A 507,662-nucleotide genomic window follows, 5' to 3' on the forward strand; every position below is an offset into this window, starting at 1 on the left:
AGATCGCTTCTTCCCTCTGTCCTGGGCGAATAAAAACCTTCTAGCAATTCTGGCTCTGCCTTGGTCTAACCTGTATCCGCACTTTTCTGACCCACCACAATGGCATGCTCACCTCAGAAAGTCTTGTCAACAAAACCATGCGACACTCTGCACATCCAACTGGACGATCATATCTACAAAATCTGTGTATTCCACTCTCCTTGAGAAACTATCGCATACCCCACACGTCATCTTGAAAGCTCCCCACATGAACTGGAGTAAAATTTTCGCATCGTGCCACAGTCCTCTTCTGGATAACCTGTTGAAGGAGCTGGCCTGGAAAATCGTTCACAAGGCTCTGAAGACAAAGAGCACCCTATATCATTGGGGATGCATAACTTCTCGCTCCTGCCCAAGAGTTGACTGCTCACAAGTAGAGACTCTCGACCACCTGTTCTTAGAATGTGACACACCATCCTTGCTCTGGTCCTGGCTCGAACACTATATCCGTCATAACACCGGAATCACCATTATCTGCAGCAAAAATCTTGTGTACTATGGGATTCTCGCCTCACCACTCCAAGCTCACATTCAGGCCGTCATATTGTACATGGTTAATGTTATTAAACATGAAATCTGGAAATCCAGATGCTACGCCAACTTTGAAAAACAGCATGTCACATATGCAGAAGTCCTCATAAACACCAAGAGGTATATTAGTTCCAGAATCGAAGCCGACATCAATAATGAGGACACCGATACCGTCTCGGAAAAATGGCAATTCCTCATCGAAAAGACCAACTCCAAAGTGAAATCTAAACTTTAGGGTTCTGTTTTTCTGTCTTTTGTTTCATCTTTCCTGTTGTCTGTTAGCCTTTTATTTATTTATTTGTCGTGCTTTTGGTTTAACAACTGTTTCAAAAGATCAGGCAGGGAGGATCGTAACCTCGTGTGCCTAGACCCAGCGTGGCTGGCCTGCCTAGGGTGCACAGTTGTAGGTTAGAGTAGATTTTCCTTTGTTTTTGTTGTTGTTGGTATTCTTTGTCTTAGAGTAGGGTTTTTTTTTGCCACCCTAAAACAAAAATAGGCGGTTCCCTCAGGGAGAGGCCCTCCCATTGCACTTCGGCTGGGCTGACACCTGCGATCGCCCCAAATGTGGGCGACTCGGGCGCATAATTTATGTTAGTGGGGGACTGCGTTCGCGCTATCCCCTGATAATGAAACTAAAAAATCAGATCTAATTTCTTACATTGGTCATCTCTAGTGAGAAATCGCGCAGATCCGCCTCATGTGAGAACAATGTGGGTTTCCTAACTAGATTTTCAGGGAAATGTCGACCATTGATCAAGTTATTATTATTTATTAAAAATGGACAGGTTTTCGATGTACTAAGCAATGAAATAATCGAGAGTTGGCCAGATCCACAGGTCACCTGTACTTGTCGAGTACTGACGCCCTCACACGCCGCGTTTCGCATAAAAGAAAACCCATTGGTTGACAGCAACCATATGATTTGGGGGGCTACGGACGCTGATAGGATGATCGCTGGCATGGGATTAGTGCCGCTTGGTGTGCGTGCATAATCTCTCTCTCTCTCTACCCAGAATCCTTTGTGGCCAAGTTTGTCGCGAATTTTCAGTATATACAACGCATTTCGTGGAGTCAAATGTCCATGAGCGACCATTAAAATCATGTGGTTAATATTTAAGTCATGACATTACCAGTCTATTGTGTGCAACTACTAGTTAGAATACGATTTTTTTTCCAGATGCTCTTGGCACTCACCGTCGTGTCTGTTTTGTTTCATTCCATGGGGTACTCCGTTGTTGACAGTCAATGGCATACTTACCTGGCGTAGGGGTTAACCGTGATCATGGAGGCGGTTCCCTCAGGGAGAGGCCCTCCCATTGCACTTCGGCTGGGCTGACACCTGCGATCGCCCCAAATGTGGGCGACTCGGGCGCATAATTTATGTTAGTGGGGGACTGTGTTCGCGCTATCCCCTGATAATGAAACTAAAAAATCAGATCTAATTTCTTACATTGGTCATCTCTAGTGAGAAATCGCGCAGATCCGCCTCATGTGAGAACAATGTGGGTTTCCTAACTAGATTTTCAGGGAAATGTCGACCATTGATCAAGTTATTATTATTTATTAAAAATGGACAGGTTTTCGATGTACTAAGCAATGAAATAATCGAGAGTTGGCCAGATCCACAGGTCACCTGTACTTGTCGAGTACTGACGCCCTCACACGCCGCGTTTCGCATAAAAGAAAACCCATTGGTTGACAGCAACCATATGATTTGGGGGGCTACGGACGCTGATAGGATGATCGCTGGCATGGGATTAGTGCCGCTTGGTGTGCGTGCATAATCTCTCTCTCTCTCTCTACCCAGAATCCTTTGTGGCCAAGTTTGTCGCGAATTTTCAGTATATACAACGCATTTCGTGGAGTCAAATGTCCATGAGCGACCATTAAAATCATGTGGTTGATATTTAAGTCATGACATTACCAGTCTATTGTGTGCAACTACTAGTTAGAATACGATTTTTTTCCAGATGCTCTTGGCACTCACCGTCGTGTCTGTTTTGTTTCATTCCATGGGGTACTCCGTTGTTGACAGTCAATGGCATACTTACCTGGCGTAGGGGTTAACCGTGATCATGGAGGCGGTTCCCTCAGGGAGAGGCCCTCCCATTGCACTTCGGCTGGGCTGACACCTGCGATCGCCCCAAATGTGGGCGACTCGGGCGCATAATTTATGTTAGTGGGGGACTGCGTTCGCGCTATCCCCTGATAATGAAACTAAAAAATCAGATCTAATTTCTTACATTGGTCATCTCTAGTGAGAAATCGCGCAGATCCGCCTCATGTGAGAACAATGTGGGTTTCCTAACTAGATTTTCAGGGAAATGTCGACCATTGATCAAGTTATTATTATTTATTAAAAATGGACAGGTTTTCGATGTACTAAGCAATGAAATAATCGAGAGTTGGCCAGATCCACAGGTCACCTGTACTTGTCGAGTACTGACGCCCTCACACGCCGCGTTTCGCATAAAAGAAAACCCATTGGTTGACAGCAACCATATGATTTGGGGGGCTACGGACGCTGATAGGATGATCGCTGGCATGGGATTAGTGCCGCTTGGTGTGCGTGCATAATCTCTCTCTCTCTCTCTACCCAGAATCCTTTGTGGCCAAGTTTGTCGCGAATTTTCAGTATATACAACGCATTTCGTGGAGTCAAATGTCCATGAGCGACCATTAAAATCATGTGGTTGATATTTAAGTCATGACATTACCAGTCTATTGTGTGCAACTACTAGTTAGAATACGATTTTTTTCCAGATGCTCTTGGCACTCACCGTCGTGTCTGTTTTGTTTCATTCCATGGGGTACTCCGTTGTTGACAGTCAATGGCATACTTACCTGGCGTAGGGGTTAACCGTGATCTCTAGGCCTGCTTTCTGCTGTTGGTATAACCATTGTCCAGCTTCCTGCTACTGGTGACTTGACTGCTGATCAACCCTTATCCTTGCTGCTTCTCTTTGGTGAGTAATTGCTTGATTGTTTCTGGTTACTGTATTTGTTGTTGTCTCCCCGGGTGTGTGCCATCTTTGGCCCCGGGGAAAGTCCGGAAGCTGCCGTGAAGAGAAGACACTGCGAAGCGCTCCTGAAGAAACCAGCTCCTGTCTCGTTCTGCTCTGCTTGGTGAGTCTTACCCATTATTTGTCTGCTTGTCGCTAGTTTTCTACTTGGCGTCCTGTGTATCCTGTGTGGTTGGTGTCACCTATCTGGAGGACTGGCCTTTGCGCCGTTTCCCAAATCCTCCCCCGATTGTTGATCACTGCTCTGACGAGAATGAGGCGAGATTCCTCTATCTCGGTCACGTTGACTGAACCTGTCAAACCAGTTGACCTGTTCAAAAGAATTAAAGAGTTAGGTATTAATATTGACGACTTGACGTGTGTCCAGCCTCTGCCTGGTAACAAGTATGATATAACATTCACCTCATTCAGCAAAAGAAGAGAAAATGAACGGAAATTTGAAAAGATGCATGGCGTAGAAGATTGCAAAAATTTTACTGAGTACACGATCGTCACCCTTTTCCATATCCCATCTGAGACCAACGACAACGAAATTCGGTACACTCTTAGCCAATATGGCGAGGTCTTGGCCTCCCGCTTCTGTACCTACCACTTCGCTCCAAAAGTGTTCAATGGTAACCGCCAATATAAAATGAAATTGAGATCTAACATTCCATCTGCGTTACGTATCTCCGGACGTAATGTTTGGGTTTCATACATGGGACAAGTGAGAACATGCAACAGATGCCAGCAATCAGGTCACTTATCCAAAGACTGCAAAACCACCATTTGCAACAGATGCCTTGAGCATGGCCATTCGACAAATGACTGTGACAAAACCATTGTGTGCACTATCTGCCACAAACCCGGTCACATCGCTCGGAATTGCAAAATCTCCTTGGCTAACCAAGTCTCTAAAAGTCCCTCATGGGCAAATGCGCCACCAATGTCCTCTAGCTGCAAATGTGGAAACTTCGTTGCAGCCTTGGACATCAAGTGCATGTACTGCTCAGATCTGGTCCCTCCAAAAGAAGCAACTATAGAATCATGTACCAAGTGCTCCAAAAAATCCGAATCCCCATATGTAGAAGTCGCATGCCAGGACTGTTTACCCACCATTGAAGATATGGTCATAGAAAATACCACCGGAGAAAACACAACCGCCAACACAACCACCAACCCTCCGTCTGAGTCTCCTGTTCATGCTCCCACGGCCTCTTCTAGGTTACCAGTTACCAAATCAAACGAACCATCTGTTACCCAAAAACAGACACCCAAGATCCCAGCCAACACGGAGAATATGACCAATGAAATGGATCAACCAACACCAGCCCACAGTAGTGGTGAAAGCTCTCAATCATCATATGAGACTGCCATAGTCACACTGCCGCAGCCAGCTACAGCCCACCCTGGTCCAGAAAACACGAAACCTCCAACAGAAGATAGAAAAAGACACTTCTCAGATGATGGTCAAACAGATGAAAGTGCAAAAAAAATGAAACCACCGGAAGTGACCAAACTTCATGAAATTGTTACTAAAAATGCTAAGTTTACTTGCAACCAGTTCGCCAGCATTGGTTGCGAATTCATTGCTGAATCCTTTGCCAGCCTGCGTTCCCACTGTAAGAAGGAACATGGAGAGAGGGGAGTGAAATTATTTTGTCCGGTGTCAGCCTGCAAATTTTCCTCCGGCACAACATTGGCTTGGACAAAACATGTACACACAACACATACACACTTCTTATCGCAGCAGACGATAGAAAGTTTACAGCAGTGTCTCACCCTTAACCAGTAATATCATGACTACCATCGCCTCTATAAACATCCAGGGACTACGCAACCAAGCCTCCAGACTCGCCTTCTTTAACCACTGCCATAGCGCCAAATTCGACCTTATCTGCATCCAGGAAACGTATATGAGCTCTTGTGATGATGCGGAGCAATGGGAGATGGAATGGGGTGGACGCATCCTGTATAGCCTTGGGTCTAAACACTCAAGAGGCGTGGCCATCCTTTTCTCTCCAGCCTTCCAAGCGAAGTACAATGAAGTTCATACGGATTCTGAAGGCAGAGTTGTTTCTGTCTCCATCACGCATGGCACCACTTCCTTTCGTTTGTGTTCTGTCTATGCCCCCAATAATCCTCAGGCTCGCATTAGCTTCTTCGGTTCTCTTGCTCAATATTTGCCCCCAAACAAAGAGACAATCCTATGTGGTGATTTCAATTGTGTCAGTGATCCACTGCTTGACAAACTTGGTGGACTTGATAGCCCAGAAGTCCGGGCCGGCTCTGATGTCCTTAATTCCATCTGCTCTGACTATAATATCACTGATCACTGGCGCATTTCCCATCCCTCAACGAAGGAATTCACCTGGAGGAGTGCCAACAACGCTTCTGCATCTAGAATTGACAAGTTTCTGACCCCCAAAAACATGACCACTGAATCTAAAATCATTCCTTGTCCATTCTCTGACCATGAATTCATCACCTGTGTACTCAAGATGCCAACATCCATCGCAAGAGGTCGAGGTGTATGGAAGTGTAATATCTCAACCCTCCAAGACCCTGTAGTCAGGAGTAGCATAAGAAAACACATCCAACAATGGAAGACCCTTAAACCTGCCTTTGACTCTATTTTGGACTGGTGGGACACAGTCAAGGCTCGGGCCAAATCACTAATCACCACGCACTCAAAACGCATATCGCAAGACAATAGAGCAAAGCTGAACAAACTTCTTCATCATTTTAAAGAACTGACACATAAGCTTAACTCGGGAGACCGTACTCGGGCTACCCTGGGATCCTACCACATTACCAAAAAGAAAATTCATGACTTACAGCTTAGGAAACTGGAAGGGGCGAAAATCCGCTCGCGAGCACAACTTATTCAAGAGCAGGAAAGATGGTCAAGCGTCTTTTTAACTACAGAACGCAGACGTGGCAAGAGCAAGCTGGTCTCCAGTGTTATCAATGCTGAAGGCAAAGTGGTGTCAGATCCGGATGAAGTCCCATCTGTCTTTGCCCAATTTTATAGTAAATTATATACATCACAACCAAACTTAGACTGCAAGGAGCAAGATTTCTTCCTGGGCAAGCTCACCAGGTCTTTCTCTGACATGCAAAAACAAGAACTTGACAAACCAATTATACAGAAAGAGTTACATGATGCTCTGAAGAACATGAAAGATAATAAGACCCCGGGCTTGGATGGTCTTCCCAAAGAATTTTATATGCTCTTCTGGGAAGATCTAGGAGAAGATTTCACCCAAGTTATTAATATCGCCATGACACAAGGTCAACTATCCACCTCCCAGCGTCAGGGTCTAATCACCCTGGTGAATAAGCCTTCACCCCAAGAAGGTAATCATCACGAAGCAGTGCGCCCTGGGGATAAAAGACCTATATCCCTTCTTAACGTTGACTACAAAATCGTCACGAAAGCTCTCGCCACCCGTTTATATTCTGTTCTTCCATCTGTTATCGGGCCTTTCCAAACCTGTGGTGTTGCTGGGCGGTCAATTCACCAAAACGTGCGCATCCTGAGAGATTTCACCACTTTTGCTAATAGCAGAGGCTTTGGCAGTGCTATCGTTTCTTTGGATCAGAAAAAAGCCTTTGATAGGGTTGAGTGGAAATTCCTATATAAAACCCTCATGCAGCTGAATTGCGGCTCACTCTTCTGTTCTTACATCAAGACGATCTACAATGATATCATGAGTTCGGTCACCGTCAATGGGCATGTGTCCCCTGCCTTTTCTTTATCTAGGGGTGTCCGTCAGGGCTGCCCACTCTCACCTTTGCTGTACATCATTTTCATGGAGCCGCTTGCAGCAGCTGTGCAGAGTTCAACCGAAATCAAAGGTGTGAAACTACCTGGATCAAAAACTGAATGCAAACTTCTCCAATATGCAGATGACTCCACAGCTCTGGTTACTGATAATAAGTCGTTCAAGGCTCTGTTCCAACTTTTTGAGAGATTTGGTACTGCTTCGGGCTCTGAACTCAATATGACGAAATGCAAAGGTCTCTTCCTAGGAAGCTGGAGAAACCGTTCAGACAAGCCTTATAACATTGACTGGACGGGGGTCAGAATCAAAATCAATGGCTTCTGGTTTGGGAGCATCGATATGAGTGCCGTCAATTGGGACAGTTGCGTCAAGAAGTTTAAAACCACTCTTACTCAATGGGAGAAGAGACGTCTCTCAATGGTCGGAAAAGTCATCGTCATAAACAACCTCGTTACCGCACCACTTTGGTACATTGCACACATCTACAATATTCCCAACTCTGTCATTCAGACGCTCACTCCTCTGGTTTTCAACTTCATGTGGTCTGGGAAGAAAGAATTTATAAAGCGGGAAACTTTCTATCTGCCTCTACAAGAAGGGGGATTGGGCCTGGTTAACATCCAAATGAAGGCTGATGCCATTTTTATTCAAAGTTCCTGTAGTTCTATGGTGTCGGATCTCCCAGATCGCTTCTTCCCTCTGTCCTGGGCGAATAAAAACCTTCTAGCAATTCTGGCTCTGCCTTGGTCTAACCTGTATCCGCACTTTTCTGACCCACCACAATGGCATGCTCACCTCAGAAAGTCTTGTCAACAAAACCATGCGACACTCTGCACATCCAACTGGACGATCATATCTACAAAATCTGTGTATTCCACTCTCCTTGAGAAACTATCGCATACCCCACACGTCATCTTGAAAGCTCCCCACATGAACTGGAGTAAAATTTTCGCATCGTGCCACAGTCCTCTTCTGGATAACCTGTTGAAGGAGCTGGCCTGGAAAATCGTTCACAAGGCTCTGAAGACAAAGAGCACCCTATATCATTGGGGATGCATAACTTCTCGCTCCTGCCCAAGAGTTGACTGCTCACAAGTAGAGACTCTCGACCACCTGTTCTTAGAATGTGACACACCATCCTTGCTCTGGTCCTGGCTCGAACACTATATCCGTCATAACACCGGAATCACCATTATCTGCAGCAAAAATCTTGTGTACTATGGGATTCTCGCCTCACCACTCCAAGCTCACATTCAGGCCGTCATATTGTACATGGTTAATGTTATTAAACATGAAATCTGGAAATCCAGATGCTACGCCAACTTTGAAAAACAGCATGTCACATATGCAGAAGTCCTCATAAACACCAAGAGGTATATTAGTTCCAGAATCGAAGCCGACATCAATAATGAGGACACCGATACCGTCTCGGAAAAATGGCAATTCCTCATCGAAAAGACCAACTCCAAAGTGAAATCTAAACTTTAGGGTTCTGTTTTTCTGTCTTTTGTTTCATCTTTCCTGTTGTCTGTTAGCCTTTTATTTATTTATTTGTCGTGCTTTTGGTTTAACAACTGTTTCAAAAGATCAGGCAGGGAGGATCGTAACCTCGTGTGCCTAGACCCAGCGTGGCTGGCCTGCCTAGGGTGCACAGTTGTAGGTTAGAGTAGATTTTCCTTTGTTTTTGTTGTTGTTGGTATTCTTTGTCTTAGAGTAGGGTTTTTTTTTTGCCACCCTAAAACAAAAATAGGCGGTTCCCTCAGGGAGAGGCCCTCCCATTGCACTTCGGCTGGGCTGACACCTGCGATCGCCCCAAATGTGGGCGACTCGGGCGCATAATTTATGTTAGTGGGGGACTGCGTTCGCGCTATCCCCTGATAATGAAACTAAAAAATCAGATCTAATTTCTTACATTGGTCATCTCTAGTGAGAAATCGCGCAGATCCGCCTCATGTGAGAACAATGTGGGTTTCCTAACTAGATTTTCAGGGAAATGTCGACCATTGATCAAGTTATTATTATTTATTAAAAATGGACAGGTTTTCGATGTACTAAGCAATGAAATAATCGAGAGTTGGCCAGATCCACAGGTCACCTGTACTTGTCGAGTACTGACGCCCTCACACGCCGCGTTTCGCATAAAAGAAAACCCATTGGTTGACAGCAACCATATGATTTGGGGGGCTACGGACGCTGATAGGATGATCGCTGGCATGGGATTAGTGCCGCTTGGTGTGCGTGCATAATCTCTCTCTCTCTACCCAGAATCCTTTGTGGCCAAGTTTGTCGCGAATTTTCAGTATATACAACGCATTTCGTGGAGTCAAATGTCCATGAGCGACCATTAAAATCATGTGGTTAATATTTAAGTCATGACATTACCAGTCTATTGTGTGCAACTACTAGTTAGAATACGATTTTTTTCCAGATGCTCTTGGCACTCACCGTCGTGTCTGTTTTGTTTCATTCCATGGGGTACTCCGTTGTTGACAGTCAATGGCATACTTACCTGGCGTAGGGGTTAACCGTGATCATGGAGGCGGTTCCCTCAGGGAGAGGCCCTCCCATTGCACTTCGGCTGGGCTGACACCTGCGATCGCCCCAAATGTGGGCGACTCGGGCGCATAATTTATGTTAGTGGGGGACTGCGTTCGCGCTATCCCCTGATAATGAAACTAAAAAATCAGATCTAATTTCTTACATTGGTCATCTCTAGTGAGAAATCGCGCAGATCCGCCTCATGTGAGAACAATGTGGGTTTCCTAACTAGATTTTCAGGGAAATGTCGACCATTGATCAAGTTATTATTATTTATTAAAAATGGACAGGTTTTCGATGTACTAAGCAATGAAATAATCGAGAGTTGGCCAGATCCACAGGTCACCTGTACTTGTCGAGTACTGACGCCCTCACACGCCGCGTTTCGCATAAAAGAAAACCCATTGGTTGACAGCAACCATATGATTTGGGGGGCTACGGACGCTGATAGGATGATCGCTGGCATGGGATTAGTGCCGCTTGGTGTGCGTGCATAATCTCTCTCTCTCTACCCAGAATCCTTTGTGGCCAAGTTTGTCGCGAATTTTCAGTATATACAACGCATTTCGTGGAGTCAAATGTCCATGAGCGACCATTAAAATCATGTGGTTAATATTTAAGTCATGACATTACCAGTCTATTGTGTGCAACTACTAGTTAGAATACGATTTTTTTCCAGATGCTCTTGGCACTCACCGTCGTGTCTGTTTTGTTTCATTCCATGGGGTACTCCGTTGTTGACAGTCAATGGCATACTTACCTGGCGTAGGGGTTAACCGTGATCATGGAGGCGGTTCCCTCAGGGAGAGGCCCTCCCATTGCACTTCGGCTGGGCTGACACCTGCGATCGCCCCAAATGTGGGCGACTCGGGCGCATAATTTATGTTAGTGGGGGACTGCGTTCGCGCTATCCCCTGATAATGAAACTAAAAAATCAGATCTAATTTCTTACATTGGTCATCTCTAGTGAGAAATCGCGCAGATCCGCCTCATGTGAGAACAATGTGGGTTTCCTAACTAGATTTTCAGGGAAATGTCGACCATTGATCAAGTTATTATTATTTATTAAAAATGGACAGGTTTTCGATGTACTAAGCAATGAAATAATCGAGAGTTGGCCAGATCCACAGGTCACCTGTACTTGTCGAGTACTGACGCCCTCACACGCCGCGTTTCGCATAAAAGAAAACCCATTGGTTGACAGCAACCATATGATTTGGGGGGCTACGGACGCTGATAGGATGATCGCTGGCATGGGATTAGTGCCGCTTGGTGTGCGTGCATAATCTCTCTCTCTCTCTACCCAGAATCCTTTGTGGCCAAGTTTGTCGCGAATTTTCAGTATATACAACGCATTTCGTGGAGTCAAATGTCCATGAGCGACCATTAAAATCATGTGGTTAATATTTAAGTCATGACATTACCAGTCTATTGTGTGCAACTACTAGTTAGAATACGATTTTTTTCCAGATGCTCTTGGCACTCACCGTCGTGTCTGTTTTGTTTCATTCCATGGGGTACTCCGTTGTTGACAGTCAATGGCATACTTACCTGGCGTAGGGGTTAACCGTGATCATGGAGGCGGTTCCCTCAGGGAGAGGCCCTCCCATTGCACTTCGGCTGGGCTGACACCTGCGATCGCCCCAAATGTGGGCGACTCGGGCGCATAATTTATGTTAGTGGGGGACTGCGTTCGCGCTATCCCCTGATAATGAAACTAAAAAATCAGATCTAATTTCTTACATTGGTCATCTCTAGTGAGAAATCGTGCAGATCCGCCTCATGTGAGAACAATGTGGGTTTCCTAACTAGATTTTCAGGGAAATGTCGACCATTGATCAAGTTATTATTATTTATTAAAAATGGACAGGTTTTCGATGTACTAAGCAATGAAATAATCGAGAGTTGGCCAGATCCACAGGTCACCTGTACTTGTCGAGTACTGACGCCCTCACACGCCGCGTTTCGCATAAAAGAAAACCCATTGGTTGACAGCAACCATATGATTTGGGGGGCTACGGACGCTGATAGGATGATCGCTGGCATGGGATTAGTGCCGCTTGGTGTGCGTGCATAATCTCTCTCTCTACCCAGAATCCTTTGTGGCCAAGTTTGTCGCGAATTTTCAGTATATACAACGCATTTCGTGGAGTCAAATGTCCATGAGCGACCATTAAAATCGTGTGGTTAATATTTAAGTCATGACATTACCAGTCTATTGTGTGCAACTACTAGTTAGAATACGATTTTTTTTTCCAGATGCTCTTGGCACTCACCGTCGTGTCTGTTTTGTTTCATTCCATGGGGTACTCCATTGTTGACAGTCAATGGCATACTTACCTGGCGTAGGGGTTAACCGTGATCATGGAGGCGGTTCCCTCAGGGAGAGGCCCTCCCATTGCACTTCGGCTGGGCTGACACCTGCGATCGCCCCAAATGTGGGCGACTCGGGCGCATAATTTATGTTAGTGGGGGACTGCGTTCGCGCTATCCCCTGATAATGAAACTAAAAAATCAGATCTAATTTCTTACATTGGTCATCTCTAGTGAGAAATCGCGCAGATCCGCCTCATGTGAGAACAATGTGGGTTTCCTAACTAGATTTTCAGGGAAATGTCGACCATTGATCAAGTTATTATTATTTATTAAAAATGGACAGGTTTTCAATGTACTAAGCAATGAAATAATCGAGAGTTGGCCAGATCCACAGGTCACCTGTACTTGTCGAGTACTGACGCCCTCACACGCCGCGTTTCGCATAAAAGAAAACCATTGGTTGACAGCAACCATATGATTTGGGGGGCTACGGACGCTGATAGGATGATCGCTGGCATGGGATTAGTGCCGCTTGGTGTGCGTGCATAATCTCTCTCTCTCTACCCAGAATCCTTTGTGGCCAAGTTTGTCGCGAATTTTCAGTATATACAACGCATTTCGTGGAGTCAAATGTCCATGAGCGACCATTAAAATCATGTGGTTAATATTTAAGTCATGACATTACCAGTCTATTGTGTGCAACTACTAGTTAGAATACGATTTTTTTCCAGATGCTCTTGGCACTCACCGTCGTGTCTGTTTTGTTTCATTCCATGGGGTACTCCGTTGTTGACAGTCAATGGCATACTTACCTGGCGTAGGGGTTAACCGTGATCATGGAGGCGGTTCCCTCAGGGAGAGGCCCTCCCATTGCACTTCGGCTGGGCTGACACCTGCGATCGCCCCAAATGTGGGCGACTCGGGCGCATAATTTATGTTAGTGGGGGACTGCGTTCGCGCTATCCCCTGATAATGAAACTAAAAAATTAGATCTAATTTCTTACATTGGTCATCTCTACTGAGAAATCGCGCAGATCCGCCTCATGTGAGAACAATGTGGGTTTCCTAACTAGATTTTCAGGGAAATGTCGACCATTGATCAAGTTATTATTATTTATTAAAAATGGACAGGTTTTCGATGTACTAAGCAATGAAATAATCGAGAGTTGGCCAGATCCACAGGTCACCTGTACTTGTCGAGTACTGACGCCCTCACACGCCGCGTTTCGCATAAAAGAAAACCCATTGGTTGACAGCAACCATATGATTTGGGGGGCTACGGACGCTGATAGGATGATCGCTGGCATGGGATTAGTGCCGCTTGGTGTGCGTGCATAATCTCTCTCTCTCTCTACCCAGAATCCTTTGTGACCAAGTTTGTCGCGAATTTTCAGTATATACAACGCATTTCGTGGAGTCAAATGTCCATGAGCGACCATTAAAATCATGTGGTTAATATTTAAGTCATGACATTACCAGTCTATTGTGTGCAACTACTAGTTAGAATACGATTTTTTTCCAGATGCTCTTGGCACTCACCGTCGTGTCTGTTTTGTTTCATTCCATGGGGTACTCCGTTGTTGACAGTCAATGGCATACTTACCTGGCGTAGGGGTTAACCGTGATCATGGAGGCGGTTCCCTCAGGGAGAGGCCCTCCCATTGCACTTCGGCTGGGCTGACACCTGCGATCGCCCCAAATGTGGGCGACTCGGGCGCATAATTTATGTTAGTGGGGGACTGCGTTCGCGCTATCCCCTGATAATGAAACTAAAAAATCAGATCTAATTTCTTACATTGGTCATCTCTAGTGAGAAATCGCGCAGATCCGCCTCATGTGAGAACAATGTGGGTTTCCTAACTAGATTTTCAGGGAAATGTCGACCATTGATCAAGTTATTATTATTTATTAAAAATGGACAGGTTTTCGATGTACTAAGCAATGAAATAATCGAGAGTTGGCCAGATCCACAGGTCACCTGTACTTGTCGAGTACTGACGCCCACACACGCCGCGTTTCGCATAAAAGAAAACCCATTGGTTGACAGCAACCATATGATTTGGGGGGCTACGGACGCTGATAGGATGATCGCTGGCATGGGATTAGTGCCGCTTGGTGTGCGTGCATAATCTCTCTCTCTCTCTACCCAGAATCCTTTGTGGCCAAGTTTGTCGCGAATTTTCAGTATATACAACGCATTTCGTGGAGTCAAATGTCCATGAGCGACCATTAAAATCATGTGGTTAATATTTAAGTCATGACATTACCAGTCTATTGTGTGCAACTACTAGTTAGAATACGATTTTTTTTCCAGATGCTCTTGGCACTCACCGTCGTGTCTGTTTTGTTTCATTCCATGGGGTACTCCGTTGTTGACAGTCAATGGCATACTTACCTGGCGTAGGGGTTAACCGTGATCATGGAGGCGGTTCCCTCAGGGAGAGGCCCTCCCATTGCACTTCGGCTGGGCTGACACCTGCGATCGCCCCAAATGTGGGCGACTCGGGCGCATAATTTATGTTAGTGGGGGACTGCGTTCGCGCTATCCCCTGATAATGAAACTAAAAAATCAGATCTAATTTCTTACATTGGTCATCTCTAGTGAGAAATCGCGCAGATCCGCCTCATGTGAGAACAATGTGGGTTTCCTAACTAGATTTTCAGGGAAATGTCGACCATTGATCAAGTTATTATTATTTATTAAAAATGGACAGGTTTTCGATGTACTAAGCAATGAAATAATCGAGAGTTGGCCAGATCCACAGGTCACCTGTACTTGTCGAGTACTGACGCCCTCACACGCCGCGTTTCGCATAAAAAAAAACCCATTGGTTGACAGCAACCATATGATTTGGGGGGCTACGGACGCTGATAGGATGATCGCTGGCATGGGATTAGTGCCGCTTGGTGTGCGTGCATAATCTCTCTCTCTCTCTACCCAGAATCCTTTGTGGCCAAGTTTGTCGCGAATTTTCAGTATATACAACGCATTTCGTGGAGTCAAATGTCCATGAGCGACCATTAAAATCATGTGGTTAATATTTAAGTCATGACATTACCAGTCTATTGTGTGCAACTACTAGTTAGAATACGATTTTTTTCCAGATGCTCTTGGCACTCACCGTCGTGTGTGTTTTGTTTCATTCCATGGGGTACTCCGTTGTTGACAGTCAATGGCATACTTACCTGGCGTAGGGGTTAACCGTGATCATGGAGGCGGTTCCCTCAGGGAGAGGCCCTCCCATTGCACTTCGGCTGGGCTGACACCTGCGATCGCCCCAAATGTGGGCGACTCGGGCGCATAATTTATGTTAGTGGGGGACTGCGTTCGCGCTATCCCCTGATAATGAAACTAAAAAATCAGATCTAATTTCTTACATTGGTCATCTCTAGTGAGAAATCGCGCAGATCCGCCTCATGTGAGAACAATGTGGGTTTCCTAACTAGATTTTCAGGGAAATGTCGACCATTGATCAAGTTATTATTATTTATTAAAAATGGACAGGTTTTCGATGTACTAAGCAATGAAATAATCGAGAGTTGGCCAGATCCACAGGTCACCTGTACTTGTCGAGTACTGACGCCCTCACACGCCGCGTTTCGCATAAAAGAAAACCCATTGGTTGACAGCAACCATATGATTTGGGGGGCTACGGACGCTGATAGGATGATCGCTGGCATGGGATTAGTGCCGCTTGGTGTGCGTGCATAATCTCTCTCTCTCTCTACCCAGAATCCTTTGTGGCCAAGTTTGTCGCGAATTTTCAGTATATACAACGCATTTCGTGGAGTCAAATGTCCATGAGCGACCATTAAAATCATGTGGTTAATATTTAAGTCATGACATTACCAGTCTATTGTGTGCAACTACTAGTTAGAATACGATTTTTTCCAGATGCTCTTGGCACTCACCGTCGTGTCTGTTTTGTTTCATTCCATGGGGTACTCCGTTGTTGACAGTCAATGGCATACTTACCTGGCGTAGGGGTTAACCGTGATCTCTAGGCCTGCTTTCTGCTGTTGGTATAACCATTGTCCAGCTTCCTGCTACTGGTGACTTGACTGCTGATCAACCCTTATCCTTGCTGCTTCTCTTTGGTGAGTAATTGCTTGATTGTTTCTGGTTACTGTATTTGTTGTTGTCTCCCCGGGTGTGTGCCATCTTTGGCCCCCGGGGAAAGTCCGGAAGCTGCCGTGAAGAGAAGACACTGCAAAGCGCTCCTGAAGAAACCAGCTCCTGTCTCGTTCTGCTCTGCTTGGTGAGTCTTACCCATTTTTTGTCTGCTTGTCGCTAGTTTTCTACTTGGCGTCCTGTGTATCCTGTGTGGTTGGTGTCACCTATCTGGAGGACTGGCCTTTGCGCCGTTTCCCAAATCCTCCCCCGATTGTTGATCACTGCTCTGACGAGAATGAGGCGAGATTCCTCTATCTCGGTCACGTTGACTGAACCTGTCAAACCAGTTGACCTGTTCAAAAGAATTAAAGAGTTAGGTATTAATATTGACGACTTGACGTGTGTCCAGCCTCTGCCTGGTAACAAGTATGATATAACATTCACTTCATTCAGCAAAAGAAGAGAAAATGAACGGAAATTTGAAAAGATGCATGGCGTAGAAGATTGCAAAAATTTTACTGAGTACACGATCGTCACCCTTTTCCATATCCCATCTGAGACCAACGACAACGAAATTCGGTACACTCTTAGCCAATATGGCGAGGTCTTGGCCTCCCGCTTCTGTACCTACCACTTCGCTCCAAAAGTGTTCAATGGTAACCGCCAATATAAAATGAAATTGAGATCTAACATTCCATCTGCGTTACGTATCTCCGGACGTAATGTTTGGGTTTCATACATGGGACAAGTGAGAACATGCAACAGATGCCAGCAATCAGGTCACTTATCCAAAGACTGCAAAACCACCATTTGCAACAGATGCCTTGAGCATGGCCATTCGACAAATGACTGTGACAAAACCATTGTGTGCACTATCTGCCACAAACCCGGTCACATCGCTCGGAATTGCAAAATCTCCTTTGCTAACCAAGTCTCTAAAAGTCCCTCATGGGCAAATGCGCCACCAATGTCCTCTAGCTGCAAATGTGGAAACTTCGTTGCAGCCTTGGACATCAAGTGCATGTACTGCTCAGATCTGGTCCCTCCAAAAGAAGCAACTATAGAATCATGTACCAAGTGCTCCAAAAAATCCGAATCCCCATATGTAGAAGTCGCATGCCAGGACTGTTTACCCACCATTGAAGATATGGTCATAGAAAATACCACCGGAGAAAACACAACCGCCAACACAACCACCAACCCTCCGTCTGAGTCTCCTGTTCATGCTCCCACGGCCTCTTCTAGGTTACCAGTTACCAAATCAAACGAACCATCTGTTACCCAAAAACAGACACCCAAGATCCCAGCCAACACGGAGAATATGACCAATGAAATGGATCAACCAACACCAGCCCACAGTAGTGGTGAAAGCTCTCAATCATCATATGAGACTGCCATAGTCACACTGCCGCAGCCAGCTACAGCCCACCCTGGTCCAGAAAACACGAAACCTCCAACAGAAGATAGAAAAAGACACTTCTCAGATGATGGTCAAACAGATGAAAGTGCAAAAAAAATGAAACCACCGGAAGTGACCAAACTTCATGAAATTGTTACTAAAAATGCTAAGTTTACTTGCAACCAGTTCGCCAGCATTGGTTGCGAATTCATTGCTGAATCCTTTGCCAGCCTGCGTTCCCACTGTAAGAAGGAACATGGAGAGAGGGGAGTGAAATTATTTTGTCCGGTGTCAGCCTGCAAATTTTCCTCCGGCACAACATTGGCTTGGACAAAACATGTACACACAACACATACACACTTCTTATCGCAGCAGACGATAGAAAGTTTACAGCAGTGTCTCACCCTTAACCAGTAATATCATGACTACCATCGCCTCTATAAACATCCAGGGACTACGCAACCAAGCCTCCAGACTCGCCTTCTTTAACCACTGCCATAGCGCCAAATTCGACCTTATCTGCATCCAGGAAACGTATATGAGCTCTTGTGATGATGCGGAGCAATGGGAGATGGAATGGGGTGGACGCATCCTGTATAGCCTTGGGTCTAAACACTCAAGAGGCGTGGCCATCCTTTTCTCTCCAGCCTTCCAAGCGAAGTACAATGAAGTTCATACGGATTCTGAAGGCAGAGTTGTTTCTGTCTCCATCACGCATGGCACCACTTCCTTTCGTTTGTGTTCTGTCTATGCCCCCAATAATCCTCAGGCTCGCATTAGCTTCTTCGGTTCTCTTGCTCAATATTTGCCCCCAAACAAAGAGACAATCCTATGTGGTGATTTCAATTGTGTCAGTGATCCACTGCTTGACAAACTTGGTGGACTTGATAGCCCAGAAGTCCGGGCCGGCTCTGATGTCCTTAATTCCATCTGCTCTGACTATAATATCACTGATCACTGGCGCATTTCCCATCCCTCAACGAAGGAATTCACCTGGAGGAGTGCCAACAACGCTTCTGCATCTAGAATTGACAAGTTTCTGACCCCCAAAAACATGACCACTGAATCTAAAATCATTCCTTGTCCATTCTCTGACCATGAATTCATCACCTGTGTACTCAAGATGCCAACATCCATCGCAAGAGGTCGAGGTGTATGGAAGTGTAATATCTCAACCCTCCAAGACCCTGTAGTCAGGAGTAGCATAAGAAAACACATCCAACAATGGAAGACCCTTAAACCTGCCTTTGACTCTATTTTGGACTGGTGGGACACAGTCAAGGCTCGGGCCAAATCACTAATCACCACGCACTCAAAACGCATATCGCAAGACAATAGAGCAAAGCTGAACAAACTTCTTCATCATTTTAAAGAACTGACACATAAGCTTAACTCGGGAGACCGTACTCGGGCTACCCTGGGATCCTACCACATTACCAAAAAGAAAATTCATGACTTACAGCTTAGGAAACTGGAAGGGGCGAAAATCCGCTCGCGAGCACAACTTATTCAAGAGCAGGAAAGATGGTCAAGCGTCTTTTTAACTACAGAACGCAGACGTGGCAAGAGCAAGCTGGTCTCCAGTGTTATCAATGCTGAAGGCAAAGTGGTGTCAGATCCGGATGAAGTCCCATCTGTCTTTGCCCAATTTTATAGTAAATTATATACATCACAACCAAACTTAGACTGCAAGGAGCAAGATTTCTTCCTGGGCAAGCTCACCAGGTCTTTCTCTGACATGCAAAAACAACAACTTGACAAACCAATTATACAGAAAGAGTTACATGATGCTCTGAAGAACATGAAAGATAATAAGACCCCGGGCTTGGATGGTCTTCCCAAAGAATTTTATATGCTCTTCTGGGAAGATCTAGGAGAAGATTTCACCCAAGTTATTAATATCGCCATGACACAAGGTCAACTATCCACCTCCCAGCGTCAGGGTCTAATCACCCTGGTGAATAAGCCTTCACCCCAAGAAGGTAATCATCACGAAGCAGTGCGCCCTGGGGATAAAAGACCTATATCCCTTCTTAACGTTGACTACAAAATCGTCACGAAAGCTCTCGCCACCCGTTTATATTCTGTTCTTCCATCTGTTATCGGGCCTTTCCAAACCTGTGGTGTTGCTGGGCGGTCAATTCACCAAAACGTGCGCATCCTGAGAGATTTCACCACTTTTGCTAATAGCAGAGGCTTTGGCAGTGCTATCGTTTCTTTGGATCAGAAAAAAGCCTTTGATAGGGTTGAGTGGAAATTCCTATATAAAACCCTCATGCAGCTGAATTGCGGCTCACTCTTCTATTCTTACATCAAGACGATCTACAATGATATCATGAGTTCGGTCACCGTCAATGGGCATGTGTCCCCTGCCTTTTCTTTATCTAGGGGTGTCCGTCAGGGCTGCCCACTCTCACCTTTGCTGTACATCATTTTCATGGAGCCGCTTGCAGCAGCTGTGCAGAGTTCAACCGAAATCAAAGGTGTGAAACTACCTGGATCAAAAACTGAATGCAAACTTCTCCAATATGCAGATGACTCCACAGCTCTGGTTACTGATAATAAGTCGTTCAAGGCTCTGTTCCAACTTTTTGAGAGATTTGGTACTGCTTCGGGCTCTGAACTCAATATGACGAAATGCAAAGGTCTCTTCCTAGGAAGCTGGAGAAACCGTTCAGACAAGCCTTATAACATTGACTGGACGGGGGTCAGAATCAAAATCAATGGCTTCTGGTTTGGGAGCATCGATATGAGTGCCGTCAATTGGGACAGTTGCGTCAAGAAGTTTAAAACCACTCTTACTCAATGGGAGAAGAGACGTCTCTCAATGGTCGGAAAAGTCATCGTCATAAACAACCTCGTTACCGCACCACTTTGGTACATTGCACACATCTACAATATTCCCAACTCTGTCATTCAGACGCTCACTCCTCTGGTTTTCAACTTCATGTGGTCTGGGAAGAAAGAATTTATAAAGCGGGAAACTTTCTATCTGCCTCTACAAGAAGGGGGATTGGGCCTGGTTAACATCCAAATGAAGGCTGATGCCATTTTTATTCAAAGTTCCTGTAGTTCTATGGTGTCGGATCTCCCAGATCGCTTCTTCCCTCTGTCCTGGGCGAATAAAAACCTTCTAGCAATTCTGGCTCTGCCTTGGTCTAACCTGTATCCGCACTTTTCTGACCCACCACAATGGCATGCTCACCTCAGAAAGTCTTGTCAACAAAACCATGCGACACTCTGCACATCCAACTGGACGATCATATCTACAAAATCTGTGTATTCCACTCTCCTTGAGAAACTATCGCATACCCCACACGTCATCTTGAAAGCTCCCCACATGAACTGGAGTAAAATTTTCGCATCGTGCCACAGTCCTCTTCTGGATAACCTGTTGAAGGAGCTGGCCTGGAAAATCGTTCACAAGGCTCTGAAGACAAAGAGCACCCTATATCATTGGGGATGCATAACTTCTCGCTCCTGCCCAAGAGTTGACTGCTCACAAGTAGAGACTCTCGACCACCTGTTCTTAGAATGTGACACACCATCCTTGCTCTGGTCCTGGCTCGAACACTATATCCGTCATAACACCGGAATCACCATTATCTGCAGCAAAAATCTTGTGTACTATGGGATTCTCGCCTCACCACTCCAAGCTCACATTCAGGCCGTCATATTGTACATGGTTAATGTTATTAAACATGAAATCTGGAAATCCAGATGCTACGCCAACTTTGAAAAACAGCATGTCACATATGCAGAAGTCCTCATAAACACCAAGAGGTATATTAGTTCCAGAATCGAAGCCGACATCAATAATGAGGACACCGATACCGTCTCGGAAAAATGGCAATTCCTCATCGAAAAGACCAACTCCAAAGTGAAATCTAAACTTTAGGGTTCTGTTTTTCTGTCTTTTGTTTCATCTTTCCTGTTGTCTGTTAGCCTTTTATTTATTTATTTGTCGTGCTTTTGGTTTAACAACTGTTTCAAAAGATCAGGCAGGGAGGATCGTAACCTCGTGTGCCTAGACCCAGCGTGGCTGGCCTGCCTAGGGTGCACAGTTGTAGGTTAGAGTAGATTTTCCTTTGTTTTTGTTGTTGTTGGTATTCTTTGTCTTAGAGTCGGGTTTTTTTTTGCCACCCTAAAACAAAAATAGGCGGTTCCCTCAGGGAGAGGCCCTCCCATTGCACTTCGGCTGGGCTGACACCTGCGATCGCCCCAAATGTGGGCGACTCGGGCGCATAATTTATGTTAGTGGGGGACTGCGTTCGCGCTATCCCCTGATAATGAAACTAAAAAATCAGATCTAATTTCTTACATTGGTCATCTCTAGTGAGAAATCGCGCAGATCCGCCTCATGTGAGAACAATGTGGGTTTCCTAACTAGATTTTCAGGGAAATGTCGACCATTGATCAAGTTATTATTATTTATTAAAAATGGACAGGTTTTCGATGTACTAAGCAATGAAATAATCGAGAGTTGGCCAGATCCACAGGTCACCTGTACTTGTCGAGTACTGACGCCCTCACACGCCGCGTTTCGCATAAAAGAAAACCCATTGGTTGACAGCAACCATATGATTTGGGGGGCTACGGACGCTGATAGGATGATCGCTGGCATGGGATTAGTGCCGCTTGGTGTGCGTGCATAATCTCTCTCTCTCTCTACCCAGAATCCTTTGTGGCCAAGTTTGTCGCGAATTTTCAGTATATACAACGCATTTCGTGGAGTCAAATGTCCATGAGCGACCATTAAAATCATGTGGTTAATATTTAAGTCATGACATTACCAGTCTATTGTGTGCAACTACTAGTTAGAATACGATTTTTTCCAGATGCTCTTGGCACTCACCGTCGTGTCTGTTTTGTTTCATTCCATGGGGTACTCCGTTGTTGACAGTCAATGGCATACTTACCTGGCGTAGGGGTTAACCGTGATCATGGAGGCGGTTCCCTCAGGGAGAGGCCCTCCCATTGCACTTCGGCTGGGCTGACACCTGCGATCGCCCCAAATGTGGGCGACTCGGGCGCATAATTTATGTTAGTGGGGGACTGCGTTCGCGCTATCCCCTGATAATGAAACTAAAAAATCAGATCTAATTTCTTACATTGGTCATCTCTAGTGAGAAATCGCGCAGATCCGCCTCATGTGAGAACAATGTGGGTTTCCTAACTAGATTTTCAGGGAAATGTCGACCATTGATCAAGTTATTATTATTTATTAAAAATGGACAGGTTTTCGATGTACTAAGCAATGAAATAATCGAGAGTTGGCCAGATCCACAGGTCACCTGTACTTGTCGAGTACTGACGCCCACACACGCCGCGTTTCGCATAAAAGAAAACCCATTGGTTGACAGCAACCATATGATTTGGGGGGCTACGGACGCTGATAGGATGATCGCTGGCATGGGATTAGTGCCGCTTGGTGTGCGTGCATAATCTCTCTCTCTCTCTACCCAGAATCCTTTGTGGCCAAGTTTGTCGCGAATTTTCAGTATATACAACGCATTTCGTGGAGTCAAATGTCCATGAGCGACCATTAAAATCATGTGGTTAATATTTAAGTCATGACATTACCAGTCTATTGTGTGCAACTACTAGTTAGAATACGATTTTTTTTCCAGATGCTCTTGGCACTCACCGTCGTGTCTGTTTTGTTTCATTCCATGGGGTACTCCGTTGTTGACAGTCAATGGCATACTTACCTGGCGTAGGGGTTAACCGTGATCATGGAGGCGGTTCCCTCAGGGAGAGGCCCTCCCATTGCACTTCGGCTGGGCTGACACCTGCGATCGCCCCAAATGTGGGCGACTCGGGCGCATAATTTATGTTAGTGGGGGACTGCGTTCGCGCTATCCCCTGATAATGAAACTAAAAAATCAGATCTAATTTCTTACATTGGTCATCTCTAGTGAGAAATCGCGCAGATCCGCCTCATGTGAGAACAATGTGGGTTTCCTAACTAGATTTTCAGGGAAATGTCGACCATTGATCAAGTTATTATTATTTATTAAAAATGGACAGGTTTTCGATGTACTAAGCAATGAAATAATCGAGAGTTGGCCAGATCCACAGGTCACCTGTACTTGTCGAGTACTGACGCCCTCACACGCCGCGTTTCGCATAAAAGAAAACCCATTGGTTGACAGCAACCATATGATTTGGGGGGCTACGGACGCTGATAGGATGATCGCTGGCATGGGATTAGTGCCGCTTGGTGTGCGTGCATAATCTCTCTCTCTCTACCCAGAATCCTTTGTGGCCAAGTTTGTCGCGAATTTTCAGTATATACAACGCATTTCGTGGAGTCAAATGTCCATGAGCGACCATTAAAATCATGTGGTTAATATTTAAGTCATGACATTACCAGTCTATTGTGTGCAACTACTAGTTAGAATACGATTTTTTCCAGATGCTCTTGGCACTCACCGTCGTGTCTGTTTTGTTTCATTCCATGGGGTACTCCGTTGTTGACAGTCAATGGCATACTTACCTGGCGTAGGGGTTAACCGTGATCATGGAGGCGGTTCCCTCAGGGAGAGGCCCTCCCATTGCACTTCGGCTGGGCTGACACCTGCGATCGCCCCAAATGTGGGCGACTCGGGCGCATAATTTATGTTAGTGGGGGACTGCGTTCGCGCTATCCCCTGATAATGAAACTAAAAAATCAGATCTAATTTCTTACATTGGTCATCTCTAGTGAGAAATCGCGCAGATCCGCCTCATGTGAGAACAATGTGGGTTTCCTAACTAGATTTTCAGGGAAATGTCGACCATTGATCAAGTTATTATTATTTATTAAAAATGGACAGGTTTTCGATGTACTAAGCAATGAAATAATCGAGAGTTGGCCAGATCCACAGGTCACCTGTACTTGTCGAGTACTGACGCCCTCACACGCCGCGTTTCGCATAAAAGAAAACCCATTGGTTGACAGCAACCATATGATTTGGGGGGCTACGGACGCTGATAGGATGATCGCTGGCATGGGATTAGTGCCGCTTGGTGTGCGTGCATAATCTCTCTCTCTCTCTACCCAGAATCCTTTGTGGCCAAGTTTGTCGCGAATTTTCAGTATATACAACGCATTTCGTGGAGTCAAATGTCCATGAGCGACCATTAAAATCATGTGGTTAATATTTAAGTCATGACATTACCAGTCTATTGTGTGCAACTACTAGTTAGAATACGATTTTTTCCAGATGCTCTTGGCACTCACCGTCGTGTCTGTTTTGTTTCATTCCATGGGGTACTCCGTTGTTGACAGTCAATGGCATACTTACCTGGCGTAGGGGTTAACCGTGATCATGGAGGCGGTTCCCTCAGGGAGAGGCCCTCCCATTGCACTTCGGCTGGGCTGACACCTGCGATCGCCCCAAATGTGGGCGACTCGGGCGCATAATTTATGTTAGTGGGGGACTGCGTTCGCGCTATCCCCTGATAATGAAACTAAAAAATCAGATCTAATTTCTTACATTGGTCATCTCTAGTGAGAAATCGCGCAGATCCGCCTCATGTGAGAACAATGTGGGTTTCCTAACTAGATTTTCAGGGAAATGTCGACCATTGATCAAGTTATTATTATTTATTAAAAATGGACAGGTTTTCGATGTACTAAGCAATGAAATAATCGAGAGTTGGCCAGATCCACAGGTCACCTGTACTTGTCGAGTACTGACGCCCTCACACGCCGCGTTTCGCATAAAAGAAAACCCATTGGTTGACAGCAACCATATGATTTGGGGGGCTACGGACGCTGATAGGATGATCGCTGGCATGGGATTAGTGCCGCTTGGTGTGCGTGCATAATCTCTCTCTCTCTCTACCCAGAATCCTTTGTGGCCAAGTTTGTCGCGAATTTTCAGTATATACAACGCATTTCGTGGAGTCAAATGTCCATGAGCGACCATTAAAATCATGTGGTTAATATTTAAGTCATGACATTACCAGTCTATTGTGTGCAACTACTAGTTAGAATACGATTTTTTTTCCAGATGCTCTTGGCACTCACCGTCGTGTCTGTTTTGTTTCATTCCATGGGGTACTCCGTTGTTGACAGTCAATGGCATACTTACCTGGCGTAGGGGTTAACCGTGATCATGGAGGCGGTTCCCTCAGGGAGAGGCCCTCCCATTGCACTTCGGCTGGGCTGACACCTGCGATCGCCCCAAATGTGGGCGACTCGGGCGCATAATTTATGTTAGTGGGGGACTGCGTTCGCGCTATCCCCTGATAATGAAACTAAAAAATCAGATCTAATTTCTTACATTGGTCATCTCTAGTGAGAAATCGCGCAGATCCGCCTCATGTGAGAACAATGTGGGTTTCCTAACTAGATTTTCAGGGAAATGTCGACCATTGATCAAGTTATTATTATTTATTAAAAATGGACAGGTTTTCGATGTACTAAGCAATGAAATAATCGAGAGTTGGCCAGATCCACAGGTCACCTGTACTTGTCGAGTACTGACGCCCTCACACGCCGCGTTTCGCATAAAAGAAAACCCATTGGTTGACAGCAACCATATGATTTGGGGGGCTACGGACGCTGATAGGATGATCGCTGGCATGGGATTAGTGCCGCTTGGTGTGCGTGCATAATCTCTCTCTCTCTACCCAGAATCCTTTGTGGCCAAGTTTGTCGCGAATTTTCAGTATATACAACGCATTTCGTGGAGTCAAATGTCCATGAGCGACCATTAAAATCATGTGGTTAATATTTAAGTCATGACATTACCAGTCTATTGTGTGCAACTACTAGTTAGAATACGATTTTTTTTCAGATGCTCTTGGCACTCACCGTCGTGTCTGTTTTGTTTCATTCCATGGGGTACTCCGTTGTTGACAGTCAATGGCATACTTACCTGGCGTAGGGGTTAACCGTGATCATGGAGGCGGTTCCCTCAGGGAGAGGCCCTCCCATTGCACTTCGGCTGGGCTGACACCTGCGATCGCCCCAAATGTGGGCGACTCGGGCGCATAATTTATGTTAGTGGGGGACTGCGTTCGCGCTATCCCCTGATAATGAAACTAAAAAATCAGATCTAATTTCTTACATTGGTCATCTCTAGTTAGAAATCGCGCAGATCCGCCCCATGTGAGAACAATGTGGGTTTCCTAACTAGATTTTCAGGGAAATGTCGACCATTGATCAAGTTATTATTATTTATTAAAAATGGACAGGTTTTCGATGTACTAAGCAATGAAATAATCGAGAGTTGGCCAGATCCACAGGTCACCTGTACTTGTCGAGTACTGACGCCCTCACACGCCGCGTTTCGCATAAAAGAAAACCCATTGGTTGACAGCAACCATATGATTTGGGGGGCTACGGACGCTGATAGGATGATCGCTGGCATGGGATTAGTGCCGCTTGGTGTGCGTGCATAATCTCTCTCTCTCTCTACCCAGAATCCTTTGTGGCCAAGTTTGTCGCGAATTTTCAGTATATACAACGCATTTCGTGGAGTCAAATGTCCATGAGCGACCATTAAAATCATGTGGTTAATATTTAAGTCATGACATTACCAGTCTATTGTGTGCAACTACTAGTTAGAATACGATTTTTTTCCAGATGCTCTTGGCACTCACCGTCGTGTCTGTTTTGTTTCATTCCATGGGGTACTCCGTTGTTGACAGTCAATGGCATACTTACCTGGCGTAGGGGTTAACCGTGATCATGGAGGCGGTTCCCTCAGGGAGAGGCCCTCCCATTGCACTTCGGCTGGGCTGACACCTGCGATCGCCCCAAATGTGGGCGACTCGGGCGCATAATTTATGTTAGTGGGGGACTGCGTTCGCGCTATCCCCTGATAATGAAACTAAAAAATCAGATCTAATTTCTTACATTGGTCATCTCTAGTGAGAAATCGCGCAGATCCGCCTCATGTGAGAACAATGTGGGTTTCCTAACTAGATTTTCAGGGAAATGTCGACCATTGATCAAGTTATTATTATTTATTAAAAATGGACAGGTTTTCGATGTACTAAGCAATGAAATAATCGAGAGTTGGCCAGATCCACAGGTCACCTGTACTTGTCGAGTACTGACGCCCTCACACGCCGCGTTTCGCATAAAAGAAAACCCATTGGTTGACAGCAACCATATGATTTGGGGGGCTACGGACGCTGATAGGATGATCGCTGGCATGGGATTAGTGCCGCTTGGTGTGCGTGCATAATCTCTCTCTCTCTACCCAGAATCCTTTGTGGCCAAGTTTGTCGCGAATTTTCAGTATATACAACGCATTTCGTGGAGTCAAATGTCCATGAGCGACCATTAAAATCATGTGGTTAATATTTAAGTCATGACATTACCAGTCTATTGTGTGCAACTACTAGTTAGAATACGATTTTTTTTCCAGATGCTCTTGGCACTCACCGTCGTGTCTGTTTTGTTTCATTCCATGGGGTACTCCGTTGTTGACAGTCAATGGCATACTTACCTGGCGTAGGGGTTAACCGTGATCATGGAGGCGGTTCCCTCAGGGAGAGGCCCTCCCATTGCACTTCGGCTGGGCTGACACCTGCGATCGCCCCAAATGTGGGCGACTCGGGCGCATAATTTATGTTAGTGGGGGACTGCGTTCGCGCTATCCCCTGATAATGAAACTAAAAAATCAGATCTAATTTCTTACATTGGTCATCTCTAGTGAGAAATCGCGCAGATCCGCCTCATGTGAGAACAATGTGGGTTTCCTAACTAGATTTTCAGGGAAATGTCGACCATTGATCAAGTTATTATTATTTATTAAAAATGGACAGGTTTTCGATGTACTAAGCAATGAAATAATCGAGAGTTGGCCAGATCCACAGGTCACCTGTACTTGTCGAGTACTGACGCCCTCACACGCCGCGTTTCGCATAAAAGAAAACCCATTGGTTGACAGCAACCATATGATTTGGGGGGCTACGGACGCTGATAGGATGATCGCTGGCATGGGATTAGTGCCGCTTGGTGTGCGTGCATAATCTCTCTCTCTCTCTACCCAGAATCCTTTGTGGCCAAGTTTGTCGCGAATTTTCAGTATATACAACGCATTTCGTGGAGTCAAATGTCCATGAGCGACCATTAAAATCATGTGGTTAATATTTAAGTCATGACATTACCAGTCTATTGTGTGCAACTACTAGTTAGAATACGATTTTTTTTCCAGATGCTCTTGGCACTCACCGTCGTGTCTGTTTTGTTTCATTCCATGGGGTACTCCGTTGTTGACAGTCAATGGCATACTTACCTGGCGTAGGGGTTAACCGTGATCATGGAGGCGGTTCCCTCAGGGAGAGGCCCTCCCATTGCACTTCGGCTGGGCTGACACCTGCGATCGCCCCAAATGTGGGCGACTCGGGCGCATAATTTATGTTAGTGGGGGACTGCGTTCGCGCTATCCCCTGATAATGAAACTAAAAAATCAGATCTAATTTCTTACATTGGTCATCTCTAGTGAGAAATCGCGCAGATCCGCCTCATGTGAGAACAATGTGGGTTTCCTAACTAGATTTTCAGGGAAATGTCGACCATTGATCAAGTTATTATTATTTATTAAAAATGGACAGGTTTTCGATGTACTAAGCAATGAAATAATCGAGAGTTGGCCAGATCCACAGGTCACCTGTACTTGTCGAGTACTGACGCCCTCACACGCCGCGTTTCGCATAAAAGAAAACCCATTGGTTGACAGCAACCATATGATTTGGGGGGCTACGGACGCTGATAGGATGATCGCTGGCATGGGATTAGTGCCGCTTGGTGTGCGTGCATAATCTCTCTCTCTCTCTACCCAGAATCCTTTGTGGCCAAGTTTGTCGCGAATTTTCAGTATATACAACGCATTTCGTGGAGTCAAATGTCCATGAGCGACCATTAAAATCATGTGGTTAATATTTAAGTCATGACATTACCAGTCTATTGTGTGCAACTACTAGTTAGAATACGATTTTTTTTCCAGATGCTCTTGGCACTCACCGTCGTGTCTGTTTTGTTTCATTCCATGGGGTACTCCGTTGTTGACAGTCAATGGCATACTTACCTGGCGTAGGGGTTAACCGTGATCATGGAGGCGGTTCCCTCAGGGAGAGGCCCTCCCATTGCACTTCGGCTGGGCTGACACCTGCGATCGCCCCAAATGTGGGCGACTCGGGCGCATAATTTATGTTAGTGGGGGACTGCGTTCGCGCTATCCCCTGATAATGAAACTAAAAAATCAGATCTAATTTCTTACATTGGTCATCTCTAGTGAGAAATCGCACAGATCCGCCTCATGTGAGAACAATGTGGGTTTCCTAACTAGATTTTCAGGGAAATGTCGACCATTGATCAAGTTATTATTATTTATTAAAAATGGACAGGTTTTCGATGTACTTAGCAATGAAATAATCGAGAGTTGGCCAGATCCACAGGTCACCTGTACTTGTCGAGTACTGACGCCCTCACACGCCGAGTTTCGCATAAAAGAAAACCCATTGGTTGACAGCAACCATATGATTTGGGGGGCTACGGACGCTGATAGGATGATCGCTGGCATGGGATTAGTGCTGCTTGGTGTGCGTGCATAATCTCTCTCTCTCTACCCAGAATCCTTTGTGGCCAAGTTTGTCGCGAATTTTCAGTATATACAACGCATTTCGTGGAGTCAAATGTCCATGAGCGACCAATAAAATCATGTGGTTAATATTTAAGTCATGACATTACCAGTCTATTGTGTGCAACTACTAGTTAGAATACGATTTTTTTTCCAGATGCTCTTGGCACTCACCGTCGTGTCTGTTTTGTTTCATTCCATGGGGTACTCCGTTGTTGACAGTCAATGGCATACTTACCTGGCGTAGGGGTTAACCGTGATCATGGAGGCGGTTCCCTCAGGGAGAGGCCCTCCCATTGCACTTCGGCTGGGCTGACACCTGCGATCGCCCCAAATGTGGGCGACTCGGGCGCATAATTTATGTTAGTGGGGGACTGCGTTCGCGCTATCCCCTGATAATGAAACTAAAAAATCAGATCTAATTTCTTACATTGGTCATCTCTAGTGAGAAATCGCGCAGATCCGCCTCATGTGAGAACAATGTGGGTTTCCTAACTAGATTTTCAGGGAAATGTCGACCATTGATCAAGTTATTATTATTTATTAAAAATGGACAGGTTTTCGATGTACTAAGCAATGAAATAATCGAGAGTTGGCCAGATCCACAGGTCACCTGTACTTGTCGAGTACTGACGCCCTCACACGCCGCGTTTCGCATAAAAGAAAACCCATTGGTTGACAGCAACCATATGATTTGGGGGGCTACGGACGCTGATAGGATGATCGCTGGCATGGGATAAGTGCCGCTTGGTGTGCGTGCATAATCTCTCTCTCTCTCTACCCAGAATCCTTTGTGGCCAAGTTTGTCGCGAATTTTCAGTATATACAACGCATTTCGTGGAGTCAAATGTCCATGAGCGACCATTAAAATCATGTGGTTAATATTTAAGTCATGACATTACCAGTCTATTGTGTGCAACTACTAGTTAGAATACGATTTTTTTTCCAGATGCTCTTGGCACTCACCGTCGTGTCTGTTTTGTTTCATTCCATGGGGTACTCCGTTGTTGACAGTCAATGGCATACTTACCTGGCGTAGGGGTTAACCGTGATCATGGAGGCGGTTCCCTCAGGGAGAGGCCCTCCCATTGCACTTCGGCTGGGCTGACACCTGCGATCGCCCCAAATGTGGGCGACTCGGGCGCATAATTTATGTTAGTGGGGGACTGCGTTCGCGCTATCCCCTGATAATGAAACTAAAAAATCAGATCTAATTTCTTACATTGGTCATCTCTAGTGAGAAATCGCGCAGATCCGCCTCATGTGAGAACAATGTGGGTTTCCTAACTAGATTTTCAGGGAAATGTCGACCATTGATCAAGTTATTATTATTTATTAAAAATGGACAGGTTTTCGATGTACTAAGCAATGAAATAATCGAGAGTTGGCCAGATCCACAGGTCACCTGTACTTGTCGAGTACTGACGCCCTCACACGCCGCGTTTCGCATAAAAGAAAACCCATTGGTTGACAGCAACCATATGATTTGGGGGGCTACGGACGCTGATAGGATGATCGCTGGCATGGGATTAGTGCCGCTTGGTGTGCGTGCATAATCTCTCTCTCTCTCTACCCAGAATCCTTTGTGGCCAAGTTTGTCGCGAATTTTCAGTATATACAACGCATTTCGTGGAGTCAAATGGCCATGAGCGACCATTAAAATCATGTGGTTAATATTTAAGTCATGACATTACCAGTCTATTGTGTGCAACTACTAGTTAGAATACGATTTTTTTCCAGATGCTCTTGGCACTCACCGTCGTGTCTGTTTTGTTTCATTCCATGGGGTACTCCGTTGTTGACAGTCAATGGCATACTTACCTGGCGTAGGGGTTAACCGTGATCATGGAGGCGGTTCCCTCAGGGAGAGGCCCTCCCATTGCACTTCGGCTGGGCTGACACCTGCGATCGCCCCAAATGTGGGCGACTCGGGCGCATAATTTATGTTAGTGGGGGACTGCGTTCGCGCTATCCCCTGATAATGAAACTAAAAAATCAGATCTAATTCCTTACATTGGTCATCTCTAGTGAGAAATCGTGCAGATCCGCCTCATGTGAGAACAATGTGGGTTTCCTAACTAGATTTTCAGGGAAATGTCGACCATTGATCAAGTTATTATTATTTATTAAAAATGGACAGGTTTTCGATGTACTAAGCAATGAAATAATCGAGAGTTGGCCAGATCCACAGGTCACCTGTACTTGTCGAGTACTGACGCCCTCACACGCCGCGTTTCGCATAAAAGAAAACCCATTGGTTGACAGCAACCATATGATTTGGGGGGCTACGGACGCTGATAGGATGATCGCTGGCATGGGATTAGTGCCGCTTGGTGTGCGTGCATAATCTCTCTCTCTCTCTCTACCCAGAATCCTTTGTGGCCAAGTTTGTCGCGAATTTTCAGTATATACAACGCATTTCGTGGAGTCAAATGTCCATGAGCGACCATTAAAATCATGTGGTTAATATTTAAGTCATGACATTACCAGTCTATTGTGTGCAACTACTAGTTAGAATACGATTTTTTTCCAGATGCTCTTGGCACTCACCGTCGTGTCTGTTTTGTTTCATTCCATGGGGTACTCCGTTGTTGACAGTCAATGGCATACTTACCTGGCGTAGGGGTTAACCGTGATCATGGAGGCGGTTCCCTCAGGGAGAGGCCCTCCCATTGCACTTCGGCTGGGCTGACACCTGCGATCGCCCCAAATGTGTTCGACTCGGGCGCATAATTTATGTTAGTGGAGGACTGCGTTCGCGCTATCCCCTGATAATGAAACTAAAAGATCAGATCTAATTTCTTACATTGGTCATCTCTAGTGAGAAATCGCGCAGATCCGCCTCATGTGAGAACAATGTGGGTTTCCTAACTAGATTTTCAGGGAAATGTCGACCATTGATCAAGTTATTATTATTTATTAAAAATGGACAGGTTTTCGATGTACTAAGCAATGAAATAATCGAGAGTTGGCCAGATCCACAGGTCACCTGTACTTGTCGAGTACTGACGCCCTCACACGCCGCGTTTCGCATAAAAGAAAACCCATTGGTTGACAGCAACCATATGATTTGGGGGGCTACGGACGCTGATAGGATGATCGCTGGCATGGGATTAGTGCCGCTTGGTGTGCGTGCATAATCTCTCTCTCTCTCTACCCAGAATCCTTTGTGGCCAAGTTTGTCGCGAATTTTCAGTATATACAACGCATTTCGTGGAGTCAAATGTCCATGAGCGACCATTAAAATCATGTGGTTAATATTTAAGTCATGACATTACCAGTCTATTGTGTGCAACTACTAGTTAGAATACGATTTTTTTCCAGATGCTCTTGGCACTCACCGTCGTGTCTGTTTTGTTTCATTCCATGGGGTACTCCGTTGTTGACAGTCAATGGCATACTTACCTGGCGTAGGGGTTAACCGTGATCATGGAGGCGGTTCCCTCAGGGAGAGGCCCTCCCAATGCACTTCGGCTGGGCTGACACCTGCGATCGCCCCAAATGTGGGCGACTCGGGCGCATAATTTATGTTAGTGGGGGACTGCGTTCGCGCTATCCCCTGATAATGAAACTAAAAAATCAGATCTAATTTCTTACATTGGTCATCTCTAGTGAGAAATCGCGCAGATCCGCCTCATGTGAGAACAATGTGGGTTTCCTAACTAGATTTTCAGGGAAATGTCGACCATTGATCAAGTTATTATTATTTATTAAAAATGGACAGGTTTTCGATGTACTAAGTGTCCCGCCCTCATCCACTTGTCGCCAGGCAACCAAACACAAACAGGCTATCGGACCAATATTTCGGATCCGAAGTGGACGAAGGGGGAGCATAAATTTTTCCTCACAGTATAAAAGGGGGCCAGCACACACAGTCCCCAGAGAACGGTCCTCTCAATCCAAATCAAGGGCAATGGATAAGTATTGTGTCGAACCAGCTCTAACTGTACCCACAAACACGCTAGCACAAATAATGAGACCTTAATAATTCCAAACAACAAACGGTATATTATCAAACAACTGGCAGTCATGCAATACAAGATCAGTAAACTGCAATACATCAGCAGCAACATTAATCATAAATCACAGCTACTATTACACAGTTGTGGCTGAAACAGCACTCGATGCACAAAAAGGTATATCTACAGTTCAGTGAACACAAGTAATCAAATGTCTCTTTACAAATGTCACTGCACAAACTATCAGCCAGCACTATACCACGCTCTGCACCAGCACAGTCTCGATCAGCTACCAAGTGCGTGCAACTCCTTATATGGCAATAGTCTTAAAGACGTCACAATATTCACAAATCGTAATAACGCATGCCACAAAACTCAGAAAACACAGAAAAATAACAAGTCACAAGTTTAACAAAAGGTCAATAAATGTGAAAGCTTATACACATCAAACTAAATCAGTGGAAACCAGCAACCATGTTGTTGACATATTTTCCGTTCAACTTGAGCAAGTGTCCAAAATTCGCGCGCTGGCGAACACAATTTTGGCGGCAAACAAACCACAAATCCAAAATGTAATGCTTGCACTCAAGATCCGACACGGACAATATCTCAGCACAACAACATTGAAACAATAAATAACCCAGGGAAACCGAAACAGGAGCGGTGGGGGAAATAACCCAGGGAGAGAGTGATTTCGAGCTCGCTAATAAACGGTCACTACATTACATCCAACTCGTCGTCGACCTGAGTATCACTACAGTTTATTATCGTGACAAATGTAATACTCGGTTATGGCGAAGTCGGCCTATCACACACGAACCAGACGGTTTACCTCAGAGTCTTCTCTCGACTTGCTCGCTTACCAGCAAATCCCACGCCGTCTTGATCACTCGTCGATGTCCCAAGTTCACCACACAACAGCAGGCAATCGGGGTTACAGCGTCAGCCTCGTGGTTTCTGGGAGCGCAACGTCTTTCATTCATGGAAAGTTCGTTTCACAGGATCCAAGACTCCCTCAGTCTCACAGCTGACTCCAGCGACGACTCAGCTGATTCCCCTTCTCTGCCACTAGTGTTCAGTCAGGAATCAATGCAGTTATTCGCCTGGTTTAGATGAATCTTCACTCCGCTCACTGTAACCACGTTCAGATCTTCCGGCCATTTTTCTATCCTCCTTCCTTTTGCGCGTTCCTTCAACCAATCCGACAACTCGCCACTCCAGGTCAAAGGTCGGTCACTCTCAATTAGCATAAAAAACTCCAAATTTAGGAAAGACATCCCCAACCCGTGTCTCGCTCCTGTACACGGTAAATTCTAACAGTCTAAAATAAGCCACATACCATGGCATCGGGCAAACACCATGGCAACCAGTTTCCACATAAATACTAACCCAAAAAGTGATCCACACTCGGTTAATAAACCGGTAATAAAACAGCACTTCGTAAATCACTTAAATACTGCATAATAGTACACTCGGTTACCTAGTCAACGCGAATACTACGTGTGACACACCCCGGCCCCAAACGCATTCACGTCCCCGGAATGCAAGACAACAGCCAAGACCACTGTCCTGCCTTCCAAGTGACCAGTAATCAATCAACTATCACATCTGCCAATAACCTTCCAATAAGTCTTCTCATATGATTGTTCATGCACTCCTGATTCAAGGACTGTGCTCAACTCCAGTTGCTCCTGTACAGAAACTGCTTGCTAGTGTGGCACATGCTGATCAAACAAAGTCTTCCATCCCCGACTGCAGTTATAGATTCCTAAAGCAGAGATAACAAAACATGCAATACAGAGGCAGGACCCAGGATAATTTACAAGAGTAAATAGACAAAAAAGCGCCCTCTCCCTATCATGTAGTAGAGAACTACGGAAGAAGAGGACACTACACAGATAAAAGTGTATACAGCACGCACACTCACACAAAGTCAGGCAAACAATACTCCATCCTACAGATATCTCACCTCTCAATGACAGTCCACCATCTCGACTCCTGGCACAACAGATGCTCATTGTCCACATGACACTAAACTCTAACAACCTATCTGTCAGTCAACCCCAACACCCCAAAAGTCTACAATACTCGTGTTCTGTGCTACACCACAGGAAGGAACGGCTCAATCCTCTATGCACAGCAGACATAGAACAGAGTACAAGGAAAAGGGACCCTGGGTGGTAGCGACCCAACCAGGGCAGTGACGAAGCTCACTTTAAACAGTACGTTCGCAAAGGTGCTCAACTCCCACCCTCAGAAGAGGAGTACAATTCCTCACACCACAACACAGACTACAATGGGTGTGCAGGCAACCGACGAAGAAAGGTTACACAAACGTCTAATAGCAGGATTGTGAACAATCACCTCCTGCTCCAATGATCGCCTTGTTCCACCTAACAGGCACAAAAGCTGGCGCACCAGGATTGATGCCAGACCTAACTAGAGTGTGCGAACAGTCAAATCCATATTGCAAACAAGGCTTTCTGTCTCTCAAAGGGTAGCGGCGACCATCAGAGTCTGACCTGGTTGTTTTGACAACACAATCAGCCTCAGACGCGACAATCGCTCCTTCACCAGGCTCTGCTGCCGTCTCTATGACAGCTTCTGTGTCATCTGGCACCACTTCTGCACTCACCTCCAACTCGTGATCCTTTTCCACCTCTGGGGATACAGTGACATCAGGGTCTATATGCAATAGCAGTTCTGGGCCCTCCTCACTGGTTCTTACCTCATCACTCCCCACCGACATTGGTTCAGGGGTTGCATGAGCAGCAACATCACGAGGTAGACGCCTCTCAGCACATTGCTCATGCGGGTAAGTAACAATGTACCCACGGTCAGAGTCTGTATCTGTGCCTTCAGTGTCACAGTCAGCTTCCGATGATGCCTGTGTAGTTCATTGCAACGCTCTGGTCCTTGGCTTCCTCACTCTTTTGACTGGTTTGACCAGTTCTCTTCTCATTGGGCGTGCTTCTCTGGGCCTTGGCAGTGCACGAAACGGTAACAACAAGTTACGATGCAGGTTTCGTACCTTACCACCCCTCTCAGGCTTAACTACATAAACTGGTATACCACGATCATCCTGCCTGACAATGACATATGGATCCTTCTCCCATTGGTCAGCAAGCTTGTGCTTGCCACGCACCTTGACATTGCGCACTAATACACGGTCTCCAGGTGAGAGTTCAGACTGCCTGGCCTTCCTATCATAGTACGACTTGCTGATGAGGCTCTTTTTGTCCATGCGAAGCGATACAATTCGGTAAGCCTCATCAAGACTGCGCTGCCAGTTTCTCACATACTCATCCATGTCTTCTGCCTGTTCATCCTCAGTGACCAAGCCCAAGTATATGTCCACAGGCAAACGAGGATGGTGCCCATGCATGAGGAAATACGGGGTGTAACCAGTCACATCATGCTTCGTGCAATTATACGCATGAGTCACTGCACTAACATGCTGTTTCCAGTTCTGCTTGTCAGAGTTGGACAGCGTTCCCAACATACCAAGTAACGTCTGATTAAATCGCTCCGTGATCCCACAGCCCTGGGCATGGTATGCGGTGCTCCGAGATTTCACAATTCCCATGGCATCACACAGGTGCCTGATCACAGCACTCTCGAAGTTTCGGCCCTGATCAGAATGTAGGCGTTCAGGGAAACCAATGTGCCGCACAAACTGCTCCATCAATGCATCCGCAGTTACCTTAGCAGTCTGGTTACGAGTAGGAACAGCTATGGCGTACTTTGTGAAATGGTCTGTCATCACAAGTACATCCCTACATCCTCCCTTTGACGGTTCAATAGACAAGTAGTCCATGCAGACCAATTCCAGAGGCCTTGTCGTCTTGATACTCACCAATGGAACTGGGGCTCTACCATCAGCTGTCATCTTTCTGCGTGTACAGCGTTCACATGATTTAATCCACTCAACCACCATCTCAGTCATGCCAGGCCAATAGAAGCGTGATCTCATCAAGTCCAAGCTTCTATCCTGTCCAAGATGGCCGACATCATCGTGCAAGGCCTCCATGGCTGTTACTCTGAATTTCTTGGGGAGGAACAGCTGCAACACTCTCTCACCATTGTTATCCACGCGCTGATGGTACAGGACTCCACGGCATAACTGAAACTTTTTCCATTCCCTTAAGGCAACCTTCACCTCTGCTGGCAGTGTTTTACGTTCTGCCTTGTCAGGTAAACTGCCTCTCTCAAAGTAGTTCAACACTTTCCCAACAGTCGAATCCTCCTGTTGCAAGCGCCTCCAATCCTCTCGTGATACAGATGTCAATGACGTTGGTGCCACTGAACGCACATCAGGAATAAGGGCTGTGCTCGCCATCGCTCCCACCATCTCCAGTCCAGGAACCAAAGGTGCCAAGTGGTACTGGCACAGTGCCTGCACCACTGGCTTGTCCATCTTGACTCGCACCTGTTCCTCCGGAGGCAACCATTTCAACAATTGAGGCGAACCAACACTATCTGTGCTATATCCCTGGACAGGCTTACGAGAAAGAGCATCTGCATCCCCGTTTTGCTTTCCTGGCCTATACTCTATACTGAAATCATAGTCAGCTAGCTTTGATAGCTATCTATGTCCCGTTGCGTCCAATTTCGGTGTGCTGATCACATACCGTAATGGGTTGCAGTCAGTAACCACCTTGAATTTTCTGCCCAGTAGCATATCTCCGAACTTGTCAACAATTGCCCACTTCAATGCGAGGAACTCAAGCTTGAAGGCAGGATAATTCCTCTCGCTCCTAGACAAGCCTCTACTTGCATATGCCACCACTCGGTTACCATTGCCTTGGTCTTGATAAAGGGCAGCCCCAAGTCCAATAAGGCTTGCATCAGTATGCAATTCAAACTCAAGGTCATAATCCGGGTAGGCCAATACTGGTGGGTTTGTCAGCTTCTCAATCAGTAAGTCGAAAGCATGTTGGCACTTCTGTGTCCATGCAAACTCAGGAGGGTTCTGTCGTTTTCTCTTCCTGCCATGAGCATGTTGATACAATCCCACAGTAAGATCATTCAGCGGCTTCGCAATTTTCGAGAACCCTTCCACATAACGACGATAATAACTTGCCATCCCCAGGAATGTCTTCACCTCCCTCCCATTGCGAGGTATGGGCCAGTTACGCAGCGCCTCGGTCTTCACTGGGTCTGTGCGAATTCCTTCCTTTGACACGATATGACCCAAAAAGTGAACTTTCTGGCGGAAAAATTCACACTTCTTGGCTTTAACCTTCAAGTCTGCACTCTTTAGTCGCCTCAACACCTCACCCAGGTGTCTGATATGGTCGCTGAATGTCTTGGAGTACACGATCACATCATCCTGGTAAACAATACATGACTGGTTGACTAATTCGCCCAGGCACTTCTCCATGGCTCTTTGAAATGAGCTTGCACTGTTGCAAAGCCCCATTGGGAGACGGAGACACTCAAAATGGCCGACAGGCGTCACAAATGCTGTCTTCGAAACATCCTGTTCACTCATGGCCACTTGCCAATAGCCACTCTTAAGGTCAATTGTGCTAAACCATTCTGCATCCTTCAAGGCCTCCAGACTCTCCTCGATGCGAGGAATGGCATAAGCATCACGGACAGTCTTGGCATTCAGTCGTCTGTAATCAATACACAGCCTTGTGGTTCCATCGCGCTTTGTGACCATGACCACTGGTGCAGCCCATGGGCTGTCAGACTCACGTATAACACCACTATCCAACATGCCCTTGATGATCTCTCGCAACTCTGCATATTTGGCAGGAGGTACTCTGCGGTGACGCTCATGGCTTGGTGTTTCATCATTAAGTCTTATGCGATGCTGCACAAGGTCACAACGCCCAAGGTCATTATCATGCAAGGAGAAGGCATCAATGTTACGCTGAAAGAAACTATGCACCATTTTGATCTGTGATCCACTAATGGGAGATTCCAAAAGATTGAACTTCACACCCTTGACGACAACACTTGGATCTCTGTCATTGTGCTCACCTCTCTCAGTCTCTTCCCTGGCCATTGAAGCACTCTGAACACGGGTCACAGCCGTCACTTCTCCAACAGTGCTACCGGGTCTGATATACACATTTCTGTTGGTAGTGTTAAACACATGAACTGGCAGTCTTGAACTAGACGCATTACACTCCAACACCGTGACTGATGGCACAGCAGTCACTTGCATTCTCATATTGATTATCGGCTCCACCATAACCACATACTTGTCACCATCAGGGCCCTTTAGCAAGTCACCCATGATGATGGCATCCTGCTCTGGTCGGATGGCAAGAGGTCTGTCAATTGCTGCCTTGACCATGCCCAAGTGACCAGTACTACCAATAAACTTATGGCGGTCACTCAAATGCTTAATCACATGTCTACCAGTTGCAGACATGCGGTTGCTCTGCACACATTTTCTGGTCAACAAGCTCTGCTTCACATTTGCAGACATGTCCAGTAGGTTTGTGCCAATTGTGACTGGCACCACAGAACTATAGCGTGTATCAGGGACAACCAATACATGCACATCATGCTCTTCCTTCTCACCAAATAGATCAGTAGGCAATGTGATGCTGACTACCATGTACCCCAAAAACGGAACAACTTGGCCACCCGCTCCACGAACTGAGAGGTCCTCCTCAAGGGGTTCAATAGGAATCTCACTTAGGTGCTCTCTATAGTACCATTCACTGACTGTAGTTATCTGAGATCCTGTATCAAATAGACATCTTGCTTTAACTCCATTCACCATCACAGTAGCCTCGCATGCTGATCCCACCACTCTATCCAGCACAGGTGACTGCATCATGAGAACATGGTTACCATGGTTACCATCACCTTTTCTCAGAGATGACTGCTTCTTTCTCCCAGATTTACAAGTGTACCCAACATGCCGCTGCGACTGTGTATCCTGATTACTCTTTCCAGTCGTGTCTTGGCTGACCTTCTTTCTGTCTGGACACTCTCTGGCAGGGTGTCCTGGTTTGTCACACCGATAACAGATCATTCTACTAGTGTCTCGTTCACGACGCAGTGGACACCTACGAAACCTATGCCCTTCATCACCACAATTGAAACATCCACGAGGCTTACCAGTAGCCAAGGATGCTGGGGGCGCTGGTGTTGCACTCGGCTGCACGGGAGCCTTCTCAGACTTGTCCAGTCTAGACTCTAGTCTGTCCATGCGATCAGCAACAGAATCTAGCTGGAGCTTTATTGTCTGCGTTATTGCCTTCTGCAAGGTAGGCAAAAGATCTTCTGGTGTCCACTGCTTCTGCACATGTACCGGTGCAGCCAACACTTCATTACAATTACTCTCCTGATCAGACACTACAGTCACATGAGCACGTGCAGCTGGTGTCTTCTTTGTCTCTGAGTTAACCCTGAGTTTGTCCTTGCGGGCAGCCCGATCATGGACTTCCTGCTCCGCATTGCGTACGACTGACAGCTGCTGATCAAACGGCATGCTATCCCAACGCTGGTGGCGCGCTATTTCACGTACTCTATCATCGTTCAATCCGTCCCAGAAACGATTGGCTAGAAGCTCGTCCATCTCCTCTGGGCGTATACCACCACAACGTCTTACAGCTTCTAACGCTAGCTCAATACGCGTGGCAAAATCGCCAACAGTCTCGTTTTCTCGCTGCCCACTGTCAGCGAAAAATCTGTTGAGCAAAACGCGACCAGATTCCACTTCTCCGAAGCGGATTCTTAACATCTCTAATATATCATCAACTGAAGCGTCCGGCCGCATTCTTATCACGAGTTTATTTGCAGTGCCCCTCAACATAGATCTAACAGTCTGGATAACGACCGACGGCGGTTCGATTCCAGAATCACTGTATGCAAGCACTTCCTGCGACCATGTTTCAAAGTCGGCATCCGATTTAGCCCGCGAACTGTCTCCCAAAAATGTGGACAGTTTCGGTCGCGCTGACAGATATGTAGGCACGCGCAGTGTGTGTAACATACCTGAGCGGGAACGTCCTTCAGGGGAACTAAATTCCAAATCAACGTTCTGTCCACACTCACCTTGATCACTTAATCCTGCAGGTACACCACCTTGCTGTCGGTATATGCTTTCATTGTTTAGTCTCACAGTACGATTCTCCATAGGGCCTCCAGCATGTCGGTGCTCACCACAGCCACTGGGAAGGGAGTCCCGACCAAAATCCAATGGCAAGACGCCACGACCCCTACCCAACATCTGGCGTCGCCCTACTGGCGCTGACACAGGAAAAATGCGACCCCTCACTGCTACTCCCCTACCTTGACTGAGATCCAGGGCACCATGGGTAGGTGTCACAGTATTTGCCACACTGGGTGAATCACCAGCCTCACCGGTAACAGCAGCCCCTGCACGCATTTCCATATCTCACTGTGTATAAGAATGTACTTACCCTTAATTACGTTAATACTCCTGCACATGTACCACAGATACGTCTCGACAATGACTCAAATGCTGGCAAACTTCAATACTCTGACCACAATTGCCAAACAATAATAGAGAATTCAACTCACACGCAAAGCATGCAACACTGGACAAATACAACATCAGACAACAAGAGAAAGAATCTCTAAGCGGGCAAAAAAAAGGCCAAAACGTCTGAAATGTCCAAAAAAGGGCAAAAAAGTCACAAGGCCAATCTACTGGTCTCATTAAAGGGTACAGCTGGTACACCAAAAAGTGTTCTATAAACACAAAAGCCGCACGTTGTAGGGCGCCAATGTCCCGCCCTCATCCACTTGTCGCCAGGCAACCAAACACAAACAGGCTATCGGACCAATATTTCGGATCCGAAGTGGACGAAGGGGGAGCATAAATTTTTCCTCACAGTATAAAAGGGGGCCAGCACACACAGTCCCCAGAGAACGGTCCTCTCAATCCAAATCAAGGGCAATGGATAAGTATTGTGTCGAACCAGCTCTAACTGTACCCACAAACACGCTAGCACAAATAATGAGACCTTAATAATTCCAAACAACAAACGGTATATTATCAAACAACTGGCAGTCATGCAATACAAGATCAGTAAACTGCAATACATCAGCAGCAACATTAATCATAAATCACAGCTACTATTACACAGTTGTGGCTGAAACAGCACTCGATGCACAAAAAGGTATATCTACAGTTCAGTGAACACAAGTAATCAAATGTCTCTTTACAAATGTCACTGCACAAACTATCAGCCAGCACTATACCACGCTCTGCACCAGCACAGTCTCGATCAGCTACCAAGTGCGTGCAACTCCTTATATGGCAATAGTCTTAATGACGTCACAATATTCACAAATCGTAATAACGCATGCCACAAAACTCAGAAAACACAGAAAAATAACAAGTCACAAGTTTAACAAAAGGTCAATAAATGTGAAAGCTTATACACATCAAACTAAATCAGTGGAAACCAGCAACCATGTTGTTGACATATTTTCCGTTCAACTTGAGCAAGTGTCCAAAATTCGCGCGCTGGCGAACACAATTTTGGCGGCAAACAAACCACAAATCCAAAATGTAATGCTTGCACTCAAGATCCGACACGGACAATATCTCAGCACAACAACATTGAAACAATAAATAACCCAGGGAAACCGAAACAGGAGCGGTGGGGGAAATAACCCAGGGAGAGAGTGATTTCGAGCTCGCTAATAAACGGTCACTACATTACATCCAACTCGTCGTCGACCTGAGTATCACTACAGTTTATTATCGTGACAAATGTAATACTCGGTTATGGAGAAGTCGGCCTATCACACACGAACCAGACGGTTTACCTCAGAGTCTTCTCTCGACTTGCTCGCTTACCAGCAAATCCCACGCCGTCTTGATCACTCGTCGATGTCCCAAGTTCACCACACAACAGCAGGCAATCGGGGTTACAGCGTCAGCCTCGTGGTTTCTGGGAGCGCAACGTCTTTCATTCATGGAAAGTTCGTTTCACAGGATCCAAGACTCCCTCAGTCTCACAGCTGACTCCAGCGACGACTCGGCTGATTCCCCTTCTCTGCCACTAGTGTTCAGTCAGGAATCAATGCAGTTATTCGCCTGGTTTAGATGAATCTTCACTCCGCTCACTGTAACCACGTTCAGATCTTCCGGCCATTTTTCTATCCTCCTTCCTTTTGCGCGTTCCTTCAACCAATCCGACAACTCGCCACTCCAGGTCAAAGGTCGGTCACTCTCAATTAGCATAAAAACCTCCAAATTTAGGAAAGACATCCCCAACCCGTGTCTCGCTCCTGTACACGGTAAATTCTAACAGTCTAAAATAAGCCACATACCATGGCATCGGGCAAACACCATGGCAACCAGTTTCCACATAAATACTAACCCAAAAAGTGATCCACACTCGGTTAATAAACCGGTAATAAAACAGCACTTCGTAAATCACTTAAATACTGCATAATAGTACACTCGGTTACCTAGTCAACGCTAATACTACGTGTGACATAAGCAATGAAATAATCGAGAGTTGGCCAGATCCACAGGTCACCTGTACTTGTCGAGTACTGACGCCCTCACACGCCGCGTTTCGCATAAAAGAAAACCCATTGGTTGACAGCAACCATATGATTTGGGGGGCTACGGACGCTGATAGGATGATCGCTGGCATGGGATTAGTGCCGCTTGGTGTGCGTGCATAATCTCTCTCTCTCTCTACCCAGAATCCTTTGTGGCCAAGTTTGTCGCGAATTTTCAGTATATACAACGCATTTCGTGGAGTCAAATGTCCATGAGCGACCATTAAAATCATGTGGTTAATATTTAAGTCATGACATTACCAGTCTATTGTGTGCAACTACTAGTTAGAATACGATTTTTTTTCCAGATGCTCTTGGCACTCACCGTCGTGTCTGTTTTGTTTCATTCCATGGGGTACTCCGTTGTTGACAGTCAATGGCATACTTACCTGGCGTAGGGGTTAACCGTGATCATGGAGGCGGTTCCCTCAGGGAGAGGCCCTCCCATTGCACTTCGGCTGGGCTGACACCTGCGATCGCCCCAAATGTGGGCGACTCGGGCGCATAATTTATGTTAGTGGGGGACTGCGTTCGCGCTATCCCCTGATAATGAAACTAAAAAATCAGATCTAATTTCTTACATTGGTCATCTCTAGTGAGAAATCGCGCAGATCCGCCTCATGTGAGAACAATGTGGGTTTCCTAACTAGATTTTCAGGGAAATGTCGACCATTGATCAAGTTATTATTATTTATTAAAAATGGACAGGTTTTCGATGTACTAAGCAATGAAATAATCGAGAGTTGGCCAGATCCACAGGTCACCTGTACTTGTCGAGTACTGACGCCCTCACACGCCGCGTTTCGCATAAAAGAAAACCCATTGGTTGACAGCAACCATATGATTTGGGGGGCTACGGACGCTGATAGGATGATCGCTGGCATGGGATTAGTGCCGCTTGGTGTGCGTGCATAATCTCTCTCTCTCTCTACCCAGAATCCTTTGTGGCCAAGTTTGTCGCGAATTTTCAGTATATACAACGCATTTCGTGGAGTCAAATGTCCATGAGCGACCATTAAAATCATGTGGTTAATATTTAAGTCATGACATTACCAGTCTATTGTGTGCAACTACTAGTTAGAATACGATTTTTTTTCCAGATGCTCTTGGCACTCACCGTCGTGTCTGTTTTGTTTCATTCCATGGGGTACTCCGTTGTTGACAGTCAATGGCATACTTACCTGGCGTAGGGGTTAACCGTGATCATGGAGGCGGTTCCCTCAGGGAGAGGCCCTCCCATTGCACTTCGGCTGGGCTGACACCTGCGATCGCCCCAAATGTGGGCGACTCGGGCGCATAATTTATGTTAGTGGGGGACTGCGTTCGCGCTATCCCCTGATAATGAAACTAAAAAATCAGATCTAATTTCTTACATTGGTCATCTCTAGTGAGAAATCGCGCAGATCCGCCTCATGTGAGAACAATGTGGGTTTCCTAACTAGATTTTCAGGGAAATGTCGACCATTGATCAAGTTATTATTATTTATTAAAAATGGACAGGTTTTCGATGTACTAAGCAATGAAATAATCGAGAGTTGGCCAGATCCACAGGTCACCTGTACTTGTCGAGTACTGACGCCCTCACACGCCGCGTTTCGCATAAAAGAAAACCCATTGGTTGACAGCAACCATATGATTTGGGGGGCTACGGACGCTGATAGGATGATCGCTGGCATGGGATTAGTGCCGCTTGGTGTGCGTGCATAATCTCTCTCTCTCTCTACCCAGAATCCTTTGTGGCCAAGTTTGTCGCGAATTTTCAGTATATACAACGCAATTCGTGGAGTCAATTGTCCATGAGCGACCATTAAAATCATGTGGTTAATATTTAAGTCATGACATTACCAGTCTGTTGTGTGCAACTACTAGTTAGAATACGATTTTTTTCCAGATGCTCTTGGCACTCACCGTCGTGTCTGTTTTGTTTCATTCCATGGGGTACTCCGTTGTTGACAGTCAATGGCATACTTACCTGGCGTAGGGGTTAACCGTGATCATGGAGGCGGTTTCCTCAGGGAGAGGCCCTCCCTTTGCACTTCGGCTGGGCTGACACCTGCGATCGCCCCAAATGTGGGCGACTCGGGCGCATAATTTATGTTAGTGGGGGACTGCGTTCGCGCTATCCCCTGATAATGAAACTAAAAAATCAGATCTAATTTCTTACATTGGTCATCTCTAGTGAGAAATCGCGCAGATCCGCCTCATGTGAGAACAATGTGGGTTTCCTAACTAGATTTTCAGGGAAATGTCGACCATTGATCAAGTTATTATTATTTATTAAAAATGGACAGGTTTTCGATGTACTAAGCAATGAAATAATCGAGAGTTGGCCAGATCCACAGGTCACCTGTACTTGTCGAGTACTGACGCCCTCACACGCCGCGTTTCGCATAAAAGAAAACCCATTGGTTGACAGCAACCATATGATTTGGGGGGCTACGGACGCTGATAGGATGATCGCTGGCATGGGATTAGTGCCGCTTGGTGTGCGTGCATAATCTCTCTCTCTCTCTACCCAGAATCCTTTGTGGCCAAGTTTGTCGCGAATTTTCAGTATATACAACGCATTTCGTGGAGTCAAATGTCCATGAGCGACCATTAAAATCATGTGGTTAATATTTAAGTCATGACATTACCAGTCTATTGTGTGCAACTACTAGTTAGAATACGATTTTTTTTCCAGATGCTCTTGGCACTCACCGTCGTGTCTGTTTTGTTTCATTCCATGGGGTACTCCGTTGTTGACAGTCAATGGCATACTTACCTGGCGTAGGGGTTAACCGTGATCATGGAGGCGGTTTCCTCAGGGAGAGGCCCTCCCTTTGCACTTCGGCTGGGCTGACACCTGCGATCGCCCCAAATGTGGGCGACTCGGGCGCATAATTTATGTTAGTGGGGGACTGCGTTCGCGCTATCCCCTGATAATGAAACTAAAAAATCAGATCTAATTTCTTACATTGGTCATCTCTAGTGAGAAATCGCGCAGATCCGCCTCATGTGAGAACAATGTGGGTTTCCTAACTAGATTTTCAGGGAAATGTCGACCATTGATCAAGTTATTATTATTTATTAAAAATGGACAGGTTTTCGATGTACTAAGCAATGAAATAATCGAGAGTTGGCCAGATCCACAGGTCACCTGTATTTGTCGAGTACTGACGCCCTCACACGCCGCGTTTCGCATAAAAGAAAACCCATTGGTTGACAGCAACCATATGATTTGGGGGGCTACGGACGCTGATAGGATGATCGCTGGCATGGGATTAGTGCCGCTTGGTGTGCGTGCATAATCTCTCTCTCTCTCTACCCAGAATCCTTTGTGGCCAAGTTTGTCGCGAATTTTCAGTATATACAACGCATTTCGTGGAGTCAAATGTCCATGAGCGACCATTAAAATCATGTGGTTAATATTTAAGTCATGACATTACCAGTCTATTGTGTGCAACTACTAGTTAGAATACGATTTTTTTTCCAGATGCTCTTGGCACTCACCGTCGTGTCTGTTTTGTTTCATTCCATGGGGTACTCCGTTGTTGACAGTCAATGGCATACTTACCTGGCGTAGGGGTTAACCGTGATCATGGAGGCGGTTCCCTCAGGGAGAGGCCCTCCCATTGCACTTCGGCTGGGCTGACACCTGCGATCGCCCCAAATGTGGGCGACTCGGGCGCATAATTTATGTTAGTGGGGGACTGCGTTCGCGCTATCCCCTGATAATGAAACTAAAAAATCAGATCTAATTTCTTACATTGGTCATCTCTAGTGAGAAATCGCGCAGATCCGCCTCATGTGAGAACAATGTGGGTTTCCTAACTAGATTTTCAGGGAAATGTCGACCATTGATCAAGTTATTATTATTTATTAAAAATGGACAGGTTTTCGATGTACTAAGCAATGAAATAATCGAGAGTTGGCCAGATCCACAGGTCACCTGTACTTGTCGAGTACTGACGCCCTCACACGCCGCGTTTCGCATAAAAGAAAACCCATTGGTTGACAGCAACCATATGATTTGGGGGGCTACGGACGCTGATAGGATGATCGCTGGCATGGGATTAGTGCCGCTTGGTGTGCGTGCATAATCTCTCTCTCTCTCTACCCAGAATCCTTTGTGGCCAAGTTTGTCGCGAATTTTCAGTATATACAACGCATTTCGTGGAGTCAATTGTCCATGAGCGACCATTAAAATCATGTGGTTAATATTTAAGTCATGACATTACCAGTCTGTTGTGTGCAACTACTAGTTAGAATACGATTTTTTTCCAGATGCTCTTGGCACTCACCGTCGTGTCTGTTTTGTTTCATTCCATGGGGTACTCCGTTGTTGACAGTCAATGGCATACTTACCTGGCGTAGGGGTTAACCGTGATCATGGAGGCGGTTTCCTCAGGGAGAGGCCCTCCCTTTGCACTTCGGCTGGGCTGACACCTGCGATCGCCCCAAATGTGGGCGACTCGGGCGCATAATTTATGTTAGTGGGGGACTGCGTTCGCGCTATCCCCTGATAATGAAACTAAAAAATCAGATCTAATTTCTTACATTGGTCATCTCTAGTGAGAAATCGCGCAGATCCGCCTCATGTGAGAACAATGTGGGTTTCCTAACTAGATTTTCAGGGAAATGTCGACCATTGATCAAGTTATTATTATTTATTAAAAATGGACAGGTTTTCGATGTACTAAGCAATGAAATAATCGAGAGTTGGCCAGATCCACAGGTCACCTGTACTTGTCGAGTACTGACGCCCTCACACGCCGCGTTTCGCATAAAAGAAAACCCATTGGTTGACAGCAACCATATGATTTGGGGGGCTACGGACGCTGATAGGATGATCGCTGGCATGGGATTAGTGCCGCTTGGTGTGCGTGCATAATCTCTCTCTCTCTCTACCCAGAATCCTTTGTAGCCAAGTTTGTCGCGAATTTTCAGTATATACAACGCATTTCGTGGAGTCAAATGTCCATGAGCGACCATTAAAATCATGTGGTTAATATTTAAGTCATGACATTACCAGTCTATTGTGTGCAACTACTAGTTAGAATACGATTTTTTTTCCAGATGCTCTTGGCACTCACCGTCGTGTCTGTTTTGTTTCATTCCATGGGGTACTCCGTTGTTGACAGTGAATGGCATACTTACCTGGCGTAGGGGTTAACCGTGATCATGGAGGCGGTTCCCTCAGGGAGAGGCCCTCCCATTGCACTTCGGCTGGGCTGACACCTGCGATCGCCCCAAATGTGGGCGACTCGGGCGCATAATTTATGTTAGTGGGGGACTGCGTTCGCGCTATCCCCTGATAATGAAACTAAAAAATCAGATCTAATTTCTTACATTGGTCATCTCTAGTGAGAAATCGCGCAGATCCGCCTCATGTGAGAACAATGTGGGTTTCCTAACTAGATTTTCAGGGAAATGTCGACCATTGATCAAGTTATTATTATTTATTAAAAATGGACAGGTTTTCGATGTACTAAGCAACGAAATAATCGAGAGTTGGCCAGATCCACAGGTCACCTGTACTTGTCGAGTACTGACGCCCTCACACGCCGCGTTTCGCATAAAAGAAAACCCATTGGTTGACAGCAACCATATGATTTGGGGGGCTACGGACGCTGATAGGATGATCGCTGGCATGGGATTAGTGCCGCTTGGTGTGCGTGCATAATCTCTCTCTCTCTCTACCCAGAATCCTTTGTGGCCAAGTTTGTCGCGAATTTTCAGTATATACAACGCATTTCGTGGAGTCAAATGTCCATGAGCGACCATTAAACTCATGTGGTTAATATTTAAGTCATGACATTACCAGTCTGTTGTGTGCAACTACTAGTTAGAATACGATTTTTTTCCAGATGCTCTTGGCACTCACCGTCGTGTCTGTTTTGTTTCATTCCATGGGGTACTCCGTTGTTGACAGTCAATGGCATACTTACCTGGCGTAGGGGTTAACCGTGATCATGGAGGCGGTTTCCTCAGGGAGAGGCCCTCCCTTTGCACTTCGGCTGGGCTGACACCTGCGATCGCCCCAAATGTGGGCGACTCGGGCGCATAATTTATGTTAGTGGGGGACTGCGTTCGCGCTATCCCCTGATAATGAAACTAAAAAATCAGATCTAATTTCTTACATTGGTCATCTCTAGTGAGAAATCGCGCAGATCCGCCTCATGTGAGAACAATGTGGGTTTCCTAACTAGATTTTCAGGGAAATGTCGACCATTGATCAAGTTATTATTATTTATTAAAAATGGACAGGTTTTCGATGTACTAAGCAATGAAATAATCGAGAGTTGGCCAGATCCACAGGTCACCTGTACTTGTCGAGTACTGACGCCCTCACACGCCGCGTTTCGCATAAAAGAAAACCCATTGGTTGACAGCAACCATATGATTTGGGGGGCTACGGACGCTGATAGGATGATCGCTGGCATGGGATTAGTGCCGCTTGGTGTGCGTGCATAATCTCTCTCTCTCTCTACCCAGAATCCTTTGTGGCCAAGTTTGTCGCGAATTTTCAGTATATACAACGCATTTCGTGGAGTCAAATGTCCATGAGCGACCATTAAAATCATGTGGTTAATATTTAAGTCATGACATTACCAGTCTATTGTGTGCAACTACTAGTTAGAATACGATTTTCTTTCCAGATGCTCTTGGCACTCACCGTCGTGTCTGTTTTGTTTCATTCCATGGGGTACTCCGTTGTTGACAGTCAATGGCATACTTACCTGGCGTAGGGGTTAACCGTGATCATGGAGGCGGTTTCCTCAGGGAGAGGCCCTCCCTTTGCACTTCGGCTGGGCTGACACCTGCGATCGCCCCAAATGTGGGCGACTCGGGCGCATAATTTATGTTAGTGGGGGACTGCGTTCGCGCTATCCCCTGATAATGAAACTAAAAAATCAGATCTAATTTCTTACATTGGTCATCTCTAGTGAGAAATCGCGCAGATCCGCCTCATGTGAGAACAATGTGGGTTTCCTAACTAGATTTTCAGGGAAATGTCGACCATTGATCAAGTTATTATTATTTATTAAAAATGGACAGGTTTTCGATGTACTAAGCAATGAAATAATCGAGAGTTGGCCAGATCCACAGGTCAGCTGTACTTGTCGAGTACTGACGCCCTCACACGCCGCGTTTCGCATAAAAGAAAACCCATTGGTTGACAGCAACCATATGATTTGGGGGGCTACGGACGCTGATAGGATGATCGCTGGCATGGGATTAGTGCCGCTTGGTGTGCGTGCATAATCTCTCTCTCTCTCTACCCAGAATCCTTTGTGGCCAAGTTTGTCGCGAATTTTCAGTATATACAACGCATTTCGTGGAGTCAAATGTCCATGAGCGACCATTAAAATCATGTGGTTAATATTTAAGTCATGACATTACCAGTCTATTGTGTGCAACTACTAGTTAGAATACGATTTTTTTTCCAGATGCTCTTGGCACTCACCGTCGTGTCTGTTTTGTTTCATTCCATGGGGTACTCCGTTGTTGACAGTCAATGGCATACTTACCTGGCGTAGGGGTTAACCGTGATCATGGAGGCGGTTCCCTCAGGGAGAGGCCCTCCCATTGCACTTCGGCTGGGCTGACACCTGCGATCGCCCCAAATGTGGGCGACTCGGGCGCATAATTTATGTTAGTGGGGGACTGCGTTCGCGCTATCCCCTGATAATGAAACTAAAAAATCAGATCTAATTTCTTACATTGGTCATCTCTTTCGATGTACTAAGCAACGAAATAATCGAGAGTTGGCCAGATCCACAGGTCACCTGTACTTGTCGAGTACTGACGCCCTCACACGCCGCGTTTCGCATAAAAGAAAACCCATTGGTTGACAGCAACCATATGATTTGGGGGGCTACGGACGCTGATAGGATGATCGCTGGCATGGGATTAGTGCCGCTTGGTGTGCGTGCATAATCTCTCTCTCTCTCTACCCAGAATCCTTTGTGGCCAAGTTTGTCGCGAATTTTCAGTATATACAACGCATTTCGTGGAGTCAAATGTCCATGAGCGACCATTAAACTCATGTGGTTAATATTTAAGTCATGACATTACCAGTCTGTTGTGTGCAACTACTAGTTAGAATACGATTTTTTTCCAGATGCTCTTGGCACTCACCGTCGTGTCTGTTTTGTTTCATTCCATGGGGTACTCCGTTGTTGACAGTCAATGGCATACTTACCTGGCGTAGGGGTTAACCGTGATCATGGAGGCGGTTTCCTCAGGGAGAGGCCCTCCCTTTGCACTTCGGCTGGGCTGACACCTGCGATCGCCCCAAATGTGGGCGACTCGGGCGCATAATTTATGTTAGTGGGGGACTGCGTTCGCGCTATCCCCTGATAATGAAACTAAAAAATCAGATCTAATTTCTTACATTGGTCATCTCTAGTGAGAAATCGCGCAGATCCGCCTCATGTGAGAACAATGTGGGTTTCCTAACTAGATTTTCAGGGAAATGTCGACCATTGATCAAGTTATTATTATTTATTAAAAATGGACAGGTTTTCGATGTACTAAGCAATGAAATAATCGAGAGTTGGCCAGATCCACAGGTCACCTGTACTTGTCGAGTACTGACGCCCTCACACGCCGCGTTTCGCATAAAAGAAAACCCATTGGTTGACAGCAACCATATGATTTGGGGGGCTACGGACGCTGATAGGATGATCGCTGGCATGGGATTAGTGCCGCTTGGTGTGCGTGCATAATCTCTCTCTCTCTCTACCCAGAATCCTTTGTGGCCAAGTTTGTCGCGAATTTTCAGTATATACAACGCATTTCGTGGAGTCAAATGTCCATGAGCGACCATTAAAATCATGTGGTTAATATTTAAGTCATGACATTACCAGTCTATTGTGTGCAACTACTAGTTAGAATACGATTTTTTTTCCAGATGCTCTTGGCACTCACCGTCGTGTCTGTTTTGTTTCATTCCATGGGGTACTCCGTTGTTGACAGTCAATGGCATACTTACCTGGCGTAGGGGTTAACCGTGATCTCTAGGCCTGCTTTCTGCTGTTGGTATAACCATTGTCCAGCTTCCTGCTACTGGTGACTTGACTGCTGATCAACCCTTATCCTTGCTGCTTCTCTTTGGTGAGTAATTGCTTGATTGTTTCTGGTTACTGTATTTGTTGTTGTCTCCCCGGGTGTGTGCCATCTTTGGCCCCCGGGGAAAGTCCGGAAGCTGCCGTGAAGAGAAGACACTGCGAAGCGCTCCTGAAGAAACCAGCTCCTGTCTCGTTCTGCTCTGCTTGGTGAGTCTTACCCATTTTTTGTCTGCTTGTCGCTAGTTTTCTACTTGGCGTCCTGTGTATCCTGTGTGGTTGGTGTCACCTATCTGGAGGACTGGCCTTTGCGCCGTTTCCCAAATCCTCCCCCGATTGTTGATCACTGCTCTGACGAGAATGAGGCGAGATTCCTCTATCTCGGTCACGTTGACTGAACCTGTCAAACCAGTTGACCTGTTCAAAAGAATTAAAGAGTTAGGTATTAATATTGACGACTTGACGTGTGTCCAGCCTCTGCCTGGTAACAAGTATGATATAACATTCACTTCATTCAGCAAAAGAAGAGAAAATGAACGGAAATTTGAAAAGATGCATGGCGTAGAAGATTGCAAAAATTTTACTGAGTACACGATCGTCACCCTTTTCCATATCCCATCTGAGACCAACGACAACGAAATTCGGTACACTCTTAGCCAATATGGCGAGGTCTTGGCCTCCCGCTTCTGTACCTACCACTTCGCTCCAAAAGTGTTCAATGGTAACCGCCAATATAAAATGAAATTGAGATCTAACATTCCATCTGCGTTACGTATCTCCGGACGTAATGTTTGGGTTTCATACATGGGACAAGTGAGAACATGCAACAGATGCCAGCAATCAGGTCACTTATCCAAAGACTGCAAAACCACCATTTGCAACAGATGCCTTGAGCATGGCCATTCGACAAATGACTGTGACAAAACCATTGTGTGCACTATCTGCCACAAACCCGGTCACATCGCTCGGAATTGCAAAATCTCCTTTGCTAACCAAGTCTCTAAAAGTCCCTCATGGGCAAATGCGCCACCAATGTCCTCTAGCTGCAAATGTGGAAACTTCGTTGCAGCCTTGGACATCAAGTGCATGTACTGCTCAGATCTGGTCCCTCCAAAAGAAGCAACTATAGAATCATGTACCAAGTGCTCCAAAAAATCCGAATCCCCATATGTAGAAGTCGCATGCCAGGACTGTTTACCCACCATTGAAGATATGGTCATAGAAAATACCACCGGAGAAAACACAACCGCCAACACAACCACCAACCCTCCGTCTGAGTCTCCTGTTCATGCTCCCACGGCCTCTTCTAGGTTACCAGTTACCAAATCAAACGAACCATCTGTTACCCAAAAACAGACACCCAAGATCCCAGCCAACACGGAGAATATGACCAATGAAATGGATCAACCAACACCAGCCCACAGTAGTGGTGAAAGCTCTCAATCATCATATGAGACTGCCATAGTCACACTGCCGCAGCCAGCTACAGCCCACCCTGGTCCAGAAAACACGAAACCTCCAACAGAAGATAGAAAAAGACACTTCTCAGATGATGGTCAAACAGATGAAAGTGCAAAAAAAATGAAACCACCGGAAGTGACCAAACTTCATGAAATTGTTACTAAAAATGCTAAGTTTACTTGCAACCAGTTCGCCAGCATTGGTTGCGAATTCATTGCTGAATCCTTTGCCAGCCTGCGTTCCCACTGTAAGAAGGAACATGGAGAGAGGGGAGTGAAATTATTTTGTCCGGTGTCAGCCTGCAAATTTTCCTCCGGCACAACATTGGCTTGGACAAAACATGTACACACAACACATACACACTTCTTATCGCAGCAGACGATAGAAAGTTTACAGCAGTGTCTCACCCTTAACCAGTAATATCATGACTACCATCGCCTCTATAAACATCCAGGGACTACGCAACCAAGCCTCCAGACTCGCCTTCTTTAACCACTGCCATAGCGCCAAATTCGACCTTATCTGCATCCAGGAAACGTATATGAGCTCTTGTGATGATGCGGAGCAATGGGAGATGGAATGGGGTGGACGCATCCTGTATAGCCTTGGGTCTAAACACTCAAGAGGCGTGGCCATCCTTTTCTCTCCAGCCTTCCAAGCGAAGTACAATGAAGTTCATACGGATTCTGAAGGCAGAGTTGTTTCTGTCTCCATCACGCATGGCACCACTTCCTTTCGTTTGTGTTCTGTCTATGCCCCCAATAATCCTCAGGCTCGCATTAGCTTCTTCGGTTCTCTTGCTCAATATTTGCCCCCAAACAAAGAGACAATCCTATGTGGTGATTTCAATTGTGTCAGTGATCCACTGCTTGACAAACTTGGTGGACTTGATAGCCCAGAAGTCCGGGCCGGCTCTGATGTCCTTAATTCCATCTGCTCTGACTATAATATCACTGATCACTGGCGCATTTCCCATCCCTCAACGAAGGAATTCACCTGGAGGAGTGCCAACAACGCTTCTGCATCTAGAATTGACAAGTTTCTGACCCCCAAAAACATGACCACTGAATCTAAAATCATTCCTTGTCCATTCTCTGACCATGAATTCATCACCTGTGTACTCAAGATGCCAACATCCATCGCAAGAGGTCGAGGTGTATGGAAGTGTAATATCTCAACCCTCCAAGACCCTGTAGTCAGGAGTAGCATAAGAAAACACATCCAACAATGGAAGACCCTTAAACCTGCCTTTGACTCTATTTTGGACTGGTGGGACACAGTCAAGGCTCGGGCCAAATCACTAATCACCACGCACTCAAAACGCATATCGCAAGACAATAGAGCAAAGCTGAACAAACTTCTTCATCATTTTAAAGAACTGACACATAAGCTTAACTCGGGAGACCGTACTCGGGCTACCCTGGGATCCTACCACATTACCAAAAAGAAAATTCATGACTTACAGCTTAGGAAACTGGAAGGGGCGAAAATCCGCTCGCGAGCACAACTTATTCAAGAGCAGGAAAGATGGTCAAGCGTCTTTTTAACTACAGAACGCAGACGTGGCAAGAGCAAGCTGGTCTCCAGTGTTATCAATGCTGAAGGCAAAGTGGTGTCAGATCCGGATGAAGTCCCATCTGTCTTTGCCCAATTTTATAGTAAATTATATACATCACAACCAAACTTAGACTGCAAGGAGCAAGATTTCTTCCTGGGCAAGCTCACCAGGTCTTTCTCTGACATGCAAAAACAACAACTTGACAAACCAATTATACAGAAAGAGTTACATGATGCTCTGAAGAACATGAAAGATAATAAGACCCCGGGCTTGGATGGTCTTCCCAAAGAATTTTATATGCTCTTCTGGGAAGATCTAGGAGAAGATTTCACCCAAGTTATTAATATCGCCATGACACAAGGTCAACTATCCACCTCCCAGCGTCAGGGTCTAATCACCCTGGTGAATAAGCCTTCACCCCAAGAAGGTAATCATCACGAAGCAGTGCGCCCTGGGGATAAAAGACCTATATCCCTTCTTAACGTTGACTACAAAATCGTCACGAAAGCTCTCGCCACCCGTTTATATTCTGTTCTTCCATCTGTTATCGGGCCTTTCCAAACCTGTGGTGTTGCTGGGCGGTCAATTCACCAAAACGTGCGCATCCTGAGAGATTTCACCACTTTTGCTAATAGCAGAGGCTTTGGCAGTGCTATCGTTTCTTTGGATCAGAAAAAAGCCTTTGATAGGGTTGAGTGGAAATTCCTATATAAAACCCTCATGCAGCTGAATTGCGGCTCACTCTTCTGTTCTTACATCAAGACGATCTACAATGATATCATGAGTTCGGTCACCGTCAATGGGCATGTGTCCCCTGCCTTTTCTTTATCTAGGGGTGTCCGTCAGGGCTGCCCACTCTCACCTTTGCTGTACATCATTTTCATGGAGCCGCTTGCAGCAGCTGTGCAGAGTTCAACCGAAATCAAAGGTGTGAAACTACCTGGATCAAAAACTGAATGCAAACTTCTCCAATATGCAGATGACTCCACAGCTCTGGTTACTGATAATAAGTCGTTCAAGGCTCTGTTCCAACTTTTTGAGAGAGTTGGTACTGCTTCGGGCTCTGAACTCAATATGACGAAATGCAAAGGTCTCTTCCTAGGAAGCTGGAGAAACCGTTCAGACAAGCCTTATAACATTGACTGGACGGGGGTCAGAATCAAAATCAATGGCTTCTGGTTTGGGAGCATCGATATGAGTGCCGTCAATTGGGACAGTTGCGTCAAGAAGTTTAAAACCACTCTTACTCAATGGGAGAAGAGACGTCTCTCAATGGTCGGAAAAGTCATCGTCATAAACAACCTCGTTACCGCACCACTTTGGTACATTGCACACATCTACAATATTCCCAACTCTGTCATTCAGACGCTCACTCCTCTGGTTTTCAACTTCATGTGGTCTGGGAAGAAAGAATTTATAAAGCGGGAAACTTTCTATCTGCCTCTACAAGAAGGGGGATTGGGCCTGGTTAACATCCAAATGAAGGCTGATGCCATTTTTATTCAAAGTTCCTGTAGTTCTATGGTGTCGGATCTCCCAGATCGCTTCTTCCCTCTGTCCTGGGCGAATAAAAACCTTCTAGCAATTCTGGCTCTGCCTTGGTCTAACCTGTATCCGCACTTTTCTGACCCACCACAATGGCATGCTCACCTCAGAAAGTCTTGTCAACAAAACCATGCGACACTCTGCACATCCAACTGGACGATCATATCTACAAAATCTGTGTATTCCACTCTCCTTGAGAAACTATCGCATACCCCACACGTCATCTTGAAAGCTCCCCACATGAACTGGAGTAAAATTTTCGCATCGTGCCACAGTCCTCTTCTGGATAACCTGTTGAAGGAGCTGGCCTGGAAAATCGTTCACAAGGCTCTGAAGACAAAGAGCACCCTATATCATTGGGGATGCATAACTTCTCGCTCCTGCCCAAGAGTTGACTGCTCACAAGTAGAGACTCTCGACCACCTGTTCTTAGAATGTGACACACCATCCTTGCTCTGGTCCTGGCTCGAACACTATATCCGTCATAACACCGGAATCACCATTATCTGCAGCAAAAATCTTGTGTACTATGGGATTCTCGCCTCACCACTCCAAGCTCACATTCAGGCCGTCATATTGTACATGGTTAATGTTATTAAACATGAAATCTGGAAATCCAGATGCTACGCCAACTTTGAAAAACAGCATGTCACATATGCAGAAGTCCTCATAAACACCAAGAGGTATATTAGTTCCAGAATCGAAGCCGACATCAATAATGAGGACACCGATACCGTCTCGGAAAAATGGCAATTCCTCATCGAAAAGACCAACTCCAAAGTGAAATCTAAACTTTAGGGTTCTGTTTTTCTGTCTTTTGTTTCATCTTTCCTGTTGTCTGTTAGCCTTTTATTTATTTATTTGTCGTGCTTTTGGTTTAACAACTGTTTCAAAAGATCAGGCAGGGAGGATCGTAACCTCGTGTGCCTAGACCCAGCGTGGCTGGCCTGCCTAGGGTGCACAGTTGTAGGTTAGAGTAGATTTTCCTTTGTTTTTGTTGTTGTTGGTATTCTTTGTCTTAGAGTAGGGTTTTTTTTTTGCCACCCTAAAACAAAAATAGGCGGTTCCCTCAGGGAGAGGCCCTCCCATTGCACTTCGGCTGGGCTGACACCTGCGATCGCCCCAAATGTGGGCGACTCGGGCGCATAATTTATGTTAGTGGGGGACTGCGTTCGCGCTATCCCCTGATAATGAAACTAAAAAATCAGATCTAATTTCTTACATTGGTCATCTCTAGTGAGAAATCGCGCAGATCCGCCTCATGTGAGAACAATGTGGGTTTCCTAACTAGATTTTCAGGGAAATGTCGACCATTGATCAAGTTATTATTATTTATTAAAAATGGACAGGTTTTCGATGTACTAAGCAATGAAATAATCGAGAGTTGGCCAGATCCACAGGTCACCTGTACTTGTCGAGTACTGACGCCCTCACACGCCGCGTTTCGCATAAAAGAAAACCCATTGGTTGACAGCAACCATATGATTTGGGGGGCTACGGACGCTGATAGGATGATCGCTGGCATGGGATTACCCAGAATCCTTTGTGGCCAAGTTTGTCGCGAATTTTCAGTATATACAACGCATTTCGTGGAGTCAAATGTCCATGAGCGACCAGTAAAATCATGTGGTTAATATTTAAGTCATGACATTACCAGTCTATTGTGTGCAACTACTAGTTAGAATACGATTTTTTCCAGATGCTCTTGGCACTCACCGTCGTGTCTGTTTTGTTTCATTCCATGGGGTACTCCGTTGTTGACAGTGAATGGCATACTTACCTGGCGTAGGGGTTAACCGTGATCATGGAGGCGGTTCCCTCAGGGAGAGGCCCTCCCATTGCACTTCGGCTGGGCTGACACCTGCGATCGCCCCAAATGTGGGCGACTCGGGCGCATAATTTATGTTAGTGGGGGACTGCGTTCGCGCTATCCCCTGATAATGAAACTAAAAAATCAGATCTAATTTCTTACATTGGTCATCTCTAGTTAGAAATCGCGCAGATCCGCCTCATGTGAGAACAATGTGGGTTTCCTAACTAGATTTTCAGGGAAATGTCGACCATTGATCAAGTTATTATTATTTATTAAAAATGGACAGGTTTTCGATGTACTAAGCCATGAAATAATCGAGAGTTGGCCAGATCCACAGGTCACCTGTACTTGTCGAGTACTGACGCCCTCACACGCCGCGTTTCGCATAAAAGAAAACCCATTGGTTGACAGCAACCATATGATTTGGGGGGCTACGGACGCTGATAGGATGATCGCTGGCATGGGATTAGTGCCGCTTGGTGTGCGTGCATAATCTCTCTCTCTACCCAGAATCCTTTGTGGCCAAGTTTGTCGCGAATTTTCAGTATATACAACGCATTTCGTGGAGTCAAATGTCCATGAGCGACCATTAAAATCATGTGGTTAATATTTAAGTCATGACATTACCAGTCTATTGTGTGCAACTACTAGTTAGAATACGATTTTTTCCAGATGCTCTTGGCACTCACCGTCGTGTCTGTTTTGTTTCATTCCATGGGGTACTCCGTTGTTGACAGTCAATGGCATACTTACCTGGCGTAGGGGTTAACCGTGATCATGGAGGCGGTTCCCTCAGGGAGAGGCCCTCCCATTGCACTTCGGCTGGCCTGACACCTGCGATCGCCCCAAATGTGGGCGACTCGGGCGCATAATTTATGTTAGTGGTGGACTGCGTTCGCGCTATCCCCTGATAATGAAACTAAAAAATCAGATCTAATTTCTTACATTGGTCATCTCTAGTGAGAAATCGCGCAGATCCGCCTCATGTGAGAACAATGTGGGTTTCCTAACTAGATTTTCAGGGAAATGTCGACCATTGATCAAGTTATTATTATTTATTAAAAATGGACAGGTTTTCGATGTACTAAGCAATGAAATAATCGAGAGTTGGCCAGATCCACAGGTCACCTGTACTTGTCGAGTACTGACGCCCTCACACGCCGCGTTTCGCATAAAAGAAAACCCATTGGTTGACAGCAACCATATGATTTGGGGGGCTACGGACGCTGATAGGATGATCGCTGGCATGGGATTAGTGCCGCTTGGTGTGCGTGCATAATCTCTCTCTCTCTACCCAGAATCCTTTGTGGCCAAGTTTGTCGCGAATTTTCAGTATATACAACGCATTTCGTGGAGTCAAATGTCCATGAGCGACCAGTAAAATCATGTGGTTAATATTTAAGTCATGACATTACCAGTCTATTGTGTGCAACTACTAGTTAGAATACGATTTTTTCCAGATGCTCTTGGCACTCACCGTCGTGTCTGTTTTGTTTCATTCCATGGGGTACTCCGTTGTTGACAGTCAATGGCATACTTACCTGGCGTAGGGGTTAACCGTGATCATGGAGGCGGTTCCCTCAGGGAGAGGCCCTCCCATTGCACTTCGGCTGGGCTGACACCTGCGATCGCCCCAAATGTGGGCGACTCGGGCGCATAATTTATGTTAGTGGGGGACTGCGTTCGCGCTATCCCCTGATAATGAAACTAAAAAATCAGATCTAATTTCTTACATTGGTCATCTCTAGTGAGAAATCGCGCAGATCCGCCTCATGTGAGAACAATGTGGGTTTCCTAACTAGATTTTCAGGGAAATGTCGACCATTGATCAAGTTATTATTATTTATTAAAAATGGACAGGTTTTCGATGTACTAAGCAATGAAATAATCGAGAGTTGGCCAGATCCACAGGTCACCTGTACTTGTCGAGTACTGACGCCCTCACACGCCGCGTTTCGCATAAAAGAAAACCCATTGGTTGACAGCAACCATATGATTTGGGGGGCTACGGACGCTGATAGGATGATCGCTGGCATGGGATTAGTGCCGCTTGGTGTGCGTGCATAATCTCTCTCTCTACCCAGAATCCTTTGTGGCCAAGTTTGTCGCGAATTTTCAGTATATACAACGCATTTCGTGGAGTCAAATGTCCATGAGCGACCATTAAAATCATGTGGTTAATATTTAAGTCATGACATTACCAGTCTATTGTGTGCAACTACTAGTTAGAATACGATTTTTTCCAGATGCTCTTGGCACTCACCGTCGTGTCTGTTTTGTTTCATTCCATGGGGTACTCCGTTGTTGACAGTCAATGGCATACTTACCTGGCGTAGGGGTTAACCGCGATCATGGAGGCGGTTCCCTCAGGGAGAGGCCCTCCCATTGCACTTCGGCTGGCCTGACACCTGCGATCGCCCCAAATGTGGGCGACTCGGGCGCATAATTTATGTTAGTGGGGGACTGCGTTCGCGCTATCCCCTGATAATGAAACTAAAAAATCAGATCTAATTTCTTACATTGGTCATCTCTAGTGAGAAATCGCGCAGATCCGCCTCATGTGAGAACAATGTGGGTTTCCTAACTAGATTTTCAGGGAAATGTCGACCATTGATCAAGTTATTATTATTTATTAAAAATGGACAGGTTTTCGATGTACTAAGCAATGAAATAATCGAGAGTTGGCCAGATCCACAGGTCACCTGTACTTGTCGAGTACTGACGCCCTCACACGCCGCGTTTCGCATAAAAGAAAACCCATTGGTTGACAGCAACCATATGATTTGGGGGGCTACGGACGCTGATAGGATTATCGCTGGCATGGGATTAGTGCCGCTTGGTGTGCGTGCATAATCTCTCTCTCTCTCTACCCAGAATCCTTTGTGGCCAAGTTTGTCGCGAATTTTCAGTATATACAACGCATTTCGTGGAGTCAAATGTCCATGAGCGACCAGTAAAATCATGTGGTTAATATTTAAGTCATGACATTACCAGTCTATTGTGTGCAACTACTAGTTAGAATACGATTTTTTCCAGATGCTCTTGGCACTCACCGTCGTGTCTGTTTTGTTTCATTCCATGGGGTACTCCGTTGTTGACAGTCAATGGCATACTTACCTGGCGTAGGGGTTAACCGTGATCATGGAGGCGGTTCCCTCAGGGAGAGGCCCTCCCATTGCACTTCGGCTGGGCTGACACCTGCGATCGCCCCAAATGTGGGCGACTCGGGCGCATAATTTATGTTAGTGGGGGACTGCGTTCGCGCTATCCCCTGATAATGAAACTAAAAAATCAGATCTAATTTCTTACATTGGTCATCTCTAGTGAGAAATCGCGCAGATCCGCCTCATGTGAGAACAATGTGGGTTTCCTAACTAGATTTTCAGGGAAATGTCGACCATTGATCAAGTTATTATTATTTATTAAAAATGGACAGGTTTTCGATGTACTAAGCAATGAAATAATCGAGAGTTGGCCAGATCCACAGGTCACCTGTACTTGTCGAGTACTGACGCCCTCACACGCCGCGTTTCGCATAAAAGAAAACCCATTGGTTGACAGCAACCATATGATTTGGGGGGCTACGGACGCTGATAGGATGATCGCTGGCATGGGATTAGTGCCGCTTGGTGTGCGTGCATAATCTCTCTCTCTACCCAGAATCCTTTGTGGCCAAGTTTGTCGCGAATTTTCAGTATATACAACGCATTTCGTTGAGTCAAATGTCCATGAGCGACCATTAAAATCATGTGGTTAATATTTAAGTCATGACATTACCAGTCTATTGTGTGCAACTACTAGTTAGAATACGATTTTTTCCAGATGCTCTTGGCACTCACCGTCGTGTCTGTTTTGTTTCATTCCATGGGGTACTCCGTTGTTGACAGTCAATGGCATACTTACCTGGCGTAGGGGTTAACCGTGATCATGGAGGCGGTTCCCTCAGGGAGAGGCCCTCCCATTGCACTTCGGCTGGCCTGACACCTGCGATCGCCCCAAATGTGGGCGACTCGGGCGCATAATTTATGTTAGTGGGGGACTGCGTTCGCGCTATCCCCTGATAATGAAACTAAAAAATCAGATCTAATTTCTTACATTGGTCATCTCTAGTGAGAAATCGCGCAGATCCGCCTCATGTGAGAACAATGTGGGTTTCCTAACTAGATTTTCAGGGAAATGTCGACCATTGATCAAGTTATTATTATTTATTAAAAATGGACAGGTTTTCGATGTACTAAGCAATGAAATAATCGAGAGTTGGCCAGATCCACAGGTCACCTGTACTTGTCGAGTACTGACGCCCTCACACGCCGCGTTTCGCATAAAAGAAAACCCATTGGTTGACAGCAACCATATGATTTGGGGGGCTACGGACGCTGATAGGATGATCGCTGGCATGGGATTAGTGCCGCTTGGTGTGCGTGCATAATCTCTCTCTCTCTCTACCCAGAATCCTTTGTGGCCAAGTTTGTCGCGAATTTTCAGTATATACAACGCATTTCGTGGAGTCAAATGTCCATGAGCGACCATTAAAATCATGTGGTTAATATTTAAGTCATGACATTACCAGTCTATTGTGTGCAACTACTAGTTAGAATACGATTTTTTCCAGATGCTCTTGGCACTCACCGTCGTGTCTGTTTTGTTTCATTCCATGGGGTACTCCGTTGTTGACAGTCAATGGCATACTTACCTGGCGTAGGGGTTAACCGTGATCATGGAGGCGGTTCCCTCAGGGAGAGGCCCTCCCATTGCACTTCGGCTGGGCTGACACCTGCGATCGCCCCAAATGTGGGCGACTCGGGCGCATAATTTATGTTAGTGGGGGACTGCGTTCGCGCTATCCCCTGATAATGAAACTAAAAAATCAGATCTAATTTCTTACATTGGTCATCTCTAGTGAGAAATCGCGCAGATCCGCCTCATGTGAGAACAATGTGGGTTTCCTAACTAGATTTTCAGGGAAATGTCGACAATTGATCAAGTTATTATTATTTATTAAAAATGGACAGGTTTTCGATGTACTAAGCAATGAAATAATCGAGAGTTGGCCAGATCCACAGGTCACCTGTACTTGTCGAGTACTGACGCCCTCACACGCCGCGTTTCGCATAAAAGAAAACCCATTGGTTGACAGCAACCATATGATTTGGGGGGCTACGGACGCTGATAGGATGATCGCTGGCATGGGATTAGTGCCGCTTGGTGTGCGTGCATAATCTCTCTCTCTCTACCCAGAATCCTTTGTGGCCAAGTTTGTCGCGAATTTTCAGTATATACAACGCATTTCGTGGAGTCAAATGTCCATGAGCGACCATTAAAATCATGTGGTTAATATTTAAGTCATGACATTACCAGTCTATTGTGTGCAACTACTAGTTAGAATACGATTTTTTCCAGATGCTCTTGGCACTCACCGTCGTGTCTGTTTTGTTTCATTCCATGGGGTACTCCGTTGTTGACAGTCAATGGCATACTTACCTGGCGTAGGGGTTAACCGTGATCATGGAGGCGGTTCCCTCAGGGAGAGGCCCTCCCATTGCACTTCGGCTGGGCTGACACCTGCGATCGCCCCAAATGTGGGCGACTCGGGCGCATAATTTATGTTAGTGGGGGACTGCGTTCGCGCTATCCCCTGATAATGAAACTAAAAAATCAGATCTAATTTCTTACATTGGTCATCTCTAGTGAGAAATCGCGCAGATCCGCCTCATGTGAGAACAATGTGGGTTTCCTAACTAGATTTTCAGGGAAATGTCGACCATTGATCAAGTTATTATTATTTATTAAAAATGGACAGGTTTTCGATGTACTAAGCAATGAAATAATCGAGAGTTGGCCAGATCCACAGGTCACCTGTACTTGTCGAGTACTGACGCCCTCACACGCCGCGTTTCGCATAAAAGAAAACCCATTGGTTGACAGCAACCATATGATTTGGGGGGCTACGGACGCTGATAGGATGATCGCTGGCATGGGATTAGTGCCGCTTGGTGTGCGTGCATAATCTCTCTCTCTCTCTACCCAGAATCCTTTGTGGCCAAGTTTGTCGCGAATTTTCAGTATATACAACGCATTTCGTGGAGTCAAATGTCCATGAGCGACCATTAAAATCATGTGGTTAATATTTAAGTCATGACATTACCAGTCTATTGTGTGCAACTACTAGTTAGAATACGATTTTTTCCAGATGCTCTTGGCACTCACCGTCGTGTCTGTTTTGTTTCATTCCATGGGGTACTCCGTTGTTGACAGTCAATGGCATACTTACCTGGCGTAGGGGTTAACCGTGATCATGGAGGCGGTTCCCTCAGGGAGAGGCCCTCCCATTGCACTTCGGCTGGGCTGACACCTGCGATCGCCCCAAATGTGGGCGACTCGGGCGCATAATTTATGTTAGTGTGGGACTGCGTTCGCGCTATCCCCTGATAATGAAACTAAAAAATCTGATCTAATTTCTTACATTGGTCATCTCTAGTGAGAAATCGCGCAGATCCGCCTCATGTGAGAACAATGTGGGTTTCCTAACTAGATTTTCAGGGAAATGTCGACCATTGATCAAGTTATTATTATTTATTAAAAATGGACAGGTTTTCGATGTACTAAGCAATGAAATAATCGAGAGTTGGCCAGATCCACAGGTCACCTGTACTTGTCGAGTACTGACGCCCTCACACGCCGCGTTTCGCATAAAAGAAAACCCATTGGTTGACAGCAACCATATGATTTGGGGGGCTACGGACGCTGATAGGATGATCGCTGGCATGGGATTAGTGCCGCTTGGTGTGCGTGCATAATCTCTCTCTCTCTCTACCCAGAATCCTTTGTGGCCAAGTTTGTCGCGAATTTTCAGTATATACAACGCATTTCGTGGAGTCAAATGTCCATGAGCGACCATTAAAATCATGTGGTTAATATTTAAGTCATGACATTACCAGTCTATTGTGTGCAACTACTAGTTAGAATACGATTTTTTCCAGATGCTCTTGGCACTCACCGTCGTGTCTGTTTTGTTTCATTCCATGGGGTACTCCGTTGTTGACAGTCAACGGCATACTTACCTGGCGTAGGGGTTAACCGTGATCATGGAGGCGGTTCCCTCAGGGAGAGGCCCTCCCATTGCACTTCGGCTGGGCTGACACCTGCGATCGCCCCAAATGTGGGCGACTCGGGCGCATAATTTATGTTAGTGGGGGACTGCGTTCGCGCTATCCCCTGATAATGAAACTAAAAAATCAGATCTAATTTCTTACATTGGTCATCTCTAGTGAGAAATCGCGCAGATCCGCCTCATGTGAGAACAATGTGGGTTTCCTAACTAGATTTTCAGGGAAATGTCGACCATTGATCAAGTTATTATTATTTATTAAAAATGGACAGGTTTTCGATGTACTAAGCAATGAAATAATCGAGAGTTGGCCAGATCCACAGGTCACCTGTACTTGTCGAGTACTGACGCCCTCACACGCCGCGTTTCGCATAAAAGAAAACCCATTGGTTGACAGCAACCATATGATTTGGGGGGCTACGGACGCTGATAGGATGATCGCTGGCATGGGATTAGTGCCGCTTGGTGTGCGTGCATAATCTCTCTCTCTCTCTACCCAGAATCCTTTGTGGCCAAGTTTGTCGCGAATTTTCAGTATATACAACGCATTTCGTGGAGTCAAATGTCCATGAGCGACCATTAAAATCATGTGGTTAATATTTAAGTCATGACATTACCAGTCTATTGTGTGCAACTACTAGTTAGAATACGATTTTTTCCAGATGCTCTTGGCACTCACCGTCGTGTCTGTTTTGTTTCATTCCATGGGGTACTCCGTTGTTGACAGTCAACGGCATACTTACCTGGCGTAGGGGTTAACCGTGATCATGGAGGCGGTTCCCTCAGGGAGAGGCCCTCCCATTGCACTTCGGCTGGGCTGACACCTGCGATCGCCCCAAATGTGGGCGACTCGGGCGCATAATTTATGTTAGTGGGGGACTGCGTTCGCGCTATCCCCTGATAATGAAACTAAAAAATCAGATCTAATTTCTTACATTGGTCATCTCTAGTGAGAAATCGCGCAGATCCGCCTCATATGAGAACAATGTGGGTTTCCTAACTAGATTTTCAGGGAAATGTCGACCATTGATCAAGTTATTATTATTTATTAAAAATGGACAGGTTTTCGATGTACTAAGCAATGAAATAATCGAGAGTTGGCCAGATCCACAGGTCACCTGTACTTGTCGAGTACTGACGCCCTCACACGCCGCGTTTCGCATAAAAGAAAACCCATTGGTTGACAGCAACCATATGATTTGGGGGGCTACGGACGCTGATAGGATGATCGCTGGCATGGGATTAGTGCCGCTTGGTGTGCGTGCATAATCTCTCTCTCTCTACCCAGAATCCTTTGTGGCCAAGTTTGTCGCGAATTTTCAATATATACAACGCATTTCGTGGAGTCAAATGTCCATGAGCGACCATTAAAATCATGTGGTTAATATTTAAGTCATGACATTACCAGTCTATTGTGTGCAACTACTAGTTAGAATACGATTTTTTCCAGATGCTCTTGGCACTCACCGTCGTGTCTGTTTTGTTTCATTCCATGGGGTACTCCGTTCTTGACAGTCAATGGCATACTTACCTGGCGTAGGGGTTAACCGTGATCATGGAGGCGGTTCCCTCAGGGAGAGGCCCTCCCATTGCACTTCGGCTGGGCTGACACCTGCGATCGCCCCAAATGTGGGCGACTCGGGCGCATAATTTATGTTAGTGGGGGACTGCGTTCGCGCTATCCCCTGATAATGAAACTAAAAAATCAGATCTAATTTCTTACATTGGTCATCTCTAGTGAGAAATCGCGCAGATCCGCCTCATGTGAGAACAATGTGGGTTTCCTAACTAGATTTTCAGGGAAATGTCGACCATTGATCAAGTTATTATTATTTATTAAATATGGACAGGTTTTCGATGTACTAAGCAATGAAATAATCGAGAGTTGGCCTGATCCACAGGTCACCTGTACTTGTCGAGTACTGACGCCCTCACACGCCGCGTTTCGCATAAAAGAAAACCCATTGGTTGACAGCAACCATATGATTTGGGGGGCTACGGACGCTGATAGGATGATCGCTGGCATGGGATTAGTGCCGCTTGGTGTGCGTGCATAATCTCTCTCTCTCTCTACCCAGAATCCTTTGTGGCCAAGTTTGTCGCGAATTTTCAGTATATACAACGCATTTCGTGGAGTCAAATGTCCATGAGCGACCATTACAATCATGTGGTTAATATTTAAGTCATGACATTACCAGTCTATTGTGTGCAACTACTAGTTAGAATACGATTTTTTCCAGATGCTCTTGGCACTCACCGTCGTGTCTGTTTTGTTTCATTCCATGGGGTACTCCGTTGTTGACAGTCAATGGCATACTTACCTGGCGTAGGGGTTAACCGTGATCATGGAGGCGGTTCCCTCAGGGAGAGGCCCTCCCATTGCACTTCGGCTGGGCTGACACCTGCGATCGCCCCAAATGTGGGCGACTCGGGCGCATAATTTATGTTAGTGGGGGACTGCGTTCGCGCTATCCCCTGATAATGAAACTAAAAAATCAGATCTAATTTCTTACATTGGTCATCTCTAGTGAGAAATCGCGCAGATCCGCCTCATGTGAGAACAATGTGGGTTTCCTAACTAGATTTTCAGGGAAATGTCGACCATTGATCAAGTTATTATTATTTATTAAAAATGGACAGGTTTTCGATGTACTAAGCAATGAAATAATCGAGAGTTGGCCAGATCCACAGGTCACCTGTACTTGTCGAGTACTGACGCCCTCACACGCCGCGTTTCGCATAAAAGAAAACCCATTGGTTGACAGCAACCATATGATTTGGGGGGCTACGGACGCTGATAGGATGATCGCTGGCATGGGATTAGTGCCGCTTGGTGTGCGTGCATAATCTCTCTCTCTCTACCCAGAATCCTTTGTGGCCAAGTTTGTCGCGAATTTTCAGTATATACAACGCATTTCGTGGAGTCAAATGTCCATGAGCGACCATTAAAATCATGTGGTTAATATTTAAGTCATGACATTACCAGTCTATTGTGTGCAACTACTAGTTAGAATACGATTTTTTCCCAGATGCTCTTGGCACTCACCGTCGTGTCTGTTTTGTTTCATTCCATGGGGTACTCCGTTGTTGACAGTCAATGGCATACTTACCTGGCGTAGGGGTTAACCGTGATCATGGAGGCGGTTCCCTCAGGGAGAGGCCCTCCCATTGCACTTCGGCTGGGCTGACACCTGCGATCGCCCCAAATGTGGGCGACTCGGGCGCATAATTTATGTTAGTGGGGGACTGCGTTCGCGCTATCCCCTGATAATGAAACTAAAAAATCAGATCTAATTTCTTACATTGGTCATCTCTAGTGAGAAATCGCGCAGATCCGCCTCATGTGAGAACAATGTGGGTTTCCTAACTAGATTTTCAGGGAAATGTCGACCATTGATCAAGTTATTATTATTTATTAAATATGGACAGGTTTTCGATGTACTAAGCAATGAAATAATCGAGAGTTGGCCAGATCCACAGGTCACCTGTACTTGTCGAGTACTGACGCCCTCACACGCCGCGTTTCGCATAAAAGAAAACCCATTGGTTGACAGCAACCATATGATTTGGGGGGCTACGGACGCTGATAGGATGATCGCTGGCATGGGATTAGTGCCGCTTGGTGTGCGTGCATAATCTCTCTCTCTCTCTCTACCCAGAATCCTTTGTGGCCAAGTTTGTCGCGAATTTTCAGTATATACAACGCATTTCGTGGAGTCAAATGTCCATGAGCGACCATTAAAATCATGTGGTTAATATTTAAGTCATGACATTACCAGTCTATTGTGTGCAACTACTAGTTAGAATACGATTTTTTCCCAGATGCTCTTGGCACTCACCGTCGTGTCTGTTTTGTTTCATTCCATGGGGTACTCCGTTGTTGACAGTCAATGGCATACTTACCTGGCGTAGGGGTTAACCGTGATCATGGAGGCGGTTCCCTCAGGGAGAGGCCCTCCCATTGCACTTCGGCTGGGCTGACACCTGCGATCGCCCCAAATGTGGGCGACTCGGGCGCATAATTTATGTTAGTGGGGGACTGCGTTCGCGCTATCCCCTGATAATGAAACTAAAAAATCAGATCTAATTTCTTACATTGGTCATCTCTAGTGAGAAATCGCGCAGATCCGCCTCATGTGAGAACAATGTGGGTTTCCTAACTAGATTTTCAGGGAAATGTCGACCATTGATCAAGTTATTATTATTTATTAAATATGGACAGGTTTTCGATGTACTAAGCAATGAAATAATCGAGAGTTGGCCTGATCCACAGGTCACCTGTACTTGTCGAGTACTGACGCCCTCACACGCCGCGTTTCACATAAAAGAAAACCCATTGGTTGACAGCAACCATATGATTTGGGGGGCTACGGACGCTGATAGGATGATCGCTGGCATGGGATTAGTGCCGCTTGGTGTGCGTGCATAATCTCTCTCTCTCTCTACCCAGAATCCTTTGTGGCCAAGTTTGTCGCGAATTTTCAGTATATACAACGCATTTCGTGGAGTCAAATGTCCATGAGCGACCATTACAATCATGTGGTTAATATTTAAGTCATGACATTACCAGTCTATTGTGTGCAACTACTAGTTAGAATACGATTTTTTCCAGATGCTCTTGGCACTCACCGTCGTGTCTGTTTTGTTTCATTCCATGGGGTACTCCGTTGTTGACAGTCAATGGCATACTTACCTGGCGTAGGGGTTAACCGTGATCATGGAGGCGGTTCCCTCAGGGAGAGGCCCTCCCATTGCACTTCGGCTGGGCTGACACCTGCGATCGCCCCAAATGTGGGCGACTCGGGCGCATAATTTATGTTAGTGGGGGACTGCGTTCGCGCTATCCCCTGATAATGAAACTAAAAAATGAGATCTAATTTCTTACATTGGTCATCTCTAGTGAGAAATCGCGCAGATCCGCCTCATGTGAGAACAATGTGGGTTTCCTAACTAGATTTTCAGGGAAATGTCGACCATTGATCAAGTTATTATTATTTATTAAAAATGGACAGGTTTTCGATGTACTAAGCAATGAAATAATCGAGAGTTGGCCAGATCCACAGGTCACCTGTACTTGTCGAGTACTGACGCCCTCACACGCCGCGTTTCGCATAAAAGAAAACCCATTGGTTGACAGCAACCATATGATTTGGGGGGCTACGGACGCTGATAGGATGATCGCTGGCATGGGATTAGTGCCGCTTGGTGTGCGTGCATAATCTCTCTCTCTCTCTACCCAGAATCCTTTGTGGCCAAGTTTGTCGCGAATTTTCAGTATATACAACGCATTTCGTGGAGTCAAATGTCCATGAGCGACCATTAAAATCATGTGGTTAATATTTAAGTCATGACATTACCAGTCTATTGTGTGCAACTACTAGTTAGAATACGATTTTTTTTCCAGATGCTCTTGGCACTCACCGTCGTGTCTGTTTTGTTTCATTCCATGGGGTACTCCGTTGTTGACAGTCAATGGCATACTTACCTGGCGTAGGGGTTAACCGTGATCATGGAGGCGGTTCCCTCAGGGAGAGGCCCTCCCATTGCACTTCGGCTGGGCTGACACCTGCGATCGCCCCAAATGTGGGCGACTCGGGCGCATAATTTATGTTAGTGGGGGACTGCGTTCGCGCTATCCCCTGATAATGAAACTAAAAAATCAGATCTAATTTCTTACATTGGTCATCTCTAGTGAGAAATCGCGCAGATCCGCCTCATGTGAGAACAATGTGGGTTTCCTAACTAGATTTTCAGGGAAATGTCGACCATTGATCAAGTTATTATTATTTATTAAAAATGGACAGGTTTTCGATGTACTAAGCAATGAAATAATCGAGAGTTGGCCAGATCCACAGGTCACCTGTACTTGTCGAGTACTGACGCCCTCACACGCCGCGTTTCGCATAAAAGAAAACCCATTGGTTGACAGCAACCATATGATTTGGGGGGCTACGGACGCTGATAGGATGATCGCTGGCATGGGATTAGTGCCGCTTGGTGTGCGTGCATAATCTCTCTCTCTCTCTACCCAGAATCCTTTGTGGCCAAGTTTGTCGCGAATTTTCAGTATATACAACGCATTTCGTGGAGTCAAATGTCCATGAGCGACCATTAAAATCATGTGGTTAAAATTTAAGTCATGACATTACCAGTCTATTGTGTGCAACTACTAGTTAGAATACGATTTTTTTCCAGATGCTCTTGGCACTCACCGTCGTGTCTGTTTTGTTTCATTCCATGGGGTACTCCGTTGTTGACAGTCAATGGCATACTTACCTGGCGTAGGGGTTAACCGTGATGATGGAGGCGGTTCCCTCAGGGAGAGGCCCTCTCATTGCACTTCGGCTGGGCTGACACCTGCGATCGCCCCAAATGTGGGCGACTCGGGCGCATAATTTATGTTAGTGGGGGACTGCGTTCGCGCTATCCCCCGATAATGAAACTAAAAAATCAGATCTAATTTCTTACATTGGTCATCTCTAGTGAGAAATCGCGCAGATCCGCCTCATGTGAGAACAATGTGGGTTTCCTAACTAGATTTTCAGGGAAATGTCGACCATTGATCAAGTTATTATTATTTATTAAAAATGGACAGGTTTTCGATGTACTAAGCAATGAAATAATCGAGAGTTGGCCAGATCCACAGGTCACCTGTACTTGTCGAGTACTGACGCCCTCACACGCCGCGTTTCGCATAAAAGAAAACCCATTGGTTGACAGCAACCATATGATTTGGGGGGCTACGGACGCTGATAGGATGATCGCTGGCATGGGATTAGTGCCGCTTGGTGTGCGTGCATAATCTCTCTCTCTCTACCCAGAATCCTTTGTGGCCAAGTTTGTCGCGAATTTTCAGTATATACAACGCATTTCGTGGAGTCAAATGTCCATGAGCGACCATTAAAATCATGTGGTTAATATTTAAGTCATGACATTACCAGTCTATTGTGTGCAACTACTAGTTAGAATACGATTTTTTCCAGATGCTCTTGGCACTCACCGTCGTGTCTGTTTTGTTTCATTCCATGGGGTACTCCGTTGTTGACAGTCAATGGCATACTTACCTGGCGTAGGGGTTAACCGTGATCATGGAGGCGGTTCCCTCAGGGAGAGGCCCTCCCATTGCACTTCGGCTGGGCTGACACCTGCGATCGCCCCAAATGTGGGCGACTCGGGCGCATAATTTATGTTAGTGGGGGACTGCGTTCGCGCTATCCCCCGATAATGAAACTAAAAAATCAGATCTAATTTCTTACATTGGTCATCTCTAGTGAGAAATCGCGCAGATCCGCCTCATGTGAGAACAATGTGGGTTTCCTAACTAGATTTTCAGGGAAATGTCGACCATTGATCAAGTTATTATTATTTATTAAAAATGGACAGGTTTTCGATGTACTAAGCAATGAAATAATCGAGAGTTGGCCAGATCCACAGGTCACCTGTACTTGTCGAGTACTGACGCCCTCACACGCCGCGTTTCGCATAAAAGAAAACCCATTGGTTGACAGCAACCATATGATTTGGGGGGCTACGGACGCTGATAGGATGATCGCTGGCATGGGATTAGTGCCGCTTGGTGTGCGTGCATAATCTCTCTCTCTCTACCCAGAATCCTTTGTGGCCAAGTTTGTCGCGAATTTTCAGTATATACAACGCATTTCGTGGAGTCAAATGTCCATGAGCGACCATTAAAATCATGTGGTTAATATTTAAGTCATGACATTACCAGTCTATTGTGTGCAACTACTAGTTAGAATACGATTTTTTCCAGATGCTCTTGGCACTCACCGTCGTGTCTGTTTTGTTTCATTCCATGGGGTACTCCGTTGTTGACAGTCAATGGCATACTTACCTGGCGTAGGGGTTAACCGTGATCATGGAGGCGGTTCCCTCAGGGAGAGGCCCTCCCATTGCACTTCGGCTGGGCTGACACCTGCGATCGCCCCAAATGTGGGCGACTCGGGCGCATAATTTATGTTAGTGGGGGACTGCGTTCGCGCTATCCCCTGATAATGAAACTAAAAAATCAGATCTAATTTCTTACATTGGTCATCTCTAGTGAGAAATCGCGCAGATCCGCCTCATGTGAGAACAATGTGGGTTTCCTAACTAGATTTTCAGGGAAATGTCGACCATTGATCAAGTTATTATTATTTATTAAAAATGGACAGGTTTTCGATGTACTAAGCAATGAAATAATCGAGAGTTGGCCAGATCCACAGGTCACCTGTACTTGTCGAGTACTGACGCCCTCACACGCCGCGTTTCGCATAAAAGAAAACCCATTGGTTGACAGCAACCATATGATTTGGGGGGCTACGGACGCTGATAGGATGATCGCTGGCATGGGATTAGTGCCGCTTGGTGTGCGTGCATAATCTCTCTCTCTCTCTACCCAGAATCCTTTGTGGCCAAGTTTGTCGCGAATTTTCAGTATATACAACGCATTTCGTGGAGTCAAATGTCCATGAGCGACCATTAAAATCATGTGGTTAATATTTAAGTCATGACATTACCAGTCTATTGTGTGCAACTACTAGTTAGAATACGATTTTTTTCCAGATGCTCTTGGCACTCACCGTCGTGTCTGTTTTGTTTCATTCCATGGGGTACTCCGTTGTTGACAGTCAATGGCATACTTACCTGGCGTAGGGGTTAACCGTGATCATGGAGGCGGTTCCCTCAGGGAGAGGCCCTCCCATTGCACTTAAGCTGGGTTGACACCTGCGATCGCCCCAAATGTGGGCGACTCGGGCGCATAATTTATGTTAGTGGGGGACTGCGTTCGCGCTATCCCCTGATAATGAAACTAAAAAATCAGATCTAATTTCTTACATTGGTCATCTCTAGTGAGAAATCGCGCAGATCCGCCTCATGTGAGAACAGTGTGGGTTTCCTAACTAGATTTTCAGGGAAATGTCGACCATTGATCAAGTTATTATTATTTATTAAAAATGGACAGGTTTTCGATGTACTAAGCAATGAAATAATCGAGAGTTGGCCAGATCCACAGGTCACCTGTACTTGTCGAGTACTGACGCCCTCACACGCCGCGTTTCGCATAAAAGAAAACCCATTGGTTGACAGCAACCATATGATTTGGGGGGCTACGGACGCTGATAGGATGATCGCTGGCATGGGATTAGTGCCGCTTGGTGTGCGTGCATAATCTCTCTCTCTCTCTACCCAGAATCCTTTGTGGCCAAGTTTGTCGCGAATTTTCAGTATATACAACGCATTTCGTGGAGTCAAATGTCCATGAGCGACCATTAAAATCATGTGGTTAATATTTAAGTCATGACATTACCAGTCTATTGTGTGCAACTACTAGTTAGAATACGATTTTTTTTCCAGATGCTCTTGGCACTCACCGTCGTGTCTGTTTTGTTTCATTCCATGGGGTACTCCGTTGTTGACAGTCAATGGCATACTTACCTGGCGTAGGGGTTAACCGTGATCATGGAGGCGGTTCCCTCAGGGAGAGGCCCTCCCATTGCACTTCGGCTGGGCTGACACCTGCGATCGCCCCAAATGTGGGCGACTCGGGCGCATAATTTATGTTAGTGGGGGACTGCGTTCGCGCTATCCCCTGATAATGAAACTAAAAAATCAGATCTAATTTCTTACATTGGTCATCTCTAGTGAGAAATCGCGCAGATCCGCCTCATGTGAGAACAATGTGGGTTTCCTAACTAGATTTTCAGGGAAATGTCGACCATTGATCAAGTTATTATTATTTATTAAATATGGACAGGTTTTCGATGTACTAAGCAATGAAATAATCGAGAGTTAGCCTGATCCACAGGTCACCTGTACTTGTCGAGTACTGACGCCCTCACACGCCGCGTTTCGCATAAAAGAAAACCCATTGGTTGACAGCAACCATATGATTTGGGGGCTACGGACGCTGATAGGATGATCGCTGGCATGGGATTAGTGCCGCTTGGTGTGCGTGCATAATCTCTCTCTCTCTCTCTACCCAGAATCCTTTGTGGCCAAGTTTGTCGCGAATTTTCAGTATATACAACGCATTTCGTGGAGTCAAATGTCCATGAGCGACCATTAAAATCATGTGGTTAATATTTAAGTCATGACATTACCAGTCTATTGTGTGCAACTACTAGTTAGAATACGATTTTTTCCAGATGCTCTTGGCACTCACCGTCGTGTCTGTTTTGTTTCATTCCATGGGGTACTCCGTTGTTGACAGTCAATGGCATACTTACCTGGCGTAGGGGTTAACCGTGATCATGGAGGCGGTTCCCTCAGGGAGAGGCCCTCCCATTGCACTTCGGCTGGGCTGACACCTGCGATCGCCCCAAATGTGGGCGACTCGGGCGCATAATTTATGTTAGTGGGGGACTGCGTTCGCGCTATCCCCTGATAATGAAACTAAAAAATCAGATCTAATTTCTTACATTGGTCATCTCTAGTGAGAAATCGCGCAGATCCGCCTCATGTGAGAACAATGTGGGTTTCCTAACTAGATTTCCAGGGAAATGTCGACCATTGATCAAGTTATTATTATTTATTAAATATGGACAGGTTTTCGATGTACTAAGCAATGAAATAATCGAGAGTTGGCCAGATCCACAGGTCACCTGTACTTGTCGAGTACTGACGCCCTCACACGCCGCGTTTCGCATAAAAGAAAACCCATTGGTTGACAGCAACCATATGATTTGGGGGGCTACGGACGCTGATAGGATGATCGCTGGCATGGGATTAGTGCCGCTTGGTGTGCGTGCATAATCTCTCTCTCTCTCTACCCAGAATCCTTTGTGGCCAAGTTTGTCGCGAATTTTCAGTATATACAACGCATTTCGTGGAGTCAAATGTCCATGAGCGACCATTAAAATCATGTGGTTAATATTTAAGTCATGACATTACCAGTCTATTGTGTGCAACTACTAGTTAGAATACGATTCTTTCCAGATGCTCTTGGCACTCACCGTCGTGTCTGTTTTGTTTCATTCCATGGGGTACTCCGTTGTTGACAGTCAATAGCATACTTACCTGGCGTAGGGGTTAACCGTGATCATGGAGGCGGTTCCCTCAGGGAGAGGCCCTCCCATTGCACTTCGGCTGGGCTGACACCTGCGATCGCCCCAAATGTGGGCGACTCGGGCGCATAATTTATGTTAGTGGGGGACTGCGTTCGCGCTATCCCCTGATAATGAAACTAAAAAATCAGATCTAATTTCTTACATTGGTCATCTCTAGTGAGAAATCGCGCAGATCCGCCTCATGTGAGAACAATGTGGGTTTCCTAACTAGATTTTCAGGGAAATGTCGACCATTGATCAAGTTATTATTATTTATTAAATATGGACAGGTTTTCGATGTACTAAGCAATGAAATAATCGAGAGTTGGCCTGATCCACAGGTCACCTGTACTTGTCGAGTACTGACGCCCTCACACGCCGCGTTTCGCATAAAAGAAAACCCATTGGTTGACAGCAACCATATGATTTGGGGGGCTACGGACGCTGATAGGATGATCGCTGGCATGGGATTAGTGCCGCTTGGTGTGCGTGCATAATCTCTCTCTCTCTCTCTACCCAGAATCCTTTGTGGCCAAGTTTGTCGCGAATTTTCAGTATATACAACGCATTTCGTGGAGTCAAATGTCCATGAGCGACCATTAAAATCATGTGGTTAATATTTAAGTCATGACATTACCAGTCTATTGTGTGCAACTACTAGTTAGAATACGATTTTTTCCAGATGCTCTTGGCACTCACCGTCGTGTCTGTTTTGTTTCATTCCATGGGGTACTCCGTTGTTGACAGTCAATGGCATACTTACCTGGCGTAGGGGTTAACCGTGATCATGGAGGCGGTTCCCTCAGGGAGAGGCCCTCCCATTGCACTTCGGCTGGGCTGACACCTGCGATCGCCCCAAATGTGGGCGACTCGGGCGCATAATTTATGTTAGTGTGGGACTGCGTTCGCGCTATCCCCTGATAATGAAACTAAAAAATCAGATCTAATTTCTTACATTGGTCATCTCTAGTGAGAAATCGCGCAGATCCGCCTCATGTGAGAACAATGTGGGTTTCCTAACTAGATTTTCAGGGAAATGTCGACCATTGATCAAGTTATTATTATTTATTAAAAATGGACAGGTTTTCGATGTACTAAGCAATGAAATAATCGAGAGTTGGCCAGATCCACAGGTCACCTGTACTTGTCGAGTACTGACGCCCTCACACGCCGCGTTTCGCATAAAAGAAAACCCATTGGTTGACAGCAACCATATGATTTGGGGGGCTACGGACGCTGATAGGATGATCGCTGGCATGGGATTAGTGCCGCTTGGTGTGCGTGCATAATCTCTCTCTCTCTCTACCCAGAATCCTTTGTGGCCAAGTTTGTCGCGAATTTTCAGTATATACAACGCATTTCGTGGAGTCAAATGTCCATGAGCGACCATTAAAATCATGTGGTTAATATTTAAGTCATGACATTACCAGTCTATTGTGTGCAACTACTAGTTAGAATACGATTTTTTCCAGATGCTCTTGGCACTCACCGTCGTGTCTGTTTTGTTTCATTCCATGGGGTACTCCGTTGTTGACAGTCAATGGCATACTTACCTGGCGTAGGGGTTAACCGTGATCTCTAGGCCTGCTTTCTGCTGTTGGTATAACCATTGTCCAGCTTCCTGCTACTGGTGACTTGACTGCTGATCAACCCTTATCCTTGCTGCTTCTCTTTGGTGAGTAATTGCTTGATTGTTTCTGGTTACTGTATTTGTTGTTGTCTCCCCGGGTGTGTGCCATCTTTGGCCCCCGGGGAAAGTCCGGAAGCTGCCGTGAAGAGAAGACACTGCGAAGCGCTCCTGAAGAAACCAGCTCCTGTCTCGTTCTGCTCTGCTTGGTGAGTCTTACCCATTTTTTGTCTGCTTGTCGCTAGTTTTCTACTTGGCGTCCTGTGTATCCTGTGTGGTTGGTGTCACCTATCTGGAGGACTGGCCTTTGCGCCGTTTCCCAAATCCTCCCCCGATTGTTGATCACTGCTCTGACGAGAATGAGGCGAGATTCCTCTATCTCGGTCACGTTGACTGAACCTGTCAAACCAGTTGACCTGTTCAAAAGAATTAAAGAGTTAGGTATTAATATTGACGACTTGACGTGTGTCCAGCCTCTGCCTGGTAACAAGTATGATATAACATTCACTTCATTCAGCAAAAGAAGAGAAAATGAACGGAAATTTGAAAAGATGCATGGCGTAGAAGATTGCAAAAATTTTACTGAGTACACGATCGTCACCCTTTTCCATATCCCATCTGAGACCAACGACAACGAAATTCGGTACACTCTTAGCCAATATGGCGAGGTCTTGGCCTCCCGCTTCTGTACCTACCACTTCGCTCCAAAAGTGTTCAATGGTAACCGCCAATATAAAATGAAATTGAGATCTAACATTCCATCTGCGTTACGTATCTCCGGACGTAATGTTTGGGTTTCATACATGGGACAAGTGAGAACATGCAACAGATGCCAGCAATCAGGTCACTTATCCAAAGACTGCAAAACCACCATTTGCAACAGATGCCTTGAGCATGGCCATTCGACAAATGACTGTGACAAAACCATTGTGTGCACTATCTGCCACAAACCCGGTCACATCGCTCGGAATTGCAAAATCTCCTTTGCTAACCAAGTCTCTAAAAGTCCCTCATGGGCAAATGCGCCACCAATGTCCTCTAGCTGCAAATGTGGAAACTTCGTTGCAGCCTTGGACATCAAGTGCATGTACTGCTCAGATCTGGTCCCTCCAAAAGAAGCAACTATAGAATCATGTACCAAGTGCTCCAAAAAATCCGAATCCCCATATGTAGAAGTCGCATGCCAGGACTGTTTACCCACCATTGAAGATATGGTCATAGAAAATACCACCGGAGAAAACACAACCGCCAACACAACCACCAACCCTCCGTCTGAGTCTCCTGTTCATGCTCCCACGGCCTCTTCTAGGTTACCAGTTACCAAATCAAACGAACCATCTGTTACCCAAAAACAGACACCCAAGATCCCAGCCAACACGGAGAATATGACCAATGAAATGGATCAACCAACACCAGCCCACAGTAGTGGTGAAAGCTCTCAATCATCATATGAGACTGCCATAGTCACACTGCCGCAGCCAGCTACAGCCCACCCTGGTCCAGAAAACACGAAACCTCCAACAGAAGATAGAAAAAGACACTTCTCAGATGATGGTCAAACAGATGAAAGTGCAAAAAAAATGAAACCACCGGAAGTGACCAAACTTCATGAAATTGTTACTAAAAATGCTAAGTTTACTTGCAACCAGTTCGCCAGCATTGGTTGCGAATTCATTGCTGAATCCTTTGCCAGCCTGCGTTCCCACTGTAAGAAGGAACATGGAGAGAGGGGAGTGAAATTATTTTGTCCGGTGTCAGCCTGCAAATTTTCCTCCGGCACAACATTGGCTTGGACAAAACATGTACACACAACACATACACACTTCTTATCGCAGCAGACGATAGAAAGTTTACAGCAGTGTCTCACCCTTAACCAGTAATATCATGACTACCATCGCCTCTATAAACATCCAGGGACTACGCAACCAAGCCTCCAGACTCGCCTTCTTTAACCACTGCCATAGCGCCAAATTCGACCTTATCTGCATCCAGGAAACGTATATGAGCTCTTGTGATGATGCGGAGCAATGGGAGATGGAATGGGGTGGACGCATCCTGTATAGCCTTGGGTCTAAACACTCAAGAGGCGTGGCCATCCTTTTCTCTCCAGCCTTCCAAGCGAAGTACAATGAAGTTCATACGGATTCTGAAGGCAGAGTTGTTTCTGTCTCCATCACGCATGGCACCACTTCCTTTCGTTTGTGTTCTGTCTATGCCCCCAATAATCCTCAGGCTCGCATTAGCTTCTTCGGTTCTCTTGCTCAATATTTGCCCCCAAACAAAGAGACAATCCTATGTGGTGATTTCAATTGTGTCAGTGATCCACTGCTTGACAAACTTGGTGGACTTGATAGCCCAGAAGTCCGGGCCGGCTCTGATGTCCTTAATTCCATCTGCTCTGACTATAATATCACTGATCACTGGCGCATTTCCCATCCCTCAACGAAGGAATTCACCTGGAGGAGTGCCAACAACGCTTCTGCATCTAGAATTGACAAGTTTCTGACCCCCAAAAACATGACCACTGAATCTAAAATCATTCCTTGTCCATTCTCTGACCATGAATTCATCACCTGTGTACTCAAGATGCCAACATCCATCGCAAGAGGTCGAGGTGTATGGAAGTGTAATATCTCAACCCTCCAAGACCCTGTAGTCAGGAGTAGCATAAGAAAACACATCCAACAATGGAAGACCCTTAAACCTGCCTTTGACTCTATTTTGGACTGGTGGGACACAGTCAAGGCTCGGGCCAAATCACTAATCACCACGCACTCAAAACGCATATCGCAAGACAATAGAGCAAAGCTGAACAAACTTCTTCATCATTTTAAAGAACTGACACATAAGCTTAACTCGGGAGACCGTACTCGGGCTACCCTGGGATCCTACCACATTACCAAAAAGAAAATTCATGACTTACAGCTTAGGAAACTGGAAGGGGCGAAAATCCGCTCGCGAGCACAACTTATTCAAGAGCAGGAAAGATGGTCAAGCGTCTTTTTAACTACAGAACGCAGACGTGGCAAGAGCAAGCTGGTCTCCAGTGTTATCAATGCTGAAGGCAAAGTGGTGTCAGATCCGGATGAAGTCCCATCTGTCTTTGCCCAATTTTATAGTAAATTATATACATCACAACCAAACTTAGACTGCAAGGAGCAAGATTTCTTCCTGGGCAAGCTCACCAGGTCTTTCTCTGACATGCAAAAACAACAACTTGACAAACCAATTATACAGAAAGAGTTACATGATGCTCTGAAGAACATGAAAGATAATAAGACCCCGGGCTTGGATGGTCTTCCCAAAGAATTTTATATGCTCTTCTGGGAAGATCTAGGAGAAGATTTCACCCAAGTTATTAATATCGCCATGACACAAGGTCAACTATCCACCTCCCAGCGTCAGGGTCTAATCACCCTGGTGAATAAGCCTTCACCCCAAGAAGGTAATCATCACGAAGCAGTGCGCCCTGGGGATAAAAGACCTATATCCCTTCTTAACGTTGACTACAAAATCGTCACGAAAGCTCTCGCCACCCGTTTATATTCTGTTCTTCCATCTGTTATCGGGCCTTTCCAAACCTGTGGTGTTGCTGGGCGGTCAATTCACCAAAACGTGCGCATCCTGAGAGATTTCACCACTTTTGCTAATAGCAGAGGCTTTGGCAGTGCTATCGTTTCTTTGGATCAGAAAAAAGCCTTTGATAGGGTTGAGTGGAAATTCCTATATAAAACCCTCATGCAGCTGAATTGCGGCTCACTCTTCTGTTCTTACATCAAGACGATCTACAATGATATCATGAGTTCGGTCACCGTCAATGGGCATGTGTCCCCTGCCTTTTCTTTATCTAGGGGTGTCCGTCAGGGCTGCCCACTCTCACCTTTGCTGTACATCATTTTCATGGAGCCGCTTGCAGCAGCTGTGCAGAGTTCAACCGAAATCAAAGGTGTGAAACTACCTGGATCAAAAACTGAATGCAAACTTCTCCAATATGCAGATGACTCCACAGCTCTGGTTACTGATAATAAGTCGTTCAAGGCTCTGTTCCAACTTTTTGAGAGATTTGGTACTGCTTCGGGCTCTGAACTCAATATGACGAAATGCAAAGGTCTCTTCCTAGGAAGCTGGAGAAACCGTTCAGACAAGCCTTATAACATTGACTGGACGGGGGTCAGAATCAAAATCAATGGCTTCTGGTTTGGGAGCATCGATATGAGTGCCGTCAATTGGGACAGTTGCGTCAAGAAGTTTAAAACCACTCTTACTCAATGGGAGAAGAGACGTCTCTCAATGGTCGGAAAAGTCATCGTCATAAACAACCTCGTTACCGCACCACTTTGGTACATTGCACACATCTACAATATTCCCAACTCTGTCATTCAGACGCTCACTCCTCTGGTTTTCAACTTCATGTGGTCTGGGAAGAAAGAATTTATAAAGCGGGAAACTTTCTATCTGCCTCTACAAGAAGGGGGATTGGGCCTGGTTAACATCCAAATGAAGGCTGATGCCATTTTTATTCAAAGTTCCTGTAGTTCTATGGTGTCGGATCTCCCAGATCGCTTCTTCCCTCTGTCCTGGGCGAATAAAAACCTTCTAGCAATTCTGGCTCTGCCTTGGTCTAACCTGTATCCGCACTTTTCTGACCCACCACAATGGCATGCTCACCTCAGAAAGTCTTGTCAACAAAACCATGCGACACTCTGCACATCCAACTGGACGATCATATCTACAAAATCTGTGTATTCCACTCTCCTTGAGAAACTATCGCATACCCCACACGTCATCTTGAAAGCTCCCCACATGAACTGGAGTAAAATTTTCGCATCGTGCCACAGTCCTCTTCTGGATAACCTGTTGAAGGAGCTGGCCTGGAAAATCGTTCACAAGGCTCTGAAGACAAAGAGCACCCTATATCATTGGGGATGCATAACTTCTCGCTCCTGCCCAAGAGTTGACTGCTCACAAGTAGAGACTCTCGACCACCTGTTCTTAGAATGTGACACACCATCCTTGCTCTGGTCCTGGCTCGAACACTATATCCGTCATAACACCGGAATCACCATTATCTGCAGCAAAAATCTTGTGTACTATGGGATTCTCGCCTCACCACTCCAAGCTCACATTCAGGCCGTCATATTGTACATGGTTAATGTTATTAAACATGAAATCTAGAAATCCAGATGCTACGCCAACTTTGAAAAACAGCATGTCACATATGCAGAAGTCCTCATAAACACCAAGAGGTATATTAGTTCCAGAATCGAAGCCGACATCAATAATGAGGACACCGATACCGTCTCGGAAAAATGGCAATTCCTCATCGAAAAGACCAACTCCAAAGTGAAATCTAAACTTTAGGGTTCTGTTTTTCTGTCTTTTGTTTCATCTTTCCTGTTGTCTGTTAGCCTTTTATTTATTTATTTGTCGTGCTTTTGGTTTAACAACTGTTTCAAAAGATCAGGCAGGGAGGATCGTAACCTCGTGTGCCTAGACCCAGCGTGGCTGGCCTGCCTAGGGTGCACAGTTGTAGGTTAGAGTAGATTTTCCTTTGTTTTTGTTGTTGTTGGTATTCTTTGTCTTAGAGTAGGGTTTTTTTTTGCCACCCTAAAACAAAAATAGGCGGTTCCCTCAGGGAGAGGCCCTCCCATTGCACTTCGGCTGGGCTGACACCTGCGATCGCCCCAAATGTGGGCGACTCGGGCGCATAATTTATGTTAGTGGGGGACTGCGTTCGCGCTATCCCCTGATAATGAAACTAAAAAATCAGATCTAATTTCTTACATTGGTCATCTCTAGTGAGAAATCGTGCAGATCCGCCTCATGTGAGAACAATGTGGGTTTCCTAACTAGATTTTCAGGGAAATGTCGACCATTGATCAAGTTATTATTATTTATTAAAAATGGACAGGTTTTCGATGTACTAAGCAATGAAATAATCGAGAGTTGGCCAGATCCACAGGTCACCTGTACTTGTCGAGTACTGACGCCCTCACACGCCGCGTTTCGCATAAAAGAAAACCCATTGGTTGACAGCAACCATATGATTTGGGGGGCTACGGACGCTGATAGGATGATCGCTGGCATGGGATTAGTGCCGCTTGGTGTGCGTGCATAATCTCTCTCTCTACCCAGAATCCTTTGTGGCCAAGTTTGTCGCGAATTTTCAGTATATACAACGCATTTCGTGGAGTCAAATGTCCATGAGCGACCATTAAAATCGTGTGGTTAATATTTAAGTCATGACATTACCAGTCTATTGTGTGCAACTACTAGTTAGAATACGATTTTTTTTTCCAGATGCTCTTGGCACTCACCGTCGTGTCTGTTTTGTTTCATTCCATGGGGTACTCCGTTGTTGACAGTCAATGGCATACTTACCTGGCGTAGGGGTTAACCGTGATCATGGAGGCGGTTCCCTCAGGGAGAGGCCCTCCCATTGCACTTCGGCTGGGCTGACACCTGCGATCGCCCCAAATGTGGGCGACTCGGGCGCATAATTTATGTTAGTGGGGGACTGCGTTCGCGCTATCCCCTGATAATGAAACTAAAAAATCAGATCTAATTTCTTACATTGGTCATCTCTAGTGAGAAATCGCGCAGATCCGCCTCATGTGAGAACAATGTGGGTTTCCTAACTAGATTTTCAGGGAAATGTCGACCATTGATCAAGTTATTATTATTTATTAAAAATGGACAGGTTTTCAATGTACTAAGCAATGAAATAATCGAGAGTTGGCCAGATCCACAGGTCACCTGTACTTGTCGAGTACTGACGCCCTCACACGCCGCGTTTCGCATAAAAGAAAACCATTGGTTGACAGCAACCATATGATTTGGGGGGCTACGGACGCTGATAGGATGATCGCTGGCATGGGATTAGTGCCGCTTGGTGTGCGTGCATAATCTCTCTCTCTCTACCCAGAATCCTTTGTGGCCAAGTTTGTCGCGAATTTTCAGTATATACAACGCATTTCGTGGAGTCAAATGTCCATGAGCGACCATTAAAATCATGTGGTTAATATTTAAGTCATGACATTACCAGTCTATTGTGTGCAACTACTAGTTAGAATACGATTTTTTTCCAGATGCTCTTGGCACTCACCGTCGTGTCTGTTTTGTTTCATTCCATGGGGTACTCCGTTGTTGACAGTCAATGGCATACTTACCTGGCGTAGGGGTTAACCGTGATCATGGAGGCGGTTCCCTCAGGGAGAGGCCCTCCCATTGCACTTCGGCTGGGCTGACACCTGCGATCGCCCCAAATGTGGGCGACTCGGGCGCATAATTTATGTTAGTGGGGGACTGCGTTCGCGCTATCCCCTGATAATGAAACTAAAAAATCAGATCTAATTTCTTACATTGGTCATCTCTAGTGAGAAATCGCGCAGATCCGCCTCATGTGAGAACAATGTGGGTTTCCTAACTAGATTTTCAGGGAAATGTCGACCATTGATCAAGTTATTATTATTTATTAAAAATGGACAGGTTTTCGATGTACTAAGCAATGAAATAATCGAGAGTTGGCCAGATCCACAGGTCACCTGTACTTGTCGAGTACTGACGCCCTCACACGCCGCGTTTCGCATAAAAGAAAACCCATTGGTTGACAGCAACCATATGATTTGGGGGGCTACGGACGCTGATAGGATGATCGCTGGCATGGGATTAGTGCCGCTTGGTGTGCGTGCATAATCTCTCTCTCTCTACCCAGAATCCTTTGTGGCCAAGTTTGTCGCGAATTTTCAGTATATACAACGCATTTCGTGGAGTCAAATGTCCATGAGCGACCATTAAAATCATGTGGTTAATATTTAAGTCATGACATTACCAGTCTATTGTGTGCAACTACTAGTTAGAATACGATTTTTTTCCAGATGCTCTTGGCACTCACCGTCGTGTCTGTTTTGTTTCATTCCATGGGGTACTCCGTTGTTGACAGTCAATGGCATACTTACCTGGCGTAGGGGTTAACCGTGATCATGGAGGCGGTTCCCTCAGGGAGAGGCCCTCCCATTGCACTTCGGCTGGGCTGACACCTGCGATCGCCCCAAATGTGGGCGACTCGGGCGCATAATTTATGTTAGTGGGGGACTGCGTTCGCGCTATCCCCTGATAATGAAACTAAAAAATCAGATCTAATTTCTTACATTGGTCATCTCTAGTGAGAAATCGCGCAGATCCGCCTCATGTGAGAACAATGTGGGTTTCCTAACTAGATTTTCAGGGAAATGTCGACCATTGATCAAGTTATTATTATTTATTAAAAATGGACAGGTTTTCGATGTACTAAGCAATGAAATAATCGAGAGTTGGCCAGATCCACAGGTCACCTGTACTTGTCGAGTACTGACGCCCTCACACGCCGCGTTTCGCATAAAAGAAAACCCATTGGTTGACAGCAACCATATGATTTGGGGGGCTACGGACGCTGATAGGATGATCGCTGGCATGGGATTAGTGCCGCTTGGTGTGCGTGCATAATCTCTCTCTCTCTCTACCCAGAATCCTTTGTGGCCAAGTTTGTCGCGAATTTTCAGTATATACAACGCATTTCGTGGAGTCAAATGTCCATGAGCGACCATTAAAATCATGTGGTTAATATTTAAGTCATGACATTACCAGTCTATTGTGTGCAACTACTAGTTAGAATACGATTTTTTTCCAGATGCTCTTGGCACTCACCGTCGTGTCTGTTTTGTTTCATTCCATGGGGTACTCCGTTGTTGACAGTCAATGGCATACTTACCTGGCGTAGGGGTTAACCGTGATCATGGAGGCGGTTCCCTCAGGGAGAGGCCCTCCCATTGCACTTCGGCTGGGCTGACACCTGCGATCGCCCCAAATGTGGGCGACTCGGGCGCATAATTTATGTTAGTGGGGGACTGCGTTCGCGCTATCCCCTGATAATGAAACTAAAAAATCAGATCTAATTTCTTACATTGGTCATCTCTAGTGAGAAATCGCGCAGATCCGCCTCATGTGAGAACAATGTGGGTTTCCTAACTAGATTTTCAGGGAAATGTCGACCATTGATCAAGTTATTATTATTTATTAAAAATGGACAGGTTTTCGATGTACTAAGCAATGAAATAATCGAGAGTTGGCCAGATCCACAGGTCACCTGTACTTGTCGAGTACTGACGCCCACACACGCCGCGTTTCGCATAAAAGAAAACCCATTGGTTGACAGCAACCATATGATTTGGGGGGCTACGGACGCTGATAGGATGATCGCTGGCATGGGATTAGTGCCGCTTGGTGTGCGTGCATAATCTCTCTCTCTCTCTACCCAGAATCCTTTGTGGCCAAGTTTGTCGCGAATTTTCAGTATATACAACGCATTTCGTGGAGTCAAATGTCCATGAGCGACCATTAAAATCATGTGGTTAATATTTAAGTCATGACATTACCAGTCTATTGTGTGCAACTACTAGTTAGAATACGATTTTTTTCCAGATGCTCTTGGCACTCACCGTCGTGTCTGTTTTGTTTCATTCCATGGGGTACTCCGTTGTTGACAGTCAATGGCATACTTACCTGGCGTAGGGGTTAACCGTGATCATGGAGGCGGTTCCCTCAGGGAGAGGCCCTCCCATTGCACTTCGGCTGGGCTGACACCTGCGATCGCCCCAAATGTGGGCGACTCGGGCGCATAATTTATGTTAGTGGGGGACTGCGTTCGCGCTATCCCCTGATAATGAAACTAAAAAATCAGATCTAATTTCTTACATTGGTCATCTCTAGTGAGAAATCGCGCAGATCCGCCTCATGTGAGAACAATGTGGGTTTCCTAACTAGATTTTCAGGGAAATGTCGACCATTGATCAAGTTATTATTATTTATTAAAAATGGACAGGTTTTCGATGTACTAAGCAATGAAATAATCGAGAGTTGGCCAGATCCACAGGTCACCTGTACTTGTCGAGTACTGACGCCCTCACACGCCGCGTTTCGCATAAAAGAAAACCCATTGGTTGACAGCAACCATATGATTTGGGGGGCTACGGACGCTGATAGGATGATCGCTGGCATGGGATTAGTGCCGCTTGGTGTGCGTGCATAATCTCTCTCTCTCTCTACCCAGAATCCTTTGTGGCCAAGTTTGTCGCGAATTTTCAGTATATACAACGCATTTCGTGGAGTCAAATGTCCATGAGCGACCATTAAAATCATGTGGTTAATATTTAAGTCATGACATTACCAGTCTATTGTGTGCAACTACTAGTTAGAATACGATTTTTTCCAGATGCTCTTGGCACTCACCGTCGTGTCTGTTTTGTTTCATTCCATGGGGTACTCCGTTGTTGACAGTCAATGGCATACTTACCTGGCGTAGGGGTTAACCGTGATCATGGAGGCGGTTCCCTCAGGGAGAGGCCCTCCCATTGCACTTCGGCTGGGCTGACACCTGCGATCGCCCCAAATGTGGGCGACTCGGGCGCATAATTTATGTTAGTGTGGGACTGCGTTCGCGCTATCCCCTGATAATGAAACTAAAAAATCAGATCTAATTTCTTACATTGGTCATCTCTAGTGAGAAATCGCGCAGATCCGTCTCATGTGAGAACAATGTGGGTTTCCTAACTAGATTTTCAGGGAAATGTCGACCATTGATCAAGTTATTATTATTTATTAAAAATGGACAGGTTTTCGATGTACTAAGCAATGAAATAATCGAGAGTTGGCCAGATCCACAGGTCACCTGTACTTGTCGAGTACTGACGCCCTCACACGCCGCGTTTCGCATAAAAGAAAACCCATTGGTTGACAGCAACCATATGATTTGGGGGGCTACGGACGCTGATAGGATGATCGCTGGCATGGGATTAGTGCCGCTTGGTGTGCGTGCATAATCTCTCTCTCTCTCTACCCAGAATCCTTTGTGGCCAAGTTTGTCGCGAATTTTCAGTATATACAACGCATTTCGTGGAGTCAAATGTCCATGAGCGACCATTAAAATCATGTGGTTAATATTTAAGTCATGACATTACCAGTCTATTGTGTGCAACTACTAGTTAGAATACGATTTTTTCCAGATGCTCTTGGCACTCACCGTCGTGTCTGTTTTGTTTCATTCCATGGGGTACTCCGTTGTTGACAGTCAATGGCATACTTACCTGGCGTAGGGGTTAACCGTGATCTCTAGGCCTGCTTTCTGCTGTTGGTATAACCATTGTCCAGCTTCCTGCTACTGGTGACTTGACTGCTGATCAACCCTTATCCTTGCTGCTTCTCTTTGGTGAGTAATTGCTTGATTGTTTCTGGTTACTGTATTTGTTGTTGTCTCCCCGGGTGTGTGCCATCTTTGGCCCCCGGGGAAAGTCCGGAAGCTGCCGTGAAGAGAAGACACTGCGAAGCGCTCCTGAAGAAACCAGCTCCTGTCTCGTTCTGCTCTGCTTGGTGAGTCTTACCCATTTTTTGTCTGCTTGTCGCTAGTTTTCTACTTGGCGTCCTGTGTATCCTGTGTGGTTGGTGTCACCTATCTGGAGGACTGGCCTTTGCGCCGTTTCCCAAATCCTCCCCCGATTGTTGATCACTGCTCTGACGAGAATGAGGCGAGATTCCTCTATCTCGGTCACGTTGACTGAACCTGTCAAACCAGTTGACCTGTTCAAAAGAATTAAAGAGTTAGGTATTAATATTGACGACTTGACGTGTGTCCAGCCTCTGCCTGGTAACAAGTATGATATAACATTCACTTCATTCAGCAAAAGAAGAGAAAATGAACGGAAATTTGAAAAGATGCATGGCGTAGAAGATTGCAAAAATTTTACTGAGTACACGATCGTCACCCTTTTCCATATCCCATCTGAGACCAACGACAACGAAATTCGGTACACTCTTAGCCAATATGGCGAGGTCTTGGCCTCCCGCTTCTGTACCTACCACTTCGCTCCAAAAGTGTTCAATGGTAACCGCCAATATAAAATGAAATTGAGATCTAACATTCCATCTGCGTTACGTATCTCCGGACGTAATGTTTGGGTTTCATACATGGGACAAGTGAGAACATGCAACAGATGCCAGCAATCAGGTCACTTATCCAAAGACTGCAAAACCACCATTTGCAACAGATGCCTTGAGCATGGCCATTCGACAAATGACTGTGACAAAACCATTGTGTGCACTATCTGCCACAAACCCGGTCACATCGCTCGGAATTGCAAAATCTCCTTTGCTAACCAAGTCTCTAAAAGTCCCTCATGGGCAAATGCGCCACCAATGTCCTCTAGCTGCAAATGTGGAAACTTCGTTGCAGCCTTGGACATCAAGTGCATGTACTGCTCAGATCTGGTCCCTCCAAAAGAAGCAACTATAGAATCATGTACCAAGTGCTCCAAAAAATCCGAATCCCCATATGTAGAAGTCGCATGCCAGGACTGTTTACCCACCATTGAAGATATGGTCATAGAAAATACCACCGGAGAAAACACAACCGCCAACACAACCACCAACCCTCCGTCTGAGTCTCCTGTTCATGCTCCCACGGCCTCTTCTAGGTTACCAGTTACCAAATCAAACGAACCATCTGTTACCCAAAAACAGACACCCAAGATCCCAGCCAACACGGAGAATATGACCAATGAAATGGATCAACCAACACCAGCCCACAGTAGTGGTGAAAGCTCTCAATCATCATATGAGACTGCCATAGTCACACTGCCGCAGCCAGCTACAGCCCACCCTGGTCCAGAAAACACGAAACCTCCAACAGAAGATAGAAAAAGACACTTCTCAGATGATGGTCAAACAGATGAAAGTGCAAAAAAAATGAAACCACCGGAAGTGACCAAACTTCATGAAATTGTTACTAAAAATGCTAAGTTTACTTGCAACCAGTTCGCCAGCATTGGTTGCGAATTCATTGCTGAATCCTTTGCCAGCCTGCGTTCCCACTGTAAGAAGGAACATGGAGAGAGGGGAGTGAAATTATTTTGTCCGGTGTCAGCCTGCAAATTTTCCTCCGGCACAACATTGGCTTGGACAAAACATGTACACACAACACATACACACTTCTTATCGCAGCAGACGATAGAAAGTTTACAGCAGTGTCTCACCCTTAACCAGTAATATCATGACTACCATCGCCTCTATAAACATCCAGGGACTACGCAACCAAGCCTCCAGACTCGCCTTCTTTAACCACTGCCATAGCGCCAAATTCGACCTTATCTGCATCCAGGAAACGTATATGAGCTCTTGTGATGATGCGGAGCAATGGGAGATGGAATGGGGTGGACGCATCCTGTATAGCCTTGGGTCTAAACACTCAAGAGGCGTGGCCATCCTTTTCTCTCCAGCCTTCCAAGCGAAGTACAATGAAGTTCATACGGATTCTGAAGGCAGAGTTGTTTCTGTCTCCATCACGCATGGCACCACTTCCTTTCGTTTGTGTTCTGTCTATGCCCCCAATAATCCTCAGGCTCGCATTAGCTTCTTCGGTTCTCTTGCTCAATATTTGCCCCCAAACAAAGAGACAATCCTATGTGGTGATTTCAATTGTGTCAGTGATCCACTGCTTGACAAACTTGGTGGACTTGATAGCCCAGAAGTCCGGGCCGGCTCTGATGTCCTTAATTCCATCTGCTCTGACTATAATATCACTGATCACTGGCGCATTTCCCATCCCTCAACGAAGGAATTCACCTGGAGGAGTGCCAACAACGCTTCTGCATCTAGAATTGACAAGTTTCTGACCCCCAAAAACATGACCACTGAATCTAAAATCATTCCTTGTCCATTCTCTGACCATGAATTCATCACCTGTGTACTCAAGATGCCAACATCCATCGCAAGAGGTCGAGGTGTATGGAAGTGTAATATCTCAACCCTCCAAGACCCTGTAGTCAGGAGTAGCATAAGAAAACACATCCAACAATGGAAGACCCTTAAACCTGCCTTTGACTCTATTTTGGACTGGTGGGACACAGTCAAGGCTCGGGCCAAATCACTAATCACCACGCACTCAAAACGCATATCGCAAGACAATAGAGCAAAGCTGAACAAACTTCTTCATCATTTTAAAGAACTGACACATAAGCTTAACTCGGGAGACCGTACTCGGGCTACCCTGGGATCCTACCACATTACCAAAAAGAAAATTCATGACTTACAGCTTAGGAAACTGGAAGGGGCGAAAATCCGCTCGCGAGCACAACTTATTCAAGAGCAGGAAAGATGGTCAAGCGTCTTTTTAACTACAGAACGCAGACGTGGCAAGAGCAAGCTGGTCTCCAGTGTTATCAATGCTGAAGGCAAAGTGGTGTCAGATCCGGATGAAGTCCCATCTGTCTTTGCCCAATTTTATAGTAAATTATATACATCACAACCAAACTTAGACTGCAAGGAGCAAGATTTCTTCCTGGGCAAGCTCACCAGGTTTTTCTCTGACATGCAAAAACAACAACTTGACAAACCAATTATACAGAAAGAGTTACATGATGCTCTGAAGAACATGAAAGATAATAAGACCCCGGGCTTGGATGGTCTTCCCAAAGAATTTTATATGCTCTTCTGGGAAGATCTAGGAGAAGATTTCACCCAAGTTATTAATATCGCCATGACACAAGGTCAACTATCCACCTCCCAGCGTCAGGGTCTAATCACCCTGGTGAATAAGCCTTCACCCCAAGAAGGTAATCATCACGAAGCAGTGCGCCCTGAGGATAAAAGACCTATATCCCTTCTTAACGTTGACTACAAAATCGTCACGAAAGCTCTCGCCACCCGTTTATATTCTGTTCTTCCATCTGTTATCGGGCCTTTCCAAACCTGTGGTGTTGCTGGGCGGTCAATTCACCAAAACGTGCGCATCCTGAGAGATTTCACCACTTTTGCTAATAGCAGAGGCTTTGGCAGTGCTATCGTTTCTTTGGATCAGAAAAAAGCCTTTGATAGGGTTGAGTGGAAATTCCTATATAAAACCCTCATGCAGCTGAATTGCGGCTCACTCTTCTGTTCTTACATCAAGACGATCTACAATGATATCATGAGTTCGGTCACCGTCAATGGGCATGTGTCCCCTGCCTTTTCTTTATCTAGGGGTGTCCGTCAGGGCTGCCCACTCTCACCTTTGCTGTACATCATTTTCATGGAGCCGCTTGCAGCAGCTGTGCAGAGTTCAACCGAAATCAAAGGTGTGAAACTACCTGGATCAAAAACTGAATGCAAACTTCTCCAATATGCAGATGACTCCACAGCTCTGGTTACTGATAATAAGTCGTTCAAGGCTCTGTTCCAACTTTTTGAGAGATTTGGTACTGCTTCGGGCTCTGAACTCAATATGACGAAATGCAAAGGTCTCTTCCTAGGAAGCTGGAGAAACCGTTCAGACAAGCCTTATAACATTGACTGGACGGGGGTCAGAATCAAAATCAATGGCTTCTGGTTTGGGAGCATCGATATGAGTGCCGTCAATTGGGACAGTTGCGTCAAGAAGTTTAAAACCACTCTTACTCAATGGGAGAAGAGACGTCTCTCAATGGTCGGAAAAGTCATCGTCATAAACAACCTCGTTACCGCACCACTTTGGTACATTGCACACATCTACAATATTCCCAACTCTGTCATTCAGACGCTCACTCCTCTGGTTTTCAACTTCATGTGGTCTGGGAAGAAAGAATTTATAAAGCGGGAAACTTTCTATCTGCCTCTACAAGAAGGGGGATTGGGCCTGGTTAACATCCAAATGAAGGCTGATGCCATTTTTATTCAAAGTTCCTGTAGTTCTATGGTGTCGGATCTCCCAGATCGCTTCTTCCCTCTGTCCTGGGCGAATAAAAACCTTCTAGCAATTCTGGCTCTGCCTTGGTCTAACCTGTATCCGCACTTTTCTGACCCACCACAATGGCATGCTCACCTCAGAAAGTCTTGTCAACAAAACCATGCGACACTCTGCACATCCAACTGGACGATCATATCTACAAAATCTGTGTATTCCACTCTCCTTGAGAAACTATCGCATACCCCACACGTCATCTTGAAAGCTCCCCACATGAACTGGAGTAAAATTTTCGCATCGTGCCACAGTCCTCTTCTGGATAACCTGTTGAAGGAGCTGGCCTGGAAAATCGTTCACAAGGCTCTGAAGACAAAGAGCACCCTATATCATTGGGGATGCATAACTTCTCGCTCCTGCCCAAGAGTTGACTGCTCACAAGTAGAGACTCTCGACCACCTGTTCTTAGAATGTGACACACCATCCTTGCTCTGGTCCTGGCTCGAACACTATATCCGTCATAACACCGGAATCACCATTATCTGCAGCAAAAATCTTGTGTACTATGGGATTCTCGCCTCGCCACTCCAAGCTCACATTCAGGCCGTCATATTGTACATGGTTAATGTTATTAAACATGAAATCTGGAAATCCAGATGCTACGCCAACTTTGAAAAACAGCATGTCACATATGCAGAAGTCCTCATAAACACCAAGAGGTATATTAGTTCCAGAATCGAAGCCGACATCAATAATGAGGACACCGATACCGTCTCGGAAAAATGGCAATTCCTCATCGAAAAGACCAACTCCAAAGTGAAATCTAAACTTTAGGGTTCTGTTTTTCTGTCTTTTGTTTCATCTTTCCTGTTGTCTGTTAGCCTTTTATTTATTTATTTGTCGTGCTTTTGGTTTAACAACTGTTTCAAAAGATCAGGCAGGGAGGATCGTAACCTCGTGTGCCTAGACCCAGCGTGGCTGGCCTGCCTAGGGTGCACAGTTGTAGGTTAGAGTAGATTTTCCTTTGTTTTTGTTGTTGTTGGTATTCTTTGTCTTAGAGTAGGGTTTTTTTTTGCCACCCTAAAACAAAAATAGGCGGTTCCCTCAGGGAGAGGCCCTCCCATTGCACTTCGGCTGGGCTGACACCTGCGATCGCCCCAAATGTGGGCGACTCGGGCGCATAATTTATGTTAGTGGGGGACTGCGTTCGCGCTATCCCCTGATAATGAAACTAAAAAATCAGATCTAATTTCTTACATTGGTCATCTCTAGTGAGAAATCGCGCAGATCCGCCTCATGTGAGAACAATGTGGGTTTCCTAACTAGATTTTCAGGGAAATGTCGACCATTGATCAAGTTATTATTATTTATTAAAAATGGACAGGTTTTCGATGTACTAAGCAATGAAATAATCGAGAGTTGGCCAGATCCACAGGTCACCTGTACTTGTCGAGTACTGACGCCCACACACGCCGCGTTTCGCATAAAAGAAAACCCATTGGTTGACAGCAACCATATGATTTGGGGGGCTACGGACGCTGATAGGATGATCGCTGGCATGGGATTAGTGCCGCTTGGTGTGCGTGCATAATCTCTCTCTCTCTCTACCCAGAATCCTTTGTGGCCAAGTTTGTCGCGAATTTTCAGTATATACAACGCATTTCGTGGAGTCAAATGTCCATGAGCGACCATTAAAATCATGTGGTTAATATTTAAGTCATGACATTACCAGTCTATTGTGTGCAACTACTAGTTAGAATACGATTTTTTTTCCAGATGCTCTTGGCACTCACCGTCGTGTCTGTTTTGTTTCATTCCATGGGGTACTCCGTTGTTGACAGTCAATGGCATACTTACCTGGCGTAGGGGTTAACCGTGATCATGGAGGCGGTTCCCTCAGGGAGAGGCCCTCCCATTGCACTTCGGCTGGGCTGACACCTGCGATCGCCCCAAATGTGGGCGACTCGGGCGCATAATTTATGTTAGTGGGGGACTGCGTTCGCGCTATCCCCTGATAATGAAACTAAAAAATCAGATCTAATTTCTTACATTGGTCATCTCTAGTGAGAAATCGCGCAGATCCGCCTCATGTGAGAACAATGTGGGTTTCCTAACTAGATTTTCAGGGAAATGTCGACCATTGATCAAGTTATTATTATTTATTAAAAATGGACAGGTTTTCGATGTACTAAGCAATGAAATAATCGAGAGTTGGCCAGATCCACAGGTCACCTGTACTTGTCGAGTACTGACGCCCTCACACGCCGCGTTTCGCATAAAAGAAAACCCATTGGTTGACAGCAACCATATGATTTGGGGGGCTACGGACGCTGATAGGATGATCGCTGGCATGGGATTAGTGCCGCTTGGTGTGCGTGCATAATCTCTCTCTCTCTACCCAGAATCCTTTGTGGCCAAGTTTGTCGCGAATTTTCAGTATATACAACGCATTTCGTGGAGTCAAATGTCCATGAGCGACCATTAAAATCATGTGGTTAATATTTAAGTCATGACATTACCAGTCTATTGTGTGCAACTACTAGTTAGAATACGATTTTTTCCAGATGCTCTTGGCACTCACCGTCGTGTCTGTTTTGTTTCATTCCATGGGGTACTCCGTTGTTGACAGTCAATGGCATACTTACCTGGCGTAGGGGTTAACCGTGATCATGGAGGCGGTTCCCTCAGGGAGAGGCCCTCCCATTGCACTTCGGCTGGGCTGACACCTGCGATCGCCCCAAATGTGGGCGACTCGGGCGCATAATTTATGTTAGTGGGGGACTGCGTTCGCGCTATCCCCTGATAATGAAACTAAAAAATCAGATCTAATTTCTTACATTGGTCATCTCTAGTGAGAAATCGCGCAGATCCGCCTCATGTGAGAACAATGTGGGTTTCCTAACTAGATTTTCAGGGAAATGTCGACCATTGATCAAGTTATTATTATTTATTAAAAATGGACAGGTTTTCGATGTACTAAGCAATGAAATAATCGAGAGTTGGCCAGATCCACAGGTCACCTGTACTTGTCGAGTACTGACGCCCTCACACGCCGCGTTTCGCATAAAAGAAAACCCATTGGTTGACAGCAACCATATGATTTGGGGGGCTACGGACGCTGATAGGATGATCGCTGGCATGGGATTAGTGCCGCTTGGTGTGCGTGCATAATCTCTCTCTCTCTCTACCCAGAATCCTTTGTGGCCAAGTTTGTCGCGAATTTTCAGTATATACAACGCATTTCGTGGAGTCAAATGTCCATGAGCGACCATTAAAATCATGTGGTTAATATTTAAGTCATGACATTACCAGTCTATTGTGTGCAACTACTAGTTAGAATACGATTTTTTCCAGATGCTCTTGGCACTCACCGTCGTGTCTGTTTTGTTTCATTCCATGGGGTACTCCGTTGTTGACAGTCAATGGCATACTTACCTGGCGTAGGGGTTAACCGTGATCATGGAGGCGGTTCCCTCAGGGAGAGGCCCTCCCATTGCACTTCGGCTGGGCTGACACCTGCGATCGCCCCAAATGTGGGCGACTCGGGCGCATAATTTATGTTAGTGGGGGACTGCGTTCGCGCTATCCCCTGATAATGAAACTAAAAAATCAGATCTAATTTCTTACATTGGTCATCTCTAGTGAGAAATCGCGCAGATCCGCCTCATGTGAGAACAATGTGGGTTTCCTAACTAGATTTTCAGGGAAATGTCGACCATTGATCAAGTTATTATTATTTATTAAAAATGGACAGGTTTTCGATGTACTAAGCAATGAAATAATCGAGAGTTGGCCAGATCCACAGGTCACCTGTACTTGTCGAGTACTGACGCCCACACACGCCGCGTTTCGCATAAAAGAAAACCCATTGGTTGACAGCAACCATATGATTTGGGGGGCTACGGACGCTGATAGGATGATCGCTGGCATGGGATTAGTGCCGCTTGGTGTGCGTGCATAATCTCTCTCTCTCTCTACCCAGAATCCTTTGTGGCCAAGTTTGTCGCGAATTTTCAGTATATACAACGCATTTCGTGGAGTCAAATGTCCATGAGCGACCATTAAAATCATGTGGTTAATATTTAAGTCATGACATTACCAGTCTATTGTGTGCAACTACTAGTTAGAATACGATTTTTTCCAGATGCTCTTGGCACTCACCGTCGTGTCTGTTTTGTTTCATTCCATGGGGTACTCCGTTGTTGACAGTCAATGGCATACTTACCTGGCGTAGGGGTTAACCGTGATCATGGAGGCGGTTCCCTCAGGGAGAGGCCCTCCCATTGCACTTCGGCTGGGCTGACACCTGCGATCGCCCCAAATGTGGGCGACTCGGGCGCATAATTTATGTTAGTGGGGGACTGCGTTCGCGCTATCCCCTGATAATGAAACTAAAAAATCAGATCTAATTTCTTACATTGGTCATCTCTAGTGAGAAATCGCGCAGATCCGCCTCATGTGAGAACAATGTGGGTTTCCTAACTAGATTTTCAGGGAAATGTCGACCATTGATCAAGTTATTATTATTTATTAAAAATGGACAGGTTTTCGATGTACTAAGCAATGAAATAATCGAGAGTTGGCCAGATCCACAGGTCACCTGTACTTGTCGAGTACTGACGCCCACACACGCCGCGTTTCGCATAAAAGAAAACCCATTGGTTGACAGCAACCATATGATTTGGGGGGCTACGGACGCTGATAGGATGATCGCTGGCATGGGATTAGTGCCGCTTGGTGTGCGTGCATAATCTCTCTCTCTCTACCCAGAATCCTTTGTGGCCAAGTTTGTCGCGAATTTTCAGTATATACAACGCATTTCGTGGAGTCAAATGTCCATGAGCGACCATTAAAATCATGTGGTTAATATTTAAGTCATGACATTACCAGTCTATTGTGTGCAACTACTAGTTAGAATACGATTTTTTTTCCAGATGCTCTTGGCACTCACCGTCGTGTCTGTTTTGTTTCATTCCATGGGGTACTCCGTTGTTGACAGTCAATGGCATACTTACCTGGCGTAGGGGTTAACCGTGATCATGGAGGCGGTTCCCTCAGGGAGAGGCCCTCCCATTGCACTTCGGCTGGGCTGACACCTGCGATCGCCCCAAATGTGGGCGACTCGGGCGCATAATTTATGTTAGTGGGGGACTGCGTTCGCGCTATCCCCTGATAATGAAACTAAAAAATCAGATCTAATTTCTTACATTGGTCATCTCTAGTGAGAAATCGCGCAGATCCGCCTCATGTGAGAACAATGTGGGTTTCCTAACTAGATTTTCAGGGAAATGTCGACCATTGATCAAGTTATTATTATTTATTAAAAATGGACAGGTTTTCGATGTACTAAGCAATGAAATAATCGAGAGTTGGCCAGATCCACAGGTCACCTGTACTTGTCGAGTACTGACGCCCTCACACGCCGCGTTTCGCATAAAAGAAAACCCATTGGTTGACAGCAACCATATGATTTGGGGGGCTACGGACGCTGATAGGATGATCGCTGGCATGGGATTAGTGCCGCTTGGTGTGCGTGCATAATCTCTCTCTCTCTACCCAGAATCCTTTGTGGCCAAGTTTGTCGCGAATTTTCAGTATATACAACGCATTTCGTGGAGTCAAATGTCCATGAGCGACCATTAAAATCATGTGGTTAATATTTAAGTCATGACATTACCAGTCTATTGTGTGCAACTACTAGTTAGAATACGATTTTTTTTCCAGATGCTCTTGGCACTCACCGTCGTGTCTGTTTTGTTTCATTCCATGGGGTACTCCGTTGTTGACAGTCAATGGCATACTTACCTGGCGTAGGGGTTAACCGTGATCATGGAGGCGGTTCCCTCAGGGAGAGGCCCTCCCATTGCACTTCGGCTGGGCTGACACCTGCGATCGCCCCAAATGTGGGCGACTCGGGCGCATAATTTATGTTAGTGGGGGACTGCGTTCGCGCTATCACCTGATAATGAGACTAAAAAATCAGATCTAATTTCTTACATTGGTCATCTCTAGTGAGAAATCGCACAGATCCGCCTCATGTGAGAACAATGTGGGTTTCCTAACTAGATTTTCAGGGAAATGTCGACCATTGATCAAGTTATTATTATTTATTAAAAATGGACAGGTTTTCGATGTACTAAGCAATGAAATAATCGAGAGTTGGCCAGATCCACAGGTCACCTGTACTTGTCGAGTACTGACGCCCTCACACGCCGAGTTTCGCATAAAAGAAAACCCATTGGTTGACAGCAACCATATGATTTGGGGGGCTACGGACGCTGATAGGATGATCGCTGGCATGGGATTAGTGCCGCTTGGTGTGCGTGCATAATCTCTCTCTCTCTCTACCCAGAATCCTTTGTGGCCAAGTTTGTCGCGAATTTTCAGTATATACAACGCATTTCGTGGAGTCAAATGTCCATGAGCGACCATTAAAATCGTGTGGTTAATATTTAAGTCATGACATTACCAGTCTATTGTGTGCAACTACTAGTTAGAATACGATTTTTTTTCCAGATGCTCTTGGCACTCACCGTCGTGTCTGTTTTGTTTCATTCCATGGGGTACTCCGTTGTTGACAGTCAATGGCATACTTACCTGGCGTAGGGGTTAACCGTGATCATGGAGGCGGTTCCCTCAGGGAGAGGCCCTCCCATTGCACTTCGGCTGGGCTGACACCTGCGATCGCCCCAAATGTGGGCGACTCGGGCGCATAATTTATGTTAGTGGGGGACTGCGTTCGCGCTATCCCCTGATAATGAAACTAAAAAATCAGATCTAATTTCTTACATTGGTCATCTCTAGTGAGAAATCGCGCAGATCCGCCTCATGTGAGAACAATGTGGGTTTCCTAACTAGATTTTCAGGGAAATGTCGACCATTGATCAAGTTATTATTATTTATTAAAAATGGACAGGTTTTCGATGTACTAAGCAATGAAATAATCGAGAGTTGGCCAGATCCACAGGTCACCTGTACTTGTCGAGTACTGACGCCCTCACACGCCGCGTTTCGCATAAAAGAAAACCCATTGGTTGACAGCAACCATATGATTTGGGGGGCTACGGACGCTGATAGGATGATCGCTGGCATGGGATTAGTGCCGCTTGGTGTGCGTGCATAATCTCTCTCTCTCTACCCAGAATCCTTTGTGGCCAAGTTTGTCGCGAATTTTCAGTATATACAACGCATTTCGTGGAGTCAAATGTCCATGAGCGACCATTAAAATCATGTGGTTAATATTTAAGTCATGACATTACCAGTCTATTGTGTGCAACTACTAGTTAGAATACGATTTTTTTTCCAGATGCTCTTGGCACTCACCGTCGTGTCTGTTTTGTTTCATTCCATGGGGTACTCCGTTGTTGACAGTCAATGGCATACTTACCTGGCGTAGGGGTTAACCGTGATCATGGAGGCGGTTCCCTCAGGGAGAGGCCCTCCCATTGCACTTCGGCTGGGCTGACACCTGCGATCGCCCCAAATGTGGGCGACTCGGGCGCATAATTTATGTTAGTGGGGGACTGCGTTCGCGCTATCCCCTGATAATGAAACTAAAAAATCAGATCTAATTTCTTACATTGGTCATCTCTAGTGAGAAATCGCGCAGATCCGCCTCATGTGAGAACAATGTGGGTTTCCTAACTAGATTTTCAGGGAAATGTCGACCATTGATCAAGTTATTATTATTTATTAAAAATGGACAGGTTTTCGATGTACTAAGCAATGAAATAATCGAGAGTTGGCCAGATCCACAGGTCACCTGTACTTGTCGAGTACTGACGCCCTCACACGCCGCGTTTCGCATAAAAGAAAACCCATTGGTTGACAGCAACCATATGATTTGGGGGGCTACGGACGCTGATAGGATGATCGCTGGCATGGGATTAGTGCCGCTTGGTGTGCGTGCATAATCTCTCTCTCTCTACCCAGAATCCTTTGTGGCCAAGTTTGTCGCGAATTTTCAGTATATACAACGCATTTCGTGGAGTCAAATGTCCATGAGCGACCATTAAAATCATGTGGTTAATATTTAAGTCATGACATTACCAGTCTATTGTGTGCAACTACTAGTTAGAATACGATTTTTTTTCAGATGCTCTTGGCACTCACCGTCGTGTCTGTTTTGTTTCATTCCATGGGGTACTCCGTTGTTGACAGTCAATGGCATACTTACCTGGCGTAGGGGTTAACCGTGATCATGGAGGCGGTTCCCTCAGGGAGAGGCCCTCCCATTGCACTTCGGCTGGGCTGACACCTGCGATCGCCCCAAATGTGGGCGACTCGGGCGCATAATTTATGTTAGTGGGGGACTGCGTTCGCGCTATCCCCTGATAATGAAACTAAAAAATCAGATCTAATTTCTTACATTGGTCATCTCTAGTTAGAAATCGCGCAGATCCGCCTCATGTGAGAACAATGTGGGTTTCCTAACTAGATTTTCAGGGAAATGTCGACCATTGATCAAGTTATTATTATTTATTAAAAATGGACAGGTTTTCGATGTACTAAGCAATGAAATAATCGAGAGTTGGCCAGATCCACAGGTCACCTGTACTTGTCGAGTACTGACGCCCTCACACGCCGCGTTTCGCATAAAAGAAAACCCATTGGTTGACAGCAACCATATGATTTGGGGGGCTACGGACGCTGATAGGATGATCGCTGGCATGGGATTAGTGCCGCTTGGTGTGCGTGCATAATCTCTCTCTCTCTCTACCCAGAATCCTTTGTGGCCAAGTTTGTCGCGAATTTTCAGTATATACAACGCATTTCGTGGAGTCAAATGTCCATGAGCGACCATTAAAATCATGTGGTTAATATTTAAGTCATGACATTACCAGTCTATTGTGTGCAACTACTAGTTAGAATACGATTTTTTTCCAGATGCTCTTGGCACTCACCGTCGTGTCTGTTTTGTTTCATTCCATGGGGTACTCCGTTGTTGACAGTCAATGGCATACTTACCTGGCGTAGGGGTTAACCGTGATCTCTAGGCCTGCTTTCTGCTGTTGGTATAACCATTGTCCAGCTTCCTGCTACTGGTGACTTGACTGCTGATCAACCCTTATCCTTGCTGCTTCTCTTTGGTGAGTAATTGCTTGATTGTTTCTGGTTACTGTATTTGTTGTTGTCTCCCCGGGTGTGTGCCATCTTTGGCCCCCGGGGAAAGTCCGGAAGCTGCCGTGAAGAGAAGACACTGCGAAGCGCTCCTGAAGAAACCAGCTCCTGTCTCGTTCTGCTCTGCTTGGTGAGTCTTACCCATTATTTGTCTGCTTGTCGCTAGTTTTCTACTTGGCGTCCTGTGTATCCTGTGTGGTTGGTGTCACCTATCTGGAGGACTGGCCTTTGCGCCGTTTCCCAAATCCTCCCCCGATTGTTGATCACTGCTCTGACGAGAATGAGGCGAGATTCCTCTATCTCGGTCACGTTGACTGAACCTGTCAAACCAGTTGACCTGTTCAAAAGAATTAAAGAGTTAGGTATTAATATTGACGACTTGACGTGTGTCCAGCCTCTGCCTGGTAACAAGTATGATATAACATTCACCTCATTCAGCAAAAGAAGAGAAAATGAACGGAAATTTGAAAAGATGCATGGCGTAGAAGATTGCAAAAATTTTACTGAGTACACGATCGTCACCCTTTTCCATATCCCATCTGAGACCAACGACAACGAAATTCGGTACACTCTTAGCCAATATGGCGAGGTCTTGGCCTCCCGCTTCTGTACCTACCACTTCGCTCCAAAAGTGTTCAATGGTAACCGCCAATATAAAATGAAATTGAGATCTAACATTCCATCTGCGTTACGTATCTCCGGACGTAATGTTTGGGTTTCATACATGGGACAAGTGAGAACATGCAACAGATGCCAGCAATCAGGTCACTTATCCAAAGACTGCAAAACCACCATTTGCAACAGATGCCTTGAGCATGGCCATTCGACAAATGACTGTGACAAAACCATTGTGTGCACTATCTGCCACAAACCCGGTCACATCGCTCGGAATTGCAAAATCTCCTTTGCTAACCAAGTCTCTAAAAGTCCCTCATGGGCAAATGCGCCACCAATGTCCTCTAGCTGCAAATGTGGAAACTTCGTTGCAGCCTTGGACATCAAGTGCATGTACTGCTCAGATCTGGTCCCTCCAAAAGAAGCAACTATAGAATCATGTACCAAGTGCTCCAAAAAATCCGAATCCCCATATGTAGAAGTCGCATGCCAGGACTGTTTACCCACCATTGAAGATATGGTCATAGAAAATACCACCGGAGAAAACACAACCGCCAACACAACCACCAACCCTCCGTCTGAGTTTCCTGTTCATGCTCCCACGGCCTCTTCTAGGTTACCAGTTACCAAATCAAACGAACCATCTGTTACCCAAAAACAGACACCCAAGATCCCAGCCAACACGGAGAATATGACCAATGAAATGGATCAACCAACACCAGCCCACAGTAGTGGTGAAAGCTCTCAATCATCATATGAGACTGCCATAGTCACACTGCCGCAGCCAGCTACAGCCCACCCTGGTCCAGAAAACACGAAACCTCCAACAGAAGATAGAAAAAGACACTTCTCAGATGATGGTCAAACAGATGAAAGTGCAAAAAAAATGAAACCACCGGAAGTGACCAAACTTCATGAAATTGTTACTAAAAATGCTAAGTTTACTTGCAACCAGTTCGCCAGCATTGGTTGCGAATTCATTGCTGAATCCTTTGCCAGCCTGCGTTCCCACTGTAAGAAGGAACATGGAGAGAGGGGAGTGAAATTATTTTGTCCGGTGTCAGCCTGCAAATTTTCCTCCGGCACAACATTGGCTTGGACAAAACATGTACACACAACACATACACACTTCTTATCGCAGCAGACGATAGAAAGTTTACAGCAGTGTCTCACCCTTAACCAGTAATATCATGACTACCATCGCCTCTATAAACATCCAGGGACTACGCAACCAAGCCTCCAGACTCGCCTTCTTTAACCACTGCCATAGCGCCAAATTCGACCTTATCTGCATCCAGGAAACGTATATGAGCTCTTGTGATGATGCGGAGCAATGGGAGATGGAATGGGGTGGACGCATCCTGTATAGCCTTGGGTCTAAACACTCAAGAGGCGTGGCCATCCTTTTCTCTCCAGCCTTCCAAGCGAAGTACAATGAAGTTCATACGGATTCTGAAGGCAGAGTTGTTTCTGTCTCCATCACGCATGGCACCACTTCCTTTCGTTTGTGTTCTGTCTATGCCCCCAATAATCCTCAGGCTCGCATTAGCTTCTTCGGTTCTCTTGCTCAATATTTGCCCCCAAACAAAGAGACAATCCTATGTGGTGATTTCAATTGTGTCAGTGATCCACTGCTTGACAAACTTGGTGGACTTGATAGCCCAGAAGTCCGGGCCGGCTCTGATGTCCTTAATTCCATCTGCTCTGACTATAATATCACTGATCACTGGCGCATTTCCCATCCCTCAACGAAGGAATTCACCTGGAGGAGTGCCAACAACGCTTCTGCATCTAGAATTGACAAGTTTCTGACCCCCAAAAACATGACCACTGAATCTAAAATCATTCCTTGTCCATTCTCTGACCATGAATTCATCACCTGTGTACTCAAGATGCCAACATCCATCGCAAGAGGTCGAGGTGTATGGAAGTGTAATATCTCAACCCTCCAAGACCCTGTAGTCAGGAGTAGCATAAGAAAACACATCCAACAATGGAAGACCCTTAAACCTGCCTTTGACTCTATTTTGGACTGGTGGGACACAGTCAAGGCTCGGGCCAAATCACTAATCACCACGCACTCAAAACGCATATCGCAAGACAATAGAGCAAAGCTGAACAAACTTCTTCATCATTTTAAAGAACTGACACATAAGCTTAACTCGGGAGACCGTACTCGGGCTACCCTGGGATCCTACCACATTACCAAAAAGAAAATTCATGATTTACAGCTTAGGAAACTGGAAGGGGCGAAAATCCGCTCGCGAGCACAACTTATTCAAGAGCAGGAAAGATGGTCAAGCGTCTTTTTAACTACAGAACGCAGACGTGGCAAGAGCAAGCTGGTCTCCAGTGTTATCAATGCTGAAGGCAAAGTGGTGTCAGATCCGGATGAAGTCCCATCTGTCTTTGCCCAATTTTATAGTAAATTATATACATCACAACCAAACTTAGACTGCAAGGAGCAAGATTTCTTCCTGGGCAAGCTCACCAGGTCTTTCTCTGACATGCAAAAACAACAACTTGACAAACCAATTATACAGAAAGAGTTACATGATGCTCTGAAGAACATGAAAGATAATAAGACCCCGGGCTTGGATGGTCTTCCCAAAGAATTTTATATGCTCTTCTGGGAAGATCTAGGAGAAGATTTCACCCAAGTTATTAATATCGCCATGACACAAGGTCAACTATCCACCTCCCAGCGTCAGGGTCTAATCACCCTGGTGAATAAGCCTTCACCCCAAGAAGGTAATCATCACGAAGCAGTGCGCCCTGGGGATAAAAGACCTATATCCCTTCTTAACGTTGACTACAAAATCGTCACGAAAGCTCTCGCCACCCGTTTATATTCTGTTCTTCCATCTGTTATCGGGCCTTTCCAAACCTGTGGTGTTGCTGGGCGGTCAATTCACCAAAACGTGCGCATCCTGAGAGATTTCACCACTTTTGCTAATAGCAGAGGCTTTGGCAGTGCTATCGTTTCTTTGGATCAGAAAAAAGCCTTTGATAGGGTTGAGTGGAAATTCCTATATAAAACCCTCATGCAGCTGAATTGCGGCTCACTCTTCTGTTCTTACATCAAGACGATCTACAATGATATCATGAGTTCGGTCACCGTCAATGGGCATGTGTCCCCTGCCTTTTCTTTATCTAGGGGTGTCCGTCAGGGCTGCCCACTCTCACCTTTGCTGTACATCATTTTCATGGAGCCGCTTGCAGCAGCTGTGCAGAGTTCAACCGAAATCAAAGGTGTGAAACTACCTGGATCAAAAACTGAATGCAAACTTCTCCAATATGCAGATGACTCCACAGCTCTGGTTACTGATAATAAGTCGTTCAAGGCTCTGTTCCAACTTTTTGAGAGATTTGGTACTGCTTCGGGCTCTGAACTCAATATGACGAAATGCAAAGGTCTCTTCCTAGGAAGCTGGAGAAACCGTTCAGACAAGCCTTATAACATTGACTGGACGGGGGTCAGAATCAAAATCAATGGCTTCTGGTTTGGGAGCATCGATATGAGTGCCGTCAATTGGGACAGTTGCGTCAAGAAGTTTAAAACCACTCTTACTCAATGGGAGAAGAGACGTCTCTCAATGGTCGGAAAAGTCATCGTCATAAACAACCTCGTTACCGCACCACTTTGGTACATTGCACACATCTACAATATTCCCAACTCTGTCATTCAGACGCTCACTCCTCTGGTTTTCAACTTCATGTGGTCTGGGAAGAAAGAATTTATAAAGCGGGAAACTTTCTATCTGCCTCTACAAGAAGGGGGATTGGGCCTGGTTAACATCCAAATGAAGGCTGATGCCATTTTTATTCAAAGTTCCTGTAGTTCTATGGTGTCGGATCTCCCAGATCGCTTCTTCCCTCTGTCCTGGGCGAATAAAAACCTTCTAGCAATTCTGGCTCTGCCTTGGTCTAACCTGTATCCGCACTTTTCTGACCCACCACAATGGCATGCTCACCTCAGAAAGTCTTGTCAACAAAACCATGCGACACTCTGCACATCCAACTGGACGATCATATCTACAAAATCTGTGTATTCCACTCTCCTTGAGAAACTATCGCATACCCCACACGTCATCTTGAAAGCTCCCCACATGAACTGGAGTAAAATTTTCGCATCGTGCCACAGTCCTCTTCTGGATAACCTGTTGAAGGAGCTGGCCTGGAAAATCGTTCACAAGGCTCTGAAGACAAAGAGCACCCTATATCATTGGGGATGCATAACTTCTCGCTCCTGCCCAAGAGTTGACTGCTCACAAGTAGAGACTCTCGACCACCTGTTCTTAGAATGTGACACACCATCCTTGCTCTGGTCCTGGCTCGAACACTATATCCGTCATAACACCGGAATCACCATTATCTGCAGCAAAAATCTTGTGTACTATGGGATTCTCGCCTCACCACTCCAAGCTCACATTCAGGCCGTCATATTGTACATGGTTAATGTTATTAAACATGAAATCTGGAAATCCAGATGCTACGCCAACTTTGAAAAACAGCATGTCACATATGCAGAAGTCCTCATAAACACCAAGAGGTATATTAGTTCCAGAATCGAAGCCGACATCAATAATGAGGACACCGATACCGTCTCGGAAAAATGGCAATTCCTCATCGAAAAGACCAACTCCAAAGTGAAATCTAAACTTTAGGGTTCTGTTTTTCTGTCTTTTGTTTCATCTTTCCTGTTGTCTGTTAGCCTTTTATTTATTTATTTGTCGTGCTTTTGGTTTAACAACTGTTTCAAAAGATCAGGCAGGGAGGATCGTAACCTCGTGTGCCTAGACCCAGCGTGGCTGGCCTGCCTAGGGTGCACAGTTGTAGGTTAGAGTAGATTTTCCTTTGTTTTTGTTGTTGTTGGTATTCTTTGTCTTAGAGTAGGGTTTTTTTTTTGCCACCCTAAAACAAAAATAGGCGGTTCCCTCAGGGAGAGGCCCTCCCATTGCACTTCGGCTGGGCTGACACCTGCGATCGCCCCAAATGTGGGCGACTCGGGCGCATAATTTATGTTAGTGGGGGACTGCGTTCGCGCTATCCCCTGATAATGAAACTAAAAAATCAGATCTAATTTCTTACATTGGTCATCTCTAGTGAGAAATCGCGCAGATCCGCCTCATGTGAGAACAATGTGGGTTTCCTAACTAGATTTTCAGGGAAATGTCGACCATTGATCAAGTTATTATTATTTATTAAAAATGGACAGGTTTTCGATGTACTAAGCAATGAAATAATCGAGAGTTGGCCAGATCCACAGGTCACCTGTACTTGTCGAGTACTGACGCCCTCACACGCCGCGTTTCGCATAAAAGAAAACCCATTGGTTGACAGCAACCATATGATTTGGGGGGCTACGGACGCTGATAGGATGATCGCTGGCATGGGATTAGTGCCGCTTGGTGTGCGTGCATAATCTCTCTCTCTCTCTACCCAGAATCCTTTGTGGCCAAGTTTGTCGCGAATTTTCAGTATATACAACGCATTTCGTGGAGTCAAATGTCCATGAGCGACCAGTAAAATCATGTGGTTAATATTTAAGTCATGACATTACCAGTCTATTGTGTGCAACTACTAGTTAGAATACGATTTTTTCCAGATGCTCTTGGCACTCACCGTCATGTCTGTTTTGTTTCATTCCATGGGGTACTCCGTTGTTGACAGTCAATGGCATACTTACCTGGCGTAGGGGTTAACCGTGATCATGGAGGCGGTTCCCTCAGGGAGAGGCCCTCCCATTGCACTTCGGCTGGGCTGACACCTGCGATCGCCCCAAATGTGGGCGACTCGGGCGCATAATTTATGTTAGTGGGGGACTGCGTTCGCGCTATCCCCTGATAATGAAACTAAAAAATCAGATCTAATTTCTTACATTGGTCATCTCTAGTGAGAAATCGCGCAGATCCGCCTCATGTGAGAACAATGTGGGTTTCCTAACTAGATTTTCAGGGAAATGTCGACCATTGATCAAGTTATTATTATTTATTAAAAATGGACAGGTTTTCGATGTACTAAGCAATGAAATAATCGAGAGTTGGCCAGATCCACAGGTCACCTGTACTTGTCGAGTACTGACGCCCTCACACGCCGCGTTTCGCATAAAAGAAAACCCATTGGTTGACAGCAACCATATGATTTGGGGGGCTACGGACGCTGATAGGATGATCGCTGGCATGGGATTAGTGCCGCTTGGTGTGCGTGCATAATCTCTCTCTCTACCCAGAATCCTTTGTGGCCAAGTTTGTCGCGAATTTTCAGTATATACAACGCATTTCGTGGAGTCAAATGTCCATGAGCGACCATTAAAATCATGTGGTTAATATTTAAGTCATGACATTACCAGTCTATTGTGTGCAACTACTAGTTAGAATACGATTTTTTCCAGATGCTCTTGGCACTCACCGTCGTGTCTGTTTTGTTTCATTCCATGGGGTACTCCGTTGTTGACAGTCAATGGCATACTTACCTGGCGTAGGGGTTAACCGTGATCATGGAGGCGGTTCCCTCAGGGAGAGGCCCTCCCATTGCACTTCGGCTGGCCTGACACCTGCGATCGCCCCAAATGTGGGCGACTCGGGCGCATAATTTATGTTAGTGGGGGACTGCGTTCGCGCTATCCCCTGATAATGAAACTAAAAAATCAGATCTAATTTCTTACATTGGTCATCTCTAGTGAGAAATCGCGCAGATCCGCCTCATGTGAGAACAATGTGGGTTTCCTAACTAGATTTTCAGGGAAATGTCGACCATTGATCAAGTTATTATTATTTATTAAAAATGGACAGGTTTTCGATGTACTAAGCAATGAAATAATCGAGAGTTGGCCAGATCCACAGGTCACCTGTACTTGTCGAGTACTGACGCCCTCACACGCCGCGTTTCGCATAAAAGAAAACCCATTGGTTGACAGCAACCATATGATTTGGGGGGCTACGGACGCTGATAGGATGATCGCTGGCATGGGATTAGTGCCGCTTGGTGTGCGTGCATAATCTCTCTCTCTCTACCCAGAATCCTTTGTGGCCAAGTTTGTCGCGAATTTTCAGTATATACAACGCATTTCGTGGAGTCAAATGTCCATGAGCGACCAGTAAAATCATGTGGTTAATATTTAAGTCATGACATTACCAGTCTATTGTGTGCAACTACTAGTTAGAATACGATTTTTTCCAGATGCTCTTGGCACTCACCGTCGTGTCTGTTTTGTTTCATTCCATGGGGTACTCCGTTGTTGACAGTCAATGGCATACTTACCTGGCGTAGGGGTTAACCGTGATCATGGAGGCGGTTCCCTCAGGGAGAGGCCCTCCCATTGCACTTCGGCTGGGCTGACACCTGCGATCGCCCCAAATGTGGGCGACTCGGGCGCATAATTTATGTTAGTGGGGGACTGCGTTCGCGCTATCCCCTGATAATGAAACTAAAAAATCAGATCTAATTTCTTACATTGGTCATCTCTAGTGAGAAATCGCGCAGATCCGCCTCATGTGAGAACAATGTGGGTTTCCTAACTAGATTTTCAGGGAAATGTCGACCATTGATCAAGTTATTATTATTTATTAAAAATGGACAGGTTTTCGATGTACTAAGCAATGAAATAATCGAGAGTTGGCCAGATCCACAGGTCACCTGTACTTGTCGAGTACTGACGCCCTCACACGCCGCGTTTCGCATAAAAGAAAACCCATTGGTTGACAGCAACCATATGATTTGGGGGGCTACGGACGCTGATAGGATTATCGCTGGCATGGGATTAGTGCCGCTTGGTGTGCGTGCATAATCTCTCTCTCTCTCTACCCAGAATCCTTTGTGGCCAAGTTTGTCGCGAATTTTCAGTATATACAACGCATTTCGTGGAGTCAAATGTCCATGAGCGACCAGTAAAATCATGTGGTTAATATTTAAGTCATGACATTACCAGTCTATTGTGTGCAACTACTAGTTAGAATACGATTTTTTCCAGATGCTCTTGGCACTCACCGTCGTGTCTGTTTTGTTTCATTCCATGGGGTACTCCGTTGTTGACAGTCAATGGCATACTTACCTGGCGTAGGGGTTAACCGTGATCATGGAGGCGGTTCCCTCAGGGAGAGGCCCTCCCATTGCACTTCGGCTGGGCTGACACCTGCGATCGCCCCAAATGTGGGCGACTCGGGCGCATAATTTATGTTAGTGGGGGACTGCGTTCGCGCTATCCCCTGATAATGAAACTAAAAAATCAGATCTAATTTCTTACATTGGTCATCTCTAGTGAGAAATCGCGCAGATCCGCCTCATGTGAGAACAATGTGGGTTTCCTAACTAGATTTTCAGGGAAATGTCGACCATTGATCAAGTTATTATTATTTATTAAAAATGGACAGGTTTTCGATGTACTAAGCAATGAAATAATCGAGAGTTGGCCAGATCCACAGGTCACCTGTACTTGTCGAGTACTGACGCCCTCACACGCCGCGTTTCGCATAAAAGAAAACCCATTGGTTGACAGCAACCATATGATTTGGGGGGCTACGGACGCTGATAGGATGATCGCTGGCATGGGATTAGTGCCGCTTGGTGTGCGTGCATAATCTCTCTCTCTACCCAGAATCCTTTGTGGCCAAGTTTGTCGCGAATTTTCAGTATATACAACGCATTTCGTGGAGTCAAATGTCCATGAGCGACCATTAAAATCATGTGGTTAATATTTAAGTCATGACATTACCAGTCTATTGTGTGCAACTACTAGTTAGAATACGATTTTTTCCAGATGCTCTTGGCACTCACCGTCGTGTCTGTTTTGTTTCATTCCATGGGGTACTCCGTTGTTGACAGTCAATGGCATACTTACCTGGCGTAGGGGTTAACCGTGATCATGGAGGCGGTTCCCTCAGGGAGAGGCCCTCCCATTGCACTTCGGCTGGCCTGACACCTGCGATCGCCCCAAATGTGGGCGACTCGGGCGCATAATTTATGTTAGTGGGGGACTGCGTTCGCGCTATCCCCTGATAATGAAACTAAAAAATCAGATCTAATTTCTTACATTGGTCATCTCTAGTGAGAAATCGCGCAGATCCGCCTCATGTGAGAACAATGTGGGTTTCCTAACTAGATTTTCAGGGAAATGTCGACCATTGATCAAGTTATTATTATTTATTAAAAATGGACAGGTTTTCGATGTACTAAGCAATGAAATAATCGAGAGTTGGCCAGATCCACAGGTCACCTGTACTTGTCGAGTACTGACGCCCTCACACGCCGCGTTTCGCATAAAAGAAAACCCATTGGTTGACAGCAACCATATGATTTGGGGGGCTACGGACGCTGATAGGATGATCGCTGGCATGGGATTAGTGCCGCTTGGTGTGCGTGCATAATCTCTCTCTCTCTACCCAGAATCCTTTGTGGCCAAGTTTGTCGCGAATTTTCAGTATATACAACGCATTTCGTGGAGTCAAATGTCCATGAGCGACCAGTAAAATCATGTGGTTAATATTTAAGTCATGACATTACCAGTCTATTGTGTGCAACTACTAGTTAGAATACGATTTTTTCCAGATGCTCTTGGCACTCACCGTCGTGTCTGTTTTGTTTCATTCCATGGGGTACTCCGTTGTTGACAGTCAATGGCATACTTACCTGGCGTAGGGGTTAACCGTGATCATGGAGGCGGTTCCCTCAGGGAGAGGCCCTCCCATTGCACTTCGGCTGGGCTGACACCTGCGATCGCCCCAAATGTGGGCGACTCGGGCGCATAATTTATGTTAGTGGGGGACTGCGTTCGCGCTATCCCCTGATAATGAAACTAAAAAATCAGATCTAATTTCTTACATTGGTCATCTCTAGTGAGAAATCGCGCAGATCCGCCTCATGTGAGAACAATGTGGGTTTCCTAACTAGATTTTCAGGGAAATGTCGACCATTGATCAAGTTATTATTATTTATTAAAAATGGACAGGTTTTCGATGTACTAAGCAATGAAATAATCGAGAGTTGGCCAGATCCACAGGTCACCTGTACTTGTCGAGTACTGACGCCCTCACACGCCGCGTTTCGCATAAAAGAAAACCCATTGGTTGACAGCAACCATATGATTTGGGGGGCTACGGACGCTGATAGGATTATCGCTGGCATGGGATTAGTGCCGCTTGGTGTGCGTGCATAATCTCTCTCTCTCTCTACCCAGAATCCTTTGTGGCCAAGTTTGTCGCGAATTTTCAGTATATACAACGCATTTCGTGGAGTCAAATGTCCATGAGCGACCAGTAAAATCATGTGGTTAATATTTAAGTCATGACATTACCAGTCTATTGTGTGCAACTACTAGTTAGAATACGATTTTTTCCAGATGCTCTTGGCACTCACCGTCGTGTCTGTTTTGTTTCATTCCATGGGGTACTCCGTTGTTGACAGTCAATGGCATACTTACCTGGCGTAGGGGTTAACCGTGATCATGGAGGCGGTTCCCTCAGGGAGAGGCCCTCCCATTGCACTTCGGCTGGGCTGACACCTGCGATCGCCCCAAATGTGGGCGACTCGGGCGCATAATTTATGTTAGTGGGGGACTGCGTTCGCGCTATCCCCTGATAATGAAACTAAAAAATCAGATCTAATTTCTTACATTGGTCATCTCTAGTGAGAAATCGCGCAGATCCGCCTCATGTGAGAACAATGTGGGTTTCCTAACTAGATTTTCAGGGAAATGTCGACCATTGATCAAGTTATTATTATTTATTAAAAATGGACAGGTTTTCGATGTACTAAGCAATGAAATAATCGAGAGTTGGCCAGATCCACAGGTCACCTGTACTTGTCGAGTACTGACGCCCTCACACGCCGCGTTTCGCATAAAAGAAAACCCATTGGTTGACAGCAACCATATGATTTGGGGGGCTACGGACGCTGATAGGATGATCGCTGGCATGGGATTAGTGCCGCTTGGTGTGCGTGCATAATCTCTCTCTCTACCCAGAATCCTTTGTGGCCAAGTTTGTCGCGAATTTTCAGTATATACAACGCATTTCGTGGAGTCAAATGTCCATGAGCGACCATTAAAATCATGTGGTTAATATTTAAGTCATGACATTACCAGTCTATTGTGTGCAACTACTAGTTAGAATACGATTTTTTCCAGATGCTCTTGGCACTCACCGTCGTGTCTGTTTTGTTTCATTCCATGGGGTACTCCGTTGTTGACAGTCAATGGCATACTTACCTGGCGTAGGGGTTAACCGTGATCATGGAGGCGGTTCCCTCAGGGAGAGGCCCTCCCATTGCACTTCGGCTGGCCTGACACCTGCGATCGCCCCAAATGTGGGCGACTCGGGCGCATAATTTATGTTAGTGGGGGACTGCGTTCGCGCTATCCCCTGATAATGAAACTAAAAAATCAGATCTAATTTCTTACATTGGTCATCTCTAGTGAGAAATCGCGCAGATCCGCCTCATGTGAGAACAATGTGGGTTTCCTAACTAGATTTTCAGGGAAATGTCGACCATTGATCAAGTTATTATTATTTATTAAAAATGGACAGGTTTTCGATGTACTAAGCAATGAAATAATCGAGAGTTGGCCAGATCCACAGGTCACCTGTACTTGTCGAGTACTGACGCCCTCACACGCCGCGTTTCGCATAAAAGAAAACCCATTGGTTGACAGCAACCATATGATTTGGGGGGCTACGGACGCTGATAGGATGATCGCTGGCATGGGATTAGTGCCGCTTGGTGTGCGTGCATAATCTCTCTCTCTCTCTACCCAGAATCCTTTGTGGCCAAGTTTGTCGCGAATTTTCAGTATATACAACGCATTTCGTGGAGTCAAATGTCCATGAGCGACCATTAAAATCATGTGGTTAATATTTAAGTCATGACATTACCAGTCTATTGTGTGCAACTACTAGTTAGAATACGATTTTTTCCAGATGCTCTTGGCACTCACCGTCGTGTCTGTTTTGTTTCATTCCATGGGGTACTCCGTTGTTGACAGTCAATGGCATACTTACCTGGCGTAGGGGTTAATCGTGATCATGGAGGCGGTTCCCTCAGGGAGAGGCCCTCCCATTGCACTTCGGCTGGGCTGACACCTGCGATCGCCCCAAATGTGGGCGACTCGGGCGCATAATTTATGTTAGTGGGGGACTGCGTTCGCGCTATCCCCTGATAATGAAACTAAAAAATCAGATCTAATTTCTTACATTGGTCATCTCTAGTGAGAAATCGCGCAGATCCGCCTCATGTGAGAACAATGTGGGTTTCCTAACTAGATTTTCAGGGAAATGTCGACAATTGATCAAGTTATTATTATTTATTAAAAATGGACAGGTTTTCGATGTACTAAGCAATGAAATAATCGAGAGTTGGCCAGATCCACAGGTCACCTGTACTTGTCGAGTACTGACGCCCTCACACGCCGCGTTTCGCATAAAAGAAAACCCATTGGTTGACAGCAACCATATGATTTGGGGGGCTACGGACGCTGATAGGATGATCGCTGGCATGGGATTAGTGCCGCTTGGTGTGCGTGCATAATCTCTCTCTCTCTACCCAGAATCCTTTGTGGCCAAGTTTGTCGCGAATTTTCAGTATATACAACGCATTTCGTGGAGTCAAATGTCCATGAGCGACCATTAAAATCATGTGGTTAATATTTAAGTCATGACATTACCAGTCTATTGTGTGCAACTACTAGTTAGAATACGATTTTTTCCAGATGCTCTTGGCACTCACCGTCGTGTCTGTTTTGTTTCATTCCATGGGGTACTCCGTTGTTGACAGTCAATGGCATACTTACCTGGCGTAGGGGTTAACCGTGATCATGGAGGCGGTTCCCTCAGGGAGAGGCCCTCCCATTGCACTTCGGCTGGGCTGACACCTGCGATCGCCCCAAATGTGGGCGACTCGGGCGCATAATTTATGTTAGTGGGGGACTGCGTTCGCGCTATCCCCTGATAATGAAACTAAAAAATCAGATCTAATTTCTTACATTGGTCATCTCTAGTGAGAAATCGCGCAGATCCGCCTCATGTGAGAACAATGTGGGTTTCCTAACTAGATTTTCAGGGAAATGTCGACCATTGATCAAGTTATTATTATTTATTAAAAATGGACAGGTTTTCGATGTACTAAGCAATGAAATAATCGAGAGTTGGCCAGATCCACAGGTCACCTGTACTTGTCGAGTACTGACGCCCTCACACGCCGCGTTTCGCATAAAAGAAAACCCATTGGTTGACAGCAACCATATGATTTGGGGGGCTACGGACGCTGATAGGATGATCGCTGGCATGGGATTAGTGCCGCTTGGTGTGCGTGCATAATCTCTCTCTCTCTCTACCCAGAATCCTTTGTGGCCAAGTTTGTCGCGAATTTTCAGTATATACAACGCATTTCGTGGAGTCAAATGTCCATGAGCGACCATTAAAATCATGTGGTTAATATTTAAGTCATGACATTACCAGTCTATTGTGTGCAACTACTAGTTAGAATACGATTTTTTCCAGATGCTCTTGGCACTCACCGTCGTGTCTGTTTTGTTTCATTCCATGGGGTACTCCGTTGTTGACAGTCAATGGCATACTTACCTGGCGTAGGGGTTAACCGTGATCATGGAGGCGGTTCCCTCAGGGAGAGGCCCTCCCATTGCACTTCGGCTGGGCTGACACCTGCGATCGCCCCAAATGTGGGCGACTCGGGCGCATAATTTATGTTAGTGTGGGACTGCGTTCGCGCTATCCCCTGATAATGAAACTAAAAAATCAGATCTAATTTCTTACATTGGTCATCTCTAGTGAGAAATCGCGCAGATCCGCCTCATGTGAGAACAATGTGGGTTTCCTAACTAGATTTTCAGGGAAATGTCGACCATTGATCAAGTTATTATTATTTATTAAAAATGGACAGGTTTTCGATGTACTAAGCAATGAAATAATCGAGAGTTGGCCAGATCCACAGGTCACCTGTACTTGTCGAGTACTGACGCCCTCACACGCCGCGTTTCGCATAAAAGAAAACCCATTGGTTGACAGCAACCATATGATTTGGGGGGCTACGGACGCTGATAGGATGATCGCTGGCATGGGATTAGTGCCGCTTGGTGTGCGTGCATAATCTCTCTCTCTCTCTACCCAGAATCCTTTGTGGCCAAGTTTGTCGCGAATTTTCAGTATATACAACGCATTTCGTGGAGTCAAATGTCCATGAGCGACCATTAAAATCATGTGGTTAATATTTAAGTCATGACATTACCAGTCTATTGTGTGCAACTACTAGTTAGAATACGATTTTTTCCAGATGCTCTTGGCACTCACCGTCGTGTCTGTTTTGTTTCATTCCATGGGGTACTCCGTTCTTGACAGTCAATGGCATACTTACCTGGCGTAGGGGTTAACCGTGATCATGGAGGCGGTTCCCTCAGGGAGAGGCCCTCCCATTGCACTTCGGCTGGGCTGACACCTGCGATCGCCCCAAATGTGGGCGACTCGGGCGCATAATTTATGTTAGTGGGGGACTGCGTTCGCGCTATCCCCTGATAATGAAACTAAAAAATCAGATCTAATTTCTTATATTGGTCATCTCTAGTGAGAAATCGCGCAGATCCGCCTCATGTGAGAACAATGTGGGTTTCCTAACTAGATTTTCAGGGAAATGTCGACCATTGATCAAGTTATTATTATTTATTAAAAATGGACAGGTTTTCGATGTACTAAGCAATGAAATAATCGAGAGTTGGCCAGATCCACAGGTCACCTGTACTTGTCGAGTACTGACGCCCTCACACGCCGCGTTTCGCATAAAAGAAAACCCATTGGTTGACAGCAACCATATGATTTGGGGGGCTACGGACGCTGATAGGATGATCGCTGGCATGGGATTAGTGCCGCTTGGTGTGCGTGCATAATCTCTCTCTCTCTCTACCCAGAATCCTTTGTGGCCAAGTTTGTCGCGAATTTTCAGTATATACAACGCATTTCGTGGAGTCAAATGTCCATGAGCGACCATTAAAATCATGTGGTTAATATTTAAGTCATGACATTACCAGTCTATTATGTGCAACTACTAGTTAGAATACGATTTTTTCCAGATGCTCTTGGCACTCACCGTCGTGTCTGTTTTGTTTCATTCCATGGGGTACTCCGTTGTTGACAGTCAATGGCATACTTACCTGGCGTAGGGGTTAACCGTGATCATGGAGGCGGTTCCCTCAGGGAGAGGCCCTCCCATTGCACTTCGGCTGGGCTGACACCTGCGATCGCCCCAAATGTGGGCGACTCGGGCGCATAATTTATGTTAGTGGGGGACTGCGTTCGCGCTATCCCCTGATAATGAAACTAAAAAATCAGATCTAATTTCTTACATTGGTCATCTCTAGTGAGAAATCGCGCAGATCCGCCTCATGTGAGAACAATGTGGGTTTCCTAACTAGATTTTCAGGGAAATGTCGACCATTGATCAAGTTATTATTATTTATTAAAAATGGACAGGTTTTCGATGTACTAAGCAATGAAATAATCGAGAGTTGGCCAGATCCACAGGTCACCTGTACTTGTCGAGTACTGACGCCCTCACACGCCGCGTTTCGCATAAAAGAAAACCCATTGGTTGACAGCAACCATATGATTTGGGGGGCTACGGACGCTGATAGGATGATCGCTGGCATGGGATTAGTGCCGCTTGGTGTGCGTGCATAATCTCTCTCTCTCTCTACCCAGAATCCTTTGTGGCCAAGTTTGTCGCGAATTTTCAGTATATACAACGCATTTCGTGGAGTCAAATGTCCATGAGCGACCATTAAAATCATGTGGTTAATATTTAAGTCATGACATTACCAGTCTATTGTGTGCAACTACTAGTTAGAATACGATTTTTTCCAGATGCTCTTGGCACTCACCGTCGTGTCTGTTTTGTTTCATTCCATGGGGTACTCCGTTGTTGACAGTGAATGGCATACTTACCTGGCGTAGGGGTTAACCGTGATCATGGAGGCGGTTCCCTCAGGGAGAGGCCCTCCCATTGCACTTCGGCTGGGCTGACACCTGCGATCGCCCCAAATGTGGGCGACTCGGGCGCATAATTTATGTTAGTGGGGGACTGCGTTCGCGCTATCCCCTGATAATGAAACTAAAAAATCAGATCTAATTTCTTACATTGGTCATCTCTAGTGAGAAATCGCGCAGATCCGCCTCATGTGAGAACAATGTGGGTTTCCTAACTAGATTTTCAGGGAAATGTCGACCATTGATCAAGTTATTATTATTTATTAAATATGGACAGGTTTTCGATGTACTAAGCAATGAAATAATCGAGAGTTGGCCTGATCCACAGGTCACCTGTACTTGTCGAGTACTGACGCCCTCACACGCCGCGTTTCGCATAAAAGAAAACCCATTGGTTGACAGCAACCATATGATTTGGGGGGCTACGGACGCTGATAGGATGATCGCTGGCATGGGATTAGTGCCGCTTGGTGTGCGTGCATAATCTCTCTCTCTCTACCCAGAATCCTTTGTGGCCAAGTTTGTCGCGAATTTTCAGTATATACAACGCATTTCGTGGAGTCAAATGTCCATGAGCGACCATTAAAATCATGTGGTTAATATTTAAGTCATGACATTACCAGTCTATTGTGTGCAACTACTAGTTAGAATACGATTTTTTCCCAGATGCTCTTGGCACTCACCGTCGTGTCTGTTTTGTTTCATTCCATGGGGTACTCCGTTGTTGACAGTCAATGGCATACTTACCTGGCGTAGGGGTTAACCGTGATCATGGAGGCGGTTCCCTCAGGGAGAGGCCCTCCCATTGCACTTCGGCTGGGCTGACACCTGCGATCGCCCCAAATGTGGGCGACTCGGGCGCATAATTTATGTTAGTGGGGGACTGCGTTCGCGCTATCCCCTGATAATGAAACTAAAAAATCAGATCTAATTTCTTACATTGGTCATCTCTAGTGAGAAATCGCGCAGATCCGCCTCATGTGAGAACAATGTGGGTTTCCTAACTAGATTTTCAGGGAAATGTCGACCATTGATCAAGTTATTATTATTTATTAAATATGGACAGGTTTTCGATGTACTAAGCAATGAAATAATCGAGAGTTGGCCTGATCCACAGGTCACCTGTACTTGTCGAGTACTGACGCCCTCACACGCCGCGTTTCGCATAAAAGAAAACCCATTGGTTGACAGCAACCATATGATTTGGGGGGCTACGGACGCTGATAGGATGATCGCTGGCATGGGATTAGTGCCGCTTGGTGTGCGTGCATAATCTCTCTCTCTCTCTACCCAGAATCCTTTGTGGCCAAGTTTGTCGCGAATTTTCAGTATATACAACGCATTTCGTGGAGTCAAATGTCCATGAGCGACCATTACAATCATGTGGTTAATATTTAAGTCATGACATTACCAGTCTATTGTGTGCAACTACTAGTTAGAATACGATTTTTTCCAGATGCTCTTGGCACTCACCGTCGTGTCTGTTTTGTTTCATTCCATGGGGTACTCCGTTGTTGACAGTCAATGGCATACTTACCTGGCGTAGGGGTTAACCGTGATCATGGAGGCGGTTCCCTCAGGGAGAGGCCCTCCCATTGCACTTCGGCTGGGCTGACACCTGCGATCGCCCCAAATGTGGGCGACTCGGGCGCATAATTTATGTTAGTGGGGGACTGCGTTCGCGCTATCCCCTGATAATGAAACTAAAAAATCAGATCTAATTTCTTACATTGGTCATCTCTAGTGAGAAATCGCGCAGATCCGCCTCATGTGAGAACAATGTGGGTTTCCTAACTAGATTTTCAGGGAAATGTCGACCATTGATCAAGTTATTATTATTTATTAAAAATGGACAGGTTTTCGATGTACTAAGCAATGAAATAATCGAGAGTTGGCCAGATCCACAGGTCACCTGTACTTGTCGAGTACTGACGCTCTCACACGCCGCGTTTCGCATAAAAGAAAACCCATTGGTTGACAGCAACCATATGATTTGGGGGGCTACGGACGCTGATAGGATGATCGCTGGCATGGGATTAGTGCCGCTTGGTGTGCGTGCATAATCTCTCTCTCTCTCTACCCAGAATCCTTTGTGGCCAAGTTTGTCGCGAATTTTCAGTATATACAACGCATTTCGTGGAGTCAAATGTCCATGAGCGACCATTAAAATCATGTGGTTAATATTTAAGTCATGACATTACCAGTCTATTGTGTGCAACTACTAGTTAGAATACGATTTTTTCCAGATGCTCTTGGCACTCACCGTCGTGTCTGTTTTGTTTCATTCCATGGGGTACTCCGTTGTTGACAGTGAATGGCATACTTACCTGGCGTAGGGGTTAACCGTGATCATGGAGGCGGTTCCCTCAGGGAGAGGCCCTCCCATTGCACTTCGGCTGGGCTGACACCTGCGATCGCCCCAAATGTGGGCGACTCGGGCGCATAATTTATGTTAGTGGGGGACTGCGTTCGCGCTATCCCCTGATAATGAAACTAAAAAATCAGATCTAATTTCTTACATTGGTCATCTCTAGTGAGAAATCGCGCAGATCCGCCTCATGTGAGAACAATGTGGGTTTCCTAACTAGATTTTCAGGGAAATGTCGACCATTGATCAAGTTATTATTATTTATTAAATATGGACAGGTTTTCGATGTACTAAGCAATGAAATAATCGAGAGTTGGCCTGATCCACAGGTCACCTGTACTTGTCGAGTACTGACGCCCTCACACGCCGCGTTTCGCATAAAAGAAAACCCATTGGTTGACAGCAACCATATGATTTGGGGGGCTACGGACGCTGATAGGATGATCGCTGGCATGGGATTAGTGCCGCTTGGTGTGCGTGCATAATCTCTCTCTCTCTCTACCCAGAATCCTTTGTGGCCAAGTTTGTCGCGAATTTTCAGTATATACAACGCATTTCGTGGAGTCAAATGTCCATGAGCGACCATTACAATCATGTGGTTAATATTTAAGTCATGACATTACCAGTCTATTGTGTGCAACTACTAGTTAGAATACGATTTTTTCCAGATGCTCTTGGCACTCACCGTCGTGTCTGTTTTGTTTCATTCCATGGGGTACTCCGTTGTTGACAGTCAATGGCATACTTACCTGGCGTAGGGGTTAACCGTGATCATGGAGGCGGTTCCCTCAGGGAGAGGCCCTCCCATTGCACTTCGGCTGGGCTGACACCTGCGATCGCCCCAAATGTGGGCGACTCGGGCGCATAATTTATGTTAGTGGGGGACTGCGTTCGCGCTATCCCCTGATAATGAAACTAAAAAATCAGATCTAATTTCTTACATTGGTCATCTCTAGTGAGAAATCGCGCAGATCCGCCTCATGTGAGAACAATGTGGGTTTCCTAACTAGATTTTCAGGGAAATGTCGACCATTGATCAAGTTATTATTATTTATTAAAAATGGACAGGTTTTCGATGTACTAAGCAATGAAATAATCGAGAGTTGGCCAGATCCACAGGTCACCTGTACTTGTCGAGTACTGACGCCCTCACACGCCGCGTTTCGCATAAAAGAAAACCCATTGGTTGACAGCAACCATATGATTTGGGGGGCTACGGACGCTGATAGGATGATCGCTGGCATGGGATTAGTGCCGCTTGGTGTGCGTGCATAATCTCTCTCTCTCTCTACCCAGAATCCTTTGTGGCCAAGTTTGTCGCGAATTTTCAGTATATACAACGCATTTCGTGGAGTCAAATGTCCATGAGCGACCATTAAAATCATGTGGTTAATATTTAAGTCATGACATTACCAGTCTATTGTGTGCAACTACTAGTTAGAATACGATTTTTTCCCAGATGCTCTTGGCACTCACCGTCGTGTCTGTTTTGTTTCATTCCATGGGGTACTCCGTTGTTGACAGTCAATGGCATACTTACCTGGCGTAGGGGTTAACCGTGATCATGGAGGCGGTTCCCTCAGGGAGAGGCCCTCCCATTGCACTTCGGCTGGGCTGACACCTGCGATCGCCCCAAATGTGGGCGACTCGGGCGCATAATTTATGTTAGTGGGGGACTGCGTTCGCGCTATCCCCTGATAATGAAACTAAAAAATCAGATCTAATTTCTTACATTGGTCATCTCTAGTGAGAAATCGCGCAGATCCGCCTCATGTGAGAACAATGTGGGTTTCCTAACTAGATTTTCAGGGAAATGTCGACCATTGATCAAGTTATTATTATTTATTAAAAATGGACAGGTTTTCGATGTACTAAGCAATGAAATAATCGAGAGTTGGCCAGATCCACAGGTCACCTGTACTTGTCGAGTACTGACGCCCTCACACGCCGCGTTTCGCATAAAAGAAAACCCATTGGTTGACAGCAACCATATGATTTGGGGGGCTACGGACGCTGATAGGATGATCGCTGGCATGGGATTAGTGCCGCTTGGTGTGCGTGCATAATCTCTCTCTCTCTCTACCCAGAATCCTTTGTGGCCAAGTTTGTCGCGAATTTTCAGTATATACAACGCATTTCGTGGAGTCAAATGTCCATGAGCGACCATTAAAATCATGTGGTTAATATTTAAGTCATGACATTACCAGTCTATTGTGTGCAACTACTAGTTAGAATACGATTTTTTCCAGATGCTCTTGGCACTCACCGTCGTGTCTGTTTTGTTTCATTCCATGGGGTACTCCGTTGTTGACAGTGAATGGCATACTTACCTGGCGTAGGGGTTAACCGTGATCATGGAGGCGGTTCCCTCAGGGAGAGGCCCTCCCATTGCACTTCGGCTGGGCTGACACCTGCGATCGCCCCAAATGTGGGCGACTCGGGCGCATAATTTATGTTAGTGGGGGACTGCGTTCGCGCTATCCCCTGATAATGAAACTAAAAAATCAGATCTAATTTCTTACATTGGTCATCTCTAGTGAGAAATCGCGCAGATCCGCCTCATGTGAGAACAATGTGGGTTTCCTAACTAGATTTTCAGGGAAATGTCGACCATTGATCAAGTTATTATTATTTATTAAATATGGACAGGTTTTCGATGTACTAAGCAATGAAATAATCGAGAGTTGGCCTGATCCACAGGTCACCTGTACTTGTCGAGTACTGACGCCCTCACACGCCGCGTTTCGCATAAAAGAAAACCCATTGGTTGACAGCAACCATATGATTTGGGGGGCTACGGACGCTGATAGGATGATCGCTGGCATGGGATTAGTGCCGCTTGGTGTGCGTGCATAATCTCTCTCTCTCTACCCAGAATCCTTTGTGGCCAAGTTTGTCGCGAATTTTCAGTATATACAACGCATTTCGTGGAGTCAAATGTCCATGAGCGACCATTAAAATCATGTGGTTAATATTTAAGTCATGACATTACCAGTCTATTGTGTGCAACTACTAGTTAGAATACGATTTTTTCCAGATGCTCTTGGCACTCACCGTCGTGTCTGTTTTGTTTCATTCCATGGGGTACTCCGTTGTTGACAGTCAATGGCATACTTACCTGGCGTAGGGGTTAACCGTGATCATGGAGGCGGTTCCCTCAGGGAGAGGCCCTCCCATTGCACTTCGGCTGGGCTGACACCTGCGATCGCCCCAAATGTGGGCGACTCGGGCGCATAATTTATGTTAGTGGGGGACTGCGTTCGCGCTATCCCCTGATAATGAAACTAAAAAATCAGATCTAATTTCTTACATTGGTCATCTCTAGTGAGAAATCGCGCAGATCCGCCTCATGTGAGAACAATGTGGGTTTCCTAACTAGATTTTCAGGGAAATGTCGACCATTGATCAAGTTATTATTATTTATTAAAAATGGACAGGTTTTCGATGTACTAAGCAATGAAATAATCGAGAGTTGGCCAGATCCACAGGTCACCTGTACTTGTCGAGTACTGACGCCCTCACACGCCGCGTTTCGCATAAAAGAAAACCCATTGGTTGACAGCAACCATATGATTTGGGGGGCTACGGACGCTGATAGGATGATCGCTGGCATGGGATTAGTGCCGCTTGGTGTGCGTGCATAATCTCTCTCTCTCTCTACCCAGAATCCTTTGTGGCCAAGTTTGTCGCGAATTTTCAGTATATACAACGCATTTCGTGGAGTCAAATGTCCATGAGCGACCATTAAAATCATGTGGTTAATATTTAAGTCATGACATTACCAGTCTATTGTGTGCAACTACTAGTTAGAATACGATTTTTTCCAGATGCTCTTGGCACTCACCGTCGTGTCTGTTTTGTTTCATTCCATGGGGTACTCCGTTGTTGACAGTCAATGGCATACTTACCTGGCGTAGGGGTTAACCGTGATCATGGAGGCGGTTCCCTCAGGGAGAGGCCCTCCCATTGCACTTCGGCTGGGCTGACACCTGCGATCGCCCCAAATGTGGGCGACTCGGGCGCATAATTTATGTTAGTGGGGGACTGCGTTCGCGCTATCCTCTGATAATGAAACTAAAAAATCAGATCTAATTTCTTACATTGGTCATCTCTAGTGAGAAATCGCGCAGATCCGCCTCATGTGAGAACAATGTGGGTTTCCTAACTAGATTTTCAGGGAAATGTCGACCATTGATCAAGTTATTATTATTTATTAAAAATGGACAGGTTTTCGATGTACTAAGCAATGAAATAATCGAGAGTTGGCCAGATCCACAGGTCACCTGTACTTGTCGAGTACTGACGCCCTCACACGCCGCGTTTCGCATAAAAGAAAACCCATTGGTTGACAGCAACCATATGATTTGGGGGGCTACGGACGCTGATAGGATGATCGCTGGCATGGGATTAGTGCCGCTTGGTGTGCGTGCATAATCTCTCTCTCTCTCTCTACCCAGAATCCTTTGTGGCCAAGTTTGTCGCGAATTTTCAGTATATACAACGCATTTCGTGGAGTCAAATGTCCATGAGCGACCATTAAAATCATGTGGTTAATATTTAAGTCATGACATTACCAGTCTATTGTGTGCAACTACTAGTTAGAATACGATTTTTTCCAGATGCTCTTGGCACTCACCGTCGTGTCTGTTTTGTTTCATTCCATGGGGTACTCCGTTGTTGACAGTCAATGGCATACTTACCTGGCGTAGGGGTTAACCGTGATCTCTAGGCCTGCTTTCTGCTGTTGGTATAACCATTGTCCAGCTTCCTGCTACTGGTGACTTGACTGCTGATCAACCCTTATCCTTGCTGCTTCTCTTTGGTGAGTAATTGCTTGATTGTTTCTGGTTACTGTATTTGTTGTTGTCTCCCCGGGTGTGTGCCATCTTTGGCCCCCGGGGAAAGTCCGGAAGCTGCCGTGAAGAGAAGACACTGCGAAGCGCTCCTGAAGAAACCAGCTCCTGTCTCGTTCTGCTCTGCTTGGTGAGTCTTACCCATTATTTGTCTGCTTGTCGCTAGTTTTCTACTTGGCGTCCTGTGTATCCTGTGTGGTTGGTGTCACCTATCTGGAGGACTGGCCTTTGCGCCGTTTCCCAAATCCTCCCCCGATTGTTGATCACTGCTCTGACGAGAATGAGGCGAGATTCCTCTATCTCGGTCACGTTGACTGAACCTGTCAAACCAGTTGACCTGTTCAAAAGAATTAAAGAGTTAGGTATTAATATTGACGACTTGACGTGTGTCCAGCCTCTGCCTGGTAACAAGTATGATATAACATTCACCTCATTCAGCAAAAGAAGAGAAAATGAACGGAAATTTGAAAAGATGCATGGCGTAGAAGATTGCAAAAATTTTACTGAGTACACGATCGTCACCCTTTTCCATATCCCATCTGAGACCAACGACAACGAAATTCGGTACACTCTTAGCCAATATGGCGAGGTCTTGGCCTCCCGCTTCTGTACCTACCACTTCGCTCCAAAAGTGTTCAATGGTAACCGCCAATATAAAATGAAATTGAGATCTAACATTCCATCTGCGTTACGTATCTCCGGACGTAATGTTTGGGTTTCATACATGGGACAAGTGAGAACATGCAACAGATGCCAGCAATCAGGTCACTTATCCAAAGACTGCAAAACCACCATTTGCAACAGATGCCTTGAGCATGGCCATTCGACAAATGACTGTGACAAAACCATTGTGTGCACTATCTGCCACAAACCCGGTCACATCGCTCGGAATTGCAAAATCTCCTTTGCTAACCAAGTCTCTAAAAGTCCCTCATGGGCAAATGCGCCACCAATGTCCTCTAGCTGCAAATGTGGAAACTTCGTTGCAGCCTTGGACATCAAGTGCATGTACTGCTCAGATCTGGTCCCTCCAAAAGAAGCAACTATAGAATCATGTACCAAGTGCTCCAAAAAATCCGAATCCCCATATGTAGAAGTCGCATGCCAGGACTGTTTACCCACCATTGAAGATATGGTCATAGAAAATACCACCGGAGAAAACACAACCGCCAACACAACCACCAACCCTCCGTCTGAGTCTCCTGTTCATGCTCCCACGGCCTCTTCTAGGTTACCAGTTACCAAATCAAACGAACCATCTGTTACCCAAAAACAGACACCCAAGATCCCAGCCAACACGGAGAATATGACCAATGAAATGGATCAACCAACACCAGCCCACAGTAGTGGTGAAAGCTCTCAATCATCATATGAGACTGCCATAGTCACACTGCCGCAGCCAGCTACAGCCCACCCTGGTCCAGAAAACACGAAACCTCCAACAGAAGATAGAAAAAGACACTTCTCAGATGATGGTCAAACAGATGAAAGTGCAAAAAAAATGAAACCACCGGAAGTGACCAAACTTCATGAAATTGTTACTAAAAATGCTAAGTTTACTTGCAACCAGTTCGCCAGCATTGGTTGCGAATTCATTGCTGAATCCTTTGCCAGCCTGCGTTCCCACTGTAAGAAGGAACATGGAGAGAGGGGAGTGAAATTATTTTGTCCGGTGTCAGCCTGCAAATTTTCCTCCGGCACAACATTGGCTTGGACAAAACATGTACACACAACACATACACACTTCTTATCGCAGCAGACGATAGAAAGTTTACAGCAGTGTCTCACCCTTAACCAGTAATATCATGACTACCATCGCCTCTATAAACATCCAGGGACTACGCAACCAAGCCTCCAGACTCGCCTTCTTTAACCACTGCCATAGCGCCAAATTCGACCTTATCTGCATCCAGGAAACGTATATGAGCTCTTGTGATGATGCGGAGCAATGGGAGATGGAATGGGGTGGACGCATCCTGTATAGCCTTGGGTCTAAACACTCAAGAGGCGTGGCCATCCTTTTCTCTCCAGCCTTCCAAGCGAAGTACAATGAAGTTCATACGGATTCTGAAGGCAGAGTTGTTTCTGTCTCCATCACGCATGGCACCACTTCCTTTCGTTTGTGTTCTGTCTATGCCCCCAATAATCCTCAGGCTCGCATTAGCTTCTTCGGTTCTCTTGCTCAATATTTGCCCCCAAACAAAGAGACAATCCTATGTGGTGATTTCAATTGTGTCAGTGATCCACTGCTTGACAAACTTGGTGGACTTGATAGCCCAGAAGTCCGGGCCGGCTCTGATGTCCTTAATTCCATCTGCTCTGACTATAATATCACTGATCACTGGCGCATTTCCCATCCCTCAACGAAGGAATTCACCTGGAGGAGTGCCAACAACGCTTCTGCATCTAGAATTGACAAGTTTCTGACCCCCAAAAACATGACCACTGAATCTAAAATCATTCCTTGTCCATTCTCTGACCATGAATTCATCACCTGTGTACTCAAGATGCCAACATCCATTGCAAGAGGTCGAGGTGTATGGAAGTGTAATATCTCAACCCTCCAAGACCCTGTAGTCAGGAGTAGCATAAGAAAACACATCCAACAATGGAAGACCCTTAAACCTGCCTTTGACTCTATTTTGGACTGGTGGGACACAGTCAAGGCTCGGGCCAAATCACTAATCACCACGCACTCAAAACGCATATCGCAAGACAATAGAGCAAAGCTGAACAAACTTCTTCATCATTTTAAAGAACTGACACATAAGCTTAACTCGGGAGACCGTACTCGGGCTACCCTGGGATCCTACCACATTACCAAAAAGAAAATTCATGACTTACAGCTTAGGAAACTGGAAGGGGCGAAAATCCGCTCGCGAGCACAACTTATTCAAGAGCAGGAAAGATGGTCAAGCGTCTTTTTAACTACAGAACGCAGACGTGGCAAGAGCAAGCTGGTCTCCAGTGTTATCAATGCTGAAGGCAAAGTGGTGTCAGATCCGGATGAAGTCCCATCTGTCTTTGCCCAATTTTATAGTAAATTATATACATCACAACCAAACTTAGACTGCAAGGAGCAAGATTTCTTCCTGGGCAAGCTCACCAGGTCTTTCTCTGACATGCAAAAACAACAACTTGACAAACCAATTATACAGAAAGAGTTACATGATGCTCTGAAGAACATGAAAGATAATAAGACCCCGGGCTTGGATGGTCTTCCCAAAGAATTTTATATGCTCTTCTGGGAAGATCTAGGAGAAGATTTCACCCAAGTTATTAATATCGCCATGACACAAGGTCAACTATCCACCTCCCAGCGTCAGGGTCTAATCACCCTGGTGAATAAGCCTTCACCCCAAGAAGGTAATCATCACGAAGCAGTGCGCCCTGGGGATAAAAGACCTATATCCCTTCTTAACGTTGACTACAAAATCGTCACGAAAGCTCTCGCCACCCGTTTATATTCTGTTCTTCCATCTGTTATCGGGCCTTTCCAAACCTGTGGTGTTGCTGGGCGGTCAATTCACCAAAACGTGCGCATCCTGAGAGATTTCACCACTTTTGCTAATAGCAGAGGCTTTGGCAGTGCTATCGTTTCTTTGGATCAGAAAAAAGCCTTTGATAGGGTTGAGTGGAAATTCCTATATAAAACCCTCATGCAGCTGAATTGCGGCTCACTCTTCTGTTCTTACATCAAGACGATCTACAATGATATCATGAGTTCGGTCACCGTCAATGGGCATGTGTCCCCTGCCTTTTCTTTATCTAGGGGTGTCCGTCAGGGCTGCCCACTCTCACCTTTGCTGTACATCATTTTCATGGAGCCGCTTGCAGCAGCTGTGCAGAGTTCAACCGAAATCAAAGGTGTGAAACTACCTGGATCAAAAACTGAATGCAAACTTCTCCAATATGCAGATGACTCCACAGCTCTGGTTACTGATAATAAGTCGTTCAAGGCTCTGTTCCAACTTTTTGAGAGATTTGGTACTGCTTCGGGCTCTGAACTCAATATGACGAAATGCAAAGGTCTCTTCCTAGGAAGCTGGAGAAACCGTTCAGACAAGCCTTATAACATTGACTGGACGGGGGTCAGAATCAAAATCAATGGCTTCTGGTTTGGGAGCATCGATATGAGTGCCGTCAATTGGGACAGTTGCGTCAAGAAGTTTAAAACCACTCTTACTCAATGGGAGAAGAGACGTCTCTCAATGGTCGGAAAAGTCATCGTCATAAACAACCTCGTTACCGCACCACTTTGGTACATTGCACACATCTACAATATTCCCAACTCTGTCATTCAGACGCTCACTCCTCTGGTTTTCAACTTCATGTGGTCTGGGAAGAAAGAATTTATAAAGCGGGAAACTTTCTATCTGCCTCTACAAGAAGGGGGATTGGGCCTGGTTAACATCCAAATGAAGGCTGATGCCATTTTTATTCAAAGTTCCTGTAGTTCTATGGTGTCGGATCTCCCAGATCGCTTCTTCCCTCTGTCCTGGGCGAATAAAAACCTTCTAGCAATTCTGGCTCTGCCTTGGTCTAACCTGTATCCGCACTTTTCTGACCCACCACAATGGCATGCTCACCTCAGAAAGTCTTGTCAACAAAACCATGCGACACTCTGCACATCCAACTGGACGATCATATCTACAAAATCTGTGTATTCCACTCTCCTTGAGAAACTATCGCATACCCCACACGTCATCTTGAAAGCTCCCCACATGAACTGGAGTAAAATTTTCGCATCGTGCCACAGTCCTCTTCTGGATAACCTGTTGAAGGAGCTGGCCTGGAAAATCGTTCACAAGGCTCTGAAGACAAAGAGCACCCTATATCATTGGGGATGCATAACTTCTCGCTCCTGCCCAAGAGTTGACTGCTCACAAGTAGAGACTCTCGACCACCTGTTCTTAGAATGTGACACACCATCCTTGCTCTGGTCCTGGCTCGAACACTATATCCGTCATAACACCGGAATCACCATTATCTGCAGCAAAAATCTTGTGTACTATGGGATTCTCGCCTCACCACTCCAAGCTCACATTCAGGCCGTCATATTGTACATGGTTAATGTTATTAAACATGAAATCTGGAAATCCAGATGCTACGCCAACTTTGAAAAACAGCATGTCACATATGCAGAAGTCCTCATAAACACCAAGAGGTATATTAGTTCCAGAATCGAAGCCGACATCAATAATGAGGACACCGATACCGTCTCGGAAAAATGGCAATTCCTCATCGAAAAGACCAACTCCAAAGTGAAATCTAAACTTTAGGGTTCTGTTTTTCTGTCTTTTGTTTCATCTTTCCTGTTGTCTGTTAGCCTTTTATTTATTTATTTGTCGTGCTTTTGGTTTAACAACTGTTTCAAAAGATCAGGCAGGGAGGATCGTAACCTCGTGTGCCTAGACCCAGCGTGGCTGGCCTGCCTAGGGTGCACAGTTGTAGGTTAGAGTAGATTTTCCTTTGTTTTTGTTGTTGTTGGTATTCTTTGTCTTAGAGTAGGGTTTTTTTTTTGCCACCCTAAAACAAAAATAGGCGGTTCCCTCAGGGAGAGGCCCTCCCATTGCACTTCGGCTGGGGCTGACACCTGCGATCGCCCCAAATGTGGGCGACTCGGGCGCATAATTTATGTTAGTGGGGGACTGCGTTCGCGCTATCCCCTGATAATGAAACTAAAAAATCAGATCTAATTTCTTACATTGGTCATCTCTAGTGAGAAATCGCGCAGATCCGCCTCATGTGAGAACAATGTGGGTTTCCTAACTAGATTTTCAGGGAAATGTCGACCATTGATCAAGTTAATATTATTTATTAAAAATGGACAGGTTTTCGATGTACTAAGCAATGAAATAATCGAGAGTTGGCCAGATCCACAGGTCACCTGTACTTGTCGAGTACTGACGCCCTCACACGCCGCGTTTCGCATAAAAGAAAACCCATTGGTTGACAGCAACCATATGATTTGGGGGGCTACGGACGCTGATAGGATGATCGCTGGCATGGGATTAGTGCCGCTTGGTGTGCGTGCATAATCTCTCTCTCTCTCTACCCAGAATCCTTTGTGGCCAAGTTTGTCGCGAATTTTCAGTATATACAACGCATTTCGTGGAGTCAAATGTCCATGAGCGACCATTAAAATCATGTGGTTAATATTTAAGTCATGACATTACCAGTCTATTGTGTGCAACTACTAGTTAGAATACGATTTTTTCCAGATGCTCTTGGCACTCACCGTCGTGTCTGTTTTGTTTCATTCCATGGGGTACTCCGTTGTTGACAGTCAATGGCATACTTACCTGGCGTAGGGGTTAACCGTGATCATGGAGGCGGTTCCCTCAGGGAGAGGCCCTTCCATTGCACTTCGGCTGGGCTGACACCTGCGATCGCCCCAAATGTGGGCGACTCGGGCGCATAATTTATGTTAGTGGGGGACTGCGTTCGCGCTATCCTCTGATAATGAAACTAAAAAATCAGATCTAATTTCTTACATTGGTCATCTCTAGTGAGAAATCGCGCAGATCCGCCTCATGTGAGAACAATGTGGGTTTCCTAACTAGATTTTCAGGGAAATGTCGACCATTGATCAAGTTATTATTATTTATTAAAAATGGACAGGTTTTCGATGTACTAAGCAATGAAATAATCGAGAGTTGGCCAGATCCACAGGTCACCTGTACTTGTCGAGTACTGACGCCCTCACACGCCGCGTTTCGCATAAAAGAAAACCCATTGGTTGACAGCAACCATATGATTTGGGGGGCTACGGACGCTGATAGGATGATCGTTGGCATGGGATTAGTGCCGCTTGGTGTGCGTGCATAATCTCTCTCTCTCTACCCAGAATCCTTTGTGGCCAAGTTTGTCGCGAATTTTCAGTATATACAACGCATTTCGTGGAGTCAAATGTCCATGAGCGACCATTAAAATCATGTGGTTAATATTTAAGTCATGACATTACCAGTCTATTGTGTGCAACTACTAGTTAGAATACGATTTTTTCCAGATGCTCTTGGCACTCACCGTCGTGTCTGTTTTGTTTCATTCCATGGGGTACTCCGTTGTTGACAGTCAATGGCATACTTACCTGGCGTAGGGGTTAACCGTGATCATGGAGGCGGTTCCCTCAGGGAGAGGCCCTCCCATTGCACTTCGGCTGGGCTGACACCTGCGATCGCCCCAAATGTGGGCGACTCGGGCGCATAATTTATGTTAGTGGGGGACTGCGTTCGCGCTATCCCCTGATAATGAAACTAAAAAATCAGATCTAATTTCTTACATTGGTCATCTCTAGTGAGAAATCGCGCAGATCCGCCTCATGTGAGAACAATGTGGGTTTCCTAACTAGATTTTCAGGGAAATGTCGACCATTGATCAAGTTATTATTATTTATTAAAAATGGACAGGTTTTCGATGTACTAAGCAATGAAATAATCGAGAGTTGGCCAGATCCACAGGTCACCTGTACTTGTCGAGTACTGACGCCCTCACACGCCGCGTTTCGCATAAAAGAAAACCCATTGGTTGACAGCAACCATATGATTTGGGGGGCTACGGACGCTGATAGGATGATCGCTGGCATGGGATTAGTGCCGCTTGGTGTGCGTGCATAATCTCTCTCTCTCTCTACCCAGAATCCTTTGTGGCCAAGTTTGTCGCGAATTTTCAGTATATACAACGCATTTCGTGGAGTCAAATGTCCATGAGCGACCATTAAAATCATGTGGTTAATATTTAAGTCATGACATTACCAGTCTATTGTGTGCAACTACTAGTTAGAATACGATTTTTTTTCCAGATGCTCTTGGCACTCACCGTCGTGTCTGTTTTGCTTCATTCCATGGGGTACTCCGTTGTTGACAGTCAATGGCATACTTACCTGGCGTAGGGGTTAACCGTGATCATGGAGGCGGTTCCCTCAGGGAGAGGCCCTCCCATTGCACTTCGGCTGGGCTGACACCTGCGATCGCCCCAAATGTGGGCGACTCGGGCGCATAATTTATGTTAGTGGGGGACTGCGTTCGCGCTATCCCCTGATAATGAAACTAAAAAATCAGATCTAATTTCTTACATTGGTCATCTCTAGTGAGAAATCGCGCAGATCCGCCTCATGTGAGAACAATGTGGGTTTCCTAACTAGATTTTCAGGGAAATGTCGACCATTGATCAAGTTAATATTATTTATTAAAAATGGACAGGTTTTCGATGTACTAAGCAATGAAATAATCGAGAGTTGGCCAGATCCACAGGTCACCTGTACTTGTCGAGTACTGACGCCCTCACACGCCGCGTTTCGCATAAAAGAAAACCCATTGGTTGACAGCAACCATATGATTTGGGGGGCTACGGACGCTGATAGGATGATCGCTGGCATGGGATTAGTGCCGCTTGGTGTGCGTGCATAATCTCTCTCTCTCTCTACCCAGAATCCTTTGTGGCCAAGTTTGTCGCCAATTTTCAGTATATACAACGCATTTCGTGGAGTCAAATGTCCATGAGCGACCATTAAAATCATGTGGTTAATATTTAAGTCATGACATTACCAGTCTATTGTGTGCAACTACTAGTTAGAATACGATTTTTTTTCCAGATGCTCTTGGCACTCACCGTCGTGTCTGTTTTGTTTCATTCCATGGGGTACTCCGTTGTTGACAGTCAATGGCATACTTACCTGGCGTAGGGGTTAACCGTGATCATGGAGGCGGTTCCCTCAGGGAGAGGCCCTCCCATTGCACTTCGGCTGGGCTGACACCTGCGATCGCCCCAAATGTGGGCGACTCGGGCGCATAATTTATGTTAGTGGGGGACTGCGTTCGCGCTATCCCCTGATAATGAAACTAAAAAATCAGATCTAATTTCTTACATTGGTCATCTCTAGTGAGAAATCGCGCAGATCCGCCTCATGTGAGAACAATGTGGGTTTCCTAACTAGATTTTCAGGGAAATGTCGACCTTTGATCAAGTTAATATTATTTATTAAAAATGGACAGGTTTTCGATGTACTAAGCAATGAAATAATCGAGAGTTGGCCAGATCCACAGGTCACCTGTACTTGTCGAGTACTGACGCCCTCACACGCCGCGTTTCGCATAAAAGAAAACCCATTGGTTGACAGCAACCATATGATTTGGGGGGCTACGGACGCTGATAGGATGATCGCTGGCATGGGATTAGTGCTGCTTGGTGTGCGTGCATAATCTCTCTCTCTCTCTACCCAGAATCCTTTGTGGCCAAGTTTGTCGCGAATTTTCAGTATATACAACGCATTTCGTGGAGTCAAATGTCCATGAGCGACCATTAAAATCATGTGGTTAATATTTAAGTCATGACATTACCAGTCTATTGTGTGCAACTACTAGTTAGAATACGATTTTTTCCAGATGCTCTTGGCACTCACCGTCGTGTCTGTTTTGTTTCATTCCATGGGGTACTCCGTTGTTGACAGTCAATGGCATACTTACCTGGCGTAGGGGTTAACCGTGATCATGGAGGCGGTTCCCTCAGGGAGAGGCCCTCCCATTGCACTTCGGCTGGGCTGACACCTGCGATCGCCCCAAATGTGGGCGACTCGGGCGCATAATTTATGTTAGTGGGGGACTGCGTTCGCGCTATCCTCTGATAATGAAACTAAAAAATCAGATCTAATTTCTTACATTGGTCATCTCTAGTGAGAAATCGCGCAGATCCGCCTCATGTGAGAACAATGTGGGTTTCCTAACTAGATTTTCAGGGAAATGTCGACCATTGATCAAGTTATTATTATTTATTAAAAATGGACAGGTTTTCGATGTACTAAGCAATGAAATAATCGAGAGTTGGCCAGATCCACAGGTCACCTGTACTTGTCGAGTACTGACGCCCTCACACGCCGCGTTTCGCATAAAAGAAAACCCATTGGTTGACAGCAACCATATGATTTGGGGGGCTACGGACGCTGATAGGATGATCGCTGGCATGGGATTAGTGCCGCTTGGTGTGCGTGCATAATCTCTCTCTCTCTCTACCCAGAATCCTTTGTGGCCAAGTTTGTCGCGAATTTTCAGTATATACAACGCATTTCGTGGAGTCAAATGTCCATGAGCGACCATTAAAATCATGTGGTTAATATTTAAGTCATGACATTACCAGTCTATTGTGTGCAACTACTAGTTAGAATACGATTTTTTCCAGATGCTCTTGGCACTCACCGTCGTGTCTGTTTTGTTTCATTCCATGGGGTACTCCGTTGTTGACAGTCAATGGCATACTTACCTGGCGTAGGGGTTAACCGTGATCATGGAGGCGGTTCCCTCAGGGAGAGGCCCTCCCATTGCACTTCGGCTGGGCTGACACCTGCGATCGCCCCAAATGTGGGCGACTCGGGCGCATAATTTATGTTAGTGGGGGACTGCGTTCGCGCTATCCCCTGATAATGAAACTAAAAAATCAGATCTAATTTCTTACATTGGTCATCTCTAGTGAGAAATCGCGCAGATCCGCCTCATGTGAGAACAATGTGGGTTTCCTAACTAGATTTTCAGGGAAATGTCGACCATTGATCAAGTTATTATTATTTATTAAAAATGGACAGGTTTTCGATGTACTAAGCAATGAAATAATCGAGAGTTGGCCAGATCCACAGGTCACCTGTACTTGTCGAGTACTGACGCCCTCACACGCCGCGTTTCGCATAAAAGAAAACCCATTGGTTGACAGCAACCATATGATTTGGGGGGCTACGGACGCTGATAGGATGATCGCTGGCATGGGATTAGTGCCGCTTGGTGTGCGTGCATAATCTCTCTCTCTCTACCCAGAATCCTTTGTGGCCAAGTTTGTCGCGAATTTTCAGTATATACAACGCATTTCGTGGAGTCAAATGTCCATGAGCGACCATTAAAATCATGTGGTTAATATTTAAGTCATGACATTACCAGTCTATTGTGTGCAACTACTAGTTAGAATACGATTTTTTCCAGATGCTCTTGGCACTCACCGTCGTGTCTGTTTTGTTTCATTCCATGGGGTACTCCGTTGTTGACAGTCAATGGCATACTTACCTGGCGTAGGGGTTAACCGTGATCATGGAGGCGGTTCCCTCAGGGAGAGGCCCTCCCATTGCACTTCGGCTGGGCTGACACCTGCGATCGCCCCAAATGTGGGCGACTCGGGCGCATAATTTATGTTAGTGGGGGACTGCGTTCGCGCTATCCCCTGATAATGAAACTAAAAAATCAGATCTAATTTCTTACATTGGTCATCTCTAGTGAGAAATCGCGCAGATCCGCCTCATGTGAGAACAATGTGGGTTTCCTAACTAGATTTTCAGGGAAATGTCGACCATTGATCAAGTTATTATTATTTATTAAAAATGGACAGGTTTTCGATGTACTAAGCAATGAAATAATCGAGAGTTGGCCAGATCCACAGGTCACCTGTACTTGTCGAGTACTGACGCCCTCACACGCCGCGTTTCGCATAAAAGAAAACCCATTGGTTGACAGCAACCATATGATTTGGGGGGCTACGGACGCTGATAGGATGATCGCTGGCATGGGATTAGTGCCGCTTGGTGTGCGTGCATAATCTCTCTCTCTCTCTACCCAGAATCCTTTGTGGCCAAGTTTGTCGCGAATTTTCAGTATATACAACGCATTTCGTGGAGTCAAATGTCCATGAGCGACCATTAAAATCATGTGGTTAATATTTAAGTCATGACATTACCAGTCTATTGTGTGCAACTACTAGTTAGAATACGATTTTTTCCAGATGCTCTTGGCACTCACCGTCGTGTCTGTTTTGTTTCATTCCATGGGGTACTCCGTTGTTGACAGTCAATGGCATACTTACCTGGCGTAGGGGTTAACCGTGATCATGGAGGCGGTTCCCTCAGGGAGAGGCCCTCCCATTGCACTTCGGCTGGGCTGACACCTGCGATCGCCCCAAATGTGGGCGACTCGGGCGCATAATTTATGTTAGTGGGGGACTGCGTTCGCGCTATCCCCTGATAATGAAACTAAAAAATCAGATCTAATTTCTTACATTGGTCATCTCTAGTGAGAAATCGCGCAGATCCGCCTCATGTGAGAACAATGTGGGTTTCCTAACTAGATTTTCAGGGAAATGTCGACCATTGATCAAGTTATTATTATTTATTAAATATGGACAGGTTTTCGATGTACTAAGCAATGAAATAATCGAGAGTTGGCCTGATCCACAGGTCACCTGTACTTGTCGAGTACTGACGCCCTCACACGCCGCGTTTCGCATAAAAGAAAACCCATTGGTTGACAGCAACCATATGATTTGGGGGGCTACGGACGCTGATAGGATGATCGCTGGCATGGGATTAGTGCCGCTTGGTGTGCGTGCATAATCTCTCTCTCTCTACCCAGAATCCTTTGTGGCAAAGTTTGTCGCGAATTTTCAGTATATACAACGCATTTCGTGGAGTCAAATGTCCATGAGCGACCATTAAAATCATGTGGTTAATATTTAAGTTATGACATTACCAGTCTATTGTGTGCAACTACGAGTTAGAATACGATTTTTTCCAGATGCTCTTGGCACTCACCGTCGTGTCTGTTTTGTTTCATTCCATGGGGTACTCCGTTGTTGACAGTCAATGGCATACTTACCTGGCGTAGGGGTTAACCGTGATCTCTAGGCCTGCTTTCTGCTGTTGGTATAACCATTGTCCAGCTTCCTGCTACTGGTGACTTGACTGCTGATCAACCCTTATCCTTGCTGCTTCTCTTTGGTGAGTAATTGCTTGATTGTTTCTGGTTACTGTATTTGTTGTTGTCTCCCCGGGTGTGTGCCATCTTTGGCCCCCGGGGAAAGTCCGGAAGCTGCCGTGAAGAGAAGACACTGCGAAGCGCTCCTGAAGAAACCAGCTCCTGTCTCGTTCTGCTCTGCTTGGTGAGTCTTACCCATTTTTTGTCTGCTTGTCGCTAGTTTTCTACTTGGCGTCCTGTGTATCCTGTGTGGTTGGTGTCACCTATCTGGAGGACTGGCCTTTGCGCCGTTTCCCAAATCCTCCCCCGATTGTTGATCACTGCTCTGACGAGAATGAGGCGAGATTCCTCTATCTCGGTCACGTTGACTGAACCTGTCAAACCAGTTGACCTGTTCAAAAGAATTAAGGAGTTAGGTATTAATATTGACGACTTGACGTGTGTCCAGCCTCTGCCTGGTAACAAGTATGATATAACATTCACTTCATTCAGCAAAAGAAGAGAAAATGAACGGAAATTTGAAAAGATGCATGGCGTAGAAGATTGCAAAAATTTTACTGAGTACACGATCGTCACCCTTTTCCATATCCCATCTGAGACCAACGACAACGAAATTCGGTACACTCTTAGCCAATATGGCGATGTCTTGGCCTCCCGCTTCTGTACCTACCACTTCGCTCCAAAAGTGTTCAATGGTAACCGCCAATATAAAATGAAATTGAGATCTAACATTCCATCTGCGTTACGTATCTCCGGACGTAATGTTTGGGTTTCATACATGGGACAAGTGAGAACATGCAACAGATGCCAGCAATCAGGTCACTTATCCAAAGACTGCAAAACCACCATTTGCAACAGATGCCTTGAGCATGGCCATTCGACAAATGACTGTGACAAAACCATTGTGTGCACTATCTGCCACAAACCCGGTCACATCGCTCGGAATTGCAAAATCTCCTTTGCTAACCAAGTCTCTAAAAGTCCCTCATGGGCAAATGCGCCACCAATGTCCTCTAGCTGCAAATGTGGAAACTTCGTTGCAGCCTTGGACATCAAGTGCATGTACTGCTCAGATCTGGTCCCTCCAAAAGAAGCAACTATAGAATCATGTACCAAGTGCTCCAAAAAATCCGAATCCCCATATGTAGAAGTCGCATGCCAGGACTGTTTACCCACCATTGAAGATATGGTCATAGAAAATACCACCGGAGAAAACACAACCGCCAACACAACCACCAACCCTCCGTCTGAGTCTCCTGTTCATGCTCCCACGGCCTCTTCTAGGTTACCAGTTACCAAATCAAACGAACCATCTGTTACCCAAAAACAGACACCCAAGATCCCAGCCAACACGGAGAATATGACCAATGAAATGGATCAACCAACACCAGCCCACAGTAGTGGTGAAAGCTCTCAATCATCATATGAGACTGCCATAGTCACACTGCCGCAGCCAGCTACAGCCCACCCTGGTCCAGAAAACACGAAACCTCCAACAGAAGATAGAAAAAGACACTTCTCAGATGATGGTCAAACAGATGAAAGTGCAAAAAAAATGAAACCACCGGAAGTGACCAAACTTCATGAAATTGTTACTAAAAATGCTAAGTTTACTTGCAACCAGTTCGCCAGCATTGGTTGCGAATTCATTGCTGAATCCTTTGCCAGCCTGCGTTCCCACTGTAAGAAGGAACATGGAGAGAGGGGAGTGAAATTATTTTGTCCGGTGTCAGCCTGCAAATTTTCCTCCGGCACAACATTGGCTTGGACAAAACATGTACACACAACACATACACACTTCTTATCGCAGCAGACGATAGAAAGTTTACAGCAGTGTCTCACCCTTAACCAGTAATATCATGACTACCATCGCCTCTATAAACATCCAGGGACTACGCAACCAAGCCTCCAGACTCGCCTTCTTTAACCACTGCCATAGCGCCAAATTCGACCTTATCTGCATCCAGGAAACGTATATGAGCTCTTGTGATGATGCGGAGCAATGGGAGATGGAATGGGGTGGACGCATCCTGTATAGCCTTGGGTCTAAACACTCAAGAGGCGTAGCCATCCTTTTCTCTCCAGCCTTCCAAGCGAAGTACAATGAAGTTCATACGGATTCTGAAGGCAGAGTTGTTTCTGTCTCCATCACGCATGGCACCACTTCCTTTCGTTTGTGTTCTGTCTATGCCCCCAATAATCCTCAGGCTCGCATTAGCTTCTTCGGTTCTCTTGCTCAATATTTGCCCCCAAACAAAGAGACAATCCTATGTGGTGATTTCAATTGTGTCAGTGATCCACTGCTTGACAAACTTGGTGGACTTGATAGCCCAGAAGTCCGGGCCGGCTCTGATGTCCTTAATTCCATCTGCTCTGACTATAATATCACTGATCACTGGCGCATTTCCCATCCCTCAACGAAGGAATTCACCTGGAGGAGTGCCAACAACGCTTCTGCATCTAGAATTGACAAGTTTCTGACCCCCAAAAACATGACCACTGAATCTAAAATCATTCCTTGTCCATTCTCTGACCATGAATTCATCACCTGTGTACTCAAGATGCCAACATCCATCGCAAGAGGTCGAGGTGTATGGAAGTGTAATATCTCAACCCTCCAAGACCCTGTAGTCAGGAGTAGCATAAGAAAACACATCCAACAATGGAAGACCCTTAAACCTGCCTTTGACTCTATTTTGGACTGGTGGGACACAGTCAAGGCTCGGGCCAAATCACTAATCACCACGCACTCAAAACGCATATCGCAAGACAATAGAGCAAAGCTGAACAAACTTCTTCATCATTTTAAAGAACTGACACATAAGCTTAACTCGGGAGACCGTACTCGGGCTACCCTGGGATCCTACCACATTACCAAAAAGAAAATTCATGACTTACAGCTTAGGAAACTGGAAGGGGCGAAAATCCGCTCGCGAGCACAACTTATTCAAGAGCAGGAAAGATGGTCAAGCGTCTTTTTAACTACAGAACGCAGACGTGGCAAGAGCAAGCTGGTCTCCAGTGTTATCAATGCTGAAGGCAAAGTGGTGTCAGATCCGGATGAAGTCCCATCTGTCTTTGCCCAATTTTATAGTAAATTATATACATCACAACCAAACTTAGACTGCAAGGAGCAAGATTTCTTCCTGGGCAAGCTCACCAGGTCTTTCTCTGACATGCAAAAACAACAACTTGACAAACCAATTATACAGAAAGAGTTACATGATGCTCTGAAGAACATGAAAGATAATAAGACCCCGGGCTTGGATGGTCTTCCCAAAGAATTTTATATGCTCTTCTGGGAAGATCTAGGAGAAGATTTCACCCAAGTTATTAATATCGCCATGACACAAGGTCAACTATCCACCTCCCAGCGTCAGGGTCTAATCACCCTGGTGAATAAGCCTTCACCCCAAGAAGGTAATCATCACGAAGCAGTGCGCCCTGGGGATAAAAGACCTATATCCCTTCTTAACGTTGACTACAAAATCGTCACGAAAGCTCTCGCCACCCGTTTATATTCTGTTCTTCCATCTGTTATCGGGCCTTTCCAAACCTGTGGTGTTGCTGGGCGGTCAATTCACCAAAACGTGCGCATCCTGAGAGATTTCACCACTTTTGCTAATAGCAGAGGCTTTGGCAGTGCTATCGTTTCTTTGGATCAGAAAAAAGCCTTTGATAGGGTTGAGTGGAAATTCCTATATAAAACCCTCATGCAGCTGAATTGCGGCTCACTCTTCTGTTCTTACATCAAGACGATCTACAATGATATCATGAGTTCGGTCACCGTCAATGGGCATGTGTCCCCTGCCTTTTCTTTATCTAGGGGTGTCCGTCAGGGCTGCCCACTCTCACCTTTGCTGTACATCATTTTCATGGAGCCGCTTGCAGCAGCTGTGCAGAGTTCAACCGAAATCAAAGGTGTGAAACTACCTGGATCAAAAACTGAATGCAAACTTCTCCAATATGCAGATGACTCCACAGCTCTGGTTACTGATAATAAGTCGTTCAAGGCTCTGTTCCAACTTTTTGAGAGATTTGGTACTGCTTCAGGCTCTGAACTCAATATGACGAAATGCAAAGGTCTCTTCCTAGGAAGCTGGAGAAACCGTTCAGACAAGCCTTATAACATTGACTGGACGGGGGTCAGAATCAAAATCAATGGCTTCTGGTTTGGGAGCATCGATATGAGTGCCGTCAATTGGGACAGTTGCGTCAAGAAGTTTAAAACCACTCTTACTCAATGGGAGAAGAGACGTCTCTCAATGGTCGGAAAAGTCATCGTCATAAACAACCTCGTTACCGCACCACTTTGGTACATTGCACACATCTACAATATTCCCAACTCTGTCATTCAGACGCTCACTCCTCTGGTTTTCAACTTCATGTGGTCTGGGAAGAAAGAATTTATAAAGCGGGAAACTTTCTATCTGCCTCTACAAGAAGGGGGATTGGGCCTGGTTAACATCCAAATGAAGGCTGATGCCATTTTTATTCAAAGTTCCTGTAGTTCTATGGTGTCGGATCTCCCAGATCGCTTCTTCCCTCTGTCCTGGGCGAATAAAAACCTTCTAGCAATTCTGGCTCTGCCTTGGTCTAACCTGTATCCGCACTTTTCTGACCCACCACAATGGCATGCTCACCTCAGAAAGTCTTGTCAACAAAACCATGCGACACTCTGCACATCCAACTGGACGATCATATCTACAAAATCTGTGTATTCCACTCTCCTTGAGAAACTATCGCATACCCCACACGTCATCTTGAAAGCTCCCCACATGAACTGGAGTAAAATTTTCGCATCGTGCCACAGTCCTCTTCTGGATAACCTGTTGAAGGAGCTGGCCTGGAAAATCGTTCACAAGGCTCTGAAGACAAAGAGCACCCTATATCATTGGGGATGCATAACTTCTCGCTCCTGCCCAAGAGTTGACTGCTCACAAGTAGAGACTCTCGACCACCTGTTCTTAGAATGTGACACACCATCCTTGCTCTGGTCCTGGCTCGAACACTATATCCGTCATAACACCGGAATCACCATTATCTGCAGCAAAAATCTTGTGTACTATGGGATTCTCGCCTCACCACTCCAAGCTCACATTCAGGCCGTCATATTGTACATGGTTAATGTTATTAAACATGAAATCTGGAAATCCAGATGCTACGCCAACTTTGAAAAACAGCATGTCACATATGCAGAAGTCCTCATAAACACCAAGAGGTATATTAGTTCCAGAATCGAAGCCGACATCAATAATGAGGACACCGATACCGTCTCGGAAAAATGGCAATTCCTCATCGAAAAGACCAACTCCAAAGTGAAATCTAAACTTTAGGGTTCTGTTTTTCTGTCTTTTGTTTCATCTTTCCTGTTGTCTGTTAGCCTTTTATTTATTTATTTGTCGTGCTTTTGGTTTAACAACTGTTTCAAAAGATCAGGCAGGGAGGATCGTAACCTTGTGTGCCTAGACCCAGCGTGGCTGGCCTGCCTAGGGTGCACAGTTGTAGGTTAGAGTAGATTTTCCTTTGTTTTTGTTGTTGTTGGTATTCTTTGTCTTAGAGTAGGGTTTTTTTTTTGCCACCCTAAAACAAAAATAGGCGGTTCCCTCAGGGAGAGGCCCTCCCATTGCACTTCGGCTGGGCTGACACCTGCGATCGCCCCAAATGTGGGCGACTCGGGCGCATAATTTATGTTAGTGGGGGACTGCGTTCGCGCTATCCCCTGATAATGAAACTAAAAAATCAGATCTAATTTCTTACATTGGTCATCTCTAGTGAGAAATCGCGCAGATCCGCCTCATGTGAGAACAATGTGGGTTTCCTAACTAGATTTTCAGGGAAATGTCGACCATTGATCAAGTTATTATTATTTATTAAAAATGGACAGGTTTTCGATGTACTAAGCAATGAAATAATCGAGAGTTGGCCAGATCCACAGGTCACCTGTACTTGTCGAGTACTGACGCCCTCACACGCCGCGTTTCGCATAAAAGAAAACCCATTGGTTGACAGCAACCATATGATTTGGGGGGCTACGGACGCTGATAGGATGATCGCTGTCATGGGATTAGTGCCGCTTGGTGTGCGTGCATAATCTCTCTCTCTCTCTACCCAGAATCCTTTGTGGCCAAGTTTGTCGCGAATTTTCAGTATATACAACGCATTTCGTGGAGTCAAATGTCCATGAGCGACCATTAAAATCATGTGGTTAATATTTAAGTCATGACATTACCAGTCTATTGTGTGCAACTACTAGTTAGAATACGATTTTTTTTCCAGATGCTCTTGGCACTCACCGTCGTGTCTGTTTTGTTTCATTCCATGGGGTACTCCGTTGTTGACAGTCAATGGCATACTTACCTGGCGTAGGGGTTAACCGTGATCATGGAGGCGGTTCCCTCAGGGAGAGGCCCTCCCATTGCACTTCGGCTGGGCTGACACCTGCGATCGCCCCAAATGTGGGCGACTCGGGCGCATAATTTATGTTAGTGGGGGACTGCGTTCGCGCTATCCCCTGATAATGAAACTAAAAAATCAGATCTAATTTCTTACATTGGTCATCTCTAGTGAGAAATCGCGCAGATCCGCCTCATGTGAGAACAATGTGGGTTTCCTAACTAGATTTTCAGGGAAATGTCGACCATTGATCAAGTTATTATTATTTATTAAAAATGGACAGGTTTTCGATGTACTAAGCAATGAAATAATCGAGAGTTGGCCAGATCCACAGGTCACCTGTACTTGTCGAGTACTGACGCCCTCACACGCCGCGTTTCGCATAAAAGAAAACCCATTGGTTGACAGCAACCATATGATTTGGGGGGCTACGGACGCTGATAGGATGATCGCTGGCATGGGATTAGTACCGCTTGGTGTGCGTGCATAATCTCTCTCTCTCTCTCTACCCAGAATCCTTTGTGGCCAAGTTTGTCGCGAATTTTCAGTATATACAACGCATTTCGTGGAGTCAAATGTCCATGAGCGACCATTAAAATCATGTGGTTAATATTTAAGTCATGACATTACCAATCTATTGTGTGCAACTACTAGTTAGAATACGATTTTTTTTCCAGATGCTCTTGGCACTCACCGTCGTGTCTGTTTTGTTTCATTCCATGGGGTACTCCGTTGTTGACAGTCAATGGCATACTTACCTGGCGTAGGGGTTAACCGTGATCATGGAGGCGGTTCCCTCAGGGAGAGGCCCTCCCATTGCACTTCGGCTGGGCTGACACCTGCGATCGCCCCAAATGTGGGCGACTCGGGCGCATAATTTATGTTAGTGGGGGACTGCGTTCGCGCTATCCCCTGATAATGAAACTAAAAAATCAGATCTAATTTCTTACATTGGTCATCTCTAGTGAGAAATCGCGCAGATCCGCCTCATGTGAGAACAATGTGGGTTTCCTAACTAGATTTTCAGGGAAATGTCGACCATTGATCAAGTTATTATTATTTATTAAAAATGGACAGGTTTTCGATGTACTAAGCAATGAAATAATCGAGAGTTGGCCAGATCCACAGGTCACCTGTACTTGTCGAGTACTGACGCCCTCACACGCCGCGTTTCGCATAAAAGAAAACCCATTGGTTGACAGCAACCATATGATTTGGGGGGCTACGGACGCTGATAGGATGATCGCTGGCATGGGATTAGTGCCGCTTGGTGTGCGTGCATAATCTCTCTCTCTCTCTCTACCCAGAATCCTTTGTGGCCAAGTTTGTCGCGAATTTTCAGTATATACAACGCATTTCGTGGAGTCAAATGTCCATGAGCGACCATTAAAATCATGTGGTTAATATTTAAGTCATGACATTACCAATCTATTGTGTGCAACTACTAGTTAGAATACGATTTTTTTTCCAGATGCTCTTGGCACTCACCGTCGTGTCTGTTTTGTTTCATTCCATGGGGTACTCCGTTGTTGACAGTCAATGGCATACTTACCTGGCGTAGGGGTTAACCGTGATCATGGAGGCGGTTCCCTCAGGGAGAGGCCCTCCCATTGCACTTCGGCTGGGCTGACACCTGCGATCGCCCCAAATGTGGGCGACTCGGGCGCATAATTTATGTTAGTGGGGGACTGCGTTCGCGCTATCCCCTGATAATGAAACTAAAAAATCAGATCTAATTTCTTACATTGGTCATCTCTAGTGAGAAATCGCGCAGATCCGCCTCATGTGAGAACAATGTGGGTTTCCTAACTAGATTTTCAGGGAAATGTCGACCATTGATCAAGTTATTATTATTTATTAAAAATGGACAGGTTTTCGATGTACTAAGCAATGAAATAATCGAGAGTTGGCCAGATCCACAGGTCACCTGTACTTGTCGAGTACTGACGCCCTCACACGCCGCGTTTCGCATAAAAGAAAACCCATTGGTTGACAGCAACCATATGATTTGGGGGGCTACGGACGCTGATAGGATGATCGCTGGCATGGGATTAGTACCGCTTGGTGTGCGTGCATAATCTCTCTCTCTCTCTCTACCCAGAATCCTTTGTGGCCAAGTTTGTCGCGAATTTTCAGTATATACAACGCATTTCGTGGAGTCAAATGTCCATGAGCGACCATTAAAATCATGTGGTTAATATTTAAGTCATGACATTACCAGTCTATTGTGTGCAACTACTAGTTAGAATACGATTTTTTTTCCAGATGCTCTTGGCACTCACCGTCGTGTCTGTTTTGTTTCATTCCATGGGGTACTCCGTTGTTGACAGTCAATGGCATACTTACCTGGCGTAGGGGTTAACCGTGATCATGGAGGCGGTTCTCTCAGGGAGAGGCCCTCCCATTGCACTTCGGCTGGGCTGACACCTGCGATCGCCCCAAATGTGGGCGACTCGGGCGCATAATTTATGTTAGTGGGGGACTGCGTTCGCGCTATCCCCTGATAATGAAACTAAAAAATCAGATCTAATTTCTTACATTGGTCATCTCTAGTGAGAAATCGCGCAGATCCGCCTCATGTGAGAACAATGTGGGTTTCCTAACTAGATTTTCAGGGAAATGTCGACCATTGATCAAGTTATTATTATTTATTAAAAATGGACAGGTTTTCGATGTACTAAGCAATGAAATAATCGAGAGTTGGCCAGATCCACAGGTCACCTGTACTTGTCGAGTACTGACGTCCTCACACGCCGCGTTTCGCATAAAAGAAAACCCATTGGTTGACAGCAACCATATGATTTGGGGGGCTACGGACGCTGATAGGATGATCGCTGGCATGGGATTAGTGCCGCTTGGTGTGCGTGCATAATCTCTCTCTCTCTCTACCCAGAATCCTTTGTGGCCAAGTTTGTCGCGAATTTTCAGTATATACAACGCATTTCGTGGAGTCAAATGTCCATGAGCGACCATTAAAATCATGTGGTTAATATTTAAGTCATGACATTACCAGTCTATTGTGTGCAACTACTAGTTAGAATACGATTTTTTTTTCCAGATGCTCTTGGCACTCACCGTCGTGTCTGTTTTGTTTCATTCCATGGGGTACTCCGTTGTTGACAGTCAATGGCATACTTACCTGGCGTAGGGGTTAACCGTGATCATGGAGGCGGTTCCCTCAGGGAGAGGCCCTCCCATTGCACTTCGGCTGGGCTGACACCTGCGATCGCCCCAAATGTGGGCGACTCGGGCGCATAATTTATGTTAGTGGGGGACTGCGTTCGCGCTATCCCCTGATAATGAAACTAAAAAATCAGATCTAATTTCTTACATTGGTCATCTCTAGTGAGAAATCGCGCAGATCCGCCTCATGTGAGAACAATGTGGGTTTCCTAACTAGATTTTCAGGGAAATGTCGACCATTGATCAAGTTATTATTATTTATTAAAAATGGACAGGTTTTCGATGTACTAAGCAATGAAATAATCGAGAGTTGGCCAGATCCACAGGTCACCTGTACTTGTCGAGTACTGACGCCCTCACACGCCGCGTTTCGCATAAAAGAAAACCCATTGGTTGACAGCAACCATATGATTTGGGGGGCTACGGACGCTGATAGGATGATCGCTGGCATGGGATTAGTGCCGCTTGGTGTGCGTGCATAATCTCTCTCTCTCTCTACCCAGAATCCTTTGTGGCCAAGTTTGTCGCGAATTTTCAGTATATACAACGCATTTCGTGGAGTCAAATGTCCATGAGCGACCATTAAAATCATGTGGTTAATATTTAAGTCATGACATTACCAGTCTATTGTGTGCAACTACTAGTTAGAATCCGATTTTTTTTCCAGATGCTCTTGGCACTCACCGTCGTGTCTGTTTTGTTTCATTCCATGAGGTACTCCGTTGTTGACAGTCAATGGCATACTTACCTGGCGTAGGGGTTAACCGTGATCTCTAGGCCTGCTTTCTGCTGTTGGTATAACCATTGTCCAGCTTCCTGCTACTGGTGACTTGACTGCTGATCAACCCTTATCCTTGCTGCTTCTCTTTGGTGAGTAATTGCTTGATTGTTTCTGGTTACTGTATTTGTTGTTGTCTCCCCGGGTGTGTGCCATCTTTGGCCCCCGGGGAAAGTCCGGAAGCTGCCGTGAAGAGAAGACACTGCGAAGCGCTCCTGAAGAAACCAGCTCCTGTCTCGTTCTGCTCTGCTTGGTGAGTCTTACCCATTATTTGTCTGCTTGTCGCTAGTTTTCTACTTGGCGTCCTGTGTATCCTGTGTGGTTGGTGTCACCTATCTGGAGGACTGGCCTTTGCGCCGTTTCCCAAATCCTCCCCCGATTGTTGATCACTGCTCTGACGAGAATGAGGCGAGATTCCTCTATCTCGGTCACGTTGACTGAACCTGTCAAACCAGTTGACCTGTTCAAAAGAATTAAAGAGTTAGGTATTAATATTGACGACTTGACGTGTGTCCAGCCTCTGCCTGGTAACAAGTATGATATAACATTCACCTCATTCAGCAAAAGAAGAGAAAATGAACGGAAATTTGAAAAGATGCATGGCGTAGAAGATTGCAAAAATTTTACTGAGTACACGATCGTCACCCTTTTCCATATCCCATCTGAGACCAACGACAACGAAATTCGGTACACTCTTAGCCAATATGGCGAGGTCTTGGCCTCCCGCTTCTGTACCTACCACTTCGCTCCAAAAGTGTTCAATGGTAACCGCCAATATAAAATGAAATTGAGATCTAACATTCCATCTGCGTTACGTATCTCCGGACGTAATGTTTGGGTTTCATACATGGGACAAGTGAGAACATGCAACAGATGCCAGCAATCAGGTCACTTATCCAAAGACTGCAAAACCACCATTTGCAACAGATGCCTTGAGCATGGCCATTCGACAAATGACTGTGACAAAACCATTGTGTGCACTATCTGCCACAAACCCGGTCACATCGCTCGGAATTGCAAAATCTCCTTTGCTAACCAAGTCTCTAAAAGTCCCTCATGGGCAAATGCGCCACCAATGTCCTCTAGCTGCAAATGTGGAAACTTCGTTGCAGCCTTGGACATCAAGTGCATGTACTGCTCAGATCTGGTCCCTCCAAAAGAAGCAACTATAGAATCATGTACCAAGTGCTCCAAAAAATCCGAATCCCCATATGTAGAAGTCGCATGCCAGGACTGTTTACCCACCATTGAAGATATGGTCATAGAAAATACCACCGGAGAAAACACAACCGCCAACACAACCACCAACCCTCCGTCTGAGTCTCCTGTTCATGCTCCCACGGCCTCTTCTAGGTTACCAGTTACCAAATCAAACGAACCATCTGTTACCCAAAAACAGACACCCAAGATCCCAGCCAACACGGAGAATATGACCAATGAAATGGATCAACCAACACCAGCCCACAGTAGTGGTGAAAGCTCTCAATCATCATATGAGACTGCCATAGTCACACTGCCGCAGCCAGCTACAGCCCACCCTGGTCCAGAAAACACGAAACCTCCAACAGAAGATAGAAAAAGACACTTCTCAGATGATGGTCAAACAGATGAAAGTGCAAAAAAAATGAAACCACCGGAAGTGACCAAACTTCATGAAATTGTTACTAAAAATGCTAAGTTTACTTGCAACCAGTTCGCCAGCATTGGTTGCGAATTCATTGCTGAATCCTTTGCCAGCCTGCGTTCCCACTGTAAGAAGGAACATGGAGAGAGGGGAGTGAAATTATTTTGTCCGGTGTCAGCCTGCAAATTTTCCTCCGGCACAACATTGGCTTGGACAAAACATGTACACACAACACATACACACTTCTTATCGCAGCAGACGATAGAAAGTTTACAGCAGTGTCTCACCCTTAACCAGTAATATCATGACTACCATCGCCTCTATAAACATCCAGGGACTACGCAACCAAGCCTCCAGACTCGCCTTCTTTAACCACTGCCATAGCGCCAAATTCGACCTTATCTGCATCCAGGAAACGTATATGAGCTCTTGTGATGATGCGGAGCAATGGGAGATGGAATGGGGTGGACGCATCCTGTATAGCCTTGGGTCTAAACACTCAAGAGGCGTGGCCATCCTTTTCTCTCCAGCCTTCCAAGCGAAGTACAATGAAGTTCATACGGATTCTGAAGGCAGAGTTGTTTCTGTCTCCATCACGCATGGCACCACTTCCTTTCGTTTGTGTTCTGTCTATGCCCCCAATAATCCTCAGGCTCGCATTAGCTTCTTCGGTTCTCTTGCTCAATATTTGCCCCCAAACAAAGAGACAATCCTATGTGGTGATTTCAATTGTGTCAGTGATCCACTGCTTGACAAACTTGGTGGACTTGATAGCCCAGAAGTCCGGGCCGGCTCTGATGTCCTTAATTCCATCTGCTCTGACTATAATATCACTGATCACTGGCGCATTTCCCATCCCTCAACGAAGGAATTCACCTGGAGGAGTGCCAACAACGCTTCTGCATCTAGAATTGACAAGTTTCTGACCCCCAAAAACATGACCACTGAATCTAAAATCATTCCTTGTCCATTCTCTGACCATGAATTCATCACCTGTGTACTCAAGATGCCAACATCCATCGCAAGAGGTCGAGGTGTATGGAAGTGTAATATCTCAACCCTCCAAGACCCTGTAGTCAGGAGTAGCATAAGAAAACACATCCAACAATGGAAGACCCTTAAACCTGCCTTTGACTCTATTTTGGACTGGTGGGACACAGTCAAGGCTCGGGCCAAATCACTAATCACCACGCACTCAAAACGCATATCGCAAGACAATAGAGCAAAGCTGAACAAACTTCTTCATCATTTTAAAGAACTGACACATAAGCTTAACTCGGGAGACCGTACTCGGGCTACCCTGGGATCCTACCACATTACCAAAAAGAAAATTCATGACTTACAGCTTAGGAAACTGGAAGGGGCGAAAATCCGCTCGCGAGCACAACTTATTCAAGAGCAGGAAAGATGGTCAAGCGTCTTTTTAACTACAGAACGCAGACGTGGCAAGAGCAAGCTGGTCTCCAGTGTTATCAATGCTGAAGGCAAAGTGGTGTCAGATCCGGATGAAGTCCCATCTGTCTTTGCCCAATTTTATAGTAAATTATATACATCACAACCAAACTTAGACTGCAAGGAGCAAGATTTCTTCCTGGGCAAGCTCACCAGGTCTTTCTCTGACATGCAAAAACAACAACTTGACAAACCAATTATACAGAAAGAGTTACATGATGCTCTGAAGAACATGAAAGATAATAAGACCCCGGGCTTGGATGGTCTTCCCAAAGAATTTTATATGCTCTTCTGGGAAGATCTAGGAGAAGATTTCACCCAAGTTATTAATATCGCCATGACACAAGGTCAACTATCCACCTCCCAGCGTCAGGGTCTAATCACCCTGGTGAATAAGCCTTCACCCCAAGAAGGTAATCATCACGAAGCAGTGCGCCCTGGGGATAAAAGACCTATATCCCTTCTTAACGTTGACTACAAAATCGTCACGAAAGCTCTCGCCACCCGTTTATATTCTGTTCTTCCATCTGTTATCGGGCCTTTCCAAACCTGTGGTGTTGCTGGGCGGTCAATTCACCAAAACGTGCGCATCCTGAGAGATTTCACCACTTTTGCTAATAGCAGAGGCATTGGCAGTGCTATCGTTTCTTTGGATCAGAAAAAAGCCTTTGATAGGGTTGAGTGGAAATTCCTATATAAAACCCTCATGCAGCTGAATTGCGGCTCACTCTTCTGTTCTTACATCAAGACGATCTACAATGATATCATGAGTTCGGTCACCGTCAATGGGCATGTGTCCCCTGCCTTTTCTTTATCTAGGGGTGTCCGTCAGGGCTGCCCACTCTCACCTTTGCTGTACATCATTTTCATGGAGCCGCTTGCAGCAGCTGTGCAGAGTTCAACCGAAATCAAAGGTGTGAAACTACCTGGATCAAAAACTGAATGCAAACTTCTCCAATATGCAGATGACTCCACAGCTCTGGTTACTGATAATAAGTCGTTCAAGGCTCTGTTCCAACTTTTTGAGAGATTTGGTACTGCTTCGGGCTCTGAACTCAATATGACGAAATGCAAAGGTCTCTTCCTAGGAAGCTGGAGAAACCGTTCAGACAAGCCTTATAACATTGACTGGACGGGGGTCAGAATCAAAATCAATGGCTTCTGGTTTGGGAGCATCGATATGAGTGCCGTCAATTGGGACAGTTGCGTCAAGAAGTTTAAAACCACTCTTACTCAATGGGAGAAGAGACGTCTCTCAATGGTCGGAAAAGTCATCGTCATAAACAACCTCGTTACCGCACCACTTTGGTACATTGCACACATCTACAATATTCCCAACTCTGTCATTCAGACGCTCACTCCTCTGGTTTTCAACTTCATGTGGTCTGGGAAGAAAGAATTTATAAAGCGGGAAACTTTCTATCTGCCTCTACAAGAAGGGGGATTGGGCCTGGTTAACATCCAAATGAAGGCTGATGCCATTTTTATTCAAAGTTCCTGTAGTTCTATGGTGTCGGATCTCCCAGATCGCTTCTTCCCTCTGTCCTGGGCGAATAAAAACCTTCTAGCAATTCTGGCTCTGCCTTGGTCTAACCTGTATCCGCACTTTTCTGACCCACCACAATGGCATGCTCACCTCAGAAAGTCTTGTCAACAAAACCATGCGACACTCTGCACATCCAACTGGACGATCATATCTACAAAATCTGTGTATTCCACTCTCCTTGAGAAACTATCGCATACCCCACACGTCATCTTGAAAGCTCCCCACATGAACTGGAGTAAAATTTTCGCATCGTGCCACAGTCCTCTTCTGGATAACCTGTTGAAGGAGCTGGCCTGGAAAATCGTTCACAAGGCTCTGAAGACAAAGAGCACCCTATATCATTGGGGATGCATAACTTCTCGCTCCTGCCCAAGAGTTGACTGCTCACAAGTAGAGACTCTCGACCACCTGTTCTTAGAATGTGACACACCATCCTTGCTCTGGTCCTGGCTCGAACACTATATCCGTCATAACACCGGAATCACCATTATCTGCAGCAAAAATCTTGTGTACTATGGGATTCTCGCCTCACCACTCCAAGCTCACATTCAGGCCGTCATATTGTACATGGTTAATGTTATTAAACATGAAATCTGGAAATCCAGATGCTACGCCAACTTTGAAAAACAGCATGTCACATATGCAGAAGTCCTCATAAACACCAAGAGGTATATTAGTTCCAGAATCGAAGCCGACATCAATAATGAGGACACCGATACCGTCTCGGAAAAATGGCAATTCCTCATCGAAAAGACCAACTCCAAAGTGAAATCTAAACTTTAGGGTTCTGTTTTTCTGTCTTTTGTTTCATCTTTCCTGTTGTCTGTTAGCCTTTTATTTATTTATTTGTCGTGCTTTTGGTTTAACAACTGTTTCAAAAGATCAGGCAGGGAGGATCGTAACCTCGTGTGCCTAGACCCAGCGTGGCTGGCCTGCCTAGGGTGAACAGTTGTAGGTTAGAGTAGATTTTCCTTTGTTTTTGTTGTTGTTGGTATTCTTTGTCTTAGAGTAGGGTTTTTTTTTTGCCACCCTAAAACAAAAATAGGCGGTTCCCTCAGGGAGAGGCCCTCCCATTGCACTTCGGCTGGGCTGACACCTGCGATCGCCCCAAATGTGGGCGACTCGGGCGCATAATTTATGTTAGTGGGGGACTGCGTTCGCGCTATCCCCTGATAATGAAACTAAAAAATCAGATCTAATTTCTTACATTGGTCATCTCTAGTGAGAAATCGCGCAGATCCGCCTCATGTGAGAACAATGTGGGTTTCCTAACTAGATTTTCAGGGAAATGTCGACCATTGATCAAGTTATTATTATTTATTAAAAATGGACAGGTTTTCGATGTACTAAGCAATGAAATAATCGAGAGTTGGCCAGATCCACAGGTCACCTGTACTTGTCGAGTACTGACGCCCTCACACGCCGCGTTTCGCATAAAAGAAAACCCATTGGTTGACAGCAACCATATGATTTGGGGGGCTACGGACGCTGATAGGATGATCGCTGGCATGGGATTAGTGCCGCTTGGTGTGCGTGCATAATCTCTCTCTCTCTCTCTCTACCCAGAATCCTTTGTGGCCAAGTTTGTCGCGAATTTTCAGTATATACAACGCATTTCGTGGAGTCAAATGTCCATGAGCGACCATTAAAATCATGTGGTTAATATTTAAGTCATGACATTACCAGTCTATTGTGTGCAACTACTAGTTAGAATACGATTTTTTTTCCAGATGCTCTTGGCACTCACCGTCGTGTCTGTTTTGTTTCATTCCATGGGGTACTCCGTTGTTGACAGTCAATGGCATACTTACCTGGCGTAGGGGTTAACCGTGATCATGGAGGCGGTTCCCTCAGGGAGAGGCCCTCCCATTGCACTTCGGCTGGGCTGACACCTGCGATCGCCCCAAATGTGGGCGACTCGGGCGCATAATTTATGTTAGTGGGGGACTGCGTTCGCGCTATCCCCTGATAATGAAACTAAAAAATCAGATCTAATTTCTTACATTGGTCATCTCTAGTGAGAAATCGCGCAGATCCGCCTCATGTGAGAACAATGTGGGTTTCCTAACTAGATTTTCAGGGAAATGTCGACCATTGATCAAGTTATTATTATTTATTAAAAATGGACAGGTTTTCGATGTACTAAGCAATGAAATAATCGAGAGTTGGCCAGATCCACAGGTCACCTGTACTTGTCGAGTACTGACGCCCTCACACGCCGCGTTTCGCATAAAAGAAAACCCATTGGTTGACAGCAACCATATGATTTGGGGGGCTACGGACGCTGATAGGATGATCGCTGGCATGGGATTAGTGCCGCTTGGTGTGCGTGCATAATCTCTCTCTCTCTCTACCCAGAATCCTTTGTGGCCAAGTTTGTCGCGAATTTTCAGTATATACAACGCATTTCGTGGAGTCAAATGTCCATGAGCGACCATTAAAATCATGTGGTTAATATTTAAGTCATGACATTACCAGTCTATTGTGTGCAACTACTAGTTAGAATACGATTTTTTTTCCAGATGCTCTTGGCACTCACCGTCGTGTCTGTTTTGTTTCATTCCATGGGGTACTCCGTTGTTGACAGTCAATGGCATACTTACCTGGCGTAGGGGTTAACCGTGATCATGGAGGCGGTTCCCTCAGGGAGAGGCCCTCCCATTGCACTTCGGCTGGGCTGACACCTGCGATCGCCCCAAATGTGGGCGACTCGGGCGCATAATTTATGTTAGTGGGGGACTGCGTTCGCGCTATCCCCTGATAATGAAACTAAAAAATCAGATCTAATTTCTTACATTGGTCATCTCTAGTGAGAAATCGCGCAGATCCGCCTCATGTGAGAACAATGTGGGTTTCCTAACTAGATTTTCAGGGAAATGTCGACCATTGATCAAGTTATTATTATTTATTAAAAATGGACAGGTTTTCGATGTACTAAGCAATGAAATAATCGAGAGTTGGCCAGATCCACAGGTCACCTGTACTTGTCGAGTACTGACGCCCTCACACGCCGCGTTTCGCATAAAAGAAAACCCATTGGTTGACAGCAACCATATGATTTGGGGGGCTACGGACGCTGATAGGATGATCGCTGGCATGGGATTAGTGCCGCTTGGTGTGCGTGCATAATCTCTCTCTCTCTCTCTCTACCCAGAATCCTTTGTGGCCAAGTTTGTCGCGAATTTTCAGTATATACAACGCATTTCGTGGAGTCAAATGTCCATGAGCGACCATTAAAATCATGTGGTTAATATTTAAGTCATGACATTACCAGTCTATTGTGTGCAACTACTAGTTAGAATACGATTTTTTTTCCAGATGCTCTTGGCACTCACCGTCGTGTCTGTTTTGTTTCATTCCATGGGGTACTCCGTTGTTGACAGTCAATGGCATACTTACCTGGCGTAGGGGTTAACCATGATCATGGAGGCGGTTCCCTCAGGGAGAGGCCCTCCCATTGCACTTCGGCTGGGCTGACACCTGCGATCGCCCCAAATGTGGGCGACTCGGGCGCATAATTTATGTTAGTGGGGGACTGCGTTCGCGCTATCCCCTGATAATGAAACTAAAAAATCAGATCTAATTTCTTACATTGGTCATCTCTAGTGAGAAATCGCGCAGATCCGCCTCATGTGAGAACAATGTGGGTTTCCTAACTAGATTTTCAGGGAAATGTCGACCATTGATCAAGTTATTATTATTTATTAAAAATGGACAGGTTTTCGATGTACTAAGCAATGAAATAATCGAGAGTTGGCCAGATCCACAGGTCACCTGTACTTGTCGAGTACTGACGCCCTCACACGCCGCGTTTCGCATAAAAGAAAACCCATTGGTTGACAGCAACCATATGATTTGGGGGGCTACGGACGCTGATAGGATGATCGCTGGCATGGGATTAGTGCCGCTTGGTGTGCGTGCATAATCTCTCTCTCTCTCTCTCTACCCAGAATCCTTTGTGGCCAAGTTTGTCGCGAATTTTCAGTATATACAACGCATTTCGTGGAGTCAAATGTCCATGAGCGACCATTAAAATCATGTGGTTAATATTTAAGTCACGACATTACCAGTCTATTGTGTGCAACTACTAGTTAGAATACGATTTTTTTTCCAGATGCTCTTGGCACTCACCGTCGTGTCTGTTTTGTTTCATTCCATGGGGTACTCCGTTGTTGACAGTCAATGGCATACTTACCTGGCGTAGGGGTTAACCGTGATCTCTAGGCCTGCTTTCTGCTGTTGGTATAACCATTGTCCAGCTTCCTGCTACTGGTGACTTGACTGCTGATCAACCCTTATCCTTGCTGCTTCTCTTTGGTGAGTAATTGCTTGATTGTTTCTGGTTACTGTATTTGTTGTTGTCTCCCCGGGTGTGTGCCATCTTTGGCCCCCGGGGAAAGTCCGGAAGCTGCCGTGAAGAGAAGACACTGCGAAGCGCTCCTGAAGAAACCAGCTCCTGTCTCGTTCTGCTCTGCTTGGTGAGTCTTACCCATTTTTTGTCTGCTTGTCGCTAGTTTTCTACTTGGCGTCCTGTGTATCCTGTGTGGTTGGTGTCACCTATCTGGAGGACTGGCCTTTGCGCCGTTTCCCAAATCCTCCCCCGATTGTTGATCACTGCTCTGACGAGAATGAGGCGAGATTCCTCTATCTCGGTCACGTTGACTGAACCTGTCAAACCAGTTGACCTGTTCAAAAGAATTAAAGAGTTAGGTATTAATATTGACGACTTGACGTGTGTCCAGCCTCTGCCTGGTAACAAGTATGATATAACATTCACTTCATTCAGCAAAAGAAGAGAAAATGAACGGAAATTTGAAAAGATGCATGGCGTAGAAGATTGCAAAAATTTTACTGAGTACACGATCGTCACCCTTTTCCATATCCCATCTGAGACCAACGACAACGAAATTCGGTACACTCTTAGCCAATATGGCGAGGTCTTGGCCTCCCGCTTCTGTACCTACCACTTCGCTCCAAAAGTGTTCAATGGTAACCGCCAATATAAAATGAAATTGAGATCTAACATTCCATCTGCTTTGTTTGGGTTTCATACATGGGACAAGTGAGAACATGCAACAGATGCCAGCAATCAGGTCACTTATCCAAAGACTGCAAAACCACCATTTGCAACAGATGCCTTGAGCATGGCCATTCGACAAATGACTGTGACAAAACCATTGTGTGCACTATCTGCCACAAACCCGGTCACATCGCTCGGAATTGCAAAATCTCCTTTGCTAACCAAGTCTCTAAAAGTCCCTCATGGGCAAATGCGCCACCAATGTCCTCTAGCTGCAAATGTGGAAACTTCGTTGCAGCCTTGGACATCAAGTGCATGTACTGCTCAGATCTGGTCCCTCCAAAAGAAGCAACTATAGAATCATGTACCAAGTGCTCCAAAAAATCCGAATCCCCATATGTAGAAGTCGCATGCCAGGACTGTTTACCCACCATTGAAGATATGGTCATAGAAAATACCACCGGAGAAAACACAACCGCCAACACAACCACCAACCCTCCGTCTGAGTCTCCTGTTCATGCTCCCACGGCCTCTTCTAGGTTACCAGTTACCAAATCAAACGAACCATCTGTTACCCAAAAACAGACACCCAAGATCCCAGCCAACACGGAGAATATGACCAATGAAATGGATCAACCAACACCAGCCCACAGTAGTGGTGAAAGCTCTCAATCATCATATGAGACTGCCATAGTCACACTGCCGCAGCCAGCTACAGCCCACCCTGGTCCAGAAAACACGAAACCTCCAACAGAAGATAGAAAAAGACACTTCTCAGATGATGGTCAAACAGATGAAAGTGCAAAAAAAATGAAACCACCGGAAGTGACCAAACTTCATGAAATTGTTACTAAAAATGCTAAGTTTACTTGCAACCAGTTCGCCAGCATTGGTTGCGAATTCATTGCTGAATCCTTTGCCAGCCTGCGTTCCCACTGTAAGAAGGAACATGGAGAGAGGGGAGTGAAATTATTTTGTCCGGTGTCAGCCTGCAAATTTTCCTCCGGCACAACATTGGCTTGGACAAAACATGTACACACAACACATACACACTTCTTATCGCAGCAGACGATAGAAAGTTTACAGCAGTGTCTCACCCTTAACCAGTAATATCATGACTACCATCGCCTCTATAAACATCCAGGGACTACGCAACCAAGCCTCCAGACTCGCCTTCTTTAACCACTGCCATAGCGCCAAATTCGACCTTATCTGCATCCAGGAAACGTATATGAGCTCTTGTGATGATGCGGAGCAATGGGAGATGGAATGGGGTGGACGCATCCTGTATAGCCTTGGGTCTAAACACTCAAGAGGCGTGGCCATCCTTTTCTCTCCAGCCTTCCAAGCGAAGTACAATGAAGTTCATACGGATTCTGAAGGCAGAGTTGTTTCTGTCTCCATCACGCATGGCACCACTTCCTTTCGTTTGTGTTCTGTCTATGCCCCCAATAATCCTCAGGCTCGCATTAGCTTCTTCGGTTCTCTTGCTCAATATTTGCCCCCAAACAAAGAGACAATCCTATGTGGTGATTTCAATTGTGTCAGTGATCCACTGCTTGACAAACTTGGTGGACTTGATAGCCCAGAAGTCCGGGCCGGCTCTGATGTCCTTAATTCCATCTGCTCTGACTATAATATCACTGATCACTGGCGCATTTCCCATCCCTCAACGAAGGAATTCACCTGGAGGAGTGCCAACAACGCTTCTGCATCTAGAATTGACAAGTTTCTGACCCCCAAAAACATGACCACTGAATCTAAAATCATTCCTTGTCCATTCTCTGACCATGAATTCATCACCTGTGTACTCAAGATGCCAACATCCATCGCAAGAGGTCGAGGTGTATGGAAGTGTAATATCTCAACCCTCCAAGACCCTGTAGTCAGGAGTAGCATAAGAAAACACATCCAACAATGGAAGACCCTTAAACCTGCCTTTGACTCTATTTTGGACTGGTGGGACACAGTCAAGGCTCGGGCCAAATCACTAATCACCACGCACTCAAAACGCATATCGCAAGACAATAGAGCAAAGCTGAACAAACTTCTTCATCATTTTAAAGAACTGACACATAAGCTTAACTCGGGAGACCGTACTCGGGCTACCCTGGGATCCTACCACATTACCAAAAAGAAAATTCATGACTTACAGCTTAGGAAACTGGAAGGGGCGAAAATCCGCTCGCGAGCACAACTTATTCAAGAGCAGGAAAGATGGTCAAGCGTCTTTTTAACTACAGAACGCAGACGTGGCAAGAGCAAGCTGGTCTCCAGTGTTATCAATGCTGAAGGCAAAGTGGTGTCAGATCCGGATGAAGTCCCATCTGTCTTTGCCCAATTTTATAGTAAATTATATACATCACAACCAAACTTAGACTGCAAGGAGCAAGATTTCTTCCTGGGCAAGCTCACCAGGTCTTTCTCTGACATGCAAAAACAAGAACTTGACAAACCAATTATACAGAAAGAGTTACATGATGCTCTGAAGAACATGAAAGATAATAAGACCCCGGGCTTGGATGGTCTTCCCAAAGAATTTTATATGCTCTTCTGGGAAGATCTAGGAGAAGATTTCACCCAAGTTATTAATATCGCCATGACACAAGGTCAACTATCCACCTCCCAGCGTCAGGGTCTAATCACCCTGGTGAATAAGCCTTCACCCCAAGAAGGTAATCATCACGAAGCAGTGCGCCCTGGGGATAAAAGACCTATATCCCTTCTTAACGTTGACTACAAAATCGTCACGAAAGCTCTCGCCACCCGTTTATATTCTGTTCTTCCATCTGTTATCGGGCCTTTCCAAACCTGTGGTGTTGCTGGGCGGTCAATTCACCAAAACGTGCGCATCCTGAGAGATTTCACCACTTTTGCTAATAGCAGAGGCTTTGGCAGTGCTATCGTTTCTTTGGATCAGAAAAAAAGCCTTTGATAGGGTTGAGTGGAAATTCCTATATAAAACCCTCATGCAGCTGAATTGCGGCTCACTCTTCTGTTCTTACATCAAGACGATCTACAATGATATCATGAGTTCAGTCACCGTCAATGGGCATGTGTCCCCTGCCTTTTCTTTATCTAGGGGTGTCCGTCAGGGCTGCCCACTCTCACCTTTGCTGAACATCATTTTCATGGAGCCGCTTGCAGCAGCTGTGCAGAGTTCAACCGAAATCAAAGGTGTGAAACTACCTGGATCAAAAACTGAATGCAAACTTCTCCAATATGCAGATGACTCCACAGCTCTGGTTACTGATAATAAGTCGTTCAAGGCTCTGTTCCAACTTTTTGAGAGATTTGGTACTGCTTCGGGCTCTGAACTCAATATGACGAAATGCAAAGGTCTCTTCCTAGGAAGCTGGAGAAACCGTTCAGACAAGCCTTATAACATTGACTGGACGGGGGTCAGAATCAAAATCAATGGCTTCTGGTTTGGGAGCATCGATATGAGTGCCGTCAATTGGGACAGTTGCGTCAAGAAGTTTAAAACCACTCTTACTCAATGGGAGAAGAGACGTCTCTCAATGGTCGGAAAAGTCATCGTCATAAACAACCTCGTTACCGCACCACTTTGGTACATTGCACACATCTACAATATTCCCAACTCTGTCATTCAGACGCTCACTCCTCTGGTTTTCAACTTCATGTGGTCTGGGAAGAAAGAATTTATAAAGCGGGAAACTTTCTATCCGCCTCTACAAGAAGGGGGATTGGGCCTGGTTAACATCCAAATGAAGGCTGATGCCATTTTTATTCAAAGTTCCTGTAGTTCTATGGTGTCGGATCTCCCAGATCGCTTCTTCCCTCTGTCCTGGGCGAATAAAAACCTTCTAGCAATTCTGGCTCTGCCTTGGTCTAACCTGTATCCGCACTTTTCTGACCCACCACAATGGCATGCTCACCTCAGAAAGTCTTGTCAACAAAACCATGCGACACTCTGCACATCCAACTGGACGATCATATCTACAAAATCTGTGTATTCCACTCTCCTTGAGAAACTATCGCATACCCCACACGTCATCTTGAAAGCTCCCCACATGAACTGGAGTAAAATTTTCGCATCGTGCCACAGTCCTCTTCTGGATAACCTGTTGAAGGAGCTGGCCTGGAAAATCGTTCACAAGGCTCTGAAGACAAAGAGCACCCTATATCATTGGGGATGCATAACTTCTCGCTCCTGCCCAAGAGTTGACTGCTCACAAGTAGAGACTCTCGACCACCTGTTCTTAGAATGTGACACACCATCCTTGCTCTGGTCCTGGCTCGAACACTATATCCGTCATAACACCGGAATCACCATTATCTGCAGCAAAAATCTTGTGTACTATGGGATTCTCGCCTCACCACTCCAAGCTCACATTCAGGCCGTCATATTGTACATGGTTAATGTTATTAAACATGAAATCTGGAAATCCAGATGCTACGCCAACTTTGAAAAACAGCATGTCACATATGCAGAAGTCCTCATAAACACCAAGAGGTATATTAGTTCCAGAATCGAAGCCGACATCAATAATGAGGACACCGATACCGTCTCGGAAAAATGGCAATTCCTCATCGAAAAGACCAACTCCAAAGTGAAATCTAAACTTTAGGGTTCTGTTTTTCTGTCTTTTGTTTCATCTTTCCTGTTGTCTGTTAGCCTTTTATTTATTTATTTGTCGTGCTTTTGGTTTAACAACTGTTTCAAAAGATCAGGCAGGGAGGATCGTAACCTCGTGTGCCTAGACCCAGCGTGGCTGGCCTGCCTAGGGTGCACAGTTGTAGGTTAGAGTAGATTTTCCTTTGTTTTTGTTGTTGTTGGTATTCTTTGTCTTAGAGTAGGGTTTTTTTTTGCCACCCTAAAACAAAAATAGGCGGTTCCCTCAGGGAGAGGCCCTCCCATTGCACTTCGGCTGGGCTGACACCTGCGATCGCCCCAAATGTGGGCGACTCGGGCGCATAATTTATGTTAGTGGGGGACTGCGTTCGCGCTATCCCCTGATAATGAAACTAAAAAATCAGATCTAATTTCTTACATTGGTCATCTCTAGTGAGAAATCGCGCAGATCCGCCTCATGTGAGAACAATGTGGGTTTCCTAACTAGATTTTCAGGGAAATGTCGACCATTGATCAAGTTATTATTATTTATTAAAAATGGACAGGTTTTCGATGTACTAAGCAATGAAATAATCGAGAGTTGGCCAGATCCACAGGTCACCTGTACTTGTCGAGTACTGACGCCCTCACACGCCGCGTTTCGCATAAAAGAAAACCCATTGGTTGACAGCAACCATATGATTTGGGGGGCTACGGACGCTGATAGGATGATCGCTGGCATGGGATTAGTGCCGCTTGGTGTGCGTGCATAATCTCTCTCTCTCTCTACCCTGAATCCTTTGTGGCCAAGTTTGTCGCGAATTTTCAGTATATACAACGCATTTCGTGGAGTCAAATGTCCATGAGCGACCATTAAAATCATGTGGTTAATATTTAAGTCATGACATTACCAGTCTATTGTGTGCAACTACTAGTTAGAATACGATTTTTTTTCCAGATGCTCTTGGCACTCACCGTCGTGTCTGTTTTGTTTCATTCCATGGGGTACTCCGTTGTTGACAGTCAATGGCATACTTACCTGGCGTAGGGGTTAACCGTGATCATGGAGGCGGTTCCCTCAGGGAGAGGCCCTCCCATTGCACTTCGGCTGGGCTGACACCTGCGATCGCCCCAAATGTGGGCGACTCGGGCGCATAATTTATGTTAGTGGGGGACTGCGTTCGCGCTATCCCCTGATAATGAAACTAAAAAATCAGATCTAATTTCTTACATTGGTCATCTCTAGTGAGAAATCGCGCAGATCCGCCTCATGTGAGAACAATGTGGGTTTCCTAACTAGATTTTCAGGGAAATGTCGACCATTGATCAAGTTATTATTATTTATTAAAAATGGACAGGTTTTCGATGTACTAAGCAATGAAATAATCGAGAGTTGGCCAGATCCACAGGTCACCTGTACTTGTCGAGTACTGACGCCCTCACACGCCGCGTTTCGCATAAAAGAAAACCCATTGGTTGACAGCAACCATATGATTTGGGGGGCTACGGACGCTGATAGGATGATCGCTGGCATGGGATTAGTGCCGCTTGGTGTGCGTGCATAATCTCTCTCTCTCTCTACCCAGAATCCTTTGTGGCCAAGTTTGTCGCGAATTTTCAGTATATACAACGCATTTCGTGGAGTCAAATGTCCATGAGCGACCATTAAAATCATGTGGTTAATATTTAAGTCATGACATTACCAGTCTATTGTGTGCAACTACTAGTTAGAATACGATTTTTTTTCCAGATGCTCTTGGCACTCACCGTCGTGTCTGTTTTGTTTCATTCCATGGGGTACTCCGTTGTTGACAGTCAATGGCATACTTACCTGGCGTAGGGGTTAACCGTGATCATGGAGGCGGTTCCCTCAGGGAGAGGCCCTCCCATTGCACTTCGGCTGGGCTGACACCTGCGATCGCCCCAAATGTGGGCGACTCGGGCGCATAATTTATGTTAGTGGGGGACTGCGTTCGCGCTATCCCCTGATAATGAAACTAAAAAATCAGATCTAATTTCTTACATTGGTCATCTCTAGTGAGAAATCGCGCAGATCCGCCTCATGTGAGAACAATGTGGGTTTCCTAACTAGATTTTCAGGGAAATGTCGACCATTGATCAAGTTATTATTATTTATTAAAAATGGACAGGTTTTCGATGTACTAAGCAATGAAATAATCGAGAGTTGGCCAGATCCACAGGTCACCTGTACTTGTCGAGTACTGACGCCCTCACACGCCGCGTTTCGCATAAAAGAAAACCCATTGGTTGACAGCAACCATATGATTTGGGGGGCTACGGACGCTGATAGGATGATCGCTGGCATGGGATTAGTGCCGCTTGGTGTGCGTGCATAATCTCTCTCTCTCTCTACCCAGAATCCTTTGTGGCCAAGTTTGTCGCGAATTTTCAGTATATACAACGCATTTCGTGGAGTCAAATGTCCATGAGCGACCATTAAAATCATGTGGTTAATATTTAAGTCATGACATTACCAGTCTATTGTGTGCAACTACTAGTTAGAATACGATTTTTTTTCCAGATGCTCTTGGCACTCACCGTCGTGTCTGTTTTGTTTCATTCCATGGGGTACTCCGTTGTTGACAGTCAATGGCATACTTACCTGGCGTAGGGGTTAACCGTGATCATGGAGGCGGTTCCCTCAGGGAGAGGCCCTCCCATTGCACTTCGGCTGGGCTGACACCTGCGATCGCCCCAAATGTGGGCGACTCGGGCGCATAATTTATGTTAGTGGGGGACTGCGTTCGCGCTATCCCCTGATAATGAAACTAAAAAATCAGATCTAATTTCTTACATTGGTCATCTCTAGTGAGAAATCGCGCAGATCCGCCTCATGTGAGAACAATGTGGGTTTCCTAACTAGATTTTCAGGGAAATGTCGACCATTGATCAAGTTATTATTATTTATTAAAAATGGACAGGTTTTCGATGTACTAAGCAATGAAATAATCGAGAGTTGGCCAGATCCACAGGTCACCTGTACTTGTCGAGTACTGACGCCCTCACACGCCGCGTTTCGCATAAAAGAAAACCCATTGGTTGACAGCAACCATATGATTTGGGGGGCTACGGACGCTGATAGGATGATCGCTGGCATGGGATTAGTGCCGCTTGGTGTGCGTGCATAATCTCTCTCTCTCTCTACCCAGAATCCTTTGTGGCCAAGTTTGTCGCGAATTTTCAGTATATACAACGCATTTCGTGGAGTCAAATGTCCATGAGCGACCATTAAAATCATGTGGTTAATATTTAAGTCATGACATTACCAGTCTATTGTGTGCAACTACTAGTTAGAATACGATTTTTTTTCCAGATGCTCTTGGCACTCACCGTCGTGTCTGTTTTGTTTCATTCCATGGGGTACTCCGTTGTTGACAGTCAATGGCATACTTACCTGGCGTAGGGGTTAACCGTGATCATGGAGGCGGTTCCCTCAGGGAGAGGCCCTCCCATTGCACTTCGGCTGGGCTGACACCTGCGATCGCCCCAAATGTGGGCGACTCGGGCGCATAATTTATGTTAGTGGGGGACTGCGTTCGCGCTATCCCCTGATAATGAAACTAAAAAATCAGATCTAATTTCTTACATTGGTCATCTCTAGTGAGAAATCGCGCAGATCCGCCTCATGTGAGAACAATGTGGGTTTCCTAACTAGATTTTCAGGGAAATGTCGACCATTGATCAAGTTATTATTATTTATTAAAAATGGACAGGTTTTCGATGTACTAAGCAATGAAATAATCGAGAGTTGGCCAGATCCACAGGTCACCTGTACTTGTCGAGTACTGACGCCCTCACACGCCGCGTTTCGCATAAAAGAAAACCCATTGGTTGACAGCAACCATATGATTTGGGGGGCTACGGACGCTGATAGGATGATCGCTGGCATGGGATTAGTGCCGCTTGGTGTGCGTGCATAATCTCTCTCTCTCTCTACCCAGAATCCTTTGTGGCCAAGTTTGTCGCGAATTTTCAGTATATACAACGCATTTCGTGGAGTCAAATGTCCATGAGCGACCATTAAAATCATGTGGTTAAAATTTAAGTCATGACATTACCAGTCTATTGTGTGCAACTACTAGTTAGAATACGATTTTTTTCCAGATGCTCTTGGCACTCACCGTCGTGTCTGTTTTGTTTCATTCCATGGGGTACTCCGTTGTTGACAGTCAATGGCATACTTACCTGGCGTAGGGGTTAACCGTGATGATGGAGGCGGTTCCCTCAGGGAGAGGCCCTCTCATTGCACTTCGGCTGGGCTGACACCTGCGATCGCCCCAAATGTGGGCGACTCGGGCGCATAATTTATGTTAGTGGGGGACTGCGTTCGCGCTATCCCCCGATAATGAAACTAAAAAATCAGATCTAATTTCTTACATTGGTCATCTCTAGTGAGAAATCGCGCAGATCCGCCTCATGTGAGAACAATGTGGGTTTCCTAACTAGATTTTCAGGGAAATGTCGACCATTGATCAAGTTATTATTATTTATTAAAAATGGACAGGTTTTCGATGTACTAAGCAATGAAATAATCGAGAGTTGGCCAGATCCACAGGTCACCTGTACTTGTCGAGTACTGACGCCCTCACACGCCGCGTTTCGCATAAAAGAAAACCCATTGGTTGACAGCAACCATATGATTTGGGGGGCTACGGACGCTGATAGGATGATCGCTGGCATGGGATTAGTGCCGCTTGGTGTGCGTGCATAATCTCTCTCTCTCTACCCAGAATCCTTTGTGGCCAAGTTTGTCGCGAATTTTCAGTATATACAACGCATTTCGTGGAGTCAAATGTCCATGAGCGACCATTAAAATCATGTGGTTAATATTTAAGTCATGACATTACCAGTCTATTGTGTGCAACTACTAGTTAGAATACGATTTTTTCCAGATGCTCTTGGCACTCACCGTCGTGTCTGTTTTGTTTCATTCCATGGGGTACTCCGTTGTTGACAGTCAATGGCATACTTACCTGGCGTAGGGGTTAACCGTGATCATGGAGGCGGTTCCCTCAGGGAGAGGCCCTCCCATTGCACTTCGGCTGGGCTGACACCTGCGATCGCCCCAAATGTGGGCGACTCGGGCGCATAATTTATGTTAGTGGGGGACTGCGTTCGCGCTATCCCCCGATAATGAAACTAAAAAATCAGATCTAATTTCTTACATTGGTCATCTCTAGTGAGAAATCGCGCAGATCCGCCTCATGTGAGAACAATGTGGGTTTCCTAACTAGATTTTCAGGGAAATGTCGACCATTGATCAAGTTATTATTATTTATTAAAAATGGACAGGTTTTCGATGTACTAAGCAATGAAATAATCGAGAGTTGGCCAGATCCACAGGTCACCTGTACTTGTCGAGTACTGACGCCCTCACACGCCGCGTTTCGCATAAAAGAAAACCCATTGGTTGACAGCAACCATATGATTTGGGGGGCTACGGACGCTGATAGGATGATCGCTGGCATGGGATTAGTGCCGCTTGGTGTGCGTGCATAATCTCTCTCTCTCTACCCAGAATCCTTTGTGGCCAAGTTTGTCGCGAATTTTCAGTATATACAACGCATTTCGTGGAGTCAAATGTCCATGAGCGACCATTAAAATCATGTGGTTAATATTTAAGTCATGACATTACCAGTCTATTGTGTGCAACTACTAGTTAGAATACGATTTTTTCCAGATGCTCTTGGCACTCACCGTCGTGTCTGTTTTGTTTCATTCCATGGGGTACTCCGTTGTTGACAGTCAATGGCATACTTACCTGGCGTAGGGGTTAACCGTGATCATGGAGGCGGTTCCCTCAGGGAGAGGCCCTCCCATTGCACTTCGGCTGGGCTGACACCTGCGATCGCCCCAAATGTGGGCGACTCGGGCGCATAATTTATGTTAGTGGGGGACTGCGTTCGCGCTATCCCCTGATAATGAAACTAAAAAATCAGATCTAATTTCTTACATTGGTCATCTCTAGTGAGAAATCGCGCAGATCCGCCTCATGTGAGAACAATGTGGGTTTCCTAACTAGATTTTCAGGGAAATGTCGACCATTGATCAAGTTATTATTATTTATTAAAAATGGACAGGTTTTCGATGTACTAAGCAATGAAATAATCGAGAGTTGGCCAGATCCACAGGTCACCTGTACTTGTCGAGTACTGACGCCCTCACACGCCGCGTTTCGCATAAAAGAAAACCCATTGGTTGACAGCAACCATATGATTTGGGGGGCTACGGACGCTGATAGGATGATCGCTGGCATGGGATTAGTGCCGCTTGGTGTGCGTGCATAATCTCTCTCTCTCTCTACCCAGAATCCTTTGTGGCCAAGTTTGTCGCGAATTTTCAGTATATACAACGCATTTCGTGGAGTCAAATGTCCATGAGCGACCATTAAAATCATGTGGTTAATATTTAAGTCATGACATTACCAGTCTATTGTGTGCAACTACTAGTTAGAATACGATTTTTTTCCAGATGCTCTTGGCACTCACCGTCGTGTCTGTTTTGTTTCATTCCATGGGGTACTCCGTTGTTGACAGTCAATGGCATACTTACCTGGCGTAGGGGTTAACCGTGATCATGGAGGCGGTTCCCTCAGGGAGAGGCCCTCCCATTGCACTTAAGCTGGGTTGACACCTGCGATCGCCCCAAATGTGGGCGACTCGGGCGCATAATTTATGTTAGTGGGGGACTGCGTTCGCGCTATCCCCTGATAATGAAACTAAAAAATCAGATCTAATTTCTTACATTGGTCATCTCTAGTGAGAAATCGCGCAGATCCGCCTCATGTGAGAACAGTGTGGGTTTCCTAACTAGATTTTCAGGGAAATGTCGACCATTGATCAAGTTATTATTATTTATTAAAAATGGACAGGTTTTCGATGTACTAAGCAATGAAATAATCGAGAGTTGGCCAGATCCACAGGTCACCTGTACTTGTCGAGTACTGACGCCCTCACACGCCGCGTTTCGCATAAAAGAAAACCCATTGGTTGACAGCAACCATATGATTTGGGGGGCTACGGACGCTGATAGGATGATCGCTGGCATGGGATTAGTGCCGCTTGGTGTGCGTGCATAATCTCTCTCTCTCTCTACCCAGAATCCTTTGTGGCCAAGTTTGTCGCGAATTTTCAGTATATACAACGCATTTCGTGGAGTCAAATGTCCATGAGCGACCATTAAAATCATGTGGTTAATATTTAAGTCATGACATTACCAGTCTATTGTGTGCAACTACTAGTTAGAATACGATTTTTTTTCCAGATGCTCTTGGCACTCACCGTCGTGTCTGTTTTGTTTCATTCCATGGGGTACTCCGTTGTTGACAGTCAATGGCATACTTACCTGGCGTAGGGGTTAACCGTGATCATGGAGGCGGTTCCCTCAGGGAGAGGCCCTCCCATTGCACTTCGGCTGGGCTGACACCTGCGATCGCCCCAAATGTGGGCGACTCGGGCGCATAATTTATGTTAGTGGGGGACTGCGTTCGCGCTATCCCCTGATAATGAAACTAAAAAATCAGATCTAATTTCTTACATTGGTCATCTCTAGTGAGAAATCGCGCAGATCCGCCTCATGTGAGAACAATGTGGGTTTCCTAACTAGATTTTCAGGGAAATGTCGACCATTGATCAAGTTATTATTATTTATTAAATATGGACAGGTTTTCGATGTACTAAGCAATGAAATAATCGAGAGTTAGCCTGATCCACAGGTCACCTGTACTTGTCGAGTACTGACGCCCTCACACGCCGCGTTTCGCATAAAAGAAAACCCATTGGTTGACAGCAACCATATGATTTGGGGGCTACGGACGCTGATAGGATGATCGCTGGCATGGGATTAGTGCCGCTTGGTGTGCGTGCATAATCTCTCTCTCTCTCTCTACCCAGAATCCTTTGTGGCCAAGTTTGTCGCGAATTTTCAGTATATACAACGCATTTCGTGGAGTCAAATGTCCATGAGCGACCATTAAAATCATGTGGTTAATATTTAAGTCATGACATTACCAGTCTATTGTGTGCAACTACTAGTTAGAATACGATTTTTTCCAGATGCTCTTGGCACTCACCGTCGTGTCTGTTTTGTTTCATTCCATGGGGTACTCCGTTGTTGACAGTCAATGGCATACTTACCTGGCGTAGGGGTTAACCGTGATCATGGAGGCGGTTCCCTCAGGGAGAGGCCCTCCCATTGCACTTCGGCTGGGCTGACACCTGCGATCGCCCCAAATGTGGGCGACTCGGGCGCATAATTTATGTTAGTGTGGGACTGCGTTCGCGCTATCCCCTGATAATGAAACTAAAAAATCAGATCTAATTTCTTACATTGGTCATCTCTAGTGAGAAATCGCGCAGATCCGTCTCATGTGAGAACAATGTGGGTTTCCTAACTAGATTTTCAGGGAAATGTCGACCATTGATCAAGTTATTATTATTTATTAAAAATGGACAGGTTTTCGATGTACTAAGCAATGAAATAATCGAGAGTTGGCCAGATCCACAGGTCACCTGTACTTGTCGAGTACTGACGCCCTCACACGCCGCGTTTCGCATAAAAGAAAACCCATTGGTTGACAGCAACCATATGATTTGGGGGGCTACGGACGCTGATAGGATGATCGCTGGCATGGGATTAGTGCCGCTTGGTGTGCGTGCATAATCTCTCTCTCTCTCTACCCAGAATCCTTTGTGGCCAAGTTTGTCGCGAATTTTCAGTATATACAACGCATTTCGTGGAGTCAAATGTCCATGAGCGACCATTAAAATCATGTGGTTAATATTTAAGTCATGACATTACCAGTCTATTGTGTGCAACTACTAGTTAGAATACGATTTTTTCCAGATGCTCTTGGCACTCACCGTCGTGTCTGTTTTGTTTCATTCCATGGGGTACTCCGTTGTTGACAGTCAATGGCATACTTACCTGGCGTAGGGGTTAACCGTGATCTCTAGGCCTGCTTTCTGCTGTTGGTATAACCATTGTCCAGCTTCCTGCTACTGGTGACTTGACTGCTGATCAACCCTTATCCTTGCTGCTTCTCTTTGGTGAGTAATTGCTTGATTGTTTCTGGTTACTGTATTTGTTGTTGTCTCCCCGGGTGTGTGCCATCTTTGGCCCCCGGGGAAAGTCCGGAAGCTGCCGTGAAGAGAAGACACTGCGAAGCGCTCCTGAAGAAACCAGCTCCTGTCTCGTTCTGCTCTGCTTGGTGAGTCTTACCCATTTTTTGTCTGCTTGTCGCTAGTTTTCTACTTGGCGTCCTGTGTATCCTGTGTGGTTGGTGTCACCTATCTGGAGGACTGGCCTTTGCGCCGTTTCCCAAATCCTCCCCCGATTGTTGATCACTGCTCTGACGAGAATGAGGCGAGATTCCTCTATCTCGGTCACGTTGACTGAACCTGTCAAACCAGTTGACCTGTTCAAAAGAATTAAAGAGTTAGGTATTAATATTGACGACTTGACGTGTGTCCAGCCTCTGCCTGGTAACAAGTATGATATAACATTCACTTCATTCAGCAAAAGAAGAGAAAATGAACGGAAATTTGAAAAGATGCATGGCGTAGAAGATTGCAAAAATTTTACTGAGTACACGATCGTCACCCTTTTCCATATCCCATCTGAGACCAACGACAACGAAATTCGGTACACTCTTAGCCAATATGGCGAGGTCTTGGCCTCCCGCTTCTGTACCTACCACTTCGCTCCAAAAGTGTTCAATGGTAACCGCCAATATAAAATGAAATTGAGATCTAACATTCCATCTGCGTTACGTATCTCCGGACGTAATGTTTGGGTTTCATACATGGGACAAGTGAGAACATGCAACAGATGCCAGCAATCAGGTCACTTATCCAAAGACTGCAAAACCACCATTTGCAACAGATGCCTTGAGCATGGCCATTCGACAAATGACTGTGACAAAACCATTGTGTGCACTATCTGCCACAAACCCGGTCACATCGCTCGGAATTGCAAAATCTCCTTTGCTAACCAAGTCTCTAAAAGTCCCTCATGGGCAAATGCGCCACCAATGTCCTCTAGCTGCAAATGTGGAAACTTCGTTGCAGCCTTGGACATCAAGTGCATGTACTGCTCAGATCTGGTCCCTCCAAAAGAAGCAACTATAGAATCATGTACCAAGTGCTCCAAAAAATCCGAATCCCCATATGTAGAAGTCGCATGCCAGGACTGTTTACCCACCATTGAAGATATGGTCATAGAAAATACCACCGGAGAAAACACAACCGCCAACACAACCACCAACCCTCCGTCTGAGTCTCCTGTTCATGCTCCCACGGCCTCTTCTAGGTTACCAGTTACCAAATCAAACGAACCATCTGTTACCCAAAAACAGACACCCAAGATCCCAGCCAACACGGAGAATATGACCAATGAAATGGATCAACCAACACCAGCCCACAGTAGTGGTGAAAGCTCTCAATCATCATATGAGACTGCCATAGTCACACTGCCGCAGCCAGCTACAGCCCACCCTGGTCCAGAAAACACGAAACCTCCAACAGAAGATAGAAAAAGACACTTCTCAGATGATGGTCAAACAGATGAAAGTGCAAAAAAAATGAAACCACCGGAAGTGACCAAACTTCATGAAATTGTTACTAAAAATGCTAAGTTTACTTGCAACCAGTTCGCCAGCATTGGTTGCGAATTCATTGCTGAATCCTTTGCCAGCCTGCGTTCCCACTGTAAGAAGGAACATGGAGAGAGGGGAGTGAAATTATTTTGTCCGGTGTCAGCCTGCAAATTTTCCTCCGGCACAACATTGGCTTGGACAAAACATGTACACACAACACATACACACTTCTTATCGCAGCAGACGATAGAAAGTTTACAGCAGTGTCTCACCCTTAACCAGTAATATCATGACTACCATCGCCTCTATAAACATCCAGGGACTACGCAACCAAGCCTCCAGACTCGCCTTCTTTAACCACTGCCATAGCGCCAAATTCGACCTTATCTGCATCCAGGAAACGTATATGAGCTCTTGTGATGATGCGGAGCAATGGGAGATGGAATGGGGTGGACGCATCCTGTATAGCCTTGGGTCTAAACACTCAAGAGGCGTGGCCATCCTTTTCTCTCCAGCCTTCCAAGCGAAGTACAATGAAGTTCATACGGATTCTGAAGGCAGAGTTGTTTCTGTCTCCATCACGCATGGCACCACTTCCTTTCGTTTGTGTTCTGTCTATGCCCCCAATAATCCTCAGGCTCGCATTAGCTTCTTCGGTTCTCTTGCTCAATATTTGCCCCCAAACAAAGAGACAATCCTATGTGGTGATTTCAATTGTGTCAGTGATCCACTGCTTGACAAACTTGGTGGACTTGATAGCCCAGAAGTCCGGGCCGGCTCTGATGTCCTTAATTCCATCTGCTCTGACTATAATATCACTGATCACTGGCGCATTTCCCATCCCTCAACGAAGGAATTCACCTGGAGGAGTGCCAACAACGCTTCTGCATCTAGAATTGACAAGTTTCTGACCCCCAAAAACATGACCACTGAATCTAAAATCATTCCTTGTCCATTCTCTGACCATGAATTCATCACCTGTGTACTCAAGATGCCAACATCCATCGCAAGAGGTCGAGGTGTATGGAAGTGTAATATCTCAACCCTCCAAGACCCTGTAGTCAGGAGTAGCATAAGAAAACACATCCAACAATGGAAGACCCTTAAACCTGCCTTTGACTCTATTTTGGACTGGTGGGACACAGTCAAGGCTCGGGCCAAATCACTAATCACCACGCACTCAAAACGCATATCGCAAGACAATAGAGCAAAGCTGAACAAACTTCTTCATCATTTTAAAGAACTGACACATAAGCTTAACTCGGGAGACCGTACTCGGGCTACCCTGGGATCCTACCACATTACCAAAAAGAAAATTCATGACTTACAGCTTAGGAAACTGGAAGGGGCGAAAATCCGCTCGCGAGCACAACTTATTCAAGAGCAGGAAAGATGGTCAAGCGTCTTTTTAACTACAGAACGCAGACGTGGCAAGAGCAAGCTGGTCTCCAGTGTTATCAATGCTGAAGGCAAAGTGGTGTCAGATCCGGATGAAGTCCCATCTGTCTTTGCCCAATTTTATAGTAAATTATATACATCACAACCAAACTTAGACTGCAAGGAGCAAGATTTCTTCCTGGGCAAGCTCACCAGGTTTTTCTCTGACATGCAAAAACAACAACTTGACAAACCAATTATACAGAAAGAGTTACATGATGCTCTGAAGAACATGAAAGATAATAAGACCCCGGGCTTGGATGGTCTTCCCAAAGAATTTTATATGCTCTTCTGGGAAGATCTAGGAGAAGATTTCACCCAAGTTATTAATATCGCCATGACACAAGGTCAACTATCCACCTCCCAGCGTCAGGGTCTAATCACCCTGGTGAATAAGCCTTCACCCCAAGAAGGTAATCATCACGAAGCAGTGCGCCCTGAGGATAAAAGACCTATATCCCTTCTTAACGTTGACTACAAAATCGTCACGAAAGCTCTCGCCACCCGTTTATATTCTGTTCTTCCATCTGTTATCGGGCCTTTCCAAACCTGTGGTGTTGCTGGGCGGTCAATTCACCAAAACGTGCGCATCCTGAGAGATTTCACCACTTTTGCTAATAGCAGAGGCTTTGGCAGTGCTATCGTTTCTTTGGATCAGAAAAAAGCCTTTGATAGGGTTGAGTGGAAATTCCTATATAAAACCCTCATGCAGCTGAATTGCGGCTCACTCTTCTGTTCTTACATCAAGACGATCTACAATGATATCATGAGTTCGGTCACCGTCAATGGGCATGTGTCCCCTGCCTTTTCTTTATCTAGGGGTGTCCGTCAGGGCTGCCCACTCTCACCTTTGCTGTACATCATTTTCATGGAGCCGCTTGCAGCAGCTGTGCAGAGTTCAACCGAAATCAAAGGTGTGAAACTACCTGGATCAAAAACTGAATGCAAACTTCTCCAATATGCAGATGACTCCACAGCTCTGGTTACTGATAATAAGTCGTTCAAGGCTCTGTTCCAACTTTTTGAGAGATTTGGTACTGCTTCGGGCTCTGAACTCAATATGACGAAATGCAAAGGTCTCTTCCTAGGAAGCTGGAGAAACCGTTCAGACAAGCCTTATAACATTGACTGGACGGGGGTCAGAATCAAAATCAATGGCTTCTGGTTTGGGAGCATCGATATGAGTGCCGTCAATTGGGACAGTTGCGTCAAGAAGTTTAAAACCACTCTTACTCAATGGGAGAAGAGACGTCTCTCAATGGTCGGAAAAGTCATCGTCATAAACAACCTCGTTACCGCACCACTTTGGTACATTGCACACATCTACAATATTCCCAACTCTGTCATTCAGACGCTCACTCCTCTGGTTTTCAACTTCATGTGGTCTGGGAAGAAAGAATTTATAAAGCGGGAAACTTTCTATCTGCCTCTACAAGAAGGGGGATTGGGCCTGGTTAACATCCAAATGAAGGCTGATGCCATTTTTATTCAAAGTTCCTGTAGTTCTATGGTGTCGGATCTCCCAGATCGCTTCTTCCCTCTGTCCTGGGCGAATAAAAACCTTCTAGCAATTCTGGCTCTGCCTTGGTCTAACCTGTATCCGCACTTTTCTGACCCACCACAATGGCATGCTCACCTCAGAAAGTCTTGTCAACAAAACCATGCGACACTCTGCACATCCAACTGGACGATCATATCTACAAAATCTGTGTATTCCACTCTCCTTGAGAAACTATCGCATACCCCACACGTCATCTTGAAAGCTCCCCACATGAACTGGAGTAAAATTTTCGCATCGTGCCACAGTCCTCTTCTGGATAACCTGTTGAAGGAGCTGGCCTGGAAAATCGTTCACAAGGCTCTGAAGACAAAGAGCACCCTATATCATTGGGGATGCATAACTTCTCGCTCCTGCCCAAGAGTTGACTGCTCACAAGTAGAGACTCTCGACCACCTGTTCTTAGAATGTGACACACCATCCTTGCTCTGGTCCTGGCTCGAACACTATATCCGTCATAACACCGGAATCACCATTATCTGCAGCAAAAATCTTGTGTACTATGGGATTCTCGCCTCGCCACTCCAAGCTCACATTCAGGCCGTCATATTGTACATGGTTAATGTTATTAAACATGAAATCTGGAAATCCAGATGCTACGCCAACTTTGAAAAACAGCATGTCACATATGCAGAAGTCCTCATAAACACCAAGAGGTATATTAGTTCCAGAATCGAAGCCGACATCAATAATGAGGACACCGATACCGTCTCGGAAAAATGGCAATTCCTCATCGAAAAGACCAACTCCAAAGTGAAATCTAAACTTTAGGGTTCTGTTTTTCTGTCTTTTGTTTCATCTTTCCTGTTGTCTGTTAGCCTTTTATTTATTTATTTGTCGTGCTTTTGGTTTAACAACTGTTTCAAAAGATCAGGCAGGGAGGATCGTAACCTCGTGTGCCTAGACCCAGCGTGGCTGGCCTGCCTAGGGTGCACAGTTGTAGGTTAGAGTAGATTTTCCTTTGTTTTTGTTGTTGTTGGTATTCTTTGTCTTAGAGTAGGGTTTTTTTTTGCCACCCTAAAACAAAAATAGGCGGTTCCCTCAGGGAGAGGCCCTCCCATTGCACTTCGGCTGGGCTGACACCTGCGATCGCCCCAAATGTGGGCGACTCGGGCGCATAATTTATGTTAGTGGGGGACTGCGTTCGCGCTATCCCCTGATAATGAAACTAAAAAATCAGATCTAATTTCTTACATTGGTCATCTCTAGTGAGAAATCGCGCAGATCCGCCTCATGTGAGAACAATGTGGGTTTCCTAACTAGATTTTCAGGGAAATGTCGACCATTGATCAAGTTATTATTATTTATTAAAAATGGACAGGTTTTCGATGTACTAAGCAATGAAATAATCGAGAGTTGGCCAGATCCACAGGTCACCTGTACTTGTCGAGTACTGACGCCCACACACGCCGCGTTTCGCATAAAAGAAAACCCATTGGTTGACAGCAACCATATGATTTGGGGGGCTACGGACGCTGATAGGATGATCGCTGGCATGGGATTAGTGCCGCTTGGTGTGCGTGCATAATCTCTCTCTCTCTCTACCCAGAATCCTTTGTGGCCAAGTTTGTCGCGAATTTTCAGTATATACAACGCATTTCGTGGAGTCAAATGTCCATGAGCGACCATTAAAATCATGTGGTTAATATTTAAGTCATGACATTACCAGTCTATTGTGTGCAACTACTAGTTAGAATACGATTTTTTTTCCAGATGCTCTTGGCACTCACCGTCGTGTCTGTTTTGTTTCATTCCATGGGGTACTCCGTTGTTGACAGTCAATGGCATACTTACCTGGCGTAGGGGTTAACCGTGATCATGGAGGCGGTTCCCTCAGGGAGAGGCCCTCCCATTGCACTTCGGCTGGGCTGACACCTGCGATCGCCCCAAATGTGGGCGACTCGGGCGCATAATTTATGTTAGTGGGGGACTGCGTTCGCGCTATCCCCTGATAATGAAACTAAAAAATCAGATCTAATTTCTTACATTGGTCATCTCTAGTGAGAAATCGCGCAGATCCGCCTCATGTGAGAACAATGTGGGTTTCCTAACTAGATTTTCAGGGAAATGTCGACCATTGATCAAGTTATTATTATTTATTAAAAATGGACAGGTTTTCGATGTACTAAGCAATGAAATAATCGAGAGTTGGCCAGATCCACAGGTCACCTGTACTTGTCGAGTACTGACGCCCTCACACGCCGCGTTTCGCATAAAAGAAAACCCATTGGTTGACAGCAACCATATGATTTGGGGGGCTACGGACGCTGATAGGATGATCGCTGGCATGGGATTAGTGCCGCTTGGTGTGCGTGCATAATCTCTCTCTCTCTACCCAGAATCCTTTGTGGCCAAGTTTGTCGCGAATTTTCAGTATATACAACGCATTTCGTGGAGTCAAATGTCCATGAGCGACCATTAAAATCATGTGGTTAATATTTAAGTCATGACATTACCAGTCTATTGTGTGCAACTACTAGTTAGAATACGATTTTTTTCCAGATGCTCTTGGCACTCACCGTCGTGTCTGTTTTGTTTCATTCCATGGGGTACTCCGTTGTTGACAGTCAATGGCATACTTACCTGGCGTAGGGGTTAACCGTGATCTCTAGGCCTGCTTTCTGCTGTTGGTATAACCATTGTCCAGCTTCCTGCTACTGGTGACTTGACTGCTGATCAACCCTTATCCTTGCTGCTTCTCTTTGGTGAGTAATTGCTTGATTGTTTCTGGTTACTGTATTTGTTGTTGTCTCCCCGGGTGTGTGCCATCTTTGGCCCCCGGGGAAAGTCCGGAAGCTGCCGTGAAGAGAAGACACTGCGAAGCGCTCCTGAAGAAACCAGCTCCTGTCTCGTTCTGCTCTGCTTGGTGAGTCTTACCCATTTTTTGTCTGCTTGTCGCTAGTTTTCTACTTGGCGTCCTGTGTATCCTGTGTGGTTGGTGTCACCTATCTGGAGGACTGGCCTTTGCGCCGTTTCCCAAATCCTCCCCCGATTGTTGATCACTGCTCTGACGAGAATGAGGCGAGATTCCTCTATCTCGGTCACGTTGACTGAACCTGTCAAACCAGTTGACCTGTTCAAAAGAATTAAAGAGTTAGGTATTAATATTGACGACTTGACGTGTGTCCAGCCTCTGCCTGGTAACAAGTATGATATAACATTCACTTCATTCAGCAAAAGAAGAGAAAATGAACGGAAATTTGAAAAGATGCATGGCGTAGAAGATTGCAAAAATTTTACTGAGTACACGATCGTCACCCTTTTCCATATCCCATCTGAGACCAACGACAACGAAATTCGGTACACTCTTAGCCAATATGGCGAGGTCTTGGCCTCCCGCTTCTGTACCTACCACTTCGCTCCAAAAGTGTTCAATGGTAACCGCCAATATAAAATGAAATTGAGATCTAACATTCCATCTGCGTTACGTATCTCCGGACGTAATGTTTGGGTTTCATACATGGGACAAGTGAGAACATGCAACAGATGCCAGCAATCAGGTCACTTATCCAAAGACTGCAAAACCACCATTTGCAACAGATGCCTTGAGCATGGCCATTCGACAAATGACTGTGACAAAACCATTGTGTGCACTATCTGCCACAAACCCGGTCACATCGCTCGGAATTGCAAAATCTCCTTTGCTAACCAAGTCTCTAAAAGTCCCTCATGGGCAAATGCGCCACCAATGTCCTCTAGCTGCAAATGTGGAAACTTTGTTGCAGCCTTGGACATCAAGTGCATGTACTGCTCAGATCTGGTCCCTCCAAAAGAAGCAACTATAGAATCATGTACCAAGTGCTCCAAAAAATCCGAATCCCCATATGTAGAAGTCGCATGCCAGGACTGTTTACCCACCATTGAAGATATGGTCATAGAAAATACCACCGGAGAAAACACAACCGCCAACACAACCACCAACCCTCCGTCTGAGTCTCCTGTTCATGCTCCCACGGCCTCTTCTAGGTTACCAGTTACCAAATCAAACGAACCATCTGTTACCCAAAAACAGACACCCAAGATCCCAGCCAACACGGAGAATATGACCAATGAAATGGATCAACCAACACCAGCCCACAGTAGTGGTGAAAGCTCTCAATCATCATATGAGACTGCCATAGTCACACTGCCGCAGCCAGCTACAGCCCACCCTGGTCCAGAAAACACGAAACCTCCAACAGAAGATAGAAAAAGACACTTCTCAGATGATGGTCAAACAGATGAAAGTGCAAAAAAAATGAAACCACCGGAAGTGACCAAACTTCATGAAATTGTTACTAAAAATGCTAAGTTTACTTGCAACCAGTTCGCCAGCATTGGTTGCGAATTCATTGCTGAATCCTTTGCCAGCCTGCGTTCCCACTGTAAGAAGGAACATGGAGAGAGGGGAGTGAAATTATTTTGTCCGGTGTCAGCCTGCAAATTTTCCTCCGGCACAACATTGGCTTGGACAAAACATGTACACACAACACATACACACTTCTTATCGCAGCAGACGATAGAAAGTTTACAGCAGTGTCTCACCCTTAACCAGTAATATCATGACTACCATCGCCTCTATAAACATCCAGGGACTACGCAACCAAGCCTCCAGACTCGCCTTCTTTAACCACTGCCATAGCGCCAAATTCGACCTTATCTGCATCCAGGAAACGTATATGAGCTCTTGTGATGATGCGGAGCAATGGGAGATGGAATGGGGTGGACGCATCCTGTATAGCCTTGGGTCTAAACACTCAAGAGGCGTGGCCATCCTTTTCTCTCCAGCCTTCCAAGCGAAGTACAATGAAGTTCATACGGATTCTGAAGGCAGAGTTGTTTCTGTCTCCATCACGCATGGCACCACTTCCTTTCATTTGTGTTCTGTCTATGCCCCCAATAATCCTCAGGCTCGCATTAGCTTCTTCGGTTCTCTTGCTCAATATTTGCCCCCAAACAAAGAGACAATCCTATGTGGTGATTTCAATTGTGTCAGTGATCCACTGCTTGACAAACTTGGTGGACTTGATAGCCCAGAAGTCCGGGCCGGCTCTGATGTCCTTAATTCCATCTGCTCTGACTATAATATCACTGATCACTGGCGCATTTCCCATCCCTCAACGAAGGAATTCACCTGGAGGAGTGCCAACAACGCTTCTGCATCTAGAATTGACAAGTTTCTGACCCCCAAAAACATGACCACTGAATCTAAAATCATTCCTTGTCCATTCTCTGACCATGAATTCATCACCTGTGTACTCAAGATGCCAACATCCATCGCAAGAGGTCGAGGTGTATGGAAGTGTAATATCTCAACCCTCCAAGACCCTGTAGTCAGGAGTAGCATAAGAAAACACATCCAACAATGGAAGACCCTTAAACCTGCCTTTGACTCTATTTTGGACTGGTGGGACACAGTCAAGGCTCGGGCCAAATCACTAATCACCACGCACTCAAAACGCATATCGCAAGACAATAGAGCAAAGCTGAACAAACTTCTTCATCATTTTAAAGAACTGACACATAAGCTTAACTCGGGAGACCGTACTCGGGCTACCCTGGGATCCTACCACATTACCAAAAAGAAAATTCATGACTTACAGCTTAGGAAACTGGAAGGGGCGAAAATCCGCTCGCGAGCACAACTTATTCAAGAGCAGGAAAGATGGTCAAGCGTCTTTTTAACTACAGAACGCAGACGTGGCAAGAGCAAGCTGGTCTCCAGTGTTATCAATGCTGAAGGCAAAGTGGTGTCAGATCCGGATGAAGTCCCATCTGTCTTTGCCCAATTTTATAGTAAATTATATACATCACAACCAAACTTAGACTGCAAGGAGCAAGATTTCTTCCTGGGCAAGCTCACCAGGTCTTTCTCTGACATGCAAAAACAACAACTTGACAAACCAATTATACAGAAAGAGTTACATGATGCTCTGAAGAACATGAAAGATAATAAGACCCCGGGCTTGGATGGTCTTCCCAAAGAATTTTATATGCTCTTCTGGGAAGATCTAGGAGAAGATTTCACCCAAGTTATTAATATCGCCATGACACAAGGTCAACTATCCACCTCCCAGCGTCAGGGTCTAATCACCCTGGTGAATAAGCCTTCACCCCAAGAAGGTAATCATCACGAAGCAGTGCGCCCTGGGGATAAAAGACCTATATCCCTTCTTAACGTTGACTACAAAATCGTCACGAAAGCTCTCGCCACCCGTTTATATTCTGTTCTTCCATCTGTTATCGGGCCTTTCCAAACCTGTGGTGTTGCTGGGCGGTCAATTCACCAAAACGTGCGCATCCTGAGAGATTTCACCACTTTTGCTAATAGCAGAGGCTTTGGCAGTGCTATCGTTTCTTTGGATCAGAAAAAAGCCTTTGATAGGGTTGAGTGGAAATTCCTATATAAAACCCTCATGCAGCTGAATTGCGGCTCACTCTTCTGTTCTTACATCAAGACGATCTACAATGATATCATGAGTTCGGTCACCGTCAATGGGCATGTGTCCCCTGCCTTTTCTTTATCTAGGGGTGTCCGTCAGGGCTGCCCACTCTCACCTTTGCTGTACATCATTTTCATGGAGCCGCTTGCAGCAGCTGTGCAGAGTTCAACCGAAATCAAAGGTGTGAAACTACCTGGATCAAAAACTGAATGCAAACTTCTCCAATATGCAGATGACTCCACAGCTCTGGTTACTGATAATAAGTCGTTCAAGGCTCTGTTCCAACTTTTTGAGAGATTTGGTACTGCTTCGGGCTCTGAACTCAATATGACGAAATGCAAAGGTCTCTTCCTAGGAAGCTGGAGAAACCGTTCAGACAAGCCTTATAACATTGACTGGACGGGGGTCAGAATCAAAATCAATGGCTTCTGGTTTGGGAGCATCGATATGAGTGCCGTCAATTGGGACAGTTGCGTCAAGAAGTTTAAAACCACTCTTACTCAATGGGAGAAGAGACGTCTCTCAATGGTCGGAAAAGTCATCGTCATAAACAACCTCGTTACCGCACCACTTTGGTACATTGCACACATCTACAATATTCCCAACTCTGTCATTCAGACGCTCACTCCTCTGGTTTTCAACTTCATGTGGTCTGGGAAGAAAGAATTTATAAAGCGGGAAACTTTCTATCTGCCTCTACAAGAAGGGGGATTGGGCCTGGTTAACATCCAAATGAAGGCTGATGCCATTTTTATTCAAAGTTCCTGTAGTTCTATGGTGTCGGATCTCCCAGATCGCTTCTTCCCTCTGTCCTGGGCGAATAAAAACCTTCTAGCAATTCTGGCTCTGCCTTGGTCTAACCTGTATCCGCACTTTTCTGACCCACCACAATGGCATGCTCACCTCAGAAAGTCTTGTCAACAAAACCATGCGACACTCTGCACATCCAACTGGACGATCATATCTACAAAATCTGTGTATTCCACTCTCCTTGAGAAACTATCGCATACCCCACACGTCATCTTGAAAGCTCCCCACATGAACTGGAGTAAAATTTTCGCATCGTGCCACAGTCCTCTTCTGGATAACCTGTTGAAGGAGCTGGCCTGGAAAATCGTTCACAAGGCTCTGAAGACAAAGAGCACCCTATATCATTGGGGATGCATAACTTCTCGCTCCTGCCCAAGAGTTGACTGCTCACAAGTAGAGACTCTCGACCACCTGTTCTTAGAATGTGACACACCATCCTTGCTCTGGTCCTGGCTCGAACACTATATCCGTCATAACACCGGAATCACCATTATCTGCAGCAAAAATCTTGTGTACTATGGGATTCTCGCCTCACCACTCCAAGCTCACATTCAGGCCGTCATATTGTACATGGTTAATGTTATTAAACATGAAATCTGGAAATCCAGATGCTACGCCAACTTTGAAAAACAGCATGTCACATATGCAGAAGTCCTCATAAACACCAAGAGGTATATTAGTTCCAGAATCGAAGCCGACATCAATAATGAGGACACCGATACCGTCTCGGAAAAATGGCAATTCCTCATCGAAAAGACCAACTCCAAAGTGAAATCTAAACTTTAGGGTTCTGTTTTTCTGTCTTTTGTTTCATCTTTCCTGTTGTCTGTTAGCCTTTTATTTATTTATTTGTCGTGCTTTTGGTTTAACAACTGTTTCAAAAGATCAGGCAGGGAGGATCGTAACCTCGTGTGCCTAGACCCAGCGTGGCTGGCCTGCCTAGGGTGCACAGTTGTAGGTTAGAGTAGATTTTCCTTTGTTTTTGTTGTTGTTGGTATTCTTTGTCTTAGAGTAGGGTTTTTTTTTGCCACCCTAAAACAAAAATAGGCGGTTCCCTCAGGGAGAGGCCCTCCCATTGCACTTCGGCTGGGCTGACACCTGCGATCGCCCCAAATGTGGGCGACTCGGGCGCATAATTTATGTTAGTGGGGGACTGCGTTCGCGCTATCCCCTGATAATGAAACTAAAAAATCAGATCTAATTTCTTACATTGGTCATCTCTAGTGAGAAATCGCGCAGATCCGCCTCATGTGAGAACAATGTGGGTTTCCTAACTAGATTTTCAGGGAAATGTCGACCATTGATCAAGTTATTATTATTTATTAAAAATGGACAGGTTTTCGATGTACTAAGCAATGAAATAATCGAGAGTTGGCCAGATCCACAGGTCACCTGTACTTGTCGAGTACTGACGCCCTCACACGCCGCGTTTCGCATAAAAGAAAACCCATTGGTTGACAGCAACCATATGATTTGGGGGGCTACGGACGCTGATAGGATGATCGCTGGCATGGGATTAGTGCCGCTTGGTGTGCGTGCATAATCTCTCTCTCTCTCTACCCAGAATCCTTTGTGGCCAAGTTTGTCGCGAATTTTCAGTATATACAACGCATTTCGTGGAGTCAAATGTCCATGAGCGACCATTAAAATCATGTGGTTAATATTTAAGTCATGACATTACCAGTCTATTGTGTGCAACTACTAGTTAGAATACGATTTTTTTCCAGATGCTCTTGGCACTCACCGTCGTGTCTGTTTTGTTTCATTCCATGGGGTACTCCGTTGTTGACAGTCAATGGCATACTTACCTGGCGTAGGGGTTAACCGTGATCATGGAGGCGGTTCCCTCAGGGAGAGGCCCTCCCATTGCACTTCGGCTGGGCTGACACCTGCGATCGCCCCAAATGTGGGCGACTCGGGCGCATAATTTATGTTAGTGGGGGACTGCGTTCGCGCTATCCCCTGATAATGAAACTAAAAAATCAGATCTAATTTCTTACATTGGTCATCTCTAGTGAGAAATCGCGCAGATCCGCCTCATGTGAGAACAATGTGGGTTTCCTAACTAGATTTTCAGGGAAATGTCGACCATTGATCAAGTTATTATTATTTATTAAAAATGGACAGGTTTTCGATGTACTAAGCAATGAAATAATCGAGAGTTGGCCAGATCCACAGGTCACCTGTACTTGTCGAGTACTGACGCCCACACACGCCGCGTTTCGCATAAAAGAAAACCCATTGGTTGACAGCAACCATATGATTTGGGGGGCTACGGACGCTGATAGGATGATCGCTGGCATGGGATTAGTGCCGCTTGGTGTGCGTGCATAATCTCTCTCTCTCTCTACCCAGAATCCTTTGTGGCCAAGTTTGTCGCGAATTTTCAGTATATACAACGCATTTCGTGGAGTCAAATGTCCATGAGCGACCATTAAAATCATGTGGTTAATATTTAAGTCATGACATTACCAGTCTATTGTGTGCAACTACTAGTTAGAATACGATTTTTTTTCCAGATGCTCTTGGCACTCACCGTCGTGTCTGTTTTGTTTCATTCCATGGGGTACTCCGTTGTTGACAGTCAATGGCATACTTACCTGGCGTAGGGGTTAACCGTGATCATGGAGGCGGTTCCCTCAGGGAGAGGCCCTCCCATTGCACTTCGGCTGGGCTGACACCTGCGATCGCCCCAAATGTGGGCGACTCGGGCGCATAATTTATGTTAGTGGGGGACTGCGTTCGCGCTATCCCCTGATAATGAAACTAAAAAATCAGATCTAATTTCTTACATTGGTCATCTCTAGTGAGAAATCGCGCAGATCCGCCTCATGTGAGAACAATGTGGGTTTCCTAACTAGATTTTCAGGGAAATGTCGACCATTGATCAAGTTATTATTATTTATTAAAAATGGACAGGTTTTCGATGTACTAAGCAATGAAATAATCGAGAGTTGGCCAGATCCACAGGTCACCTGTACTTGTCGAGTACTGACGCCCTCACACGCCGCGTTTCGCATAAAAAAAAACCCATTGGTTGACAGCAACCATATGATTTGGGGGGCTACGGACGCTGATAGGATGATCGCTGGCATGGGATTAGTGCCGCTTGGTGTGCGTGCATAATCTCTCTCTCTCTCTACCCAGAATCCTTTGTGGCCAAGTTTGTCGCGAATTTTCAGTATATACAACGCATTTCGTGGAGTCAAATGTCCATGAGCGACCATTAAAATCATGTGGTTAATATTTAAGTCATGACATTACCAGTCTATTGTGTGCAACTACTAGTTAGAATACGATTTTTTTCCAGATGCTCTTGGCACTCACCGTCGTGTCTGTTTTGTTTCATTCCATGGGGTACTCCGTTGTTGACAGTCAATGGCATACTTACCTGGCGTAGGGGTTAACCGTGATCATGGAGGCGGTTCCCTCAGGGAGAGGCCCTCCCATTGCACTTCGGCTGGGCTGACACCTGCGATCGCCCCAAATGTGGGCGACTCGGGCGCATAATTTATGTTAGTGGGGGACTGCGTTCGCGCTATCCCCTGATAATGAAACTAAAAAATCAGATCTAATTTCTTACATTGGTCATCTCTAGTGAGAAATCGCGCAGATCCGCCTCATGTGAGAACAATGTGGGTTTCCTAACTAGATTTTCAGGGAAATGTCGACCATTGATCAAGTTATTATTATTTATTAAAAATGGACAGGTTTTCGATGTACTAAGCAATGAAATAATCGAGAGTTGGCCAGATCCACAGGTCACCTGTACTTGTCGAGTACTGACGCCCTCACACGCCGCGTTTCGCATAAAAGAAAACCCATTGGTTGACAGCAACCATATGATTTGGGGGGCTACGGACGCTGATAGGATGATCGCTGGCATGGGATTAGTGCCGCTTGGTGTGCGTGCATAATCTCTCTCTCTCTCTACCCAGAATCCTTTGTGGCCAAGTTTGTCGCGAATTTTCAGTATATACAACGCATTTCGTGGAGTCAAATGTCCATGAGCGACCATTAAAATCATGTGGTTAATATTTAAGTCATGACATTACCAGTCTATTGTGTGCAACTACTAGTTAGAATACGATTTTTTCCAGATGCTCTTGGCACTCACCGTCGTGTCTGTTTTGTTTCATTCCATGGGGTACTCCGTTGTTGACAGTCAATGGCATACTTACCTGGCGTAGGGGTTAACCGTGATCTCTAGGCCTGCTTTCTGCTGTTGGTATAACCATTGTCCAGCTTCCTGCTACTGGTGACTTGACTGCTGATCAACCCTTATCCTTGCTGCTTCTCTTTGGTGAGTAATTGCTTGATTGTTTCTGGTTACTGTATTTGTTGTTGTCTCCCCGGGTGTGTGCCATCTTTGGCCCCCGGGGAAAGTCCGGAAGCTGCCGTGAAGAGAAGACACTGCGAAGCGCTCCTGAAGAAACCAGCTCCTGTCTCGTTCTGCTCTGCTTGGTGAGTCTTACCCATTTTTTGTCTGCTTGTCGCTAGTTTTCTACTTGGCGTCCTGTGTATCCTGTGTGGTTGGTGTCACCTATCTGGAGGACTGGCCTTTGCGCCGTTTCCCAAATCCTCCCCCGATTGTTGATCACTGCTCTGACGAGAATGAGGCGAGATTCCTCTATCTCGGTCACGTTGACTGAACCTGTCAAACCAGTTGACCTGTTCAAAAGAATTAAAGAGTTAGGTATTAATATTGACGACTTGACGTGTGTCCAGCCTCTGCCTGGTAACAAGTATGATATAACATTCACTTCATTCAGCAAAAGAAGAGAAAATGAACGGAAATTTGAAAAGATGCATGGCGTAGAAGATTGCAAAAATTTTACTGAGTACACGATCGTCACCCTTTTCCATATCCCATCTGAGACCAACGACAACGAAATTCGGTACACTCTTAGCCAATATGGCGAGGTCTTGGCCTCCCGCTTCTGTACCTACCACTTCGCTCCAAAAGTGTTCAATGGTAACCGCCAATATAAAATGAAATTGAGATCTAACATTCCATCTGCGTTACGTATCTCCGGACGTAATGTTTGGGTTTCATACATGGGACAAGTGAGAACATGCAACAGATGCCAGCAATCAGGTCACTTATCCAAAGACTGCAAAACCACCATTTGCAACAGATGCCTTGAGCATGGCCATTCGACAAATGACTGTGACAAAACCATTGTGTGCACTATCTGCCACAAACCCGGTCACATCGCTCGGAATTGCAAAATCTCCTTTGCTAACCAAGTCTCTAAAAGTCCCTCATGGGCAAATGCGCCACCAATGTCCTCTAGCTGCAAATGTGGAAACTTCGTTGCAGCCTTGGACATCAAGTGCATGTACTGCTCAGATCTGGTCCCTCCAAAAGAAGCAACTATAGAATCATGTACCAAGTGCTCCAAAAAATCCGAATCCCCATATGTAGAAGTCGCATGCCAGGACTGTTTACCCACCATTGAAGATATGGTCATAGAAAATACCACCGGAGAAAACACAACCGCCAACACAACCACCAACCCTCCGTCTGAGTCTCCTGTTCATGCTCCCACGGCCTCTTCTAGGTTACCAGTTACCAAATCAAACGAACCATCTGTTACCCAAAAACAGACACCCAAGATCCCAGCCAACACGGAGAATATGACCAATGAAATGGATCAACCAACACCAGCCCACAGTAGTGGTGAAAGCTCTCAATCATCATATGAGACTGCCATAGTCACACTGCCGCAGCCAGCTACAGCCCACCCTGGTCCAGAAAACACGAAACCTCCAACAGAAGATAGAAAAAGACACTTCTCAGATGATGGTCAAACAGATGAAAGTGCAAAAAAAATGAAACCACCGGAAGTGACCAAACTTCATGAAATTGTTACTAAAAATGCTAAGTTTACTTGCAACCAGTTCGCCAGCATTGGTTGCGAATTCATTGCTGAATCCTTTGCCAGCCTGCGTTCCCACTGTAAGAAGGAACATGGAGAGAGGGGAGTGAAATTATTTTGTCCGGTGTCAGCCTGCAAATTTTCCTCCGGCACAACATTGGCTTGGACAAAACATGTACACACAACACATACACACTTCTTATCGCAGCAGACGATAGAAAGTTTACAGCAGTGTCTCACCCTTAACCAGTAATATCATGACTACCATCGCCTCTATAAACATCCAGGGACTACGCAACCAAGCCTCCAGACTCGCCTTCTTTAACCACTGCCATAGCGCCAAATTCGACCTTATCTGCATCCAGGAAACGTATATGAGCTCTTGTGATGATGCGGAGCAATGGGAGATGGAATGGGGTGGACGCATCCTGTATAGCCTTGGGTCTAAACACTCAAGAGGCGTGGCCATCCTTTTCTCTCCAGCCTTCCAAGCGAAGTACAATGAAGTTCATACGGATTCTGAAGGCAGAGTTGTTTCTGTCTCCATCACGCATGGCACCACTTCCTTTCGTTTGTGTTCTGTCTATGCCCCCAATAATCCTCAGGCTCGCATTAGCTTCTTCGGTTCTCTTGCTCAATATTTGCCCCCAAACAAAGAGACAATCCTATGTGGTGATTTCAATTGTGTCAGTGATCCACTGCTTGACAAACTTGGTGGACTTGATAGCCCAGAAGTCCGGGCCGGCTCTGATGTCCTTAATTCCATCTGCTCTGACTATAATATCACTGATCACTGGCGCATTTCCCATCCCTCAACGAAGGAATTCACCTGGAGGAGTGCCAACAACGCTTCTGCATCTAGAATTGACAAGTTTCTGACCCCCAAAAACATGACCACTGAATCTAAAATCATTCCTTGTCCATTCTCTGACCATGAATTCATCACCTGTGTACTCAAGATGCCAACATCCATCGCAAGAGGTCGAGGTGTATGGAAGTGTAATATCTCAACCCTCCAAGACCCTGTAGTCAGGAGTAGCATAAGAAAACACATCCAACAATGGAAGACCCTTAAACCTGCCTTTGACTCTATTTTGGACTGGTGGGACACAGTCAAGGCTCGGGCCAAATCACTAATCACCACGCACTCAAAACGCATATCGCAAGACAATAGAGCAAAGCTGAACAAACTTCTTCATCATTTTAAAGAACTGACACATAAGCTTAACTCGGGAGACCGTACTCGGGCTACCCTGGGATCCTACCACATTACCAAAAAGAAAATTCATGACTTACAGCTTAGGAAACTGGAAGGGACGAAAATCCGCTCGCGAGCACAACTTATTCAAGAGCAGGAAAGATGGTCAAGCGTCTTTTTAACTACAGAACGCAGACGTGGCAAGAGCAAGCTGGTCTCCAGTGTTATCAATGCTGAAGGCAAAGTGGTGTCAGATCCGGATGAAGTCCCATCTGTCTTTGCCCAATTTTATAGTAAATTATATACATCACAACCAAACTTAGACTGCAAGGAGCAAGATTTCTTCCTGGGCAAGCTCACCAGGTCTTTCTCTGACATGCAAAAACAACAACTTGACAAACCAATTATACAGAAAGAGTTACATGATGCTCTGAAGAACATGAAAGATAATAAGACCCCGGGCTTGGATGGTCTTCCCAAAGAATTTTATATGCTCTTCTGGGAAGATCTAGGAGAAGATTTCACCCAAGTTATTAATATCGCCATGACACAAGGTCAACTATCCACCTCCCAGCGTCAGGGTCTAATCACCCTGGTGAATAAGCCTTCACCCCAAGAAGGTAATCATCACGAAGCAGTGCGCCCTGGGGATAAAAGACCTATATCCCTTCTTAACGTTGACTACAAAATCGTCACGAAAGCTCTCGCCACCCGTTTATATTCTGTTCTTCCATCTGTTATCGGGCCTTTCCAAACCTGTGGTGTTGCTGGGCGGTCAATTCACCAAAACGTGCGCATCCTGAGAGATTTCACCACTTTTGCTAATAGCAGAGGCTTTGGCAGTGCTATCGTTTCTTTGGATCAGAAAAAAGCCTTTGATAGGGTTGAGTGGAAATTCCTATATAAAACCCTCATGCAGCTGAATTGCGGCTCACTCTTCTGTTCTTACATCAAGACGATCTACAATGATATCATGAGTTCGGTCACCGTCAATGGGCATGTGTCCCCTGCCTTTTCTTTATCTAGGGGTGTCCGTCAGGGCTGCCCACTCTCACCTTTGCTGTACATCATTTTCATGGAGCCGCTTGCAGCAGCTGTGCAGAGTTCAACCGAAATCAAAGGTGTGAAACTACCTGGATCAAAAACTGAATGCAAACTTCTCCAATATGCAGATGACTCCACAGCTCTGGTTACTGATAATAAGTCGTTCAAGGCTCTGTTCCAACTTTTTGAGAGATTTGGTACTGCTTCGGGCTCTGAACTCAATATGACGAAATGCAAAGGTCTCTTCCTAGGAAGCTGGAGAAACCGTTCAGACAAGCCTTATAACATTGACTGGACGGGGGTCAGAATCAAAATCAATGGCTTCTGGTTTGGGAGCATCGATATGAGTGCCGTCAATTGGGACAGTTGCGTCAAGAAGTTTAAAACCACTCTTACTCAATGGGAGAAGAGACGTCTCTCAATGGTCGGAAAAGTCATCGTCATAAACAACCTCGTTACCGCACCACTTTGGTACATTGCACACATCTACAATATTCCCAACTCTGTCATTCAGACGCTCACTCCTCTGGTTTTCAACTTCATGTGGTCTGGGAAGAAAGAATTTATAAAGCGGGAAACTTTCTATCTGCCTCTACAAGAAGGGGGATTGGGCCTGGTTAACATCCAAATGAAGGCTGATGCCATTTTTATTCAAAGTTCCTGTAGTTCTATGGTGTCGGATCTCCCAGATCGCTTCTTCCCTCTGTCCTGGGCGAATAAAAACCTTCTAGCAATTCTGGCTCTGCCTTGGTCTAACCTGTATCCGCACTTTTCTGACCCACCACAATGGCATGCTCACCTCAGAAAGTCTTGTCAACAAAACCATGCGACACTCTGCACATCCAACTGGACGATCATATCTACAAAATCTGTGTATTCCACTCTCCTTGAGAAACTATCGCATACCCCACACGTCATCTTGAAAGCTCCCCACATGAACTGGAGTAAAATTTTCGCATCGTGCCACAGTCCTCTTCTGGATAACCTGTTGAAGGAGCTGGCCTGGAAAATCGTTCACAAGGCTCTGAAGACAAAGAGCACCCTATATCATTGGGGATGCATAACTTCTCGCTCCTGCCCAAGAGTTGACTGCTCACAAGTAGAGACTCTCGACCACCTGTTCTTAGAATGTGACACACCATCCTTGCTCTGGTCCTGGCTCGAACACTATATCCGTCATAACACCGGAATCACCATTATCTGCAGCAAAAATCTTGTGTACTATGGGATTCTCGCCTCACCACTCCAAGCTCACATTCAGGCCGTCATATTGTACATGGTTAATGTTATTAAACATGAAATCTGGAAATCCAGATGCTACGCCAACTTTGAAAAACAGCATGTCACATATGCAGAAGTCCTCATAAACACCAAGAGGTATATTAGTTCCAGAATCGAAGCCGACATCAATAATGAGGACACCGATACCGTCTCGGAAAAATGGCAATTCCTCATCGAAAAGACCAACTCCAAAGTGAAATCTAAACTTTAGGGTTCTGTTTTTCTGTCTTTTGTTTCATCTTTCCTGTTGTCTGTTAGCCTTTTATTTATTTATTTGTCGTGCTTTTGGTTTAACAACTGTTTCAAAAGATCAGGCAGGGAGGATCGTAACCTCGTGTGCCTAGACCCAGCGTGGCTGGCCTGCCTAGGGTGCACAGTTGTAGGTTAGAGTAGATTTTCCTTTGTTTTTGTTGTTGTTGGTATTCTTTGTCTTAGAGTAGGGTTTTTTTTTGCCACCCTAAAACAAAAATAGGCGGTTCCCTCAGGGAGAGGCCCTCCCATTGCACTTCGGCTGGGCTGACACCTGCGATCGCCCCAAATGTGGGCGACTCGGGCGCATAATTTATGTTAGTGGGGGACTGCGTTCGCGCTATCCCCTGATAATGAAACTAAAAAATCAGATCTAATTTCTTACATTGGTCATCTCTAGTGAGAAATCGCGCAGATCCGCCTCATGTGAGAACAATGTGGGTTTCCTAACTAGATTTTCAGGGAAATGTCGACCATTGATCAAGTTATTATTATTTATTAAAAATGGACAGGTTTTCGATGTACTAAGCAATGAAATAATCGAGAGTTGGCCAGATCCACAGGTCACCTGTACTTGTCGAGTACTGACGCCCTCACACGCCGCGTTTCGCATAAAAGAAAACCCATTGGTTGACAGCAACCATATGATTTGGGGGGCTACGGACGCTGATAGGATGATCGCTGGCATGGGATTAGTGCCGCTTGGTGTGCGTGCATAATCTCTCTCTCTCTCTACCCAGAATCCTTTGTGGCCAAGTTTGTCGCGAATTTTCAGTATATACAACGCATTTCGTGGAGTCAAATGTCCATGAGCGACCATTAAAATCATGTGGTTAATATTTAAGTCATGACATTACCAGTCTATTGTGTGCAACTACTAGTTAGAATACGATTTTTTCCAGATGCTCTTGGCACTCACCGTCGTGTCTGTTTTGTTTCATTCCATGGGGTACTCCGTTGTTGACAGTCAATGGCATACTTACCTGGCGTAGGGGTTAACCGTGATCATGGAGGCGGTTCCCTCAGGGAGAGGCCCTCCCATTGCACTTCGGCTGGGCTGACACCTGCGATCGCCCCAAATGTGGGCGACTCGGGCGCATAATTTATGTTAGTGGGGGACTGCGTTCGCGCTATCCCCTGATAATGAAACTAAAAAATCAGATCTAATTTCTTACATTGGTCATCTCTAGTGAGAAATCGCGCAGATCCGCCTCATGTGAGAACAATGTGGGTGTCCTAACTAGATTTTCAGGGAAATGTCGACCATTGATCAAGTTATTATTATTTATTAAAAATGGACAGGTTTTCGATGTACTAAGCAATGAAATAATCGAGAGTTGGCCAGATCCACAGGTCACCTGTACTTGTCGAGTACTGACGCCCACACACGCCGCGTTTCGCATAAAAGAAAACCCATTGGTTGACAGCAACCATATGATTTGGGGGGCTACGGACGCTGATAGGATGATCGCTGGCATGGGATTAGTGCCGCTTGGTGTGCGTGCATAATCTCTCTCTCTCTCTACCCAGAATCCTTTGTGGCCAAGTTTGTCGCGAATTTTCAGTATATACAACACATTTCGTGGAGTCAAATGTCCATGAGCGACCATTAAAATCATGTGGTTAATATTTAAGTCATGACATTACCAGTCTATTGTGTGCAACTACTAGTTAGAATACGATTTTTTTTCCAGATGCTCTTGGCACTCACCGTCGTGTCTGTTTTGTTTCATTCCATGGGGTACTCCGTTGTTGACAGTCAATGGCATACTTACCTGGCGTAGGGGTTAACCGTGATCATGGAGGCGGTTCCCTCAGGGAGAGGCCCTCCCATTGCACTTCGGCTGGGCTGACACCTGCGATCGCCCCAAATGTGGGCGACTCGGGCGCATAATTTATGTTAGTGGGGGACTGCGTTCGCGCTATCCCCTGATAATGAAACTAAAAAATCAGATCTAATTTCTTACATTGGTCATCTCTAGTGAGAAATCGCGCAGATCCGCCTCATGTGAGAACAATGTGGGTTTCCTAACTAGATTTTCAGGGAAATGTCGACCATTGATCAAGTTATTATTATTTATTAAAAATGGACAGGTTTTCGATGTACTAAGCAATGAAATAATCGAGAGTTGGCCAGATCCACAGGTCACCTGTACTTGTCGAGTACTGACGCCCTCACACGCCGCGTTTCGCATAAAAGAAAACCCATTGGTTGACAGCAACCATATGATTTGGGGGGCTACGGACGCTGATAGGATGATCGCTGGCATGGGATTAGTGCCGCTTGGTGTGCGTGCATAATCTCTCTCTCTCTCTACCCAGAATCCTTTGTGGCCAAGTTTGTCGCGAATTTTCAGTATATACAACGCATTTCGTGGAGTCAAATGTCCATGAGCGACCATTAAAATCATGTGGTTAATATTTAAGTCATGACATTACCAGTCTATTGTGTGCAACTACTAGTTAGAATACGATTTTTTTTCCAGATGCTCTTGGCACTCACCGTCGTGTCTGTTTTGTTTCATTCCATGGGGTACTCCGTTGTTGACAGTCAATGGCATACTTACCTGGCGTAGGGGTTAACCGTGATCATGGAGGCGGTTCCCTCAGGGAGAGGCCCTCCCATTGCACTTCGGCTGGGCTGACACCTGCGATCGCCCCAAATGTGGGCGACTCGGGCGCATAATTTATGTTAGTGGGGGACTGCGTTCGCGCTATCCCCTGATAATGAAACTAAAAAATCAGATCTAATTTCTTACATTGGTCATCTCTAGTGAGAAATCGCGCAGATCCGCCTCATGTGAGAACAATGTGGGTTTCCTAACTAGATTTTCAGGGAAATGTCGACCATTGATCAAGTTATTATTATTTATTAAAAATGGACAGGTTTTCGATGTACTAAGCAATGAAATAATCGAGAGTTGGCCAGATCCACAGGTCACCTGTACTTGTCGAGTACTGACGCCCTCACACGCCGCGTTTCGCATAAAAGAAAACCCATTGGTTGACAGCAACCATATGATTTGGGGGGCTACGGACGCTGATAGGATGATCGCTGGCATGGGATTAGTGCCGCTTGGTGTGCGTGCATAATCTCTCTCTCTCTCTACCCAGAATCCTTTGTGGCCAAGTTTGTCGCGAATTTTCAGTATATACAACGCATTTCGTGGAGTCAAATGTCCATGAGCGACCATTAAAATCATGTGGTTAATATTTAAGTCATGACATTACCAGTCTATTGTGTGCAACTACTAGTTAGAATACGATTTTTTTTCCAGATGCTCTTGGCACTCACCGTCGTGTCTGTTTTGTTTCATTCCATGGGGTACTCCGTTGTTGACAGTCAATGGCATACTTACCTGGCGTAGGGGTTAACCGTGATCATGGAGGCGGTTCCCTCAGGGAGAGGCCCTCCCATTGCACTTCGGCTGGGCTGACACCTGCGATCGCCCCAAATGTGGGCGACTCGGGCGCATAATTTATGTTAGTGGGGGACTGCGTTCGCGCTATCCCCTGATAATGAAACTAAAAAATCAGATCTAATTTCTTACATTGGTCATCTCTAGTGAGAAATCGCGCAGATCCGCCTCATGTGAGAACAATGTGGGTTTCCTAACTAGATTTTCAGGGAAATGTCGACCATTGATCAAGTTATTATTATTTATTAAAAATGGACAGGTTTTCGATGTACTAAGCAATGAAATAATCGAGAGTTGGCCAGATCCACAGGTCACCTGTACTTGTCGAGTACTGACGCCCTCACACGCCGCGTTTCGCATAAAAGAAAACCCATTGGTTGACAGCAACCATATGATTTGGGGGGCTACGGACGCTGATAGGATGATCGCTGGCATGGGATTAGTGCCGCTTGGTGTGCGTGCATAATCTCTCTCTCTCTCTACCCAGAATCCTTTGTGGCCAAGTTTGTCGCGAATTTTCAGTATATACAACGCATTTCGTGGAGTCAAATGTCCATGAGCGACCATTAAAATCATGTGGTTAATATTTAAGTCATGACATTACCAGTCTATTGTGTGCAACTACTAGTTAGAATACGATTTTTTTTCCAGATGCTCTTGGCACTCACCGTCGTGTCTGTTTTGTTTCATTCCATGGGGTACTCCGTTGTTGACAGTCAATGGCATACTTACCTGGCGTAGGGGTTAACCGTGATCATGGAGGCGGTTCCCTCAGGGAGAGGCCCTCCCATTGCACTTCGGCTGGGCTGACACCTGCGATCGCCCCAAATGTGGGCGACTCGGGCGCATAATTTATGTTAGTGGGGGACTGCGTTCGCGCTATCCCCTGATAATGAAACTAAAAAATCAGATCTAATTTCTTACATTGGTCATCTCTAGTGAGAAATCGCGCAGATCCGCCTCATGTGAGAACAATGTGGGTTTCCTAACTAGATTTTCAGGGAAATGTCGACCATTGATCAAGTTATTATTATTTATTAAAAATGGACAGGTTTTCGATGTACTAAGCAATGAAATAATCGAGAGTTGGCCAGATCCACAGGTCACCTGTACTTGTCGAGTACTGACGCCCTCACACGCCGCGTTTCGCATAAAAGAAAACCCATTGGTTGACAGCAACCATATGATTTGGGGGGCTACGGACGCTGATAGGATGATCGCTGGCATGGGATTAGTGCCGCTTGGTGTGCGTGCATAATCTCTCTCTCTCTCTACCCAGAATCCTTTGTGGCCAAGTTTGTCGCGAATTTTCAGTATATACAACGCATTTCGTGGAGTCAAATGTCCATGAGCGACCATTAAAATCATGTGGTTAATATTTAAGTCATGACATTACCAGTCTATTGTGTGCAACTACTAGTTAGAATACGATTTTTTTTCCAGATGCTCTTGGCACTCACCGTCGTGTCTGTTTTGTTTCATTCCATGGGGTACTCCGTTGTTGACAGTCAATGGCATACTTACCTGGCGTAGGGGTTAACCGTGATCATGGAGGCGGTTCCCTCAGGGAGAGGCCCTCCCATTGCACTTCGGCTGGGCTGACACCTGCGATCGCCCCAAATGTGGGCGACTCGGGCGCATAATTTATGTTAGTGGGGGACTGCGTTCGCGCTATCCCCTGATAATGAAACTAAAAAATCAGATCTAATTTCTTACATTGGTCATCTCTAGTGAGAAATCGCGCAGATCCGCCTCATGTGAGAACAATGTGGGTTTCCTAACTAGATTTTCAGGGAAATGTCGACCATTGATCAAGTTATTATTATTTATTAAAAATGGACAGGTTTTCGATGTACTAAGCAATGAAATAATCGAGAGTTGGCCAGATCCACAGGTCACCTGTACTTGTCGAGTACTGACGCCCTCACACGCCGCGTTTCGCATAAAAGAAAACCCATTGGTTGACAGCAACCATATGATTTGGGGGGCTACGGACGCTGATAGGATGATCGCTGGCATGGGATTAGTGCCGCTTGGTGTGCGTGCATAATCTCTCTCTCTCTCTACCCAGAATCCTTTGTGGCCAAGTTTGTCGCGAATTTTCAGTATATACAACGCATTTCGTGGAGTCAAATGTCCATGAGCGACCATTAAAATCATGTGGTTAATATTTAAGTCATGACATTACCAGTCTATTGTGTGCAACTACTAGTTAGAATACGATTTTTTCCAGATGCTCTTGGCACTCACCGTCGTGTCTGTTTTGTTTCATTCCATGGGGTACTCCGTTGTTGACAGTCAATGGTAGGGTAAATGAACCTTGGTTGACTAAGATTGTTCACGTCAATATGCAGTAAGAGGTATTAACCAAGACTTGCCATTTATTTTTATCGCAAAATGGAGGTGTAAACGCGAAATCATGTGGTGGTGATATCGCGTTCACCCCAAATTTCGCGAAACAATTTTTTTTCGAATTTTTTTATTATTATAATTGAACTGAAAAAAATCACAGCTGGGCCAGTTTTGGGGGCAACCTTGAAAAGCATCATCAAAGTATATGTGAAATGCTCACTCTTGAAAACTATTGCCATTTATGTAGGACTGGGACGCCTCACTTATTCTTCACACATTCAGAAATGTTAACAATTTTCTATTTTGCTCTGTATTGCATACTCGGCCACGAAACGTCGGACGAATTCAGCACGGCCTGAACATGGACTTGAACTACAGTCTAATAACGAGTCTCAGGTAGGATACAGAACAAAATGAAAATCGGGAAAACATAAACAGATGAAATGAATGACAAATCAAAATGACCTTCAGACGTTTCCCGAGCACTACATTCTTCTTAAAATTAGGCCCGGGATATGCAGGTTTGTACCAATAAATTGAAATACTCCTTTAGCGATAGGGGGGGGGAGTGCACCCCTCTTTCACATGGAACTATGAGCACATGCGTTTTCGAACATATAGCCCAGGGTTTCAGCCATACCAAGAAAATGATCAAGTATATGACTTCTTTGTTCAAACAAACTCGCCTGTTCAAAGGGAAGTGGTCATTGCATCTCGTCTTGTTGGGACTAATAGCGATTTATACAACTCATGAAAAATACATGTCTTTTTTTTAAACATAAAATTCAAAATTAATGCAGGGGAGTCGTCACCTGCGCATACGTCAGATGGCCATAGCGTGTCATTGTTTACAAACAAGCTTCCACCCATGAGCCTTTGCGTTTTTAGCGTGTGTTATTGTTGCTTGTGACTCAATTCCAGCGCGTGCGCAGGTGACGACCCTCTCGCTTTAAACTTGCTCAACATGCACAAGACACCCATGGACCACATCCTGAAGGCAAGTATCACTGGGAGACAACATTTAGAACGTGTGCATACTCGTGACAAAGCATTTCAATAATAAAATGTATACACAATACATATGTAACCAGATAAAACTTTATTGATATGTATACATTCAAAACAATATGTTTGATGCCTCAACAAACACAGATCACAAGATATACCTTTGCTGCTATTTATTAAAACTAACCAACTTATTAAATGCTAAAAAAAATGTATGTGTAGTTTTAAAATGAACAATAAATATACACTGTAGCTGGTAATTGTTTAGATATTTAGTTAAGCCATCAGATTTAAAAATCTAGCACACTAGAAAGGCTTTTTCCCTGGTTATATCACAAAATATTCAACTTTAAATTACCAATTTTAACCGGAAGAAAAATATCACAAGTGCCCTCAATCTAGTACAATTAAAATGCCTTTGTTTTTAACAGAGTTGCACTAACACAGGGCATGACCATATAAATGGTGACATTCCTATTGTGCAGTATTTAGTATGCATAAGTTTTATTTATAGTTTAATTGTAAAATAAGTATTCTCTAAATTTACAATACTCCAGGTTTATTGCACTCCTGTGTTGTCGCCTTTATTTTAATAAAATTAAAATAAATTCCACTAAATCAGTATATTTATTACATATACATAATAAATGCCAAAACTGTAGTTTCTCATTACAACTTTAAAAAAAAAGACATGACCTCAATCTACAGAAAACAGTTACTGTAAAATTATTTATTTTCACTGGCATTTAAGTTCATTATTTTGATGTTGAAGCAATTTTGGGTTTTAAAGATCACAAACTTTGCAGAGAAACAATGAGTTCCATGTTCATGTGGATTTAAATTTAGCATATTTTACTTCAACAAAAATAGCAAAATTAAAAACTAGCGAATAATTAATGCATTTACACTATCTGAACTTCTGTTTACTGTAAACAAATTAATTTTGCTATTTTATAATTGACCATATTTACAAGTTCTCAAGTGAATTCTGTTGTAATTGTACATTGTTTGCATGGATATGAATTCAACAGATTTCAGTGATCAGAAAAATAGCGAAATTAAAAACCAATTAATGAGTAAACTATATCAAAACTTCTTACTGTGACCATTCATCCACAGGTTTTATGATCAGTTATCTGAAGTACACATTATACAAACAACTATAGCTTGGCAAGGTTCAGAAAATTGAAATTTGATTCTACATTTAAATGAAGAACTTTATTTATTGAACACTGTACAGGTGGGTTTTCAAATTACTACAACTTTAGTATGCTCATTGAAATAAGCTCAAACTGAAACAAAACACATTATTCAAACATTGCCTCACAGAAGTCTTCTTCAATAGACTCGCTAATTAAAAATCAGTTAACACACAGTTACACCAATAATCCTGTATATAACTTACTTCTGAACAATAGCACCAGACTAAAACTTTACCTTGCCGCAGATAGTGTTTCCTCCCAGTTTGACACATTATAAATTCCTTTAGCATACCAGTTAGTTATTGATACTGAAAAATATTTTCAGTATAAACACTATCTAAAATGTCAATTCAAAGTCAAATAAATTAACTTTAAAACATGCCTTTTTAAAAGTGCAACATTTTATAATGACTGATTATGACAAAATTGTATGAAGTTTAATACACTATTTAGATCTACAAAATAAGTTGTAAAATACGATACAAAATTTTCTTACAGTTGTTTGTGCATGCGCACTGAAGTGTGTCTATGGTCTAAATTAGTCGTATTAAAATGATCCAGTATTTTATATACAACTGTTGGTTTATACACACTTGCATTGGAGATGTGCTTCTAATAGAGCAAATACAGTATGTGCACTTTGAATAGAGCAAATACAACATCTATTTGAATTGCAAAACTTGTGAAAGCAGATTGGTGGTAGGTACAAAGCCTTGCAGCTTCTCTAACAACAACAATCAGCATACAAACCAACAACAGATATCAGTGACTCTGTCCAACCATGTATAGAAAAACAAATGTTATAATGTGACAATCTGGGACATAAATACACGCTTTCATTGGACTATAAAGAATTTAATACTCTTTTAGTTCCTACATTTAAGAACTGAATAATTTAAATAAAGGTAAATAATTGTGGTTGTCGTCAATAAGTAAGAATAATAAAAATTACTACAAACTCTATATAATAATATGAATGAATGAATTAAAGGTAAATAAATAACTTGTTACTTGTAAATTAGGTTAAATATTTTCTTTCTGTAAACTCAGTTTGAAAATAAGTGTTATTCCTGTTACTGAAGACTAGTCATTATTTGATTATAGAAGAAACATTTTGATGGTGGGGTAATAATTCAAAATATTTAGTTTGATTTCATCTGTTTACAGTAGTTCATGGCAATATTCCTATCACTAAACAGAAGATGTCAGTCAGTAGACTAACAACTAAACAGCCAATAGTAACACACATTTCCCATCTTCCTACAAATTTTAAAATGATTAAACATTTATTTAACTAGAAACTATATAAGTGTTCTATTTGTGTGATATTGGTAATCATTGATCCTTTAATAATGAGATAAAGAGTTTTTAAAACGCTAGAAATATAATAACCCTTTTTTGCATATTTAGAAAGTATTTACTAGGTCAAATTGTTTTTTTTTTTAAAGATATTGAGATCACCATTGTTATCATGCAGTGCATGTTTGAATTGTGTGACCCATTTTGTACATGCTATGGAGCATAGCTCAGTCAGAATGATTTCAAAACATGTACAAAAATATAACATTAAAATACCCGACCAGATGTAAAAATCACAGAAGATGAGAACAAATAATTTGTTAAATAAAACTATAGCTATGTACAGAAAAACATATACATATAAACTGTCAATAGACTAAGTGTATTTTAATTGAAAGGTAGAAAATACTAGATACGTTGTACCTAAGTCTTTTAAGCAGGTCTCCTCAAGTCTATTGCATGCACTACCAGTATATATTATTGATTGTGTATTTCTCTAGACAAGCTTATCGCAATTACCAAAATATTTCTAACTTCTCCTAAAAAAAAGATACCATTGTCTATTATTACATTGGGGCAAGCATTATTACAACATAATCAAAACCGATGATTGAAAGTTTGGCAAAGGTACAAATGTAACATTGTATGATGATACACTAAATTCCAAAGATAGAACATTGTACTGATCTCATAGTAGTAAAAAGACGGTTGTGCTTGATATCATTTTGAAAAAAAACACACCCAGAGATACAAACGCACAAAATGTTTGGTTGAATAAGTATCAAATCTTTGCAAAGCAGAATTATAATTTCACTTACTTCACACAGAGATTGATCAAGTGTTTTTTTTCTTCTGATAATCTTGACAATATTATTAAACTAAGGCACTCCTATGAGGTACATTAAGACAATTTTGGAAGAAGCAGAATTCCGAAAAAACAGATTTCCGAATATAGGATAATGTATAGTAATAAAAGACATGTACATGTCAACTAGGCAGAGTTGTCCTCAGGGGGACAGCTGTTACATCAGGCCATGACTGTAAACATCAAGTCTGTATGTCAGATGGATTCATTCTGTTATATAAACTCCCAGCAAAGTACTTCAGATGAACATTATAAAATGGCTTATGAGATCATTGGAATGGTGAAGAAATTGTTAGTTGGAACAGTATAAAAATGGTAACGATTTCATAGACACTATCAAATATATCAGAAACATCAAATTTCAATGATAAGCCATATTTAAACTATTATTTTTTTTTTCTTTTTAATAAAAACAATGCTTGGTTTCACTGCATTATATCCCTTTATGATGCAAACTCTGTAATTTGTGTCGCAAGAAAATTGTACTTTTCATGAACTGAGAAGACCACACAGTTGGTAAAGCTACTATTTTTTGTTTTGTTAAAGAGAATTGTGGTGGTAACAGAAGCAGCAAGGGGATTTCAACATGTGAATTTTATATGAAGCTGTAGTTCGAAAATGGATAGATAATTTATCTTAAATAATATTTTAGATTATGTACAGTATGTATGTGTAGAGAAAAAAATATCCACAGAGGCACAGTTTTTTTTAAATTGAATGACCTTATTATCGGGTAGATTAAATGTTTGAAGCTTTGTGTGGGTAAGCTGGTAGGAATTTTAATGTATAACATTAATAAAAAAAAATGGTTTTCAACCATTTAAAACTAACTTGGCCACTTGTATTTAAAAATACAAGTGCACTGGAGTGAGCAATGGAAGGGTGATGGGCAGTGTGGCTGCAGCGGCATTAGATACACCATGGAGGTATGTTGCATACACTCATGACTGCTGCTATTCATTTTGTTTGAGGAAATAATTAAGAAGCACCTGTGTGAGTAAGACAATACAAAGTAAAAGCCAGTCTTTGCTCCGAAGTCCAAACATGAACTGATTTTCTTCTTGGTGTCTAGCTATTGTCAGTAATTGGTGGCTAATAACTTTCAGTTGATCTGTGCATTGTTGTTGACTCTCGTGTAAAGGCTGTATTGCATTCAGAATATTTGAAGTATTATGAGAGCCTTTGGTGCTGCTTTTGTTACTAGAATGCTCATCTGAAATAAACCACACAGTACATAAATGTTATATAATGCACTATTCTACTTGTTTGAATATTGTATCGCGATAAAAGTTGTATTGCCAGCTAAATGTTACCACTGTGACTGAGTGAACTTAGAACATTAAACATACACACTTCCTAGACTAGTTGTGTTTAGTATGTATCCGAAGCATAATTCAAACTGTAATGCATGGCAAGATTTATTGAAGTGTAGACATAAATAACTTTGCCAATGAACAGAACAATGTATCAGATTTGATTTTTGGTAAAGTTATTCAAAAGTTTTGCTGACAATACAACTTTAACACAACTTGTAGTTTATTTATATAGTGCAGACTTGATAAGCTCTTGCAAGTGAAATTTGAATTTAGTTCCCAAGAGCCGACACAATCTACATGTACATGATTTGGATACGGAACAAGATGGTTGCCTCAAGCAAATAACAGAAATTGCATATTATTCAGAATAATTATTACTCATTATAAGCTCGTTTATGACAATAATTTTAATGCAAGATGAATAGTGAAAGTGGCAGCCAAGGCCATACATAGAGCAAAATACAATAAAAATACAAGTAGCTTGAATTCATTGTATTTTTTCCTGACTAAAGTTTGGTGAAACATTTTGCACATTTTTTTAATATGCATTTTTTGGAATTTCTTTATCAATTTTTTACCAAATAGACATAATTTCACATCTCCTTTGAAAAAATTATGGAAACATTATTATTATGGCTTTTAATTTTGTGAGTGGCAACAACAATTCATGCTCTCAAAGGCCAGCAGCATGGAGTGAGAGATAGTTTTATAATTTCATAATTATACATACCATTATCTGAAGATTCACTGTGGTGATCTGGTGTTGACCCATCACTGTCCCCACTATGAGAATTACTTATTGGACGAAGACTCATAGTGGTTCTTGTGTGCTTGTTGTGTTTTACATGGTCTCTTTTACTTTCACGTCTGCCAAGACGACTACTCGGTGCCAGGCTGATGATACTAGTTGTTCTTACCATAGGTGTTCTGTGTTTAGTTTTTGTTTGTATGATACCGCCATATTCATACTGTTGAATATCGTTCATTGCATCCCATGGTCTGGCACTGAAAACAACAGAAATTATAACAGAAAACAATTGAGACAAGAAATGAAACCACTGGAACCTTTTAATGCCTTTTTATAGTACTGTTAAAAGAAAAGACTCCTGCTCTACAAAATTAATATTACATTAGAAGTTCAAAAAAGCTATGATTGTAAACAAATTGAAAAATGGAGAAGTGGAAAGCACACACTTGCACTGTGAAGTCAGAGAATATTTAGCAACCTTTAAAAATGACTTTCAGAAAGCATTTTCTCATTATTTAGCTAGGTTTTAAATGATTTTTAAATGATTTACTTTTATGACCAACATATGACAAATATAGCTGTCACAAAATGATCTGCACAAATAGACTGATGGACGAGTTTAAATAAATCACTGATAACTCAATTCAGAAATTTTATTTATAATACAGAGAGCCAACTTTATTTAAAGTTGAGGAGTTGAGTTAGAATTGAGGTGTACCAAAAGTACATGGTATAATTCTTCATTAACTGTATTCAGGTTTTAACAAACATTTCAAGTTGAATATGATACTTACTCTGCATGCTTGTACAGCCACTCTCCAGTTATATCATCTTGTTCAAACAACCTTGGCAACCACTCCTGACGTTTTGCTTTCCTCTCATTTTTAGCTTGTCTCTGGGCTTCCTCTAGGATAGTCTTTTCTTTGGTGGCTTCCACTTGGTCTCCTTTATTAATTGCTTCTGTCACATGAATCCACAATCTAACAATAGACACACAAATTAACATGGTTAAACAATTGACTGGCCGAGACCACTTTATAAAATCTTGTAATGGTGCTGAAGGTTCCTATGTTCTTGCTCCAGACCCTACTTAGAATATTTCATTTGTAGTAAAGCATTTTTCAACTGCTCTGAAGATTATAGAATCAGAACATCATTGTCATTGACTTGAATAAACAAAATCGTTCTGACATTTTGACAAAATTATTAAACGTCAACATTTTTACCATTTTTAACCCCATATAATTTTTTCGTATTTTTTAAAGAAGTCTTAGAATACATAGAGTTGGTAACAAAATTGCAGCGCCAGTCAAAACACTTTATTTTTCATCAACATATCAAGTTTGATTGATATCTCAGGCATTACCATTTTTAGACTATACCTTAGACTACAAAAACTAAAAATGCAAGCAGCTAAGAAAGATACAGTACATGTAGTTGTCAGAAATGGACTCTAAAAGGTAATTTTTATTATGATTAAAGTGTATAACGTTAAAGAAAAAGTAATTGGCACACCAACCACATCTACGTAGCCAATGTATAAGAGTAACCCCAGCAAATAGACTGTACAAGCTGCATTCTGCAAATTATTTGCATCTAAATAGTTTTTTGATGAATAGATCTGATGATGATAGACCCACTATAAGTTAGATATGCTATTTACTTATGTGGAGAATTCATGGATAGTCACTGAAACTCTATCTCTCTCAAAACTACTTACAATTTACACAGAAAGGCAGAGATTGAATAATCAGATAAATTTGACCTTGCCAACTAAATTATTAAAAATACGTACTTCTGTGATTCAATTTCTCCCATTTCATCCCAATTTGGGATGTACCGCTTTAGTCTTGATTTCCGAACGTCATCTGTGACATTCCAAAATAATTCAGTTTCCTATCAAAGCAAAAACATATAATTATTTTCATTTTCATAAAACCATGACTTTGCCCTTAGTGCTACAAGCTTAAGTGATCATTAATATACCGGGGTAGCTATATTGGGGATCTTGAGACTATTGAGTGAAATATTCTGATGATCTGGATCTGTGTTCATTGCAGAAAATTGCAGAAAATATGTAATTTTTTTGTTGTAGTTTTTGAATGTGCAAGTATTGTAAATTGTTTTGGTGGCAAACTTGATTGTTTTAGAATTAGGATTGCTAACGCTTTTGAAAAGCATTCCAATACAATATACTACTGTCTTGTAGTAATTCACACCAAACATGAATCATCAAATATTTCCCAAATTCAAACCATCAAATATTTCACATGATAGTTTCAAGACCCCAATAAAGATCTAGGAAAGATCTCAGAATGCTTTTAACAATAACAATGAACCAACGTTTAATATTGAATATGCAATCCAATCACAAAATGGTGTCACAAGAGGTGTGCAAGATTCTTTTAAGTCATGTCTGATTAATTGCACATGCAATGGGCATACATTCACTCATACCACTGTTAGATCTTAAAAAAGTTAGGATACAATAGATTATCATTCACCATGTATGCAGATACAACTTACCCCTGTTCTTTTATCCTTAATGTAAACTTCTCCATCCTAAACACAGATGAAAACATAGGTAAACTATTGTCGTCACAACCAGAAGATTTTACAATGGAAACAAGGACATATGCTTGTAACCGTACTTTCCCTTGCATTACAGGTATTAAAGTACATCTACATAGGAGGCCAGCGATTGTGTTTCACAGATGATGAATATCCTGACATTTTTGTATGTGCTTACAGTGCATATTCTTGGGAGCAAACATCTGGGCATTTTCGCTAACTGACAACAATTCAGTGAAAACAACAGCCGAAAAACTGTACTTTGGGCTAGTTGTTAAGACTCTCTTGAACAATGTAACAAGACTACGAGTCTACCGATGTTTTAATGAAAAAACAATTAAATAATTTCTATTTCAGGAACCGAGTTATGTCACATATTGCATTTAAGCTTTGAAAGCCACCATAATGGCCTCTAAAGTCTTAATGTATGTTTACACTTACCCATTTCCCATCTATTGTCGCTATCGTTTCTTTACCAAGTTTAATCTTCCCAACTATATGGTTCACGTTATCACTACTACCAAGCAGTGGCTGAAAACAAAACAGTACTAGTTGCAATTTATACAAAACAGAGGCATTACTCCAGATAGACATCAAGCAATATATAACACTATTCTAGCAGAAAACTCAAAACAAAATTTGTATTATTTCATCCGGAAGAAAATATGTAAATGAGATGAGAACATTAGTGTTACATGTAGCTGGGAATGATAATTATTTCAAGTAGTTTTACCTTGAGTTTAAATTCCATCTCTGTTCTATATCCTGTTTTCTCACATTCCACACTAACTTTACCACCATATTCCATAGTCAATGTACCGTACAGTATACCTGCAAGAAGAGAGGTTTTACCACACAATCTCACACAGTATTAGATGCTCCATTATTGTCAATAAGACGGATGTCTGTCTTTCTCAACACAAGGTCAGCTATAACAAATTCACTTAAATATGAATTTGCAAAAGTTGTGGTACCCCCTTGGATGATACAGTGAGAGCATGGATTTGAACTTCAGTATTCTAAGAGCACCCAATTTTGAGGTCAAAATTTCTAAAAATGCCAGATTTAATTTGTCAAGCAAATATTTGACTATTTTGAAGAGCATCCAGGAGGAGCTTCTAAGCACCTGCCTACATGAATCTCAATCCAAGCGCGAGTACTGTAGGTGACTATAAATTAACTTGGTTTATAACTACTGACAAGGTAGAGGGTCACATAATGTGAATAGGAAGATCAAGTTAGAGGGGTCACAACATTTGCATATTGTGAATAGGAAGTGAATGTGATTTCCACATGACTGATGGCGGTATTAGGAATCCATGAATCAAGTAAAATATCTGTTTATAAGCCCGATGTGGTTTACAATCTAAACTGACAGTCGTAAAAATTTGTTATTCATTATTTTTTTTATTGGAGGTTTTCAGCTAGTTTCTCCCATAGCTTAGTAGCATTCTCCATTTCCCAGTAATTATATGGCAATATCTGAAACACAAAAACTATTATACTTCTGGAAATGCTCTTACGTACAGGCCAACTGTGAGAAAGCTTGTTGTGTACATGTGTACATGTGTGAAGGAGTGATCTACCGAGCACTGATAATTCAATGTATTTAGTCTTTACCTTTACAATATGCATATGGCATTGTAACAAGATAGTCCTCTCCCCTTGTAATCAGAGATAATTTGGCAGTGCCGTCTAATATTGCTGCTATAGAGTTACCATAGAATTTAGATTTGGCAAGAATACTACCGCTAACACAGAAACCGTCTTTGCGGTTTGATACATGGAATGCTGATATTGGCGGGTGATGAGACACCTGTGAAAACAATCAAATCACAAAGGAAACAGGGTGAGAGCAGTAGATAATGCTATGAATGCTGTAAATAAAATAAAATTTAGTCAGTCCATAATGTTTCATATACAAGAGCTGATTTGCTACAGAACATTACATATTCACCAACGGTATCATACATGTACTCGGCCCAAAAATAGCGCCCCCTTGTAAGTTACATATTGATATGCTAATTTTGTTATATTTGTATACCGATTGTCTCTGAACTACTGGTATGTTATCAGTGATTATTTGTTCACTGCCCAACCCACCTATGGTGGGGATTAACAGATAAATGTACCCCAAACCTGTGGGGGATTAAGTGTTAAGAAGCGAGTAGTATATCGTTGGGGTGGTTATATTCTTCATGATGAAAATTGAGTCAGGATGAAACAGGTAGAATATTCATCCATTGTGGTTCTGGCTGTTAGCTATATATTTTGGGGTGCTGCAAAATACTATATTTTAGCTGGAATTAATTTTCGTTGAAAAGACTTTTTAGCTGTTTTGTATGAAGTTTATTTTCACTGATTTTTCACTGAGTTGAATGTAAAATATAGATCAAAATGTGATTTATTCTTTTAGTGAAAATTCCAGGCCAAAATTTACAGTAATTTACATAAGTACACATAATTTATATATTGATTTGATTTGATTTATTTCACCAGAAAATATACAACAACAGAAAACAAACAATGTGAGAATGAAGAAAACAAAGGATGTTTGAAATTTTCTGGTTTGGTCCAAGGAAAATAGTTCGTCTGAACTAATCTAGTCCAAGACCCAACTTATTGTATGATATTATGGTAATAAAACTGGTTAAGGTAGCGAGACTATTAATTGTGTTGAAAATTACGATTTTCACATTTATTTATTAATTAAACTTTCATGTGATAAAGTCAACATAACATAGAATGTCATGTAAGTTGGTTAAAATGTAGATTTTCTGAAGGGAAGCAAGGCAGCCTCAGTAGTGTTTTCCAAAATCAACAACACAGGTCTAATCTGTGTGCCTATAAGTTTCAAAGATAAACTCAAGACAAAGCAATGTTAGGATGTGTTATCAATAGCTATCTGACACACAATGAGTCTTTCCAAACATTTGAGTGGTTTGTCTCCGCCCCTGTTTGTTTCACAGATTAGTCATTTGCATATGAATGTGTCAGACACAAGGTCATACAGCCACTGAAAAAAAATCATTGATTTTGGTGTTTTCATTTGCCGAATTTATCCAATTATCGCTATCCCATTCCTTTATTTTTTTGGGTTTCCAATAGCCTTACACATTTGGATGTCCTTACACATGTTAAAACAGACCTTGATGGGAAAACAAATTGATTGTGTCGATAAACAAGTTTGAAAATCTTTGCTGTTACTTCATGGACGTTTTCTAGGAGTTTATGTTTTTCAAAATACAAGGTCTTTAACAAAAAATAACGTATACTTATTGTAGTCGGATTAACACCAAATTTTCACAGCTTTAAGGTGACAGTGAGAGGAACTTGAATGTGTCCAGACAAACTATTTCATCGATTATTTACCAACGAGTTGTGGTTTGAGTTGGGGGCAATGCGACTAAAACAGTAATTGAAATTCAGCACACTATTTTTTAAAACGCGTTGCTTGAATAAAACTGACCAGACACATTCAATTTACCAGACTATTGAACAACTAGGAAAAGTGAAAAAAATACTTCTTATCGCCAGCATAAATGCGTAATTATTTTTTTTTACAGAAAAAGTAATTTTTCACCTTTGATTGAGTAACGCGTCGTAGAATGCAGATACCGGCATGCAAAATACACTTGTGAAAAGCTTGAAATATGGCGATTCTAAAAATATATACTTTCCCGGATCTATTTGTAGTCATTTAGTCACAATTAGAAGATGAAAACATATATGCAAATAATAGTCCCGCTACCTTAAATGATTAAATAATGATTAGAATAATTTAATTAGGAGTTAGGTAGGTAGGACATCCAAGAATAATATATACAACTTATAGAAGGAGGAAATAAAAGAAAATAACAAATCTGATGTGTAAAAAGCATATTGTTAAAAGTAAAAGCTTTAATTCTGTAGTAGGTAATGCTCTAATGTGTTTTTGAAGTGTGTTCTATTATGGGATATTTTAAGGGAGGCTGGGAGTGGGTTCCAATGTTTAACAGATGCAAATTTTAGATTATGCTGAGAAATGGTCAGGTTAACTTATGGAATTGAAAAACTGCTTTGGAATATTGACTTCGTCAGATAGCTATGAGACAGATCATCAAAGTAGTGACTCAGATTATTGGCAAAGCGACTTTGTTTAAAGTCAAATATAAATAGACAAGTGTGAAGTTTGCAAAGTTTATAAATATCTAGTATGCCGAGTTGATGACAGTTATGTGCAGAAGGTGCAAAACAAGTCTGAAAATGTGATTAGTCTAGCTACTTTTTTTTTGTAAACGAAGTATTGGTTCCAGCAATGTAGGATATGTATTCCCCCCAAATTTCGATGCAGTAGGTTAAATGTGGCAGAATTAGTGTGTTATATAGAAGGATTAGTATTGATTTAGGGACATAGTGGCGAATGCGAGAAATTATGCCTACATTGGGGCTGATCATTTTCTTAACTTTTTCAATGTGAGTTTTCCATGTCATTGATGGATCAATGCTTACCCCTAAGTAGGTGACAGAAGGTACGCCCTCTACAGGCAAACCGTCAACGTCTAGACAACCTTCCAACTGGGTAGGTTTTTGTGGAGTTTTTATGATCATATAGTTAGTTTTTTCCAAGCGACACCACCAAGTGACTGAATAGCGACCAAATTATTAATTGCAATTTTAAACAAAAGTATACAGTAAAAGTTTCTTGATAAAAGTGAAGTATATTGTTGAGCTAGGATTGAAACTTAGTAGGAGGATGGTACAATGTAGATTTCCCCTCGTTGAAATTCACACCTTAGATCAGATATGAACAATATATATTAATGTTGCATTCTCAAAACAATGACACTTTGCAGTAATAACATCCAAATATATTCTTACCTGTTCTGACATGTAATAAGTTTTACTCCCTGTTGTAGGATGAGGCCACATACAACGAAACGTCTCCCCAAGTATAGGATTGTATGGTTTCTTGGCACCCTAGAAAGAAAAATACATACTGTTATAATCAGTGGTATTTATCTATTAAAGGGATATCTTTTTTTCAAAATTCAAAAAGTGGGGGCAGGGGGTAAAAAGTATTTCATGTATGTGACACAATTTGATTTCCTTGATTGTATTCTTGATAACAAAGAAAATATGTTGATGCTTTTGAATGAAGTGTTTGACAATTTACTAAAAAGTTTTAAAGCTTGGTGCATCAAACATTTCAATAATTTGGTCAGGCAGAGAAAAAGGTGTTAGTGTTTACTTGTTGTTAACATTTTAATGTAAAAAATGAACTATGAACTCTGAAATATTAAGCACACGCAGTCTAGGTCAAAGTACATCACTTTTAGGGAGAAGGGTGTGTGTCAGGGGCTACATGAGTAATGTTTTTTTGGCAAACGTCAACAATTTACCGGTAAGTAAAAAAAAAATAAACTGTCGGCATTTATGTAAGCTGTTTAGTCCCTGCTGAATTGTTACATTGTCCGTTTGGAGTTTGGTTTAGGCAGGTTTCTCTGTGCTAGTAAAATAGGAATTGCAAGCTGGTTTCTATAGCTTACCTTTGGTTTTTTATAAAATCCTGAGAGATACCATCTTAATACTTGTTTCATTCGACTGAAGGCATCATTGTCTTTTACTGCCCTATGACACACAACGAAAATACATTGTAATTTCAACAACATGCGCAGCTTATATATGAGCAGATGAAGGAGGCCATGTCACATGTAGCATTCAGCACTACTGACCCCCCTCAACTAGCACAAAGATCAATCAATTCCAGGATACAATATCTCTTTGCGTGCTTTCAAATACAAAACACATGAAAGGATAACAAAGAGCACAACAAATTTGCTAACCTAATTTAGTTCTAGTTATGGTGGAAAAATTAAGTTTCACATCTTAAGTCTAGAAAAGTATAGTAAATACGACAGGAAACTTACTTTGATATAAGATCGGCATGGTAACAATAATCTGATAGTTTATCTAACCAGGATCTTGGCTCGAGTATAAATGTTGGTAAAACAACTCGTGATAAATCCATTCCAGGCCTCACTTGTTTTATCAACATCCATACTATACTTTTATTCTCATCAGCTATTGTGTCAGTTTGGTTGAACTCCTGGATTATGAAAGATATAAAACAAAAGAATAGTCATGTGCACATGTGTGAAGTATGCCCTCAAACAGACCACCTTTAAAATGACTGTTACAAGCATACACAGATCTACTAGTTGTATGAAGCAACATGTACTACTGCTAACTGTTAAATGTCACTCAAACAGCCACATAAATGTACAAGTTGTTTGGCTCTGTGGTCTTTATCATCATGATGATATCATGTGAATAGTCACTAACCTGGCCAAGTTCTTCTTTGTTTTCTGAGACATATGTAGTCTCCACATGAGCTATGTCCTGCAATTCCTCAACCTCATCATCTTCTTCTGAGGCGTCTGTTTCACTCTCTTTATCCTTGTCACCATCTTTGTCTCCTTCATCTTGGTCTGGTTCATCAAGTCCTGAATTAAATAAAAAATTAACTTAATTATTTGCTAAATGCATTATATAAATACTCAGTAAATTTCCAGGCAGTTAATCTCCTATCATTAGTGCCCTCTCTGGCATTATACATTAAGGGCACACTGTAGATACCATGTACAAGCTTTAGTAGATGATATTAAATAGTTAAGCTTGGGGGGGGGGGGTTGTTAGTTATTTTCTTACTGAATTAAAAAGACAATGGGCATCAAAAAACAGATTAGTTGTTTAAAAAAACAACAACAATGTGATTCCATGGTGCATTCCTGGGGAGTTGGGAAGCGCCAGTGTAACTGGGTATTTCCCATAATTCCATAGTGCATAATCTATACAGCAAGAGGATTAAACCTTTTGAAAGACATAGAGAACTCTTGTCATCTTTCACAAAATAAACTGACCTCATCCCCCCCCCCCCCAATTGTTTCAACAATATTCGATCACGATCTGTCAATGGGGGGGGGGGGGGTTTATGTTCATTTGGTTCAAAATAAAAAAATGCACTAGTGATACAATTCATAAACAAGTCGTGCTTGTTTTACCATTAAACTAGACAATATGTTATGGACTATATAAAGACTCTTACCAACATCCTTAAAATGTTTGTTCTCAATTTCACTTTCGTTCATTTCCCTGGCAGTGTGTAGAAATGTCTGAAGTTGTTGAGTGAGATCGCTACCAGTTTCTCCCGTAGTCCCACTCATATCATGCTCCTTCATAGACCTCATCAGTAGACTGGAGCACCGAAGAGAGAGCTCCAAGGCATCCATCCAGCATTTCCCATCAGCTTCTGATAGTGCTCGGAATATAAGGTAATTGCTTGGCAGTGGTATTGTAATGGAACCCATTGATTCACCCTTTGGGCCCTTTAAACAAGTCAAAAATATTTCAGAATTAGTTAAACAGTACTATATTTATAAAGATAACAGCACATTTCTATCAGAAGCTCAAATAAACTGACAACTGCATTTATTGTATGATGGATCACTAAACTGTGACTTATTTTGAACATTTACACATCTCTGTCATTTATAGAAAGTGCATGTGTTAATAGAGCAAATACGATATAAAATACTGGTATAAACACTAAACGCTAGGTAGTCCCTATAACCAGGACTAGTTGCAATTCGGACAACTAAATCGTAACTCACCTGTCTTAACAGACTCTAGTAAGTATAAAGGAAATGTACACTTCTGACAAGTGAGTTTAAAAGCCTTGTATATCGTAATTGTTCAATTAGAAGTTTATCTCCCATAGAAGTGCATATAGACTAACTGCATCATTAAAATATGACTTTTTTTGACACACCTCATTCTAATGAGCCAATAAGGTTTCGTGTATAGTTTTGGGGTTTTGTAGCATCTTTGTGAAGCAAATTGACGAGTGAAATTTGAGATACACATCTGAGATACAGGTGGGGGGTTGGGGGAGCTGATGGATGCACAAAGGTCAATCCAAGTTGGACTATGTCCAAACAGAGTCTAAATTTAGTGTTGAGTTTACACCAACAACATCATCTTTAACCTTTTCAACATAAGATCCCTCTTTTCATTACAAATTCACAAAATACTTATAGTCTGGACTTTCCTTCAGAAAATTGGGACCAAAATAGCAAAGATTTTTGACTCACATTTTGTCTGTTGTCTCCAAAAATAGCATTCATTTCCAGAAATATTGAAGAATATAAGAAAAAAGTGCTGAATTAAGTTGAGCGAGATAAGTCTGGTGGTTAAATGATCATTTGGAAAGTCTCTATCTCCCTGACTGAAGAAACACAGGAAAAATTTCCACTGCTATAAAATTTCACATTTATTAGCTCGTATCTGAAAATATTTCCACTTCCACGACTAACTTTTTATATACTATTTGAATTCATACAGATATGGAAGTGTAATTGATATATATACTTGTACTCACTCTAGTTGCCCATATGGATTGATCCAAAGGATGAAATAATTTAAAACAAAATCCATCTTTCCTGGATGGTCTTTCTAATACATCACACGTATTCAGCAGAACTGTTCCAACCCACTGACCATGCTGCAAGTCAATTAAAGCATACATGTACATTTATAATCAATGAAAAAAACAAATCCAGACTAATTTTTTAAAATGAATCAATGTTTGGATGAAGTTGATTATCATTTATTCAAGTTTCACTGGTACATGAAAGTATATAGCATTAATGTGGTGGGAATCAATCGGTCAATCAAATTTAAACGAGACATGATGCAGATGGAAGGACAGAAACACAAGTCCCTTATTTTCAAGACTATGGTACCTCTGAATGGACTAATAACAAATTATATTCATTTGGTAAAAACTTACGCTTACCTTTGAACTTTTGTAAATGAGAAGTATGCCTGGCTTGAGCACACACCATAATTTGGTCCATCCCTTTAATGTTCCCCTCACCTAAGACACAATAAAAGTTTGACAATGAATCAATTAGCAATGAACAAATGTTAATTAATATGCTCTCTTGACATTACCACATCACCATTTATCCCTATTCATTTTGGCTATCGATTGAGGCTTTTTGTCTTCTGCTTAAGATTGTTTATTAAAGGAAGTATCTAGCCATTTTTTGATGATTTTGACTTTGACCCAATCCATCTCTGCCAAGGGTCGGCATGTGTAAATTTCTGAAATTCTGGTACAGAAAGTTTTTTTTTTATTATGTTTATGCGCCAGGCAACAGTTCCGGACATTGAATATCACTGTTGTCTCTCTCAACATTTTTTTCTTCAAGTGCAAATGGCAAGTGATAGTGCCGACATATTCATGTTTGAAGTTACATGACAGGGCTGCGCAGCCATCTCCCTATCAAATGGCAATTCAATGCCACAAGCACCTGCGGACCTTAACCAAGTTCCCCCAAAGTTGCATTTGTTAGTGAATGAATCTTGACCAGTTGAATTGGCCTTCCCATTGCATCTGTGGCACACTCAGCATAAGATAAGATTCGAACTTGGGTCTACCGATCATGAGTCTGAAACAACAACCACTACGCTACCAGTCCAGAAAGATGGGCTGGTAAATAAAATAAGTTTTGTTTATTATTTTATACAACACCAACACTTTCCAAAGCAGTTTATGTTCTCAAACATCTCTGGTCAGTGTCAAGACCAAGTCGATGAAATTTGCAATGCATTTTCTGTAATTTGCCCACAGTATCAGACTTTTCAAACCTCACACACATGGCTGGGAATGGAGATGTAAGTCAAAGGAATAACTGCTACAGAATCATGGGAAATGAAGTGTGGTGAACAAAATAGCTACTCTTGCTATTTCAGTTAACAATCCATCATTATATTGAGATCGTTGAAGGTTACACTAAATTGATGTGCTCTTGATTCAGATTCACTATTAATAATTTGGTGATTTACTAGAAACAACTGTAATTCTGCAAAGACTTATTTTCACAGATCAACAGAAGAGACATTTGTGACATATAGTCAGTTGAGTCAACACATAAATCTAATGATTTAGAGTATCCCATAGAAAGAAACACATGATATATTTTTTTTTGGGCAAATGTTAAAAAGCAACCATCGCAAGTACCGATTGTTGATATTACCATCAGATTGACTGTTAAACATTTTAAATGGTGTTGATAGTGTCTCAATGATAAAATGTATTACCTTTAGCCAACCAGATAGAACAACAACGGAGGGGTCTTTTAAAGTACTCAACAATTCTTTAGTTGCCCTCTTCTTTTCTCTTCTATAATTTTTCTTTTGTGCCTGAAAATACGCACATGAACACAGATGTATATTGAAAAATACTGTATATTGAAAATATGTTATTTTGATCATTTGTGATTTAGTGTATGCATAACTAATACAGCAGATATGGTAATTTCTCCCTTTTTATTTACGTAATGTTATTTTGTGAAAGCAGAAACCTGAAGCTGACATTACCTTTAATGACTCTCTTTTTGCAAGTTTAGATGATTTATAATCTAAGCTGTGTAGCTTCCCTTCAGACTGTAAAACAAATTTGAAGTAATCTTGTTAGAGTGCATTACATCACAACTATATTGCCAGCAGTGGTCAGTAATCTGACAAGCTAATCCATATGGTACATGTATAAACACACAACCAGCTACATTTGTATGAAGGGAAAAATACACAAGACACATACATTTGCTTTGTAGTGGCGGTTAACGCACATATTCATACAGTATACAACATGAAGTGTGTAAATTATATTTTTGTTTACACTTAATTGCAATATATGATGTATGATGACACCAACTTTTAATGTGCTATAATGTGCTATGATGTCCATTAAATCATCTAAAGATAATTCTTTGAATTTAGTTTTACGAAAATAAAGATTTCCAAAAATTACATCTGAGGAGTTGATTCAATGCTTCTACTGTTAAGCAAATTTTTCTGAAAAATATTACTACTGTAAAATCTGTAATAAAAGCCGTGGTCTAATACAATGGTACAATGTAACCAGAGGAAATGCGGCTTCTATTAGAGCATCTACACATATGAGAAATCGTGAATTTTTAGGTCTCAATTGTTCAAAAAGAATGGGTGCGTCTTCTAATACAGATTTTACAGTACTAATCAGCCATCTTTAATCAGAATGAATAAATACTTTCATCCTAGATACCAATGCAAAAACTACTTTGCTTTTACTAATTCTTCAAAAAATAGTTCTTTGATGTTTTATTTTTTTTCCATTTTCAGTATCCTTGTGGCTTGAGCTAATAAAAAGTATAATCAATCTGATCTAAACACTTATATACTTTAGTGTATGCAATACTAATACAGCAGATATGGTAATTTGATTTGATGACGTTTGTGCACATTAATTGGACACTTGCCTTACTCCTCTGTGCTTTGAAAGAGGATTCTCTGTTTGGATCTAGTCTATTGAAATACTCGTCATCTTCCGTACCTTGACCTGTAAGATGTAAGAAACAAAACCCATTAAAAACCTACACACCCCAGGTATCAAGGCATCTTCCACAAGATATTTCCAATATCTCATCTCTCCTGTCAACAAATTGATTGGTCCTTGCATGCAGTTTGAAATGTTAATACCGAGAGCTGAGAACATCAAATATGTATTTGCTCTGTTAGCACACATACCCCGGTAAATCAAAAAATTGCATTTATTGTGTGTTGGATTTTGTATGACACGATTTATTTTGACCATAGTATGATATGATAAATTGTGAACTTTTTAAAGAACAGTTTAATATTAATATACTGTAGAGTACTTTATTTTCGCTTGGAATTTATTTTCGCTATATTTCACATTAAACTCATCAAAGATCAGTGAAAATAAATTCCATACAAAACGCCCAAAAAGCCTTTTCAGCAAAAATTAATTCCAGCGAAAATAAAGTATTCTACAGTAATGTATATATGAATCTGTTATTTTCAGAGATCTGATTCAAAACTCACGCAGTGATTTTAATATGTTCATAACTAGGAAAGTAAACACTTGTATATGGGCACTCATTGGGAATTCTCTCACTTGACTGCGTTCATTTCCAATCAAACTAAACTATACAATGTTTTTTTTTACAGAGACAGAACACCATTCAGAGGCACATCAGCAGACATGTGCAGTGTATGTTAATTGGTAGAACTGAACCTCGCCTTGACATTTCACACTAATATACTGAAAAAGGGTTAATTATTCACTGGGTGTTTTAATTTTGCTCATTTCGCTGATTGAAAATGTGCTAAATTAAAACTTGGTGAATATGTGAAAATTAGCACATTCTCTAAATGATAAAACCATGAATTTAAAAGCCACTGAATATGCCTGAAATGACAAATCAGCGAAATTTAAACGCAGTGAAAATTAGTCATTTTACAGTACTTAGAAGTAAATTTTAGACACAAATACACCTAAATTTTCAACAAATATGCAACGTAATTAAACCCGGAAAACATTTAATATGATTAATATAAAAAATAATTTATGCCCTTTCTTTATCATACAAATTGTCGAGTTTCAGAAACTACTGTGCACATGCATTAATTATTAACTGGGTTTTCATTTTGCTACTTTCGTTGATATGTAAAATCCGCTAAATTATATCTACGTGAACATGTAAAATAACAATAAAACTCATTGTTTCCTTGACAAATTCATGAAATAACAAGTCATTGTCAATGACACGTCCCCGTTCCGTTCATATTTGAGTGACATATACATTCAAAGCAGATCATGACCGAAATGCACCTGCATATGTACAACACATTGTGCTAAATCTGAACAAAATCCATCCATGCGTGACTGAGATCCGGTTCTGGAATTGTGAAAATACGTGATTTTGATGCATTTTCGGCCTTAAAATGGCCATCATTCCGCTATTGTTAAGCAGATCATGAAACAAATGCACATATCTATTTGTGACATGATGTACCATGTGTGTGTGAAGTTTGAACTTGATCAATCCAGACATGTCTTGGATACGGATCCAGAACTGAATTCTTTAACAAAATGGCCGCCAGTCGGCCATTTGAACTTGATCCGAAAAAAAAAAAGACGTGCATCAAGGTCCTATTATGTTTAATGTATGTACCAAATTTGAACAAAATCCATCCATGCATAACTGAGATACGGGTCCGGAATGGTGAAAATGTGCGATTTCAATGCATTTTCGGCCTTAAAGCAGCCCCCATTTGGCTATCGTTAATGAGATCATGAAACAAATGCACATACATATTTGTGACATGATGTACCATGTGTGTGTGAAGTTTGAACTTGATCAATCCAGACATGTCTTGGATACGGATCCAGAACTGAATTCTTTAACAAAATGGCCGCCAGTCAGCCATTTCGAACCCGATCCAAAAAAAAAAAAATGACGTGCATCAAGGTCCTATTATGTTTAATGTATGTACCAAATTTGAACAAAATCCGTTCATGCATAACTGAGATCCGGGTCTGGAATGGTGAAAATGTGCGATTTTGATGCATTTTCGGCCTTAAAATGGTCGCTATTCGGCTATCGTTAATCGGATCATGAACAAAATGCATGTGCATATGTCCCATATAATGTGTGATGTATGAGTGAAGTTTGAACTTAATCGGTCCATGCATGTTTGAGATACAGGTGATCACGGACGGACGGACGCACGAACGCACACAGGGCAAAACATAAGTCCCCGTTTTCGGACTGCGTCCGAACGGGGACTAAAAACTCAGTGAATATGCTCAAAACATCAAAATACAAATGTAGTGAAATTAAATGTCAGTGAACATAAATGGTTTTACAGTACATGTATAAAACAAAGAGTATTATTTTCCCTATTAGAAGCACATGCAGGGATGTGTTTGCAGTCAAAATAATGCTGCATAATACATTCAGCCAATTACATACTCGTTAGCATGTTGAATAGTATAACAAATCTGTCAAACGCACTGAATTTAATGTAATTGCTATTGTTGTACTTAACAATGACTCAGTGTTCTATTTATAGACAACCATCAATTATTAGATTTGATTAGTATTCCTAATGAGGTGTCAAATACCACTTCCTGGTACGATATTTTTATTATTCTGATTGTATATATTGACTGAATTCGTTGCTAAAGAATTATTTAAAATATATAGTTCATATCATTTTTTTAGTCTTTTTACAGACATAATCATTTGTAAAAATTAGACATTCTACGATTACACAGCGTAAATACATGTTAAAGAAGCCAGTACACATACCGGGGTACATGTAGATGATGCCATTATGTTTTATGAGACATACTATCTGGCAGACTTCTGTAAAATTAATGTCCCTTGACGCTAATTATGATATAGATATAAATGCCATTTACAAAGACAGGACAATCTGATCAGAGATAATATGACCATTTAAACATCAAAATCTGATCAATTTCATCAGACTAGTCTGATGATGTCAAAGCTGGTGCAGATGCCCAATCTGATCAAACTGGTCTTAGGGAAAGATTAATATGACTGTGTGAAAAATCTTCAGCACAGGTTCAAGCAAAAACACACCACATTTTACAACAAGAATTCACTTTCAGTATCTTGTCGGCTGATAGATAGGATCAGAGCTAACCACATCACACACAACTGATAATTGCAGTCAAGGTATAATCACTTGAAACTACAAGTGGGAGTTCTGTATTGATGAACATTTGTATAATCTTATCTACCAGTACACAGATATGACCGGATAAGGGTTAAAACAAGGGTTGACATTTTACAGAGGCTAAAAAAAAATACAGCTTCCTCAAACTAGTACATACATGATTTTACACCAGGAAATTATATTACTACATATGACAATATTATTATATATTAATCAAATGTATCTACATGACTTGGTGCAGTATGTATGACATCTGACATTAAAAACAGACCTATTCAAGACCTATTGAAGCAAACACTTCACTTTCTGCAGATATACTTGATATTTTATAAAGCATAAACAAAATATCATAAATTACACAGATACATGTATATTTATGATGGCGTTTTTGAATTATGAAAAAAAAAACGCAGAAAATTTCTCTTTTCCAAGAAATCAGTTATAATGGTGAATAATGCAAGAATCCAAGCATCCTTATACCCAGTATGTACATGTATGATAAGTGTAATAATTGTGATATATACTACACCTGGTACATGTACATGTGCCTTTTGTAATCTCAACAGAGAAGAAGACTGGCTATAAGTTAATATTCTGCCACGACTCCTGTGATCACCAACAGACAACATGCTACACATATGCGTTTGTTATAGACAGTGATTTGAATAATGATGGTCTGCTTAAATTATGATGTAATTTAATATGAAAACCCTTTTGTATTTTACATGTATCAATTTGCCTAGAATTATGAATATTCATATACATGTACTAATCAGTGAGATATGGATTTGTAAAGGTTATCTGAATATCATTTATTTACAATGGAATCACTGTCCACATAGGGAAGTCATGAATAAGGAAATCCTGAATCAAAAAACACACGCATGACAAAATGAATGGTGTATGATTTGTGGTGGTCTTCTGGAGTTGACATGAAAATAAAGGAAGAATGAATTGTGAGAATTAAGTTCCTACATGTACATGCAAGCAAATGCACAGGCTTACATGTAGTCTAAATATCTCATACAAGACAGCTGTACAGAAGTGTACTACATGTATATGAGCATTTGTTTCCTTAGAAGCTTATCTACAGTAGAAGTGCATATAAAGAAAATCATTGAAATATTACTTATTTTGACCATAGAAAAATCTCTGTAATTAATGTAAGAGCATGTGTTACTAATAGAGCAAATACAGTACAGTATCCGCAGTGCTGTTCTCTGAGTGCTTGTAAGCTGGTTTAATACAGCAAGATAATTCTGAACATTGATATTTCAGATGCAAGGATTCCAATGACAGCTTAACAGTGAATCCAGTTTCTAGTTAATCACATGAAATTTTATTGAATATATGAACAAGATGTAAATTCAGAAATGAAAGATGGAATAAAATGCATTGTACCGGTATATACACTAAATCTAGTGTTCCAACGGGAATAAATCATTTACTTCTACTGAGTTCTGAACTTGTACAACAAATATGGGCAGCATTTGGTAAATACGGCAATATGACAGTAAGTACAGCTTTACTGGTAGCAGGGCATGATGAATGTTTAGTCATTTACAAGTTGTGCTCATAAATGGCCAACAGTGAAATATTAATTATATCACACAAAGCTTAAAAGTTTACAAGTTCTCAAATGCATTCTAAAGAGCCACTATACTGTACATTACATGTATGTTTTATGCTGGAACTCCATGAATTCATAATAAATAGAATGCTATATAGAGTAACATTTGAGTGGACGAGTAAAAACCTTAGAAACAAATTTATACTGTTGAATACTTTATTTTAGCTGGAATAAATTTTTGATGAGACTTTTTAGGCGTTTTGTATGGAAGTTATTTTCACTGATTTTTTACAAGGTTAGCGTAAAATATAAGAAAAAAGGTATTTTCGCTAGATTTTATTTTCAGTGAATTTTTCCTTCAACGAAAATTAATTCCAATTGAAAAGTATTTTACAGTATTGTGTTGAAAAAAACAAATCTGGTACAGACATGCAATATAGACTGCTTTAATTTCATGAGACTGATTTTCATGAAATTCCTGAAAATCACACAATTTTGTAATAGTGAAAATTTCTCTTGGGTCATAAGCGTGTAATGTCAGTGACTTCCACCTAATTTTGCCATAAAAGTATCAAACATCGCTTTGTTGACAATATACATTTACTAAGAGTTGTTAATAAAATAAATTAAAGTTTCCAACTAGTAAATCTGTAATCTACTGCATATTTAATCAACACTGCTAGGCAACATATTGAGTTATTGGATATGTTATTGTAAATAATTATAAATAGATAAACGTGGCATAAACAGGTGGATTGCCTTAGCAGCTGTAACCAAAGCAAATAAGATCTGTGCCAGGTACGGAACATACACATGTTGTAAACTTCTAGTGCTTGTTTGTAAACAATCAATGATGATACACGAAACACATGATGTGCTGAACCAGTACGCACAAGTCGACAATGACGGATTCTGTGTCAGTATTTCCAATGATAACCTATCACTGGCATCATGTAGTTGTTATATCAGACTCATGATCAGTAGACTCAGGATCAAATTATACTTGGGGTTGAATAAAGGGTCGACCCTCCTACCCTGTGTGAGTGTACTGCAGATTCAGTGGGAAGATTAAACCGGTCGAGATTCATTCACTAACTAACCCAACTTCAGGGCATGTAAACTTTGGTTAAAGTCTAAAGGTACTTATATTCGACTAGACCTAGTTGACACCAGGATAGCACTCTAAATTGACATAATGCCATTATGATAGAAAGATGGACGCACAGCCCTGTCATGTCATGTAGCCCCTGACATGCGGAATATGGTTCTGTGGCAAAATGCACTTTATGTCAGCACTCACATTCACAATTTTCACATAAAAAACATGTATCATCACAAAAAGAACAAATCTGAGGGGCACTTGAAGTGTCTACATATAAAAGATCCGAGCAATCGAGCTAGCATTTTCAGGAAGAAATAAAAAGTAACACTTTTTACCAAAAACGACAAAAACATTCATCAAAATTAGAAATTTGAAGATATTTTCACGAATCAAACAAATCTGACAGAGGTCCACCTAATCAACATATAAACCAAATATCAAAGCAAACAGACTTCCAGTTTTCAAAACTGTTAAAGATGACGCAGACTGGCAATCAGTAATTAGAACAGTTCCGTTCTGTCGGCTATGAAGTCAGGAGAGACAAGAGTGACATCCAATGCCTGGCACAAGTCTTAGAATAATTGAAAAAAATTGTTCTACTCAGCCATTTACTTGAAATTGATTTCTCCCTGATGAAAAAAATGAAAAACTAACTAATTCCAATGTATTTCCCTTATTAAAAACAATGAAGGTTTATGAACGTACATGATTATCTAGCAATAAATTCTATACAAATTTTATCAGTTGATGAACTAGCTCTGGGTATGGAAGGAATAAATCTCCATGTACAATTTTCCTGTTACACAATAGATCATCAACGGTTTCTGAACACCAACTCTAGCAATTTCACACTTACATGTACGCCTGGCATTGTTTGTAACCACCTTCACTAGTTTACCATACAGAGACGGGTACACTCTAGGCGCTAGATCTGCCATTATAATTACTTTACGATGACTGGAGGACTACTGGTACATATACCAAAAGTTATAAATAAACAACTAGACAAAGTTATACTTTAACCCACCGGATGGTATATTAAATTGATCGGTACGACACAACGCATGTCAATATTTAACTACAAACAAATCAGAGATATACAATGTACATGTAGCTGAATTCCTAATGGATAATATGAAGTTGATAATAATAATTTTACTGATGCTACAATTATTTTCTCTATTGTTCCATTTAATGATATTACAATAAACTTAAGATTGACGATTAAATTGCCTCCTCCCCAATTGTTTCTTGTTCAATTCAGCATGATCAGAGTACATGCCAGTAAATAGAAACAAACTAACTGTTAGAGCACCCTCTAGAGTTCTATTCCAGAGAACACAACTCAGTGTTTAAAGAATGCACAGTACACAGCTGGAGCATCAACCAATGTAGGTTAGTGACACATGTAATGTCTGAGTGGATGTTTTCTAATATCCATCCAAATATCCTAATATTGGAACTCTCAAAGGCAAGGGTGCTATAACAATGTTCTTCAGTGGTATACAGTAATTTACGGTACTCTGTGGATTCAAATGATTAACATGCCAGATGTATAATAATAAAATATTAATTGTTAATAATAAATGATTATTATTGCCTAAAATATTCAAGTTTCAAGAGCTGCATGTAAATCATTGACAGGATTCAAATTGGTAGGTACATCAAGAGGGTGTGTCAAGTCAGATTACTTATGAATGTAGTACCGGTAATCACTATGAATAGAAATTTGGAAAAACAGACTGTACCCAATTTAAGAAAATTGATAGGACGGTGCTGACTTGCTTTCAAATCACAATGATATACTGTAAAAGGATTTATTATTCACTGGGTTTTTATTTTGCTTATTTCGACTGGAAAATGCACTAAATTAAAACCCAGTGAATATGTAAAATTTAGCATAGAACACATTATCTAAATGATAAAACCGTGAATTTAAAACCCACTGAATATGCCTGAAATGGTAAATCAGCAAAATTTAAACCCAGTGAAAATTAGTCATTTTACAGTACCATTATGATAGTAACTTCTTGATACAACCGTGACCTGTCTGAACAAGCACTTGTGGCTACTATCAAAAACCAATATATATATATGTATATACATGTATGTATTTTATGTTCTTGTTTACAAAACTCAGCAATAAATTTTGTTTACTGAACAATTTTTGCATAAAAAAAAAATGTTGAAACTGTTTGAAAATTATACATTTTTACAAACAGCTTCTTCCAAAATAAAATATTTTGTGGTCGAGATACAAAAAAGTTGATGTCAAAATTAACAGAAATTTTGAAAAGTTATTAAGGCAAGTGGCCAATTCATTAGAATAGGTGACTTTCCATTTTTTTATTGTTCAAAGTTGAAATGCCAAGCTTCTAGAGGGAAATATGGTATTGAGAAAAACTTACTTCAGTAAAACTGACCATTATCAAATGTGAATAAATAGCACATATATTCAAAAAAAATTATATGCGTTTGTCAAATCCAGCACAAAGTTTTGATGTCGCCATGACGTTTGTTTGTCCTGTTTTTTACGTTCCACTTCACTCAGAACGAAAAATGGTCCATTATGAGACACTCGTACATTATGTAGTTGAAATTGCTATTACTGCAGGGAGACACATGCACACAAACATTATGAATGGTTTATTATAATTTAAAGATATATATAATTGTGGACTGCATGACTTTTTCTGTGCATTTTATGATTATTAATAAACATGCGCAAGATCACATTTAAAAATAACAGTATTCCTCCCTTATATTATAAATAACTTTTTCACACGCACATCTAAAATACTTAGTCTCTCCTTTAAAGCGAGGAAGTTGTCACCTACGCATGCGTCAGTTGGCCATAGCGTGTCACTGTTTACAAACAAACATCTACCCATGAGCCTTTGCATTTTAAGGATGTGTTGTTATCATCGCTTGGGACTCAATTCCCATGTGCGCTCATGTGACAATCCTCCTGCTTTAAACATCAGAATTGACAGTATATTATTAATGATTCAATTAACATACCACATTTAAAGTTATCATTTTTTCCTCATCAAAATGTGAATACAGGTGCATATAATTACTCATGTTGAATGGAAATCATACAGCAAACACTGGGGTTCGATAACAGTAAAATAGCTTAAGCCGCAATAAACATCACTACACTGTTTAGCAAATTACCTACATAATGTACATGGCAAAGAGACAGACAATAACATTATGACATTTTCCAGGGGCATTTAGAAAGTTGAAAATATTACTGTAACAAATTGACAAAATTGTTACAAGTTTTTCTGAATGCAGAGGGGTTGTCACAAGGACCTTGTCAGTTACACCTACATTTCCTGGTTTATTAACAACCGTTACCCACAATTCACTTCTTAAATGTCCAATATAGCTGTCACCTCTTAAAACTGTTTACAACTCAAAACAAGTTATACCGCAATTACCCTGTGCTGAGTTAAGTGTTATCTCATTTGATTATTAGAGGCTGACAACTTTATTACAGGTTAAAATAAAGTGACTTTAGACTAAATGAATTAGGTGTACTCAACAGAACAGTCAGTGAGATTACTTTTATTGAACTAGTAACATAAATATGTACAAAAACACAGTTTTCAAAAGCAGTCAAAACGAGAGTAATGAAGCCTCTTGGTTAGCATGATAGAATAAATATGTATATGTCTAGAGTGGATTGTGAATCCATATTCACAGAATGTGAAAGAACTGCAGTACACATTCCCAAAATAAGCATGTGACCACATCCTACGTCCAATGTAGATTGTGATTTTGAATCCATATTCACAGAATATGAAAGTATTGCAGTACACATTCCCAAAATAAGCACGTAACTACATCGTACGTCCAGTGTAGATTGTGATTTTGAATCCATATTCATAGAATATGAAAGTATTGCAGTACACATTCCCAAAATAAGCACGTAACTACATCGTACGTCCAGTGTAGATTGTGATTTTGAATCCATATTCACAGAATATGAAAGTACTGCAATACACATTCCCAAAATAAACATGTGACCACATCCTACGTCCAGTGTAGACTGTGATTTTGAATCCATATTCACAGAATATGAAAGTATTGCAGTACACATACCTGGAATAAACATGTGACCCTCGTCCAAGCAGACAATCAGGGACGCCCTTACAGTTGAACAAAAATAATCGAAAACTGTTCTAGGTTCTTTATGTAATAATGTGTTTGTATGCGAAATTTGGTTGAATTTCATTATTGGTTGGCTTGATGTTACCCAAAAAGAATTGTTTGGTTATGATAGTTTTTACCCTATTCGTAGGAATCTGAAAAACCTGTTTTTTCAACTTATTCGTATTCAAGATAGTGACCCCTATATAGTAAATATCAATCGCATTCAATTTATTATGACCTATACACTAGCTGACTGTGGCTTTAATTATGTGTTATATTATATGTGTATTAATGAAGGAGTAATTTATACCACTGTTGATTATAGCGATAACTCATCAACTTAAGCAAACCTTATACTTGAACAATCAATTTTTAAATATCATTTACTACTCATTTAAATGTAAATACTCACTTCCTCAATTGGTGAAGGAATATTAATAATAGCCTAGAGCCTGTCATTTTTAATTGAATGGCAAATTAGTAAATCGCTGATTATTTCAAAATGACAAAAATAATATTAAAATAATATTCATAGACTGAACTGTAGAATGCTCCATCCCTCATTTTTATTACAAACCAAATTGTAAATCTATGCACTGTATAGATAGTGCTTTATAACTTTACATATATTATTTAATATATACCGTAGCTTTTGATTAAAAAATTAAGAAAAAAAAATATTGAAAAGGCAAGGAAATTGAGACACTGATATCTCGATCAAACAGACATGTCTATGCTTAAATGGAATAAGAAGGCAATCACAAATAACAATCAGCCAGACTGCATGTTGGCAGTATCATTAAATATGGCAGATGTATTTTCAAGAAAACTACCAGTTGGATGTGGTAAGTGCACACATTTTTCCCCCAACTGAAAACTGATTTATAAGGTGATAATATACACTATAAAAACAATACCTTCTTGTGTAGATAGAATGATATGAAGTACACTTTGATCCTCACTATTCCATAATTCCATCGCTTAAGATCAGCATGCAGTGAACACTAAATAATATTTTCTTTGAGGAAAAATTTACGACTGATGAATTATGTTGGCATTACAAAGTATTCGATCAATATGAATTGCTGACACAGGAGACAATGGTCACATCCAGTATTGTCAGGAGAACATCCCGACTGTGAAATCAATTTCCATGAAAAGCTGTCATATCTTCAACCAAGGGTGAATGAAGGTCAGACTGAACTCCTTAGCTCAAAGTAAAATACTGTTATGTACATTTACTAGCAAATCAGTACAAAGAAGTCACTACTGGAAAATTCCAATGAGAAATTTTAATTTATCTGGAAATCACTCACGAAACATTTCAAACATAACTGATTTTGTAATTAAAGCAATGGGCCTGTCGGGTAAAAAGGGAAAACATGTCTATCGTTTCTAACATATTTGATTTGTAAGTTGTAATTAAAGCCAGTAGCCTGAGGGGTAAAAAGAGAAAACAAGTCTGCTGTACATGTAGGTCTGTTGTCGATGTACAGTGGAGCAAAACAGTAGAACATTTATTAATATATTTGATGAAAAATTATTATGTTTAGATAGAGATATTATAATCCTGTGTCCTGATAATGGAGTTATATAATATATATACATACATGTACTATGTAATCTTTGAGCATTGTCTGTTATAGTCACAATTAATGCATTAACAAACCTAACTGGCTTTTCTCACTTTGTATTGGCACTTGCTTTCAAAAAGGAGTGTTGCAGCCAACAAAATGAATAGGTCATCAGGCAATGTGTGAATTCTGCAGTTATATGGGATTGCCACCCTTAAAAATGCAGAGAAAGTTTTGGATGTGGCAAAAATTTAACAATGTGTTTCTTTAATTATCAGGAGGTGAAACCATCAAATCAGACACTCTCCTATGACACCATAATGGGCCATTCCAGTTTATATCTGCACCCCCCTCCCATTGATGTGGTTAGATTTCCAGCACTGTATGATGGGGAAATCCAGGCAGTTATGGCTACTAAATAAAATATGGCATAGTTTATCTCGCCACATACCGAATTCTGACTGTATATGGTAAAAAAATTGGGCCAGTATGAAATAGTTATTACTGAAATTAGATAAGGATGGTGGCATGAATGAGCTCATCAACACCGTGAATCAGAACTAGTTTGGATTTCTATTATCAAATATAAAATTGTGAACTTGGTAAATTAGCATATGATGAGTGTTATATTTGGAGATCCAACTCTGTATGGTGGCACAATGGAACTCATCAATATCATAAGTAGGAACTATAGTTTTGGAACTATAGTTTTGGATTTCCATTACTGTATGGTGAATGGTGATTTGGAAATAAAATTTTGTATGACTTATACACCTATGGAAATTATACCGTGTATGAAGTAAACACACAAGCTCATCAACAGGGGGGTGCAAATATAAACTGGAATGGCCCAATGCAAACAGAGTTGTTTTTGAAGACACATACATCTCTTATGTGAAAGTATGCTATCAAAAAAGTTCTCCCATATTTGGGACTGTTGAAGCAGAGATATACTTAGACATGTACAACCAAAAACCTGTGCAACATATACACATATCGCGTATAGTATAGTCAATTATAGTTTTGGGGACATCAGCTAAAAACTAGTACGCCATGTACTTTAAAGTTAAAGTTCACTATATCCATACAATACATTATCAACATATACCCTTGATCAATTTCCACAATGTTTTAAAATTCATATAGCACATTTGCTTGCATCTTCAACAGAAGTACCGTACATATATACCTAAAAAAAATGTATTTGTTGTGTAAGAGGGACTGTGACAGAATCAATAAAATATTACCTTTTTGGACAATGGAAACATCTCTATACATGTATACTTATAAAGCTAAATGCACTACTACATGTACATTGTAATAGAACAGATATGGTAAACTAAGATTTTATACTAGTACTTTGTTACAAACATGTACATTTGTATGAGCTACATGTACAAGGTTATTGCGAGGTGTCCTTGTAATTATTCTTAATATTGTACATCTTTGCAAACCAACCACTTGATATACATGTAGGAAGCCCAGAACTGAGCAAAATTATGAGAACTTTCTTGCTATGAACTTTATTTAAAAAAAAATCCATCATCTCGGTTCATATTTGGAATGCAAGACAGTGACAGATGTATATATTATGACTACTTCCTACTATTTATTATAGAGTACCTGTATAACCTAATAAGCTATTCTAATATTCAAAAGAGAAAGAAAAAAAATGTGATGATGCTGGATCTTACCTGGAACTGGACTGTAATTTGGCGATGAATCAGACAACCCGTCGCCTTGTTCCTTCCTTACATGAGGCATCTTAGAACGACTGACTGGCGATCTACTGGCAGAATAATCCACATTTATAACTGCAAAGAAACAGAAAAAATAACTGACATCAGCAAAATGAATAATGAACTGCTGGGACAGAAACAGCTGTGAAGAACACTATTAGTGTAAATGAATAGAAAGTCAAACGTAGCATGCTCGGCAGTACAGATTCTATACTCATTACTGATGCACTGCAGTCATCTATAGTTAAGCCATTATCGAGGGAAAGCATCAGAGATGTCTGTGCATTTGTAGATCGTAACAAGTCTGTGCAACAGTTTGTCTATTAAAATGAAACTATGTGCACTGACTGAGATTATCAATGTATAGAAGGTAATGTCGCAGGACAAGAAATGAAATCTACAACCAAAAATACATGAATTAGTACCATTGCATCTCCTGGAGATGTATTTCTGGTGACAGCCACACACACTTTCTAATTTCCACAAAAACACAACACTACTACTCCAACACTAGTAGACTTTGTAGACAGTAAAAATGCTGCAAGCATAAAATATATAATAAGTCACTCACAGTAGGGAAGCAAATTAATCTAATTAGGAGTGGATGGTCATCATTTTATCCTTGTATCCAAGAAACCATTGTGATGTAAGAACAAACATACTGATTTCCCTGGAGTGAGAAACTTTAGCAACTGGGTTTGCACAACTGTCACCAGGAAGGTAACTAGGAGAACACGCTGTGAGAAGTCTGTGTGTGTTACCGCATTTCAAATGGCATTTTACTTTGAATCTTTCGCACGGCTGCTTTCAGTTTGTTATTATAAAAGGTCAGATATTACATCAGAAGGATCCTGAGGCTGTTTCATTCTCTTTCGTGTTTCATTTAACACCCCAATGCACAAAACCTGATAACAGCATGCAAAACTGACTGACTTTAAAAGATTGAAAAAACATTACTGAAACCTAAGATATTTATGTGTATTTTAATGAAACCAAAAAGTGATTCTCATAGCAGGCAAATGTGTTTGCTGCTAAAATACCAGGTGAATATAAAAATTAGCAAAAAAATTAGATACATCTTCATACAAAATGTATGTGGATCATAGATGTAGATAAAGGCTTGCTGCTAAGATATGATTATTAGATATGATGCTAATCACTTGATACTAATACCACAGTGTACACTTTACATGTGCTTGCGTAGTGTGTTCAATGTACATGTAGGAATAAGAACCAACCAACCAATAAACAGTAGAACAATAGAACAGAAGAATCAACACATGCAAAGTTATGATGATTTGTTCCTTTAACATTTCTGCATCCAAATTTTTTTCACATCAAACATTAGAAGTAAAATATTTGTCTGGAAAGCAATGCCAACCAAACACACAGAATCCAATACTGCCTGCAGATCACTAAATTTCAAAGAATTTGAATACCTACATGTAGGATATTCTGAGCATGAGTATCTCATGGAAAGTGGTGTAAACATTGCGACAATTCTGGGGTCCAGGGAGTCCAAGATTGCCAGTTCCTGTTGCCAGCTAAATACAAGGCAAAGTTTTTTGTATTTCTGAAGGTCAGCAACTGCCCACGCTTACCAAGTTTTATTACTGCAGCTAAAGTTCTAAAAAAAAAAATGACCCATTGGCTCCTTTTAATTAACTTTTTGAGAACTGCTGGACGGAATGAAATGAGCCGAAGTTTTGCATGTGCATTGTACATGATATTGGGCAACTAGTTTGATGATCTCAAGTAGTTTGAACCAAAATTGGCTGAGTGAGAAGCAATCACAAAATTTTAAAACATGATAATTGCTAAAACTCTGGACCAATCATTATTTTGAAGTCAGTTGCACCAGTTCCCGATGGTACGCAACAGCACAAAGTTTCAGCCTTCCAGCTTTAGCCATATTCTAAACACCTCAATGAAAAAAAGTTAAGGAAGAAGAACGAAAGAAAAAAAAACAATATATAATCATGTTTCAACATAAAGGGTGCACAGAAATTTAAACTTGAGGTCTATTGGATCAAAGTGAAAAAATAAAAGTTGTGGCTTAACCAGAAATTATACAAAGAAAATAGGGTGCTACATTCATCCCTTGCATTTCTAGCATGGAAGTAAACATACTTATTAATTAATATAGAGGTAAAAACAACACTAGATACATTGTACTAGAATTTCATAAATAAAAGACCAGGTTCTGCCCAGCCTGATTTGAGTATGGGTCGCTAATTAATATTCTAAATAGAATCGCAATGATAGATAGATTTATATAATGTAATATATAGATCCCAGTACTAGTCAGCATGCCATATGGCATATTATTATGTACATGTACATGTAACTACACTTCATTGATTATTATGAATTGCTTTTGAAAATTACATAATATTGGGAATTTCACATTTCAATCATATTGTGTAGTGGCATATACTGAATCAAGCCACATTATCACTTTGGCTCAGTGAGTAGCCATGTGAGCGTTAAATTCAGAAACAGATCTCAGGAATACATAGTTCCATATTATATATTGAAATAATAAATTTTCTGACATTGTGGATGAATCAATGTACCCCCGGAACATTGCATACACAATACATAAACATGTGTACACCAACAAACAGAAACTTTATCATTATACATCTAGTATAGAAAACAAAAGAATTTGCCATTCTGTAGAAGGCTGTATCACCACTCATTTCAAAATGTATCAGCACTCGTTCCAACGTTCAAAATTTCCCTTATACATGTACGAGGAAAATTACATCACCAACATTGAAGCATTTCAGGTTATTGACGTCAAATGCAAAGACTTTCCTTTTTTTTACATGCAACACAGAAGTGTTATAGCGTACAACAGAAATTGAATCTCGTCACTCATGCAAGCACACAGTTTTGTATGCATACATGTAATACAAAACTGTTTTCCATTTGGGCTACATTAAATACCAGTACAGGTAGGAAAAAATAATCTCAGGAATATCGCAAAGTATGCACTCATTACGACATTACAGGCAGCATCAACCTCTACTATACAGTCAATATGATCGCCATAATGCCTTTGTGAATATTCTTGTGATGACCTTATTTTATCACTAAATAGAAGAACCAAGAAAAAAGTTGTTATCTAACACATGTAAAGTTGGCATATTATCTACTAATATTCAATGCCAGATGATCAAATACATGTATTACTGACGTATATAAAGTGCAAAACAAAAACTCTTGACATATGTCACCACATCTACATGTAAGATCACATGTATATGCTAGACTTTTTTATACTAGCCAACACCAACAGATTTCAAGTACAATCAATGTACTGTAGAATACTTTATTTTCGCTATTTTCACTGAAGGGATGATTCTGTGAAAATAAAATCCAGCATATATACTTTTTTCCTATATTATCACATTAAACTCATCAAAAATCAGTGAAAATAAGTTCCACACAAAACGCCCAAAAAGCTTTTTCAGCGAAAATTAATTCCAGCGAAAATAAAGTATTTCACAGTATGTGTACATTGTATGAGGAGATAAATTTTAACTGGAAACCACAGTTGCCTTGACATAATCATAATGGCTTCTCCATTTCTCACCATCTCTAAATCTCAACACTAAATATCCGGATTTCCTGCATCCCATTCTCATTAACGGATAATCGGTGTACTGGTATGGTGTACATGCAAGACACGCACCTGAGGCTTGTTTCCTTATCAATACATTATACATGTACATCTTTAAGTCAAGAGAGTACAAATGTACAGCGGAAAAGTAATAGACAAAAGTCAAAGATCACACATTCAGAAGATAAAGAGACAAGTAACTTGATTTCGCATGTACAAAATGTAGCTATAACTAAGCATTTCAGTAAGCTATGAATGTTCTTCATAGAAATTTATGTTTATTCTGAAGACCCAAGCACTACCTGTACATTCAAATGAGAAGTTTTCATCTTGCTGAAGGACATTTATACATTGTATCCACGGGTGTCTTCCCTAAATCACTGCTGATTTATATGGAACATGCATGTAGTTCCCATCAAAATATAGGATGGTCAAATAAATGTTCACAGATATACATTTTGAATAGTACATGTACATGAAGTATCGTCACTATACATTGTGTAGTTGCTTTAGAGCTTCATACATGTATGTAATTCATAACAAGCAGCTTGTCGGCTGAGATAGCTCTGCTGTTAGCAATGCACATTTCAATTAAAGAACAAAAGATATCAGTAAAAAATGAACAATATGTATAGTATCAAAGGCAATGGGACTTGCTGTTTTCAAAAATATCACTTTTCACCAAAAATGACAAAAATAATCATCAACATTAAGTAATTGAAGATATCACCACGAAATTAACAAATCTGAAAGAAGTCCATATGTAGTACCTATATATGTAATATCAAAGCAATTGGACTTGTGTTTTTTAACAAGGAGTCGAAAATATCACTTTTTACCAAAAATGACAAAAATATTCACCAAAATTAGAGAATTAAAGATACCATTACAAAATGAAACAAATCTGAGAGAGGTCCGCATGTAGTACCTATATATGTAATATCAAAGCAATTACTAAAAATTACAAAAATATTCACCAAAATTAGAGAATTAAAGATATCATTACAAAATGAACAAATCTGAGAGGTCCACTTGTAGTACCTATGTATGTAATATCAAAGCAATTGGACTTGCGGTTTTTAAGTTGAAAATATCATTTTTTACCAAAAATTACAAAAATATTCACCAAAATTAAAGAATTGAAAATATCACCATGAAATGAAATGAACAAATCGAAGAGAGGTCTACCCAAGGTACATATAAAAGTATCAAAGCATTCAGGCTTGTAGTTTTCAAGAGGAAGTTGAATAAGTAAAACATTGACACGGACGACGACGGACAATCACTCAAATGATAAGCTCCGCTCGACAAAGTCAACAGCGGAGCTAAAAAACTTATAAAATCATTCATGGCTTTCTGAAATGCACAACCTGGATTCTGATTTTTCAGACTAAACATGTAATGCTTACAAAACATTATTCATTCAAGGATGGTCACAGCTAACATGCTTTTGGGACAGGAATTAATTGTGATTGACTGACAAAAAACCTGTGGCACACAAACTATTTTTTTAAATATAATGTACAAACCCCAATTGTATGCATTTTGTATTCCAATCCTAAATGGTCACCAAAGAAGGGTTCAACGCTCAAGGGAAATTGTAATGTCATTGATTCCCTCTGAAATTTTTGATGAAATCTTTCACTCAAAATATCAAGAATTTTTAGTACTTTTAAAATGCCCACATTGTACACCATGAGCCAATGAAATATGGTCTAAATTACAAATACATTCTGGTTATTCAATGTGTACGGGCACAAGTCATGTATTACACAATTAACCTTTTCACCACCAGTTACCTCTATTCATCACAAAATAGTCCTGTTTATAGTCTGCACCTTCCTTCAGAAGATTGGAATTAAAATTTACACATTTTTTGAGTAAAAACTGAAAATTGACTCAAATTTGTCTGTTGGCTTCAAAATTAGGGTTCATTTCCAGAAATATTGAATAAAAGTGCAAAATAATTGGGGTGAGAAAAGTCTGGTGGTGAAAATGTTAACCTACCATTTTATATATACTATAATAAAATCATAAATACAGGTATTATTATTAAATTAACAAAACACTTTCATCACCTATAACAGTTTTTTTGAGATCTTGGATGTCTTTTGACACCCGGCCAGAAGATTGTATCTGATTGCTGTACATAATAGCATTTTCTAGGCAGGAGGATGGTAATTAGTAGACTAGATGCCAGACATGCACTTGCCTAAGAGGTGAATCAACATCTCCACTATCAGCTAAAACCCACTCATTCAGAGCAGGAACTGTCAATTTAATTATTACTGCAGGCTCTCAGGTGATCCTAAGAAACACAACCTTAACTAACAAGAAGGAATATGCAGTGTACAGCGCCACAGCTACATCTAGTGCTGTTGGATTAGATGAGGAAATATTATACAACAGCTTTATGTTTTAGCTCAAATGAGGTCACATCACAAACGATTTAATATGTTCATGAAATGAATCCACTATGAAAGAACATATGTAGCATACATATATGTGGCATATGTATCCTAGGATGTACATGTATGACGTACATTGTAAGTGTTTAATTTAGCACAACCATTCAGTAATTCAACATGTAGCTAATTTTTAAAATTTGTATTCTGATAAATACTTGAATTAAGTTTCTGCTAAATTTTGGTGATTGAACCAACCAACATCACTAAAACTACACACTGGGCTTCTGCTAAGAATAAATAGTTTTAGCCAATTATTAAACATATAGAGAGATATTCAAAATTTGTGAAGGAAATTGAAATGTGCTACTGTAACATACACTTCATATTACCAATAAGCAATGATTTCCTGATTGTTCAATTTACATTTTCTGTACTGGTAGGTGGAAAAATATTTACGAAGGATCATTTCAGCAAAATTAATTCATGTTTTGAAATTTGTCTTAGTCATTGGAGGAGAAAGTAACATTATTCATTACAGCCAAATTCAAAGGACAAATTGTTACTGGCAATTTGGGAAAGACTGACAGTATTTTCTAGTATACATGTATATCATGGATATGTCCAAGGTTAATGTAATAATACAGATCTATTATACTATCTAATCCACAGCTGACAATTCTGCCACTCAGTGTACATATATGTGGCACTAATTAAAGCACACATTAAACCTCTTGAGATTCATCAGTCACCAAGTGCAAATTTCACTACTCAACCTGGTCAGTCACTGAAATTACTCTGAGGTCCATAAGAAAGGGAGTCACTGAGCTTTTCACTAGGGTTCATAAGGAAGGGAATCACTGAACATTACACTAGGGACCATAAGGAAGGGAGTCACTGTGAACATTTCACTAGTGATTATTAGGAAGGGAGTCACTGTAAACATTTCACTAGTGTCTATTAGGAAGGGAGTCACTGTAAACATTTCACTAGTGTCTATTAGTAAAGGAGTCACTGTAAACATTTCACTAGTGTCTATTAGGAAGGGAGTCACTGTAAACATTTCACTAGTGTCTATTAGTAAGGGAGTCACTGTAAACATTTCACTAGTGTCTATTAGTAAGGGAGTCACTGTAAACATTTCACTAGTGTCTATTAGTAAGGGAGTCACTGTAAACATTTCACTAGTGTCTATTAGTAAGGGAGTCACTGTAAACATTTCACTAGTGTCTATTAGTAAGGGAGTCACTGTAAACATTTCACTAGTGTCTATTAGGAAGGGAGTCACTGTAAACATTTCACTAGTGTCTATTAGGAAGGGAGTCACTGTAAACATTTCACTAGTGTCTATTAGGAAGGGAGTCACTGTAAACATTTCACTAGTGTCTATTAGTAAGGGATTCACTGTAAACATTTCACTAGTGTCTATTAGTAAGGGAGTCACTGTAAACATTTCACTAGTGTCTATTAGGAAGGGAGTTACTGTAAACATTTCACTAGGGTCCATAAGAAAGGGAGTTTAATACTGTAAACATTTTAGTGGGAGTCACTGTGACACTGCAAATGTCTTTCACCAAAACCCCAACAATTCCAAGTGGTGAAATTTAATGACATACATGGATACATTCAATTTAGCATGTTCCATTTTTGTGGATGTCTTTTTTCCTTATTAAATACTCCCTCATAACTCATTACAGAAGTCACATATCAAAAATTGTACTGAATACAAATTTGTCACACAACATGCAAGTTTTAATAACTTTTCAATTTTTAACGGCTACAAATACAGTCCTTGCATGAAGCAGTGTAAATGGCATATTATATACAGACAATGAGACTGGACATCATATACAGTCAAAGCTGACAGTTAAATCGCAATGCCTCAAAGCAATTAAAGTAGCATGGATTGTACTGCGTCATACCCAGACATGAGACTGAATAGTAGTGTGACATAACCAAAGAGTACATGTATGAATTATTAAAGCGATTAATCCAAGTATCACAACTACATGTATTGCCGTTTAGACTCATGTTGAGTAGAATTCTTATTTTGAAAATCTAATTAAGCAACTGCAAAATAAATGGGAAGCATGGCAGCATTCATGTTAATTCTACAGAAGAAATCGTGACAATTGTTACTCACTGATTTTTAAATATACATACATGTACATATTAAATAGTAGCCTCACACTTCTACCCACTCCTATGAAGTTCATGGGCTCTTTCAAGGAGAAATTTTGCTGAAAATTTACAACAAGGATTCTTTACCTGAAAATTGTTGCTCATCAAATTTTACTCACCTAAATTTTGTTCACTATTAATTAACCTACCCCTATATACAGGCTACAAGGCTACAAGGCTACAATAACATAGAAAGTGAGCTCTGTTCAGCTAGAGGAATCAATCACAAATAGGGCTTTGAATAACCTGAGTATTAATGACGTTTTGCAAGGATTCTTCCTTCACTACACTCCTCTCATGCACTAATTGCAGCATTGAACGCATCAGTAGAATTTTGCACTTGCACTGTCATAATAGTTCATCCCTTGGAACAGGAAAACCAAGCTTCATTAATCATTCAGAGTAACAGCCATCCATCAAGTTTAACTATCCCATCAGTGTTCTAAGTGCAAGTTATTTATGGGACAATTGAACAGTAGAATACACATTTACTGCATCACATAGACCACAGGGCCTTTAACATTATACAAAGTAGAGATACTATGCTTTCATAAATCTGAAAATATTTAAAAACTTCTATAATATTCAAAATGACCATTGGAAGTTTTTGTGTTTGTTTTTCAATTATTTTTGTGCCAGGCGACAGTTTTGGACATGGAATGTCACTGTTTTCCATCCTGAAATTTTGTTATGTGAAAATTGCAAATGGCATTATGGGAATTTAATGTGTTATCCCTGCATCAACCAGGCCCTCTAGAACTAAGGGTTCCCCGAGGTCACATTTGTTAGTAAATGAATTGGGTGGCACACTCACCCAATCAAGGAGGTTGATTCTTTTTAATGTTCAATCCCAGGTGGAAAAATAACTTGGGTCTACAGATCATGAGTCCGAAGCTACAATCCTTGGTGACCATTGTGAGTTGTGCACAAGTCATTGATCAATCACAGAACTGACTGAAACTACAGTTGAAGTAAAAACATCAAGTAAATGAATTGGAATTCTTACATGTAAAATATTATCACTGACTAGATTCTGTTAATATAAAATGACATATGAATACAGATTAAGTTTTTATTATTCTGTCACATTCAAGGAATTATCCTTTAATCCGGATACGGAATTCTATTGGTGGATGAGGCCATTGACCACTTACGTTTTGTGTGTTTTGTTGGGGTAAAAATAAAAAGCATACATGTAGTTAATAATTTAGAAGAATAATTGGCTGGTCTAGTATCAACAGAAATTAGATGAACATGTATTACTACATTGTATATGTATGATGTACATGTGTGTGCCAAATAGGAATGAAAATGGTTCATAAGCCTTGGAGATATACCTGGGTAGTATGGTCAAAAAGCAAGATGGACGCGAGTCGGTATGTACAAAAATGTATGTATGATGTATGTGCCAAATATGATCAAAAATGGTCCCTAAGCCTTGGAGATATAGTAGTATGGTTAAAAATCAAGATGGCTGCCATCATGATTTGTGAAACGATTGTCATGGACATGTACTTGTATCCTAACCTGTATAATCACAGTTACTAGAAGAACGGTTAGGAAACTGTTAGATATGCAAATTGACTTCAATTTGATGCGCGTCCAACCACTATGGCGTCATCGCTTGGGTTTTAAGCACAGCGTCCATATTGTTGACTTGCTATTGCATTTCCTGTGTGTCAACTAAATTGAAGAGATATAGCTCACTAAGCCGAAAGACCGACGTAAAAACATCACTGACTCCTGTGCGTCTGTTGTATGGTAATCAAGGTGAGTTTTTATTTCGTTATTTTCGGGGAAAAATGAAACGACTGTTTTGTCGACAGATTTGTCGTCTGTGAATCGGAATTGACCATGGCATTTTGTACCCCCAAAACTTTGTCTGTAAATGTTCTAAAATGTTTGTATTTGTTACCACGTTTGGGTATTTTAATATCGGGTTACGATTAGCATTACTAGTTTCAATCGCAATTTTAGACAATAATGCTTTTTTTGTTAAGGTTAGTGACGTCAGCCATTTTGACTGCCTTTGTCATAACAGTTCGAGAAAATTGCTGAAAAAATTGGATTAAATTATGTTTTAGTTCGTGTTGTTAAATTAATAATTATAGTTTACATTGTTATCATTTCTGTGGGTTAAATACTAGATAAATGTAAAAAAAAATCATTGTTACAGTAGGACGATCGTAAGTCTGCGCCTGCTGATGTCCAACATTGCGATAAAGATTTGTACCCCAAAATGTTTCTGTGAACGTTTCATAAGTTTGTTTTGTGCATTGAATTATAATCTTTATTAAAGAGATATGATAGTTTAAACAATGTTAGTTTCATTTTATCAAAGTTTGCAGACATTTTACTCCCAGATAGCAGTGACAGTGTAATTGACACCTGTAGGAAGTTGTATGGTTTCACGGTGCAGTTTTAATCTGAGTATATATTTTTGTATTTCTGTGTGTTATTATTCATACCAAATTCTGACAATGCCATATAAATCAGGAAAACTAGATGGAATAAAAAACCATTTAATACAGAAAATTGTTACAGAAAAAAAGCTGAAGAAACTTGAAAAGCAGAAGAAGGGAGATCAAGAAACTGTGATTTGTGATGACAAACAGGTGAATATTATACTTATTTCCGTCCATAGTTTTTTTTTATTTTTTTCCTCAATTTATTTAATCAACAATTGCAGTTATTCTTTATTGCGTGTTTGTTAGAATTGTGAAAAATATTTAATAATTTTCCTTTTTTTCTCACAACAGAGAAATAGTAAAGATTGCGGAAAACATGTACAAAGAACTTGCCCACAGATGACAACTGACTCAACTCAATATAACTGCAGTAACCGTGGTATAATGTATGTACCAAATTTGAACAAAAACTGACAAAGTATGCATAAGATACCACATTCTCAAAAACTCAAATGGCTGCCAGTCAGCCATCTTGGATTGAATCAGTAAACCACTGCATGTGCATATGTCGCAGATAAAGTACTAGGCACATGTAAACAATGAACAGATTTGGTCCACAGGGTTCTGAAATATGACTCTGGACATACAGACGAACTAATAATAAGCAGTTGTGAAGCTCATGCAGTGATGTCATAGTTAACAAAGGTATAACTATGCTGTAATTATGCTGTACATGTGACATGTATGTGAATATTTCCCTGATCAGAGGTGCTAACTAATGTCATTTAAATTTGAATGAAAATGAGACAAAAATACTTGCAGGTTTTATATATTTATAAATAAAAACATGGATCTGGTGCTCTCCACTGTATGTTGGATGCTGCTACAAAAAAATTCCTATTGTTCGATACGATAGGGATTTAGTAATCTTACCTTGGGAATCTCATTTTTAAATTGTACAACACACAACTGTCTTTTTGGGATCACATCTTTTGGGGTAGAATTTATGGTACCAAGTATTAAAAGAACATCTGAGTGCTAAGAGAATTGGAGACATATTAAAAATAGATTCAAAATTTAAGATTAGTCTTTCAAACAAGAAGCTTGGCAACTAATATTTATCTGCTATTTTGAGATGCACAATAATTAGATAATCAATATGCATGTTTTTCAACATTAAACTAATCACGTCTGTGGATTACCCCGAGCATTGTCTTCAGCATTGTTCTCAGGCACTCATACATGTACATGTTATTGAAATGCAATAACCTTTATGCAAATTAAGCAATTATTATGCATAGATTTCAACCCAAAACTAATTAGGTCTGTGTATTGTTCCAGGGCACAAGTTTCATTATAAGGTGATGATTAATTCTCACAAAAAGATTCAGGGAAATCAGAAAAGTTAATTATTATTGCAAATTAGGTAATTATTGTAGATATAAACCCAAAACTGATTACTGATTGACTATCTTATGTACCAATTCACTGAAATGTGATTAAAACTTGAGATATTGATGGAAAAAGCAAAAAATTATGAATTATTATGCAAATCAGGCAATTAATATAAACAGATTTAAAATCCAAACTGAGAAGCTATGTGCATTGCCCTAAAGTAGCTATTTACCAAGTTTAATTGAAATACAATTAGTACTTGAGATATCGATGGAAAAGCCAAACAATTATGATTTATTATGCAAATTAGGTAATTAATATTAACAGATTTTAAACCACAACTGAGCAGCACTGTGCATTGCCCAAGAGCATCTATGTATGTACAGTGTAGGAAATTTAGATCCTAATTCATCTATTTAAATAGGGCATAATGATTATCACCAGTACCAAAGGATTGAGATGTTGTGCCTACCTTACAAGTACCATGCATGGTATTCTTTCCAAGCTTTAGTACATGTACCACAGCTACGCCAAATATAATTCAGCAAATCATATTATGCAAATCTGAAATACACGCACACTCTATTTTGGGAAAATACTTTGTAATCCTTATTAAGATTTTGTGATCCAGATGTTTTCTAAGTATTTAAAAGCGGCTACAATTGAATTCAAAAACAGATACGAAATGTGTTGCAAAACAATACACATAATGTCTGATTGACACACAGTGGAAATTCATCTAATCGGGCACAGCTGATTCAATAATATATATTCATCCGTTATTACTCACAATTTTCCCAGCAGAGAATTGCATACTTAATAAACTGTCACAGGATATAACAGAGTAATTGTCATAGACACGATATTCTAGAAACCATATTTTATTTAGTTTCTTTAATCAGCTTGCCGCATGTCTATTGGGTTACTGCTGAATGAATTCATTTCGATTGACAGATTGTGATGTGCATATTTATCACAATGGATGGGGTTAATGAAATTATTTTTCTACATTTGTATATACAATTCAGTACTGTAAAATCTGTATTAGAAGCCGCATCCCTACTAGAAGCCGCACCCATCCATTTTGAACACTTCAGACCCCAAAATTTACCATTTCTCATATGTGTAGATGCTCTAATAGAAACAGCATCCCCTCTGTTGCATTGTACCATTTTAATAGTAGCAGATTTTACAGTAGTCCCGTATGTATCTGAAACATTGCCCACCACAAAAGATTTTCCATGATGATTCGTTTGTTATCTTGCATTTTTACTATGCAAGGCTCCAATAAAACATATTTCCGTTAATATTTGAAACGTCTCAATCACTATTTTTGTGAGTGAAAAAAACATTTTTGAGACAACTATTGCCACTTTGAAATGAATTGGGTATGTGAATAAATCAAGACCTTGAATTAAGAGGTTTTACAATACCAAGTGTAGATTGAACTACTGTAGAAGAATGCTCACCTGTGTTAACATCCTGTGTGGATGTAAAAAACAGTTGATTTTACAGATGTTGAGAATAAAATGCTGAAACATCACCCTGGGCAATGTTTTGGTTCCGATGATCTCCAAAAATATGACCAATTATTATATGCCTAGCTCTGTAACCTATGGTGCTGAGTGCTACACAAATTTGTATGATTGTACTCATGTTATTATACTAATTGTACTCTGTTTGACCCTTGACCTCTCCACCGGATCAATGAAATCACAAATGAAATAACGACAGAGCACATGTGCCAACGTGTATGATGCTTGAGAACCTAACATCCGGTATTTTATTAATAACCTTATTATCATACATTCAAGACACTGGAATCTCCAGGCCAGCTGAAAAATTGCTTTCACATTCAGAACAAGTTTGTCACTAGATGCTGTCAGTGCTACATGTACCGGTATATTCAAAATTTGCATATTCGAAATCAGCACATGTGCACACAAATTCTGAGTGCTCGTTTAATACTCGATTGAACCATGAAAAAAAAAAAAAAACACTTTCATAAAAGGTGAAACAACTATCTAGCATAATGTATTTAGGCAGTTACATTGCGAATATCTTCAGAAATTATAATAACATGTAGTAACGTCCAGAAGATGTGATTAACTTTAAAAATCAGTGACTGGGATACTGTCGTCTTGATGGATTTCATTGATAATCACTGCCAAGATTTCCTTGTATATATATCAGTGACATTTTTTAAAGGTTCTACAACAGCATCATAAAGTTCCGAGTGTCGGTAATCCTAACCATCATGCCCCAGTACATTGAAACTCAGACTTAGATTGAAACTGCAGACAGCAGGCGGTGCAGTAGATGGTGAAGCTGAAGTGGCGCTCAATTATGCAAATGTTGATGTTAGGCGCAAACCCAACACTGTACAAACACAAATTTTGACCATTCTATTTTATTTTGTTTATTGTTCGAGTCCACAAAAGGCACATAATAATAAGGTTATTCACAAAATACCAGAATGTATTTGCTTGTGCATCATACGCTACAAAACCTTCGTTGTACGATACACTCCAGTAAAAATCCAGTATCCAAAATATCAGCTAGGGCGATATTTCAAATAAATATGTAAATGAAGTAATATTAAATCAAAATATCATAACTGTGGCTTCTTATACTGATATTAATATTAATTTTTTGGTTAAAAATCATTGATATGCCAATAAACTTTTGTTACAGATGGAACACAAAACATACATTAGGAAGATTTGTTTTAATAAACTGCTGTTTAAAAATAACACACACACATGCATGTATCTGTGACCTTTCTGATATGCCAAACCACCAATTATGATAAGACTATGAGAGTAAAGTACTCCAAGCAAACTAATCTAGATTATTTCAGATGCAGTTATAATTAGGAAAAGGTGTCACCCACAGACAGAATGGAGAACATTTTTATTTTTAGTAAATGGGTTTGCGAATAAACTCAATTTTAAAATTCATAGAAATGATTTTTTACATTTACAGTCAAGATAACAACATTGTAGATATTATGGTACACTTGATATTTAAAGATTATAACTCGACAACCATTTTTCAACCTCCACAAACTTCTGTGTTCAATGTTTGATTGCTTGCTCCCAGTCAATCATGTAATGCCAGTTAGAACATGCCAAGCATAAAAATATACAGGTATCAATCAGTATCATAAAGAAATACAGGGACAACAGTGAAACACACCATGGTCAAGTTCTTAAGGCAAATAGTGATCACAAATTTAGAATTTATGGTACCAAGTATTAAAAGAACACCTGAGTGCTGAGAGAATTGGAGACATATTAAAAATAGATTCAAAATTTAAGATTAGTCTTTCAAACAAGAAGCTTGGCAACTAATATTTATCTGCTATTTTGAGATGCACAATAATTAGATAATCAATATGCATGTTTTTCAACATTAAACTAATCACGTCTGTGGATTACCCCGAGCATTGTCTTCAGCATTGTTCTCAGGCACTCATACATGTACATTGTACATGTATATCAAATGTTATTGAAATGCAATAACCTTTATGCAAATTAAGCAATTATTATGCATAGATTTCAACCCAAAACTAATTAGGTCTGTGTATTGTTCCAGGGCACAATTTTAACCATTTTTCAACCTCCACAAACTTCTGTGTTCTATGTTTGATTGCTTGCTCCCAGTCAATCATGTAATGCCAGTTAGAACATGCCAAGCATAAAAATATACAGGTATCAATCAGTATCATAAAGAAATACAGGGACAACAGTGAAACACACCATGGTCAAGTTCTTAAGGCAAATAGTGATCACAAATAAATAGTTTTGGTCACAAAGTAAAAATATTTTCTGTACTTTGTCATCAAATATCAGGACACACTTCACTGTAGGTTCAAAAAGACCACATGTTTCATGTATGAGAATCATATCCAGTTTTATTTCAAAGGTAGCATACCATCTCAAAAAACATTTAAGGTAGCGGGACTATTATTTGCATACTTGCTTTCATCTTCTAATTGTGACTAAATGACTATAAATAGACCCAGGAAAGTATATATTTTTAGAATCGCCAGACTTCAAGCTTTTCACAAGTGTATTTTGCATGCCCGTATCTGCATTCTACGACACGTTACTCAACTAAAGGTGAAAAAATTTCTTTTTCTGTAAAAAAAATAATTACGCATTTATGCTGGTGATAAGAAGTATTTTTTTCACTTTTCCTAGTTGTTCAATAGTCTGATAAATTGAATGTGTCTGGTCAGTTTTTTTCAAGCAATGCGTTTAAAAAAATAGTGTGCTGAATTTCAATTACTGTTTAAGTCGCATTGCCCCCAACTGAAACCACAACTCGTTGGTAAATAATCGATGAAATAGTTTGTCTGGACACATTCAAGTTCCTCTCACTGTCACCTTAAAGCTGCGAAAATTTGGTGTTAATCCGACGATAATAAGTATACGTTATTTTTTGTTAAAGACCTTGTATTTTGAAAAACATAAACTCCTAGAAAACGTCCATGAAGTAACAGCAAAGATTTTCAAGCTTGTTTATCGGCACAATCAATTTGTTTTCCCATCAAGGTCTGTTTTAACATGTGTAGGGACATCCAAATGTGTAAGGCTATTATTGGAAACCAAAAAAATAAAAGAATGGGATAGCTATAATTGGATAAATTTGGCATATGAAAACAACAAAATCAATGATTTTTTTCACTGGCTGTGTGACTTTGTGTCTGACACATTCATATGCAAATAACTAATCTGCGAAACAAATAGGGGCGGAGACAAACCACTCAAATGTTTGGAAACACTAATTGTGTGTCAGATAGCTACTGATAACACATCCTAACATTGCTTTGTCTTGAGTTTATCTTTGAAACTTATAGGCACCATAGACCCTCTAAAAGAGGGTCTATGTAGGCACACAGATTAAACCTGTGTTGTTGATTTTGGAAAACACTACTGAGGCTGCCTTGCTTCCTTCAGAAAATCTACATTTTAACCAACTTACATGACATTCTATGTTCTGTTGACTTTATCACATGAAAGTTTATAGTGCATTTCATCAATTAATAAATAAATGTGAAAATCGTAATTTTCAACACAAATAATAGTCTCGCTACCTTAATTAGCGTCATGCTAGTTTATATTACCCGGATATTGCCTTTGACTTTATTTCCCATAGAAACTAGACACATGTATCCTGTGCACCTTATTGTGTGCAGGTGGTTGTCTGCCAAAAACAAAACTATTATGTCACCGGTATATTTAAAGATCCAAACATACTGCTTTTTGGTTTATGCACACTTCTAATGAAACAAATACCGAGCATGTACACCATGATTAGTGAAAAGACCTACAGTACAATCTGAGTGCAACTTGACATTTATCCTAGTTTTAAGCTGCCTTTCAAAGCCACCAGTGTATTTCTAAATTTTGCTGAGTAATCAGTCTAAATATGTATCGTATTAGTAACTTGACAAAGACTCTCACTTAAGTTATAGGAGAAGAACATGCCGGCTGAGAGACAACTTAGTTATCCATTTGAACATTTATAGTAATTTTTCACCAGAGACAGCTGTTTAAAGTACTAGTCATGATACAAAATAGGTCCCATGCGATGTATACATATACAAGGAGTGTAAAATACTGTAAATTGGTTTAATTTTATGAGCGACAATTATTCACGAATGTCTTGAGTTAGATATTTATGACAGCGAGTTGTTCATCAACGTTCATGAAATTTTATCCTTACAAATGCCTTCAATGTATCAAACTGCGAAAATTGAAAACAGCGAAAATAAAACAGTTCAGAGGTGAACGATTAGAAACTCTTAAAGACGGGAGGTGACAGTATTTAAATCATGCAAGGATCTATAACAGAAAGAATATCCTGCATGCCTATATTTTAAAGAAACAAGCAGCAAAGCACATTTCAATTAAAGAACTGAAGATACATGTATCACTAGAAAATGAACAATATGTATAGTATCAATGCAATCAGACTTACTGTTTTTAATAAGAATTCAAAAATGTCACTTTTTACCAAAACTGACAAAAATATATTCAAAATTAGATAATTGAAATGAACAAATCTGCGAGAGGTCTATCTGAGGTACCTATATGTATAGTATCAAAGCAATCAAACTTGCGGTTTTTAAACTTTTAAAATTAGAGAATTTGAGATATGATCACAAAATGAACAAATCTGAGTGAGGCTTATCTGTAGTACCTATATATATAATTATATTATACCAGTATATTGATGGTGTTAATCCATTGATTTGATTGGTCCAAACACAAAATTTGCATATGCAATCCATGGTATATTGGCTGATAATGCACGGCTAAACCAAGTGGCCCTGGAACATGAATTGACTACAGGTTTAATACGGAAATACATAAAACCGGTATTATTTGATTTTTAGGGAAATATAGTGGTTGAATTTTAGAAGAATATTGAAAAAAATACTGAATTAAAAACATCTGAAAAGTTATATAACTATAATATTGCTTTTTGTTAATGGTGGGATCCAAGTTGTGAGCGTCGGTCGTTGGGTGATTGTCGTTCGCCACACAAACCTAAACCACCGTCCCTTAACACCGTGAGGTGCCTACATGAACGCCAGAACGCTATGTTCTCAGGGTTGTTACTTTGAGATGGATTGTGAACTTCCAACAAAGAAAACATGATCTTTAAGTACAAGATATAATTGAGGGATTTAATGACATAAAAATGCAAAAAACTATGAGTCACAGGCAAAAATGTATGCCACCAATAACAACCGGTGTCCGGTAGCGGCAGCTGACAAAATTGCAGTGCACGCGGGTAATTGCCATCTGTTTCAAAAAACACGGGACAACGCAGGATTCGACGACAATATATGGTATTGTAATTCTTCACTATGGGTAAATAAATTACAGGAGATGATGAAGGTAATTTTGAAAGCTACAGATTTGTGCCGAGTGTACACCAACCACTGTATTAGAGCGACAGCGTGCAAAGTCTTTCGGCCGGAGTTGAGACAAGGCATATCATGTACGTGTCACAAAAACGATGCGAAAATCCGATCTTACACCATCAAACTTACCCCAGAACAACGACAAAACTTGTCAGTCATACTGTCACAAAACTTTGGTTATACCAAAGGTATCCAGGTCAGATGTTGGAACTGAGGTCGCTGTGTCGGTCACCGTACATGATACACCGCGTCCCGCCGCGTCCCGCTGAACGTCAAATATCCACAGTTACAAGTAGTATGATGAGTCACAAAACCGGTTTATTTCACAACTGTATTTTCAATGGGCAAATTACAGTCCAAATTGTACAAAAACCGGAATGAAAACGTGGAAAATCCGTTGTTTAAATGATCCAAACTGTACACGACCCTGTATTTCAAATCACGTTGTGCGTCAGTAAAAGGTCAGAAAGGTCATCCTTTGTTATGCTAATTTGTGTGTTTACGCTGCTCTATTCAACGTGGATATGGTTTTTTTCATGTGGAATAAAAATTAGTTTGTATTCAATTTGAACTGTGTTGCGCATGTAATTTTTGTATGCATTCAGCGTACAACTACATACTATTCTTATAAATATTCATGTTCAAGGGCCATAATCATGATCTTTTAGTAGATGAAAGTAAACTCTTTTTTTACAAGTTTTATCGAATTGTCAATGTACTGGTATAATATAATAGCAATAACCCGCGCTGAAGTTGGGTATACCACTTGATATTGCACAATTCACTCCATATATGCACTCGCCTGCGGCTCGTGCATATATGTCGTGAATTATGCAATATCTCGTGGTATACCCGCCTTCGGCGCGGGTTATTGCTTAAATATATAATATCAAAGTAATCAGACATGTGGTTTTCAACAAGAAGTCAAAAATATCCCTTTTGATCAAAAATGACAAATACATTATAGAATTAAAGATATCATCACAAAATGAACAAATCTAAAGAGGTCTGCCCAAGGTACATATACACCAACGATCAAAGCAATAAGAACTGTAGTTTTCAAAAAGAAGTCGAAAAAGTAAAAAGTTGACACAGACGCTGGCGGACAATTACTCATACAATGTAAGATAAGCTCCGCTCGACAAAGTCGACAGCAGAGCTAAAAATAATATATTACACACACAGAAAATTACAGTAAATTCATCATTGAAAACAATATTTAGCATAGTTTTTTCTGTCCCCTTGAGTTTTTAATGATACACTACTTACAGTACATTGTTTACACAAAATTTGAACCTATGTTGCTCATCATCTGTGACGTATTAATTCTAATTTAAAAATTACCTGATAGGATACTTAATAATTACCGGTATACTTCGTCACTTGAGACTAAAAATATTTTGAAGCAGCTTATATCGAATGGAGCTGATTACGATCAGATGGTTGTGGATAAAAATATCTTATTTTCAATCAAATTGGCGTTTTGCAGTATACGTGTGAGATGACGTGTATCCTTCGTCAAACCACTGCCGTAATTAGAATAGAGAGTCTAGTAATAGAGAGTCTAGCAATGTTCTCTTTCAAAGTATTATAACAGAGCAGGGCCAATAGTCTGTGATATGATATTTAATGCTACTCTGACCACATTATAGTATTTGTCACCACACCTAAGGTTACTTTATATACAAAACTGACACATCTGAATTAACCAGTGGAAAGATTTGGGATCAATATCACATGTGACATATTGTAAACCATAATTTCGAAAGAGACACATTTTTACAAATTTTGAATATTTCTCTATCTTTATCAAAGATATTCATTAAATTAGATAATTGAAGAACAAAATCATCATGAAATGAACAAATCTGAGAGAGGTCTACCTGTATGCCTATGTAGTATATATAATATCAAAGCAATTAGACTTGCGGTTTAACAAGAAGTCGAAAATATCACTTTTTACCAAAAATTACAAAAATATTCATGAAAATTAAAGAATTAAAGATATCATCACGAAATGAACAAATCTGAGAAAGGACCACATGTAGTACCTAGAAATGTAGTATCAAACAATTGGACCTGCGGTTTTAACAAGAAGTCGAAAATATCACTTTTTACCAAGAATGACAAAAATATTCATGAAAATTAGAGAATTGAAGATATCATCACAAAATGAATAAAATCTGAGAGAGGTCCACCTAAGGTACCTACATACCACGTATCAAAGCATTCGGGATAGCCGTTTTCAAGAAGAAGTCAAAAATAGCATTTTTGACCAAAAATAACAAAAATATTCGCTATAAATAAGACAATTGAACATATCCACACGAAATGAACAAACCTGAGAGAGAAGCACCCAAGGTACCTTCCTAAAAAGTTTTGCAGGTATACAGTTTGTGGTTTTTAAGAAGAAGTCGAAAATGAAAAGTTGACGACGGCGACGACGACGGACAATCAGTAATACTGTAAGCTCCGCTTGACTTCATCGACAACAGAGCTAAAATACTGTTTGTGATCCCATGGTAGTAGTTTCATACAATATACATGTAGGATGACACCAAGCATCACATAGTACATGTATACATGTATAGTACAAATTTGGTATTATTATGCAACAATATATATTAAAATCAGATTCATGTAAAATTACCAGTTATGTGACACATACATGTATATATTTTCTTATTTCAATAAATGACTGAAAATAAAACAACATAAACATTTTTGCATGCTTATCTCACTTTACTGTTACATTATCACTGCATACTTTGGAGAAATTATTAACTGTAACATTGCATGTGTTATCGTGAAGAAGATACATGTAGGTTGTAGAACATATATACGCACATACATGTACATGTATAATTGACAAAGTGACAAACAGACAGACTATCCTGTATCTGTGTACATACAAATAACACAATTGATTGATTATGGAGAGACGTGCGTGGTACAAAATGTGAAAATATCATTAACAGAATGACACACGATGGGTATAGTGATAGGGAAACTAACCTGGTGGATTGCAGGTACCACTGTATGCGCCACTCTGACGTGATGAAGGAATAATACAGTGATGATGTCAGTACATGCATGAAGGAGAGCCGACAGCCACCAAACAGTTAATGATGAGTATTTGAAGTTATATCATCCATCAAGGTGGCGGGTGGACATCCATAGGCAGCAATGAATAGGAAGAGAAACACGGATAAATAAACATATGAAGTTACATGTACATGTATATAGACTTATGTTAAAAGAACGGTTATGATATGATTGGGTTATAAACTGCTACCAATGATGCGTAATCTTCTTAACCCATACTGCCATGGATATACATGTACCTGTAATATTGTACATGAATATTATATCATGCAGCAACACATTAATATTTAAAGAGAGTATTATTATTATTATTAATGCAAATGAGATGATTATTGCGTTTCACAGACATGTGTGGTTACAGGAAAATTGAAATGACAAAGAATGATGTCAAGTGTAATGGGTTAATTAGAAATGGTGAAAGGTCACTTTACAATGTGCAGGTAATGAATTATTAAACACAGGAAGGATGATCACACAAATTACAAATACAGAATAATTAAAACACACAAAGTTATGTATATTCATTCTGATTCTCACAAATAATGTTTGCACACAAAGAAAGGTAAAACACATGGAAAGAGACAAAGAACACATCTGGTAGATCAATTTGAAGAAGAATGAAAGGAAATACTTCTAGCTCATTTTACTGGCAACCTACGGTAGAACTATTTCACATACGATAAACTGTAGTATTGACATGCATCAGTATCTATAAAAAAATTTACTTTGGGACTAGTTGCTGAGACTGTCATGAACAAAAAAGTTTACTACTTTTAATTTGTTTTTCTTTTCTATAGTTCTTGTGATTTTTATTGATTGACTTTTACGTTATGTAATGGACATAGGAGAATATGCGCATGATAAGTCCTCTAAATAATGATAATGATAATGATAATAATAATAATAATAATAATAATAATAACTTTATTACACTACTATGCCATCAGAGGGCGCAGTATGGTAAATAAAATACAAATCATAAGAAAAAATAACAGTGTGACAAAATTATATGTGGTTGCTCAGAATCATCTCATAGTTTAGCTGTTTCCAACAGCTCTTTGATCACAGTGGCTCGCCCATAGCCCATACAAATACATGGTACAGTGGTGCATCCCTCAGCAACATAGTGTATTCTGTGACAAAGCTCTGCCCAAAAAACTACTTTAAACTGCAGCTTTAATTTCATTGCAAATTTTCACAAGTAGGTGAAACATTTCTCTGCTGTCCTATGACTTTAAAGAAACAGTACGAGAACTTTTTTTACTTCTGCCACAATTATGTGATTAACCATATTTAGCAGTGTTATTACATACAAAACCTAAAAATGACCCCAAGTTGATACATGGTTCTACAAATATAGTTAAAATAATGGATCTTAAACCAATTGAGTATCAGCCTGAATAGAGACAAGTATTACAACACTCACAATTCATTCATGCATTCATAAATCGGATATTATGGATCACTCAAGACATCTTCAAAACACTAAATAATTGGAGCCCATGCAAAGCTACATACAAGATTGTGCCTGATTGGCTACCCAACGCCCAACACTTACCAGCCAGACCAATCGGAGAGCAGCTTGTTTGTTGACAGGTTTATTCAACATATCAAATTCTGCTTTGTATATATACATGTAATTTGACCCAACTGAATTATTGCAGTGATCTCTACAAACTTAAATTTTCAAATTTGCATATCATTATATCATCAAATGAACTTTTGTTTTGCTATTTTGATTTGATTTCTGATTTGGTTTGACTGTTGGGGTTGACACAACACAGACACAACCTTTAAAGGGGAACTTCCAAGCTCAGGGATTGCACAAAGAATCATGGGACACTATTGTTTATGTTGTTTATAAAGTTAATCTATCATTTGTGATCCATTGTAATTTTAATCCAGAAAGAAAATTTGTTGTGAGATCAGGCTTAACTGGAAGGTGCCTCTTTAAATGGGCACTTCCAGTTAAGCCTAATCTCACAACAAATTCACTTTCTGGATTAAAATTACAAAGGATATCAAAAGATAGATTAACTTTGTAAACAACATAAACAATAGTGTTCCATAATTCTTTGGTGCAATTCCTGGGCTTGGAAGGTTCCCTTTAAGCACTCTGAGGGGTCAAGCAGAAAAAAAAAGTAGGGGCTGTTAATACTATCATGGATGTACGATACTATGGACCCAACTCTTGGAGCAAGAATTTACAAAATAGGTAAACTAAATAAAATTTCTATTTTTTTTTTTAAATGTGCATGATAACATGGGAGAATAAAATAAAGTGTCATGTTTTATTGAAACATGATCGCAATAGGCAATATGCCTGACCCATAATGGTTACATCCTGGTACTTTGCATGACCCCACAGGTCACACATCCTGGTACTTTCTGGGAGTATTGTTGGCCTACAGCAGTAATATTTTCTAATGTCATAAGTCATTTTTTTTTTATTGTTTTCAACCTTCGATGACAACTTGAGAAATCTTTATCGATAATGAACTACATGTATACCGGTTGTGTAAATTCTCTCTAAAACTCAAGCTATCAAATCTGTGTAGATCAATAATATGTTTATGTGGAATCAAAGACTTTACAAAAAAATTTCGCCTTGGGGTAGTTTATCAGCAGCTGACTGCTCTACACGTATCATGATTTAAAGCATCACCATATTACCTGTTGAGTGAAATACTGCCAAGATGACTCTAGGGCAAAAATGGTAGCATTTTATATGGCACTGTCATTTTTTTTCGACAGTCATAGATTGATATATTAATATCAATATTGCATACATATTTTACTTTATAATTCATGCTATGTAATGAAGAGGCTGCTGTTAATCATGACTTGGATCGAATTAATGAATGCATAATTTTTCCAAATAATAATTGTATATACTAGTAGTGTTCCAGTATATGTACAAGTATAGTGAAGTGTCATTAACATTTAGTGACATACATTTAAATTCAAACTCTACAGTCAATTGTCAGTAAGGCCTCCTACATTTAGCAACACAATTCAATTGTCATGAGTGTGACATGATTTACAAGCACCTTCATTGACTAGATTCAATCTCTACAAGTAAAGGTGAGATTGGCTATTCTAAGACATAATTCTATTTCTAGAAAGGTCAATATGAGATACGCTAAACTCACTGACTTTTCTACTTTTTGCAGGAGACAGCAATATTACCTACATTCAGTGATTTCATTCTCTTGTGTCAGAAAAAATGGCTTCTGTAAACTGTTTATTTTTCACTACTAGAAATTTTCCTGATTTCAGGATTCAATTGCAGAAATAAAGAGGATATTTGTTCCAAAAAATCACCAAAAGACTCCAGAGTAATTTTCATCGCTCCAAAATTTTGCAATTTTCACTGACTCACAAAATTCATGAAAATAGTTTACAATATATTCAGAGAATACCATACTGGGTATTTACTCTATTAGTAGCACATAAATAAATCAAAATAAATCATCAGCATACAATAAAAGAAAATTTTGGTGTTGGTGGGATTCCTAGTAGAGATATGGTTCAAATAAAGCAAATGCCGTAGCTCTATTTCTACGAGAGTCAGGATTATTCAGCGACTTGTTTCTATTTTTACATGATACAGTGAGATGTATTTCATTCAATTCTATTTCTACATAAGCTGATGAAATCAATTATATTTGGGAACATAATTTTATTTTCACAAGAGTTTAGAAGATCAGCTATGTTTAGGGCCATGATCCCTACAGGTGTCAGTGAGATTGGCTACATTTGGGTAATTCTAATTTTAACAAACAACGATGAGACTTGAGGATGTGTTCAGTGATACATGTACTACAATTATATGTATATACATTGTACAAATATAGTGGGATCATGACTACATTTAGTGTTGCATTCCCACAGATAAAATTCTATTAATTATCCGAAAGTTTAACTCGGTAGTGTTGTGACTATATACATTTATAACTAAAACCGAAGTTCGCAAAGTTCGCAAGAAAACATTCAGTCTTTAGAAGTCCTAGGACGTATTCTGCTGTTAAATTTATTATGTCCAACCGTTTTGCGATAGTATTTCCTAGATTGAAGGCAGCATTTACAGTTCATTCAAAGTTCAAAGTTGAGAATACGTTGATACAGTGTAACAATGTCGGCACTGGTAATCTTTTACCAGTGTGCAATGTAGCCAAAATAAAAAGCATGATCATTTGGACACTGCTATTACAAAACTGGTAGGAGGTAATAAATTTGGGGTGAAGTACGACCTGCCTGTCAAGTATGAACAAAGTCAGCAAAGCCAAAAAAAACAAGCCATGCATGGCACAGTCCCTGTTAGTTATCAAATTTAAGATATATAGTTTTGTTTATGGTAATATAGCTGGAATATAACCATGTCATGAATATGATTTTTTAACATTAAAATGATTGACATTTGTATCTGATTGTCAAACAAGTACTTGTCCATATTGAGAGATATTGCTCTGGAACAGCATTCAAAATCAGCCATTTTAAATACATGTATATATATAACATGATGTAAAACGAATATATAAAATTTGAATAAAATCAGTCAAAGCCCAATCATTAAAACAAAATGGCCGCCAGTCAGCCATTTTGAATCCAATCTGAAAAATAAAATGACGTGCATCAGGAACCCGTAATGTCTAATGTATGTACCAAGTTTGAACGAAGTCCATCCATAAATGCCAGAAATCCTTGATATTTGATGATTTTTTAGTACAAAAATGGCCACCATTTGGTCATTTTGAATAGGATCGTCAAACCAATATATCTGTCTATCTATGACATTATCTATAATTAATATTTCAAATTTGAACATAATCAGTGAAAGCAAGTCAGAGATATGACATGAGAACCACATTCATTAAAACAAAATGGCCGCCAGTCGGCCATTTTGAATCTTTTCTGAAAAACAAAATTATTTGCATCAAGGTCCTATAATGTCTAATGTATATACCAAGTTTGAACAAAATCCATCTCACAACAGCCGAGAAATGCTTGATTTTTAGGATTTTTAGCACAAAAATGGCCGCCATTCGGCCATCTTGAATCAGATCATAAAACAAAATGATGTGCATCAAGGTCCTGTAATGTCTAATGTATATACCAAGTTTGACCAAATTCCATCTGTAAACAGCCAAGAAATGCTTAATTGTGATGATTTTTAGCACAAAAATGGTCGCCATTCGGCAATCTTGAATCAGATCGTGAAACAAATTGACGTGCATATTGTATAATATTATGTATTATGTATGTGTGAAGTTTGATTGTGATTGGTCCAGATACAGGTCCGGACGCACGCACACATGTACGCACGGACACGGAGGTGAAAACACAAGTCCTCGGGGACTAATTACAGAGGAGTTAAAAGCTGTTACTGGTGAAAAGTTACCCTAAGTTGGAGGTCAATTTTTTCGCTAATGAAAATAGACATCAAAAAAAACCAGTAAATTTATGCCCACACTCAAGCTGAGTAGAATGAGCTACGTCCGTGCTTTTTAATCAAAGAAATGTAGGATGAGACACATTTGGCGCAAAGGTATTAAAAAAATCGTTTTTATCGGCTGTTGCCATGGATACGTTGGGCCAGAATTTGTTTTCAGATTCTACAACCTAACTAGAGTAAAGGTGTGACTTGCCTGCCAAGTTTGAACAAAATCGGCCTAGCCAAAAAAAATCACAGAAAAGTTAAAAAGCCATTCCTGGTGAACAGTTACTCAAACTTTAGAGTCAAATTTCTCGGTAATGAAAAAAAGATGTGTCTGCCAGAAGGGCAATTCTGATTGACAATAACTTTTAGTATGGTAGATTCTCTGGAATATTATTAATTAATATTTATTTTTCCAAGAAATAATGCCTTTATATGGACATTGTTGACATTTTGTGTCACACAATTCTCTAAAATTAAAATTTCTACTGGGTAATTGTAATTTGTAATTTATTCATTTAGAACAGTACATCCATAAATGGTTTTTCATGCACAGCATATAGATATAAAATTAAACATAGAATTAAACAATCCACTGCAAAAATGACAAGAACACAGTAAAGAAATGCATAAATAGGGTATAAAATAAAATGACTATGAAATAATATGATAAAATTACAATAAAAAAAAAAAAAATGAAAATAACATAGCAGTCCGAACAAAACGATAAAATGCATCAATGGGGTAAAATATGAGTTGACAACATAGTAGTAAGATAAAATTATACAATATTATTAGCAGCTGTAGCTGCGCGATATTTAAAAGAGCGAGTGTGGGATTTTGAAATATGAAATCGATTTCTGGTGTTGTAGGAATGGATGGCAGAGTTTGAAATGAGAAGGTCAGATAAATATGGTGGGACTAAATATTGCCTGCATTTGTAATCAAGTTTATTAAAGTGTTTAGTTTGTTTGTCTTGAATGGTTGGCCAACCAAGAGCTGATCTTGCAATGGAGACAGGTTCATGTCTTTTCAAGCCACATTGGATGCGCACAGCAAGGTTGGTGATACGTTGCAGACTACTTTTTAGTGTAATGCTGCAGTTAGAATACACAGTGTCACAGTAATCAAGTAGTGTGAATACTGTGGCAGAGATAATGTCCTTGCGAGCTTTCTCAGGAATGCAGCGACGAGATCTTGCAAGGCGTGATGTGATAGGCGGAATCTACATGTACATGTCCTACGAAGGAAGGCTATATGGTTACACCATTTTAATTTAGGATCCATTCTCAGCCCAAGACAAGTTGCAGATGTAGTTGAGTGAATTGTTTGATCTTTTATAATGAGAGTTTTTATGTGAGCAGGTACTTTCTGTAGTTGTTGACGAGTGCCAAACAGCATATACTGATATTTTGTTAAGTTGGGTTGAAGTGAATTAGCAGAAAACCACAGTAGAAGGTGGTTACTTTCTTGTTCAATTTCATTGTGAATGCAGTCAAGGTTGGTGTAGGTAGACGATTTGAGGAGATTGAGATCATCAGTGTATTGGTGAAGGAGATTGAAGCCAAGTTGGCAGATCATTGATGTAGATGGAAAATAAGTGAGTGCGGTCAGAAAGGTAGCTACGAATTCAATGTAAGGTTGTGGGATGGAAATTGTAATGCTTGAGTTTGTGGAGAAGAATATCATGGTTGACGGAATCAAATGCTTTTGACAGGTCTAACATTAGAAGACATGACAGTTTCTTATTGTACATGTTTTCGAGAATGTCATCTGTAAGGCGTTGTGGAAATGTAGTTGTAGAGTGTGCTTTGGTCTGAATCCAGAGAAGGTGGGATGGAGATTCTTATTTGTTTCCAGGAATTGAAGTAGTTGTTTGCAGACTAGTTTTTCAAGTACCTTTGATAAGGTTGGTAAAAGTGCGATTGGACGATAGTTCTGAAGTAGAAGATGAGTATCATCTAATGATGTCATGCAAAAGTTATACCCCCGAAAGAAATGTCTTATTTGAAATGGCAAAAACCAAAATTTTAAATGTTCAACATTTGTCACCAAAGACACAATTTATGGCCTTGCTAAACAACAGTGGTCTAACACTCCCTGTAGCAAGGTACCTAAAGAAGTCCTTTGAAATAAGACAGCAACCCCAGTGAAAATTTTCTTTCACAGTTGCATTTTGTTTTCTATCGTTTTATAGTATATAAGTTTAGTTTTAATATAATATTTTTATTGTATTAGCTTAGTTTTTAACCTTTGTAACCACTGCCAATCCCTCCGGGGAATTTGTAAGTGTTAATAAAATTATTATTACCGGGTACTGGGTAAAAACAATCACAAAATATTGTAATAAAATATTCACCTTATTTAATCTTTGTGAATTGCACGAATTAGCGAAAATGATGACATTTTGCAGCAGAGAAAATTATCATCTCATCTCCTATATCATGTTTGAATTGAATAAATGCAAGAAGCATACTGCTAAATGATAAACATTAATTCAGACACCTTGACAGCATGTAATGGCATTCATCTCTATCAGTGTCAGTCAGGGGAGCTGAATGTAAACTAACAGCTGGTGAATACTATAATGGAACATCTACACAAATCGTAAGAAACCATGCTTTTCCAAGGATTTTAAATTAACCATGAATGATGCACATCTAAATCACGCCGGGAAGGCAAATGTAAATGTATCCTAATAAAAAAAACAAAAAAAAATGAAAACTGATCTTAACTACATGTATTACATCTATGTGCTTCTAACAGAAGAAAAAAAAAATTCACATCATAAATAAACATTCTTTTGTCAGGCGAGCTGGAACAAGAAACCAACAATTTTTTTTGCTTGCTTACCAGTAACAATATCTCTATTTTCAATAGCATAATCTAAAGTTTACAATGTATATACAATTTCGATAACAGAAGAGGCAATAAAAAATGCTATCTGCAGTGTATCCATACACACACTTGAGGACTCAATTGGAGACTGGTGAAAATGCATTTGAAATTAGTTCTCATACTAACAAAAGACAATTTTTTTAAAAAAATACATCATACATGTACATCCTAGTTTGATATCATGATATCTTAAGATATATTGTACCTTACCCGGTATATATTTTGATCCATACCTCTACAAAACAATGATCTAGATTTATATTGCACATTGATTTATTATTATACATTTAGCATGTCAGAATATTATGGATCAGTAATCATGAAGAAGTAATGTATAAAACCAGAAAATGATAATTTATCATTGGTGAAGATGATGACGTATAAACCAACTGTAAGCTACTGGCTCTATCGCTAACAACAAACGAGTTTCCTTTAAATCAAAGAAAAACCAAAAATAGAGAAATAATTTTGTAAATTGAAATTATAATAAATTAGATTTTTGCTTGAAATATTGTTGGACTAATATACATACATGTACAAACTGAGGTATCTCTACTCATAATTAAAAATGTTCATATCAAAATTATAGACGATCAATACATGCAAGATAAATGTTGGCTCCTTGGCTGACGGCGATCCACAGCAGCTCGTGCATAGCCCATAGAAATACATTTTATGGTTGTGCGCGTCCAAGAATACAGGGTATACAAATAGTCAAGAATCTACAAGCATTTTAAACACTCAGCTCTGAGTAGAGGTAACACAGTGACGGTTAGATATTGACTGTATAAATGTCATAGTTTATACTAGGGCTAATATGCAATAGTCTGCTTTTCAAATCTGAAAAATATTGCAATCCTTCATTTATTATCTTCTCCCTGTGTGCCAAGTGGCTACTAAGAAGATTGATATTTTTCTTAGAACAACTTACAGTACCTGTATTAGCCACTACATGTACATGTATGACCAGATTACCCTTCAGCAGAAGCCCAGAAAAGAATCTTATTTTTATTTCATTTCAATCTAACAATTAAAAGGTAGATGAATAAAACTATCAATTGACTAATGCAACTGAAGTAATCTGATAAAAGGACTTCTACCTCACAAAAAAAAAAGATTGCTAAATGTACTCGTCTACATCGTACATACACAGTATGTATATGAACTGCTCATACATTTAGCAATTGTAGTGAGAGCATACATGTACATGTATATCCAGTGTCAGCACAAAATCAATAAATTCAATCCCATCCAATCAAAGATGTTCAGTAAAAAAAAAAAGTTAGTGAGGAATACAAGTAATACCCCTGTGCAACTCTAGTGACACTATATAAACCAGGGACTCACTGTATACATCCATGCTGAATATTAGAACATACTGGATAGGTAGGCACAGATTTTTATTTTATTTTATTTTTCCTTATGAGTTGTACTTTTAGGTTTGGAGTTAATCGCTGTTTAACTAGAGATGTAAAATATCACATCTACCGTAAGTTAGTTTTCGAAATACATTTCCTTAATACAACTAAATGTTAGTCATTCATTCACTACCGGTACTTTGAACGAAGAACATAAAAACAAAAAATACAACATTGGGGGAATGACCATAGCTAATCAAACTCTTTCCCCACAAGTTGAAAACTGTTTATCTTCACTACACATAGCAAAATATGGTCACATCTATTAATTCCTGATATCTTAATGTTCAATTTTCCATTATTCTCTTACATGCCATTATATCACCTAAACAATGCTCAAAAATATGTGTATTTTGACATGCAAATATAAACCATTCATTTCACTGCTAGAAATTAGCAGCACATTAAAAGAAGTGTGACTATGGTCAAAATAAGTCATACTTTAATGATCTGTTGTACAATAAAAAGAAATTTTTAGTGCATGTGTGATTCATTTAAACACATTCTCTGAGTGAATATACATTGTACTAGTAGTAACAAGTCATTGTCAATGACACGTCCCCGTTCCGTTCATATTTGAGTGACATATACATTCAAAGCAGATCATGACCGAAATTGCAGACCACTTTCCGTGGTCTGATCCGAAATGCACCTGCATATGTACAACAGATTGTACTAAATCTGAACAAAATCCATCCATGCATGACTGAGATCCGGTTCCGGAATTGTGAAAATACGTGATTTTGATGCATTTTCGGCCTTAAAATGGCCATCATTCAGCTATTGTTAAGCGGATCATGAAACAAATGCACATATCTATTTATGCCATGATGTACAACATGTACCATGTGTGTGTGAAGTTTGAACTCGATCAATCCAGGCATGTCTCAGATATGGATCAAGAACTGATTTTTTAAAAACAAAATGGCCACCAGTCGGCCATTTCGAACTTGATCCGAAAAAAAAAATGAGGTGCATCAAGGTCCTATTATGTTTAATGTATGTACCAAATTTGAACAAAATCCGTCCATGCATAACTGAGATCCAGGTCCGGAATGGTGAAAATGTGCGATTTCAATGCATTTTCGGCCTTAAAGCTACCGTCGTTTGGCTATCGTTAATGAGATCATGAAACAAATGCACATACATATTTGTGACATGATATACCTTGTGTGTGTGAAGTTTAAACTTGATCAATCCATGCATGTCTCAGATACGGATCAAGAACTGAATTTTTTAAAACAAAATGGCCGCCAGTCGGCCATTTCGAACTTGATCCGGAAAAAAAAATGACGTGCATCAAGGTCCTATTATGTTTAATGTATGTACCAAATTTGAACAAAATCTGTCCATGCATAACTGAGATCCAGGTCCGGAATGGTGAAAATGTGCGATTTCAATGCATTTTCGGCCTTAAAGCGGCCGCCATTTGGTTATCGTTAATGAGATCATGAAACAAATGCACATACATATTTGTGACATGATGTACCTTGTGTGTGTGAAGTTTGAACTCGATCAATCCAGGCATGTCTCAGATACGGATCCAGAACTGAATTCTTTAAAACAAAATGGCCGCCAGTCGGCCATTTCAAACCCGATCCCCCCCCCCCAAAATGACGTGCATCAAGGTCCTATTATGTTTAATGTATGTACCAAGTTTGAACAAAATCCGTCCATGCATAACTGAGATCCGGGTCCGGAATGGTGAAAATGTGCGATTTTGGTGCATTTTCGGCCTTAAAATGGCCGCTATTCGGCTATCATTAATCGGATCATGAAAAAAATACATGTGCATATGTCCCATATAATGTGTGATGTATGAGTGAAGTTTGAACTTAATCGGTCCATGCATGTCCGAGATACAGGTGATCACGGACGGACAGACGGACGCACACAGGGCAAACCATAAGTCCCCGTTTTCGGACTACGTCCGAACGGGGACTAAATATATCAATACAATTCAGTTATTTTATACTAACACAATCTACTGTACTAGCAAACTTCGCTGAATTATACTACACATAGATCTTAACAAAGTGACATCTGTCAATGTATCTCCATAGGATACAGCATGCTATACTTTTGTGGTATCATTAGAAAATACAAAATCAAAGTATATGGAACGATGTTTCCAAGATGGCAGGCGTGTTTCAAAGCACAACAAAATAGGAAGAAAGAGTTTTCACCCACTTGCCTAATTTGAAGCTTCATGAAATGTTTGAAAGAAATGTATACATGTATGTGTAATAAAGTTATTACAAAGATACCAGGGGTGCAAAGACAGTATGACAGGAGTTTCACCCAACACGTAGTATGATATACATAGACCAAAATCTACATAAATCTACCTGTCTATTTCAGATGACCAGAAGATTAGGATTACCACTAGCACAATCATATCTGCTATAAGAATCAAGCAATTGACATTCCTCCCTTATATATAATAAAGGTTGTCACTGATGTCACAAAGATGCTGTCAGTGATAGCAAAAGCTAAACAGATAACAAATGAACCCTGTGAATATGAGCTTTCTACAACCTGCAATTTGAGTATTTTTAGGCACAATATATGTACATATCTGCTGTATCTGAATAGCTAATTTTATTATGGATATAAGTCTTGAGTAGGCTTCAGCACTGTAATATCTTAGTTTTTTGTGTCAGCACTACAATATACATGTACTACTGTATGAGAGGCAATGCAAAAAGTATTGTTCCATAGCCACCAAGATTGATAATCAGAAATACATTAAACAATTTCTCTGTCCGTAGATCAGTTCTTTATTGAACTGTCTGAGCAAATTGACAATCTAATATTATCAAGTTAGAGAATAAATCAGAGCATAATTCAGTAATTAACAACTGTTATATTGAAGCAGGTCATCAAATCTGTAACACGGTGTATGTATTTTTTACAAAATCTGGCAGTAGATTTACTAATATTAAAGGGTGGTGGTCGTCCCGCTGCGTGCTGTTCGATATGGGACTCATAGCGACGTACACAACACTTGTAAAATACATTGTTTATTTACATGAAATTTGAAGATGTGCTGCACGACGACCACCGTCCTTTAAAAATATAATTATTACCTGTGCAAGCAGTGCTGATTACATGTTTGTATGTACATGTATGTATGCATCCTCGAGAGGAAATAGCTAGCATCTTCAAACTTGGCACATATATTCTTCTTGTAACACTCAAGACTTGGTTACATTTTAATGATAGGATAAAAGGTCAAGTTCACAGTATGAACTCCAAGAGGAAAAATAGATGTTTTCAGGTTAGCCATGTGACCTCAAACCTGGTGTTATTTTAAAATTTAAGGTCAAAAGTCATGTTTCCGTCCATAACTACACAACTATAAATGCATATCTTATACACTGTACATGTATATATACATGTGTATATATATATATAATAAATTGTGGCTTTGTGGGTTGAATGAGCCTTGGCATTGAACAAATCTAGTGCAGGTTGGCATTTCTGACTAATAATGTCTAGTTATTTATTTAGCACATTTCAGAAATAAAACAACAGCTCAGCATATACCAGGGTATACACATTTATTGCTTTTTAAACAATCTTGGTAAAAAAAAAATCATTGATAAATTATGTTGGATATCAGCGTGTGGAGACTTAAAACTTTAATAACCTCTCATGAAAAATTTCAAGAACATGTATATACTTTCAGAATGGTAAGAGCAGGAAATCAAATTATATTTGAAACCCCTTGCAAAGCGAGTACTTTCTATTCAGACACAGTGGGATTAATAAAAAGATGGAAAACAAGTTGCTGTAATGCGTCTCCAGCATAAAACCTAAATGCCTACATTAGATTTGCACTGATTGATTGAAAATGTAGATCAACTTGTCAGATAAGAATTGCACTTAGAAAGATACCTGTATTAAGGTTGCAGAGCTAGTAAAACAAAAGAAAGATCATACAAGAGAACTGGTGATGGTTGTAGAACCATAACTGCCTCAGCTCAAAGATTGTTATGTAATACAAGAGAATGTGAAGGAAAATGTATTGTAATGTTACCTCTGTGTAATTTACAATATATCTGCATTAACCTTCACTGTGTGAAGGACAATATGGGAGTTGACTTAAATGACTGGTAGAAGCAAGGCTGGTCAAATTTTGCGAAATAGTAGTTAGAATTTCCAGATATGCAATCGACACATTGTGGGATATCAAAATATGGATGATAAACAGCATGTGATATTTCCAGAGATGTAGTTGGAATTGAAGCAAAGGAGTGGCCTATTAATCCATGAAACATACTCACACATATTCGTACATATCATCCTGTCTTATTGTGTGTGGGCACAGCTGTCATGCACACAATCGGAAAAATATGTTATTACTGTAAATAATTATGAACAATAAAAACTGAAATTTAGAAAAACTATGAAATATTAATAAGGAAAATTATTTTATAGATTCGAAGACTTTTCACTCCCATCATGCAATCTCCCATAGTACTTCCGCAGACACAGTGGCGATCACCAACATATCTACAAATAACCTCGCACTCAGGACCTGAGGAATGAAGACAAAGCAAAGATTTGATTACCCTTATTCATGTTCTACATGTACCACCCTACTGTGAAGTTGTTAAAATTAGAAACCATAGAGAGGAATCCTCCTCCCTAGATACATGTATGGCCATGGACGAAGACAATTGAAGAAGAATCTTTATTTGTTCTTAAAGGCCACCGGCCCATTTCACAATTAACATGGAAAAATAAATACATAACTAGTTCTTTCCTTAGGTCAAAAGTCACCTCATGTGGATGATGACGATGACGATGAATAATAATCAACATTTGTTACAACTCATTAACAAGTAAGTTATTCAGCTGTGAAATTAGGGTAGCCTGTATCACTATTGATACTGATCATTTGTTGTGAGCATTGCGTTTGTGCACAGTCCCTCTATAGAAGGACTGTGGTTTGTGTTTCTTTTATTTGAAACTTGTTCAATACTTTTATTTGCCAACATAATTACAACCAAATGCAAATTGTTACCACATTAAAATCACTGAATATCTCTTTATTACCACAAGGAATTACCAAATTCTTTTTTCAGAACTGTCAAATTTCAACTATTTATTGAAAACTATTTTCTGAATAGAGTTAATGTTTATCCTTGTTATCATAACTGTTCTGAGAATCACGATGATCCTAAATATCTACTGATCACATTCTGAATTTGGGCTATTGGGCTTGGGCTAAGTGACTGTCGTTATGATTGTACTAGTAGTAGCATTAAGGTGTTTATGGTCAGCCCAGGTGTTTAGCCTGTTTAGCCATATCAAACCTAACCCCACACTATTTGTGATGCTATTTTAAAAACAAATGAAATGCTTTCATTATAAGAATACTCTTGATATCCCTGTCATGCGTATTGTATTTAGGCTATAATGGATTGAAATAATAATGAACAAAAAACATGCCAAAAGATTGCCCTGGGCACTAGCCCAAATATATTGCCTTACAGATCCACAAAAAATCAACCAGGGCAGTGTATTGGATCAATACAGTAAGTAGTATATTTTTTTTACTACTGACCACAGCAATGTAACTGGGCTGTAACAGTTTTACCAGCCAACGACAACAACTACGAGGACAGACGTTTTCCCTTGCATATGGCAAGGTAACTAATATACATGTATGTCAATATTATTTTACAACTTTATATTGAATTTACTGACCTCATTCAGTTGAGAAATTCGGCAAACTGACTATTGAACGCTAACCTGTGAATGCAGTACATATCTTAATTCACATTTTGTCCACATTGAGACATGCCGCTACGAAACATCTATATTTACATTGATGCAGGGAGTGTTCAATCAAATACATGACCTTATGAATAAAACGTGAATAACATTAACATATATCATCCTCTCATTCAATGCCACTGACCTCATCTTCCTCATGCATTATGCAAAATGGAAGTTTGTATTTGTGTCAGTGAATTTAATCAATTTAGGTATATTTTTGTTGTTATACACACTTATTATTTTAACCCTTTGAGCACCAGTGTTAACTCCAGGAACAGTCCACAAAATATTTCTATTTATAGTACTCGACCAGATGTTGCAAAAATTTCATAACCTAAAGAAATATAATTTTTTTGTCTGTTTTGTTCAAAACTAAGATTAAATTCAGTGAAAATTACAGAAAATGTGATCAAATTTACACAAAATTGAGTGGGAACAAAATTTGACACTCAATGGGTTAATGTTCCACAGCTGACACAGGGAATAATGCCTCATTTATCCAGTTGTGAATACAAGTACATGTGGCAGATGATGAAAGTAACACTAGTTTAAACTGGGGGGGGGGGGTCCTTACAATTACAAGGTACATCACTGTTATATAAAAAGAACTAGTAAATATTCTGCAGTGCACATATAAATAAAATCCTTCTTTCCTGACTGACAAATACAACCCCCTTGAAGGGAGAGTAGTACAGCTGTAAGGGAAATACTGTAAACAATTTAATTTTCCATGCTAGGATTTTTTACAATTCAGGGATTTGATTGTATTCATGAAGGCAAAAATTCAACGCAAATCACTCCCACTCCAGAAAAAGTTTAACTGCGAAATTTTTTTTTTGATTTTCACTGACTCACTGGGTTTCATTTTGACGGATAGTCTTGAGGTTTTAAATCAACATATTTATAATGAAAACATCTTATGGTTAACTTTTCTTGGAATTTTAATATAAAACTGCATATGTAACTACTAGCAAATTATTAACATCTGGCAATGCATGTAATTTATTTTGCATGGTTTCACAGCATACAAAATACAATTTATTTTTTTCCTTGCTATTTCATACAACTTGAAAATAAGTAATCAACAGTACATATCACAAAACACACAAATGTATGTCTGCATACTGAATTCATCCTAACACTCCCTCAGCCGGAATTTGACAGGCCTATTTGTAAGACAATTATATCCAATTATGAGAGATATACACACACATTCAGCCTTAATACTCCAGGGCATGACTGTTATTGTATATCTAGATGTAGAAGACGACAACATCTGATATCAAAGTATAATCCCTGTATTAAAACTGAAAAGGCAATGGAACTTGATTAAAAAAATCCATCTCTGTTTTTTCTTCCATAAAGTGGACATCAAAACATAACTAAACTGCAATATTTGCCTCAAAGCCCTAATATCAAGTACCTGTATTTTATGTTATAAAAGATATCAAAATACTAGTATATTTGTTTTATGTTATAACAGACATCAACTAAGTACAAATGTATGTATATTTTATTGGAAATATTATCTACTATTGCATTATCAAATACTCACACTTGTCATAGCTGTATCTTTCATAATTAATGGGCTTTGTTCATTTTATCCACAAAACAGCTTCAGCCACACAGCATACATGTATTGGAAACATGAAAGCAATCTTCACACTGTAGTGGTGGGAACTCCTTACACAATGAGTACAAAATCCTGACTGTATGTATAACTAAGCCTTGTGTGGCTTAAGCTGCCCTCTTTCCTACAATGATTTATGGTACAATCACTGCAGAGAACACAGTCTTTTTTCGCTAGCTGAATCACGAAAATCCAAGTGTTTGGAATCAACAGTCAGGGAAAAAATTAGGCATCGATATCTCCTTGGCCACACAAGATTACATAAAAACACTAGGAGTAGAGAATAGTGTCATCACCATAACATCCACACATCATCCATTTATACCACTAAACAGGGCTACACTGCCAGGATATCATCACATTTGGCCTCCAGTGGAAAGCCCCCTTAGCTTACATAAAATGAATCACTTTCAATAGAATCATGCCATATATGAAGACTCCCTAGCTATAATTTCATCTGTTACCAAATCCTATGTGCAATCCCACCCACCCACTACGACATAGCTGACTATAGAATATTAAATTTGTCATTGAATATACATTACAACAACAAAATCATTTAGAAATCCTGTATTTTAACAAATGGGTTTTTTTAATATTAATTAACAAACACAATTTACATGAGTCAGTCATACACTGACAAAGTCACTGGACGTTCAACCCCACGGGGAATTATTCACATACCACCAATCCATCAAAATTGTGCATTTGAAAAAAATTATGAAAGCAAACAACACTGTATGCATAAATGTTACAGTTACATACATGTACATTTGTCAATTGATGGCTGTCCTTGCCAACTGTGCATACCAGTAATCAGGGAGGTAAAATTACCTCCATGGTATAATTAGTGTCACAGTGTAACTTTCAACATAAGGACCTATTTGACAGGGTAATTGAATTAAACAATCAGGAAATGTACCCAAGACCACAAATGATACATGCAGTTTCAATTCGCCCTTTTCCAGTCTACATTGCAGAAAACAAACAGCAGATAAATATGTTGCAAAAAATTATAATTTTGGAAAAGAAACATTTTCACGAATCATTAAAAAATTGTAAAAAAATTTTTGTAAGCAGTGAAAATTTCACTGGGGTTCTAAATACATGATATCACAACAATTGTCACCGGGGTTCTAAAGACTTGACTCCCACAACATTTTGTCATCACAAACACCATTCAATCATCACATCGTAAAATTTCTAGCAGTAAAAAGTGAATAGTTTACAGTATAGTCTAGTAATTTACTATCTATAGCTAGTTTTAATTTATGAGTGATGGAGGAACACGTCAACAATATGCATGATCAAGCACAAGATTTGAAAATCATGGCAGTATGTGTTTATTATTAAATTACGATATGAAAAATGATAATGCTTGCAACATTTCCAAGTATTAAATATTGTAACACAAGGAAGCAAAATCAGTATTAAATTGTGCTTATATATGAATATAAATCTAAGAGCATAATATACATGTAATCCTGTACCTGTTTATGGGACTTTCTCCTGAGTATCATAGTGGTGACAGAGTGGGAAAAGTCCAGTCAATTGTTAGTGATTCTCAGCTATGTGTAGAGTTGGTAAGAACAAAAAATTGTAAATTCCCTGGTCACACCCCAATCAAACGCTTATATGCAGAAAATATTGCCATGTACACACACAGAGGTAACATATGGTGCATGCTAACACAATGTACAGTCAGAGGTTGAGCTGATTTATATTAGCAGTTAGCCCCCACCCCAGACGGATTAAAATGTCATATACAGTATTTGAATTGTGGTTTAAACACTCTCATGTTACAAAGTTATAGGTACAACTAGTACCAAGTATTATTTAGTGTTTGTCCAACGACTTGCTGCAAGTGCACTGTCCTGGGAATATTGAGTACAATTTAACATTAAGTGCCCAAATAACGCAAGCTTTACCCTGCTTTTCATTATAAACTGATATCAGATTAATAATAGGGCAGTACAATAATAACACTTAAATTTTTGGGGATTAATTATTTGATGAGAGAGAAGTATCAGAGACCATTATTTAATTAAGCGATTACTAGTATCTTTGACAAAGCCATGTTGTCATGCAATAATCGGCAGTATTGACTCCTTTATTTTAAATATAATATGGCTAAATGTCTAAAGACTTACCAAAATGTGGCATGTCTTACAGGACAGTGGAAAACAATAATCAAGAAAAAAAAGAAAGATTCATCAAATTTACAATATCACCTAAAGGGGGCGCTGCATTATACACATGTACAAAAAGCTGTTCATGTACATTTTGTAAGTAGGCCACTCTTTTGTTTCAACAATAGCTCCAAACACTGAATCTCATGACTGTTTCTCTTGCTTTCTTTACATTCAAATGGAAAGTCTACAATAAAGTACATGTATTCAATATACAAATATCCATGGTCTCCTCAAAAGGGTGATTGAAAGTGTGGGAATGAATCAATTATAAAAGACCATCATGACATAGACTATACTAGTATGTACCAAGTGTGAGCCCTGAAATCCATTTTGGTCAGGATCAACGTAGATATTGGAGATTTTGGATAGCATACATACACCTACAGTCGCTCATTTCCTTAAACTGGTCACACAAGGAAACTACACAAATGATCACATTACTTTTTCTCTATGTATCATGTATTAGTTGTAAATGCATATACAATACTGGTGTTCAGGCTACAAAACTAGTTTATTGTAAGACATGAATGGTTCTAATACATGTAGATGTATTATCACCAAGAGCATTATAGAGGAGGGATTCCCGACTGTCAAATTTTGGATAAACCATAGAACCAATTTAGCATAACAATGAATACAATAAAAGTCATTAACATATTCTATCTAAATTGGCCGGTACTGTATGCAATTTTTCCTGCGAGAACTCTGCGTTTGTATGCCGCATTATGCTTAAAATGTGCTATGTCTCCTGTTAGCTGTAGACTTATGTTTTGGGTTCCGAATTCTGACATCACTTCTTGGACATGCCTTGACAGATTTAGTAGGTACATGTACAAAGATAAGTCATAATAGACTGCATATGCATGTCACTTTGTTTTTCGTTTCATTGAACTTTGACCACAGGTCATTTTTTTCAAACAAAAACACCAAAAAAGTAAACCATCAAATTGAAGTCAATATGTAATCAACAGCTTTCATTCAAACTTGTTTTGTAATTCAATTTAAAAGGCCCAACTGGAAGCCATTTTAGTTTTATATCCCCTTAACAGTTTAGTTCAAAGCTGTTAGAAAGATGAAACATAATTTTGTGTTTTCAAATCTATTCATGATATACAGGGGTTTTCTAAACGGGGGAACAGGGGTGCAGCGCCCTGATACTTTCGGCTGGCGCCCTCTTACCGAACTTTCAAGTCATAAATATATTGCTTGAGCCGCACACTTGCATGCTGCTGTACAACATGAAATCTTTCTCAAATATATTTTTCTCTGTGAAAACTTTCCAGGAACACCAGCTAACAATGTGTCTGGACACCAAATACACTAAAATTACTTCAAAAATATTTCAATGGCGATAGATACACCGTTAAAATGGTGCAGAAACCTTCCGATACCTTCCACACCTACCCCATACTTGGTCACTACGCTCCCTCGTCTGTGTGTGCTCCCTTTTATCTAAAAAAAAACCTGATATCTAAGGCCATATTTCTTGTTCAAAGATAGAAACTGTGATATTTGTCTTGTTTTATAAACACTTCAACAAGAGGCATTGTTAGTAAGTTACAATACCAAGGACACAACCTGGTAGATTTGTATCATCAACTATGATAAATCATTGCAAGTTTGGACAACCATAAAATCAGTCATGTTTCAAAGTTAGTTCCAGGTGGGGTGCTAAGTGAGGGAATATTAAAGTTATAAAGAACAACACAACAACAGTGAGCGATAGATAGGGGAAGCACATTCAGCATCAACAAACTACAAATGTATATATTAAATGTCCTATAAATATTTTATATTTTAGTCCTGTAGTGAAAAACAAAAATGTGGAGTACAGAAAAACAAAACGAGATACATTGTATATTTTCTTGTGTATGGAGTTAAAAGAGATAGCTAAATAAAATACCAACCCAGAAAAGAGTTCTTGTGGTATACCAAAACATTACATGCATCTAGTGGTTTATGTTCTGACATGGTCATAGAAATTGTTAAAACAATATACATGTATATACTGGCAGTACTGAAATGTACTATTTTACATACCTTCGTTGGAACACAAAATTCAAAAAGTTTATCTTGATACACAGCAAAGTTTGGAATAGACATGATTTTTTTTCGTACTGTAATTACTTGAGACTTTAGCCTGTACACCAATACACACCCAAATAGCACTTGTCAAATGAAACACAATGTAAATACTACATGTGTATGACGCAGCCTATCAACTTGCATGTTTACGTTTGTTTACATCTCCAATATACAGGTACGTGTATACAAACAATAGGCAGCCACTTTAATAATATAAAACTGGCAGTTTTATTATAGTACCTCCAGTGGCTAGCATTATCCGTAATCCAAAGACATCTGATGGGAAACAAAATGCCAAACTAGTCATTGAATTAACCAACAAAATCAGACGTATCTTGAAGCAGTTTGGCTATACTGAATAAGGTATCACTCTAACAATGCTGAACTCTAATGGTTGAACAATTCTGCAGGGTTGAAATTCATATAGGCCACTGAGGCAAATTTATATATTAGGGTCCTTCAGGTTTAATAATTTATATATTAGGGTCCTTCAGGTTTAATAATTTACAGAAATGAGCAGTAAACAGTATTTTTTATGTAAACAAGTATACAGGGTCATGTGCTAGGTTGGGTTATATGTGTAAACAAGTATACAGGGTCATGTGCTAGGTTGGGTTATATGTGTAAACAAGTATACAGGGTCATGTGCTAGGTTGGGTTTTACGTGTATAAGAGGGCGAGTACACTAACTAAAAAGTGAGTAATATGTTGTGATGACTCAGAAAACACGTATGTGATTTAACAATATGAACTGGGATGTCCTCTGTACTTATTGTTATGTAAATTGTAATTGTTAACAAAAGCACACTATACTGCATGTACATGTACGGATTGGCAAATTCCTACATATCTGTGGTATACATTTGTATGTCTACATTCAACTTTGCCCTATTAGGAGTTGAGTGCTTGCTCACAGAGCAAAGACAAATAAATGATTTTTTTTAACCTTTTGAACACCGAAGAGAACTACAGTTACATTTTGTCATGATTCAGTCTAGATCTTATCATGGGCTAACAAAGTGTGAATCATACATTTTACCATTTTTTTCCCCAATATTTATTTTATCAAGACTTGTAGCCAATGTGAAAATTGTTAATTTAATTCAAAATTAACAACAAAATATGTAAAATATAAAAAAAAGTTACACCAAAATTGTGTTCAACAACTTAAATTGCATTGGGCCATTCCAGTTTATATCTGCACCCCCCCCCCCCCCCCCCCCCTGTTGATGAGGTCAGATTTCAAGCACTGTATGATGGGGAAAATACCCCGGAATTCCAACTGTATATGGAGAAACAGAATCTGGAAATCCGGACAAGTATGGAAAAAAAAAATGTTATGGCTACTAAATAAAATATGGCCTAGTTTATCTCGCCACATACCAGTTGATGAGGTTGGATTTCCAACAGTATGACTAAAAAAACTTGGAATTCTGACTGTATATGGTAAAAAAATTGGGCCAGTATGAAATAGTTATTACTGATAATTAGATAAGGATGGTGGCACGAATGAGCTCATCAACACCGTGAATCAGGACTTGTTTGGATTTCCATTGTCAAATATAAAATTTTTAACTTAGTAAATTAGCATATAAGAGTTATATTTGGAAATCCTACTCTGTATGGTGGCACAAAAGAACTCATAGTTTTGGATTTCCATCGCTGTATAGTGAATGGTGATTTGGAAATAAAACTTTGTATGACTTATACACCCATGGAAATTATACCCTGTATGAAGTAAACACACAAGCTCATCAACAGGGGGGTGCAGATATAAACTGGAATGGCCCATTCTGAGGCATATCCACATAAAGTGATCCCCTACAATAGGAATTAGCACTTTTTAAACAGGGCAGATTTTGAAAGAATACATAGATTTATGTTTCCCATACTTACTGTGAAAACCTGGGGCAAACATCAATATGTGAATAATATAAAATACCGGTATATCCAGAACCAGTCCAAGTCAGTTCCAGCCATGAATGAACTCGCTGTATATGCACACAGTTTTCAATTTAAGTACTTAGTACCATATTACCTCTATGAGAGACACACTTTAACAAAAATTTGCATATATAGTATGGTACATACATGTATATATGTACATGTACATTGTAAATTATTAAAATATGACTTACATTTACTCTAAAACAGGAAATATTCACCATGTTTTAAACTTTAGCAGACTTAATGTTGCAGGGATTTTGAGTTTTTGAATTTACTAGTTTGTTAACTTTGCTTACACACTCATTGGGTTTTAATTTAGCGCATTCAGCTGTCAGTGAAAATAAAACCCAGCAACTAATAAAGATGTATGCACGTACATGTACAGTATTATGACCAGTCATACTTAAGGGAGCTCATGAGCTACTAATAGAGAAAATACGGTACATGTGTACTAGTATATAAATACATGTACAGGTTGTGCTACTTAAAAAAAAAATGTATTTAGAAATGAAACAGCAATTGTAATTAAAACTCCAGAAAATGATTTAAAACAAGAGACCCAAAAGAAAAAAGAAAATTAGCTACGCCGCCACTTGGTGGGGCTATTCAAAATCAGATGAATTCACTATGGTGAGGTTGAAAAGATTAACTTTAAAAAAATTCTCATTAACCCAAGAGTTAATCGCTGTCACCTCCTCCGCTGCGGTGTTGTCAGCTATGTATAGCAGGCTCCAGTGAACAATCACAAGAGAATCACCATGGTGTGTTCGTGAAGGAGAATGAATAATTGGCAGACAACACACTATTGTATTGTTGCCATAACAAGGGACAACAGTATCTAACAATTGATTACTGTAGAATACTTTATTTTCGCTTGGAATTTATTTTCGCTATTTTCGCTGAAAGGATGATTCCATGAAAATAAAATCCAGCGAATATACATTTTTTCCTATATTTCTATATAAACTCATCAAAAATCAGTGAAAATATATTCCATACAAAACGTTCAAAAAGCCTTTTCAGCGAAAATTAATTCCAGCGAAAATAAAGTATTCCACAGTAGTTAAAAATATTTCCTCCATGTTAATACATGCATAACATGCATATACACACAAATATGGTTCATATTGATACTTTTAACATTTTAAGCAATCCATCTTAAAAAGTGTAAACATTAAGGCTGAGATTTGAGTTTTCATGATACTGTCCAATTTTCCTCAGGAGAACACTGTTAAATCAAAGACACTAGGAAATATGCTCATTTGTTCTAAAGCAGGGTTGCAGGTCCCTGTATTTTCTAGTGTCTTTGGTTAAATAAACTGTAGAAGACAAAACAATGAAAACAAATTGAAAAGATGGTCCGGTTTATATACACAAAACAAATTTTCAAAATTAAACTGTCAATGATCTCTCAAGAAATTTAAACCTCTGTGGTGGTAAAAATGTACATGCATACTAATTTGCATAACATTTACATAATTATTCAGAAATTATGATGACTAATATATTCAATTACAAAAATGCACAACTTTATTCACAAAACTTAGTTTCTTAGTTTTGAATTCATCAAATCCACTTGTAAGTTAAATGTATGTCTTTGAATTAGTAGAGTTTGAATAAAATCCAGCGAATATACCTTTTTTCCCATATTCTACATTCTACTCATCAGTGAAAATAAATTCAATACAAAGCATCCAAACATTCATTTCTATTCAGCAAAAATTAATAATTCCAGCTGAAATAAAGTATTTTACAGTAGCTGATTTCAAAGGCAAAAATATCATTTTCTCCCAAAATGGCAAAACTATTCTCTAAAATTAGAGAATTAAGATATTGTCACAAAATGTTCAAATCTAATAGAGGTCAAATCAAGTAACATACTGTAAAATACTTTATTTTCGGTTGGAATTAATCTTTGCTATTTTCGCTGAAGGAATGATTCAGTGAAAATAAAATCCAGCGAATAAACCATTTTTCCTATATTTTACATTCAACTTCAATGAAAATAAGTTCAATACATAAAACAGACAAAAAGTCTATTCAGTGAAAATTAATTACAGCAAAAATAAAGCATTTTACAGTAGCTGTTTTCATAACATAGTTGAACTCTGGTGACCTTGCCCTTTGTTATATAATATAATTCCCTTTATCATAGTTTGTTTCAATATAAAATGCATTGTCATAATTAATTTTGAATACAAACAAGTTTTGGGGTTGAACCAACAGTGGGGAATCAGTCTACCGAATGTCCTTAAAAGATGTAAATATCTTACAAAAACATTGGTGCCTTATTTGTTTAATTATTTTAAGGGACATAATTTCCAGCTTTCTTCAAAGTAATTCAGATATTTTAGTATAAAAACAAATGTCTCATTGAAAAAAAAAAAGTGCTGCATTTAGATGTGAATAGGATTCATAAACCATGCAAGATAACAGAAAATGTTAGCTGGCTTTAGTCCAAGTATTTTGTACAGGTGTCTGTCAAAAATTAATGATTCACTGAGACAAATATGAACTGCCTCATTGTGTGACGACTGTATTATATGAAAAGTAAAAAAAACACCCTTTATGAATAGCTATCATGTTGTAAGCTCTGCTTTGTATGCAAATCAACTTAAATAGTTAGTTGGTGTCCAGTGGAGGGTAAAGTCAACAGTACTGTTGCCTCCTGAGAATCTACATCTTCAAACACTGCAATCTTTGAAGTGCGTTTTTAAACTAGTATTATAAAAACTCTATCATTCTGTTCTAATAGCTGAAACATATTCCTGTGAGTTTTCATTTGTCGAATGAACTGTTTGTCAAATACAGAATACATATATTTTAGAATAATTTTCTTTTTAAAATGTGGATGAAATGTTTTGCTTTTAATGTATTTTTTATGTATTGTTTTTGATTTGATAACTTTGAACTAAACAGATTTTCTATTAGCTTCAGATCTTGATCAAAGTTAGGCACCCAGTTCATAGGAGTGCTTATATTGATTTTCTGACATCTTGTTTTCTGTAAAGATTTTATTGGTAGGTTTGCAAATGTGTATCAGACTGTGCAATCTCTCCATGAGTTGGTTTTGAAACCCAGTATGGGATTCTGAGATACATTACCAAGGATATTATTACAAGATAAATCATTTGCTTCATTGAACACATACAACAATGCATATTTCCACTGAGATCAGTGACCTTTGATGTGTATCACCAGTGATCAGTCAAGTAGAAACAGTCAAAATATTTTATCAGATTTTCTCAATTTTTGCATGATATTTTCAGAAGACTTTATACTGATGAATAAGGTGACCAAGTTTGATAAAGTTTGGAATAGAATTAGTAAAGTTATTATGCACACAATAACAATTATTAACGACGACGACAACAACAACAACAACGACGACGACGACAACGCCGGACAACATTTTTCCCTTAATATACCTTTCCCTTCCATCTTTGATGGTATGGGCAAGGTAAAAATGTCAAAAATAGCATTTTTACCCAAAATGATAACTAAAATTAGAGAATTCAAGATATTGTCATGAAATGTTCAAATTTAAGGGAGGTCAAACCAAGGAACATACTAAGGATAAAAGCAATGGAGTTAATGGTTTACAGAAAGAACAGGATGACGACAGACAATCATCAATATTAACGGCTCCACCTGTCATTTACATGTATTTCTATCATGGGTATTTACCTCTGGGAAGAATGGCTACAGTGACCGTTGTAAATATTGACAGATTATATTATTTATGCATATATGACTTGTTTGTCATGTATTATAATTTACTATATATTTACTTTACTTGAACTAAATACATCTGTACTTCTGGAATAAAGGCCATTTGATACACTGCACATGGGATTTTTTGTGCACTGGGATATTATTCTGTTATAATAACAGTTACTGATTATTAAACAAAAAGGTTACCAGTCTTGTTTATTTAAGCAAATTATATGTTTATAATATGAGGTTATTATGAGAATACCAAGAAGTATGCACAAAGACAGTACAGGGGGTATATCGATGAGGGTGCAGTGGAGGTTGATTCATGTTAAGTTTCTCGAAATTTATAATTAAATTCTGAACGACATTTCAAATCTGTGCCAATTTGTATTGTTCGCAAAATCAAATTTTGCACAAACATGTACATACAATGTATTCCATCACACTGGAATGTAACTGATTTATACAATTAAATTTTTTAAATGATTTAACAATATTACAATTCAGATCAATTACTTTCTCATCCCATTTTAATGAGAAAAATTATGAGACCAAGGTAAAATTGCCAATTTTGACCTTTTTGCAGACATTTCGGACTATTCTATCCTAAAAAATTGTTTGGTTTGTTTTCATTTGCAGTATCCTGATGGCATGAACGCATAATAATTAAAGCATGGAAAAGATGACATATAATCTTTAATTTGTCTTGAACCTCTTTAAACGCATTATCTACTGATGCAGACCTACCCCACTACCTTTCAACTAATCAGGAAGGCTTTCAGACAGCAATGCGTAAATACCCATTTCCTAGATTTCAAATAATCTTATGTCCATGTAGGACGAGCACATGTAACATGTAAAGCTTGTAAGTAGCAAGTACAATGTAGTAGATCTAATGTGTTGGAATACTATAAGACAGGATACCCAAATAAATAATGAACATGTAATCTTCAACCAGTGGTCATTGTGCCACGTCATGCTGGATATGGTACTCATAGCAATGTATACAGCTTGTTAGAATACACTTTTTTTTATACAAAATTCGAACACTCACTGTGTAACGATCATAGCCATGGTAATACATTCAATACAAATACTATGCTCTTGTACTTGTACTTTATAATATTACATTTGTATCATATTTTAATAAATTTTAATTCAGTTTTCAGAAATTATGAATTGCACATTTATTAGAACATATATTTAGTAATTATTTGTTTTTTCACAATTAATGCCAGACATAAATTTTATGCACTCAGACTGAGTGTACACAATACTGTGTTCACAGTACACACCATAAGCTTATCTTCATACATGTATGTGAATGTATTTTATACAGATAAACAAGGAAATAAACAGGTTAATACATTGTGACTGCTGAAATCCTCCATGGATAGCCAAATTGACTGGGAAAAACAAGGTCAGCAGCCATTGTGTTTGAATATTCAAAGTTCATTATAACTACCCTTATGTTATTGGTCATCAATGTTACCAATGGAATATATTACCTGATCCTGATTCTGCAAAAATACCCTCAAGGACAATATTTGTGTAAAAGTGTAGGTCAGGGCGACAACATTATAGGCTGTAATAATTTTAATAACATTTTTGTGTATTAGTTATTTTTTTTTAAATTTCTGTGGCTAGAAGAGACTTATGTCTATAAACACACCATGGTAATTATTTATGGAAACAATAAACAAAAATCAAACATACAAGTTTCACAAATGATCATTGTACTGGTACATCACAACATGTGGGTAGTTCTGTGGCTAGGTTCATTTGAAGGTTAAAGCAGTGCAGTTAAAACACAGTGTTTATCTTAGCTTTAATCATCGTTTTTCTAGCTAACCTGAGTTACTTTGAATTGGTTTGGACCCTTACGTATTTGAGCCAGGTTATTTTTTTTTCAGAGAAATTTGCAAGTTGACTGATCATAGGATTATTTCTGATGTGATCTCTGGTGATGACTTCATTTCCTAGGGCTTCAAATTTGGTCACTGCTATCAAGAATATGACAATTTCTAACTAAACAAGCCATGCATGGCACAGTCCCCGTTAGTTATCAAATTGAGATATATAGTTATGTTTATAGTAATATAGCTGGAATATAACCATGTCAGGAATATGATTTTTTTAACATTAAAATGATTGACATTTGTATCTGATCCTCAAACAAGTACTTGTCCATATTGAGAGATATTGCTCTGGAACAGCATTCAAAATCAGCCATTTTGAATACATGTATATATATATATATATATATATATATATATATATAACATGATGTATAACGAATATATAAAATTTGAATATAATCAGTCAAAGTATTAAAGAGATATGGCTCTAGAAGCCCAATCATTAAAACAAAATGGCCGCCAGTCAGCTATTTTGAATCCAATCTGAAAATAAAATGACATGCATCAGGAACCTGTAATGTCTAACGTGTGTTATAAGTTTGAACAAAATCCATTCATAAATGCAAGAAATGCTTGATATTCGAGGATTTTTTTAGCACAAAAATAGCACACTTTGAAAAAGATCATCAATCCAATATATCCGTATATCTGTGACATGATGTATAATGAATATTAAAAATTTGAACATAATCAGACAAAACAAGTCAGACATATGGGTCTGGAAACCCATTCATTAAAACAAAATGACCGCCAGACAGCCATTTTGAATCTGATCTGAAAAATAAAATGACGTGCATCAGGAACCCGTAATGTCTAATGTATGTACCAAGTTTGAACGAAATCCATCCATAAATGCCAGAAATGCTTGATATTTGATGATTTTTTAGTACAAAAATGACAACCATTCAGCCATTTTGAATAGGATCGTCAAACTAATATATCTATGACATGATGTATAATGAATATTTAAAATTTGAACATAATCAGTCAAAACAATATATTGGAGATATGGCACGAGAACCACATTGATTAATACAAAATGGCCGCCAGTCGGCCATTTTGAATGTTATCTGAAAAACAAAATTATTTGCATCAAGGTCCCATAATGTCTAATGTATATACCAAGTTTGAGCAAAAACCATCTGTAAACAGCCAAGAAATGGTTGCTTTTTATGATTTTTTAGCACAAAAATGGCCGCCATTCGGCCATCTTGAATCAGATCGTAAAACAAAATGATGTGCATCAAGGTCCTATAATGTCCAACGTATATACAAGGTTTGAACAAAATCCATCTGCAAACAACCGGGAAATGCTCGATTTTGATGATTTTTAGCACAAAAATGGCCGCCATTCGGCCATCTTGAATCAGATCATGAAACAAATTGACGTGCATATGTATGATATCATGTATGATGTATGTGTGAAGTTTGATTGTGATTGGTCCAGGCATTTCTAAGATACAGGTCCGGACGCACGCACAGACGCACGCACAGACGCACACACGGAGGTCAAAACATCTGTCCGAACGGGGACTAATAAAAATGCAGTGTGTGGTAACTGAAATTTGCTATTTTGTGTGGCTGTAATCACAGTGCTAGTTTGGTATCAGGGAGATGACCTCGAAATAGTTCACCTGAACACAGTAACCTGAGTGATTAAGAGAGCTAATACTATTAAAATCTCAACAAAATAGTCTGAATTGCAAGAGTGATAATTAACTCTCATGGGTCCTGAGTATGATAGGCAAGTGGAGTGATCACTCTTCTCAAAAGAACATGCCCCAGTACATGCATGTCCAAGACATTTACACAATACTAAGAATATTATGTAGTAGAGGGCAAAAATAGAATGCAAACTGAGTAAGTAAAGACAGTAATGTGAACATTCATTTTAGCAGCTTTTATTCAGTCTCAGTCATGTCTCAGTCTGGATTATTTATTGAGTGGTGATGGGAAATGGTATTAAAGTATATGATAAAACTACCTCAATGGAAAAAGCTGGTCTTCATGTCAGAAATTTCACAAATGTCTGTAATACAATGAGCTGTTTCAAAGAATTATTTATATTTACACTTTGTCTTTCATTTTTAAAATGTATTGATTTTTCCACAATATGGAAGAGAACATATATTTTCTACTTTACAATATAACAATGTAGCATAAATAGATCTAACAATCGATACAGACAATTCGCATGATTGTGAAGATAATGGGCACCTGAGGCTAAGTAGTTCCACGATCATCTTGGACAGAGTTTATACACATAAGCAGGTGTGACAGTGGGGCCGGACAAGAGGGATATAATCACTATAACGTATTTATCTTATAATATAGTTAGCAATCCTTTCAGTGAATGCAACTTTCAATAACATTTATTGGTGATTAACAGCAATATGCACTGATGTTGATAATTTTATTACATAAATTCACAAAATATTGTAAATAGTTTTATTTTCGATTCTATAAATTTTTTTGCAATTTGTAAGGATACGATTTTGAGGTTTTCCTGAATGGAAGAATATTTGGCTCCCTTGAAATAATGTTTACAGTAACCCTTAAAAGGTTTCTTATGTTTATAGCTGATCACATTAAATCTAATAAAATTAATGTAATGAACAGTAAAGACTTAATAGCGTAAATAATTTAGACCGAATAATTAAGCTTCAGAAGATTAATGTTCTGGGGATACAAACTCAAACGTACATTATCTAAAATTGGTCATTATACAAATGTAAGAATTCAATATTTATTCACTTCAAATGGTCTGAAAAAAATCAGCAAAGCACACACTATAGTGTATACCATTAAAAATCTAAAACGGAAACGTACAAAATCAATTGAACAGAATAAAATAGAATTAAGCTACTTAAAGTCCTAGAGGGGTAATTAGAAACTAATAATACTATGCTTCTCTCTACATTTATGGCCCGGAGGGGTTGCTTCTTGGATATCCTTTAATCTCATTTCAAAATACACGCGAGATGAATGGGAATATCCTATACCTTGTCCTAATAGCATATACTGTGGAATACTTTATTTTAGCTGGAATAAATTTTCGCTGAAAAGGCTTTTTTGGCGTTTTGTATGGAATTTATTTTCACTGATTTTTGATGAGTTTAATGTGAAATATAGGAAAAAAAGTATATTCGCTGGATTTTATTTTCACGGAATCATTCCTTCAGCGAAAATAGCGAAAATAAAGTATTCTACAGTACTGTAAAATGACTAATTTTCACTGGGTTTAAATTTTTCCGATTTACCATTTCAGGCATATTCAGTGGGTTTTAAATTCACAGTTTTATCATTTAGATAATTTGTTCTATGCTAACTTTTACATATTCACTGGGTTTTAATTTAGTGCATTTTCCAGGCAGCGAAATGAGCAAAAAACAAAACCCAGTGAATAATTAACCCCTTTACAGTATACAGAATGCAAAATAAATGTACACTCCACTACACTGAAAGAAGCTTGATCATTGCTTGACTAGTTGAGCTTCACGGAAAACCTTAAATGCTTGTATGACAGTCCCTCTGTCATTGCATGCTAGCATATCGTTAGAGGGACTGTGACACCACAAGCAAGAGATGTTTACAAGATTGATTTCTCCAAGCCAACTGTTTTTCTTTTACAGAATTACAAATAATCTGCATTTGGATTTTTAATAATAGGCACTAAATAATGGAGTTATTATTAGTACCATTTAAGTCAAGCTGTTGTAAACAGCTACATGTACCACCAAGTTCTAGTCATGTTTTAGGTAACTACAATGTACATGGTCCAAATATATACAAGTTATGTTATGTTACAATTACTCATGATAAAGATTTTGGTAAAATGACGTAATATCGAAATGTCGATTTAGTGAGTCTCTCTTGTCATTGCCAATTTCCTGTTTTCACTTGTCTGTCACGTGCCAAAACAAATGCGATGTTATCACCTCCATAAAAACGAAGAAAATCTGTCAAGTGTAATTTGATTCTGTTCGCAATGATAAAAAACTGATTGAACAGGGATTTGAAAAAGCGGATATCGTTGCTGCGTTACATCCAGAACATTGACCTTTTATATTGGGACTTTTGGGAATTTTGTTAGGTGGTCATTTTGAATTTATAATAGTTATTTGCGACATCTTGAATTAGCGAATCAGTTCTCTCGCTAAATTTGGTAAAAAGACATGCTCACGAAAAAGACATGTTACATCCAAATCCCGGTACACAAAGAAAACACATCAGTTATAAACAAGGCAACTTGACATGTGTCTTGAGGTTTAGGTAAAAATCTACGTAATGATAGAAATTTACTAGTATACTATTCATGTTGTATCCATTCTATGTATTATTACATGTACATGTAAGTACAATACTTCTCTCCCCCCTCCCACTTTATGAGCATCACTCCACATGCAAACAAACTTCACTATGGGGTGCTGAAATTCCCTTGCTCTTTCTAATTGCACACACTCCATCACTCAATTAAAGACCTTCATAAATAGGATAAATTAAGTAAATTACATGTATGTATATTATCAACTTAGTTACACCATGGATGTATTAATATTATTAAGATTGACGGGTGAATCACCCTTAGTGAAAGTGTTAATTTAATACTAGTACTAGTATTCAGTTACAACACATTCTCTGATACTCCTCATTTCTCCTCATACATGTACTCTTAGAACACATTTTGCACCACAAATTCTACATTTTGTGTACTGGTACCTACTGGGTACATGTATATTTCACCTTCTTTTGGTGTCTTTGAGTAGAAATAATTCAGAAATACTATGGCAGCCTCACAAAATTCAAAACTACACACATTCTTACTACAGATACAGGGACAGTGTCTAATAGCATATAAAGAGACTACCTAAAATGCTTATTACATAGGGTGGTTGCTTGTTTTTAACTGCAAAGAATTAATTTTAACTGAAAACAACAATTGGGTTAACACAGTTTTATTTTTACAACATCCAAAAAACAGGAAGATACTTTATATTTATATTTTTCTTTCATAATTATTTTACATCACAGATAAAAATTAATTATTGAATTAATTCAGTACATTGTATTGTAAATTATAGTAATCTGTATCTCCACGGACGTACTACTGTTAGTACATTCATGGTTTCTCATACAGACATACCAATCCAAAAACCCCATTAGAAAATAGAATTTGTAAACAATGCCCATTACAGGAAGATGAAGACGAATTACGATATCAAACAGATAGAAATCATTTTATTTCCAGTATTTTAATCCCCAATAAAATCATTACCAACCTGCAAAAATTCACATATTTAATGAAAGGTAATGACAGAAATATAAATAAACTTTTAGGGGATCTTTTACATAAATCATTCATTTTAAGAAATGAGCCTTCTTTGGATATAATACCTTGACTCTTTTTTTTCACGTTATCATACTTTGATATTATTTGAATCACTTGTATATTTATTGCTGTAAACGAATAGAACATTTGTACTTCTAAGGATGCAATAAAGTTCTTATTATTATTATTACATTACATGAGTGGATTGTATTTGAAGATATTCAGGGAAATTATAAAGCATAAATTCTTGCACGTCTTGGCAAGAAATAGTCGAGACTATACCATTACTTGCAGTAGAAACACGACTATAGTGAATCATTGCAGGGTTATACAAAAGCACAATAGTGAACGTCTTTTTTTATGAAAGCAGTTCACAAGTTATGAAATAAAAAACACGGTAACAGCCTGTTCCACACAATGTTGTGAACTGTTTTTCTCTGTTGCATTTCTCGAGTTCATCCACAGCTCATTGACAAGTGAACATACTATTGTCTACTACTGAGTTTCCTCTGTATTTACGATGTACTTCTAAACGGGGCATTTGATAAATACATGTAGTACTACCGGCCAGTATGAGAGTATGCATTCAAAATGGCGTCTCGAATTATTTCGAAGCGAAGAAATTAAAAGTAAGGAAAAAAAGAAATAAAAAGCAACAAACAAATCAGTCAGTTAACAAACGTAAACTATACACGACTTACCACAATATCCGCCACTTCCTTATCGTGCGTGTCGTATACCTCCATAACGTGTCAGTGGCTTAGGTTTCAGGAGAAAAGACGTTGTCCTGTTTAGTAAGTCTACCGGTGCCAGTACGCTACCACCGATTTCACCTCCTATCGATCCCTAAAAACGAATACGCGAAAAGAGTTGTTAAACAGAAAGTCAGGGTATGCAGAGCACAGATCCTGTGAGAAAAATAATAGTAGACAACGTGAAGAAACCGGTCGCGTAGATCCAGAGAAACCACCAAGATCAGACGACTGACTTTCATTCGTTTGCGAATGTTATGCTTAGATATCACTTCCGGCGTTATTTGCATAACGTAAGTCTCAAATTTGAAGAAATAGCGCCGCCTACGATACGATGATTGTTTCGGAGACTTTAATCTAAACACTTCATACTTACATACTAGTAGTCTATATATACTTATATAGTGTATATTTCCAATCAATTATTTGAACTATTCATAAATATAATGATTAGTATCCAAATATGTATTTATGTTTAGAATTGACCAAAGCCGAGAAGGTTTCTTTGGATTAAGTCATGTGATGACATTTAAGAAGTTTTTGACTTGGCAAGTGCAGTAGTGTAGCTTATATCGTATTTACACACTGGAAGTTAATTTCTGCAGTGCCAAAACACCCAGTTTATGTATGAGACTGCATTTCGTTATATTTACGTTATTTTGTCGGACTGGCTTAGAGAGCTCATATTTGGTTTCGAACGCAGTTCTCACCGACACGGAAAATACATTTCTTCGGCAAAATTAATTTATGCACTGACCTCATAACACTGTTTTTCCTTTTATGGGCTATCGACCTTATTCAGTAAAAATGCATTTTCAAAATGTTTATTGAAGTATACTATGAAAAAAAAATGTTACCAGAATACTGGGCAAGCAATTTTTTTTTTTCTGTAATCACCATGCCTTTATTCTATAGTTGTAGTTATATTTTATGTGCACATCCCTTCGTCTGCTGCTGTTTTAACCTTTATAATGTTAGCGAAGTGTTATATATATATTACATTTGCCAGATCATCTAAACCATAGTGACATCGCTGAGAAATTCCATTTTTTCAAGGTGCAATATTATTTAATGGCATTATCACCATAGATGGCGCTCTAATGGAAGAGCCCAGACAATAGTTTTTACTTGTTTGTCGGGCATTTCCTCTTCACACCGTTATGGAATGCGTACAATACAGAGTCGATTATATAACTATGGTCAGACAGCTTACTTCGGAGTAAAATCCGTGATTATTAACACTAAAAAAAAAAAACTCACATCAATACATATTTGCTCGTCGCTAGATAAAATTGGAAAGTTAGAATTATAAATTGTAAAGACCAAAATGATGTCTGCAAAGTTGGGAATGATACTTTGATAAGCAGGTACAATGTAATTTATTTGAAACAGGGAAAGTTCTTTGAAAAGTTCGAAATATAAGTTGAGTTACAGAAATGCAGTTTGTAATTTTTAGTAAATTGCCCCTGAAAACGGAAAAGTTGTATTTGAAGTGTTCTAATAGTTGTGAAGACAACAGAAAAATGTCTTCCGCAAAGATGATAATATTAGAGGGCAGGAAAATTGCTTGAAAAGTTTGAATACTCAATTCAAGGACGGAAAAGTTTTATGCAAAGTTGGCTATGAGTTGCCTTGAAATGCGGGAAATTGGAAATATAAAAAAAACATTTGTCTTCAAAGTTGGAATTGTTGCCTTTAATGAAGAAAGGCGTTTTAAAAGGTTCGAAATATCAATTGAGAAAGCCGGAAAGTTGTCTGAGAAGTTCAAAAAGTTGGATTGGAAGACGGGTATATATTTTTTTTAAAAAGGTCGTAAAAATGAGCAAACGGAAAAGTTGTCTCAAAAGTTATAACAACTGTCCTAGAAGACGAGAAAGTTTTTTGAAACGTTTTAATTAATTTAATCAATCAATCAATAGAAAAGGACATCATCCTATATATGACATATTGCTTGATGGCGACGCCGTGCATGGAGTTATATATAATATCAGTTCAAGTGACTTTGTGAGTTTTTATGGTGGTGAGTAGTAGCTGACAGTGCTGGTTAATGGTTTTTGGCGACCAAAAGAACTTAAATTAAATTATCTAAACTATACTATTAGCTAATGTGTATTAACTCCGCGTGACCTGGTTTTAAAAGCGGGTTTAATGGTTTAACTGCATTGACACAAGCTCCATTGCCTCTGAGTGGTTTGGATCAAAGATTCACGAATTTTACGGTGTTGAATATCGTAATCCGAACACATTGAAGTTTGAATGGAAGATTCACGGATTTTACAGTGTTGAATATCATGATCGCAACACATTGAAGTTTGGATCGAAGATTCACGGATTTTACTGTGTTGAATATGGTGATCGCAACACATTGAAGTTTGGATCGAAGATTCACGGATTTTACAGTGTTGAATATCATGATCGCAACACATTGAAGTTTGGATCGAAGATTCACGGATTTTACAGTGTTGAATATGGTGATCGGAACACATTGAAGTTTGGATCGAAGATTCACGGATTTTACTGTGTTGAATATGGTGATTGGAACACATTGAAGTTTGGATCGAAGATTCACGGATTTTACAGTGTTGAATATCATGATCGCAACACATCGAAATTTGGATCGAAGATTCACGGATTTTACAGTTTTGAATATCATGATCGCAACACATTGAAGTTTGGATCGAAGATTCACGGATTTTACAGTGTTGAATATGGTGATTGGAACACATTGAAGTTTGGGTCGAAGATTCACGGATTTTACTGTGTTGAATATCGTGATCGGAACACATTGAAGTTTGGGTCGAAGATTCACGGATTTTACTGTGTTGAATATGGTGATCGGAACACATTGAAGTTTGGATCGAAGATTCACGGATTTTACAGTTTTGAATATCATGATCGCAACACATTGAAGTTTGGATCGAAGATTCACGGATTTTACAGTGTTGAATATGGTGATTGGAACACATTGAAGTTTGGATCGAAGATTCACGGATTTTACTGTGTTGAATATGGTGATTGGAACACATTGAAGTTTGGATCGAAGATTCACGAATTTTACTGTGTTGAATATGGTGATTGGAACACATTGAAGTTTGGATCGAAGATTCACGGATTTTACAGTGTTGAATATGGTGATTGGAACACATTGAAGTTTGGGTCGAAGATTCACGGATTTTACTGCGTTGAATATCGTGATCGGAACACATTGAAGTTTGGATCGAAGATTCACGGATTTTACAGTGTTGAATATCATGATCGCAACACATTGAAGTTTGGATCAAAGATTCGCGGATTTTACTGTGTTGAATATGGTGATTGGAAGACATTGAAGTTTGGGTCGAAGTTTCACGGATTTTACAGTGTTGAATATGGTGATCGGAACACATTGAAGTTTGGATCGAAGTTTCACGGATTTTACAGTGTTGAATATGGTGATCGGAACACATTGAAGTTTGGGTCGAAGATTCACGGATTTTACTGTGTTGAATATTGTGATTGGAACACATTTAAGTTTGGATCGAAGATTCACGGATTTTACTGTGTTGAATATCGTAATCAGAACACATTTAAGTTTGGATCGAAGATTCACGGATTTTACTGTGTTGAATATTGTGATTGGAACACATTTAAGTTTGGATCGAAGATTCACGGATTTTACTGTGTTGAATATCATGATCGCAACACATTGAAGTTTGGATCGAAGATTCACGGATTTTACAGTGTTGAATATCATGATCGCAACACATTGAAGTTTGGATCAAAGATTCACGGATTTTACAGTGTTGAATATGGTGATCGGAACACATTGAAGTTTGGATCGAAGATTCACGGATATTACAGTGTTGAAAATGGTGATTGGAACACATTGAAGTTTGGGTCGAAGATTCACGGATTTTACAGTGTTGAATATCGTGATCAAACACATTGAAGTTTGGTTCGAAGATTCACGGATTTTACTGTGTTGAATATTGTGATTTGAACACATTTAAGTTTGGATCGAAGATTCACGGATTTTACTGTGTTGAATATGGTGATTGGAACACATTGAAGTTTGGATCGAAGATTCACGGATTTTACTGTGTTGAATATGGTGATTGGAACACATTGAAGTTTGGATCGAAGATTCACGGATTTTACAGTGTTGAATATCATGATCGCAACACATTGAAGTTTGGATCGAAGATTCACGGATTTTACTGTGTTGAATATGGTGATTGGAACACATTGAAGTTTGGATCGAAGATTCACGGATTTTACAGTGTGTAAATATCATGATCGCAACGCATTGAAGTTTGGATCGAAGATTCACGGATTTTACTGTGTTGAATATGGTGATCGGAACACATTGAAGTTTGGATCGAAGATTCACGGATTTTACTGTGTTGAATATGGTGATTGGAACACATTGAAGTTTGGATCGAAGATTCACGGATTTTACTGTGTTGAATATGGTGATCGGAACACATTGAAGTTTGGATCGAAGATTCACGGATTTTACAGTGTTGAATATCGTGATCAAACACATTGAAGTTTGGTTCGAAGGTTCACGGATTTTACTGTGTTGAATATTGTGATTTGAACACATTTAAGTTTGGATCGAAGATTCACGGATTTTACTGTGTTGAATATGGTGATTGGAACACATTGAAGTTTGGGTCGAAGATTCACGGATTTTACTGTGTTGAATATGGTGATTGGAACACATTGAAGTTTGGATCGAAGATTCACGGATTTTACTGTGTTGAATATGGTGATTGGAACACATTGAAGTTTGGGTCGAAGATTCACGGATTTTACTGTGTTGAATATGGTGATTGGAACACATTGAAGTTTGGATCGAAGATTCACGGATTTTACAGTGTTGAATATGGTGATTGGAACACATTGAAATTTGGATCGAAGATTCACGGATTTTACTGTGTTGAATATTATGATCGCAACACATTGAAGTTTGGATCGAAGATTCACGGATTTTACAGTGTTGAATATCGTGATCAAACACATTGAAGTTTGGATCGAAGATTCACGGATTTTACAGTGTTGAAAATGGTGATTGGAACACATTGAAGTTTGGATCGAAGATTCACGGATTTTACTGTGTTGAATATTGTGTTTGGAACACATTGAAGTTTGGATCGAAGATTCACGGATTTTACTGTGTTGAATATGGTGATTGGAACACATTTAAGTTTGGATCGAAGATTCACGGATTTTACTGTGTTGAATATGGTGATTGGAACACATTGAAGTTTGGGTCGAAGATTCACGGATTTTACTGTGTTGAATATGGTGATTGGAACACATTGAAGTTTGGATCGAAGATTCACGGATTTTACTGTGTTGAATATTGTGATTGGAACACATTTAAGTTTGGATCGAAGATTCACGGATTTTACTGTGTTGAATATGGTGATTGGAACACATTGAAGTTTGGGTCGAAGATTCACGGATTTTACTGTGTTGAATATGGTGATTGGAACACATTGAAGTTTGGATCGAAGATTCACGGATTTTACTGTGTTGAATATGGTGATTGGAACACATTGAAGTTTGGGTCGAAGATTCACGGATTTTACTGTGTTGAATATGGTGATTGGAACACATTGAAGTTTGGGTCGATGATTCACGGATTTTACTGTGTTGAATATGGTGATTGGAACACATTGAAGTTTGGGTCGATGATTCACGGATTTTACTGTGTTGAATATGGTGATTGGAACACATTGAAGTTTGGGTCGAAGATTCACGGATTTTACTGTGTTGAATATGGTGATTGGAACACATTGAAGTTTGGATCGAAGATTCACGGATTTTACTGTGTTGAATATGGTGATTGGAACACATTGAAGTTTGGTTCGAAGGTTCACGGATTTTACAGTGTTGAAAATGGTGATTGGAACACATTGAAGTTTGGGTCGATGATTCACGGATTTTACAGTGTTGAATATCGTGATTGGAACACATTGAAGTTTGGGTCGAAGATTCACGGATTTTACTGTGTTGAATATGGTGATTGGAACACATTGAAGTTTGGGTCGATGATTCACGGATTTTACTGTGTTGAATATGGTGATTGGAACACATTGAAGTTTGGGTCGATGATTCACGGATTTTACTGTGTTGAATATGGTGATTGGAACACATTGAAGTTTGGGTCGAAGATTCACGGATTTTACTGTGTTGAATATGGTGATTGGAACACATTGAAGTTTGGATCGAAGATTCACGGATTTTACTGTGTTGAATATGGTGATTGGAACACATTGAAGTTTGGTTCGAAGGTTCACGGATTTTACAGTGTTGAAAATGGTGATTGGAACACATTGAAGTTTGGGTCGATGATTCACGGATTTTACAGTGTTGAATATCGTGATCAAACACATTGAAGTTTGGTTCGAAGGTTCACGGATTTTACTGTGTTGAATATTGTGATTTGAACACATTTAAGTTTGGATCGAAGATTCACGGATTTTACTGTGTTGAATATGGTGATTGGAACACATTGAAGTTTGGATCGAAGATTCACGGATTTTACTGTGTTGAATATGGTGATTGGAACACATTGATGTTTGGATCGAAGATTCACGGATTTTACAGTGTTGAATATTATGATCGCAACACATTGAAGTTTGGATCGAAGATTCACGAATTTTACAGTGTTGAATATGGTGATCGGAACACATTGAAATTTGGATCGAAGATTCACGGATTTTACTGTGTTGAATATGGTGATCGGAACACATTGAAGTTTGGATCGAAGATTCACGGATTTTACTGTGTTGAATATGGTGATTGGAACACATTGAAGTTTGGGTCGAAGATTCACGGATTTTACAGTGTTGAATATGGTGATCAAACACATTGAAGTTTGGTTCGAAGATTCACGGATTTTACTGTGTTGAATATTGTGATTGGAACACATTTAAGTTTGGATCGAAGATTCACGGATTTTACTGTGTTGAATATGGTGATCGGAACACATTGAAGTTTGGATCGAAGATTCACGGATTTTACTGTGTTGAATATGGTGATTGGAACACATTGAAGTTTGGATCGAAGATTCACGGATTTTACAGTGTTGAATATTATGATCGCAACACATTGAAGTTTGGATCGAAGATTCACGGATTTTACTGTGTTGAATATGGTGATCGGAACACATTGAAGTTTGGGTCGAAGATTCACGGATTTTACTGTGTTGAATATGGTGATTGGAACACATTGAAGTTTGGGTCGATGATTCACGGATTTTACAGTGTTGAATATCGTGATCAAACACATTGAAGTTTGGTTCGAAGGTTCACGGATTTTACTGTGTTGAATATTGTGATTTGAACACATTTAAGTTTGGATCGAAGATTCACGGATTTTACTGTGTTGAATATGGTGATTGGAACACATTGAAGTTTGGATCGAAGATTCACGGATTTTACTGTGTTGAATATGGTGATTGGAACACATTGATGTTTGGATCGAAGATTCACGGATTTTACAGTGTTGAATATTATGATCGCAACACATTGAAGTTTGGATCGAAGATTCACGAATTTTACAGTGTTGAATATGGTGATCGGAACACATTGAAATTTGGATCGAAGATTCACGGATTTTACTGTGTTGAATATGGTGATCGGAACACATTGAAGTTTGGATCGAAGATTCACGGATTTTACTGTGTTGAATATGGTGATTGGAACACATTGAAGTTTGGGTCGAAGATTCACGGATTTTACAGTGTTGAATATGGTGATCAAACACATTGAAGTTTGGTTCGAAGATTCACGGATTTTACTGTGTTGAATATTGTGATTGGAACACATTTAAGTTTGGATCGAAGATTCACGGATTTTACTGTGTTGAATATGGTGATCGGAACACATTGAAGTTTGGATCGAAGATTCACGGATTTTACTGTGTTGAATATGGTGATTGGAACACATTGAAGTTTGGATCGAAGATTCACGGATTTTACAGTGTTGAATATTATGATCGCAACACATTGAAGTTTGGATCGAAGATTCACGGATTTTACTGTGTTGAATATGGTGATCGGAACACATTGAAGTTTGGGTCGAAGATTCACGGATTTTACAGTGTTGAATATCATGATCAAACACATTGAAGTTTGGATCGAAGATTCACGGATTTTACAGTGTTGAATATGGTGATCGGAACACATTGAAGTTTGGATCGAAGATTCACGGATATTACTGTGTTGAATATGGTGATTGGAACACATTGAAGTTTGGGTCGAAGATTCACGGATTTTACAGTGTTGAATATCGTGATCAAACACATTGAAGTTTGGTTCGAAGGTTCACGGATTTTACTGTGTTGAATATTGTGATTTGAACACATTTAAGTTTGGATCGAAGATTCACGGATTTTACTGTGTTGAATATGGTGATTGGAACACATTGAAGTTTGGATCGAAGATTCACGGATTTTACTGTGTTGAATATGGTGATTGGAACACATTGATGTTTGGATCGAAGATTCACGGATTTTACAGTGTTGAATATTATGGTCGCAACACATTGAAGTTTGGATCGAAGATTCACGGATTTTACAGTGTTGAATATGGTGATCGGAACACATTGAAATTTGGATCGAAGATTCACGGATTTTACTGTGTTGAATATGGTGATCGGAACACATTGAAGTTTGGATCGAAGATTCACGGATTTTACTGTGTTGAATATGGTGATTGGAACACATTGAAGTTTGGGTCGAAGATTCACGGATTTTACAGTGTTGAATATGGTGATCAAACACATTGAAGTTTGGTTCGAAGATTCACGGATTTTACTGTGTTGAATATTGTGATTGGAACACATTTAAGTTTGGATCGAAGATTCACGGATTTTACTGTGTTGAATATGGTGATCGGAACACATTGAAGTTTGGATCGAAGATTCACGGATTTTACTGTGTTGAATATGGTGATTGGAACACATTTAAGTTTGGATCGAAGATTCACGGATTTTACTGTGTTGAATATGGTGATTGGAACACATTGAAGTTTGGATCGAAGATTCACGGATTTTACTGTGTTGAATATGGTGATTGGAACACATTGATGTTTGGATCGAAGATTCACGGATTTTACAGTGTTGAATATCGTGATCAAACACATTGAAGTTTGGTTCGAAGGTTCACGGATTTTACTGTGTTGAATATTGTGATTTGAACATATTTAAGTTTGGATCGAAGATTCACGGATTTTACTGTGTTGAATATGGTGATTGGAACACATTGAAGTTTGGATCGAAGATTCACGGATTTTACTGTGTTGAATATGGTGATTGGAACACATTGATGTTTGGATCGAAGATTCACGGATTTTACAGTGTTGAATATTATGATCGCAACACATTGAAGTTTGGATCGAAGATTCACGGATTTTACAGTGTTGAATATGGTGATCGGAACACATTGAAATTTGGATCGAAGATTCACGGATTTTACTGTGTTGAATATGGTGATCGGAACACATTGAAGTTTGGATCGAAGATTCACGGATTTTACTGTGTTGAATATGGTGATTGGAACACATTGAAGTTTGGGTCGAAGATTCACGGATTTTACAGTGTTGAATATGGTGATCAAACACATTGAAGTTTGGTTCGAAGATTCACGGATTTTACTGTGTTGAATATTGTGATTGGAACACATTTAAGTTTGGATCGAAGATTCACGGATTTTACTGTGTTGAATATGGTGATCGGAACACATTGAAGTTTGGATCGAAGATTCACGGATTTTACTGTGTTGAATATGGTGATTGGAACACATTGAAGTTTGGATCGAAGATTCACGGATTTTACAGTGTTGAATATTATGATCGCAACACATTGAAGTTTGGATCGAAGATTCACGGATTTTACAGTGTTGAATATGGTGATCGGAACACATTGAAGTTTGGGTCGAAGATTCACGGATTTTACAGTGTTGAATATCGTGATCAAACACATTGAAGTTTGGTTCGAAGGTTCACGGATTTTACTGTGTTGAATATTGTGATTTGAACACATTTAAGTTTGGATCGAAGATTCACGGATTTTACTGTGTTGAATATGGTGATTGGAACACATTGAAGTTTGGATCGAAGATTCACGGATTTTACTGTGTTGAATATGATGATTGGAACACATTGATGTTTGGATCGAAGATTCACGGATTTTACAGTGTTGAATATCATGATCGCAACACATTGAAGTTTGGATCGAAGATTCACGGATTTTACAGTGTTGAATATGGTGATCGGAACACATTGAAGTTTGGATCGAAGATTCGCGGATTTTACTGTGTTGAATATGGTGATTGGAACACATTGAAGTTTGGGTCGAAGATTCACTGATTTTACTGTGTTGAATATTGTGATTGGAACACATTTAAGTTTGGATCGAAGATTCACGGATTTTACTGTGTTGAATATCGTGATCAGAACACATTTAAGTTTGGATCGAAGATTCACGGATTTTACTGTGTTGAATATTGTGTTTGGAACACATTTAAGTTTGGATCGAAGATTCACGGATTTTACTGTGTTGAATATCATGATCGCAACACATTGAAGTTTGGATCGAAGATTCACGGATTTTACAGTGTTGAATATCATGATCGCAACACATTGAAGTTTGGATCAAAGATTCACGGATTTTACAGTGTTGAATATGGTGATTGGAACACATTGAAGTTTGGGTCGAAGATTCACGGATTTTACAGTGTTGAATATCGTGATCAAACACAATGAAGTTTGGATCGAAGATTCACGGATTTTACTGTGTTGAATATTGTGATTGGAACACATTGAAGTTTGGATCGAAGATTCACGGATTTTACAGTGTTGAATATGGTGATTGGAACACATTGAAGTTTGGATCGAAGATTCACGGATTTTACAGTGTTGAATATGGTGATTGGAACACGATGAAGTTTGGATCGAAGATTCACGGATTTTACAGTGTTGAATATCGTGATCAAACACATTGAAGTTTGGATCGAAGATTCACGGATTTTACAGTGTTGAATATCGTGATCAAACACATTGAAGTTTGGTTCGAAGGTTCACGGATTTTACTGTGTTGAATATTGTGATTTGAACACATTTAAGTTTGGATCGAAGATTCACGGATTTTACTGTGTTGAATATGGTGATTGGAACACATTGAAGTTTGGATCGAAGATTCACGGATTTTACTGTGTTGAATATGATGATTGGAACACATTGATGTTTGGATCGAAGATTCACGGATTTTACAGTGTTGAATATCATGATCGCAACACATTGAAGTTTGGATCGAAGATTCACGGATTTTACAGTGTTGAATATGGTGATCGGAACACATTGAAGTTTGGATCGAAGATTCACGGATTTTACTGTGTTGAATATGGTGATTGGAACACATTGAAGTTTGGGTCGAAGATTCACTGATTTTACTGTGTTGAATATTGTGATTGGAACACATTTAAGTTTGGATCGAAGATTCACGGATTTTACTGTGTTGAATATCGTGATCAGAACACATTTAAGTTTGGATCGAAGATTCACGGATTTTACTGTGTTGAATATTGTGTTTGGAACACATTTAAGTTTGGATCGAAGATTCACGGATTTTACTGTGTTGAATATCATGATCGCAACACATTGAAGTTTGGATCGAAGATTCACGGATTTTACAGTGTTGAATATCATGATCGCAACACATTGAAGTTTGGATCAAAGATTCACGGATTTTACAGTGTTGAATATGGTGATTGGAACACATTGAAGTTTGGGTCGAAGATTCACGGATTTTACAGTGTTGAATATCGTGATCAAACACAATGAAGTTTGGATCGAAGATTCACGGATTTTACTGTGTTGAATATTGTGATTGGAACACATTGAAGTTTGGATCGAAGATTCACGGATTTTACAGTGTTGAATATGGTGATTGGAACACATTGAAGTTTGGATCGAAGATTCACGGATTTTACAGTGTTGAATATGGTGATTGGAACACGATGAAGTTTGGATCGAAGATTCACGGATTTTACAGTGTTGAATATCGTGATCAAACACAATGAAGTTTGGATCGAAGATTCACGGATTTTACTGTGTTGAATATTGTGATTGGAACACATTTAAGTTTGGATCGAAGATTCACGGATTTTACTGTGTTGAATATGGTGATCGGAACACATTGAAGTTTGGATCGAAGATTCATGGATTTTACTGTGTTGAATATGGTGATTGGAACACATCGAAGTTTTGATCGAAGATTCACGGATTTTACAGTGTTGAATATCATGATCGCAACACATTGAAGTTTGGATCGAAGATTCACGGATTTTACTGTGTTGAATATGGTGATTGGAACACATTGAAGTTTGGATCGAAGATTCACGGATTTTACAGTGTTGAATATCATGATCGCAACGCATTGAAGTTTGGATCGAAGATTCACGGATTTTACTGTGTTGAATATGGTGATCGGAACACATTGAAGTTTGGATCGAAGATTCACGGATTTTACTGTGTTGAATATGGTGATTGGAACACATTGAAGTTTGGATCGAAGAATCACGGATTTTACTGTGTTGAATATTGTGATTGAAACACATTTAAGTTTGGATCGAAGATTCACGGATTTTACAGTGTTGAATATCGTGATCAACACATTGAAGTTTGAATCGAAGATTCACGGATTTTACAGTGTTGAATATCGTGATCAAACACATTGAAGTTTGGATCGAAGATTCACGGATTTTACTGTGTTGAATATTGTGATTGGAACGCATTTAAGTTTGGATCGAAGATTCACGGATTTTACTGTGTTGAATATTGTGATTGGAACACATTTAAGTTTGGATCGAAGATTCACGGATTTTACTGTGTTGAATATGGTGATTGGAACACATTGAAGTTTGGATCGAAGATTCACGGATTTTACTGTGTTGAATATTGTGTTTGGAACACATTTAAGTTTGGATCGAAGATTCACGGATTTTACTGTGTTGAATATCATGATCGCAACACATTGAAGTTTGGATCGAAGATTCACGGATTTTACAGTGTTGAATATCATGATCGCAACACATTGAAGTTTGGATCAAAGATTCACGGATTTTACAGTGTTGAATATGGTGATTGGAACACATTGAAGTTTGGGTCGAAGATTCACGGATTTTACAGTGTTGAATATCGTGATCAAACACAATGAAGTTTGGATCGAAGATTCACGGATTTTACTGTGTTGAATATTGTGATTGGAACACATTGAAGTTTGGATCGAAGATTCACGGATTTTACTGTGTTGAATATTGTGATTGGAACGCATTTATGTTTGGATCGAAGATTCACGGATTTTACTGTGTTGAATATTGTGATTGGAACACATTTAAGTTTGGATCGAAGATTCACGGATTTTACTGTGTTGAATATGGTGATTGGAACACATTGAAGTTTGGATCGAAGATTCACGGATTTTACTGTGTTGAATATTGTGTTTGGAACACATTTAAGTTTGGATCGAAGATTCACGGATTTTACTGTGTTGAATATCATGATCGCAACACATTGAAGTTTGGATCGAAGATTCACGGATTTTACAGTGTTGAATATCATAATCGCAACACATTGAAGTTTGGATCAAAGATTCACGGATTTTACAGTGTTGAATATGGTGATTGGAACACATTGAAGTTTGGGTCGAAGATTCACGGATTTTACAGTGTTGAATATCGTGATCAAACACAATGAAGTTTGGATCGAAGATTCACGGATTTTACTGTGTTGAATATTGTGATTGGAACACATTGAAGTTTGGATCGAAGATTCACGGATTTTACAGTGTTGAATATGGTGATTGGAACACGATGAAGTTTGGATCGAAGATTCACGGATTTTACAGTGTTGAATATCGTGATCAAACACAATGAAGTTTGGATCGAAGATTCACGGATTTTACTGTGTTGAATATTGTGATTGGAACACATTTAAGTTTGGATCGAAGATTCACGGATTTTACTGTGTTGAATATGGTGATCGGAACACATTGAAGTTTTGATCGAAGATTCATGGATTTTACTGTGTTGAATATGGTGATTGGAACACATCGATGTTTTGATCGAAGATTCACGGATTTTACAGTGTTGAATATCATGATCGCAACACATTGAAGTTTGGATCGAAGATTCACGGATTTTACTGTGTTGAATATGGTGATTGGAACACATTGAAGTTTGGATCGAAGATTCACGGATTTTACAGTGTTGAATATCATGACCGCAACGCATTGAAGTTTGGATCGAAGATTCACGGATTTTACTGTGTTGAATATGGTGATCGGAACACATTGAAGTTTGGATCGAAGATTCACGGATTTTACTGTGTTGAATATCATGATCGCAACACATTGAAGTTTGGATCGAAGAATCACGGATTTTACTGTGTTGAATATTGTGATTGAAACACATTTAAGTTTGGATCGAAGATTCACGGATTTTACAGTGTTGAATATCGTGATCAACACATTGAAGTTTGGATCGAAGATTCACGGATTTTACAGTGTTGAATATCGTGATCAAACTCATTGAAGTTTGGATCGAAGATTCACGGATTTTACTGTGTTGAATATTGTGATTGGAACGCATTTAAGTTTGGATCGAAGATTCACGGATTTTACTGTGTTGAATATTGTGATTGGAACACATTTAAGTTTGGATCGAAGATTCACGGATTTTACTGTGTTGAATATGGTGATTGGAACACATTGAAGTTTGGATCGAAGATTCACGGATTTTACTGTGTTGAATATTGTGATTGGAACACATTTAAGTTTGGATCGAAGATTCACGGATTTTACTGTGTTGAATATGGTGATCAAACACATTGAAGTTTGGATCGAAGATTCACGGATTTTACTGTGTTGAATATGGTGATTGGAACACATTGAAGTTTGGATCGAAGATTCACGGATTTTACTGTGTTGAATATGGTGATTGGAACACATTGAAGTTTGGATCGAAGATTCACGGATTTTACTGTGTTGAATATGGTGATCGGAACACATTGAAGTTTAGATCGAAGATTCACGGATTTTACTGTGTTGAATATGGTGATTGGAACACATTGAAGTTTGGGTCGAAGATTCACGGATTTTACAGTGTTGAATATGGTGATCAAACACATTGAAGTTTGGTTCGAAGATTCACTGATTTTACTGTGTTGAATATTGTGATTGGAACACATTTAAGTTTGGATCGAAGATTCACGGATTTTACTGTGTTGAATATGGTGATCGGAACACATTGAAGTTTGGATCGAAGATTCACGGATTTTACTGTGTTGAATATGGTGATTGGAACACATTGAAGTTTGGATCGAAGATTCACGGATTTTACAGTGTTGAATATTATGATCGCAACACATTGAAGTTTGGATCGAAGATTCACGGATTTTACAGTGTTGAATATGGTGATCGGAACACATTGAAGTTTGGATCGAAGATTCACGGATATTACTGTGTTGAATATGGTGATTGGAACACATTGAAGTTTGGGTCGATGATTCACGGATTTTACAGTGTTGAATATCGTGATCAAACACATTGAAGTTTGGTTCGAAGGTTCACGGATTTTACTGTGTTGAATATTGTGATTTGAACACATTTAAGTTTGGATCGAAGATTCACGGATTTTACTGTGTTGAATATGGTGATTGGAACACATTGAAGTTTGGATCGAAGATTCACGGATTTTACTGTGTTGAATATGATGATTGGAACACATTGATGTTTGGATCGAAGATTCACGGATTTTACAGTGTTGAATATCATGATCGCAACACATTGAAGTTTGGATCGAAGATTAGCGGATTTTACAGTGTTGAATATGGTGATCGGAACACATTGAAGTTTGGATCGAAGATTCACGGATTTTACTGTGTTGAATATGGTGATTGGAACACATTGAAGTTTGGGTCGAAGATTCACTGATTTTACTGTGTTGAATATTGTGATTGGAACACATTTAAGTTTGGATCGAAGATTCACGGATTTTACTGTGTTGAATATCGTGATCAGAACACATTTAAGTTTGGATCGAAGATTCACGGATTTTACTGTGTTGAATATTGTGTTTGGAACACATTTAAGTTTGGATCGAAGATTCACGGATTTTACTGTGTTGAATATCATGATCGCAACACATTGAAGTTTGGATCGAAGATTCACGGATTTTACAGTGTTGAATATCATGATCGCAACACATTGAAGTTTGGATCAAAGATTCACGGATTTTACAGTGTTGAATATGGTGATTGGAACACATTGAAGTTTGGGTCGAAGATTCACGGATTTTACAGTGTTGAATATCGTGATCAAACACAATGAAGTTTGGATCGAAGATTCACGGATTTTACTGTGTTGAATATTGTGATTGGAACACATTGAAGTTTGGATCGAAGATTCACGGATTTTACAGTGTTGAATATGGTGATTGGAACACGATGAAGTTTGGATCGAAGATTCACGGATTTTACAGTGTTGAATATCGTGATCAAACACAATGAAGTTTGGATCGAAGATTCACGGATTTTACTGTGTTGAATATTGTGATTGGAACACATTTAAGTTTGGATCGAAGATTCACGGATTTTACTGTGTTGAATATGGTGATCGGAACACATTGAAGTTTGGATCGAAGATTCATGGATTTTACTGTGTTGAATATGGTGATTGGAACACATCGAAGTTTTGATCGAAGATTCACGGATTTTACAGTGTTGAATATCATGATCGCAACACATTGAAGTTTGGATCGAAGATTCACGGATTTTACTGTGTTGAATATGGTGATTGGAACACATTGAAGTTTGGATCGAAGATTCACGGATTTTACAGTGTTGAATATCATGATCGCAACGCATTGAAGTTTGGATCGAAGATTCACGGATTTTACTGTGTTGAATATGGTGATCGGAACACATTGAAGTTTGGATCGAAGATTCACGGATTTTACTGTGTTGAATATGGTGATTGGAACACATTGAAGTTTGGATCGAAGAATCACGGATTTTACTGTGTTGAATATTGTGATTGAAACACATTTAAGTTTGGATCGAAGATTCACGGATTTTACAGTGTTGAATATCGTGATCAACACATTGAAGTTTGGATCGAAGATTCACGGATTTTACAGTGTTGAATATCGTGATCAAACACATTGAAGTTTGGATCGAAGATTCACGGATTTTACTGTGTTGAATATTGTGATTGGAACGCATTTAAGTTTGGATCGAAGATTCACGGATTTTACTGTGTTGAATATGGTGATTGGAACACATTGAAGTTTGGATCGAAGATTCACGGATTTTACTGTGTTGAATATTGTGTTTGGAACACATTTAAGTTTGGATCGAAGATTCACGGATTTTACTGTGTTGAATATCATGATCGCAACACATTGAAGTTTGGATCGAAGATTCACGGATTTTACAGTGTTGAATATCATGATCGCAACACATTGAAGTTTGGATCAAAGATTCACGGATTTTACAGTGTTGAATATGGTGATTGGAACACATTGAAGTTTGGGTCGAAGATTCACGGATTTTACAGTGTTGAATAGCGTGATCAAACACAATGAAGTTTGGATCGAAGATTCACGGATTTTACTGTGTTGAATATTGTGATTGGAACACATTGAAGTTTGGATCGAAGATTCACGGATTTTACTGTGTTGAATATGGTGATCGGAACACATTGAAGTTTGGATCGAAGATTCACGGATTTTACTGTGTTGAATATTGTGATTGGAACACATTTAAGTTTGGATCGAAGATTCACGGATTTTACTGTGTTGAATATGGTGATTGGAACACATTGAAGTTTGGATCGAAGATTCACGGATTTTACTGTGTTGAATATTGTGATTGGAACACATTTAAGTTTGGATCGAAGATTCACGGATTTTACTGTGTTGAATATGGTGATCGGAACACATTGAAGTTTGGATCGAAGATTCACGGATTTTACTGTGTTGAATATTGTGATTGGAACACATTGAAGTTTGGATCGAAGATTCACGGATTTTACTGTGTTGAATATGGTGATTGGAACACATTGAAGTTTGGATCGAAGATTCACGGATTTTACTGTGTTGAATATTGTGATTGGAACACATTGATGTTTGGATCGAAGATTCACGGATTTTACAGTGTTGAATATGATGATTGGAACACATTGAAGTTTGGATCGAAGATTCACGGATTTTACTGTGTTGAATATTGTGTTTGGAACACATTTAAGTTTGGATCGAAGATTCACGGATTTTACTGTGTTGAATATGGTGATTGGAACACATTGAAGTTTAGATCGAAGATTCACGGATTTTACTGTGTTGAATATGGTGATCGCAACACATTGAAGTTTGGATCGAAGATTCACGGATTTTACAGTGTTGAATATCATGATCGCAACACATTGAAGTTTGGATCAAAGATTCACGGATTTTACAGTGTTGAATATGGTGATTGGAACACATTGAAGTTTGGGTCGAAGATTCACGGATTTTACAGTGTTGAATATCGTGATCAAACACAATGAAGTTTGGATCGAAGATTCACGGATTTTACTGTGTTGAATATTGTGATTGGAACACATTGAAGTTTGGATCGAAGATTCACGGATTTTACTGTGTTGAATATGGTGATCGCAACACATTGAAGTTTGGATCGAAGATTCACGGATTTTACAGTGTTGAATATCATGATCGCAACACATTGAAGTTTGGATCAAAGATTCACGGATTTTACAGTGTTGAATATGGTGATTGGAACACATTGAAGTTTGGGTCGAAGATTCACGGATTTTACAGTGTTGAATATCGTGATCAAACACAATGAAGTTTGGATCGAAGATTCACGGATTTTACTGTGTTGAATATTGTGATTGGAACACATTGAAGTTTGGATCGAAGATTCACGGATTTTACAGTGTTGAATATGGTGATTGGAACACGATGAAGTTTGGATCGAAGATTCACGGATTTTACAGTGTTGAATATCGTGATCAAACACAATGAAGTTTGGATCGAAGATTCACGGATTTTACTGTGTTGAATATTGTGATTGGAACACATTGAAGTTTGGATCGAAGATTCACGGATTTTACAGTGTTGAATATGGTGATTGGAACACGATGAAGTTTGGATCGAAGATTCACGGATTTTACAGTGTTGAATATCGTGATCAAACACAATGAAGTTTGGATCGAAGATTCACGGATTTTACTGTGTTGAATATTGTGATTGGAACACATTGAAGTTTGGATCGAAGATTCACGGATTTTACAGTGTTGAATATGGTGATTGGAACACGATGAAGTTTGGATCGAAGATTCACGGATTTTACAGTGTTGAATATCGTGATCAAACACAATGAAGTTTGGATCGAAGATTCACGGATTTTACTGTGTTGAATATTGTGATTGGAACACATTTAAGTTTGGATCGAAGATTCACGGATTTTACTGTGTTGAATATGGTGATAGGAACACATTGAAGTTTGGATCGAAGATTCATGGATTTTACTGTGTTGAATATGGTGATTGGAACACATCGAAGTTTTGATCGAAGATTCACGGATTTTACAGTGTTGAATATCATGATCGCAACACATTGAAGTTTGGATCGAAGATTCACGGATTTTACTGTGTTGAATATGGTGATTGGAACACATTGAAGTTTGGATCGAAGATTCACGGATTTTACTGTGTTGAATATTGTGATTGGAACACATTTAAGTTTGGATCGAAGATTCACGGATTTTACTGTGTTGAATATGGTGATCAAACACATTGAAGTTTGGATCGAAGATTCACGGATTTTACTGTGTTGAATATGGTGATTGGAACACATTGAAGTTTGGATCGAAGATTCACGGATTTTACTGTGTTGAATATGGTGATTGGAACACATTGAAGTTTGGATCGAAGATTCACGGATTTTACTGTGTTGAATATGGTGATCGGAACACATTGAAGTTTGGATCGAAGATTCACGGATTTTACTGTGTTGAATATGGTGATTGGAACATATTGAAGTTTGGGTCGAAGATTCACGGATTTTACAGTGTTGAATATGGTGATCAAACACATTGAAGTTTGGTTCGAAGATTCACGGATTTTACTGTATTGAATATTGTGATTGGAACACATTTAAGTTTGGATCGAAGATTCACGGATTTTACTGTGTTGAATATGGTGATCGGAACACATTGAAGTTTGGATCGAAGATTCACGGATTTTACTGTGTTGAATATGGTGATTGGAACACATTGAAGTTTGGATCGAAGATTCACGGATTTTACAGTGTTGAATATTATGATCGCAACACATTGAAGTTTGGATCGAAGATTCACGGATTTTACAGTGTTGAATATGGTGATCGGAACACATTGAAGTTTGGATCGAAGATTCACGGATTTTACTGTGTTGAATATGGTGATTGGAACACATTGAAGTTTGGGTCGAAGATTCACTGATTTTACTGTGTTGAATATTGTGATTGGAACACATTTAAGTTTGGATCGAAGATTCACGGATTTTACTGTGTTGAATATCGTGATCAGAACACATTTAAGTTTGGATCGAAGATTCACGGATTTTACTGTGTTGAATATTGTGTTTGGAACACATTTAAGTTTGGATCGAAGATTCACGGATTTTACTGTGTTGAATATCATGATCGCAACACATTGAAGTTTGGATCGAAGATTCACGGATTTTACAGTGTTGAATATCATGATCGCAACACATTGAAGTTTGGATCAAAGATTCACGGATTTTACAGTGTTGAATATGGTGATTGGAACACATTGAAGTTTGGGTCGAAGATTCACGGATTTTACAGTGTTGAATATCGTGATCAAACACAATGAAGTTTGGATCGAAGATTCACGGATTTTACTGTGTTGAATATTGTGATTGGAACACATTGAAGTTGGATCGAAGATTCACGGATTTTACAGTGTTGAATATGGTGATTGGAACACGATGAAGTTTGGATCGAAGATTCACGGATTTTACAGTGTTGAATATCGTGATCAAACACAATGAAGTTTGGATCGAAGATTCACGGATTTTACTGTGTTGAATATTGTGATTGGAACACATTTAAGTTTGGATCGAAGATTCACGGATTTTACTGTGTTGAATATGGTGATCGGAACACATTGAAGTTTGGATCGAAGATTCATGGATTTTACTGTGTTGAATATGGTGATTGGAACACATCGAAGTTTTGATCGAAGATTCACGGATTTTACAGTGTTGAATATCATGATCGCAACACATTGAAGTTTGGATCGAAGATTCACGGATTTTACTGTGTTGAATATGGTGATTGGAACACATTGAAGTTTGGATCGAAGAATCACGGATTTTACTGTGTTGAATATTGTGATTGAAACACATTTAAGTTTGGATCGAAGATTCACGGATTTTACAGTGTTGAATATCGTGATCAACACATTGAAGTTTGGATCGAAGATTCACGGATTTTACAGTGTTGAATATCATGATCGCAACACATTGAAGTTTGGATCAAAGATTCACGGATTTTACAGTGTTGAATATGGTGATTGGAACACATTGAAGTTTGGGTCGAAGATTCACGGATTTTACAGTGTTGAATATCGTGATCAAACACAATGAAGTTTGGATCGAAGATTCACGGATTTTACTGTGTTGAATATTGTGATTGGAACACATTGAAGTTTGGATCGAAGATTCACGGATTTTACAGTGTTGAATATGGTGATTGGAACACGATGAAGTTTGGATCGAAGATTCACGGATTTTACAGTGTTGAATATCGTGATCAAACACAATGAAGTTTGGATCGAAGATTCACGGATTTTACTGTGTTGAATATTGTGATTGGAACACATTTAAGTTTGGATCGAAGATTCACGGATTTTACTGTGTTGAATATGGTGATCGGAACACATTGAAGTTTGGATCGAAGATTCATGGATTTTACTGTGTTGAATATGGTGATTGGAACACATCGAAGTTTTGATCGAAGATTCACGGATTTTACAGTGTTGAATATCATGATCGCAACACATTGAAGTTTGGATCGAAGATTCACGGATTTTACTGTGTTGAATATGGTGATTGGAACACATTGAAGTTTGGATCGAAGATTCACGGATTTTACAGTGTTGAATATCATGATCGCAACGCATTGAAGTTTGGATCGAAGATTCACGGATTTTACTGTGTTGAATATGGTGATCGGAACACATTGAAGTTTGGATCGAAGATTCACGGATTTTACTGTGTTGAATATGGTGATTGGAACACATTGAAGTTTGGATCGAAGAATCACGGATTTTACTGTGTTGAATATTGTGATTGAAACACATTTAAGTTTGGATCGAAGATTCACGGATTTTACAGTGTTGAATATCGTGATCAACACATTGAAGTTTGGATCGAGGATTCACGGATTTTACAGTGTTGAATATCGTGATCAAACACATTGAAGTTTGGATCGAAGATTCACGGATTTTACTGTGTTGAATATTGTGATTGGAACGCATTTAAGTTTGAATCGAAGATTCACGGATTTTACTGTGTTGAATATGGTGATTGGAACACATTGAAGTTGGGATCGAAGATTCACGGATTTTACTGTGTTGAATATTGTGTTTGGAACACATTTAAGTTTGGATCGAAGATTCACGGATTTTACTGTGTTGAATATCATGATCGCAACACATTGAAGTTTGGATCGAAGATTCACGGATTTTACAGTGTTGAATATCATGATCGCAACACATTGAAGTTTGGATCAAAGATTCACGGATTTTACAGTGTTGAATATGGTGATTGGAACACATTGAAGTTTGGGTCGAAGATTCACGGATTTTACAGTGTTGAATATCGTGATCAAACACAATGAAGTTTGGATCGAAGATTCGCGGATTTTACTGTGTTGAATATTGTGATTGGAACACATTGAAGTTTGGATCGAAGATTCACGGATTTTACAGTGTTGAATATGGTGATTGGAACACGATGAAGTTTGGATCGAAGATTCACGGATTTTACAGTGTTGAATATCGTGATCAAACACAATGAAGTTTGGATCGAAGATTCACGGATTTTACTGTGTTGAATATTGTGATTGGAACACATTTAAGTTTGGATCGAAGATTCACGGATTTTACTGTGTTGAATATGGTGATCGGAACACATTGAAGTTTGGATCGAAGATTCATGGATTTTACTGTGTTGAATATGGTGATTGGAACACATCGAAGTTTTGATCGACGATTCACGGATTTTACAGTGTTGAATATCATGATCGCAACACATTGAAGTTTGGATCGAAGATTCACGGATTTTACTGTGTTGAATATGGTGATTGGAACACATTGAAGTTTGGATCGAAGATTCACGGTTTTTACAGTGTTGAATATCATGACCGCAACGCATTGAAGTTTGGATCGAAGATTCACGGATTTTACTGTGTTGAATATGGTGATCGGAACACATTGAAGTTTGGATCGAAGATTCACGGATTTTACTGTGTTGAATATGGTGATTGGAACACATTGAAGTTTGGATCGAAGAATCACGGATTTTACTGTGTTGAATATTGTGATTGAAACACATTTAAGTTTGGATCGAAGATTCACGGATTTTACAGTGTTGAATATCGTGATCAACACATTGAAGTTTGGATCGAAGATTCACGGATTTTACATTGTTGAATATCGTGATCAAACACATTGAAGTTTGGATCGAAGATTCACGGATTTTACTGTGTTGAATATTGTGATTGGAACGCATTTAAGTTTGGATCGAAAATTCACGGATTTTACTGTGTTGAATATTGTGATTGGAACACATTTAAGTTTGGATCGAAGATTCACGGATTTTACTGTGTTGAATATGGTGATTGGAACACATTGAAGTTTGGATCGAAGATTCACGGATTTTACTGTGTTGAATATTGTGATTGGAACACATTTAAGTTTGGATCGAAGATTCACGGATTTTACTGTGTTGAATATGGTGATCAAACACATTGAAGTTTGGATCGAAGATTCACGGATTTTACTGTGTTGAATATGGTGATTGGAACACATTGAAGTTTTGATCGAAGATTTACGGATTTTACTGTGTTGAATATGGTGATTGGAACACATTGAAGTTTGGATCGAAGATTCACGGATTTTACTGTGTTGAATATGGTGATCAAACACATTGAAGTTTGGATCGAAGATTCACAGATTTTATAGTGTTGAACACATTGAAGAACTGAATAGATGTTAAAGGTTGTCTTCTTAATGCATTGTTCAATGATGAATGGTTCATTAACATATTAATTAATTTTAAACGTACCACGAGCATTTATGTTTTTTAAGTCTAATTTTAAAATTATTGTTATTGAATATTGAAGATGTGAAATGAGTGACGGAAGAAGCTTTTAACTTGTACTTAAATGTATTTTATTGAGTTTTATCTCTATATTTTAATCTCTATCCAAGCCTTGTGCTTATCTAGCTTCATGCTAAAACATGCTCTTAAGGATAAATAAAACTATAATAGTATTTACAATAGAACGCTACTGATAACACAACACATTGATGTTGTTAATTGCATATTTGCCAGCACTATATCTATTTTTAATTCTCATGAACACTGTTTTGTTCGTGTCATTGACTTTAAACAATGTTATTAATATGAGAAATGCATTTTAATATTTAACAGTTGTTGATCACTCGGGCTCGGGACTTGAAGTGGCGGGGTACGTCAGTGCACGGACACACTACCGACTCGACTGACGACGTGTCTACGAACGTGATATTACTAGGCGTATCGACGGGCACAGCTTCATGTAAGGTTTATGTTACATATTCTGCCTAATCAGTGAGTAGTAGTATATCACGCCATTTGCAGCTCCTCACATTAGTATGTATCTAGTCGATCGTTCCGTATTACTATTTATTATCAAAGATACGTAAAACCATTGATCACTCCATCAATGTGTGACGTATACAAGTGTTGAGGACCCAGGAACCTTAAACTACAGTCAAGCTGTTGTGACGTTTTGCACAGATAGTTTCTGACTGAGGTGAAACCACAAACACTATACCCTTATTCCACAACTCCAACACAATGGACAATTGGTAAGTTTTAAAAGTACTACTCATTTATAATTTATTTTGTTACGATATTGGCACACGTTGTACCTTATTTGTTTATTATCTATAAAGTTACGGTCTCAATCTGCACATAAAATATAGATATTGAACTTGCATAACGATAAAATTAGATTGCCTACCAGGAAGAGTAGGCAACCTTGAAACGATAAGGCAAACTAGAGCACAGTAGAGCAAGGGCAAGCAATCGAGTGTTTAAGCCGGCACACATAATTAGCGCTAGAAAATTGTTCAGGACATAACCAATGTTCTCCAATTTCATAGCTAGTAAAATTTTAATAAGTTCCGTTAAATATTAAATCCCTGTCAGAAAATCAGAAACACACTCACTGTTTTAAACTATATTGAAATGTGTATTGGGGTTTAGCTATGAGCCACATGTTGGTCCCATACTTACTAATAGATTCCTGCAATTTGTATTTAAAGAGGAATACGCCTTATTAAGCAGGAAATATATCAAACTGTCAATACATTAGCTCGTATCGTTGCCAACGTAGACATATACTGCTACCTTATATATGTGTAATTCTTCCCATACGTGTGTTTCTAGAATATTCGCTTATTAAATGAGGGAATAGAGTACAAAGTATTATTTCATATTTCCTGATAGCTGTCTTCAGAGTTCTGATAAAAAGTCCGTTTATATTATTTTCACGTTTCAATGACGGCGAGATGACCACACACCACCGATCATTACCTTATGACTACGGTTGCATCTATGAATACAGAGAGTACAATACGACTTTATTTACTCTTGTTACTCGCGATGTAACATTATTAACATTTCAAATTGTTTGGCATGATAATTCGCACGTGAAGTCACCATGAACAATCGAAAGCCATACATGTATCCCTGTTTGCGCACTTATGCGATTATTAAAGTGACTGTTTTCGAAAATTTTAAACAATTGCACTATTTATCATCTAACACAATGACACTAAGTCTTAAGTTTTAATTCTTAAGTACAGTCATCGTACTTGGTGCCGACTCATTGCCAACTCCACCAATCCGTGCGGGATCACGTGTATTTTATGTTAAACAAATGTACAAGTTTGATTGGATGCGCCTGTTGGAAAAGCGCTCAATCAGACGCTGTGTAACATTGCGCGGTAAACTAAAGAGCAACACGTCAGAAATGGTAGCACCGTGACGGTTACTTCAAAATTCTTAGAGTGTGTTTAGGTTGTTTACCAAACCCCAAAAATCGGCGCTGCACCCCCCCAGTTTTCCACAATTGTTGTGCCAACGTGGCAGGCTGTTTGTGGCATACTTCGTCAGCAAAGTGCCAACTATTTATGTCGAACATGTTTTAACAACGTAATGAAACTTTCAAATTTCAGAAACTCTGCTCGACTGATCATTCAAGAGTTGAATTGTTGCACAATTTTCTTGATTTGCCACTCCCTGTCCTCGTTGCAACAAACTGCGTGATCTGTTCTGCTTGAGTCGCCATTTAAAAAACACACGCTCTACTGTATTGTGATACAATATAGCTGATTGGCTGTTTATTTGTGTCGCATCTCCCATCCTTGTCGTTAAGGGCGCCTATTAAATACACACTATAGTGGTTCAATCTGCCAAGGGTTAGTTTGGAGGGGTGACCCGAAACAAACGTTCCTTGACTGATGAAGATGAAGTACATCCTTTGTTTAAAAATTCATTTCATTTAAACATTGTAGTTATTATCGGAAATGTTAGTTGGATTGCTTTTTCGTTCACAATAAAAAAGTTAGTGATGAAATGGTACTGAACAACACTATAGGAGACACTATTCTTGGAGCGCGACAGGACAGAAACGTATTACCTCTACGTACGTATCAACGAATACAACTTCTTGAAACGAGGTCGAAGTTCAACATCCTTCTTTATCCCAGAGAATACTTGGCTGTATCGTTCAGCGATTTTGATCAGCGGAAGTGCTTCGACCTAAATGAGCTGGTAAAAGTGTGAAATACTGTTGTTGGCTGGCGTATTTCATTTGAAGGAGTACCGCATCGTGGAACATACCAACTATCCAAAAAGAGTATTGCGTAGCTGCGGAATATTGAATAAATAAAGAGAAAACCAACACGTATAATCCGTTACAAACGCGTCCACCTTGCATTTCTGTTGCGAAATAGTGGAATAAACATTAAAAATAGCTGTTATTGATTGCCCCATTCAATATTAAGAAATACTGACATACCATTTTTATATTTGTTCGTTTAAAGTTGGAACTTGGACATCATTTGTTCACTGTCATACACAAATGTTATCCTCTTTGAAATCGTCACTTCAGTGTTTAAAAGTGATAGTTTATTTTGGGGCTGCAGTGGCGGATCTAGAGGGGGGTTCTTGGGGTCCGGGACCCCCCGTTGGAAAATTTATTCAGTTTGTTTTTGTATGATATAAATAAAGGCTACAGCCCTGTTGTCCAAAGGTTCACGAGACCGAAGGTTCACGAGACCGAACATAAATAATACAATTATTTCAATCAATGATTTGTAGAAGTCTATTCCGCAAGGGTTTACTTTTATGATAGTATATTAAAATTAGACAAATTAAAAACGATAAACCATGAAATCTGAATGTCATGTGACAAACCCGAGAAAGGCTTTTACGCTTCATAGCTCACACTTCATAATGCATGAGTCACGTGGTGCAGGCGCCTACGTGTGCGGAAAGCTTCACTTTGCATAGAGAGTGCATACTCCAATATATTGGTACCATTTTGTATTATATTACGAAGTTTATCATAACTATTTATAAACTCTTGCTATTCAAAGCAGCGGAAATTGCTGCTGCTTGGTAAATGTCCGTATTAACTTGCGGGATATATTGTGAATACTATCTCAGAGAAGTATTTGTAAGTAAAATGTGTCACACTAATAACCACAGAAAAATGCAGGCAAGTTGTATTGTTTTGGTGATAGTATATGTTAATAACTCTAACTATAAGTAAGTAATGTTATCGATATAATGAAATATTTACTGTTGGACAACATGTTAGAGAATATTCACTAAAATCTAACATATATTTATGTTTTTAAAAGCAAAACAAATCTACTGCCAGTCGGTCATCATACTTGGATATTTAAGCATATTAAAAAGCAAAAAAAAAATAGAAGCCAATTCGGTATAAGGTACACATGTTCGTGTAGCTTTCTCTTTTATTATTGGAAAACTTATTTGGAATTGTTGTCAACAACTACGTAAGACTACGGTGTTAGATAAGCACATTCCCTGTAGGTGAGGGAGTAGAAATGAATTATAAATTACATTTTACATATATATCATAGCAGCTAAAAAAAAATCGAAAGAGAGGAGATTTTAGTTCATTACCTCTTGTTTCCATAAATGTCAATATTAAAAAAAACAATATATACACATAAATTATGCAATATAAAATACAATTATTTTATTATTATTTGTACTGATATAAATGTTGATGACACATAAATGTGCGTTGTCAAAATAATTATAAATACCAAAAGGTTTTTTAAAATGTTATTTTTGCCATGCAAAAAAGACGTCACATTTTAAAGACATCATGATGGCAAGTTAATTCCATTACCTAATCATAACATTTGTGTTTAGCAGCTGTGATTATATAAATTCTTTTATAAAACAGATATAAACGGTGACTATGTCATACTAATACAAATTATGAGTGGATTATATTAGATAATATGTTCATACTTGTCCTAAGTGTACGCGCAAGCATTCATAATATACACATACAGCTACTTGAATGTGAGTTATGACTCGTTCACGTTGGTAGAGAAGCGAGCTAATCAGTTCGTGGGAAAAACTAGCTGGGCTTAACCTACTCACTACTTCTGTACAGGGACTGTATTAAGACGCACGACCGCGGACCGCCCCAGAAAGATGTAGATTTTCTAGTACCTCGTTGCCGGGAAAGCCACATTAATTGAAACAAATCTCACAACATAAACCAAAGGTAGCCATATTTTCAACGTGCAAGGCGAAACACTATATAGTACTGATTTAACAAATGTGAGTTGTGTCATTCGTGGCCTCAAGATTCCTCGTGGTGCAGACTAGCTTGAAATCCAGACTAGGCAGCGTGGATTTCGTTATACCTCGTTATAGCAAAAAAATGGAGTACCGAAACACTCAAAAATGCAGAATTTTCCGCATATCAAATTTACGTCCGACGTGCACTGAAATGTTATTTCAAATACAAAAGAATGATCAGTCCTAGAAACCGGTGTTGACTATTTCACAATTAGACAGGCAAATTCGGACTTTTTCTGTTCTGTTTGTCACAAAATCGATATAGCTATATCGGGCTTTCAAAATATTAACTATTCTCTGACATACGGTGGAGAATTTTTCCTATATACAACGAAACCATCCATACACTGAAAACGATGTAATTACAGAAAGAAACTGAGAACAAGCGACTATTTAAATATAAACACGTGAATATTGTGTGGTTCATTTATGTAGTTCCGTGTAATATACTATATATTGGTATAATGTCCATTGTTATTTCAAAGCATTAAACAGTCGCTTTATTTGCTTTGTGTTGAATGCGTCAATTTATATTCTTCTATGAATAATAATCCGAATATTAAATATGTTAGGAGTTTGTTTTCGTAATCACAAATTGTGAGTAGAGGATAGTTGATGCCACATCTAAATACAAGGGAAATTTATTTTCTATATTTTTGTGCATATGCATTCCATAACAAGACACATTTCCGCACATAACTCACATTCTAGTAATTTTCTCAATGTATTGACATATTCCCGAGCTTTAGATTTTTGTTTTGAAATTTCGGACTCGTGGACCTTCGGTCTCGCGGACCTTCGGACAACTGGGATGATACCTAAAAAATCATTAACTTTGGACCCCCCCATAAAAAAATCGTGTATCCGCCCCTGGGCTGGCGTCGAATCGTGCAATGATCATCCGTGTTCGCATATCAGATAAACTGTTTGAGCTGAAAGCACCGGTAACTGTGGTGTAGCTCAATGCTTTGTCTCGTAACATGGTTACGAATCAGTTAGCGTATCCCTAGTTCTAGAAAATGAGGTCATGTACGTTCACACTGTATCCATGACAACATGTCTTAGTGAAACGAGCACTATATGAATATTAAAAAGTGGAATTCCCTACAGCTGCATGAGAACAGAACTGATTGGCTTGTCTTTGGTCTGTTATCATTTGTTGTTGGGCTCGCCGTCGACTGAAAATGTGCAAATAATCCAATAAAATGAAACATGCCAAAATGAAAACGGGATTTCAATTTGTTCGTTCGTTTCAAAATCCCATTGTTGAAAACTAAACGTCACCACAACGCGAATAACCCCGAAAGCACAGCTAAAATCTTAAAGGGCGGTGGTCGTCGCGCAGCGCGTGTTCGAATTTCATGTAAACAAAAAATGCATTTTGCATGCGTTGTATACGTCGCTATGAGTCCCATATCGAACATGACGTGGTGCGACGACCACCGCCTTGTGATTACTTACCGCTAACTCAGGGAATATGAGAATAATGCCATTTTTGTTTCGTCCTATCACGCCCATAATCTTGCATACTTTAAAATTGGCCAATAAACAAATCATGTAACATTATGAATGTACCCTTCGAGCTGGATTTTCCCTGTCATGATCAGGCAACAAATTTGCAGATCATGTTGTAGTATCAGAATAATTACTTTGGTGGCAAAATGAAAAGCTTTGGATAATTATTTGTAAACAGTACAGCTTACGTCTTTCAGGGTTGTTATAAGTGAGTGGCTCGTCAGGTTAATGTACAGAAAGTGATTGCATTGGGGAATGGGTAACTCGCATAGCAGTGAGTAGTACAGCGGGTTCGCTCGACACCTATACGCATCATTCAGTCACAAAGACACCAGTATATAACATAGCCAGGTATTTATTGTAACTACTATCGTCACCATATACCCCGGTTCTCTTCTCCCCTATTACGCTATAGCCCCCCCCCCATTTTTATAATCGACAGTTCAACCAACAGTCTTAATACTTTGCATGCGTTGTCATGACTGCGCGTAGACTCCATCAAGTCTCCTCGTAGCATCGTTATGACAACATCACTGCAACCTGGTGACATACTACTAAATACTAAATACACGCCAGCACATCATTTTTGCTTTATTTATTTATTTATTTATTTATTTATTTATTTATTTATTTATTTATTTATTTATTTATTTATTTATTTATTTATTTATTTATTTATTTATTTATTTATTTATTTATTTATTTATTTATTTATTTATTTATTTATTTATTTATTTATTTATTTATTTATTTATTTATTTATTTATTTATTTATTTATTTATTTATTTATTTATAATTCCGCCAACATTACGCGGCACCCTTTGTTGATGAAAGCTTAATGAGAAACATTAATGAGAAAGCGCATATTTCATAATGTAACACGATTTGTTGATTGTACAAATTTACAGAATGCAAAATTAGTGAACAGATAGGATTAAGCGAAAATGGTATTATGGGTTGTTCGTATTTTTCAATCTAAAGGGCATTTGAACATTTTCCAATATATACAATGGATGCGTTGAGTATGTAGCATGCCCCGATTTCATTTTTCCAATTTGCTCGTTTCAAGCGCTTAACTAGAAACAAAAACAAACTCTCCAACGTTATATGAATAAATCAAAAAATGGTATTAAGGGATGTCAGTATTAAATAATTGGTATTTTAAATGTTTATTTGACACTTTTTGAAATATAAATATAAAATGGACTCATACCCTAGTGGTGCACATGATATCTTCTACTTGGTTCACACCATCTTATTTATCAAGTACTTTTTAATGACTGTTTTCGGTATTTGTGATACTAGTACATAAACTTCTCTAGAGTAGCGACAGAAAGTTGAAATTTAATGAAACACCAGTAGCTCGAAACAACTATAACCTGTTTTCCACATGCCATAATGAGTCTACGAATCACCAGAATACAAGCAGTATTTGTTTACAACTTAATTACAACACTGAGATAGAGACTTCCGTTTTCGACATTGTAAAATTATTTCGTTTTTATTCAGGAAAATACAGTAGTTTTACAAAGTAATTCATATTAATTAAAGTTATTGTTTATACTACATAGTCATAATTCAAGACAAATAAATAGCAAAATGATTGAGAATATAGCAAGTTTGTTTCTGTAATAGGGAATACATTTCGTTATGAATTATTCCTAATATAAATTTCTGAATTATCTCGTCAAAATCATTTTTTTCAGTTTTTATTTCTCCCAAAAAAACGAAAGAATGTCACAATGTCGAAAACGAAAAGTCTTTATCATAGTGTTTAACATAAGAACAAAATAACGAATAAAAAAGAGTAGGATTGAGCAAACATAAAAAGGAACAAGTCATTGAAAATGACACAGTCCCCGTTAAAATTTTTGAAAGTTCTCTTTGTGCTCGTCACATTAAAGCGGAGGGGTTGTCGCGAGCGTGTCCTTGAAACTTGAGTTCCAAGTGGCGCATACAACAGATTGTTTATTTACATCAAAACACGTGTTCCATGTAGTAGTAATATGGCCAAAAATAAAAACAGCTGTTATTCGGCCATCTTTGATCTGATTATGAAACACACTGACATGTATGATGTATGTGCCAAATACGAATGAAAATAGTACATAAATTGTGGAAATATAGTAGTAAGGCTAAAAAGTCAGATGGCTGTCAATCGGCCATCCTTGACTAGATTTTGAAACAAACTGTTATGGACATGCATCCTAACCAAGATACCGCATAAAAAACCCAAAAACAAGGTGCCTGCCAGTCGACCATATTTGATCCAATTGCGAATTAAATCGTCATGGACATGTATTCTAACATGTATAATATATGTACCAAGTTTGAATGACAACTGACAAAGCATGTCCAAAATACAACATTTTCAAAAAACAAGATGGCTGCCAGTTGGCCATTTTGAATCGAATTGTAAAACCACTGCATGTGCATATGTCCCACATAAGGTACTAGGCACATGCAAAGAATAAACGGAATCGGTTCACAGGATTCTGAAATATGACTCTGGACAGACTGACACACGGACGGACGGACACACGGACGCACGGGCTTACAGACTCAGGAACTCACGGACGGTCGGGGAAATGAATCCTAACATGTAAGTTCTATGTACTAAATTTGAATGAAAACTGACAAAGCATGTCCAAAATAAGACATTTTCAAAAACAAGATGGCTGCCAGTCGGCCATCTTTGATCCAATTGTGAAATAAATCGTTATGGACATGTATCCTAACATGTATAATCTATGTACCAAGTTTGAATGAAAACTGACAAAGCATGTCCAAAATACAACATTTTAAAAAAAAATGGCTGCCAGTCGGCCATTTTGAATCGAATCGCTAAACCACTGCATGTGCATATGTCCCACATAAAGTACTAGGCGCATGCAATGAATGAACGAAATCGGTCCAAGGGATTCTGAGATATGACCCCGGACGGGGACACACGGACGCACAGACGCACGGACGCACTGACAGAGACCGAATTATAAGTCCCCGTTTTCGGACTTCGTCCGAACGGGGACTAAAAAATGTAACACCATAGTTCAATAGTGTTTATAAATAAAATATTGAACCACAGTTAATTATTTATTTGTCATTATTTTAACGCTAGATGAAGCATGTTCATGTCACTCATATATGACGATATGTTAATATCAAGATTCTTATTTTATTTCCATCACAACCGTTCGTCTTCAAAACAACAGAGCTTGTTTTATTCAGTGCTTAGTGATATTTTTTTTTTAATTATAAGAATATATTTAGAGAGAAGAGAACAAATGAATTATTATTCAGGCCCGATCGCCGTCGCGTCTATTTGTCAGTATGTTTTTTGTGTGCGATGTGTTATCATAGTTGTGTGACATTGCTCCAATTTAATATTTCATAAGGATAATTAACCAATTCCTTGTGTGGCTACTACTTTCTTGCATTATTAATTTAGATATAGATAATGTACATGTTCATAATAACGCATATTTTAATAATTCAAACAAATACAAAACTAGTACGTTGAATGACATGTCAATGAGCTATACTGTTGTACAGACTCGCTCTCTCGTGAATAGCTCAGGAAGTGTTGTTAATTCTCAATTCATCTGTGGCCAAATGTTGTAAGACTACATGTCGCCTAATCATGCAAATATGTAATAATAATTCTCGCTGCAATATATTCATCCCCTGTCACTAATTTAATACTGTAAAATTAATTCATGTGTCTATTGCAGTGAACCAATATTTTACTCCATTACGCTATGGTATGCATCAGACTATATAGTGTTCATGTCACACAGAAGCAGAATTAAATACACATTTGTCACATTATAAGCAATAAAATATTTTTGTTATACTTCTAATATTGCATATTGTTCATTTATCTCCCCTGCATGTTTCCATTTGCCATTCTATTCCCTGCCGCAGGTCGTTCTGGGCATAGGCCCACCCCTTTTTTATGTAAATTTTCCATGCTTAAGACCCTGGGCGCTTACCCGGACAAGCACGGTATAAACAATTTCGACACTGTACACAATACATACTCGTGAAACAAGTTTGAAACAACGATATTTCTAAGTTTACCAATTATGTCGAACATGGTACTACTAGTATATTCATTGCTGTAACAATTAAAATCAAAAATAATCATACTCTTTTTTGAAGGTATTTAAAAAAAAAGAATCCACATTATACCAATGAAGAAGTCGACTTATCCGGACACTCAATAACGACAAACAACTTAGAAGAAAGAAATCAACAGCTCGTGTCAGGAGGTACACACGATATACAGAGTGAGAAATCTATGAAAGAGGTAGTTGAAGAATTCGGATTGAGCACTACCACCCATGGTGTTTCTCACATCGTTTCAGCCACAAATCGTTGTAGGAGATTAACTTGGATGATAATCCTGTTCGTTGCGTTTTCCGTTCTTTTGTTACAACTGGCACTATTGGTAAAACAATACTTCGAATACAATGTCAATGTTCAGGTCAGTGTTCTGTATAACATATATTTTCACCGGCACCTCGACCGACGTTCCACAGCAGCTTGCTCAGAGCCCATAGAAATATACGGCACAGTGGTGCGCGTCTTAGCAACGTAGAACGTACTGTGACGTAGCTTATTTTTTAACGCCATTTTCATTCAACAAATACACTGTACATACTATGTAAATATACTAACAAAACAAAAAAAATACGTAACAAATCAAACGAAGTGGTGCCGTCTAACAGCAAAGTACACGACTCTCAGATTCTTTAGAGCACAGTCCCTCTATCAAACCATCGCTGCTTATCGTAGGTGTGAATAATCTGTTTACCCGTACGCGGATAGAGACAAAAGATGGCCTGTTGTTGCCAGATCGACAATAGAGGGACTGTGTTTAGAGAGACGAACTGCGCAATCGCAGATCGAATGTCACAAAACGACAAGTGCGACTAAAATTACGCGAAATAGCTACAACATCCTAGTTTTCTCTCCAATAAAATAATCAAACAGTGAAATGCAAACCTTGGAAACTCGTAAATATTGCCACGTGCTCTTCAGATAAATTCGGAATGAATGTACCCGGATGTAGGCGGAGCCTCGTCACAGAACGTTCCATGTTGCTTAGATGCGCACCACCATTCTCCTTCCCAGAGATCCTTGCAGCCAGAACACCGAAATTATATTCGTAGAATATAACTCTGCCTGAGAGATGGGCAATCTCCTTCCCATATGTCTTTGCCCTTTACTTAATAAACTGTGCGGAGTTCGCACTGTACCATGTATTCCAGGGGGCTCTGCACAAGCTGCTGTGGAACGCCGGTCGAAAGCCGGTGAAAACAACTAAAGTCGAGAAAACAGCGCAAACTCAACCATGAGATCATTCCGAACAACCAAATTTAAATATGTTGTAAATGTAGGGGCAATCTTGTTACACTGTTCAGGAGAGTCTCAACAATTTTAATTGTTAAAAATACAGTTTTTCGAGAATTTTGCGGTTGTTTTCAACCAGGATTTTCGCTCCCGAGAATATCAGCTGGTCGACACAGGAATATGTCCATCTGTAATTCGCGAATCTAATTGGCTGTCATGATCACGAGGTATAATAGAAACATATGGCAGGTACATGGGAACATGAGGTTTAATATGTTTTCAGTTTCTCCACTACGATAACTTGCTTTTTTGAGACAATTGGAATTTAATCTGAAATTATTACTTGTATTACAATACAAATATTGTATATACCAGTCATTTTACACTTCATGATTGTTAACATATATCCCATCATTGTGCTTTGTGTTCTCATCTGTATCGTACAATGTGGTAGCTTTACACACACAATCTGTGTATGTATATTCTAAATGTTATAGTAGGCATTGTGGGTGAATACCACCGAGCAACAATTTAGCATACACTTGTACACGTTCTAGCTTTTATCAAGCTGATTTGCGTTAACATTTACAAAGTCGTATTTACTACTACTATGATCTATTATTCGAATAACTCAGTTATATCATTAATATATAAATAATAACTTTATTACACTACTAAAAACCTTCAGAAGGTTTTTGTATGGTAAGGAACATAAATACAAAGAAATACAAAAACCATAAAATTCAAAAGAGATAACATAAAATAAAAATGTTTATAAAATAAAAGAAAAAACAAATTAATTACTTTCTGTGGTTTGAAAAATTGTGTTCTTCAAATATATTGCTAAGGTATATTATTCTCCATAATTTTTTGAAATATGGAATTCACATCAATTGTGTAAATATTTATTGCACACTCAAACATTTTTCTATATAGTTAGTACAAAATACCAGGAAATGTTTTTCATCTCTTAATGCTTCTATTTCTAAGTTGTGGAATTTTGAAAGCATTTTCATGAGGTTGAAATTTGAAATGTTTTGCAAATAATTTTCCATATTATAACTTACTTTGAATAATTTGTATGTTCTCAGTTTTGATCCCCTATTTCCATTGGGTTTACTGAGATTTAGTTCTTCTCTCCATCATTGAACATAATTCTTAGAGAGTCAGAGTTTTACTTTTTTAGTATTTGATCCCAATTTTTCATATTGTGATCATTTTTTTATTTTAATGTCCCAGTGTAACTTTAATATTCCTCACCCAATTTGAATTATTTTTATCAATTCATCCAGGGCTAATTTTAAAATGTGATTATCTGACAGACTATATAGTCTATGCCAGTATTTAATTTGAGCAAAATTAATTTTTGATTTTATTTGTAACCTACCAAGTTCTGCTTTCAATCTACTAATTGGCGTTATTTTACTCACTCCTAGGATAAACCTGTAAAAATGACTGCAAACTTGCTCTAAACTGTTACTGTCAGTTGGGATTTCATTGGGCCAGATTTCAGCACCATACATGAGTATAGGTGAAATTAACTAGTCAAAAAGTGATGGTGATAGTATTTGTCTGATGCTGAAAAGAGCCTTCATTGGTTTATTTTTTAACATAGATAAGTTTGTTTTAAATTTTCCATTTGGAGTAAATATTGCCCTTAAATAGCAAAACTCACTAAGTGCTGTTATGTCTTGGTTGTTGATTTTAAAATCCATGTTTTTAATCAGTCTGTTACTGCAATTAAATACGATAACTTTAGTTTTCTTTACGCTTACTTCTAAATTCCAATTTATACAATATTCATTTAATTTGTTAAGAGAGCTTTGTAGGCCGCCTTCCGTTTCTGAAATAAGTGCAATGTCAACTGCATATTGGATGCAATTTAAAGGTTTCTCGTCCATTTGAACTGGTTTGTCAAGTTGATCCCCAAATAATTCTGGCAGATCGTCTGGCAAAATGTTGAATAAATTTGGTGACAAATTGCAACCTTACTCAACTCCACAGGTGGACTGAAATCCGTCAGTTATACCCTCTGACAATTTAACTTTATATTTAATATCCTTATACATAGATTTTATTATTTCATAAAAGCTCCCCGTAATACCAATGTTTTTTTAACTTGAGAAAAGAGCGCATCCCTTCAGATGCTGTCGAGAGCTTTTCTAAAGTCAACAAAACAAGTCTATAAGTCTAAACTGCTGCTTTTATTTTTATTTTTATTATAAATTGTGTTTTCAACTGCTGTTTTTAATAGGAAAATTGCGTCTGTCGTTCTCCTGTCTTTCATAAAGCCAAACTGCATATCAGTAAATAATTTATTTTCTTCCAAGTTTGTGGTCAATCTTTGATTCATTAAGTCAGTAAATAGTTTTGAGAGACAACTTGTTAATGCAATAGCTCTTCAAGTACCAAGATTTAATTTGTCGCCTGATTTGTGTAGGGAACAAGAATTGTAGATTTTCATGTTGCAGGAAAATTTTTCCACTGTCTAGAATACAGTTGAAAAGTTTCTGTAAAAATCTCATCATAAACTTATTTTGGTTTTCAACATTTTATTGGCAATGCTGTCATCAGCGGCTGGCTCATTATTTGTTAGTTTACTTACAGCGCTAAAAATTTCTTCGTATGTGATATTTGAGTTTGAGTTTGATATTGGTGTTTGATATACGGCTGGTTGGTTGTTTTATTAGCAACTTAGAGGTACTAATTAACTCTCGTTTTACTGTAGAACACGACTTATCAAACCATTGTTGTTTTGGATATTCATATTTTTTATTATTTATTTTTCTTTTATTGGTTACCCTTTTAAGGCAGTTATCCGCTGCATCAATTAATATTGTGTTGAACTGTTGGTTCATTGACATCACTGTCTTTGAAATCATTGACAGGGCAGTTTTTGAACATTGTTTCAAAATTTGAGTTTTGTAACATGACTTTGTATTTTTGCTTTATCTCATCGTCCCAAATGATTATTTTACAGTGCGGTTTCAATTTATCCACAAGCTTTGTGTTCTTGATGTGATTGTAATTTACAGTCACTGAGAAACAAATAGGACAATGATCTGACAAGTAATTAATATCATGAATTTTAAGATATTATATATGTTTGTGTAAATCTTTTGTGATAATGCAGTAATACACTGTACTTGCACCAGCCGGATTATGACAGATAAAGTTGCCATTTAAACCATCTTCCTACCTTTGGCTATTAAAAGCTTATTCATAATACAAAGATTGACTAATTGTTTGCCAAACCTATTGTTAGTTTTTTCTTGGGTGTGCCTTTTTCAAAATCTTCTAAAGTGCAATTATTTGGAATGGGTACATGAATGTTATCTTCAAATGCAATGTAATCAATTAGATTTCCAGTGAGACTATTGAAATCACCTGCTATAATTACCTGGGCCTGATTGAATTTTTTTTTATTTCTTTTTCTAAATTGCCAAAGTAGTCAACATCTAAGTGATAAACCGAATTTTCGAGTGGAATGTAAATACAACCCAAATAAATATCATTTTCTAATGAGAAAAAATTCCTTGTTCAATTTACACAAAAGGAAGTCATTAATTTCAGACTTTATTTCCCTCAGCCCTGATTTAAACAAAATTGACACTCCCCCAGAGTTCCTCCTATTTCTAGCTGTTTTAAAATAGCTATCTAATACATCTAATGAACTACTATTACTATCCAGCCTACCCAACCAAGTCTCTTGTAAGCATAAAATATAAAATTTCTGTAAAATGGAAATAAAGTCGGATACATCATTAGTTCCAACATGTAATATCACCATTTTAATCTGCTCTTGGTTTGTAACATTGGATATATAGCTGGATGCCTCAGAGATGGTTGATGTGCGAATTTTCTTCACTTTTTTATATTTTTACATCTGATTAGGGCTTATGTGTTTGTCATGGGATCTCCAATAATTAATATGTCAACACCCTCTAAATTATGATGGGTATGTTGTTTCATTTTATCAAGCTTTATTTTGTTTGTCCTCGATAACAATTGCTTCTGAGGTAGTAGGGACACAGTGTTTTATTTCAGCTTGTAGGTCAGTAGAGGAAGTGTTTTCGTCATTAGCACTCTGTAAGCAGGCGTACCGATTTTGAGTTTCAATTGGCTCTGGTTGAATATTCTTAATATTTAACTTATCCTTTAATCTCTGTAGCCATGGCTGTGTTTTTTTTACCTTGAGTGTGCCTCAAGTTTGTTTTCCGTAACCTTTTGCTATGTTATGGAATTTCTCGAAATTGGCTGATTTTTGCTGTAGATTAAGCTCCAACTCGGTAAATCTATTTTATAAAGTCATGAGTTTATCCTCAATACTGTCGATCATGATTTCAAACTGTGACATTTCTAGATTTCTTCGATGAGAAATGGGAGTACTTGTTTCCATGTTTACTGTTTCCGTCTGTTCAAGATGGCGGCTTGTTGTTGATCTATCGCAAATAGTCGATTGTTGGTAGTTGTCTTTGGCATTATTTTTGTTGTCTTCATAACCACAGTCATTATTATTATTATTTAATCTCAATAGCGACTTGCTCATTGTGATAGAATTGTCGTTATCGGATTCTACGTAACTTACGTTTGACGTGCTGTTTTCCCATTATTGATGCCATCGTTGTCATTTGCGTACATTTGAATATACTGTTCTGCGTCTTCAGTTGCCTGGATAACCATTCGTCAGTCGATGACATTCTTTCCAAGTAGTCACGATCCCCGTCTTCTGTCCAATTACAACTGCATAGAAATTCATTTTTGTCCCTTTCGGCGTTTTCTTTGATTTCCTTTGTTTTGGGTCAGCCATTTCTATGTCGGCACATAATTGATCCAACTCGTCGGAGCCCTAAGCAAAACTGTTGGGTCTGGTGTTTCGTGCGGATCTTCTAGTCATGACTAACGTTCGCCGAGCTTTCTTTATATGTTTAGTGGTAGATCTACGTTGATTTCAAAATGGTAATGAACCTGCAACCGCCGTATCGATTTGATTTTGAAGAGCTCACTCACACACGTGTTGACAGTACGACGTCATGCTATATAGAATGAACAGTTATAATGAAAGTAGTTCAAACACAATGCAGTGATACATGAACCAACCGTGCCCTTATGAGGGAGTAGCCGAACTTTACTGCGATTAGGCCAAGGAACACCTCGCAATCCTCGACTCCCTGTCCTTTAATACATGAACATAAAACTAAGGCTCTCATCCCGATCAACAATTGTGGTTTTCTCACACGTTGGCACATTTTTCTATCCCACCACATGTTGCACAGTGTAGTTGTTATCACAGTACATTTATTTCCATACTTGTCTCTTATATGACGGGATATTATATAAAAATCCCAGTCATATCTAAATTATTTGAAGCAGTTTGTACATGGATCCCAATGATGTACTTCAACAAGTCTGGAATATGTTTGTCCATTATAGTTTTCTTTATCTTACCCTTTATTAACTGTATGCGTCATTCCCCCTTTGCCACTTCGACCATGCAGAAAACATACCAGTGTGCCACCACTACGATGTCCTTTACGTATGTTTATATGGTAGGCTGTACTCAATCACATAACAGTTAAATACAAGATCAAAAACGCACGTGTCTGCTTTTCGATACCATGGTTTCATTGTAAAAGAAAAGTTGTGCCACGAATATATGGATACTCTGAGATGACGTGGACATGTGGCCAAACTACCCAATGAATAATGTCTGCATGCCTAATCCATTTAAGCCATGTAATCTTTAGCATTTCGGAGAAAACCTTACTTTCTCAATACACATATGTAAATTCCCGAACAGGCTTGGCATACGACTCCGACTGAAACATTGATTTTAAACAGTCTCCTCTGGAAGCATAAATAAGGCTCCGTCTGGTGCAACATTCGGTATTTTGGCCACCAGTGAACAAGAATATCACCCAAGGGCTTTGCAATAATGTTAGTTCATGTGCCTCAGATAATTCTACTTCTGGATCTATTGAGATGAACTATGGCCAATTTAGACGCACGGAGTCATATTCCGACTTGGAACAGTGTAACCTTTGGATCCTGGATCTGTATTGCAGATAGCTGTTGTTTCATCAACTGAACTGATGTTTCCAAGTGTCACAGTTTGTAATACCAACAAACTACGACGATCTGCCGTACGAGATACAAATTATAGTGATTTACTGGCTGTGGATACTGACTTAGTTCTACCATACTATGGTATGTAGAAATATAGTACACTTCTAACAATATTCAGTAGGACTGCGGAATGGAAACATGGTCTTGAGATGTATGCCTATGCTGTTGATAAATATTGACATATTAGAACTTTGTCTTTGTCGCAAGACCGCAAATTTACTATTGCAATAAAGAGTATGGCATACATTATTTGGATACATAATCTGAATAGGTTCACAGGGCATGTCCTACATTTCTATTTTTTTCACATTTTGTAATCCATGCAATACTAAGTCAAAATTAGCTTCTGTTATCAAAATGACGCACATAAATAACACGTGTAATTTGATTGGATCATGATTATTCGTTCACACTACACATACAGTTAATTTAAAGGTTGTACAAATGTAATGCTTATTTCACTTTACTCCACAGTGCCCTGTATGGATGGCGATTTCAACTGTACCAATGGTATACATTGTATTAAACAATATCTTGTGTGTGATGGAATAATTCATTGTGAAGATAAAAGTGATGAAAATGATTGTTTTTATGGTAAATTAAATAACAAAATTCAAAATAAAAAAAAAACTGTCGTAAATGGAGATTCGACATACAAATCTTAAACCAGACTTAACTGGTAGTTATTGTACCCCTACGAACAAGTTAATCAGATATAGTAGTAATGTTAACTTAGCCGTAACTGGTAGTTATTGTACCCTTACGAGCACGTAAATCTAAGATGTAGTAGCAATGTTAACCCAGACTAAACTGGTAGTTATTGTACCCCTACGAACAAGTTAATCAGATATAGTAGTAATGTTAACTTAGCCGTAACTGGTAGTTATTGTACCCTTACGAGCACGTAAATCTAAGATATAGTAGCAATGTTAACCCAGACTAAACTGGTAGCTATTGTACCCCTACGAGCGCGTTAATCGAATATATATAGTACCAATGTTAACACTGTAAATTTGTCTGAAATTGTATCATACCACTGGTTTTATTCGGCGTTTCACGAAGGCCTTTAAAAGTGTAATCTGTATGTAGAATCGTATATTATAGCCCACAATGCATTGCGCCATCCGCGTGTCAACCAGGCGCGGGGAAAATATGAACACTTGACTTTGTCATAGACTGAAGGACTAATAATCAAAGATGATCAATTGTGTGTGATAATGATTAAACGTCGTTTCCTAATTACAGAAATCATACTCATAGTTCATAATCAACTTCCATTCAATAATATGAATCAAAGTGAATTATATATCATGTGATATAATGACGCTTTTCAGGCGAATTCCAATGTCATGCTTATTATAGGCAACCATCAATGTACGTGTTCGATTGGTAAACATAGTCACTCATTTAACATTCTAAATTGATATCAGAATATGTTAACAAACATCATCAAAGTCTAACAAAGACATACATACTTTGATGTTGTTAGGTGAATGTGGCAAAGACGAATTTCACTGTGATAATGGCAGCGAACAAGGGGCGTGTATACCATTAAATCTGGTTTGTGATAAAATATTGGACTGTTACGATGGCCAAGACGAAGATAAATGTGGTAAGTACATACTAACCACGTGAATATTAAATATGTCACAAAATTAAATAATTGTTTACCAAGTTTAATTGAAATCTGGATTTTGATTTATCATTAGTTTAACTATAAATTAGATAATTATGTATACATATTATTAATATTTAAGGATATAAACAATTAATAAGATCTGCATATTACCATAATAAAGATCATTGAAAAAAAAATAATCACACAGAAGAATATACGGTCATAACAAACTTCATATTGTAATATAAATTGTCATGTCCCCATTCATTATGAATACTAATTATTCAAGGTGAAAAATGTGTAAGGGTATGTATATTTACGTCTTTAATATTTTCAGAATGTGATGTAATGACAGATTATAGATGTATCCTCTCATTAGAGTGTATTTCTAAGGTCAAAACATGCGACGGTGAATACGATTGTCGTGATGGCAGTGATGAAAGCAATACAGTATGTGGTAAGCATATGATACGTGATTATAAACCTATGTCAACCAAATCAACGGAAATTAAAAGACAAATTGAACACAGACATTCTTTAGAAAACAATTTTAACTACTAACAATTTATAAAAATAATAATTATTTAAATGTTTGTCCGTCATACAGAACATTGTAGTTTGACATGTAATGCACCATTTTATTTTACGCCGTTGGAATTTACCTATTTGTAAAATATCATGGGAGCGTTAGTTTCAGGCAGGCTGCATTTTTCTTCTCAATATAAGATACGTTTTTGGCTAAATCGTCATTGCAATACAACATTTGTTATTATTTAAAATAAAAAAATTGGGCGTATTTGTTATTCAACAGAGACACCATTAACGAATATTGCTCCAATGGCTCCGTCGTCACTGCAGCATGCTACTTACGCAGACCCTGAACTGGCATATGATGGGAATACCAGTACATGCTCTATGACATATACTATCTATGAACCATTCTGGTCAATTGATTTGGGTTCAAATGCTTTGGTATATGATGTAACTATTACGCACAATGGCAACTATGAATGTAAGTATAGTTTCTTTATATTGCATTTCTAGTTCTATTGATGGGTGAGTATATATAACTTATACCGTAAATATAAAAAGCAAATATACAATTATATATATATTAGAAATCAATGTAGAGTAATTTTGTATTGGTTTCCGAATCGACTATGAACGGTCTTCGAACTTACCGTGAGTTGTGTCATAGCCACGCGACACAAATTCGTATGTATCTGAAAATTGTGACGAACTGTATACTACAGAAGTACAAAAACACGTAAAAATTTCGAGTCCCGATTTTATAATTTACTGAAAGGGTGGGCTTAGGAACTGATTTTCTGTTCTGATTAGTGACAAATACCGTAATACTGTTATTCATTGTGTTCCATGTTGCTACATTTACTCAGTTGATACCAATTTGAGAATTGTGGCATGCGTTACGAGTATAAATATATGTTTTTCAAGTGGAAACATGAAATCATTATTATATTTGCAAGATGCAAGTCTCACCAACGCTGAAATAAGAATTGGTGGGGACAACCATTTCCTCGAGAATGAACTGTGTACGGCGAGACTACTTCCAACTCAGACTTCAAGTTTGACATTCACCGTAGAATGTGACGATCCATTGTATGGACGGTATCTAAGTATCCAGGTTATGGAATCTACACAATCTTTGATATTGTGTGAAGTGGAAATTATGGCTGTAGGTGAGTTCACACTACTTATCATAAGGCAGAACGCTACTCGCGCATTTACTACGTTTACGTTTCAATGATTGCCTTGCCGAAGATATTGTACGGCACACACTGCAATGTGCATTCAAGAACGATGTTTCAGAACAAAACAAAGCGATCAATTGTGATCAAGATTTGATGAATAATGCTGTAATGGGTGATTCAAATTCAACCGGGTTAATCCTATTTAACCGAAATCGATTGTACTGACTCGTAAGTGAAAGTAGTAGGTAGCGCGTCTACCTAGTGTGAAGAGGCGATTGTAGTGATCGCGAGTTCGAACCCCGTACGTCACATTGTATTTGTGAGTTTGTTTACATGTACAATTATTGAATAACATAGCATGTCGCAAGTTCTATAGACAAAATCAACGATGTCTTGAACATTAACGTTTTCAGCTCGTAGAAATATGGACGACGTGTAGTCAATTTTGAAATGTAGTAAAGGATACTAATGTCCTCTCTGCTTGTCAAACATTTGAGAAAGTAGACGGGGATTTGATAATTCAAAAAGAAAACTGTTGTACTTATATTCGAATCTATGTGAAGTACGACTGAGGTAGATGTGACTGCTGTTTTCCCAATAATGTTTGCTGTAACTTATCATTGCGAATGCAGTTTGTGACCTAACACAGATCATGTGCAGTTAAAGAACATTATAAAACAGAATATAGATATGAAAGGTGCACCTACATTTACTCACTAAGCTATATAAAAAAACGTCTTATTCCAGTGAATTCTCTATCGAATGTGGCATATGGCAAACCTGTCGAACAAAGTAGTCAGTATAGAGATGGAAGCGCCATTAAAGCTGTAGACGGTGATACAAGCAGTGATTACTCTCATCATAGTTGTATGCATACCCAGTTTGAATATGAGCCGTGGTGGAGAGTTGATGTTGGATATCAATGTGAAATACAAGATATTGTGATTACCAACAGACTGGATTGCTGTGGTGCGTACACGACATGTTTAAAATGGGTTGTGAATAAAATAATATGTAAAGTAAAATACGTTCACCTTCCCTTGACTCATAGTTATGTGGCAGGAGTATTTTTACAGTGTTGTTACAAACTACCAAACCACACCAAACTAACGAGATTCATGATCCCAATCATGTGAGAGACTGTCAGCAGCCCAATTACAATACGTAGGGGCATTTAGCTAATTACTTACATGTCGCGTTCATATAAATATTTTATGATTGACTTCATTGAGTATTGGTTGCCTAATATTCATACACGAAATGTACACAGATGACCGAATAACAAACACCACTGAAGCTCCTATTTAAAATTGAGTTTAATCGCATGAAGATTGTCAGTAATCAATAGAGCAATAATAAATGAATAAGTCAATTAATTAATTAATTGATGCAGTTAGTATATGACAATTGTCTTACATAAAACTATTGTAACAATATATCACCTGCGATAGAAAGATGAGGTTTGGACGGAATATAGGTTTCCTGAAATTAATTTCGACGGCGTTTCATGAGGAGATGAATGAATGCTATATTTTACTAGGAAATCGTTTAATTGGTGCCGAGGTGAGAGTTGGAATTAGTAAGTCACTGAACGAAAGCAACACACTATGTGGTATTGTGACACGTGACAATATTGACGAAATTGACATTGCCATTAACTGCGGAGATAACGTGGTGGGAAGATACGTCAGTATTCAGATATTAAACAGAACAGATTACCTACATGTATGCGAAGTGCAAGTATTTGGCAAAGGTAAGCAATCGTATTTTAAAAGGAAGATATTTATTTATTTATTTATTATTAAGCTCATTGTCGTTGACCCTTAGTTCAGGTTCAATCACAGCAATGTGCTAGGTATACTACACCTACTTAATTTGTTATGTGACTAATTCTTTTAAAATTCATCGGTCAATTCATACTGTGTGCCATTATTGTCCAACTGTGTGTTATAGTTTGCTCTATATATCTGGTTACACGCTCAGGTTATACGCTCGTATACACTTGATAAATTCATCATAGATAATTGAAAATGATTTATAAGTTGGTGACTTCTCGTAGTAATATCGTAATATATATCCATTCCCCAGTTGCGGTTGATACGCTTTCAAATGTGGCATTTAATAAGTCTGCGTATATGAGCAGTGTTTGGTTTGGTAATACAGCTGATAAAGCCGTTGATGGCAACACCTACCCTGTACTTGATTCAGGAACGTGTATCCACAGTGCTGAAGAAAGTGAACCATGGTGGAGAGTTGATCTCGGTGGAATTTATTTCGTGTACAAAGTGACTCTTTACAATAGACTAGACTGTTGTGGTATGTAAAAATAATATGTATATTCTATCTGCATGCTTGTCTAATCGGAGACAAATAAATATGCTGACTAATGTCAAACCTCCTCCCACCGATGGCTTTGAAAGATATTGTCCACATATAGCAGTCCACATAAAGAGTTCTGGAAATGTGGCAATATTTGATAATTTACATCTGAATATGGACCATGCTCATTAATATAAGGCTAACATTGATAGGATGGACCAATACATATGAGAGTGAAAACATATCCCCCTACGAATCATATATGCTGCATGTTACGATAGAATGTGTTTTATTGTATAAAGACGATCACACTTTTATTGGCGTACTCACAATCAGAAAAAAATTTCCATTAAATGAACAAATAACAAATAACACACTTTAATCACAGGCTTAACAGGGAACAAATTTAGAAGCCTGATAGTACAAATAGTCAGTCTCTCAAAACTTAACATTAATACTACTCGAAAATGTACATAACAAAGAATACAAACATATATGAAAATTAAGCAAATATAAAGTATCACGAAATCAGATTAACACCGCTAATGTATACAAAAACAAGTAGAATTTAAACAAAGCAAAGAAATTGAAGCTGTACATATTATGTTTAGGTTAATAGTTCAAATACTAATGATTGAATAGCGATCAACTTTCAGAATGCTCACAATTACCCACGTGTTTGTGGTCGAGTAATAATATGTAAATTACATTATTCATGAATGCATGGAAAACGAAATGATGCCCGCTGACATGCTAAATACACAAATAATCTGGGCAAATGTAAAATGCCTAAACTTAATAATAAAGGAAACCGGAAATAACTCATTACTTTTCTCTTGTTTGTATACTATATAGTAAAAACATCAACTATGTATATAGACATCTAAGTAAACTGGTAACAAGATTAAAGAGAAATTTCATGGAACGACCAGTCACTGTTTACTGAGTAAACAATGTACCTCTATTTTGTTCTTGTAGAGAAACGATTGGCTGGAGCTGCTGTTCGTGTTGGGTACTATGAAGATGCACAACAAAACCTCAGATGTGGTCAACAAATAATCCCTCAGATTACAAGTTGGAGGGAAATACACAGGGAATGTTCCACTCCTATTTTGGGCAGATTCGTCAGTGTACAGATAGAGGGAGTTGATAGTGGATTTTTACATATATGTGAGGTAGAGGTTTTTGCAGATGGTAAGTAAAAGTACATGTATCATGATCGACATGATGTGCATTTTCGTACGATCAGGTATATATTTTGTGACTTGATCTTCTTTTTTTCCAGAGCTATTGATAGATCCAATTGAAAAGATAAAGCAACGTGCATTATTAGGACTTTTTGACAAACAACAATTCAGGCGACTTATATCAGACACAGGCAAAGTATACAATGATATGTCGCTCGAGAAGTGTCTGAGTAAATGCTACTTTCAGAAAGCGTTTGTATGCAAATCGTTCGACTATATTCAAGATATGTATGTATGTACAATTTACAGCGTTGACGCCACTTACGAGAACTCTAGCTTGATGATTGATGGAAGTGCCAATTATTATCAACGACTTGTTCACGGAGGTATGGACATTCATACTATAGCCACATTATTGCTCGATTACTTATATATATGATCTTAACGGTTGAAAAAAGAATCGCCTGGGTTAAAAAAGCGCAAGCTTCCTTCATTTACTTAGATTTCTTTTTATAGTTTACATTGCCTCAGAAAACTCATCTCACTGCCCACCTGATATGTGGCAATGTGGTTCGGGAGAATGTCTGCATACATACAGAGTATGTGACGTCATCATAGATTGTCTGGACTCATCTGATGAAGAGGGTTGTACGTTCAAAGAAAACAGTGAGTATAATACTTCATCGAGACAATCCATGACGTTGGCGCAGATATGTTTATGCGCTAATTCTTGGCTTTTCGATCACAAATAGAGTAGATGAAATGTTGTGTTAAAGCGGGAAGCTCGCCACCTGCGCACGCGCGGGAATTGAGTCCCAACCGACGGTAACACACGCTAAAAACGCAAATGTAAACAATGACACGCTATGGCCATCTGACGCATGCTCAGGTGACGACTCTCCCGCTTTAAGGTATAGATACACACCAGTGCTGTGCTATCATCGATAGTCTATAGCCAAGACTGTTCAATGACCAAATATTTTAATTTGTTATATTGAGGAAGAGGGCTTGCACATTGAAACTTTAGTTTCCATGAATGGAAATTGCTTATTACATTATTACTAAAATTACTTTAAGAATTATACATGAATGGCATCAGCGAATTGTTTTTGGAAAGATGTTATCTTATAACGGCTAAATTATATTTCGCCAAACATAAATACTACAGTGTATAAACATGCAACAACTCATGTGGTTTAATGATAATATACAAATTGGTTACATCTATTACAAGACGTGGAGTAAAAGATGTATCAGGCTATTGAATGTTACATTAGATGATAATGATAACTTATTGATGAACAGGAAAGTAATTGAGACAAAATATATTTATAAGAAGCTATTAAATAGAAAAATTGATTTGAAAAATTACAAATTAAATGGCAAAATAAATGTGAATACAATATACCTGGATGATGACTGCACAAATATTTTACATTAGCAAAAAATACAACAATTGATTTTTCGATTTGAGGTAATTGGTTATATGTAAGAGGGTTAGTGTGTATAGCACAATGTAACTGGTGCAGTTCAGATATTGAAAGCATGTGACATCATTTCTGGTTTTCTGATTATGCAAACATCCCGTAGAGAGAAATTAATATTTTAATACAGAGTCAGATTTACCATGGCAATATACTATACGCTATTATGTATGAATGTAAGCAAAATAAAACGGGTTAATCTGTCCCGAAGATTTCTTAGCCAAGCAAACTAGGTATGATCACAGTTCATATTTGATTGATTGCATTTTGCTTTCAAGTATGCACCTACCTATTTCTCTGGAACAAACTTACTTTGTCAAGCAATGACTTTCAATCTTGATATAAGTGTATAATATGAAAATGTCAAAGGCATTTAAAGTATTGACGCGGACTATGTCATTTGACATAATCATTTGTTCCATATGTTTATGTTGTAATTGAATACAAATATCTTCTCGAGATAGTAATTGTTGACACAATAATTGTCATTTACATGGGATAGTTCAGACAATAACAACGGTATTCAAGGTAAATTGTCGGTAGGCGACTGAATCTGGCTACCATCGATTGTTCAATGTTATAAAATTGTGAATTGTAGGGACACGAGGACCAGAACATAAACACCTGTCATTATGGATGGACGTTTTCAAAAACATAACGGAGGATGTGTTGGTGTATCAACGCTTCTTCAAAAGTGTTTATAGAGACAATTTATTCGACCGTGTTAAAGGCGAAGATCCTCCCGACTGGACACGATTCAAAACCTTCAGCAGTACACCGGATCACAGTGACCTTAGACATGTGCTGAAACTAACTGAAGCAGAGATCTTGGCCAACGGTCATCAGATGGATGACTTCATTCTACAGTGCAATTATAATTCAGAGAAATGTGAACCAAGGTATTGTATATTAAGAATACTATCATATCTAGCCAATAATAAGTGAAAAGAGTGTACATTCCCACGAATACATCTCACACGATTTACAATAAGCATCATCATGTACTAACAACTAACAAGTACACAGCAATACACGGCAAAATCAAAGAAAACTAATATAAATGAACATCATGGCACACATCAAAGAAGTGATGTCACGTGTTTCGAAATGCACATAATTCCAAATACATGTTCTGAAATGTTGTACATTAGGCAACTGTATATCTAAAAACGAGGCCTCGTATATATGCCATTGAAAATGTGTCAGTTTCTCAATATTCATATAATGTGGCATGTATGTCGCACGTGACAAATCAAGTATTCCTAGTCGTACAAACCGTTGACCACCTGCTTATTGTTTTAAAAATTATCAATATGCTACAACTGTACTTACTAATAATATTTTCAGTGATTTCGTGGCGTTTCAAAATGATTTCTACGGGAACTGCTTCCAGTTTAATGCTGGGAGTAACCAGACAGCGAAAAGGGCCATGGGAACCGGATCATCATATGGTAAGTAGTAAAGAAAATAAATAGACAATGAGAATATGATCATTATACTGTATGCAATGAGCAAATAACGTAGTAACGTTGACAGAAGTAAAACGAATGAGCAAATTAAGAAGTGGAAAATAGAAGCATGTTATGGTACGTAATGAGCAAATCATGCGAACAATGTGAACATGGCCACGCTGAGTAATGAGCAGGTGAAGTATACAACGGTAACATGTACAATAATGGGTAAAAACTGAGTAAATAACATCGAAAATGGGACAGCACTACCATATTATAAGTTATAAGCAATTGAAGTAACCACCATATTGCACCATCTGCAATGAGCTAAGAAAGTGGACAATGGAACACAATTATCACATGACAAGCAAAAAAATGAAGTGAACAGTGGTAACATGTTCTTCATGGGTAAGCAGTGAGTAGTCAATTGAACCTTGCAACCATATACTAAGCAATGAGAAATTGGAATGAACATAATCGCAATGCAACAATTGGATATTATTAAGTAATTGGTAATAAAATGATTTGGGGAAAAACATTAGTTAACACTGATTAAATGGAGTTTGAAATGGCAACCATCATATATTGTGAGCAAAAGAGTGCGAGGAAGCGGGTTCATGCGGCTTGTTGTCATGACATCAATAGCGAATTTAAGCATGAGCTCACATGCTGCTTTCTATCCACTAGTCCACAACATAAATGAAATTCAGTCTTTGAAACTAAGTCACGGAATCTAAACTACGAATCAAAGTTTGTTATAAATTTCAGGTTTACAACTAACCCTTTTCACGGAGCAAGAAGATTATCTCAGTATATACGGACAAGATTCTGGTGCCAGGGTTGCAATCCTTCCCCGTGGCATTTTGTCTTTTCCAGTTGATGAAGGTATTACTGTAAAACCTGGAACGATCACGTCCATAGCACTGAAAGAGGTATGATTAGGTACAACGGTTTATTTTGAATACTCCAGCTGTGAATAAACATTCCATCGTTACTTACATAGACAGAATAGGCAACGAACTGAAGACAACGGATTCTATATCACATTAGGATTCAGTTTTGTCAGTTTCTGAGAGCCACTTTTCAATAACATAACAATCCCCGTAGATCAGATGCTTGTATATTACCGCATTTAATAAAAAAAATTGTCGCGACTGACTCCCGATATACATTAGTGTTTGTACGGGTTATACTGATATTTGTTGGCACTAGTATAAGTTACTTTAATCACATACCTGATCCAAAATGTAAATTGCATGTAAGTCAGTTATAACAAATATATGTATACACACAAACGAAATAAAGTAACAGAAAAGAGGAAGTAAAGATTAGTAGACCAGAATAAGAAACACGGCAGCTGGCACACAATAAGGGGATTGTACCACTAAAACATTTTGGGATGATAACAATTCATTGATCCATACACATTGCATGCCAAACAATAGCAGCCAAAGTGGTGTGATACATGATTCAGCATGTTAGGTATTATAGTACCATATTCTATATCATTATTCGTTCCAGTAGAAATGTATGTTTTTTGCCCTGCACACGAGAGTGAGCTAGTTCGAGTTTCAATTCTGCAATGCATCAAAGTAAGATAATTTAATGGGACAGTTAACACAAGATGTGGAATACATTGTTTTGGATTGAAGCAAAGTATAATCTTTAACGATTTTCCACTTTCACAAAATATATATTTTACATCAATGATGGTTAATACAATTCTTTCAGAAAGTGAATGTTCGCATGCCATGGCCATACGGCAACTGTACCAATGGACAGACTGAGCAGACAGTATACGACCAGCAAAATAATACTTTGTACTCTATACTAGTAAGTTTATTAGTTATTAGTTGTTGTGTATTCATCGGCAAGTCTGTGTTTGCATATTAAGCATCAAAACCATGTACCGCCTACAAATACACAACCATATTTAATATACGTACATAATAAAGGTTTTCTGAAATCAACATTATAATTAAAGCCAAGAAAAATTTTGAACGTATCACAGTTCATCAATTAAAATATATAACTGACGACTATTTAATTTTTGCTCATTCCAATGTATGAATGTATTCGAAATTCTATTGGGGAATTTCAATCGATTTTTCAAAAAAATATTGTACATAATTTATATTATAGTCATGTGAGAAGGCATGCTCAGAAAACGCATTGATACACTACTGTGGTTGTTCTGAGTATCTATTTACCGACGCACCACGATGTCAACTTTTAAACGAAACACAAGGTATGTTATTGGCAGTTATTTGCTCCAGAAGACTTCTACAATACATGTAGTTGCACACATACGTGTAATTGTGTAGAATCTGTGGAAATTTGATCACAACTAGAGGCAATATTAATATGTTCAATATGTATCGAGAGAATAATTTAGCAAAATAATATGTAATAACAGGCCGTCATTGTTTGTTCAATATGTTTAATGATGTTGTGTTGTGTCGTAATTGTGCTGGAAGCAACGAGTAGAATTATTATACAATTTTAGGTAGACATATTCGTGTATTTAATATTTTATATGTTGCGATTACACAGAACTATGTCGACAGTTAACCAAATATTTGTATAATATCGGTGAGATAAAATGCAGCTGTCCTCCGTGCAAGTAAGTATTACAATTTCAAATTAAGAGACAATGTCAGAAGATACTTGTAATACTAATTATTATCATACAACTGTCGCCATAGTACCATAAGTTACAGCGTGACATAATGATGTGGTATTGCATTCTAACTTATTAATAAATATGATTTTCAAATATAGAACTATTACACGATATTTCCAAAATGGCGAACATGTTTGAACACGAAGAAAAAGAAAGTGCCACAAATTATCGACTTATTGCTCAGTTATGGGCTTCATAAACCAAGCGGTTGAATTAATAGGATGTATAATAATAAGGTTAACAGTTACGGTTAAGGTTAAATAGATAACGCAACGTATATACGCATTGTACGAGGTCGCATCGACCAACGCACACTCTCGTTTTACCATCTTTATGCCTACTTCACAGTTCTTCACCTTAAAATATCAATCATGTAATACTGATATATTCTTTATTGTATAAACCTTTCTTATCGTTTTAATACATCCATATCATTTTACTACATGTTTTTGCCATTGTAATACGGGTCTCCGAATAATTCCACATTTCCCCCTAGAATCGTTATCTCACTTAATCTTAGTTCGAGAGAGAAAAAAATTGAGGTGGTGTCGAAAATGCACTTCGAAGCCCATATTGCTGATCCTGTATGTGATTGAAACAGGATAACATTGGAAGCATCATTATACATTTTGGAAGAAACCTGAACTGAAAGTGCAATTTGAAACGAGATTGACCATTCTTCTCGTAGTAATTCTGTTCCGTAGTGCAGCGGAACAGGGCAGAGTTGCCACTGTAAGGTCGGGTTTTCATTGTAGCAAATATAAATTCACATTGAACGAAAACATTCAAAACAACAACAACAATTATCATACACATTAACCGAATTAACATACTAAAGACTGTCGCACATGAAGTCCCAGTTTGTGTTTATCTTGAATTTATTATTATAGTACTGAAAACTATGTTAAATGAAGCAGTTACACGTCAAAAAACTACTACATTTTATCACTCTTTTATACTTTGCCGCGAATAATCTTTAAGCATTACATCCGGTGTGTAGTTTATAACATTTGTTTTGTAATCTGTGTATATTTCAGAGAAACAAACTACGATATGACCTTATCACAGTCATTGTGGCCATCAGATGTATATCTGGTATGTATTTATTAAACAATAATTATTAAACAATAACTGTGAATTTCCTACTTTTCATTACGTGAATTGATTATTATTTTTATGCATATTATATCTTATGTAGAACAAACTTCTAAAGACGTTGAAATGGCAACATTCCAAGTTAAAGAACGTGAACGATATGCAGTCAGCCAGGTAATCATATGACGTAGAAACAATAACAAATGTACAGATATACATTTGCTCCATTATTCGTATGACCAATTAACCTAATAATACTTGTATTGATGAATATGTGTGATGTGTGAGATAAATATGAAAAAAAATGTACCAACTGATATACGCATGTAGTGTTGTTGGTCGTTTGATATTTGAACACTTGTTCATACATTGACTGATCTGTGTTATGTAATGTATGGAAAATGATTCACAAATATTTGCATGTTAACGGTATATGATAACAACAATGTCTTACTATCTTTATTACCTAGTTCAAACCTTGTGCGACTAGAAATATACTTTGAAACTTTAAACTACGAGTCGGTGTACGAATTGGCTGCATACAAGGTAGTTAAATCCTGTTTCTTGTATATGGCCATTGCATTTTCTGCTATACTAGCTGCTCCACATAGCTGTAAACGAAATACTGTATTTGGTTCTCCTATTTTCACAAAATCCAGTTAAGGTGCGATTGTTTTTACGTGTGTTATTTATCTATTTTGTTAATTCATTACACTTGTGTTATTATTTCAGTGGGAAGACGTCCTGAGTGATATCGGAGGAACATTTGGACTTTATGTTGGAATATCAATCATATCCTTCTGTGAATTTGTGAGTTTTGTTGTTGTACTTTGTCGGCAATATCGCAAGAAAAACAAAGACACAGTTGGTCAGTGGAACCAGAAACAGTCGCGTGTTAGAGAACACGCTGTAATAACATAATTCCAATGAGGTATAACAATTACAAAACAGAATAGTTCAGAATAGTTCAACTAAATTCAAAATAATCAGTGATTACAGTTAAACTATAAGCACATACAACTTGAAGCTGTAGTCGATTCCAATGTGTCAATAGAAATGTTATTTTCATCTATACTAACACATTTATATGTTGTATATCCATGTTTTATGTTTGTCATGATTAGGTTTACTAATACATCATCAGATTGGTCATTTAATTTATCAGAATATTAGCATTCTTTCTAGTATCGCCGACGGTTTGAACAATGGTGAAATGCATACACATCAAGCATTTCTGCATTTCTTATGTGCGTCCATGTTCGATATTATTGTGAATACCATTCGATTAAAACTATTTTTTCAATGAGGTATATGTCATCAACTCTGTACTCCACCTATATAAGTGGTTTGCTATTAAAGTTAGTTCAAATCTGACTGGTTTACATCAAGTGTATTGTTTATTAGTATCATTAACTGCATAGCTTTGCAAATTATTTTACAAGTTACAGTGGCAGCACGAGCTGCAACTTGAGAGCAATTCAGAGTGTGCTTTAGTTTTAGCATCATTTCATTATAACAGTCTGAATCTAGCTAGCTGATTATCTGAATATCACATGCATATGATATCATATCTGTGTTTCCAACCGAAACTGAATGAAGAAAACCCAACTATGAACAATATTGTAGGTGAGCGATCAACTGATCAAAACAGAGAAACATAGTTGATGTTTTACTATAAGTTTGAAGATTTGTAACGAGACAGTCAAGTTCAATGGATGATTCTTTGGTAATTTTGTTTATTGTTCACGTGTACTTATGATGTCTGATGTTTAGGTTGTTTTTCTACCAGTACATTCTATCCGGTCCTGTCCTGTCAATATTGTTCAGTAATCACTCGCTTCATCAAACCAAAATAAAGATATGTGTTCTCATGTAGTCAAGTTCTCCTAATCAAGAAAATCAAATTTGTGTTAAAAGTTTCATACTGTATGAGAAGTTAAGTGTCTAGCAATACTTTCGAATTAATCGGTATATGTTGCTTAACGAATTCATACACTAATTTAATAATTTTGTTGATATCCCAAAAACAAATTGCTCAAATGGATTAAACTTTTGTATAGTTGAGTGGCTAACACTACTTTAAAATTAAACTGCGCTCTAATAAACTACTTTCACCCTGTTGTGTATAAATTTTCAAATCAGATGGAAAATGAGCGATAGGACACCATTTTGTTTGATAATGTTCTTCAGGTGCCATAATTCTAAGATTTCTTACCTTATGGCTCAAGGCAATGTCATGTCAAATGACCCGTCAAGTTGACAATATAATGTGTGATTGTCATGAAAACCGTGATGACAAACAAATGAAGGTGCATTTTATGACGCATGATATAGATGAATGTGCAGTCAACTCGAAAAGTACACAAAGACCGCTAGCAAAAATGTCATCATATTATGTGTGCATTAATGTGAATTTGAATAATTAATGAGATTAATGTCATTAAAAATAAGGTACATGTCATGTATCTCCAACACTATATTCAACCAACATCTGCGGTTTGTTGATGCTTTCCTACAGTGTCTTGGTCTGTGAGTACAATACAATAACTGTTATCTTTATTTTGAATGACTTGCTACAAGCAGAATGGAAAAGATAAATTCATCTTTATACAGTTTTTCGTCGATTTTTTCTCACGAACTCGGGGATTTTGTAGTTTGTAACTCCTTACCTTCTTAAAATTGTACTGTGCACATTACTTCCAAAAGAAACTAGCAGAATTGTGTGTGCCCGTTCTTTTTGACAAAACTACTAACACCTAACTACTATATAAATGACCTATTTAATCTGCAAGAAGAATAGACAATGTTGATTGATACAATATATCCAAGTTTATCTTCAATCTGCTCATGTGCATTTCAAGGTATGTGGCAGCATAAACACCGTTTTAGATCAATTTTATTGTTGATGTTGTTTTGAGAAAACAACAAACATAATCGTACATGCATTGTCAGATTACAATCAAAATATACACTATTGTATCTATCATGGCATGAATTGAGCTGTGTCAACGACCTGTTATGTTTAGGTGTAAAAACAGTGTGTGTGCACCATAGAGACCGTAAAGTGGATGATCACTGTCTGGTGCATGACATCATTTGAGAAATGTTGATGTGTGTGCACTCAACTCGAAATAGTAAGCTCCATTATCTTGCTAGCTAAGAAAAATTTCATCAAACATTCAAAGTATTTATATGCACATTTATGTGTGATATTCTTGTGAATTAAGTAAATTAATACTATAAAATAGTTTACGTACATCATTCATCACCAAACACATAATACAAAGTTATTATAATTGGTAAATGTTTCTTTTACATGTACAATAATCAAAATGTTCTATTTTATATTCTTCTTAAACGTAAGTTTCTCTGGATATACTATTAGACTCTAATTACTGAATTTGTAATTGCAATGGGATGTACATCTTCAATGTATCTGAATGTGGAACCAAATGGTTTGGCTTGTGTACCTTTTGTGCTCAATTAATATATATAGCAATTATGCTACATAGGAATAATCTGCACTTTACTATGGCCAGGAATAAGAATATACTACGTAGGGGGTAATGTGAAAATAAAGGGAAATATGATCAGAATGTACCCACTAAATTACTCAACTACAACTGGAAAAACATTCGTGCCCAATAACATGATACATGATAAATATATATGTCTTCCGATTGATGACATTAATGTTATACTATATTGTCCATTCGCCCTGCAGGTCCCGCGTTTTTGACCGATTTCAATATTTTTCACAATTTCATACTTACATGTAAGCTTTTCATTCATTATATAGATGAACGCTTACATATAAGCTTGTTGGTCCAGCATACACTAAGCATGACTTCGTCATGTACTGCTTCTAATCAATAAGTAACACTTCCCAACATGTATTAGAAATTTTAGTTATAGCAGGAATGTATGTAAATGCTATGACACTTCTACCCGTGAGTGTTTGCCAGAGAAGTCAATTTTTAGTGTACCAATACCACTGCGCATGTGTGAATTTTCACAACCACCCCACACATTTTTGTAACCAGCAAAGGTGCTGAACATAGACCAACTAATTATATCAAAAACTATCCATCACACAATATGAAAGTAGATACGGATATTATATTAATATGTAGTTGGGTTAAAATTACAGTGTCATAGAAAGACAGTTTGAAATAGCGTGTAGTGAATGTGAACTTACAATGATTAGATGTACATGTGCAATTTGAATCACTGACGCCACAAACTACATTCAGAATATATTCCTGCACACAAATATACCACTTGTATGTGCTGTGAAATTCCCTAAATATCGAGTATAAAACGGGCTGTGAGGTCAGTCAATGACGTCATCAGTGAACACTGATAATTCATTCATTCTAGTACGTCCTATAGAAGTGCTACTATGAAAAGTCCTGTTTACTGACAATTTAAAAAATGAATCATGGTGAGGTGTTTTGCGCATGAATGCCTTAACGATTCATGTTAAGTTTCTCGAAATCCCACATAAAAAAATCACGTGGTTGGTTAAAAACAATCGGCAAAACAACTAACCTGAAAGTGAAGACACAACGTTCTAGCTATTAGTAAAAAGTGAGTAAATGAATATTGTATGAGTTAAAAGACATACTCTAACATCACTTGAACTACAGTACTAATTTCACCCAACTTCCCATGTTTTAATCAACCGCTTTATCGCTTAATGTGCGACCGCACGGTATTTTTCGACCAGAAAACGAACGCATTTTTGCCTTTTGCTCGCTTATTGATAACACCGACCGCTCTTCCAAACATTGATCACTGGCATAGGAGTGGTCGAAATAGTGGTTTTAATGACACAGTGTGTGGGATACAACGAGTATTAACTATTTTTAAATTCCGAAGGACACTTCAAATCTATGCCACTTTGTATCGTTCGCGAACACAACTTGAATTAAATTTAATATTTTATTTTTTAATGGAAATGGTAGAAGTGTGACGGTGGACAAACAGTTTTATGGAAAAATAGTCTACGTGAATTTAGCATACATATGTTATGTGAATTGGCTGTGTTCCACAATATGCTGATGGAGCGGGAATGTGTACCGTTTATAACGATGCCAAATCCATCTCGGTCCGGTAAGATTTTACATCAAAATTCAGTCTCGGGGTGGGCTCATTCTGTAAAAGAACCAGTCCTCTGTGATAGTGAAATCGAGCCACATGCCCGAAAAAAAAAAACGAACAAAGCTTGACATTAATAAATAATTTATTGGGCTCGAGTGAATAATTATGAAGCCCATCGAAGCACAAGAACAAAAGTACGTAAATTGGCACCGGTGATTAGATGGTGCGAGAACCTTTCAATTTGCGTCAAATATGCTTTGTTATAACATAATTGATTGGCTGAAAGTCACATGATCGAAGCGCGACCTGGGTCACAGAACCATATATGTCTGTATAATCAACATAAAGCCTCATTTCCTCCTCGAATAGTACACTTGGAAGTACAATTCAATGGAAAACAGCGGCAACAACTAAATTATTAGTCAAGCGTGGTTCCATTCAAGTATGACTTACATATATTACATTAAGTAATCAAAACTATGAATAATTGAACATAGTTGTATGAAATAAATTATTCTCATCGTGAATTAATTATCTATTCCTTGGCACCGCTGGAATATAGCGCCGATAATTTTTATCAAAGCTACCATAGAGTAAATGCCTCCCCATGGTAAGGATAAGATAAACAATTCTTTATTCCAACCGTCAGAAATCCGACATTTTCTAATTTGGTTACATTCGAAGATGTGATGAAAAATGTTAGCAACGCTGAGGTAATTTCTGTATTCATTCAATTGGGAAAGAAAATATTTTTTCATTTAATTAATGGCCATACACTAGTTAGTGAAATGATCATCCCAAGATGTTCTGGTCGGCTAGATATACGCATCTATCATCACTAATTGAGTATTCAACATGCATCAGCAACTTCATTGTTAGATTTAGAAGTGCGTATGATCGGTTTTGCTGCTTGCCTCCAGTTTCCTCGCCAGTAAGTACTTATATTTAGTTCATATTTAACGGTAAATTTAAATGATAGTAGTTTGGTCTAGCACGTAAATTGGTTAATGCGATTGCTTTCTAATATGTGCTGTTTAAGTATCTTAAATGATAAATGTCTGTTATATATCAATTAGTTAAGTTTTTTAAAAGGTTTCATAAACGCGTCAATGTTGTGTTCACAATATTATGGTATGTCTCTATAATTGTTAACAAGTAAAGCCATTTTTTAGTGTATCGTGACAATAGTTGCATACAATTCATAGTAAACTTGATAATTTTGTCTAGATAGCAAACCAATGGATGTGTCGACATCCAGATAGTGGTAAGGGAATCGTGTCCGAGTTTCTAAAGTACGATCAAGACGCTCTATATTGTACGATTTAGGCTCGATCTAGCAAATACAAAACCTGAATTTCGAACAACCAATGCTCAACCAATTCAACAATCAGCTGCTTTTTCTAGACCGAATTCAGAGAGACAAATTATAGAGTGGCAACACCGTGTTTTTATAGGAAATTCAGCATAACTTATGTATCAAACATACCATTCCTACTGATTGTGATTAACTTAACTGTCAAAGTTTCTCTTTAATAATTGTTGTTGTGTCACTGTAACAAGACAATAAAAACAATATACGCATGCTTTTTTAGGAAAAATTTTTTCCTGTGAGTCACCTCTATATGCTAACATGGTTGGCTGCAGGATATATGATATCCCTGACCCAGGGGTGCTGCCAGACCCCACATGTTCAAGACTGCATATTTCTGCAACTTGGGCAATGAACCAGTGATCACTCAATTACATTTTGCTGCACTGTGGGAGGTAATCTCAAATTAGGTTGGGCAAATTACCGGCTACCAAAAATTACATTATGGGAGAAAGAGGATTAAAATAATATCTTAAACTTTATAGGATATTGTTACCAAGCAGCATTTCCAGAAATGAAGGCGTATTTTTTTGATGACGCACGTTCATCACCAAAACCAAATGTTCACGCATACACTGCATAAATCGTAAAAAAATAACCTTCATATCTCACAAACATTTGACTCGCTGTCTGCGTTCTGTTGTAGAATTGCATTAACGATCGCCGTTCATTAATGCCGATTTTTTTAGACGAGGGTAACAATGAGCTCATGTATTGACACTATCTTTGCATTTAAAGTTTCATGGATGTATTGGTAATATAATTACTATTGTATTAATCATTTCAAAAGGCAAAAGAAAAAAAAAAGAAATTATCAATTTAGAGTAGTTAGTTTGGAAACTTAGTGAACATTTAACATTTGTGGAAATAATTTCAGGCAAACAAACATTCACATAACTCGTAATACGGAATTTGCACTCGCTGACACGGCGTAGCGCTTCGGCACTACAAGTGGACGTGCTAACCACTCAAATCAACCTGAAACAGAGGTTACTACTTATTATGAGCGGAGAGATCAAAGTTACTGATCACATTCACTTGATATTTTTCATTAATACTAAACTGTAATATCTATTTTAGCTTGAATAATTCGTTGAACTCAATACGCTCGTATCTGCATACCTCCAATTATAAATTAATTACTGTTAATAACGTACTAATTAGTAAAAGTAATGCCATTAATTTAAAGTTATGCTCTACTAGATGCACGTCGTATATCATCAATTATTGATTATATCAGCGGTTTCAATATTAGTGTTAAATTAGTCTGTATAACGACTGTGCTTGCACTCAGTGTCTTGGTCAGTAAGTACTTTTATTGCATATCAGACGTTAACGGACACATTATCCAGTAGCGTTATACTATATTATCCATACTCTTTATTTGCATTATTTTGCATGAAATTTGTGTGTGTGTACAAAATAGTTGAATGATTTACAAAATATAATTCAAATGTCCAAGCATTTGACCGTCTGGATAAGCAATATCCAGAATAACATTCTATTCCAAATAGCATTTTTTTAACTTAAGTACCAAGAAGGTAATGGCTCATAAAATCGACTGTTATTTTAACAGCATTGACTATTTCCACTACATGGTAACAAAGTCAAACTAGGATAATTCTTTGTGAACTTTCCTTCAGTTGCTGTTTTTTATAATGTGTTTAAACAGCTAACCTTTCTTAAATTTTGTCAAGTTTGTAACAACGCTTTAGCTAAACCACCAAATTACTATTGTCGATGTTATCTTTTCTTATAAGAAAATTTGTTTTGTAGAAGACTTTTAAACTTCTGAAATGTGATTATAGTATGATTTTTGAAGTGACACATATCACAATTTTAATACGTTTTTGAAATTTGTTGTTTTATTTTCCTACTAAATATCTAAAAGCCTTGTATTTGATTTGAATGATATGTGAACATAATTTGGTAAATTAATCACGGGGATCAGACAAAAGTCGTATAGGAAAATGTTAAATTCCAAGAACAAAAAACGACCGGAAAAACAATACACAAACACAACACAAAAAACGACATGTACACCAGCAGCGATTGAGTTAGTAAATGCTAAACGTATAGAAAATTGTTAATAGTAATATTGACTCAAATTGAAGACACATGTCTAAGTATGAAGAAGCACACTCCCTAATCTAAATGTATAAATATCCTAATATAATAAATAAATTTAGGATTGGTGTGGGAAAGTGCATCATTAATATATCTGAATTTGAAAATAAAGGGTTTTATACTGTTTTTAACTAATTACTGAAGCGGCTTCATATTAATACCGACATAAATCTACTAACAATGGAGCACAATTTATTTCCATTGGAATGCCGATACTTTGTTGAAAAATATATTTGAATATATATAACTCTACAAATATGTTATCAATAAGAAATTCCAATATACTGATAATGTCATTTTTAATGCTGAAAAGTGTTATTCTGGAGGGCACCGCTGATAGCAGGAGGTTGCACAACAGTTCATACAAGTCTCACAGAATGATGATTGAAGCCTTATCACTTGTCTCACAATATCGCAGCAGCAACACACAGGGTACTCACTTGAAATGTTACTGTCCTCAGACTAGCTTATTTATAGGGCATACATGGCCCAGATTCAGGTACACCACCTGGGTTTCCACATGAGCCAATCAGGATGTGGTCTTGCCAGCAGCTCTCTCACGTAGGCAACTCAGTAGATCGTAAACATCCTTTGTTATGTAAATCACAAGCATGCCTGGTAGATTCCACTTGTCCTTCCAGAGTTGTAAACATTCTTTGTTATGCAAATCACAAGCACGCCTCGTAGATTCCACTTGTCCTTCCAGAGTTGTAAACATTCTTTGTTATGTAAATCACAAGCATGCCTGGTAGATTCCACTTGTCCTTCCAGAGTTGTAAACATTCTTTGTTATGTAAATCACAAGCACACCTAGTAGATTCCAATTGTTTACATAGTTGTAAACAAGTATGACCTGTCAAATTATTAATTGAACATTTAATTTTTCTAGCTTTAAATCTAGCTTTTATGGTGTTTTAGGGTGTTCAACACAAGATAGACAAGTCATCCATTTCTTCCTTGACAGGATTGTTGAATAACTTATGATTAGCAGGAATGTCATTGTTATTTGTATGTATGTAAATTTATTATATCCAGTAAGCCCTCATGGTCTTAAATAAGGCAATCTTAATAATATGACTTACAGACAAACACTATACTATTGTAAACCCAACATATCTATCATGGAAATCAGACAGACAATTGAGTGCAACCTGATCATTAAATACAGACTTTGGACATCTGTTGATTCTACAACATACTTCACTTTGAATAGCCTTTACTCTCCGACGAAGTATCCAGCTCAACCCCATTTCGTTCATTTCGTATAGTATATTCTGAACTGAGACCATACTAATTTTACAATTGTGATTCCAGATCATATATTGCGATTCTTGGGTTCATATAATATTATCGTGAGTAACATGTGAAATTATGTCCACATCTCCAAGTAATAACATGACTAACAGAGTATAATTGAATGAAGAGGCAGAACACTTAAAGTTATGTGATGTTTTATGGTTTATAGTTGAATACATAAAAGGAGATTGTACGTATATATTCATGAGACAGAATAGAAGCAGACTGATTATTAAAATAAAGAAGGTAATTTTGAAGTAGTCTCCTTATTATAAAGTATCTTGTTTATATTAATATTATCAATTCCTTTAATGGCAAACGTCAGACGCATAAAAAGACGATGTTCATTTGTCAAAGGCTTTGATTGAACTGCCTTGAAAAATCTGTGTGTTGAAACGCCAGCAATATATTACCCAGGATGTAGAATGTATTGCTATCCAATCTGACAATATAAATACATAATCTTCTAAGTCACAGAGTGTAAGAAAATACAGTAAACTATGTATGCTTTTCACATAGTTCAAGAAAGTTTTGAATCGGATAGAATATGAAGATATGGCATAAGGTTTGTTAGCTAGAGTTGATGGTATCGCCTCTCTTTGTGACTTCGTTTTTTTCTTCGTATAGAAGGGTTATGGAGTCTCATCACAATAACTTCATTACACCCATGACTTGACAGATTACAGATATGTTGTCATTGCAGCCGTAATATCAGTATTCTACGGACAGGTGAACTGAGTATAGAAATGTTGGTGGGATAGTAGATTTTCTCTAGAATGCGTACACACATATTGAACAGAGAACAATTTTCTTGGTTGAAATGATTGTAAATTTCCAGGCAATTTTAATAAACGGTCGAATGATACTCTTACTTCTACCCAAGAAATGTTTAACCAAGTTCAAATAAACCAAGTCAATTGAAATTTGACAGTATCTCGCGTCATTATAGTATGATTTGTTTATGTATATCATTGGTATAAAACACTACATGTTAGGTATGTAGGGGAATGTATTATTTCTATTTGGCTTGAATGATAATGAAACAAAATTTGTTAATTGAAATAATCGGTATACTGTACTTTGCAAAATTCTAAAAGCTCAAAAACAGACAAATTGAATAAATGGTTGTATGATATCCTTAGTTAGCCTGGTAAACATTTCAATCAAGTTAAAATAAAATTTTAATACTAACAGTTTTTGTTCTCCTATGCAGTATACTGTGATATCTATTGCAGACTGAATGATTTGTTGACTACGTTAATGCAATGTTTCTGTTCCAGTGTTTGCAAATCCGTTGGGAGCTTAATATAAAATAACCTAAGTAATGTACCTAATTAATTAATTAATACGATAAAAAGTGTATGCTCGATAAACGTCATACATCATCAAACTTAAGGTATTTGGCGCACACCAGAATTGTCATTATTAGTGTTATATCTGGACTGCATGGTGTTTGTGTTTTCATCCAGTGACTTGGTTAGTCATATAATAAATGATTTTCTTGTTTTGTTATGCTACTGAAACATTCGTCAATATTGTAACGGGAACTCTTATAAATGTCGATTAAATGTAGATTAAGTATTTTTTATTGTAAAAGTTTTAAAATAGCCTTATGGATTTCGAATCTATTTCGGGTTTAATTCCCAAACATATTGCTGACTTTTACATATTACATTTTAATCTGCTCTTGTTTAGCTCACATCGCTCATAAAAAAATCTTCTTGTACTCGTTATCCTATTTCATATATTGGTGTTCGTGAACATGGAAACTTTTAAAAACTTTGCTTCGTGGTCTTCTATGGGTTTCCATGTGAACTAGCCCACGATACTTATATTCAAACCAGGGACGTTAGTAAAGGGGCATACAATTTCAGTAAACTGTCCAGTGACATAAATCAATAAATGTTCTACAACTTTGATTACTCATACTTTTATCAATTCATCGAGTTAATTGGAATTTTCTGTACATAAGTGTCAAAAACAGATGCAAATCTGCAACATGGAGTTCCCTGTTTAATGATAAAATACGGTTAGTATTCTAACGCATAAATATAAATAAAAATGTAAATAAGGCTGCAAACATTAATGACTGACATTAATCACAAATCATTAATTATGGACAACATAATCGATCAACATATCTAACATATATCACTTTTGAATCAACTAAGTTCATTACTTTAGATTAAGTAAAACCTACATGTAAACGTTTGGACATAAAGATTTACAATATTACAATTAAGTTTCCTGCACAAACAAAACAATGTCAATTCCTAGCATTCTTTACATACAAATACAAAGTGAACTGTTTTATATGAGGTATGAGGATTTCACCTAATTATAATCTTATATAATTGAATATTGAACAAGTATATCACTAATCTTTCAAGGACATTCATCTTCACGTGACCAGCTAATACTGTAATCATCAATGTGAACAATATTAGTCAGTATTTTACATCTGCAACATACACCTAGGAGTTAGGTATTTATATAATTAATGACGCTACATAATCACCTGATACATTAATCTAATCTTTTAATGTGTGGAAAACATCCAGATATATGTATATGTGTCTGTAAAACATATAACACATCTATTGGGATGCGGTTAGTGTGTACATAGTTACCTAAGTGAGTTAGCCACATATCTTCATCCATATGTATACTTAGTAATCAGTATAAAGGGCTATTTTAAGATATAGCTGGACATTAGAATAAATCATGAGGTCAAATAACCATTTCATGGTTTAGCTATAGTTCTTGTTTCGTGTGGACACAATTCAATTAGAAGTGAATCAATATCGTAAAATACCTTTCAGAATAATATATGTGCATAAATAATGTGGTCACACTACCTGCTATTAGTAACAACATTATTTGTTAGTAAAAGGTCATAATGTGTAATCAATGGATTTTGGATTTTGTTAATTAAATCAAAACACTAAGCATTTGATTGGGAACTATGAACACGCGAATGTAGGTAGTCTTTAGATAACCAGAAACAAACGCAAAATGCTGTAAGACTGTATATATCTTTTAATCATGTAAATATGTCAACACATTCTCAATGAAAATGCTTAGTCTTGTATAAATAAGAGTGTTATATATATATATATAATACAACTAAACAATATTCATAGTTTCCAAGAAAAAGTGCTTATATATTTATGTATATTTATTCATATACTTAGGTGAGGTGAGAATAATATTCTGTTGGAGCAGAAAAACAAACATTTCAATTATGGACAGTTAATTTACTGTGAACATAGTAAGTACGCATATACATATCTTTTTCGCATTTTTACTAATCTATGTTGACATATCAAATTCCCCCTTTTAACCATCAGTTCGTACTGTAGATAACTTACATATAACAGTCTTAACGCTTGGAATGATTCAGTGTTTATTGAAATTGACAGCCTCAATACAACAACACATGTAATTTAGATAAGTACTATACATTCAATTTACATTTGATTTTCAGAAGTGAGGCAATTACTTTATTATTTCAAATATTTTTAAATGAATGAATTCACAATTGTTTTAATTATATATATTTATAAATATATACAAGTAGTCTACTTAAACAACAAACATTGTAAATGTATGTAAACGTAATCTGTATATAATTTGTATGCAAATATGATACCTAATATAAGGTGACATAATTCCTCAAAGTTTTACTCAAAACAACTTGCTTATTAGATGCAAGTACATGAAATTGGAACAATATAACACGGAAATATTGTCAAAAACAGAAAACTGTCACACCAAGTGTAAAAAATCATTTTAAGGGTACATTTCAAACCTTGATGCTGTGACAAAATCGTCACCAAATTGCGAAAATCGAATTCGACTTGAATGCATCAGATTACATAAAATGCATCAAATTTCCAAAATGAGAGTAATTGTAAACTGTTTATTTGACGCAATTTTCCCTATAACTGCCATACACTACAACGAGTGTTGGTTGCATGCGAACTACCTACTAACTAGCGGGTTTATTGATCTGAAAGGGATGGGTCAACCATTGTCTGAGCGAAACCAAATGTAGGATTGAAATAACTAGTCACTAATCTGTGTATAGTAAATTGCCGCTGAAATAATCTATTTTATGTAATTAGGTCAAAACTTAACATCCCTTACAATACGTTTTGAAGGCGAGTTCGAGATATAAGCACTCATATAGTTTTAAGGTTGTGTGCTCACGTCATATAAAATATTTTGACAAATGTGAAACAAAATAAAATAATGAATCATTGAGTTAAACAAAATATTGCATCCAGACAAGTATATGTACCATAGTGTTATATTTATTGAGTGCAATAATTACTTCAAAATGATGCATATACAAATAATTATGTTTCTTACTGAAGGTATTTGAAAAACATGGATTCGTTTGATAGCAATAGTAAAATGAACTTATCAAGACAATCATTGACGGCGATTAACTTAAAAGAAAGGAGGCGACCACTTACACCGAGAATGTCAGACCACGAAGACAAATCTGTAAAAGATGTAGTTGAAGAATTTGGATTGAACACCACAGCCCATGGTGTTTCTCATATAGTTTCAGCAGACAACGGTTATGTTCGTTTGGCTTGGATATCAATCGTTCTCACAGCGACTGCCTCCCTTTTGATACAAGTGGCTCTATTGGTACACCAATACTTTGAATACAATGTTAATGTTCAGGTAAGTACAACATACATGCACCCCAAACGTTGATTGTGTCAATTGTATATGTTATATTTGAAATGGCGGATATGTTTGGAATCATTTGGTATAATATATTTACTGTTTTTGCACCACCTATCATGTGATTTGAATAGATTTAATTGTTTGTTATTTTGTGTGACTTTGGACTTTCTTGGTAATGTAATAATATTACTGATTATTACTCCGGTATAGACATAAAGCATAACTACATAACCATTTTCCGCGTGCAGGTGCTAAGTACTCCTATTGGGAGATCAGCTGTAGCCCTCTTAAAACGTGTTTATGTTGGAGGGTGCAATATTGCAGCTTCATACACTTTGCCTTTATGTTACCGGTACAGGGGTTGTATTTCGGAGATTGTGAATACTAGACCAGCAGAAAAGAATGCCGAGTCCCTGATCTTAGATATTGAAACAATGGGCACCTAACGCGCAGAAGTATATATTCTATCAATTAAAGAGATAGAATAATTAGTGAATTCAATTCATGAATGGTTTATGCTGAGTGGCGCGGAAATACTCAGTTGAAGAATTGGTGTTCGAACGAAGGACTGATTACCGGTCTGTTTTTTGAACCGACTTTGTAAGAGCGGGAGAAAACTAATATCCGTATGTTCATCAATGTTGAACAGTGAGGGCACTATTGAATTGACTAATCAATGTCGCGTCATTATCTATAGCCTGAGCGACAACTAATGTGAAATTGATTAATTTGCATGTGTAGGCAGAATTTGTGAGTTGTTGCCAGATTCGTAAAACGATATAACGTCGTTCATTGGACGACCCACATCTTTTGCATTCTTTTATTGAAAGCAACTGGGGCTTGAAGCTGTCACACAAATTTATATTATCAACTTTTAAATAGAGAGACAGCAAGGTCTGTAAAACCAAAGCAAAATCACTTTTATTTGGATATTGAGTGAAATTATAACCTTAATTAGCAAAGATAAATAAATTGAGAAAGATATGCTATGGCGATCACATCCCACACAAGTTCCAATCTGACATGTTAAAAATCAATCGTTGCGGTCTGTATTGCAGATAGCCGTTGTTTCATCAAATGAACTGATGTTTCCAAGTGTCACAGTTTGTAATACCAACAAACTACGACGATCGGCCGTACGAGATACAAATTATAGTGATTTACTGGTTGTGGACACTAGCCTAGTGTTACCATACTATGGTAAGTAGTGTATAGATAATATAGATAATAATGCATGGCAATACCGCCTTTTTGTTTCGTGGCAACACTTCACAGAACCGCATATTAATGATTAAAAGGAGGGGTATGTCAGAACATGGGTATGATTTTCATATATTGTAATTAATGTAATACTGAGCAAAATTATATGTATATGGTATAATCAAAAGATATGTACGTTTAATTCGATCGGACCTTGTCTATTTATTAAGACTACATATGCAAAGATGTCTGGTTGTGTACATTCCATAAATATAATGTTTTCACTTTACTCCACAGTTCCTTGTATGGATGGCGACTTCAACTGTACCAATGGTATACAATGTATCAAACAATACCTTGTGTGTGATGGAATAATTCATTGTGAAGATAAAAGTGATGAAAGTGATTGTTTTTATGGTAAGGTCAACACACATTACTTACACACATAAATAGCCAGTGTAAGAGTAGATTAAAGGTTACCCCAGCTATAATTAAAATAAAACCCACGAACGGAGATAACAGTTTCAGTTAGACAGCATTTCGAGAGAACAAACCTCCATCATGTATGCATAATGTGTATCCATGAAAACAAAGTCATGATATTTTCCGAAAAAATAGTATTGTCCTCAGTCGCAGGGGGACTCATCATATTCATGAAAATTCGCCCATTTTTGAAATATAAAGCAAATAGATCTAGATCTTTCACACAATTTAATAATTTGGTTTATTGGAAATCAAAATTGCCGAGCTTGGTGACAATTTCGATTACGAGCTTCAACGTCTAACCCAATAACATATCTCCGCTTCGAGACCAATTACATACGACGACCTTCGGCCTCTCACCCATTTATATATCTCAATAAATTACCAATTATAACGATGTCATTGGTACTCCTGTGCCATAATTTATAATGTATTTACGTCGACCATTGTCATGAATGTATTAGTGTCTCAGTAAATCTGTTCAACTGTCAATAAGCTGTTGTTCTTTCTGTATCCAGTCATCATCCAAAAAATCTTACTCCACACTGTTCTAAATGGTAGAAACGTTCATCACGATCACGATCCTTGTGCAGCTTCTTCTATACATTTCATGAACAGTCGCAAATATTGTTTAGTTATCCTGTTCATAGACTCTATCTGACAATGATTCAGAATCGAATGGTACACAATTGTCATATATATATAAAGCAAATTAATTCACACATATTTTTTGCAATACAAACACTGTTATTATATAAATGGCCTTGCAACGCATACACCAAGTACCAATTTATGAAAGCATTACATAAATCGATGGTAAGAAAAGTATTGAGGTAGCGAAAAAGGTTTGATAACGTTTTTGAATAGACCATTCACGGTCTGTTGTCTCACTCAGACTCCTATTTAGCGTATATGATTCAAAAGCCCAAATATAGAAGGACAAGTTAGCACAAACTGGACAGTCATTGTTCACATAATTTCCTCGCGACAACAAACATGACAAAACTTGTAAATATGACTAAATCCGCTATTGCGCCATGAATTGTACGTAGCCCATTGAAATGTGTCCTCGATAATCAAACGACCTATTCTTCCCATTGTTTTTTGCCCCCTAATTATTTAATAATTAGCCCAAACCCAGACGTATTTCGCGCCGTCATTATCGTGTGAATGATAAGCGCAAGTTTGAATGTCCAAGCCCGAACGCACCTGATTTGACGGCGGCCACAATAAGCCGTACTGAATCGAAACCTGAATCGCTTGTCTCACTATATCACAGCAGGAACATGCAGAGTACGTAGTTGAAATCGTGGACTCCAACTGTCTTCAGTCGAACCTATTAATAGGAATAAATGGCCTAGATTCAGGTACACCACCTGGGTTTCCACATGAGCCAATCAGAATGTGGTCTTGCTAGCAGCTGTCTTACGTAGACAAATCAGTAGATGGTACACATCCTTTGTTATGTGAATCACAAGCACACCTGGCAGATTCCAATTGGCTTGTATATTTCCTTTGAGGTCTCAATACAACAAACAAACACCATGCTATAGATTGTCATACTTGGAATTCTACTCTATACTCTGTTACCCATCAAAAATGAAACAGCAACAACACACGAATTGTATAGTAAAATGTCATACACAATCACATTATTATTATTATTAACTGTATTAACATTGGGGTAAGCGGATTAGGGACACGACTCAATACTTATTTTTACTTATAAACTCTTCTACGTAACAGTAACGTTTGTGTCTACGAATGGAAAATTGGCCATTCTCTACGATGATTGTGTTTTAGTCTAAACATTTTAAAGCAACTGGCTACCTTCATGGCAGGGTGTCGCACTTCATATTCTCGGTTCTCATACATTCGCACACACGCAGAATACAAACGTCACAGAAACACAGTGTCCATACTTTTGTGTATGCAAATGTTGTTTGTGATTAACATCAACAATGTGACGAATAAACATATTTATATTAGACTTCAAACTCGCCAAAATAGAATTCAAAATGTGTAATACACTTATACAATTTTAGATGATTGTGGAAAGGATGAATTTCACTGTGACAAAGGTAGCGAAAATGGAGTGTGTATACCCTCGAATCTGGTTTGTAATAACATATTGGACTGTTACGATGGCCAAGACGAAGATAATTGTGGTAAGAGTTGATGTTATTAGAGAATAACAATATTTGTGTGTGAACAGTTTAATTGAAATCTCAGAATTCTTCAAAACAATATTGGAATAACTTGTACTAAATAAACTTAATAATAAGCTGCGATGACATAATACATACATATCAAGTTTCATTGAGAACTAGTAAGTGGTTATTAACAAATAATTGTATAGTGGCATAATTTATGTAACAACCAATTTCATCTGTTTGAATACTTACAGTAGTTTTTTCCCAAGTAATGAGTCATCCTGAGTAACTTCATTTGTTTTAGGATCGCATTATTTGAATCATATCAATATTTTCAGAATGTGATACAACAATAGATTATAGGTGTATCCTGTCATTAGAGTGTATTCCTAAGATAAAAACGTGTGATGGTGAATACGATTGTAGAGATGGCAGTGACGAAAGCAACAATGTCTGTGGCAAGTATATCTCTAGTACATGATTATTTATGTTGTCAAAGAATCAATGAAAAGGAAGTACCTCCGTCTATCTATTAAATTGCAGCATTCGTTAATTATATAACAATAACAATAATTTAAATGCTGTGTTGTTTTCTCTTTCAAAGCACCCACACATCAACAACCACGTTGAAAGATCATGTTGGCATGACATAATCAAGACTGTAAACATAATTTTTCTTTCTTCCTGTATCTATTTAAGCATAGGCTGAAATCAGTATTGCTTGGAAACTTATAAACGTGGCCAAACATATTTAGTGAAACGTTACAAATTGTCATATATAATGATATAACTAGCAAGTGTTTATTTATTTATCACATGCCATTGATGTTGAGTTGCAGATTAGCTGCTTTAGCTGTAAAATTCTTCCTAATGTAAATTGCACTTGAGAAAACTAGCGTTATAATACAGAATTAGCCAAACTTCCATTGCAATACAGCATTAGTTAAACTGTCATTACAATACAGCATTAGCCAAACTGTCATTACAATAGAGCATTAGCCAAACTGCCATTACAATACAGCATTAGCAAAACTGCCATTACAATACAGCATTAGCAAAACTGTCATTACAATACAGCATTAGCCAAACTGCCATTGCAATACAGCATAAGCCAAACTGCCATTACAATACAACACTAGCCAAACTGCCATTAAAATACAGCATTAGCAAAACTGCCATTGCAATACAGCATAAGCCAAACTGCCATTACAATACAACACTAGCCAAACTGCCATTACAATACAGCATTAGCAAAACTGCCATTGCAATACAGCATAAGCCAAACTGCCATTGCAATACAACACTAGCCAAACTGCCATTAAAATACAGCATTAGCCAAACTGCCATTATAATACAGCATTAGCCAAACTGCCATTACAATACAGCATTAGCCAAACTGCCATTACAATACAGCATTAGCAAAACTGTCATTACAATACAGCATTAGCCAAACTGCCATTACAATACAGCATTAGCAAAACTGCCATTGCAATACAGCATAAGCCAAACTGCCATTACAATACAACACTAGCCAAACTGCCATTATAATACAGCATCAGCTAAATTTCCATTACAATACAGCATTAGCCAAACTTCCATTACAATACAGCAGTATCAAAACTCTCATTATAATACAGTATTAGTCAAACTGCCATTACAATATATCGTTAGCCAAACTGCCATTACAATACACTAGCCAAACTACCATTACAATACAACATTAGCCAAACTGCCATTACAATACAGCATAAGCCAAACTGCCATTACAATACAGCATTAACCAAAATGCCATTGCAATATATCATTAGCAAAACTGCCATTACAATACAACATTAGCAAAACTGCCATTACAATACAGCATTAGCCAAACTGCCATTACAATACAACACTAGCCAAACTGCCATTACAATACAGCATTAACCAAACTGTCATTACAATACAACACTAGCCAAACTGCCATTACAATACAGCATTAGCAAAACTGTCATTACAATACAGCATTAGTCAAACTGCCATTACAATACAGCATTAACCAAACTGTCATTACAATACATCATTAGTCAAACTGCCATTACAATACAGCATTAGTCAAACCGCCATTACAATACAGCATTAGTCAAACTGCCATTACAATACAGCGTTAGCCAAACTGTCATTACAATACAGCATTAGCCAAACGTCCATTACAATACATCATTAGCCAAACTGTCATTACAATACAGAATTAGTCAGACTGCCATTACAATACAGCATTAGCCAAACTGTCATTACAATACATCATTAGTCAAACTGCCATTACAATACAGCATTAGTCAAACCGCCATTACAATACAGCATTAGTCAAACTGCCATTACAATACATCATTAACCAAACTGCCATTACAATACAGCATTAGCCAAACTACCATTACAATACAGAATTAGCCAAACTGCCATTACAATACAGCATTAACCAAACTTCCATTACAATACAGCATTAGCCAAACTGTCATTACAATACAGCATTAGCCAAACTGTCATTACAATACAGCATTAGCCAAACTGTCATTACAATACAGCATTAGCCATACTGCTATTACAATATAGCATTAGCCAAACTGCCATTACAATACATCATTAGCCAAACTGCCATTACAATACAGCATTATTCAAACTGCCATTACAATACAGCATTAGCCAAACTACAATTACAATACAGCATTAGCCAAACTGCCATTACAATACAGCATTAGCCAAACTGCCATTACAATACAGCATTAGCCTAACTGCCATTACAATGCAGCATTAGCCAAACTGCCATTGCAATACAACACTAGCCAAACTGCCATTAAAATACAGCATTAGCCAAACTGCCATTATAATACAGCATATGCCAAACTGCCACTACAATGCAGTATTAGCCAAATTACCATTACAATACAGCATTAACCAAACTTCCATTACAATACAGCATTAACCAAACTTCCATTACAATACAGCATTAGCCAAACTGTCATTACAATACAGCATTAGCCAAACGTCCATAACAATACATCATTAGCCAAACTGTCATTACAATACAGCATTAGCCAAACTTCCATTACAATACAGCATTAGCCAAACTGCCATTACAATACAGCATTAGCCAAACTGCCATTACAATGCAGCATTAGCCAAACTGCCATTACAATACAACACTAGCCAAACTGCCATTAAAATACAGCATCAGCCAAACTGCCATTATAATACAGCATTAGCCAAACTGCCATTACAATGCAGTATTAGCCAAATTACCATTACAATACAGCATTAACCAAACTTCCATTACAATACAGCATTAGCCAAACTGTCATTACAATACAGCATTAGCCAAACTGCCATTACAATACAGCATTAGCAAAACTGCCATTGCAATACAGCATAAGCCAAACTGCCATTACAATACAACACTAGCCAAACTGCCATTACAATACAGCATCAGCTAAATTTCCATTACAATACAGCATTAGCCAAACTTCCATTACAATACAGCAGTATCAAAACTCTCATTATAATACAGTATTAGTCAAACTGCCATTACAATATATCGTTAGCCAAACTGCCATTACAATACACTAGCCAAACTACCATTACAATACAACATTAGCCAAACTGCCATTACAATACAGCATAAGCCAAACTGCCATTACAATACAGCATTAACCAAAATGCCATTGCAATATATCATTAGCAAAACTGCCATTACAATACAACACTTGCCAAACTGCCATTATAATACAGCATCAGCTAAATTTCCATTACAATACAGCATTAGCCAAACTTCCATTACAATACAGCAGTATCAAAACTCTCATTATAATACAGTATTAGTCAAACTGCCATTACAATATATCGTTAGCCAAACTGCCATTACAATACACTAGCCAAACTACCATTACAATACAACATTAGCCAAACTGCCATTACAATACAGCATAAGCCAAACTGCCATTACAATACAGCATTAACCAAAATGCCATTGCAATATATCATTAGCCAAACTGCCATTACAATACAACATTAGCAAAACTGCCATTACAATACAGCATTAGCCAAACTGCCATTACAATACAACACTAGCCAAACTGCCATTACAATACAGCATTAACCAAACTGTCATTACAATACAACACTAGCCAAACTGCCATTACAATACAGCATTAGCAAAACTGTCATTACAATACAGCATTAGTCAAACTGCCATTACAATACAGCATTAACCAAACTGTCATTACAATACATCATTAGTCAAACTGCCATTACAATACAGCATTAGTCAAACCGCCATTACAATACAGCATTAGTCAAACTGCCATTACAATACAGCGTTAGCCAAACTGTCATTACAATTCAGCATTAGCCAAACGTCCATTACAATACATCATTAGCCAAACTGTCATTACAATACAGAATTAGTCAGACTGCCATTACAATACAGCATTAGCCAAACTGTCATTACAATACATCATTAGTCAAACTGCCATTACAATACAGCATTAGTCAAACCGCCATTACAATACAGCATTAGTCAAACTGCCATTACAATACATCATTAACCAAACTGCCATTACAATACAGCATTAGCCAAACTACCATTACAATACAGAATTAGCCAAACTGCCATTACAATACAGCATTATTCAAACTGCCATTACAATACAGCATTAGCCAAACTACAATTACAATACAGCATTAGCCAAACTGCCATTACAATACAGCATTAGCCAAACTGCCATTACAATACAGCATTAGCCAAACTGCCATTACAATGCAGCATTAGCCAAACTGCCATTGCAATACAACACTAGCCAAACTGCCATTAAAATACAGCATTAGCCAAACTGCCATTATAATACAGCATTAGCCAAACTGCCATTACAATGCAGTATTAGCCAAATTACCATTACAATACAGCATTAACCAAACTTCCATTACAATACAGCATTAGCCAAACTGTCATTACAATACAGCATTAGCCAAACGTCCATAACAATACATCAGTAGCCAAACTGTCATTACAATACAGCATTAGCCAAACTTCCATTAAAATACAGCATTAGCCAAACTGCCATTACAATACAGCATTAGCCAAACTGCCATTACAATGCAGCATTAGCCAAACTGCCATTACAATACAACACTAGCCAAACTGCCATTAAAATACAGCATTAGCCAAACTGCCATTATAATACAGCATTAGCCAAACTGCCATTACAATGCAGTATTAGCCAAATTACCATTACAATACAGCATTAACCAAACTTCCATTACAATACAGCATTAGCCAAACTGTCATTACAATACAGCATTAGCCAAACGTCCATAACAATACATCATTAGCCAAACTGTCATTACAATACAGCATTAGCCAAACTTCCATTACAATACAGCATTAGCCAAACTGCCATTACAATACAGCATTAGCCAAACTGCCATTACAATACAGCATTAGCCAAACTTCCATTAAAATACAGCATTAGCCAAACTGCCATTACAATACAGCATTAGCCAAACTGCCATTACAATGCAGCATTAGCCAAACTGCCATTACAATACAACACTAGCCAAACTGCCATTAAAATACAGCATTAGCCAAACTGCCATTATAATACAGCATTAGCCAAACTGCCATTACAATGCAGTATTAGCCAAATTACCATTACAATACAGCATTAACCAAACTTCCATTACAATACAGCATTAGCCAAACTGTCATTACAATACAGCATTAGCCAAAAGTCCATAACAATACATCATTAGCCAAACTGTCATTACAATACAGCATTAGCCAAACTTCCATTACAATACAGCATTAGCCAAACTGACATTACAATACAGCATTAGCCAAACTGCCATTACAATACAGCATTAGCCAAACTGCCATTACAATGCAGCATTAGCCAAACTGCCATTGCAATATATCATTAGCCAAACTGCCATTACAATACAACACTAGCCAAACTACCCTTAAAATACAGCATTAGCCAAACTGCCATTACAATACAGAATTAGCCAAACTGTCATTACAATACAGCATTAGCCAAACGTCCATTACAATACAGCATTAGCCAAACTGTCATTACAATACAGCATTAGCCAAACTTCCATTACAATACAGCATTAGCCAAACTGCCATTAAAATACAACGCTAGCCAAACTACCATTACAATACAGCATTAGCCAAACTGCCATTACAATATAGCATTAGCCAAACTGCCATTGCAATATATCATTATCCAAACTGCCATTACAATACAATACAACACTAGCCAAACTGAAATTACTAAACAACACTAGCCAAACTGCCATTACAATACAGCATTAGACAAACTGCCATTACAATACAACACTAGCCAAACTGCCATTACAATACAATATTAGCAAAACTGTCATTACAATACATCATTATTCAAACTGGCATTACAATACAGCAATAGTCAAACTGCCATTACAATACATCATTAGCCAAACTGTCATTACAATACAACATTAGCCTAACTTCCATTACAATACAGCATTCGCCAAACTGCCATTACAATACAGCATTATTCAAACTGCCATTACAATACAGCAATAGTCAAACTGCCATTACAATACATCATTAGCCAAACTGTCATTACAATACAACATTAGCCTAACTTCCATTACAATACAGCATTCGCCAAACTGCCATTATAATACAGCATTAGCCAAACTGCCATTACAATACAGCTTTAGTCAAACTGCCATTACAATACAGCATTAGTCAACCTGCCATTACAATACATCATTAGCAAAACTGTCATTACAATACAGCATTAACCAAACTGTCATTACAATACAGCATTAGCCAAACTGCCATTACAATACAGCATTAGCCAAACTGCCATTACAATACAGCATGAGCCAAACTGCCATGACAATGCAGCATTAACCAAACTGCCATTGCAATATATCATTAGCCAAACTGCCATTACAATACAACACTAGCCAAACTACCATTAACATACAGCATTAGTCAAACTGCCATTACAATACAGCATTAGCCAAACTGCCTTTACAATACAGCATGAGCCAAACTGCCATTACAATGCAGTAATAGCCAAATTACCATTACAAAACAGCATTAACCAAACTTCCATTACAATACAGCATTAGCCAAACTGTCATTACAATACAGCATTAGCCAAACTGTCATTACAATACAGCATTATTCAAACTGCCATTACAATACAGCTTTAGTCAAACTGTCATTACAATACAGCATTATTCAAACTGCCATTACAATACATCATTAGCGAAACTGTCATTACAATACAGCATTAACCAAACAGTCATTACAATACAGCATTAGCCAAACTGCCATTACAATACAGCATTAGCCAAACTGCCATTACAATACAGCATGAGCCAAACTGCCATGACAATGCAGCATTAACCAAACTGCCATTGCAATATATCATTAGCCAAACTGCCATTACAATACAACACTAGCCAAACTACCATTAAAATACAGCATTAGTCAAACTGCCATTACAATACAGCATTAGCCAAACTGCCATTACAATACAGCATTATTCAAACTGCCATTACAATACAGCATTAGCCAAACTGCCATTACAATGCTGTATTAGCCAAATTACTATTACAATACAGCATTAACCAAACTTCCATTACAATACAGCATTAGCCAAACTCTCATTACAATACAGCATTTGCCAAACGTCCATTACAATACAGCATTAACCAAACTGTCATTACAATACAGCATTAGCCAAACTTCCATTACAATACAGCATTAGCCAAACTGCCATTGCAATACAACGCTAGCCAAACTACCATTACAATACAGCATTAGCCAAACAGCCATTACAATACAGCATTGGCAAAACTGCCATTACAATACAGCATTAGCCAAACTGCCATTACAATACAACACTAGCCAAACTGTCATTACAATACAACATTAGCAAAACTTTCATTACAAAATAGCATTAGTCAAACTGCCATTACAATACAACATTAGCCAAACTGTCATTACAATACATCATTATTCAAACTGCCATTACAATACAGCATTAGTCAAACTGCCATTACAATACATTATTTGCCAAACTGTCATTACAATACAGCATTAGCCAAACTACCATTACAATACAGCATTAGCCAAACTGCCATTACAATACAGCATTAGCCAAACTGCCATTACAATACAGCATTATTCAAACTGCCATTACAATACAGCATTAGCCAAACTGCCATTACAATACAGTATTAGCCAAACTACCATTACAATACAGCATTAAACAAATTTCCATTACAATACAGCATTAGCCAAACTGTCATTACAATACAGCATTAGCCAAACGTCCATTACAATACGGCATTAGCCAAACTGTCATTACAATACAGCATTAGCCAAACTTCCATTACAATACAGCATTAGCCAAACTGCCATTACAATACAACGCTAGCCAAACTACCATTACAATACAGCATTAGCCAAACTGCCATTACAATACAGCTTTAGCCAAACTGCCATTACAATACAACATTAGCCAAACTACCATTACAATACAACATTAGCAAAACTTTCATTACAATACAGCATTAGTCAAACTGCCATTACAATACAGCATTAGCCAAACTGTCATTACAATACATCATTATTCAAACTGCCATTACAACACAGCATTAGTCAAACTGCCATTACAATACATCATTAGCCAAACTGTCATTACAATACAGCATTAGCCAAACTGCCATTACAATTCAACGCTAGCCAAACTACCATTACAATACAGCATTAGCCAATCTGTCATTACAATGCATCATTAGCCAAACTGCCATTACAATACAGCATTAGCCAAACTGTCATTACAATGCAGCATTAACTAAACTGCCATTGCAATATATCATTAGCCAAACTGCCATTACTGAACAACACTAGCCAAACTGCATTACAATACAGCATTAGCCAAATTGCCATTACAATACAGCATTAGCAAAACTGTCATTACAATACAGCATTAGCCAAACTGCCATTACAATACAACACTAGCCAAACTGTCATTACAATACATCATTAGCCAAACTTGAATTACAATACAGCATTACCCAAACTTCCATTACAATACAGCATTCGCCAAACTGCCATTACAATTCAACGCTAGCCAAACTACCATTACAATAGAGCATTAGCCAAACTGTCATTACAATGCATCATTAGCCAAACTGCCATTCTAATACAGCATTAGCCAAATTGCCATGACAATGCAGCATTAACCAAACTGTCATTACAATACAGCATTAGCCAAACTGCCATTACAATACAACACTAGCCAAACTGCCATTACAATACAGCATTAGCAAAACTGTCATTACAATACAGCATTAGCCAAACTGTCATTACAATACATCATTAGCCAAACTTCCATTACAATACAGATTAGCCAAACTGTCATTACAATACAGCATTAGTCAAACTGCCATTACAATACACCATTAGCCGAACTATCATTACTATACATCATAAGTCGAACTGCCATTACAATACAGCATTAGTCAAACTGCCATTACAATACAGCATTAGCCAAACTGCCATTACAATACAGCATTAGTCAAACTGTCATTACAATACAGAATTAGCCAAACTTCCATTACAATACAGCATTAGCCAAACTGCCATTACAATACAACGCTAGCCAAACTGCCATTACAATACAGCATTAGCCAAACTGCCATTACAATACAGCATTAGCCAAACTGTCATTACAATACAGCATTAGCCAAACTTCCATTACAATACAGCATTAGCCAAACTGCCATTACAACACAACGCTAGCCAAACTACCATTACAATACAGCATTAGCCAAACTGCCATTACAATACAGCATTAGCCAAACTGCCATTACAATGCAGCATTAGCCAAACTGCTATTGCAATATATCATTAGCCAAACTGCCATTACAATACAGCACTAGTCAAACTACCATTACAATACAGCATTAGCCAAACTGCTATTACAATACAACACTAGCCAAACTACAATTACAATACAGCATGAGCCAAACTGCCATTCTAATGCAGTATTAGTCAAACTACCATTACAATACAGCATTAGCCAAACTGCTATTACAATACAACACTAGCCAAACTACAATTACAATACAGCATTAGCCAAACTGCCATTACAATACAACACTAGCCAAACTGCCATTACAATACAGCATTAGCCAAACTGCCATTACAATACAGCATTAACCAAACTGTCATTACAATACAGCATTAGCCAAACTGCCATTACAATACAGCATTAGCCAAACTGTCATTACATTACAACACTAACCAAACAGCCATTACAATACAGCATTAGCCAAACTGCCATTACAATACAGCATTAACCAAACTGTAATTACAATACAGCGTTAGCCAAAGCGCCATTACATTACATCATTAGCCAAACTGTTATCACAATACAGCATTAGCCAAGCTTCCATTACAATACAGCATTAACCAAACTGTCATTACAACATTAGCCAAATTGCCATTACAACACAGCGTTAGCCAAAGCGCCATTACAATACAACACTAACCAAACTGCCATTACACTACAGCATTAACCAAACTGTCATTAGAACATTAGCCAAATTGCCATAACAACACAGCGTTAGCCAAAGCGCCATTACAATACAGTAACTGTTAAAATTCGAAATTGTCATTCTATAGAGACCACATTGGTGAATATTGCTCCGAAGAGTCCATCTACCATGCAGTCTTCTACTTACGCAGGTTCTAACTTAGCTCGTGATGGGGATACCAGCACATGCTCTATAACCGGCAATGATTACGAACCATACTGGACAATTGATTTAGGTGCAAATGTCTTGGTATATGATGTAACTATTACGCATGATGGCAATTATGTGTGTAAGTAAAGTTTTTTGAGATTTTATTGAGCTTACAACAAATTATACTGAAAATTTCAGTTTACATATGATGTGCACACATCATCTAGTTATTTGCACCAGTCACGTGACAGTGAACTTATGTTATTAATGTAACCTATGCAACATGATCTATGAGTGTAAAAATGACGTCATCATTATGTATTAAAGATGCGAGCCTCACCAACGCTGAGATAAGAATTGGTGGTAACAACTATTTCCTAGACAATGAATTGTGTACGGCGAGACTGCCGGCAACCCTGACTTCTAGCCTGACATTCACTGTAGAATGCGACGACCCACTGTATGGACGATATTTAAGTATCCAAGTTATGGAGTCGACCCAATATTTAGTATTATGTGAGGTAAAAGTGATGGCTGTAGGTAAGTTTTTACAACGTACTCACCTAATTGTGTGTCAGCACAGTTGGATAAATGACTATATGAAATGGAAATATGGATATCAAAGCTGCACCTACAGTTATCAGACTCACTTGTTAATATTACATAATTTCAGTAAATTCGTTATCGAATGTGGCATATGGCAAACCCGCCGAACAAAGTAGTCAGTATAAAGATGGGAGCGCCATTAAAGCTGTAGACGGTGATACAAGCAGTGATTACTCTTATCATAGTTGTATACATACCCAGTTAGAATATGAGCCGTGGTGGAGAGTTGATGTTGGACAGCAAAGTGAAATACACGATATTGTGATAACCAATAGACAAGATTGTTGCCGTGAGTACATATCTCGTTAACACACTAGTAAGTTCTGTTTAGGAATGAAAGCAAAATGCATCCATGTTTTAATGCTTCGTTGTTAAAAGGGTCGATTTTTGTTGCAATATTGTTACATACTGCGCACATAATTATAATGTAATTTTTGGTCTTACTAAGAGAATGTCACACATCTGAAATAATACGGTCGCTTGTGGACATCTGGCCAATAATTTACACAAACAATAGTTATAACTGTACATATAATAACTTTCATACATTACACAATGGAATGGTAAGGCATCGACATGAATGGATAGATTATTTTTTAGGGAATCGTTTAATTGGTGCCGAGGTGAGAGTTGGAATTAGTAAGTCAATGAACGAAAGTAACACATTGTGCGGTGTTGTGACACGTGAAAACATTGAGGAAGTTGATATTGCTATTAACTGCGGAGATAACGTGGTAGGAAGATACGTCAGTATTCATATAATCAACAGAATCGATTACCTACATGTATGCGAAGTGAAAGTATTTGGCAAAGGTGAGCACTGGTCATACATTTTATTATTTACTTAATCACGTTTTTATATATTTTCGCCAATATTCTGTCGTGATTCTCTCTGTTAGTTGAATGTTTTCAATATACACTAACATTAACAGTTAACAGTCAATAGGTGGATTATAATGTTCACATGTTTATATCCTTTCTCCAGTTGCGGTTGATACGCTTTCAAATGTGGCATTTAATAAGTCTGCGTATATGAGCAGTGTTTGGTTTGGTAATACACCTGATAAAGCCGTTGATGGCAACACCTACCCTGTACTTGATTCAGGAACGTGTATCCACAGTGCTGAAGAAAGTGAACCATGGTGGAGAGTTGATCTCGGTGGAATTTATTTCGTGTACAAAGTGACTCTTTACAATAGACTAGACTGTTGTGGTATGTAATTATTTTATTTGTTATTGATACAGTACAATTTTCTTGAAGACAGTCTCGGTTTATGTAATTTGATTTGTGGTACTGTCTCCACATGTTGAGCAAAACACAGAAGGCTGATTTTATGTTACTACTAGTTTATTATGCACATGGTTGTTTTTGATAAATGTAAGCTAATTCAACATTTGTTTACAGATGAATAGATAGATAGAATGACACTATGATATATATTTTTTGTATTTTCTATGGTATGAATTGAGCAATGTGGTGCAACTGAATGATGAGAAATAAATGATTCAATTCCAAGTATGTTAATAAACCAAATGAGGGCGCATGCGTTGAGTTTATAATAATACAATACAGATGACGTGCTAGCCAATAAGCACAAAACTATGCAAATTGTTAAACTGGTTGCGCATTTCATCTAATTTCACATAAAAGACATTACATATGAATCCTTGAAACAAACACTGCACGAATGAATATCATCCCTATTCGTAATAGAAAAGTGAGCCTCAAACAACAATTTACTTTTACACGGTAATGTACTCTATGGCGAAACACAAACTTTGAATTATAAAACCACGTAAAAACACACAGAATAGTGAAATAATGCATTTCTGTATTTTGCAGACTGGCGATTGGATGGAGCCGCTGTTCGTGTTGGGTATTCTGACAATGCAAAACTAAACCTCAGATGCGGTCAACAGATAATCCCTCAGATTACTAGTTGGGAAAAAATACATAGGGAATGTTCCACTCCTATTTTGGGCAGATTCGTCAGTGTACAGCTAGAGGGAGTTGATAGTGGATTTTTACATGTATGTGAGGTAGAGGTATTTGCAGATGGTGAGTAAACGTGTTGCGTAATTGTAACCAAAATTGTAATCATTTTAACAAATATGATGTAATAACGATTTGACTGTTATTATAATAACAATAACTGAAGTCTTGAAACAAACCATGTCGTGTATGTACATATACATATCTGAATGTGCGTGGATTTGTGAAATTGTATAAGAAAATATTTCAAATATAATTTATTTTACGTTGTTAAATCAATCAATTAAGTTTCTACCGTGCGTCTACCCGCACCTGCATCTCAGACATGCATTGGTCAATTTCATTCAAAAATTCACACACCAAACATCATATCATGCATATACACATGCATTTGTCTCAGGATCCAATTCAAGATTGGCGAATTGCAGTCATTTTAGTCTTAAGAAAATGCATGCATTTCTACCATTCTGGAACTGAATTTCAGTCATGCATAAGCATATTGTATTCAAACTTGATATGTCCATTAAATATAATGGGTCCTTTCTCCACTTAATGTTTCAGATCGGATTGGTAATTTCATCTGGTAGTTTTAGGGTCGTATTTCTGACGTGCTTTGTCCGACTACATACAAAATATAAATATACATCTCACATCATATCGTACATAATAAGCACATACATTTGTAGTTCTAAACATTTATTATTAAAAACAAGCATTTCTGCCATTCTCGACCGTGCGTCAGAATATTGTATGCAAACTTGGTATGTCCTTTAAACCTATTTGGTATTTGAGGCACGTCACCCCCCCCCCATTTGACTTTAATGGACTTTAAATGGATGACTATTTTGTTTTTAACTGACTGATCATGTACAAACGCATACATCATATAACTCATTTTCACAGGATGAAAACATGGTGGGGGCTTACAATGTCCTTACTGTATTTGTGTGTTTGAAACGTGTTTTTTTCACATGGGTGCTTCTCAGACTCAGACATTTGCATAATGTTTTTCTCCGGTTAGTTTAGATTAAGTGAATGTTCAATTGCTTATAGCGTCTTACGTGATACATTTGAACTATAATAAACAGTTACGGAATATTGCAAAACCCCCTAATTTGCATCATTCGCGGACAATTAGAATTTTTGACTTGATCAACACTGGCACGTAACAGGGTCTCTGGTGTGTGAATAATATTCAAATCAAATACCAAAGTAATGGATATGTGCCGGAAAATACTATAGTTCGAGCATTAACTCTACTATAATTATACTATCGATTATATATTTTGTGATTTACTCTGTTTTCTCTCTCCAGAGCTAGTGATAGATCCAATTGAAAAAATAAAGCAACGTGCATTATTCGGACTTTTTGACAAACAACAATTCGTGCGCATCGTGTCGGACGAAGGCAAAGACAAATTATACAGTGGCGTGTCGCTTGAAACGTGTCTAGATAAATGTTACTTCCAGAAAACATTTGTTTGTAAATCGTTTGACTACAGGCAAGATGTACATGAGTGTACTATTTATAGCGTCGACGCCAGTGACAAGAACTCTAGCTTGATGGTTGACGAAAATTTCAATTATTATCAACGACTTGTACACGGAGGTATGTAAACACAGAATATAACTGCTTTAGTGCTATGTTTATATATAATCTTACTTCATTCACTTAGATTTCTTTTTTTATAGTTTTCATTGCCTCAGATAACGCATCTCACTGTCCCCCCGAGATGTGGCAATGTGGCTCGGGCGAATGTCTGCATCCATACAGAGTATGCGACGTCATCAATGATTGTCTGGACTCATCTGATGAAGAGGACTGTAACCTCAAAGACGACAGTGAGTATATTCCATTATTAGGAAGATACATGAACTTATTGCAAAAAAAAATATGCTAATTTCCTTGTTTAGTTTTTTTTTTATTCAGTCCGCATTCGGTTGGCCACCTTATTTCGAATTCCGTTTGTGTGTATATTCTGAGTTTGTATGTATACATTGCGATGATGCACTTGATAGTAGTAAAATATGGCCTGAGATTATTACTTGAACGAGTCCGTAACGTATTGCAATATTTTATTGCAGGTGTGTATTTTTATTTTTGCCGAATCCGATTCTGACTCCAATTACCAAACTCCGATTTTAACTATTGCATGCTATTCTGGCTACCATTTCAATTATTTTAACTATATTCCTGCCTGTCTAAAGTCCAATTCAAGCTAAATAGCGTAAATTCGTATACAATTATAAAGCATTTGATTTATAGTTATGCCATGTTCTCGAACAATTCTATTTTGACAGACCAAACAATTATTCGATGGTACCGTGCATGTAATAGCAAACAGATACACATGTACATATACAAGTTATTTTCAAATGTAGTTTTTTGACATTAGATTAATACAAACTTGTAATTTGCAGAGACACGTGGACTAGAACATGAACATCTGTCAGTATGGAAAGACGTTTTCAAAGACATCACACACGATTTACAAGTGTATCAACACTTTTTTCAAAGTATATATCGAGACAGTCTATTTAACCGTGTCAAAGGCGAAGATCCTCCCGATTGGGCGCGATTTAAGACGTTTAGCAAAACACCTGATCATAGTGACTTGCGAGAAGTTCTGAAATTAACTGAGGCAGAAATTTCCGCATACGGTCATCAAATCGACGACTTCATTCTGCAGTGCACTTTCACGTCAGAGGAATGTAAACTGAGGTATTGTTAATTAGAATTACACAGCTAAAGCAATGTCGAAATTCGGAATCCATAAAAAGAAAAAGAAATGTTGAACACAAACCAAACGTACGATTAGTAGTACAATACATAACCAAATTAGAGAAAATGAGTGAACGTACCCTACTTTATGTAACAGTGTGTATGACAGCGCATATTGCCTGTGTGTTGGTGTACACTCATTATTTATAGCATGTGGTATAAAAAGCTCCATTTGTACAGATGAAAATTGCTGACCACAAATTATTTCAAAATAAGCTGCAAATAAGATTTGTATGGATATTTTCAGTGATTTCGTGGCGTTCCAGGATGATTTCTATGGGAACTGCTTCCAGTTTAATGTGGAAGGTATTGAGGAACAAAAGATAGCAATGGGAACCGGATCTTCATATGGTAAGTTATGAGGAAAGAAAGTTGACAATGAGGACAAGACCTTTATTCTCTAAACATTGAACAAATGAAGTGGTAACATTATCAACATACACTATCAATGACGAAATGAAGCAAGACATAATCACAATATTGTAAGGTATTGAAGTGAACCATGGCACCATATAGAAAGCAATGAGATAATGGAGTTGACAATAAGAAAATGATTATCACACTGTGAACAATTAATACGGCTTGCTGTTCATAGACCTTTAATGAATTCACGTATGAGTTCATTTGTTGAATTCTAACAAATAATTCACAGCTTCAGTGAATGATTCCAAAATAAATGACTAATCAGTGAACCTAACCCTCGAGTTGGTAAATATTTGGTGTTATTTATTTCAGGTTTACAACTAACTCTTTACACGGAGCAAGAAGAGTATCTCAGTATATATGGACAAGATTCTGGTGCCAGGGTCGCAATCCTTCCACGTGGCATTTTGTCTTTTCCAGTTGATGAAGGTATTACTGTGAAACCTGGAACGATCACGTCCATAGCACTGAAAGAGGTATGATTAGCTACTACTCAGTAACTAATTAGGTTAACAATAAGACAACAAAATAAGGAAAATTCATTTTCTTTACATTTCTCTGATTATGTAACATTTTCTAGCATTTCAAGTCAGTTCTAATTTACTAGAAGTAATGCATTTCAGTTTATTTTCAATATTCCTGCTGAGGATAAACATTTCACTATATCTTGACATAACTGAACTGTGTGGCGCGGTAAAGACAATGAATTTAATTTGCATACTCAATGTTTGTAAATCAAACAATATTGAATGAATTCGTTGCGTGGTAACATTTATTGTCAATGTTTACATTTGCTGGGAAAACAAACTCACAACAGTCCCCGGATACTTATTTGAATAACATAATCGCAATTGTTATAAATTATACAATTGTTCGCGGTGAAATACTTCATTTAAAACGCGGCGGTCGTGAGAGTACCAGCAAAGCATTTTCCGGTTATGAAACATCATTTCTCCTATACACATTAGGTGTCAGACAACGTTGGTTTTATAAAGAGTCCAAAGAGTCAGTAAGTTAAACATTGTGATGTTCTACAAAGGTATTCACAGTGGAAATATATGTTATGCATGGTCTACTTACATTTTAATTGAATTTATTTTTTCCGATAAATTGGAGTGAACTATTTTTCGTGATAATTTAACAAATAGTGTATCAAATAAAAAACAATTTATTAGCATCCCACAAATGCAAAACATAAATTTTGTTTAGTACTTTGAAGCAAAGCATCAACAGTGAGAATTAAGACACATGTTTAACTATTTGCTATTTGTGGTTCAATTATTATTTCAGAAAGTTAATGCTCGCATGCCATGGCCATATGGCAGCTGTACCGATGGACAGACTGAACAGACGGTAAATAGTAATGCTTCATACTCTTTACTTGTAAGTATTATCAGTTACATTGTGTTCAATTCTTGTTGTGCTTTTGGGCAATCAGAAGAAGGCTTTTTTATATATACATGTTGTTCTTGTCAGAGACGTCGAATGAAACAAACAGTAAAGTGTTATGTAGATTATGTAAATGCATATTTATTTCCGAAGTAATGTTTCGAGGTGTTTACTTTAGCGTTTATCAAACTGCAATTGTCAATTGCCACCCTAAATGAAGAAAAGAATACTACTTGAACACTGAAATAAGCTATAAAAACTAGATTACAGAATAAAGTGGTATTGCTGAACATCGACGAAACTAGATAATTGTACAATATTAAATTTAGCTTTTGCTAATATATTTCATTTGGAGTTATATTGCATATCGATTTTTAAAAATTATTTTAACATTACTCATGTTATAGTCATGTGAGAAGGCATGCTCAGAAAACGCATTAATACACTACTGTGGATGTGCTGAGTATCTATTTACGGACGCACCACGATGTAAACTTTTAAACGAAACGCAAGGTATGTTATTGGAGGCTATTATTATGTCACAACAATTTGCATAAAATATTTACAAGACTTATGGTAGAACAATCACATGTACTTGTGTAAAATTTGCGCCATCAATACAAAAGGCAATAGTTGAGTATTTGTCTACGGAACACAACGGTGAGTAATTTGGAGCAAATGATTGGCCATCATTATTGAAATATAAAATTGAGTCATGAACAATCAAGCTGGATTTGTTTGTTTATCGATTTAATATACTTTATGTTTTTATTACACAGATTTGTGTCGGCAGTTAACCAAATATTTGTATAACATCGGTAAGATACAATGTAGCTGTCCTTCGCCGTGCAAGTAAGTATTACCGTTTTCAAGAAGATACAATTTTCTAGAAAATGCCTATATAATTATTATGCCCCCTGACACACACCATACAATATCGCGTATTTGCATTGCATTGCATTGTATCTTATTAGGAAATGATAACGAGGTTTTCCAAGCGTAGCTCACAACAGAAAAGTTTGAATAATTTCCACCATTTTGCTCACTTCCGTTATTCTCACATTAAGTGGTTGGATTGAGAAAATATATTAAGATGTTATTAAGATACCGAATAATCAGCACTTAAAGTATAATACGTGGTCGCATTGACTGTTTCGAATGATCGTAATAGGCTCGTATTATTCTACAACTGATTGTGATGTCTGAGTATTAAAATATAAATAGCTCGTCTTAAAATATTGAGATTTTCCCTACGGTGTCATCGATACACAAAAGAACACCCAAAACAAATTTAGCCGCACGTGAGACAAGCACAAATTAGTAGAGAAGTTCACATGCTATAGAAAATGGTGTTTTCCGAATAACTTCTTACCCATACTCTTGGCGTTCAAATACAAGTGGCAATATCGATGCCCGGCTCTACGAGTCCCACATATACACAGTCAGCTCGCGTACAAGTGATAATAAAATAAATGCTATTGTTTACCGATATAAGGGCAGCTGTCTTGATTGTGGCATGAAACCAAATAAAGAGAAATGTTGAAAAACGGGTTCCCTACAAATCCGAGGGAAATATCAAACTTCCACAGCCAAAGATCCGCTGGTTTAACATTAAGCCAGCCGTTAATAACATTCGAACGCATTCTTTTTTTTGCGTGGAAAATTCCTTGATACTAACTCCCCATTACACGAAGAACATGGAACACTTTCCCGGGCATTTGAAACCGAACTAGTAAGGCCATCAGTGATCCTGAGTTAGATGAGGATTTTCCTTAACATGTTTTCCCACGGGGTGTGGCATACCCTGCTGGTCTTGCTGACATTTATTAACACAGACTAACATTTGAAGCATCGTTATGTGTTTTGAAAGCAAAACTGAAATATTTATTCGCCAAAAAAACACAAACGCTGTAATAGGTGTTAATGCAAGCAGTAGTACTACTTTGTAAAGTGGTTACAGAATCATGTGATCACGATAATGTCAGGTTTTTATTTGAGTTAATATGAATCACAAACAATAAACAACAATTAACTCATTGTATTTGAACAACATATATTCATACATGTTTGCCAAATTAGCATACCAATATTGTCGCGCGGGGAATTGGTGTGTACTACGCAATTGCAAATTATCCAATTTATATTATCACAAGTGGCCTGTCAAAATTTCTGATATTCGTAGAATTTTGTCGCAAATAGACTTCAAGCATTACACCCGGTATGTAGTTCATACCAATCTGTTTATAATTTGTTTTAACCAATAACCTGTTTCTTTTTCCAGAGAAACAAACTATGATATGACCTTATCACAGTCACTGTGGCCATCAGATGTATATCTGGTATGTATTTGATAATTATTCGACAATATCTATGAGTTTCATACTTTCCATTATGTGAATGCTTATGTAACCTTATGCATATTATATATTATGTAGAACAAGCTTCTAAAGACGTTGAAGTGGCAAAATACCAAGTTAAAGAACGTGAACGACATGCAGTCAGCCAGGTAATATGCAAGTATCATGACGTAGAAACACTATTAAGACATGCACTTTATATTGTGTACTTTGTATGATACACTAATCATTCATATACTGATGAATGCATAACATATTGAATGTAATAAGGGTACAAAGAAATCTCTCGAAAATGCGATAAAATCATTACATACCAAATACTCTCGTGATGAACAAACTTCACATAGAACATATACAAAATAATTCACATACACTTGTCATTATTACTATAAACTAGGTCAAACCTTGTGCGACTAGAAATATACTTTGAAACACTGAACTACCAGTTGGTGAACGAACAAGCTGCGTATAAGGTAGTAATTTAAACCTGTTTTTTTGTACATGGTCTTATGTTATAGCTGCTCCACATATTTCTAGACGATATACGATATACTGTATTTGGTTTTGTTACATGCACAAAACTCGAAAGAAAGGGAATATTTATCATGAGATATTTTCTCATTTCGTTACACCTGTGTTATTATTTCAGTGGGAAGACGTCCTAAGTGACATCGGAGGGACGTTGGGACTTTATGCAGGCATATCACTCATATCGGTCTGTGAATTTGTGAATTTTTTTGTTTTACTTTGCCGAAAATATTGCAAGAAGAAAGAGAACAAAGTTGGTCAATGGGCTTGGAGACAGTCATCTGTTCGAGAAAAACCAGTAATAACCTGATTTAAACCAAAATTTGAAAATCCACAATTCAACTAAATTCAGAGAATCATTAAATGTAATCAAGCGTAGAACAACATTGTGAACTTGAATTTGATTTTGGTTATCTTATTTTGCAGCAAACAAGGTTTTAGGTCAAAAGCAAACCAAAAACTACATAAATCCTAACAACCTAAATTTAAAAAAACAAATAATAAAATACTGCTATTTATTTGGATTGCCCATTTCAAAACATGATGAATCACAGATCCATTTTTCATTTATATCACCACTATATGACCTTATGCATAAATTGTTATCTATATTTGTTTAAACTGTTTATAATGTACAATTTAAGAAAGATTGTAGTTAACTCGAAATTTGTAATTTATTATCATTACCAATTATATCAATGAAAATGATGTTATATTCCAGTGAAGAAAATTTATTAATTAACTAGTTCAAACTCAACATGTCAGATGAATGTTATGATGGCAAATTTTAAGTGACTAAGATATACTATTCTACCTTCCGTCAGTTCAACTTATAAACTATAAAGTAATTTCTCTATAGAATGGTATGTGTTGAATTTCATTCAATCAAAAAGAGCATAACCGTATTAATATTTCGATATTAATAATAATAATTATTATTATTATTATTAAAATTATTATTACTATTACTATTATTATTATTACTATTATATTATTATTGTTGTTGTTGTTGTTGTTGTTTGTATTTGCTGCTCATGGTTAGCTTAATTACAATTACAGTATAAATATATATGAATCATATTATACCATGTTTTATCTAATACATTGTTATTAACAGTAGCGTTATTGTTAACAAATATGGTGTGGTAATTTTTATCAGGAGAATGTAATGTTATTGGCATGATGTATCATATTATATGTATGATGTATGTAGTTAAAGTTATCTCTAATAAAGTATAGTCAACTATGTTATATTTCAGTGTACAGTACTGATCATTAGTGTGTGTATTTTCTATATATCATGTATGCTCAATCTTTTCAAAATTAGAACTTGTGAACTTAGAATATATTAATTAAACGTTAACTCTGTTATCAAACCTTCGGACCATAGTAATTACGTAATACAAGATTGAAAATAATTGCATAAACAATGCAATATCTTGCAAGCTGATAATATCTCATTAATGATATTTATTTTTGTTGAACAATTTATATTAATTTTAGGTTTATTACTGTATCTGTGTAACCAGACTGTTTTAAGTTGCGTAGATCAATCAATTTAAATAATTTGATATTATAACCAAACCACATATAGAGATATAATTTGGCAGTATATAGGCCAAGTGATTACATATATTGAGGTCACAGAACCTGAAGCACTACAACGAAGCTGACGTATTACTAAATGAACTTTCAAGAAGTTGGTGAGTTGTCCAACCATTTACTTAAAATTCGGCACTGAACAGGGGTACCAATGAAAGTGTAGCTTTTTAATGAAAATCACAGCTTTGACACCGTGCAGCATAGCTTGGTCAGGAAAAGCTTAGCTACAGGAATGAAATCCGCTAGTTTTGACATCGAGAACTCAAGCTTTGAACATATTTTGATGTTGAGGTACACAACATGGCTGCCTCCAAAAGCAGTGTTAGCGACGGCAAGTATTTTACTCGTTTTCTAAACAAAATCACCAAGTTATGCTGTGTAATATGCCGCAATCAGTGAAGTTCAGGTTCAATTTCATTTCTAGAAAGTTTCAGCCACCATTTTACGAAACTTGTAGAGAAATCTCAATTCCATATTTCGAAGCGAACAGGCCAGCAGGACGTCCTTCTTATACATGTACTTGGATTTTATGACAGTGTAAAGACGTGGTGGCTAGTGTTTTTGGATGCAGCCATGTTGTGTACGCCCTCAACATCAAAATATGTTCAAAGCTTGAGTTCTCGATGTCAAAACTAGCGGATTTCATTCCTGCAGCTAAGCTTTTCCTGACCAAGCTATGCTGCACGGTGTCAAAGCTGTGATTTTCATTAAAAAGCTACACTTTCATTGGTACCCCTGCTGAAGTTCCTGGATCATCCAGTTCAGCACAAAAGGCCACGTAGGAGTAGCTCAGTTCTGGTGATTAATCAAACTCAGTTCCTCACCCAGTAATTTATCCCACCTCCTGAACAAAGCGTGTAATATCATTATTGTATTTACAGACTGTCGAAACGTATAATCACGTGGTATATGATGCTCCACGTGATACATATGACAAAATAATTCCAAGTACATTCTGCTGGTTCACCCCTACCACACTGGCACACCACACCACAACACTACACACACACTGATAATCAGAGTGTAATCCCGTTGCCACTACCACGCGGATCTCGAGATTCTTTAACAAAACTGTGTAGTAACTACGTATTTATAGATGTGGAAACACTAGCAACTACCGTACATAGAAGTAAAAACTGTGATCCCTGTAAGCAGCACATAAGCCGTGCAGAAATAAAAACACGAATAATGACGGGACTAAAAACCTCTTCGAAAATACTTTGCTTAATAGCGACCTCTGGAGTAAAGCTGAATGAAAGTAGTGTAGAATACAAAGCTGGTAAATGTTACGTGGCAACGCGTAGACTGACAAAACTCTGTCCAATCACACACAAGCCACCGCGGTATGCGGGGAGCGCCCTCTAGTGTAAACATCCATTGCCTGCTATACTGCGTAACAAGGAAATGTCATTTAATTTCTACTTTTACGAATAATATACCTGTTTCGCCATTTTATTACTAAAAACGTCACCAGAAATAATATTGTACTGTATTTATTAAATCAAAAATTTTGGAAAAGTAGAAATCCCTGTATAATTGTCTAAAATGCCTTTTGTTTTTTACAAAAAACAAAGACTGAAAAGACAAGTAGGTCTATTATGGTTGACAGGCAGTCCACACTAAGTACACTCCATTTCGCTGCACAGTGAGCAAAATATCATTGAACTCCTGAAATGAACAAGGTTGAGTTTTTGACCACCGTTGACGCATATTAAAATAGGTAGCTGCTACAGTTGAAAGTTAACTTCTTACTGGGGCATAGTTCTGGTGAACTGTCCACTCTTTGTTTAGTCTTGGGGTTCGGTGGAATTGCAAATCCGGGCAAAGGTGCGAATCAATAAACAATATTATAGATATGACATACCGGAGCTACCATATTATATGGGAACCAGAGCCACGGGAGACGACCCCTCTTTGAGGACAGCATATACCACCACGGGATCTACGCTCAAAGTTCTTGTGAATGACCCCAGAAGTTGAATCAAGAGCTACAAGTGAACTGCAGTGCATGTGACAGATTGCATTTTGGGCTACGTAATTTATAGACAAAAGTTAACATTGCGGATATATTAAGTTTACAACAAATTCGTTTTACTCGAAAGAGTAACACGCCTAGTTATGTACGCTTGTGTATAGTGCGTTACCCCCACGGTTACTAGAAACCGTTGTTACCCTAGATAACCCGAGACGCATGGAGCTACTGGTGGCGCTGTATTCAATGAAAACCTTTTTAGGCTTACCTACGCTCATGTAGACTTACAGCGTAAAAACCAGGAACACTTGTTAAATTTGGTGACTAGTTTAGTATGAAAGCGTGCACAGTTTTCAAATTACCACAATAGACAGAGTGGTGGTCAACAAAGAATATACGCAATTCCGGAGTTTTAAAATAAATGCTTTCTATCAACAGTTGCACTTTCAAATGATATGTCTACGCCATAACCTCGTTAAAAGCTATTTTCATGCATGCTTCTGTCTTTTTTTTATATATATTCCACAACGAAAGCGTCATCATAGTGAGGTCAATTGCAATTTACATTTTGTGTAAGTTACGTCCAGCATCGTCACTGAGGTTTGTCAATCAAATCCAATTGATGTTGCTAAACATTGTGTTCGTATTCGTCCACACATAAGTGACGCCACCATAACTATATATACACAAGCTGACAAGCCACCCCAGCCCAGCAACTGCTCAGATAGCAAAATATTTGTACACACTCCCACCCTGTCATATTCTGTAATATGCAATTATATTCTGCCTAAACAAGAAAAACTACCATAGATTAGGGGGGGGGGGCTGTAGCGGAATATTTTCAGATATATGTTTTTGTATTTTTGGATTGAAAAACTATGTTAACAAAACATACCATCTTTTCACTGCATACTTTTCAACTGGTTTCTTAGCTTTCTAATTCCGTTATTTTAATTGCCCAATTACCCACCTACACTAATTCCGCGAACCGCCCGTAATTCTGGAATCAGAAATTGAAATATTAAAAATGTGCAAGATGCAATAAATCGGCACAAGAATTGAAGAAGGGCTCACAAAAAACAAGATTAATACGTGTGAACTATACTGGCAATGTTGATGTTAACATTACACTTCACGTCGCCATGTTAGAGCGCATTGTTCTCAAGTCTCGCGGAAAGTGAAAGCTTTAGTTATGCAAGCACACATTGTGTATACACGGACTAAGAGGTCCCTCTTGTACCATAATACATTGACGGACCCACTCCCACTTGCCAGCTTGGTTCTTTTTACTGACTCAGGAAACATTACGAACATTATCAGTCTATCTGAAAATGAGATGAAAATTATACCATGTAAATCTTGGATACAATGTTCCTATTCGGTGACTTGGTATAACAAATAATTAAATGAGCATTTTTTAAAATTTATTTTACTGTATCAGTGAACACATTTATGGGACAAATATTGTTCGGAAAAGCAGTATATTTGGAATATTGTATATTTACTTGAGAAACTGTGTGGGTATAAATGTGGAATAAAGAAGAAATAAGTTACAATAGTCTCGATAGAGGTCATAAATGTATTGCAACTTGAATTATGAAAAACTCGCAGTGACAGAAAATGAGTAGTAGCCATGCCCTACCGTACACAAAGATGTCATGTCAGCGTTTGAAATACGGAAATGTAATCAGCAATCTTACTAGAGTAAACATGTTCATATAAATCATATCCACACTTTCCGAAAAGTGTAGTAAATATTTACACTTACATACCTCTTAGTAAGCAATTACATTAATATATTAGTGAGAGAGGGGTGTTAAGAGCCTTGTTATATTATGGAGGTTAGACGGCTGAGCACATTACTACGCAAGTTACTGTAGCAGAATTGTTGTAGCGATTATGAACAAACTCCAGGATTACTGGGGTCCAATATGTGTAATGTGACCCATGAATCTGTTCACTGCTACTAGAAGGTCAGCTGAGTGTCTCTTATCAAAGCGTCCCTTGCCAACGGATGAAACAAATCAATTTACACAAATATGACTTGCAACTAATTTATTCCAGTCCCAATATCGCATGACAAGTAACGATTGACTGCAAACAAACAAAAACAGTCAATAAGCAAATTGCTGTACATAACAATTCATACAGTAAAATACAACATACAATAAACTACATGACTTAGAAAACAGCGCCCTCAAGCGGGTGAATTCACTTCACTAAATTCTTACAGTAAATATTCATACAGAGCAAATCTGACATAAACACAGAAAACAGTGAATTAATAAAGCATTCAAGTGTAACATCAACGAGAATGAATAAATGTGCTGTAAATAGTTGATAGTTTAATTGATCATACGCAATTATATGATGCAGTGTTCTCTGCCCAAGTTATTGCATCATAATCTATAGGCACTTGTATCGAGCAGCAGGGAAAGTTACAGCACATATAAAACACAGCAAATTGCAAGAAACGTTATTCTCACCGTATTTATAGATTGACCCAGCAACCAACACAATTCTGAGAATTTCAACCAGTCAGGATTAGGAGTGCTTGATGGCAGTAAAGCAGACGACTTTCACGGAGCTTCACGCACAACTTTCTCTGTCAGCCATCATTTTGGAGTCACTGACCTCTGACCTTGGCTTACCCAAACATGCCACTAGAGGCGCTGTTTACTTAAACTAACAATTACATACATATGCATGTTGTATAATAAAGTACACTAACTATTTTTGTGGCGACTAAACATAGTCTCAATAACAAACATAATAACAATGAATAAATCTATATTTGGCCATAACATCCCGGCCCTCTAATTGTTGAGATACTCGAAACAATTACACAAACATCACCTAACTCAAAGGCCAAAAATACCCCCAAAATAACAAGTCTGGCTGAATTCAAGAATGACACAGGCAAACGCAAAGCAGGGGAAACAGCAGTGCAAACACGGACGGCGCACAAGAACCGAACAGACGCACAGCAAAGAATGGTCACAGCGGCAAAGGCTACCATACCACAAACCACATGCAGGAATGTCAAATTTAGACATCACTCACAGGAAGCTAGGAATTATTTACGTCACAATCCATATCTGCCTCCAAAAGCAGGCAAAGTTTTTCGGCTGGCCGCATCAATACATTCGTCTTTGTCTTCACCTTTCCCATACGAACTAACCCATTTCGGTCTTTTATGGTCTCCACAACCTTTCCCATCGGCCAGGCATTTCTAGGCACTGAGTTGTCAGCAATTAAGACTACATCACCAATTGTAAGATTTCTACGGGGGTGCATCCATTTTTGTCGCTCCTGTAATAGCGGTAAGTACTCTTTAACCCATCTTCGCCAAAATATATCAGCTAGATATTGAACTTGACGCCATCTACGATGTACATATGTATCATTTTTACTATAGATTCCTGGTGGTAAGTTCTGATTCGTATGAAGCAGTAACAAATGATTTGGGGTCAATGCTTCATAGTCATTTGGGTCATCTGATATCACAGTGATAGGTCGGCCATTTATTATAGATTGCACTTCACAGAAAAGAGTGTGTAAAGCCTCATCGTTGAGATGGATTGTCTGCTCCTTAAAAAGTGAAAAAAGAATCTTCCTTATTGTCCTGATATGCCGCTCCCATACACCACCAAAGTGTGACTCAGCGGGTGGATTGAATTTCCTTATTATGTCTTCCTGACGAAGAACTTCACCAATCTTTGCTTGGTTCCATTTACCAATTTTGTCCTGCAACTCGCGTTTTACCCCCACAAGGTTGGTTCCATTGTCTGACCTGATGGATTTGACACAACCTCTTCTGGCCTTGAATCTTCTAATTGCATTAATGCAAGAATCTGTATCAAGTGAGTGTGCAACCTCAAGGTGAACCGCATGCGTAGACATACATGTAAAAATGACACCGTACCTCTTCACGACACAACGACCACGCTTGACTTCAAATGGCCCAAAATAATCAACCCCAGTGTGTGTAAAGGGTGGCATGTCAGGTGTTATTCTCTCAATGGGCAGATCAGCCATCTTCTGCTCTCCAACCTTTGCTCGGTAGCGTTGGCAAACAACACATTTCACACGATCTGTCTTATTGCCGTATTCGCACACAAGATCCAATATCTCTCTCGCAACTTACTTAGCATTGCATTTCTGCCTAGATGCCCCACTGACTTGTGAATGTCTTCTAAGATGTGATATTGGGGTATCCTTTGGTAGCACAACATGATGTTTCATGCTATCCGGTAATCTGGCACGCTCCAGGCGTCCTCCAACTTGTATGAGCCCATCCCTCATAATAGGATCCAATTTATACAAACGACTTGAGCGTTTTAGTCTGGTGTTGTACGTCAATGCTTCAATTTCTTCAGGAAAGCACTGACGTTGAACATATGAGATTATTGCTTGTTCTGCTCTTCTTAATATTTCCACTGTAACAGGTGTGAGTTTTAAACCTTTCTTTGAGTCAGACTGTGACATCATCATCAGTCTTTCCATCTTGTCGTTGATAGTTGTGTCCTGCTCATCTAAATCATTTCCAGTACCACTGAGGCTCTTCTTTAATACCTTGCGTATGCCAACCAATCGCTGAAGATTCCTTTTACCCACTAACAACCAACCAACAGTTATCTTCAGTTTCCTCCAGTTCGAAAAGTGAAAGTGTGATAACAGCCTGTCCGTACCAAACTGCTTGTTGACAATCAAAGAATGCATCTGTTTCTTGACCTCGGGGTCCCCATCGGGGATAACCATAGACACGGTTTCATCTCTAGGCCATTCCGTTTCTGATTTCCAAAGGAATTGAGGACCATTCAACCATCTCTTCGTTCGCAAGGTATCATCAACAAGGAGACCTCTGGATGAGTCATCAGCTGGATTGGATTTCGTATCTACATATCTCCATTGTGACAATTGTGACCCTTCACGAATCAGATTGATACGGTTTGCTACAAATGTATGGAAACGAGTTGTTTCATTAGCACAGTACCTGATGACTGACAAACTGTCAGTCCAAAAGAACATTTCATCTATATCATACTCAAGCTCTGTTTTGATTATTTTATCCATACGTACAGAAATAGCAGTGGCCGTCAACTCCATGCGTGGTATGGTGACCTTTTTCAACGGTGCCACTCTGGCTTTGCCCATTAGAAGTGCACAGTGGACCATTCCCTTTCCATTTATGAACCGAAGATATGAAACCGTTCTATAACCTTTTTCACTTGCATCTGAAAAATGATGGATTTGGCACAAAGTCACCCTTCCAAACCCAACAGGCTTGAAACACCTCGGTACGAATATTGATTTCAACTGTGACAGATCTGAAACCCAGTTTTGCCATTTCTGCAAGTCTCTGCTATCAAGTTTGTCATCCAACCTGTTCCACGGTGGCACAAGTCTTGTAGAATTATTTTACCAGGTAGGATAAATGGTGCAGCAAGTCCGAGTTGATCGTAAATTGAACTGATAACAGATAAAATACCTCTACGAGTAGAAGGTCGATTCTGAATATCGATGTTTAATCCTAGTACATCAGATTCCACTGCCCAGTATACACCAAGTGCCCGCTGTGTCGGAAGATCATCACAACCTAATTGTAACTGCTTTACATCTTTGGCTCGTTTTTCCACAGGGACAGTTTCCAACACAGTATAACTATTACTGATCCACTTCGTTAAATTGAACCCACCAAGCTGACAAATACTGATGAGATTCTGCACCAGTGATATTGCTTCTGTCTCAGTACGGCAAGACTTGAGGCAGTCATCTACATAAAAATTATTCACCAGTACATCACTAACTTCTGGTTTAAACATATCACTGTTGTCCTCAGCTGTCTTGCGCAGTGCTGTATTAGAACAACTTGGCGATGATACAGCACCAAACAGATGAGCAGTCATTCTGTATACTTCTGGCTGGTTGTCTAGATTGCCATTTGGCCACCAGTAAAAACGTAGACAATCCATGTCCCTTTCTGGAATTTTCACTTGATGGAACATGGCCTCCACATCTGCCATTAACGCGACTGGTTCCTGTCTGAAACGTAATAGTACATCAACAAGACTATTTGTTAAATCGGGACCTTGTAATAAAAGGTCATTTAGAGATACACCGGAATACTTAGCCGAACAATCAAAAACAACTTGAATCTTGTCTGGCTTCTTTGGGTGTTACACTCCATGATGTGGTATATACCACACCCTACCATCATCTCGATCTAGCATCACTTCCGGGACATGCACAGCATACTTCTTGTTGATTAGGTCAACCATAAATGCCTTGTAATCAGAGTGGAACTTTGAATCCTTTCTCATTCTCCTTTCAAGGCCCTTGAGACGCTGGCTTGCATATCCTTTATTGTCAGGTAACTTGATGTCGTCTTGGCGAAATGGCAATCCAATTTCATAGTGTCCATCCACATGTTTGATTGTATTCTTCACTTTCTCTACAAATATTTTATCTTCTTGGGAATATTCCCGTTTATCATCAATACTGCGTTCCAGAAAGTCAAGGTTCATAGACTTCCTTAGCAACTGATCGAGTTCTTTGAATTCTTCCATTCTTTCTATGGCACTCACTTCTGCTCTGTTGACAGTCATACAGTTTTGTATGCTACACATTCTGTCTCCACTTGCATCACGAACAACATTCCATGCACCCCATCCTAGGAGCGTTTTGGATGCATGGGGACTACCACGTGGACCAGTTAATATCTCCATGGGTGTATATGCGTCTGGTACGCCATTTCCAATTAACAAGCCAACCTCTGCATTTATCTGGGGAAGATCAACATTGTGCATATGAGGCCATCTTGAAATGTCTTCTTTAGTGGGCATGTGGTGTTGAGAAACTGGCATTTTGTCTTTGGTGTATACCGTAGGGATCTTGACTATATTTTCACATTTCAGATCACACACCTCCAGGCCTTTAACAATATATGTGCTCATGGTGTGGGGTATACCCATCGTATCAATAGTAATTTTAGCTTTGCTACCAGTTACTCCAAGTTTCCTCATCAAGTTTTCTGTACAAAATGAGACACTACTCCCAGGATCAAGAAACGCATACGTCTCAACAGCCACACTACCATTCTTGGCTTGAACCAATACAGGAATTATTGCCATGGTGCACTCAGTGTCACCGGCCCCCATATGACTACCTGGTTCCTGGTTAACACTTGCACATGCACTCATTGCTTGGCTGCTTGGCTTTGTACATGATGTGTCTTTCATCGGTTGATCAGTTGTCTTGTATTTTTCGTTGTGCAAAATGGTAGGGTGACGTCCCTGGCATCGAGTGCACACTGCCTTGTTACGACAAACTCTCTTTTGATGTCCTGGCTTCAGACATCCAAAACAGACACCACTGGTTCTCAGAAACTTCGGTTTAACATCATAAGACTCCCCTGTAAGGCGTTCACATTTATCAAGAGCGTGGTTAGCATTCTTGCAGTAGGCACAAGGTTTTTCAAATGCCATTTTAACAGAAAATTTAATTTGATCATGTGACTCACTACCAATGAGATCATTTGGGCTTGTGGAATACACCCCTTTATTTTCTGGTTTTATGGCTGCAACATCAGTGGCAAAACTTCCCTTGCCTCGGACAGCTTTCCTGTTACCTTTCCAGTTACCAGTGTTGTGCTCAACATGCATGGCCTCTCGTCCATACAAGGGATCATTTGCCTTTTTGGATTCCAATTTCACAAGCTCCACCAGTTGTTTGAACATAACCGTTTTTCCTTTCTGCTTGGTATCATATACTCTGTTTCTCCATTTTTCATGAAAGTGAGGTGGCAACTTCTTAACCAGTTTCTTCATATTCTCAGAGTATTCCATTATCTTCATTGCCTCGATACTTTGTATTGCATACTCACATTCAGAAAGAAAGATTGAAAATTCGTCCAATGCTCTAGGGTCGTCAACTTTTATAGATGGCCACTCCATGGCTTTCTTTATGTATGCATTGGCAATCAACTCTATGTCACCATATCTCTCATCTAGCTCTTTAAAAGCGGCAGGATATCCCACATCCGCATCCAGGTAGCTATAGCCCGTCACGATTCTATTTGCCTCTCCTATGGTATATTGCTCAAGATAATTCATTCTCTCTTCATTGCTCTCTGTTATTGCTACAATTCTCGCTTGGAATTGGCGGACAAATTTTTTGTAATCCATGCAGTTACCTCCAAACTTTTTGATATCAGATTGTGGTTTCTTTAATTCTTTTACCACTGCCAGGATAACTTCATCAGACTATCCACTACTTGTGACTGAGGACCCGCAACCAGTATTGCCACAGTGACCATCAAAGCAATGCAGACCATGCGCATCATGCAAACCGCCCAAATCCGCACTACCGTCAACACCACCACGCGCAGGGGACCGTATCATGCCAGAATTCAACACACGACCCTGACCTAAATCTAAATGAACATCAGTTCCCCCCACATAAGATTTTGGTATAACATTACCAACATGTGAATGATCAAAAATATGTCTCTGTTCATTGTTCACTGTGTGATGTTGTTCTTTAGAGACTGTACTTTGGATATCGCCCGTATGTTGTTGTCCAAGCTCTTTGGTTTCTAGGTCGGCAAGGACTTTCTGTCTTGCGTCAGGTACAGCAATTTCAGTTTCCAATTCTAACTGCTCTTCCTTAATTTTCAACTGCAGCCTGGCTTGCTCCAACTCCTGGCGTTGCCTCAATTTAGCAGCTCTGGCTAGCAATTCTGCTTTCTTCTGGTCCTCCATCGCCTTTGCCATAGCGAGTGAGCTACTAAGTGATGAGGTAGTGCTGATGTGAGATTTCTTAGAATGCCTTGAATTTCTACTCACTTGAGAAACGCTGTCTTCTGACGTTACGTGGACATCACCAAACTGCTGTGGCTTATGCTCCCTTCTCTGTATCCACTCTCTCACCTTCACTTTAAATTCCCCGAAGGACTCATTATGGTTTTCAAACCAACCCTGGTTATCTGCATGTTGGTCATCAAAGGAAAGCATTTGTTGATATGCATCGTGACTAATTAAAAAGTCCTCGTATATCACCATCCAGTGTGTGTAGGCCTTTCGTAATGAGTTCAAGTCTGCTTCATCTGTCATTAATTGTAAGACTTGATCTGTCTTTCTATTTAACTGCTTTTATAGCTCATTACGTTTTCTTTGCCTCACCTCTGTAAAGTATGCCTTTCCTTTCTCAGTTTGGTTTCTTGTTCTGTCACCCATGTTTGAGACCTGTGATGCATTCCCAACATTTTCTGTGACTTCTGTTGTGTACCTTTTCTCCATATTGTCAGTAGTACTTGATATCTCTGACATCGTATCTTGAGACTAGCAACCAAATACGTCAATGAATGTTGTAGCGATTATGAACAAACTCCAGGATTACTGGGGTCCAATATGTGTAATGTGACCCATGAAAATGTTCACTGCTACTAGAAGGTCAGCTGAGTGTCTCTCATCAATGCGTCCCTTGCCAACGGATGAAACAAATCAATATACACAAATATGATTTGCAACTAATTTATTCCAGTCCCAATATCGCATGACAAGTAACGATTGACTGCAAACAAACAAAAACAGTCAATAAGCAAATTGCTGTACATAACAATTCATACAGTAAAATACAACATACAATAAACTACATGACTTAGGAAACAGCGCCCTCAAGCGGGTGAATTCACTTCACTAAATTCTTACAGTAAATATTCATACAGAGCAAATCTGACATAAACACAGAAAACAGTGAATTAATAAAGCATTCAAGTGTAACATCAACGAGAATGAATAAATGTGCTGTAAATAGTTGATAGTTTAATTGATCATACGCAATTATATGATGCAGTGTTCTCTGCCCAAGTTATTGCATCATAATCTATAGGCACTTGTATCGAGCAGCAGGGAAAGTTACAGCACATATAAAACACAGCAAATTGCAAGAAACGTTATTCTCACCGTATTTATAGATTGACCCAGCAACCAACACAATTCTGAGAATTTCAACCAGTCAGGATTAGGAGTGCTTGATGGCAGTAAAGCAGACGACTTTCACGGAGCTTCACGCACAACTTTCTCTGTCAGCCATCATTTTGGAGTCACTGACCTCTGACCTTGGCTTACCCAAACCTGCCACTAGAGGCGCTGTTTACTTAAACTAACAATTACATACATATGCATGTTGTATAATAAAGTACACTAACTATTTTTGTGGCGACTAAACATAGTCTCAATAACAAACATAATAACAATGAATAAATCTATATTTGGCCATAACAAGAATCGTTTGTATCTGTTTGTTTTGACAGAAGTTAATTATTATAATTTTAACTAGTAACGCAACTATTCAATCTGCATGCAGAATAGATTTAATGTGGATCTAAAAATATACACAAGTTTATCAACAATCTGTTCATGTGTATTTCAAGATATGTGGCAGCATAAACACAATTCTAGATTTTATTGTTCATGTACTTATTCTCGAGTGGTACAGGGCTTCTGTACTTCTACTCATTAAGAAAAAAATACCACATATAAAGGAGATCCAACGACACATTTACAGAACCAATAAAACAAAATGACTGGCAAATAATCAACATAGTCAAAACAACTGACAGTAAGATGTATTCGGGCCGTTTGAGATCATAATGTACCATATATCACATTTAATGGTTGATGGCCGTCCCGTAGCGTGTGTTAGGATTTCATGTAAACAAATATTGTATTCTACACGCGTCGTATACTTCGCTGTAAGTCCCATGTCGAACAAGACGACGCGCGACGACCGCCGCCCTTTAAACTATGCACTGAGGATTTTAAAACGTACGCGCTATGATATTATGTATTTTAATGTGCCTGTAAAATGTGCCAGTAAAATTCCAACTATTTTCTGTTATGTTATTAAGTACAAAATAAATTTTCAAAGCGAAAAATGCGTTTGAAATTCAATCTACGCTAATTTTATTTTTATGTATTTTAAAACGAGGTTTCTCTTTAGCTTCTCATTTGCATACTCAAATACCCCTTGTGGTGTATGAAGGGGAACTTGCTGATCAGCGTGAATTGCCGATAATGTATAAGGCCCATTTCATATTCAATTTTCTTGTCTTGTACTAAATTGCCACTCATGTGTAATGTAAATTTATTATTTTGTGTATACTAGAATAAAACGTACTAATAACTCAAAATTATGTACGTATTGGAGGCCGTGGCGTGTGTGTGCGTGCGTGAATGGTGTGTGTTTTAAAACGACTTGTGTGTTTAAAAATGATTGATGTGTGTATTTTAAATGTCTTGTGTATTAAAATGACGTGCGTTTTAAAACGACGTGTGTGTTTTAAAATGACGTGTGTTTTAAAAATTATGTATGTAAGAATTATTATGTATGAATTACATTAAAACGTCATTTTAATACACACGCCATTTAAAATACACACATCATTTTTTTATACACATACATTTGACGAACACATACACACATCAGTCATTTTAAAACGCATACCATTAAAACGCACAGTCACGCCGTCTTTAAAATGCACACATCATTTTAAAACACACACGCCACGGCCTCCAATACGTATGTAATTTTGAATTATTAGAATGTAAATTTATTTACATTCCGCGCCTCGTATATTACGTCACTGGTGGTCATTTTAGTCTGAAAAAAGTGGCAATTGTTTCTGATCGCATTAAAACATGAGTGGGTTCTTGTTTTATGATCTAAATCAGAATAGCTGACTGGTAGTCCATTTCTCTGACAAAAAGATTTTGTTCTAAATAATTTCATGATGCACATTGCCCGCTCCTTTAATTTTTATCATTATTTATAAATAGTGCACAACAAAGTTATTTGAAAATGTTTCATTAAATTACAGTACAAGTGCAAAAACTTGCTCTAGCTTTCATCTGTTCACGTTTGGCCAATCACCATTTACAAATGACATTAGAAAATGCAAATCAAATAATATAAACCAACGATAACTGCTTACTGAATACAGTGTCGAGTAATTTAACCATAAACAAGGATGTCAATTTTGAATACAGACTATGAGTATTAACAAAGTCCAGGATCTGTCGGTCCTGTGTACTGTTCATATTATTATTGCATGTAAATATCCAGCTGGTTCTGTCGCAAAAAGTGGCCGTTTCCGTGGGACAACCGACGCGTTAAAGGTGCAACATATTGGGGCCGTCTTACACGTGTCAGTTTCTGCACCGGATGCTATGCGTGCTAGTCAGGCGAGAAGGAACTGCAGTCGTCGCTTGGAAATCTGTTTTTAAAACATTCAGCTGCACGCGAATATATTGAGTTTACAAAACTTCTAACTAAAACTCGTTTAATAAATAGAGATCCTCTAAAATAGAGATTGTCTGTCACTGTAAGTTATAGAGCTTAAGAATGCACTAATTTCATATAGACGTCGTGGATCAATGGAGAATGTCCGAAGGTGAAACAATAGCGGATACCCTACAAAAAGCCAACTACCAACACAGACGTTATCAAAGACTACATTAGGAAATTAGTGGAAGATCAGAAAAATCAAAACACCAAGACGAAGTTTATGTACGATATATGATATAATTTATAAATTGTTTAAACGGTCGGCAATAATTTCGTGAATGTGTCATATGAACATTTCTGCTTGCACGTTTTCGACACGGCCTATCATTAAGCTAAAGTGCTAAATCATTAGGATACACAGCTAATGTCAATAGAGTAGCCAAGGTGGTAAAAATAGGTCATGTACTAGCAAACCAACTATCTGCATAGGTGTGTTTCTAATGCATGCTTTTTCATTCATTTATTGTTCTTTTTTTGACATAATATTACATGTAAGAACGTAACAAATCCGTCGAGATGTCACGTTTCCTTGTGTTGGCTGTTGCATCTCTTGACTCAATCCTCACGTGTACTACCAACTCCTTCTACCATGTCATCACTTGGTGACGCTTGTCAAGATATAAACGGGCTACAGTACTCATTTTGCCCTATCTCACGCTTTTATCGCTTTTTAATGGACCGCATATCACTTTTTCAAAAGGAAAACCACCACATTTTTATCCAGTTCTTTTTCCCGCTCACTATTTTAAAACACCAAACATGATCACTGGCACATGAGTGGTCGAAATGGTTGTTTTAATGGAAAAGTTTAAATTCTGAACGGAACTTTGTATCTTGTATCGTTCGCGAACGCAACCTGAACTATGACCTCTTAAGCTTGTTCTGTAAATCAACCGCACTTCACAACATGCTGATAGAGAGCGGGACTATGTTCCTTTTTAATCCATGGCTGCCCCTTTCAACCTCGTGATTATCGAAACAGTTAATTCCATTGTGAGAGGGCACTTTTTGAAGGTAGAAAGGGGAGGGCACACCCGAACATATATGGGGGTGCCTTAATTCTCGTTAATGACATTTAAAATTGAAAGCAGAAACTACATAAAAATTATCCAATACTTTGAATGGAAATGTGCGAAATTGCTCCTTGGCTGCTTCTGTTTTCAACACATATCTCGAGTGCTACCTGTGTCCTCAGCTCACTCATGTTTATACCACGCTGCTGTTCTATTTATTTATTTTACTTTATATTTTATCTCCAAATATAAATTAAAGTAAAATCTAAATAATGTTAACCATGAATATTATAACATGTAATTCGAAATTGTTGTGGAATTTGTAACTGAAATAAACTTCCCATCCCACCACCTCCCGGCACTTCAGTATATTGTGCACGTCACCGGCGTTCGATCCCGGTGTTCAATAATCTGTATAGGAAACCTCTGCCGAAACATCTTAATATGTTGTGTTTGAAAAAGATTATTGGAAAGTTCCCAGTGCTCATCATAACTCTCCTACATTCCTTTGCATGTAGCCCTGGAGTAAAACTCTTTTCCACCGGGACCAAATTAACAGGGAGTAAAACACAGTATTGGAAGAGCTGTCAATGCATTGACCAATCACACGAGAGCTCACAAACATCAACGAAATATTTGTTGTCGTATTTTAAGACAGGAGTTAGCACTAAACACAAAAGAATTCTATAGGATAAAAGTAGGATTTATTCACAAGAATAGTTTTCTGTATATAACGGCACAGAATATGAACCGGATAATCTCACAAAATTTCAAGATTTACTATTTTTTATTCAGGAAGTTGAAAACATCGTACGCATAAGAAAATGATTACACAATGCGACAGAATTAGTCAAATAACCATTCTAAACAAATAATTATGTATCCCTAGAATAAGACATTTTCTTCACAAATAACAAATAATCACCTAGGGAGTATGAATGTATTCCTATTTTGAGCGTATGGGTTGTTCAGTCTTTGTAAAAGGTCAGTTGTGTAAGTATCACTGTGTTTATTGTTGTTTTTCCAAACAGGAATCATAGTAATCGAAGGCAGATACGACATAATTACCAATTTCGAATGTCAGTTGAACTGTAGGCAGACGTATTGCTAAACACCTGAGGTAAGAATCAAATACAGCACAGCAACATATATTACAACAGTTGTTATCAATATCCCTTAAAATAGCTGACTTTTAAACACCAATGCAATAACATAGATTCTATATAGGCATAATCTACGTCTAATACTAACAGACGTATTTTTAATCCCACCGTGTACTATTTGTATTCCATTCTACTAGTTCTACGGGTAATTTTACTACCGATATAAGACAAGGCCTGTTCTATGAACATTTGAGTATCCGCTGATTAAATTTACATGCCAGTTAGTACACAATATCTTAGATCTCTTCGAAATGACTTTTTCGGGTTTGTCATTAAACACGTGGCCATCTTTATTTTTTTATTTACTAGAAATCGACAAATTCAAGATGTATTTGTCCCTTCGATATAACATTTGACATGTGTCATCTACTATACTTGCGCAACCTATCCTTGGAAATCTTGTTCCAACCATGTTCAGGTCATGTACCACTGCCATTGCCTATTTTGGATTTGAATTTTTATATACTGAATGAACAACACCTAATACATTGTGACTGAAAATCTATTTTAAGGATAACTAGTGGCTGACAATAATTGTTGTAATTGTTGGCCATGTATCATATAGGGTTGTTGTGGATATTCCATTTTCACGATATCAGTACAACATTATTCTTTTTCAATTTGACCCTGTCCAGTGAAATCGATTGACAGAAACAAAATGCCAATGGTTAGGTATCGTCGGGTCATTGTGATTCGACAGGCAATCGAAATAGCTCACTTAAATTTTCCCACCTTCATTATGCATTTTCACTTACATTTTTTAAAAAAAATGCGAGTACAACTTACTCTTCTTTGTGTTTGCAATGTTGATCAATATAATACAATCCAGTTTAGTGATATATTAACTATGCTTGATCAACCACTAGATGCTCATGTCATATGAACTACGTTGTTTAGCTTTTGAGAATACTATATTCGAATGTTAGGTATATGGCTATGACTAACTATAATTCACAAAATTGGCGCTTGTGTTTTATCATAGTAAATATTGCCATTCTTTGTTTCTTCAAACATGTAAAAAGGCTGAAAAGGGAGCGTTGAATGTTTGTATTACTAAAATTTCAACAAACTATTATCAATACTATTCTTCAAAGTATCTATATGTCATTACTGGTGCAGACTTTGAATATATTGAAATGATACATATTCATTAATATTACGTAATGCATGTCTTTTTATTGAAGGTATTTGTATGATACAAATCCGGGAGGATAAACGATCAGCAGCGCCAAGGATGAAAGAATCAGGCAGTCACGATACAGGAAAACATTTGAAAGCTGTGACGGAAGACTATGGGAAAAATACCACGGCCCACGGTGTTTCTCATATCTTTTCAGCCACACATCCCTGTACCCGATTTACTTGGATGGCTATAGTGCTCCTGGCACTTGTAATTCTTGTAGTGCAAGTGGGTCTATTAATCAGTCAATTTCTTGAATACAATGTTAATGTTGAGGTGAGTAAATTTATATTCATACTATTAGTGAATAAATATATATTGGAATACTCGAAGAGTATTGAGACGATCCCTCATTCAAGAAAACAGGCATATATATTATTGGATGTGCCATAACAAATCCGAAACACGCATTGTTCATACAGGAATAGACATTCGTCAAACAAACGATAAAAACCACAGAACACTTACTGGAATATAAACTACCGCCAAGCAGTAATTCGGCAAAACCAAAGTGTACACTGGCAACACTGCTACACATTTTATATCCATGCGCATTTACATGTACTTTATTTATTACGCTTATCTGTAATAATTCTACTACTCCTTAAACCAAGGGACCTTACTAAATTATATTAATATACACATTTCACCATAAAGCCTTAAATAGGTTATCATCTGCGCAGGCGCGGGAATTGGGTCCCAAGCGACGATAACAGCACACGCTAAAAATGCAAAGGCTCATGGGTAACGGCTTGTTTGTAAACGCTATGACCATCTGAGGCATGAGCAGGTGGCGACTCCGCCGCTTTAAGTTGCAGCGGGCCGTAATTTTGTGGTTTTTCACCGGGTGGATATGCATCCTACCATATTAGGAAATGCCAATTCTAAATATGGAATGATTACGCGCTTAAGCGTTCTTTAATGATAAAAACAAACATGGCTGCCTAGCATACGTCATTACTTTATTTTAAATTTCACCTGAACATTTCATTCACGATGAAACAATCAATTTCTTTGAAAAAATATTATACGGAAATTAATGTTCATTTAAATAAAATATAAACCAATGAATTAATTGCGTTGTCTGCCAATATTCAGACGACACACATCAAGTTGCCGCGTAGTCCTGGCAGCTTAGTTTCGTTAGCCCCAACAACAAATACGTTTATCTAATTATTTCAACAAGTTATTGGCTGATATGGCACTGAATAAGTCTTGGATGGTAAAAGGTCGTGTCTTAAATGGCTGAGAAACATGTCAGATGGTCAACTGAGCGTAGCACCAATGTTCCGTACTCACCACGTGACAACCATCGTAACAGTTCGTCCGTTATTCGAGATATTGAGTGCATGGCAAATCGCGGGAAGTTCAACCGGCGAATAGACCGAACAAATGAGAACCTCTGATCATCTGCCAGCGACGAGTCCGCGCTGTTGAAATGTGTCCAGCTTGGATTCGATAATGAAAAATCCTTCCTAAACACGGTTTGGCTCAACAACACAACAACATTCTTCGATCGGAGGGGTCATGTCTAACACTATAAAAAGACGTGCGAGTTGTGGTAGTAAAACAGGACACCGATTGGAATATATAGAATATTCCGAGAGAGAGACCAAAACACGATCGGGCAATTAAACAGTGAACGCCTATTCAAGCCTGCTGCTTTTGCCACATCAAAAAAGCTAGGAAGATGTCCAGTCAATGTAAACAAATCGTTTTTGTTACATCGCCCGGTAGAGAGGACCACAGTCAGCTGGCGTACAAGTGAAAACAAAATACATGCGACATTTACTATATACGGCATGAACATAAATAATAAGACAAGCTGTGAAACACGTGACCGATGGGGTAGTTAATAAATAAATTTAGGATACTAGGTAACGTCAGTATGATGACTGTAGATATTCTATTTATTGTATCAAGCAAAACCCTATAATGAATATACAAATGAATAAACTGTTATAAATAAATAAAAACATATCTTGCCTACACAAATTACATATACAAGAATAATAATGTAGCAATGCATGTACAGAAATATTCAATATTGTCGGTAAAAAATTATAATGTATACATATATAAAAAAGTACCTGCAACAATCCCCTTTAAAAGGACATCATCGACCCTATAACATAAATAAAATTTACACAGAAATACGGAAAAAATATTTTCTAAAAATACAATAATTCATTCAGGTCAATAATAATAACATAAAATGTTGAGGGAAATTGTTCAGGGTAATCGTCATGTCAAAAAGTTACTTGTACATATATTTCACACACCCTATACAGTCAGTACATCACTGGTGATAATAAATACATGTTCCTGACAAAAAAAGTTCAACTTGATATATCAACTATTTACCGCGGTCACTTAATGTTTCCCTCTCTATGTCAGTAGCTCTAAAGAAGACTAAATGTAATGTTAGGAGGTAGTTGTTCAAAAATGATAAGATCCATTCATTTTTGACATTTAACTATAATTGGTATTTGTTTCTGTTCTATTGTAACGATTCTGTCATTTTTCCTTGTTTCATTGTTCATTTTATCACCTGATCAACTGGACGACTTGGTTCATATTAACATTAGGAAGTAAGGAGAGTAGTTAGTATGTGAATGTGGCTTAACATTGTATGCATATATCATTCTGGAGTGGTGTGATACTCCTCAATGTCACGAATTTCACACAGTTCTTTCGATCACTTCACTCTCAAAGTTTTGACCTTGGTCGCTATGCAGTCATCTTGCAACACCGTAATCCACTAATCGTTCTTTGACCAACATCTTCGCTACTGTGCATGCACGTTGATTTCTAGTAGTTATAGCCTGGTTAAATTGCCGACCATGCTTTTTCCTGACCGTTTCCTTCGACTCAAGTCATCTGCATTCATATTGTGTCTCACTAAACAATATTTTGTACTGAAGTTGAACTGTGACAACTTGGAAACCCATCCAATTTGTGGCACCAGGCTTTGATATTTCAAGTTAACATAATGTGTGGTTATATGTGTAAACTGCATAGTCAGCTCAAATCAGATATTCACAAAACGTCTGAGTCATTGCCCATTTGAAAGCTGTACTTATTCTTGTTGCATTCTGCTGGTTTGGGACTCCTGTAAGCATATGATACAACTACTTATGCATGATCTTGTTCTTGTGACAAAACTGCACCCAAGCCTTCAAAACTGGAAATTGTGTGAAGTCATGATGTCCTAACAGGAGCAGCTATCAATGCTTGTTGAAATGAGGTTGTATATTCATCCTCTTCCATCGATCTTTGAATGGCACCTTTCCAGAATTTCTTGATGCCATTTAATAATGCATGTAGGGGTGCTGTGATTATAGAGAAGCCAGGTATGAAACGTCAATAGTATCCCATTAGTCCCAGAAGTGTCCCAGTCTGTGACTGCAGCTATTTTTTCTGGTTCTGTTGAAATTCCTCGCTCTGACACAATATGACTCAGAAAACTGACCTATTGTTTGAACAGATAACATTTATCATGTTCGACTTTTAACCTTTCAACTTCCAACCTTGTAAAGACCTTCTCTCACAATTCCATCATTCTGTCAGAACCGAAAATTAAATGTCATCAATATGTGACAACAAACTCTGATCTTCCAAGCAACCCTCTATCAGTTTTTGAAAACCTGCAGGGCCATTGCAAAGACCGAAAGGCATCTAAATATATTTGAGCAGACAAACGCTGCTGACATGTAATGCTGTCTGTGGGATGTCTTGTTCATTCATTGCACACTGTAAGTATCCTTGTGCTAAATCGAGTGTGCTAAAGTTCTTGGCTCTCTTCATTGCTTCCATGGACACCCGGTTTTATGTGACTTACGAGGGCTCTATGGTCCATACAATTATGAAGTCCACTATTTTTCTTTCTAACCAGAGTCGCTTATTAACTATAGGGACTCGCACTCGGATGCACGATGCCACGTACACACCAGTCTTGTAGCAATTGTTTCACCTCTATTTGTAGATGTGAAGGTATGTGACGATGGGGTAAATAAACTGGTATATATTCAAGGATATGAATTTGGTGTTTAATTCAAGTATTGCCATCCTTGCTAAATACAGTATAATGTTTAGTCTGCAGTTTTATCAGGATACTTCTTCAGTCAGAGGTCAAGTCACAGTCTAAAACATCTAACCTACGAGGAACTCGACAAAGAGCTACCAACCTGACCAACTTTTATCTCTTGTTCTTGGTCTATTTCATCAACACCATGAACTACCTCTAAGCGCATACCGGAACATCTTCATTGTCCAAATTTGCAACACACACTGGAACATGGTTATGTTCAATAATAGGATAAAACCTGACTTTCAACAGACTTCTAGGCAAAGAACTATCAGAGACCTCCAAATGCTCAATCATTGCGTCATACTTTCCATTACATACATTAATATTGCCACAATGAACTATGGTTTAACCCTTCTAAAGTGACTGTGATTACCCTCGGCACAATCATAAAGAAAATGATTGAACCGGATGATATTCATAGTAAAAAAACAAATCTTTTGGGCGGAAAATGGCCATACAGGATTTGGTTGCACCGAAAGTTCAATTTCATCCAACCAAATCGCCCAACTGATCATATACACGAATGTAAACAGTATCAACCAGCCAGTTGGAACACAAGTCAAAGATTGATGTATCGAAATCTAGCAAGTGTGTTACACGTGTGCGTGTTCAAAAAAACAGTGTTATACATTTGGCGCAAGTTTTGACTGGACCCCACACAAAATCAATATATCCAGAATTAAACGCACCATTGTAGGCAAACTATTATCAAATGTCACATTTTTAATATTTTAAGAACCACGTTCTAATAACACTCGCAGAAATAGGTAGCCAAAACTCCTTGTATAATAATATGCTATTCTTGGGACATTTATTTGTACAACTGAATACATTATGCTGACATGTATTCACCTGTTTGAGGCAGTTTTTCGATACTTAACTTTTGGAAAAATATGAAGTTAAAACTAGTATATTAAAACTTTATTGATCTTGATTATGCAAATTATCTCGTAACCATTCGTGTCTTTGCATCCAAGAAGCTATATTTAAAATAATTTGAACTGAATTTACACTATTCATCTAATTGTTCTGACTTTTTCAGAGTGGGAAGAACCGTAACAATTTGTATGTGTATTTTGGGTGAAACTATCAAAATAGATATAATTGATTACAGTGTCATTGCAACACCACACCTTATCTCGATTATGTACTCATACTAATCATATCCTCGTTTGGTTTCACACATATCCAGTTGACAAGGGTTGGTTTAATTATATATAGATGTCTAAATAGATTGGTAACTTGGCGAGTAATACAATTTTAGCTTTTCTAATTTCCGTTACGCTAAATAAATGTAAAAAAATGTGAAATAATTTTGAAATTTTGTGTCTCATACGCCCTCTCATGGAAATAATGGAATAACATTCCACTAGCTAAGTAACGCACATTTCTGAAATAATATTCTCATGAGCTGTTAAGCCCAACTTGTTGAAGCATGTAGTCACGTCCTCACTAGAACATTACATGTTGTTCAGTTCAAACGTCCACAGAATAGATGCAATAAACAGTTTCCAGATAAACAGCCAGTTCAGTCTTGTCAGCATCAACATTGTCTTGATGGACCCCATCTTCGCTAGCCAAGGTTTAAGTTTATTCGGCCAAGCCTCTAAACAGACCATGGCAGAACTGCCATCAATTATGCGTATTCTAACAGCGCCCCCAGTAGTCAGTTGCGGATAATCATTGTCCAATCAGTTTGCGTGTTACAAATCCCTCTTTGGCGTTTCATTTTAATCAATATAGCGGCGCCCATGAATTGTGATATTTGTGATGATAAAATTGCGAAAGTACAGGCAATCGACGCAGTTTTGTTTGGGAAGGATGTCTTCGTAGCAACAAAAACAGGAAATGGAATTTTGTTTTTTTATAATTTGCCTTACACGTGCTATTATAGAGAAACGATGATAGTTGAATAAAAGTTATGCGCAATTTGATTAGGGGTAACATAAACAGTACATAACGTTGTAACCGTCCATATATTTCTTCATTGCAGATGGCCGTTGTTTCACCTAATCAACTGATGTTTCCAAGTGTCACAGTTTGTAATACCAACAAACTAAGACGGTCTGCCATACGGGATTCTATTTATAGTGATTTGCTTGTTGTGGATACCAACTTCGTTCTACCATACTATGGTAGGTAGTGCGCGATGCCTGTTTTTTGCGAACTAATAAAACTGTTCATAGAATAGAAGGTATAACTGAATAGAAATCAAACTATTTGAACATGCCAATCGTGACTGTGTTAATATTTGTGTGCTGAAATCTGTAGTCTATCTTATACAATTTGGCGTAAGTGGCATATAAAATTGTAGAGCCTTGTTATCAACCTTTTTCTGACAGTAATATATTGTTTGAGCTCTTAATTGTTGTTATTTTATTTAACAGTATGAATTCGATATATTTAATGATTATTTCACAGTACCCTGTATGATTGGCGACTTCAACTGTACCAATGGTATACATTGTATTAAACCTTACCTTGTGTGTGATGGAATAATTCATTGTGAAGATAAAAGTGATGAACATGATTGTTTTTTTGGTAAGCCAAACAGGTGTAATAAAAACCAACTCGGCTCAAGTTTTCCTTTAAAAGTTAGGCTTTCAATATTATAAGCCTAAATATAATGATCTCGGCACAGGACGTGATTTAGAGAGATAACCGTAATACTATTGAATGTAAAAAATAATCAACAATTAAAGTTTGTAGTAGTGTTCGCTGTTCGTATCTCCTTTATACACATATTGTACTAATGATGCACATAAAGACGTAGTGTGCTTATTATAACATAACGTTTGATAAAAAAAAAACATCAACGTAACATTTAATTATGGAAAATATTGATCGTTTGGGAGCCTCTTCTATTTAAAAGTTACTGATTTTTACCTCAAACTGAGAATAGTAATCACTGGTAACGCCGAGGATTATTTTTACGTTGTCCTGTCGAAATATGCACATCATATCTATCACTACACGTACATGCTTCATTTCAAAAATTATTAAAAAAAACATGCTTTGATTTTCCAGAGGAGTGTGGAGAGGACGAATTCCATTGTGATAATGGTAGCGAACGTGGGACATGTATACCCTCAAATCTGGTTTGTGATAAAACTCTCGACTGTTATGATGGCCAAGACGAAGATAATTGTGGTAAGATTTGATTTGAATTACTTAAACAAACATTGGTTGAACATATAATATATATATATATATATATATATATATATATATATATATATTATAACACTATAAGGGCTGCCAACTTACAAATCATTTTATTAATATTGTCAGAATGTGACGTAATAAAAGATCATAGATGTATCCTCTCATTGGAGTGTATTTCTAAGGTCAAAACATGCGATGGTGAATACGATTGTCGTGATGGCAGTGATGAAAGCAACAATGTCTGTGGTAAGCATGTATTATCTCAAAACTTCATATGGTCTTGTTCATGAACTGGATAACAATCAAACAAAACACTTTAAGATATATTTTGTTCAGTGTCATTCTTCATGTTTCACCCAAATCTGGCTTGCACCCAAACCAAGTGTCTTGTAAACAAACTTATCTAGCAAATATATGAATTAACATCACTTCGTCTAACACAAATTATGTTAAACAGCGGAAATCAATGTCTACCAGATTTGTCATTCATAGCAAAAGGTGGTTTGAATACAAACCTCAACTTGATGCCTAAAGCAGCAAACACGTTGAGAAAATGTTCACACTCGTTTTACACAATAGAGCGGTCACAACATTTACATGCGATTACTGTAGTCTATTTGTATCTACTAGGATTTAACACGCCTAATTTTAAAAATGCCTTGATCAATAAGTGTCTAAGTTACAGGGCAACTATTTAGATTTTTCCGAGGAACAATTAATGCATTTGACATGGGATAATTTGTAACAACAATAGCAATTAAACAGCAATTGGTACATTATAAGTATGACATCCTTGTCATAATACTGGTTAATGCTAATTTGAATGACCAATTTTATTATGACATGCTAGGCTCAAACTTCCATTTTATTTGAGGATTCCAAATATAGAAGGACGCTTCAGCCAAACATTTGTCATTATTTAACAAATTCAAACTATATTATGTCATTTAGAGAACTATTTAAAGAAAGAAATCACATAATTTATAACTGTTGATATTTTCTATAAATGCATGTTGTGAATATGCATTGTAATACAGCAAAAATACAGCATACACAAATGTTTTTACTCAAAAACTGCTTGCTTTTCAACAGAGATCCCCTTGATGAATATTGCACCAATGGCCTTAGCCACAATGCAGAGTGGTACATACGCAAACGATACAGACCCTGACCAGGCACGTGACGGCGATATCGACACATGCTCTGTGACGTATAATACCTATCAACCATATTGGACAATCAACTTTGGTTCAGCTGCATTGGTACATGAAGTAACTATAACGCATAATGGAGACTATATATGTACGTAGAATTGTTTATACATTTATACATTAAACAATGTACATGAACGACATGGGACCTTGGTTAGTTTCTCTTACTAGAATTCTAATAGCTGGCGATCAGCGTGTTTGTTTTCAAAATTCTGCACACTGATCTAGTCCAGCAGTGTACATATTCAGACATTATCAAAGATATACCTCCCGAGTTGGCAAATTTGTTATCATTTTACAGGTATTATTAACTGGACAAAGTCCCTGGCGTGCATGGTTAGTGTTGTTCGTACATTAATATAGCATGACTAATAATAATTGATGCGTCCGATGCGTTTTCAGAAATGCTTTTCAAAAAACAAAGTAATGTTCCAGATGTATATCGATGGGACAAACATATGCTTGTGTAATAATTCAGCAATTCGAATGACTCCTTCAGGATGTTTAGTCATCAGGCATCGTATTCAGATATTTAATATTGGATCATGCATAAAACAAATCATTTGAAAGTAACATTCCAGAATCCAACAAACCATTCCTGTATCAATAGTAGGGGGTAGACATTTTCTGCGATTGTCAATGTCCTTTGCAGTGTTGTAAGCTGAAATGCATTATACTCGTTGTTCTGACAATTTTATATCCCTGGCGGGCTATATGTCGACGTGAAAATTATATAAAATGTTCACTTGGCAATATAGCTAATGTACAACAATTTCAAGGGTCTTAGAGGTTATTGTTTACATGTACGAATTATAGGAGCATATGGGTACTGCATCATCACGGCAAATAACACGCACCAGTGTATAAACATTTATTTCATGGCAATACTACGATGTGATACGATGGAATACAATGCAATACGATACGATGATATATGAAAGTGTGGTTCTAAAATAATAAGAAATGCACCAAACTACGATACATAATGCAAAATACACACACTGTAGCAAATTAAATACACATCATAAATTCGAATAAAATGATTATAACAGGCACACTACAAACATGCATTTCAACAACAATACGTGCTTCCTTGTGAACATGGAAATGATACACAGTAGTGCAGTACGCAATCTTCACAAATATAATGAACAGGTGAATTCACAGTAAAATACTTTCGCAGAGAACGACACTGCTTACCTTGAATAGTGACGTATCCAAATTTGAACCAACACTGTTCCCAAACTCATCTGTGTGGCCAGTGGATAAACAAACCGTTTAGGAGCACACTGACTAAAACTGACTACACCTAGCCAGCATAGCACAACAAAGGTCGCTATGCCAGAGTGCAAAAACAAAAGGCCATCTGCACACCAGAAGAATGAAGGAGTTTGCCAATCACAGCTCAGTTTGCAGTTACATAGTTAATGGATTGGATTGAAATGCGAATAAAAATTTATTTGTATCAAGTTTTGGTTTGTAAAAAAGGGTATTTGTACTGTCAAAAGTACTGTACACACAGTCATGGATTCAGACTGTTGGCCAATAACTTGAAGAAATCGCACCTGTTTCATGTACATATTATAGCAAACAACATGCTGTCTTCAATTAAAAACCAACTGCTTAGTTCATACTGAAGGGCGATCATGCGTTTACACAGCTCGTCAATCTAAAATCCCATCATTTTGGGTGTACCATATGATAAGTTGAATTTATACATATTTGTCGAGTTTCAACAATTCATGAGCATTGCAATCAAACAATTCCAATGTGCTCCCTTGCTGACAAATTTATTCATATGAAGTTTATATAGAAATTAGTTAAAACTAAACCGTACGCAAAAGTCAAGTTCTTTAATTTCACATTCAGACATATTGATTATGTATTGAGTATACATTTAAATGATCTATGGTTTAGTATGTTAATTCTCTTTTACACAATAATTCACCTCGTTATAACATAAGATAATTGCGTTTATTGGTTATCCGACGCTAATAATGCAAAAGATACTTGTTTTACAACTGTTCTTCTGTACTTTTCGTGTCTGTCAGTTACAATTCAGTTTTGGCAAGAACTAACACTAACTATATTATGAGGTTATTACGAGGATACCGCAAAGTATGCGCAAAGTCATTACAGCGGGATTATCGACCGAACGCATGACCCCCCGCTGGCCGATGCGCCTGCGTGAGTGCATACTTTGAGGTAACATTATTATTATACATCTTTTCCTTCCAATGCTACATCATGGGAATGGCGAAATCCAAAACGTTTAGAACACAATCAGCGAACTTCATTGTGTGCAGTCCGGTCAAACCCTGGTGGCAGCCATGTTTGTTTTTATTATTATAAGACGCTTACGCGCGTAAGCATTCCATATTTGGAATTCGCATTTCCTAATATGGTAGGATAAAAATACCCCGTAAAATACCGCAAAATGCTACGCTGTAATTTATGGCGTTACGGTGACAGATGTATAATAATAATATACTTTATTACATATTATTATACATCTGTCACCGTTTCCTTGGAAGTAAAATATGTATAATATAACTGCGCGTCAGATCTGATCTATTAAATTTCAAAGCCGAGACTCGATTTACTACGAATACGGTATGTATACTGGTATATTGTGACACATACGTACATACATGGCGTCATTATATATTCAAGATGCAAGTCTTACTGGCGCTGAAATAAGAGTTGGCGGAAACAACTATTTCCTAAACAATGAATTGTGTGCGGCGAGACTGCTACCAACTCAGACATCTAGTTTGACATTCACCGTAGAATGCGACAATCCATTATACGGACGGTATTTAAGTATACAGGTTATGGAATCGTCACAAGCTTTAATATTATGTGAAGTGGAAATTATGGCGGTGGGTGAGTTTCAATTCAACACGCTGATACTGAATATTGTATGGATATCATATGCACAGCTATGAAGTATGTGTCAGTGCAAGCTATATGCTATGACGTAATATATGTTCAATCTAAGGATGTCATTTGAAATGGGGCACGTATACGATCGAAAAGCCGTTCCGCAGCACCTTTGAGCAATATAAGAGTTTTTGCTACATGTAATAATCGTGTACTATATGCATGCGGTAAAAATGCTGTCACAAATGAATATAGGAAACATTTATTTATTCGAATATCCACATATCGCTAAAAAACAATAGAAAGACATTTTTCTCTCGATTTCAGCAAATGCTCTATCGAATGTGGCATATGGCAAACCTGCTGAACAAAGTAGTCAGTTCAAAGATGGGAGCGCCATTAAAGCTGTAGACGGTGATACAAGCAGTGATTACTCTCATCATAGTTGTATGCATACTCAGTTTGAATATGAGCCGTGGTGGAGAGTTGATACTGAATGTGAGTGTGGAATAGAATATATTGTGATCACCAACAGACAAGATTGCTGCAGTGAGTAAATATCAACTGGATAGATCGTTTTGAACTTTGTAATGTAAATTTACGCAAATTACATCAATGTACCGGCGGTCGAACTTTTTAGTGGATTTCAACCATTTATACAGTATATGCACTCACCGCTTATACCTTTCCTTTAACATTATATCCAACTCATTTCATTGTGTGAAAAACGTTGCACTTAGAAACAAATGATTTATATATTTTAGGCGATCGTTTAATTGGAGCCGAAGTAAGAATTGGAAATAGTAGGTTTCTTAATGAAAGTAACACGTTATGTGGTACAGTGACACGTGCGAATATTGAGGATGTTGACATTGTCATTAACTGTGGCGATACCATTGTCGGAAGATATGTTAGTATTCAGATATTTAACAGAACAGATTACCTCCATGTTTGTGAAGTGAAAGCATTCGGAAACGGTATTTTATTTATTTAATTATTTGTCACGTTTAACCAGACCCACAAGTTGAATTTATGTTATAATAAATAATCTACATCTGGCCATCTGACTAAAATCCAGTGTAGATATAGGCTCGAATTTCTATTTTTACTCTTTTATTTTTGTCATTGTTATTTTTGTTTTTGTTTTATGTTATTAAATTCATATGTATCGTATCTCGATCGCCTTAAATGTATTTGACGCAATGCAATTGGAAATCTCGTACAACGGGACTAGTTTTTGACGAGTTTTGTTGACCAGTCACAGAGCGCTTTACAAAACAAGTTGTCTGACTAACGCATGCACGATTCGTCGTTCTTTAAAAGAGAGATCGAACGAAGACTGTGATTTGGAGGTAAGTTTAGCAATTTGTATGCAAAAATTATAGCTTTTGTGAGTAATTACGGCTGGGGAGCAGAATTTATTGGATTTAAGTGCATTGTGAAAAATATACATACTTTGAAGACGACGTTACCGTCCTACCCACAGGCGCTTGTCACGTTTCTTAATGGGTTGTCTGTATGTGTAAGAACGAGATTATATACGTACACGCATATAATAAATATAGACAAGGTAAAAAAGCTTCGTCCATTTCTTTCTTACACCAACTCGGAAACTGTCCACAATTTATCAATTCACAATGTTTTAATCCCTTAAATTTAGCTACAAATGAAAAAAATCACTCAGGCGATCGGTAACAAAACATGCGTACTACTGCCAACTTAACAGGCTCACGACTATGGTGACTTAAAATATAAATCAGCTCTAAGAAACGAAACGAAATTACTTAAATGTTAGTTTAGACAACGAATGAAGGTACTTGTTTTAGTCTGTAAACGAGTTTTCGGCGAGTGTCTCAAGTTGTTTGTTGTTCCTCTCCACGTTACATTTCGAAGAGTTTGTAACTCGTACTCTGATTGGTTGACTCACGCGAGATTTGCACGAGATTTCAGAGTCAGATGTTGTTAAGACGCCGAGATACGATATATAAACAAATTATAACGGCAAGTCAAACCGATATATATTCAGAAATAAACAAAAAAAAACAATAAAATATATAATAATAAAATAAAATAAAATAAAATAATTGGACTCCATTATTATTAGAAAGTGTTTTAATTTAATCTTTGTTTTATCTGGAATGAGAAGTGTGTATAGTGTTTCTTACGTTTCACTCTCCAGTTGTGGCTGAGTCGCTTTCAAATGTAGCATTAAATAAGTCTGCGTATATAAGCAGTGTTTGGTATGGTAATACAGCTGATAAAGCCGTGGATGGCAACACCTACCCAGTACTTAATTCAGGAACATGTATCCACAGTGCTGAAGAAAGTGAACCATGGTGGAGAGTTGATCTTGGTGGTATTTACTTTGTGTACAAAGTGGCTATATACAATAGACAGGATTGTTGTGGTATGTAACATAATATTGAAAATATAGTGAATGCTCTGGTTATGCTCTGATATTTGATAGTTATATTTTAATTTTAGAACCATATGTGACAAGTTAGAGAGTAATATATGTACCAACCATAGACGTTGTGGAATACATAACACATATATCTCACATGCAATCATTTGCTCAAACAAATGTGTTAGTAGTGATCATTAAAGACAATCAGAGTATACATAGTGATGTTTTTATATGACATTTGATATGTCTATAGTACCATATTGTCCTCTCGCAGCACAGCGATTGGCCGGAGCTGCTGTTCGTGTTGGTTACTATGAAGATGCAAAACGAAACCACCGATGTGGTCAACAAATAGTCCCTCAGATTTCGCGTCGATGGAGAATAAATAGGAAATGTCATGTTCCTATTTTGGGCAGATACGTCAGCATACAGCTGGAGGGAGTTGGTAGTGGATTTCTCCATATATGTGAGGTTAAGGTATTTGCAGATGGTAGGTAAACACACCAGAACTATATGAGGTATTTTGGGGGACAAACGAAAGAATGATTAAAAACTTACAATCTTACAATGGGCAAAATATCTCAGTATATGAGGTATGTGTATTTGACAATTCAATTATAACTGCACAAAACGTGAAAATAAATCATTCTCCTATATATCGCACATATTGGTTTTATTATGTTTATGTCTCTACAGTTATCACGCTCCATGAACTAGAGATCTTTGCTTGAACACCTTGAGAAAATACTGCATTAAATTAACAAATGTTAAACGGATATATATCTAACATGTAAATGTGTATTATTATGCTTTTTGATTTGATGAATTGTTTCTTTCAGAGTTGGTGATCAATCCAGTTGAAAAAATAAAACAGCGAGCACTATTTGCATTCTTTGACAAACAACAATTTAAACGTCTTATGTCGGACAGTGGCAAAGACAAAGTATACAATGACGTGTCGCTTGAAACGTGTCTAGATAACTGTTACTTCCAGAAAACATTTGTTTGTAAATCGTTTGACTATAGGCAAGATGTACATGAATGTACTATTTATAGCGTCGACGCCAATGACAAGAACTCTAGCTTAATGGTTGACGAGCATTTCAATTATTATCAAAGACTTGTACACGGAGGTATGTACATGAGTTCTCATATTTATATCGTTTGATGTATGATCGCAAAAAACATATGTATTGACTGTATAAGGTGAGATGAGCGAACAGAATGTATTCACTTTTCTTATGTACCTTTGTAGTTTTCATTGCATCGGGCAACTCATCCGATTGTCCATCTGGTATGTGGCAATGTGGTTCCGGCGAATGTTTACATACATACAGAATATGTGATGTCATCAACGATTGCCTAGACTCATCTGATGAAGAAGATTGTACTTTCAAAGAAAGTGGTGGGTATAATCCTTCCTGGCAAATGTCATCTCAAAAAGTATTGAAATCTTGAATGCATTAAAATGATTTGCTAAAGGAATATGAATATATAGCTATATGATTATTGTTATATTACAACTATGAAATATAATTGACTAATACATACACTGAGGATTCTGAACATATCCTCTCCTGAGTTTCTTCCTCGTTTCATTTGACAGACCCACCGGCCTTTCCCATCCCTTTTGACAGACCCTACCCTCAGCTCGGATACATATACCACACAACACTTTTCTGCACATGTTCTGGTATTTTCCATGTCATCTAACAGTCTCATTGTATCATTTACTATGAGGATTCTGGACATATCCTCCCATAGGACCTTCCCGCTTTAGTTGGCACACCCTACCGACCTGTCTTCCCCCATTCTGTAGACCACCACCAACCTTAGGTCAAATACATATGCCACATACGCACTCTTTTTTTGCACACTTTCCGGTATTTTCCTTGTGTTTAATAGTCTCATTGTATCATTCATATACACAGCGTGGAAACTGGAGATATACACCCTCTAGGACCTTTCCCGTTCCGTTTGGCGGCTCTGCATAACTATATGCCCCCCTGTCAACCATTTGAACATATCCATTTCTGCGAGTATACCTTGGGTATATGCGAAGAACACAACATTTGTGCCAGGCTAAAAGTCGAGAAACTGTAAGGTCCATCTTTTCATGAGGGTCCGTAAGGGCAATCCAATTCCTGTACCATGTAGGACTTGTGACAGGGGAGTTTATTGAGAGATGAAACTCCGATGAGCCTGTGACCGAGATAAAATAGAGGCATATCCTATAGAGACATATCCCTCAACAAGGGATTAAAGATTTATTTAGCATTTACTAAAGCATTTACTGTCTGGGAGATATATATCCTCCCTTAGCTTGTAAGACTATGGACAGGAAGGCTCACGACTATGTTGACTTGGTGATAACAATACGAGTGATCATATTTTCATGCAGACAGAGTGGGTAGTTGGCAGATGGATGTACCTCAAGATCATCCCCTTGGCACTGACCAAAGAGACCAAAGAGTCGCACATTTCACATTCACAGAAGAGATTAATGTAAAAAAAAGATAATAGCACTCTGCTCAGCTCTATTTCCCATAAAGGACCATGTGGACATGCGCTCCAAGTATCTCCAAGTGCTTAGTGGCTACAAAATAATGAATGACAGGTTATCAGCATAACCCCCTAGTTTTTGGGGTGGCATCAATAGAGTTTGAGCAGCTGGTCCTCAATCTCTGCAATAAGGAATCCTATGTGCTCATCACAAAGGTTCATAGAGCTCTTAAAAAGGAGCCAAATAAGAATGAACACTGAGCTATCCATTCAGGTCTCAAGTGGGTAACAATGAATATTTACTGAACAAGTTCAAGAAGACAAACTCAGTAATACAGTCTCATCATGTTGATACGCGCCAATAACAGGTACATGATTAGTCCGAGAATTCGAACAATTCCCACTTAACTTTTCTAAATATTGCAGTTTGTAATTCCGTTTTTGCAACTTTCTAGATTGCGAACTGCACTCACTAACCCTCCAAAATCAAGAAAGTTTAAAGCACATTTAGGCTACAAATCTAGCCACAATGAAACAAGCAGAGCCAGCATAGTCTTTGGCATCACTTCCTTGATACATCACGAGTGTTGCGGTGTAAAACATACTCAATCAGGTTTAAAATCACATATTTGCCTGAAATAATTACAACGCACGCGCTTAACACAGGAATGCCCTGCAATTATGCATAAACAAGACAGACATTATTACAGAAATTTGGGCATTTGCAAAAACACACAGGATTAGTAGCATCTTCAATTTTCCAATTCGAGCCGACTATTTTTTTTACACAAACACAAACGCCAATATGCAGCTTTTATCACTGAACATTGAAAACTAATGTTATGTCTATGTCATCCGGCTGGCCCTCGTTACACAATAGATATACAAAATCTGGCAAAGATGGCCTTCTTGTCAGGCTACTTCTGGTAATGCTTGGAGACTTGTGGAAAATTCAAGAATGTGAGAAAACTCGCCATGAAAAAGCACATTCTTCATGAGCAGTATAAAAAAGGCCCCCATTAGCAAACTTTTTTTTCCATGGTATGCATGTACTGCTGTCTGAGCGCCACCGTATTTATGGGAATTACCTGAACAAAGTATCTCTGTCTCCATTCAACAGCAACCATTTGATTGCTAAAAATGGGATTCGAACTACAGCGTATTTCCACAGGAATGCTCACAGATAAGATGTTTGGAACATATTAATGGAGAGAGCATATAAATCTGAGAATCTCCACAAGAACCTCCTCCTTAATGAATCCTTGAAGAAGCCCACCCAGCAGATAATATAGCACATGCTTCCCAGCCTTGGTGCCAGAACATCCAAGTTGGAACACCCGGAAGCATCACACCTAATCTATTGCCCTCGGACAGCTACCCTCCAGTTTGCCAGTCTTGTGCAGATACCAAATACCAAAACCTGAGTGCAGCTTTTTCTCTTACATGACCAGGAACTGTAGGGGAGGGGCTGGTTACTGGTTTTGCCTTGATGGCAGCCTTCTTGCCAGTGAGACTTGTCAATTCTCCATAGGGTCATAGCAACAGCAGTCAGACACGCCACCCATTCAGTCGACTGAACCTGTGCCTGAAGAAACACCATTTTACCCAGAGCCACTTTTCTGTACACATGAGCTTGCGTCCTGGGTTAACCTAAGGAAGCTAAGAGGGCCTCAATTTTAGATGCAAAAGAAATCGTCAGAGACCTCTCTGGCTTTTTTCGTAACCACAGATTTGACCTACTTGAAATGCGAGGCAATGTCCAGCACATTGTCATGTGCCAGAACAAGGAAGCCAGCTTGGTGGACATTTTTGGTGTACTTACGTCAGGTTTTGGATTAGGAATGTGTCATGAGACAAGCAAATAGATCTGCCAAATAGCCTGCTTCTAGAGCCATATCTTCAGATATTTGCAGCAAGCTTCTTGATGGCTGCAATGCTTTTCAAAGGTTTCGGTAAAACCTTGTAAGCTTCATATCCATGGTATCACCTTAGGTAGTAGAGTCTTCAAATATTTCAGAACTTTTCAGATTCACAATTATGTAGACATCTTATAGGGCATTACAGCCATCCCCACGACATTGAAAGCCGATATAAAATGTATCATAGTCAGAAAATTTAGGCTCAGGTTCTCAACCAATATACACGTCTGATTGACCTATGATCTGGGAATACTCATAGACTGTTGATACTGCTGCTCTGGAAAGTGTGCACAGTATGGCTTTGATTAAAAAGTTCAGCATTATTTCAGTCAAAATATTTGGGTAATTTTTGAGAACAAGCAGTCTGTACAGCTTGGAGTTGCTCTACAGCTAAAACATGAAGCTTATGATACTTACTAATGTCCAAATTTCAATAAGTAATGCTGAGCCATTACCTCATAAAATCAGATAGTAGGATAATTAATTAATATATATTTCATGGTGATGGCCTATGGTGATGTCAATGACAACCATGCTTATGTCACAGAGTATAAAGACTATCTTTGGGGCAGCACCTCAAATATTATGAATCCAGACACAACAATGTTATGGTATAATGTATTAATAATGTATGTATGTATGTATCACTGCATATATCCTCCTTCAACAGCTGACGTCCTTCGAATGAAATGTTGCTAAAGATGGCGGCCACCAATGTCTTATATACTAATTATGCCTGAATAAAAAAGTGGTAACCATGTGTCTGGTGTCATATGATCATCTTATATGCAGTCAGTTGATCACTCTTCAATACAAGCTTAGTATGATTCATATTTGTAAATAGTTGACGAGGTAGGGGTTCTCTAGCTGATCAAAGATGAAAACAACTACAACCTCTGCTGTTTTCGTGATCTGCATCGTATCATCTTTCTTTCGAGGCAGTTTCCTACACATCTGTCACTGCCATGCCACTGGACATCGTTGAGCTACAGTTCGTACTTGCACAGATGTGAGATATTCTTTCAGGGAAATGTCTGTCAGTCCATGTCTTTTGTAACCATCATCACTCTAGAATGTTGCTTGCTGCCAAGGAAGCTGCGAACAAGTTCTTAAAAAGTACCATTGCTGGTAGCCATGCATACCATTTCTGAAGATCTGGTTTGGGATACCCTAGATCGTTACATCAACCTTCTAGATCTTTGTGTTGCTGTCGTACTTTAGGCTGATGTTGTTGATGATGTATCTGTATAGACATGGCCTTATTACCACTGATCTTTATCATGGTCTTCTTCACAATGGCTCCACCCAGGTTTTGCACTACAATGCGATTGTTATCAGGCTGACCATAGAAGCCAAACAGGCTGTCCCTGAAATGTCATATTCCCTGTGGTTAGGAAACCGGACAACCAATTACTAGTTATGCTCACAAGGGGGTGGTGAGGTGTCTGTAAGGCTTAAGCTTATGACCATACTGACTTGTAGTCATGGTATTTGAAGTGGCAATACTTTTTAATTATTCACCTAATATGGCAGACTTTATAATCCTGAATATGAGCATAATGCCCTTGAGAATGAAGATGCCTTTGATGATGACATATTCATCACAGATGATACGTATATATAGATAGTATGCTTGCCCTTGAAGTGGAGGCATTGCCCCTGAAAACAGCTGCTGACCTGACCCAAACAAATTTTAGCTTACACGTGGCTGACTCAAGCTCATAAACATATATTTCTACAAACTACTGAAGCTGTCAACAATAGCCCCGCAACCCATGGGATTAAGGCTGTCACAGTATAAGGCATGCTAATTGATATTGAAAGGACCACCCACAGAACTGACACTAGAGAGGGGGTTCTCTCACTGCAAAAACGGAGTAGACAATAGTACTGGAAATGCAATACACATACATCAACATATCAAGTTAAATCTCCTGGTTTTAATATCTTTCAAAATAGGAAATAAAGCACAGAATAATGTAATGAATAAATCCACTAAAACAGGGGATTGCCGAGGGAAGTGTATTGGTGATAATTACAGTTCCAGAATGTGGAGATTGATAACCAGTAATGGCTTCTGCAACACAACAATGGAGAAATAAAGGAGTCTTGTTTGCAAAGGAACTCTGTCATTCTGGAGGGCACCGCTGGTAGCAGGAGATCGCAGGGCAGTTCTTACAAGTCTCACAGAATGATGATTGAAGCCTTTATCACTCGTCTCACAATATCTCTACGGCAACACAACGGTTCTCAGTCTAGCCTATTTATAGGTACACCACATTGATTTCCACATGAGCCAATCAGAATGTGGTCTATGTAGCAGCCGTCTCCCGTAGGAAATTCAGTAGATCATAAACATTCTTTGTTATGTAAATCACATGCACACTTGCAGATCATTGAATTTACCAACAATCTAGCAAACCGAATAAATTAAATGACACAATTGCTGTGGAGCAGACTAAACTGAAGAATCCAAAATTGAGAGGGGTTTTCAAAATCCCACTTCAAGGCAGCCTCCACAGCTCCAAAAAAAGCTGCGTCAGAAACACAATTATTTGGATCTTGAGCGTGATCACAATGTTAGGTAAGCGTATCCGCACACTCTTCCTCACTGCGTATGGTCTGGCCATTCCTTGTGGACAGGTGGGGGATGGTTTCCGCCCCTAATGCCACCATATTTGTCAGACAAAAGGACATCAACGAGTGAGTCAACAAACACCTACAGAGCCACAGGCACGTCCTGGCCAAGCTACCTGGTAAGGCAGCCACAGACGTACCTGATATCATTGGCTCTATTGTCCCTTGAACTTTCTAATTGAGAACACTTGGTGCTTAATGTTGGAGGCATGCTACTAGGCGGGGCAAACCAACATTCCACTCCCGAGTCAAGCATAAAAGTGTTTCAGAGGATTGCTATTCTGACTAAGGAAACCTACATTCAATGTGGTGTTTGATGTTTACTTTGTGAGCGACATCATTAGCCGCCACTCACGTACAGTCCCATACCCAATATGCATCTCCTAACCTATGCTGTATGAATGTTTAGCTTGAAATGCACCTTCCGACCCCTGTGTTGTGGCTAATACCTGGTTCATGAGACTTGTTAGCTGCTCATTTGTAACCATTGCAGGGTATGTTGCTCTGGTTTGATAGTTTGCTTCTTTGGTGAAACTGTATGCAATTATTTAATGCCTAGTTTTTTGTCCGACATGTTTAACATTCCTTGCAAAAGCATAAAGGCTTGTTTGGGTTCACAATTTTAATTGAGTGGTGTAAGCTTCTTCGAAAAAGGACATGTTCTGAAGGCTAAACCAAATGGTATGTACCGAGGTTTTGTATCATAGCTCATAGCAGATTTTCAGCTAATTCTAAGACTGAGCGATACCGTCTAAATAAGTATTGTGTCTACAGAGCGATGAGAGACATGAAAAATAAACATGATAATGATGTCATCTTTAATAGCCCCACTCTAGCTCATTCGCCTGGTCAGGTAGCCATAACTTTATTTGGGTCAACCATCCAGTCCGCTTATTGTAGATGGCCTTAACCCTGATGTTCATGTCCATAGTGCCCTACCGCTGTCAAGCTGACAGACGTCAATCAGGTCACAGTCGACTATAAAGTCAGTGACTTAGATGAAAGGCTGTCCACAGTCTAGGTACTTTAACACGATCAAAACTGACTAACTCGTTGAAACTATATGGTTTATTAAAGGTCACTTTCCATCCTTTAGCCAACTCTTAGCATACCTTACCAGTAGATTGGTCTCTATAAAAGATGACTGCTGAAAGGTCTAAAGTGGCTGTTATAAATTGTCAATATAGTTGTTTCCAGGTTTAAGGTGCTTTGATATAGAGACATGTACAGTTATTGAAACTGCAGGCGACCAGCTGACCCATCCAAGGCATTAATGGACTAACGCCCGAGCCTGTATTCACTGGATCTGTTGATAAACATATAACCATATAACCTTCAGTTACTTAAACTTAAACAAGATGGATGAACATGTACTCAAAATTACAAATACAGTCATTTAACCTTAAGGAAATCAGTGAAGTTCCCATGCATTGAAATTTATTTAATCTTATGAATGACATAGTGTCTGCCGAATAGGGCGTGAAAGGCCTTGGGGAGGATACGTCCAGTTTTCTATTTGTATATATGGATGATACATTCAGACAAGCAAATATATGAAAAATACCAGAAAGCGCATAAAAGAGTGTATATGTGGTATATATATAGAGCTGATGGTAAGGTTTGACAAAATGAGAGGTAAAGAACGATGGGGTCTGCCAAATGTGTGGGAAAGGCTCTAGATATGTCCAGAATATTCATTTGAGACATTATGGCAAATACATATTTTTGAATTACAGAGATACGAGGACTAGAACATAAAAGTCTGTCAACATGGATGGACGTTTTTAAAGACGTCACACGGGACGTGACTGTATATCAACGCTTTTTCCAAAGTTTCTATCAAGACAGTCTATTTTACCGTGTCAAAGGTGAAGATCCTCCCGACTGGTCCCGATTCAAGACATTTAGCAGCACACCAGATCACAGTGACCTTAGACAAGTTCTGAAACTGACCGAGGTCGAGATGTCTGCACGAGCTCATCAGATCGAGGACTTCATTCTGCAGTGTACCTTTGCATCAGAGAAATGTGGACCAAGGTATTGCAAGGGAAATGTATACTTAAATGACGGAGGTCGTTGCACAGCACATGACCGAATCTCATGTAAACAAACAATGTATATTATACACGTTGTATACATTGTATGTGTCCCTATCGAACACGTCGCCTCAAGACGACCACCATTTTTTCAAAAGTGTTTTTTGTCATGAACACGTGAATTTGAACAAATATTACCTCCGGATTTGTCATTATACATATACAAGTATATGGTCTTGCAGTTTCTTGAAGTGCATGAGAAATGCCTTGAAATCTTTGAAAAAAACCTCAAAAACAACTTTACAAAATAGACTAAATTTGAACACGTGATGGAAGTGTAAATTAGATAATTATTGGTTTAATTGAAACATATATATTCGTGCGACCGACGACTCACCATCGCGTCCGGGAAAGATAATTATAGCGGTATTACAGCGTCACATGTAACGGGGTCTTAGTAATTAGTATTTGCAGTGTCAACGTTTTTTCTCTTGTTATATGAAAAGTATATATATCGCCAATGTCAAGTTAAATTTTCATAAAAAACAATCATAGAAATGCATAGAGATTTTAAAAGTGAAAGTTAACAGTGTTCATTCCTGAGGATATATATCGTCAACAGTGCATATATATCGCCAATGTCAAGTTAAATTTTCATAAATAACATTTGTTGAAATGCATAAAAAGTGTTCATTCATAAGGATATATATCGCCAATGTCAAGTAAAATCTTTATAAATCAAATTGTTATATGTATTATTCATACTTTCAGCGACTTTCTAACGTTCCAAGATGATAACTATGGAAACTGTTTTCAATTTAATGCAAAAAGCAATGACAAAATACAATGGGCAATGCGACCAGGATCACAATATGGTAAGTAACGAAAATAAACATAATCCAAGCCACATGTACATTCAGTAAATCCAACCCATAAATTCAGTCACTGAAACAAAACAAAAAACAAGTCCTCAACAAACAAACCCTGGTCCTCACAATTAATCATAAACTTATCAAGCCAGGAACATGTTCATTCACTAAACAGAAATCAGTTCAATGATTTTTTGTTTATTGCAGGCTTGCAACTAACTCTGTTCACGGAGCAAGAAGAGTATCTCAGTATATATGGACAGGATTCTGGTGCTAAGGTTACAATCCTTCCACGTGGCATTGTATCTTTTCCAGTTGATGAGGGTATTACTGTGAAACCTGGAACGATCACTTCCATAGCTCTACGCAAGGTGAAAGTTTTCACATTGAATGATACTGTAGTCACTCAATATTGTTTTGTATGCAACACATACAAGAGTCAGTAAATACTTTGTTGATGAAAGAAAATAAGGTAAAATTCGCAATCCATGGCCAATTAGTTCTTATCTCGTGACAAGTGAATCGTAATCAGCCTTCTTTATTGAATGACCGGTGTCCTCAATGAGTATTAATCATAATCTCTTTATGGGGTCAATGGTTAATTTAAAATGTCCACAGTGAGTCATGTACAGATCATTCTTATATTCGGGAAAAGAATGAGTCTGTTGTTGATAGGTGATATTAGTTTATACAATTACTGATGGGATTATAAGTAGTGCGCCCTCATTGGAACATTTTTCATTTTTGTTTTATTTGGTCTTCTTTGTGGCATGAATACATTAAATATATTCTTTATTTGCTTTATGGTACCGTAATTCATAATAACATGCAGTTTCTTGAGTTTGGAAATTTTGTTTTGAATTGTTTAGTAAATGTTTCTTGTGAATTTGACTGCCTGGTGTGCCTTATTATAGCTGATAGCAAAACGTTGTTAAATGACGATGTCGGAAGGTGTAGTTGTGGGAGTGCCACAGTATTTAGTGAAAATAGTGGTCATGATGGTCTCACTTGTCTACCCGAACTACACCTATAGGGACTGTGAAGATTCGCAATATCATAAATTGTGAGATCATTTGTACATGTCAGAGTGGAGATCATGATTTCTGTGACAAACAATCCTGTTAGTATCAACATCGGATGCAATGTTTTTCGAGGTGTGGCATGACGTTTGGCATGAACTGGTCAGTAATGTGTTCTAGATTTAAAATGATTAGATATACAATGATAAGTTATAACTCATTTTCGTGAAGCAGGTATGGCTTGAGTTGAAATGAGATACGTGTGGACAGTATGTGATGATATGATGATGAGATAGATGCGGATTATGCTGATGGATTCACTAGCTTTTGCACAACACCAGGGCCGTGGGAATGGTCTTCCTGCATGAGATGAATGTTTTGTTCAAACGAATAATTGAGAATACGGATTAGTATCTTTGATGAATACATGAGGTGTGGAAGTGTACCAAAATGCTAAATGAAATACACATTCTGTTTTAGAAAAGATAGCATTTTATATATAACTAATATCTTGAACAAATAAACAATCACGCAACAACAACAACAACAACAACATACATTTCCCCCCTCATATATATATATACTATGATACAGACAAGGTGAAACAAAAAAACGTTCAATGCTCATCATCATTAGTGCGTCAAGCGAATTATCAATTTCATCTGACGATTTCAATTTTTAAAATTCAGTATTGTGCTATTCCAAGGAATCAAGCGATATATCCACAATTAAGATATCCAGAGTTATCCCATCGAATCGCTGTTAGCCTGCTGTGATTAATTAAGATTCGGTTACATGACATTGAATAAAAACGAATATTACATGGTATATTGCCCGCGAATGGGATATTACATGGGTATATCACATAGATTGCGTCACTGAAGCTACTGCGCAACGATACTGCGCATAACAAAGTGTCGTTTGCTGCACTGATACTTCCCCTGCCGCTGTTGCTTTCGGGTTGCTTTGAAGGTTTTGATGGAACTTTGACCATCCGAAATAGACAGATAACATGCCAGAATGAATGTTAAGTAAGATACTATGTTTTGATGTTTAGGGTATTCTTTATATGAAGCAAAAATGTACAGCAAATCCGCTACTGGAACATCGCAGCCGGGATTTCTGCGGTGCATTCTACGCTGTGAGCTTTTCTGAGCGTTTCCCGCCGATGCTAACCGAAAATGCTCTTAGCCGAGTGACTTGTGAATAGAAGCTGTGGTACTTTAGTGAGAAAGTAATTTTAGTCAAAATAGAGTGATTCACGCTGCTGAAAAAACTATCCGTGGTTGCAAATATTTTACTGTGTGTATTTCGCAGACTTTATAAAATATAAAACAGTGCTTTCTTCAAAATAAGCGTTGTTATTTTGTGGGAGGGCGGGTGTGAGTGATGTATGGTAGATGTAATTGTGCATGGTGGATGTCTGCTCGATGTGATATTACCCTTACCAACATGTGTTATTATTTAATTGTACATCGGTGAACACAAACATATTGATAAGTTTTACACCCGTATATAATGAGAGATAGTACATTGTGTTTTAGTACATGTATAGCATAATAGTATATTGTTCATGCGAACATGTAAAACAAGGTATGGGCTATTTTAATTGAGACACTGGTTAGGGTGGCATAAGATTTGTTGAGCTATTTATCACTGGGATACATTTGTGGACAGGCCTCACCTGACCACTCGTTATTACAACTTTAATCGAGTTGCAGAAATGTGATTATTGAGTATGTCTTTATGTTGATGTGTGATATTTGTATTGTCGAAGGATAGGTTATTTGTTTTGTTTTGTTTATTCCCCTTAGTAAATAAACAATATATTGTTTTTTGTGTTTAATATGTTGGTACTCGAATAAATATATTTTATAATACTATTTATTCGTTTAGAAAGATACAGATCGACAGTCATGGCCATATGGTAATTGTACCCAAGGACATATCGAACCCACAGTATCAGGCCAGCAGCATAATAGTTCATATTCTATACTTGTAAGTATTATCACTTAACACGTCAAGTTGAAAGTACTGCTGATTTTACACAGAATAATTTGTATTACTTTGCATTGTGCAAATGCAATTTGTATATATGTTTACATTAGAAATTTGAAATTATAATCCAGTATAATTTATTATTCCTTGTCCTAATTATAGTCGTGTCAGAAAGCATGCGCAGAAAATGCATTAATACACTACTGTGGTTGTGCTGAGTATATATTTACGGACGCACCACGATGTAAACTTTTAAACGAAACACAAGGTATGTTACGGATAACTAGGACATATGTCCCGTTGTATTTGTATTATACGAGTTCGACAGAACTATAAAAAACATGTCTGCGTTTGTCATTAATAGGCATAAATTTTAACATAACAAGCAAAGGAGGCAATTTTTTTCAAATTTCAAACGTAACCACAAGAACTTTGACTTGAGATTTCAATTATGCAAATTATGTGTGTAAATTTTATCATTTTATGCACAAGTTTTAATGCCATATCATGTTGTACTTAAATAGATTTATGTCGGCAATTAACCAGATATTTAACCAATATTGGTGAGATTAATTGTAAATGCCCTTCGCCATGCAAGTGAGTATTGCAACCTAAATGTAATTATATGTGGCCTCAAGAATTCAGTATTCGCCATTCAATGTTATGCATGCAATTCAAATAAAAATGAACCCATTTTTATAATAACATGCGAACGTGTTATAATCATTTGAACATAATTTTACATCACTAATGTTAGCTCATAATGTCAATAGATCATGTACGGACGTTACATTTTATTCATCATTCTTCTAATGCTTAATGTCGGCCAAATACAATAAAACGTGTTGATGGGTATTTACGTTTTTAAAAGCAAATAACGTATAAATTACTTTTTCAGAGAAACCAAGTATGACATGACCTTATCTCAGTCTCAGTGGCCTTCTGATGTATATCTTGTAGGTATTTTATAATATTATGAACTTACTAATAACTATCATGTAAATGATTATGTATATAATTAGATGAAGGACGCATTTTGTTATTCTGTACAGAACAAGCTTCTAAAAGCGTTAAAGTGGAAGAATTTCAAGTTGAAGAATGTGAACGACATGCAATCTGCTAGGTAATGAACATTCACTACTACTATACATTATGTAATAAAGTTGCATAATATTATACATAATATCCGTATATGTGCTGTATTGAATTGAATATAATAATTCACAAACTTAAATGAATTATATGTTGATGCTCTGATATTGCTATATATATATATTATTTAATTCTTCAAATAATTATTACCAAACAAACTACATATAATATACATATAGTTTCCATAATTCCACAATAAGATAATATGAGGTTATTACGAAGATACCTCAAATTATGCACGAACACAGTACAGCGTGAGTATAGACCAACGCGCAGCGAAGGTCAATGCGACGGCGTACTTTCTGAGTGCATACTTACGGCACGCTGTAACTTATGGCGTTACGGTGACAGATGTATAATAATATCACTTATTGTATCATAATGTACATGATATTCTCAGTTTCAAATCTGTTTAGCATTTTGCAGATTACTTGTATATTGGTATTATCTGTACTACCAATTCATGAAACATCCCTGTTTCTGTATATGTTATGGTTGGGGGGTACGTGTGCATTTATATAAAGGGTACATGAAATCTGAGTGCAATTTATTTGACATAATGATGATTGAGTTTATTTTACAATAATATTTTTAATTGCTGCTTTTATTAATTTGACATGTATACCTCATTAATTGCGCCATGATTTAATGATATATACTAACATTTATATTATGTATGGCAGATCAAACCTGGTAAGACTAGAAATATACTTCGAAACATTAAACTATGAATCAGTACACGAACAACCTGCGTATAAGGTAATATTTTGTTATGCTAATATGACCATCCAAAGTGCTGTATTTCTAAACTAACTGTTCAGATTACATGAATTAACACATGATTGTAGTGTTGTTCTTTTTGTACAAACGATTAATTATCGTCCGTGATTATTTCATATACTCATATTTCAGTGGGAAGACATTCTCAGTGACATTGGAGGGACAATGGGGCTTTATATCGGCATATCAATTATATCCATCTGTGAATTTGTGAGTTTTATCGTATTACTTTGCTGGAAATTACCCAAGAAGGAAGCTGTACAACCACGCGTTGAGGAACAAGAACATTTAATACCACATTAATAGTAACAAGAAACTTTTGCAGTGAAATTCAATTAAAAGAAACATTTAGTGACATGATTTATTAGGACTAAGATATTTGAATTTATATAGTGGACTACCTAGTCAATAATTTACACAACTATGCATGCAACATTTGGTATGTATGCAGTCGATCAGATCTCTCTGTGTCACATAAAATCTCACTTACACGTGAGCATATAATCATTTAAGTAACTCCACAGGGGTTAGTAATATACCGTATCATTCGCAAATGTAGCTTATTTTCATATTGCAATTTGCAACTACCCTAGCTTATCAAGAGATGCATACAAAATATCAGAATAACATTACTGAATTACATTACTATTGCAAGTATACAACTTCAGTCTTTGCTTTTTAAGTATGATTATTTTTCCACCATACCGTGAGGTTGTGTTGTATCCTGTAATGTCTTGTCGAAGCTTGCAAGCTGATATGTGTGGCATGGGTGGGTTCTTGCGCCATCATAGTGAATCACAAGGGCACTTGAGACTGAATATGATTTTGATCTCACGCATAGAGTCAGTTTCATCAATCATAGACGTAAATCCCTCTTAAGTCGGGCCCAAAAAACACGCAGACGACAGGTTCAAAGTACAAGGAATGTTTACTTGTGTAATAACTAATAGAACTCAAAACAAGATGACAGCCCTGTCCCAGAATCCCATCTGTTGCTAAGATACCCAACTGATGGCGGGAATATGGCCATGCAAAGTACGATATATGTTTATACTATTAATGCTCAGACACAACAACCCCGAAGGCCAGCCTTTTTGAAATGACGCCGTTTACTTTTTGCCTAGTGAGAGAGCGTCATAAACGATTAGTATAATTCACAATCGAATGGAATTCCACGTTTTGCTTGCATTGATGCTTGTATGGTGGCAATGCCATTGCGTTATCATAGCATAACTTATTTGTAATCCCTAATACCTAAAACACATGCTTATAGACTTTGGCGTGACGTACATAAATTCTAGACAGCTTGCCATTATAAAAAGTCAAGTGAAAGCAAAATAATCATGAACTGGTGTATTTGATCAGATCCGCCCCATAAGTCGCCTAGAAATTATGTTATACAATACCAACAGCTTGGATTCGGGAATTTCAACAGAATGAAAAAACGGCCTTTGTTTAAAGTAATTAATTATATCTGCAATTACGACAATACTTCAATATCTGAAACGTGAACAAAAAGCCATGGCCAATTTAATACAACACCAATTTCTCCAAAACGTGGGTGCAGAGGGGGTGTTTTTTTAATAATGTAATAATTACCGATAATGTATAATTAAACGATAATGTAACATGATTTAACCGATATTGTAATAAAACCCGGCCCGATAACGACTCGCAGCCAATATCACAGCAATGATTATGTTGTATTCATGACAATAAATAGTGTACGAGTTGAGATGTTGAACAATAAAAATCAAAAACACGAACCAGTTATAAGACTTGTTGATAAGCATGAATAAATAACTGTTGACGTTACGGGATCTCGGCACGTGCCGAAATTTGTAATCCTTCATGTTTAGAGAGATATTACAGCAGTTGCGTTCACGTTAGTCGAGACCCGCGTCGGAACCCATTCGACTCGTATCGAAATCACGCCCTCATTCGTCGATCTGTTATTTGACCCAGACACGGAAAACGATACGCATATGATGATACTAATACCCAGTGGCGGATCCGTAATGTTAAGCGAAGCTCCCCCCCCCCCCAATACATTTTGCTGGGTCCGCCACTGATAATACCCCGGTAATTGCTACATTGAAATTATATCAATTTGTTGTTAAGATATGTATTACGAGTCATCGTGCACATGACCGACAAATCAAATCGAAAAACAATTGTTTGTTCACATCGATGTAGCATTTGAAGAAAATACCGGTTGCAGCAGCGTCGCTGACAACGGTTTGCATTCATTTCATTCATTACTACAACATACGACCATTTGTAGCTTCACTTCCTCCATCGTCACGTCATACTAGTAGGAATCAGTATCAGGGGATCCGATTTATATCTTTTGTTTCCCTTGTTTCAAGCCTTTTGTTTCAAGTCTTATCGCCATTGTCTATTCTTCATTAACCCATCATTATGATTATTTGCACTACAAAACAGACTGGACTGGCAAAAAATCGATTGCAACTCGCTATGCGCATGAGAAAAGAGGCGGCAGTATACATGCATGGACAAGTTTACATGACGTCATAGGTGAATGGCAACTAAACACTAGCTATTTGTTTTCCAGCGTGAGTAGACGGCAGACTGATTTGATCCTGTTGGTAAGTTGTCTCAGTTTGAACACGGACAGAATACACGTCCAGGTGCCTCTGAAAAGTCCAAGTACAGCTGTGTATCATACAATTTCAGATAAGCGCAGTAGATTACATTAGCTATGATGTGTGATGTTGAAAAAAAAAAAAAACTATTCTCTCGGAATAGTTTTGCCATTTTACTTCCGGTCTATTCATAACATGTGTGTTTGAAATATGATCCTAGGACAGTGGTAGAATCATTAAAAACTGCTTATTGGGTCATAATTGAAACATAAACAATGCAAATATTTTATTACACTTTGTTTTCATTTTTGTGCGTGTACGTGTTATCTATCCCTGAATCGTTGTTGAATTTTCGAGTCGGCATGTGTCGCAAAGTATGTGTGAACGGTTGGGACAGAGTCGGCACGTGCCAAAAAAAATCGATCTTGGTCCCGATAAATGACCGAGATTAGGTGCCTGCAAGGGGACTCTTGTCACACACCGAAAAGAAGCCCTCGGTGGTGAGAGAACATATACTGATTCATACGAGTATGACATAACGGTGGAGGGAAGATATTTTCAGATGCTGTAGTATTGAATGAGATGAATGCAAACCGTCGTCAGTGTATTTATGTGCTGCTGTAACCGGTATTTCTTGCAATGCTACATTTACGTGAAAGCATAATTGTTTTTCGAATCTTATTTGCATTTCATATGCTCGATGACTCGTAATAAATACCATAACAGAAACATACACCAATAAATCATGCAATTTGATTGGATCATGATAATTCTTTCATACTTCAAATACAGTTTATTTAACGTTGTCTGGTTGTACACGTTTAATGATTATTTCATTTTACTCCACAGTACCCTGTATGGATGGCGATTTCATCTTTACAAATGCTAAACATTGTATTAAACCATATCTTGTGTGTGATGGAATGATTAGTTGCAATAAAATTATTGGAAAATGAAATGGCCTTAACTGGTAGTTATTACACACCTACGAACACGTTAATCTAAGATATAGTAGTAATGCTAACCCAGCCTTAACTAGTAGTAATTGTACCCTTACGATCACGTTAATCAGATATAGTTAGCAATGCCAACTTGGCCTTAACTGGTAGTTATTTCACCCCTACGAAGCATTAATCTAAAATATTGTAGCAATGCCAACTTGGCCTTAACTAGTAGTAATTGTACCCCTACGATCACGTTAATCTGATATAGTTAGCAATGTTAATTTAGCCTTAACTGGTAGTTGTTGTACCCCTACGAACACGTTAATCAAATATATATCCACAATGTTAGCCCAGCCTAATTGGTAGGAATTGTACCCGTAAGAACACGTTAATCTGAGACATAGTAGCAATGTTAACCACGACTTAACTGATAGCTATGGAACGCATACGAGTGTGTTAATCTAAGATATAGTAACAATAATATAAATAATTTGCCCAACAAAAATATTTCTGAATCCGAGCCAACCCTCTGTCACAACTGCACTTTCCGGACTAATCAGGCTTTTACAATCAGACACCAAGATGTAATATAAAGCGTTGCATAATTCGTTTTTACATTCGTTCATCACATTGCTATGGGGCGATGTTTGATTTTAATATTAAGTCACTGTTACAAGATTGAACACTCGTACATGTGTCGGAAATTGTCAATATCATATAATTTGTCAGGATTTGAAAACCTGGTTAGATTACAGGGAAAAGAAGAAAAAAGTAATTTTAAAGTCTTCAGCGAACTCATGTCAATCAATGTTATGTAACAGTGACTGTAAATAAATCACTTTTCGTTATCTCTTTTCTGTATTTACTTATACACTTTCACAGACAACTAACCAACACCTTGAGTTTGATAGACACATCTCTACAATTTTACCTAGGATGCTTCACGAAGGCCTTTAAAAGCATAATCGCAGAGTATTGCGCCGCCCTAGTGTCAACCAGGCCCGGCAAAATAAGAACACCTGATTTTGTCAGATAATGAAGGACCAACCATCAATTGAAAGACAGTACCACTTAAAAAAATAACAATTCTATGAGTGTAAACTTATCAATGTATTACAGCACAGTGTACATAGTAGTGAGCAGGTGATAAGAACTAATTAGATAAAACCAGAGAGGATATTTCATACTAATCCTGAGTGAAAAGAAAATAGTTAAAAAAATGAATAGGATTGTCATATATAATAAAGTTATACAAATGATAATATTTTGTAACCGTATTTCGTCTATTAGCAGCGCGTATGCTGTTCTTCTAAAGATATAAATTATTTTTAGGGTTTACATGTGCTTCCATTGGAGGTACAAGTCGGTGCCCGAAATTATAAAATACAAATTCCTTATCCAAAATATTTGTAAATTGTAATAATAATAATTTTATTAACACTTACACATTCCCTGGAGAGATTGGCAATGGTTACAAATGTTAAAAAAAGAATAAAATGTCACACAGAAATTAAACAAACTAAGCTAAATACTTTACAGAGAAAAAAATATTAAGACTAAATTATAAATATTAAGACTAAATTGTAAATTGTAAAGATGTGAGAGTTACGACCCGAGGCTACGATAGGCTCATACTAACACAATGAATAAATGTCAACTGTTTAGAACACTCGCAAATAGCACATTACTATTAAAAATATGCTGTTTTAAGGTCTATCTTTACAGACGCTTGTGGTGATGGAAATGAAATGGAACTATACCAGCTTGACGGACAATCTTCCTACGTTGACAGAATCTTGCGACAAAATAAACGAACATGTGTTTACAGTTTAACCAATACTTCGAGTTTATGGTCTACGTTCATTGAATCTTGAAATGAAATGACCTCGTTTTTACAGGTTAAACGAATATAAAAGCTGTTGCATCACTGTATTAAATATAACCATTGTATGTAAAACAATCTTACCATCGAACGATATCTCGGTGTATTCTCTTCTCATCACCCACGGGAAATGTGAATAATTATTTTAGCAACCGGGAAATAAGAATTTCAATTTCCGAGCAGAAGTACAATTTTAAATAAAAAATAAACATTGTACAGTTTATAATTCATCAAATTAGGAGAACATTTCATTATTCACCTAACAGTGTAATACTGCAGCAATCATGGGCCTGCCAGGAGAAAGCTACATATTTCAGGTTTAGTCCAGTCCCTTTCTATGACACAGTTAACCGCCCCGCTAAAAATGAAATCGGTGAAGTCATTATCCCGTTTTGAGAAAATTAATCAATGCTTTCACCATTGTATTCAAACGAATCACGTGGTGCGCTGTTCTCCTTCAACATCCACTGAAAATGAAATATGAGAAGTAGGCCTATATTACACATCCTTGAGTCAAACGCAGAATTCAACGCAGAATTAGAAGTATTTCGGTGAAAAACTACATTGCACAAAATACACATTCAACATTTGCAAACCAGTATACTAAAACAGAAATGCTCCGCGATGCAAAAGAAGGATAGATATTACTTTTCAGTATACACATCTCTTTTGACACAATCCCTCACATATTCCTGTGTAAAATGAAATAGCCTCAATCCTCATAAATATTCTGAATACAATCACGTGATGGGCTGTTAAAATTTACACACTTCTGTCCGTCTGGAAAATGTGTTTAATTAGCTCACATTCAAGCAACAATGCAGATTTCCCAGTCGGAGTAGTGAAACTGGCGTGACTCAGCCATAAGAAAATAGGGGTGTTATCAGCAAAAAACAAACAACCTTGGAGTTATCCCAATATGTACAATCACCCACCCCTGAAAACAAACTCTTAATACCACGCTGAAGCGTTTGGTAATAAACATGCAAGCTATTTATCAAATTCCTGAAATATATGTTTATAATCTCTACCCTAAATATGCAAGTTGTTGATTCTAAATGATTTCTAACGGCGTGTGATTGGAATGTACAAGTCACTATCATAACTGTAAACAGAAACTAACGGATGAATGAATTGATCTGTGTCAACGACCTGTTATGATTTTTAAGTATTAAAATATTATGTGTTTACCATGGAGGCTGAAAGTATTAAATGAACGAACACTTTCTGATGCATCAAGATATTCTTGTGAATTAAGTAAATTAGTACTATAAACTATTTTACGTACGTCATTCATAACGAATTACACAATGCAAATGGCACAGGAAGCAATGACAGAGGAAATACTGGCACAGTTGAAATTGCCAAGGCGCCAATAATGGCACGGAAAGACATGATCTGACAAATAAAAGCAAAGGCCTTGTTTTTATGGTGTAGTAACATTTACTGTGGAATATCTGAAAATAAATAAAATGCGCTATAATACGTTGGATCTTATAATGTAATGCAGCAATGTGAAAAATGGAACATTATATTAAACATAGTTAGCTATTTGTACATCTTCCGGTTGATGACATTTATGTCCACCTACCCAGCAGGTTCTGCGTTTTCGATCAATTTAAATATTTTTCACAAGTTCATACTAACATGTAACCTGGTGAACGCTTACATATAAGCTTATTAGTTCAGCGAACACTAAATAGCATGTGCCTCGCCACTGTAGGCAGACGTTCTGGGACGTTCTGTTCCTAGTCAATAACTAGACATGATGATTGTGGGGCCAAATCATGCCACCAGACACACCTTGTGTCAGCCCCACACCAAAAAATAAAAATAAATTATATGCAAAAATGAGAAGATACCTAACACTCAGGGATGAAATAAGGGCTGCCCATGCTAGCCCAACCAGAATATAGGGAAACAACTATTGCCCATGCTAGTTGCTTGACTAAAATTGTGCATGTTGACGGGTGTACAGTTTAAATGCATCCGATTTCCACCTTCCCAGACTTCTGATTTGTGCATCAGACAAGCCAGAACTTGCTGCCTCTGATGCAGCTCCTATACGGAAACTATGACCCTTATAATAATGGGGGCTTAAGCCACAAAAATGTAGACCTGCATTGAATTTAAGCATAAAGTAATCACGTGTTATAGGCTGTTGATCTGGCATACAGAACAGCGGCCCAGGTTTTTGCCCCCTAACCGCAACAAAAGTAGAGATTGCTGCAATTGGACAGTAGGGGACACGTTGACAACCAATAATAACGACCTGAGGGGCATAGCCATGCTTGTATTTGGTGAAAGTTACTATCAAAGAGCTATCTGCAGAGCACCCCGGGTGCAAAATGGCAATGTCGTGTAATTGCAAGATATGTGAAACATTATTATTGATGGTAAAAGTTACCTCCCCAATGCGTGTACATGCATAGAACATGAACAGGAAGAGAGCTTTAAATAATCGATGGTTATAGCCTGAATTGACAATGTATGGCAAAGAGTCAACAAGGGCGTGCAAAATGGAGCGTGATATAGGTAAAAGCCTATCTATAGTCGGTGTTTGTTTTCGCATGGCTGATAACAATTTTTTGACAACAAAAGAATCTGTCGGATTCTTATACCCCTGTAGCTTATGTAAGTAACTAATTGCTGACGCAGCTGTGGTGATTGTATTTGCCGCAAACCCGTTCATGTGCATGTCTGTTAAAAAACATGGCTATCAAAGACTCGCTGACTGGCAAAGTTAAAATTCCTGTGTAATGCTTGAGGTGGAAACTTTGTAACGCCTGCCAAGCTCGTTTGTAGGAACATCGTGTTGATGGGGCCAATGCTGATGTCAGTAATTCTGTCATATACCACTGAACATCTCCCATGCATCTTTTTGAATAGGGGTTGGCCACTGATCTGCCCATGGTGCCAGCTGTTGAAATTTCTTGACCTGAAGTCGTGAAAGAGAATCTGCCAGTTCATTATATTTTCCCGGGATGTGTTTTGCCTTAAACCTGATGTTGCAACGGAGACAAATTAATACCATTTTTCTAACAAGCCTCATAATGTCCTTATCTTTACATGATTGCTTGTTTATTATATGCACCACTGCAGCATTGTCTGACATAAACACAATTGCCTGGTTAGACATGTGCTCACCCCAGACCTCAATTGCCAGTACAATGGGAAAGAGTTCCAAAAATGTTATGTTGTGTATAAAATTATTTGGCCAACTTCCATAAAACCATAAAACCAATGTGAGCCAAACAATGCTCCAAAACCATCAGCTGGGGTGCCAAGTCTTCAGGAAACTGACTCATAATAAAGAAAGCTTTTCCATTGAAGTGCAGCAGGAAATCTTGCCAAACAAGTAGATCTAATTTAGTACAGTGATTGATACGGCGATGATGATGAGGTTTAGTTAGACCCAAAGTCAAATCAATTAGGCGCCTTAAAAAGGCTCTCCCCGGGTTGACAACAGTACAAGCAAAATTAAGCGTTCCGACCAAGGACTGGATTTCTTTAAGAGTTGCCTTTTTGCGTCCCAGAAACTGCTGAACTAGAAATATGCAACGTTGTATTTTTTCAAGTGGGAGACAATCTTGCATCAAAACAGTGTCTAATTCAATACCCGCAAAGCACAAAACAGTAGCCGGGCCCTCTGTTTTCTCCTTAACTAATGGGACTCCCAAATCATTACATAGACTAAAAAAATCATCAAGATTCTTTTTACAGTAATAAAAGTCTCTGTTAACAAACAAAAAATCATCAAAAATATGTAGAACTGCTCCTGCATGCTTTGACTGTTCAGTCAACCATTCCAAAGCAGTGCTAAAAGCTTCAAAGATTCTGCAGGATGCTGCACACCCCATTGGTAAACATTTATCATAATAGAAGAGACCTAGCCACTTAAACTCCAGCAAATTATAATCAGATGGTGCCACTGGGATAATTCTGAATGCAGAGCGAATATCTGTTTTGGCCAAGTAGCAGCCCTCACCAAATTGTATAATTGCCTGAACCGCGTCATCCACTCGTGCATACTTAACTGTAGTTAGCTCAGGTGGAATGTCATCATTAATGGAGTTACCCTGTGGCCAAGACAAATGATGAATTAGTCTAAATTCACCTGGTACATTCTTAGGAACAACATCCAATGGTGAACAATGAACATTATTAAAGGTTTTTTTCGGAAATGGTCCAGCAATCCTGCCTGCAGATAATTCTTTCTGCAATTTGTTGTCAACAACCCCTGGTTGCTCAACAGAAACTCCACACACATGTAATAGAGATAGGATCAACAGTCTGCAAAATATAAAATAAAGCAGAAACTCCACACTCATGTAATAAAGATAGGATCAAAAGTCTGCAACATTTACAATATCAGTCTGTAAAATATAAAATAAAATAAAAGCAAAAACTCCCACGTGTGATCAAGATAGGATCAAAATTCAGCAAAAATTTAAAATAAAAGCAGAAACTCCACACTCATGTAATAGAGATAGGATCAAAAGTCTGCAACATTTACAATAAAAGCAGAAACTCCACACTCATGTAATAGAGATAGGATCAACAGTCTGCAAAATATAAAATAAAGCAGAAACTCCACACTCATGTAATAGAGATAGGATCAACAGTCTGCAAAATATAAAATAAAGCAGAAACTCCACACTCATGTAATAAAGATAGGATCAACAGTCTGCAAAATATAAAATAAAGCAGAAACTCCACACTCATGTAATAGAGATAGGATCAACAGTCTGCAAAATATAAAATAAAGCAGAAACTCCACACTCATGTAATAAAGATAGGATCAAAAGTCTGCAAAATGTTAAATAAAAGCAGAAACTCCACACTCATGTAATAGAGATAGGATCAACAGTCTGCAAAATTTAAAATAAAACAAAAACAAAATCACACTCAAGTAATATTATCCACAGTCCAATAAATAAAATAAAAGCAGAAATTCAACCCTTAATGCAGTAGAGATAAGATCAACAGTCTGCAAAATTTAAAATGAAAGCAGAAACTCATTCATGTAACAGTCTGCATTTTGCAACTACCTAACCACCACCAATTAAACCTGTGCTGCCTTTAAAAACCTCCATGCCTGCAAGAGTGCCCCACGAACACTTCGATAATATCTATAATTACCCAATTTGTTCAAGTGAATGCCATCTGGTAACATTATAGTTAGAGAAGAATTCCATAAGCCAATATGCTTCCAAAACATGGCAAATGAAAGTTCCTCTAAGGCAGACTTTAACGCGTGATTTAAACTATCTGCCCTAGCATTGTAAATATGAAACTTATGAAATGGTCTCATCCTGTGCATGACTTGACTGACAATTACTTGTTTTACCCTGAATTCCCTATGCATTTGATGAACGAGGTCTACCATTTTGCATGCGATTTGCAATGGCTCCACGCAAAAGTCACATAGATCATTGGACCCTAACTCTAAGACCATAATATCCGGCGAAACCCGGCTCACCACACCAAGGTCAAAGTTTACCAGCGACGATACCGTTCGTCCACCCACAACATGGAATTAAATATCCATTTGACTCAAATCGAAAGTTGGTGACACATTATATTGATGTTGGTCCTCATGTACAAAAGTTTTGAGTCGCCTTACAAACGAGTGTCCTAAAATAAGAACCGTTGTTTTTTTGGCCGCGCACATCCTTCACCTTACACGTAATTAAATGGCGGTCGAATTAAGCAAAAGAAACCGCCGCAGACTACAAATTCAAAACGCTTCTAGGAATGAAATTCAAATGATATACCACACCAAACCACCTTCATTCAAATCTTGGATGTATTAAGGTTGATAAATATATGAAGTGAAGCGGAGATCCATAGAAAATGAATATTATTTCCACAATTTACCACACTAAGAAAGACCACTTACATTTCTGTTGTGACGCCTTGAAGATGGAGTGACGTCACACCTCGCACAACAAGGAGTGACACCACATTACGCACATCAGCACCGTTGATGGCGCACTATCGCTTGCGTTTCAGACACAAAGCCTATTGCTTCCGCAATACGTTATATTGGTTCAGCGAACACTAAATAGCATGTGCCTCGCCACTGTAGGCAGACATTCTGGGACGTTCTGTTCCTAGTCAATAACTAGACATGAAAATTTCTGCTTACAACTCTTCCAAGTGGGGTCCAACTTTAAGTCTATAAACGTTCCATTGTTTTTAGTGCCAAACCCCTTTGTTAAGTACATATTTCACATATTTCATTGGTGTTTGTGAGCTCTTGTGTAATTGGTCAATGCATGGACATCTCTTCCAATTCTTTGTTTTACTCCCTATCAATTTGGGACCTGTTTCACTCCAGGGTTACGTCTCTTGACTGAAGATCTGTGTTGAAAAGTAATTCTTTGTTGTTGCGGTGTACGCAAGACGATGAACAACTTATGTTTTTAACATCACTTCACCCATTAACAATTCACCTCTAGACGTGATAATTTCATTTCAATAGTAAAAATCCGTTGTCAAAAATATAAACAATCACCTCATCGAAATATATTTTATATTTTTACCCACAAGCCACACCCAGACCATTCATCAAAACGAGTGGTCTTGGGTATGTTATGTATGGCACAAGTTAAATATAAAATATTACAAACAGATTTAAATGTTTTTTGATTTAGAAATTCCATTCAATAGCGCCCTCCACTGTGTCTGATTAAATGTGGTTTTGGCCGTTGATGGCGTTTTTGAATCCACAATGCTTTGCGTAAGAAAGCTGAGGGTTTTGGTCACTTTTTGGTTTACCGTCGACGTGTGTGGTTTTGTTTATTTTCCTCTTGTTTCCCTTTCTTGAATTTAGAGCTTGTTTTAGGTGTCTTCTGTTTCAGGTCGTTTCAGTGATCCGCGAAATTCGTCAGTGCCGCCCGAAGTCCTTACCTGTACGCAATATCAAGACAAAGGAACGTCGCTCTGCAAGTTTCGTGATACAACAAAGACCGGCCACGTGGTGAAGACTCGTACGCCATTCGGACCAGCTGGAATGTACTTGACATTTATTTGATAAGTAGACCCTACTATTTCCTGTATTTTAGAGCATATCCTTGTAATGTAACTTTATTTATGCATTTGAGTGGTGTAAGTTAATTATATGTTTATGGCCGTATTATTAATTTATTTACAAGTACTATAAATGAATGTAAAATATAATATCCCATACATTTGTGTCATTATTTGGTAATAGTCCAACCCGAGAAAAATAGGGGAATTTGTCCACCCTTGGCTTATAGTTGAAATCGTGACAGGTATAAGAGTACTCTGACCCATGCCGAAGATATCCTATTTGTAATGCTATACGATAAATCAGACTAACTATGAACCAAATGAAAATCATTCAAAAATAACGCACTTATTCCCAATTGATTCTGGATTCATTGACCAGGGAGAAATAAATGACATTTGCAATAATAATCGTCGAGCAGGTCTGAGTTGTAACGTTCGGTTGACGAAATAGACGATACAACAGTACTGATTGGACCTATATGAATGCTAATCAACAGACAATAGCCGTCAAACCCAGTCTGTTTCGACCGATCATCGTTTAAGCAGCATAAAATTTTTAATTGTTTTGGCTCATTTAAAAAGTACGAAGGGTGTCAATATTCAATGAAGTACAACATTAATTTCAACCAACCTCCTGCTCGCTTCTGCTTTTCGATAATTTTTTTCACTCGCTTTTGCAACGGCATGTTGAATAATTTCCCCTTATATTTCGACCGCGCAAACTCAGAAATGTCGTCCGTCTGCTCGCTCGCATTTTAGTACATGGCCGTGGCATCTTGTTTTTTGGAAAACATCAATATTTGTCTCGTTTCTTCCCTCTCTGTCCTAAGGAGCCTGCCTGTATCACGTAAAATTCTTGATAATCATATTGTTGAAACGAGGTAGCAGCCCTGAATTCAAACGGAACACAGTCCGCTCTATCAGCTTGTTGTGGAACATACACGTAACAAGAGGTCATAGTTCAAGTTGCATTCGCGAACGATACAATACAATAAAATAAAATTTCATTTCACCAGATATAATACATTACACAAGTACAAAAACGAATTCGAAATAGAGATATACATAACTATCTTGCGTGGGCAAGAGAGGTAGTTCTAGTAGAACTAATCAAGTCTCTAGCCCTAATCATATTCACTGAGAATGACAGTGAATTTATCAATCATAATATTGTATTGTTTAAGAGTACATAATACATATCGAGAAAAAATATATGAAATATGCTGGTAGTAGTGAAACAACAATACTGTAAATTGAGTAATAGAAAAATAACAATAAAATTGATGTTCAATTGTTCAAGAAATTGTTTAGGATAAGCTTGAAGCGATTTCTTGAAGTTAATGTTTTACTAATGAATATGTTAAACTGTTTTAGTTGAGCTTAGTTTTACTTTTAGAATTTTAAGAGTGAGAGATTGAAGAGGCATAATGACCCAGAGAACGAGCATAACGATCGCCCTTCAGGTTATAAATAAACATGCACGTTTGGAACATGCATAATTTATGCACATCAAGAATGCCCAGTCTTTTAAAGAGTGGTGAGCTACTTGCACGGGGATTTGAAAAAGTGGCTGAGCGAATAAACTTTGTCTGTGATATTAAAATTGGGTCTATAATGGTACTGAAAGTGTTGCCCCATATTTCAATACAATAGCTTATGTGTGGAAGAATGAGTGAATTATATAGTAATAATATAGGTGATTTGGATAGGTAGTGACGCATATATGAAATGAGTCCAATCATTTTACTATTTTTTTAACAATATTATTAATGTGAGGTCTCCATGTGTAAGTGATCTGTCTTCTTTTGAGCTGTTTTGAAAACCATAAAATTAGTTTTATCAATATTATGGTTAATTTATTTGTCTTGCACCATGTGCAAACCTTATTCAATTCTGAATTAAGTAGGCCAATATATATAGACATCTCAACAGAGTGAAACAGATTTGTGTCGTCAGCGAAAAGTCTAAACTGAAAAATGTTTTGTGATTTTACAATATCATTGATATAAATTAAAAACAAAAGTGGTCCAAGGATGGACCCTTGTGGGTCCTCACAAGAAATGACCTCATAATCAGAATTACAATTATTTAAATTAACATATTGCTGACGGTCCTCTAAATAAAATTCAAACCAGCTCAAAGTAGACCCTCTTATACCATAATTATGTAATTTAGACAATAAAATGCTATGGTTAATGGTGTCAAAAGCCTTTCTATGGTCTAGAAAAATACCAAATGTGATAAAACCGTCATCTATTTGTTTTGAAATCTTAGCAGTAAGGTCAGCTAAAGCTAATTTGGTCTGTGAAACAAGAATTTGGAATTTTTCTAGAAAAGCACACATCTGTTTATTTACTAAAGATTCAAACAATTTGCTAATAATAGATAATACTGATATAGGCCTATAATTACTAACTTCAAATGCACAACCTTTTTTAAATAATGGAGAAACCCGGGCTATTTTTAATTTATTATGGAATATACCCGTGTACACAGAACAGTTAAAATTATGAGCCAGTGGTTCAGTAATTTGCTCAGCAGCTTGCTTGATAAGTTTAGGAAAAATATTGTCATAGCCAACTGCTTTATTAGGATCTAATTTAAAAAAAGAATGAATGTGTTTGTCTACTGATTATTCCGCAGTTCGTTTATACCTGCCATGTTTTATTGCTATTTCCAATAACATTTGCCAGCTTGCCGCAAAAGTAAGATTTCTTAGCAATTTTTAACAATTTTGACAAAATATTACGATAAATTTTGTATTGAATGTGAATTGGTGAACTGGGACTATGTCGCTTAGTTTTTGATAGAAGTTCGTGTTTTGTTTTAATTGAAATAAAAAGCCCCTAAGTTAACAATGGTTTTAGTGATGATTTTGATGCAGAATAAATCATTTTCTTAGATAGATGTTTGGTATATGCCAAATTCGGATCCAATAAATTATAAATATTTGTCCGCTTCAAACGCATCTGAATGAAACCGTGAGAAGTCAAATTTATATCTAACCGACTGTCTGTTATAAACATGATGTAGATCCCTGAATAGTACAAACAGTTTCAATAGCTCCTCCGTCGATGAAATATTCAGAAAAAATTGAGACAATAGTCTATTGTTGTGAATGTAGTACTAGTTATTTAGGTCGGAACATCTATGATTTGTACAAAATTATTTTCATTAAGTATTGTAACATATTCAAATTGTGAAATATTTGTACAACTAACATCAATATTGAAATCACGTTTTTTGTTACTTGAAAAATGTTCCAGACATACTTCAGTAGTTTGGTGGATTGGAAGTGTCTTTCGGAATTGAATAATGGTTAATACTCGTTGAATCCTCAAACTTTAGCATTAAAACAACCATTTTGACAACTCATGTGCCAGTGATTAGTGTTTGGACAAGCGGTCAGTGTTTTTAATAAGCAAGTGAGAAAAGAAAGGAATCAAAATATGGTCGTTTTTCGGTCAGAAATTAAGCGATATGCGGTTTATATAAATGCAATAGAGGCAGGAGATTGGGCTGTGTACTGTTGCCCGTTTATGGCTTGACATGCGTCACCAAATGGGGACATGGTAGGAGTTCGTAGTACTAGTATACACGGGGAGGGATTCCAGAGAGGAAACAGCCAGCATCCCTTTTTCGGGGAAAATGTGAAATCTCAACAGATTTTTTTCGTTCTCACATGTAATATTAGGTTTTGAGGGCTTCTCAGTTTAAAAAAGATGACTAAATCAACCAAAAATCATGGGTTTAGAGACATACCTATGCAGAAGTTGGTTTCCAAGTACATAATCCATTTTTACACCTAGACTACTCTATTTACATTGGCTGTTTATTTCATGGATTTGACACTTGAGGTGGATGATAAGCCGTGTCGAAACCGTGCATTCTGTGCACATTTTCGACACGGATTAAAAACCAGTTGTAAGCAGATATTTTCATATGTAACACTTCCCAACATTTATTAGAAATTTTAGTTATAGCAGGAATGTGAGTACAAGCTATGACACTTCTACCCGTGAGTGATTGCCTGAGAAGTCAATCGTTACACACAAACATCACTGCGCATGTGTGAATTTTCACAACCAACCTACACACTTTTGTGACAACAAAGATGCTGAACATAGGTCAAAGGCAATAAATAATTATATTAAACACTATCCATCACACAATGTGAAAATATATACTGATATTATTATAATAATTAGGTAGTTGGGTTAAAATTACAGTGTCATGGAAAGACAACTTGAAATAGAGTGTAGTGAATGTACATTTGCAATGCTTAGATGGACATGTGCAATTCAAATCTCTGACGTCACAAACTACATTCAGAATATATTCCTGCATACAAATATAGCATAGTATAATCAAGGTCAGAACGACCTACTCAGTTACAATCTCCCTCGTGGACACAACACGAGATGAATGTTATACAATGAAACGCATCGATTATTTTGAACACCGCTGTTCTGTAATACATGATGTACACATTTATAATTGTTGATACTGTGGAAACTCACGTTTATACGACATAAACATACTAAAACAAACATACTATAAAATGGTAACATGTTTAGTGCAAAAAAAGATATCGAAATGTTTTTATTTTCTATCATCAAGTCATCTATCATTCTCAAATGAGATAATTACTAGTCTAGTTTTAAATTAATGTGTGTTTAAGGTAGAGTTGCAGGTTCGTGGGCACTTTGGAGTGAATTTTTTTTTTTGCTTTTTATTATCCAAAACGTCTTGGCTATAGACTGTTGAAATTTTGTAGAATTGTGAATAGTGAAACATACTCAAAAAACGATTTTAAAATATAGATAACAGGTGCAAAATTATCTCTTTTCAATGCTTAGCAAGATTTAGCAAGGCTATACATAAATGATAAAGAAAACATGGTAAGAAAAAGAAATGAGGGGAGCTCCATATTATGCACTGTATTTAACTTTTTACAAAACGATAATACATTTAAATTTGATACTGTAACAGCCATTTTAATTATGAGCATTAGCAAACTTCTTACTGAGTGAATTGTTATGCAAATTAGCAATTATCTCAGCTTCTTGTTAGTGCACATTCCAGAACTTAAAACGCTTTGACCTTTTGTTTTGAAATTTTCACAAATGATTGACAATGTGTTTATCTTCAAAACGCCGTCGGGGCATTGTTTTTAGTTGAATAGTTGTACACCAATCGTTCAGACAACTAGCCTGGGTGTTATTTTATGCATAAACTTGAAATAGTGAAATTTGAGCTGCTGCCCTACAAAATTGACAACTGGTAGACAGTTTTCAAGACGGCGCTTTCTTTTTAGTAAACAGATGTACCCATAAACCAATTTTGACAGGAAACAGAAGCATGGTTTAGAAGCTAATTTTTTTAAATCACTTTTGACCAAAAAAGCACATTTTTGTGCATATTTCAAACTACAGTGTCCATAAAAATAAAATACCATCAAAACTTTAAAATTCATACAATAAGCTTTCCGAAAATATATAGTTTTGTGGACAAGGGAGGTCATCTTGGTTTCCTAATTAACTAATTAAAATACCTATCAGGTAAACTGCATCTCTTCCTTAAGGCCTCACATCTTTCTTTCACAGTGCATCAAACAACGGCGACAACTCGGTATCAGTCAAGCGTGGTTCCATGCAAGCATGACTTACATATATTACAACTACTAATTAATTTGTGGAAAATATACTTTCCTCATTGTGACGTAATTATCTAGTACCTAGAACCGCTGAACTATAGCCCTAATATATTTTTATCGACGCTACTATTGAGAAAATGCCTCACCATGGTAAAGATAAGATAAACAATTTTTATTTCAACCGTTCAGAAAACTTACATTTCTAATTTGCTTACATTCGAAGATGTGATGAAAAAGGTCAGAAACGCTGAGGTAATTTTTGTATTCATTGAATCGGGAAGGATTTTTTTTTATTTAATTAATCAATGACAACACACTAATTAGTGAAATGATCATCCCAAGATGTTCTGGTCGGCTAGATATACGCCTTCTATCATCACTATTGGAGTATTCAACATACATCAGCAACTTCATTGTTAGTTTTAGTTGTAAGTGTGGGCGATTTTATTACTTGCATCAAGTGTCCTGGCCAGTAAGTACTTATATTTAGTTCATATCTAACAGTAAATTTGATTGCTATTGGTTTTGTCTTGCACGTGAGAGGGTTAATGCGATTACTTTCTCATGTATGCTGTTTAAGTATCTTTTTTTAAAAGGTCTCATAAACGCGTCAATTTTGTACTCACAATATTATCGTATGTCCCTATAAATGTTATAGCGGGTGCAAGATATTTACATACACCTAACTGCCGCACCCGGTATGCAATTACCGAAGAACTTTACAACATGCACCTTCCTAGACACTCCAATGACCGTTGTAGACGCAATAAAGTTACATAAAAGCTCACGTGACAGTTACTTAATGACAAAGTATCAAGCTCAACCTCATATCGTTCAAGCAACTGTATATATTATATTCGAACTGCGACCATAACAATTTTAAAATTGTGACTCCAGATGGTGCGTTGAAATTCTTGGCTATTATCATTTGAGGAGTATCACGTGGAATAGTGTTCATACCCTCCAATAATAAAATGACCAACAGGGGCATAATCGAATTGAATAGGCAGAGTAGTCACAAACAATGTTAAAGTCATGCCTTATAGTTGAATATATAAGAGAAGATTGTACATATATATTTACGAGACAGAATGGGAGCAGACTGGTTATTAAAATAAGAAGGTAGTTTTGAAGTTATTTTCTTAAAGTATCTTGTTGATAATAATATTATCAATTCTTTTAATGGGAAAAGCCATATGCATAACGTGACGATTTTTATTTGTCAAAGGTTTCGATTGAACTGCCTTGAAAACAAATCTGTAAGTTGAAATACCAGCAATATACTATCCAGATTGTAAAGAGTATTGTTATCCATTTCTCGACAATCCAAATGTGTAATTTCTCAGTCACAGAGTGTAAGTAAAATACGTATACGGTGAATACCAAAGGGCTTCTCACATAGTTGACTATGACTGTGACTTCGTTGACTTTGTATAGGAGTCTCATCATATTAAATTCATTACACCCATGACTTGACAGATTACAGATATGTTGCATCCATATCAGCAGCATAGCAGTAGTCGAATCCAATTCTTCCACGGAAAGAGTATAGAAATGTTGGTTGGAGGTAGCTTTTCTCTAGAATGCGTACATGCATATTGAGCAAAGCATAATTTTCTCGGTTAAAATGATTGTAAAAGGATTGTCAATTTTAATAAACTGTCGAATGATATTCTTGAGTTTATAAGCTCAAAACAGACAATTTGAATAAATGGTTGTATGATATCCTCAGTAGTTAGCTTGGTAAACATTTCAATCAAGTTAAAATTCGAACAGTTTTTGTTTTCCTACGCAGTATACTGTGACATCTATAGCACACTAAATAGTTTGTTCACTACTTTAATGCATTTTTTTCTGTTCCAATAATTGCAAATCCGTTGGGAACTTAATATAAAAACGCGTATCTAATTAATGGCCATAAAATAGTCATTAGTGAAATTAATACAATAAAAAGTTTATGACCGTCGTCATACATCATCAAACTTTAATTATTTCGCGCACATCAACGATTTAATTATTAGTGTTAAGTCTGGACTGCATGGCGTTTGTGTTTCCATCCAGTGGCTTAGTTAGTAAGTACTTCTATCTACTGCATATCATACACAAAATGATTTTCTTGTTTTGTTATGCTACTTGACAATCATCGACATTGTAACGGGCACATCTAAACAAGTTTCTTGTAGACGAACAAAATAGTTTTATTGTAAAAGTGTTGATATTCTTTTATGGATTTCGAGTCGCTAACTTTGTCGTATCGCCTTAGAACTTGTAAGAATTACTTACATTTTTGGGTACTCTTAATAATAAATGTTGTGAATTCGTAACATTTAGAGAAGTTCTATAATCAGTGGTTCAGAATAGGGTGTGTTATTGGTTATTTTTTTATTTTTTTTTTATTTGTTGTATTTGATATTCAAAATGGGTTGAGTTGGAGATAAACTATGCAAAATTAATTCATATTTGAGCAGGCTAAATGACATCCTGAATATAGACATAGTTCTGTATTTGAATACTCATTCGCAGCTACAACTTTGCATTGTATAGTAAATGGCGGACGCGAATGTTCGGAACAGCGTATATCTGTAATTTGCCATTCAACATTGAGAACTTAAGTGTTTAAACACATTCGTTGTCTGTATTCGACAATATACAAGTGCAACATTACGCGTGCTCGTGTACATGGAAACTTCCCACAAACTCGCCAGAAGTACAACATTGTTCTGTTCAGCCTTCTATTTTGTTCAACTATGAACACGAGAACTATGTAGTTTTTAGATCACCAGAAACAAGCGCAAAATGATGAAAGACTGTATATGTATTTTAATCATGTCAATATGTCAACGTATTCCCACTGTAAATGCTTAGTCTTGTATAAATAAATGCTTATATAATTATGTATATTTATTCACATACTTAGGTAAGGGGAGAATAATAATCTGTTGAAGCAGAAAAAAACAAAACATTTCTACTATGGACAGTTAACTCTGATTTACTGTGAACATAGTAAGTACGCGTATACATATCATTTTCACATTTCACTAAAATCTATGTTGACATATCACATCCTTCTTTAACCGTTAGTTTGTGTTGTAGATAACTTACATATAACTGCTTAACGCTTGAAATGATTGGCATTAACAAAGCGCAATGCTATTAAGTGTTTATGCTACACAAACGAAGAATTGATTGCCTCAATACAACAACTGTAAATTACGTAATTACTATGCATTCATAACTACATTTGATTTTTTTCAAAAATACGGCAATTACTTTATTATTTTAAACATCATCTTTCAATAAATGAAATCACACTTGTTATAACTATATGTATTTATTCATATATCTGAGTAGACTCAACAAACATTGTAAACGTATGTAATTGTAATCTGTATATAATTTGTATGAGATTGGAAGTTATACTAATCACAATTGTGAAAAGTTCGATTTTCGGGCTAATTGTTGATTGTCGGTGAAAGTAATGAACCTGTCTTGCATGTATATCAAACTAAAAAAAATGTAAATGTGATGTAATTATTCGTGAAATCCTTGGGTAACTCATTTAAGTTGAAATAATTCATGAAATGAATGTTTTACCCAAAATAACTGGCTTATCAGGTGCAGCTCCATGGCGTCATGATGTGATTAAGGTATAGATGCAGGTTCGTGGGCACACGGGAGGCTTGGCTATAGACTGTTAAAATTTCATAGCATTATGAATAGTGGAACATACTCAAAAGACAATTTTAAAATATAAAAAACTGGTACAAACATTTTCTCTTGTGAATGCTTAGTAAGATTTAGCAGGGCTATACATAAATAATCATGGTGAAAAAAAAAGTAATGACGGGATCTCCATATTATGCACTATATTTAACTTTTTACAAAACGATAATAGGTTTAAATTTGGAACTGTTACAGCCATTTTAATTATAAACATTGGCAAACTTCTTACTGAGTGAATGGTTATGCAAATTAGTCATTATCTCCACTTGTGTTTTTCAGTTTACCATGGAAGTTCAAATCTAAATAGCTTGCACAATTCTTGTTTATTTTGAGTGAAACTTTCACACAACGTTTATCAGTTGTTTATTAACAAATGGGCGTCCAGGCGTATATATAGTATGTTTTAATTTCATATTACAAAGTTGTCAAGCAGGATGTGTGCCGTATAGTCAATCCCGGTCAGTATTTCACACTTTGAATGTCATTGTCCGAGAATGCAAAGCTTTAAAAATAAGCCCAGACGTCCTTTTGTTCGTAGAGACGTTGTCAAATTAGTGTGAAAATGTCAGGACAAACTGACAAAAACTGTGGGAGCTAATTTATTTTCAATCTCTCTGACCAACCAAAAAACACGAACGGAGATATTGGCCGTTTTATGAAAGTGACGTTAATCGTCCAAACAAATAGCTATTGCATCACGACGACATGCCAAAATCCATCATACACCGACGCTTGCTGATGTTCGATCGTCAGATAAAAAAAATAAAATAAAAATATTTACAATACCAGGGAAACGGACGTTAAATCGTCGGCGGAGTCAAAACCTTGCGTGAAAACTGTCATGGCGTCGTGTTATCTTTTCCACTTAGGGAGGGGCACAAAGGATTACGTAAAGCCGATGAGATATTCATACAGTTATAGAAAAATAGCGACCCCAATTGGGTGGGTTGAGTGACGGTTTTTTAGTAACCGTGGTTAAGTTTAAATTTACCTTTCCCCAAACTTTAAAACAAATACTCTGTATAACCGTGGTATGACGCAGTTTTTCACGATCTCCGGTGAAATGGACCGTGCGAAGTTAGACGGCCAGGTTGAAATGGGCCGTAATATTTTGCTACACAACGGCTATTCGTAGTTTTTGTACTCAATCGCTCAAACGCCGGTGAGAAAAAGTCGAAATGGAGACAACTATTGTAAATGCTATCAGCACGGTCATCGTTACAGCGAAAGGACAAATGTATAATTAGTCAGTTTTATAATGCCTTCGGAGAAAAAAATGCGTGTACTCCACTGGAAGCTGCCAGGCTAGAAATTGTCGACATGTTGCGAGATAAGGGTGAAAAAGTTTACTTATCATTTAAAAATGTATGTTTTTTGTATTCCACTTGCATGCTGGAAGCGTCTACGTCTTGTCTTTTTTTTTGTAGTTTGCAAGACTAGTTGGTAGCGTTTGAGGTAAGTTAAACAGGCTGGCGGACAGGAAGTTACACATCGCCGCACCGTAACTGAGGCCAGCAAGTCATTTGCATATAACACCAACAGTGACTTGTCAATCAAAGAGCAACGTAAACAAACTTTCGGGACTTTTAATCACATACGCGTGCCTCGATTCCCTATATTTTAAAATCCATTTTACGGCATGTTCCAGCATTGACAATGTTCCGAAATTTCAACACTATCTAGCCAAGACTGTCTGGGTAAAAAAAGCAACAACAAAAAAAAAAGAAAAAAAAAAAGTTCACTCCGAGTGCCCACGAACCTGCATCTATACCTTAAAACAATCGAATATAACACGGAAATAATGTCATTAAAACAGAAAACTCCAAGTGTATGATTCTCTGTAAAAAAAATATTGATACTGTGACAAAATTTTCACCATATTGCGAAAATTGAATTCGATTGCATAAGATTACATCAAATGCATAAAATTACCAAAATGAGAGTCAGTGCAAACTGTTTATTTGATGTAATTGTCCCTATAATTGTCATGCACTACACCGAGTGTTGATTGCATACTGAACTACTTATTAAATCGCGGGTTTATTAATTTGAAATCGATGGGTCAACCATTGCCTGAGATATATATCATATAGTTCTAAGGTTGTGTTCTCGCGTGCTTAGAGTTATATAAAATATTTTGAATCAAAATATTGTTAATGAATCATTGAGTTAAAAAAAGACAATTAAACCATAGTGTTAAATTCATTGAATGTAATAATTACTTCAAAATGATGCATTTAAAAATAATTTCGTCACTGAAGGTATTTGAAAATAATGGATCCGTTTGATAACAATGATAAAATGGACATGTCAAGACAATCATTAACGACGATTAGCATAAAAGAAAGAAAGCGTCCACTCACACCGAGAAAGTCAGACTTCGAAGACAAATCTGTGAAAGATGTAGTTGAGGAATTTGGATTGAACACCACAGCCCATGGTGTTTCCCATATAGTTTCAGCCGACAATAGTTATGGTCGTTTGGCTTGGACATCGATCATGCTCACCGCGACTGCCTCCCTTTTGATACAAGTGGCTTTATTGGTGCATCAATACTTTGAATATAATGTTAATGTTCAGGTAAGTATGAAATGTGAAATGCAACGTAAACGTTGATTGTGTCGATTTAATATGTTACATTTGAAATGATGGATATTTATGGAACAATATGGTAGAATACGTGTACTGTTTTATGGATTTGGTTATGTAATGTTGCTGATTATTACTCTTACCTTTAATACACTTATAGCTTTGAATTGCATAACTGTTCAACTGCATAACCATTTATCGGCTTGCTGGTGCTTATTACTGTTATCGGGTGATCAGCTGCAGCCCTCTTAGTACCACGATTCAAGTTTTGATTGTGGTGTACGCCACAACTAGTATTGCTACTGATATGCCGATCATTGTCTAGAACGACCTATGCGTTGTGAAATATTTATATCCTTGGGTGAATACTTGGCCAGCAGAAAAAAAATGCTGAGTTAGCGTGAAAAAAATTCTATTACTATAAGAAAAAAAATAACCTGGTCTTAGATATTGAAATACTGAACTCCTATTGCGCGGAAGTATTTATTCTATCAACTAGAGAGATAGAATAATTGGTGAATTCAACACATGAATGTTTTTTTATGCTGTGTGGCGTGGAAATGAAGGAATGGCGAAGGAATGAATAATTACCGATCCGTTTTCTTGTAACTGGCTTTGTGACTACAATCCATATATCAATGTTGAACATTGAATGCACTATTGAATGAATTGCTTAATCCATGTATGTTTAAAGCAAAAAAACAATGTGAAATTCATTGATTGACAGCATGAACGATCAGAATTTATGAGGTTTTGTGTACTTTTCCTACAGTTGCCAGACTCGTAAAACGCTATGACGTCATTCATTGAACGTCGCTCAACCTTTTGCATTTTTTTTTCGAATGTCCGGGCATGCAGAAAATTTATTTTATTAATGCCATGGTTGCATTTCAAGTTTATAATATATTATCAACTTATAAATAGATAGATACCAAGACTGTCAAACAAAAGCAAAATCACTTTTCTTTGGATATTGAGTGAAATTATATAACCTTAATTAGCGAAGATAAATAAAGCGAGAAAAGTATGCTATGGTGATCATATCACACGCAAGTTGAAGTCTGATTTGTTAAAAAAATCAATCGCTGCGGTCTGTATTGCAGATAGCCGTTGTTTCATCAGATGAACTGATGTTCCCAAGTGTCACAGTTTGTAATACCAACAAACTACGACGATCTGCCGTACGAGATACAAATTATAGTGATTTACTGGTTGTGGATACTGACTTAGTTTTACCATACTATGGTAAGTAGTGCATATATGATAAAATATAGTATATCTATTCTACCAATACTGAGATATATGTCTCTGCTGCTGGGGTGAATTAGTACAGGTCGACACTGTCTTTTTTATATCGCGTCAATAGTTCACAAAGAGGGGTATGTCGAAACATGGGTATATTTTGCATGTTTTGGAAATCATGTAATACTGAGCAAAAATTATCTATATGGTAGCATCAAAAGATATAAAAGTTTAATCTGGTCCGACCTTGACTATTACAGAACCCCACACCGTCCCCGTGGCAATAAAAGTTCTATTATTACATATGTTCTACATTCTATTATTTCATATTAAAGAAAGAACATGCAACAAACCGGAATGTAATTTAGGTCGGGGAACCCCAATGCCCATTATTATGTTCTAAGATAGTGTTACGCCCTAGCAACGTGTGTCAGTGTAGAAGTCTAATCTGTGTCACTCTTCGAATAAATAACTCGGGTATAATTGCGATACTCCACTGACGGGATGACTATTTGACGATTTGACTATGCACGATACAACTTTTTTTGTGATGTTGCTTGCTGGTATTGGGTTGAATGTTGCTCATTTGGCGTTGGTAGTCTTTATTTAGAGCTGAGTAACGCCGCAACGTCGCCAGCAGGAACCTCCTAGTATCTCGATGTTGATGGTTGTGGCATCATAGCAATCGCTGAGGATGAATTTTCAGGGTTTATAAAACTCAGTTTCCTGGCGGTCAACATACATTACGTTATCCAAATCGTAGTGACCACTAATTGTACTTATGCTTGAAATGTGTCTGAAACATGTTTATATTTCTGATATGTTTGAAACATGTTTCAGATAAGTTTACGTAAAATGTTTAAGTCAAGCTCGAAATATGTCCCAAACATGTCCTAACTGTGTGTTTTTGTAGCGAACACATTCATGTCCCAATAGTGTGGGCATGAAGCCGTTCGAAATTATACTAGTTTCAAACGAGTAGATAAAGTGTCTGTATCATGTATAGGACACATCTGAAGTATGTTTCAGACACAAAAACCAGATATGTTTCAGACCTGTCTCGAACATGAATGACACTAGTCCCATTTCGGTAAGGGAGGTGATTGTGAAATACCTTAGAATGTGCTGAACCCAGCGTTGTTGGCAATACAAATAGATATGACATCATTGACCCGAGTCTTCTACTTTAAATTGGTAGAGCTTGGATAAAAAGTGGTCTATTCTACTACCAAAATGTCATCCTCTATACTCTGATTTGTCCGCTATTTCGAGATAACCAATCCCTTCGTTGGATACATTTTGTTTGCATGCCCATAATTTAGATGTAGTATTTAAGTTGAAACATGCGTAAGAACCTTTAGTCAGGAAAGTGACCTGACTTGACCCTGTGACATCCTGTGATGCTGATTCCTGACTCCCGTGAGCTCTACCCTATACCGGGGGTACATATGTGATCTGCAGTAATCCCTGCTGATCAACAGGAACCACTAGTACTGACGCTCACTGCCCGAAATACTTCCGTTGTACCGACTTAATAGAAGCAGCAGATAGCAGTGCAGTTGCCGATAGTCCCTGAACACAGAGCATGAGTTTAAATTGTAGTGCTGCTGCTTCGACAGTGTGCCAGAAACGAACGAACGAACGCAACATTGTACATTCATGTTCACCGGAGAGTGGAGTGTTCCCTGCATCACTGATCAAGTCCAAAGTTTTATTTGTTTACTGTATATCCCCGTTCCTTGCTTGTTTTAGTGAATAGTACCCCGTAATATTTATTTATTAAAAGTGAAGAAAACCTTATATATTGAGTTATTGAAGTTGTTACCAGTATATTTACTTCCCTGCACTTAGTTGTGGTGATAGATTTTAACCGAACGATCCCCACCCCGTGACAGCGGACAAGCTGAGGGGAGAAGACTTTTAAGATATGTACGCTACCAAAGACGACTATTATTAGACCTTTATTGAAGATAAGCTCCCAGATCCTGAATACGGAGTAGCCCCACAACGCCCCTCCTAACATTTTTAGGTGTCCAAAGGTTGTCTAAATTAGATAAATATATGTTTCTCACTTTACTCTACAGTTCCTTGCATGGATGGCGACTTCAACTGTAGCAATGGTGTATATTGCATCAAACCATACCTTGTGTGTGATGGAATCATTCATTGTGAAGATAAAAGTGATGAAAGTGATTGTTTATACGGTAATGTCAACACAAATCCCTCCAAGCAAAAATGGCCAATGAAAATGTAGAATGAACTTTGAAAGGTTATCCAAGATATAATTTCAAATAAAACCATGAATCCACGAATGGAAATAACAGTCTCAGTTAGACGGCATTACGAGAGAACTAACCCCCATCATGTATGCATAATACGTATCCTAACAATGACACTATAAAAGTTCGGCAAAAAATCCCATTTCAATGAAAACCAGGTCGTGATCTTTTACAAAAAGTAGCCCTCGCCTCAGGGGGACTCATATCATTCCTAAAAATTCACTTTTGAATTATATATTAACTAAATCAAGATCATTCACACAATTTGATTAATTGTCCCTGTTTGTTGGAAATCAAAATCACCGTGCTTAGTGACAATTTTGGATACACTTTCAACTTCTTAACCAATCAGATGTCTCCCCTATGAGACCAATTACAGACGATGGATGGCCTTCTGCCTCTTACCCAATTATAATGAATGAATAACAAATTAATAATGATAATGGCGTCATTGATACTTTTCCTCATCTGTAATCAGAATGCATATAAGCCGATCATTGCCATAACTGTATTAGTGTTTCAATAATTCTGTTTTAATAAGTTGTTTCTGTATTCTGTCATCACCCAAAGAATCTTACTCCACACTGTTCATCACGATCTAAGTTATATGAATATGATGAACATTATCCTATTAAATACTATGTCTGTCTCTATGGTATTCAGCCCCTCCCAAAACTGATTGGACCTTGTGTCCAGAGCAGCTTTTCATTCGCCACTATTTTTGAGTTATTCTGCTCGTAGACCTATCTGACTATGGTTCAGATTCGAATAGTACAAAATGTCCTCTCTATTATTCCGTCTCTAAAGCAAATTGGTATTTAATTCACACATTTTCCTAGGAATCTGCATGCAAAAACTCACGCCCGATCTTTAGAGGGATATAATTCATTTCATATTTGACGATGCAAAAACAGAAGGAAATGTTATTTCATTTACATCTTCACATCATTTCATTAACTTTATATATGTCAGAGTAACAGGATTATGAACACAAGCACTGACATCTACATATGTTATTTTTACTTATATATATGGACAATAAAATTCGGATAAACACTTCCCTGTAACAGTGTCTGCGGATGGACATTCTCTACGATGATTGTGTTGTAGTCTAAATATTTTAAAGCACAGTTTCCGTTCTCTGTTACTTAGTTAGGTTTGTATGTCTAGGTGTCGCACTTCATGTGATCGGTTATCATACATACGAAGCTTTGCACAAACGCAGGAAAGACGTCACATAAACACAATGGCCAACAATCGACGGAAAACAATGTGTGATACACTTACCACATTTGTGTAAAATCCAATATATCATTAACTACATTGACCTACAGGCACACTAATAACATTTCATTTTTGGACCTAGTCCGAGACTGACTGATTATTATGTGATAATTACTGGCTTACATTTTCAAATCGTTCTCGAACATCCAGAAATTATTCTTTTCAGTGGCAATCATGTTGTGTGCATCCGTTTGCCGCTGCTGATAATTAACGATCATTCCGTAATCCGACATATTTACAATTGCGCTTTGTAGTTGAATTCCAACATTCCGATTGAAGGCATTTATCAGACAAATATGTATTTAACGAATAAACATAGCTGCAAAGCTCTAAATACAACAAATCCACAGTGCAGTGTTAAACAACGGTCATGCAACAAACATAACAATTACAAGCATGCTTTTTTTAGATGAATGCGGAAAGGATGAATTTCACTGTCACAATGGTAGCGAAAAAGGAGTGTGTATACCCTCGAATCTGGTTTGTAATAACATATTGGACTGTTACGATGGCCAAGACGAAGACAATTGTGGTAAGAGTTGATGTCATGCACTCACTATAACACAAATTAGAGACAAAAATAATTGTGTGCATCACAAAATAAACAAAATGTGTACCAAGTTTAATTGAATTCTGAATAATATTGGAACTTTAGACTTTAATAATAAGCTACTCATGCAATGACATAGCGCCCATAAGACATCATTGATAACTAGTAAATGATGCTCAACAAATATTCTAATACTTGCATATTTTTTGTCACAAGCAAGTTTACTTGTTTGAATACTTACCATAGTTTATTTCCTCTTGTAATGAGTTATCCTTAGTAGCTTCATTTGTATTAGGATCGCCAGTGCCCGTGAAAATATCTGTTTTTAACACTTACATAATTTATTTCCATATTCCTATTGCAGCTAGTGCACATTATCTTTCCTTCAACTTTCCTTGCGATTGCACAGAATATGACCTTTCATGTAACATTCATGGCACAAGATTTCATGAGTAAAAGGATGATGCGGTTGTAATTGTTATAATAGCCAGACGGACAGACGGACTCTAGTTTGTGCCTTCAGCACATGTGAATTAAACGTTATAAATAATGATTTTCCAAGGCCAATGTATATTTCACATTACATATTATTTAAATCGTATCAATATTTTCAGAATGTGATACAACAATAGATTATAGATGTATCCTGTCATTGGAGTGTATTCCCAAGGTAAAAACGTGTGATGGGGAATACGATTGTAGAGATGGCAGTGATGAAAGCAACAATGTATGTGGTAAGTATATGTCTAGTACATGATTCTATTTATTTTGTCAGAGGATTATTGAAAATGAAGAGTACACCTGTCTATCAATTAAATTGCAGCATTCGTTAACCAAAAATTTATCAATAAAATAAATTTAAATGCCTGCTTGTTTGGCCCTCGCTGTACTTGTATATGCAACAGTAAATCATTTGAAACAACCACAGTTGTACATAAATCATCTAAACTTACGTCATCATCTTTGATGGTTAACTTCCATACAATTGTTTTTTTCCCTTTAAAAACCCACACATTAACAACCACGCTGGAGGTTCATGTTGGTATTAATTAACTCATACTGTGAAAAGATTTACTCTTATTGTATCTAGTTTACCAAAGACTGAATAAACGTGGCCAAACATATTTAGTGTAATGTTACTTATTGTCATAAATAAAAGTGGCTGTCGGTTTCCAAAAACGAACTGGTATTTATCACATGCCATTGATGTTAATTTAAACAGTTATATCACTTAGAGTTCGAAATCTTTTTACCAACTATTCGATAGGAGATGCCAGTAAAATTACCAGAACATGTAAACATCGATGTGTACTCAAAAGTGACTTGGCTGATAACAAATTACGTACAACATCATAAACTTGCACACAACCATTAAACACTGACACTCTTTTACAAACTTTCATTGTTTGTTTTAATCAAAAGTATGTTTATAAGTTCAGTCACCTCAGAGAAAACAAATATCACTTGGTGCCACAGTGGTAACACCTTTTTTTGTTTTAGAAGTAATCTACATTGTATCAACAACAAAGTTTGACAAGTTAAAGTGTTCCGAATAGAAAAAAATTCGAAAATGTAAAATATGACGAATTTCTATTATAGTCCTACCAGATTTTACAGTTAAAATGTCATAATCGTTATCTTACAAATACGTACGAGAAGCGCCATGTGTTATAGCTAAGACGTCAGGTTACGTCTGGGGTATACTCAAGCCTTGACAGGTGATGACGGGCTTTAGAAGTTTAGGTAACGGTACTTAACGCGTGATTTAAAAACGAACTGTACGAGGGCGCTATGTACGATTCTGGACTAATTTTATTTTTTCTCTATTACTCAATTGCTTTCAGAAACTCATCAAAGTATACGGAGTGGTTTTATTCACGTTTAATCACACATAGTTTCCGAACAACGTCAAAATAAATGTAAATTACAATGGATGTAACCCACGTACATGACGTGGAAGAACACAAGAATAGGCCGTATACCGTTAATATAATGATCGGTTACCCAGCTGTATATGTTATTTCAATTTCAATGTAAATTGGCGTGTATTTCTGATTTACGTTTAAATATGACGAAAATTTGAGTTGCAGTTTAGTTGCTTTAGCTCTAAGATTCTTCCTAATGTAAATTCTCTTTCAGCAAAACTGGCATTATAAAACAGCATTAGCCAAACACTCATTGCAATACAGTATTAGTCGAACTACCATTGCAATACATCATTAGACAAAAAGCCATTACAAAACAGCATTAGACAAACTGTCATTACAATACAGCATTAACCAAACTGTCATTACAATACAGCATGAGCCAAACTGCCATTACAATACAGCATTAGCCAAACTGTCATTACAATACAGCATTGACCAAACTGTCATTACAATACAGCATTAGCCAAACTGCCATTACAATACAGCATTAACCAAACTGCCATTACAATACAGCATTAGCCAAACTGTCATTACAATACAGCATTAACCAAACTGTCATTACAATACAGCATTAGCCAAACTGCCATTACAATACAGCATTAGCCAAACTGCCATTACAATACAGCATTAGCCAAACTGTCATTACAATACAGCATTAACCAAACTGTCATTACAATACAGCATTAGCCAAACTGCCATTACAATACAGCATTAACCAAACTGCCATTACAATACAGCATTAGCCAAACTGTCATTACAATACAGCATTAACCAAACTGTCATTACAATACAGCATTAGCCAAACTGCCATTACAATACAGCATTAACCAAAATGCCATTACAATACAGCATTAGCCAAACTGTCATTACAATGCATCAGTAACCAAACTGTCATTGCAATACAGCATTAGCCAAACTGTCATTACAATACAGCATTAACCAATCTGTCATTACAATACAGCATTAGCCAAACAGCCATTACAATACAGCATTAACCAAACTGTCATTACAATACAGCATTAGCCAAACTGCCATTACAATACAGCATTAGCCAAACTGCCATTACAATACAACATTAACCAAACTGTCATTACAATACAGCATTAGCCAAACTGTCATTACAATACAGCATTAACCAAACTGTCATTACAATACAGCATTAGCCAAACTGCCATTACAATACAGCATTAGCCAAACTGTCATTACAATACAGCATTAACCAAACTGTCATTACAATACAGCCTTAGCCAAACTGCCATTACAATACAGCATTAGCCAAACTGTCATTACAATACAGCATTAGCCAAACTGCAATTACAATACAGCATTAGCCCAACTGCCATTACAATACAGCATTAACCAAACTGTCATTACAATACAGCATTAGCCAAACTGTCATTACAATACATCATTAACAAAACAGTCATTACAATACAGCATTAGCCAAACTGTCATTACAATACACCATTAGCCAAACTGCCATTACAATACAGCACTAACCAAACTGTCATTATAATACAGCATTAGCCAAACTGTCATTACAATGCATCATTAACTAAACAGTCATTACAATACAGCATTAGCCAAACTGCCATTACAATACAGCATTAGCCAAACTGTCATTACAATACAGCATTAACCAAACTGTCATTACAATACAGCATTAGCCAAACTGTCATTACAATGCATCATTAACCAAACTGTCATTACAATACAGCATTATCCAAACTGCCATTACAATACAGCATTAGCCAAACTGTCATTACAATACAGCATTAACCAAACTGTCATTACAATACAGCATTAGCCATACTGCCATTACAATACAGCATTAGCCAGACTGCCATTACAATACAGCATTAGCCAAACTGTCATTACAATACAGCATTAGCCAAACTGCCATTACAATACAGCATTAACCAAACTGTCATTACAATACAGCATTAGCCAAACTGCCATTACAATATAGCATTAGCCAAACTGCCATTACAATACAGCATTAGCCAAACTGTCATTACAATACAGCATTAGCCAAACTGCCATTACAATATAGCATTAGCCAAACTGTCATTACAATACAGCATTAGCCAAACTGTCATTACAATACAGCATTAGCCAAAATGTCATTACAATACAGCATTAGCCAAACTGTCATTAAAATACAGCATTAGCCAAACTGTCATTAAAATACAGCATTAGCCAAACTGTCATTGCAATACAGCATTAGCCAAACTGTCATTACAATACAGCATTAGCCAAACTGTCATTACAATACAGCATTAGCCAAACTGTCATTACAATACAGCATTAACCAAACTGTCATTACAATACAGCATTAGCCAAACTGTCATTACAATACAGCATTGGCCAAACTGCCATTACAATATAGCATTCGCCAAACTGTCATTACAATACAGCATTAGCCAAACTGTCATTACAATACAGCATTAGCCAAATTGTCATTACAATACAGCATTAGCCAAACTGTCATTACAATACAGCATTAACCAAACTTCCATTACAATACAGCATTAGCCAAAGTGTCATTACAATACAGCATTAGCCAAACTGTCATTACAATACAGCATTAGCCAAACTGTCATTACAATACAGCATTAGCCAAACTGTCATTACAATACAGCATTAACCAAACTTCCATTACAATACAGCATTAGCCAAAGTGTCATTACAATACAGCATTAGCCAAACTGTCATTACAATACAGCATTAGCCAAACTGTCATTACAATACAGCATTAGCCAAACTGTCACTACAATACAGCATTAACCAAACTGTCATTACAATACAGCATTAGCCAAACTGCCATTACAATACAGCATTAGCCAAACTGTCATTACAATACAGCATTAGCCAAACTGTCATTACAATACAGCATTAGCCAAACTGTCATTACAATACAGCATTACCCAAACTGTCATTACAATACAGCATTAGCCAAACTGTCATTACAATACAGCATTAACCAAACTGTCATTACAATACAGCATTAGCCAAACTGTCATTACAATACAGCATTGGCCAAACTGCCATTACAATATAGCATTCGCCAAACTGTCGTTACAATACAGCATTAGCCAAACTGTCATTACAATACAGCATTAGCCAAACTGTCATTACAATACAGCATTAACCAAACTGCCATTACAATACAGCATTAGCCAAAGTGTCATTACAATACAGCATTAGCCAAACTGTCATTACAATACAGCATTAGCCAAACTGTCATTACAATACAGCATTAGCCAAACTGTCATTACAATACAGCATTAACCAAACTGTCATTACAATACAGCATTAGCCAAACTGCCATTACAATACAGCATTAACCAAACTGTCATTACAATACAGCATTAGCCAAACTGCCATTACAATATAGCATTAGCCAAACTGTCATTACAATACAGCATTAGCCAAACTGTCATTACAATACAGCATTAGCCAAAATGTCATTACAATACAGCATTAGCCAAACTGTCATTAAAATACAGCATTAGCCAAACTGTCATTACAATACAGCATTAGCCAAACTGTCATTAAAATACAGCATTAGCCAAACTGTCATTAAAATACAGCATTAGCCAAACTGTCATTACAATACAGCATTAGCCAAACTGTCATTACAATACAGCATTAGCCAAACTGTCACTACAATACAGCATTAGCCAAACTGTCATTACAATACAGCATTAACCAAACTGTCATTACAATACAGCATTAGCCAAACTGTCATTACAATACAGCATTGGCCAAACTGCCATTACAATATAGCATTCGCCAAACTGTCATTACAATACAGCATTAACCAAACTGTCATTACAATACAGCATTAGCCAAACTGTCATTACAATACAGCATTAGCCAAACTGTCACTACAATACAGCATTAACCAAACTGTCATTACAATACAGCATTAGCCAAACTGCCATTACAATACAGCATTAGCCAAACTGTCATTACAATACAGCATTAGCCAAACTGTCATTACAATACAGCATTAACCAAACTGTCATTACAATACAGCATTAGCCAAACTGTCATTACAATACAGCATTAGCCAAACTTCCATTACAATATAGCATTAGCCAAACTGTCATTACAATACAGCATTAGCCAAACTGTCATTACAATACAGCATTAGCCAAAATGTCATTACAATACAGCATTAGCCAAACTGTCATTAAAATACAGCATTAGCCAAACTGTCATTACAATACAGCATTAGCCAAACTGTCATTACAATACAGCATTAGCCAAACTCTCATTACAATACAGCATTAGCCAAACTGTCATTACAATACAGCATTAACCAAACTTCCATTACAATACAGCATTAGCCAAAGTGTCATTACAATACAGCATTAGCCAAACTGTCATTACAATACAGCATTAGCCAAACTGTCATTACAATACAGCATTAGCCAAACTGTCATTACAATACAGCATTAACCAAACTTCCATTACAATACAGCATTAGCCAAAGTGTCATTACAATACAGCATTACCCAAACTGTCATTACAATACAGCATTAGCCAAACTGTCATTACAATACAGCATTAGCCAAACTGTCATTACAATACAGCATTAGCCAAACTGTCACTACAATACAGCATTAACCAAACTGTCATTACAATACAGCATTAGCCAAACTGCCATTACAATACAGCATTAGCCAAACTGTCATTACAATACAGCATTAGCCAAACTGTCATTACAATACAGCATTAGCCAAACTGTCATTACAATACATCATTAACCAAACTGTCATTACAATACAGCATTAGCCAAACTGTCATTACAATACAGCATTAACCAAACTGTCATTACAATACAGCATTAGCCAAACTGTCATTACAATACAGCATTGGCCAAACTGCCATTACAATATAGCATTCGCCAAACTGTCGTTACAATACAGCATTAGCCAAACTGTCATTACAATACAGCATTAGCCAAACTGTCATTACAATACAGCATTAACCAAACTGCCATTACAATACAGCATTAGCCAAAGTGTCATTACAATACAGCATTAGCCAAACTGTCATTACAATACAGCATTAGCCAAACTGTCATTACAATACAGCATTAGCCAAACTGTCATTACAATGCATCATTAACCAAACTGTCATTACAATACAGCATTATCCAAACTGCCATTACAATACAGCATTAGCCAAACTGTCATTACAATACAGCATTAACCAAACTGTCATTACAATACAGCATTAGCCATACTGCCATTACAATACAGCATTAGCCAGACTGCCATTACAATACAGCATTAGCCAAACTGTCATTACAATACAGCATTAGCCAAACTGCCATTACAATACAGCATTAACCAAACTGTCATTACAATACAGCATTAGCCAAACTGCCATTACAATATAGCATTAGCCAAACTGCCATTACAATACAGCATTAGCCAAACTGTCATTACTATACAGCATTAGCCAAACTGCCATTACAATATAGCATTAGCCAAACTGTCATTACAATACAGCATTAGCCAAACTGTCATTACAATACAGCATTAGCCAAAATGTCATTACAATACAGCATTAGCCAAACTGTCATTAAAATACAGCATTAGCCAAACTGTCATTAAAATACAGCATTAGCCAAACTGTCATTGCAATACAGCATTAGCCAAACTGTCATTACAATACAGCATTAGCCAAACTGTCATTACAATACAGCATTGGCCAAACTGCCATTACAATATAGCATTCGCCAAACTGTCATTACAATACAGCATTAGCCAAACTGTCATTACAATACAGCATTAGCCAAACTGTCATTACAATACAGCATTAGCCAAACTGTCATTACAATACAGCATTAACCAAACTTCCATTACAATACAGCATTAGCCAAAGTGTCATTACAATACAGCATTAGCCAAACTGTCATTACAATACAGCATTAGCCAAACTGTCATTACAATACAGCATTAGCCAAACTGTCATTACAATACAGCATTAACCAAACTTCCATTACAATACAGCATTAGCCAAAGTGTCATTACAATAGAGCATTAGCCAAACTGTCATTACAATACAGCATTAGCCAAACTGTCATTACAATACAGCATTAGCCAAACTGTCACTACAATACAGCATTAACCAAACTGTCATTACAATACAGCATTAGCCAAACTGCCATTACAATACAGCATTAGCCAAACTGTCATTACAATACAGCATTAGCCAAACTGTCATTACAATACAGCATTAGCCAAACTGTCATTACAATACAGCATTACCCAAACTGTCATTACAATACAGCATTAGCCAAACTGTCATTACAATACAGCATTAACCAAACTGTCATTACAATACAGCATTAGCCAAACTGTCATTACAATACAGCATTGGCCAAACTGCCATTACAATATAGCATTCGCCAAACTGTCGTTACAATACAGCATTAGCCAAACTGTCATTACAATACAGCATTAGCCAAACTGTCATTACAATACAGCATTAACCAAACTGCCATTACAATACAGCATTAGCCAAAGTGTCATTACAATACAGCATTAGCCAAACTGTCATTACAATACAGCATTAGCCAAACTGTCATTAAAATACAGCATTAGCCAAACTGTCATTAAAATACAGCATTAGCCAAACTGTCATTACAATACAGCATTAGCCAAACTGTCATTACAATACAGCATTAGCCAAACTGTCACTACAATACAGCATTAGCCAAACTGTCATTACAATACAGCATTAACCAAACTGTCATTACAATACAGCATTAGCCAAACTGTCATTACAATACAGCATTGGCCAAACTGCCATTACAATATAGCATTCGCCAAACTGTCATTACAATACAGCATTAACCAAACTGTCATTACAATACAGCATTAGCCAAACTGTCATTACAATACAGCATTAGCCAAACTGTCACTACAATACAGCATTAACCAAACTGTCATTACAATACAGCATTAGCCAAACTGCCATTACAATACAGCATTAGCCAAACTGTCATTACAATACAGCATTAGCCAAACTGTCATTACAATACAGCATTAACCAAACTGTCATTACAATACAGCATTAGCCAAACTGTCATTACAATACAGCATTAGCCAAACTTCCATTACAATATAGCATTAGCCAAACTGTCATTACAATACAGCATTAGCCAAACTGTCATTACAATACAGCATTAGCCAAAATGTCATTACAATACAGCATTAGCCAAACTGTCATTAAAATACAGCATTAGCCAAACTGTCATTACAATACAGCATTAGCCAAACTGTCATTACAATACAGCATTAGCCAAACTCTCATTACAATACAGCATTAGCCAAACTGTCATTACAATACAGCATTAACCAAACTTCCATTACAATACAGCATTAGCCAAAGTGTCATTACAATACAGCATTAGCCAAACTGTCATTACAATACAGCATTAGCCAAACTGTCATTACAATACAGCATTAGCCAAACTGTCATTACAATACAGCATTAACCAAACTTCCATTACAATACAGCATTAGCCAAAGTGTCATTACAATACAGCATTACCCAAACTGTCATTACAATACAGCATTAGCCAAACTGTCATTACAATACAGCATTAGCCAAACTGTCATTACAATACAGCATTAGCCAAACTGTCACTACAATACAGCATTAACCAAACTGTCATTACAATACAGCATTAGCCAAACTGCCATTACAATACAGCATTAGCCAAACTGTCATTACAATACAGCATTAGCCAAACTGTCATTACAATACAGCATTAGCCAAACTGTCATTACAATACATCATTAACCAAACTGTCATTACAATACAGCATTAGCCAAACTGTCATTACAATACAGCATTAACCAAACTGTCATTACAATACAGCATTAGCCAAACTGTCATTACAATACAGCATTGGCCAAACTGTCATTACAATATAGCATTCGCCAAACTGTCGTTACAATACAGCATTAGCCAAACTGTCATTACAATACAGCATTAGCCAAACTGTCATTACAATACAGCATTAACCAAACTGCCATTACAATACAGCATTAGCCAAAGTGTCATTACAATACAGCATTAGCCAAACTGTCATTACAATACAGCATTAGCCAAACTGTCATTACAATACAGCATTAGCCAAACTGTCATTACAATGCATCATTAACCAAACTGTCATTACAATACAGCATTATCCAAACTGCCATTACAATACAGCATTAGCCAAACTGTCATTACAATACAGCATTAACCAAACTGTCATTACAATACAGCATTAGCCATACTGCCATTACAATACAGCATTAGCCAGACTGCCATTACAATACAGCATTAGCCAAACTGTCATTACAATACAGCATTAGCCAAACTGCCATTACAATACAGCATTAACCAAACTGTCATTACAATACAGCATTAGCCAAACTGCCATTACAATATAGCATTAGCCAAACTGCCATTACAATACAGCATTAGCCAAACTGTCATTACTATACAGCATTAGCCAAACTGCCATTACAATATAGCATTAGCCAAACTGTCATTACAATACAGCATTAGCCAAACTGTCATTACAATACAGCATTAGCCAAAATGTCATTACAATACAGCATTAGCCAAACTGTCATTAAAATACAGCATTAGCCAAACTGTCATTAAAATACAGCATTAGCCAAACTGTCATTGCAATACAGCATTAGCCAAACTGTCATTACAATACAGCATTAGCCAAACTGTCATTACAATACAGCATTGGCCAAACTGCCATTACAATATAGCATTCGCCAAACTGTCATTACAATACAGCATTAGCCAAACTGTCATTACAATACAGCATTAGCCAAACTGTCATTACAATACAGCATTAGCCAAACTGTCATTACAATACAGCATTAACCAAACTTCCATTACAATACAGCATTAGCCAAAGTGTCATTACAATACAGCATTAGCCAAACTGTCATTACAATACAGCATTAGCCAAACTGTCATTACAATACAGCATTAGCCAAACTGTCATTACAATACAGCATTAACCAAACTTCCATTACAATACAGCATTAGCCAAAGTGTCATTACAATAGAGCATTAGCCAAACTGTCATTACAATACAGCATTAGCCAAACTGTCATTACAATACAGCATTAGCCAAACTGTCACTACAATACAGCATTAACCAAACTGTCATTACAATACAGCATTAGCCAAACTGCCATTACAATACAGCATTAGCCAAACTGTCATTACAATACAGCATTAGCCAAACTGTCATTACAATACAGCATTAGCCAAACTGTCATTACAATACAGCATTACCCAAACTGTCATTACAATACAGCATTAGCCAAACTGTCATTACAATACAGCATTAACCAAACTGTCATTACAATACAGCATTAGCCAAACTGTCATTACAATACAGCATTGGCCAAACTGCCATTACAATATAGCATTCGCCAAACTGTCGTTACAATACAGCATTAGCCAAACTGTCATTACAATACAGCATTAGCCAAACTGTCATTACAATACAGCATTAACCAAACTGCCATTACAATACAGCATTAGCCAAAGTGTCATTACAATACAGCATTAGCCAAACTGTCATTACAATACAGCATTAGCCAAATTGTCATTACAATACAGCATTAGCCAAACTGTCATTACAATACAGCATTAACCAAACTGTCATTACAATACAGCATTAGCCAAACTGCCATTACAATACAGCATTAACCAAACTGTCATTACAATACAGCATTAGCCAAACTGCCATTACAATATAGCATTAGCCAAACTGTCATTACAATACAGCATTAGCCAAACTGTCATTACAATACAGCATTAGCCAAAATGTCATTACAATACAGCATTAGCCAAACTGTCATTAAAATACAGCATTAGCCAAACTGTCATTACAATACAACATTAGCCAAACTGTCATTAAAATACAGCATTAGCCAAACTGTCATTAAAATACAGCATTAGCCAAACTGTCATTACAATACAGCATTAGCCAAACTGTCATTACAATACAGCATTAGCCAAACTGTCACTACAATACAGCATTAGCCAAACTGTCATTACAATACAGCATTAACCAAACTGTCATTACAATACAGCATTAGCCAAACTGTCATTACAATACAGCATTGGCCAAACTGCCATTACAATATAGCATTCGCCAAACTGTCATTACAATACAGCATTAACCAAACTGTCATTACAATACAGCATTGGCCAAACTGTCATTACAATACAGCATTAGCCAAACTGTCACTACAATACAGCATTAACCAAACTGTCATTACAATACAGCATTAGCCAAACTGCCATTACAATACAGCATTAGCCAAACTGTCATTACAATACAGCATTAGCCAAACTGTCATTACAATACAGCATTAACCAAACTGTCATTACAATACAGCATTAGCCAAACTGTCATTACAATACAGCATTAGCCAAACTGCCATTACAATATAGCATTAGCCAAACTGTCATTACAATACAGCATTAGCCAAACTGTCATTACAATACAGCATTAGCCAAAATGTCATTACAATACAGCATTAGCCAAACTGTCATTAAAATACAGCATTAGCCAAACTGTCATTACAATACAGCATTAGCCAAACTGTCATTACAATACAGCATTAGCCAAACTGTCATTACAATACAGCATTAGCCAAAGTGTCATTACAATACAGCATTAGCCAAACTGTCATTACAATACAGCATTAGCCAAACTGTCATTACAATACAGCATTAGCCAAACTGTCATTACAATACAGCATTAACCAAACTTCCATTACAATACAGCATTAGCCAAAGTGTCATTACAATACAGCATTAGCCAAACTGTCATTACAATACAGCATTAGCCAAACTGTCATTACAATACAGCATTAGCCAAACTGTCATTACAATACAGCATTAGCCAAACTGTCACTACAATACAGCATTAACCAAACTGTCATTACAATACAGCATTAGCCAAACTGCCATTACAATACAGCATTAGCCAAACTGTCATTACAATACAGCATTAGCCAAACTGTCATTACAATACAGCATTAGCCAAACTGTCATTACAATACAGCATTAACCAAACTGTCATTACAATACAGCATTAGCCAAACTGTCATTACAATACAGCATTAACCAAACTGTCATTACAATACAGCATTAGCCAAACTGTCATTACAATACAGCATTGGCCAAACTGCCATTACAATATAGCATTCGCCAAACTGTCGTTACAATACAGCATTAGCCAAACTGTCATTGCAATACAGCATTAGCCAAACTGTCATTACAATACAGCATTAACCAAACTGCCATTACAATACAGCATTAGCCAAAGTGTCATTACAATACAGCATTAGCCAAACTGTCATTACAATACAGCATTAGCCAAACTGTCATTACAATACAGCATTAGCCAAACTGTCATTACAATACAGCATTAACCAAACTGTCATTACAATACAGCATTAGCCAAACTGCCATTACAATACAGCATTAACCAAACTGTCATTACAATACAGCATTAGCCAAACTGCCATTACAATATAGCATTAGCCAAACTGTCATTACAATACAGCATTAGCCAAACTGTCATTACAATACAGCATTAGCCAAAATGTCATTACAATACAGCATTAGCCAAACTGTCATTAAAATACAGCATTAGCCAAACTGTCATTACAATACAGCATTAGCCAAACTGTCATTAAAATACAGCATTAGCCAAACTGTCATTAAAATACAGCATTAGCCAAACTGTCATTACAATACAGCATTAGCCAAACTGTCATTACAATACAGCATTAGCCAAACTGTCACTACAATACAGCATTAGCCAAACTGTCATTACAATACAGCATTAACCAAACTGTCATTACAATACAGCATTAGCCAAACTGTCATTACAATACAGCATTGGCCAAACTGCCATTACAATATAGCATTCGCCAAACTGTCATTACAATACAGCATTAGCCAAACTGTCATTACAATACAGCATTAGCCAAACTGTCATTACAATACAGCATTAGCCAAAGTGTCATTACAATACAGCATTAACCAAACTTCCATTACAATACAGCATTAGCCAAAGTGTCATTACAATACAGCATTAGCCAAACTGTCATTACAATACAGCATTAGCCAAACTGTCATTACAATACAGCATTAGCCAAACTGTCATTACAATACAGCATTAGCCAAACTGTCATTACAATACAGCATTAGCCAGACTGCCATTACAATACAGCATTAGCCAGACTGCCATTACAATACAGCATTAACCAAACTGTCATTACAATACAGCATTAGCCAAACTGCCATTACAATACAGCATTAACCAAACTGTCATTACAATACAGCATTAGCCAAACTGCCATTACAATATAGCATTAGCCAAACTGTCATTACAATACAGCATTAGCCAAACTGTCATTACAATACAGCATTAGCCAAACTGTCATTACAATACAGCATTAGCCAAACTGTCATTACAATACAGCATTAACCAAACTGTCATTACAATACAGCATTAGCCAGACTGCCATTACAATACAGCATTAGCCAGACTGCCATTACAATACAGCATTAACCAAACTGTCATTACAATACAGCATTAGCCAAACTGCCATTACAATACAGTATTAACCAAACTGTCATTACAATACAGCATTAGCCAAACTGCCATTACAATATAGCATTAGCCAAACTGTCATTACAATACAGCATTAGCCAAACTGTCATTACAATACAGCATTAGCCAAAATGTCATTACAATACAGCATTAGCCAAACTGTCCTTAAAATACAGCATTAGCCAAACTGTCATTACAATACAGCATTAGCCAAACTGTCATTACAATACAGCATTAGCCAAACTGTCATTACAATACAGCATTAGCCAAACTGTCATTACAATACAGCATTAACCAAACTGTCATTACAATACAGCATTAGCCAAACTGTCATTACAATACAGCATTGGCCGAACTGTCATTACAATACAGCATTAGACAAACTGTCATTACAATACAGCATTAGCCAAACTGCCATTACAATGCATCATTAGCCAAACTGTCATTACAATACAGCATTAGCCAAACTTCCATTACAATACAGCATTAGCAAAACTGTCATTACAATACATCATTAGTCAAACTGCCATTACAATACAGCATTATTCAAACTGCCATTACAATACAGCATTAGTCACACTGCCATTACAATGCATCATTAGCCAAACTGTCATTACAATACAGTATTAGCCAAACTTCCATTACAATACAACATTAGCCAAACTGTCATTACAAAACAGCATTAGTCAAACTGCCATTACAATACAGCATTAGCCAAACTATCATTACAATACATCATTAGTCGAACTGCCATTACAATACAGCATTAGTCAAACTGCCATTACAATACAGCATTAGTCAAACTACCATTACAATACATCATTAGCCTAACTGTCATTACAATACAGCATTAGCCAAACTTCCATTAAAATACAGCATTAGCCAAACTTCCATTAAAATATAGCATTAGCCAAACTGTCGTTACAATACAGCATTAGCCAAACTGTCATTACAATACAGCATTAGCCAAACTGTCATTACAATACAGCATTAGCCAAACTGTCATTACAATACAGCATTAACCAAACTGCCATTACAATACAGCATTAGCCAAAGTGTCATTACAATACAGCATTAGCCAAACTGTCATTACAATACAGCATTAGCCAAACTGTCATTACAATACAGCATTAGCCAAATTGTCATTACAATACAGCATTAACCAAACTGTCATTACAATACAGCATTAGCCAAACTGCCATTACAATACAGCATTAGCCAAACTGTCATTACAATACAGCATTAGCCAAACTGTCATTACAATACAGCATTATCCAAACTGTCATTACAATGCATCATTAGCCAAACTGTCATTACAATACAGCATTAGCCAAACTGTCATTACAATGCATCATTAACCAAACAGTCATTACAATGCAGCATTAGCCAAACTGTCATTACAATACAGCATTAGCCAAACTGTCATTACAATACAGCATTAACCAAACTGTCATTACAATACACCATTAGCCAAACTGTCATTACAATACAGCATTAGCCAAAGTGTCATTACAATGCATCATTAGCCAAACTGTCATTGCAATACAGCATTAGCCAAACTGCCATTACAATACAGCATTAGCCAAAGTGTCATTACAATACAGCATTATCCAAAGTATCATTACAATGTATCATTAGCCAAACTGCCATTACAATGCAGCATTAGCCAAACTGTCATTACAATGCATCATTAACCAAACTGTCATTGCAATACAGCATTAGCCAAACTGTCATTACAATACAGCATTAACCAAACTGTCATTACAATACAGCATTAGCCAAACAGCCATTACAATACAGCATTAACCAAACTGTCATTACAATACAGCATTAGCCAAACTGCCATTACAATACAGCATTAGCCAAACTGTCATTACAATACAACATTAACCAAACTGTCATTACAATACAGCATTAGCCAAACAGTCATTACAATTCATTATTAACCAAACTGGCATTACAATACAGCATTAGCCAAACTGCCATTACAATACAGCATTAACCAAACTGTCATTACAATACAGCATTAGCCAAACTGCCATTACAATACAGCATTAGCCAAACTGTCATTACAATACAGCATTAGCCCAACTGCCATTACAATACAGCATTAACCAAACTGTCATTACAATACAGCATTAGCCAAACTGTCATTACAATACATCATTAACCAAACAGTCATTACAATACAGCATTAGCCAAACTGTCATTACAATACACCATTAGCCAAACTGCCATTACAATACAGCACTAACCAAACTGTCATTACAATACAGCATTAGCCAAACTGTCATTACAATGCATCGTTAACCAAACTGTCATTACAATACAGCATTAGCCAAACTGTCATTACAATACAGCATTATCCAAACTGTCATTACAATGCATCATTAGCCAAACTGTCATTACAATACAGCATTAGCCAAACTGTCATTACAATGCATCATTAACCAAACAGTCATTACAATGCAGCATTAGCCAAACTGTCATTACAATACAGCATTAGCCAAACTGTCATTACAATACAGCATTAACCAAACTGTCATTACAATACACCATTAGCCAAACTGTCATTACAATACAGCATTAGCCAAAGTGTCATTACAATGCATCATTAGCCAAACTGTCATTGCAATACAGCATTAGCCAAACTGCCATTACAATACAGCATTAGCCAAAGTGTCATTACAATACAGCATTATCCAAAGTATCATTACAATGTATCATTAGCCAAACTGCCATTACAATGCAGCATTAGCCAAACTGTCATTACAATGCATCATTAACCAAACTGTCATTGCAATACAGCATTAGCCAAACTGTCATTACAATACAGCATTAACCAAACTGTCATTACAATACAGCATTAGCCAAACAGCCATTACAATACAGCATTAACCAAACTGTCATTACAATACAGCATTAGCCAAACTGCCATTACAATACAGCATTAGCCAAACTGCCATTACAATACAACATTAACCAAACTGTCATTACTATACAGCATTAGCCAAACAGTCATTACAATGCATTATTAACCAAACTGGCATTACAATACAGCATTAGCCAAACTGCCATTACAATACAGCATTAACCAAACTGTCATTACAATACAGCATTAGCCAAACTGTCACTACAATACAGCATTAGCCAAACTGTCATTACAATACAGCATTAACCAAACTGTCATTACAATACAGCATTAGCCAAACTGTCATTACAATACAGCATTGGCCAAACTGCCATTACAATATAGCATTCGCCAAACTGTCATTACAATACAGCATTAACCAAACTGTCATTACAATACAGCATTAGCCAAACTGTCATTACAATACAGCATTAGCCAAACTGTCACTACAATACAGCATTAACCAAACTGTCATTACAATACAGCATTAGCCAAACTGCCATTACAATACAGCATTAGCCAAACTGTCATTACAATACAGCATTAGCCAAACTGTCATTACAATACAGCATTAACCAAACTGTCATTACAATACAGCATTAGCCAAACTGTCATTACAATACAGCATTAGCCAAACTGCCATTACAATATAGCATTAGCCAAACTGTCATTACAATACAGCATTAGCCAAACTGTCATTACAATACAGCATTAGCCAAAATGTCATTACAATACAGAATTAGCCAAACTGTCATTAAAATACAGCATTAGCCAAACTGTCATTACAATACAGCATTAGCCAAACTGTCATTACAATACAGCATTAACCAAACTTCCATTACAATACAGCATTAGCCAAAGTGTCATTACAATACAGCATTAGCCAAACTGTCATTACAATACAGCATTAGCCAAACTGTCATTACAATACAGCATTAGCCAAACTGTCATTACAATACAGCATTAGCCAAACTGTCACTACAATACAGCATTAACCAAACTGTCATTACAATACAGCATTAGCCAAACTGCCATTACAATACAGCATTAGCCAAACTGTCATTACAATACAGCATTAGCCAAACTGTCATTACAATACAGCATTAGCCAAACTGTCATTACAATACAGCATTAGCCAAACTGTCATTACAATACAGCATTAGCCAAACTGTCACTACAATACAGCATTAACCAAACTGTCATTACAATACAGCATTAGCCAAACTGCCATTACAATACAGCATTAGCCAAACTGTCATTACAATACAGCATTAGCCAAACTGTCATTACAATACAGCATTAGCCAAACTGTCATTACAATACAGCATTAACCAAACTGTCATTACAATACAGCATTAGCCAAACTGTCATTACAATACAGCATTAACCAAACTGTCATTACAATACAGCATTAGCCAAACTGTCATTACAATACAGCATTGGCCAAACTGCCATTACAATACAGCATTAGCCAAAGTGTCATTACAATACAGCATTAACCAAACTTCCATTACAATACAGCATTAGCCAAAGTGTCATTACAATACAGCATTAGCCAAACTGTCATTACAATACAGCATTCGCCAAACTGTCGTTACAATACAGCATTAGCCAAACTGTCATTGCAATACAGCATTAGCCAAACTGTCATTACAATACAGCATTAACCAAACTGCCATTACAATACAGCATTAGCCAAAGTGTCATTACAATACAGCATTAGCCAAACTGTCATTACAATACAGCATTAGCCAAACTGTCATTACAATACAGCATTAGCCAAACTGTCATTTCAATACAGCATTAACCAAACTGTCATTACAATACAGCATTAGCCAAACTGCCATTACAATACAGCATTAACCAAACTGTCATTACAATACAGCATTAGCCAACCTGCCATTACAATATAGCATTAGCCAAACTGTCATTACAATACAGCATTAGCCAAACTGTCATTACAATACAGCATTAGCCAAAATGTCATTACAATACAGCATTAGCCAAACTGTCATTAAAATACAGCATTAGCCAAACTGTCATTACAATACAGCATTAGCCAAACTGTCATTAAAATACAGCATTAGCCAAACTGTCATTAAAATACAGCATTAGCCAAACTGTCATTACAATACAGCATTAGCCAAACTGTCATTACAATACAGCATTAGCCAAACTGTCATTACAATAGAGCATTAGCCAAACTGTCATTACAATACAGCATTAGCCAAACTGCCATTACAATATAGCATTAGCCAAAGTGTCATTACAATACAGCATTAGCCAACGTATTATTACAATGCATCATTAGCCAAACTGCCATTACAATGCAGCATTAGCCAAACTGTCATTACAATACAGCATTAGCCAAACTGCCATTACAATACAGCATTAGCCAAAGTGTCATTACAATACAGCATTAGCCAAAGTATCATTACAATGCATCATTAGCCAAACTGCCATTACAATGCAGCATTAGCCAAACTGTCATTACAATGCATCATTAACCAAACTGTCATTGCAATACAGCATTAGCCAAACTGTCATTACAATACAGCATTAACCAAACTGTCATTACAATACAGCATTAGCCAAACAGCCATTACAATACAGCATTAACCAAACTGTCATTACAATACAGCATTAGCCAAACTGCCATTACAATACAGCATTGGCCAAACTGCCATTACAATACAACATTAACCTAACTGTCATTACAATACAGCATTAGCCAAACAGTCATTACAGTGCATCATTAACCAAACTGGCATTACAATACAGCATTATCTAAACTGTCATTACAATACAGCATTAACCAAACTGTCATTACAATACAGCATTAGCCAAACTGCCATTACAATACAGCATTAGCCAAACTGTCATTACAATACAGCATTAGCCAAACTGCCATTACAATACAGCATTAGCCAAACTGTCATTACAATGCATCATTAACCAAACTGTCATTACAATACAGCATTAGCCAAACTGCCATTACAATACAGCATTAGCCAAACTGTCATTACAATACAGCATTAGCCAAACTGTCATTACAATACAGCATTAGCCAAACTGCCATTACAATACAGCATTAACCAAACTGTCATTACAATACAGCATTAGCCAAACTGCCATTACAATACAGCATTAGCCAAACTGTCATTACAATACAGCATTAGCCAAACTGTCATTACAATACAGCATTAGCCAAAATGTCATTACAATACAGCATTAGCCAAACTGTCATTACAATACAGCATTAGCCAAACTGTCATTACAATACAGCATTAGCCAAACTGTCATTACAATACAGCATTAGCCAAACTGTCATTACAATACAGCATTAGCCAAACTGCCATTACAATACAGCATTAGCCAAACTGTCATTACAAAGCATCATTAGCCAAACTGTCATTACAATACAGCATTAACCAAACTGCCATTACAATACAGCATTAGCCAAAGTGTCATTACAATACAGCAATAGCCAAACTGTCATTACAATACAGCATTAGCCAAACTGTCATTACAATACAGCATTAGCCAAACTGTCATTACAATACAGCATTAACCAAACTGTCATTACAATACAGCATTAGCCAAAGTGTCATTACAATACAGCATTAGCCAAAGTATCATTACAATGCATCATTAGCCAAACTGCCATTACAATGCAGCATTAGCCAAACTGTCATTACAATGCATCATTAACCAAACTGTCATTGCAATACAGCATTAGCCAAACTGTCATTACAATACAGCATTAACCAAACTGTCATTACAATACAGCATTAGCCAAACAGCCATTACAATACAGCATTAACCAAACTGTCATTACAATACAGCATTAGCCAAACTGCCATTACAATACAGCATTAACCAAACTGTCATTACAATACAGCATTAGCCAAACTGCCATTACAATACAGCATTAGCCAAACTGTCATTACAATACAGCATTAGCCCAACTGCCATTACAATACAGCATTAACCAAACTGTCATTACAATACAGCATTAGCCAAACTGTCATTACAATACATCATTAACCAAACAGTCATTACAATACAGCATTAGCCAAACTGTCATTACAATACACCATTAGCCAAACTGCCATTACAATACAGCACTAACCAAACTGTCATTACAATACAGCATTAGCCAAACTGTCATTACAATGCATCGTTAACCAAACTGTCATTACAATACAGCATTAGCCAAACTGTCATTACAATACAGCATTAGCCAAACTGTCATTACAATACAGCATTAACCAAACTGTCATTACAATACAGCATTAGCCATACTGCCATTACAATACAGCATTAGCCAAACTGCCATTACAATACAGCATTAACCAAACTGTCATTACAATACAGCATTAGCCAAACTGCCATTACAATACAGCATTAACCAAACTGTCATTACAATACTGCATTAGCCAAACTGCCATTACCATACAGCATTAGCCAAACTGTCATTACAATACAGCATTAGCCAAACTGTCATTACAATACAGCATTAGCCAAAATGTCATTACAATACAGCATTAGCCAAACTATCATTAAAATACAGCATTAGCCAAACTGTCATTACAATACAGCATTAGCCAAACTGTCATTACAATACAGCATTAGCCAAACTATCATTACAATACAGCATTAGCCAAACTGTCATTACAATACAGCATTAACCAAACTGTCATTACAATACAGCATTAGCCAAACTGTCATTACAATACAGCATTAGCCAAACTGCCATTACAATATAGCATTAGCCAAAGTGTCATTACAATACAGCATTAGCCAAAGTATCATTACAATGCATCATTAGCCAAACTGCCATTACAATGCAGCATTAGCCAAACTGTCATTACAATACAGCATTTGCCAAACTGCCATTACAATACAGCATTAGCCAAACTGTCATTACAATACAGCATTAACCAAACTGTCATTACAATACAGCATTAGCCAAAGTGTCATTACAATACAGCATTAGCCAAAGTATCATTACAATGCATCATTAGCCAAACTGCCATTACAATGCAGCATTAGCCAAACTGTCATTACAATGCATCATTAACCAAACTGTCATTGCAATACAGCATTAGCCAAACTGTCATTACAATACAGCATTAACCAAACTGTCATTACAATACAGCATTAGCCAAACAGCCATTACAATACAGCATTAACCAAACTGTCATTACAATACAGCATTAGCCAAACTGCCATTACAATACAGCATTAACCAAACTGTCATTACAATACAGCATTAGCCAAACTGCCATTACAATACAGCATTAGCCAAACTGTCATTACAATACAGCATTAGCCCAACTGCCATTACAATACAGCATTAACCAAACTGTCATTACAATACAGCATTAGCCAAACTGTCATTACAATACATCATTAACCAAACAGTCATTACAATACAGCATTAGCCAAACTGTCATTACAATACACCATTAGCCAAACTGCCATTACAATACAGCACTAACCAAACTGTCATTACAATACAGCATTAGCCAAACTGTCATTACAATGCATCGTTAACCAAACTGTCATTACAATACAGCATTAGCCAAACTGTCATTACAATACAGCATTAGCCAAACTGTCATTACAATACAGCATTAACCAAACTGTCATTACAATACAGCATTAGCCATACTGCCATTACAATACAGCATTAGCCAAACTGCCATTACAATACAGCATTAACCAAACTGTCATTACAATACAGCATTAGCCAAAATGTCATTACAATACAGCATTAGCCAAACTGTCATTAAAATACAGCATTAGCCAAACTGTCATTACAATACAGCATTAGCCAAACTGTCATTACAATACAGCATTAGCCAAACTGCCATTACAATACAGCATTAACCAAACTGTCATTACAATACTGCATTAGCCAAACTGCCATTACCATACAGCATTAGCCAAACTGTCATTACAATACAGCATTAGCCAAACTGTCATTACAATACAGCATTAGCCAAAATGTCATTACAATACAGCATTAGCCAAACTGTCATTAAAATACAGCATTAGCCAAACTGTCATTACAATACAGCATTAGCCAAACTGTCATTACAATACAGCATTAGCCAAACTATCATTACAATACAGCATTAGCCAAACTGTCATTACAATACAGCATTAACCAAACTGTCATTACAATACAGCATTAGCCAAACTGTCATTACAATACAGCATTAGCCAAACTGCCATTACAATATAGCATTAGCCAAAGTGTCATTACAATACAGCATTAGCCAAAGTATCATTACAATGCATCATTAGCCAAACTGCCATTACAATGCAGCATTAGCCAAACTGTCATTACAATACAGCATTTGCCAAACTGCCATTACAATACAGCATTAGCCAAACTGTCATTACAATACAGCATTAACCAAACTATCATTACAATACAGCATTAGCCAAACTGTCATTACAATACAGCATTAACCAAACTGTCATTACAATACAGCATTAGCCAAACTGTCATTACAATACAGCATTAGCCAAACTGCCATTACAATACAGCATTAGCCAAACTGTCATTACAAAGCATCATTAGCCAAACTGTCATTACAATACAGCATTAACCAAACTGCCATTACAATACAGCATTAGCCAAAGTGTCATTACAATACAGCAATAGCCAAACTGTCATTACAATACAGCATTAGCCAAACTGTCATTACAATACAGCATTAGCCAAACTGTCATTACAATACAGCATTAACCAAACTGTCATTACAATACAGCATTAGCCAAACTGCCATTACAATACAGCATTAGCCAAACTGTCATTACAATACACCATTAGCCAAACTGTCATTACAATACAGCATTAGCCAAAGTGTCATTACAATACAGCATTAGCCAAAGTATCATTACAATGCATCATTAGCCAAACTGCCATTACTATGCAGCATTAGCCAAACTGTCATTACAATGCATCATTAACCAAACTGTCAATGCAATACAGCATTAGCCAAACTGTCATTACAATACAGCATTAACCAAACTGTCATTACAATACAGCATTAGCCAAACAGCCATTACAATACAGCATTAACCAAACTGTCTTTACAATACAGCATTAGCCAAACTGCCATTACAATACAGCATTAGCCAAACTGCCATTACAATACAACATTAACCAAACTGCCATTACAATACAGCATTAGCCAAACTGCCATTACAATACAGCATTAGCCAAACTGCCATTACAATACAGCATTAGCCCAACTGCCATTACAATACAGCATTAACCAAACTGTCATTACAATACAGCATTAGCCAAACTGTCATTAGAATACATCATTAACCAAACAGTCATTACAATACAGCATTAGCCAAACTGTCATTACAATACACCATTAGCCAAACTGTCATTACAATACAGCATTAGCCAAACTGCCATTACAATACAGCATTAGCAAACTGCCATTACAATACAGCATTAACCAAACTGTCATTACAATACAGCATTAGCCATACTGCCATTACAATACAGCATTAGCCAAACTGCCATTACAATACAGCATTAACCAAACTGTCATTACAATACTACATTAACCAAACTGTCATTACAATACAGCATTAGCCAAATTATCATTACAATGCATCATTAGCCAAACTGCCATTACAATACAGCATTAGCCAAACTGCCATTACAATACAGCATTAGCCAAACTGTCATTACAATGCATCATTAGCCAAACTGTCATTACAATACAGCATTAGCCAAACTGTCATTACAATACAGCATTAGCCAAACTGTCATTACAATACAGCATTAACCAAACTGTCATTACAATACAGCATTAGCCAAACTGCCATTACAATACAGCATTAGCCAAACTGTCATTACAATACAGCATTAGCCAAACTGCCATTACAATACAGCATTAGCCAAAGTGCCATTACAATACAGCATTAGCCAAACTGCCATTACAATACAGCATTAGCCAAACTGTCATTACAATACAGCATTAGCCAAACTGTCATTACAATTAAGCATTAGCCAAACTGCCATTACAATACAGCATTAGCCAAACTGTCATTACAATACAGCATTAACCAAACTGTCATTACAATACAGCATTAACCAAACAGTCATTACAATACAGCATTAGCCAAACTGTCATTACAATACACCATTAGCCAAACTGCCATTACAATACAGCACTAACCAAACTGTCATTACAATACAGCATTAGCCAAACTGCCATTACAATACAGCATTAGCCAAACTGTCATTACAATACAGCATTAGCCCAACTGCCATTACAATACAGCATTAACCAAACTGTCATTACAATACAGCATTAGCCAAACTGTCATTACAATACATCATTAACCAAACAGTCATTACAATACAGCATTAGCCAAACTGTCATTACAATACACCATTAGCCAAACTGCCATTACAATACAGCACTAACCAAACTGTCATTGCAATACAGCATTAGCCAAACTGTCATTACAATGCATCGTTAACCAAACTGTCATTACAATACAGCATTAGCCAAACTGTCATTACAATACAGCATTAGCCAAACTGTCATTACAATACAGCATTAACCAAACTGTCATTACAATACAGCATTAGCCATACTGCCATTACAATACAGCATTAGCCAAACTGCCATTACAATACAGCATTAACCAAACTGTCATTACAATACAGCATTAGCCAAACTGCCATTACAATACAGCATTAACCAAACTGTCATTACAATACTGCATTAGCCAAACTGCCATTACCATACAGCATTAGCCAAACTGTCATTACAATACAGCATTAGCCAAACTGTCATTACAATACAGCATTAGCCAAAATGTCATTACAATACAGCATTAGCCAAACTGTCATTAAAATACAGCATTAGCCAAACTGTCATTACAATACAGCATTAGCCAAACTGTCATTACAATACAGCATTAGCCAAACTATCATTACAATACAGCATTAGCCAAACTGTCATTACAATACAGCATTAACCAAACTGTCATTACAATACAGCATTAGCCAAACTGTCATTACAATACAGCATTAGCCAAACTGCCATTACAATATAGCATTAGCCAAAGTGTCATTACAATACAGCATTAGCCAAAGTATCATTACAATGCATCATTAGCCAAACTGCCATTACAATGCAGCATTAGCCAAACTGTCATTACAATACAGCATTTGCCAAACTGCCATTACAATACAGCATTAGCCAAACTGTCATTACAATACAGCATTAACCAAACTATCATTACAATACAGCATTAGCCAAACTGTCATTACAATACAGCATTAACCAAACTGTCATTACAATACAGCATTAGCCAAACTGTCATTACAATACAGCATTAGCCAAACTGCCATTACAATATAGCATTAGCCAAAGTGTCATTACAATACAGCATTAGCCAAATTATCATTACAATGCATCATTAGCGAAACTGCCATTACAATGCAGCATTAGCCAAACTGTCATTACAATACAGCATTTGCCAAACTGCCATTACAATACAGCATTAGCCTAAGTGTCATTACAATACAGCATTAGCCAAAGTATCATTACAATGCATCATTAGCCAAACTGCCATTACAATGCAGCATTAGCCAAACTGTCATTACAATGCATCATTAACCAAACTGTCATTGCAATACAGCATTAGCCAAACTGTCATTACAATACAGCATTAGCCAAACTGTCATTACAATACAGCATTAACCAAACTGTCATTACAATACAGCATTGGCCAAACTGTCATTACAATACAGCATTGGCCAAACTGCCATTACAATATAGCATTCGCCAAACTGTCATTACAATACAGCATTAGCCAAACTGTCATTACAATACAGCATTAGCCAAAATGTCATTACAATACAGCATTAGCCAAACTGTCATTACAATACAGCATTAGCCAAACTGTCATTACAATACAGCATTAGCCAAACTGTCATTACAATACAGCATTAGCCAAACTGTCATTACAATACAGCATTAGCCAAACTGCCATTACAATACAGCATTAGCCAAACTGTCATTACAAAGCATCATTAGCCAAACTGTCATTACAATACAGCATTAACCAAACTGCCATTACAATACAGCATTAGCCAAAGTGTCATTACAATACAGCAATAGCCAAACTGTCATTACAATACAGCATTAGCCAAACTGTCATTACAATACAGCATTAGCCAAACTGTCATTACAATACAGCATTAACCAAACTGTCATTACAATACAGCATTAGCCAAACTGCCATTACAATACAGCATTAGCCAAACTGTCATTACAATACACCATTAGCCAAACTGTCATTACAATACAGCATTAGCCAAAGTGTCATTACAATACAGCATTAGCCAAAGTATCATTACAATGCATCATTAGCCAAACTGCCATTACTATGCAGCATTAGCCAAACTGTCATTACAATGCATCATTAACCAAACTGTCAATGCAATACAGCATTAGCCAAACTGTCATTACAATACAGCATTAACCAAACTGTCATTACAATACAGCATTAGCCAAACAGCCATTACAATACAGCATTAACCAAACTGTCTTTACAATACAGCATTAGCCAAACTGCCATTACAATACAGCATTAGCCAAACTGCCATTACAATACAACATTAACCAAACTGCCATTACAATACAGCATTAGCCAAACTGCCATTACAATACAGCATTAGCCAAACTGCCATTACAATACAGCATTAGCCAAACTGCCATTACAATACAGCATTAACCAAACTGTCATTACAATACAGCATTAGCCAAACTGTCATTACAATACATCATTAACCAAACAGTCATTATAATACAGCATTAGCCAAACTGTCATTACAATACACCATTAGCCAAACTGTCATTACAATACAGCATTAGCCAAACTGCCATTACAATACAGCATTAGCAAACTGCCATTACAATACAGCATTAACCAAACTGTCATTACAATACAGCATTAGCCATACTGCCATTACAATACAGCATTAGCCAAACTGCCATTACAATACAGCATTAACCAAACTGTCATTACAATACTACATTAACCAAACTGTCATTACAATACAGCATTAGCCAAATTATCATTACAATGCATCATTAGCCAAACTGCCATTACAATACAGCATTAGCCAAACTGCCATTACAATACAGCATTAGCCAAACTGTCATTACAATGCATCATTAGCCAAACTGTCATTACAATACAGCATTAGCCAAACTGTCATTACAATACAGCATTAGCCAAACTGTCATTACAATACAGCATTAACCAAACTGTCATTACAATACAGCATTAGCCAAACTGCCATTACAATACAGCATTAGCCAAACTGTCATTACAATACAGCATTAGCCAAACTGCCATTACAATACAGCATTAGCCAAAGTGCCATTACAATACAGCATTAGCCAAACTGCCATTACAATACAGCATTAGCCAAACTGTCATTACAATACAGCATTAGCCAAACTGTCATTACAATTAAGCATTAGCCAAACTGCCATTACAATACAGCATTAGCCAAACTGTCATTACAATACAGCATTAACCAAACTGTCATTACAATACAGCATTAGCCAAACTGCCATTACAATACAGCATTAGCCAAACTGTCATTACAATACAGCATTAACCAAACTGTCATTACAATACAGCATTAGCCAAACTGTCATTACAATACAGCAATTGTTAATATTCAAAATTGTTATTCAATAGAGACTCCAATGGTGAATATTGCTCTGAAGGCTCAATCTACCTGGCAGCACACTACTTATGCAGAATCAAACCTAGCACGTGATGGAAATACCAGCACATGCTCTATTACAAACTATGTGTATGAACCATTATGGACAATTGATTTTGGTGCAAATGTCTTGGTATATGAAGTAACTATTACGCACGATGGCAATTATGTGCGTAAGTAAACTTTCTTGAGATTACATTCAGATTTGAATTGAAAACAAAAGTAAAATTATAATATATCATAATATATCGCAAAATAGTCCCGTAATTGTAACAGAAAGTAACATTAGTTTAAATAATATGTTAAATGTTTCGAAAGGAGTGCACACATCATTTAGTTACTTGCACCAGACACGCAACAGTGAAGTTTTCATGAAACATTTTCTGTGAACCTGATGTATGAGTGTAAACAAAACGTCATTATTATATATTTAAGATGCAAGCCTCACCAACGCTGAAATAAGAATTGGTGGTAACGACCATTCTCTAGACAATGAATTATGTGCGGCGAGACTGCCGGCAACCCTGACTTCTAGTTTGACATTCACCGTAGAATGCGACGACCCGCTGTATGGACGGTATTTAAGTATCCAAGTCATGGAATCGATCCAAAATTTAATATTATGTGAAGTGGAAGTTATGGCTGTTGGTAAGTATTTACAACTTACTCATGATCTCTATAACGAATTATTTGTCAATGCAGTTGGGCAAAGAACATCATGAAATGAACATATGAATATTAAAGCAGCACCTACATTTACAAGACTCACTTGTTACATAATTACATAATTTCAGTAAACTCCCTGTCAAATGTGGCTAATGGTAAACATGCCGAACAAAGTAGTCAGTATAGAGATGGAAGCGCCATTAAAGCTGTAGACGGTGATACAAGCAGTGATTACTCTTATCATAGTTGTATGCATACCCAGTTAGAATATGAGCCGTGGTGGACAGTTGATGTTGGACAGCAAAGTGAAATACACGATATTGTGATAACCAACAGACAAGATTGCTGCAGTGAGTAATTACCACGTTTAAAATATTCATAAGTTGTGTTTAGTAATTAAAGCACAATACTGCTTCATTGTTGTCGACTTTTGTTACAATATTGTTACACACATAATTAAAATACAATTCCCGGTTTTATTACGAGAATGTCACTCATCTGAAGTCAATAATTGTGGGCTCCTATATAATATGGTCGTTTGTGGTCAATTATTTGTACAAACCGCAGTTACAGTTGTACATATAATAACTTTCATACATTACACGATGGATTGGTAAGGCATCGACGTGAATGGATAGATTATTTTTAGGTAATCGTTTAATTGGTGCCGAGGTGAGAGTTGGAATTAGTAAGTCAATGAACGAAAGTAACACATTATGTGGTATTGTGACACGTGAAAACATTGAGAAAGTTGACATTGCCATTAACTGCGGAGATGGGAACGTGATAGGAAGATACGTCAGTATTCAGATTTTCAACAGAACAGATTACCTACATGTATGTGAAGTGAAAGTATTTGGCAAAGGTAAGCATTGGACATAAAATTAATTTATTTACTTGTTTACTTATCTACTTATTTTAGCCAATATTCTGTGGCTGATTCTGTTTGTCGAATGTTTTCAATATTCAGGAATGTTAACATGTAACGAGCAATAGGTGGATTATAATGTTTGTATAATGTTTCTACCCTTTCCTCAGTTGCGGTTGATACGCTTTCTAATGTGGCATTTAATAAGTCTGCGTATATGAGCAGTGTTTGGTTTGGTAATACAGCTGATAAAGCTGTTGATGGCAACACGAACCCTGTATTTGATTCAGGAACGTGTATCCACAGTGCTGAAGAAAGTGAACCATGGTGGAGAGTTGATCTTGGTGGTATTTATTTCGTGTACAAAGTGACTGTTTACAATAGACTAGACTATCGTGGTAATTATCTGATATGTTATGAATATAGTGTAATGTATTCCAAGACAGTCACGCTTAGGTTGCGTATTTCATCTAATTTCACATAAAAGACAATACATAGGAATACTTTTAAAAAAAACAGAGTACTGTGCGAATGAATATAATCCCTATTCGTAATTGACAAGTGGGCCTCAAACAACCATTTACTTTTACCATGGTAATGTACATTATAGTAAATCACAAAGTATAAAACCATGTAAAAACACAAAAAATCATGAAACAATGCATTTCTATATTTTGCAGCGGAACGATTGGCTGGAGCCGCTGTTCGTGTTGGTTACTCTGACGATCCAAAACAGAACTTCAGATGTGGTCAACAAATAATCCCTCAGATTACAAGTTGGAGGGAAATACACAGGGAATGTTCCACTCCTATTTTGGGCAGATTCGTCAGTGTACAGATAGAGGGAGTTGATAGTGGATTTTTACATGTATGTGAGGTAGAGATTTTTGCAGATGGTAAGTGAACGTGTAATGTTACAACTGAAAGTGTAATAATAAACTGATAATGAAATAGCACATTATAATTGATTTAATACAAATTATAATCACTTTAACGGATAATATAATAGTCTGACTAACTTATATAGCAATACCAAAATTTCCAATGTTACAATAATCTTTTTTAGCCAACAATGTATGAACGATTTGAGTGTTATTAAAAACACGGTAACTGAAGTCGTAGAACGAACCATGCCGTGTGTTATTTATTCAATATGTACACATGAATATGTATAAGTGCATGAAATTATATAAGTATATATTTCAAATAACATAATTAATTTTACGTAGTTCAATTATTTAATTAAGTTTTTAGTCATCTCATGTTGTTGTATTAAAATATCAAGAAGGGGAATATTACCGTGTTCACACGTGTGCCAAAAAAACGGTTTGAAGACCAGCTTTATAGTGAAGCTGTCATTGAAACACGTGTGAACAAGGTAAGCCGGCTCCACGTTGATTTAGTTTAAGCCGCCCAGAAAATGGCAAGTCTAGGCACCCCGTCTGCAATGTTAACTAATGTCAGTAATTCAAAGATACATTGCGGCCGATAACAAAGCCCGTTCAGTTTATGAACATAGAACCAATTAAAACCACGGATAACGATTGTCAAAAAGTTAGTCAAACACAGTATATTTCATCCCAATTCAGACGTAGTGTAGTAATTTCACCTCCGTTCGCACCTGTATCTAAGACATGCATGGGTCAATGTCATTCAAACGTCACACATACCAAACATGATATCATACATATGCTCATACATTTGTCTCATGATCGAATTCAAGATGGGCGAATTGCAGTCATTTTAGTACTATGAAATCACCAACGTCAGGCATTTCTGCCATTCTGGACTGGATTTCAGTCATGCATGAACATATTTTATTAAAACTTGACATGTCCATGGAATATAATAGGTCCTTGCTTCACTTCATTTTTCAAATCGGTCATATCTCTAACATTCACGACCACATTCAAAATTTACAAATACATCTCACATCATTTCATAAATAAGCACATGCATTTGTTTCTTAATCCAATGGCGGTCATTATAGTACTAAACACTTATTAAAAACAAGTATTTCTGCCATTCTCGAACGTGCATCAACTATTTTATTCAAAGTTGTTATGTACTTGGTCATTGAGGCACGTCGTTTCCCCTGATTTTTATTAAAAATGGATGGCATGTGGCTTTTTGTTTTGTTTTTAACGATATTGTTTTTGGTGTCATATTTCTAGCACGACTGAACTGATCATGTACAAACTTTACGCATACATCATGTGACTCATTTTCACATGTATCTGAACTGATTGAAAATGGCTAGAAATGCAGAATAAAGAAGAAGGAATCACACAACTGGCTCCACTTTATATCATGTCTGTAAATAATTAATTAACAGTCACTAACAACTGAATAAGAACTTACAATGACTTTATTATATTTGTGTAAACACATCGAAACGTGTTTTTCACCTGGAAGCTTCTCAAACTCTACCGGGTTTTGCATAATATTTTTATTACGGGTAGCATAAATTAAGTTCATGTTAGATCTCTTACGAGATGCACTAAAAATATAGTAAACAGTTAGGGAATATGGCTCAGCTCTCCTATGTTGCACCATTGGCGTGATATTAGTATTTTTGACAACTTGATTAACATTGACACGCCAAAAACTTGTAAAAAACAGGGCCCCTGGAGTGTGAATAATATCCAAATCAAATACCAAACCAAAGGATATTGGCCGGACACTTTCATAGCGTCATGTGTACATAAAATACTGACAATGTAACAACAATTTGACCATTAACTCTACTATATATTTTTTTTTCTCTTTTCTCTCCCCAGAGCTAGTGATAGATCCAGTGGAAAAAATCAAACAACGTGCATTATTCGGACTTTTCGACAAACAACAATTCAGGCGCCTCATGTCGGACAATGGCAAAGGCAAAGTATACATTGGCGTGTCGCTTGAAACGTGTCTAGATAAATGTTACTTTCAGAAAACATTTGTTTGTAAATCGTTTGACTACAGGCAAGATGTACATGAGTGTACTATTTATAGCGTCGACGCCAGTGACAAGAACTCTAGCTTGGTGGTTGAGGACAATTTCAATTATTATCAACGACTTGTACATGGAGGTATGTGAACACAGAATTAAAATTTTTGTTTTAGAAACCCATGTTTATTTATACTGGTACGATCAACAAAAGCTAGCTTACCTCATTCACTTAGATTTTCTTTTTGAAGTTTTCATTGCCTCAGATAACGCATCTTACTGTCCACCTGATATGTGGCAATGTGGTTCGGGCGAATGTCTGCATACATACAGAGTATGCGATGTCATCAAAGATTGTCTGGACTCATCTGATGAAGCGGACTGTAAGCTCAAAGCCGACCGTGAGTATATAACCTAATTAATATGATACATGAGGCTATTGCAAATATATGTTTCTATGCTAGTTTTCTTGGTTTTTGGATTCAGTTCGCACTCGGTTAGTAGTTTAGGCGACACTATAGGGACGACCATGAGGGCGCTGTTCACATTGCGATGCGATGACGTCATAATGAACAGCGCCCTCATGGTCGTACCCATAGTGTATCCGAGGTGGAAGCATAGATTAGCATAAATGATGACGTCACAATAGAATTGCGTGCATAAATTAGCATAAATGGTGTAAATAGGTACGGCCATGAGGGCGCTGTTCATACTCGGATGCGATGACGTCATACGGGGAGGGATGACGTCACAATGGGAGGCCGTGCATAGCTTAGCATAAATAATGACGTCACAATGGGAATTCGTGCATAAATTTGCATAAATGAGGACCATGGCCGTAAAGGGGATCATTTGAATGAGGATGACGTCACAATGGGAAATTGTGCATACATTTGCATACATAAAATAGATGTGAATACGAGGTCGTGTCGAGGTCATCGTGAATACATTTGCATAAATATAAATTAGCATAAATGACGACCAATGCCGTAAAGGGGATCATTTGAATGAGGATGACGTCACAATGGGATATTGTGAATACATTTGCATACATAAAATTGATGTGAATACGAGGTCGTGTCGAGGTCATCGTGAATACATTTGCATAAATTACTATCAATTTTTTTAATTATTTTGTTTAATTATTTTTAATTATTTTAATTTTTTTTTAATTGGACAGGCGTGGACGAAAGATTTTTCATGAGGATGACGTCACAATGGGATATTGTGAATACATTTGCATACATAAAATTGATGTGAATACAAGGTCGTGTCGAGGTCATCGTGAATACATTTGCATAAATTACCATCATTTTTTTAATTATTTTTTTTTTAATTATTTTTAATTATTTTTAATTTTTTTTTTTAATTGGACAGGCGTGGACAAAAGATTTTTCAGAATGTGTCATAGAGGGCGCTCTCTCTCACACACACACTAATAAATACACGGCATTTTTGAAAACTAACGGAGTTTATTGCACAAAAGAAGTAAACAAGAATGAAATATTGACATGGAGTATACATTCATGGCGTGGTTGAGTATTTTTTTTAACGCCATGAAAAAAACATACGATGTGAGTAAGGAAAATAGTTGCATAGCATATAAATGTTTAGCATGATTAAATATTTCTTAACACCTCGAAAAATACGTACATACATGTTAATGTGCGGCGTGGTTAAATTCATTTTTCACGTCACGAGAAATACGAGTACATAAACGATTCGATTAAATACACGGAAGAGTGAAAAGTCAATAATTATACAGTAAACAGTGAACAATAAAAATAATTCATTCTATATATACATATGTTGTTCATCGTTTATATTTTCTTACCTCATATTTGCTTTGTTTTGTTTGAGTAAATTATTTTTAACGACACGAAAAAATACGAGTACATAAACGATTCGATTAAAACACAGAAAAGGGAAACGTCAATAATAGTAAACAGTGAACAATAAATAATAATTCATTCTATATATACATGTTCATTTTTACATTTCTTACATCCTTTCAATGAGTCAAGCAGTCTGTACATTTTTTTATTCCATCGCTCCAATCAGAATCGCTCATCTGTCGTAGAAGAAAAAAAGAGAGAGAGAGAGAATAATATTAAAAACCAATAGTCACCCCGTAAAACTGCGGTAATAAACCCCGCTAAAATGCAAAGTATGCAAAATCGGTTGATCGACGTACAGTTTGTTTTTTTCAAAAATGGTGGACTACGCTACGATGAGTTAAAATATATAATTACCTGATCATTTCACAGAATAACTTTTGACATACATAATCATCACACGGAATGAGTTTACGGTGTAACGTAGCGATTTTCGTTTTTCCCTTGGCGAAGAAGATATGTCCTCGCCTTCTTGCCGAAGATTCAAAGGCGGTAGACCAAGTTTGACCTTCTGTGAAAGGTCATCTCATGGATATCTACACAACGAGTCATACATGACGTATTGGCTACACATTGCTTGAAATCAAAGTATTTGATGATTGTAGATCCACGTACGAGAAATCTCTTAATTTCTGTGACATGACTACCGTACGAGTCAAAATAGTCTTCGTGGTAAGGGTATTTCAGACAGAAAGTGGCCCAATGCGTTCCACCCGCGAATATCAACGGTGTTTGATACGAGCGATGTGTATTATTCCGAAGCACTGTCCGTGAATGCCAGTTTGAACTCAATCACAAGATTAAGTGTGAGCGCATAGGATTACTTATAAATCGCTCGTCATAAGTGTTCCTAATGTGAAATAGACCTCCCACGTAGATGATAAACAACAGATGTTGGTGTATTTGTATATTTATGTTATCTAAAACATGAACACTCGCAAACAGCCTGAGGGATAGGGTTTCAAGTTGAAAGCATTACCCCTATACCTGCGTGTATGGGATAATGATAACAGGACTGGAAACGCGGGGTCAACTTGATTCGGTCACCGTGAATCAGTATGGTTCTTGTCCATCACCAATTCACTTTTCTGAAAAGGCACACCCCCACAGAGTGTAATGGCATTCCACAGCTACCATCCAAGTGCTACAATTGATTTACTCATTACAGTAGCGTTAATTTGGATTAGCGCTTCCTTCTCATCACTTTTCTCATCACAGTGACGTCTTGCGTAGTTATATAGTGTCTTCACATACGCGCTAAAGATTCCTGACCTGACACCATTCAGTTACTCTGATCGTTTTTGTATCATTTTTGAAGGTTTATTTTACAACGACTGGAAAACCGACTGAAAATCAAGACTATTCAGTTCATTCTCTCTTCACTAATGAAATGGCAGTACTCAGCAAACTATCATTCGTCGTTTTTTTAAACATGATTTCGAATATCCACGATTTCGAAATTCTAGAAGAGGCAAGAACGAACGTTACATTTGAATGGTCAAATGACAAGGGGCTGACCCCGCTTGAATGCGCAACAGAATGTATTAAATACAACCATATTCAATATTTCGCTTTTTTAGTGTTGACCCATTTAAACGACAGAACCAGTCTCGAAACACTGAAAGCCATAGCGGATGCTTCAAAAAAACGAATTTCTCTTCCAATGGCTCGAAACCAAATTAAATGAAGCACTATGATTCTTCACAAATTATGATGACATCCTTCACAGCCTGGCAAAAGAAATCACTCAACTAACCTCACCACCAGATTCGAATTTCCACGATCAACGATCAACGACGAAAAAAATTAACCATTGAGGTAACAGGCTTCGCTACAGAGAAACAATGGAAGTTACTAGCTCGCCAAATTGAATACTTTGAAACGGGACATCTAGCCGATCATCATCGAGACATCGACTCAGAGACTGTACGCCTCAGCAAAACAACCGATTGATGAATTCGTGGACTCAAATTCCAACAAGAACAATCCTGACATAATACTTAAACTACGCTCCTTGCAAGAACATGTGGACATGAACACGACATTTCTACCCACAAGATGAAGGACAAAATTTTAGTATATCTGTTAATTACTTTACGATTGGAAACTGTCGATAGAACACATTTTTATGAATGAATTGGTTTTCCGATTTGAAAATCATTGAGTAGGTATTCATGCATTAATTAATTAATAATGATCAGTCCATTGAATTTGTGTCTCACCCAAAAAAATCAGAACAGCATTACTAGACATCTCCATATTATCCAAATTTCGAAATTATACATATTTTAATATTAAATTTACTATTTTTTTACCATCAAACTACTGAATCACTGTACATATAATATACTATACGTATACCATTGACAAATTCAGACTCCGCTTATAAATTATACTCGATTATGTTTTTACCAATCATTACCCCGCCCATCATTCATGATTCGATTGACCACGTTCTGAATAGTTCGTACACACAGATAAACGGATTTTTGCGATATACATGTACTTCTTGTTTTCACTCCAAAACTTACTGCTTATTTGATCCCTCAATCAAAAGCTGTTTTACTTGGGATTGACCAAGAGTGTATTTCCACGTTAAACTGATGTGACGACATGTCGGTCATCAACGATTTCATAAAGGGTGACTGTCGAAAAGTGGGACACCAATAATTTAAAATAATTAGTTATACTGGAGAGAATGGATGACATTGTTTAATATTATAGAGATGTTGCGTAGTTCGTTCTTTGACGGTAATCACGTACGCATACCATACACGTTGTATGCTAATTCATGTTAAATAAAATGCGCTAAGTTTTGATTATTCCCAAGATGTACAGAGAGCACTCGCTTATCCATTAGACAGATTCCACTATACAATTACATGTATAATATCCTGACCGCATTGTTTACACTTTCGTAAATCGACTGTTTGACGTGACTGGGGCACCGGTGGACGAGGAATGCGTGCGTGCACATTACATTTCGTCAACACTTTCATTCATAATAGTATCACTTGCAATATGGCGTAATATCAATCGACGATCCTCAAAATACTGTATGTATGTATGTATGCACGTTGTAGTTCGAATGATTAGATATTTCTTTTATTTTGCCATTTTTGTCGATTCTTTCATTATGAACAGTGTTGACTTGTTCTCAAAATAAATACTTTTACACCGATGTTACCGTTTGTAATGTTTATAAGTGTATACGTGAAAGATATTCGCCTTTGAAATAATAATTGAAGACACAACTATATAGTCTTCAAATCAGCTGGGTGTTATTATTGAAGTAACGCACGACGCGTGATATTGTTGTAATGGGGTCTGATCGCGTTCCATAACTCCTGAATAATGCCATGAATCAAATTGTCCTAACAACATGGTAAACACGGGTCAGCAATAAGTAGCTATTTTATCGGTGAGGAAAGATCTGCTTCTTGATTGCGATTATGATTATGTCTAATATAATGTATAATAATCTATTACTCTACGTACACAACTTGAAGCGGGCTTTTCAATGCAACTCACTGCGGCCGTACACAACATGGCTAGTTCCCCCTTCGAAAGAGTGCGTGCGTGTGTTGCAACGCTATCTGTGACCACTGAGCTTTTCAAATATTTACAAAGCACGATGTGATAACTGAGGTGGTAAACTGACCATGATGTCAATATCCAACCATCTAATTTGCACAATAACAATTAAAATTGAAACCGTATTCATGCGTGGGATCTTGGTTGGAAATACAACGAAGTAACAAAAAACCAGCAAAGTGTAACAATAATAAAATCACAAACAAGTGAATGTAAAGCAAAAAAAAAATATTTGGTGGTTGGTTTAGGCATTTGGCATTTTAGGATTTTTTTCTTATCGTGCCCTGAATCAGATGTGGACGAATGTTCCTAGCTCAATAATTGTTTTGTCATTTTAACTTTTTAGTATACATGTTAGGTGTTCATCATCTGTCCTAAAGTTGATTTTATTGTATTTAATATTTTAATCATGATTTTTTTTGTTTCTTATTGTATAGATTACAAATGAGAAGATATTTTTTTTCGTTCTCAATTTTCTAGTTGTCACAAACTGAGCAAATTCAGTCTTCAGCTATAAGATTATATACAATAAAGTAACAAAAATAAGCAATGTGTAACAATAATAAAATCACAAACATTTGAATGTAAAGAAAAACAAAATTATTTTGTGGTTGGTTTAGGCATCTGGTATTTTAGTTTTTTTCTTGTCGTAACCTGAAACAGATGTAGACGAATTTTCCTAGCTCAATGATTATTTTGTCATTTTACCTTCTTAGTATATCTGTTAGGTGTTCATCGTCCGTCCTAAAGTTGATTTTATTGTATTTAATATTTTAATCATGATTATTTCGTTCCTCCAAGTATAGATTACAATTGAGAAGTTGTTTTTCGTTCTCAATTTTCTAGTTGTCACAAACTGGGCAAATTTAGTCTTCAGCTATAAAGTTATTATATCTACCCCCTCTCCATTTGAAGGGTATGAGCCTTTATTCCGAGTTTCGCCTTAGCGCAGCACTATGTTTTAGATTTTTTATTGTGGTGAGATATTTTTTTATATGCAAATTCTGTTTTAATTTTCTGTAGGTTCGTAACTTGTTTTTATGATGTGTACTTTTATTTGCATCATGTAATGTTTCTGTGCTATGAATTTCTAAAGGATTGTTCGAATTACCTGTCAATGTTTCAATGATTTTCTTTTTTTGTCATCCTGAGATTTATGTGTATTCCAAAATATTTTTTTTTTCCATAGTCAAATTGTCTAAAATCTGATTCATGTCTTTTACAAGGATATTTTCTCAACTCTAGCAGGCTTGCCAAATTTCTTGGTTTGCTATTTACTTTGATTCATGTCTTTTACCCAGTTGTCTTTTCCCTTTTCGTCAATATGTATTCCAAGTTTGTGAGCTTCGTGAACTAGCGAGTTTGAGTTAGAATTATTTATTTTGATCCAATATTTCAATCTAGTTGCTATGGGGGAGGATATTTTCTCAACTCTAGCAGGCTAGCGAAATTTCTTGCTTTGCTATTTAATTTTAGAAGGTATTTGCAGTAATATATTTTCATTTTTTTTTTCCATTGGTCTTTTGATTGGAAAAACAAAACAAAAACAAAATGTATACTTTCTATATACTCAATTTCAATTACTCAGTTTTTAATCCATTCTTTTTGATTATTTACTCATTAGTAGATTTCCCCTTCTTTGTGTAATAAACTCCGTTAGTTTTCAAAATGACGTGTATTTATTAGTGTGTGTGCGTGTGTGTGTGTGTGTGTGTGTGGGTGTGTGTGTGTGTGTGTTGGTGTAGACGTAGAAGTGGAGCCTGTAGACCAGACATACACAGACAAAGTGGAGCCCTTTGTACAAGTGGAGCCCCAAATTGGTGGCTCCACAATGTTTCATAATTTATATTAATATTTAATCGAATTTAAGTCAGGTTTGCGAAGCTTAGGTTTAGTATCGGGGAAGGTATGGTTCACGTTATATTAATATTAATATAATTATACCATACCTTACCCCGATACTAAACCTAAGCTTCGCAAACATTTCCATGTTCAGTCACGGGATATTCAACTCTAGTTTAATTAAACTTAATTAAAGTGCAATTCTCCATTGTATTGCATTGTAATTGAGTTTAATTAAACTCCAATTAAAATGCAACCCTATATAGGAACGCATTTTAATCGAGTTCATATCGCAACTATATTAAAAGTTAATTCAACTATATTAAAAGTTAATTCAATGGTGGCTCCACAATTCATGGGACACCTGTATGTGTGTGTGTGTGTGTGTGTGTGAGTGTGAGCGCCCTCTACGATACATTCTGAAAATCTTTCATCCACGCCTGTCCAATTAAAAATAATTAAAACATCCAATTAAAAAAAAAAAAAAAAATTGATGGTAATTTATGCACGCCTGTCCAATTAAAAAATAATTAAAACATCCAATTAAAAAATAATTAAAAC

At 39.2% G+C, this 507,662-nt stretch overlaps 10 protein-coding genes, 2 long non-coding RNA genes, 134 other non-coding genes and 14 pseudogenes across 151 annotated transcripts; 154 read left to right on the forward strand and 6 right to left on the reverse strand.

Annotated features, from left to right (window-relative positions):
* The first annotated feature begins 1,058 nt into the window (after positions 1 to 1,058).
* Positions 1,059 to 1,193, forward strand: LOC146750672 (U1 spliceosomal RNA; annotated as a pseudogene).
* A 627-nt stretch (positions 1,194 to 1,820) lies between these two features.
* On the forward strand, positions 1,821 to 1,985 carry LOC146750673 (U1 spliceosomal RNA). The gene has a single exon (XR_014930508.1). It is a non-coding gene; the product is annotated as a U1 spliceosomal RNA (small nuclear RNA).
* A 628-nt stretch (positions 1,986 to 2,613) lies between these two features.
* On the forward strand, positions 2,614 to 2,778 carry LOC146750674 (U1 spliceosomal RNA). The gene has a single exon (XR_014930314.1). It is a non-coding gene; the product is annotated as a U1 spliceosomal RNA (small nuclear RNA).
* A 6,324-nt stretch (positions 2,779 to 9,102) lies between these two features.
* LOC146750675 (U1 spliceosomal RNA) lies at positions 9,103 to 9,237 on the forward strand (annotated as a pseudogene).
* Positions 9,238 to 9,861: 624 nt separating this feature from the next.
* LOC146750676 (U1 spliceosomal RNA) lies at positions 9,862 to 10,026 on the forward strand. Its single transcript, XR_014930316.1, has one exon. It is a non-coding gene; the product is annotated as a U1 spliceosomal RNA (small nuclear RNA).
* Positions 10,027 to 10,650: 624 nt separating this feature from the next.
* Positions 10,651 to 10,815, forward strand: LOC146750677 (U1 spliceosomal RNA). The gene has a single exon (XR_014930317.1). It is a non-coding gene; the product is annotated as a U1 spliceosomal RNA (small nuclear RNA).
* Positions 10,816 to 11,441: 626 nt separating this feature from the next.
* LOC146750678 (U1 spliceosomal RNA) lies at positions 11,442 to 11,606 on the forward strand. Its single transcript, XR_014930319.1, has one exon. It is a non-coding gene; the product is annotated as a U1 spliceosomal RNA (small nuclear RNA).
* A 624-nt stretch (positions 11,607 to 12,230) lies between these two features.
* LOC146750679 (U1 spliceosomal RNA) lies at positions 12,231 to 12,395 on the forward strand. The gene has a single exon (XR_014930321.1). It is a non-coding gene; the product is annotated as a U1 spliceosomal RNA (small nuclear RNA).
* A 623-nt stretch (positions 12,396 to 13,018) lies between these two features.
* LOC146750680 (U1 spliceosomal RNA) lies at positions 13,019 to 13,183 on the forward strand. Its single transcript, XR_014930326.1, has one exon. It is a non-coding gene; the product is annotated as a U1 spliceosomal RNA (small nuclear RNA).
* Positions 13,184 to 13,809: 626 nt separating this feature from the next.
* Positions 13,810 to 13,974, forward strand: LOC146750681 (U1 spliceosomal RNA). Its single transcript, XR_014930328.1, has one exon. It is a non-coding gene; the product is annotated as a U1 spliceosomal RNA (small nuclear RNA).
* Positions 13,975 to 14,601: 627 nt separating this feature from the next.
* LOC146750682 (U1 spliceosomal RNA) lies at positions 14,602 to 14,766 on the forward strand. Its single transcript, XR_014930330.1, has one exon. It is a non-coding gene; the product is annotated as a U1 spliceosomal RNA (small nuclear RNA).
* A 626-nt stretch (positions 14,767 to 15,392) lies between these two features.
* On the forward strand, positions 15,393 to 15,557 carry LOC146750683 (U1 spliceosomal RNA). The gene has a single exon (XR_014930331.1). It is a non-coding gene; the product is annotated as a U1 spliceosomal RNA (small nuclear RNA).
* A 6,321-nt stretch (positions 15,558 to 21,878) lies between these two features.
* LOC146750684 (U1 spliceosomal RNA) lies at positions 21,879 to 22,013 on the forward strand (annotated as a pseudogene).
* A 625-nt stretch (positions 22,014 to 22,638) lies between these two features.
* On the forward strand, positions 22,639 to 22,803 carry LOC146750685 (U1 spliceosomal RNA). Its single transcript, XR_014930333.1, has one exon. It is a non-coding gene; the product is annotated as a U1 spliceosomal RNA (small nuclear RNA).
* Positions 22,804 to 23,430: 627 nt separating this feature from the next.
* On the forward strand, positions 23,431 to 23,595 carry LOC146750686 (U1 spliceosomal RNA). Its single transcript, XR_014930335.1, has one exon. It is a non-coding gene; the product is annotated as a U1 spliceosomal RNA (small nuclear RNA).
* Positions 23,596 to 24,218: 623 nt separating this feature from the next.
* Positions 24,219 to 24,383, forward strand: LOC146750687 (U1 spliceosomal RNA). The gene has a single exon (XR_014930336.1). It is a non-coding gene; the product is annotated as a U1 spliceosomal RNA (small nuclear RNA).
* Positions 24,384 to 25,008: 625 nt separating this feature from the next.
* On the forward strand, positions 25,009 to 25,173 carry LOC146750688 (U1 spliceosomal RNA). The gene has a single exon (XR_014930337.1). It is a non-coding gene; the product is annotated as a U1 spliceosomal RNA (small nuclear RNA).
* Positions 25,174 to 25,800: 627 nt separating this feature from the next.
* Positions 25,801 to 25,965, forward strand: LOC146750689 (U1 spliceosomal RNA). Its single transcript, XR_014930338.1, has one exon. It is a non-coding gene; the product is annotated as a U1 spliceosomal RNA (small nuclear RNA).
* Positions 25,966 to 26,589: 624 nt separating this feature from the next.
* LOC146750690 (U1 spliceosomal RNA) lies at positions 26,590 to 26,754 on the forward strand. Its single transcript, XR_014930340.1, has one exon. It is a non-coding gene; the product is annotated as a U1 spliceosomal RNA (small nuclear RNA).
* Positions 26,755 to 27,380: 626 nt separating this feature from the next.
* LOC146750691 (U1 spliceosomal RNA) lies at positions 27,381 to 27,545 on the forward strand. The gene has a single exon (XR_014930343.1). It is a non-coding gene; the product is annotated as a U1 spliceosomal RNA (small nuclear RNA).
* Positions 27,546 to 28,170: 625 nt separating this feature from the next.
* On the forward strand, positions 28,171 to 28,335 carry LOC146750692 (U1 spliceosomal RNA). Its single transcript, XR_014930344.1, has one exon. It is a non-coding gene; the product is annotated as a U1 spliceosomal RNA (small nuclear RNA).
* A 627-nt stretch (positions 28,336 to 28,962) lies between these two features.
* LOC146750693 (U1 spliceosomal RNA) lies at positions 28,963 to 29,127 on the forward strand. Its single transcript, XR_014930348.1, has one exon. It is a non-coding gene; the product is annotated as a U1 spliceosomal RNA (small nuclear RNA).
* A 627-nt stretch (positions 29,128 to 29,754) lies between these two features.
* On the forward strand, positions 29,755 to 29,919 carry LOC146750694 (U1 spliceosomal RNA). The gene has a single exon (XR_014930351.1). It is a non-coding gene; the product is annotated as a U1 spliceosomal RNA (small nuclear RNA).
* Positions 29,920 to 30,544: 625 nt separating this feature from the next.
* On the forward strand, positions 30,545 to 30,709 carry LOC146750695 (U1 spliceosomal RNA). Its single transcript, XR_014930354.1, has one exon. It is a non-coding gene; the product is annotated as a U1 spliceosomal RNA (small nuclear RNA).
* Positions 30,710 to 31,336: 627 nt separating this feature from the next.
* Positions 31,337 to 31,501, forward strand: LOC146750696 (U1 spliceosomal RNA). The gene has a single exon (XR_014930355.1). It is a non-coding gene; the product is annotated as a U1 spliceosomal RNA (small nuclear RNA).
* A 626-nt stretch (positions 31,502 to 32,127) lies between these two features.
* LOC146750697 (U1 spliceosomal RNA) lies at positions 32,128 to 32,292 on the forward strand. The gene has a single exon (XR_014930356.1). It is a non-coding gene; the product is annotated as a U1 spliceosomal RNA (small nuclear RNA).
* A 628-nt stretch (positions 32,293 to 32,920) lies between these two features.
* Positions 32,921 to 33,085, forward strand: LOC146750698 (U1 spliceosomal RNA). Its single transcript, XR_014930666.1, has one exon. It is a non-coding gene; the product is annotated as a U1 spliceosomal RNA (small nuclear RNA).
* A 626-nt stretch (positions 33,086 to 33,711) lies between these two features.
* On the forward strand, positions 33,712 to 33,876 carry LOC146750699 (U1 spliceosomal RNA). Its single transcript, XR_014930528.1, has one exon. It is a non-coding gene; the product is annotated as a U1 spliceosomal RNA (small nuclear RNA).
* An 11,296-nt stretch (positions 33,877 to 45,172) lies between these two features.
* Positions 45,173 to 45,337, forward strand: LOC146750700 (U1 spliceosomal RNA). The gene has a single exon (XR_014930362.1). It is a non-coding gene; the product is annotated as a U1 spliceosomal RNA (small nuclear RNA).
* A 627-nt stretch (positions 45,338 to 45,964) lies between these two features.
* On the forward strand, positions 45,965 to 46,129 carry LOC146750701 (U1 spliceosomal RNA). Its single transcript, XR_014930368.1, has one exon. It is a non-coding gene; the product is annotated as a U1 spliceosomal RNA (small nuclear RNA).
* A 626-nt stretch (positions 46,130 to 46,755) lies between these two features.
* LOC146750702 (U1 spliceosomal RNA) lies at positions 46,756 to 46,920 on the forward strand. The gene has a single exon (XR_014930519.1). It is a non-coding gene; the product is annotated as a U1 spliceosomal RNA (small nuclear RNA).
* Positions 46,921 to 47,547: 627 nt separating this feature from the next.
* Positions 47,548 to 47,712, forward strand: LOC146750703 (U1 spliceosomal RNA). The gene has a single exon (XR_014930520.1). It is a non-coding gene; the product is annotated as a U1 spliceosomal RNA (small nuclear RNA).
* A 627-nt stretch (positions 47,713 to 48,339) lies between these two features.
* LOC146750704 (U1 spliceosomal RNA) lies at positions 48,340 to 48,504 on the forward strand. The gene has a single exon (XR_014930369.1). It is a non-coding gene; the product is annotated as a U1 spliceosomal RNA (small nuclear RNA).
* A 626-nt stretch (positions 48,505 to 49,130) lies between these two features.
* LOC146750705 (U1 spliceosomal RNA) lies at positions 49,131 to 49,295 on the forward strand. Its single transcript, XR_014930521.1, has one exon. It is a non-coding gene; the product is annotated as a U1 spliceosomal RNA (small nuclear RNA).
* Positions 49,296 to 49,922: 627 nt separating this feature from the next.
* LOC146750706 (U1 spliceosomal RNA) lies at positions 49,923 to 50,087 on the forward strand. Its single transcript, XR_014930370.1, has one exon. It is a non-coding gene; the product is annotated as a U1 spliceosomal RNA (small nuclear RNA).
* Positions 50,088 to 50,713: 626 nt separating this feature from the next.
* On the forward strand, positions 50,714 to 50,878 carry LOC146750707 (U1 spliceosomal RNA). Its single transcript, XR_014930522.1, has one exon. It is a non-coding gene; the product is annotated as a U1 spliceosomal RNA (small nuclear RNA).
* Positions 50,879 to 51,505: 627 nt separating this feature from the next.
* On the forward strand, positions 51,506 to 51,670 carry LOC146750708 (U1 spliceosomal RNA). Its single transcript, XR_014930523.1, has one exon. It is a non-coding gene; the product is annotated as a U1 spliceosomal RNA (small nuclear RNA).
* A 627-nt stretch (positions 51,671 to 52,297) lies between these two features.
* On the forward strand, positions 52,298 to 52,462 carry LOC146750709 (U1 spliceosomal RNA). The gene has a single exon (XR_014930371.1). It is a non-coding gene; the product is annotated as a U1 spliceosomal RNA (small nuclear RNA).
* Positions 52,463 to 52,971: 509 nt separating this feature from the next.
* Positions 52,972 to 53,136, forward strand: LOC146750710 (U1 spliceosomal RNA). Its single transcript, XR_014930525.1, has one exon. It is a non-coding gene; the product is annotated as a U1 spliceosomal RNA (small nuclear RNA).
* A 6,324-nt stretch (positions 53,137 to 59,460) lies between these two features.
* On the forward strand, positions 59,461 to 59,595 carry LOC144347513 (U1 spliceosomal RNA; annotated as a pseudogene).
* A 585-nt stretch (positions 59,596 to 60,180) lies between these two features.
* On the forward strand, positions 60,181 to 60,345 carry LOC144347514 (U1 spliceosomal RNA). Its single transcript, XR_013419659.1, has one exon. It is a non-coding gene; the product is annotated as a U1 spliceosomal RNA (small nuclear RNA).
* Positions 60,346 to 60,966: 621 nt separating this feature from the next.
* LOC146750711 (U1 spliceosomal RNA) lies at positions 60,967 to 61,131 on the forward strand. Its single transcript, XR_014930665.1, has one exon. It is a non-coding gene; the product is annotated as a U1 spliceosomal RNA (small nuclear RNA).
* A 623-nt stretch (positions 61,132 to 61,754) lies between these two features.
* On the forward strand, positions 61,755 to 61,919 carry LOC144347483 (U1 spliceosomal RNA). The gene has a single exon (XR_013419629.2). It is a non-coding gene; the product is annotated as a U1 spliceosomal RNA (small nuclear RNA).
* Positions 61,920 to 62,540: 621 nt separating this feature from the next.
* Positions 62,541 to 62,705, forward strand: LOC146750712 (U1 spliceosomal RNA). Its single transcript, XR_014930532.1, has one exon. It is a non-coding gene; the product is annotated as a U1 spliceosomal RNA (small nuclear RNA).
* Positions 62,706 to 63,330: 625 nt separating this feature from the next.
* On the forward strand, positions 63,331 to 63,495 carry LOC146750713 (U1 spliceosomal RNA). The gene has a single exon (XR_014930374.1). It is a non-coding gene; the product is annotated as a U1 spliceosomal RNA (small nuclear RNA).
* A 621-nt stretch (positions 63,496 to 64,116) lies between these two features.
* LOC146750714 (U1 spliceosomal RNA) lies at positions 64,117 to 64,281 on the forward strand. The gene has a single exon (XR_014930541.1). It is a non-coding gene; the product is annotated as a U1 spliceosomal RNA (small nuclear RNA).
* Positions 64,282 to 64,906: 625 nt separating this feature from the next.
* On the forward strand, positions 64,907 to 65,071 carry LOC146750715 (U1 spliceosomal RNA). Its single transcript, XR_014930376.1, has one exon. It is a non-coding gene; the product is annotated as a U1 spliceosomal RNA (small nuclear RNA).
* A 623-nt stretch (positions 65,072 to 65,694) lies between these two features.
* LOC146750716 (U1 spliceosomal RNA) lies at positions 65,695 to 65,859 on the forward strand. Its single transcript, XR_014930377.1, has one exon. It is a non-coding gene; the product is annotated as a U1 spliceosomal RNA (small nuclear RNA).
* Positions 65,860 to 66,484: 625 nt separating this feature from the next.
* Positions 66,485 to 66,649, forward strand: LOC146750717 (U1 spliceosomal RNA). The gene has a single exon (XR_014930568.1). It is a non-coding gene; the product is annotated as a U1 spliceosomal RNA (small nuclear RNA).
* Positions 66,650 to 67,274: 625 nt separating this feature from the next.
* On the forward strand, positions 67,275 to 67,439 carry LOC146750718 (U1 spliceosomal RNA). The gene has a single exon (XR_014930380.1). It is a non-coding gene; the product is annotated as a U1 spliceosomal RNA (small nuclear RNA).
* Positions 67,440 to 68,064: 625 nt separating this feature from the next.
* On the forward strand, positions 68,065 to 68,229 carry LOC146750719 (U1 spliceosomal RNA). Its single transcript, XR_014930382.1, has one exon. It is a non-coding gene; the product is annotated as a U1 spliceosomal RNA (small nuclear RNA).
* Positions 68,230 to 68,852: 623 nt separating this feature from the next.
* On the forward strand, positions 68,853 to 69,017 carry LOC146750720 (U1 spliceosomal RNA). Its single transcript, XR_014930383.1, has one exon. It is a non-coding gene; the product is annotated as a U1 spliceosomal RNA (small nuclear RNA).
* A 625-nt stretch (positions 69,018 to 69,642) lies between these two features.
* LOC146750721 (U1 spliceosomal RNA) lies at positions 69,643 to 69,807 on the forward strand. Its single transcript, XR_014930386.1, has one exon. It is a non-coding gene; the product is annotated as a U1 spliceosomal RNA (small nuclear RNA).
* Positions 69,808 to 70,431: 624 nt separating this feature from the next.
* LOC146750722 (U1 spliceosomal RNA) lies at positions 70,432 to 70,596 on the forward strand. Its single transcript, XR_014930389.1, has one exon. It is a non-coding gene; the product is annotated as a U1 spliceosomal RNA (small nuclear RNA).
* A 628-nt stretch (positions 70,597 to 71,224) lies between these two features.
* Positions 71,225 to 71,389, forward strand: LOC144347526 (U1 spliceosomal RNA). Its single transcript, XR_013419671.2, has one exon. It is a non-coding gene; the product is annotated as a U1 spliceosomal RNA (small nuclear RNA).
* A 625-nt stretch (positions 71,390 to 72,014) lies between these two features.
* LOC144347476 (U1 spliceosomal RNA) lies at positions 72,015 to 72,179 on the forward strand. Its single transcript, XR_013419622.2, has one exon. It is a non-coding gene; the product is annotated as a U1 spliceosomal RNA (small nuclear RNA).
* Positions 72,180 to 72,806: 627 nt separating this feature from the next.
* LOC146750723 (U1 spliceosomal RNA) lies at positions 72,807 to 72,971 on the forward strand. The gene has a single exon (XR_014930393.1). It is a non-coding gene; the product is annotated as a U1 spliceosomal RNA (small nuclear RNA).
* Positions 72,972 to 73,597: 626 nt separating this feature from the next.
* Positions 73,598 to 73,762, forward strand: LOC146750724 (U1 spliceosomal RNA). Its single transcript, XR_014930633.1, has one exon. It is a non-coding gene; the product is annotated as a U1 spliceosomal RNA (small nuclear RNA).
* Positions 73,763 to 74,385: 623 nt separating this feature from the next.
* LOC146750725 (U1 spliceosomal RNA) lies at positions 74,386 to 74,550 on the forward strand. The gene has a single exon (XR_014930478.1). It is a non-coding gene; the product is annotated as a U1 spliceosomal RNA (small nuclear RNA).
* Positions 74,551 to 75,173: 623 nt separating this feature from the next.
* LOC146750726 (U1 spliceosomal RNA) lies at positions 75,174 to 75,338 on the forward strand. The gene has a single exon (XR_014930394.1). It is a non-coding gene; the product is annotated as a U1 spliceosomal RNA (small nuclear RNA).
* A 626-nt stretch (positions 75,339 to 75,964) lies between these two features.
* Positions 75,965 to 76,129, forward strand: LOC146750727 (U1 spliceosomal RNA). Its single transcript, XR_014930645.1, has one exon. It is a non-coding gene; the product is annotated as a U1 spliceosomal RNA (small nuclear RNA).
* A 627-nt stretch (positions 76,130 to 76,756) lies between these two features.
* On the forward strand, positions 76,757 to 76,921 carry LOC146750728 (U1 spliceosomal RNA). The gene has a single exon (XR_014930395.1). It is a non-coding gene; the product is annotated as a U1 spliceosomal RNA (small nuclear RNA).
* Positions 76,922 to 77,547: 626 nt separating this feature from the next.
* On the forward strand, positions 77,548 to 77,712 carry LOC146750729 (U1 spliceosomal RNA). Its single transcript, XR_014930396.1, has one exon. It is a non-coding gene; the product is annotated as a U1 spliceosomal RNA (small nuclear RNA).
* Positions 77,713 to 78,337: 625 nt separating this feature from the next.
* Positions 78,338 to 78,502, forward strand: LOC146750730 (U1 spliceosomal RNA). Its single transcript, XR_014930397.1, has one exon. It is a non-coding gene; the product is annotated as a U1 spliceosomal RNA (small nuclear RNA).
* A 627-nt stretch (positions 78,503 to 79,129) lies between these two features.
* Positions 79,130 to 79,294, forward strand: LOC146750731 (U1 spliceosomal RNA). The gene has a single exon (XR_014930574.1). It is a non-coding gene; the product is annotated as a U1 spliceosomal RNA (small nuclear RNA).
* Positions 79,295 to 85,615: 6,321 nt separating this feature from the next.
* LOC146750732 (U1 spliceosomal RNA) lies at positions 85,616 to 85,750 on the forward strand (annotated as a pseudogene).
* A 624-nt stretch (positions 85,751 to 86,374) lies between these two features.
* Positions 86,375 to 86,539, forward strand: LOC146750733 (U1 spliceosomal RNA). Its single transcript, XR_014930399.1, has one exon. It is a non-coding gene; the product is annotated as a U1 spliceosomal RNA (small nuclear RNA).
* Positions 86,540 to 87,162: 623 nt separating this feature from the next.
* On the forward strand, positions 87,163 to 87,327 carry LOC146750734 (U1 spliceosomal RNA). Its single transcript, XR_014930400.1, has one exon. It is a non-coding gene; the product is annotated as a U1 spliceosomal RNA (small nuclear RNA).
* Positions 87,328 to 87,951: 624 nt separating this feature from the next.
* Positions 87,952 to 88,116, forward strand: LOC146750735 (U1 spliceosomal RNA). Its single transcript, XR_014930402.1, has one exon. It is a non-coding gene; the product is annotated as a U1 spliceosomal RNA (small nuclear RNA).
* A 626-nt stretch (positions 88,117 to 88,742) lies between these two features.
* LOC146750736 (U1 spliceosomal RNA) lies at positions 88,743 to 88,907 on the forward strand. The gene has a single exon (XR_014930405.1). It is a non-coding gene; the product is annotated as a U1 spliceosomal RNA (small nuclear RNA).
* A 626-nt stretch (positions 88,908 to 89,533) lies between these two features.
* On the forward strand, positions 89,534 to 89,698 carry LOC146750737 (U1 spliceosomal RNA). Its single transcript, XR_014930406.1, has one exon. It is a non-coding gene; the product is annotated as a U1 spliceosomal RNA (small nuclear RNA).
* Positions 89,699 to 90,323: 625 nt separating this feature from the next.
* On the forward strand, positions 90,324 to 90,488 carry LOC146750738 (U1 spliceosomal RNA). Its single transcript, XR_014930575.1, has one exon. It is a non-coding gene; the product is annotated as a U1 spliceosomal RNA (small nuclear RNA).
* Positions 90,489 to 96,809: 6,321 nt separating this feature from the next.
* Positions 96,810 to 96,944, forward strand: LOC146750739 (U1 spliceosomal RNA; annotated as a pseudogene).
* A 627-nt stretch (positions 96,945 to 97,571) lies between these two features.
* On the forward strand, positions 97,572 to 97,736 carry LOC146750740 (U1 spliceosomal RNA). Its single transcript, XR_014930408.1, has one exon. It is a non-coding gene; the product is annotated as a U1 spliceosomal RNA (small nuclear RNA).
* Positions 97,737 to 98,359: 623 nt separating this feature from the next.
* On the forward strand, positions 98,360 to 98,524 carry LOC146750741 (U1 spliceosomal RNA). Its single transcript, XR_014930409.1, has one exon. It is a non-coding gene; the product is annotated as a U1 spliceosomal RNA (small nuclear RNA).
* Positions 98,525 to 99,149: 625 nt separating this feature from the next.
* LOC146750742 (U1 spliceosomal RNA) lies at positions 99,150 to 99,314 on the forward strand. The gene has a single exon (XR_014930410.1). It is a non-coding gene; the product is annotated as a U1 spliceosomal RNA (small nuclear RNA).
* A 625-nt stretch (positions 99,315 to 99,939) lies between these two features.
* Positions 99,940 to 100,104, forward strand: LOC146750743 (U1 spliceosomal RNA). The gene has a single exon (XR_014930416.1). It is a non-coding gene; the product is annotated as a U1 spliceosomal RNA (small nuclear RNA).
* Positions 100,105 to 100,729: 625 nt separating this feature from the next.
* LOC146750744 (U1 spliceosomal RNA) lies at positions 100,730 to 100,894 on the forward strand. Its single transcript, XR_014930418.1, has one exon. It is a non-coding gene; the product is annotated as a U1 spliceosomal RNA (small nuclear RNA).
* Positions 100,895 to 101,519: 625 nt separating this feature from the next.
* On the forward strand, positions 101,520 to 101,684 carry LOC146750745 (U1 spliceosomal RNA). The gene has a single exon (XR_014930613.1). It is a non-coding gene; the product is annotated as a U1 spliceosomal RNA (small nuclear RNA).
* Positions 101,685 to 102,311: 627 nt separating this feature from the next.
* Positions 102,312 to 102,476, forward strand: LOC146750746 (U1 spliceosomal RNA). Its single transcript, XR_014930420.1, has one exon. It is a non-coding gene; the product is annotated as a U1 spliceosomal RNA (small nuclear RNA).
* Positions 102,477 to 103,101: 625 nt separating this feature from the next.
* LOC146750747 (U1 spliceosomal RNA) lies at positions 103,102 to 103,266 on the forward strand. Its single transcript, XR_014930421.1, has one exon. It is a non-coding gene; the product is annotated as a U1 spliceosomal RNA (small nuclear RNA).
* Positions 103,267 to 103,890: 624 nt separating this feature from the next.
* On the forward strand, positions 103,891 to 104,055 carry LOC146750748 (U1 spliceosomal RNA). Its single transcript, XR_014930425.1, has one exon. It is a non-coding gene; the product is annotated as a U1 spliceosomal RNA (small nuclear RNA).
* A 6,323-nt stretch (positions 104,056 to 110,378) lies between these two features.
* Positions 110,379 to 110,513, forward strand: LOC146750749 (U1 spliceosomal RNA; annotated as a pseudogene).
* Positions 110,514 to 111,138: 625 nt separating this feature from the next.
* LOC144347515 (U1 spliceosomal RNA) lies at positions 111,139 to 111,303 on the forward strand. Its single transcript, XR_013419660.1, has one exon. It is a non-coding gene; the product is annotated as a U1 spliceosomal RNA (small nuclear RNA).
* Positions 111,304 to 111,924: 621 nt separating this feature from the next.
* Positions 111,925 to 112,089, forward strand: LOC146750750 (U1 spliceosomal RNA). Its single transcript, XR_014930544.1, has one exon. It is a non-coding gene; the product is annotated as a U1 spliceosomal RNA (small nuclear RNA).
* Positions 112,090 to 112,712: 623 nt separating this feature from the next.
* On the forward strand, positions 112,713 to 112,877 carry LOC146750751 (U1 spliceosomal RNA). Its single transcript, XR_014930427.1, has one exon. It is a non-coding gene; the product is annotated as a U1 spliceosomal RNA (small nuclear RNA).
* Positions 112,878 to 113,502: 625 nt separating this feature from the next.
* Positions 113,503 to 113,667, forward strand: LOC144347539 (U1 spliceosomal RNA). Its single transcript, XR_013419684.2, has one exon. It is a non-coding gene; the product is annotated as a U1 spliceosomal RNA (small nuclear RNA).
* A 621-nt stretch (positions 113,668 to 114,288) lies between these two features.
* Positions 114,289 to 114,453, forward strand: LOC144347545 (U1 spliceosomal RNA). The gene has a single exon (XR_013419689.2). It is a non-coding gene; the product is annotated as a U1 spliceosomal RNA (small nuclear RNA).
* Positions 114,454 to 115,076: 623 nt separating this feature from the next.
* On the forward strand, positions 115,077 to 115,241 carry LOC144347516 (U1 spliceosomal RNA). The gene has a single exon (XR_013419661.1). It is a non-coding gene; the product is annotated as a U1 spliceosomal RNA (small nuclear RNA).
* A 625-nt stretch (positions 115,242 to 115,866) lies between these two features.
* Positions 115,867 to 116,031, forward strand: LOC146750752 (U1 spliceosomal RNA). Its single transcript, XR_014930430.1, has one exon. It is a non-coding gene; the product is annotated as a U1 spliceosomal RNA (small nuclear RNA).
* Positions 116,032 to 116,652: 621 nt separating this feature from the next.
* On the forward strand, positions 116,653 to 116,817 carry LOC146750753 (U1 spliceosomal RNA). Its single transcript, XR_014930545.1, has one exon. It is a non-coding gene; the product is annotated as a U1 spliceosomal RNA (small nuclear RNA).
* A 625-nt stretch (positions 116,818 to 117,442) lies between these two features.
* LOC144347524 (U1 spliceosomal RNA) lies at positions 117,443 to 117,607 on the forward strand. The gene has a single exon (XR_013419669.2). It is a non-coding gene; the product is annotated as a U1 spliceosomal RNA (small nuclear RNA).
* A 623-nt stretch (positions 117,608 to 118,230) lies between these two features.
* On the forward strand, positions 118,231 to 118,395 carry LOC144347546 (U1 spliceosomal RNA). The gene has a single exon (XR_013419690.2). It is a non-coding gene; the product is annotated as a U1 spliceosomal RNA (small nuclear RNA).
* A 625-nt stretch (positions 118,396 to 119,020) lies between these two features.
* Positions 119,021 to 119,185, forward strand: LOC146750754 (U1 spliceosomal RNA). The gene has a single exon (XR_014930578.1). It is a non-coding gene; the product is annotated as a U1 spliceosomal RNA (small nuclear RNA).
* Positions 119,186 to 119,810: 625 nt separating this feature from the next.
* Positions 119,811 to 119,975, forward strand: LOC146750755 (U1 spliceosomal RNA). The gene has a single exon (XR_014930431.1). It is a non-coding gene; the product is annotated as a U1 spliceosomal RNA (small nuclear RNA).
* Positions 119,976 to 120,600: 625 nt separating this feature from the next.
* Positions 120,601 to 120,765, forward strand: LOC146750756 (U1 spliceosomal RNA). Its single transcript, XR_014930434.1, has one exon. It is a non-coding gene; the product is annotated as a U1 spliceosomal RNA (small nuclear RNA).
* A 625-nt stretch (positions 120,766 to 121,390) lies between these two features.
* On the forward strand, positions 121,391 to 121,555 carry LOC146750757 (U1 spliceosomal RNA). The gene has a single exon (XR_014930437.1). It is a non-coding gene; the product is annotated as a U1 spliceosomal RNA (small nuclear RNA).
* Positions 121,556 to 122,179: 624 nt separating this feature from the next.
* On the forward strand, positions 122,180 to 122,344 carry LOC146750758 (U1 spliceosomal RNA). The gene has a single exon (XR_014930442.1). It is a non-coding gene; the product is annotated as a U1 spliceosomal RNA (small nuclear RNA).
* Positions 122,345 to 122,969: 625 nt separating this feature from the next.
* Positions 122,970 to 123,134, forward strand: LOC146750759 (U1 spliceosomal RNA). The gene has a single exon (XR_014930443.1). It is a non-coding gene; the product is annotated as a U1 spliceosomal RNA (small nuclear RNA).
* Positions 123,135 to 123,759: 625 nt separating this feature from the next.
* Positions 123,760 to 123,924, forward strand: LOC146750760 (U1 spliceosomal RNA). The gene has a single exon (XR_014930444.1). It is a non-coding gene; the product is annotated as a U1 spliceosomal RNA (small nuclear RNA).
* A 625-nt stretch (positions 123,925 to 124,549) lies between these two features.
* LOC144347520 (U1 spliceosomal RNA) lies at positions 124,550 to 124,714 on the forward strand. The gene has a single exon (XR_013419665.1). It is a non-coding gene; the product is annotated as a U1 spliceosomal RNA (small nuclear RNA).
* A 626-nt stretch (positions 124,715 to 125,340) lies between these two features.
* Positions 125,341 to 125,505, forward strand: LOC144347491 (U1 spliceosomal RNA). The gene has a single exon (XR_013419637.2). It is a non-coding gene; the product is annotated as a U1 spliceosomal RNA (small nuclear RNA).
* Positions 125,506 to 126,130: 625 nt separating this feature from the next.
* LOC146750761 (U1 spliceosomal RNA) lies at positions 126,131 to 126,295 on the forward strand. The gene has a single exon (XR_014930447.1). It is a non-coding gene; the product is annotated as a U1 spliceosomal RNA (small nuclear RNA).
* Positions 126,296 to 126,918: 623 nt separating this feature from the next.
* On the forward strand, positions 126,919 to 127,083 carry LOC144347490 (U1 spliceosomal RNA). The gene has a single exon (XR_013419636.2). It is a non-coding gene; the product is annotated as a U1 spliceosomal RNA (small nuclear RNA).
* Positions 127,084 to 127,708: 625 nt separating this feature from the next.
* LOC144347493 (U1 spliceosomal RNA) lies at positions 127,709 to 127,873 on the forward strand. The gene has a single exon (XR_013419639.2). It is a non-coding gene; the product is annotated as a U1 spliceosomal RNA (small nuclear RNA).
* Positions 127,874 to 134,197: 6,324 nt separating this feature from the next.
* LOC146750762 (U1 spliceosomal RNA) lies at positions 134,198 to 134,333 on the forward strand (annotated as a pseudogene).
* Positions 134,334 to 134,958: 625 nt separating this feature from the next.
* Positions 134,959 to 135,123, forward strand: LOC146750763 (U1 spliceosomal RNA). The gene has a single exon (XR_014930505.1). It is a non-coding gene; the product is annotated as a U1 spliceosomal RNA (small nuclear RNA).
* Positions 135,124 to 135,746: 623 nt separating this feature from the next.
* LOC146750764 (U1 spliceosomal RNA) lies at positions 135,747 to 135,911 on the forward strand. Its single transcript, XR_014930448.1, has one exon. It is a non-coding gene; the product is annotated as a U1 spliceosomal RNA (small nuclear RNA).
* A 627-nt stretch (positions 135,912 to 136,538) lies between these two features.
* LOC146750765 (U1 spliceosomal RNA) lies at positions 136,539 to 136,703 on the forward strand. The gene has a single exon (XR_014930450.1). It is a non-coding gene; the product is annotated as a U1 spliceosomal RNA (small nuclear RNA).
* Positions 136,704 to 137,330: 627 nt separating this feature from the next.
* On the forward strand, positions 137,331 to 137,495 carry LOC146750766 (U1 spliceosomal RNA). Its single transcript, XR_014930451.1, has one exon. It is a non-coding gene; the product is annotated as a U1 spliceosomal RNA (small nuclear RNA).
* A 625-nt stretch (positions 137,496 to 138,120) lies between these two features.
* On the forward strand, positions 138,121 to 138,285 carry LOC146750767 (U1 spliceosomal RNA). The gene has a single exon (XR_014930516.1). It is a non-coding gene; the product is annotated as a U1 spliceosomal RNA (small nuclear RNA).
* Positions 138,286 to 138,910: 625 nt separating this feature from the next.
* Positions 138,911 to 139,075, forward strand: LOC146750768 (U1 spliceosomal RNA). Its single transcript, XR_014930452.1, has one exon. It is a non-coding gene; the product is annotated as a U1 spliceosomal RNA (small nuclear RNA).
* A 623-nt stretch (positions 139,076 to 139,698) lies between these two features.
* On the forward strand, positions 139,699 to 139,863 carry LOC146750769 (U1 spliceosomal RNA). Its single transcript, XR_014930453.1, has one exon. It is a non-coding gene; the product is annotated as a U1 spliceosomal RNA (small nuclear RNA).
* Positions 139,864 to 140,488: 625 nt separating this feature from the next.
* LOC146750770 (U1 spliceosomal RNA) lies at positions 140,489 to 140,653 on the forward strand. Its single transcript, XR_014930454.1, has one exon. It is a non-coding gene; the product is annotated as a U1 spliceosomal RNA (small nuclear RNA).
* Positions 140,654 to 146,973: 6,320 nt separating this feature from the next.
* Positions 146,974 to 147,108, forward strand: LOC146750771 (U1 spliceosomal RNA; annotated as a pseudogene).
* Positions 147,109 to 147,735: 627 nt separating this feature from the next.
* On the forward strand, positions 147,736 to 147,900 carry LOC146750772 (U1 spliceosomal RNA). Its single transcript, XR_014930456.1, has one exon. It is a non-coding gene; the product is annotated as a U1 spliceosomal RNA (small nuclear RNA).
* A 629-nt stretch (positions 147,901 to 148,529) lies between these two features.
* Positions 148,530 to 148,694, forward strand: LOC146750773 (U1 spliceosomal RNA). The gene has a single exon (XR_014930459.1). It is a non-coding gene; the product is annotated as a U1 spliceosomal RNA (small nuclear RNA).
* Positions 148,695 to 149,323: 629 nt separating this feature from the next.
* LOC146750774 (U1 spliceosomal RNA) lies at positions 149,324 to 149,488 on the forward strand. The gene has a single exon (XR_014930461.1). It is a non-coding gene; the product is annotated as a U1 spliceosomal RNA (small nuclear RNA).
* A 629-nt stretch (positions 149,489 to 150,117) lies between these two features.
* On the forward strand, positions 150,118 to 150,282 carry LOC146750775 (U1 spliceosomal RNA). The gene has a single exon (XR_014930506.1). It is a non-coding gene; the product is annotated as a U1 spliceosomal RNA (small nuclear RNA).
* A 628-nt stretch (positions 150,283 to 150,910) lies between these two features.
* Positions 150,911 to 151,075, forward strand: LOC146750776 (U1 spliceosomal RNA). Its single transcript, XR_014930463.1, has one exon. It is a non-coding gene; the product is annotated as a U1 spliceosomal RNA (small nuclear RNA).
* A 6,324-nt stretch (positions 151,076 to 157,399) lies between these two features.
* LOC146750777 (U1 spliceosomal RNA) lies at positions 157,400 to 157,534 on the forward strand (annotated as a pseudogene).
* A 631-nt stretch (positions 157,535 to 158,165) lies between these two features.
* On the forward strand, positions 158,166 to 158,330 carry LOC146750778 (U1 spliceosomal RNA). The gene has a single exon (XR_014930465.1). It is a non-coding gene; the product is annotated as a U1 spliceosomal RNA (small nuclear RNA).
* Positions 158,331 to 158,957: 627 nt separating this feature from the next.
* On the forward strand, positions 158,958 to 159,122 carry LOC146750779 (U1 spliceosomal RNA). Its single transcript, XR_014930466.1, has one exon. It is a non-coding gene; the product is annotated as a U1 spliceosomal RNA (small nuclear RNA).
* Positions 159,123 to 159,753: 631 nt separating this feature from the next.
* On the forward strand, positions 159,754 to 159,918 carry LOC146750780 (U1 spliceosomal RNA). The gene has a single exon (XR_014930549.1). It is a non-coding gene; the product is annotated as a U1 spliceosomal RNA (small nuclear RNA).
* Positions 159,919 to 164,351: 4,433 nt separating this feature from the next.
* LOC146750781 (uncharacterized) lies at positions 164,352 to 165,974 on the forward strand. The gene has a single exon (XM_085497328.1). The coding sequence runs from the start codon at positions 164,352 to 164,354 to the stop codon at positions 165,972 to 165,974; it is 1,623 nt and encodes a 540-aa protein (XP_085353454.1).
* A 253-nt stretch (positions 165,975 to 166,227) lies between these two features.
* On the forward strand, positions 166,228 to 166,362 carry LOC144347499 (U1 spliceosomal RNA; annotated as a pseudogene).
* Positions 166,363 to 166,989: 627 nt separating this feature from the next.
* Positions 166,990 to 167,154, forward strand: LOC146750782 (U1 spliceosomal RNA). Its single transcript, XR_014930469.1, has one exon. It is a non-coding gene; the product is annotated as a U1 spliceosomal RNA (small nuclear RNA).
* Positions 167,155 to 167,781: 627 nt separating this feature from the next.
* On the forward strand, positions 167,782 to 167,946 carry LOC146750783 (U1 spliceosomal RNA). The gene has a single exon (XR_014930470.1). It is a non-coding gene; the product is annotated as a U1 spliceosomal RNA (small nuclear RNA).
* A 627-nt stretch (positions 167,947 to 168,573) lies between these two features.
* LOC144347481 (U1 spliceosomal RNA) lies at positions 168,574 to 168,738 on the forward strand. The gene has a single exon (XR_013419627.1). It is a non-coding gene; the product is annotated as a U1 spliceosomal RNA (small nuclear RNA).
* Positions 168,739 to 169,365: 627 nt separating this feature from the next.
* Positions 169,366 to 169,530, forward strand: LOC146750784 (U1 spliceosomal RNA). Its single transcript, XR_014930472.1, has one exon. It is a non-coding gene; the product is annotated as a U1 spliceosomal RNA (small nuclear RNA).
* Positions 169,531 to 170,156: 626 nt separating this feature from the next.
* Positions 170,157 to 170,321, forward strand: LOC146750785 (U1 spliceosomal RNA). The gene has a single exon (XR_014930634.1). It is a non-coding gene; the product is annotated as a U1 spliceosomal RNA (small nuclear RNA).
* A 623-nt stretch (positions 170,322 to 170,944) lies between these two features.
* On the forward strand, positions 170,945 to 171,109 carry LOC146750786 (U1 spliceosomal RNA). Its single transcript, XR_014930669.1, has one exon. It is a non-coding gene; the product is annotated as a U1 spliceosomal RNA (small nuclear RNA).
* Positions 171,110 to 171,732: 623 nt separating this feature from the next.
* Positions 171,733 to 171,897, forward strand: LOC144347500 (U1 spliceosomal RNA). Its single transcript, XR_013419645.1, has one exon. It is a non-coding gene; the product is annotated as a U1 spliceosomal RNA (small nuclear RNA).
* Positions 171,898 to 172,523: 626 nt separating this feature from the next.
* On the forward strand, positions 172,524 to 172,688 carry LOC146750787 (U1 spliceosomal RNA). Its single transcript, XR_014930648.1, has one exon. It is a non-coding gene; the product is annotated as a U1 spliceosomal RNA (small nuclear RNA).
* Positions 172,689 to 173,315: 627 nt separating this feature from the next.
* On the forward strand, positions 173,316 to 173,480 carry LOC146750788 (U1 spliceosomal RNA). Its single transcript, XR_014930475.1, has one exon. It is a non-coding gene; the product is annotated as a U1 spliceosomal RNA (small nuclear RNA).
* A 626-nt stretch (positions 173,481 to 174,106) lies between these two features.
* On the forward strand, positions 174,107 to 174,271 carry LOC146750789 (U1 spliceosomal RNA). Its single transcript, XR_014930582.1, has one exon. It is a non-coding gene; the product is annotated as a U1 spliceosomal RNA (small nuclear RNA).
* Positions 174,272 to 180,592: 6,321 nt separating this feature from the next.
* On the forward strand, positions 180,593 to 180,727 carry LOC146750790 (U1 spliceosomal RNA; annotated as a pseudogene).
* A 627-nt stretch (positions 180,728 to 181,354) lies between these two features.
* Positions 181,355 to 181,519, forward strand: LOC146750791 (U1 spliceosomal RNA). Its single transcript, XR_014930476.1, has one exon. It is a non-coding gene; the product is annotated as a U1 spliceosomal RNA (small nuclear RNA).
* Positions 181,520 to 187,839: 6,320 nt separating this feature from the next.
* Positions 187,840 to 187,974, forward strand: LOC146750792 (U1 spliceosomal RNA; annotated as a pseudogene).
* A 626-nt stretch (positions 187,975 to 188,600) lies between these two features.
* On the forward strand, positions 188,601 to 188,765 carry LOC146750793 (U1 spliceosomal RNA). The gene has a single exon (XR_014930477.1). It is a non-coding gene; the product is annotated as a U1 spliceosomal RNA (small nuclear RNA).
* A 627-nt stretch (positions 188,766 to 189,392) lies between these two features.
* Positions 189,393 to 189,557, forward strand: LOC144347486 (U1 spliceosomal RNA). Its single transcript, XR_013419632.2, has one exon. It is a non-coding gene; the product is annotated as a U1 spliceosomal RNA (small nuclear RNA).
* A 626-nt stretch (positions 189,558 to 190,183) lies between these two features.
* On the forward strand, positions 190,184 to 190,348 carry LOC146750794 (U1 spliceosomal RNA). The gene has a single exon (XR_014930479.1). It is a non-coding gene; the product is annotated as a U1 spliceosomal RNA (small nuclear RNA).
* A 6,321-nt stretch (positions 190,349 to 196,669) lies between these two features.
* LOC146750795 (U1 spliceosomal RNA) lies at positions 196,670 to 196,804 on the forward strand (annotated as a pseudogene).
* Positions 196,805 to 197,429: 625 nt separating this feature from the next.
* Positions 197,430 to 197,594, forward strand: LOC146750796 (U1 spliceosomal RNA). The gene has a single exon (XR_014930480.1). It is a non-coding gene; the product is annotated as a U1 spliceosomal RNA (small nuclear RNA).
* A 627-nt stretch (positions 197,595 to 198,221) lies between these two features.
* Positions 198,222 to 198,386, forward strand: LOC146750797 (U1 spliceosomal RNA). Its single transcript, XR_014930481.1, has one exon. It is a non-coding gene; the product is annotated as a U1 spliceosomal RNA (small nuclear RNA).
* Positions 198,387 to 199,013: 627 nt separating this feature from the next.
* Positions 199,014 to 199,178, forward strand: LOC146750798 (U1 spliceosomal RNA). Its single transcript, XR_014930482.1, has one exon. It is a non-coding gene; the product is annotated as a U1 spliceosomal RNA (small nuclear RNA).
* A 627-nt stretch (positions 199,179 to 199,805) lies between these two features.
* Positions 199,806 to 199,970, forward strand: LOC146750799 (U1 spliceosomal RNA). Its single transcript, XR_014930486.1, has one exon. It is a non-coding gene; the product is annotated as a U1 spliceosomal RNA (small nuclear RNA).
* Positions 199,971 to 200,597: 627 nt separating this feature from the next.
* LOC144362793 (U1 spliceosomal RNA) lies at positions 200,598 to 200,762 on the forward strand. The gene has a single exon (XR_013422622.1). It is a non-coding gene; the product is annotated as a U1 spliceosomal RNA (small nuclear RNA).
* A 627-nt stretch (positions 200,763 to 201,389) lies between these two features.
* On the forward strand, positions 201,390 to 201,554 carry LOC144360144 (U1 spliceosomal RNA). The gene has a single exon (XR_013422165.1). It is a non-coding gene; the product is annotated as a U1 spliceosomal RNA (small nuclear RNA).
* A 1,751-nt stretch (positions 201,555 to 203,305) lies between these two features.
* On the reverse strand, positions 203,306 to 293,427 carry LOC100375507 (oxysterol-binding protein-related protein 8-like). 5 transcript variants are annotated; one of them, XM_085500057.1, is made up of 21 exons: positions 293,101 to 293,427; positions 257,948 to 257,981; positions 235,931 to 236,050; positions 222,577 to 222,656; positions 221,657 to 221,722; positions 221,378 to 221,479; positions 220,068 to 220,148; positions 219,651 to 219,773; positions 218,319 to 218,598; positions 217,556 to 217,716; positions 217,141 to 217,319; positions 216,760 to 216,841; positions 216,092 to 216,190; positions 212,852 to 213,047; positions 211,965 to 212,062; positions 211,673 to 211,762; positions 211,187 to 211,222; positions 210,456 to 210,556; positions 209,455 to 209,640; positions 208,643 to 208,917; positions 203,306 to 207,809 (listed from the first exon to the last, which is right to left on the reverse strand). In XM_085500057.1, the coding sequence occupies exons 1-21, from the start codon at positions 293,143 to 293,145 to the stop codon at positions 207,550 to 207,552; spliced, it is 2,694 nt and encodes an 897-aa protein (XP_085356183.1). In that variant the 5' UTR covers positions 293,146 to 293,427; the 3' UTR covers positions 203,306 to 207,549. The 5 variants fall into 5 exon arrangements, with proteins under 5 accessions (XP_085356183.1, XP_085356178.1, XP_085356189.1 ...); XM_085500052.1 differs by lacking the exon at positions 293,101 to 293,427 and adding an exon at positions 279,443 to 279,575; XM_085500063.1 differs by lacking the exon at positions 293,101 to 293,427 and adding an exon at positions 276,701 to 276,890.
* A 24,905-nt stretch (positions 293,428 to 318,332) lies between these two features.
* Positions 318,333 to 349,861, forward strand: LOC144361815 (uncharacterized). Its single transcript, XM_085497349.1, has 22 exons — positions 318,333 to 318,343; positions 328,072 to 328,396; positions 335,331 to 335,472; positions 335,866 to 335,985; positions 336,881 to 337,003; positions 337,347 to 337,466; positions 337,821 to 338,021; positions 338,497 to 338,709; positions 339,469 to 339,690; positions 340,930 to 341,037; positions 342,019 to 342,114; positions 342,744 to 342,893; positions 344,310 to 344,610; positions 345,059 to 345,162; positions 345,931 to 346,094; positions 346,894 to 346,995; positions 347,305 to 347,410; positions 347,716 to 347,785; positions 348,883 to 348,940; positions 349,044 to 349,114; positions 349,411 to 349,486; positions 349,673 to 349,861. The coding sequence occupies exons 1-22, from the start codon at positions 318,333 to 318,335 to the stop codon at positions 349,859 to 349,861; spliced, it is 3,072 nt and encodes a 1,023-aa protein (XP_085353475.1).
* A 28,604-nt stretch (positions 349,862 to 378,465) lies between these two features.
* LOC144361814 (uncharacterized) lies at positions 378,466 to 384,449 on the forward strand. The gene is made up of 10 exons (XM_078013626.2): positions 378,466 to 378,703; positions 378,837 to 379,058; positions 379,370 to 379,582; positions 379,755 to 379,982; positions 380,613 to 380,828; positions 382,078 to 382,371; positions 382,455 to 382,604; positions 383,184 to 383,484; positions 383,792 to 383,895; positions 384,280 to 384,449. The coding sequence occupies exons 1-10, from the start codon at positions 378,466 to 378,468 to the stop codon at positions 384,447 to 384,449; spliced, it is 2,136 nt and encodes a 711-aa protein (XP_077869752.2).
* Positions 384,450 to 384,748: 299 nt separating this feature from the next.
* LOC146750800 (degenerin mec-10-like) lies at positions 384,749 to 389,050 on the forward strand. Its single transcript, XM_085497358.1, has 8 exons — positions 384,749 to 384,976; positions 385,258 to 385,350; positions 385,764 to 385,869; positions 386,136 to 386,208; positions 387,638 to 387,695; positions 387,792 to 387,862; positions 388,111 to 388,186; positions 388,363 to 389,050. The coding sequence occupies exons 1-8, from the start codon at positions 384,749 to 384,751 to the stop codon at positions 388,549 to 388,551; spliced, it is 894 nt and encodes a 297-aa protein (XP_085353484.1). The 3' UTR covers positions 388,552 to 389,050.
* Positions 389,051 to 393,855: 4,805 nt separating this feature from the next.
* On the reverse strand, positions 393,856 to 394,337 carry LOC144357036 (uncharacterized). Its single transcript, XR_013421619.1, has 2 exons — positions 394,302 to 394,337; positions 393,856 to 393,909 (listed from the first exon to the last, which is right to left on the reverse strand). It is a non-coding gene; the product is annotated as an uncharacterized LOC144357036 (long non-coding RNA).
* Positions 394,338 to 394,884: 547 nt separating this feature from the next.
* Positions 394,885 to 395,853, reverse strand: LOC146750801 (uncharacterized). The gene has a single exon (XM_085497365.1). It carries the CDS (start codon positions 395,851 to 395,853, stop codon positions 394,885 to 394,887), a length of 969 nt encoding a protein of 322 aa, XP_085353491.1.
* Positions 395,854 to 396,355: 502 nt separating this feature from the next.
* On the reverse strand, positions 396,356 to 397,841 carry LOC102805284 (uncharacterized). Its single transcript, XM_085497373.1, has 3 exons — positions 397,202 to 397,841; positions 396,507 to 397,052; positions 396,356 to 396,411 (listed from the first exon to the last, which is right to left on the reverse strand). The coding sequence occupies exons 1-3, from the start codon at positions 397,839 to 397,841 to the stop codon at positions 396,356 to 396,358; spliced, it is 1,242 nt and encodes a 413-aa protein (XP_085353499.1).
* Positions 397,842 to 397,994: 153 nt separating this feature from the next.
* LOC146750802 (uncharacterized) lies at positions 397,995 to 400,001 on the reverse strand. The gene has a single exon (XM_085497376.1). The coding sequence runs from the start codon at positions 399,999 to 400,001 to the stop codon at positions 397,995 to 397,997; it is 2,007 nt and encodes a 668-aa protein (XP_085353502.1).
* Positions 400,002 to 406,129: 6,128 nt separating this feature from the next.
* Positions 406,130 to 436,849, forward strand: LOC144351913 (uncharacterized). The gene is made up of 25 exons (XM_085497381.1): positions 406,130 to 406,169; positions 407,524 to 407,795; positions 413,603 to 413,744; positions 414,031 to 414,150; positions 414,637 to 414,759; positions 414,901 to 415,020; positions 415,867 to 416,076; positions 418,659 to 418,871; positions 419,196 to 419,417; positions 419,633 to 419,845; positions 421,048 to 421,275; positions 421,550 to 421,765; positions 422,115 to 422,408; positions 422,531 to 422,680; positions 430,070 to 430,370; positions 431,141 to 431,244; positions 431,446 to 431,609; positions 433,315 to 433,398; positions 434,154 to 434,255; positions 434,418 to 434,523; positions 434,780 to 434,852; positions 435,154 to 435,211; positions 435,308 to 435,378; positions 436,091 to 436,166; positions 436,320 to 436,849. Exons 1-25 carry the CDS (start codon positions 406,136 to 406,138, stop codon positions 436,488 to 436,490), a joined length of 3,867 nt encoding a protein of 1,288 aa, XP_085353507.1. The 5' UTR covers positions 406,130 to 406,135; the 3' UTR covers positions 436,491 to 436,849.
* A 7,979-nt stretch (positions 436,850 to 444,828) lies between these two features.
* LOC146750803 (uncharacterized) lies at positions 444,829 to 448,623 on the reverse strand. Its single transcript, XM_085497388.1, has 2 exons — positions 448,535 to 448,623; positions 444,829 to 445,912 (listed from the first exon to the last, which is right to left on the reverse strand). Exons 1-2 carry the CDS (start codon positions 448,621 to 448,623, stop codon positions 444,829 to 444,831), a joined length of 1,173 nt encoding a protein of 390 aa, XP_085353514.1.
* Positions 448,624 to 454,737: 6,114 nt separating this feature from the next.
* Positions 454,738 to 457,273, forward strand: LOC144351765 (uncharacterized). Of its 2 annotated transcripts, none has more exons than XR_013420452.1 (2): positions 454,738 to 454,785; positions 457,231 to 457,273. It is a non-coding gene; the product is annotated as an uncharacterized LOC144351765 (long non-coding RNA). The 2 variants fall into 2 exon arrangements; XR_013420445.1 differs by lacking the exon at positions 454,738 to 454,785 and adding an exon at positions 456,335 to 456,385.
* Positions 457,274 to 507,662: the final 50,389 nt, after the last annotated feature.

This window comes from Saccoglossus kowalevskii, chromosome 1 (assembly GCF_978046115.1).
Source record: "Saccoglossus kowalevskii chromosome 1, keSacKowa6.1, whole genome shotgun sequence".
Taxonomy (NCBI): Eukaryota; Metazoa; Hemichordata; class Enteropneusta; family Harrimaniidae; genus Saccoglossus; species Saccoglossus kowalevskii.

Excerpts from the sequence above, each read along its gene's own strand:
- LOC100375507 (XM_085500052.1), bottom strand. The coding sequence starts at position 279,505 with ATGTCTATTCCAAACTTTGCTGTGTATCAAGATAAACTTTTTGAATTT. Across the intron at positions 257,982-279,442 it reads AATTTTGTGTTCCAACGAAG|AGTGGCGCATACAGTGGTAC; the intron begins GTATGTAAAATA and ends TCATCACGTCAG. Across the intron at positions 216,191-216,759 it reads GATTTTATAAAAAACCAAAG|GGTGCCAAGAAACCATACAA; the intron begins GTAAGCTATAGA and ends TTTTCTTTCTAG.
- LOC144351913 (XM_085497381.1), top strand. The coding sequence starts at position 406,136 with ATGGGTTGTTCAGTCTTTGTAAAAGGTCAGTTGT. Across the intron at positions 422,681-430,069 it reads TTGTACTTTCAAAGAAAGTG|AGATACGAGGACTAGAACAT; the intron begins GTGGGTATAATC and ends TTTGAATTACAG. Across the intron at positions 434,256-434,417 it reads ATAGTTCATATTCTATACTT|TCGTGTCAGAAAGCATGCGC; the intron begins GTAAGTATTATC and ends TCCTAATTATAG.
- LOC144361814 (XM_078013626.2), top strand. The coding sequence starts at position 378,466 with ATGACGTCATCATTATGTATTAAAGATGCGAGCCTCACCAACGCTGAG. Across the intron at positions 379,059-379,369 it reads CAATAGACAAGATTGTTGCC|GGAATCGTTTAATTGGTGCC; the intron begins GTGAGTACATAT and ends ATTATTTTTTAG. Across the intron at positions 383,485-383,791 it reads TCAGAGGAATGTAAACTGAG|TGATTTCGTGGCGTTCCAGG; the intron begins GTATTGTTAATT and ends GGATATTTTCAG.
- LOC102805284 (XM_085497373.1), bottom strand. The coding sequence starts at position 397,841 with ATGGCAGATGTGGAGGCCATGTTCCATCAAGTGAAAATTCCAGAAAGG. Across the intron at positions 397,053-397,201 it reads CTTGTGCCACCGTGGAACAG|ATGCAAGTGAAAAAGGTTAT; the intron begins GTTGGATGACAA and ends ATCATTTTTCAG. Across the intron at positions 396,412-396,506 it reads GATTGTCAACAAGCAGTTTG|CGATTGGTTGGCATACGCAA; the intron begins GTACGGACAGGC and ends AGGAATCTTCAG.
- LOC146750801 (XM_085497365.1), bottom strand. The coding sequence starts at position 395,853 with ATGGCTGATCTGCCCATTGAGAGAATAACACCTGACATGCCACCCTTT.
- LOC146750781 (XM_085497328.1), top strand. The coding sequence starts at position 164,352 with ATGCAGCTGAATTGCGGCTCACTCTTCTGTTCTTACATCAAGACGATC.
- LOC144361815 (XM_085497349.1), top strand. Across the intron at positions 339,691-340,929 it reads CAACAGACTGGATTGCTGTG|GAACGTGTATCCACAGTGCT; the intron begins GTGCGTACACGA and ends TACTTGATTCAG. Across the intron at positions 346,996-347,304 it reads ATACTTTGTACTCTATACTA|TCATGTGAGAAGGCATGCTC; the intron begins GTAAGTTTATTA and ends TTTATATTATAG.
- LOC146750802 (XM_085497376.1), bottom strand. The coding sequence starts at position 400,001 with ATGGATTACAAAAAATTTGTCCGCCAATTCCAAGCGAGAATTGTAGCA.
- LOC146750800 (XM_085497358.1), top strand. The coding sequence starts at position 384,749 with ATGTTTACATTTGCTGGGAAAACAAACTCACAACAGTCCCCGGATACT. Across the intron at positions 385,351-385,763 it reads ATGCTTCATACTCTTTACTT|TCATGTGAGAAGGCATGCTC; the intron begins GTAAGTATTATC and ends CTCATGTTATAG. Across the intron at positions 385,870-386,135 it reads ACTTTTAAACGAAACGCAAG|ATTTGTGTCGGCAGTTAACC; the intron begins GTATGTTATTGG and ends TTTATTACACAG.
- LOC146750803 (XM_085497388.1), bottom strand. The coding sequence starts at position 448,623 with ATGGCGTACGAGTCTTCACCACGTGGCCGGTCTTTGTTGTATCACGAA. Across the intron at positions 445,913-448,534 it reads TGTCTTGATATTGCGTACAG|ACTGTTGATCCTATCTCTAT; the intron begins GTAAGGACTTCG and ends TATATTTTGCAG.